Consider the following 576716-nt stretch of genomic DNA (forward strand, 5'->3'; position numbering starts at 1 on the left):
TTTTCTCCACACTTGTAACAAGTCACTGAAGTCAGAGTGGGTTCTCCATTCTTCCTGTGTGTCTTGGTGCCTTGTCTACTTTGCCTTGTGTTAGTCTTCATCACACTGTCCATAGATCCAGTCGTCCTCATCTTCTCAGATTCTTCATAGATCCTCAGTCTTCTCTTGAAGTCTTTAAATGTAACATCATCCTCGTTCTGTGTTACATGGACAGCCAGTGGCCTGAATGAATCTGGCAGTCCATTCAAAATGGTGGCTACAAGTAGCCCATCACTCATGTTCTCTCCTGCATCACGTAGAGCTGCAATTATATTCTCAGCCCTTATCATGTAATCAGTAACAGTTTCATTGTCTGCCATTTGTATGGTGGTCAATGATTTATACAGGTTTAGAATCCTTGGCTTGCTTTTTCCTGAATAGTGCTCCCTCAATAATTTCAGGGCTTTCCTTCCATCCTCGGCGGCATCATGTCTTATCAATGATAGGCTCTTATCATCCAGGGCATTCACTAACTGTGCATAACAGTCTTCATTTTTTCCTGGATCTGCAGCTAATGCGGCTTCACCCGTGGGCACTTGCAATTTTTTTTATTTTAGCTTCAAAATGTGCAAACGGCTAAGGAATCTCGTCTCCCACAGATAATACTTATCTTCTGTTCCATCGAATAAAATCTGCTGGGATGTTCCTGCTCCGGCCATTTTTTACGTTGCATCCACGTTAACACGTCTTCTGTACAACATTTAACATGTTAAACCTTCAAAACTATCTAGATATCCCTGCCCTAATGCCAAAGGAACTGCACACTGAATATGTTTTGCCGTTTGATGTCTATGTCTGGACCGCTGCGTCAAAAAGGAGGGCTTCTGCCCAGCTTCTGCCCCGTTACTTCTCCGCTGCTTTCTTGTTTTCAGCCCAACGGTATACTGTTTTTCTCAGACGCGGAGGGATACTGACTTGTTGTGAAAAGTAACTTACAATTCTACCCGTGGTATACCTCAGTATATCACGGCTAAGAACCAATCAGATTGCTTTATTTGACTTGTCCGTTTTATAATCACAAATAACCCTCTCTGGAAAGTCCTAAATTGCAGAATAGTTTGGCCATTAAAATGCTTTTTGATTACATTTCTAGCGAGAAGTGTATATTGTACTTTTATAAAACGGACAAGACAAATCAAGCAATCTGATTGGTTCTTAGCCGTGATATACTGAGCGTATACCACGGGTAGAATTGTAAGTTACTTTTCACAACAAGTCAGTATCCCTCCGCGTCTGAGAAAAACAGTATACCGTTGGGTTGAAAAGCAAACTGCAGCTTTTCATACTGGAACAAGAAAGCAGCGGAGAAGTAACGGGGCAGAAGCCCTCCTTTTTACGCAGCGGTCCAGACATAGAAATCAGACGGCAAAACATATTCAGTGTGCAGTTCCTTTGGCATTAGGGCAGGGCTATCTAGATACTTTCCAAGGTTTGACATCATGAATTGTGCTACTTTTAAAGCAAGCAACAATGTTTTCAAATCTGTAATCAAAGAGGTCCGCAAAAACGCTATCGACCAATCAGATTGCTTGATTTGACTTGTCAGTTTTATAAATATATTTAAATTTCTTCCGTTATGAAACAAACTTACAAAGCATAAAATGGAAACATTTAAGATTAACTTCGACCTCCGGGGGGGTTTTACTATATGGAGGAGTGGATTGAGCAGTGCCGATCTCCAGAAAAAAAAGCACCTAAACTACGACATGCAGAGCTACGTGAAGAGCAGGTAGACCATACTTGTCAACCCTCCCGATTTTCGCGGGAGACTCACGATTTCATTGCCCTCTCCCGGTTTCCTCCCGGGGTCATATTTCTCCCGCATTTCTCCCGATTTCTGACAAAATCAGATTTACTCAGGACTTTTTCCACTCGGACTTTAATACAGCTACTCCATTGTTTGGTTTCCATGGTAACACGTCTCTTTAGTAGCGCGCGCAACTCAAAGTCTGAGAGGGTGAGGCAGAGAGTCACAGAAAACAGAACAAGGATCGACAACTACTCTACTCTCTGCTCACTCCTTTCCTGTAAAGTACAGGTCCAGCCCACACATATGCTCCAGGCATGTTAATTTTAATCTAACAAATCCGGCGATCAACTAGCACCTCCCCCCCCCCCCCCCCCCCATTTTGCATTTTGAAAGGCTCCCGATTTCTGAGGTCTCAAGGTTGGCAAGTATGAGGTAGACCAACTGGAAAAGTACCACCATTCAAAAGCTTTCTGATGCGGGTCTTGAAACAAAGAAAGCAGAGAAATTATGACCGTTAGTGGCCACAGGTGCGAAAGCTCTCTCCAGAGCTACTGGAAGCCCAATCTCGGGGACCGGAGAAAGTGGAGCAATATTCTCGCCACGCCAAGCAACAGCCTAGAACAACCTCAACCTATACAAGTGACCACGTAAGCCATGCTACTGATGCTGGACAGGTTTTCAGTGGATGCACAATAAACAGCAACATACCCATTACTGTAAATAAACAACCACATAATGGATCAACGCTCTCTGTCTAATATGTTCGCTAGCTGTTAGTGTTGTTGCATAGCAACCACCTTGCACTATGTTTTGTGCAGAAGGCAACGGAGAGACTATTTTATTTTGAACATCATTATTTACTAATAAAAACTATTTAAATTAGAGTGTATTTTTCTTTCATATTGCCACACTTGGTAACCGTTTTATAAAAGCAATAGCTCACTTCAGGCTTCGCGTCGGGCCGAACCACGCCCCTTAGCTGTGATATAATGAGCATATACCACGGTCTGTCGTGAGCTATTGCTTAATTAGAATCCACGTCTAGTGTGAGTGAATATTGGCATGCTAATTTGTTTGTATACGTCCTATTCATTGTCTCAATGCGCTCATACATCTTAAGAAAGTTATCACCAAAAATGTTAAGAATGTTTTTAGAGAACGTTATCCTACCTTTCAGAAGAACATTCTGGGAACCAAAATAAAAAGTCCCACAGAAAACCTTTTAAGAACAGTCACATCAAAGGAACGTTATATAAAAAAACTTTCTGTCATCTCAGGCCTCAATAACATCCTCAAAACTTCCTCTGAATGTTGCAGTTACAACGTTATGTCTTAGTTAACTTTAAACCTTATAGGAACATTTTTTGAAATAATAAACATCCTAAAAAGGTTCTTTGAACATCAGATTAAAACGTTTCTTTAAAACATTATTAGAACCTGTAGGTAATGTTAGCCAAAGTTGTGAGAACATTCCCCGCTAGCTGGGTACACACCTTAATTAACAAACACATGACACGTGGCAAAACAATGATCAGATATTTGAATGCTTCATAGATTTCAAAAAGGCTTTCCATTCTATTTGGCACAATGGTCTTTTTTTACAAAGTTATTAAATCAGGTGTAGGGGGTAAAACATGTCATCATTAAATCAATGTACACAAGCAATAAGTGCGCTATAAAAATGGTCAACAAAAGAACAATATTTTTCTCTCAGAAGCGTGGAGTGAGACATGGCTGTATGAGTCCATTTCTATTTAACATACATTTTAATGAATAAGCCACTACCCTAGAGACTTCTGAAGAACCTGGCTTCACTCTAGATGACTCCTGCACTATGCAGATGACCAGGGGCCTCATGTATAACGCCGTGCGTAGGATTGACGTGGGAAGGTTGCTTACGTAGTAGAAATCCGAAAAATAGGTCAATACATTTTCCGCCACTTTCCGATTCACCAAACATTGCGTACCGGCGAGGAAAGTGCGTATGGCACTTCCTACGCCGGTTTCGCTTTATAAATCAAAACCGACTCGAAATGCGGTGCAGCTTTTGCGGGCTTTACGTAACTCCCATATTTGCCTATAAATAGTCAAAGAAACGCCCTTTCATTCATTTATTTTTGACTGACTGCATGCAGATCGCAGGAAATAACGACAGAACAGCTAAAAAAAACTTCTCACACTGTGTCAGATTTTGGTTATTTTGGGGAGGTCGAGATAAATCATATTGTTTGGTGGATACAGTTCGAACCAGAGTAGCAGCATGGAGGTCGGATCGTCACCAAAATAAATAAATAAGTGTTCAGAAAAAGGCTAATGACAACAAAAATACACATAAGCCTCATCCCAATACCCCTCCTCGACTCCTCTCTTCCCCTCCTCCGGGACTTGACCCGGAAATCGATCAAAACACGCCATTTTGAAGGACGTCCCAATAGCTGAAATGAACATGGAGGAGTCGAGGAGGGGTGAGGGAGGAGAGGTGCGGGAGGAGACGAAAGGGAGGATACACGCGAGCAGACTACGCCGAAGTGTTTTCACTACTCGCGTATAAAAGCCCCCCCCCCCACCTTCACAGCTGGTCCATTTCAACAGAGGAAAACAGACAACTGGAAGATGAGTGGAAAAGCGTCACATAAATGTATAAGTGCTCACAGCTCCGTGGGAATTACTATGTGCAATTCATTTCTAAAAGGCGTTCACACTATAATTATATTTTTATTTAAATGTAGGCTACATTTCACACCAAAACGGAACACAAAAGCAGGACCAACCATCATACATTGAATTCCTTGACTAACAAGAGAAAGATTCATTCATTTAAATAAATGTTTAACAACAAATGGGCCGGTTCTAAAGGGTTATTCAGTTAAGCCCGATGAGAGGGGATACAGCTGTGCACATGTCATCATTAACAGACGTCGTTTAAGAGTGACGTTTGAGTGAACGAGGACATCCCAATTAATACCTGAGGACTCTTCTGTCCTCGCGTTACCTCCTCGTGACTCTCGCTCACATCTTACGGAGGCGGAGCTAAGACGCAAGGAAGGGAAGCGAGTGAGGGAAAGGAGGAGTCGAGGAGGGGTATTGGGATGAGGCTATTGTGTAAACAAAACTAGATAGCGATTATGGAGAAGGAAAATTATGTTTAATCGCTTAAAGAAACACCCTTTGAGAGGAGGACACTGGAGGGAAAGCTGGGAGTAAAAGAACTCGGACCTGATCAGCCTGACATAGGCTACAGGTAGGCTATAGGTTAAGGACAGAGGAAGGCAGTATACGTGCTCTTTTTCAAGGAGCTGGTTTAGCAAGAAGGCGTGGCTAACTATCTGTAGCAACACCAGTGCTATATTTTGCTTCCCCTAACTTAAAAAGCAATATGTTCAATGCAGAGAGATGGTGTTTAATTTTTATTTTGTTAAACCCAGAGAGCAAGCCAAATGCTGACAGTAGATATCACATTGTGTGTCAGTGCTGAAGAGAAGAGTGGAATGTGTCCTGTTGTATAGAGACCGTGTGGCGACTCCGGCAAGGAAAAACTCCCTCTGTGAGGAAGAAACCTTGAGAGGAGCCTTGCTCTCTGGGGGCGGGCCCATCCTCCTGTGGGCGCTGACACTCCTGCTGGACCACCTCCTATTCCTGAGAATACAGAAACACTCATAGTTAAATACAGTTATGGGTTCTATCTCCTGGACATTAGTGTAAGTTGTGATCAGTGCTGTCTTAAACCTGTTTTTTGTAAAACAGGATGTAGGCCGACTCCTTCCAACGAGCCTCCAGGAAACAGATCCAGGGACAGGTTGGTGAACACTTCCTGGCTTTTTGACTGTTACCCACATCTGCACATTAAAGAAACGACACGTGTTAAAATACAGCCACAGAGGTCAAGACACAACCTCCTGCTTAACCAGACCAGAGCTTTTCTTATGGGAGAATGTTTTTGTGATTTTTTTCCTGTATGATTTTACCTCTTGAATCTGACGTTCTCCATCTGGAACACCAGGTTGCGTTCCACAGGGCAGGTCTAGGGTTTTTCCATGCAGGCATGTCGTGTAGTTTGGGGCAGGCTCCTCATCTGGTCCAGGAATGATGCCAGGAATTCATGACCATCCTGTTGTACACAAAAACACACACCTTCTTTCTTCCAGCGTTTCTGGCGGCCAACTATGCTGGCAGAGCTGCCCTCATTCGTGCCTCCATCAGGGCCCAGCCCCAGTCTACACCCCAGGCCAAAAGGTATGGCTTTCTACTTAAGTACTACACCTAAGGGTAGAGTCAAGTAAGCTAGCACCCCGCTTCATTGGTCCTTTCAAGGTTGTCCATGTCAGGAACCCATCTACAGTATGGTTAATACTCCCACCCTCTCAGAATTCAACCCACTTTTCATGTTTATCAGATTGAACCTGTCTGCTCCAGTCCCCTGTCCCCTCCTGTGGTTGTGATGATCAATGATCCACCTGTCTATACTGTCTGGGGTCTCCTGGATGTCTGCCATCGGGGCCGTGGTCTGCAGTACCTCATGGATTGGGAGGTATATGGTTCTGAGGAGCGTTGCTGGCTGGCCCGTCGTCAGATTTTGGACCCCACCCTCATAAGTGATTTCCACACCCCTAACCCGAACAGGACCCGGTTGGGCGCTAGGATGCCCCCATAGAGCGGGGGGGATACAGTTACATCCACTCTGTTGACCTACTTTTGACTCACTACCCTGGGTTATCAATGCCACTCCTTGAGTGGTTCTCCTTATCTTTGATTCTCTGCAGATGTGCTGGAGTCAGAGCAGCCTCCTACCTGCTCCCTTTCTGCTATCCAGACTCCTATAAAGACTCAGCCCTGCCTCACCCACACCCCCACACCGTAGAACCTGCTCGTCGGTCTATACATCAAGCCAGCTATTATTCACTGGTTATTATTAGCCTCATGGCCCCCACGTCCAACGCTCCTCGGGAACATATCTTTATATATAGTTTCTAGAGAAGTGAGTGTCATGTAGTATTATTATGATTATTATTATTATTATATCCTCCCAATTCACGAGATACTGCAAACTGCGGCCCCGACAGCGAACATCCAGAAGACACCAGACAGTATACACAGGATGATCATTGATTGTGTCTTACCTGGCTCCACCTGTTCTGCCGCCCCACCTTAGATTTGTGGGCGCTGGCACTCCTGCTGGACCACCTCCTATTCCTGAGAATACAGAAACACTCAGAGTAAATACACTGATGTGTTCTATCTCCTGGACCTTAGTGTACGTTGTGATCAGAGCTGTCTTCTTACCTGTTTTTTGTAAAACAGGATGTAGGCCGACTCCTTCTGCTGCTTACACACAGATACTCCTGTTGTTTTAACGACTTCCAAGTCGTTGAAGGTGAGCCACCTGTCGGTTGGTTTGTCTGGACTGTCGTCGGGATGAACGCTGTTACAGATGTAGTGTCCTAAAGACATAGAGAGAAAGAGAGAGATCTTTGTTCAAACATTGAGTTGCCGCTTTAAGTGATACCAGACATTAAATACAGTATTTGCTTTTGTATTTCCCAAGTTATACAGAAATTCTTGTTTCTAATGACTAAACTGAAGGTCCCATTCAGCCTACAGTGTTTGATTATTTTACCTCCTTCTCCACTGTAGCCTAGATGACTGACAGTGCTGACCAGACTGTAGCAAGTGTTAACCTGAGAAAGAAACACAGAGTTAGTTTCACACACACATAAAACAGCAGCAAAAACACATGTATTCCCTTCCCAATTGGCCCGATGCTTCTGTTTGTTTTCAGGTGACTTTTGTTTTTTTACCTCGTTGCCAGAGACCTGCAGGTTGCTCTGCAGCTTGATGGCGTAATGTAACTTCTCCATCCTGTAGTCGGAAGTTAACCGGAAACGCTTCAGGTGCAAGATGAGCACTCTGCAGAAGAAGAAAAAAAGATGGTTAAGGATCGATCACTGTGTTTTTTTTAATCGGTTTTCTATCATGAACTTAAATCATTTATTTGGGATAGTGTGGCGCAGTTTTTCATGATTAATGATGATGTCACTCACTTTGGCATGGTCTTAAAAGTTGATCTCTGGCCAGATGTTCTTCCTCCGCACTCGCACTTGTATTCCAACTTGGTCTCCTACAGGACAGGCACAACACAACAGTGTTACACACTACAAAATAACATAACAAGAGTGTTCAGGCTGTGAGGATTTGACAGGCGAGTCTTACCTTTTGGTATTCCTGAAGCATCTCTTCCACAGAGACTCCAGGAAACAGATCCAGGGACAGGTTTGTGAACACTTCGTCTCTTCTCGACTGTTTTCCGCATCTGCACATTAAAGGAACGACTTGTGTAAAAATACAGCCACAGAGGTCAAGACACAACCACCTGCTCAACCAGACCAGGGCGTGTCTTAGGGGGAAAACGTTTTTGTGATATTTTTCTGTATGGTTTTACCTCTTGCATGTCCTAATGTTCTCCATCTGGAACACCATGTTGCGTTCCACAGGGCAGGTGTATGTTTGTCCCATGCAGGTTGCGATGTCCTGCAGAAGTGGGGACAGATTCCTCATCTGGCCCAGGACTGATGTGATGAACTCATGAGCGTCCTGTAAAAACACGGAACACACACAGAGGGGTTAATACACAGAGAAGAAACTATCAGGAGGAGGAGATATAATCAAACATGAAATCAGCTGACTCACCTTTTGCTCGTAGTCGCGGAATTCTGGAGCCTGAACAGAGACCACATTCTTGAATGAATACAGGAGGCCCCTTTTACTGTTGATGTCGCTGGAGGTGTGGGCGTCTTTGATCGCTAGGAAGTCTCTGCAGTAGGAAAAATAGAAGGGTTGGATCTGGTATTCCATTTTCTGTGTGTGTGTGTGTGTGTGTGTGTGTGTGTGTGTGTGTGTGTGTGTGTGTGTGTGTGTGTGTGTGTGTGTGTGTGTGTGTGTGTGTGTGTGTGTGTGTGTGTGTGTGTGTGTGTGTGTGTGTGTGTGTGTGTGTGTGTGTGTGTGTGTGTGTGTGTGTGTGTGTGTGTGTGTGTGTTGTACCTTAACAGTTGGGCATCACATAATGGATCCCAGACCTGCTTCTGGCCCTGTAAGTCCTGGATGAAGTTCTCCAGTGTCAGGAGGCCCTGAAGGCTGGAGTTCATATAGCACGTGTTTGAGAGGTTTGGAAGTCTGAAAACGCAACATAAGCACTCAATATCATCTCTTCTTCTCTGAAAAATCATAAACTAAAGCCCATTTTTGACGGAATTGTTACCTACCCCAAGCACTTGATGTTGGTGGGTTTAGCCTTCACAGCATCACCGATGCCATCTGGAGTTTTTGGGGTTCTTGGAAGGGAAAAAGACAACCACACAGTCAATAAATATGACAAGACGCTTTGAAAAGTGTCTTTATCAACACACACTGAATAATGTTGAAGCAAATCAACCATCAGGGAGAAGAATAAGTAAAAACATCTTGCCTCTTAAAGAAGGAAAGATTAGTCAATGGTCCTATAACGTAAAGCTTTAGGAACCTAAGATCTTCATTTGGAGTGTATCAGTTCTTAGCTCACTTGTTAAACTCTTCCATAATGCACGTCTCCAGCAAAAACGTATCGTCCGTGAATTCTGGTTTTCCACCATGGAGGGAGAGAGCTGGGGCGACCGGAACCACTCCATTCTGGTTGTTCGTCTTTTTTGGAGTGCCAGGACTGCTGATGAAAGAAAAAACAGATTGACATTTAAAGTGTGTGATAAAGATGACAGATAGGCCCTCACATATTATGATATCATTATAGTCAGACAGCTTATTTGATAAAAATAAAAATCGCTAAATGGTGGACGTTTTGCAATCTAAGATATTGAGTAAAAATGTCATCAGTAAATGTGGAGGTATTTTTAACCTACCTGATCAATTCTGTCTTGATGGGAAGCTCTTCCTGGGAGTCGTCAGAATGCTCATTCCGGTCGTCTTCATAGAAGTCTTCCTCCGGCTCTGGGATGTCCGACACCACTTCATCCTGGTGAGACTTCTGCTGCTGGTTTGTCTCTTTTGGTTTTCCAGGACTGCTACAGGAAATATCTGCCTGGGATTCTTTGAAAAGCTCAGAAAGGTCATCCACAAACAAGAATGCCTTCTGCTCTGGAACGACCGGAACCACTTCATCCTGGTGAGACTTCTGCTGCTGTTTGGTCTGTTTTGGTTTTCCAGGACTGCTACAGGAAAGCTCTGCCTTGGAGTCGTCGGAAAGCTGAGAAAGGTCATCAACAAACAAGTCTTCTTCCAGCTCTGAGGATACTGGCATCACTTCATCTTGGTGAAACTTCTGCTGCTGTTTGGTCTCTTTTGGTTTTCCAGGACTGCTACGGGAAAGCTCAGCCTGGGAGCCCTTGGAAAGCTCAGAAAGGTCATCCACAAACAAGACTACTTTCTGGTCTGGGACAAGTGGCACCACTTCATCCTGGTGAGACTTCTGCTGCTGGTTTGTCTCTTTTGGTTTTCCAGGACTGCAACAGGAAAGCTCCGTCTGGGAGTCGTCGGAAAGCTCAGAAAGGTTGTCGGAAAGCTCAGAAGGGTCGTCTTCAAACTGCACCACATCATCCTGGTGAGACTCTAAGATTGACTCCTGTTTGTCTGTCTCTTGAGGGGTTGCAGGTCTGCTGCTGGTTTTGCTTTTGGATGGCTGCTCAGGCAACAGGCCCCTATCAAACAGGTCATCATAAAACTCCTCATCCAGAACAAACAGCATCACCTCATCCTGGTGAGAAAACGAGCTGGACTCTTTTGGTGATTTTGGACTGCTGCTGGAAGAAGAAACAGATTGACATGTAATGTTAGGTTTTGTTTATTGGCCCAATCCGTGACAAAATTCTAAATGTCCTTTGTTACATTGAATCCCTTCCAGAATAAATCTAAACCAGGTGAGATGGACGTCATGTTTACCCAAGTACTGTACAATTGATCATATGTCCAAGTGAGAAAGATTACAAATGCACAAGTGTACCACGTATTTCACGTTCCAAAACAAAACTTGAATATCTTTTAAGCTTGTGTAAAATGCAGACCTTTTTTCAGCCATCAAACTAAATATCCATTAAAAAAAAACACGATTAACTTCACGATGAGGGAACATGAAGATCGAAAAGTGCTGACTAATTGCTGGATTTTACGAAAAATCTTTTCAGCACTACTTTATGTGTGGGAGCTAAAGACTGGCTTTCTTTATTCCTGACAGACAGTGAAAGCAGTATAAAATAATTGTCATTACCTCCTCTGTTTTGCGCTGGTATCTGTAGCCGGTGAGACCTGACATTTTCCCTGTTGGAGGAAAAACAAACTTCAGTATCAGATTTTACTCTCATTTAGTGACTAGTTAGTCACTGGTTAGTGTTGAGTTCTGGCTGTATTTGTGAAACATACCTTGCCCCATTTAAAAAGCTTATTCCACCAACGTGTCTTCTTGGCTGTCCCATTTGTGTCGGTAGATGAGACCGTTAAGGTGGTCACAGATCTAGAGAGAAAAAGTATTGGTTATGTCATTGTAAAACGAAATACTTGTTCACAATAGTCACAAAATAGGATGGAGAAACATATGAGGATTCCTGATCTCCAGGTTTTATAACCATTGCTCTCAGGCATTTCTAGTAAAATAATTTACTAAAATAAATTAGTTAAGACAAAATATGATTTAAAAACTGAACAAAAAATAGACAGGATGAAAATGTGTACCTTTCGTTTCTTCCAACATTTCCTTTCTTCTGTAGAGGGAAAAGACCAACAATAATAAGTAAACAATGTCAGACATATTGGTTATTGTGGTTACTTACAAATAAACTAATTTAAATAATAATGGTAGAGTCGACTTAAAGGACATGAAGCTCTGACACTTTCTGTCAAACATACCTTGCTACACCTACTCTCCTTTGACTTCTTCTTACTAGCCTTCACTGTATTTGCTGAGACTGTAGAAGCAGCAGCACTTTTTCTACTGAGAAACACAGATGAAAATGTTTAGCCAGTTATAAAGCATTATCCGCAAGTATTATTTTTATGAAAGTAAAATTATTAAATACAACAAATGTAATCCATCAAAACACTAACAATGGTAGCTTTAAACTGAGTGTGTATAAATTATTAGTTGGGAAACAAATTTAATGAACTTTTAACAATGTTCTTACCTCCAACGTGAGCTGAGACAGTTTTTGCTGTCAACAGCCACATCATCTGTGGCATGTTTTTGCTTTTCCTTGTTCGAACGAAGGGAAGAAAAAACACCACAGAACCAATCTGCGCTAAACATCTTGGTTATTTTTCCAATTCTTTTTTTTTAACCAGAAGTTAGACTCGACTCTCTGTTACCATTCAGTTTCTGAACTGAATCTTCACTAGGACTGAATGTTAACTAGGGCACAGGAGAAATATAGTTCTAGAATGTAAGAATGATGATGTATCAAGGCCCTAGATCAGGGCACATTCCGTCATTTAAATACTCTAGAACACAACAAACACAATAGAATGCTCGGTCTCACCCGTATAAGGAAATTCACAAAAAATGTCTACAAAATAAATAAAACTATATTACAGCAAAAGAAAAGAAGATATCTCAACAATACAAGACATGTACCTATCTGAATATAGCATATACTGAATGTTATACAAGCATGTAATTACATATATATGGTGTGTGAATAGAAATGTAATGTGAAAAAAAATCTAAATTACCTATATATAGAAATACACTCCAATGTGTCCTTTAAAATGTCATTAAAAGAAACACTTTCATATTGTTTGTCATCTTAGGCTATGTTTGTTTAGCCTAGCTTAGCTCACATATGAAGCTAGTAACTAGCTTAACTCCAATACAATTGAAAACTACACTTTCCAACTATTTTAAAGCTGATTCCATCTTGATTTTCCTTCCTATGTAAAAGTACAAACAAATAAATAATTATTGTAGTTTAACTTTTCATTACGAGTTGAAGCTACAACATCCACCACTAGCTAGACACCGTATAGCAGGGGTGTCCGAACTACGGCCCCGGGGCCAAATGTGGCCCGTGGGTCATTTTGAATCGGCCCTCAGAATATTCAAAAAGTATAATGGAGTATGGCCCACAGATTAAACTTGCGCTTGTCTCGTACTTCTTAAATATAGATGAAAACAGATATTAAACAGTATTCATGTGTTAAGAAGCCCACTTTTCAAACAAATTCAGTCAGTTAAAGTAAAAAAAAATGGGTACCACTTTACAATAAGACTACTACCTTATAAAGGGTTTACGGATAGTTTTTAATTCATTTATTAATTAGGTTGTGAACACTTTATAAATCATTAATACGCTTTAATAAGACATCAAAGATTCCCTGTGATGGTAGATTCTGCATGTCAGACTGACCCACCGAAGCACCGTACTGTTCGTACACAGCTCTCCTCGAGCACTCTTCAAGGTTTGCGTCGAAGTACAGGTTAGAAGCACGTTTTTAAAATGTTCTTTGGATACATCTTGACATTCTGATGTTGTAGCCTTGAATTTGTGTACTTGTAATTGTTGTAAAGTCTATTTGTTTTATCTTATTTTTTTTTTGTTTTAATGTCAAACACAATTATGTTACAGCTGTCCCAACCCGTTCTCACTCCCAACCCGTCACATGTTGACGGTCGGTCAGGGCCCCTCCCCGTCACGCTATTCCGCACAGGGTACCCCTTGGAAGTCAGTTTTCAATGGGCAGGGTGTCCCAAAGACCTTCTTAGACCTCCCATAGCGTTGATAATAGACGCCAAGAGAACGCTCCCCGGCAAATGCTCTACCCCGACGGTCGGTTGTTATTGTCAATATTAATATAATAATTATTTATTTTTTAATAGTCACACTCGATTTCACCGATTTTCTTGTTGCTCCAGCTGGTTGACATCTCTTTTAGCAGAAACAAAGGCTACATTCATGTATTAAATCGATGTTAATCCATGTGTGTGGTTGTGGAATTAACGGACGTGCCGTTGTGCGATTGCGGGAGGCAATGCAATCATTTACAAACTCTTCAACCACAACCCTAATTATATTTTAAAACATTTTAGAAGGCCTCACGAAATATTTTAATGTAAATTAAAATGTGAAGGAATGTGTGTAATGTGGTGATTGACATTATTCACCCGCGGATCTATGGGTTGGGGTATTGTTCCGCACGGACATTTTAGTTAACCGGACTTCCTGTTGATGTGAAATCCGAAAACTTAAAAAAATAATACTTTATTCCGAGTTTGCTTGCTTTTCTCTTTGGAGGTCATCACATAACGGCATTGTAATACACGGTTCGGCTGCATTAACTATTACATCTGCTGTAGTTCGCTATTTATAGAGCCCTGATGAGAAGACTTCTAGACAAACAGGAAGAGCTGCCGCCGAAACTGAATATGTGACGTGGATCATGAATATGTCAGCAATTAAACAACATCTTCAATTTCTTTTCACAATATAAGTCTCCTCGTTGTATCAACACTAATTCGGCTGACTTTTATATTTGATCCAATTGGTAGATAGGATGTATTTACACCATAAAGGTGCACTCCTGATATAAAGGGACACCTGGTGGTTAAAGCACGTTATTGAATTGTATTATTTTTATTATTAGATATTAATAGGAGACACAGACAGGCAAACTAATAAGGCTTTATTTAAACATTAAAGAATACTTTAGGTTAAGGTCTTCTTTTGAATAAGAAAAAAGCTTTGGGGGTATAAATATTAAGCCTGACAAAGTACTAATATATTGCTTTCCTGCGATGTTAACTACTGTATGTTTAAGCACTTATTTTAACTGATATTATACATATGTATTATACTCTTATAAGATGTATGTAGATAGTATAAGAAATGTGCAGAATATGACAGTTTAATGGTGGAGGTGTACACACATATTGATAGATGCCTTGTAATGCACTGTTGAGGAACCTGCGACCCAAGTTTTTCATCTCCGACCTTGTCAGGTATTGAACAATCAATAAATAAAGAACACAGAATTATTAAATATAAAAAACAGAGTGTGTGTGATTATAATAAATGATTTACAAATAAACACCACTGCATATTTAAAACTTTTACACATGCTGCTGTAACGCAAATGTTTCCAACTTGGGATCAATAAAGTATATCTTATCTTAAGATGATCGATGGCTACTGCCATATTTACAAAATTTGACTCTGAACCTTGACAAGTGCATGTTTCAGGCTTATCAATAAACAACAGGAGGGGTCACAGACATAAGACGAGCTGTTAAATAAAGCTCTTCTGACCTTAGCTGTCATGTGGGTATATATTAATGCCCATTATGGACACAAGCAATTTTCACCCATTTATTAATTATATGTGTGACGACCCCTCCCTCCTTCTGCCTGGCTGTGCTCCCTGCCTTGCTGTCCTCTGGCAGGTACTGGGAGTGTTGTGCCCGCCCATCTAGAGGCGGAGCCACAAGAAGGTATAAAGGTTGCCCAGCTGCAAGGATCACTCTCTGATTCTGATTCTGATTCTCATCCTGGCATGCTCCAGCAACCTCAGTCTACAGCCTGTGTTAGGTTTGATGCACCCTCCAACATGCTACAACACCCTTCCACACACCCACACACTGCTGACACTACTGACAGTCTGATTCTTACTTACACTATTCATCAGAGGTGTTTTTTGTTAACATGTTAAATAAACATATATTTGGCATTTAACTCTGTGTGGCCTCCCTATTTGTTCCAGCCTTAAGGCAGGTTATAACATATGTTTTACATTTGAGTGTTTCCTATCCCCTAAACCTCCAGGGATGTACACAGTTTAATACTGGCAACTTATTATTATGGGAAATACGAAAACGTCTTTTAAAACTCCAATTCCCAGTAGAGACGTGCCATAGAACATGTTGCGAAACACACAATAGCCAGCATGTGTAGTTCTGGGGACGGGGTGGTGGACCCATCCGAATCCAGTTCTGAATAGTCTGCCGTGGTTCCATCCCATTTCAAAATGCTGTTCAATGCTCGGCGTAGCTCTCGGCAAACTGCCACTCAAACATCCAATTACAGAGCTTGAGGACTCATCACGGGGTTTGTCAAACATACTTACTTCCGGGTGTAAAATTCTCTAAAGCAACTACTATAGAGGTTTCTCAATACTCTAATTTCCCCTCCTCGACTCCTTTCCTCAATACTTAGGCCCGCCCACAGGAGATGCGAGCGGAGGACTGAGGAGGGGAACCGAGGAGAGAGGAGGGGAAGCAGCAGGCGGTTAGAGAAATGAGAACTCCTCTCCTCTGAGCGGTCATTTTAAAGAGACGTCCATTAATGATGACAGGAGGCAGAGCAGAACTCTGTCTGATGGACAGATGTGTTCATGACGACTTATATATTTACTTTTAATTAATTGACAGTGCGATATAATGAGACAATAACAGGCTACAGATGCGGACATATACACACACATATATTTATATAAATATATACAATTTCAGAATCAAACAAGTATGAGAGCACTCTCATAATAACGTAACACAAACAGACACTGGATACACGTATATATCCCCCCTATGGTCGCTGAAATGGGGAATTGAAATTACCGGCCAAAAGTTGTATTGACAAGTATTAAAAGTAATAGGACACCAAACAAACTGAGACCCGTCGGCCCGCCGGATCTACGCCTTGTACAACACATACACCTACACACTGTACGTGTTGTATAGTCTGTACCACACACACACACACAGTACACACTGTACCACACACACCTACAGCTCCTAAAGCATAATCAGGCTACAGCCGTTGTATTTTATTATGTGAAGCACTAAATGGTCTTACAAAAATATCGACTCTTTGTTTGTAGATATCTACTAAACTACAGCATACAAATACAGAAAGTAATGTAGGCCTGTTATACTGAGTGATATTTATTTTACACACTGCTCTGCTTTCTGCACGGACCTCACAGCTGTTCTCACTGTAAACATCGCGTCGCCTTTCAAGCGGTTACTAAAATAATATCCAGGGGATGCATGCAGAGCTGTCATTGGCTGAGATAAGTCCGGCCGTGCGTAACGCTTCCACCGTTCCCGGAAATGCATCTGTGGAGGAGCCGTGGAGGACCCGTCAGTGTCTCCTCGGTTAGAGCTCCTCCAGAGAGCCTCCTCGATGCTCGATGCTCGGTCCTCGATGTGCATTTAGAGAAATTAGATGTCCTTCAACATGGCGCGCTAAAATCTATTTCCGGGTCACAACCGGAGGACCGAGGAGTCGAGGAGGGGAAATTAGAGTATTGAGAAACCTCTTATGAGCTGCTCCGACCCTCGGTCCTGACGGACTCCAAAAGTCTGACATTATACAATCAAACAAATAAATAAACACAAGGATAATTGTGTCTTATTGTTGAGTAAATAACAGTGTGTGGTTTAGAAAATAATACAAAATTAGAAGGAAAAAACGATGAAACAATACAGATTTCAGTTTTCTGAGCCCCTACTCTCCCCCTAAAGCCCCTGTCACACTGTCCCGAAATTGACACCCGATGGACACACGATTAAGGAAATGTTCAAATTTGGCTCTGATCGTAACAACATCGGGCCATTCGTGAGGGCATCTTAAGCCATCGTATGACCGTCAGTGGAGTTTCTCAGGCTCCGGCAGCAACTTCGGGAGCGGTGGCAACATCTTTGGCATCACAAAGCATTGCCGAAGGACCTTGTGAAGTTTCATTTTCGTGTTGACTTCGTGTGTCCATTTTGCCCTTCGTAAGGCATTCGTGAGGGCATCTTAAGCCATCGTATGACCGCCGGTGGAATTTATCAGGCTCCGGCAGCAACTTCGGGAGCGGTGGCAAAATCTTTGGCATGCCAAAGATGGCTTAAGATGCCCTCACGAATGGCTCAATGTTGCTACGATCAGAGCCAAATGTTAACATTTCCTTTATCGTGTGTCCATCTGGTTGTTTTATTGCACAACAAAATCATGTAAACATATTATGTAAATAACCCAATTTGTGTTCTGTGAAACTAAAAAGGATATAATATATTATTTTGAAGGTGAGGAAGTTGTTGTTGCTATGGAGACAACATGACGGAGAAAACTTAATATCTTCTACATATAAAGACGGAGAAAGTAAAGAACAAAGTCGGAAAATATCAGTACAGTATCATAATACTTTAACATAATTGTTTGTGTTACTTTCGTTGCAGTTGTATGTCTTAAATGTAATGTAAATGTTGCCTTCGTGTGTGGTTCGGGGCCATCTTCGTGCAAAATTCACAATTCCACATTCGTGTGTCTATCGGGTGTCAATTTCGGGACAGTGTGACAGGGGCTTAACTGACGGCAACAAAAGTCTGACATTATTCAATTAAAATAAAGAAGTAAACACAATAAGTCTGGCTTGATATTGAGTTAGAAAAAGGTTGATAAACGCTGTGAGAATGGGTCTGAGGAGAGCATTTAGCGATCCCAACTCGTTTATTACCAACGTTCAGGGAGCTCTATGCAAGTCAATGGGACGCCCTGCCCGTTGAAAAGTGACGCTCAAGGGCTGTCCAGGCTAAAATTCCCTGCAGAAGCTTTGGTGTCGGCACACTAAATGTTCCGTTGGAAGCGCCAGTGCCATTTTTAAAATCCACCCCCATAAAGAGACCACCAAAGAGGCCCCGTGTAGACCTTGAAGAGGAATACGAAGATCCATTTGAGGGAAGCTCTTCTTTGGTGATTTCCGAAGCCCAGGATGCAACTTATGATCCAGCAGAATCCATAACAATGCTACAGAAACAACAGACATGTCGTAAGTTACTGAAATATCACTATGTGTGTGTTTGTCTATGTCTATAAAGCATGACAATTTCAAATATATATAATATAAATATGACTTTAATTTTCTAATTCTTAGGAATGCCGGCCTTTTGCAAGCTGGAGAAAATTCTCTCAAACAAGAGGATTTTGAAATCTGTGGCCAAACTCAGCCCCCACCACCAGACTTCCTCTTTGGAGGCATTCCACGGTGTCATCCTGCGCTTTGCTCCAAAGAATGTTGTGTTTCCATTTCTTGGAATGTTGTGCAGGTAAAATAAACCATGGTTACTTATAATCAGTGACAATTTGTACATCCTTTGCTATTATTTACATTTGTTTTCTCATTACGGAAAATAAAGACTGTACCTGGCAGCCCTGCACTACAATGAAAACGCTGATCGTGCACAAGCCTCTACATCCACTGGAAAGCCTCTGTATAAACTGCAGTTCCCAAAGGCCAGGAAGGGAGAATGCAGAGCAAAACCCATAAAGACTGACCCCACATTCCGTAAGTGTTTAAAATATTTATTATACAACTATTTACACAACAAAATGTACACGTTACATTGGATATTTCACATTTCAAATCTCTTTCAAAAAAACTGCAGCGTTACAACAACAATGGCAGAAGTAAAAGAGTAGACTTCCATATAAATTAGGACGCAAGCACATGAAAAATAAATGTATAAATCAATTGAAGTGCCAGTAATATTCACATTTATACATTTTAAAAATGAAGTATGTATTGCACAACTGGCACAACAAATGATAAAATAAACAATATTGGAAAAAAAAAAGTAGAAAGAACTTTCAGTTGTTTCACATGCATACACAAATCTAAACCAAATATTTGTTTTGCTTTTTTAAAATATTGCACAGGCTACGTTGCCAACTTGATGGACCTCATTTTCGACCAAGTCTTTGTGGACCCTGCAGCATTCACACAGGAGCTTTTGAAGATACCCATCCCAGAGGACCTGTGTTTCCAATATGAGCGACCTGACAGGGAGGAGGTCATCGCAGGTTATGCTTCACGGTTCAATTTGAATGTCTGAACCCAAAGTTGTTTTGCAGATCAGGAAACTCCCTGCGAATCCTGAGGACAACGCAGACCGGAATGACCACTCTGATCTTGCGTCCAAGGAAGCCCCAGCACCAGCTCACAAAACTTCTGTAGGCTAGATACCTTTGGCGCCTGAAATAATTTCAAAGAATATTTAGTGAAAAGCCTATGTCATTTATGTAAAATACAAGTACATTTACTTTATTTTTATGGGTTCAAAGAACCTTTGCTTTTAACAATAAAGTTCCGACATTTTATATCAAATGTGTCATGATTATTCATGTTGGGTGGGTAAATTATATGCTGATTTCAAAAGCATAAGGTTGTGTGTGGACTTTTTTTGTCATCAACATGGGTGTGTTATGCCATTGCTGTGTAGTATATTATATAATAGTAACGCCATGTACAATGACAGAATGAAATGAAAGATTGCATAAAACCATATACACCAGTATTTATTTTCATGAACAATATTAGCATACATTTTAGAAATTAAGTCAAAAGAAACAAACCACTCACTGCTGTATTTGCCTCATCTGTAGTCTCCCATATTCAGCTCTGTATATATTCAATACATTCTGCAGGGAGAACACATTTAGGCACACAGGCTCCAATCGAGGATGGTCCACCATACAACGCACCGAGTCCTCAAGTTCCTGCATCCGTCTTGACACCTAATGAGATAAACATATATTGAATGACATGTGAAAAATGTAACCCTAGCCCTATATATGACTACAGGTAGTATTTTTCTGAAGAGATGAAAGAAGTACCAAAAAGTGTGTTGCTGAAGGAATTTTCTAATCAGCCCTGGAAATCAGTCGTGATGTATGATTCATTCAAATCTTCGATCAAGAGCACAAAAAATCATGGATGAGTGAAGCTAAAAAACATCATTTAATTTACACTTTATATTTTGCTGAGTTAAAGTAAAAAATAAGGCTTGGTGCAGGAAGATTTGCCAAGCTTATTTGAAAGCCACAATGTGGACCATATTAAAGGATCTTAATCATAAGTGTATGGGCGTATAGCTAGTGTTTTATTTGCCCATATTAAAAGTGGCATATGGGCTGTCAAAATAAAGACTCAGTGTTCCTATTAAGGTAAGGGCACAGCACGAGCTATTGGAGTAAAACAAAAAAAAGGAAGCTGCTATCCTTTCTTGGCTAGACCTTAATGTTCAGCTCAGATAGAACTGGCATTGCGTTTAAAACCACAGATACAAACTCTTAAAGATATTTGAAGAGGTATAGTTTACAGTGTGTGGGAGGCTGGGGGCATTCTGCTGGCTCAGTTGGTGTTTGTGTGTCTGTGTGTGTTTGCAAGTGTGTGTTTTTGTGCAGCTGTGACTGTGGGTGGCAGGTTAGACATAAGTCAGCTCTCTGTGTTAGAGGAAGTGTGTGATTTAAAAACCCTGACTGCGCAGATTGAATTGCTTTCCGATTCTAACACTTAGCTTCAAGGTATGACCACGATAAAGTGGTGTTATGATAAAATAAATGTAATTAATACACATTTTTGATTAATTGTTTTAAGTATCAGAATCAGAATTCCGTTTTTCCCGCAACGGAGGAATTAACGGTATTGCAACAGCAGAAGTATAGTGCAGATAAAGAAAAGAGAATAGATTTACATATTAAATAAACAAGTTAGCACCTGTTATTAATAATAAAAACAAATACCAGATTAGTAAACCATGGTAAAAAAATTAGTCACAAAAGTGACCAGATGCAAGTTTAAAGATATATTTAGGACATCTGGCAGTAATAACATCAAAGTAGTATAACATGCATATTATGCAGCAGGTTAAAGGTGAGGTATGTAATTTATTTCAGAAACATTTTTTGTTATATTCCATGGAATGCTCTTAACATTCCGATAGCAATGAATATATTAAATGCTTTGACAATAAATAAATAAAAACATTTCATCTGTGGAAGCCGTGGCCCTGTGAAATGCACGACCAATCATTTTAGGCGTCCCGGCTAAAGTAACTGGATGGACTACCTGCCTGTCAGCCTTCCATCTGTGCACAAAGTTATCGCGTGCCCTCATTCGTCATGTGCGCATTCGTGTATGTTGGGGGAGGGGCTCTGTAAGGAAGTGGCAGATTTTTTCCGGTGGTGTATTTTCAAATTCTAGCGCACTCGAGCTGGTTTCTCCAAAATGACCTTCCCCATCTTTAAGTATGTGCACGTCTTGAAGATGGTTATACATAATGACTTATGAACTTCATTTGTTTTAGCACTCCAGCAGCTAATGGCCTGAGCACCATTTCCCACGAGTACCTGAAAGACAGCTATGCTCTGGACCTGGAGGCAGTCAAACAGGGAGCCTCCTCTCTGCCTCACCTCAACAAGACTCTAGTTTCCTCATGCAAACGCCTCAATGGGTAAGAAGGACACACCAGCACATCTGTATGCACACATATTCTTGTCTATGCATATTGTATACAAGGCTGTTCTTTTTATGCTTTTCTGAATTGTAAAACATCACCTTAAGTCTTGGTCACAATGGCACACGTGTTACATTCAAACATTGTGATAATACACAGGAAATATACTACATTAAACAGGCTAGGATTAAAACATGTTAGATGTGCAGCCCCATCATGCTTGCATACATATACTTTATGCATTTCCTTTAGACAGATCTAAATGAGTAACTATAAATCTCTCTGTGTCCCAACCAGGGAGGTGGATAAGGTTCTGTCTGGCCTGGAGATCCTGTCTAAAGTGTTTGATCAGCAGAGTGCTTTCATGGTGTCCAAGATGATCCGGCAGGTACACATGTTTGCCCCTCTGTATATCTGTGTATGTGTAGCTTAATTAGAATGCAAGCCGTCCTCCTGCTTCCTTTGTCTAACACCATGTTTGTGGCAGTATATTTAAGCCCTTTTCTGCATTCCTGCTTTACACAGTATACTATGTACAGTATGTTGAAACCAAGCATGTCAAGTGGTCTGCGTCTTTATTCGAGCAGTTAAGAGTATGTATGGACATTTGATGATTTTTAAACAAAAAATAGCATGCTTCCCTCAGAATACAGCCACCCCACTTCCCAAACATCCACTTCTCTGTTCGCTCTTCAATGTATCCTGTATTTCTCACTTTAACGTTTTGTTTCTCACCGCACACATGTATTGAGTTACATGCAGGGGCGGATCTAGACAAATATTCATGGGGTGGCAAGAGGGTGGCAGGAGAATTTGAGGGGTGGCATCCCCTGGCAGAAGTATATTCTGATTTAATCGCAGTCATATCAATCAATGTTGACTTGGAAAGCCACAATATTGATATTTTAACTCAATACCATTAGGTGAAGTTGTTGTGGCACATCAGTAAAGCCTTAAATATAAATATATAAGGTGGCACACGTAATTTAATGAATTTTAACTGAATGAGTTGGTTTCACTCTTAGACCAGCAGGGGTACCAAATATGCAGACTGCTGCAATAAATACATTAATTAACTGTCTCATCGATGTGTGTCTGTGTGAATATGATAATATTAACAATCATATTATTCCTATCAGCTGTCAATCACTGTTATGATTCACATCTTCAGTGTTATTATTAAATAAACTATATTTTTTGGAGGAGTTAATGATGAACGTTCCTCAAGATGCTTGCTCACCCTCCTTCAAATTTGAAAGACCTGTAATTACTATCATAATTCAAAAGAATCAAAGGAACAGTTCAGCGCCCCACAACTTCATTGCAAACAGTTACAACCTTGACTTTACATCAGAAAAAACAAACATTAAAGAAATTACTAACTGCATCAGTTAGGGTTAAAAAACGTGTATTCAGCTAAAACATATACATCGCTGAAGTTATTATCCAGTGGAATGCCCATACCTACTGGCCTAGTTAAATCAAAGTGGTTACTTTTTTTTGGCTGGGCACTGAAGTTTTACACACCGTCTTATTTGACTTTCTCAGGACTTGAAACTGTTTTTTGGGGGCAGACCCCCACACAGGGCTCTCGACTAACTTTTTTCACCATCCTCCCGGAACCGTCCCGAAATACAATCTAAGCCGTCCCGAAATTAATGTGGACCGTCCCGAATTTAAGATATTAGTTTTTCTACTACTTATCATTAGTTAAAATTATTCAAAGTGACCTTTAACATAAATAAAACATCATACAAATCATTAGATGATAATTCATCAACCTTTTTATTTGAATAAATCAGTCAATCACATGACAAAGGCCAAATATATTTAAACAAACACACAAACGAGAAAATTACTAATATTTAATCAAATCAAGTCCCATCCAATTAACAAAAAAAATCCAACACTCTGTCCTGAAGACAGAACCCAGAGTAACCACTAACCAGGAGGATAGCCTGTAACACAGTCAGGAGACCTTTACAAACTGCCCCGCCCCCTCGCACCCCTTATTGCATATTAGAAACGGAGTTGGATAAACTAAAACTGCGATATAATGTTTATGTAGCAATACTACATATGACATATATTTTTTAAATGTCTCCAGTACCGATAAAAAGTCAGATAACGTCGGAGCTTAACGTTACCACTGTCTTTAATAATTCCGGCCCGGGCGGAGCCCGTTTAATACCGGGGCTCGGTACCCATCCATACATGGGGAGAGGCGCAGCATATTGCTAAGGACTAAATACGATGGAGGGTTCTCATCTCAGCCTTATTACCCATAGGGGATGAAGTGGAGTAAGTCAATAAAGAGGCCGGCGCTCCAGGGTCTGGTTCTGCTGTGCGTTTTTGTGATGTAACGGTAAAACATTTCAGAATTCCTCCACGGGATACCATTGTCATTTTACATCACTCAACCCGCGAAATACACACACTCAGTACATAGCCTACTGTAGATAGACCCGCGAATTTGCGGGCCAGGAATTCGCGGGCACAGCCAGCTGCTGTGCGGCTGGCTGACAGCACATGGGCACAGCTTACGTGTGTGTGTGTGTGTGTGTGTGTGTGTGTGTGTGTGTGTGTGTGTGTGTGTGTGTGTGTGTGTGTGTGTGTGTGTGTGTGTGTGTGTGTGTGTGTGTGTGTGTGTGTTTCGCGGGTTGCTAAATGTTTTGTGTGTTTATGTTGACAAGGAGGTTTAATAATTGTGTGCTACACAGTCGATTTCATTTTCATCGCCGTTTGTAGTAGATTTAGCAGGGTATTTTTATTTTAATTCTCGTCCCAAATTCGTCCCAAAATTATTTTTTATCCTCCCTGACACTATTTTTTTCGGCCCCGGGACGACGGGACGTCCTTAAGCTCGAGCCCTGCCCCCACAAAGAAGAAACATATATTTACACATGTAAGGTCATCATCTTAACAGTTTATTATTCTCATCGACTCATCCGTGAGCAAAGCATCAAGTTGGCATGCCTATAACAGCTGAATGTGGCGATTACCATCTTGATCAGCAAAACGCCACACAAACGTATTAAGATTTAAAGATATGGTGCGTTTTGATTCAATGCTGAGTACAGCCAAACTTGACAGGCTCTTCTTTGTCATAGTAGACCGCAAACAGTTGCGGCGCCAGAGTATTTGTGTTGGGTAATCTATGGTAGGGCTAACCCATACAGTGGTGGGGCTCAAGTCAGTATTTGCAATGTAATTACATACAGGCTCCCCTTGACAGTGAAACGCCACGCGTGAGGTTTAGATTATTTTCCTGTCTCAATCCAAATTGAACTGTATGAAATAAAAAGGCACATTTGTCTTGTAGTAAATAAAAAGGGCGACCTGGAGCCAATCCTGCAATTTCCCTACAGGTGAAAGAGTTGAAAACCCAACCCCTGCAGGGGGTTCTGGGTGGATTCTCCCCCAGGAGATTTTTTGAAATACTAACATCAAATACACATTCTGGTGCTCTCTTAAGAAGAAAAATAAATATATATATATTACTACACGACGTATTTAAAAAAAAATGAATGGGATTTTAGTTTTTTGTTACTTTGTTCTGAAAGCTGAACCTGCTGCTCCTCACAGAGAGGAGAGGGAAGAGGCTGTGTGAATTACTTTACATTGTGGATAAGGGTGGATAGCCCCTATTGTTCTGTGTGTCAAAATGAAAGACAGCCCACACACCTATCAATCATCAAACTGTGGGGTCTTATAGTTGTACCGATGTATATCGAGATGTACTACAGCAAAAGTATTCTCCGTCGGGACTTCCTGCAACAACACCACGCCGTTATCGTGATTCTGATTGGCCAGAAGACATTATCAAAGATGTTCTATTGAGAAGACGATCACTACGTGACAAAAGTTTTCAAAACCGTTTCTAGTCTTCGGTATTTCCAGACAAGTGGCTACTGAAATCAATCTTACTAACTGCTGTCTGTGTGATTTACTCCGCGCGAGTTGGCAGACTTTATTTTGCTTACTTTAACATCATTTTTCATGGTGGGGCTAAGCCATTTATTGGTATGGCTGTAGCCTACCCCAGCCATACCCTGACCGCAAATACCTCACTCCTTCTGTCTACTTGTATCCGAAATGCTTCTCGTTTTGCGCTCTCCTCCCGTTCAAATGAAATCGCCGCCAATCATATTTCCAAGCTCGCGCCAGGGGGGGGGAGGGGTTACAAGGCTCGCGTCTTGTGCTGCGTTCACTTGCACTCGGACATTAGAGATTTTCTCTCATAAATGTCCGATGAGCCACAACTTTTCTTTCAAAACAAAGCTGCCAAATGGGGTGGCAGCTGGGGTGGCAAGGCATTTTTCTGAGGTGGCAGCTGCCACCCCGTGCCACCCCGTAGAACCGCCACATGACATTAACAAGCTCATGAAAACACATAGTGTGTATACATGCAAAGAGTACTAATATGAAGCTCACACACACACACACACACACACACACACACACACACACACACACTTTAATTTTTTTATTCTGCCTAATTTTATCCCCTTGATGTAAGACGTTTACATTAATATTTGAATAAAGTAAACACCCTTTGCACCCCGGGCCGGCGGCAACATTTTGCATTTGCCTAGTAAGATGGGCGCTGTAACTTTAAGTGATGAAAGGGGGGGATGGCCGCTTATCTGGCACCCACGGGCCGCGGCAAACAGCCAAAGTGACGCGGCAGCTCCAGCTGAAAGTGTCGGAGATTGCAACGATGCAACAGCAGGAAGCAAACAATTAGCATTATGAAAAGGTCCAAGCCTTCAGGGGCAACGGGAAGGAAACGTAAAAAAGAACAGGAGGAATCGAAAGTCAAAGACAGAGGTACGTCAGCTTGTGTAAGAAAGAAAAAAGTCAGTATGTACTGTACCGTTAGATATTTGATTTTAAGCTAGCTAGCTAGCTAGCTAAGGAGGTAGCCTTCCCATGATATAGCTTTGATGCCATGCTAGCCGCGAGCCTCTGATACAGAATGATAAATACAAATGATTTAAAGTTTTTATTTATGTGTTATTATTCTTATATAATCTTTTTGTAAATAATATACTACTTTTCTATTGTGATAGCTGTAAATTGATCCTCCAATAGTGTTTAATTTGTAAATATATATTTATTTTTCTGTTTATTTTCTATTATATTTTAGAATTTGTTTATTTTCTGCTCTTATTATTGTGCAATGCTTTGTTTTATATGCTTCTGTAACGAAATAATGTGAATTTTAGCCAGAAGAAAGTAGGGGTGCACCGAATGGGAAATTCTTGGCCGAAACCGATACCGAAAATAGGAAACAGTTGGCCGAAAACCGAAAGCCGAAAGGCCGAAAATGATTAATAGAAATATATATATATATATATATATATATATATATATATATATATATATATATATATAATGTATACATTTTTTACCAATGTTGTTCAGCTACCTGATTATGGAAAAAGACATGATTATGGCAAAACTTAACTTAACTTAACTTAACTTAACTTAACTTAACTTAACTTAACTTAACTTAACTTAACTTAACTTAACTTAACTTAACTTAACTTAACTTAACTTAACTTAACTTAACTTAACTTAACTTAACTTAACTTAACTTAACTTAACTTAAATAATAATCACTATTATGGGTCCATAAAACATTTATTCAGCACTTTTGAATGCATACAGTACATTAATTCTAAGTCAAGTGCATTTTCTTTTCTCTCTAGGATAACTACAACAAAGTGCATTCAGAACAAAGCCAAGGTGCTTTAAAACTGCATAAACATCTAGGCCAGTAGGCCTACAACAAAATAGTGTAAATAAAGACTAACAGCCAGGCCTTCAACAACAACAAATGCACCTATAAGTGCATGCATACAAATGTGCAAACTGGATAAATCCACATGAATGTAACTATTTACAAATGAAATTACAATTCAATTTCATAAGCAAAAGTACAAATTAAATTACAATTTCAAGAATCTGCAAATAAGGTGGTCTGTCCTCATGAGCAATGTAAACAACATTGTATCATTTAGATACCGAAAGTACAATATATTGAACACTGTGCTGCTGTCATTTCCCCCTAATGATAACCTGAGATGGTGAATTATAACTCACAATGAAAATTGTTCAGGAAAGTGGGTATAGAGTAGACATGTAGAACTAGATAAGCTTATGATAAGCCAGCCTTGTCTACTTATTAAGGAAAAGTGGGAGGTTATTTTTAATGAACAGTAGCTTCTCTGCTTTATCAGCCATAAGTCTGTTCCTCTTCTCATCAAGCACATGAGAGGCAGCGCCGAACAGTCTCTCGCTGTCAGTGCTTGTGATTTGATCTTACTCCGCATATTTGTCCGGGTGTTTTGATTTCAAGTGGTGGAGTAATCCCGAAGTGGTGAAAGTCTTTGCAGTTACACCCCCTCGAGAAATGTCAGCTGAACACGTTTTACAAATCGCAATCTGCGCCTCTTTCTGATATTTTTAAATATCTCCAAGCGCCAGACATGTTGGCTGTGAGCCAGCCGCGAGCATGGTCCCGCGCCGTGCTTGTCGCCGCCTTTTGATTACGTCATCACAACAACACGTTAGCTTACCAGCGTAACCCTGTTCCCTGACATTCGGTGATATTTTTTCGGTGCTAAAACCCTTTCGGCTGAAAGCCAAAACGGCCTTTTTAACCATTTTCGGCCGATAATTTTCGGCGGCCGAATATTCGGTGCATCCCTAGAAGAAAGCTATCTGGATAACTGCTCCTTTGTATAAAGTGAGGCTGACCAACCAATATAGGCATGTGTTGTCATTTACATTACATGTCATTTTTTAGACGCTTTTATCCAAAGCGACTTACATAAATTCAGTACTGTGGACAATCCCCACAGGAGCAATTTGGGGTGAAGTGTCTTGCCCAGGGACACAACGACATGCTGACTGCAGTGTGACTCGAACTTGCTACCCCCTGATTCAAAGTCCAGACCTAACTTTTATATAGGCCAGTTGTGAACTTGCAAACAGCTGAGGCAGATTGCAGCAGTTATTTTTGCCTGACTGTATATACATGTTTTTGCTTGTAATGTGCTAATATCTACCCTATAATTTTCCAGCTGCACTTGAGAAATACCTCAAAAAGCCCCCAGTTGCTGGAGAAGGAACATCTGATCTCCCATGTACATCACACTCTGAAGCAGGGTCGGAGTCATGAGTGGGCATTCGCGGGCCATGCCCCCCCAAATGAGTCACTGTGCCCCCCTGCCAGGCCAGGCAAGCCCTGCCACTTTGCCGGTTTTTAAAACATTTTTTTAATCATATTATTAGTGAAAACGTTTCCACTAAATCTTTTTTGTGTGAAATAAATCAGAAATAAAGAATATAAATTAAAAAAAACAGCCTGAGGTGTGCTCACTGGTGATTGGTGTGTTTCTTGACCAATGACCCCGGCCTTTGATTTGTTGTTATTAATTTAAAAAATGCGCGCATAATTAGCAAGTCAGTGAGACGAAGCTAATGCTCGGACAGTAATAAAGTAATGGATATACGTAAATGGCTGCAAGGTGCAGCTGCTACACGGCCTCCTCCAACTCCTGAAAACGAAGGGAATAATGCACCCATCTCCAGCATCGCCGGCGGCACCACCTCTGAAGAGCTGGAGCCGTGCTCTTCGACCAGCCAACCTGCTAGCCAAGCCCATCCACCTGCTGCAGCTAACGTTAGCGCTGGAATTCAACAACCCATAGATGATATTGGAACTGATCAGCCCAAACAAATCTTCTTAAAACAGTACCCTTACAGCATCCTCACTGGCAGGACGCGTTCGTTTGTCTCTGCTTGGTATCACAACCGAGACTGGCTTGAATACAGTGTCAAGGCCGATGCTGCATTTTGTTTCTGCTGTCGGCAGTCTAGCAAAACCCGGAGAATGTATGCATTTATGTCTGTTGGCTTCCGTAACTGGAAAAATGCGGTGGAGAGAGACAAGGGATTTCAGAAACATGCAAATTCAAAGGAGCATCTCTCTTGCTATGCAATGTGGAAGGAGCGAGAGAGGCGTGCCAGCACTGGAAAGGAGATTTCTACACTTGTTAACGCAGACCAACTACGAAAAAACTGGTATTATATCTCCTCTCTTATTGATTTCTGGTGGAAAACCAGCTGCCTTTACGAGGGAAGATAGAGGCTTTTGATGACATGTCAGAGGGGGGCAGTGGCCTTTTCCTCTCCCTGCTGGACTATACACAAGTTATTGAGCCGTTTCCGCTCTACATCCTGAACTCCTCCCTTCGATGCAATGCACTTCCGTTTTGGCGGACTGGGTTTGTTTTGCTAGCTAGCTCCGTTGTGCCGACAAAGCACTGATATCGCAGAGACAAAGAGGATATAACAATTACAACATGAAGAAAAGTGGTTCGGGAACTACGTGTGCGGTAGTTGGTTGCAATCACTCGAGAAAGCACCTGAACGAGTGGTTAGATAGAGAGTGCTACGACCACAAACCAGCACCCAGCCATGTTGTTCATTAAATACAGATAAACACAACAAATACTGCATGCATTGTATTTTTTAATATTATATATGAATATTTTCATAGTGATGTAATTGTGTGGGCTGCTTTTATATTTTAATTTGTAATACCTGTTAGGATTAAACATGTGATCTTTCTTGTTGAAGCCATTTCTTTAGTTTCCTCTAAACAATTAATTAATTCAGTGTTATTTATGTACAGTATGAGCTTAATATGAATGATGAACTGTGTTAAAAGAAATTGTAGCACTCTAAGGAACATATGAAATGCAATAATGCAATAACAGTGCAATAATGAAATGAAATTACATCAAACTTTATTTTCACTCAAACAGTACAGGCACATATGATATATTGCACAGCATAAAGAGATCATGTAAATTGTGCATTATGTAAACAACAGACAACTGTTGGCTCCTGTGGGCATGACCTAAATAAGGCAGTTTATTTTGGTTTTAAAATGCTGAGATATTTACTGCAGAACTGTAACCTTCCCTCAACAAAATCGTCAACAATTTTCGGGAGCATGTGGGCAAAGTAGAATGTGCGCAGCCTTATGATATGCCTTCAGACTGTCCATTGCTTTTCCATCTATTGCCATGGATTGAACGAAGTAGGAGCAAATTTTGCTGTACGTTATGCTGGGCCACGTCGTCATGTTATCCTCCCAGTTTTGCACTGAATTCGGGTGGGGGAGAGTAACGCCATCTCCAGTCAAAGAAGTAGAATCGTGTTCCCAAGCTAGCATCACTGTTAGCATCGAAATCGCTGTGTTTACACCAGTGCCCGTCTGACTGTTTACACCGGTTTACACCGACAGACGCTGTGCAAAAGACTTCCGGCGGAAATGAAGTGCATTTGTGTAGGGTTATGGCGCTACCCGTGGTTTGTCGCGTAAACTTGTCTATACGATAAAAAAAGACCCCAAATTGGCTGATGTAGTGAAATCAATCCCTCGAAACGTCACTTACACTTGTCACGAAATGCAAAATGAACTCATAAGTACACTCAGCAATGTGGTGATTGAGGCTATCGTGGAGGAAATAGGAGACTCCTTTTACACACTGAAAGTAAATGGAACCCGACCAATAATTTCACTATATATGTAAATAATCTCTGTAATAATTTATCAAAGGCTGCTTTCCATTTTTATGCAGATGATACTGTTATTTATTGTTCATCCTCTTCTATAGAGCAAAGTCTTGATTTCCTCCAGTTTGCCTTTGATGTTATTCCATCTAATTTATCTCAGCTCAAGTTAGTATTAAATGCAGACAAATCCAAACTCATTATAGTTTCAAATGGCAAAAAGTTAACTTATTTTCTCCCCAACATTTGTACTGTTCAAGGGACTGACATTGACATTGAAAGGGTCACTACATACAAATGTCTAGGTTTTATTATTGATCAGAACTTATCTTTCAAGTCACATACTGAAAATGTTGTTTTAAAATTAGGTTTCTCCTTTCAGACAAGGAAACATTTGATCTCTGTAACGTTTTTACCAGTATTGGATTCTGCCGATCTGCTTTACATGAATGCCTCTAACCAGTGCCTAAAGACTTTGGATACTGTGTACCATTGCATTGTGCATTACGTTTTATTACTGGAAGGATATATATATTGTGAGTTTGGAATAAATATGCACTTTATGAAAATTATTAGTTGGTTACTGTTAGTAAAAACCGTAAGGTTAATAGCCTACTGGATGTTTGTTTTGCTACTGGATTGCCAGGCCCTCTGACCTGATCTGTGGAGTCTCAGCTGTTCATATGAACAGGGCTCGACATTATAAATGGCCCGCTGGCCCGGAAGCATTATTTAGACACCCCGGCCAGCATAACGTACTTTCAAATCGCCCCACAGCTGTTTGCTGCGGAGCGCAGCGCGAGCAGTCTCCGGTGAGCGGGAGCGCACTCATTCACTACAGTCAGTAGTGGGAAACCGCAGTAGACAAAAGGCGTTGCTATAGCAACACGTCATGTTTATGTAAAAAGGGGTGGGGTCAATATGACCCGCTGGCGGAAATAGGTAACAACAGAGGGTGCTTCATAACACACTTTCGTGTGTGTGTGTGTGTGTGTGTGTGGGGATGAAGCGTGCTGTGTGTGTGTTGATGAAGCGTGCTGTGTGTGTGAGACAAGAGACTTTACACAGGGTTCTTACACCTTTTCCAAAGTCAAATTCATCACTTTTCAAGCATTTTCAAGGTGCATTTTCAAGCTTTTCAAGCAGCGTACAGCTGTTGTAAATTACATATTTATATGCACATACTTATACTCAAATTATTATTTCCCTACCTCACATTATATCAGATGTTCTTTATGCTATAAACAACCAAATGTGTGTTTCGTAATAGCATTCTACATGAGGATGAAAAATTAAAGAAAAGAAAACTAAGTTTAATATTGTAAAATGAGTGACCCATATCATATAGTAGAATGGGCATCCCATATAACCTGGCTGAGCCAATATAAAACAATCAGCCAACTAACTTTTCAATAAATTCTTTATTAACATTTTTAACATTTTTGAGGTCCTTTTTAGGGTGGCAGTAAACATACGGCTCTCCAAGGTTAGGACAAAACCATTGAAACACAAAGCTGATGTAAAAAAAAGCGTGTGCAGAGATCCTCTTTCTGTGTAAGAGTTTTGGAGGTTTCCAGGGAATTTTTTTCAGAATATGAACTTTTATTGCCAAAATCTCCCGATAAATACATGTTTGAAGCTTGTAAAGGGAAGATGACAGCTCTCCCTCGCACTAATGCTTTTACGTAGCGATGCTCCCCCCTCCCTCCCGCTGACATTATGAATGTATGGCGTATAGTAATCATTGATAACACGGCAGGGTCCATTACAGTTTGTTTTCATCTGATTTCAAATAAACAAAGTCTTGGCTTTCAGAATATTAAACTTGTTTCGGCAAATTGTGATAAATACAACTTTGAAGCTTGTAACGGCATAATTACAAGCGAAGAACGGAGTAACTTTACGTCAAAGCAGGCATAACAACAGCCGGTGTTTCTCGTGAGTGTTTTCCCCGGGAAACTAACACAATACACACAAACGCAAAAATACACAAACACACACACACACTCGCGAGCTTCCCCCAGACCAGTAATACAAACGAAAATATGTTTCCTCCGTTAGAAAGCTAGGAATATCCTCTTTCCAACAGTGTATAACTCAAAATGTGTCTTCGGGTCAATGTGACTGATTTCGATGGAGCAAGTTTAGGCACGAAAAATACTACCAGTAGAAATACATTGCTTTTATGTGCCTCATCCTCTGAAAACCACAGGATGACGACTGTCGCACATACTGACATAGGTACGCTCCTTTTTATTATTGTCACCTGCATAAGCAATTATCCCACATCGAGTTCGCTAAGGTTACTAGCTTAAACAAACGTAACATGCAACGTTAGCCTAATCCAAAATGCTCTACTATGGCTTACCTTTCATATGGCTCGTCAGCGCAGACTCTCCCATCGCGAATAATTGAAATTCTTTGTGGCAAACTGCAGAAGGCGAATCGTTGGGTTGATCCTCGTTTTAGCCACAGCTTGTATTTCTTTTCGGATAGCCAACGCTCGTTAAAACAGCAACCTCCTGGCATACTGTCATTCTCTCATTAGAATGCCCAGGTCACACAAAATAAAACACTTGCAGGTCGCGCGCATAGCGCGGGAAGGCCGGAGCGGAGCTGTTTTATGTAGAAGCGAAGCAACTAAGCTCGCTCCGACTTCTTTATTTTCTTTTAATCTAAAAAGCGAACTATTCAGTCAGACAGCAATTTATTGTAAAAGTAAAGCATTTACAATTTCAAGCACTTTATCTCAAATCCAAGCACCATTCCCAAAATTCAAGCACTTTTCAAGTCATGAAAACACCTCGTAAAAATTCAAGCATTTTCAAGGATTTCAAGCACCCATACGAACCCTGTTTACAGCATGTGTGTTCCCCCCGTGGTAAATGATTGCCCCCCCATTCGATTTGTTCTGGAGCCGACCCTGCTCTGAAGAATGTAAGTTTTGCCAAACTTTTATGGTCTCTGTAATCGTTAATACACTACTTTTTTGTCATTATTATTATTATTGTTATTATTATGATAAATAATGAAAACTGAAGCATGAATAACTTCTTTGCATGTTTGGATTGCCTGCCTGCAGGTGAAGGAATAACGAGCACAGTATGTGAGTCCACCATTGCAGCCCCCTCAGATCCGGGTGACTGCCCAGGCCCATCTGAGTCCAACATTGCTGTCTCCTCAGATCCTGCTGACTGCCCAGGCCCATCTGAGTCCAACATTGCTGTCCCCTCAGATCCTGCTGACTGCCCAGGCCCATCTGAGTCCAACATTGCAGCCCCCTCAGATCCGGCTGACTGCCCAGGCCCATCTGAGTCCAACATTGCAGCCCCCTCAGATCCTGCTGACTGCCCAGGCCCATCTGAGTCCAACATTGCTGTCCCCTCAGATCCTGCTGACTGCCCAGGCCCATCTGAGTCCAACATTGCAGTCCCCTCAGATCCTGCTGACTGCCCAGGCCCATCTGAGTCCACCATTGCAGTCCCCTCAGATCCTGCTGACTGGCCAGCACTGAGTGATACAGTGAGGATGGAGTTAGTCAGACGAGGGCCATATCATTTAAAATCCGACTTCACCTTTCCTAAAAAGGAGGACGGGAGAAGTTGCCATCATCACTACTTTTACAGAAGATTAGTGAATGGAGAGACAATCAAGAGGAGCTGGGTTGTGTATTCCAAGAAAAACAAAAGTATTTACTGCTTTTGCTGCAAGCTGTTTTCCCAAAAAGAGTACCAACTAATCGTCAGTGGACTAAATGACTGGAAAAATTGCACTGACAAACTAAAAACACATGGGAAAAGCCCAGAACACTCTAGGCACATGATGTAGTGGAAGTAACTCGAGACTCAACTTCAAAAGGGCCTAACTATCGACAAGTTAGAAATGGCACTTATGGAGGCTGAAAAGAGGAAGTGGTGTGAAATCCTGACCAGGTTGGTGGCAATAATTCAGTCTTTGGCAGAGCGAAACATTGCCTTTTAGAGGGACCACAGAAACACTTAACCAGCCAAATAATGGCAATTTCCTTAAGGAGGTAGAGCTCATGGCGAAGTTCGACCCAGTCCTCAAACAGCATGTTGCTGAGGTCCAAAGATGAACCACCAATATTTCCTATTTCGGAAAAATAATTCAAAATGAACTGATGGATTGCATCAGTGAGAAGATTGGGGACCATATGGTCAATGAAATCAAACAATCCAAATCATTTTCAATTATTTTGCATTCTCCCCAGATTTGAGCCATACAGAGCAACTATCGGTCATTATTCGACTAGTCACAACCCGGGACACGTCCCAAATAAAAGAACATTTTATGGGATTCCTTGAGGTAGAACAGTCCACTGGAGAAAGCCTTTCAACCCTGATTCTAAAGAGATTAGAACAGATTGATATCCCTTTTGAAGACTGTAGAGGGCAGTCTTATGATAACGGTGCAAATATGAAAGGAAAGAGGAAAGGAGTCCAAGCCAGACTTCTTCAAATCAATCCAAGGGCTTTATTTGTGCCATGCGGAGCACATACATTGAACCTGGTGGTAGCTGATGCAGCAAAAAGCTCTACAGAAGCAACTAGCTACTTTGGTTGCCTGCAGAAGCTTTTCACACTATTTTCTGCCTCCACTCAGAGATGGTCCATCCTAAAAAGCCATGTGAACATCACATTGAAATCATGGTCTGATACCAGATGGTAGAGTCGGATCAACAGCATAGAGGCTGTAAGGTATCACGCTGCAGAAGTCAGAGATGCACTTCTAGAGGTGAGGGATAAAGCCACAGATGGAGTGTTAAAAATTGAGGCACAATCTTTGGCTGAAGAGATTGGATCATACCGCTTTGCAATATGCACTGTGGTATGGTATGACATCCTGACCAACATCAAACATGTTAGCAAAATGTTGCAATCAGTGTCAATGCAGCTGGATATTGCTGTTGACCTCCTGAGAAAAACAGAAGTTTCTTTGGTCAGCTACAGGAACAATGGATTTGCTTCTGCCCAAGCATCTGCCAAAGACATCTGTGGCCAAATGAATGTGGAAGCTGTTCTCAAGCAGAAGAGGCTGAGAACAACCAAGAGACAGTTCTCCTATGAGTCCCCGGAGGAGCAAGTGAGTGATGCACTAAAGAAAGTTTCTTTTTTCAATATGGTGGTGGATGTTTCCATTGCATCACTGCAGGAGAGATTCAAGGCCTTAGGTGAAGTAGAGGAAAAGTTTGGGGTGCTACTCAACTTCCCTGACCTGCCAAAGGAAGATCTGACGAAGCAGTGTGAAACACTCGGCAACACCCTGAGCTGGGGTGGACAGTCAGACCTGGAAAAGAGGGAACTTGCACTGGAGATGCAGAATTTCCCAGCTTTGCCAAAAGCCAACATGATCACCCTGGAACTTCTGACTTTCCTACAGGAGAAGAAAATGAACAAAGTGTATCCAAATATGTGGGTGGCCCTTAGGATCGCTGTCACTATTCCACTGACAGTTGCTGCTGGGGAGAGGAGCTTCTCCAAATTGAAGCTCATTAAAACATACCTCAGGTCGTGAATGGCTCAAGAACGCCTCAATGGATTAGCTTTAATAAGCATCAATCCCGAGGTTCCTGGGCAAATGTAATTTGACGATACAATAAATGAATTTGCAGCAAGGAAGTCCAGACGTGTCCGACTTTAAGGATGTGGACTAATAACATAGCAGAGACTTGTTGTTCTGATTGCCTGTTTCATTGGATTTATAGTGTGTGTAATGTTGTTCATTATCTTAATTTATTTGCAATAACCTCAGTTGTAAGAGCTCCGTTGGCTATATGTGTGTCCACGTTTGCACTTTCTTTTCTTAAAGTTTTAAGAGAAGCTACTTTTGTTTGAGTGATTTTCATTTAATAACTACAATATTAATAATAAGGATAAAATAAATAGATATGTTACATGTATTTGTTATTGGCTGTGGGTTATTGGTTATGTTCACATACTTATTTGGTTATTAAAATGTAAACCGATGTTTTTCATATGGGTGTTTTAGAGTTGTACCTCCTCTAGTAATTGTGTGCTCAAAGTGCACCAGATTAAAGCATTTTACTTTAAAATGTTAAAAAAAAATCTTTCTGGGGGCATACCCCAGGGCCCCCCTAGAGGATGCGAAATCCACCCCCCAATTAAAACATGTTCATACAATAATGAATACATTTGAAACCTTTATGTATATTACCTATGTCAATAAGTTTCTGTTTTTGTAGTGTATTGGTCTTTTGTAGAGATTTTTCATTTATTCTTTATATATTCTATTGTGTATTGCTTGGAGGGGGGGGGGGCACCAAATCATAATCTCGCCTAGGGCACACATACCATGTATACATCACTTCAGGGGACATTACATTGACTTACATGCATTTCCTGGAGACTTATCCTAACCTTAACCATAACATGCCTAACCCTGACCCTAAACCTAACCAAGTCTTCACCCTAAAATGAATGATTCCCCTCATGGGGACCGCCATTTTGTCCCCATAAGGGAGTCCCCGCACATGATTGTGTAAACAGATTTAGGTTCCCACAAGTATAGTAATGCTTGGACACACACACACACACACACACACACACACACACACACACACACACACACACACACACACACACACACACACGCACACACACGCACACACACGCACACACACACACACACACACACACACACACACACACACACACACACAATCTAGTGCAGAGGTGCCCAGTACGTCGATCGCGGGGGCAATGCTGGTAGATCGCGAGTCATTCATTAAAAAAAAAGGGCCGGGAAAACTCAAATTTAAGTTAAAGAGAGAAACAACAAAATGAGTGCAGGACCGAGCAAAAAGCTAAAGACATACCACTTCCACACAGAATGGGAGGAAGAATATTTTTTTGTGATGTCACATTCAAAGGTTATTTGCCTTATTTGTAAAGCAAGGTAACGTGGAGAGCCATTATCGGAGTGTTCACAAGGTATATGGCAGCGACTTCCCTCCGAGTAGCGAGTTGAAAAACATTATTGCTACAAAAACATTATCTTGCAGTCTTAGTGTTGACAACTCGTTTCTAACATGCAAAAAGACAAACAAATGCGTCTATGGTCGGTGTATTTTCAACCTTTCCAATCCAGGCGAGATCTCTTTCCCCCGTCTGTGTGCGAGGGGGCGGGGCAGTTTACACACGCAGCTGCTACATGCAGCAACACACGGCGGGGATGGCGGAGAGAAGCGCTCCAAGGTGTGGTTAAATGTTACCCGGCGTCTTGAGGTGGACAATGCTCCTTGCCAAGAGTGTTGAGCATGTACTGTAAGGGCGGAAACACGAGCAATTTGTCTAAACATTTAGCAAAAGTGCACCACATTCCACACGGAGGAATGCACCGGGTTCGACTGTCTTTCGAGTAGCTCTGTAGCCCCATCATCCACGAGTAACGTTTCCACGTCAGGTGTTATGTATGCTAGCAGCAACACACGGAGTTAACTCAATTATACAAACATGGGTTAATGAGAGGTAACTGAGTTACTCTTTATTTTGTTAAAGTTTCCGCTATTCTGTTTACAGTTCTGTCATCAGATTATTTAATACGATTTGTTAAAACATTGTTGTTTCTTTTGATGTGAAATATTATTTATTTTATTTAAATAAAAAGCAATGTTAATTTTGTTCACAATTTGTTAAGCTAATTTAATAATATATGTATTTTTGAATCAAGTATTCATCTTTATTGTCTTCATTGTTAGTTTCCACATGCCTAAAACAACCTCAAGCTAAATCTAAAAGTTGATTGAGAAATTGTGCAAGGCATACAGTAATAGTCCGAATAGTCGATTAATCGTTTAATTAATCGATAGATTAATCGATTATCAAATTAGTCGTTTGTTGCAGCCCTATTGTAGTTATCCCATGTATAATTAAAACGTGTTATTCAGCAACCTTTGCAATTTGGGATTTTATTTTTGGTTGGTAGACCTCGGTGAGCTGGTCATTTCAAAAGTAGCTCACCAGCCAAAAAAGTGTGGGCACCCCTGCTCTAGTGGATGTCATTTTTCTCCAGGGGACAGCTGAGGTGGCCTTAGTCACACTTCAGTCATACACATTTTTTCAAAACAATATTTCACAGGGCAAATCTAGCACTAAGTAGTTTGTGTGTGTCTGTGTAGGAAATGTGCATGTTGAAACTTATTTTTTACAATGTTTTTCAATAATTGTGTTTGCTTGTGTTGATTTAGGGTTGAAATACATCTTTAAATGGTTAACGGTTATCACTTAAGTTGTATGATAAATTGACTAGTGGCATACGTTTTGTTTTACATTTAATCATCAAGCAAAAACGATCATTTAGTTTTATGTTTAAAAATGAAATGAGATGTATGTATACATGCGTTAGCTTTGCAATTTTTACATTATGGACCAGTATTTAAAGTCTTAACAAAATACATACTTTAGGCGTGCGATTTACTAACTCAGAATCAGGCTCTTTCTATGTCAAGGCCTAATTGTTGCATCACTTATTTTAAAAGCTAAATAACAAGGCCAGCAAAACACAACATCTCCTTCTTTTTTACTTAACTTATGACCCGTTGCTCTGTCTTTGTTTTATCTCCTCCATCAGTCGGTGAATCAGGGTGGAGACCAGGAGTTGGAGAACCTTGTGACCAAGCTAGCAATCCTGAAAGACCTGCTGTCATCCATAGAGAAGAAGGTACACACACGCACGCACTGGAAGTGGTAAGTTTAGATAACCCTCCACATACTGTATGATGGATCATCTGCCCTGCTGGCTGCGCGTGTGTGTGTGTGTGTGTGTGTGTGTGTGTGTGTGTGTGTGTGTGTGTGTGTGTGTGTGTGTGTGTGTGTGTGTGTGTGTGTGTGTGTGTGTGTGTGTGTGTGTGTGTGTGTGTGTGTGTGTGTGTGGGTGTGGGTGTGGGTGTGGGTGTGGGGGTGGGTGGGTGGGTGGGTGGGTGTGTAAAGGATGACGGATTTGACATTTCTACATCAAACTATGGGCTCAGAACAGTCTCATAATGCACACAGAAGGATTCACACTTGTATTTCCGGATCCACACTTGTGTTTTTCAATGCACACACAAATGTGTTCCATTTCATATACATGTAAATAAAATCCAAATACAGAAAAAGTTTTAAACGTGTATTTTTTATCCACACATATTTGTTTTCCGTTTAAAACCTCTGAACCTGTAAACACAAACCGCTTTCTGTGCACGGATCGCTGTGCATTCGTGTGTGGGTTTTTGAGACTCCCCTGACGGTCAGCCGTACAGAGCCACTTTCCGAACCATTGATGAATGCTTGTGTGTACCATAGACTGTATATATAAAGGTGTGTACACAAAAACGGCAGGCAAAACCGTTTTAAATGTATGTTTCCTGCATGGTGAATACAGCTGCTTTATTTATGTCTGTATGAAGTTGTTGTGAGTGTGGAGGAGCAGCTACAGGTTAGCTTAGCCTAATCGATCAGTGCACTACGAAGCTAGTGTTGCACTCAAGGACTCAAGCGGACATCACTTGTCTTTTCTCACTCGTGGCAACTTTATTATCAGACCAAAAACTCCGTCACAGTTGCTTCAACCACCGAGCAAGAAAAGCTCTTCCTCACCTTCACGCCCTCAGGCGGAGCCTGAGGCGAAAACAGGCAACTACATGCACCAACTAACCCTGCTTCAACAGTAAACATAACATGCAAACAATCATACATAGTTGGCACAAAGACAATAGACAAATAAACATAACACATCGTGAACTATATCGTCACACTAGACAGTGAACTGTCAACGGGGGGGAGCCCCGCCGGTCATTATTAACAGGAAAGCTGGATCTGATCGATATGGACATAAACGCCAGTGAAGTGTAACCGGACGCGAGAGAGAGATCAGATCAGATGCCGAGTCTGACGGAGACACCAGCTCTGCATGATCACCTGATGCTCCGCCCTCTATTTAGCGAGCTGACCGTTCAGCTCAAAATGCGTAAATGAAGTGTAATGAACGCAAGAAATCATACCCTCGTGGGGGCGCGCTCATGTGATTGGCTTAGACTGGAGGAGACATCTGATTGGCTATAGATGAGAGAAATTACAAGTACGAATCGGCTGACCGTCAGGGGCAGGGTTCCCCAATTATATTTACCAAAGGGCCAATTTTTTTCAAGCATGACAAGCTAAGGGCCAAAATGTTATGTGTCACTAAAAGTTGTTTTACACTATGTGCAGATGTTACCTCTATTATAATTGTTGTAGTAGTGGCAGTAGTAATTAAACAAACCCTGTGTTGAGAGTAAAGGAAAAATGCATCCTTGAAACAAAATTAGACCGAAATCAAACATTTATTAACAATAATAATAAATAAATGCTTTAACAAATACAAATGATTTTGCTGTGGTCTGATGGGGCATAACAAAAATAAAAAACAACAGAGGGAACTCTGATCAAATAGTCAGACAGGTCCACATCCAATTCAGCAAACACTGTAACACACACACACTGGGAAAGACAGGAAGACAGAAAGAGAGTTTCAGTTAGTCACTTTTATAATGTCATACCAAAATACACCACATTATTAGTTTTAACATTTTTAAATATGTGTACCAAATAATATCAGGCTGTAAATAAAAATAGTATTGTGGTTTTTTAACTTTATTTTTAATATATTATTTTAATGTTGTATTCAATTTAACCAGTTTGTGGGCTGTTGTTAAAAGCCCTGCATTATCCAAGGTTTTTTCTCTATCATATTAATAATTTGTTTTTAATTACGCTGCGTAGCATTTTATTTAGGAAATGAATGTACATATAAAATATAACTATAAAATGGTTATTTTTGTCTTAATAATTATTATACCACAATAGAATTGACAAATTGCAAAAATAAATTGATGTTGTTCACTCACCAATCAGTGAGAGAAGTGAGAGCGGCGGGATGAGGCAACCTGTCTGATGTTGGGCTTGTATTCTGTTGTGGCAATCCTGAGGCACTGTCAAAGATGTGCACTGGAGAGTCTGTTCCTGTCCTGGCTTTTGATAGCATTCATTGAAGAAAATCCTGATTCGCAGATGTATGTTGAGGGGAACATTGTGAGTAGGAACATAGCAATAGCTCTGGTGTTTTTGAAACGAGCTTGGGGAACCACGTTATTCCAAAAGTCACACACTGAGGCATCCTTGTGTTGAGCTTTCAGCAACTCAGTGGAGTATGAAGCCCTCTGTATCGCGAATGTCAACAGGGGGTGGGTTGTGCTAGTGGAGTGCACGCGTCTCAAACAAGCCTAGTTTGTTTACAAAATGGGCGGTACCCTGGAAAGAAATCTCTGCGTGAGAAATACAAGGTGTGGCGTGAGAGCGTGTGAATGGAGTGAAATGTGTGTGTCTCACGCCAAATGCGTGAGACTTGGGAGCTCTGTAACAAGTGAATGCCAGTAGATCAGCGCGGGCCATGCATTTGCCTCTCGCGGGCCGGATCTGGTCCGTGGGCCGCTAATTGGGGTTGGCTGGTCAGGGGAGTCTCAAAAAACCCACACACTAATGCACAGCGATCCGTGCACAGAAAGCGGTTTGTGTTTGCAGGTTCAGGGGATTTAAACGGAAAACAAATATGTGTGGATCAAAAATATATATGTCAAACTTTTTTCTGTGTTTGGATTTTATTTACATGTATATGAAACGGAACACATTTGTGTGTGCATTGAAAAACACAAGTGTGAATTATTTTGCGGATCATGAAATACAAGTGTGAATCCTTCTGTGTGCATGTGTGTATTATGAGACTGTTCTGAGCCCATATCAAACTGCCAAATGTTGTTGTTGTAAGCCTTTTAAAATTCCTTTCATAATCTGTAACATTCAGAAAGCCAGATGAAGAGGGTGTAACACGTGGGTCATAACCAAAAGGCTATTTTTATTTTGTCATGCTAAACTGTGATTTAGTTTTTTGGCAAAGTGTACCACACCCATTAGACTTTCTGCTCTTTTCCCCAACTTGGAAGTTTGACCAGCTCTGCCCTGTTAATGGGTTACACCATTCCTACTTGGTCTTTGTTTATAAGGAGGCTTTAAGTGGTAGCATGGCACTGGCTCACCATCAGCTGGATGCGCAGCAGCCCGAAACAGCGCCTGCCAGTGTGTTCTTTAGGAGCACTCCGGCACCCGCCACCTTTACTGTTCCTCCCTCTTGTGAGTATCTGAGGGAGTTACATGCATGCTGGAGGGACACTAAGGCTCTTTACAGTTTTACGTCCGATGGCCGAGCCTTGGCAGCCATGCAGGATGCGGCAAGAGTTGGCCGTATCCGGTGCCTAACCGTCGCCGGCTGTTGGTTATTTCTCCCAGCAGCAGCTCAACTACTGGGTAGCTCAAGCTTCAGACCCCTGGGTGGTTTCCACCTTAACCCAAGGGTACAAGCTTCAGTTCCGACGCTGGCCCCCAGTCTTCAGCCGGATCAAGATGACCACCATAAGCTGCCCGCAGGGTTCGTACGGGTGCTTGAAATCCTTTAAAAATGCTTGAAATTTGACGTGGTGTTTTCAAGGTTGGGAAAGTGCTTGCATTTTGGGAATGGTGCTTGAATTTGGGATAAAGTGCTTGAAAATGTAAATGCTTTACTTCGCTTTTTAGATTAAAAGAAAATAAAGAAGTCGGAGCGAGCTTAATTGCTTCGCTTTTACATAAAACAGCTCCACTCCGGCCTTCCCGCGCTCTGGCGTGACCTGCAAGTGTTTTTGTTAGGTGTGTGACCTGTGCATTCTGATGAGAGTGATAGATGACAGTATGCCAGGAGGTTGCAGTTTCAACAAGCGTTGGCTAGCAGAAGACAAATACAATCCATGGCTAAGACGAGGGTCAAGCCCACAAGTAGCCTCCTGCAAAGTTTGCAAAAAATAACGATGGGAGAGTCGGCACTGACGAGCCACATGAAAAGTACGCTGTAGTAGAGCATTTTAGATTAGGCTAACGTTGCATGTTACGTTTGTTTAAGCTAACGTTAGCAAGCTGAATAGCGAACTCGATGAGGGATAATAATTGCAGGGGACAATCATTTCAGAGGAGCGTACCTAGGTTATGTGCATTACAGTCGCCATTCTGTGGTGTTCAGAGGATGAAGCACTCACTTGTAATTCAACCCAGTAATTCTCACGGCATTTCGTGTTATAGTCACGAAATATAATCTATTGATTCGACACAGAACGATTTTAAAAGCAATGTATTTCTACTGCTAGTATGTTTCGTGCCTAAACCAAATGTGACTTGCTCTATCGAAATCTGTCACATTGACCCGAAGACACATTTTCGTTTGTATTACTGGCCTGGGGGAAGCTCGCGAGTGTGTGTGTGTTTGTGTATTTTTGCGTTTGTGTGTATTGTGTTCGTGTACCGTGGAAACACTCACAAGAAACACCGGCTGTTGTTACGCTTGCTTTGACGTTAAATTACTCCGTTCTCCGCTTTTAATTATGCCTTTACAAGCTTCAAAGTTGTATTTATCATCTGAATTTGCCGAAACAAGTTTAATATTCTTTTGATCGCATAGGGATGAAACGTATACCAATAGAATCTGTGGATACAGGGCTCGACATTATAAATGGCCCGCTGTCCCGGAAGCACTATAAGCATAACGTAATTTCAATTTGCCCGCTCGGGCCACTAAACATATTGCTTAAAAAAAAAAATGGTCCTGTGGTATTGGTATTTTGACAAGCAATTTTGTTAAATTGTTTCGTTTATTAACACTACAACATAGCGTTTCGTGAGGCGGTTGTCGTTGTTGGGTGAAAAGCAAACAGCTGTTTGCTGCGGAGCGCAGCGCGAGCAGTCTCCTGTGAGCGGGAGCGCGCTCCTTCACTACAGATTGTCGCTATCAATCTCTCTCTCTCTCTCTCTCTCTCTCTCTCTCTCTCTCTCTCTCTCTCTCTCAATCTATAAGGAACCGCAGTAGACAAAGGGTGTTGCTATAGCAACACGTCATGTTTATGTTTACACCTATGGTTTACACGCAAAATCAATAGCGCGAAAAGTGGTGGGGTCAATAGGACCCGCTGGCGGAAATAGGTATAAATGGCCATTTTTGGGGCGATTTCTTCAATCTGACTTCATATTGACAATTTTTAACAACAGAGGGTGCTACATAACACACTTTCAGGAAAATTCACGGACTGGGAGACTTTAATATTTTATTGAAAAAAAGTTACATACAATAAAAAAAACCGCTGTGGGTGAAATTGACCCGATGGCGGTGCTAGTGTTAATCCCATATAATTGTAGAATGAACACAGTCTTCCTTTGAATATCTATAAGTCAGGTGTCTTGAGTAGTCAAAATTACCTACAAATCATTGTACACATTTGTAAATATTATTTTCCACTTGTTACCATTGTGAGTCTATTTTTATGCAGCTCTGCGTGATTTTGTGGCTACAATTCAGGCTAATACGCTACCAGAGGTGGAATAAGTACTCAGAAACTGTACTTGAGTAAAAGTAGAAGTACTCAGATATTGTAGTGAAAGTAGAAGTACTCAGATCTTGTACTTGAGTAAAAGTAGAAGTACTCAGATGTTGTACAGTACTTGAGTAAAAGTAGAAGTATCAGAGTGTAGGAATACTCTGTTACAGTAAAAGTCCTGCATTCAAAATGTTCCTCAAGTAAAAGTAGAAAAGTATTATCATCAACATACAGGACTGTCTCAGAAAATTAGAATATTGTGATAAAGTTCTTTATTTTCTGTAATGCAATTTAAAAAAAACAAAAATGTCATACATTCTGGATTCATTACAAATCAACTGAAATATTGCAAGCCTTTTATTATTTTAATATTGCTGATTATGGCATACAGCTTAAGAAAACTCAAAAATCCTATCTCAAAAAATTAGAATAGTTCCTCAGACCAAGTAAAAAAAAAAGATTTATAACAGCAAAACACAATCAAACATTTGAAAATGTCCATTAATGCACTCAGTACTTGGTTGGGAATCCTTTTGCACGGATTACTGCATCAATGCGGCGTGGCATGGAGGCAATCAGCCTGTGGCATTGCTGAGGTGTTATGGATGCCCAGGATGCTTCAATAGCGGCCTTTAGCTCATTAGCATTGTTGGGTCTGGTGTCTTTCAGCTTCTTCTTCACAATACCCCACATATTCTCTATGGGGTTCAGGTCAGGGGAATTTGCAGGCCAATCGAGGACAGTAATGCCATGGTCAGTACACCAGTTACTGGTGGTTTTGGCACTGTGGGCAGGTGCCAGATCATGCTGGAAAATGAATTCCTCATCTCCATAGAGCTTTTCAGCAGACGGAAGCATGTAGTGCTCTAAAATCTCTTGGTACACAGCTGCATTTACTCTGGGCTTGATGAAACACAGTGGACCAACACCAGCAGCTGACATGGCTCCCCAAACCATCGCTGACTGTGGGAACTTCACACTGGATTTCAAGCAACTTGGATTTTGCTCCTCTCCAGCCTTTCTCCAGACTCTGGCGCCTTGACTTCCAAATGAAATACAAAACTTGCTTTCGTCTGAAAAGAGGACTTTGGACCACTGTGCAACTGTCCAGTGCTTCTTTTCCTTAGCCCAAGTCAGACGCCTCTTCCGTTGTCTTGAGTTCAGAAGTGGCTTGACCATGGGAATACGGCTATTGTAGCCCATTTCCCGGACACGTCTGTGAACAGTGACTTTTGATACCTGGACTCCAGCTTCAGTCCACTGTCTTTGAAGCTCCCCCACATTCTGGAAGCGACTCTTCTTCACAATGCTGTTAAGGCTGCGGTCATCTCTCTTGGTTGTGCAGCGTTTCCTGCCACATTTCCCCCTTCCAACAGACTTTTTGTGGATGTGCTTTGAAACTGCACTCTGTGAACAGCTTGCTCTTTGAGAAATTTCTTTTTGTGTCTTACCCTCCTGATGGAGGGTGTCAATGACGGTCCTCTGGACAGCAGTCAGATCAGCAGTCTTCCCCATACTTGTGATTTAGTTTACTGAACCAAGCTGAGTGTTTTTCAAGGCTCAGGAAACCCTTGCAGGTGTTTCGAGTTAATTAGACGATTCAAGTGATTCGTTGAACACCCTACTAGTATACTTTTTCATGATATTCTAATATTTAGAGATAGGATATTTGAGTTTTCTTAAGCTGTATGCCATAATCAGCAATATTAAAATAATAAAAGGCTTGCAATATTTCAGTTGATTTGTAATGAATCCAGAATGTATGACATTTTTGTTTTTTTAATTGCATTACAGAAAATAAAGAACTTTATCACAATATTCTAATTTTCTGAGACAGTCCTGTATAGTGAAAGTAGCGACAGTAAAAGTAGTCATTGTGCAGATTGGTCCATTTCAGAATAATATATATGATATGTTTTATAATGAGTGATCATTAAAGTGTTCTCAAAGCTGGTAAAGGTGCTCTAGTTTGAATGACTTTGTATACTAAAGGGTAGCTTGTGAATTTACTCCAGGTGGAACTAAAGTCTGATTTAACACTTGATTATATTTCACATCATTCATCCACATCTGTAAAGTAACTAAAGGTATTAAATACATATAGTGGAGGAAAAGTACACCATTTACCTCTGACTCGTGTTTACTGCCAACCTAAAAGTACCTAAAAAATAGTAATCAATAATGTATTGAAAAGTTATTTGGCTGATTGTTGTATATCGGCCCCGCCAGGTTATATGGGATGCCCAGTCTACGTACAGATGGGTCACTCATTTTGAAATATTAAACTTAGTTTTCTTTTCTTAAATTTTTCATCCTCATGTAGAATGCTATCATGAAACACACATTTGGTTGTTTATAGCATAAAGATAATCTGATTTAATGTGAGGTAGGGAAATAATCATTTGAGTATAAGTACGTGTATATAAATATGTCATTTACAACAGCTGTAAGATGCTTGAAAAGCTTGAAAATGCACCTTGAAAATGCTTGAAAAGTGCTTGAATTTGACTTTGGAAAAGGTGTAAGAACCCTGTACCTGGCAAAATAAATCGCCCTAAACCAGGAGCTGTCAGTCCTCCTTGCCAAGGGTGCAATCGAGCCTGTGGATCCCATCTCACATCCCAGGGGCTTCTACTCAACCTACTTCCTGGTAAGGAAGACAGGCGGTGGACTTCGCCCAATCCTCGATCTGAGGGGACCCAACAAGTTCCTATGGATTTTACCTTTCCATGTGCTGAGCACAGCGGACGTTCTTCGTACCGTGGCCAGGGGGGAATGGTTCACGTCCGTCGACTTGAAGGACGCTTATTTTAATGTACCTATTGTGCCTCATCACAGGCAGTTTCTTCGCTTTGCCTTCAGAGGCCGTCATTTCCAGTTCAGGGTGCTCCCATTCAAACTCTCCCTCTCCTTAGACGACTGGTTAATCTGTGCACCATCCCGGTTACAGACGATCCAGGACACGGCTCTCCTTCTCTCTCATGTCGCCCGGCTAGACCTCAGGGTGAACATGGAGCAGAGTTGTCTGAAACCCTCTCAGAGCTTAACCTTCATTGGGGTGGCTCTGAACACAGTCACTCAACCAGCGAAGGCTGTGTTCTCGCCCCCACTCCTGGTAGACGTGATGTTTTATTCTAGCAGCAGCCGACTAGATAAGCTGTCCTGCTAAAACTTATTTTTTTCCCCAGCTAGGTGAAGGCAGTGCTCTCGCTCCCACTACCTCTGCTGGTAACATGGGTGTAGTTACATCCCTTTTGTGTTCGGCGAGTAGGAGCGTTGCTCTACTCTTTCCGTTCAGCAGGTAGCTGGTGAAGGCTGTGTTCTCGCACCCGCTCCCGCCTACACTGCACCTGGCATTCGTTATTAACTTCTTTATTACATTTCCTTATCTAATCCATCTAGGTGAATGCAGTGCTCTCGCTCCCGCTCTCTCTGCTGGTAACGTGGGTGTAGGACATTTACATCCCTCTCTGTGTTCGGCGAGTAGGAGCATTGCTCTACTCTTTACGTTCAGCAGGTAGCTAGTGGAGGCTGTGTTCTTGCACCCGCTCCCGGTTACGCTGCATCTGGAATTCGTTATTAACTCAACCAGTGAAGGCAGTGTTCTCGCCCCCGCTCCTGGTAGGCGTGTTGCTTGATTCTAGCAGGAACCGCCTGGCTAGGCTGTCCTGTTAAACTTCCTTGCTTAACCCAGCTAGGTGCGGGCCTGGTCATCTGCTGCACAGACTCTGCTGTGGGACGCCTTGGCGTCTCCCCAACAGGAAGGACCTCTTGTCTCAGTTGGAGGGTCGGATGTGGCACCCCGACCCCTGCCGTCTCCAGCTGTGGGTCTGGCCACTGGAGGGCCCGACCCACTGCTGAGCGACTGCATAGAGTCTGTCAGGAAGACTATTCTCAAATGCTAGGGCACCATCTACTCGTAGGCAGTACGAAAACAGGTGGAAACTGTTTTGTTTTTTTACTGGTGCCAAGGGCGAAATGAGGACCCAGTATATTGCTCGGTGCCTACGACCCTTGAGTTCCTGCAGTCCCTCCTGGACGACGGCCGGTGTCCCGCTACCGTCAGAGTGCATGTGGCTGCTACAGTGGGGCAAAAAAGTATTTAGTCAGCCATCAATTGTGCAAGTTCTCCCACTTAAAAAGATGAGAGAGGCCTGTAATTTTCATCCTAGGTATACCTCAACTATGAGAGACAAAATGAGAAAAAAGAAATCCAGAAAATGAAATTGTCTGATTTTTAGAGAATTTATTTGCAAATTATGGTGGAAAATAAGTAGTATTTGTTCAATAACAACATTTCATCTCAATACTTTGTTATATACCCTTTGTTGGCAATGACAGAGGTCAAACGTTTTCTGTAAGTCTTCACAAGGTTTTCACACACTGTTGCTGGTATTTTGGCCCATTCCTCCATGCAGATCTCCTCTAGAGCAGTGATGTTTTTGGGCTGTCGCTGGGCAACACAGACTTTCAACTCCCTCCAAAGATTTTCTATGGGGTTGAGATCTGGAGACTGGCTAGGCCACTCCAGGACCTTGAAATGCTTCTTACGAAGCCACTCCTTCGTTGCCCGGGCGGTGTGTTTGGGATCATTGTCATGCTGAAAGACCCAGCCACGTTTCATCTTCAATGCCCTTGCTGATGGAAGGAGGTTGTCACTCAAAATCTCACGATACATGGCCCCATTCATTCTTTCCTTTGCACGGATCAGTCATCCTGGTCCCTTTGCAGAAAAACAGCCCCAAAGCATGATGTTTCCACCCCCATGATTCACAGTAGGTATGGTGTTCTTTGGATGCAACTCATCATTCTTTCTCCTCCAAACACGTCTAGTTGAGTTTTTACCAAAAAGTTATATTTTGGTTTCATCTGACCATATGACATTCTCCCAATCCTCTTCTGGATCATCTAAATCAGGGGTCGGCAACCTTTTTGATATGAAGTGCCATTTAAAAAAAAAAAATGTTATCAGCGTGCCAACGATCGATAATTATCAACGGGGGGGGGTTGAGGAGCTTGACGCTCGTCAACTATCAGCAGAAGGGCGGGGGAGCCTCGCTGCGGGGAAGCAGTGTGTGGACCTGTCAGCGCAACTTACATGATGCCGAATTTCACAAACACATTTAAATAATTGGTTTAAACGGCATAATAATAAGGACGATCGTCCGTTCTGTGATTCTCCAGAACACACAAGTTATGATATTAGGGTCATGCAGAGTGAGATGAGATCGCTGTCCCTTTAAGAGAGAGAGAGAGGGGTGCGGCTTGTGCATGTGTGTTTGTGAATGGTAGAGCGACAGTGAGGGAACGTGTGTATGTTTCTGGAAGTGAAACGGGAAAGCAGAAAAACAGAGGTCTGTGATGTATTTTGTGATACAGAAGAGCAGCTAAGATTATAGCTCGCCTCTCTCCAGTCATTTAAGCTAAAGTTGGTTATTGAACCTGAAGCTTGTTGCTTCTGCCCTCCTCGACTACGGTCTGGGAGCCGACAGGAAAGTTCAACACACAGTTGGCCAGTCCGCCCCTAGTGAAGTGCTTTCCTCCGTGGTGAAACGATCAGCACTGCTCCACAGAGGAAAGCGGCAGAAAGTCACCTGGAGTTAAAGAGAGCGGGGCTGCGTTGCGTGCATGGCTTCCTTCTGCAGGTAACGGGGAGACGCGCTCTGGCGGCGGTCTCGTTCAGGATCCGAAAATACAATTTAATTATTTTTGCACACTTATTCCTAGTGTGCCACTGGTTACGGTGCCGCGTGCCAGCATTGGCACGCGGCACCGTAACCAGGGGTTGCCGACCCCTGCCCTATGCTCACCTCCTGTTGAACCTTTGTCACAGGCAGAACTAGAGTGGCTTCTTGCCATCACCTCAGCAAATCGTGTAAGCGAGCTTCAGGCCTTGTCCGTGTACAGCTCGTGTCTGAGGTGGAACTCAGATGGCTCAGGTGTCACCTTATGGCCGAACACAGCGTTCCTCCCTAAGGTGCAAGGACATATGTGCTGCGGCCACATGGGCATCCCAGAGCACATTCGCCAGATACTACAGGGTGAATGTTGCCGCCCCTCACCAGCTGGGTGTGGTCCGCCTGCAGAGTCAGCCTAGGCCAGTGGTTCTCAAACATTTTTCAATAATGTACCCCCTTTGAAAAAAAAATTCAGCCACGTACCCCCTGATCAGCGCAAAAACAATTTGTTAAGGAAAAAATGCCTATATAAAGAGGTACAGTACAGCGCTGCACCATCAGTGTCTGATTTATTAAAACAACAACCTTGTAACTGAGAAACACTTAAATGCTACATTTCAAATGTTTAGAATCCATCACTAAATTCATGGCAAACCAATTTTAACATCATGCAATAACACTAAGACGACATTAGTTGCATTGAACTGATCTTTTTAATAAGTTGTACTTACAGTTTAGGCTTGAGCTTCACTGAGGATCTTTGTCATTCTAACAGGGAGGCAAACTGCAGTTAGGCCTATTACACTTCGCGTTTTGAAATATGTGTAACTCTGTTAATATAAAATCCACACTGCTCAAACTTCGTTACTTTTCCTAAAATTGGTATATTTATTTATTTTGTGTCGTGGGGAATGAAGAGAGAATTTTATGAGCATGGGATTTTGACCCCTCATATAAACATATGCATAATGCTGCGCTATACTTTGCGGCCACACGCCGTTGCCAATCAACGCTTATTGTTTAGGTGTCCTTTGATAAGCAGGCAGTCAAATAATGAAGTAGAACTAGCTAGATCTGATAGATTTGGACATAAACGCGAGTGAAGTATAGCCGACGCGAGAGAGGGATCAGAGATCAGATCAGCTGCTGCTGACGGAGAACACGCAGCTCTGCATGATCACAGCTCCGCCCGCTGTGACGGACCGTTGAGTGGAGCAAAATTAAATACACTAAGAGTTAGACCTAACACACTTAGCTAGTTTATCTACTCTGGAACTAGCTAAACTAGTTATACATATATTTATTCTTTACTGTCGGGTCACTTAGCCTATTACAGGTTCAGCGAGCTGCAAGACTGACGGGCTGTCAGGAGAGGGAGAGGAAAAGAGAGCACCCCGTTTATTTTTCCAATTTTATTATCCAGAATTACTGTAAACCTTTGAATAAAGTAGTTAATCTACTAATATCAGTTTGTTTAAATGCATTAGTTATGTTGTTTTTTTCATTAACATAAAATAAATCTCACGTACCCCCTGCAGTACTCCAACGTACCCCTAGGGGTCCGCGTACCCCCATTTGAGAACCACTGGCCTAGGCCATCCTTATAGGGGGAGTATTCAGACTTCCTCGTGACTCTGTTGTTATAGGTCATCCAGTGCTAAAGCACCGCCTCTGGTGGTCAGTAAGGATGAAATAGAACGATAGTTACATATGTAACTACGGTTCTATGAATACTGGATGACCGCCAGAGTCGACACGCAGCTCTGCATGATCACATGCAGCGGTGAGCGGACAAAACACACACTTCAGGTTAGAATATCACACGTAGCTATTTTAATTACCTCTCAAACTACCGTAACTAGTTATAGATATGTTTAGTTTTACTGTCGGGTCACTCATTACTGGATCCGCGAGCTGCATGATACTGGCATAATAGATTGCCCGATCGGGCAACCAGCAAGTGAGGCTTCATTGCCCGAGCTAAATACTAGATGGCCCCGGGCCATCGGGCAGTCCTTAATGTCGAGCCCTGGTCTGCAACTCCTATGGTGAGACCATCAGCAGAAAATAATCAAGCACATTGTAATTGATTGTATCAGATGTCCCTTTTTTTTCTTAATCTTTTAAGCAATTTTCGTCTAGACATTGTTAATATGGGCTTTACGAAAAGTTATATGATTGATCAACAAGGAGACCTACTGAACTATATTCTGCTTTTTTTGTCAGGATGTACGGTTGATATAGTGACCAGTGATCATTCCTCTGTGTTTGGCACCTTCGAGGTGGGGGTGACGTCCCAGTTTGTCTCCAAGAAACGTACTGGTGAAATACTTCTGTTCTTGCTCTTCCTCAGGCTGTAAATACATGATTTGAACATAACCATATCAGCTTATTTTTAAAATAGTGTGCACGTCTTAGAAATGTAATGAAGATTTCTTGTTTTCAAGCTCAAATCTAGACAGTATGTGATGTATTTCTGTAGTCGGGTCAATGACTCACAGCTGAACAGAGACCAGAAAGCAATGAGTTTGGCAGAACAGAAAGGAAAATCAAACAGCACCCTGTTACTCATTCTGCATGTTTGTTCATACTTTGCTCTCTAAGGTTGGCAGATGTAGCATCACAGCTTTTGTTTTCCCCAGATTAGGGATGTGCATGCCGTTAGTATATTGTTACTGATTAAAATGTACGATATGCAAAATGTTTTTGGCTAACTTCTTCTGCATATGTCTTTAATTTTGTTATTCTCATTTATACGTGCTATTTGCGCCACTGGCTAAGATCTCCCCCCATCCTTTCCTTCCATCTTGTCTCTTTGTAGGTCTACCAAAGTCTTCAGAGCAGGCCTACATTGAGTTTGAGAGCATTGAGGCCATAGTGAAAACGGCGAGCAGAACCAAGTTTTTCATCGAATTCTACTCCACTTGTCTGGAAGGTGAGAAAAGCACGTGTTTGCAGGAACTTTCTGTAACCCCAAGTGGGTGTAATTAAAAAGTGTGTCTGTTTTTTCTTTTCGTATGTCTCCCTTCCTCCCCTATCTCAGGCAGTCAGCATAACTTTAAGCTCGAATCCATTTTTGACCTGTGCTGCATCCCCACCTCCTCTTAACCATGTACCTTTGAATTAATCATCTTCCTTCTCTCCTTCCTTCCTTATTCCCTTTGTTATCTCCCCCTTCCCCTCTGCCCTGCATCCCTCTCACTGTCTCTCTTCTGTAGAGTTTAAGAAAAGTTATGAGAACGACAGTCAGAGCAGCGACAACGTCAACTTCCTGTGTGTGGGCTGGTCCAACAAGCAGCTGACGACGATCAAACCTCTTCTCTCAGAGGTGGAGTACCTGCAGGACCAACACCTGCTGCTCACTGTGAAATCCCTGGATGGATACGAGTCCTACGGTATAAAGAGAACGTTTTTGTTGTTGCTGTGAAGTTCTTTGGAGTTGACTTTTGGTCTGACAAACAAGCATGTCTGTGTTTTTTTTCCCTGCTCGGAGAGTGTGTGTTGGTTCTGAAGTCTATGATTGGCAGCACACCACAGCAGTTCCACACCTTCCTGTCCCACCGTGGAGAGGAAACAGGAAACATCAGGGGGTTAATGCGGGTCAGAGTCCCCTCTGAAAGGATGGGAACCAGGGAGAGACTCTATGGTAATGCACTTTATATGCCACTGTGAGGAAAAGAAGAGGAAACTTGAGTAGGAGAATTTAATAGACGATCATTCAAATGAATCTTAGTTCGAATGAGTGGAAAGGAAATATGTAAAGGAAGCAGTTCAGACAAATGAAAGGACTTCGAAGCTTTGGGAGTTTGAAAACATGAATGAGAAATGATGCAGTTTGACTCTTTTTTTTTTATCCTACAGCTATTTTTTTATGGTTGTATTTCAGAGTGGATCAGTGTGGACAAGGATGAGACGGGTGCCCCCAAAGGGAAATCCACTTTGGCATCCAGACTGGGTTCACATGAATACGTAAAGTCAGTACACTGTACTCTTTTAATTTGATATGTGATCTGGATTTTTAGGGAACTGCAAAAAAGCTGAATGTTTTATTACAATTATTATCCTTTGGAATAATTCACATTATTGTACACACAATGTTTTCCTGCCTGTACATAAAGACATTATAGAAGATATACCAATAATACAAGATAACATTGCTATTTTTTTTATTGATTCGCTTTAACATTTACAATAGTATTGAAGAAACAGCAATTTTTTCACCTAAATATCCATCAATATTGATACAGTTAAACAATGCAGAAATACCGTCATTATCATCATTATGTTATTTTGTAAAAAATAATCATTATATTGGAAAGAGGAAACTTTATTGATCATGTTCACCATTTTCCCGATGTGCCCAAGCATGCTGAAATGGTCCAATTTTGGGAGCTTTAATTAAGTGTTTAGATAATCTCAATTTCCTGCTTATTGTTCTAAATCATTGGTTTTGTCTCTGAAGCTGACTTGTGCTCTCGATGCAGGCCGTCTGCGGTCCGTAAACAGCTAGGGGAGCTGGGAAAAGTCAGTGAGGAGGGAGAAAGGAGCATCAAGGAGGAAACTGCTGCTAGGTACTGATGCACATTGCTGTCGTTTACACACACTGACAGAACGTGAAACCCATAAAACATAAAAAATATAAGCCATCAACCACCTGTTTTGTTCTTGTTTGTATTAAAAGGCCAAAACAGGAAGGAACCGACGGGGATCCATCCGTCTGCAAGAACAGCTACAATAACCTCGCCTACTACATCCTGGAGGGCGTTCCTAATCAGTCAACGTGATCAAACCTCCTCTCAGGCACCAGGAAACGCTCCAACGGGGCCTTCGTGTGGCGGTGCACCTTAGCGCGTTGACAAGCCACGCACTCTCTGGCCCAAGTCCTCACGTCTTTTTTTAGCCCTTGCCAAACGAACTTCGCCGACACCAAGTGTATCGAAGGCTTAACGCCGGGGTGTGACAGGCCGTGAACAGCCTCGAACACAGGACACCTCCAGCTGGCGGGGACGACAGGCCGCGACAGGCCCGTAGAGACGTCACACAGGAGAGTTATGCCCGCGTCGCCGAACACCACGTCTTCCAAACACAACCCAGTGCTCTCCAGCTTCAGAGCCTGGATGCCGGGGTCAGCGACCTGGTCCGCCACCATGCGATTATAATCCAGACCCAACTGGACGGCACCGATGACGACCCTTGAGAGGCAACCAGGTTCGACTTGCCAGGCACGTGCTTTATGTCTGTAGTGAACTCTGAGATGTAGGACAGCTGCCGCTGCTGACGTGCCGACCAAGGTTCCGCCACTTTTGACATGGCGAAGGTGAGCGGCTTGTGGTCGACAAACGCCTTAAACTCCCGGCCTTCCAGCATGAAACGGAAGTGCTGCACGGCCAACCAAAGACCCAGGAGCTCACGGTCAAAGGCGCTGTACCTGCGTTCTCTGGGCGTCAGCTGGCGGCTGAAAAAGGCGAGCGGCTGCCAAGCGCCCTCCACCCACTGCTCGTGCACTGCGCCGACCGCGTAGTCTGACGCGTCCGTGGTGATGGAGATGGGAGCCTTAGATGATGGGTGTGCCAGCAAAACCGCCTGAGCCAATGCGGTCTTGACCTCAGCAAAAGCGACGTCCGCCGCTCCTGTCCAGTCGATCGCCTGGACAGGGGTCTTGCCTTTCAACGCTTCATACAGCGGCCGCATGATGTGTGCGGCCCGGGCGATGAAACGGTGTTAAAAAGTCTGCACGAAAGAAACCCAATATTTTCAAGATATCGGGCTAGACCGTCACATACACTGTATTCTTTGTTGTTTTGCCTCTGTAACACAGCATGTCCAAAGCAAAATTACACTATAAAATGAAGGGTTACATTCTAGCCTTAAAGATATCACAATCTATGTTGATGTCGCTTGTTGATGGTGAATGAAAATTCTTCAGTGCTTGCTATATAAAATGAGAAAGCAGATGCAAAAGAGGTTTAGCTTCCTGCATCCATTGTTTATTTGCCTCTTATCAAAATGCTATATAGATCTTTCTGTTGATTAATTTCTTGTTCATATCCTTCAAGCTGCTGTGTTTTGGACTGAATTTCTACCTCAGCTTTTTGTAGGTAGGTAGCCAAATGTGCTCTCCAACTCACTCTTCAAACCAATGATTTCACCCAACATTTCTCTCTGAAAATTGAAGAAAATAAGAACATTCATGACCATCTGATACAAACAATTAAAACAAATATTGAAAAAAGCAGACTTTATATTTGATCAACTCAATTCAGCTTTAACATTAAATCATTGACCTCACCTCTATTATAGGCTCCATATTCTCTCCTACTTCTTCCTTTGTGGCCATGTTTAACTCGTCCTCCAAACAGGAAATCTTTCCCTGCAGAATCTCTATTTGTTCAGTCTGAAGCTCCTGGGAAACAAAACAAGGCACAGTATATTAACTCTTTTCAATAGTAATCATTCACAAACGACATAGCATTGCTTTTTTTGTTGCAAAAAAGTTTAGATCTTATGTTTACTACCAGAATCATTTAAACATTTGCCAACTAAATTCTATTGGAGTGTACCTTTTGAGCGGTAGCTTGGTTAAGTTCAGACTGCAGTTGGCCTGTTTCAATTGTCCACTCCTCCTGAGAAGATGCTTTGGTTTCTTTCAGCCTGCCAACTTCTGCCTTAACAGCTAATGTAAACTGTCTCGTTATGATTTCAAGACAGATGTGATTTTTGTTGTTGAGGAAAACACATGGTGTGTACTCAATTTAGTGTTTTGTTTGTATACAAGGAACAGCAGAGGTCTAAGTGCAACAGGCTCGTGATGCACGGCATGAACTTATATGTTGCCCACGAGCCAGATGCAGTTGGAATAACCATCAAGTAATAACCATGTGTCTCCATTTATGTTAATGTGTGCTTTTAAACAAACTTGGAATAATAAAATGTATTGACATGTTTTTGAAATAAAAAGCTTTCTTTCTCTGATATGCTGCCTATAGTGTTTGTTTCACTGTGCTTTATAGCCTGGTATTGACTTCAGTTATCCAGTGTTCGTGATCAGTTGTGGAAAGCATTTTTGCTTTATTTCCATGTCGGTTGCATATAATTAGTGGATGAATGTATGTGTTATGTTGATAGGTTATAGACTTTCTACTGTTCTCAACTGTTTTTCACTTTAATTGGATAGTCCTAACACATGCCTACAAACGCTAGTGGAGAATGCCTACTAAAAGTATACTGGATTAGTTGACGATCAACAGATCGTCAACTAAACTCTAAAGTTGCTTATGTTGATCATCAACTAATGCTTAATGTAATCTTTAGTTGACATCTTGACTCTCAACAGATTATCAACATGACCCTGTTGACTTTCAACTTACAGATTGATTTTGAGTAGTTGATTGTCAATTTTGAAGATGTTGACACAATCTACAGATAGTAAGGTTGAATATTGGTTAATAACCTGTTGCAAAAAACATGTTGACAGTCAACAGACACTTTTTGTAAAATCTATAGATCAACACTTGAGATGTACCTTATATTCTACTAGCAGTTAGTTGAATGCATGTTACTTGTCTGTTGAAACAGTGTTGTTGAATGTCAACTGATGACTTATAGAGTGTTAACTATGGACTAAGCTCTTTGTCTTAGCACTAATGAGGGGATTGGAAAATAATAGCAGTCATGTGCAATTTGTATGTCTTGGAAAGATGTAATACCAACCGACTTTTCTTGAAACTCAGTTTTTGCATATGGTGAATATGCAAATCTGAGTCCGGTAATCGCTTATAGCCACCCTTTTACATGATAATGACATTTTAAGACTTAGTCAAGCCTTTGAAAAATAAAAAAAGTTACACTTTAGTTGTTTATTGAAATAAAATATGAGCATCTTTTAATTAAGCCTCTTACAGCTTTTATTATTATCAACAACTACAAGTTGATGTTGGGGTTTTCTCTGTAACTTGTTTCACAATGAACTTCCAAAAAATCAGTCAGGAAGTTCTTATTTACTTGAATCCTGAATGCAGATTGTGAAAGTTTCTATTCATATTTTTGCAGGTGAGAACCGTGTGTTCACAGCTTGCCATCTTTAATTATTATTATTATTTATATGTAAAAATACACATGACACTATTGTGTAAGTAAACCATCGCCTAATAGGATTTTTGTTTCTCTATTCTTGTATAGTCTTCTTCCTCAAACGACCCCCCAACACAAACAGACTCTCTCACACACACACACACACACACACACACACACACACACACACACACACACACACAGAAATGATTGTAACAGTCTTCCTCTCTACCTCCATACACAGGTGTAATCAAGTTGCCAACAGAGACAAGACACACAATAACCAAAGTTAAAGATGAATTTGACCAATAGCATTTATTTTTTTAATGTATGTTTTATTTTTTATTTTCTGAGTTTGAATACTTTACACTAAGCATATCAACATGTAGCAATAATTCACTTCTTACAAACAAACAATTCCCAAAACATACAACAATTTAAATAATAATAAATAAATAAGTTAAAGTAAGACAGAAAGAGAATAAGTAGTTGATGAAAAATGGTTGACATCACATAATATTGCCCCCCCCATCATTATTATTTTTTCTTTTATAGATTTCATGATAATTAATTATGGTGAATTCTTATGGACATGATTATCATGTGGTGTGGTAAACTAGTAAAGTCTTAGTTTATTCTATAAATACTAATCTTGTTTTAAACGCTGTTGATATTTTTTCTGCTAAAGCTATCTGTAAAGTAATACTAATAGTAATAGTACAAATATTGTATCTTTAACTCGGCTGTTATTTAAGCAGTCTAGTTAAAGATACAGTATTTTAAATAAGGTGATTTTGAAGAAGAAATAAACATCAAATAAATAGGAGTTTTGACAAACATAACTCACTCTGTTATTTTAAGCTTTCATTGTTTGACCTTAGCCCTGACAAAATACATTTACGCTCATCAGATGGAACATTTCAACACATCAGCCAAATCATGTTAGACGCACAGTCGTGACTATGTCGCCAGAGACTGATGAAAAAAAGGTCTAATAGTACGTTTGTTACGATGACTACGTACTGATATTTGGGGGGGAGAGAAAGAAGAGATGATGATTTTAGTGCCGAGTCACTGAAAGGCTACTGCAGCACCCACCCCCACACTGCCTGGCTGACTGGCTTCATCTCTCATCCTCCCCTCGCACACATATTCACACACAAGCCCCTCTTTGTAGTGTGTTCCATCTCTGCCCTTCCTCATCTTTAATGTTTGTTTCGGACGATTTTGTCCTCTCTGGATCTTTCACACCTCTTATTCTGGTTTTTGCCTCGTCACTCTTTTCACATCTTACCCGCATCCTCCATTCCTCCATCCCTCCACCTTCCCTGCGAAGTTTAATTAAGAATGAAATCAGTCAGAGAGGGAGAAAAGGAGATCTGAGTGCACAAGCTTGTCCTACCGGGTTGATAATGCACCGGCTAATCTTCTCCTCCACTTGCTGTGTTTTGCTCTTCGACCGTGAGACTAAGCACCGCTAAAGCCAAGCTCTCCATTCCCTGAGTTCCCCAGACACCCCACACCCACACCCACACCCACACACACACACACACACACACACACACACACACACACACACACACACACACACACACACACACACACACACACACACACGCGTGCGCGCGCACGCACACAGAAATGATTGTAACAGACTTCCTCTCTACCTCAATACACAGGTGTAATCAAGTTGCCAACAGAGACAAGACGCACAATAACCACAAGCTGTGCTACCCCTTCTAAGGGACAACATGGGTCAAAAATGACCCATATTGACTTACAATTTTATTTCATGCATGGCTGAGTGTTTCTTAGCTATATTTTGGAAATCCATTTATTTAATCATTTAATATTCCAAGTATTCATTAAATATCTTGTTTTTGATCACCACACATCATTATTTTTAATCAACATTTCAAAATGTAGGAACTAAAACTGTTTTTGTATTAATACATCAGGGGCCGTATTCACAAAGGATCTTAGGGCTAAAAGTGGCTCCTAACTGGCGAATTTAGGAGAAACTCCTAAACATAATGGGCGTGTCAGTCTTACATTTAGGACTCCTAATTTTATTCACTAAGAGCAATTCACAAAGTATTTTAGGCCTAAAACTAGCACCTAAGTTTAGGAGAGCTTAAAAGTCCTCGAGAGGACTCCTAACTCAGTAAGACCTATTCACAAAGAATCTGAAAATGGCTGCGAGACGAAATGTTTTGGAGACAATGGAAGACTGTGAATTGATCAAGAGATATAGGCTAAATCGTGAGGGTATCAAACTTGTTGTGGAATTAGTGCGGGATGCAATAACATCCCCGACTAACAGGAATAACCCGATTAGTCCGGAAATAAAATGTTTGGCAACGCTACGATATTTAGCAACAGGGAAAATGCAACTTTGCAATGCCGACGATTTAGGAATATCGCAACCATCAGTCAGCCGTGCCATAAACCAAACCATCAACGTGCTCTCTAGACCACATATCATCCAACAGTTTATCCGGTTTCCTTTGGACAATCAACGACTACACAGGATCAAAGCCAACTTGATGGCAATTGCAGGTATGCCCGGTGCGGTCGGTGCTATTGACGGGGCGCACATAAAAATAATTGCGCCATCAAAAGATGAGGACGTGTTCGTCAATAGAAAGAAAGTACATTCCATCAACACACAGATTGTTTTCATTCATCATGATAGGGGGACTTGGACGGCGGTATGGGCTGTTATTGAAAGTGTTTAAGTGCTGGAAATATGCTCATTGGATAATAGTTTGCAGGGTGCTTTTAATTGCCCCCTTGATTTAATGCAATTTACGTATTTTTATTGTTTGCTCTCTCTCTTTAACGTGCATATACAACGTCATTATTGTGGTCTGCACAAACTTGTCATCATGCGTGTATTCTGCTAACTGCACTGTCCATAACTATTTGATAGGAATACATTTCTAGCCTAGGCTATTTCCTTGTTTTTCGGTGATTTAGTGGGCTTGTTTGTGGGATGTTGCGGATGAGTTTCACCGAGTTCGCCTGCTCTGAACAACCAATCACCGTACTGACCGCTTCTAAACTCATGCACGAGAATCGACGTAATCCATAGCAACGGCGCGTCACTCTTAGTTCACTCTTAGAGATTTATCCTTAGTATGAGTAGGTCTCAGCGGCTTTGTGAATAACTTTTAAGAAAAAACTCCTACGTAAAATGTTTTAGCGCAAGTTAGGAGCACTCCTAGCGGTAAGATAAAATGCTTTGTGAATACGGCCCCAGGTTTGCAAGTGTGATAACAATGATACAAAAAATACATACTATAATAGTAATTTTGTTAAAAATAATAATTGTATCAGTGAATTTGACCAAACAATACATGTGGCTGGGTGGTGTGTGTGTTTGGTCTTTTTAGCCCACATCTTTCCATTGCTCCTGTAATGTGCTTTTGGAGGTGGGGAGTGCCCTCCATGCGCCTCTTCATTCACTATATAGACAAAAGTATTGGGCCACCGACACATTACACCTACAGGAGCTTTTATGACATCCCATTCCAAATAATTAGGTATTAATATGAAGTTGGTCCCCCCTTTGCAGCTACAACAGCTTCCACTCTTCTGGGAAGGCTTTCTACAAGATATTTGAGTGTGTCTGTGGGAACTTTTGCCCATTCATCCAGAAGAGCATTTGTGAGGTCAGACACTGATGTTGGACGAGAGGGCCTGGCTCTCCATTCTAGTTCATCCCAAAGGTGTTCAGTAGGGTTGAGGTCAGGGCTCTGTGCAGGCCAGTCAAGTTCTTCCACACCAAACTCATCCAACCATGACTTTATGGACCTTGCTTTGTGGGGCTCAGTCATGCTGGAACAGAAAAGAGCCTTCCCCAAACTGTTTCCCCAAAGTTGGAAGCATAGAATTGTCCAAAATGCCATGAAGCTCCCGGTGCGCAGTTTTGGTGCTGATATTAATGCCTGAGCTGGAACTCTGCAGTTATTGCGTCAGCAGAGCTTTACGCACTATGCTCCTCAGCTGATTTCGTTATGTTATATTACTGAATCAATTCTGGTTTCTTTTTTACACTGTTGTCATCCACTGCTCTGTCCTCCTGCATGGTGCTCAGGAGGACAACAGCTTTCCCCTTTTTCGGCACATAGCTCACCATGGTCATGTTGCCAATTAATCGAAATTCTGAGCCATGCTTTTCCCTCAATTTGGGTAGCTTCATGACAGGCGGTATGTCCGGCTTCTTCTGGCGAAGGGTCCCCACATTGGTCAGGTTCTTCTCAAGGAGCTTTTCAGCCAGAGGGATACTGGTGGAGAAGTTGTCCATTGTGATGTTGGGATATATAACAATCGTACACTAGCAGCATTTGGCCAGTTCCTTCCGTGTAATTTGACAGACATGAACTCTCTTCCTCACTAGTAATGGATGGTCAGGTAATGTTCAAATATGATGTACTGCTATATTTCACATCTTATCAAATATCTTCTTAGGTAGAAGAAGTGTAAAATAAGACTTACATGAATCAGAAGTGCAAAAGCAGTCTGTTGAGTTGGGACAAGTTTGGCATGTGTAAAGTGGTCCAGGGTAAACATGTTCTTAACGGCAATCATTTAAAAATAAAAGCTTCCTTTCAAATTCCTTGGTGAATACATGCTTGCTCCAAATCACTGTAAAATAAATAATTATAGTATGTATTTTTTTATTTTCATCACACTTACATACATGGGTCATTTTGACATTTCGATATACCAAAACTATTTTAGTTCATAAATTAAGAAAGGTAGAATGAAAATAATAATGTGTGGTGATCAAAAACAAGATATTTAATGGATACTTGGAATATTAAATGATTAAATACATTCATTCCCTAAGATATAGCTAAGAAACACTCAGCCAAAATAACCTTCAAATAACATTGTATGTCAATACTGGTCATTTTTTACCCCTGTTGTCCATTAGAAGGGTAATTGATACGAGGAGTGAAGCAGGTAGGACCCAAACGCAGATAATACCTTTATTTCAAGGGCTCTTATCGAACATATCACATGGAAACACAAAACACTCCACGGTGAACTCTGTCACAAACAAAAGACGAACCAACACTGAACACAGGAAGAGACAAGACTAAATATAGGGAGGGGTAATCACAAGACGAGAAACAGCCTGGCAGGGGAGGAGAAACACAAGGGCCACAGGTGAACACAATCAGACCATTAGACACACCAGGGAAACGAACGACAGGAGGAAAAACACAGGGAAAAGGACCAGACAATAACCCAGGAGGAAAACATGACAGGGAGAACAGCAAAACACCCAAACCTAGACATAGAATCGTGACAGAACCCCCTCCTCAAGGTTTCAGATTCTAGACGTCCCTAAACACCAAAAAAAAAAAATCCAAGAACGTCCAGCAGGGTGGGTGGAGGGGATCCGGAGGACGGGCCTTGGCTGACAGCCCAGGGCATGGTAGAGGACCAGGAAGGGGTCTCGGGCGGACGGCCCGGAGGCAAGGCAGAGTTCGAGGAGGGGGTCTCGGCGGATGGCCCGGAGGCAAGGCAGAGTTCGAGGAGGGAGTCTCGGGCGGACGGCCCGGGGGCAAGGCAGAGTTCGAAGAGGGGCGAAGACCACAGCGGGCGAACTCAGGGGGCCGGGCTCGAAGGCGAAGACCGGACAGCTCCGGAGGCCGGGCAGGAGCCGGTGTCGGCAAGATCCCCCACGGAAGAGGACACAGGGCCGGCAGGACCGCCGGCAGGAGAGCAGTCGGCAGAACCTCCAATGGCACAGGACATAGGGTTGGCAGGACCCCCGGCAGAAGAGTAGTCGGCGGGACCTCCAACGGCACAGGGTTGGCAGGACCCCCGGCAGAAGAGTAGTCGGCGGGGCCTCCAACGGCACAGGACACAGGGTTGGCAGGACCCCCGGCAGAAGGGTAGTTGGCAGGACCCCAACGGGACAAGACATGGAGTTGGCAGAACCCCCAGCGGAACCTCCAATGGCACAGGACATCGGGTTGGCAGGACACCCTGCAGAAGAGTAGTCGGCGGGGCCTCCAACGGCACAGGCCATAGGATTGGCAGGACCCCCGGCAGAAGAGTAGTCGGCGGGACCCCCAACGGGAGAGGACATGGAGTTGGCAGAACCCCCGGCAGGAGAGCAGTCGGCTGGATGCCCAACGGGACAGGACATGGAGTTGGCAGGACCCCCAGCGGAACCTCCAATGGCACAGGACATCGGGTTGGCAGGACACCCTGCAGAAGAGTAGTCGGCGGGGCCTCCAACGGCACAGGCCATAGGATTGGCAGGACCCCCGGCAGAAGAGTAGTCGGCGGGACCCCCAACGGGAGAGGACATGGAGTTGGCAGGATCCCCAACGGAACCTCCAACGGCACTTGAGTAGGGACTTGAGTGGGGACTCGTGTCGGTTGGTATGCCGACAGGACTCGGGGAGCTGGCGTCGGCTGGAGAGGCAACAGGAGACGAGGTGCTGGAGTCGGCTGGTACGCCGACAGGACTCGGGGAGCTGGCGTCGGCCGGTAAGCAAGTCCTGGAGCCGAAACTGGAGTCGGGACCATGGCTGCTGGGACCGGAACCGGAACACGGAACTATGGCTGTGTGGGATGGTACTGGAGCACGGTACCATGGCTGTGTGGGCCGGCACTGGAGCATGGAGCCATGGCTGCTGGGGCCTGTACCAGGGCTGGAACCATGGCTCTTGGGGCTCGGGCTGCTATCCTGGGCTTGCGACTCCTTCTCTTAGAAGCCGTTTGAAGGCTCCGTGGACCTCCAAAAGCCAGACGAGTTCCAGAGAACGACTCCTGGACAGGAGCAGGAACTGGGGCAGAAGCATGGGTTGACTTCAGACGGAACCCACGAGGCGTATGGTGCGAGGTTGGGAATTGGGAGGCAGGGAGCTAGCATGCCTGGGGCTAGCAGGCCGGGAATCACACACAGAGGAAATTCGAAATCCAGCCAGGTAAGAATCTCACCAAGCCTGGTTTCTCCGTAGCCATCTGGCACGCCTCTGCCAAAACAGCCTCTCGCTGCTGAACTCCGGACGCTCCCCTCCATCCACCATAGCTGCAAGCCAGCAAGCAGGTGAATTAATACAGCTCCCTTTCAAATGGATCATCTGCTGGGTCCATTTCTCGGTTGGTTCGTACTGATACGAGGAGTGAAGCAGGTAGGACCCAAACGCAGATAATACTGATAATACCTTTATTTCAAGGGCTCTTATCGAACATATCACATGGAAACACAAAACACTCCACGGTGAACTCTGTCACAAACAAAAGACGAACCAACACTGAACACAGGAAGAGACAAGACTAAATACAGGGAGGGGTAATCACAAGACGAGAAACAGCCTGGCAGGGGAGGAGAAACACAAGGGCCACAGGTGAACACAATCAGACCATTAGACACACCAGGGAAACTAACGACAGGAGGAAAAACACAGGAAGAAAGACCAGACAATAACCCAGGAGGAAAAAATGACAGGGAGAACAGCAAAACACCCAAACCTAGACATAGAAACGTGACATGACATGAGAATCATGACAGTAATGATACAAAAATGATTTGTATTCAAAAAGTATGAAAGGAAAATTAAAAGTAAGAATGTGTGATGATCAAAAACAAGTTAATTGAGGAATAACAGGAATTCTGAATTATTAAAGTAGTTTGTTACAAAGATATTTACAATTAAAACTCACTCGGGCACTTTTGACCCATGTTGTGTATCAAAGGGTTAATCCCTGAAAAAGTTGAAAATGCGGCAAGCTTTAATGGATGAAAAGAAAGAGAAAGTGAAGCAAGGATGCCCTTCATAGCCTTCTGGATAAAGGCACATGTTATGCTCACATGTTAAATGACTGTCACTGCATTTTTTGGCAGAACTTTGAATCTGCAGTTTCAAGACTTTATCGAATAGTTAAATCTGAGTCACTCTGTGGAGGATTACAAATGAGGGATAAGCAGCAGCATTGCCAGGGGGATGTTTCCTGCAATGAGCTCACAATGGCTGGTTCAGACTGCTGATAACCCTGCTAGACAAAAAAAGGATAGTCGTTTAAAATTCTCTCAGTATTAATAGTATAGTATTTAAATGGGGATTAACCTGAAACAAAACTGAGTAATTGTCTCTCACAGATCTGGTTCTCTGGGGGAAAGAACAGATAGATTTGTTTCGGATAATTAAGCTGAGTCATTGGAATACATTAAATATAAAAAATACAACAAATTCTCGATTGACATGGCTGTATGAGTTTATGTATATACAGTGCATGTTACATAATTATCAGAATTAAGAAGAAAGAACTTGTTAGAATTAAACATGGCAGCAGACCCTTCAGGTTCACTGCATATCACATTTTTTTGGTGGTTTTATCAAATGTAAATGTACTAAGTGATCACAAAATGAATGTCTACATTATTTGTTAATGTTGTGGGTAATCCAAGTAGGGCCCCTGTGTCAAAATCCACATTTTAGATTCAATTATTCAAATGTATACTTTGCACATAATGTTTAAAAAAGTTGTGTTAAATGAATTATCGATAGGGGCCAAAAAGCCATACTGTAGGTTACTATGACCATGCATATAGACATACACGTCTCTTATAGGAAATGAACAGCTATTGTTATATCGATTTAAGGAGCTGCTATAAGTAAAACAACAACTATTGACATTCCTTTTAGCATCAGCTGTATTTTTTGTTTGGTGCCTGCTAAGACTGGTATTTTTTAGCTGTTTAGCATTAACACAGTTACCAAGCTCACATTTGAGTTCAAAGCATCACTGTGTCTCAGTAAACCCTCACATGGCTGCTATATACCTTTTGTCTTGTAAGTTATTCAATTTGTACTGTAAATGTTTACGATTCTTCCTTTTTGTTAATCTGGGTTGTATAACAAATTGTGAGCTGCATCTGACCATGAAACTGACCATTTTTGTTTCTCCTCGAGTCGCCAGTTTTCTTCATCAAGCATATCAAAAATACATGCACAAACATTTATTTAAGAGGGTAAGTGTGCCATCCGAGTACATCTCGGCTTTAGCCACGATTAAATGGGACAGTTACCCCAAGAGGAAAAAAGAAAAAAAGAATCCATTTACCTGAGGTGCTAAATATCAATCTAAACTGTTTTGGTATTTGTTGCAGAGTTTACTTCTGTTGCCTGCCTTAACCAAAATCACAATCCTCCGCTTCCACCCATTCCTAATTTGGTTCGTCATACTCCTACAATATTGTTTCAGAGGAGAATTAATTAATTAATGAGCGACCTGTGGATTAATTCTCCTCACTTTGTCAACACATACACACGTGAGCACACCTAGAGCCCAATACACACATTCACCCCCTCATAGTCAGTACACACACACTCCCTCCTCTCTTTCCCTCTTCTCTGGCTCTCCTCTCAGAATGGATTTTTCATACAGAGTTATCATTATCATTAATTTAAGAGACAGGTTCGCTTCAGAGCAATTGAAAACACATTTGTTACAGTGTCAAGCAGAGACGGGGGCTGAAGGAGAGAGAGGGGGGCGCATTCCCACTCTGAATCCACACACTCAAGTATATTACTATGAGGAAGGGTTAGAAAAAACAGAAGGTATACAAATGTATTTTGAGCTAAGTGATAAACACCGCCAATCCCTTCTGTTTGAGATCAGACCGTGTTTTTCTTCTGATAATCAGGCCGAGAAAATGTGATGAATACGCAGATGTTTGGTCTGCAAAGCCAATAAGACAACATTGTTTAAGTTCAAACAATTAGCTTATTATAAAAGACAAGGCTTGTGATTATCTATATTATTGTCATAAAAATACCTTTATTATAGCAAAAGCCACAGTGTTTAGGTCCACCTCTCAATTGTTCTGATTCAGTTGCTGTCTGTTCCACTCAGCCCTATAAGTCTATTGGTTTGTTTAGGTATGAGTCCATCCCTCAAATGTTCTGCTCAATATTAGCCCATTGGTTATAAGACAAAACAAGTCACACATATTTTCATTAACTTTAGAAGAAAGGAAGCAAAAAGGGCTATATAACTTCTTAAAGCAGATGAGCACTATAGTATTTAGTAAACAAGTTCATTAGAGTAAAGAAGATACCAGTTTGGCCCTATTTTCTGCGGTGGAAGAATCCACGTTGTTGCTATGAGTAATACCAGCAGCAGGACAGATTGGGTTTTGGATGTGTTTTTATAGATATTAGACAAAAATATAGCTACATGGTACATTAAAATCCAAATAAACGGATACTATAGTTTGTGGGTAGATTGGGTTTTGGGTACTTTGTTCTATTTTAGAATGAGATTGAATCAAATATATATAAAGTATTTATATAAAAGTAGGAAGCAAGCATGTGCAATCAAAAGGTAAAATACATTTCATAAGATTATAAGAAGATAGAAATTGAAATTAAAAAGAAGAACAACAAATTAAATATGAATATACAGTAAGTCATTGATTGTTTTGGTCTTTCTATGTGACATGTTAATAATAAAACATTATTGTTGAAAACAATGCATTTAGAAGTATGCACCAACTGTTATCATTTTCATCTTTGCCCTTGTGTAAAGCGTATTAAAGATAATGGTGTTTTCCTCAGTGACGTTACAGTAGATACAGCGATGACACAGCAATGTACCAACTGCAGCTGAACACCCAGCAGCTCTATCGATCTAGTCTCCTCAAAGTCATTAAGATGAATACAAGTTCCTACGAGGTATGTGCCTATAACTCACTCCACAATAACCAAAGCCAGATTGATCTCCTGGAATTATATTTACCTCCAGTTATAGACCTATACAGTATATGCTTTAAAACACCCTGCCTTTGTTGGATGTTCATTTGACATACATAATTGAGGACATGCACCATGTAAGCAGTGCACAGTATAAAGAAGGTCTTAAAACTTAGTTTTGACAAGGGGGGTCTCTACTCTTAGTGCTGCAGATAGCTTTAACAATCTTTCACAAGTGGTTACAAGCACCAAAATGTCAACGTGTATCCCTCTGGAGCCATTTATTTAAAAAAGCCCATTAGCCACCTCCATTTTGAAAATGGCGGCCATCTCCAGCCGAGGAAACAGTATTTTACCACAGAATTTCAACCACTGGCTAGACCCTCCAGAAAAACGCGGGCAAAAATCCTTGATTATGCGGGCTAAATTCCTTGATTATGCGGGCTAAAATCCTTGATTATGCGGGCTAAAATCCTTGATTATGCGATTAAACATGCAGGGTTTTTATGTGATTTTATGCGGTGAAATTGCGGGAAGTTGCGAAATATGTGGAAATATGCGGAAGGTTGCAAAATATGCTAAATATGCGGGGGAAAAGAATAACAATTTTTAAAAATATTGGGCTGTCTTATTTATTCTCTCTCACAAACAACCTGCCACTAACGTTAAACCCCTTTACTATTCAATTAAACACATTCAATGTATTGTAAAAGCAATTGGGCTATTTTAATCTCAAACACACACCCCCCCCCCCCCCCCCCCCCCCACACACACACACACACACACACACTTCTCATGCCTCATTCTGTTTTCATTTACTCGTTCGTTATCTGACCAGCTTCAATCTTGTAGGCTACTCACTTCGGCTTTTGGAGGTTGATGCCTCGGTGAACGTGAGTTGAATGGCTTTCTTGTCCGCAGCAGCAGAAAGCATTTTCGAATGTTTGAATGAATCAAAGTGGGTCGCCACCGTCGATTTTCTCTTATGCTCCAACACACAGTTGCACGGGGTGCAGAATAGTTTCCCCCCACTTTTTGCCCGGTCTTTAGTAGAAATGTTCGTCGGTAAATGAGATGGATTAGATTTTTTCATCTTGGTGTTTTCTTTATCGTGTGAGCTCCACACGTTCACTCTATACAGTGTTGTTTACATTCTGTGATGCGCGAGCTGATGACGTCACGTCAAGACGAGTTAAAAAAAAAATGTCTCAACTTTGTGTGGAAAAATGCGGGGATTATGCGGCCTGTTGATAAATATGCGGCCTTTTAAAAATATGCGGCCTTTTAAAAATCTGCGCCATTTTGCTGAATATGCGGTAAATTCTGCGATCGCAGAATCGCGTTTTTCTGGAGGGTCTAACTGGCTCAATTTGGGTGATTTTGGTATTGAATTATATGTTTTTGACTATGGGAAAGTCAAATGTATATGTTTGAACTTGTTCAGAGCTGTTTTGTGTAATTGTAGAACACAATATTTAAAAATTAACACGTAAAAAAATTGATAATTTCAAAAAACATGTAAAACTATGATTTTCAAACACCAACAGGAACTATAGACGTATTTCCATGTTTATTAGACATAACATTGCCCCAGTATGATTTTCTATGTATTTACTCCTGACACCTGCAGCTGCATAATGCTGTACAGGTAAGATCAAATCGGTAACATTTGCATCGTCCACTGCATTCTGACTTGCATCCACACTTGGTCAGCTGCTGACAGCTTTCAGCGATAGGCGGAAGCTTGGTCCAGAATATCTGCAAATGATCTTCTTCTTTGGTCCATCCCCACTCTGCAGGACTCTGTATTTCAGGTTGAAGCACTGTTGACTGACAACATATACCTGCCTGGTAGGCTGCACGTTTAAAATGCTGCAGAAGAGCGGCTTGGTTAGGAGGAATGGCCTTGTAGGCCCTCTGTTTCCTTGCAAACATGTCCAATCTGGCCTCATTAACACCCTCAGCAGCACTGGACCTGTCATACATCATGACCACACGTTTTTCCAAGATCTTCAGGTCGTCATCATAAACCACTGTTGGTGGATATGGCTGAGTTTACATTACATTACATTGCATTTAGCTAACGCTTTTATCCAAAGCGACTTACAATAAGTGCATTCGACCAGGAAGATACAAACTTGAAGAAAACAGAATCATATAAGTACATCAGGTTTCATAGAGCCAAACATTTCAAGTGCTACTCAACTGGCTTTAGAAAGCCAGTCCTTTATTAGTATATAAGTGCTTTGTTAATAATTATATCGCTCGAAGTGGAGTAGAAAGAGATGAGTTTTCAGTCTGCCCCGGAAGATGTGCAAGCTATCTGCTGTCCTGATTTCAATGGGGAGCTCATTCCACCATTTTGGAGCCAGGATAGCAAACCCACGTGTTTTTGCTGATGGGAACTTGGGTCCCCCTTACAGTGCGGGTGCAGCAAGCTATTTGGCTGATGCAGAGCGGAGTGCACGTGCTGGGGTGTACAGTTTAACCATATCCTGGATGTAGGAAGGGCCAGGTCCATTCGCAGCATGGTATGCAAGTACCATTGTTTTGAAGTGGATTCTAGCAGTTACTGGAAGCCAGTGAAGGGAGCGGAGGAGCGGCGTGGTGTGGGAACATTTAGGAAGGTTGAAGACCAGACGAGCCGCTGCATTCTGGATGAGCTGCAGAGGTCGGATGGCACATGCAGGTAGACCAGCCAGGAGGGAGTTGCAGTAGTCTAGGCGTGACTGGTAGTTGCCCGTTTTGCTTGTAAAGTAATCTTGTTACTTTAGATACTGTCACACAAACCAGTTAAATGTGATTAGTCATGTTTGCTCTAAACACTTAAATATATATATTTGGTTTTAAATTATAGTGAAGATTTTTCAATTTAAAAGGGGCCCTTTCTGCTAATTTTCAGGTTTAGTATTTTGTTCCGCTCCTGTGACATGTCTCCATGCTTTAATGTTCACAAAGCTCTTATTTTCCTCACACTGTCTGTGATGCAGCACCTCTTGTCACCCTCTGTCTGACACCAGAGCCCAGTCTGCTCTGATTGGTTAGCTGGCCGGGTCTGTTATGATTGGTTAACTGTTTAGAGATGCCTGACCCTTACCATGTCACGTACAATGTGTTGGAGCGCTAGCAAATAGAGTGGTGCAGGGATGACGTATTTACCTGGAAGTAAGCTGCATATGGGTTCCCTCGACAAAAAAGCAATGGGATATCTATAATAGGATTTTGGAAAATAGCTCAAAATAAGGTCTGTGGAAAACGAACCTGTTTGATAAATGCATGTTTTGTTCAGCCGGATAATATCCACATGTCTACCCTACTTTTATAATTTTCTAATCATAAATCTAATCGCCAGAAGCAAAATGTTAACGTTATGCTATAAACTAACTACAGCCGAGTACAGCAGGGACAACTTCAATGCCACGCCAACTTAAGATCGATATTCAAAAATACAGATTCTAAATGGTACAAGTTGAAGCATTTCAATGTTTGCAAGAGCGCAGCTACTTGCTTTCAAGCAGAACAGGGCAAACAAACTTAGCGGGAGTGTTTACATATTCGGCGTAATGACGTACAACGTCCTCGACAGTTTCTGTAGTCCTATTCAGCCACTTGTTAACAACCGTTATTTTTCATACACTTTCCAAGTCATGTCTAATCTATTTAATTTACTACAGGTGGACTCCAGTCAATTTATAGAAACATCTCAAGGATGATCAGTGGAAACGGGATGCGCCTGAGCTCAATTTTCAGTGTCAAAGCAAAGGGTGTGAAATACTTATGTACATGTGATATTTCATTTGATTATTTTTAACATGTTTGCAAAAAAATCTTTAAAAACGTTTTCACTTTGTCATTATGGGGTATTGTGTGTGGAATGTTGAGAAACACAATGAATTTAATCCATTTTGAAATAAGGCTGTAACATAACAAAATGTGAAAAAAGTGAAGGGGTATGAATACTTTCCGGATGCACTGTACATGCACAAAAACCTATTAAACACTACAGGAGAGGGAAAACCCAAAAGTGACAATGACAGTGCAAATCTGTAGTGTTTTTGGCACATGGCCTAATTTTATTGTGGTGACATAATGAAAAAGCACCTATTAGTTTGCATAAAACAAATCTTGTGATACATTTAGGGTTAATGGTGAGAATCAGATGCAAGTCATCCTGCATTAACTGTGTCTGTATCCATATCTAAAATCTGATCATCATGAATAATGCATATGCTATTCGATCTACAGTATACCTGGAAACTGTGGCGGGATGAACCACCCAACGGTATCATTTCAAACTGTAGACCTGAGATAATGAAAATAATCATCTGCCCGTTCTAACAAAGACTTTTTGAAGTCTCTCTCTCTCTCTGTCATATATCTATTAAAAGCTGCTGCTGACGTCAAAAGTGTCCACCATCTTTGACGAGAGCTGCACTGCCCCCCCCCCCCCCCCCACCCCCGGTTCCCCAAACCATTGAAGAAGAAGTGAGGAGGACTCAGCCGACGCGTAGCAGTGCCTTTGCAGCATCCCAGTCATATTCAGAGAGAGAGAGGCTGTGTCGGTTAGCTGTTGATATCCGCAGACATTTCCTCCCAAACTGACTGCGGGGCACCGACAACAGGCACAGGTAAGACCCGAGACTCTTTATACTCCTTTTCTACTAATCTTATTTCTTAATTGGGTTGTTTTGTGCGCATTGAAGCAGTTCGTTATTCGTGAAAGGCAAGCGTTGGATTTCTGAATCAGGGTGAAGCTTTTTTGGGTTTCCTCTTCTTTGGGAATATAGAGGATGATTTGCGGTGTTAACAATCAGAAGACATGGAAGAAAAGCAATGCGTGAACTCGCCGGGTGACAAATCCCTCACGCGCAGTGGGATCGCATGGATGCGGAGCGCTATAATGCGTAAAATGCAATGTGGGCGTTTTCAGAACCTTGGACAGCGGCAGAGAATGAAACCCAGAGCGAGGAGGTGAACTGCAGCTCCGTCTAAACACCGCATTGTGAAGTGAGAAAAAAAATGATACGGGGTCGTGTGTGAGCTAAGCATTTCTCCCAGCCATTTTAGATCTTTAAATCAATGACTGAGAGCCTCCCCCCCCCTCCCCCCCCCCTCCTCCGTCTCGGAGCTGATAGCCGCAGCAGGTAGACCGCTGATGTCGCAGCGAGGTGGGGGGAATCACGAAGCAGCATCTGTCAGCCCGGAGAAGGAAACAGCATCTCCCGCTGACTACAGGAGAGGAGTCTGGGTGATTGCGGTGCATGTGGTCTGATGAACTGAATGTCATGTTACTGTAAACTGCGCCATGGTGGAAGTCGGTGGGAGAAGGGTAGCCGATATAAACAGAAGGAGGTGGGAGGGAAAACGGGGGGTGATATGATCCTGCACGGAATGCGTCTCCCCCTTTTTTAATTTGTTTTTACGCATTAGCTTTACATACTTATACATTTGCGTGATAGAAGGCAAAATATCCCATGGTCAAGGTGCGGGTGGTGCGGGTGGTGCGGGTGGTGGGGTTGGATGGAGGTGAGTAAGGTCTCCGGGGAGGACCAGGGTGAAACCCGCACTATGACACCCCCCCCCCCCCCCCCCCCCCCCTCTGTATTAATTCATCAAACAAACATCACTGTCTATCACGCATGGCGCAGAGAGGCTCATTTGGTACTAGTCTGCACATGTAAACCAGCTTGCATTTAGATTGCACCATTAGTGCATAGAAATAAAAGGCATGTGCAATTTCTTCTAAATTTGACTTAATTAGCTGTTTCTAAAAAAGAATGTAGGAGACAGACTGGACACTATGGTGTATGTCATGATTTTTCACATCATGCCAAATGGGAATATTCAGTTTTTTGGGAACAAGGGCGATTCATGCTGGTACGGACGTTTGGGCTGAGGAACAATGGTGGATGTCTGGATTGTGTGTGGTGAATTGACGCCCCTGTTCAGCATGTCACGCACAGGGCACACACCATGGCTGCTTGTTAGAGGAATCTCACACGAGGATGTACATAGATGGTTGTTGGGTATCTTTTGAGTTTGTTGCGATGCGGCACATTGAACTCATGTTGATCTGTGGGATTATTTCATATTAGCTCACATGGAGGCATGATTTGCTGTCACCTCAGGGTTGATTTATGTCCCTGGGAATCCTGCAGTTTGGCTCTTACATGAGGATCACAAGAAGATGTTCCCACATTCCTTTAGTGAGTTTGTAATGACCTTAAAGACACGGATTGGATCATACAGTCAAAAGCAAACCAACATGAGTTGATTAATGAAGAACAGCCTGCAGGCGTTAGACTGTGACAGCAGCGTGTTCATTACAATGACACATTATAGCCTGCAGTACATAGAGAGCACAGTAAAGCCCCAAAGGATGCTCCAGTTGCCATGACCGCTATACCATGTCGTGTTATGCGGCTCGTACTGTTTGGACTGCAGAGAGGGAGAGAGAAACGGAAGAGGGGGGGGAGGGGTGCCTGGTCGGGCCTATACTGCACACACTGTGAAAGGGGGCTGCTCTCTGAATAAATGGTGACTCACAACACCATCACCATCAACCGTCCACTGATTGTTTCCCAGAAACACCCTGGCCATTGTTCATTTCAAACAGGCGCTCTCACGCACACCAGCATTGTATCTTTGTGAAATGGAGCTAAAGATTGATGCCGGTGAACGCTGAGGCGGCTGCGCATTGCGTGTTTTGGTGCAGGTACAGGTCTTAATTGTCTTAACACGTTAACATTCCATTATCATCTTCCATGATCAAATCTATCACAAAGTGGCATTTAAAATGTTTGGAACATCCTCTTTGGCATATCTCTTGCTACTTTGGATAAAAGGATCATTTATTGTCATTGTCAAACTCAGGGATGTGCAGCAAATGCATTTATACTGCCATTCTGCTGAGTAACAATAACAAAAAAGGCAAAACAACTATTTTATGATAGTGTGGAATGATAAATGTAATGCCGTGTTGCTATTTGGCCTTCACTTATCAAACATACGTCTTATTTTCCTCATCTACACTAGCTGATAAAAGTCCTTTTGGGAGCAAACCCCATGTTTTGCTTTTCACAATTGCATCACAAATAGCTGTTTATATTCGGGCCTTGCATCCAACCTAAAGCTTCAGAAAAGAAAACAACTACCTGCTGAAAGAAGAGAAAGAAAAGCATCCTTTGCCCAAGGGCATTTTTTTGTACTGCAGTTGTTTCTCTCTCTCTCACCCAGTTCAGGTTTTATCTGCATGACAAACAAAATTGTCCTAGTGGATTCAGCAGAACTTGTTCAGCCGCTGTCGCATTAGTCACTTGTCCCGAATAATGCCCCGTGGTGGTCAAGTATGCTGTTCTGTCTGTATTTTCTGAACAGCAGAGTGCTTTTTCAACCATTCTCCATAGCCAGAGGAGAATTGGCTAATCTGTCTGCTTCTTGGAGACATCATAACGGGTTATATACTGTTCAGGATATTGTGTTTTTTCTCAGTGCAAAATCATCAAGCCATGGATGGAGTTATTGTTCAGTTAAAATTCATTAAATGATGTCTGCCACCTTATATATGTAAGGCTTTACTGATGTGCCACAATAATGTATCCTGATGTTATTGAGTTAAAATATTAATATTTTGGCTTTCCGAGTTAACATTGATTGATTTGACTGTGATTAAATCAGCATATACTTCTGCCAGGGGATGCCACCCCTCAAAATCTCCTGCCACCCTCTTGCCCCCCCATGAATATTTGTCTAGATCCACCCCTGCTTACGTGGTGACTTGTATAGGTTGAGGTTTTTCGAGGCTGTTGCTTGGTGTGGCGAGAATATTGCTCCACTTTCTCCGGTCCCCGAGATTGGGCTTCCAGTAGCTCTGGAGAGAGCTTTCGCACCTGTGGCCACTAACGGTCATAATTTCTCTGCTTTGTTTCAAGACCGGCATCAGAAAGCTTTTGAATGGTAGTACTTTTCCAGTTGGTCTACCTGCTCTTCACGTAGCTCTGCATGCCGTCGTTTAGGTGCTTTTTTTTTTCTGGAGATAGGCACTGCTCAATACACTCCTCCATAGTAAGGCCACCCCGGAGGTTTAAGTTAAGTAACGCATAATGTACAGCGAGGCGGTCATAATGGGTAAAAGAACACTCGACAGGCAGATCAAAAATAGTCCGTTGTTACTGTTTGAACTAACTTAGCGGCAGGAACTGCTTCGATAGCGTTTTTGTGGATCTTTTTTATTAGAGATTTGAAAACATCGTTGCTTGCTTTAAAAGTAGCACAATTCATTATGTCAAACCTTGGAAAGTATCTAGATATCCCTGCCTTAATGCCAACGTAACTGGCAACTGAATATGTTTTGCCGTTTGATGTCTATGTCTGGACCGTTGCGTAAAAAGGAGGGTTTCTGCCCCGTTACTTCTCCGCTGTTTTCTTGTCCCAGTTTGAAAAGCAAACTGCATAATGACGCTGCTGACGTCACTTCTTCTTCTTCTTCTTCTTCTTCTTCTTCTTCTTCTTCTTCTTCTTCTTCTTCTGCTTCTTCTGCTTCTTCTGCTTCTTCTTCTGCTTCTGCTTTTGGTTTACTGGCGGGCCGCAAATCACTTCACGGCGTATACTGCCACCCGAAGTCCCCGGCCGGAAGTCCCCGGAGTTGGGGTGGGACTGGCTTCAGTAGAAGCTGCTGGGCTTCTACTGAAGCCTTCCGAGTGAATCGCCAGAACGCCGACACCTCCTCATCACTCCACCGCTCCCATGTTTTTTTTTGTGTTGCCATAAGTTATTCTCTCTCCGTTGGTGCGCTGGGTTAATGCTAATGCTAATAATGCTAATGCCAGCAAATACAATGGCGGCTTCACAAAACTTTTCACAATTTTACGGGGCATGGTTTGCAATTCGCCCAGCCAATAGAAATTGGTACTTTTTTCTCCCCAGGATAGTAACACCTTTAGCAGGCACTAAAAATGGGGGTTAAAGTTCCCGGCACTAACTACTCTTTTTGTTGTGTACGCGACATAAGGGGTCCTAACGGAACTAAACGGGAAAAGTACGGGGAAAAATACTCCGGTGTGAACGTGCCTAATTCTACCCGTGATATAGGCTCATTATATCACGGCTAAGAACCAATCAGATTGTTTGATTTGACTTGTCCGTTTTATAATTCACATTAACTTCTACAAATAACACAAACACATGTGGTTTTAGAGAGGGAGATACCGTTCAACCCATAAACAACCATTATTAACATACAACTCCTTGAAATACCTCAATGTGTCCATTTTACTTACTTCCTTTATTTACATTGAACAAACATAACATAACATAACATTTGAGTATATCACGGCTAACTGTTTTCAGTTCTTAAGCTAAGATAAAGCTGGAAGGTTATCTTATTATACAGTATAACGTTTTACATTAGATTGGATTGTACTACTGACAGGCAGGGTTGAGCTTTTTTTGTGTAGAGTCAGCCCTCACGGGACGACCTCTCACTTTCTTAGAGACACTCCACATGTGGACAATAAAAGAGAAACAAAATGGCTGCTAGAATGAAGTGGCGCATTGTTTCTAACCATGTAGAAAAAAAAAAGTTGAATTATCAAAGCAATTGTTTTATTGGTTTTATCTTTATTTAGCTATGTTTCCTCAAACTTGTCAGATGGATAGTCGTATTGCATTATGGGTAGCTAAATGCTTATTAATGAAGATGGGTTTGGGATATTGATTGAGACTCGTTTCAGTGCTGGCACAAAATCCTGACGTCTCTATATTTAGTTGTATTCATCTTACCTCCTGTTTTACCCTCTCGCAGATATGACAGCAACAGAGAGTTCATATTATCTCCCTCTTGCTTTGATGCTTTTCTGGAACTGAAAAAAATAACTCCCACATGGTTTTACCTTTTAAAGCTACTTTTAGGAGTCAGTTATCTTCGAGGCCAATCCACCGCGCTGTCATCATTCTGCCATCTGTCTTCTCTCCCGCTCTCACAGGGTAACATTATTATTCTTTTGATTAATGAAGGGAATTTAGAGAAGGAAAAATAATGTTATTACAGCGAGAGGGAAGGAGAGAAGCGAGATAGAGACAATGGAATAATAGAGAATAAATGAGGGAGAGAAACTGTGAAATCGATTTGAAGAAATACCGTGAATACTTCCTGTGTGAAAGTGTTTTTAAAACAGATAGTTGTTCCTATCCAGATTATATATTTGTAATTGTATTAAACCTTTATTAAACCAGGAGATTTCCGTCTCAATTAAGAATATATTTTAGAGCTGGCGACCCATACACAGTGTCTGCTGCCAAGTACTCGGAACATTTCAGGTAATATCATCCTCTATCTTCCTCTTTCACCACAGTATCTCTAAAAAGGGCACTCTCTGGCCCAAAAGTATCTTTACATTTTTGTTCAAGTGGGACCTTGAGAAATGAAATGCAATCACGTAGAAAAAAAAACATCCCAGAGGACAGAACTATAAAAGCAAGTGTCCAAATTCACGAATGTGCTCTTTTTCCAACCGTCCACTGATTGTTTCCCAGAAACACCCTGGCCATTGTTCATTCAAGCAGGCGCTTTCACGCACGCATTGTATCTTTGGGAAATGGAGCTAAAGATTGATGCCGGTGAACGCTGAGGCGGCTGCACATTGCGTGTTTTGGTGCAGGTACAGGTCTTATTTGTTTCGTATATCCCAAAATGTTGTACGCACGTTAACATTCCATTATCAGCTTCCATGATAAAATCAATGAGAAAGTAGCATTTGACATTTTGGAGCATCCTCTTCGGCATATCTCTTGCTACTTTGGATGAAAGGATACTTTATTGTAATTGTCAAGCTGATGTGCAGAAAATGCATTTATATTCCCTTTCTGCTAATTAAATAACAAAAAAGGCAAATAAACTATTTCATAAGAGTATGGAATGATAAATGTAATGCCGTGTTGCTATTTGGCCTTCACTTATCTGCACTAGCAGATAAAAGTCCTTTAGGGAGCAAACCCCATGTTTTGCTCTTCATAATTGCTTCACAAATATCTGTTTATATTCAGGCCTTGAATTCAACCTAGAGCTTCAGAAAAGAAAACAACTACCTGCTGAAAGAAGAGAAAGAAAAGCATCCTTTGCAAAATTCTGTATAGGAACTTGGCATAAAATGTATATGTATTTTTGTAAATCAGAAATCATTTTTGATAAAACATGCCCTGTAATAAATACTGGTTCTCATATTTGACTATAGCAAGCTGATATTACTGCAATTGCATTTGAGAATTGAATTGGCACAGAAAGAAAACCTTAAAAGTAAGGGTACAAAATTAACTAATGCTCTTTTTTGTTTATTCCGTATGAGAATTTGGCACAAAATATGTTTATATTGTTGAGGTAAAATGGGAAAAATTGCCTGTAATAAGAAATGATTGTACCAATGTACGCACTATAATACGTTACATAACATGTTACTTAATAAACATTGGTTCTCATATTGTAATATGGCAAGCTGATATTATGGAGCATAGTCGCTTGTATGTGTGTGTGCGTGGATATGATGCAGCATGCTCCGGTTTCACATTGATCTGTAGCTTTAAACATATCCCTTTCACCAACACATTAGCCTTGGCTTCAGCAGCATTACATTGTAAACCGTCCCTGTCGGACTAAAGCTTCTATTTCCAGAATTAAAGCATGTATAGACGTTTTATCTCTGCATCAGTGAAGCATAAAGTCGCCATGTCATATGCTCGGGTCAACATGAATACAGCCTCCTCCCTCTACATGGCTTTGTGTGCTCAGGTGCAGGGACAATGCGACTGTACAGTATCAGTCTTCTGCAAACACGGCTTTCATTCTGTGATCAGTGGACTGTTATGGGCTGTTTCCCTTGGTGAAATTGTTGCTGTAGGTGTGTTTGTGAGCGGGTTATTTATGATGCTGCAGTACAGCTGGAGGTTGTTGGTGCGGGTTAGCCTCTGCAATGCTCTACATAAACCTTTAACAGAAGGTGAGGTATAGGAGAGAGGGGGCATGTGTTTCTTTTCTCAGTTGATGTGAGCTTTATCACAAATAGAATTCATTTTTTAGAACACAGTATAGTATAAAGACTGCAAGGAATGATATGGCATAATGGAACTTATGGTGTGACGTATTATGCATCTGGTTTGACTTTGTAATATATTTGACTTAAGTAGAGCAGCAATGATAAGTCAACAACAGAAAGACTATCTACGGGTCTTGTAATTATCCAAATTATCAAAAATCATCAACTGTTTTGACAATTGATTCATTTTTACTGCAAAAAGTGGCAGATTTGTATCTCAAATGTGCACATTTCCTGCTTTTCTTTATTGTATATCAGAAATAAGTGAACATCTTTTGTTTGTTTTTAGATTTGAAGACATCGTCATAGACTTTGAGAAATTAAAAAGGATATATTTATTGTAGATTGAACGATTAATGATGAGTCTAGAAAATAATCAGCAGAATAGTTGATAATAAATATTGTTGTTAGTTGCAGCCCTACCTTTTTATCAATTTCTTTTCCATTTGACTAAGACTTCATCAATAATATAATGGCATTGATATATTATATAATGTCTAAATATGCCTCATGAGCAGTAAAGGGTGTCAGTATAAGTGATTATTGATTATTTTTCGAATTACCTCCTCACTGGAGGTCAGCATCCCATTGAGTATTAGTTGAAGACGTTCAAATATGACGGTATTCAAAGGATGTCTAATTTCTTACTTTTTAGTTGTTTTATCCATTTAAGTCATACGTTAAGCAAAGAATGACAGAGATGTGAATTTCTTTTAATTATATATACAGTGGGGCAAAAAAGTATTTAGTCGGCCACCAATTGTGCAAGTTCTCCCACTTAAAAAGATGAGAGAGGCCTGTAATTTTCATCCTAGGTATACCTCAACTATGAGAGACAAAAGGAGAAAAAAAAATCCAGAAAATCACATTGTCTGATTTTTAAAGAATTTATTTCCAAATTATGGTGGAAAATAAGTATTTAGTCACCTACAAACAAACAACATTTCTGGCTCTCACAGACCTGTAACTTCTTCTTTAAGAGCCTCGTCTGTCCTCCACTTGTTAACTGTATTAATGGCACCTGTTTGAACTCGTTATCAGTATAAAAGACACCTGTCCACAACCTCAAACAGTCACACTCCAAACTCCACTATGGCTAAGACCAAAGAGCTGTCAAAGGACACCAGAAACAAAATTGTAGACGTGCACCAGGCTGGGAAGACTGAATCTGCAATAGGTAAGCAGCTTGGTGGGAAGAAATCAATTTTGGGAGCAATTATTAGAAAATGGAAGACATACAAGACCACTGATAATCTCCCCCGATCTGGGGCTCCACGCAAGATCTCACCCCGTGGGGTCAAAATGATCACAAGAACTGTGAGCAAAAATCCCAGAACCACACGGGGGGACCTAGTCAAAGTCTTTCAACATGACAATGATCCCAAACACACCGCCCGGGCAACGAAGGAGTAGCTTCGTAAGAAGCATTTCAAGGTCCTGGAGTGGCCTAGCCAGTCTCCAGATCTCAACCCCATAGAAAATCTTTGGAGGGAGTTGAAAGTCTGTGTTGCCCAGCGACAGCCCCAAAACATCACTGCTCTAGAGGAGATATGCATGGAGGAATGGGCCAAAATACCAGCAACAGTGTGTGAAAACCTTGTGAAGACTTACAGAAACCGTTTGACCTCTGTCATTGCCAACAAAGGGTATATAACAAAGTATTGAGATGACATTTTGTTATTGACCAAATACTTATTTTTCACCATAATTTGCAAATAAATTCTTTAAAAATCAGACAATGTGATTTTCTGGATTTTTTTTCTTCTCATTTTGTCTCTCATAGTTGAGGTATACCTAGGATGAAAATTACAGGCCTCTCTCATCTTTTTAAGTGGGAGAACTTGCACAATTGGTGGCTGACTAAATACTTTTTTGCCCCACTGTATATTATATTATATATGTACATATACCAAATTGCCTTTGTATTATAGCCCCCTGATGATGGATGAAGTACAGACTGGACTGTAAAAGAAACTCTGGTGATATTTGATTTGATTTTCTTCAGTATATACATGCTCCATGCCAACAACTGTGACCAAAGGTCTAATGACAAACATCCATATTGATTAGGGCACAAAAAGTTTTTTAGTCCCTTACGGAACTCAGCCTTTCCACTCCACGGACAGCTTTAACGTTCCCTGCCTAGGGTTCCATCAAACACGCAGATATAAAACGGAACGTCTGCTGCATCTCTCACCAGAGAACCTTCGTATATCTCCGTCCTGACGTTTATTACGTAATAAAACACGAGAGTTTGTGCTTCTGATTCAAAACAGGCTGCAGTGGCCTGTACATAGGCTACATTGCTTGGTTGATTGTTGCTCATATGTTTATCTGCACCGCCATCTTCTCAAAACCCCCTCACCCCATCTGAACCCCCCCCCACTATATTCCCCTTTTTGAAGAAGAAGAAGAAGAAGAAGAAGAAGAAGAAGAAGAAGAAGAAGAAGAAGAAGAAGAAGAAGAAGAAGACGTCGACGACATATTTGATTAATTTAGTGGTTATACAGTTGCAGTTAAAATACACATGTGCAAATAGGAAATCAAATAAGTTATTACAAGCGCATGTAATAATGCAGTGGTGTCAGAGCAAAGGGGCTACCATTTTCCCATGCCCTGGGGGTTCGGTGCCTTGACACCTCAACAGGGCCTAGGAGTCACACTTCTACCGACACCAGTGTACACTACTATTTTCTTTTGTTTGGTGTGTATGGGGACTCGAACCAGTGGCTATCTGGTGACTATCCAATTCCCAAGCTAAGTCCCTATACTGTTGAGAACAATATGTATAGGTCTTTTACCCAGTTTATCACTCAGATTTGGTGTGGCAGGATCTATGGGCCTTTCTCACTTGTGTCGTTTCCCTGTGACTAGTCCCTCCCACCAGGGAGCATGGAGGGACACAAAGAAACCAAGAGAAGCATGGAAATGAGTTTTAAGACCAATGGGACGTCCTTTCCTCCGGAGCGTCGTGAAGCGACGTCCGTTTGTGATGACGCTGCACAGCTGATCGTCTGACAGCAGACAGTTCTGTCCCCATTATTTCCACACACACCCCCGCCTCTGTTAGTACACATTTACTGACACAAACATTTCTATCATCTGTTAACCCAAATAAATAAAAATAAAATAAGAGCTAATTCTCAAAAAAGATAAACGCCATTCTTAAAATGTATAAACGAACAATAGTTTGATTGATATTGAGTGCACAAAATAAATAAAATAATTGAGAGAAGAAAAAGAGATATTATATATCAAAACCCAGTTAGATTAACATTCATTGGATTGCACACTTTGTTTGTTTGTTTGGATATGTAGCAAATTAACATTTTAATAGCACTTAATGACTGACTGAATGGAAATGACATTAAATGAAAATGTAAAACGAAAAAAGCGATCATGAAAATGTTTCCCAAAAATGAATAAAATGATTTTTGACCACTTTGTTGTTCAGATATATCACATATTTGTAACTAAATTATACATTAATTGACACAAAAGACGGTATAAACTGAGGAGTGACTCCCGTGAGGTTCATGTACTTTCTTCACTCCGCTGGGAAACTGCTCTCATGTCAAGAAGCATCACATCAGTGCATGCACTGGATCGTCCAATCAGTGAGCGATTCACAGTAAGGGGGCGGGGCGAGTGTCTGAGGATTTCATCGGAGGATGGTCTGGTGGTTCCTCGATTATAGCTCCTCCATTATCGCTCCTCGCTCCTCGGTCCTCCGACAAAAATAAGGCCATTGGGACGCTACTCAAGATGACGAAGACAAATCAACTTCCGGTGAAACCGAGACCGAGGAGCGAGGAAACGAAAAATAAGAGAAGTGAGAAAGGCCCTATAGCCCTTCGTTGATGCAGCCAATGTCTTTGTCAATTATCCCGCTGTACTGTAACTCCCAATAAATCTTCAGTGTCTGGCATCAGTCGAGCTCTCCAGTGTGCTCCATAACTTCAGAGTCCTTGCTCCAGAAACGTTCCCTACACCTACTTCCACTTCTATTAGGAGCATTGGGCAGCTATTATATAGAGCGCCTAGGGAGGGGGTCAGGGGCATTTCGGCCATACTTGGTCATTACGGGACTTGAACCCGCCATATTCCAGTTCCCAGGTCAAGTCCCTATTGCCAACATCAGCTCATGAGCACCCCTCCCTGTACCCTCTTGTTTGTCAAATGTAATTTCCTGTCCCTGTTCTAGACAAAAACATCATTTGTAATAGCCTCATGGTAACCAATGGCTGCCCCATTGGATGAGCGTTTTTTGCATTCATGACCTCTGTCACCCAAGGAGACAGCAGATGTGACAGTGGGACTGGAGGGTGTTTGCAGTGCTCATATTTGCTGTGTTATGCAGTGCATACTGAATCATGGCCTTCTTTTCTTCTCTTTTCATCCTTGTGTGTGTCTGTTCTTCTCTTCTTTCTACAGTAGCTCAAAATAAACACCTCAGTCTGCCCACTGGGATGCTTTTGTCCCGCCGTCTATTGTCCCTTGAAGCAGGACGCTGGCTGATAAGGAGCCATGCAGCTCAGGACCAATAAGAAATGGGTTTGGAGTGGGGGGGAGATGAGCTGTAAATCACCAGCCTTGCCCTTGTCTCACCCGCGCTCTGTCTGGTCTCTATTAGCAAATGTAGTGGCTACACCACCTTCAAGAGACAATAAATATGATGATGGCTTATAGTTTAACTTTGGTGCTGCGTGATAATGGATGAAGTACAGCAGTATTTACATTAACATACACACAGGTCATCGTGTGGCTATCCCTCAAGCTGTTCATGAAGGAGGTTATGAGAGGAGGTGTGTGACTGGAATACCAAGTGAGTAACTGCCCATCAATGTCAATTATGCCTTCACACCTCCAGAAAACATTCAACTGTAACTTCTGGCATCCCGGAAACACACTCACCTACCAACTCGGCTGCATGTACAGATTATTTTCTTTATGGATCAATCATTTGGTCTTTGAAAAAAGTGAAAATTACTATTCCAGTTTCTCAAAGTTCAAGGTGATGCATTTTAATGTCTTGTTTCTTCAAGACAAAACCCAAATATATTCACATTAAAGGATTAAGAAACTGAAAAATTCATCTTAATATACGATAAATCTTTGCAATTCTACTTCCTTCAAGTAAGAAACTAATAACACCTCTGACAGTTTCTCAATCCGCTATGTACAATACCAACAGTCATGCCATTGGCAAGGATAGGATATGTCTCGCATGATTTACTTATGTGTTCTCGAACATGCCTTATAGGAAACTATGGCGGGATTATGTTTGAGTGTTTGTATTTGCTTGCATAAGGAGCACAGTATGTGGTTTACTATTTAAAGCTGTCTCTCTGCATTATTCACCGAGCTTGATAAACTACTTTGGCCTAAATGTATAGTCTGATCATTAAAACATCACAAATAAAACATACCAGGGAAATGTTCCTGTCTAATGATGTTATCATGCCATGGGGAGGCTTGCAGCAAGGAACGATTATTAACCAGCCTGTATGAGCAATAATCACCAGTCCATTACAGTATGTATAGCATCATTTCAGTATTTTTAAATATGCATTTTGCTCCAAGCAACACAGCAGGAAGGTGTTCCATTTGCTGTAGCTAAAATATGCAGATTTATTTAAGATTTATATGCAGATTCGTTTTTTGTGGTGCAAATAGTATGTCTTATTATTTGGCAACTGGTCTTAAATTGTGTTGGAGTTTTTGTTTAAACAAGTACAGTGTCTCTGTTAGGCTATACTAAAATGCAATGCTTTTAGCTACAGAAAATACTTACATTCGTATGCTAGTATCAGCTTTAATCAGGACTGTACGCCGAGAGTCTAAAGGCAGTCTTAACCAAATTAAAACCAAGTCAATAGAATATCTAGTCCTGTTTAAACCCATATGAAGACATTATCTTCCCAATGCTAACCCTCTGCTCACTTGATCAACTATATAAACATAGCTTGGATTATAGCTCAATTTGGTTAAAGAAGGAAAAAATACTAGATAATCGAGTTCATGTGTACTGGTAAAATGCATCACACCCAAGACCAGGCAATTCCGAATCAATGATGCATATGTCCAAGAAGTGCGGTACTTAAAAGTGGTCTCAAAACTAAAATATGGCCAACCCTAGAGCCACACCTTAGCTTAAAATGACCAAAACAAAATCATCGAAAAAATGTAAATACTTTCCAGCTTGTTTTTTGTTGTTTATCGAGAAGACCTACCATTTCATCTCTAGTTCCTTTTATTCCCTTAACACAGGATTCGCACGTCTTGTCCTCTTCTCAAGGTCACAGCGGAGAAGGTCATGTGCATCTTCTCTGAGGCGTTTGAAGTGCAATCCTCTGTCTTAAGCAGGTATCCTGCAATGTTATGATGCTCTTTAGCCATGTGCTTCTGAGATGTGGATGGTAACATCGGGGTCAGGTGAATAAGTGATGGGGTCTTGGACTTCTCAGGTCAATAATGCATGACATTCTTTGCAGAGTGCTCCACTGGGATGTCGCTGCTGCTCTTAATGCTAGCTCCTCTGTGCAGAAAGAGCTCCTGCTGGTTTGACACATGGGCTTTCTGTGTGATGTTTCCTCACTGTTGTTATTATTCAGGCGCGCTGGGGTTCCTGGAAGGGGGGTGCCATTTTGTCGTCATGGTTATGTAAGGGATTATGTGCAGCGATCCGGTCATTATTGAGAAAAGAACCCAGACAGGGTGAGCAGGGCCTCGACGTTAAGTGCAGGGGTCTCGATTTTAACGTGATTTTTTAAATTTAAAAATAACACATTGCTTCCACTAAGAAAAAAAAAAGTCTGTTCTGAACTGCTGAGCTGCCACGGCAACAACATAACTTAAAATCACGGCAGCACTGATGGAGGTTTTCTGCCTCCTAACGGTCAGTCAGTTCACATTTGCTTTTCCATGAACCCATCTTTAAGCACTGCCAGAGCCCATACCGTGTTCCTGGTTTACTTCTTCTGCTGATTCCAGCTCTTTGAGTCTTTTCACCACTTTCCTTTTCTTGCGCCGTTTTCTTGTCTTTGTCTTTCTTTACTGAGGACATTTTTAGGCATCATAAATCCATTTAATTTCATTTCAAACCTTTATTTATCCAGGTGTATCCCTTTGAGATCATTGATCTCTTTTTCAAGGGAGACCTGCTCAAGTAGGTTCCACATGAAACATAAAAAGATAAACAGAACAACAAAAAGGAGATCATACAGCATCATTACAGGGATTTACAATTTACATAACTATCCACATGAACAGGTACCAACAGCTTCCGATTGAGTAGCATCCCACCGAGCTTTAAAAACATTTAGTGGCACCAGATTGCTCAGTTTCCATTTCATTTGCAGACTATTCCAAGACAGTGGAGCTGCGCATCTAAATGATATCTTCCCTAGGACAGTCCTAGCAGTTGGCACATTTAATAAAACTACAGCATGCAATCTCAGGCAGTAGCCACTTACAATTCGCCGTGAGATCAGGGAGCAGATGTAGGACGGAAGTTTCCCTAACATGGCTTTATATATAAAAATGTACCAGTGACTGAGCCTCCGTACAGTTAGCGAAGGCAAACCAGCCCTTGTATACAGGGTACAGTGATGGGTTAATGCAATAGTCCATAGTTTTGTGCTCTCCACAAATATACAAATTAATAGGAAAAAAAAATTCCATTGTGTTTTCTGATGGAGAAATTACAATTTTTTCTTTTTGGCTACAACTGATGTTTTCTGCAGATTGATAGAACTGCACATTGTCCCTTGATCAGAGCGTCCTTGGCAACAGTTGTCTATCGAAGAAGAGCCGACTGCTTAGTGTTCAAACTGACCAATCAGAATCAAGCATTTAACTAAGCCGTGTATTAAAATGTGATAAAACCCTCAAATAAAAAATGCGCCCACATAGCAGAAGAATTCTAAAATTAGAGCCTAGCGTGGATGCTGTGGAAATGTTATCAACATTAGATATTACTATCTCCTCTGCAGCTAAAGGACTATTCAAATAATTAAAAAAGGAACACCTACTTCATCTATTTCAAGCCTTTGTCATTGCTGTATTCTGTACAGAGCGATAGCACCAAGTGAAGAGCCGTAGTGACCTTCACAATTAAGTCGTTTATGCAACAAGATATATTTTTACAAGGGCAATTACCATCAGCAAATGCTCTATAGGTGTGGCCAGATGGCTAGCAGGAAGGCTATAAACAGGCCGGAAGATAACCTTTAAATTCACTTATTGTAGTATTAATCCACTGTGACTGTTATGTTGCTCTGAAGTCCAACCTCGTTATTTTTCAGTGGAGCAGACGCTTTTTCATCTCTGTCAGCTGGGTAGATTGAGATGACACTCGAGTGGCATCTTACAATTATAAAATGTCCACCAAAGATATTTAATTCAAAAAGACAAATGTTTGATGGAGGAACGGAGATGCAGCGACTAAAACTGAACGACAAACAAAATGACTGCCAACACTCACACACATAGAGAAAGAGAAGATAGAGACACACATACAACCCGTCACATCCAAGCTCTACAGTATCTTACCCTTGAGGTCATTTTCCCTCACATATCGATTAGTATGTCTTACAACCTTCTAATTTGTCCACGGTATAGGTCTTCAGACAAAATAGGCCATCCAAAAGGACAATAACATCATTTTCTTACCTTGATTTTCCTCCAGTGTGATCACTGCCATAAATCACACAAGAACATGGAAAGGAGGAGTATATTCAGCATTATATAAGACATTGTTACTTGACCAAACATGACCTGGGTAAGCATTGACGATGTATACTTTAGTTGAGTGTTCGACATACTTAAAACAATCAGATACTTACTGATGCACAGTAGAATTAGAAGGTGCGGTCTAGTCTGTGATCTTTTTTTTGGTAAAGTGAAAATGAAAGAAGAAGGCCGAGAGGGAGAAATATAAATGACAGCGTATTAATACAGGATATTAAAGAAGAGTGGAGCAAAATATATGAGAATGTGTTGATATGTGGTAGAGGGTGGGGGCTGGTAATCTGATTGGATAGGCTGTGAAATATGCCTTTCCTCAGGGATGGAATGTGCCGGGAAAGGAAATAAGGGCATCTCCATATCTAGCCTTATTGTTCCCATGGTGTTTACACTGAAGTGCCAGGAGGGTGGATGGATAGATGGATAGGAAGATGAACGTTCTGTAAAAAAAAATGTTTTTAACAGTACATAGACATTTGAATTTAGCCGTGTTTATTGCTCATCCAAAATACTGAGGAATTTGTTCGGCTTTACTCCAATGTGATTACTGCCAAACTAGAAATATACCATATTTTACAGCAACTTTTCTCGTGGCAAAAACAAGATAATACTGATAATCAGCAAGGCAACAAGCATCAATAATGGAGTAATAAAGTGTGTGTATCTTACTACATATACGCAGGTTGATATATAGACTAGTTGTGTCTTTTTAATTACTTTTTTTCCCTGTTCTTCTTCTTTATTACCTTCATGTTTACTCTGAGTCAAAAGGTCATGGTTTCAGCATCATGATGACAAACAAAGGAGCATGGGACGCTTGGGTGTGTGAACAAAGGAAAACCCATGTGTTAGCAAATGGACGTTTTAAGGCAGCTGTTTGGCAGATGTTTTGATGGTAATGTCGGATTTCCTACCTCCTTAAAATTAAGATTAGGATCACTTTTATTAATCCCTGTGGTGAATTCAGTTTTTCCCTCTGGTGCTTTTTTACAATTACGGCCCAAAATAGTGACACACACACATGCACAGGACATATATACATGAACAGTTGGCAGAGAGAAAATGGCTGCTCTGGGGCGCAGTTGAGGGTTCGGTGCCTTGCTCAAGGACACCTTGACCAAGGTTACCAGTCCACACTGCGTATTTTATTTTAGTCCGATCAGGACTCGAACCGGCGACACTTCGTTTCCCAAGCCAAGTTGATACAGACAGAGCTACTGCTGACCAATAAAATAAGATGCAATAAATAAATGATGAAAGGATTACTGAAGTCTAATTCCATGATAATTCATCAAAAATGTATGTAGTTTTGTAAGCAGAGCAAATACCCATTTGAGTTTGAGGCCATGTATTAGTATCCAGCTCTGTTTAATTGGTTATTTGTTGAAATAGCGAAGAGGTCTTATGAGTGTCTATGCTTGACAGTTGATTATTATGTTATGTCTTTGCAAAAGCAATTTATAATATAACATTATTCTGAATGTATGGTAAACTAAAGGTGCTAAAACAAAACAGATCAAAAGTTCCTGGTTTGTTTGACATAAATGTATTTTCCCCACTTTATTACTGCTGACAGTCTTTTGGTAATTAGTTATAAATTAAAAGTGCCTCTCAAGTGGGATGGCCAACATTTAATTAGATAGGAATCTCTGGATAAATGGGTGTAGTTTGAGAGGGAGCTTTTTACGGATGACTGGGCAGCCTGCTGGTTAGACATTCTTTAACTCAAAGGTCATCGGATTGATCCGTGTAATGGTAACTCTGAGAAGCATTTATTTCATTTCATTTCAAACCTTTATTTAGCCAGGTGAATCCCATTGAGATCATCAATCTCTTTTTCAAGGGAGACCTGCTGCAAGTAGGTTCCACATGAAGACATCAAAACAGAAAACAACAGAAAAACAAAAAGGACATCATACAACATAGATTTAACTCTGTTAAGCAGTCTCTGTCTGCTATATCGATGCAAACTGCTAACAGAAGCTAGAAAGGGGCTTTGCTCTCCATTAGTGTGGTATAGTAGCAATGGTAAAAATGAAATTGAATATATATGAATTTGTAGTAAAGGAAGACATTCAATTTCAGAGAAGATCCAAATCACAAATAATCGTTCCCTTTCATTATCATTTTGAGATGTAAAAATACAAAAGCAGTAATACTTAAGACACATTATTGGTTGAATGAAGACATATAGTATTCATGTCAATAAATCAGTGACTTAACTCATAATAAACAAAATGTGATATTTGGTTCGCAATCCAAGTTCACTAATTTCTCCTTTAAATAAAACAATTTCCCATAATCCAAAGTTTTCTTAGACCTCATACAGACCTTTGCTCAATAACTGAAGAATACTGCAAAAATATGGTTGAAAGCTTCCGTAAAAAAACTTGGAAGGGAACCTTAAGTCTAAAATATTTTGACACAGATTTGTATTCCCAGGGTAAAGGATTTCCCAAGTTAAGTATAGCCAATATGTTTGCAGAAATGATGTCATTAGAAAGGACCAAAAAGCTATTTTAAATCCATTCAAGTCAAATCAAGAACGTCTATACTTGAGCCTACATGGGAAAAATACCATACATTCTTCTCTCTAACTGTACTATAATGTGACCTACAAACATGCTCACTGATTAATGCATTGATTACGAAAGCATGTTATTACATTACAGCTGCTCCACCAGTAGTGTGCATCTCTTCTTGAGAGAATCTAGTGATCTAATCCAATCCAATCTATTTTATTTCTATAGCACATTTAAAAACAACAGCGTTGAACAAAGTGCTGTACATCAACAACTGTATAAAAACATAGCATAAATACATGAAAAACAGACAGGACATGAAACAAATGTAAAACACGAGACAATGAAACCAGATCAGAAGCCACAGACTGAAAAAATTCTCCTACATTACGAAAAAAAAAAAAAACACTAGCAAGATAAAAACCCAAATTTAAAAGCATAAGTGTCACCTGGTCTATAAATGCAAGGGAAAAGAAGTGGGTTTTTAAACGAGATTTAAAAACAGGCAGAGTTGGAGCAAGTCTAACCTGGAGGGGCAAGTCTAACCTGGAGGGGCAATTCGTTCCATAACTTTGGAGCTGCAACAGAAAAGGCTCTGTCACCTCACTGCTTTAGCCTTGATTTAGGGACGACCAGAATTTGCTCTGGAAGCAGGCAGTGATGAATGCTGCTGAGATTAAAAATGTGGAGCCGGTAATTGAGACGTAAAGTAAAAGGTCAGTCTGGACGGTTAAACTTAATTGCCTGAATTTTGTTACGCAACCAGGCCGAGAAGCCATGATGTCCTCTCTTTGAATCTGACTGGATTCAGACATTAAGTCCAGTTGGAGGTTTATATAACCCAATCTGGCCCCTGCTGTTATGAAGCAGTGCAGCAGAGCAAGAAGAGAGGAGAGGAGATAAATGTAAGCAGGAAGAGATTTAATATCATGATGGATATCAAATAAAAAAATGTTATTTGATGTGCAACATAGTGGAAGGATCTCCAAGTGTGTCAGTAGAAATCAGAGTAAATGCTACAATAAAATGGGCCCCAGACATTATCATTACGATGCCTCTGTCAATCTGAGCTATACATGACTGAATTCATCTGCTGAGTTGAATACAGATTCATCTATATACTGCCTGGGGAGGTTTTGGTGATTCAGTCCGTGACGTCCAGGGATATTGTCATGGCACACAAAAAAATGCTTCATTTCCTGTGTATGTGCAGCGAGTGTATGGCCAGCAGATGCTGTTGTGAACATCTCCGGACACATGAGTGCGTGAAGCGAACGCAGAGGGTACAGCAGAAGCTCAGAGGCACCAGGATGAGACACGTTGAGGTGGGCGAGGCCGTCTGTCCAAGATGATGCACATCCTTATGTGATCAGTCTTTACCTGATGCAGATTTTTCTCTGCCATTTTGTTGTTTTTTTCTGCTGCAAGAAAATAGTCTTACAGTTTTCTGGAAAAGGCTAAATATATGCAGCCGTCCTACTGTAACTCTACCCCCTCTGTTCTAAGCCCCTCCCTCTAGACAAGCACAACATATGCACTCCAGTGTTTCCCCTACCATTGTCTTGGAGCCCCGCGCCCCCCCTGAAATTCAAGGTGTTTAAAAAGGTGTTTTTTAAAAATTATTTATTTGTTTGTTTTTTAATATAGCACGAAATTGCAACTAATCTATATCTACCGTCACTTTTCACATTGAACATGTGCTCTTTTATTAAATAAACTAAACGCTTTCATTTTAAGTTGTGAGTTTAGTGTTTTTGACCCTAAGAAACACTGATACATTAATCAATGACAATAATCCACAGCTCCTCTCTCTGCTCCAGGGGAGTTAAAAAGAAAATATCCCGATGCCTAGCGGTGTTGATGTAGTTTGTTTTATAGCATTACATCATCCCAATGTGATCCCGGAGCCGTTATATACTGTAGCTGCAATTCTATGTTAATTACTGACCTGTTTTCTTATGAAGCTTTGGGTCAGTAGATTTGAGGCTATATTGAGCTACATAGCCGCAGCTTTAACCCTTTGGCTAATGTTAAAGAAACATCATTGCTCATGATGGAAAGCAACTTCTTCTGGCAGGTTCTTTATGCAATTAAATCAGGCTTTTACCATTTGATAGGGCGGCGTGCACCAACATGTGCATTTGCAAAACAACCAATAGGATGCCCTCTTTCTGAAGTGACCTGTTATTGCCAAAGTCTCCTTTAATGGTAAATGTTCCTAAAGCATGAAAGCAAAGCCAAGAGAGGGAGCAGGAGTCTAGTTTTCTGTCAGACCACTGGAATTTCAAAATGCTAAAAGGTTTTTATGCTCCCAATGTTTCCCCCCGAAACAAATGTTATAACTAGTAAGACAGTGAAGGCGTCAAGGAGCACAGCAAGTAACTTTGCATTTCCCTTCTGTCTGTGCATTGATACAATGGGTAGAGTAACATTACGGCTGAACGTCCTATTCTGAAATAATCTGAAAAAAAAGCAGAATAAGCCGCTGTGTCCACATAGTGTCATTTTCTGGCAGAAAGGCACTGGCCTCCGAACAACATTCCAGCAAAAAAACACTCCCAGCGCTTTTTCAAATGTTTCTATGACAATGATATCTAAACATAATATAAGATACGATTTATTTTATTCATCCCAATTTAATTTGTAATATCGCATCACAATTTCCATTTGGGCTACTTTATATTTGTTTGACAAACACCAACTACAAGATGGTTGCTCTCACACATTATTTGAATGAGCTTCACCGCTCAGTCTGACAGCTGTCGAGTCAGGAGGGCGAAGTCATCAAAACGCTGACCGGCAACAAGGTCCAAGTGTCTGGCTACCGATCTGTTTAGACAAATGGGCTTTTTGGATCTCTGTTAGGAGTTCTCCATCTAAAACACCAGGCCAAAAGCAAACCTCTACTCCTATTTATTACGTCACCAGAACATTTCTGAAAGGTTGAAATATTTTCAACTTAAAGCTCTCAGAGAGGCTGCACAAAACTCATTCAAAACAATTTATTTATCTTGTCCGCTAAGGGTTAGCATTACAGACAGCGAATAACCTACACACAACAAACAGCATCCATAAATGAACAAAAACAAAAAACATGGTTCAACGACAGACATGATTGGACCAATCCGATTGAATAAAAATACTTTGTCTGCGATACCCATTGTTGTACAAATATGTGTTGTACCTAAGACATATGCCGCTCCTTATTTCAACCTAACAGACAATGACTCAACATTATTTATAATGGGTATTGGATGCCCAAAATGGTTGCAGGATTACAAAACTATGCAAGGCAATTCTCTTAACTTGAGGTGTATACAATTTTGATGTAAATCTGCCTTGTAGCCATATCCAATCTCTAACATATCTGACACATGACAAATGTTGTTTCATGTCGATCTTTAGAGTTTGCTACCGGTAATCCAGCATCTGGAGTTGGCTTGGGATTCTGGCCTGTTCTCATAACCTACAGAGGAAAGGTTCACAGCGACAGGGCAAACTGTTTATGTCTCTCTGTCGCTAATCCACCAAAATCCCAGTCAACGCTGTCTGAGACTGGCATTCCTCTTCAAACACCACGCTTCCTTTCATTCCCCAACTAACAAACACTGCTGCAGCTTCCTAATCCTCGATTATACATCCTGCAACAGAGAATTGGGAGATAGAAGCTCCAATCCTCCTATTTCGTTCGGCCCATTTTGTTGAAGGCCATATTTCTTCGCACCTCTGGAATATATTTTATATTTTGCTCCTCCGGCTTTCAGCTGCTGCTGTTATGCAGGGCGACTCGAATCCATTAGGTAGGGAGGAGAGTATAACCTGGCTCAAGAGAGATAAATAGGACCTTGAGGATTTTATGGTGAATTAATTAGTCTGAGTTTGTCTTGAATAAGTCATAACATGATTAGAAAATGTAAGTATGTGTTCCCAGTAACATACTATGCGCGCAAATCCTTTACATTTTCAGCCAACATTGGCCCGTCTGAGCATGATTTTGTTCCGCAAACATTGTCTTCCTTGTTGCCACTGTTTCTTCAACTCGAATACTTTTCTGTTCTGGTATCAAACAATGATGTACACACAAAGGAGGCGGATATGTATGATGTTGTGGATATAATTCCCCCACAGTATCTTTTAACACGTCTTTTAATATCAATGACTTTCCAAATGACAGAAGCCAGCTAATTTTCATTGCAATAGTCAAATATTTAAATAATTACAGACAATGTATGCCTAATGTTTCCTTTCCTTTGTTTCGTCTCTTCTTCAGCCCTCCCCGAAATCCCACTAGGATCTTCTCTTCCCTGTTGGAGTCCTTCTCCACCTCCAACATCCAGCAGCCATGGCAGAGGACGCGGACATGCGCAATGAGCTGTCAGACATGCAGCAACGCGCCGACCAGCTGGCCGATGAGGTGAGAACAACACGCTCCATGCATCACTGGATTCAGTTGTGATGATGCATGAACTTGATGGCCCGCATGCTTGCATTTATGCACACCTACTCACAGAAAATATACTTGAGCACATTCATAGGCATACAAATGAGAAGTGAACATCGAAGCTATTATGCTTTTTGAGATGTTACCTTCCCTGTAGTGTGTTATATACATTTGTGTGCATGTAAATGGTCTGCAAAGGCTAAAATCCCTAAGTTCCCTCCAGAGGGAGTTTCTCTCCCACACACTCCCCCCCCCCTGCCTGAAACGCCTCCATTGGATTCCTTTGTTTACTTCCAGAAGCACGAGTGTCCATACTGAACACTCGTGCTTCTATTGACTAGTGCTCCAACAAAGTGTACGTGATATGCGGGACATCTCTAAGCGATTAACCAGTCATAACAGAGTCGGCCAGCTAACCAATCAGAGCAGACTGGGCTCGGGTTTCAGACAGAGGGTGAAAAGAGGTGCTGCGGGCAGTTTGAGAAAAATAAAGAGATTTTTGAACATTAAATCATGGAAACATGTCACAATAGAGGCAGAAAATATGAACCTGAAAGTGTGCATAGTAGGGCCCCTTTAAAGAGACTTTGACATGGGAACGACAATTTTTGAAATTGGTACAGTCCTGTAATGAGCAAAACAATTGCAGAAGGCAGACAGTAAAAGGTCCAAACCATCAATGTATGTCGACTAAACATTTTTTGTGTGTGCTTTTTTGTGTACACGCTTAGATTGTTATTTCAGTGTCTGACAACATTATGGAAAGGAGACCAAAGACAAATATAATGTTTTTCTGCACTTTTTGCTTGAGCTGGTCTATTTCTCTCATTCTGAAACCTCACGTTGTCTGATATGGTGACTTTGCAGCCTTTTTACAGCTGCCGGCCGCTGCACTCTCAATCAATACTGAAACAATTTTTTTTTAAATCCCATGTTTTAGTGTCCACAAGTCACTCAAACATGGGAAAATAGGGTGGAAAAATATTAAGAGTTTTCCTTTAAATATAGCTAGGAATGCCCTCTTATAATACATTTTCCAAATCTTAAAGTCATTTTATAATTGTTTTCATTTCAACTGCATTCTCATGGTGTGTATGATGTATTATACTCCAAAATAAATTGACAAATGAATATATATTATACAACACACACATTATGTTCTGCCTCAGACTATGGCTGTTTGCATGTGTGTGTGCAGGTGATAGGGGAGTATACCTGTGTGTGTGTGTGTGTGTGTGTGTGTGTGTGTGTGTGTGTGTGTGTGTGTGTGTGTGTGTGTGTGTGTGTGTATGTGTATGTGTGTGTGTGTGTGTGTGTGTGTGTGTTTGTGTGTGTGTGTGTTAGAGTGCACTTGTGAACGTAAACATGCAACATTTCTGTGTGAGAGCATCTCTGCGAGAGTAACCTTGTTCACATGTAGAAAGACATCTAGGTGCTCAAGCTCCTATTTGTGTGTGTGTGTGTGTGTGTGTGTGTGTGTGTGTGTGTGTGTGTGTGTGTGTGTGTGTGTGTGTGTGTGTGTGTGTGTGTGGTGTGTGAGTGTGTGTGTGTGTGTGTGTGTGTGTGTGTGTGTGTGTGTGTGTGTGTGTGTGTGCACGTGCATGCATGTGTGTTGTGTGTATGTTTCACAGCAGTGTGAGGGAGCGAGAGAAAATCTCAGTCATGGCCCAGAGCAGATAAGCCCACACCCCTCCAGCTCCACACTGGCACAGCTGAGCAGAATATTAAACACATGCGTGTACATAGTGGATACACAAAATGGTGGCGTCGGAATAACAGTTTTGCCCTCTCTCATGATGACAACAGCACATATCGTGGCCATTTCAGATCAAAGACGTAAGACGAATTGGAACATTCATCTACATATCTATCAACACACAGGCTAATAATAGACGTTTCGGAAAAGGGATAGAAAGTAGGAAGTGTAGTTATTTATATTGGCTGAAAATAGTGTTGTTGAGTCAATCATCTTGAGTTCGATTTCAAATGTATGGTGGCCGACAGGTGAAAATGTGTCCCCAAACCCTTCCCCTAGGAGAAACGCACTGCAAAAATCAGTGCAAATATAAAAACACAAATGTGCAAAAACACATGCAAATTAAAACATCACAGGGTGACGATAGAAAAATGCTGGTAGAAGCACAAAGGAAACCAGGGGACACTAAAATGTGATGCACAGCTGGGACCCCATGTTAGGGGATTATGAAGTTGGCCAACTGTCACGGTTGGCACACTATGTGTTTTATTTAATGAAATAACTAGATTAGCTACGTAAGCTCGCTATTTTACAGCAGATCTGCAATAATATCAGAACGAATCATGCAATTACATTGTTAAAATAAGCCAATAACATTTTAATTTATAGCCAACTTTATAATCCCTGAACGTCAACAATGATTTGCAGCGCTCTTAGTAAACGCTGCACATGTGTTGTCAAGCTTGTGAAGTTGTTTCTTCAGTTGCATTTGTTTTGGCACATTTTTGTTTTTTATTTTATCGTTTTTTAAACTGCAGCGTATTTTTCCTAAGGAAAAGGTAGTAATGATTTTGCACCTTTCGGCCATCTTACTAATGGGCTTGAAAGCATTTTAGTTGTTATCTTAAATTCCAAATCATTTTATTGACTGACAGTTTAAAATATACACTTTTCAGAAATCAGTCACTGTTACAGCTTCCTTCAAAATTCCCATCGGTCGTTCGTATTCAATACTCAGTGAATACACACTGTCGCTGTGAGTTCATGTCGATAAATGGCCGAAATTGATCCCTTTTGTGTCCCGCTGATTGTTCAAATTCACTCCACTTTGTTGGTTTACAAGTCTGCTTATGCTCATTTCAACTAACATAAACACTTTGGACAAGTTATTGTGATTTTTGTGTTTCCCCAGGAAGATAGATTTATTTGTTCTCTGATGTCAAACAGTGCTATTTCCATTTTGAATCTGTCATATTATCTCATTAACTGTATTTCTTTTTTCTCCACAGTCTCTCGAGAGCACCCGTCGTATGCTGCAGCTGGTGGAGGAGGTAAAAACCACCCAAGATGCTTTGAGTTTACGAATGAAATCTGAGACTAAACATGACACAGCGAGAATATAAATTGTGACACTGGAAGTCTATCGATTCCTAGATACATAATTTCTGTATATATACGTGTTTTTGTTTTAAATACTGCGGAAGAAAGAATTTACTTGTCTTGGGCATAATCAGGAAACTCACAGAAAATATAATGTCTTAAAATGATGTTACTCCTACTGAAAAAGTCAGATTTGGTGACATTCTCTGAATTTTTTGAGATGCATGTGATAAGGCAGACAAAACCCCCGCATGGTTTGATGCGGGGGTTTCAGAATGAGAACTGTTCCTTAAATACTCTGCTGCTAGGTACCAGAAGACATTTTAGTATTATTATTTACTTTTGTTTAGACCTGGAATTCATTTTCATAGGACGTTAACTAGCTAACAATAGCTTTCACAGATTACTTGTTGACCAATCAAACTACTTTTAGGTGAGGTGCTGATCACCTCGTTGATTTCTAAAAATATACGATCCAATTTCATTTTTCATCTTTAACAAACTCAGGGTTTCTCTCTTCTAATTGCTTAAAGAGTCAGACAAGATTGAGTGAACCATGATTCAACTGAGTGATGGCATGAATATCATTTCAGGAAATTAATTCATTTAAATCAGAAACGACACACCCGTGAGCAGACTCTGTCGATTCTTATTTGCCTGTGCCAATAAATAACGCTGTGTAATAGACTGAGAGTGATAGACAAGGAGAACAGAAAGCCTGATGTGACACAAGCAGACAGAGATGGAGGGAAGTAGGACATAAAAGAGAGACAGCGTAGACAGCTGGGGTTGACTGCGTCTGACAAGCAGATCTCAAGGTCACATTGATCATCAGCCGACATATCTAAGACCCCCCCCCCCCCCCCCGCGACTGTGCTGCAGGCGGGGAGATTACAAAATTGCGTTATATGCTGTAATGCTGAATACAGGCTATTATTCTCCTCGTTGTAAATAACATTTGGTCTATTTTTGACTCAGAAATGTCTTAGTCTTAACCATTTGAAAGATGTAAGATAACGTAATGGATTGTATAGATGATGAGGTGGTTAATTGCAATGCACATGATTTGAATTACATTTTAGAGCTCAATTTGTGCTAGTTGCTCTTGAAGAATTATGAATCCTTTAAGTAGAAGCACACCCCACCAAATCTTAAGGCTGTAACTATATATTCTACAAAAAGGCAACTGCCAAAATGCATGAATCTATCAAGCTGATTTGAATTAGTAAATCCGCATTGAACCACCTCCAGTCCTGTATTGGATCATGGTTGAGTTTCCCTGGGGACTCATTTCCACTACTTTGGGATTCTGCTTTGACACAGCCTTACCTAATAACAGAATCATTTATACTCCAGAGTTTCCTTATTGCACCCCCCACGCTTTCCTCCCAAATTGCTGAGGTGGCAAGAGATATATTAATGTGTAACAGCGTATGTCAAGTGTGTGCCTGACACACCATAATCGTATTTATGCGAATCAGGACCGACCAGGTGCCACATCTTAGTGAGACGGCGCAGCATTCCTAAGAAGCAGAGAGGAGGAAGAGTTGTATAAGCAAGTATCGCTATACTCCTCCTCCTCCTCACACTCTTTCTACCAGAATCAAAACCTGTAGCCAACACAGCCATCAGTGACTAAAAGCTTTAACTGTGGCACTCATGCAGGCTCAGCTGCTCTGATGGAAGGATTTAAATGTATCTGAAGGGGGAAAGAAGACCAACAGACATTCTACATTTAAAATGTAGGGCGGTAGAAAAATAGTCCTTCTTACAAGTTGCAATCAATACTAATGTGTAGTCCAAAGGTCATAAGCTGCTGAGTCGTAGACAGACGGGGTGTTGGGATCCTGGGTTATTAATTGTTTAATTTGTACGAGGAAATCCAATAGAAAGGTTTTTATTTTTAATGAGATATCCTCTCTGCAGTCAGCATTTTTATTGTTAATCTCCTGGGTGCTATTTCAACGTTTCATGCTTGAGTTGTAATGACAGAATTACCTTTGCCCTTTTTAATCAAACAATATAAGTTTATTTCCAAAAACATATAACCATTTCCTTAATCATGACATCATAAAACTTGTCACAATTTTTAAATGTAATGCATGCGGATAAACCTGCATGCGGATAAACCTGGACTCTCTTTGTTGTTGTGCTAGCATTATTGCAGTAGAAGAATATAATATCAAAGAAAGCAAAATAGTGATAAAGAACGATGACTAAGTTCATGTTGTTTTAATAGGCTAAAAACAAATATGGTTAAAAAGGGAAAAAGTTGAGGATGGGTACATTGCTTAGGAGCTCACATTTTTCAGCAGCAACTGATTCCCTAAACTGTTGTGGCCTCATTACTGACCTTTATTTTGTTTTGTTTGTCCTCCCTCCCTTCCACTTCCTTTATACCTGGCGGTCTTTGGGGAATAGAGCAAAGATGCTGGCATCAGGACTTTGGTTATGCTGGACGAGCAGGGAGGTAAGTCTGTGAGAGGGGAGATGGCGGCTTTAGTAACATGAAATAACTGAGCTATTCACATATAACAAAGCTCATACTTTAAGTAAAAAGTAAAAGATGTTGTTGACATTAGCAGAACCACAGGGGACATTACCATTTACAATAGTAATGTTGATGATAAAAGTGTAAGGTATCAAAACACTTGTGATTGTTTCACATGCAGTTGCTTGTTTTCATTTAAATGCATATCCAAACTAATTCATATTTTGAGGACGTCAAGGGTTTAACTTTGGGGAATTTCTTTCTTTCAGCTACCTTTAACCTTTGTTTCCTTTGTTTAACATATTCTGTTTGATTTGCCTAACTGCTTTTGATTTGCCAGCAGCTTTTTTTATGCTCAACAAAGACAGTGAATAAAAAGTGCCAAACATTAACTATAAGGTATATTTAATAACAGCCACTTCAGTGCCAAAACCCTACAGCTCAACATCGAGAGAATTTATTCATTTTCCAGAACTCAGTTGGGTTGGCGTGTTTGTCACTGTGGGAGCCTATGGCGAAGGACTACTGGGCTGTTCTTGGATGTTAAAATGATAAAAAGGCAGTCATGTTGGTTTCACAGATTCAGTTAAATTGAATTCAATTCTAAGAGATATTTTTATTTTACCACATCTGCTTATAAATCTTATTAAAAAAGAAGTGGCAGCAGATATGCCACCTTTAAATACACCCCATTTTATAGCTCATTTTTTTACAATTTGGCCAATCTTTATTTTCCTGTAAATACTACTGGGGGTGGGATCAGATACCCTGCTGACAGCTAACCGAGGTGTTAAAATACAAGAGGTGGATAAGAAAAACGATCGATTTAGCTGGTAATGACAAACTTTTCAATCACTCCTCAATCAACCCCCATACTTTGTACAATCCCTGGTTACATGCAGTTTTTTTATGAGCAAGCAATAACCCTCAATGATTAAAGTGATGCCCATTTCGAATAGCCCATTCAATGGCTGTACCATTTTCATTGTTCAGATAGAGCAAAATGCCTGCACATTGCACATTTTAAAGTTAACAGTTGCAGTTTTAAACAGGGTTGACTTTGCAAATAAACAAAACTACTTGGTAAAGTTCCTGAAGAGATTATTGTTTGGCTTAAAATAAGAACGTACGTAACTTAAAATAAGAACGTACGTAACTTAAAATAAGTGAAAGAGTTTATGTTTAGCGTGGGACAAGAACAGATAACAGATAAAACAACTGCAACATCAAACAACTAATAGTGGCAATGTGAAAATATAAAGCAGAAGTAGTTATTTATTGTCTATAGCAAAGGCATGGGGCTTCAGCTCTCCCATTGGCTGGGATGCTTGTCAACCTATTCAACAATCCTGTAAGATAAACCCGTATCTGCACCAACACGCTTGTTCATTCAAGGGATAAAAGCTTAAACCCTCCTCTGACTATCCATTTATCCCCTCATCCCTAGCGGCCATACTATTCTGCCACGCAGGGTCACCTCTCCAAAACGAATTGCAACAGCTGACTTGATACACAAGAGGCTGTTACCCTGATCTGACCCCTGACCCTTTGTTATTGAGTACATGCAGGAAGAAGAGCCTTTAGCTTTATGGCATGCGATACATCTGAGACAGTTTTTATAATGTGTAGAGCTTTTGCTCTAAAATGTAATATAAAACCTTGACTCACTAACCTTTTTAAAAACACTACTAATGTCATTACCCCCACTTTGCTCTAAAAACTCTGACTCAACGTGGATCCTTTCTTGGTTGAATATATTAACATAAATGAATGCTAACCAGGGAATTTACAAAATCTAAAAAACTACTTTTTGAATCAGTTCCATATTTAACTGTGCCTCACCCTTTCATACTTTGCACCGTACTTCCTTAAATCACAATCAGGATGGATCCTTTATTTGTCACCAGTGCACCACCACTTTAAAGACCCTGGCCCCCATAAACCAGAATACCATGAAAGTTTGCCAAGGCAATGCAAAGTAAGAGGCAGTTCTATGTTTTATAATCCAGTATTCACTGAGGTATCATACTTTAACAATTTAATTAACCAAAATTGGAATTAGAAATAATTATCCTCAGAATTAGAAAGGGTAGCCTCATGAACAACTAAAAACAAGTTTCCCAAGCCCATGAAAGACATATTTGTGTCCACACATTTTGATTAAAACCATTAACTGTTATCGTTTCTAAAGTGGCTGCGATTGCATGCTCAGACCAAGAAGCATGTAATATCACTCATATTTTAGGCACATCTTATATCTAAGAAAAAGTTATTTTGAAAAGCAAAAGGGAGCAACTAAAGCTCACTGTTCTTGTAGACTAAAGGAAGGAACAAAGACTTACCTTATGTGGCATTATGCAGCCAGCACATTAAACAGTTCTCAAGTGAAATCGCCTTGGTCCGTAAAAATGATTAAATTAACATTTTAAAATGTCAGCTATGCTAACAGCAAACAATCTCTTTATTTCTTGAAAGAAAAGAACAATAGCCTATAGGGAAAAGTTGGGAAAATAAGTATGTATTGCTTCCCACTGTGATGTTAGATGAGAAGATGAATGCCACTTTTATACAGAGCTCTCAAGTCTCACACGCATTTCACTCCATTCACACGCTCACACGCCGCACCTTGTATTTCTCACGCAGAGATTTCTTTCCAGGAGGGTACCGTCCACCAAGTTGCGCCGCAAACTAGACGCGTGCAGTCAACTAGCACCCCCCCCCCCCCCCCCCCCCGTTGACATTCGCGGTACAGAGGGCTTCATGGGAACTTTGAGGGGAGCCAGAAGTTGGAGTACCAAACACCGCTGCTAAAATCCCACTCTGAACTCTGTTCAAAACTTGAGAGCCCTGCTTATTATGTAGCCTACACCAAATATGAAGGTACAGCAGTGTTAGCCAAGCTTAGCATAACGACTGAAAACATAGGAGAACTGCTGGCTAGCTAAAACCTAATGTTAACAGAGTTAGCCTATAAATACCTTAAAAGTGATTAAGCTGTTCTTTAAATGTAATTTTCTATAGTAGGTCCATCCCCTCGCAACTAGCAGATTTGTTTACCTTTTGACAGAGTCAAGCTAGCTGTATTCCTATTTACAGCACTCTTTATGCTAAGCTAACTGGCATCTTGCTCTACCTTCATTTTATCTTACCGACAATCAAGGTATCGATCTTCTCACCTAACAATCGGCTTGAAAGCAACTGAGCGTACTCTCAAGAATATTTTAACTGACTTCAATAAGAAATTCAGATATTTACTTAAATGTTTGCTCGTTATACAATCTCTCTGGCCCAACAAGTTTGGAAGTGACAAACATAAACACCATTCTATTTTAATGCACTAAATTAATAGGAAATAAGTTCAGCCTTTATCTTTTACTCTGCGCACACACACACACACACACACACACACACACACACACACACACACACACACACACACACACACACACACACACACACACACACACACACACACACACACACACACACACACACCAGAGTAAAACACATGACTCAATTACTGCTCATCATAATTCATATTTCTGTCAATCAGTCAATGAAATTCATTCCACTACTGTCATCCCTTTGTCCTGACCAGAGCAACTCGATCGTGTTGAAGATGGCATGAACCATATCAACCAAGACATGAAGGAAGCCGAGAAAAATTTAAAAGATTTAGGGAAATGCTGTGGGCTTTTCAAATGTCCGTGTAACAAGTAGGTACTGAAAATGCCCCAACGGTTCTTTACATATGTGGTGGCGTCTAGTTTTTCCTCTTTTTTTTCTTTTACTTTCTTTCGTCACAGTGAGTGTCTGAAGTTGTTGTCTTCTCTCCTTTGTCCTCTCTTTATCTCTCTCTTACTCTCCTCTTCCTTCTCCCTCTCTCTCTTCTTGTGCTTCGTTCTTTGGGGGATAAATGACTTGTGTTTAATCAGAGCAACTGGAGCGCATCGAGGAGGGAATGGACCAAATCAATAAGGACATGAAGGATGCAGAAAAGAATTTGAACGATCTAGGGAAATTCTGTGGTCTTTGCTCCTGTCCATGTAACAAGTAGGTGCTGCTTGCCTGCCTGCCTGCCTGCCATTCAAAGATCAGAATAAATATCTGAGAAATCAGAAATATAATCGAGGTAGAAGTGACATCACGATGGCCATCAGCCAATAGTCCGCTCTGCTCCATCTACAAATAAACTTTGTCCATTTCACATCCATATGGGTGGACACTGGAGGCCATGCCTTTCAAATAATTTATCTCCGATACTCACAAAAAATAGACAGCACACTTAAATTCTAACTGAAAATGTAATTCTCCTCAATTCTTGTTTTAAGAAAAACTACAAATCAAACTTTTTTGACATGTTTTTGGAAGTGTCCTGGCTTCGTCCCTCTTGACAGAGGTGTCCCATTGTCCAAATAGCATTGGTTGTTGACCATTAATGACTTAATACATCCCTTTTCTTCACTCTGCATTTGTCAGGACCCGTCATGCTGTTTATGTTTGGTTGAAAAGTGAAAGCTAGCAAGCTCATTCTCGAAAAGTGGAGCCAAATTAGCATAGCTTGCTAATGTTAACATTGATTTTCATTACACAAAACTTTTGGTCAACTGCAGCAGCAGCTAATACAGCTAATAAGTAATTTGTCACCATTGCATTATGGATAGGAGTTAATTAGCTTAGCTGGTACCCTCAACTTGCACACAAGCTTTAAATTAACGATACATCTCAGTGGTGACTAAGCAACAGCTCCATTAATGCATCAACTAAATTACCACAAATGACATTGTCAGTCTCTACTAAAAAGGATTAGCAAACATACTTTAGTAGTCCATCAGTCTGAGCTATTGCTACATGATTGGCCTCTGAACTGCAACCTATACTTTCACATTACAAACTGTGTAAACACTCTACCCCTACTTAGACCCAAATCCTATGACACCGGCTCAAAAAGTCCAGTCCTCAACATAAGCCCATTTCCACTCAATGAAGGCCAAGGTTATTCAATAAGTGCCTCTTTAACCCCGATTCCGTCAAGGGCCCTTCTCCAAGTGCCCTAATCTCTAATAGTCCACTTCTCAAAACACTTTTATAATGGGAGGCATCTAAATGCTGGTGCAGCCATTGTAGAAGTCCCACTTGCAACAATTGTACTGATGCTTTCTGCTTTCTGCAAGTTTTTTTTTCAACTATTACCTCTGGTGGTTTAGAGGGGACTCCTACAATGATATTACTGTAGCTATTTGCTATCCCAACTTTCAAATCAGAGAGATTCAACCAAAAGAGCAGGGCTGGGGCTCCCGAACCATTTTGGCACTCAGATCATTTTGTGTGTTTACTCCAGCTGGATATTAAGTGATCTCGGTCCCAAAATGCCTTTGGTCAGCCTGGTCCAGGACTGTTTGACACTTCTCCTCATCTGCATGATCTTTACCACACCACTCTAACATCTAGTAGATCCTCACCTCTTTGCAGGCTACAAGACTTTTTTTGTTTCCCTCTGAGCACCCCTCCTTCCCCCAGCCACCTTTTTTGAACTACCAAGTGCCAATGACATGGAATGACTTGCGAGCATGACCCTTTGAATGCTCATGCATGCATGACAATGCAACTCATTACGGCAATGCTACACATGATGATGCCAAAATCATGATGTTGATATTGACATTGAAGGTGACGTTGATGATGTTGATGAAGAAATCTTATGTTGTGTTAACTATAGGCATTCCGAAGGCTGTGGGCAAAAGTTTCAGTTTAAACCAGATGCATTTGCAACAGTCAGTTTTGTGTATTTTGTAGGATGCAGCACAACTTCAAGTGCTGTAATAATAAAACTATTTGTCTATATTCCAATTTTAGAATGACTACAACAAAAGAGACCATTTTTTTTTAATTTAATATGAAGAATAAAGAATGTTATTCTTTTTCTTTTCTTTTTTAAAGCAATAGGTAAGAGGAATGCGGTATATGTCAGACATTGTGGAATGATAGAAGAAAGGTAGTGAACCCGTCACAAGAAGACAAAAGTGACAGTATGATATGATTTAAAGCAAAGGAGAAAAACAGGAGGGATCTGTGTGTCAGGGTGAGTGGAAAAGGTAGGACCCAAAAGCAGTATTAACAAAAAGCGAGCTTTAATTTACAAAAAAAGCCGATGACAAAAGAAAACAAGAGACAAAGTTAGAATTACCAAAAACAGGGGAGCACGAGTAAATAATCCAGGACCAAAACTTCAAGGACAAACATGGAGCGTGACATGAAGGGAAAGACAAACAATGAACCGACACCGAACACAGGAAGAGACAAGACTAAATACAGGGAGGGGTAATCACAAGACGTGAAACAGCCGGGCAGGGGAGGAGAAACACAAGGGCCACAGGTGAACACAATCAGACACACCAGGGAAACTAACGACAGGAGGAAAAACACAAGGAAAAAAGGACCAGACAATAACCCAGGAGGAAAACATGACAGGGAGAACAGCAAAACACCCAAACCTTGACATAAAAACGTGACATAACATGAATATCGTGACAGAACCCCCCCCTCAAGGGACGGATACTAGACGTCCCTAAACACGAAAAAAATCCAAAACATCCAGCAGGGTGGGTGGAGGGGGTCCTGAGGACGGGCCTAGACTGACAGCCCAGGGCACGGCAGAGGACCAGGAAGGGGTCTTGAGCGGACGGCCCGGGGCAAGGCAGAGTTTGAGGAGGGGGTCTCGGGCGGACGGCCCGGGGCCAAGGCAGAGTTCGAGGAGGGGGTCTCGGGCGGACGGCCCGGAGACAAGGCAGAGTCCAAAAAGGGGCGAAGACCACAGCGGGCGAACCCAGGGGACCGGGCACGAGGGCGAAGGCAGCGGCAGGAAGAGTCAGGGGGCCGGGTCCGAGGGCGAGGACCGCGGCCGGGAAAGTCAGGGGGCCGGGCTCGAGGGCGAAGACCGCGGCACTCAGGGGGCCAGGCTCGAGTTCGAAGACCAGACAGCTCCGGAGGCCGTGCAGGAGCCGGTGTCGACCGGACAGGAGCCGGTGGGACAGGTGTAGGCAAGATCCCCCACGGAAGAGGACAAGGAGTTGGCAGGACCCCCGGCGAGACAGGTGATGTTGAGGCCTCCAACGAAACAGGACTTGGGGTTGGCAGGGCCCCCGGCGAGACAGGTGATGTCGAGGCCTCCAACGAAACAGGACATGGGATTGGCAGGCCCCCCGGTAGAAGAGTAGTCAGCGGGACCCCCGACGGGACAGGACACAAGGCCGGCAAGACCCCCGGCAGGAGAGCAGTCGGCGGGACCTCCAACGGCACAGGACATAGTACTCGCAGGACCCACGGCAGAAGAGTAGTCAGCGGGGCCTCCAACGGCACAAGACATAGGGTTGGCAGGACCCCCGGCAGAAGAGTAGTCGGCGGGACCCCCGACGGGACAGGACACAAGGCCGGCAAGACCCCCGGCAGGAGAGCAGTCGGCGGGACCTCCAACAGCACAGGACATAGGGTTGGCAGGACCCCCGGCAGAAGAGTAGTCGGCGGGACCTCCAACGGCACAGGACATAGTACTCGCAGGACCCACGGCAGAAGAGTAGTCAGCGGGGCCTCCAACGGCACAAGACATAGGGTTGGCAGGACCCCCGGCAGAAGAGTAGTCGGCGGGACCCCCAACAGGACAGGACATGGAGTTGGCAGAACCCCCGGCAGGAGAGCAGTCGGTGGGGCCTCCAGCGGCACAGGACATAGGGTTGACAGGACCCCCGGCAGAAGAGCAGTCGGCGGGGCCTCCAACGGCACAGGACACAGGGCTGGCAGGACCCCCGACAGAACAGTAGTCGTCGGAGCCTCCAACGGCACAGGACCCAGGGTTGGCAGGACCCCTGGCAGAAGAGTAATCGGCGGGACCCCCAACGGGACAGGACATGGAGTTGGCAGGACCCCAGCGGAACCTCCAACGGCACTTGAGTAGGGATTTGAGTGGGGACTCGAGAGAGGGCTTGAGAGGGAACTCGAGAGGAAACTTGAGAGTTGACATGAGAGGTGACTTGAGAGGGATCTCGAGAGGGAACTTGAAAGGGAACTCGAAAGGGGACTCAAGAAGGAACTTGAGAGGAGACTTGAGAGGGAACTCGAGAGGGAACTTGAAAGGGAACTCGAAAGGGGACTCAAGAAGGAACTTGAGAGGAGACTTGAGAGGGAACTCGAGAGGAGACTTGAGAGGAGACTTGAGAGAGTACTTGAGAGGGGACTCGAGAAGAGACTTGAGAGGGGACCTGAGAGGGAACTCGAGAGGGGACTCGAGAGGAGACTCGAGAGGAGACTCGAGAGGGGACTCGAGAGGAGACTTGAGAGGGAACTGGAGAGCTGACTTGAGACGGTCGGTACGCCGACAGGACTCAGGGAGCTGGCGTCGGCTGGAGAGCCAACAGGAGACGAGGTGCTGGAGTCGGCCGGTATGCCGACAGGACACGGGGAGCTGGCGTTGGCCGGTACGCCGACAGGACACAGGGAGCTGGCGTCGGCCGGAGAGCCAACAGGAGACGAGGGGCTGGAGTCGGCCGGAGAGCCAACAGGAGACGAGGGGCTGGAGTCGGCCGGTACGCCGACAGGACACAGGGAGCTTGCATCGGCCGGAGAGCCAGTACTGGAGCCGAAACTGGAGTCGGGACCATGGCTACTGGGGCCGATACTGAAGCCGGAACCATGGCTGATGGGGACGGAAATGGGGCCGGAAACATGGCTTTGTGGGCCGGCACTGGAACCGGAACCACTGGAGCACAGGCTTGAATCTTGGTCTTGTGTCTCCAAGAGATTCTTTGGAGGATCCGTGGGCCTCCCAAGGCCTGGTCATACCCCAGGAAAGGGTTAGAGGCTTCGGACAAGTCCTCAGGATAACTTGTGAAAAGTTGTAGCCACTCAGGCAACGAAATCCTCAACCAAGGCATTTTGGCCACCTCCATTTGTGCCTTTTGAGGATAGCGTCTTTGTCCCTTCTAGAAGAGGTTCCACTCCACTCGGCATGATAATACTGTCGGGAGAAATCCAGATCGAACAGATCCAACTCAAAATCATAAAAATCCGCTGGGTCCATTGTAGGTCGGTTCATTCTGTCAGGATGCGTGGAAAAGGTAGGACCCAAAAGCAGTATTAACAAAAAGCGAGCTTTAATTTACAAAAAAAGCCGATGACAAAAGAAAACAAGGGACAAAGTTAGCATTACCGAAACAGGGGAGCACGAGTAAATAATCCAGGACCAAAACTTCAAGGACAAACATGGAGCGTGACATGAAGGGAAAGACAAACAATGAACCGACACCGAACACAGGAAGAGACAAGACTAAATACAGGGAGGGGTAATCACAAGACGAGAAACAACCGGGCAGGGGAGGAGAAACACAAGGGCCACAGGTGAACACAATCAGACACACCAGGGAAACTAACGACAGGAGGAAAAACACAGGAAGAAGGACCAGACAATAAACCAGGAGGAAAACATGACAAGGAGAACAGCAAAACACCCAAACCTAGACATAAAAACGTGACATAACATGAATATCGTGACACTGTGTTGTTCTTGTGAGCTGGAAACTGGGTTAGGAGACATGCGCAGTCAGATGTTTTCAGATGTGCCTATTGGTAACCAGGTCTTTACATGGCTATGTGTGGAGATCCGGTTTGAGCCCCTCTGGTTCTGCTGCAGTTTCTCTGCAGTGCCGCTCTCCTGCAGAGCGCTGTGCTAAATAAGCCTTTACCCAGGCTTCAACATTCCTGTTTGCCAAGCTCCTTCTCCCGTGGGGAACTCGCTCACATTTAGGCCAGCATATCAGAGAGTGGCATGGTAGCCGGCTGGGAAGTTGAGTTCAAATGAATGCGCATACAGATAGTTTCTAGAAAGTTAAAAAAGTTAAATTTGTATCTTACGTTTCAAGATATTATTTCAATCCTTTCAGCATGCCGGCTGTCTATCAGTTAGCTGACTCCTAGTTTTCTGCTATGCATTCGGATTCCGGCTGTCTGCATGCTATTAGTGGATTTTGATTGGTGGATAGGAATGAATAAGATAAGAATGATTTTAGTTTTTAGTCTACAGGATCTGCAATCCTCATATGATCTAATCAGATAATTTCAGTTCAATCACAGGGAAACTGATTAGAGGAGTGCCTGATCCCCATTATGAGACTGCAGGGAAGGAAATTGCAATTGGGACCAAACTGGGTATCAAATTAAAGGAACGTGATGTAAGAGGAGAGGAGAGGAGAATTGATGTTCAATATTAGGAATCAAGAGGGAGGAGGACAGAAAAACCTTAAAAGAAGAAAGCACGAAAAGAAAGGACTAGACAAGAGCAGCGTGTGTCAGCAGGGACAGGGAGCTAAAAAAAGCCTTGGTCTATTTCTCTAACTTAAGAAACCGGTGTAGGAGGCTGAGCCATCGCCCTTCCTGATATAGCAAGAATACATCAACACAGCACTCTGAGGATTTACAAAACTCGGTAACTGATGCTACAATACAAGCAAAGAAATGATGGATTATTGTTACATGGATGATATCAAAATATGTGATTTATTTAGGATGACCAGATGTGTGAAATGTGAAGGGTATTTCTATTTTGGCAATCAATATCATTATATTATCATCAACATAATTGTAAAAAGCACTACAGTAATAATATTGGGTTAAACCGAAGTAACTTTGCAAATCTGTTTGAATATAATTGTTCTTGTTATAAGCAAAAAATATATAAAAAACAATCTGAACAGCCATTTAGTGGTACTGGTAGAACGGGTAGAATAAAACAGAAAATAACATATCAAATTCGGAATAAAACAGCATAAAATGCAAACAACAGTGGTCCTTTATTTTAAATAATTAACAAAAAATAGTACAGAAAATAATTTACAGAAAGATTTGCAACTAAACAATGTACATGTAGTAACCTAATAGATGCATTTGTCAGAATAATCTATTTTCATCACGATGGCTCTTCTTGAAAAGACATAAATTATGATGTTGTGAATTTACTTGATAGTTTCTAGCCAAGTTTTGCCATTGATATATATATATATATATATATATATATATATATATATATATATATATATATATATATATGGAGAACTAGATACAACGTTAGAGGCCAGAACCAGTTCATCCCTGGGATGCACATGAAGCCAAAATGTCCTAATTCTCGAAAACAAAAATACCTGGATCATCTGGGTCGCTGGGCCCATTGAGAACTTGTGTTTTTCTTTAGCCCCTTCTCTAATCCACTATGTCCAGACCAGTCTTGGCTCAATCAAATGAACAGAAAGGAAAATTACTCGATTCAAATTCTATTGAATTTTACAACTTTTAGGATGTAATTATTTAAATAGGCCTATTAAATTGTTCGTACTGTGTAGTTGATTTAGCCCTTTCCCAAAGTTAGTCAATGGCAAAAGGGTTTTTTGGATCCATAATGGACCACAGTATAGCGGACTTACACAGAAGTTGCAGTATCACCGTTTGGCCACTACAAAAATATTCTTTCTAGGGGCTTGAGTTTTCTACAAATGTAGCACGAGCAAGTATATGCTACTATATAGAAGTAGAATAAGAATATTTATATGCAGCTGCTGTAGCAAGCAGCCCCTTCTGTTGGCCAATAGAACCACTACATAATTGAGTTGTAAACTGGTAGGCTTCAGTGCCTGGTCTTTGCCACATACAATATGATTTCACTTAGCGTGTTGCATTCGACTCGCAGTTTGAAACAGGGACATTTGCCTGGAGAACAAGGATGCCTGGTCACCCTAGATTACATTTGAAGAAATATCAGTGTACTGTTTGAGTGGTGAAAGGTGTTTGGTTGTGCTGCCACGAAAAGTGCCTTAACAATACAAACATGATAAAATCATAAAATAAAATAAACAATGAACCTCCTTCTCTTACCTTCCCTTTCTATCCCCGACTCTTTAGTGCCAAAACAGACGCTGAGGCGGTGTGACGTTTGACAGGCAGAGTGAGGTGACATTTACAGAGCCATGGAGCGCTGCGATTGCATATCGTGTTAGCACAGCTGTATTTGTGAGACAGAAGCAGCTACAGATTAAACAATGGGTGTTAGTGTCATCCTTAACACACTCTTTACTCCTCTGCCTCACTGCCACCTGACATCCAACTCTGAACCTGGAAGAAAAAAGCGGTGACATTTAAAAAAAAAACACAAAACAAAGGGTGGGGGTGTTAGAGTAGGTTAGGTCTAGTTCACCATGGTGTTATTCTCTGTTGACTACCTCCAGTTTCTTGTTTTGTTTCGTTTCCTTTTGGCAGTTTGTTCTACACATTACTCGCCGTCCATCCTAACAATGTGACAGTCCTCTGTGTTGTGTGTCTGCCAAAAGCTTGTCTCTTCTCTGTTATCTGTCACACTGGGACATGTAACTGTGGGATTGGGAGGGGGGTCCTCATAGCAACAACACAAAACTGCCAGTAGGAATGTAACTTTCAAATAATAAGGATAAGGTATGTCACACACTGAGTCACCCAACATGTGGTAGCTAATAAAATGCATGCAAGAATATAAAAATATATCGTGCCTGATTCTGAACAGCATGTAATACCTTACTATTGTGTAACAGCAGATTACAGCTTTACTTAAACCCAATTTACCAACCAGTCTCTGCCTGCTATGCTTTGCTTGACTTAGTCTAGTCCCCACCATATATTTATGTGCTGGATGCATGAAACCAAATAACACCCCTGTGTCAGCTGATCACATTACATACTGACATTGTTGTTGCAGTACCTCAAATCCAAGGTAATAGGAGCAGCCTGGTTGAGGTCAATTATGATAAGGTTTAAAATGTTGACTAACTGTCCCTCCTCGTCCTCCCTTTCGCTGTCGGTGGCCAGGATGAAAGGTGGAGCCAGCAAGGCCTGGGGGAAAAACCAGGATGGGGTGGTGGCCAGCCAGCCCGCCCGCGTGGTGGACGAGCGTGAACAGATGGCCATCAGTGGAGGCTTCATCCGCAGGTAAGAGAGCAGCTTCAGGTTTGTGTATCGAAACACCTAGGAAGAAAGGGAGAAAAAAAGTATGTACTGAGAGGTATGTATGAACATTAGAGGAATAGGAGTGTCCGTGTTGGGGTTCGAATAGATTTCAGGTTGAAAAAGAACAGGAAGAGTTGAAGTTCTACTCGAAGTTACCGAAGTGAAGAAATACTGAAAAAAATGTCAAAGTTAAGACATGGAGAAGTTCTTGGTGCAAGCCTTGTCAACCCAAACAGTGCAGAAGCCATCAAACGAATCGTGGAAACATTGTTGATGGAAACGTTGCCCAAACACTCCTAAAGCCTTTAACCCTTGTGTTGTGTTCAAAAGCTGTTACCGTTCATGGTGTTCGCGGGTCAATTTTGACCCATGATTTATCTCGGTCCAAAACACACCAAAAAAATTACTATCATCCAATATTGTTTTAACTACATCATAACTAACTTATTATGCATTCATAACCGTACAATCCTGTTGTAATTTAATGTTATGGCCCAAAACACATTACACCACATATTGCACACGTGCAAGTGTGTGTTCAGGTTCAAGTGTTAGTGTACATATTCTTTGAGAAAGGTCGAGTTCCCGTGGGGGGAGGGGGGCGGAGGGAGGGGGGACCAGGTGCATGTTGCGAAAAACTATTGTTACAGTTGATGAAAGGGGTGGGCCTGGGGTGTCTAAAGTCAAAGATTAATCTTGATTGGGCCAAATTTGACCTCGAGTCACCCAAAACAATTCTGCTGGGTCTCCCCAGACCCAAACACCAAATTATACACTTTTTTTTCAGAGACCTTCAGACTTGGCAAACATTTTCAAAATCAGCTTTGTACAAAAAACTAGAGCGTCGTTATTATATAATGTTAACTTGAAACGGGTCACGGGAGACCCGAACACAACATAAGGGTTAATGGAAACGTTGTCGTCAGATATATCCTGATGCAGACAGGTTTTGCTAAAGCACATTTCACTACACTCCAGATAGTCTGTCGCACTCCCCGCTAAGAAATCCTGGTTTACAGACAATATCTACTTTTGATATTAGATACAATACTGAATACATGTTGATTACATTTTACAACATTGTGTTACATCATGTTATGTGAAATCATCCCATTACAACAGAAGGAGAAGACACAAGCAACATGGCGCCCTGGTAGTTGACCTGGTAGAGCAGGCGCCATGTTCTAAGACATTAACAGCAGCGTTGGTTACAATCTCATCTGTATCCCCTTGTTTCACATCATTCTCTTCCCCTTTTCTTTATAACTTCTAAGTATCCTGAGACTGGTATTCATTGATGGTTTTGAATAGTAAACATTCAGTTTAGCAAAGGCAATTTAAATAGTTTAGACGCTTACATTTTGGTTTTACCTATTTGTCCAAGATATTATTTTTATTCAGCGTCATTTCAGGGAAATAAAGTAACCTTACTGTTAGTAATTTCAGTTTGTGTTATATAGTAATGTCATAGTTAAGACACAGACCCATACCAAATGTCCGTGATATATATATATTTTTCAATCTGTATATAGAATTGAACCAGTGCTGGAAACTTGGCGATATCAAATGTAGTTGTGCACAGGATCCTCCTACTCTCATGGTCTGAGGTCATGCCCTGCTCTTCAGAGACTAGAAAAAGGATCAGAGGTTCAATGTGGATGTGAGAGTCACAGAAGGAGCAGAAATCATCTTGCTCCACCTTTTCATCGTGGCAATATGTGGTTCAAAGTTCAAGGTTCTTCTGAAAATATTGTGTCACAGGCTTCTCCAACAGAGCAGCACAAAACACAGATAAACAGAAAAAATATAGTGCAAGTAAATAGTAAATAGGAATACAAAAAGAAAAATAGTTTGTTTGACCTAGTGTTTATGCAGACGACAGTGTTTAAATCCGCCCTTGTGTGTGTGTTTGTTTAGGGTAACAGAAGATGCCCGGGAAAATGAGATGGACGAGAACCTGGAGCAGGTGGGTGGCATCATCGGTAACCTGCGCCACATGGCCCTGGACATGGGCAACGAGATCGACACCCAGAACCGCCAGATTGACAGGATCATGGACAAGGTATGACACGACAAGATTTTCATAGCATTTTTGTCTTGCATTACAGATAATTAAGATATTTATAAAGATTAAGGTTTTTTATTTATTGTCCTTTATGCATATAATCACTTATTTAAGCCAGTTTTGACTCTCTATGGGATTTCAAATGTATTATTTGTAAAGATAGAGATAATGTTAATATTTCCCCTTTCCTAAATAGTTTCCCGTAAGTACCTGATTAATTTACACTAAGGTTAATATTTTAATTTTGAACAGATTATCTGGCTAAAACTTAATGACAAAAGATTACAGTCCTGGTTGATTTGGCAAAACCTTATTTCTGGTGGTAAGAGAAGATGTGGTTTAATTCTACAGGTTCCAGCATACAAGGGCCTGCAACGTAAACTATTTTTGTTTTAGTTAAGAAGTCAGGCAATAGAGTGGTGCAGGAATGAGTTCTAAAAGCCGGAAATTAGTTAGCATTTTTCCACTTACGGTTGCCTGGTCTGGAAAGAAAATGTAATCTGTTTTTGGTTGGACACAAGCAAACACAAACTTAGGAGATTTCCCGTTTTATTCTACGACATAACATATTGTCAGTTAATACCACATTCATGACTGTCAGAAGCTTCTATGAGTCTTAATAACAGCGGTTGCTACCAAGTGACTAAATGTGTGTAAAAATACCACAAAACAATCAAACTGATATTCTAACCTTCACCCTTTGCCCCTTTTCTTTTACCCAGGCTGATTCCAACAAGACCAGGATTGACGAGGCTAACCAGCGCGCCACAAAGATGCTGGGCAGTGGCTAAACACACCGAGCCCAGAGCGCGGTGTCCCCGGCGTCTCGCGCCACACATCTACAGGCGCTGACATACTTTCATCATGGTATTGACCTTCTAGGTTTGCACATATCACCTCCCCTTCCCATTGTAAATGTTGTTCTGTGTCGTCTGTCGAGCTTTTTCAAGATGATTGTCCTCGTAAAAAGATGATTTCTTATACTCTGTATATCATTCTTTCCAAAGGTTGTATATAGTGTTGACTTGATGGCTCTCTAGCTCACCTGTGAAGTTTGTATTCTCTTTATCGAAATATATATATCATATATTATTATCTATCATATATAATATAGATATATATATATTAAAGTACACTGCTCTGGATGATAATTATATAATAGGAATGCTATACAAGATGTTTGTTTCTATTGTTTTTCCTTATTAGTATCTCAGTATCGTCTTAGTAAAATTGTGTCATTCCATTTAGGCTACTGACTTGCTCCTTATTTTGATGTTGTCACGTCAAAAAGGGTTAAGACTGATGGAAAAACACAAGTTAAGAGACAATACAGGTGAATGGGATTGCAAAGAGCACTTACAATCAAAAGGCAGTCGTTGGTACATTTTCCTTCATCGCAATCATACTGAGTTTCTGTTTTGACAATGTGCAACTAGACTCTCTGTAGCTGTATTAGACATTGCATTCCAAGTGATGTGAATTGTGCGTTCTCTGCATGACAAATGGTAGATTTTAGTCTTATAAATAAAAACTGTCTGAAAAATATATATAAAAAATGATAACATGGCAGTAGCAAATTGACAAAACGCATGCTCAGTATTAGGACACAGTTGATCCTTCCATACTCCTGCAAGTTTGCAATATTGCCACTCTTTTTGTCTCGATATATTTACCAACTGTGACCATCTCGTTGTAAAATAATGCTAAAGGGATCAAAAAAGTGAGTTAAAGATGAAAACATATGAGGACTTGGGGTTGTATTGCAAAAATAATGACCTGTTTTCTAAATGATTATGCAGTTGAGTGATGAAGATGTTGATTATGTGCTGAAAGATGAGGACTGGTTGTGTACTGTAACATAGGTTTTGGATGCTCTGAAAAAAAATAAACGTTTGCAATGTAAAGCAGAGAGGCATATTTCTGAGAGACCTTACTTTTATAAGAAGACTGTATCTGTAAGTTTATTCTCCCCGTGTCGTTTGTTAAAGGTAAAAATAATGATAATATTGAACAACAATAACTATACTCTGAAACAAAAAATACATACAAAGGTTTTTTTGTTGCTTCTGTACTTTAGAGCTATGCACACCAAATCGCCAAAATGTCAAGTAGTTAGAGTAAGGTGATTAAATACCTAATCCTGAATGACACAATAGGTTAGACCGTGAGATTGATGTCCTCAACGCATGTAATATTAAAGACTCCCTCTCTGTATCCTGTCAGTGTGTGAAGTGGTGGACATTTTGTAGCTAGCTGCATTGATTAAAAGTAATAAACCCTAGCCGTGTCTGTCTTTATTGCTCCTGTGAGTTGACAGTCTCTTTCTCTAAGGTCCAGGGTAATATATAAAGAGAAACACCACTAAGGCTATGCATTTTAGCATTTATATTAGTTATTTTTGTCCTAACTGCTCTAAAACTGGCATAATTTCTAGGCGTAAAGCAGCATAGGCATTTTACAAAAAAACATGATTAATGCAGTCAACAAAATATAAGATTTGTAGAACACAGGCTCAATTTGGATACTTCCCTCATGCAGTACACTGCCATGTTGTACACTTTGAAGACTTGCTCAGTTTATGAATTTTGACCAGAGAAACATTGTCTAAAAATAAAGACGGCTGCTGTGCCTTCAATGGATATCTAGCAAGCAACATTTTGGTTTGCAAATCATTGCAGATTACACAATTAACTCAATTAAGACAACAGTTTAGGAATATGTTTAAAAAGAAAAATAATTATATTTGCAAAGTACTTTGTTTCCAAAAAAAAAAGTTTCACTCCTGTCCGTTTGGGGGGGGGGGGCTCATCTCACAATGTCGCTTGGGGCCCCAAGTTGGCCAGGGACGGCCCTGACTCTCGGCCCCCCTTTTGGCTTTCTGGCACCTGGTCACCCTACGCATAGCTTCTGTTAGCCAAGATGGCGTTGAAGGTGAGAAGTATCCAGCGTTACCAAAAAACATGATCATTACAATGACAGACAACAAATGATATGATTTGTATAGGCTTTGATACATTATCACTTTGGATTAAAGAAATGACCAAGATGCATCCTCTATATTTTCCCAAATCATCAAGCTATAAGACCATCACTCATATGATTGAGTCAACTTAACAGTTAGTTGATGTAATAGACGGATCTGTAAAAGCTTAGTTTCTCCAAAAATTGTCATGCAAAAGCAAATCTTGTTTATCAGAGATGTGCTCATAAATTACTTTTAAAAAGTCCTTCGGCCCTGGATCCAACTAATAAACACAAAGCCATTTTGTCCACCAACTAAAAGCATTTATTTTTAAAATTATATATTTCTGACTTATTAAGCAACAATATATTGGGGGGAAGCACACCCCTACTTATCAGGATTTTGCTGGACTATTTTGATCAGATTTGATTGGCAGCGCCATGTCTGAAACCGAAACTAAAGTGTGAAAATAACACGTTTTGGTTTTATGGAGGGTTATGTTATGTTTGCATTCTATATGTATATATATATATATATATATAAACTAACTAAATATCCACAACCAGGTAAAGAAGCCTTTTTCCAAAAATGTCAGACGAAACATGACATTTTCAATTAGTTTCAACATCCTTACAAACATATGTCCTCGGTTTAATGTTAGCATTTACTCTAGCCTACTAGGAGTACGCCACACTGTGCTAGGTGTCAAAATAATGTCACCTGAATCAGCTTTTAGGGGTGGTGATAGGAGTTATACAGGAATACCGCCTCCCCCCACTGAGTCGAGACACACTGAAGATCTGCATAGATTTGAAGTGGAGTTCGGATTCTCCTGGAAAGAACCCTTGGCCCTGGATGTGAAGAGAACTGGAGGTGAGTGGGAAATGATTTTTGCACTGATATGTCAAATGACAGCAGCAGAGAAGAAAATGACAGTATTGATATGATTCGCTAATGGAGATCATGGCAAAATCTGATTGGTTTATCCAAGAGAGTGAAGGGAGAGCCGAAGTCCCTCCCTTTCCGGTGGAACTCCATGGGACCTTATTTGGATTTTATTTTTTTCAAGTGGCGGAAATGGGCTTCCATACGAAAGAAAAGTTATCTTTCGATCCCGTTTGAATTGTGCCATGAATAACACATATGATGTTTGTCAATCTTAAAAAATCATTTCCAAGATAAAAAAGTCACAGTTTGTCGAAAAAATTTGAAGTTACACTTATTTGTGTGTGAAACCGCTCAATGAACTACATGTCTGGTCTCGCACCGCACAATACACGTCACCAACACCAGAATGAGGTGAAAAGTATTAAATTAGCTGGAAATCATTACAGTCTGGGCATGTTGAGAGCTGCTATTACACAAAAGGGGAGTTAGTCGGTTCCGTAAGAGCCAGCATGCGGGACAGGCTGTAGGGCCTACAAGATTTCTATGAGTGTAATGTGTAACGTTAATGACAGCTAGCTAACATTAGCTAACAAGGTACACTCCTGTGTTTTGTTATCTTACACAGGCTCCGCTCTCTACTGGACTCTATGGGTACTACCTCTTAACCGTATTATGCGAGCATTCACCTACTGAGATATCAGAATACCTTTATTAGTGCCACAGAGGGGAAATTTGCAGCGTTACAGCAGGAAAGAGCCACAGACAGCTTAGTGTTGCATATCTTACATGCGTTAAAAAAAGTACTAAGTTACAATATAATAAACAATATGCTAAAAAAGTACTAAGTTATAATATAACAAACAATATGCTAAAAAAAAGATAAAAACTAAAAAAGTTACATAATTTTCAAAAATACAGATCAAAAAGAAATCAAATCTACAAATCAAATCCTGTAGCAGTTTTTAGGATTTAGCAGCCCAGTATATATTACAGTTATTAAAGATGGCATATGTATATAAAGTATATTGCACATAAAGCACATATTGCACATCGTTTGACGGTATTTAACAGCAGCAAGTTACACAATTTACAAAATACAAGATACATATCTATAAACGTAGCCGGCCCCTGTCACAAACACAAAATATTTGAGACTCAGAAATGTGTTAACGACAAGACTACACATTCTATAACATGTATGCCATGTATAGCCATAATCAGACAATTGAAATGTAATAATAAAACCATCATTACATAACGAATCTTATACCTGTAGTTGATTTTTCACATACGCAAGGAGTCTCGCAAACCTCAATATGTTTCTAGTTAAATCCATTTAAAATGTAAAAATAATTACATTTCATACTTTGATTGATTTGTGAATGAAATAGATGTTACTTTTCTGGGGCAGTTGCTGCTCAGTGGATTAGTGCGCTCATCTTCAGATCAGGGGGCACCAGTTCAATCCCACCTTGACAGGCTCGCAGTGAGCATTCCTCTGTGTCCTTGGGCAAGACACTTAACCCCAAATTGCTCCTGCAGGTATTGTCCACAGTATTGAATGGAATGAAACCTGATCATGTGAAAGTATTGTAAGGATAAAAGTGTCCAGTAACATAATGTAAAGCGTCTATACAAATACAATGTATTATGTATTATTAGAAATAAGTATTTGATCCCTTACAGATTTTGTAAATTTGCCCACTTACAATAACATTAACAGTCTATAATTGTAATGGTAGGTTTATATTAACAGTGAGAGTAAGAATATCAAAAACAAAATCCAGAAATTAACATTATATAAAAGATAAAAATGTATTTGCATTTAACTGTGGGAAACAAGTATTTGATCCCCTTGCAACAAACAAGAATTCTGGCTCCCACAGACCGGTTAAATAAGTAATCTTCCTTTAAAAAAGTACTCCTAATACCAACGTGTTACCTGTATAAAAGACACCTGTCCACAGGATCAATCAATCAGATTCCAACATCTCCACCATGGGCAAGACTAAAGAGCTGTCTAAGGAGCTCAGGGACAAGATTGTAGACCTTCACATGGTTGGGATTGGCTACAAGACCATCAGAAAGCTGTTCGGTGCCATTATTCAGAAATAGAAGAAAGACAAAATGAGCATCAATCGCCCTAGGTCTGGGGCACCACATAAGATCGGGCCCCGTGGGGTATTGATGATCATGAGAAAGGTGAGAGACCAGCCAAGAAATACACGGGAGGAACTTGTTAATGATCTCAAGGCAGCTGGGACCACAGTCACCAAGAAAACTATTGGTAACACACTACACCATAATGGATCAAATCCTGCAGCGCCTGAAGGCCCCCTGCTCAAGAAGAACATGAAAGGCCCGTCTAAAGTTTGCCAATGAACATCTGAATGATTCAGAGAAGGCTTGGGAGAAGATGATGTGGTCAGATGAGACCAAAATGTTGATCTTTGGCAACAACTCAACCTGCTGTGTTTGGAGGAAGAGAAATGCTGAATATAACCTCCAGAACACAATCCCCACCGTCAAGCATGGAGGTGGGGGTGTTGGGGTGTTTCTCTGCTAAGGGTACAGGACGGCTTCCCTGCATCGAGGAGAGGATGTACGGGGCTGTGTACCGTGAAAGTATTGGCCTATAACCCTCCTCTTCCAGCCAGGACACTGAAAAAGGGTCATGGATGGCTCTTCCAGCAGGACAATAAACCTGAACATACGGCCAAGGCAACAAATGAGTGGCTAGTGGCCAAACTGTGCAGGGAGCTGAAGCTTCTAGATGCCAAGCATCTGCCTCGAAACCTGAAGGATTTGGAGAGGAGTGGACCAACATCCTTCCTGAGATGTGCACAGACCTGGAGACCATACAAGAAGTGTCTGACCTCTCTGCGTCCAACAAGTGTTTCTCCACCAAGTACTTAGACATGTTTTGCAAATACTTATTTCCCACAGTCAAATGCTAATCAATTTGTATCTTTTATATAATGTCAATTTCTTGATTTTCTTTTTGATATTCTTACTCTCACTGTTTATATAAACCAATTACAATTATAGACTGTTAATTTCTTTGTAAGTGGCTAAACTTCCAAATCTGCAGGGGATCAAATACTTGTTTCCTCCACTGTATATATCATGTGGGTTGCTCATGACCTGCTGAATGTCTGTCTGTTCACAATGTTTAATAACTATTATTATATATACAAAACATATGTTCAAGATCAAGATCAGATTTGGAAAAGCATACGAAATGGTCTCTCAAAGTTGAGCTAAAGTTCAGGTGGACTTTGTATGAAAAAGGGAACGTGTCAAGAATAAGTGTGTGTTATTGGTTAACCGCTTGTCCCACCCCCCTTATCAAGTACAATGTGTTGGAGCAATAGCTGGTAAGTATTTTTCGCAGCAAGACAAGGACTGTGGGATTGAGTTAAAGAAGAGTGTATAACATCGTGGCTCATTGATATGTTTTTAATTGGGCAACAATGCAGCTGTGTCACACAGGAATGAGACACATCAGGCTTTGAATACACAGATGATGCTTGTCAGAAGATACATGCATTGTTGGTACAGTATCAGAATATAGCCAGGCTCATCCTGTAACAGTATATCCTTAGTGTTTAATTAGTTAACACACAACTGTAAGCTTGCAAGAACACTTCAAAGGTTTGAAATGTATTCCAACGTCTTGTCTATCATACAGTGAGATGATGACAAGGTGCTAGAAGGCACGGTCATGCATCCTCTTCCAGGAACGACTTAAGTTAAATATTCTTGATTTTACACTATTTAAAAGAAACATACTGACTTCACGCTTACTATAGATTAAATATAGATATTTCTATAGTTTCTGCTCTGTTTTAAATTAGTGTTTAATAAGTGTTGAAAATTAAGATTATTATTGATTAAATCAATACAGCTTATTTTCATTAATGCATAGTCAACACATGCTGTTTTAAGAGATTTAGGGATCCTTAGGTTTTAATGAGAGGAGGCCAGTGTGTAGAAGTGTGTCTTTGACAATGATTCTCTTCCTGCTGTGATTGCTCCTTTCCCAGCTTTGACCCCTTGGATCAACTCTCACTGACGACCAATAACCAGTCGATGCAGGGTTCAGCTTGAAAGTGGTTATGTTGACTCGTTGGAAAGCGGGGCAACATCCACAGTGGACATCGGTTAAAATATGATATCCTGTAACTGGGAAGTGGCGTGAGCTTTTTATTCGTAGCTTTTGACTGTGAACTTGATGCTGTGATTTTGGAGACGCTCGATCAGACTGGTTTTGTGGAAGGCAGCTCCTGGAGTGTACACCCCTCCTCTGTGAGAGAGAATGTGGGATTAAGTATGAATGTAGGCAGATTTACAGTAGATCAAATAGAAGGGTGTCACAAAATATAAACTTGTTTGATAGATGGGACAAAACAAAGGAAGTAGAGAAAAAAGAAAACAGACTGACCTCCTGGGAAGAGAGTGCAATTCATTCAGCAGGGTTAGGGCTGCTTGTACAATAGCAGAAACTGTAGCGACATAACCAGGCTCTGGAAACAGAACAAACAGGTGGGGTCAAAAAGTGCAAAAAAATTGAATGAAATAAAAGGACCAAAACCAACAACGATTCACTGCCAAGTATTGTATGTGTATTAAAGTCTTATATCTAATTAGGGTGTGAGAGAATACTTCGCCAACAGAATGACCAATTTAAAACAATTTCTCCGGCCACGTTAAGTTGAAATCTGGGGTTTATAGTTTTGCTGTTTAAGGCTGGCAAAATGCACTTCAATTCACCAAGACTTTTCTCAGATTCCTTTTATTCTTTGTTAATCATGGAGGAAAGCAAGAAAAACAAAGATTACCTGAAGGATTTAAGGTTACACCTGGTTAGGATTTAACATACAAACGTTTATATTGCGGTTGTAGTATTCCTTGAATCAGATTGAATTGTATGAATGTAAAATCAGATTTTTTTGATTTCATACAAATCGGATTTTGCTGTTTGACACAAATATTTGTGTATGTCTTTCTTTTTTTCCCTTCGACTTGGAGTATCACACTTGGAGGGCCAGTGTGCTCTGGCTAGACCTTAAAGAGGATTTGTTTCCATTGAGATGCACAGAGACTGGATTGAGTCTCCCAACCTGCTTCATCTCCTAGGCCAGGGGTGTCCCAAAATGTTTCAGTTATAAGTTAGCTAAATCAATCAAATGTAGGTAAATTATTCTTGATAATTGAATATGCCTAAAGAAAACAAACAGCGTACATAACAGCTTTCCATTAACAGGGTGTCATTATTTTTGTAACAAATTGTTTGCAGCTCATTTCTTAAAACAAGCCTCAGATTGGGGGTTAAGACGAAATAGGAAAAAAATTGGGCTTATTAACAAATAAATATAGTGTGTAATACATCTTTACGTATTTAAGAAGTACAATATAAAACAAGCACAAGTTTCCTGTTTGGGCCATATTCCATTATACTTTGAGAATTTGCTCCGGTCAATTAAAAGTCGACCACGGGCCACAGTTGGCCTCCTGGCCGTAGTTTGGACACCCCTGACCTAAACTCACAATCAAGTATAGATCACTCCCCTATCCAACCTTTTAAAGGAGCCGTATTATGTTTTTAGGTTTCATATGAACCTGAAAATTACCATAATTACTCTTTAAAACAAATGTATCTGAGACTGGTATAATATATGTGGTTGTATGTTAAACAGTAATAGAGGTGTACTAAACATCAGCTGAGTGTAGTTCTTACCTGCTCCTATGACCTGAGTGCAGATCTTTGTGTTGGGTCGGCCCTGCGCGGGATCAGTCCCCTCTGAGTACCCCTCCCCGTAAAAAGTCAAACTGAAACAGGTGTCTTCTATCTGAGAGAGGAGAATGAGGGAGGAACTGATCATCAATGACAATCAAACACGATCAAACATACTTACATTGTATTCAAGTGTTTGTGTCATTTCATTTAATCTGCCCAAACTCTAAAATCAAATAACTTGAAAAAGTCTTTCTCTTTGTAACATGAAATATTCACAACTTGAATATTCAATAGCTAAGAAATGTTAAGTTATATGCCTTGAAAGTATTAATGATCGTGCAGATCATTAATTTGTAACCATGTCTAGGATATAAGAAGTCACAAGTTAAAATGTAAAATTGTTTTTTGAATATAGAAGCAAAAAATCTCTCGTTTCAAATAACAAAAACTGTTCATTTATTGGACCTCATTGCTTAAAGCAGGGGTGGGGAACCTCCGGCCCTCAGGCCTTATACGGCCATTTGGTACGGCCCTCGAGGTAATTTATAAACACACGCAAAAAATAAAAAAAATTAAAGAAATCTAGACCGCAAAAAAATTAAAAACAGGGGAGTGCCTATTTTTCCTGGCCAAGGTCAGGGTCCTTGAACACAACACGAGCCTAACGTGTCATCACGTCGTATATGTCTCGTCGTCTGACAGGGGCGTAGTTCTGACGGAGAGCACCAGAACGTCGTTCCGCCACTTCAAATATTGCAGTACCCATAAGGAACCGGACACATGCCGCAGTTTTTTCTGTGTCTTTAGTTGTAAGCCCAGTGGCGATCTGTTCATCTGTCATTCTGATTTTACAGTCAATAACTTTGTTGTTATTAGCATCTGGTTAGCTAGCTATGCTAACGAATATAAGAAGCTTTTTCTCCAACCAGTGAGGTAAAGGCACATCTTTATATGATCATTATAGTTATAAAAAAATAAGAGAATAAAGTAAACAGGTATAAAATACTATATGACAGTAAAAGAAAGTTGTTATTAATAAACAAGAATATAGTTTGAAAGGGGAGGGAAAATCTGCTTACAGTTCTGTTTCATATGGGTGTTGAGAGATGTATCCATAGATCTCTTCATGTTGCTCTCAAAGTGCACCAGATTGATGCTTTTAACTTAAAAATCTTCTATAGTTTCTATTCCCCACTTAAATCATGTTCACATGGATAGGAAACTAAATACATTTGCACACATCTTGTGTCCATATCTTTCTGTTTTGGTGGTCATGCCACAACCGTGCACGTGAATGCATGTGCGAGTCATGGTAAGATATCTGGATTAAGAGGTTGCTTTTTCTTTGCACAGCATGAAAGAAAGGCCAAATTAATGGGCAGTGATTTTAGTATTTTTAAGCAGAGGTCAATCATTTGTACGGCCCTCGGAGGATGTTGAACAAATTGAAATGGCCCTTGAGAGGAAAAAGGTTCCCCACCCCTGGCTTAAAGTAACAAAAAGAAAATAGGTCTTCACAGCCTCTAAATTACTCACACTACATCACGCAGACTAGGTTCTTCATTTCAATTTCTTTTTTTCTTTTTTTTTTTAAATGTTCAACAGCCATGTTGCAAGCTGTCCAAAGAAGCTGTTAAATCATCAGGCTACAGAGAGGATACACATATATTTAACTCATTAGGAGTGTTACCTGCTTCATCGTTGGACCAGACTTGGTGAACAAGCCAAAGGAGAAGAGCGATGGAAACTTTAGGGAAAGACAAAAAACAAAGTTTTAAGGAACTAATACTTTATACAATACATTTCACATACTCTATATTGATCATTTACTGTTACGCAGTGCTGACAAGGAATACAAGTTTATAATCCATGTTGATTTGAGACATTTCTACACTCGAAAGCATGAAGTAGTATCAGAGCTGTTGCCTTTTGTCTGCTGCTGCATTTAAAAAGGAGCCTATTCTGCTCATTTTCAGGTTTAATGATTGTATGTTGTGTCTCTACTGTGTGACATGTCTCCATGCTTTAATGTTCAAAAAGCTCTTTATTTCTCTCATACTGCCTCAGCTCCTCTTTTCACCCTTGGTCTGAAACCAGAGCCCAGTCTGCTCTGATTGGTTAGCTGGTCGGCTCTGTTGTGATTGGTCAACCGCTTATAGAGATTTTCCGCCCCTTAGCCCATCACGTAAAGTGTGTTGGAGTGCTAGCCAATAGGAGCGTGAGTATTACAGCGTGATGTCACTATGTTGAGGAAGTAAACAAATGAGTCCAATGGAGGCTTTCAGGCAGGTGGGGAAGTGTGTGGGAAAGAAACTCACTCTGGAGTGAACTCAGGGATTTTAGCCTTTGAAGACCATTTACATGCACTAAACCCTATATAACCCATTAGTAGAGTTAAATTAACTCCACTACTAACGGACTGATATTATCGGCTTTGGATAGCAAATTACAAAGTTACATGGAACAAAAAAGTAGTTTGTTGATTAAAAAAAAAAAATGTAGCTACCGTGGTGAGGAGTTTCCTGCCCAGGCTGAATTTGACCATGAACCAGAACAGAAGGCCGCCACAGAAGAGCTTAATCACTGATAAAGGGCCACCAATCCCCACGTAGGCAGTGTATTGGACCTGTGGACGGGAAAGAGAGGGTAATGAAAACAGGTATATGGTTGAAAAAAATGTTTAACTCTCTGAAGTCGGTGGACGCGCCGGCGAAGGTGTGCATATTTTACGTATTTAAAATCATATATTTTCGATTATAAGGAGTAGAAATATGATTCAAATAACCAATGAATCGCTGGAAGTGTAGCTTTCCAGCGGTACCTCCTGTGAGACTGTAACCAGGGCACAGCAACCAATAGAGCCGCTCTAAGCAGCTTGACTCGGCATTACATTGTGTGTGATTGGTGGATTCGTGTGTCAGTCAAGGAAATCTCCGATCTAAGGACCTACCCACCAATAAAAATATATATAACAGGTGTCTCCCATCAGTTTTAGTCTTTTAGTCTGTGAGGAAGAGATAGATACATAGACAGAGAAAATGGCTCGAAGGAACTTTATCGTTCCGGACGCGCTGGATATTATTTTCGCGAGCAAGAGTGAAGAAGATGGCGCATCAGGACCTGAAGGCTTCGACTCTTCTTCTGAAGAAGAAGAATACAGGGACAGCAAGGATCCATTTGAGGATGGGTAAGTATAAATATAACTTATACTGCACTTGCCATTTGTGGGTAGTGCCGCGAAAATGAACAAATAGGTTTATCAACCTTTTTTTTCCGTCATGAACTTTATCTTCGGACAAAACAGACTCTTGATTAGTAAACGTTTACTCTGTGTAAACATTATTTTGGTGCGTATAAGTAAGGTTACATGTGTAGATGAATAAAATAATCCTTTATTCGTCCCACAACGGAGACATTTATAGTGGCTATAGACATGTATTTCATCATACTGTTCTGTACAGATGAGACTTTGTCATAGACTTATTTATATGTGCACTTGCCATTTGTGGGGAGTACCGCGAAAATGAACAATAGGTTTATTTTGTGTGTGTGTGTATGTGTTGAACTTCGTAATAATTATTGTCCCACATTTTTATAAATACAGGGGGCTGCTTCTATACATGGCCCTGCTGAAACTGGACAATGTATTGGACTACTGGAGGTAGGATAATTTTTTTGTCAGTGCCTCTGCCAGCACAGGTCATGTCACGTGACAGATACAGGACAATATCCTGGAACCTGCATCTCAGCGACCCTGATGAGGATGTCCAGAACGACAGCAAAAAGGACACACCCGACCATGACCGACTGTTCCGATTGAGACCCCTCATGAACACCATCAAGACTGCATGTAAGGCCTTTTACCATCCCCATAAATACCTGGCTGTGGATGAGAGGATGGTTGCCTCCAAGGCTAAGACTGGAATGACCCAGTACATGGAGGCTAAACCAACCAAGTGGGGATTCAAGCTGTTCGTCATAGCTGATTCGAGGAATGGCTACACAATAGACTTTTCTGTTTTCACCAGTAAAAGCGACATCCTCTTCAGACACGGCCTGTCGTATGATGTGGTAAAGTCTCTGGTTACCTCGGAACAGGTTACCATATTTAGATGGATACTTTTTACACCAGCCCGAAGCTGTTCAAGGCTCTCCATGCCCTAAAGTTCGCTGCCTGTGGGACCTACAGAGAGAACCGCAAGGACTGCCCAAGGCCACAAACTAACGCCCTGACAAAAAAAATCCCTAAGAGGCTCCATAAGATGGACCAGGGAGGGCCCACTGGTATTTGTCAAGTGGATGGACACCAGGGTAGCCGTCTGCTCCACCCTCCATGAAGCATACTCTGGCAACACCCTGCAGAGAAGGCAGAAGCAGAGAGATGGCTACTGGACCCGAGTAGAGACCCCCTGTCCCACACCAGTTGCTGAGTACAACGCACGTGGAGTTGATCTGTCAGATCAGCTCATACGGTACTACTCCGCAAAGCACAAGACCATGCGCTGGTACAGGAGCCTATTTTATCATTTCCTGGACATTGCCACAACAAACAGCTACATTATGTACAAAGAAGTCTGTCTGTCACAACAGAAGAAGCCCATGACACACAGAGCATTCATGGGGGAGCTGAGTGCTGAGCTCTGTGGCAAGCCTGTTCATACACCTCCTGTCCGGGCACCTGCAGCTCATCTTCCTGTGCCCATTGCTGATGTCCAGGCAGCATGCGACAAGGCCACCACAGGTCGCAGGAAATGTGAACATTGATACATCCAAGGCAAGAGGAAGAACACACCTTGGAAGTGAAAGCAGTGTGATTTTGCCCTGTGTCTCTTACTGGAACGCAACTGCTTTGAGGCATGGCATGAGGACTTCATCTGAGTGAAAGTCTTTTTTATAAATAGTTGAAAAAAAGTTCTGATTTTCAATATTGTAACAAGTGTGTTTTTGCTGTTTTTATTTGTATTTATTATTAATAGTTGGTTGAAGGAAAAAAAGTGCTGGTGTTCAATATTGTAAAAAGTGTGTTTTCTTCAGTAGAAGCTGCTGGGAGTCCCAGCAGCTTCTACTGAAGCCAGTCCCCAACTCCGGGGACTTCCGGCCGGGGACTTTGGGTGGCAGTATACGCCGTGAAGTTGTTTGCGGCCTGCCAGTAAACCCAAAGCAGAAGAAGAAGAAGTGACGTCAGCGGCTTCATTTGCCTAATCCTCCCTCAGGGACCTTTTCCGGTGTGAACGCGATCTACTAGATAGTTCCGAAACTAAAGATTTCTGGGGAACTATTCCTGGGAAAAGTACTTGGTGTGAAAGCGCCTAATGATGTGAGACACCGTTTCAATTCTCATGTCGATAGAATCTTACCGGAGACTGGTGATCCTCCTCGTAGAGGTGGCGCTGGGTTCTCCTGACTACTGAGGGGTCAGAACCCATAAATGGGATGGCATACTGCTCCATCTCCTTGCTGAAAAACACAAAACCCCTAGACACAAACAAACAGACAAACCCAATTACAAAAAGAGAAAGCAGAGTTGAAACTCCTCTGGAGGGAACACAGGGATTTTATCCTTTGCAGACCATTTATATGGACAAAAACCTATACTGCATAATAGGGCCTCTGAAATACATTTCAGTGGGATAGTCCCTCTGCTGTGCACTAAAGACACACAACGTACAGCTTCCTTGACTACTTGCTGCCAAGCCCTACATTCCAAGAGAAAACATTTAAAGCATAGTGTTTTAGCCAATTGCTCAGTTATAGCTTTACCTCTTTTTGACTTTGGCTCCCACTACAGGCAGTGGCTTTTGGCCAAACTTCTTCCTCAGCTGGCGGAGGGATCCGCTGTCGGCGAAACCGTGCACAGCAGACTGCCATGTGGCATCGTGACCAGATGAGCCCTGCAAAGGTCAAAAGGGAACTATCAATTCTCTCACAGGGCAGAAAGAACAGGGCTATTCCCCTCAAATACACCTCAATAAACTCCAAATGTGTCCTGAGCCTACGGGGAATTACTTTAGTTAAACACTGAATCTGCAGTAGTTGCACAGCAACAGCCAGTATGGCGGTACAATAACAGGTTGGATTTCTGCTCTGCAGTTATTCTATTTTTTTGTTTTGTTGTCCTTTCAATTACCCAAGAGATTCTGTGAAATTATCTTCCTGTGTCAAAGGGATATTCATTTATTAGTCAATACTAGTGTTTGTTGAGAGTGCTTTTTAAAAATGTAGTCCTCTTCCAGTGTTCACTCAGTACAGGTAAAGTCAAATGCAATGTTTTATATACTGTAACAAGTACTTACTTGTGTGCTATTTTTAATATATACCACCGTTGAAGCCACATCTTTATGTTGTTTAAAGTGATACCTAGCTACAACTATAACAACTGTAGATTACTTCTTAAAAAGGTTGGCAAAAGAGTATTAGACTACATTTCCCATCATGCAGTGCAGGAGCTGTAGTTGTTTACCGCAGGACCACTGGTAATGTTCAGGAAGCCCTCCACAGCTGTCAGTGTTCCTGAAATCAGAAGAAAAATCACAATGTTGAAATTCACATATTTATTCATTAACATGTCAAAGGTACATTTTATTTTACCATATTTGGAAATTGTTAGAAGGTAAGCAAACTGAAAATCCAAGATATATACATTTTTGTGTGTTAACCACTATACACCTTGATATGTTAGAGGCTCAAAAAGACGTGTTATCTCCTTAACCGAGTAAACTATTTATCTTGTGTTGCCTACCTTTGAACTGTCTCTGTGTGTAGAGAATACCCAGGTCTGCAGGTATGGAGTCGAAGCCACAGCTGCCGATCACATACACTCCCTTGTCCAACGCCTTAGTGTGGTACTCCAGCTGCATACGCTCTAGGAACTGTAGAGGATGAACACCCACACGTTCACATATACACCAAACAAATGTTTATTATTATGTGCAAATTAAACTTGCTTTAGTCGAGTCGACTTTAGGATCAGTGATTACCACGCTAAAAAACATCACAGTGAATAAATAGGTAGAAGACATAGAAAAAGACAATTATTTTCCTACCTGAGGCTCCCCACATATGTCTAGGTAGTGAGCTCCATTCTCTACGCAAGCTTTGACCACTGGTTCGCCAAAAAATCTGTACTGAAAACACAGAGAATGAAGACAAATGTTCAACATCACCTTTTAGTTTGGTGGGTTTGAATCTAATCTGTGTCAAATGTCAATTTCAAAGTTGTATTTATTTCAACCCCTCACAAAGTCTGGATAACATACGAGCAGGTTCATGCCATTTTTAAATAATCTGCAGCGACGAATGCCTGAAATAACAACGCTGATTATGTTTTGTTTTTTTATTTCACTGAGCCGACAGCAGGGAACATTCTGCATTTGTTTTTTTATTTATGCAGGCTTACAGGTTTTAGCTTTTTTATCAAAAATAAGGAGATTCAATGATTTCACTTAACATGATTTTTGGCTGACACTTTTATCCAAAGTGAGTTACATACACTGCAATACTCTATACAGGGGGCAATTAGGGGTTAAATAACTGCAAGGGTTAGGGTTAAACCCATAAACCTCTGATTGTGCAGATCAGCACACTAATCCTCTGTGCAAATAAATGCTGTTTTAATTTAAAATAAGTGCACTGTAGACAGTGCAGCAAACACACAAGGCAGACAATTACAGTCATTTAAGGTAAACAATTTGGCTTGGACTTTATTTTTATTAAAATTGTAGTATTTGATCAGATGCAAACCAAAAAATGAACAGTATTATATATCTGCCATAACCCTCCCTGCTCTCTAAACATACTTTGAAACCCCATATGGGTCTACTTACGGGTCCCACACAGTTGAGAATCACCAAGCCTTGTTGGCACATGATGGCCAGAGACTCCTCAATGGACACATCTGCGACAATGATTTCAATGTCTGTCCTCAGCTCAGGCATAGCTGAAGGAAGAAAGAAGAGATCATCTTTCAGTAAATTGTACAGAGAAAAAATGTTGCCCATAATCCTAATCTGATTTGTGGTACTGTATTTGTTCATGTCAGAATAAAACGTGCATGTTTAACACAGGGTTAATACAAGCAAAACTGACAATATCATGTATCATATTAAATAAATACAACTATTTCTAAATTCTTATTGTTGCACATTACCACATGACGTGTCTCAGTTACTTTGACCTGTGAGCCTTGCTGCTCAATAACCTGATAACAAGCTATTTCTCAAGCTAGCTGTTTTATTGCTTAACAATAACTTATATTTGGGGGTCAAGTTAAAAGATGTTCATTTACATACATAACGACTGAGACTGCTGCCTCTGTCAGTGAAGTGAGTAAAGTGTCCTGCGGCAGAGAAACAGCCTGACATGTAATCGTTAAGAGCCTGACAGCTAACATAGTTAGTGTCCCAGTTAGCTACAGCACAGCCTGTCAAACATACACAGCCTCTCCGCGGCTTTTGTCAACACTTCTCCCAGTCGCTGTCTGCTTCTCCCGGCCACAGCCCACTTCAGACGGCTTCCGTCAGGACTCTCTGCAGCACAACGGGCCACCTCTTCCACTACAAACTGTCCAGTGAACCCTGTTGCGCCGAAAATGATGATATGGTACGGTCTGCTAGAAGTTACAGCCGCCGCCATTGTTGCGTTGTTTGGTTTGAGAAGGCATTTCACGCGTGAGCTCGGGTCTGGACGCTGATTGGCTAAAGTGCTTGACATATTAAATTACGTATTGTGATTGTGAGGGCAGCAGCAACGCTTTTAACTATTCAACCTCTGGTGACAGTGGTATATGAACATTTAATTTGTAGTTGATAGACCAGATTACCAAAATTATAATTTATTTAAGTTTACTCACTGGTATCTTATTCCAGTTGTATTGCATTTTGTACCTTAGTTGCGACCATATCCAAAATCCAGGCCACTGTAATTTGACATGTCAAGCAATAGCCTGTGAATTTGCCTGGATATATTCCTAAAATAAAAGTATTGTGAATGTAATAGGTAAAACGCACAGGTGGGTCAGGATTAGCTAAATATTCCACACGACTCTGCCCATACTGTAATCGCCATGTAGACCGCAACCGGTATGTTTCTAGACAAAATGGTTGGGGATTCTGTGGTGGACATTGACATCTGGTGGTGAAGTTGAGTTATGACTCTTAATAGGCTAACCGTTACACATTTTTCATTTCATATGTTCACCCAAGCTTAAATTAGGGACAGGCATTGAAAAAGAAGACACAATGGCAAATTAATTAATCATTGTTGGTATTCCCTTGTGAGCACAACTGAACATAAATATTGGTGGATTTAATAATTCAACACACAAATGGACATTAGGGAAGAAAGATAGAACAAATCGGGAGTTGAGAAGGAGATAAAAATGTGTTGACACATCAGTAGCCAACATCGCAGAAACATACTGTGAAATTTCAATTTTTCCATTTCAACAAAATGTAGTCTCAACAGACGTATTTTTGTTGTTGTGTTACTTTTGCCGCACAGGAAACACAACTCTTGGTCCCTAAATCTCTGCTTTTAGACAAAATGATACAAAGACAGCATAATGTACACTGGATATTCTGACACTCCCATTTAGGGCTGAAACTAATGATTGTATTCACTTTCCAGTTCTTCCAATTAATCCATGAGATGTTTGGTCTAAAAACATCAGCAAATCTTTAAAAATGTCGTTAGTTTCCCTGATGTGTCTAGTTGTTTGATTGTGTTCACCTGTGGCCCTTGTGTTTCTCCTCCCCTACCCGGCTGTTTCTCGTCTTGTGATTACCCCTCCCTGTATTTAGTCTAGTCTCCTCCTGTGTTCAGTGTTGGTTCATTGTTTGTTTCTTTTGTTCGTGACTTAGTTCACCGCAGAGTGTTTTGTTTGTTCCAAGTTTACTCTAGACTAGACCTTGAAATAAAGGTATTATCAAATGTTATCTGCGTTTGGGTCCTACCTGCTTCACTCATCGTATCAGACGTCCTCAATTGACATAAAACATGTTCTATTTGCTTTCAGAGAGAGAAGTAAAGAAACCAGACAGAATTCATATTTAAAAAGCCAAATATATGTTTAACATATCAACATTTTAATAGACTTTTAAAAATGGTTGGCTATTCATTTAATAGATGACAAATAATAGATCAATCTTTGTAGATCCTTTCCCAATGCAGATAATGAGGACATATAAACATTTTAGGAAGAAATAGGGTTATAAACTTGAATTAAAATAATGTGTGCTTGTTTTTTTACTGTGATCTGGTGTCTCATACACAATCCAAATGTATCTTGTCCGCATTGGGTTTTTAAGATAATGATGCAGCCTTTTTGCCAACTGCAGGAGGAGACTAAATATAATCATGAATCCACATTTAGACCAGGATTAGGGATATACTGTACACGACTAAAGCGTGAAACATTAGGAACCAAATGTATAAACACAGGGCGCATGCCTGAATTTGTAGAGTTAAATGACTGTATCACATAATGATTATCATGATAACTACAATGAAATGTATTTTGTTAGAGATAGCAGAATTGACTCGCTGTTATGAAATTATCCTTTTCATAAAGGGCCACATCAAATCAGGGTTTTGCAAAAATAAAATAAATCTTTGTCGTCTGATAAGGTGTACAACCCTACAATATATTCAATTACAGGGATGAGTCAACAGAGGAAAATATAATAGTAACATGAGTTTAAAAATCATCTTTTTGCCCATTAATCTTTCAAAAAACAACACATACAATCCTAATTATTCCAAACATAGCTTTCTCTGTGTAGGTTAAAACATAACAACCAGAACAAGAAATCCTCTGGAACAAAAGACAAACCTACATCAGCTACAAAATGTAAGGGAAACATTTGAACACCCATAAACAACTTCTTCTGTTAAAATATAAACATTGTTGCGAAGTGTTGTGATCCCCTGTGTATGGTTCAGTTTAGGATAAAATGTCCACACAAACAGCAGTAAGTAGGAGTTTTTGAACTCTCCGACAACATGCACACCAGTTTTACTGTTTAGTTGCTTTGAGCACCCATTCGTTATACATACATCTGGCTGATAGCTCAAATTCATAAGTCTTGTGAGCCAAGAGACCCAAGCTCCAGTCACTGTAGGAGTTTAAACTTTAAACACTCTGGATGGCAGCGTCAGATCAATATTTGTAGATCCCACATTGAGGATTACAGTTGCTTTCAGGAACTCTTGCTTTCTTTTTCACACTGTCTTTGACAGTGCACATGTCTGAAACAGCAGTTGTTTACAAAGGTCTAAGTCCGGAGGGGTAGCCAGCGTCTGAGCCCTTCGAAGAACCTCCGCATGTTCATGATGTAATAGTCCACGTTGTGAGTGAAGTCAGTGCAAATGTTGGAGTAAGTGTCTACTAGTGTGCAGTAGAGGGCGGTCCCGCCTATGCTGATCACCACGGTGACCAGACACAGCAGCAGAAGGATCAGGCAGGAATCTCCGCCTACCTCATCTGCAAGAAAGAAATGTAAGAATGTTGAACCTGAAACTTTTCTAATAAATGTTTTCATTACAGGAGAGTCTGTACCTTGCTCAATGCCGTCCTCTGGCTCACTGAAGCGGACCTTCCGTTTGGAGTTCTGTTTAGTAGCTATTTCGCTTTCGGGAGGTAGCCCATCCAGTGATGCTCTCCTCCTCTTCAGGATGGAGACTAAACCATCTGGAGAGGAACTCTGAAGGAGAGAGAAACAAGAGAAATGACCATGGGTTATGTTTTTGGTTTGTTTTTCTTTTTGTCCGCAGGATAACGGTAAAATTCCATAACATGTTGTTTAATTGTAATTGTAATGGTTTTGCGTAGGTCTGCACCTGAAAGATTAAAGTTAATAGTTATTGTTCTAAACTGTATTAAAGTAAACATGTATTATTTTAAACTGTATTGAAATAAACATGTATTATTGGGGACTGTTTTCAAGTAATCCTATATATATATATATATATATATATATATATATATATATATATATATATATATATATATATATATATATATATATATATATATATATAACCTTCTCACTCACACTCACTGACCTAGATACCAGCACACACACATATTCTTTTCAGCACACACACATTCTTTTCAAGGTCCTTTCTGGGCACCAATATATCTGTTTACAATGTTTGATTGTCTGGGAAAGAATAGTTTGTGTGAAATATTCCTTGGGAAAGTAAAGGAGTGAATTCAGGTGCAAGATAAAAGATTGACTCTGTCCTTGGGTAGTTCCGAAGCTCTCACGCTCTGTTCAGAAGTAAAATACATTTTTCCCAGAACTCTGATTCGCTTAGGAGTGAAATCGACTGCCTCCAAATCTGTCTATGTATACTGATGTTTATTCATGCACGGGGCTTCCTGTTTCAGATTGGCTGGTCCCGATACCTGTATCGCACGGCAGTAGAACTGGAAGTCCAGAGTACTCTGTAACTTGTATGTTTTTTTTTTACCATTAACATCAATCAGATTATTGTTATAACTTTTATGCCGGTGTTTTGAATTCCTTCTTCTTATTAATGTGACCAGGCTCATCTAACGGACGGTGCGGAGCAGAGGTGGGCTTTAAGCCACCACCACTGTGGTGTTTTCTTCAACAACCTCTAGGATGTTCTGGTTTTAGGTTTGGTTCAGTTGGATGGAATAACATTGTACTGTATAAGGTAAGTTACTAGTTACTGAGATATGCAAACTCAGATTTGTTTTAAAAAAAGTCAACATGGCAACAGACAAAAACAGTCATGTTCATAGAAAACAAGCTGTTTAGCCAGATTAGCTGCCCCCTTTTTTAGGAGGAAAACCAAAAGTGCCCGCAGCCATAATGTCAAGTGCGATGGGTCAAAGTTGAGAACAGATATTTTTGGCATATTATTGTATCAGTTGTGTTAATTATTGCTTATAAATCTGACTGACCTGTTAGCTTGCTTAGAAACTGTATTGCTCATATGAGTGACCCTGTTAGACCTTATGTATTGCCCAAAATTGCATAAACTGTACTTTTACTGTACTTGATAAGAAAAGAAGGATGCAGGATTATAAGAGTTTTCTTTTTAGAAATCACAATGTCCACATGTATACAATAACTCATCAGTGAACAAATAACACATTGCAATAATATACAAAAAAGGTAGTCATTAAAGGTAGGGTAGGTAAGAATGGAGAAACCAGCTCGAGTGCGCTAGAATTTGAAAGCACACAACCGGAAAAAATCTGCCTCTTCCTTCAGACTTCCTTACAGAGCCCCTCCTCCAACACACACGAACGCGCACATGACCAATGAGGGCACGAGATAAGTTTGTGCACAGATGGAAGGCTGACAGGCAGGTAGGGCATCCAGTTACATATTTTAGCAGTGCCGGCTAAAATGATTGGTCATGCTTTTTACAGTACTACGGCTTCCACAGATGAATTTTTTTACTGTATCTTTTGTCAAAGCATTTAATGTATTCATTGCTATCGGGATGTTAAGAGCATTCCATGGAATATAACAAAAAGTGTATCTGAAGTGAATTACATACCCCACCTTTAAAGGGAAAATCTACTTTGAAAAACATGAATTGAGTTGAGGAAAAAAAAAAGTAGTTGCTGAAAAGTTTCAAAATGCATACTATATTTTATGAAAAGAAACACAAACCAGGACTATTGTTGTTTGAGTTGTTTGTGAGTCATATGAGACCTATGACTGTATGACATTGAGACAATGAAATAGTGCATTATATTTGACCAAATACCTCATTATAGATATTGCAACTTTTTTGAACAGTTGACCATTGTTGCCTTTGCAAATTATTTCCACAGTGAGATTTTGATAATGAAAATCATGAGTAATGTGAATATGATGACTAAGAACAGTCTGGTAAGCTCTGATCTTTATATCACATAACTGTAATGAAGTCTTTAAAACCAGGAAAATAAAAAATAGCTAAATTCAAGATAATATATAGTATCATATCTCAATATTGATACACTGTCAAAAAGTCAATAAATATTGTTAAAAAAAAGGAATCATTGGCTAATATTTACACTGCACTTACACTGTACAGCCAACAGAGGTCAGTAACGGGAGTAACTCCATACCCACATTGACCCTTTTGACCTGATCATAATCTCTGAACAAACCACAGAGCAGAACACACGGTCGTATGCTGACTACTGGAGTGGAGTCATTTCTCAAGCTGTCAGCCTCATCTGCTGCCATAATTTATAGGTCAATTACTTACTGAGGGCAGTGGGTCAATAATAACATGCAGGATATTGCCGTGGTCATCACTTTCAGTCAAGTCTATAGGCTAGAGAGGCACATTGGTATAGTATGGGTAACTTTTAAGATTATGGTTTTCAAGTGAAGTCCCATTTCATTCTGGATTATCTGTTTAGCCAATGTGTATAACAACTTCAAGTCATATTTGTGAGTATGAGAATTGAAATCTCTTCCCCAGAATCCAGATGTAAACCCTGGAGCTGTTCCATAGAGAAATGTTTTAAGTGTGAGAGCATCCAATGATGATTGTACGGTTGACGTTGGTATGATTTTCAATAATAAAACATTCTGTTAGTCGGAAAGATTTCACATTCAGCTTTATAGGGGGTTGTAATTACTTCTTGATTTTAAGGGGGATACTATATTTTAATATACAGTTGTCGTGTATCTGTATTCTGTGAAGAAAACTAAATTAAATTGGGACTTTTAAAGTTTGTTTTCTTAAATAAGATAAAAAACTTGGTGAACATCTTAAAAAAATATGTATGATCACACAACATTCCCTCTCTGCTTAACAGCCTCGTCCTGCTTTTCAAAAGTATGCAGTTAAAACAACCAAGGAGCTAAAAGAAAAATGGACAAGGGTCAGGGAAAAGAAAACACAGAATTTGTCTTAGAAAAAGCAGATTAAGTATAAATGATTGTTAAAAAAAACGTAATATAGACAGAATTGTATTAAAGGTTCCATGTTTGTGGTTTTACACAAATATACTGCATTTATTGAAGTTCATAATTTGTTCTGCAATTTTTTGTCCTTCATTGAATTTAATATGAAATATCTATAAAATACATAACCTAACGTTGGACAGGCGTCGTCAGTTTACTCAATGATCCTTTAAAGGTCCCATGTCATGCTTTTCTGGTTATTACCCGTCCCCTTGTGTGTTATGTAGCTTTTTCTGCATGTAAACGGTCTGCAGGGTCACAAACCCTCAAAGTACACCCTGTAGCGAGTACAACTCTAACCTCCCCAAAACGCCTCATTGGAGATTTCTCATTTTTCTCTTCCTGGGTATGGTGACGTGACCATAACCAAATGGAGCAATCGGTCCAAATGGACCAGTCCGCGGAGCCGTTACGTTACGTCCGCGGATTGGTCCAAATGGACCAATCCGCGGACTTCCTCACACACACACACACTCAATCTTTTCTCAGCTGCAGCTCCGCAGATTTCTCAGCCTAAGACGGCGGGACGCGGCGAGGCTGTGAGTCTGTGTGTGAGCACAGTGAGCACATTGAGCACACACAAAGACTCAGTCAGGTGTGTGTGTGTGTGTGTGTGTGCTCGGGCTGGGTTTCGCTCTATCTCGACCCCACACAGCAACCAGGAAACCACACCAGTAAGCCAGCTCACACTGTCCGCTCCTCACAGCAGCGAGCCTCGCAACGTCAACAAGCCGTTTAGGACAGTGAGTGAATACACATACTATACAGAGATGCTGTATGAGAAACCAATTTGAGTTTGGAAAACTGCACAATATAAATCTATTCTACTCATCAATGGAATTATGATCAGTAGAAATGGCCATGACATGGGACCTTTAAATAAAAGGTTGGGGAACCAGTTCTGTAACTAATGATCCCTCAGCTAGATGGTGTTGGACAGCAGCAAACAGAAGTGAACTACCGGTACCTGAAAGCTGCAAAGACCTATAAAACATGAATCATCAAGATGTTTTTAAAATACTTCTAATGCTATATTGTGCTCTGAGCCTTGATTCTTTGCTGTTTGAAAGGACCCAGTATGAGCTGTCACATACAGTATCGCACTGTCAAAGACTGATGTATTACTGTATACTGGTGCTGCTGCTCAGCACTGTTGTGCCTGGCTGAGGACTGAATGAGTAGTGAGCCAAAACACTAAATGGCTTGTTTTCAAGAGAGTAAGCTCAACACTATTAGCTAGTCGTTAACTTTAGTCAGAAAAGCTTGAGGACTAATAATATACAGGACTAACTGATATGGCCTGATGATAATGGATTTCTGAGGAGATGTGGATATTTGAAGTTTAGGAAACATATACAGCATATGATGATATGGACAGTACGAAATGTTTTTATAATTTCTCCTTTTTTTTCTTCCGAAAAAATATCTTTTTGATGATATGGACCAAGCTGAACACTTCACAGTTGAAAATAATGATTGGGGGGCAAACTATATGTTAGCATCACTGTATTTATAGTGAACATCTGCAATAAACAACCATTGGTCTATTCGTTTCCCTCCTCTGAAGTCCAAATCAAGCCCGTAACTCATGCCAAATTCTGTCAAAAAAGTCAATGTTATCCTTTAAAATGAAAAGTATTGGTTATACTATTATAATTTGTTTCTGGCTTGCTATTAGGGCTTATTGGCATTCATTAATTCTAACACTGGCCACTGTTGCTTAATTTCTGAATAAGCTGACTGTTGACTTTAACTATGTTTTGGAGAAAGTGACTGCAAATAACTTGTTTTGTAAAAAGCTAATCCCAAATGATTGGGATGTGACTCAACTGTTTTAATTGTAAAATAGTCCCACCCATGCCACACCCAATCTATCCTCTGCTGGATTACATAACAGCCTGCTCCAATCAATGCAAAGCATTCAGCCTGCACTGCTTGTTTGGAATAGCTCATATTTCATCTCCACCTCTAGGAAGAACGAAGCCCCTTCAGCTCTGTGTTTGAGCCAGAACATGATGCTCAGGCTCAGTCATTTGGCAGGATGAACATCCCTAGTGTCCGGCTACACCAATGAACATGGGTGGAGGGTTTTTTCATAGATATGTTGGCGATGATCTCACCAAGGAAAAACAGAGATCAATAATGGGAGTGTCCCGACAAAGAGCTCTGAGTCAGAGAATAGTAATTATAGGAATACAGTTTAACTTTCTGCTGACAGATAGTATAATAGAGAGCAAAATCATGCAAGAAAGGAATGACAGATAGATGCATGGGTGGTAAGGTAAAAGGAAATGAGACAGAAAGGAAAGATGAGAAAGGCACGCAGGCTAGGAGAATATATTCACACCTCTCCTGTATTAACCTGTCACTCCCAACTTTAAAACATGTAGGATAACAATGTATTCCTACCCCCTCTGTGTCAGACAGCTTGGCCAGGTCCTTGTCTGAAGCCTGGGGGACTCCTGATGGCCACTCCACCTTCACCTCCTCCTCTGGTGTCTCCTCACAAGGCTCCTCTTGCTCTTCTACTTCCTGTCCCTCCTCATATGTTTCTTCTTCTTCTTCTCTTTCCTCCTCCTCCTCCTCCTCTTCCTCTTCCTCTTGATGTTCTGTCTGCTGTGAGGAAAGCTCTGTCTCTGAGTTCATGCTAAGCTCTTTTTCTTCATCCTGGTGTGTTGTTTCCGGCTCGAAGACTAGCATGTTGGAGAAACAAAGAAGATTTATTATTGATTTTGGATTATTATCACTGTAGTATCTTAGTGTATCTGTGAAGTCAACTTGGAAAATCCTCACAGGAGATAAAGGGGTTAAAAAGTTGGGCTGATTGACAGAGTGGCAGCTGTCTGAAATCATTCCCTAATTGCTAATCAGCGTCGCTGCACCTTTAAAAGCAACGCACCTGAAAGAAGGGCAGTAATAATTGTTGTGCAATTTGTGTGGGTTCCAGCGCATGTGGGTATTAGAGGGAATGAAGTAGTGGATCAACTGGCAAGATGTGGTTTGAAAGCAAACCAGATTGATATTATGGTACCCATCAGTAGAGCAGAAGTCAAATCTTTTACAAAAGTGGTTATCAAGCAAAACTTTTACTGTGTACTTTTTCAGTAATTTGAGTTTCAAAGTCCTCTCCAGAGAACAAGAATGAGCATTTTTGTCAACTTTAATGTGGTCATTCTTGTTCTCTGGAGGGGACTTTGAAACTCAAATTACTGAAAAAGTACACACTAAAAGTAGTTCATATTATTTGTGCAAGTAGTCTAAGAAGTACTAAGTAAAAACATGGCAGTTTCATAAACTACTTATGGAAGAAATGTTTTTTAGACCACATCAAAGTTAGACGAAAATGCTCCTTCTTGTTGTCTGGAGGGGACTTTGAAACTCAAATTACTCAAAAAGTACACAGTAAAAGTAGTTCATATTATGTTTGCAAGTAGTCCTAGAAGTATTAAGTACAAACATGGCAGTTTCATAAACTACTTATGGAAGAAATGTTTTTTATCCCACGTCAAAGTTAAACAAAAATGCTCCTTGTTCTCTGGAGGGAATTTTGCCATTCTCAAAAAGTACACAGTAAAAGTAGTTCATAGTATTTGTGCAACAAGTTTATGAAGCAATAAGTCCTACAATTATTCTCATAAATTACCCTGTTCCTCAATCGCAAATAATAGAAATGAACCACATGCCATCCTTTACTTTGAAATCCAGCTTCCCAGGGTTGTTTTATTGCATTACCGTAAACCTGTAACTAATCGCGCACTCGAAATACAGGGGCGGCTGGTTTGACGACGCAAAAGTGAAAGACGGCTGGCTTGACCGCAGTGTTCGAGTTCAGTGTCGTTTGTTTGATGTCCTCAAGCTAAAGCAACATAATTGTTGATTTAAAAACGAATGTGATTTGTTTATTGAGAGATGTAGATTGATAAAAACGGTTTGCATGCTGCTAAAAATTCAGTCTATTATATTTGCATTTTTAATGAGACTGCATAAGTTAAAAACATAATTCATAAAAATACACTCAGAAAGTAAAAACAATATTCACAAGTGTTAAAAAGTACATGTAAAGCATGTATTTTTGCATTTATTATTTGATGTGCATTGTATTTACAGTAATTATTTTTCATTTAAGGTTTTTTACCTTACAACCTTACTACATAAGCTGTACTGCAACAACAAAAACGAAAGTAAAGAAGAACTCAAAAGAAACAAAGTTGTGGTCATTGTACGAGTGAAACCCAGTTAAAACCTCCTATGGACTGTACCATCCCTTTCAAGCGGGGAAACTGCAAATATACCCAAGGGCTTGACAGTGTCCATGCGACCACATTTGCCAGAATTTACTTTAGTTGATTATAAGTCTGGCAATGGATTAATGCAAATGAATTTCATTAATGTTGCATGTTTCTCAGAACTATTTTTGTAATTCATGCGCAAAACTGTTAAGCTCTTAATCTTTAAAAGAGATCAATTTAATTTGCTTTATTTCTCACCAAATACAAAATCAAATGCCTTGCATGGGAAAACCTATAAGGCAAGAAACCTGTATTGTCTTTTTCAAGCCAGAAACTCAGCTTTTAGAAATCTTCTTTCAAGAAAACCATGTTTCAGTGTTGAGGTTTGGACGGGGAAACAGACATTTGGGCTTGTAACTTGTGAGCTGTTATTTGCTTTGTGAGGCATCAGAAATGGCCCATGTTACATGTCACTTGTTAGACGCTTTTATCCAAAGCGACTTACATACTCAATACTCGAATTTGCTATCCCCTGATTCAAAGTCTAGCACACTAACCACTGAGCCACAGCCTCCCCATGTGTAATGCTTTCAACTTTTTGAGGTCAGGACTTTTAAAGCGTTTACACATAAAGACATTTCCATTAGCCTTTGTTGTCATTTGTCTGTTCTAATTGGCATTTTATCATGCAAATATGCAAAAGTAATATGGTGGATGTATGACATATTGTACCTGTTGAGCATCAGTATGTTATTGTTTTCATTGTGAACATTTGAGCACGCTAAGTAATATGGTGAACAAGGTACTTTTTTTTTACCAGTTTAGCACGAGTTTGTCAGCGTCATCAGTGTCAGTAGTTAGCATGCTCACAGAGCAATATGGTGGAGATAGATAGTACATATTGAACCTGTTAGGCATCAGTATGTTAGCATTATCATTGTGAGCATGTTGGCATGCTAACAAGGTGATGTAGTGAACATAGTACAGATTTTTCATGTTTAGTATAAGTATGTTAACATTGCCATTGTGAGTATGTTGGAATAATAACATGGTGAACATGGTACTTATTCTGCCAGTTTAGCATCATCATTGTGAGTGATAACATGCTCACAAAGTACCTGTGAATTATCAGTATGATAGCATTATTGTGATATGTTAGATTGCAGTTAGCATTGAGATAAAAACAAAGGCTGGCAGAGCTTGGTACTTTAAACAGTTAAACGTGTTTACCTTTATCATGGCGGGGTTGTAGCGTCTCCTTCTTGCTTTGAGTGTTTTTCAGTGTTGCATTCAGCTTGTTCTGTTGAATCAAACAAAGTTGAATATGTATTAGGATACTTTTTAAACAGAAAAAGAGCAATATCAAATGAAGGCTTACATGACTTACGTCTTCCACACAGGTGGATGGTCTGCATGATGCCACAAAGAGGAACACACAAAGAAGCAGAGGGAAGCCAAGTTGAGGGGAAAACCAGTCATTCAGCAGGAGAAATAGAAAAGACAGACAAAAAGAAGTAGAGAGAGGCCAGACAAGGTTATTGGTGTTACTTATTATAATACAAAATCTAATAAATTCAGCAAGTCTTTCCAGCAGGAGTTGGCATAGGTTCTCTAACAATTCCACCTGCATCACATGGCTGTGGCCTACAAATACATACCCGGAGTGTCCCTGGATAGGTGTAACACAACAAAGTCTGGAATGCAGACTGCAGTATGTGTCTGTCTCTTTAGAATTTCATTATCCAGCTGTGTTTTCTGCCCTGTCACAAATATACATTTTCCAAAATGATTCCCAAGTGGGTCTGTATTCTCAGTGTGCCTTCAGGTATTATTGATGTGTTGGATTCATCTGTTTGTCCACATATGAGATGAAATTTGAGTTAAATTACAGTAAGGGAAAATGACCACAAAAAGTTTTCTGTTAGACAGCAATAAAGGTATTGGGAGGAAATGTAATGGGAGGAATCTTGTAAACGTGTTTATTGTGGAAGTTTGTGTTGTCTGTGTTGGACTTGGGTGTGGTAATCATAACATACATCACTTTACAAAATACAAGTGCTGGACAGTGTGAAACGTCTGTTTTTTTGTTAAGTGTTGTATAGAGTGGTACAGTTATGACGTAATTTTGCTGGCTAAAATGGAAGATAGCATTGCAAGGGGTCCCTCAACGAATAATAATGGGTTTCCATTGGATTTCAAAATATTGCATAATATAAGATCTTTGGCTAACACACGTTATTACACTTATTACACATTTTCTTCAGCGGAATAATCTCCACATATCATCACCAATCTTGTGATTTGTGAAGTGTAATGGCAATCGGCAGTTGTAAATAGCTAACATAATGCTATAAGCAAACATCAGGGTCACATGGCTGTGCATCACTACTGCTAAGCTAAAGTCATGTTGGGCGTAAAGATCTTTATTCAGGCATCTAACAAAGAGCACGTAAAAAAAAAATGACTTTTAGACTAGGGAAGCAGTAGTAGTAGTACATTTGAACCCATTTCCAGGTTTTAGGACTCATGTTGCCAGTGCAATACTGTCATCAGAGGTGTGTGTCTGATGTTATGATCAGACATACATCTCTTTTGTGTCTGATCATAACATAAAAAGGCGGTATTTATATGAGAGCTTCATATATATGTAATGTGTTGTGGTATACCGATGATGTGTCCTGCAGATCTGGCTCAGGGTCTCAATGTGTTTCTGACCGATGCCGTCCGTCTCATCGGGCAAACAGCTTTCATCGCTTTTCTTCTCTTTCCACTGGCTCTCTGGGAAAACATGCCCATAAAATAAATGGACAATATCCACAATTTCTTTCTTTCTTTATATTGCACAGCCTTACAAATAGGCTTTTCATCACGGATAATATTTTATAGAGGAAGGAAACAAATGCATACAGTACCCCAGTTCTCCTGCAGGGCGGCAAGGTTGGAGAGCAGACGTTCATGGTAGAGCTTCTCCAGCTGAAGGAACTGGATGGCCCACTGATCTGGTTACATAATTAGTTAAAGAAACCAACTGAGATCAATCTTAACCTCTAGAAGAAACTACAGTTTAAGTTGTTTTGTTTTGTTACTGTGTTTTACCACAAAGTCTGTTGTTTCTGTAAAACACGTGTGTAACCAACAGCTGTAAAATCCAAAACAGGGATTGTTAGTCACTAAAGATGAATAATGCATCAACTAAGATAAGAGATACATCATCTTGACACAAGAATTCCTCTCCCATATGCGGTCACTTTTTAAAGAAACTCTATTGTGCTATATGGGGGTTTTCCTTTATTGTGTCATGTAGGTTTTTGTAAATGGTCTCTAACAGCTACAATCTCAAAGTTCCCTCCTGAGGGAGTTTCTCTCACTCTGTTTACTTCTGTAACATAGTGACATCACTATGTAACACGTGCACGGAGCGGGACATATCTAAGCGGTTGACCAATGACAACAGAACCAGCCAGGTGACAAATCAGACCAGACTATGCTCTGGTTCAGACTGAGGTTGAAAAGAGGTGCTTTACGATCAAAGCATGTTAATATTTAATCAGAGGTGAACAAAATACGAATATAAACCTGAAAATAAGCATATGTCCTATTAAAATTCTGAGTTCAACCAGTTTTATATATGTCTGGTTAAAGAGATGAATAAAAGGTAATTGGTTCCGGCACTTTTCCCCCGCACAAGGACTGTTTATTTGCATACAACCAAAGCACGCTCAAATGTGATTGGTCAATGCTGCTCAGACTACAATGACAATCAATAATGGTCCCAATATCAAAATGTTGTCCTTTTGCCTACAGATTCTGCATTAAAATGCAGATATCTCTTAGTAAAATAGACAAAATCCATAACATAATGCACATTACATAAGAAATACTACAAAAAAATACATGTATTCCTTTAGGAGGATTAGGACTCATTATGGTGCCCACATCATGCAGCTTTTAATTACAAATAACAAAAATCAATACGTAACTAAAGGGCAGCAAATTAATAGGAACAGGGCCTCAGGAGATCAAAGGGTTAGAAATATCCTCGTAATGAAAAGGTCAATTTAGAACTCTCTGTCAGTCCGGATAACAGCATCAGCCAAAAGTGTCAAGAAATATCAAAATAAAAATCGCAGCACTTGACAGCATTAAAGATAGAAGAGAAAATTACCCATTAGTTTAAGATAAATGTGAGTATGTCTTTGTCCATGTTATGATTTTGCATAATAAAAAACAAGACCAACTTAAAAAATAATACTGCATTGTTGTTGAATTATTTGAAAAGCAAAATCAGCAAAAGCCTTGATTTCTGCACGGATACAATTTATCTTGACATCACCATACATTAAGCTTTCTCAGTTTTCTCTCTGCCTCTCTTCCTCTGTCGCCTCACACATAAACACATTAACACACTTTGTCCTCCTTACAGCAAGACAAGCCAACAGCTGTTGCCAGACCAACAGCACAAACAGAGTCAGAGGAAACTACTCCTGAAAGCCCTCAGGGCACACAGCCAAATGGGGAACACCCAGTTACTGAGATGAATAGAAAACCACAGCCACTACAAAGGCCCTCGGAGAGCACAGACCTCTACCAAAGCCAATGCTGCATTCACGTGCACGTTGGAAGGTACATTTTCCCGAGTTGGGAAACTGTCTTTTGGACTTTGGTGTGTTCTTTGATTTAAATGGTAATTGCTCAGTGTTTCCAGGACTTTCTTTGACAACGCAAAAGGAAAGGAAACAAATCAGGTGAGACATGAAATGTTTACAAAAACGTTTGCATACTTGCTGACTTTTTGTTACGAACTGAGTGGACGTTCACATATATTTTCGCAGTAGTTTTTTCCTATAAGTCCAAAATATGAATGCAACACTAATTGTGAATACCCCAACCTGAGTTCTAAAATATATTGGGTAGTTTGTTGGCCCACGCTTCACATTCTATGCACTTCAGCCATCCACCAAGTTTCATGAATATATGACAAATCGTTTTTCTGTAATCCTGTGGAAAAACTGAAAAAGTTGCCAAAACCTTCATCTCCTTGATTTGGGAAGTCAGAGAGACAGTGATTGAAAAGACCAACAGCAAAGCAAATTCATTTTTTCATATTATTGCCTTCACTAGACCAACACAGGCCTTAAAACTTGTAAAGTTCCACATTTGCTCCACATGACAACCCTCACCAAAGGTAAACCCCCTTTCAACCAAATGAAATCAAAGCACTCTGAGCTATCTTTTTTTATATTGGCATATGCCAGTCCGGCTCAGTCACGGCTCAGCTGGAAAGTACTAGTGACCGGTCACAATGCATAAAACAAAATTAATGAGGTCACTGATGAGGTCGCTGTGCAATTTTGAAAGGATACAGTCCTCTTTGAGTGAAAACGCCTCTGCAATCTGAAAAAAAAGATGATTGAGGTACAGTACTTTGATTCATAGAAGTCTGAACATACAGTTAACATAATTGTTCTTCGTGTTACTCTGTGAAACAAGTCATGTGATAGCGCTTAAGGGTGAAACATTACCCCTGAAGCATCAAAGCACACAAGACTTCAATGCTGTTAGCTGAAAATGGTGTCTTTAAACTCTAGGTAGACTGTTCTACCAACATTTTTATGTTTGAAATTCACCAAATTCCTTCAAAGTTGAAGATCACATGCGGTCACATGCATCTAATTACGGTGCAGATTACCATGCCTCTGGGAGATTTTCTCCCATTGACTTTATACCTTTCTCTGCTTAACCTGTCGACTAAATGAAGAAGTAACTGTAGAGATGGAGAACTTGCTCCTGTTCAATCATTCTTATATAATAACCAATTATACAAATATGCTATTGCCATGATCAATGAATCTGATTTCTGGATTGTCTAGCCTTATTGATTGCTTGGCTTTCATTCTGAATGGAAATGTATGACTACTGTCTGACAGCTAGGTAAAGAGTTACAATTATTTAAAAAATAGCCTCCACTTTTTATAGGTGGCTGAAATACAATGTTCTGCTGCCTCACCCACAGCAGTATAGTGCTCCACTTCCATGCTGTAACTCCTGTCTTTTTCTCAAAAGTGAGGCCAAAGCAGAACACTGCCTGTTCAGATCGTTTGCTTTATTAATCCCAATCTCCAATATATTACATTTAGGTTACTCATCATATATGCATCAAGAAAGCTTTAAAACTTGATTTTCTGAGAACTTGGAACGAAACAAATGTCGGCATTGGTGACTGAAAAGATCAATTGACAAAATGATTGCCAAATACATTTATGTTCCATTGAGTGTTATTTCACAGTAACAGCTGCTTTTTCCAAATACACTGAACTGCATCTCATTTCCTTTTGTTGTTTACAGCCTTTGTTCCATTATCACTAGAGTTGGCAGTGCTCTCGTTGTGTGTTGTGACTGTTAACTGCAAAGTATTGCACCGGCAACATGAAATCCCTTCTTTTTTTTTCTTTGATTCTTTGCACTCTGAGACTAAACCAAACTACATTCATCACACTAATTAGCATGTCTGTTTGAACACCATACGTGTGGTGGTCTGAAGCAGCAACAGGGAGAATATTAGAACAAATAAATAAAACCGGGTTGCCAGTTGACATCCCTGCACCTGCAAGAGCAGTTGCATAAATGTTCCTTTCTGCTTCAGTAACTGCTCCTGTTGTCTTCTTGAGCAATGCATTTTCAGGGAAGTTGTTGCTTTTCAGAAGGCTGACTTTTTTAAAGAAGTAACCAAGTTACTGTATCGCGGTGCATTTCCATGCTGGTGAAATATAACAAGCAAGTAACACCAGCTAAGGGATTCATTATATTTGTCAGAGAAAACAGAGACTTTGTAATGAGGTCACAAAGGAGGACTGCCATACACACACACACACACACAAACATGTATATGCGCTCACACTTACAAACAAAGCCATTCTGTCTAACTAACTAAATGTAGACACTCACTCCCTCTGGATTTGAGAGAAAATAATCAATGCGCTTGTCTTGGACATTCCACACACACACACACACACACACACACACACACACACACACACACACACACACACACACACACACACACACACACACACACACACACACACACACACACACACACACACACACACACACACACACACACACACACACACACACACACACACACACACACACACACACACACACACACACACACACACACACACACACACACACACACACACACACACACACACACACACACACACACACACACACACACACACACACACACACACACACACACACACCTGGTGCAGGGAGTGTGGCAGCAGTGTGTAGTCACTGTTTTCTCTGAGGGACTGCAGGGAGGCCAGCAGCTCCGGGCTGAGGCCCGGCAGTTCATCTCTGGAGACACTTCCTAGGAACACACAACACAAACAAATGCTTTGGTTACGTCCAACAGCCTGAATTTTGATCATCGTATCTTTGCTGCAGAGTTTCTGCACTGCATTTCTCAATGGGTTATGTAATCAATGAGTTATAGTAATGGGGTATGAAAGTACAGATTACATTATTACTTAAAAGGGACACGCCACTTATTTAAAAAGTCCCAGGCAGCCCGCAACTTTCCCCCCTCTAGTGGTTCCAATTGGTATTGGTGGTGTTGATGTAGCTTTCGCAAAGAAAACTGGGTGGCTTTACATTTTCCTTAGAGATATCAATAATACAGGTTGTACTGCATTTCATTTCCGAACAAACTGTGCAACAGAGATGGTGATATCTTATGTTCTGTCTGTTGATTTTCACATGAACAAAAACATCAATCTATTGTTCATATGTCGTTAGCAACATGGCTAACGCTAGCAGCCTGTCTACTGTATTCAAATTATGCTTCGCAGGCTCTAGGGCACTTCCAAATCTTGCTGGGAGACTTCAACGCAAATGTGGGCAATGATGGAGACACTTGGAGGGGAGTGATTGGGAGAAACGGCCCCCCTGATCTGAACGGGAGTGGTGGTTTGTTACTGGACTTCTGTGCCAGTCATGGATTGGCCATAACAAACACCATGTTCGAACATAAGGATGCTCATAAGTGTACGCGGTACCAGAGCACCCTAGGCAGAAGGTCCATGATCGATTTCTTTATCGTATCATCGGACCTGAGGCCGTATGTTTTGGACACTCGGGTAAAGAGAGGGGCGGAGTTGTCAACTGATCACCATCTGGTGGTGAGTTGGGTCGAGTGGCGGGGGAAGCCTCTGGATAGACCTGGTAAGCCCAAACGTGTAGTTCGGGTGAACTGGGAACGTCTGGAGGAGGCCCAAGTTCAGGAGGCCTTGAACTCACACCTCCGGCGGAGCTTTTCGGGCATTCCTGTGGAGGTTGGGGACATTGAACCAGAGTGGTCGGTGTTCAAAGCCTCTATTGCCGAAGCCGCGGCAGGGAGCTGTGGTCTCAAGGTCCTAGGTGCCTCAAGGGGCGGTAACCCTCGAACCTCCTGGTGGACACCGGTGGTCAGGGAAGCCGTCCGACTGAAGAAGGAGGCCTTCAGGGATTTGTTATCCCGGGGGACTCCCGAGGCAGTTGCGAGGTACCGACAGGCCCGAAGGGCAGCAGCCTCAGCCGTGGCCGAGGCAAAGCAGCGGGTGTGGGAGAAGTTCGGAGAACACATGGAAAAGGACTTTCGGGCGGCACCAAAGTTGTTCTGGAAAACTGTCCGACACCTCAGGAGGGGGAAGCAGGGAACCATCCAAGCTGTGTACAGTAAGGATGGGACGTTGTTGACCTCAACTGATGGAGTGTTAGGGCGTTGGAAGGAGCACTTTGAGGAACTCCTGAACCCGACAACTCTGGCCTCTATGTTAGAGGCCGAGCTGGAGTATGACGGGGGATCAACACCAATCTCCCGGGGGGAGGTCACTGAGGTCGTCAAACAACTTCACAGTGGCAAAGCCCCGGGGGTGGATGAGATCCGCCCAGAAATGCTGAAGGCTCTGGGTGTTGAGGGACTGTCATGGTTGACACGTCTCATCAACGTTGCGTGGAAGTCGGAAACAGTACCGAAGGAGTGGCAGACCGGGGTGGTGGTTCTCCTTTTTAAAAAGGGGGATCAGAGGGTGTGTGCCAATTACAGAGGCATCACACTACTCAGCCTCCCCGGGAAAGTTTACTCTAAGGTACTCGAAAGGAGGGTCAGGCCGATTGTCGAACCTCAGATTGAGGAGGAACAATGCGGATTCCGTCCTGGTCGTGGAACGACTTATCAGCTTTTTACTCTCGCAAGGATCCTGGAGGGGGCCTGGGAGTACGCTTATCCAGTCTACATGTGTTTTGTAGACTTGGAGAAGGCGTATGACCGGGTTCCAAGGGAGTCACTGTGGGAGGTGCTGCGGGAGTATGGGGTGAGGGGGTCTCTACTCAGGGCCATCCAATCTCTGTACTCCCAAAGCGAGAGCTGTGTCCGGGTCCTCGGCAGTAAGTCGGACCCATTTCAGGTAAGGGTTGGCCTCCGCCAGGGCTGCGCTTTGTCACCAATCCTGTTTGTAATATACATGGATCGGATTTCGAGGCGTAGTCGTGGGGGAGGGGGTCTGCAGTTTGGTGGACTAAGGATTGCACCACTGCTTTTTGCAGATGATGTGGTTCTGATGGCTTCATCGGTCTGCGACCTTCAGCACTCACTGGATCGGTTCGCAACCAAGTGTGAAGCGGCTGGGATGAGGATCAGCACCTTCAAATCTGAGGCCATGGTTCTCAGCAGGAAACCGATGGACTGTCCACTCCAAGTAGGGAATGAGTCCTTACCCCAAGTGAAGGAGTTCAAGTATCTCGGGGTCTTGTTCTCGAGTGAGGGAACAATGGAGCGTGAGATGGGTCGGAGAATTGGAGCAGCGGGAGCGGTACTGCAGTCGCTTTACCGCACCGTTGTGACGAAAAGGGAGCTGAGCCAGAAGGCGAAGCTCTCTGTTTACCGCGCCATTTTTGTTCCTACCCTCACCTATGGTCATGAAGGATGGGTCATGACCGAAAGAACGAGATCGCGGGTACAAGCGGCCGAGATGGGTTTTCTCCGCGGGTGGCTGGTGTCTCCCTTAGGGATAAGGTGAGAAGTTCGGTCATCCGGGAGGGACTCGGAGTTGAACCGCTCCTCCTTCGCGTCGAAAGGAGCCAGTTGAGGTGGTTTGGGCACCTAGTTAGGATGCCACCTGGGCGCCTCCCTAGGGAGGTGTTCCAGGCACGTCCAGCTGGGAAGACACCAAGGGGTAGACCTAGAACCAGATGGAGGGATTATATTTCTTCGCTGGCCTGGGAGCGCCTTGGGATCCCCCAGTCAGAGCTGGTTGATGTGGCCAGGGAAAATAAAGTTTGGGGCTCTCTGCTGGAACTGCTACCTCCGCGACCCGACCACGGATAAGCGGGAGAAGATGGATGGATGAATAGACATATTAATAGAATTTTAGATTTTTTTTATTTGATTTTGGATTTGTGAATGGGAGAAGTAGTAGATAGAAAACATACCAAACACTAATTATTCAAAGTAGAGTATTTCATTTTATATACGGTAATACTAAGGCCTATATGATGATACAATGTTTGACATTATTGATATTAAAAAAGTGATTTTTTTTCCATGTCATTCGTGTGTTTTTCTTATTACTTATATTACTTCGAAAGTGAAGTTATTTATTCGTAAGCTCCAAATCCAAATATTTCCCTCAATGGCCTTTGTGCCCTGGCATGTGGCTTTTGCGCCCTGAAAAAATGTGTGACACCAAAGACCACATGGCCTTGGCCCTAAAATGACGAAGATCCAACCTTGACCATCAACCAATTCTGCTAACTGGGGATTGCTACTATAGCAATTCTGTTGAGTTGTAGGCTATTATGTATAGAGCTGCCTCAGTGAAATTTCTGGTAAGCAGTGATATGTTTAGGGCTTTTATAAGGTATAAAGAGAAAGTTTACTGTAATGCACTGCTGTTGACAGTGAGGAGCAATAAAGAGTCTGCAGTCTTGGTTCAGTCTAAAGAGCCCCCATGTTATTATTTCATTACCTCCATAAGAATAGTCGCAACCACTGCAATATTCTCAATTTCCGGGAGATTTCCAGAGGCAGACAGATTGGCAATTTAGACTCAAGTGTTATAGGGAACCAATTAAAAAGGTAGATAGTCAGTTTTGGCATTACATTACATGACTATATGAATAAAAACAAAATAGAACACTTACTAGGCAATATGAAACAAACAAATAGTTTCAGTTATTTGCGTTATACAATTTAGAATCTATTATTTGTCAAGCTTGATCTAAAAGACAAAAATGTAGGGTTTCTTGGTATCTCAAAATATGGGGCATGTGTGTGTGGGTGTGTGTGTTTGTGTGTGTCTCATGGCAGCCCCAGGAGACATAGAAGATGATAAATCTTCCTGACTAACAGGCTGTTACCTCAGCAGGTTGCCATCAGGGACAGCCCGTCAGCCTCTTGTCTAGAGACAATAAGGCGCTATTAAGTGAAGCTGTATGTTGCAACTCTTATGCAACATAGTCCCATCTGTATAGTACAAATGCAAATAACCAAGAGTGTTGGCCATGGCTTCCTTAAAGCTTAGTATCATCCTGATCATCTTAAGCTCTGTGTTTCCGGTGAAACCATAGTCCACAGATGGATGATAAGCTTTGAGACACTGAGATGGATTCAATCTGAAGTACTCAGCAGAATAACGTGTTATTACAGGGCTTCGTTAAAAACTTGATTCTGATTGGTCAATTTGGACTTTCAGCGGTCTGCATTTTTTACATAGCAGAAGCTCTGATCAAGGGACCATGTGCAGAAGGATGTCTGGTTGATTTATATCAGTGTTGGCCAAAAACAAAGAAAGGACACTCGTTTTCTGTCCTTTAGAAAACACAATGGAATACAAATACGTATTTTTCTATTTATAGAGCATGAAAACACCGCAGTTCCAGCCGTTGACACGTATCTAACAGACTATTTTGTCTTAGCAGAAGCAATACAATCATTTTTAAATCCATAAATCATGTTCAGTGTTTCCCCTATATACAAATAGCGGTGGCGCTGCTAGGGGGCGCCAGCCAGGTACCCAACAAAAATAAAATATATGTATTTTATTTTTACTTTTTTATTTTTTATTAAAATAATAATAAGTGGCGACCGTTTTTCATTTTTGATTGTTTGTTATGTGGATTTGTAGTATTTGTGTTACTGTATGTTCAATAAAGGTGTATTTTTGCTCAATTTTGAGACATTGCCACTGTATGTAAGTAGGCTGGGCCAATTTTTGACATAGGCGCTGTAAGTGATGAAAGTGGGGGATGTTGGATTATCAGGCGCCCGCAGCTCACAGCCAAAGTGCGAGTGTGGGAGCGACAGAGCGAGCGAGGGGGAGAGAGAGAGGGCGCACCGGTACCGGCGCTGTTGTCATTAGAATGTTATGGTAGCTGCGCTAACGGATATAAGAAGTAGATGTTTCTACAACCAGGGTGGAGGAGAGCTCTCCTGTCAGACTGAGAGGCTCAGTGAGGTAAAGGACTATCTGAGTGTTTAGATAGTTAATTTTAGTCTAAGTTATCTCAGTGGGTCTCAAACAATTATGTGTTTACAAATTATGTAAACACATATTTCCCAGGCACTCGTTTATAATTATTAGTATAAATAAAAACAGGTTTGAAATCATTCCAATGTATACTATAGGACATTAAACCAAAAGTATCGTTTAAAGTTGGAGATACAAAAATATGCATAAATAAATAAATGTTAACTGGTAAAATAAGATATAAATGAACAACAAAAATAAAATAAGTTACATTTATTTGTTATTGGCTATGGCAGGTTATTAGTTATGTTCACATAATTATTTGATTATTAAAATGTGAGCCGATCTTTTTCATATGGGTGTTTTAGAGTTGTACCCCCTAGATCAGGTCTCTAGTAATTGTGTGCTCAAAGGGCACCAGATTGAAGCATTTTACTTTAAAATGTTCAAAGAAATCTTCCCGGGGGGCATACCCCCGGACCCCCCTAGACTAGAGGATGTGACGTCCACCCCCCAATTAAAACATGTTCATACAATACAGAATACATTTGAAGCCATTTTGACGTATATGACCTATGTCAATAAGTTTCTGTTTTTGTAGTGTATTTGTCTTTTGTAGAGATCTTTTTTTAATTCTTTATAAAATCTCACCTAAAATCTTGCCTAGCGCAGCAAATTGGCCCTGGTACTAGGCCTCAAGAGCCTTTCTTGTGCTGGCAGACACATAGAAACAAATTGGCGGGGCGCACTTCGCACGCGTACACACTAAAAAATTCCACACGCTCCGCGCTCACATTATGCTGAGCCCACGTGCCTTAGCACCGCTGCTATGACTCCATCCTAGGGGAAACACTGATGTTTAAGTCCAAAACATGATTTAGTAAGTGAGTCTCAAATAACTGATGTATTTAGAAAGTAGCTGTGTATTAAGCAGTGATCCGCTCTTTATTGCAAAGACAACCCCAACAGGTTGAGCAGGAATCACCATGAGTGTATTATACATCAAGTAACATACTAATGTGTCTCATGCTTTCTTTCTAGGGTGGTTAAAGACACACAAAATGTTATATTAATGAGTTTTTGTATTTGGGAAAAAGGAACAATTCCTAAGATGCACAAACATGGAAATACCATAGCAGTCATACATTAAATCCAAAGCTGATGGAGAAAAGGGATTTTACCTGTGGCACTGTTGAGGCTCACCCCTTCCTCTTTTAGCGTTGTCCCAGTGTCCGGACCTTTTGGCGGGAGAGCGTTCTTGTTACCCATCACCTCCGTCACTGCAGCGATGTTATCCTCCAAGTGAAAGCTTTTTCGAAAGGCCTCCAGTGGGCCGTGTCTGAGTCTCTTGCTTTAGGCCCTCACTGGATAAACATTTATTGTTTTTGACTTTTTTAGTGTGCTTCCTTTGGTAGAGATAGTGAAAGTTTGTGTTACTCTAAGCTCCTAGAAAGGGCGTATCGAGCCTCAAGAACGAAGTTTCAGCAGGTGTGGTCTGTTATCACTCGTGACAGAGCATGTGATTTAATCCTCTATCCCCTCTCCTGGGTGGTCAAGAAAATAAATGTCCACCATCGTCTATCAACGCTGGGCAGTGAAGGATGATGCTCTCAGATATCCAGACCTTCCATAGTCCTCTGGTAAATAGTGCTTTCCTCTTTTCGATTGCATGTAGTGCAGCCCTCCTTCTTTGTTCACAGCAAGCTGTCAAAAAGAAAAGGTATATATTAAAAATGAGAAAATAACAAGCATAAACAGAGAAAGAAGAGAGCTGAATGCAAAGAGAAGCATGCATCATTTCTGGTGTAATGGCAGTTATGTCATTGACTGAAAGGGTCGTCTTTGTGTCCAAACCATAACTGCCCATTGAGGCATAGCAGAGTGCTCCCTGCTGAATAACTCCTGGTTTGAAAAAAAATAACATCATAGTAGTCTGTGGAGTAGAATAACAGACAGCACACTCTGTAGCCTACTATCAATAATCTATTAATAGACTTTGTGTACCATGCAAGAGAAGGTCCAAATTTTTCCTGCAGTACAATATAATGTAGTGTTAATCAACTGGAAAGGGAATATGTTGTTACTTGGATATGTTAGAAATTAAAATCAATGTTTATATGGTGTAATTTGAATTAAATACATTATTTAATTTAAATCAGTTTTATTCTGAAAAAACCGGAAGTTCTCACTATTAACTTAACACTTTTATTCTGAAAATTCTTCATTTCTGGTTAGCATTAGCATGTGGCGAAATGCTACGTTTTCAAACTGTGAATTGAAGGTGAAATTACATGTTATGTTGTACACTAAACACACTGGGATTAGCACTCATTTATTGACGTTGAATAACGTTTATTAAGGAATGTTTAAATAACCACAGACACCAGAATGATGTAATTTAGCAACAGAAAAAGGCAGGAATTGCATTGGACTCGCCCCCCAACGACGCCGGCCAATAGGAGAAGAGCTCAGATGACAACAGGAAGAGCAAGCCAATAGTTGATCTCTTCTACCCCAAGCCCCCAGGGTTATGGTTAGAAAGGATCCGTCTTGTGTAAATGTGACGTCACGTTCTCGTTGTAACTCTCGTTGGAGCGGCTCGGAAACACATCTACAGCAGTAACATGATGCAACATACACATTAATGCAGCAGGATAATAATAAAACACTGAAAGGGAACATTTTATTGCACCAAGAGCTATCTTGGGACTTTTACTGCGACAACGTTGACTTGCCTGTGAATAAAAAATAAACCATAGTGTTGGTGATATACAGTGTTGTCATTCTTCTTTGAACAGCAAGACCGCTAACACCCTATTTCAACAATCACACTCCCTGTCATTGACATAATTAATAGATAGTTTAGCTTCTCACGATCATTTGCTGTGGCCCACTGATGTTAACGATCGTAACTGAAAGGCTGCCTGCCAAACGTAAACATTCAGCCACGTGACTTGCAAACTCTCGTGAGAGTTTTACACTAGACGGATCCTTTCTAGCCATATAACCAGCCCCCAGGCCATGGCTAGAAAGGATCCGTCTTGTGTAAAACTTTCGCGAGAGTTTGGCTGAATGTCACGTGGCTGAATGTTTACGTTTGGCAGGCAGCCTTTTTAACATCAGTTGGCCAAAGCAAATGATGGTGAGAAGCTAAACTATCTATTAATTATTTCAATTTGCTGGCCAAACGGCGGTACTACACTTCCGTTTGGTTGCCAAGCCCGGAAACACATTTTCCCTTTGACTTACATGGGGAAAGAGTGGTCTGTAAATCGTTGGATAATTTTTTTTAAACTAAATAAACTACCCAGTATGAACACTTGTATAGCCCTTATTAAAAACATTAGTTCCTCAAGTTGTAATAATGTGCTAATAACGTTATTCTGAGAGTTATTTCCCTCTGCATTATGAATGCGCATCTAACCCATGGGACCGCGCCGCCCGGCACGTTCATGTTACGTGCCCCGACCAATCAGAGCACACTGTGCTCACAGGGAGGGTGGGGGCTGGAGCTATTGGAGCTAAAACGAGCCGTTAAAGGCAGAGAGTGAAATTCAGTGAATACACGTAATTTACAGGGATGCTGTTTGAGAAACCAATGTGAGTTGCGTTTATCTTTACCCATGGATGCACAATAAGAACGGACCCATATCGTCTTACTGCCATCCCACGGAGCTGTAATAATGGATATATTGCACATGTTTGCTGTAATTCATTATCATACTACATGGGCTGTATGATTAAATCTTGTAACGTAAATGTTGTATTAAATAAAGCTAATATTACCGACGTTAGATTAACGTCCCTGTAGCCTCTTATTGCACTAAGAAGCGTATTGCACTATATATATATACATATATACATATACAGTGCAATCATTCTTTCATGCTAAATGAAGCTCTGTTGCTTGGATATCACTAGATCCTGTTACAGCGTAATATAAGTACATAACGATTGATGAGTACATTAGCATAATTACTAGCTAGCCGCTAGCCGCTAGCCGCTAGCTGCTAACTGCCGCCTCGTTAATATCAAATCCATCATAATAACAAATCATTACCATGCTGTCATGAACGTGCGGTGCTGTTACGTGTACGCAAATTGACGTGCTTGATGTGTGAACCTATTATACGTCCATGGTGTGAACGAGCATTTTGGTTAAAGTTGCGCATGCGCTATGAGCGCACATACGGGTACTTCTCAGGCATGGCGGGTAATCTGTGACGTTTCGCTCTCTCAAAAGTTGGGCCATTTTATCATCATGCGCCAATGAGCAACTCTCATAGGAATGAATGAGGCCCCGCCTCCCACGCTGTATCCAGTTCTTATTATACATCCATGTTCTACTCATGTCACAGATTACCCAGCATGCCTGAGAACTTTAACCAAAATGCTCGTTCACACATCAAGCACGTCAATTTGCGTACACGTAACAGCACCGCACGTTCATGACAGCATGGTAATGATTTTTTATTATGATGGATTTGAAATTAACGAGGCGGCAGTTAGCAGCTAGCGGCTAGCTAGTAATTATGCTAATGTACACATCAATCGTTATGTACTTATATTACGCTGTAACAGGACCTAGTGATATCCAAGCAACAGAGCTTCATTTAGCATGAAAGAATGATTGCACTGTGTATATATATATATATATAGTGAGATAAGCTTCTTAGTGCAATAAGAAGCTACAGGGACGTTAATCTAACGTCGGTAATATTAACTTTATTTAATAAAACATTTATGGTACAAGATTTAATCCTACAGCCCATGTAGTATGATAATGAATTACAGCAAACATGTGCAATATATCCATTATTACAGCTCCGTGGGATGGCAGTAAGACGATATGGGTCCGTTCTTATTGTGCATCCATGGGTAAAGATAAACGCAACTCACATTGGTTTCTCAAACAGCATCTCTGTAAACTACGTGTATTCACTGAATTTCACTCTCTGCCTTTAACGGCTCGTTGCAGCTCCAATAGCTCCAGCCCCTACCCTCCCTGTGAGCACAGTGTGCTCTGATTGGTCGGGACACGTAACATGAACGTGCCAGGCGGCGCGGTCCCATGGGTTAGATGCGCGTTCATAATGCAGAGGCAAATAACGCTCAGAATAACGTTATTAGCACATTATTACAACTTGAGGAACAAATGTTTTTAAAAAGGGCTATACAAGTGTTCATACTGGGTAGTTTATTTAGTTTAAAAAAAATTATCCAACGATTTACAGACCACTTTTTTCCCCATGTAAGTCAATGGGAAAAAGTGTTTCCGGGCCTGGCAACCAAACGCAAGTGTAGTACCGCCGTTTGGCCACCATGAATATTTTCATCTGAGTCCGGCGCTAGGGGTGGGCGATACCACAAAATCTGGATTCGATCCGATACCAAGTATTTCAGGGCCAGTATCGCCGATATCGATACCGATACTTTTTTAAATGAAAAGCGTCTTATGTACTTTCATATAGGGGAGAGCTGCATGACATGATTTTTGAGCTGAAATCATCCCAAATAGACTAAATCTGAATTCATTTTCATGAATACAGACTGGACTGTTTTTATAGACAAATAAACGTTTTACTTTTGCAAATTTAAAATGCAAACATGAAAAATAACAATACAAAGTGGCCAGAGTAGCGAACTGTTTTCTTGCACACATCACAGTTCGTTAAGTTTTAATTGCCAGTTGTGAAATTGCTCCACACAACGCTGCTCTTTCTCTCAGCCATCGTGCGCGTGTGTGTGTTGCACTCGCGAGTCGCTGGCTGCTGCTGTCCTGCCGGCTGCTGCTGTCCTGCCGGCTGCTGTCAGTCAGCTTGATAATCGGCGTTCAGGCAGGGAGCGTGCGCGAGCCTCGAGAAGCGGAGGACAGCAGTGGAGAGAGAAGAAAAGAGCATATACTTGTGTTCGTCTACAAATAGTTTTTTGAAGAAATTGACGAGTAGAGGAGACGGGAAAAAAAGTGTAAAAGTATCGACCCTATTGGCTCTAGTATCGATATTTTGAAACGTAACGTAATATCGGAAGTATCGATATTTTGGGATCGATCCGACCACCCCAGCCGGCGCACTTCCTGGGGGCTTGAAAGGAATACCCTTTCCGTCCAATGTGAAATGCTGTGGTGTTTTCTGAAATGCTGTGGTGTTTTCTGAAATGCTGTGGCGTTTTGTGAAATGCTGTGGTGTTTTGTGAAATGCTGTGGTGTTTTCTGAAATGCTGTGGCGTGTTGAGAAATGCTGTGGCGTTTTCTGAAATGCTGTGGCGTTTTCTGAAATGCTGTTGTGTTTTCTGAAATGCTGTGGCGTTTTCTGAAATGCTGTTGTGTTTTCTGAAATGCTGTGGCGTTTTCTGAAATGCTGTGGCGTTTTCTGAAATGCTGTAGTATTATTAAGGGTTATTAAGCCTACATTCTTTTGTGTGACTGTACCTGCAGTTCCTCCCTGACTTCCATCACTTTCTCTCTCTCTTTTCTCTCTGCCTGTCCTGTCTCCTTACCAAAGCTGAGCTTCGACTGACGTAGTCTTTTCATTATATCTGAGTCAGTGTAAAAAGAAAACAATACAATGTTATATCTTCAATGTTTTACTCAAGTTGAAATAAAAGAAAACCATTACAACGTTTGTTAAAAGGTAATCCTTCTGACATTGGATGAATGTAATTAACTTTAGCTCTCTAGCTAGTTTATTCACACAATTTAAACCAAAGTATAGCCTATAGCTGCAATACAAGTTAGTGTGCATGTTGTCGGACGTCCACTGACTAACGTAACGTATTTTTTTACTGGGGGGACGCTATTTTAATTAGGTCATCCCAAACAATGTCACACAAGTGCGCACGCGCGCAATGCACTCACAAAACGGGCAGACAGGTCAACAGAAACTACCGGTATGCTTAGTCCTACTTTAGTTACTGTACTGCAAAAAGCAGACGGCGCTGCGCTCAACACATACACAGACCTCAAAACCATGGACACACTGGCACATAGGTTACATAAAGAATGTATAGGCCCAGTGGCGGTTCTACAGGGTGGCACGGGGTGGCAGCTGCCACCTCAGAAAAATGCCTTGCCACCCCAGCTGCCACCCCAGTTGGCAGCTTTGTTTTGAAAGAAAAGTTGTGGCTCATCGGACATTTATGAGAGAAAATCTCTAATGTCCGAGTGCAAGTGAATGCAGCACAAGACGCGCCTTGTAACCCCTCCCCCGGCCCTGGCGCAAGACTGGAAATATGATTGGCGGCGATTTCATTTGAACGGGGGACAGCACAAAACGAGAAGCATTTTGGATCCAAGTAGACGGAAGGAATGAGGTATTTGCGGTCTAAAATGACAGAGAAGAGCCTGTCAAGTTTGGCTGTAAGGCAAGGCAAGGCAAGGCAAGTTTATTTATATAGCACTTTTCTGTACGCGACAATTCAAAGTGCTTTACAAAACAAATTAAAATACTTTTTAGGAATACATACAGTAAAAACACATAATGGCATTTTACAACAGGAATTACAAAGCAAAGATAATAAAATAATAAAAATAAACACCACAGGTATACAATACATGTTTAAAAGGCATACTGTAGTGCGAATATGAGCAGCTCAATTAAAAGCAGCCAAAGAGATATGTTTTTATTCTCGATTTAAAAATAGTAAGCGTTTCTGCGGACGTGCATGATTTGGGTAGTTTGTTCCAGATTGTCGGGGCATAATAGCTAAATGCTGCCTCTCCATGTTTTGTTTTTATTCCTCGGAACCGATGGCAGACCCGTCCCAGAAGACCTGAGGCACCTTGATGGCTCGTAATTATGTAGGAGTTCAACAATATACTTTGGTTCTAAACCATGTAATGATTTAAAAACTAGCAATAGTAGGCTACTTTAAAATCAATTATTTGGCCGACTGGAGGCCAATGTAAAGATTTCAGAACCGGACTGATGTGATCCACTCTTTTAATGTTAGTGAGGACACGTGCAGCGGCGTTCTAGATCAGCTATAGTTTTCTGATGGGTTTTTTTGTCAGCGGTGTGAATACTGCAGTAGTTGAGTCTACTAAAGATAAAAGCATGGACAAGCTTTTCTAAGTCCTGTTGTGACATTAGTTTTTTAATCCTCGATATGTTCTTCAGGCTGTACTCAGCATTGAATCAAAATGCACCATAGCTTTAAATCAGTGGTCACCAACCTTTTTAAGCCCAAGATCACCGACCTCGGCCTAGGTGAAAGGCGAGATCTACCTATTGCAGAATTGAGTGAAAAAGACGGCCCAGACAGTGCTTCCAATTTGAGGCCTTTTATATAGGTTAATTGCATCTGAATTACTGTTACAATGAAGGCTCCATAATCAGCTCACAGCATATAGGCAGGGGTAAAGTTCTATGTGCGAGTGGGGGGCGGACCTCACCTCCTCTAGGGGGGTCCTCACCTCCTCTAGGTCCTCACCTCCTCTAGGGGGGTCCGGGGGGATGCTCCCCCGGGAAGATTTTTTTTAAATATTGAAGATGAAAGCATCAATCTGGTGCACTTTGAGAGCAACATGAAGAGATCTATGGATACCTCTCTCAGCACACATATGAAACAGAACTGTAAACAGATTTTCTTTTTCTTTATGGATATTTTACAAATCACTCTTCCTTTTAAACTGTATTCTAGTTTTACTGCCATATAGTATTTCATACCTGTGTTTTATTTATTCTCTTATTGTTTGTATAACTATAATTATCATATGAAGGTGTACCGCGGAAATAATCTTTTGAATAATTTGTGACAAAACCGTTCTAAACACTCCGAGACTCCTTTAGCTCACCTGAGCCCCTCAGTCTGACAGGAGAGGACTCTCCTCCAGCTTGTTGTGGAAACAGCTCCTTATGTCCGTTAGTGCAGCTAGCTAACCAGATGCTAACATCACGGTCCCCGCTAGCACCGGTCCCTCTCTCTCTCTCTCCCTCTCTCTCTATCACACTAAATGCGCTATTGACACACACACACACACACACACACACACACACACACACACACACACACACACACACACACACACACACACACACACACACACACACACACACACACACACACACACACACACACACACACACACACACACACACACACACACACACACACACACACACACACACACACACACACACACACACAGAAAGATTGCCGAGCTTGAATGACACAAGCACACGTGTATTTCCATGCAACTCTCTGATTGGTCTGGTGACTTGCGTCTGTTGCATTCGAGAACACGGGAAATTGCAGTCCTGCCGTCGTCTCTTGTGTCATGATGAGGTTCACCTAAAGCACGGTTAATGTATTATATTATTGAGGTGTCTCAAATTTACGTCAATCAAGTGGCACCTGCTAACGGGGTGGTGGATGATATGTTTACATCTAAAAACATATTTTTCAAACATTATTATTTTAATTTTATTTTTGTTTCTCTTTTTACTTTTTTTTGTTAACGGTCCGCGATCTACTCTCACCACACTCGCGATCGACCGGTTGGTGACCACTGCTTTAAATCTTAATAAGTTTGTGAGGCATTTTGCTGAACAAGATGGTAATCGCCGCATTCAGCTGTAATAGTCATGCCAAGTTGATGCTCTGCTCACCGATGACTCGATGAGCATAATAAACTGTTAAGATGATGACCTTATGTGTATATACTGTATATTATTTTTCTTTGTGGGGGTCTGCCCCAAAATTCAGTTTTAAGTCCAGAGAAAGTCAAATAAGACGGTGTGTTAGAAATTGCATATGTGTAACCCTCCTGTCCACAAGAGGCACTGTGTAGGGAAGCAGGTAGAAGTTCCTCACAGGCTAAAAATAGAGGCCTGGATGAGTACTTCCTCCTCTTTGTCCTCAAACACCCATACCAGGATTGAGTGTTTGCTAGCTGTTCGCCATGTGACTTTTGATTTAACAATGTAAGAAGAATCCTCTTTGTAATTTTGATGTTTGCACTTGAGTAACCTCAATGGTATTAAACACATTTGTTGTTCTATGTAGTAATGAATATAATTTAGTTCTAATTTGATTGAAGTATTATTTTAATGTGCAAATGCTGTAATCAGTTTGTTTCACATTTCTACTAGAACCATTGGCAACAGCTACCATCCCACCAACATACCCTGATAAAATAAAACAAAGAAGTTTAAACTCCTATCTCCTGGTGGTTTGTGGCTCCAGTTTGAACATTCATCTCCAACAAATGGTCCTTCGAGCTGGAAACTGAGCCACACTCCACACAGTGACCAAATGACAGATTCCAGGAATGATGACATGCAGACAATGGATGAACCCAACAATGGAGGTCAGGCCACTTCAACTGAGAACATGGATGGATCCGAAGGTGTCCCAGACTTAACCCAACTCTACTTACAAGAGGGCCCGTCTCAAACATCACCTAGGCCATCCACACCTGCTCATCAAACAGAGCCTAGCCTTTCACCTGCACCCTTATTGCCTACCCCTCATCTCATTCTGCAATCAGTACCCCTGGAAGTATTAGCCAAAGCCAATTAGCCATCGTGACCTAGGGGCTAGACCCAAAAGAGATGGACGAACCCCTGATTACTACGGTTTTCCACGGCGCAAGGCAGCATCCAAAGTATCTCATATTTTAAGGAGTAAGAGGACACACTTCAGCGAGTCGGCATCAAGTGTCCCTACAGGCTGCTCTGATACAAGTCGACATTCAAGAGGCAGCCGCCACGCTCCTAATCGGAGTGATCTCCAAGCCAGTATTCTCCAGGAAAAGGGAAGAAAAGACGAGCTGGAGGAGCTTAAAAGACAGCAATTGGACGATAAGCAGCTGGATGAAAAATGCAAGTTAATTGATGAAAGGGCCAGAGCTGCTCAGCAATGTCAAGAAAATGCACACAAAGAGAGAGAGAAAATGGTCAGACAGGTTGAAATGAACAGACGTATTCGTACTAAAGAACAAGAGCTTGAGTCAGCACAACTTGTCACTAGTTTCATAAAACACAATCTTTCTGAAGAGGATGGAGGACCCTGTGGTCCTACAACCTCATCTCTTCATGGAAATGGAGCAACGTCTTATTTTTATGATCTGCCTCCATCCAGGATATTCACTCCTGCCCCCCCAAACTTGACATATGCTGACTCTCGCTCTCATTTAGCTTTAGCTCCCCTGCTTCCCCAACTTAGCCTTTCCAGAGGACTACCTAAGGCCTCCCAAATCATTCCCAGGCCTCAACCAATACAGCAAAGCTTATACACTGCCCAGGCTCCCTCTCTTCCCTCAGCAGCTACTGCTGAAACTGCAGCAACATCAACTCCCCAAGTGGCTGCCCAAGCTTTACCTTTGTCCTTTCACCCTGCATCTGCTACAGTAATGCCCCGTGCCCTTTCTATTCACCATGGACCTGTGACCTCGGTCACTGCTGAAGCCCCTAACAATATGATATCCATGCCTGGTATCGAACAACCTACCTTTACTGGTAGTCTACAGCCAACGCAAGCCATGTCCTCCCAGCAACAATCTGTTTACCCGCATGTTCAATTCCCAAATGTTACAGATCTGCTGATAGCCTCTGCTTATGGTATACCAAGACCCTCTATCCCTGTGTTCAAAAGTGGTCGAGAGAAGGATTTTGCCATCATGAAAATGGCCCTCGACAATATCCTTGACAATCATCCCCATCTTACAGAGCAGTATAAATACCAAATACTCTTGGAACATGTTCATCACCCAGGAGCTAGCAAATTAGCCAGATCCAGCATGCATGACGCAAGACCATATTCCACTGCCCTCTTAGCACTCAAAGAAAAGTATGGTCAGCCAAGGCTGCTAGTTCAGAGAGAAATAGGTGAAATACTAAATGCCCCCATTGTTCACATTAATGACGTGGAAGCCTTTGATAATCTGTCCCTGTCTATCCATGCTCTGGTTGGAATACTACTGTCCCTAGGGCAGAGGTGCCCAGTACGTCGACCGCGGTCGACCAATGCTGGTAGATCGCGAGTCATTCATAAATTAAAAAAATCCAGCTCCGTTAAAATAGACAAAACAGGTTTTGATCCCTCCTCCCTTGGCCTCCCTGCCACTTAATTCAGGAGTTGACTTGATTGACAGAAAAAGCGACCTATTGCTTCCCAGTCTGTTAACCCAGAATGCAAAGTGATACAAAATCAGTCAAGTGCCGGGAGAGACAAACAACAAAATGAGTGCGGGAACGAGCAAAAAGCTAAAGACATACCACTTCCACACAGAATGGGAGGGAGAATCTTTTTTTGTGATGTCACATTCAAAGGTTATTTGCCTTATTTGTAAAGCAAGCGTCGCTCTGCCAAAGAAAGGTAACGTGGAGAGGCATTATCGGAGTGTTCACAAGGCATATGACAGCGACTTCCCTCCGAGTAGCGAGTTGAGAAAGAGAACGGTCATGTATTATTGCTACACAAACATTATCTCTTAGTCTTAGTGTCGCCAACTCGTTTCTAACATGCAAAAAGACAAACAAATGCGTCTATGGTCGGTGTATTTTCTATCTTTCCAATCCAGAAGAGATCTCTCTCTCCCCCGTCTGTTTGCAAGGGGGCGGGGCAGTTTACACACACGCATCTGCTACATGCAGCAACACACGGAGGGGATGGTGGAGAGAAGCGCTCCAAGGTGTGGTTACATGTTACCCGTCTTGAGGTGGACAATGCTCGTCACCAAAAGTGTTTAGCATGTAAGGGCGGTAACAGGAGCAATTTGTCTAAACATTTAGCAAAAGTGCACCACATTCAGACGGAGGAATGCACCGGGTTCGACTGTCTTTCTAGTAGCTCTGTTGCCCCATCCACGAGTAACGTTTCCACGTCAGGTGTTATGTATGCTAGCAGCAACACACGGAGTTAACTACATTATACAAACATGGGTTAATGATTAGAGGTAACTGAGTTATTTATTTTGTTAAAGTTTCAGCTATTCTGTTTCCAGTTCTGTCATCAGATTATTTAATAAGATTTGTTAAAACATTGTTGTTTCTTTTGATGTGAAATATTATTTATTTAATTCAAATAAAAAGCAATGTTAATTTTGTTCACAATTTGTTAAGTTAATTTAATAATATATGTATTTTTGAATCAAGTATTCATCTTTATTGTCTTCATTGTTAGTTTCCACATGCCTAAAACAACCTCAAACTAAATCTAAAAGTTGATGGCTAAATAAGAGCGTTTGAGAAATTGTGCAAGGCACACAGTAGTAGTCCGAATAGTCGATTAATCGTTTCATTAATCTATAGATTAATCGATAATCAAATTAGTCGTTTGTTGCAGCCCTATTGTAGTTATCCCATGTAAAAATAAAACGTGTTATTCAGCAACCCTTGCAATTTGGGATTTTATTTTTGGTTGGTAGACCTCGGTTAGCTGGTCATTTCAAAAGTAGCTCACCAGCCAAAAAAGTGTGGGCACCCCTGCCCTAGAGGGTCCTGATGGGTGCGAATTAAGATGTGGTTCCCATGTGGACAGAATCCTCAGTAAACTCCCTGAGCAGTACAGAGATGGATTTGTTGAGCACTTCATTAATCGTGACATTCTAACTGCACAAGCAACCCAAACCTATACCCTCCTTGACCTATCAAAATGGCTACAGTTGAAATCCAGTGCTAAACGCATCGCAGACAGAGCTGTTGAGCTCCACAGACAGGAGAAATCATGGACTGGAAAGGAACGCCAGCCCCCCCGACAAGTCTCCTCTATCTACCTCTCAACAGCATCTGAAAGGGATGGCACACCAAAATACTACACCAAAGAAAGGATGAATGTCGAAAGGCCTAAGCCCTACTGCCCCTACTGTAACGTTAGAGACCCTTGGTTCGTGCACAGAATTCAAAGGACTCTCCAAAATGAACATTTCAAAATGGATTAAAGAGAAAGGCAGATGCATTAAATGCGGAAGAATCCATAAAATGGACAAATGCACCTTAAAGAGGCCATGTAATTTATGCAAGGACATTCACTTGACTATTCTCCATGACTTTAATTCAAATAAATCAGCTACAGTGATGGACAAACCTAACCGCTCCCATAAAGTCATGTTGAAAATTATCAATGTACTTCTCCACAACGGAGACAGAACCCTCACAACTCATGCAGTCCTTGATGATGGTGCTGATCCATCCATCCTGCTCCCCTTTGCTGTCCAGTGTATGGGTCTCTCAACACAGCCTGAAACAATCTCACTACGCAACACAGCCTGAAACAATCTCACTACGCACAGTGCGGCAGGATATAGTGCAAGTAAGTGGAGCAACTGTTTCCTTTGGAATCTCCCCTATTGACCAGCCAACTGAAAGGCATGTCATCAACGGAGCATTCACTGCTGAAAATCTCGGCCTTTCAAAGTACACTTACCCTGTAAAACAGTTACAAGAACAGTTTCACCATCTCAGAGACATTTCATTAGAGCCAATTGACCATGCATGCCCTCTTGTCCTCATTGGCTCAGACTATGCCCATCTCATCACAGCCACAGAGCCAATTCGCATTGGGCCCCCCAGTGGCCCACTGGCAGTACACACAAGGCTAGGATGGGCCCTCCAAGGTCCAGCCAGCTTAATCCAAACCCAACCGACTCTTCCCTTCACACTAGAGATGTTAAGATTCACCGATTCGCATCGGTGCACCGGCATAAACGTTCAAGATGCGAGTGCACCGGTTGAAAGAGTGCACATCGGCTACAGTTTGGGTTGAACTCGCGATGCATCGATTGCGTAGCGTCTTTGCATCGGTAAAAAACCGATTCATTCATATAAAATCCCCTTATCTTGTCAACGTTCAGCAGAGACGATCTTTGATATTTGCTTCGCCACTACGGAGAACGAGAGTCTCAGTTATCAACACACACGGAAGTTGAGGAGAAAGAGAAACACAGCGCAGCGAAAAATACCTACAAATCAAACGTTTGGCAACACTTCGGATTGTTCAAGAAAGACGGTGTAATAGTCATTTATGCTATATAGTTGACCGCAGGTCATGGAGAGTAATAAGGTATCCGTAGACCTTTGTATGAGGTATCTTTATTACTTAACAGGTCTACAGCCATGATACATAGATCCGTCCTAGATGCGGACTTGCATACACACAGTATCACTCCGCAGCCGCACCCCATCAGTAACGTCCTGATGGTATATTATTACTACAGACGGTCAACTTGAAAAATCACTCGCAAATTGTTAACGATGCCGAGCCGCTTTAAAGTACACAAGTAGTACGAGGAACTTAGCGACGCACATAAAGAGGCGACATGGGGTCTGCGGCTGAAAAGAGAAACCTGAAAGTGAGACATATGAGTTAAATCACTCAGTGAGGTGTTCTGTCAGAGAGAGGTGTTTAGCTTACAGCAGCCTGTGACGGCCAATAATAATTTAAATGTCTTCCTTACTGTAAGCAGTTATGAAATACCTGTTTGTGAAAGGTTATTTGTTTTCTTTATTGTTCAGATAGAAACCACTGCTTTCTGCTCACTGGTGAGTTAGCCTCTGAGTGTTAAGCACATCAGGCTGGCAGCTGTATGGGCATTGCTCTATGGTAGCTGTTATTTGCACATTGTTAATCATGAGCAATGCATCCTTACATTGTTTAACTGTGAGGTGTTATACAATCGTACTGTACTCTGGAGAGCTTTTAAAGGTAAAAAAAATAAACGGCATGATGGGATGTGCAGTACCAAATATGTAAAGCACTTTTTTGTTAATGTATGATTTTCTGCATATAAGGAATAAAACAAAAATCCTCTGTCGTACCATATTGAAGTATCATTATTTTTGCATCGTGTTGAATCGCATCGTATCGCCCCGAATCGCATAATGTTGAATCAAATCGTATCGAACTGTATCGCAACAGGGGTGAATCGTATCGTATCGCCTGGTGTTTCAAAGGTATCGTTAATGTATCGTATCGTGGCAACGTATCGAGATGCGCATCGCATCGGCCTCAGTGATGGAGATGCACATCCCTACTTCACACTGACCTGCCTTAAAAGTGAATTACTCAGGAACGTGGAAAGACTCTGGTAGATGGACACCTTGCCCTATGCAAATTAAAAGACAGCCACAAGGTCGAAACAGGACAAGATGGCTCTCGCTCTTCTTCATTCCAAGACAGAAAGAGTAGAAATAGATGGTGTAATGCGCTATGCCACTCCCCTGCTGAGAATTCCCAATATGCCTGCCTTTCAAGCCCCCAAGGAAGGCGTTCTGCCTCGTCTCTGTGCCACAGAAAGACGCTTGTCCAAAGACTAACAACTTTCTGAGAAATACCAGGAGGAACTCAATAAACTCACAGAGCTTGGCTATGTTCAAAGGATCCCCAACGAGCAGGCTGAGCAACCACAGGAAACCTGGTATTTTCCACATCACATAGTTGAACACAACAACAAACACAGGATTGTATTCGATTGCTCTTTTGAATATTTGGGACAAACCCTGAACAAATGTCTTCTGCCTGGCCCAACACTTGGTCCCTCACTCATTGGAGTACTCCTCAGATTCCGCCAAAATGCCATTGCCATCTGCGGAGACATAAAGGCTATGTTCCATCAGGTACGCATTTTGAATGAGGACAAACCCCTGTTGGGCTTCATTTGGAGAGGGATGCAGCTTGAACAGGAACCCAGTGTGTATGAATGGCAAGTTCTTCCATTTGGAACAACCTGTAGCCCATACTGTGCCACCTTTGCAGTGCAAAAACATGTCAAAGTTCATTGTGATGGAAACAAGGAGGTCCTTGAATCCGTCCAAAATTGTTTCTATGTCGATAACTGCCTCCAAAGCTTTCACTCCCCCCAAGAAGCAAAGTCCCTCATCGACAAAATGAGACCTCTGTTCCTAGAGGGTGGTTTCGACATAAGACAGTGGGCTAGCAATGATCCATCCGTTATAAAACATCTCCCTACAGAGTCCAAATCCAAGACTACTGAGTTGTGGCTCTCAGAGAGTGGAGACCCTAAAGAGCCTACATTGGGCCTTCAATGGAACTGCCTCAAAGACACGCTGGGTTATAAAAACAGAACAATCACTTACTACCAACCAACAATGAGAAATATCTACAAGGTCTTGGCATCTCAATATGACCCCTTTGGCTATTTGATCCCTTTCACTACCCGTGCAAAGATACTGGTGCAGGATCTATGGAAGCAGGATAGAGGATGGGATAATGTCATTAAGACAGAAAGCCTATTGAGGAAATGGCAATCATGGGAGTTGGAACTGCAAAATCTCCCTGACATCAACTTCCCTCGCTGCTATCTCCCCATCTTCACCAACACAACCACCGACCACCATGTGCATGTTTTCTGCGACGCCTCTGAGCGTGTGTATGGAGCTGTTGCGTACTTTCAGACGCAGGATAAACATGATCAAACTCATGTCAGTTTCCTAATAGCCAGATCTCGTGTTGCCCTTAAGCGCCAGCTATCTATCCCACGCCTTGAACTATGTGCAGCCCTATCTGGTGCCCAACTGGCCAACCTCATTATTACCGAACCCACTATTTCTCTACAGTCGGTGACCCTCTGGACAGATTCAACCACCTTCCTATCATGGATAACATCCGACTCTTGCCGTTACAAGGTGTTTGTTGGCACAAGAATAGCTGAGATTCAGACCCTGACCGACACAAAGAGCTGGAGGTATGTTGACTCAAAGAATAATCCAGCTGATGACATAACTAGGGGGAAAAAAATTGAGTCAGGGCCCGCCTTTCCTCTTGCTTAATACAAACTGTTGGCCAGCTAATCCATGTCTTGAAACTAAATCTGAGCCTGTTGAGGAAATCCGAAAATCAATGTTCTGCGGAGCAGTAATAACTATGGACACAAAAACTCCCGACCCAACCAAGTGCCGTACCTGGGACGACCTCGTCAACGATACCAGGAATCTGCTCTATGGGGCGGCAGACAACATTTCAAACATAGCCCAAAGCTATACAGACTCAGAGAGACATCTTCTTCAAAGGGCCCAGGCAGAGAGCTTCCCTGAAGAATTCAATGCCCTCAAAGCAAATAAATCAATTCCAAAGAGTAGTAAACTCCTATCTTTGTCTCTTGATTATGACCCTGCTCTTGGGCTCATCAGAGTAGGAGGTCGACTTCGAAGAGTAGAGAACCTTACCCAGGACAGTATCCCTCCAATAATATTGGATCCAAAACATGCCATAACTAAACTCCTCATCAAGCATTATGACGAGAAACTGCTCCACCCAGGCCCTGAGCGGGTACTTGGGGAAATGAGATGCAGGTACTGGATTCTTCGTGGTCGCCAAGCCATTCGCCAGCATCAACTTCAGTGTCCAGACTGTCAGAGATGGAGAGCCAATCCTATAATTCCCAAGATGGCAGACCTTCCTCCAGCCCGTCTAAGACTTTTTAAACCCCCCTTTTGGTCCACTGGCATGGACTGCTTTGGGCCCTTCACAGTCAAAGTTGGCCGCCGCAAAGAGAAAAGATGGGGCTTGCTTTTCAAATGCTTAACAACACGCTGCATACATCTTGAGCTTCTTGACAGTATGGACACGGATACATTCTTAATGGCCTTCAGAAGATTCGTCTCACGCAGAGGTAAACCCCATGAAATATTGTCTGACTGCGGGACTAATTTCAAAGGGGGTAATGCAGAGCTACAAAATGCCTTCCAGGCCATGGCACCGGACTTGAAGCAGCAATTAGCCAACAAACAAGTCCACTTCCAGTTTAATCCTCCATGTTCCCCACATTTCGGCGGTAGCTGGGAAAGGGAAATAAAATCAATAAAACAGGCCCTTCATGTTGCATTAGGGAACCAACCAACCACAGAAACAGTCCTTCACACCGTCCTGATTGAATAACACCTTCATGCCGATCTAGATCACTCCGCTTCGCGTCGGACTCCTGATCAGCCTGTCGGTGTTCTTTTCCCCATAATGACCGCGTCGCTGCACATTATCCCTTACATAATTTACACATAACATTACTGCTCATAATTTTCCAAAGCGTTGATTTCTATTAAATGTTTTTTTCCTAGCTTTCAGGCCGTTCATCCCCATTCCTTTTTAACAGGCAATATCAAAAGACTTGCAGAGAAGAGACAGACATAACGCTACGTTTTTTTTTAGCAGAGATTTAGGTGATAATGTTTAAGTCTGAACAACCAGGCAGGGCCGGCCCTTGGCACTGACGAACCAGGCGGTCGCTGTAAGGGACGAAAGTGGGGGATGTTGACTTATCAAGCGCCCGCAGCTCAGCCAAAGTGAGAGAGAGCCTCCGAGCAAGCAAGAGAGAGAGAGATAGGGTGCGCATCGGTACCACGGATTGTTGTTGGATTGAGGGTGATAACTACAGCTCAGTGAGGTAAAGGACTCTGAGTGTTTAGATAGTTCACTTTAGTCTAAGCTATATCAGTGGGTCTCACACGGCTTGGTCCCAATTTATGTAAACACATATTTCCAAGGCACAGCTTTATAATTAGGAAATCATTCCAATGTATACTATAGGACAGTAACCAAAAATATCGTTTAAAACAGGAGATATTAAAAAATATGCATGAATAAATCAATGTTAACTAGGTAAAATAAGATAGGAATGAACAACAAAAATAAAATATGTCACATTTATTTGTTATTGGCTATAGTAGGTTATTGGTTATGTTCACTACTTATTTGGTTATTAAAATGTAAACCGATCTTTTTCATATGGGTGTTTTAGAGTTGTACCCCCTAGATCTAGTCTCTAGTCATTGTGTGCTCAAAGTGCACCAGATTGAAACATTTTACTTTAAAATGTGAAAAAAAATCTTTCCGGGGGGTCATACCCCCGGACCCCCCTAAAGGATGAGACGTCCACCCCCAATTAAAACATGTTCATACAATAATGAATACATTTGAAACCTTCTTTATGTATACAATCAACATGTCAATACGTTTCAGTTTTTGTAGTGTATTGGTCTTTTGCAGAGATTTTTTTTTATTTTTTTATATTTGATTGTGTATTGCTTGTGGGGGGGCACAAAATCATAATATTGCCTAGGGCACCAACATGTCTAGGGCCGGCCCTGCAGCCAGGGGACCAACTTAGCTTAGCATATAGACTGAAAACAGTGGGAAGCAGCTAGCCTTGCTGTGTACAACAGTAACTTGCATTGCCAGCAAAGAAATAGTCCAGAATTTGGACAAAGCCACAACTTGTTGTTTCCAGTATATGAGCTAACTAGCTGCTTGCTTCACTACTATTAGCATGGTATCACTCTTTGTAGGGCAATAATATTTGTTCTAAAAATGTCTATTCCTTTAAAATATGCTTTTCCATCATAATTTGTTTCATTCTTTAAAATATTGTTTTCTAAAACCCAACTCCGTAACCACACAACATTAAACTGTAAAAAAAAGAAAAAGAAAGAAGAAACAGACAGTGATTCACCATGAGGTAAAAGGTAGAAAAACAAAACAATTATATGGTAATTAAATGTACATATTTTTCCTACCATGAATATGCTATTTTATTACAACCATTACTGCCTCTACTGTAACTGCGCATCATCAGAGACAAAGCCAGTCAACTGTGAACACTAAATGACAACTGCTGTGAAACAGAGAGCTGGTTGTTGCTGACAGTGTTTCTCCAGCTGACTGCCGTGTGGCTTCAATTCTCTCCCTGTCTGTCAGACAGTTACACAAATTGTCGCACAAGTGGGTGTCGGAGTTAGCATGCGTGCGTGTGCACGTGTCTGCAAAGTGGGCAAAGTGAACATGTGCATCGAGGGCGCGCATGCAGCTTTCGTGCACTATGCAACCACCCGCTTTAAATGTAGCCTATATTAATGTTAAATGTCACTCATGTTGTACATGAACATTAACGGTATTCTTATAATAAAAACAGCATGTTTAAGTCGAGTTCATAGCTCCTGTTATTTTCTGCGACATCCATCTTAAATGCGTTATTATAGTTCCTTCTGCTACGACAACACTATCCAAACCTCTGTATAACATATTTTATATAACTTGACATCCCATAATGACATGGAAAACAGCAAGGGGCAGGCAGCAGCAGGATGGAGGGATGCACTCACCGCTGGATGATGTCTCACAGTTTGTATCCGAACATGAACGCCCTGATCAGCGTCGTGTCCCTGCCTGCTGGGTTCACTGTGTCATCTGTCCCTCTCCGACTCTCTCATGCTTCTTGTTTACTGCCCAATCCGGGGATTTTCCAGCTTCCCCCTGGTTGCAATCTATACCTACATGTCATGTTTCTTTATTTATTTCAGCATGTGGTGGAGGCTGCCATCTCCTGGCAGATGTGTCGCACTGGCTCCTGAATGTGTTATGTAACGGCTGATGAGGGGGTCATATGATGAGGAACTGGATTACGATGGGAGTAGTGCAGATGTGCATAATTTTTGTTATATTGTTACTTTTGCATAAGGAGAATAGACATGTGAAGTGATCACATGTTTTATACAAATTATTGCAGCTTGGTGCAGACATGGCCCCACATCAGTGCTTTTCGGATTTAGGTGGTTGCATAATAACCGTTTGGGGTGCTTGCTTATATGGCTTTTAGCCTAAATGATTTAATATATAGAAATTGTAGGGGGAAAAAAAGTAAAAAACCGGATTATCTTTTATGAAATAGTTTGAATTTCTTGAAAAAAAAAAAATGTGGAAAGTTTGTTTATTAGGTCTGCTGATATAAATTGTGTGTTTGTGATTTTCAAGCTTCATCGGTTTGACTTTGTATTTTTGTATGTTTCAGCCTTTTGCAGGGGTGTTTACATCCTCCATCAGTTTTGCAGAATGAATCAATTAGAGTGGCGTCAGAACACGTACAAATAAATGGGCTTTTAATGTTGCAGTCTTCAACAGAATAATGTACATTTGTTTTTTGAAGCATTTAATCCCATTTCCTATTTTCTAAATCTGCACACACACACACACACTAGGGATGTGCATCTCCATCACTGAGGCCGATGCGATGCGCATCTCGATACGTTGCCACGATACGATACATTAACGATACCTTTGAAACACCAGGCGATGCGATACGATACGATTCACCCCTGTTGCGATACAGTTCGATACGATTTGATTCAACATTATGCGATTCGGGGCGATACGATGCGATTCAACACGATGCAAAAATAATGATACTTCAATATGGTACGACAGAGGATTTTTGTTTTATTCCTTATATGCAGAAAATCATACATTAACAAAAAAGTGCTTTACATATTTGGTACTGCACATCCCATCATGCCGTTTATTTTTTTTACCTTTAAAAGCTCTCCAGAGTACAGTACGATTGTATAACACCTCACAGTTAAACAATGTAAGGATGCATTGCTCATGATTAACAATGTGCAAATAACAGCTACCATAGAGCAATGCCCATACAGCTGCCAGCCTGATGTGCTTAACACTCAGAGGCTAACTCACCAGTGAGCAGAAAGCAGTGGTTTCTATCTGAACAATAAAGAAAACAAATAACCTTTCACAAACAGGTATTTCATAACTGCTTACAGTAAGGAAGACATTTAAATTATTATTGGCCGTCACAGGCTGCTGTAAGCTAAACACCTCTCTCTGACAGAACACCTCACTGAGTGATTTAACTCATATGTCTCACTTTCAGGTTTCTCTTTTCAGCCGCAGACCCCATGTCGCCTCTTTATGTGCGTCGCTAAGTTCCTCGTACTACTTGTGTACTTTAAAGCGGCTCGGCATCGTTAACAATTTGCGAGTGATTTTTCAAGTTGACCGTCTGTAGTAATAATATACCATCAGGACGTTACTGATGGGGTGCGGCTGCGGAGTGATACTGTGTGTATGCAAGTCCGCATCTAGGACGGATCTATGTATCATGGCTGTAGACCTGTTAAGTAATAAAGATACCTCATACAAAGGTCTACGGATACCTTATTACTCTCCATGACCTGCGGTCAACTATATAGCATAAATGACTATTACACCGTCTTTCTTGAACAATCCGAAGTGTTGCCAAACGTTTGATTTGTAGGTATTTTTCGCTGCGCTGTGTTTCTCTTTCTCCTCAACTTCCGTGTGTGTTGATAACTGAGACTCTCGTTCTCCGTAGTGGCGAAGCAAATATCAAAGATCGTCTCTGCTGAACGTTGACAAGATAAGGGGATTTTATATGAATGAATCGGTTTTTTACCGATGCAAAGACGCTACGCAATCGATGCATCGCGAGTTCAACCCAAACTGTAGCCGATGTGCACTCTTTCAACCGGTGCACTCGCATCTTGAACGTTTATGCCGGTGCACCGATGCGAATCGGTGAATCTTCACACACACACACACACACACACACACACACACACACACACACACACACACACACACACACACACACACACACACACACACACACACACACACACACACACACACACACACACACACACACACACACACACACACACACACACACACACACACACACACACACACACACACACACACACACACACACACACACACACACACACACACACACACACACACACACACACACACACACACGATGCTAAACAATGAGGAAGTGGAGCAGAAAGAGAGGAAGGGCAAAGTCAGGGACTAAAGCATCTTTGTGTGTGTGTGTGTGTGTGTGTGTGTGTGTGTGTGTTCTTTCTTTACTGTAATGGGCTTTAATTGTGCTGCTTTAGGGCTCAACTCTTCTTGCTCCCATTACCTTTGCCAGAATGTTGCATCCTGGTTGCATCGCATCACAACAGAAGGATTTGTTTTACTTTCTCTCTCTCTGTACACTTCACAGCAGAGTATAGGGCCAGTCATGGGGGTATAACATTAAAGGGGAAACATTTTTTACATTTTGCATTTCAAGATAAGGTTGAAATGTCAGGGATAAGATCCAAGAGTCAAAGGCCATAGCCAGGATGGCTGACGGAATAGGCGGAACTAAAGTTATTTGTCATTCTAGTCGGACCCATTAGAGCGTAAAAACTGTAACTATATCTGAAATAAATATGTGTACCAATAACTGTTTTGCATTGTTTTCTTCTGCGCCATTACTTCATACTGTCTTTTTCGTCCTGCATTTATTGTGCCCCTCTCAGAAAATAACCGACCCCAACCTGGCCCCCCCAGTCAAATTGGTCTAGAACCGCCACTGGCCATAGCAATGTTGTCACGGTTTGTGAAACAAGCAGGACCCAAATGCAGATATAAACTGAAACTTCCTTTATTTCAAGGCTATGATATATATATATATATATATATAGACAATGACAAACAGAACACTCACCGCAGAACTAGTCAGGGAACAAGACGAACCGACCAAGACAGACAGAAAACCCAGAACTTAAATATACACAAGACCAATCACACAACAAGACACAGGTGAGGAGGGAGGAGAAAACACAGGGGCCCAGGTGAACATAATCAGACAATTAGACACACCAGGGGAACTAATGACAAGAGGAAAACACAGGGAAAAGGACCAGACAATAACCCAAAGGAAAACATGACATGGAAAACAGCAAAAACACCCAAACCTACAAAACTATAAACGTGACATAACATGAGAATCGTGACAAATGTTTTAGCAATGACTATCATAAGTCGCAGGCTACTCCAAGAATACAACATTTAATGTAAATTTGAAATGTCGATGGCAAGGTCAAAATGTTAAGAGAGTAATACCTTCAATATAAGCGCTAACGCTGCTAGTTGTTTATCGATATTTTGGTATTCAACTGTAGTAACCAATATCTTGACCTGAGTTACATTTCAACTGTATTCTAAACATTTTTACTTTACTCTGGAAATTGAAAATGTCAAGAGGATAAATTGTGCTAATTTTCAGGTTCATATTTGTATTTTGTGTGGAGTGTGCGCCAGAGAAATTTGGGATTTTTGACTTTGCAGAGCATTTACATGCACACAAACCTATTTAACACATTACAGGAAAGGGGAAACCCCCAAAAAGCATATAAGAAGAAGTAGATTAACCTTTATTTTATCCCCAAGGGGAAATTCAGGTAGGGCCTCTTTATAAGGATCCAATTGCTTGCCCCTTTTGCCTGGCCTTAAAACTATAGTAACACAAATACACAAACATAAACACAATATGCGAGACATTTATTGCCCTATTTCAATCTGCAAAAACAGATTAAAGAAGAAGAATCTAAATATATGCCCCAGATACAAAGATACCAGCTTTAAGTCCCTTATATAGATCCCACTCCAGAATAAGATGAATTTCCCAACACTGTCTGTGATCTTACACTGTCCAATAAATGAATTATCACAACAACAACAACAAATAGGATGGAAGCACAAGCAGGAACTGGAAACATAGTTTAATACTCCAAAAATTGAGTTTGTCTATAAACACAGGAACATAACAGAAAGCTTTCATTTATTTACAGTGACATACAACATGCTGAATAGTAGGTTTTACAAAACAGTGTGTGTGTGTCTTCCCCTTACGGTGAAATTCATCGATCTAGGATGAGAGCCCATTATCCGGTCTTTGCTTCAGTCCGTCCTCTCTTGTTGGCCCAATGACTTCACAGCGCTCTTCAGACACGGTGACGTTATCTCTTTAATGTAATTACCCTTCCATTAGTCTGTTAGCAGAATCCACATTTTTTTATTCAGCCTCCTATCATTTCCTAATGTGTTCTACCAGCTAGTTTATTGATCAAAAGCCATTCAACCCTCGAACACACTGAAAAATTCCCAATGGTGTTACTGTTGGCAAAAGCTTTTTTCATCACTTCAGACTCAGTCACTTTTTCCACAGCTTGCAGAAAAACTGCATTGCTTAAGAAGACTCTTAACCTTATTTATACAAACATACATTTCAGAGTCGTATTCAGTGCCAAAATCTGTATACACAATGGCCACATTTCCTCTTAATCACAAATATGAAATACAAATGTTAAGGTGGAATGATCAGTCCATTAGTCTGAGACTTCTTCAAGTGGTCAACCACATTTTGATCATATAAGATACTACAAATAATGATATCACAGTAAAGCTAATGTAGTGATATGTTTTCTCAGTCCACACAAAGATCTCCAATATTTGACTGATGCATGTTCAAATACTCTGGATAAGAAGCAAACCTAATAGGAATTGCTGAAAAGGATTGAAATCTGACTATTAACAAATTGCAAAACAAGCTACCAAAATGCTAATTGTTCAACCCTGCACAAAAGTATCTCTATGGATTTATTCGATATGAAGTGTTCTGTCAAGCTTTAAGGACTCTGCTCAGGATCTACATCTTTAATGTGTTATGATCTGAATACTCAGCAGATCCTTTGCCAGGAATGTAAACGTCACGCTGATTGCCCTTTAGCTAGACTGAAATGTCTTTAGAATTAAATGCTGCTGAGTAGAACTGTTTGCTTTAAAGGAATATTGAATCATCAAAAAAGACAATCTGTGCACATTTACTCACTGAGTTCTTGAAGAAAACGTTGCATTTGTAGTTTTTTTTAAAACACTGTATAGGCTACTGTTTTGTTTTGGAAGTATTGAGGGTACTACCGTAAGAATGGGACTTCGAGTACACTGCTTGTTGAATTGTGTGTTTGTAAATGAATGTTCTGATATAGTTTGGCTCTTGGTAAATGCCCACATTTCTTTTTCATGAATTCAATGTAAGAATAGTTAAGATATTGATATACAATTGGTCATTTTGTGGGTATAGTCTGCCTTTAAATATACTGCACAATGCAAACAAAAATATCAATTCAATAGCAATAACACATGATTTAAGGGTATTTTAAAGACAGCAGTGTTATTAATGACGGGTATCAAAAGAGGAATCAAATGTAAGGATCCAACATTTTGTTGAGATCCCAAAAGGAGTCAGAAAGAGTAGTTGCATTAATTGCATTATAGCAGCAATCATTCCTGCCACTGGCTCTGACCTTTGACCACCCCGAGAAGGCAGGTTAGATATTATTAAGGGACATTAAGGTAATGTAGAAATAACAAAGTGTGCTTTTAGTTGATGTTTGTGGCAGATTTTGAAAACATTTCAGTCAAATGAAGTCAGATGTATAAAACATAGAGTCTTGAGGTAAAGAGATGTTTCCCCCTCCTTTACCAATCCTCACTGAGTTTCTGGCTTGATTCCCTTTAAGGCTCTCTGCTCAGGCGTTTTTCGTCGTCGCCTCTTATGTCGTCTCCTGGTGCCGGCATCGAAGCAGGTGACCATCATGACTTTGGCCTTGCAGTGGTTGAGTCTGTCCTCGAGGTGGGCCGTCACCACCTCGAGGGCCTCCAGGTGCTCCAGGGAGTCCACCTCGAAGGTCTGCCACAGGTCCACTGGAGGGACATGAGGTGAGATCATTACTGCATGGGGTGTGGTATCGTGACAACATTATGACAAGGTTAAAGGAGAAAGAATGTAACTGCAGCATTGTTTATGGTAAAATTATACAGGGTATGATATACAATATTACAATTAGTGGTACACTGAAAAAACTTTAATTAAATGTATTGTCAGTTGAAAGCATTAACATTAAGTTTAAATAGGTTCAACTTAATATTATTGGTTTCAACTAACCTAATACAATTAAGTGGAATTTGTTGACATAATTCACAAGACTTCATGAAAGAAGACACACGAAGTGAGGATACCCGGCCCGGAGGAAGCCCGGGGTCCCCTTCTGGAGCCAGGACCAGAAGGAGGACTCGTCTGCGAGCGTCTGGTGGCCAGGCTTGCCACGGAGCCCGGCTGGGCACAGCCCGAAAAGGCAATGTGGGCAACAACTCCGCTTCTCCGTCCCGCGGGACCACCACCTACGGGAAACAGCGATGGGGTCGGGTGCACTGCCAGAAGGGTGGCAGTGAAGGCAGAGGGTCTCGACGGACCAGACCCGGGCGGCAGAAGCTGGCTTTGGGGACGTGGAACATCACCTCTCTGGGGGGGAAGGAGTCGGAGCTTGTGCAGGAGGTGGAGCGTTACCAGTTGGATCTGGTTGGGCTCACCTCTACGCACAGCGTCGGCTCTGGAACCTTACTTCTGGATAGGGGTTGGACTCTATTCTTCTCCGGAGTTGTTCAAGGTGTGAGGCGCCGGGCGGGTGTGGGGATACTCACAAGTCCCCGGTTGGGTGCTTCGTTGTTGGAGTTTACCCCAGTGGACGAGAGGGTCGCCTCCCTACGCCTGCGGGTTATGAGGGGGAAACCTCTGACTGTTGTGTGTGCTTATGCACCCAACAGCAGTTCAGATTATACTGCCCTCTTGGAGACCCTGGAAAGAGTCCTGTATGGGGCTCCTGAAGGGGACTCTTTAATCTTGCTGGGAGACTTCAACGCACATGTGGGCAATGATGGAGACACTTGGAGGGGAGTGATTGGGAGGAACGGCCCCCCTGATCTGAATCGGAGTGGTGGTTTGTTACTGGACTTCTGTGCTAGTCATGGATTGGCCATAACAAACACCATGTTCGAACATAAGGATGCTCATAAGTGTACGTGGTACCAGAGCACCCTAGGCAGAAGTCCATGATTGATTTCGTTATCGTATCATCGGACCTGAGGCCGTATGTTTTGGACACTCGGGTAAAGAGAGGGGCGGAGTTGTCAATTGATCACCATCTGGTGGTGAGTTGGGTCGAGCGGCGGGGGAAGCCTCTGGATAGACCTGGAAAGCCCAAACGTGTAGTTCGGGTGAACTGGGAACGTCTGGAGGAGGCCCAAGTTCAGGAGGCCTTCAACTCACACCTCCGGCGGAGCTTTTCGGGCATTCCTATGGAGGTTGGGGACATTGAACCAGAGTGGTCGGTGTTCAAAGCCTCTATTGCTGATGCCGCGGCGGGGAGCTGTTGTCTCAAGGTCCTAGGTGCCTCAAGTGGCGGTAACCCTCGAACCTCCTGGTGGACACCGGTGGTCAGGGAAGCCATCCGACTGAAGAAGGAGGCCTTCAGGGATTTGTTATCCCGGGGGACTCCCGGGGCAGTTGCAAGGTACCGACAGGCCCGAAGGGCAGCAGCCTCAGTCGTGGCCGAGGCAAAGCAGCGGGTGTGGGAGAAGTTCGGAGAAGACATGGAAAAGGACTTTCGGGCGGCACCAAAGTTGTTCTGGAAAACTGTCCGACACCTCAGGAGGGGGAAGCAGGGAACCATCCAAGCTGTGTACAGTAAGGATGGGACGTTGTTGACCTCAACTGATGGAGTGTTAGGGCGTTGGAAGGAACACTTTGAGGAACTCCTGAACCCGACAACTCCGCCCTCTATGTTAGAGGCAGAGCTGGAGTATGACGAGGGATCGACACCAATCTCCCGGGGGGAGGTCACTGAGGTCGTCAAACAACTTCACAGTGGCCCCGGGGGTGGATGAGATCCGCCCAGAAATGCGGAAGGCTCTGGGTGTTGAGGGACTGTCATGGTTGACACGTCTCATCAACGTTGCGTGGAAGTCGGAAACAGTACCGAAGGAGTGGCAGACTGGGGTGGTGGTTCCCCTTTTTAAAAAGGGGGATCAGAGGGTGTGTGCATCACACTAATCAGCCTCCCCGGGAAAGTTTACTCTAAGGTACTCGAAAGGAGGGTCAGGCCCATTGTCGAACCTCAGATTGAGGAGGAAAAATGTGGATTACGTCCTGGTCGTGGAACAACGGATCAGGTTTTTACTCTTGCAAGGATCCTGGAGGGGGCCTGGGAGTGCGCTTATCCAGTCTACATGTGTTTTGTAGACTTGGAAAAGGCGTATGACCGGGTTCCCAGGGAGTCACTGTGGGAGGTGCTGCGGGAGTATGGGGTGAGGGGGTCTCTACTCAGGGCCATCCAATCTCTGTACTCCCAAAGCAAGAGCTGTGTCCGGGTCCTCGGCAGTAAGTCAGACCCATTTCAGGTGAGGGTTGGCCTCCGCCAGGGCTGCGCTTTGTCACCAATCCTGTTTGTAATATACATGGATCGGATTTCGAGGCGTAGTCGTGGGGGGGGGGGTGGTCTGCAGTTTGGTGGACTAAAGATTGAACCACTGCCTTTTGCAGATGATGTGGTTCTAATGGCTTCATCGGTCTGCAACCTTCAGCACACACTGGATCGGTTCGCAACCGAGTGTGAAGCGGCCGGGATGAGGATCAGCACCTCCAAATCTGAGGCCATGGTTCTCAGCAGGACTGGACTGTCCACTCCAAGTAGGGAATGAGTCCTTACTCCAAGTGGCCGAGACGGGTTTTCTCCGCAGGGTGGCTGGTGTCTCCCTTAGAGATAAGGTGAGAAGTTTGGTCATCCGGGAGGGACTCAGAGTTGAACCGCTCCTCCTTCGCGTCGAAAGGATCCAGTTGAGGTGGTTCGGGAACGTAGTTAGGATGCCACCTGGGCGCCTCCCTAGGGAGGTGTTCCAGGCACGTCCAGCTGGGAAGAGACCAAGGGGTAGACCTAGGACCAGGTGGAGGGATTATATATCTTCGTTGGCCTGGGAGCGCCTTGGGATCCCCCAGTCAGAGCTGGTTGATGTGGCCAGGGAAAAGAAAGTTTGGGGCTCTCTGCTGGAACTGCTACCTCCGCGACCCGACCACGGATAAGCGGGCGAAGATGGATGGATGGATGGATGGATTGTTGACATAATACATTTAATTAAAGTCAACGTTTCAGTTCTTTCAGTGTAATAGAGTGGTTCAGTGATGACGTAATATTGTCAGACGACCCGGAAGTTAGCATTGCAAGTGGCCCCTCAACCAAAAGGAATGGAACTTTTCCAGAGGATTTGAGATTATTATATAATATATTGCACAAATATAAGATATAAATTAACCACATGCATTCAAGTCAACAAGGCTAAGCTAAGGGCGACTAATGTTCATCCTAATGACATTCAGTATTCTAATTGAGTCACTTGTTAGCAACTAATGTCATATGTAATGGAGACTGCTGCCCCCTGTTGAAATGCCATCATACTACAACTTAATTATCTGTGTTTTCACTGGAAGGGAGAGTTCATTCCGATTTAAAAATACACATTTACCCTCTTACTGCAGTGCCATTTAACAACCTTTTTCTTTTCTTTTTTGGAGAAATCTGCTGCGTAGAATTCTGCCTTTTCTCAATATTATGGAACTCTAGGTGCTTTGCTTCTGGTGCTCAAAGTTCCAAAAAATGTATATGATGTATTAATAATTTCAGTAATTTTTTCCAGCCAATGTATATATTCTGATCCCAGTTGCTCCATAGTGGGTGCTGCTGCTTTATTATACAAGCTAATTGATGGTTTATTCCCTATGTTTGGTTTTAGACTCAATAAACTATTTAAAGATGCTACCATGTCATAATTCATTGATCATTGAGCAAATAAATAATTAGTAAAAATTATAATAATTTGCAACCCTAATTGATATAGATTTGTAAAATGATCTTCCTAAGCTAAGCTTTTGAGTTATTGTGATGTTGAAAACATTATTTTGCATGCTTATGCTGTTTATTAAAGGTAGGGTAGGTAATTCACTTCAGAAACACTTTTTGTTATATTCCAATGCTCTTCACATCCCGATAGCAATGAATACATTAAATGCTTTGACAATTAATACATACAAATATTTCACCTGTGGAAGCCGTGGTGCTGTAAAAAGCACGACCAATTATCTTTCCTCCGGGCCGGGTCAGATAATTGGATGGCACACGAACGTGCACATGACCAATGAGGGCACGAGATAAGTTTTTGCACGAGATGGAAGGCCTGTCAGCCTTCCATCTCGTGCAAAAACTTATCTCGTGCCCTCATTGGTCATGTGCGCGTTCGTGTGTGTTGGAGGAGGGGCTTTGTAAGGAAGTCTGAAGGAAGTGGCAGATTTTTTTCGGTTGTGTACTTTCAAATTCAAGCGCACTCGAGCTGGTTTCTCCATTCTTAGCCTACCTTTAAATACAGATTGATTTCCCTGACATTCTTGGTTCCACTTTGCGGGCTCCAGCATGAGGTTGTGTTTGGCCCCCTCCAGCTCTCTCCTCAGGTTGTTGTATTTGGCTCGCACCTCGGAGATCCTCTGCTGACGGTGCTCCAAAAACTTCAGCTTGGCACTGAAGCATGCAGGCCCCTGGAAACACAAACACATTTCACAAACTGTGTCTTTGTTCATATTGCCTATAACATTATGTGAATAGCTTGCATTTTGCTATCTGGGTGTTTGGTTGAATCCTCCATGCAGGCACACACACAGGCTGTATTTTCGTGGTTGAATAAATAACAGCACCCCCCACTCTCTCTCTCTACACACTCATAAACACCATGTTAGTGCGGGGTGGACACCTCTACGGAGTGAGACAGCACTGTAACCTTCTAAATAAAATTACTCAGTGATTATACTGTATTATACATGTAAATGGCCTTTTCAAAGGTCAGTACATACACATTTTAATGAGGGATAAAAAAAACAACTTCTGAATATGACTCATGGAGCACTGAAGTACTACAACACCATTGCTATTATATTACAGCATGATTAATTTCCCTAATGTTTCCCCCCAATAATGCCATGAGAAAAATACTATCAAATAATGATTTGCTATTTAATAAAAAAATTTAAATCTATTTTTTTTTCTACCAGTGTGGCTCTTTGTTCTTTGCTGCAGCATTGACCCATTTCCCCCCATGTGGTCATTAAAATTGTATCAAATGTGCTGTCCTTGAGACGGGGTGAGGCGGGGAATATAGTCCCATGAGGCCAGACCTCTCGTCATGGGGACATTACGTCAGCGCCTGCACCACATTTTAAACACAAATGGGAGGTTGAACCTGATATCAAACCTTAGCTTAGCCAGGGTCAGTGCATTGTTCTTGCCATTTTTCAGCAACATACAATATCTACCTATTTGATCCCACACAACCCTAACCCTGCTAGCCCATTTATGATTTTTAAAGCTAAGCAATGCATTTCATTGTCTTCTTCAGGCTGAACACACAGAACATGCAACAGTTCTATAGCTCTGTAAGGCAATATTTAATGGCTTTCAAATTCTGGTCTCCGATTCACAACAATAATTATTCAATATAGCAGCAGCAGAAACTCCCTCTGGACTCTGCATTGACTTTACATGTAATCTCGCCGCCCCCAAACATCGTATCGCGTCCGATGGTGTGAACGCAGCATAAGGTTTTTATTCTATTTTGGCGCCAAAAGAGGTTAATAAAGGTCATATTAAAAAAATATGTCCTTTGACCTCCTGAAAATCTAAATGAACCAAGCACCTGTTTGTCAGCACCTGCTCTGTTCTGCATCCTCTGCACATTGTCGATCTCATAGTCCTTGATCTCGTAGGCCTCTGGGATTCCCCGAGCAACCAAGCCAGAATGCAGACTGCTAGCCGAGCGTCGTAGGGGCAGAGGTGCATCATGGGAAACGCGACGCTGATGAGTACCTAGGTGAGGTAGAGTGAGATGCTGTATCTCAACCTGTTTTCCTTTCTACTGCACTTAAACAGTAAAACCATTAAGTTATTCTAAATAAAATTAAAAAACCTAATCAAAGTATATTTTAGGTAGGATGGTATTTTAGATAATTTAGGTTGTCCGCCATTAAATACAACAAATATACTATTTATGAGCCAGGCCGTTAGTACTGTCAACTATCATTCCACTCTAAAAGCCTCACAGCACACAGTAACAGCAGATGTGTAATGATGAATGAAGGCTGGTGTCCCTAAATGGCCTTCAATACCCTGGCCATGTGCCTGAGGGCAAATGCAGCTTGCCAGTGCAGCAGGAGGCACAATTGTGTTAATCCTTTGAAATTGTCTCAGTTGGAAGTACAGGAAAATATAATTTATGATTTGTGTCATTGGGATCCTAACACATTAAGAATGTGTGTTACTCAAATGCTATGGAAACAACTTTTATCAGAATAAAGATGAGTTAATTACTTGAACAAATTAAGCACAGACCAAAATTGATAACCCGATAAGCAGTAAAATGTGTTTAAGAAATTTAATATCATATGCCCGAATTGTATTATACATTTCTTCAGTGTATAATTACAATAGTGTTAGTATACACACATACCTTTATGATTTACTTTACCAGACAAACACTCTTCATTCTCTGCACTTGTGCTGCCAGTAAGTGCCGTCGCTGGTTCATATATTAATAATGTGACCTCCTACATGATTTGGCTCTTAATGAGTGCATTCTACAGATGTCTGTCATCTCCAATTAATGTCACATTAATATGTTATGTGTTATTATAAAAACAAGTTGATGTGGAATGAACATTTATGAAAATAGTGAGGCTATTGGTTTGAAAAGTGTGCACTACATCATGTTTAGTGAACAAAATGGTAAGGTGGGTTTATGCAAAACCCTTTACTGAGCTGGATTAAGATATCCATAAGATCCATAAGGTCAGTTTTAGTATTGCATTTAATTGAATGGGTTTGAATGTGCCAATGCAGCATTGGGACATTGCAATCTTCAAACATCAATACAATGAAACAGTAATAAACAATTGACACAAGTAAAAACATACATTCAAATATCTACAGTCAGTTATCTTCCTTTACTGAAATAAATAGAACTAAGTGGTTGCATTAAGAGCATGATAATATAAAAATCAATCTAAAATGGTCATTTTGAGACCACTCATGCAAAACTACCATGTAAGACCAACAACATATGACGAGACTCGACACTTGGATGAAGTTCTGATCTTTCCAGAAGAGAAAGTCATCCTGTTCAGTTCATTTAAGGCCATCTATTCCAGATGTTTTACCTGTGTTGCCTCTCCTCCGAGATGCTCGGCTGCTTCGAGCCACACTGAGGAGCGAGCTGCTCCTGTTGCTGACAGAATCTCTGTTTGACATATTGCTGCCTGTGGCTTCACTGTCCCTCAGCATGCTGCCATATCCACTGCTCACCATACTGTTCCTGTTAGAAAAATTCAGGGACGTCTTCCCCATAGCTGGTGGCAAATCTCCACTCAACACACTGGTGGTGTCGCTCGCGTGCCCACTCATGTGATCTGGCGTGCGGGGAGCAGTCACCTGGCAGTATGGCGAGGGAAGTGCGGTCAGTTGGTCCAGTCCTCCTAAAGTGGGGCTGGGGGCCCTTCCTTTAAAGAAGTCTGAGATCCGGCCATTGACGTATCCCTGGATGGCAGATTTTGTGGACGAGCATGTGGAGCTCTGGCTTGGAGTGCGACTTAGTGAGTGAAAATACATTGGAGGGGGAGAGGAGACAAAGGAGGAAGACCGCTCAAAACTAACAGTTTTACTGTCTGGAGAAAGGCTGGCGCTGCGGTTGATGGACGCCTGCAGGCCTTTATGTGGGAGACTGAGGTTCTTGGTGCTTGGGGCGGACTGTCGACGGACTTTTGGGCTGGACATCTTCAGTTTCCCCACAGCAGAGAGTTTGGAATGGGTATGTCTAGCAGATTGAGATGCAGGCTTTTCAGAAGGAAAGAAATAATGACTATGGTCAGTCCGAGGATTCTTCCTGGGGCTCCTGCTAGCCGTTGGCAGAGCACAATCCGACTCATTATTTCCTTTATAACCTCCATTTTGAGCCCCTTCAACACTTCCCTTAGAGCTCCCCTTAGAGCTCATGGAGCTGTTACGACTGCTTCTTTCCAGAGTTGGGAAGTCTCTTGGGATTCTTTCAAGGGAATTAGTCCTTGTGGCCAGCTGCTCCAGTTTGGCACTAAACAGCCTGCTACTGTCTTCAGTGGGTGACTTTGGCCTCCAACCCATGTTATCATGTTTCATTTTTAGATTTGAGGTCTCGAACAAAGATTCAACACTCTTCGTGGGAGCTCTACTTGCATGTTGTTTGTACTCTGCTCCATATTTCCGAGGAGAGCAGAGATAAGTGCTGTGGTTCGCTGGGGAGTGCTGTCTGCCCTGCCTCCTCTCCAGAGTTACTCTTGGGCTACAAGGGGTGGATGATGTCACCCCCCTTGGGTCTCTGTGGTTGTCTGCCATGTGAAAACCATAGTAACTGTCCTGGTGGATGGCATTTTGCCAGCCTCTAGGCAAACTACCTGTTTTAAAGGAGGCAGAGGCGGTTTCCTGGCAACCAGGTGGAACACCAATTCTCTTAGGGGCATTCTCAACACGACTGGAACCGATTTCTCCCCCCTCTGAGCCCTTTGGAGTGTTAGTGGAGTAAATATGGTCCCTGTCTATGGGGTGTATTTTGTCTGAATGCCTTGGTCTCTTTCCACACATTTTGTTTTCAGCTGTTTCATCGCAGAAAGCTGAATCTTCCAAGCACATTAGGTCAAAAGGACTTTGGCTCAAATGTGAGTCGCATACTTTCTCAGACCTTTTGGCATGTGTATCAGAAGCAAAAGCCCCACTCCTCTTCTCAAGAGCCTTCCCATCTTCTCGACATTTGCCATTATTTCCTCTGAGGTCAGAATGTGGCTTGGCTCCTGTAAAATGTGGACTTTCTTTTTGTCTCGCACCATGCAATCCACAATCCATGTCTTTATCAATCAGAATGGGATTTATAAATGAAGGCAAAACCCTCTTTTCCTTTCTGAAGTGATACTGGGCCATCTCAGTGCTAGCCTCTGCAGGTACAGATTGAGACACAGAGATTTTGTTTGTATTAGAGCAACCTATAGGTAGAGTTTCCTCAGTGACATTGCTGATTATCCTGATTGGTTGAGAGCTTTGCTCATGTGGTTGTGATCGGGCGGTGTCTCTGATACAAATAATGTTTCCACCTGTCCTCCCTCTGTCCAATGCTCCACTAATGGTCACCTCCTCCACCATAGAGAAGACAAGTTCATCTTGACCCGTTAGGTCCAGCGGCTGTTGAACAGTTACTGTGATGGTGGCCTTCATTTCTTTAACGTCTTCTGCAGGGCGTTTAGGCAAGGCATCACCAATTATAACACTTGTTGCCAAGGAGAGTGAAGAAGAGTAGGAGGAGGGAGGGGATAAAGGGGAACTTTTGCCAACTGGTGAGGTCCTTTTGCCTGGCTTGAAATAATCAGAAGCTTTAGGACTCTCATGTTTACTTGTCTGCTGAAGTACAGAGGAACTGCCCACCATTCCCTGAGCATCCTTATTTAAGTCCTGACAAGAGCGCTTGTCATCTGACTTTCCAGTTTTAGGCAGCTCAGATTGAGAGGTCATGTTAAGACTGAGAGTTTGATTCAGCAGTTCCTCGCTGGAACTGGTTCCACTGCACTCTTCACAGTCATACAGGCCTGAATCCTCTCTTTGGAAACTGTCTCCTGGGAAAGCACCATCTGGTTGCTTTTCTCCAGCAGAGGTCTGACAGCAGGCAAACCCCTGATTCATCAATGTCTGTGTTGGCAATAATGATTTTGTGTCAGTTTGTTTCCCTGTTTCTTTCTGCGGTTGTGATTTAGCTGGGACATTGTTGGCAGAAGGGCCTTTTGAGGAAGACTTTAGCAAATCCATTGTTGCCTCACGTCCGTCAATACAGCCCAAGCGCTCTTGAAGTTCAGCAAATGTATCACATTTGAAACAGTCCCCTACTGGCTTCTTCACCTCAATACCCACTTGAACAGTTTCCTCATTCTTCTTCTCAACTTGCAGCTGAGGAATTCTCAGAAGTTCCTGGAGCAGAGCAGTGAACTCTGGATCATCCATGTCAGCCTTGTTAGGATGCAAAGAGGGTATGATGGGCACAAACTCAGGTTGTGCCAGTCTTAAGGGTGCTCTGGAATGGACCAAGCCCTCTGAGTCTATTTGGATGACTGTGTCGCAGGACTGGTCACTACTGGAGAGCTCGTCCGGATCACCACGCAAACGGAAAGGAGGGGAGTCCACATCTACCTCTTCGGTGGAATGGAACGCCCGCAGGGACAAAGACGTAGTGCCTCTCTTTTCTTTAGTCAAACTCCTCCCGCTATGAGAACAAGAAGTGGACTGCTGTTGGAGAAAGATGGATTGCGGAGTTAGTTCGAGAACAGGACTATGCAAAACATAAATCAATAAACAAAGCATTGGCGTGCATTGGAAAAAACATCCTTTACAAAAAGATCTCCAACAGTTTGAGCCATAAAAAGCTGGTAAAATGGTAAACCTTACAGAAAATGTACAGTACCTTCGTTCTCTTTTGCGTCTTGCGGATGCGAGAAGCCAGCTGAATTGTGGACAGGGTCTCTTGAAGGTGTGTCAGTGAATCATCCACCTGAGCGATCACTGTGGTGTGGCAATTTACACGGCCCAATGCCTCTTGAAGGAGCATAGTCAACTTAGTGGCCCTATGCAGAAACAGTGCAAATGTCCAGATGTTACTAAATGGATGAATCTTTCATTTAAAACTCCTAAGCAGAAAATATGTACATTTTCTAACTCTGCTGTATTTGATATTGTAGCACAAGTATTTGGCCAGTATAAAATCGGTTAACAGGCAAAAAGCTGATTAACAAAATAAGAACACCAAAAGCTCAACTTCAGCAAGGCAGTTTATTCTACCAACGTGTTTACAGCAATAATAATTTGACGTTCTTACTTGCTGGGGTTGGTTTTATGTCCACTTAGTAGAGACAAGACAATAGGGCCAAGTTCCGAATATGGAGGTTTATTCTTGCTCATGCCCCTTATGCCACTACACACATCTATCATGGTCAACTTAGTGGGGCCACGAGAACCTGAGGATGGTAGAGTAGAGAGATTATTCAAAAAGCTTCAAACATGAATTATAAGATATATATTAAACTGCATTAAATCTAGGCTTTACTGTTAAACATGATAATAGCGATACAAAAAATTCACCAGAGACAAGTTCCCCTAGTAATTAAATAATTCATAACAACCTTTGCCAATGGTGCTGCTTTCTGTACGTGGGGGATGGATGTGGAGAGTGAAGAACATTATGGAGCTGTGGGACAGGTACGTTATGAAGTCATTGTGGCGACGTGCTGCAATGGCAGCATCCAGGAGGGAAGCAGCCCGCTCAGCAGTGGGGGCCTTCACCCGGTTGTGGTTACGAAGCTATAGAGAGAATAGAGGATACAATCTGATGTGGAATCTTCTCATAAACTGCTCAATAAAGAAAATCCATGTATGCAGTAGAATTCATTTTCTTAGCAGTCAATTAATAATTAGATATAATACCCCCCTACGCTAGAGGTGATGGCTTGCAATTGGCAAACAGCATTATGAGGGTGGAAACAGCTACTCAACCATAATGCATCAGACGTCATTTGTTATGCAATCTATTAGGCTTTACTAAATACGAATATATTTTCTTCTCACAGTGGAGACCATTGCCCAAATTGACTACTTAAATAATCATTAACTCTAATCCATGTAGTCAAAGCTTAAAATCTACTTAGAGGAGTCCTCTCTACAGTATGTATAATATGACCTACACCTCCTACTTAATTTGATTTGTGGACAATAAAAGCAACCTATTAATATTGGCTCATTTTCTTGTTCACAGCTGTTAAAACAACTGTGAAATAACACTTGTTTGTGCGGGAATTATTGAGCCTTCGAACCATTGCCACTAAAGCAGAGACAATAAAATGTCAGCATCAAAGAACACGGCCTCGGCTTACTGGTTTCCAGATTTGGGACAACCTTTTAATTGTTTCCAAAGATTGCTCTTAGACTGTACATTATCACACCAATAACAATAACTGTTTTTTTTCAACTTTATTTTGGTTTTAAGGTTGAGTACACCAACGATTTAGGTCAAAGGACCCCTTTGTGCTTGTTCAGAGAGACAAAGCAGAAGAAGCAGCTATTTTAACAAGCCCCTATTTCTTAATAAAAAACATGTTCTACTTCTACCTGGATCCCATAGATAGGGTCCTCTTGGAGTTTAACATGGGCTTTTGGGCTGTTGTGGACACTGCCTTGTGAGGGGACGACCTCCCCTAGCAGATCCCTTAGTGTGTCCTCCTCTCCGCAGCAGAGCTCAATAGCAGACACAGATACAGTCAGGTCGGTCCAGGTCTTCTCCCTACGCCGCTCTATGGCGCTGTAGAGCCAGGAGATGGCACAGGGAATAACCCCAAGCTTCTCAATGCTCTCACCATTCCCCACCATGCTGGACCAGGAACCTGAGGCAGACAGCAGAGCAAACATATGAATGCATGCAATATACAGACACACAAGCACAATGTACACATACAAATGCTAACCTTCAAACACATGAGCACCCCATCAACGCATACATTATATACTTTAAGAACAACAGCTTTTCTTGTTCAAATATGATACCCCAAATCTGCCAGAAAGGCCACTATTTTGGTTTAGACCTAAATATCTCTAGTCCTAAAAACTCTCATCACTTCTCTTCTCGCACCATGTGGGTTTTTTTCTTCGGGTTTAGAGTGAAATATCTATATCTTTGATTATATCCATATTAAATATTGAATAAATTGCCATGAAATGTTCTATAGATAAACATAGCCCCCCCCCCCCCCCCCATTTAAAAAAATGTGACCTTTCCATCTAGAAACGTCAACTAGTCAACATGTATTTTTGTCAAATGTAACGAGTGACATACTACGCTGCAGTAGTCAAGATGCTAAACTAAGATGGAGAAAATTGATAACACACCTACTAAATATTAGTGTTTTAGCATTGTCACTGTAAGCTTGTTAGCTGCTCATGGAGATGTTAGCATCTTAGCATTTAGCTAACATCACCACCAGTTTCAGTTTTTCAGAGAGGGCAACTTGGGTGAGTAATATTAGCTAACAATTTATTTCAGGTTGAATTGCATATCACTGGCTGAAACCTGGTGAACTTATCAAAAACAAAAGAAGCGGCTGGCAAGATTATGTGTCACAGTCCAAAGGTTGTATGGCAAGGAGAGAAGCGCATGAAAATTCGGTATGAGAACATATTACCCACACTACGAATACTTTCTAGATAAGTACATGGTTACACATATTTAGAACTATGGATGCACTTGCCCACTAGTCCACAGCTATACAGTCCAAAGCAAATACATGCTAAAGTTGCCTGTGAAAATGAAACTCACAAATGAAGAAACATAAATAAGCTCTCAAAAATGCACTTATAAATATGGATCAAATGTACAGAAACACACCCAAAAACACTTTCAGATTTGATTCAGAATTATGCCATACTCTATCTCCAAGTGCACTTTTGCCCCACATTAGCTTTGAGTTATGAGCCTGTATGGACATCTCTTGTCTTATTCAAACTCTAATTGAATAAGGATAAGAGAATTGGCTTTTCCAATTAAAGTCTAAGCTCCCTGCCCTTATTCAGAGAGAATAGTATGCTGTGGAGGAGATTGATATTCCCTTGGCTGAGGGCCACATGTAGTTTGTATTGGCCAACTAATTCAATCAGATTTACGGAGAGTGGCTTCATGTGAAAAAGCAGCTCCAAGGAGACCCCGTCCTTACCCTGTGTGTGTGTGTGTGTGCGTGTGTGTGCGTGTGTGTGTGTGTGTGTGTGCGTGCGTGCGTGCGTGCGTGCGTGCGTGTGTGTGTGTGTGTGTGTGTGTGTGTGTGTGTGTGTGTGTGTGTGTGTGTGTGTGTGTGTGTGTGTGTGTTACGCTTGCCACAAATCTATTAAACCCCTTCACCAATGCTAAGTGCAGGGTTCCATCTCTCTAATAGCAACATATTACAGTACATTCATTTTACAGTCCCCACTGAGCTCAGCGCTTCAGCAAAACTAAATATTTGTGTATTTTTGTAAAGCAAAATGTCTATAAGGCAAAATGGGAAGCTTTCAAAAAAGCATGTGTTGTTGTATAATAGATGAATGGGCTTTTATTTACAATAGAACAGGTGAAAAGATAAATGACTACAGTTTTCTGTCACTAGTGTAGAAAAATTAGCTAAGACCAAGAAAGCCGGACAGGTGAATCAAGATTGATAAGAGGACAGATAGAGTTAATGGAGACAAGGAATTTAAGTGATAAGGAAAGAGTGAATGATAGGAGGAATGGGACGGAGACGATGGAGGAGGGGTGGATGGGAAGTACGGCCCCTTAGAACAGATAAAAGCGTCCCACTCTCATCATAAGATTTTAACCCATGCCCTCTCACAGTGACCAATTACTCACCCACATCAGCACATCCCAAACCCAGAACACATCCATCGCTGCCGCTGAGCACACAGCGGATGACATCAGCCAAGGCGCCCGCACAGACCTCGGCCTAGTAACAGAGAACAAAGAACAGCAAGCATCTTATGATTCATTTCCCGCACTGAAATAGAACATCCAATGAAACGAAATAACTAAGATGCATACTGATTCTGTAGATTCCCTTGGGCTCAAATACTGTATTACAGTATACAGTAGGGCTTGGAGAAGGTTGAATTTAATTGATGGACTGTGTAATAGTGGTGGCTATCGAGGCCCTATCAGTTTTCAGGTCATTAGACAAAGGGAGCAAACCAACCGTGGTGTATTGTACAGAGGAGAAAATGTAAACCTAAAACACAGAATGCGGCAGGCAAATGGCATACTATCACATTATCTGTCAATATAAATCAATATTTTGAAGCCTAAATAGATAGCCGATTTTAATTAGTAATAAGGATGAGAAAACAAACCTGGCTTGACTCTTGAGGATATGCTGCCTCAAAGTTGAAGGTCTTCAGAAGATTGTTGCCATCTCTGCCAAGTGTCATTGAAACGTGTAGCTGGCTTTTGCTCACTGGTTCCATTATGGCGACTCTTTTTTTGGACGGGTCAATCCAGAGAACAGGTGGTCGGCCTTGGCTCTCTGACAGCGTTGGGCTCACCCTCAGCACAACTTTGACCTGTACACCACAGGAGATCGAAGCATGTTGAACATCACAGTATACTCCGGTTGAATGTCTAAATATCTAAATGTGTTGCTCTACCACTTCGTTTTTGTAAGAATATATCAACAATAATCGATTAATGCTATGAAATTTGGCTTATTATAAGCCTTTGCAGAATGATAGCAACACAAAGTCATGACACATCCTACTTGGCTTGGCTGGTTGATTGGTTATTACTGGTTGCCATAATTAGTTGGGTTTCTTAGTTTGGCATGAGCAGTAGGAGTGATTAGGGTTAGGGTAACATCTTGATCAGGGTTAGCTAATTGGCTAATAATACTTAGCCACGTGCTATTGTTTGTTGCAGGCAGAGCATGTGTTTTGGCTTTTAGCCCAAAGGAATATTTCAGCATATTTAGATGATGGAACAAAGGCATTACACCAGAATAAGAGTATTATGTGAAGAAAAATGTGTTGAAATTGTCCAGTCGAACTATGCTTTCTTGTTACTAGCTACACTAGTGCACTCAGCTATTTCTGAGTTAGCTATGGAGCATGCAGGCTGAAAGATTAAATGCCTTTTTACAAAGGGTTGAGTGAACACAACTTTTTCACTTACCCTTGTATACAAACTGTATACATATATATAGCCTATGGGGAAGGGCTTTACATTTTAAACTACTCTGAGACACCTTAAAAAGAAAATTCCATTATTTATTAAATGAAAGGAGTGAGTCGGTGCTCTGCTGCTGCTATAGCAACATGTATGTAAGGGATTTTAGAAAACAGAATGGTTCAGCTAAGATTGTGCATGTCACTCTTTACTTTCGAGAATGAAACCAGCAGCAAACTTATTAAAAAATGATGAGTTTCAAAACAGAAAGGTTAAAAAATATCTTCATATTAAATTCATTCTGTTTTGGTCATCATGGAGTTTTTGCATCTTAAAATCCAGAAAACACGTATAAAGTGTTCTCATAACTCTAAAATATATTCACAGACTATATGTATGCCACAAATATTAAAGTTATCTGTTGCAGTCGCAGTTATGATTTGATATTCCTTTAATCCAAATCAGGGGTTTTAACTAAACCTAAAATCAAATGTAGCTGTGAGAGAGGGATGTTAATGTCATACTTCAGCTCTGAGCTACTGCTGCTCAGCCGTGGGAGGCCAAAGATAATATTATATGCAGCGTAGGTTGCAAGTAACCTGGAACATGGAAGCCTTGGCAGAACAAAGTTGTACATGTCAGAAAGGATTAGCTCTTTTGCATTGAGGAGGTAAGCTGACTGTGGGGTATTTTACTATTGTGAATGTTTTCAACTGACATCACTTCAATGACATTTGTACCATTTCACAAATCTGACAATCTTTCCTTTTACGTCTGTTACTACTTGGTGACCTCAACATTCACATTGACTCACCCACCTGCAAGCTGGCATCCAAATTCACAACCCTACTGGACAATTTCTCTATCACCCAACATGTCACCTTCCCCACCCATGACAAAGGACACATTCTTGATCTCGTCTGCTCTACCAACCTCCCAGTGATTGACCTCCACCCTTGCCCATTTCCCCTCTCCGACCACAAACTCATACAATTCACCATTGCCTCCCCCACCCGAAACCCCTGCCCACCCAGAAACATCACCTTCCGTAATCTACACTCCATTGACCATAACCATCTCTCTGAACTGCTATCGTCTAATCTCCCCCTGGACGCAACCCTCAGCTCACCTGATGATCTTCTCAACCACCTCAACTCCACCCTACTCACCTCCCTCAACACTTTCGCCCCCCTCAAAAATAAAACTGTTACTTTCAAGACCTCATCACCCTGGTTCACACCCGCACTGCGTAAAATGAAGCAGCGAGGCCGCCAACTTGAACGTCTTTCAAATAAATCATCCCTCACAGTCCATTACATAAGCTACAAACTCCACCTCAATGCATACAGAGATGCTCTTATTGCCGCTAAATCTGCCTACCTCTCCAACATCTTCATTGACCCCTCCCGTAACTCCAGGACCCTCTTCTCCACAGTTAACAAGCTCTTCAAACCTCGTGCTGATAACCTCCCTACTTCTACTTCCGCTACTTGCAGCTCATTCCTCCAGTTTTTCGCAGACAAAATTAACGCCATTAACCACTCCTTCTCAGCTCCATCTGATATACAAGCATCTCCCCCAACCTCCACCGCTACCATTTCTCCCCCCATCTCCCTTGACCTCCTGACTCCTCCTCCCCAGCGCCGCCTTTCCCAGTTCAACCTCGTCACCCCACTTGAAATACTCCATCTGATCGGTTCATCAAATCCCACAACCTGCTCCCTTGACCCTCTACCCACTCCTCTCCTGAAGTCCTGCCTCCCCGTCCTCTGCCCCTATCTTGCTAACCTTTTCAACTCCTCGCTGTCCCATGGAACCGTCCCCTCTGCCTTCAAAACTGCTGCCGTTACTCCAATCCTCAAAAAACCTGGTCTTGATCCCTCCTCCCTCACTAATTACCGCCCCATCTCCAACCTACCATTCCTCTCAAAAACTCTTGAACGCATTGTAGCCAAACAAATTCACTGCCATCTCCAAACCAACCAGCTTTATGAACCCCTTCAGTCTGGATTTCGTCCTCACCACAGTACAGAAACTGCACTCGTCAAAGTCCTCAATGACCTCCTCACCTCTGCTGACACTGGTTCCCTCAATATTCTCATCCTCCTCGACCTGAGTGCAGCCTTCGATACCGTGAGCCACAACATCCTGCTCACCCGACTCAGGGACATTGGTATTGAAGGTATTGCACTCAGATGGCTCCAGTCCTACCTCACTGAACGATCCCACTTCATCTCCCTCCCCAACCACTCCTCTGCCACAGCTTCAGTCACCCAAGGCGTTCCTCAAGGGTCAGTACTTGGACCCCTCCTCTTCATCATTTACATCCTGCCCCTCGGTCAGATACTCCGCCACTTCAACCTGGACTTCCACTGCTATGCTGATGACCCTCAGATCTACCTCAGCACCAAATCCCTCCATAACCCACCCCTTACCCACATCGATTCCTGTCTGACAGTGTTGGAGATTTGGAGGATGTTGAAAACCAACCTCGTCTCCGCGTGTCGTTTGATAAGCTGGGTGAATTCGTGAAAAGGAAGGGATTAAGAAACACCAGAATACAAGTTAAACAATAATCTTGCTTTAATGATAAACAGTAACGATACAAAATACAAATACAAAGAAATCACGAAGCTCTCTGCAGAGTACTCCGGGCTCAGGTTCTACCACCGTGTGAGACAGGTCTCAGGAACGGCCGGTGAAAAACAAGAGCGCGAACCAAAGGAAAACACAGGCTTTCATACTAAAACACAGGAGGAGGTGTGTGCCTGCTTTCCCCCAGAGGTCATCTTATTGGCAGAGACCAACACATGGCCTGTCGCACCCAATCAGTGCGACACAGCAGAAGAAACCCGGAAACAAAAAGTCTCATTCAGTTTGACGAAGACCAGACACCTTTTGGTGTCTGGTACGAACTACTTCTCAACAACAAGTTTCCCTATCTTATTTCACATCTTGTAGCCAGCACACACACATCCCCTTTATGGCCCTTTGTCCCTGTGTCCATCTTCCCGCCTCAGGCTGCCACACACAAGTTAAAAGTATGTTTTAAGATATAGTTGTTATAGTTGGCTAAATATACGTAATACATGTTAATTACTTTCATATCAATAACAACGAGGAACACATTACCTATGCTCTTAAGCAGTATTAGAGATGCTTTTCAAATAGTCAAACTTCACACAGGCCTACCTATGGCCCTTCCATTTGTTTGAGCTATTGTTCACATCTTTACTTCAAATAAAAGGTTTCACATTGTATATTTCCAGCTTCCTTTACACATACTGTTATTATTAATACAAAGTAACCAACCACACACATCTATTGAAAACAAGTCGATTCCCCTGATAATTGACATGCTGAAACTCTTCGGAATGTGTTCCCTCCCCCAACTCTCTCGTCCCTGTCATAAAAAACTGCTTCCATTTCATATAGAGTAATGAAAGATGTTTAAGCTAATTTCTCCACAATGTTTGTAGCCATTTAGTACCCACACATGAAAGAATAAGAACAGAGGTATAGTTGACCAGTAATCCTGTAGCACATATATTTTACTGCAATGAAAACACACACACATCTGCTACAAGATTGTGTAGCGCACACCCATCTTTTACGAGGGAAACATTCCAGAGTTTCGGCACTATCTCCAAATAAGGGTGTCCCATGCTCCCATCTCTTCTCAAAACACAAGGACTTCACCTCAATATATTGGGGGAGGGAAAAGATACTTTGTCCCTTCAAATTTAACACACATGAATATATATAAGGTGACATTAAAATGAATATACCAGATTTAACTTTCCTGCCATAACACGTTACTTTAATCCATCAAATAATTCAAATAATCCTTCAACAGCTATTCAAACTTGGATGCAACATAACCTCCTCAAACTGAACAGCAACAAAACAGAACTCCTCCTAATTGGCTCCAAATCCACCCTCAGCAAGGTCACTAACATAACACTCACCATCGATGGCACCATTGTTTCCCCCTCCAATCAGGCACGCAACCTTGGCGTAATCTTTGACCCCCACCCTCTCCCTCGAACCTCACATCCGCCAAACAGTCAAAGCCCCATTTTTTTCCACCTCCGCAATATTGCAAAAATCCTACCGTCTCTCACCCGCCCCGCAGCCGAACGACTAATCCATGCCTTCATTTCCTCCCGCCTTGACTACTGCAACTCACTTCTTTACGGCATCAGCACTACTTCCCTCAACAGACTCCAACGGGTTCAAAATGCAGCTGCACGTCTCCTCACGCATACCAAATCATGGCATCACATCAGCCCAGTCCTCAAAGAGCTCCACTGGCTTCCTGTCTCCCATCGCATCAATTACAAAATTATGGTCCTCACCTACAAAGCACTCCACCATTTGGCCCCCCCTTATCTCACAAACCTTCTCACTCCTTATCAACCCCCACGGTCCCTCAGATCCACCGCAGCCGGACTCCTATCCATTCCCACATCCACACTCTGCAGCTTTGGGGACAGAGCCTTCTCAGTGGCAGCTCCTAGGCTCTGGAATTCCCTCCCCCAAGATCTCTGTGAGTCTGAGTCCCTCACAGTCTTTCAGTCCCGCCTCAAAACACATCTTTTCAACTCTGTCTACCCATAAGCCCCCCTCCTCTCAATCAACTTCCTCTTGACAGCCTTTTTATTTATTTTACTATACTTACTTGTTTGCCTGTCCTTGTTTGTCTACCCTCCCTCATATTGTAAAGCGTCTTTGAGTTTTGAAAAGCGCTATATAAATAAAATGCATTATTATTATTATTATATCAATCAACTGATGTTGAAAAACAAATACATATATTTATTTAGGCTGCAGAGGACATCCAGTTGATCCAGTTAGGGCAGCAACCATACATGCACTTACAGCTGCATGGCTATGCATACCTCCTGCTATATTTCCTCATGTCATGACATTAATTCCTTAATGCAGTTCTTTCCATGAAGCCTTCGGATAAGGATGCTATAAGGTCTTAAGTTAGGTCTTGACTTTGACAGCCAATTAACAGGACTCATGAGCTGTATTCTGCTGGAAGACAAGGTAGCATTAACCTTACAAAAGACAATAGGCTCTGTTAAGGTTTCTAAACCAATTATGAAATTATTCTTAATCAGGGTCCAGGTCTGCAAGATTGTGAATCGCCTTGTAATCCAGTCAAATGTAGTTTTCTTGAAATTGTCCAGGACTGCATAGCACCACCATGACATCATTGAATGATTGATTCCATCTGCCACATGATAAGTTCCCAGTGTCTGTGACATTTTTTTTCCCCTTCTCCAATCATAATTGTAATACCTTATGCAAGAAGTGGCTCCCTAACCCTATTGAACATGTGTCAAACTCTATTTATGAGGGTTAAATTATTCAAGACACCAATTTAAAAGTGGAGAAAATCATCCTCCGCTCTCACACACATATTTATTATTGCACGCAGAAGCATACTGTACAGGGCTAAGTGCTTGTGCAGGTGTGGCTGGCGGTTGGTCTATCTGAGCCTTGTCTGTAACTCTAGACTAAACCCAAGAGTCCATCAATCTGAGACAAAGGGAGGCAGCCATATTGATCCCCCCAGTTTCTCCCAGAGGAGGTGAGTAGAGGGAGGGGGAGAACAAGATGGAGACATTAGCACCGTATTACAGTGTATCATAAGGAAGGCCTGATATAGGATCTCCTCCAAATTGACGTGATCTCTTTACTCTGCAGCCAGGCTGGTAAAAACACTTCCAGGGTGGCGGTTGTGTGCGAGCAAGTTATTATATACTTTGAGAGATATACCACCAATCCCGACCTATTCCATGTATTACACATTGCAATATAAAATACAAAGCCTCCGAGGTAACAGGGCATTTTCATTCAGTCACTGCCGGTCTCCTCATAGTACATGAACGTATTCCGATTCCTATGATTGCGAAAGGTTATTTTAGATGTTTTAATGCCAACGCAATCAAGTGTGGCTGTATAAGCCACCGCAGTGCAGAACTTGTTTAGGCAACAAAGCTACTTTCATAGGGTTAAAAATATTGGTAATTTTCGTGAGTTACGTAACTTTTCCGTAGCTTTACGTATGCTACGTATATGTACGTATGCTACGAGAAAAAGTAAGTAGCCATTGACTTTTGGTCAATAATGTACTTGTTGCCTGCTGAGTAAAGGTGATGTATTTGTGTCAACCTAAGAGGTAGTCCTTTCTTACCAATATATTAGTTACAAACAAATGTACTATGTTGGTTAAATAAAAAATATTATAATTTGTGTAAGAGTGAAAAGTGAATAACAACAGCCTGTACACATTGCATCATTTATATGTGCATTACGACTGTATGGAATGTACTGTAGTGTATGTGTGAACTGTGATTGAACATTTTCATGGGCGAACGGAGCAAGAATGGAGTTTGGACTGGTACCACATCACTGTAAATTGGCTGCCCAATGCTCCTAATACTATGATGGGTTAAATGCGGAGACTTCATTTTTCTAAGTGTGCGGTGCTGTGTACATGTTTGACGATTGAACATAGATCAAATTCAGCTTCATAGCATACAGAAAATGCATGGCACATCACTTATTGGCAGGAAACAGCTAAAGTGCTGCCTCCATTATTGAGCATGTGGTGTGTTTTTTTCCTTGCAGTTGTCCTGCGTTGATGGATGTGATGTGCTGCAAAGAGCCGCACAGAGTTCAATTGTGTTGAACTTTGAACCCGAGCTTCACTGATCTTTGTGAGAGCAGCTAATGGGCGTAGCTTGCTCAAGCAGGGATTAAAGATGGAGGGTGAATGGTTAAGGTGGGTGACTGAAGATAACTAGTAAATCATAATTTAGAATTGAGACCAAACTAGGTGAAATATCTGTTTTCAGTATAAATGCTTAGGTTTGATATAACTTTAACCTAGCCTGTAGCGACTTCACATGAACAGTAAGGTAAAAAGGTATAGCTTATCAATTTAGGGAAATCTTCTAGATCGAGGAGAAGGTCGATACCACTCTAATGTCTGTACACTAAATATACTCTAGAGACTGGTAATAACTTAGCATAAAGACTGGAAGCAGGAGGAACTAGCTTACCTTTATCTGTCTAAAGTTCACATAAGAATTCACCAACCAAAACCACTGTTTATCTTTTTTACTAATATACACATTTTGTGTTTTTAACCTATATAAATTATAAACCAACAATGTCAAAGTTGTACATGTTACATGCTGCTTCTCCTTGCAGTTTTAAAGCTAAGCTAATTGCTATTGACTGTAGCTTCAAACTTAGAATACAGATATCAGAGTGGTATCAATCCTCGTATTCACATCTCAGCAAGAACATGGAAAAAGTGTACTTCCCAAAATGCCCAAATATGTCTCAAAATGTCTCAAAAAGTTAGCATTGCAAATAACGACTTGTAAGTATCACTTAATACAATTTCTGATATTTGAACAAAAGGCTTTGTATAACTTTGAATTTGGTTCCTCTTGTAATCATTTGCCAATTCTTTCAGAATCAGGGCGGTTGCGAATAATTGCTGGTATGATAACCAAATAGCAACAGCACCAAATGTGGTTCACTGAAAAATAGATAAAATCAGCATTTAGTGTGAATCTACTGGAATTCGATGCCCAAAGGTACCTTGCCAACACCGGGTGAGTCTTTGGTCCTAGTGGCAGCTTGGAGCAGGCAGGAGGGGATGGGCGGAGGGTTTTTCTGGATTATCTCCATGAAGCAGGTGGAAAAATGAGCGGGAGCTTGATCAGAAGCCTGGCCTTTTTTCCTTGTTGTCAGATTGAGCTTCTCAGCAGCCCTGCAGGGAAGAAGGGAGGTGGCATGTCATACCATTGAAACTGATGGAGTACAGCCACGTTGCAGACAATAAAACATTTTCTGTTTTAATATTTACCTTGCTAAAAGGGACATAGCAGCAGTGTTGGCGATGGTCACCACTCTGGATATCTTTGAGTTAGTCTGTACAGTCCCGGCGCCACAGCCCAGTGCAGCATCATCTGCAGCCTGCTGCGGGAGAAAGCTCATTATAAAAAACAAAATCTGTAATTGCACCCACCCCAAAAGGGGCTATTATCTTGGGAATTACTCTGGGGACGGTTGTTGGCCGCGTCTAAATAGGGCATGGAGGCTGAGAATGGGTTAAACATACACCATTAGTCATAGTACAGCTCCAGCTAGCTGCATGTGGAGTGTGCGGAATAGTGTGTGATGGCTGTAGTGACTGCTGGCTGGGTTTGAAGCATGACTCAGAGTTGAAGAGGAGCAGGAAACACTGCCTCTGACACACACACACTCACACCCTCAGTCAGGCAGCTCGATGTAAAGCGAGTTCAACACTTACACAGCTGTAGCTCCGAGGCGTGTGTTTTGCACTCATTCATAACTGTGCCATGTATGCAACATATATTCCCCATGCATTGCTGCAGGCCACATAGGCTAGCCAACATGTTTGTATAACTCATATACCGCTCTCAAGCTCCACGTCTCATCAGTGTCTCAGCCTTTTTTTTAGGGCAACATAACAATGTCAACTCGGTTTCGTTATTTAAATAATGTCCAACCATAAACTGCCAATTAGTGCCATGGAAGAACTGCAGGAGTTTGAAAGGAGACCGGAAGGAGAATAAAGACAGACTAAGTTAATATAAGCGCCCATATGTAATGTAAATAATGTATAGATGGTCCCCCGCCCCTTCCATGTCTCCTTGTTGAGTCATGTCTTCTGTCATAGCCTTTTTTTTATCTCTTTCTCTCTGCTCTGAAGTCTCTCTTCTCCTCCGCCTTGAACTCCATCACCTTCTCTTCTGTCCTTTTGTTCTGCTTCCCATCTTGAACACTCCATTTCCCTTTCTTCTCATGCAATGCAATTTTCCTCAGCTCTGCTTTTTGTCTCCTCTCTCCTTACTCTTCTTCTTACTTTCCTCTTAGCCACATTAACCTGTATTGATCTGCACTCACGGTGAACCTGCCTGGCTTGATTCTCTTGCTAAGCAAAGAACTGTTTAGTTTGAGTAAAATGTTTCATTGTTACCATCACATTTCATCAGACAAGTCGATTAAGAACAACGGCCTAATTACAGTAGTGCTCTCACGGATTATTCCGTCTAATTGACCATTTGTGAAATCCTGCAGCTTCAGTTACTGTTGCCATGCCTGTAAACCTTCCCGTTCCTGCACTACACAGAAGGAAAGCTTTACCAATTTAAATTATTGGTATTTTTATAACAATAGGTGCTTCATTTCAGACAGAAGTAGACAAAAGCAGTAGATTTGGCCGGCAGAAAGCAGATTTATCAGTTAGTTAATTAAGCTAATGCTAACTCGATGTACCTACTGCCGACGAGCACAACACATTTCAATTGGTTCATGTGCATATTCTGGTTTGGATGTTTTTTATTTTAGAGCTTATTTCAAACAAAGCATTTTCCGATATGGATATGTCAAAGTTTTTTTGCGTTTCAGGAGTATTCTTTTGACATACAGCGCATTCAGAATCTGTGTCTCAAATGATTTTTGAGGCAGTTTGCTATATATCAGTGATGCAAATTAGTCGCTTTTCGGCGCCTCCCGCTTTTTTAACGCTGATTTGGGTGACTTGTGTAATTCGCGGAGAACCGAAGAGTTTTCGTTTTGGGGGTGGGGGGGTCCGTCCGTCCGTCAGTCCGACTAACGGACAACTTTTCACTTAAAAAAAGAAGAAGAAATCTAGACCGCAAAATAATTAAACAAGCGAGTGCCTGTTTTTCCTGGCCAAGGGCAGGTTCCTTGAACACAACACGAGCGTAACGTGTCTTCACGTGGTATACGTCTCGTCGGAAAGGAGTGTAGACTAGAGTGCTGACGGAGAGCACCGGAACGCCGCTCCAGCTCTTCAAATATTGCAGTACCCATAAGGAGCCGTACACACCGCAGTGTTTGCGTGGCTTTCTTTAGTTGTAAGCACAGTGGCGATCTGTTGTTATTAGCATCTGGTTAGCTAGCTATGCTAACGAATTTAAAGAGCTTTTCTACAACCAGGTGGAAGAGAGCTCTCTCCTGAGAGGCTCAAATAACCTCAGCTCAGTGAGGTTAGGCACACCTTGATATGATCATTATAATTATTAATGAGACATTAGAGTCTAAATGAAAAACAGGTATAAAATGCAATATGACAGTAACAAAAAAGTTGTTAAAAATAACAAGAATAGAGTTTAAAAGGGGAGTGATTTGTAAAATATCCCCCCAAAAAAATCTGCTTACAGTTCTGTTTCAAATGGGTGTTGAGATGTATCCATAGATCTCTTCATGTTGCTCTCAAAGTGCACCAGATTGATGCTTTTAACTTCAATATTTAAAAAAAAATCTTCCCGAGACCCCAGTAGAGGAGGTTAGGTCCCCCCCACTTAAATCATGTTCACATGGATAGGATACTAAATACATTTGCACACATCTTGTGTCCATATCTTTCTGCCACAACCATGCACGTGCGTGCGTGCATGCGCGAGTCATGGCAAGATATCTGGATTAAGAGGTTGCTTTTTCTTTGCACAGCATGAAAGAAAGGCCAAATTAATGGGCTGTGATTTTTGTTTTTTTAAGCAGTTCAATAATTTGTATGGCCCTCGGAGGATGTTGTAAAAATTGAAAGGAAAAAGGTTCCCCACCCCTGCTGTAAATAATAATAAAAACCCTTGATTTATAACTTAACATCTCTGTCTCCTATTGATCAGAGTATATTATAAAGAATAGCCAGTTAATTGAAGCATTATAGCGCAGGCCTTTGTCAGATGGTATATTACGCTGTTTTTTTTCTGCTTCGAATAGTTCTCTCTTTTTTCACCATACGTGTGTTTGCATCCCTGATATATGAAATCCTATTTTGACTGCTGCATGCAGAAATACTAGTGGAATTGTCATTGTCATTACTCATGTAACGGCTTAAAGGAATACTGTCTTTTTTGTGGAGCAAAATGTTGACTATTATCTGTATGTAAACAAGTTTTCACGCTGACTAATTTAAGAAAGAAAACTCAAGTTAAGGTTACTTAAATATGAATAATCTACTTTAATACTAAAAATAATGAGGGTAACGTTTAAAGGTTCTTCACAGTAGATGATCCATGTAGACAGAAATAAAGCTAAATAATTAAAGTGTATAGAGCAAACGGTATCAAGCCATAATGTTTTCTAAGGAAAATATGTAAACTGGGCTTTTTAGGTATGGCTTTTGGTATATTTTTAACGTAACTAAACTAAAAAGGTTAAAGATGAGGACTAACTGTTATGTTTGCGTTGCATAATGTGCAAGGCAATTCATTCTTAACGGACAGAATAGGCTCCATCTTTGGGTCTGGCGTGCAGTACCTATAAAACATTGATGGTAGATTCGCACACAGCCCAATGCACGGCACCTCATTATGTGCGTACTGCAGCTACGGTTGCTAAACTGTGATTGGACAATTGCTCTTCCTGGGAAGGGTTACTAAATGTTTAACGTGATGTTTATGAATCAACCACGTCAGAAGACATCTTCAATAAGTACATCAAAGGTTGGATAGATTTATATTAGCCTTTTGTCCGTTTGGATCAGGAGTAAAAACCCACTTAAATCAAACTACCTAATCATACAAAGCATCTGAGACACCCTCACTCACCTTGTACAGGTCTACAACCTTTTCATGTGGGACGTGGGGGAGGGTGGGCTCAAACTGGATGTGGCTTCCATCTCAGTAATGCATATTTCACCAGTCAGCCGCCCGTCAAATATGACCATCCCCCTATTGATCACAAGTGCTTTTTGACTGGCCAGCCTTTATGACAAGGGTAAATCATGACCCAATTCCATTCCATTAGCAAAAGTACTTTTAAACAACGTCCTCAGCCATGGGATCTAAATAGGCTCTGATTGGACACTATGAATCATTGCTTTGCTGACACGTGCACCCGTAAAGAAGTACTTTACCCGTATAGCTCATTAAAAGGGGAATGCACACTAAGGGAAGTGTTATGTGTGATTTAGTGGTAAAGAAGGCTTTTAAAGGGGTACCTTATGATGAGAGTACATGGTGACACCATCAGCGCTGGACGCAGATTTAGAGGCAACCAGCTGCTGCTGCTCCTCCACCCAGCGGCCCATTTCGGGGTTGGGCGGCTTGGGCCCCCTCCGTCTGAGGGTTTGAGGGGTCCTCTGAGGTGTCCTGGGGCTCCTGGGGCTCCTGGGGCTGTGGGGGCTGTGGGGGCGGCTGTGTGGTTGATGCACAGCGTCTCCATGCTTTGTTGTATCACTTAGTCCCAGCAATGAGCCTGTGCTAAAGCTGGGTTCAAAGGGAGGCTTAGCCAATGACTGACCCCTGTTCAGAGCCAAGTGGACCGCCTCCTGTTTGAGCTGGTTCAGGTTCACACCGCAGGACCCACACTCGCCCTGCTCCCTCTCTCTGCCCCATGACTCATTGAAGGAACGACTCTGGGCGTGAAGGTTGTCGTGAAGAAACGTGGACAGGTCACTGGAGTCCTGCAAAATAACCAAAGAGTAGTGGAAATAGTTGTACATTTACTTGAAGTAGTACCTGAAGGGAGCCTTTCATTGTGTTGCAACAAATTAGACTAACCTAATGGGATTAAAGACTCAGGAAATGCTTCTGTTGAACACCTAATAGCAAAGCTAATTTGATTTCTGGCCTGAGGATTACATGAATGTTCACTGGGCAAGTGGAGATGGAGTCGTGGGAAGAATGATCAATCAAAGCACTGAGCAAAGTAATCAAGGAGTCAGTTTCATGAATGCAAAAAAAATATATGTTTATATTTTAAATGAAACTCTAGAGTTTAATTTTTTTTACTGAAACTATGCTGTTGATCACCAATTCATTGAGGACAACTTGCAACCATGCGCTTTTATTTGATGTTTCCTGAGGAACACAATATTTCCTGTGTTATAAATCAATTAAAACCACACAATATGAATTAGATTTGTTTTACATTAATGAGTGCTGCGTATAATTGTGTATTGATAACATAATGAGGCTGTGTAACTTTAATAGACAGTTGTTATTTCTATAAGGAAGATCATATACAAATGTGATTTAGAAAATTCTGTTATTCAATTAAAGATTCCATCCATCCAACACAATGCCATTGATAATCCACCAAAGGATTGTAAGCAAAGAAAGTCACTAACACTTCAAAAGATTAGAAATGTATTTGATATCAGGGGTAATATATCCCTCCCTGTCCTGATAACTATAGAGAAGCAATCGTTGGCAACGAGGCTACCTCCAACAATGCACATTAATTATGTATAAAAAGAAGAAATCAACCAACTAAAAGCTAAATGTGAATCTGATTCATTAAAAGTGCATGTTAAAAATAAATAATGTAATATTGTAATATTATATTATATATCATATTATTATATTATATTTCAATTTCAGGTTTAAGTGTGTTGCATTTTCCAAATAAAAATGATGTCAGATTTATGAATAAGGCTGTATACTCTGGTAGCCAGATGGGCAACTATTTCCATCTTAGCCAGACAGCGAGCCCATCCAAAAAGATGACGTTACAGAGCCTGGATGCTTTTGAAAAATCATGCTCCGATCAATAAACTTGCAAGGAGCTGGGCTGGCTTATCAGATTTCTTATGACCATGTCTATGGCCACAAGATACCATCTTCTCTCCCACCCCCCTCCTCCTGTGTTATGCATGGCCTGTGGTCTCTCGCTAAAACATGACGCTAGCTGTGCCCCATCCCATTTAGGAGGACACAAATAAATAGTCTTCCCTCAATGGAGAGGACTGTGGAGAGGACACAGGGATGTCGAGATGAAATATTCATGGCCATTTGGAAGCACTCACGCAGGAATGGCACTGGTTTACTTTGTCGATTGGAGTCTGTTTGATGGATGTTAGTGGTGACAAATGTACAGATGGGTGTATGCGTGCATTCCTCAGAGGCAGGACTGACGTGACCACAACATTAACATTAAAACACCTTTTAACTGACTTAAAGAGGCCCTATTATGCTTTCTGTAGTGTGGTATAAATTAAGGTTTGTGTGCATGTGGTCTGCGAAGACTGAAATCCCTGTGTTCCCTCCAGAGGGAGTCTCTCCCCCACACACTCCCCCCACCCCCTGCCTGAAACGCCTTCATTGGACTCCTTTGTTTACTTCCGTAACATAATGACATCACCATGTAACACTCGCGCTTCTATTGGTTAGCGCTCCAACACATTGCATGTGATAGGCTAAGGGGCGGTACATCTTTAAGCGGTTAACCAATCACAACAAAGCAGGCCAGCTAACCAATCAGAGCAGACTGGGCTCTGGTTTCAGACAGAGGGTGAAAAGACGTGCTGCAGCACAGGCAGTATGAGAAAAATAAAGAGCTTTTTCAACATTAAAGCATGGAGACATGTCAGAGTAGAGGCACAAAATACAAATATGAACCTGAAAATTAGCATAATATGGGTCGCCTTAGAACAACTATGCTAAAGCCAAACAGAAACTGAAACTCTGGATTATTTCATTATGGATTTCTTTTTCTCAAGATAAATACAAAACTGTTAATTAAGGCCCCAATTTACAACATTCATATTGCCCATTTTGTCCAAACAATACTTAACCATTAAAATGTACAATTCACTGTTAGAGCAGACATGAAAACCAGCAAATGTTCACTTTTTTATTAAAACATTTATGTAATTCTTAATGGATAAAAATGACCCCTGATAATTGAAAAACTCTTAAGCTTTATATAAAAAAAGGAAAAATGTGAATCTTAGACATGAAATAGTGCAAGGTAAAATACACAATAAAATATGTCTGTATTTTTTATTATTATATTGTATTAAAATTATAATTATATATTGAATACAATTATATTATATTATTTTTCTATTGTATTATTTGATCGACTACTTTTCTTACTGTATAAGGGTGCTCTTTTTTTCAAATATGGCGCGGTAAAAATAAATATATAACCAAATGAATCATTTTGTTTTAAGTCAATAAATATAACTTTATCATTATATTAACTGCATAAAAAATATCTAGTGAAATCGTTTCATTTGTTCAAATATTACCCTACACCACCTGCTGATAACTCCTTCCATGAGATGGCATTATGCCTAAACATGACTTTATAACCGTTTTAACTTATTTGTATACTCTTATCAAGATCCCTATCAACCTTAAAGTATGCGGACTGATCTTAAGTGCATTTCTGCTCCACCACATCCCTGAGCAGCTCCATCATCGCGGTTACTGACCTTGCTGGAGAAGTGATGGTGCACAGCCAGGCTCAGCGCCTGCTTCTTCAGAGCAACAAGGGTCGCGGAGCACTTCTCACAGCACGCAACTTTCCTATCGGACCTCCCAAAGCCGGGATACGCGGACATAGTGCCTCTGCATAGGGTCCCACTCGCGGAGGACATGGTACTCCTGATGCGGTCTCCGAAGCTTCCAGTCAGGGACTTGTAAGACGGGACAGCGTCCGATCTCTGGCACATATTCCGGTCTCCTCTGGACCTCCCGGCCCCCTCAGGAGGAGGACGCTCCTGGGGTTTAATGCTTGCAGAAAAGCAGTCGGGATCACAGTGATGCTGCACTTCTGAGCTCTGAGAAATAAATCACCATGAGAAGGATGTGTGGGCTTTGGCAGAGGGGAAATACAAGTCAATCGATGCGTGGACAACTGTAACCACACCCAAATGTTGTTTCTTGCAGCCAATCATTAATATTCTTAAATAAAACTCTATGAAGACCATGCACTGTTTTCAAATCCTTACTAATAATGTACCCAATGAAACGACTTACCCAGTGTGCTCCAGGAAATCTCTCTCCTCTTCCAGTCAGGGATGACATGACAACTTGTTAATATTTAAAAAGATATCCGAACAAAGGCAGAGTGCACTTGTACATGATGTAGCCGAAGATCCGTGGATAAGAAGCAAAAGTATTTCACTCATGGTAGGTTTGCATACAAAAATGACAGAGTAAGAGGCAGGAGATGCTGTGTGTCTCAGAGGAGAGAGGACAGTGACAGAGAGGAGGGAGCGCACTGAAGAACACTTAATGATTTCACTTGGATATGTATCATAACCTCCTCAGGGAGGCAGTAAAGAGCAACACTCAGGAACAAGCTGTTGCACAGTTTGTTTATGGAATTACTTCCATTTCAAAATGTAACTCTGTAATGTAATCTCTCTAATGCAGTTACGTATGTAATAGAACAATCTTGCAACAGAATTATGCATGGACATGATGAGCCATCCAATCAGTTAGTAATCAATTCTAGGTATATATAGATTTTTATATTTTACGGTAAATAAAATATTCTATATATAAAACATATTGACTGTACATTTTTATTTTTGAAGCAGTAGAGGGGAAAAAATTGGGTCACTTTTGTAATTATATGAGCCAATTAAGAAGAGCATATAGGCTATAGGGGAATGCTTTAGAAAAAAAACATGAATGGAACTATGCAAAACATACAACATCATGATCATAATATTGTAGAATTAAGGTAGAAGTAGTAGAACCATTCAATTAAAGTGTTATCTCCAGCAATTTAGTACTGCACTCGCATAAAGCTGAGGGACTAAGAGACAGGTAAATAGAACACAAATCGATGCAGCAGATGTCGAGATAAACGCACTTTAAAATCCCTAGTATACATTTAAAACACATGACCATAACATTAACAGACTTGACATAGCTCAAAAGTCAGACAAAATTAATAGTTTTCACTAAATTAGTCAAATCAGTGGAGTATACCTTTAGATAAGTGTAGACTGTTTTCTTTTTTTAGATAAGGAAAGAGTGACAACATATCAAACAAGCTTAATAGTGTCTTTAGTGTTGCAAAGGGGCAGTTTTTTCTGCATAAACAATAATTGATTAAATAATATATAAACATGCCAAAATGTGTTATTTATTCATAGTTTGATATTTCCGTTGTACAGAATAATGGAGTGCTCATTCAAAATCAGCACGTAGGATAAAACAAATTAATGTGGGCCCATTTAGAAAAAATATATATATGAAAAATGATACAAATAAAGTGTTGCCTTTTCGTTTACTTAATTGGCTAGATGGTTTTTGATTTCTTATAGTTACATATATAATTGTAAAATACGTTTTGATGTGAAAAAATCAGCCGGTATAAAAAATAAAACAGTTGTAAGATATTTACTCAATTAAAACGTTTTCATTAATCTTTTGTATTTTCCCTTCAAAGAAATTACTTTTAGAAGAGGTTTTCAAAACATGAATTATAGCATACAAGGACTTTTGTTCCAGGTACCTTATAGTGTAGGTTACCTATAACAGGCTATTTTTTATTTAATTACTGTACTATTATCTGGCTAGAAACACGACGCATGCGTATTTGTAACTGTTATTTCTAGTTTAATGCAGTGGGTTACGGTAAATTATATTCCCACTTTTACTAATAGTACAAATATAAAAGTAAAATTATGGGTGTTTGCCCCACTTTCTTCCACATCAACGCTTGCTATTGGATTGGTTTTGTTATTGGGCCAACGACAGATGGTCGGCGGGCTATATAACCACCAGGCCGCGCTGCTCTCTGGGTAATTACGGTAAGGGACGTCATCCGCTTCCCCCACACCCAGCCGCTCAGCTCTTTTGCCGGTTAAAGCTTGGTCGGACAGCGCGGTGCCATTTGGCGCAGTATTGAGCTTCATCTTTCGACAAAAGGCTTCCAGTTATTTATTCATAGTCGTATTTGTGAATTTTATTTAATATATTTGCCTTTAAACATTCACAATGAGCTCAATTAACGTCAAAAAGCTGAAAGTGAACGAGCTGAAGGACGAGCTGAAAAAGCGTGATCTTTCCGACAAGGGTCTGAAGGCCGACCTAATGGACCGCCTGCAGGTCGCGCTGGACGAGGAGGCCCTCGGCGGAGATTCTCCGCTGGACCCAGAAGCTGTGGCGGTCGAGGGTTCCGGCCAGGCCGCCGACCATGAGGGCATGGGAGAGGAAGAAGAAGGTGAGGGCCCGATAGAAGAAAGCATGGAGGCCAACGAGGATGAGGAGGAAGAAGAAGAACCAGAACCGGAAAATGGAGGCAACGACGATGCCGTTGCCGAGGACGAAGAGATGGGTGAGGGGGAAGAGGACGAAGACGACGAGATGGATCCCATGCTCAAGGCTGATGTCGACGACATGGAGAAAATAGACACAGAGGATGGTGAGCCCGCGGACCAGACTGCAGAGGGTGAGTCGGCCGGGTTGGTTTGGAAAATGTGTCTGGCTGGATGGACTGTGGCTGGGTGTCGAGTTTTGCTATAGCGTTAATGCTACCGCGGTAGAGAGCCGATTGGGGATCATTACATATGAATGCGTTGCCATACAACAGAGCGTCCATGTTGAGCTAGATGATAAACCAACTAAACTAGCAAGCGTTAGCATCAAACTGAAACATTTAGCATGACATGCTCATCTGACGTTAGCATTGGTAACCACCTTGATTAGCTAACGTTCACTATTTTGTAACGTTAAGTTTCGATAGTCCGTCCACGAAGGTAAGCTTTAGCTTATTTGTAATAGTTCAGTGTCGGTAAAAACCTAAAATACGCTAATGAAGTCAGAATTAATATATTCATTTAACCTAGCTTAGTGCGGCTTTTCGTTTTGCTCGGTTAGCGTGTTAGCTTGCCAGCTAACGTCATTTTCTTTGTGTCTGAGGTGACGTGCTAACTAGCGGATCAGTCGGTTAGCTAGTTCAGGGGTTCCCATAATTAAGGTTAGCTACGAATGGGGTGGTACAGTGGAGATGCACAAATATGATGAATAAACTTTGTATAACCTGTTTCATAATGGCGTAACGTTAAAGCAGCATGTTTAAATATGTGACTGCTGCAGTGATAGTAGGGTGGCTTCGTCCGCCTCGAACTAGTCACAAGACAATTGGGGAGTTTCAACAAAAACGGTACAAATTTAACTGAAATTACAAACTTCTTAGGAATAAACAGGGTGGCCTGCTGTTCAAAGTCTAAATGTATTAGCCTTCATTAGAGCCGGGAACGCCTGAACTGTCTGACCCAGAGCTGTGCAGGAGATTGGGTTGGCACGTGGTTAGTTTATCGGTGGTTCGAATAGAAAGTGTAGTCTTGTTGGATGAAGATACAAATCTGAGTTTACGTGATTAGCCAACTAGGTTATGTAGGGCAAGATATGGGGGGGAGGGGGTCAACCCAGGGCTTCGTAGGTATTCCCATTTCCTTGCATGATGCATTTGTCCCAGACAGCATTAGACTTCTTTGATGAAATGGCTGGATCCTATTGAGAAACACATATTCTAAGCCGGCTGGCTGACTTAATGTCCCTTTACTTTACAGAGACTTGTTTTCCAGCCCCAGCAAACACTGTTCACAATGTTCATATCGACCAGCCTACATTGTAATTCTTATATCTGGTCATTAGAGCTGTTACAATTTCTGATTGTGTTTTATTTAAGTGTAATCATGAGGTGTTGCCTCTTCTTTATTTAATATTGATGATTATGGTCGACACTGTAACTAATGAACGGGCTTTGTGGGCCAGAACCCCACTGCCAGTCCGACCTCTCTCTCACAAAAAGGAACACCTCATTCTATATCTTTGTTCTATTTTCAAAGGGGATGCGGACAAAGACACGAATGCTGATCAGAAGAATAAGAAGGGTGTTAAGAGACGCCGGGAGGAACATGGAAGGGGCTACTTTGAATTTATTGAAGAGAACAAATACAGCTGGTAAGGATGGGACAGAGCAAAAATGGCCTTCAGCATCCCTGAAGCGCCATCTATAGCTTTGTTGAACTGTATTGGCTTTAAGTGCCAATGCACATATAACTAGCATGAGGAAAACCCTCATTTTTAAGTATTATATTTATTAATAACCTTACTTTCACCTGTTTTTGAGGGTCATCCCTGACTACTTTAAGAGCCTTACCTTTACAGTGCCCACTCACATGTGTGACTGCATTCTGTAGCAGAAGTGCAACTATCAAGTCTCTCTGAATTTCCACATTTGTTCTTCATGCCACTTATTGTTTTTGAAAGCCCATTGTGTGCTGAAGGTGAATCAAAGCTGCTCAAAGAGAACACAGAGGAAAGTAGCAGAAGGGGGGGGTGGAGAGGAATAGCTGAGGGGCGTGGGAGGAGGGGTCCACTGCTGCAGGGTAGCACACAAGGATGTAGCAAATTCCCCAAACGTCCACGGAGGAACTCACTATTGACCGTCCATCGTTTTTGCCTCGCAATGGTCTTGACATTTTTCCGTTTTTTATTTCACTGGTTTTATGACGTCAAAATGCTATCTCTGTCTCATGTCTTGTGTGTATGTTTTCATGGTGTGGATGCCTGTGTTTGCAAAGCTTGTTTCTATCCCCCCGCGCAGGTGACATCATGCATGGGTAGTGGTGAGTGGATGTGTGTGCATACATGTGCCGACTTCTTGGTGTTTTGTTTTCATTGCGCTGTTGACACAATAAGGATAAACCAGCCAGAATCAAATTTAAGACCAATTTTAATACATTTTTTTCAAAAGCCTGACATAATATACCATAATACATGTTACTTCCACCAGATTTGATAACATAGGTTTGCTGCCTTTTGTGGTGCCCACCCCTGACAACATAAATGTTATTGCAAGTGTCCATTAAACTCTATAAAAAAAAAAAGCTCCATCATCACATTTCCCCTAACAACTGTTACTGTTTCACATCTACCCTATTTGAAGCCATGGGGTCTATAGAGCAGCAGCCATTGTTGGAGCCACTAGCTGACTTAGACAGTATGTTTGCCAAGCGCCCCCCCCATCCATGACAGATGTCTCTGGAGATGTAAAGACAGCTGCAAAGGAATGCACTAAATCTATATCTTACTTCTAAAAACACAACTTCACTGGAATTGCCTAAGCCTCAGTGTAAGGTTATTTTTCAACAATTTTGACTAGTTATTCTTGAAATTAAGAGATTTTGGTACCTATTCTCATGCTACAGACTTGGTAAGTTGCTGTAGTTCTTGTGATACTTTGATTACTCGTTTTAAGCAGCCAATCATGGTGGAAACTCAAAACAGTGACTTGATCTTTTTGAATTGGGAATTCCCCTAAGGAAAGTTAAATATAACCGCACCTTCTATCAGCAGTCCTGGAGATCATAATATCCAATCTGAAAGGGGAGATTTTTTTATTTTATCAGCTTCACCAATGGATAGCCTTGCATTCAAGTGTTAGCAGGGATGCTTTCTCTCTGTAAATCTCTCATTTTAGATTTCGCTGGGTAAGGTAAGTGTTGTTTGGCCAATCACACAGCTGACAATATCCTGATAAAACTTTGGAGGCTCGCTTGCCCCATTTACTCTTTCTATTTTGTATTGTTCCCCCCTAGTCTGTCTTTCCTCCACAAATATTTTTCGGCAAGTGGTACCCAAGGCCTCTATATGTTCCATGTAGCTGCACTGGCACGGGAATCCTCTTACTGACATGTTGGCATATCTTTTCAGGGCCTCATTCAAGTCTCCTGTGCCACCCCTTGAGGAGGAAGATGAGGAGTTTGATGACACCAAAGTCTGTCTGGATACCTGTGAGTGATTTTAAATGTGGATAATAACTCAATGTAAAGAAATATCTCAAGCAAGTTTTATGAATTCAAACACCTGTCCAAGAAGACATGACAATTACCAGGAACTATTGTGTTAATATTGACTGTCCTTTTTGTTGGGTTCCAGACAACTGCGACCTGCACTTTAAGGTGTCGCGGGACCGTTACAGCGCCTCATCTCTCACCATGGAGAGTTTTGCTTACCTCTGGTCCGGAGGCAAGGCCACCTACGGCATGAACAAAGGCAAAGCCTGCTTTGAGATTAAGGTACCGTTACAAAGCTGATGTATTCTACACTGTTCACACAATTGTGTGTTTACATTGTGAAGAATTAAGCTTTCCCTGCCATGTGAACCATAACCCCTCTGAAGGGGTTGAGGCTTACATAGACAGTTAAACAATGGTTACAAATAGGTGTAAAATGTTTTTTATTAAAGCTACTCGTTGAACAAGCGAAAAATATCCTGATACAATTGTGTTTTTCCTTCATGTCAACAGATTGCAGAGAAAATCCCTGTGAAGCACATCTCCAGCAAGAACATGGAGATTCATGATGTCCAGGTCGGCTGGTCCCTGTCTACTGGCACCCTACTTCTTGGTACGTTTTTCAATCTGTTATTCAGTAGTCGGGCTGTTTGTAGAGCTAATTGTTATGTCTATAGTGATCTGGCAATCATGGTATATCAGTGTTTCCCCTAGAATGGAGTCATAGCAGCGGTGCTAAGGCACGTGGGCCCAGCATAATGTGAGCGCGGAGCGCATGGAATCTTTTAGTGCGTGCGAAGTGCGCCCCGCCAATTTGTTTCTATGTGTCAGCACAAGAAAGGCTCTTGAGGCCTAGTACCAGGGCCGGTTCTAGGCAATTTGCTGCCCTAGGTGAGATTTTAGGCGATATGTTATGTGTAAAGAATAAATGAAAAATGTATACAAAAGACAAATACACTGCAGAAACTTATTGACATAGGTAATAGATGTAAAAATGGCTTCAAATGTATTCAGTATTGTATGAACATGTTTGAATTGGGGGGTGAACGTCACATCCTTTAGGGGGGTCCGGGGGTTATGTAAAATGCTTCAATCTGGTGCACTTTGAGCACACAATTACTAGAGACCTGATCTAGGGGGCACAACTCTAAAACGCCCATATGAAAAAGATCGGTTTACATTTTAATAATCAAATAAGTATGTGAACATAACCAATAACTACCATAGCCAATAACAAATAAATGTAGCTTATTTTATTTTTGTTGTTCATTCATATCTTATTTTACCTAGTTAACATTTATTTATTTATTTATTTATGCACATTTTTGTATCTCTCCAACTTTAAATGATATTTTTGGTTTACTGTCCTATAGTATACATTGGAATGATTTCAAACCTGTTTTTATTTATCCTAATAATTATAAAGGAGTGCCTTGGAAATATGTGTTTACATCATTTGTGGTCAAAACGTTTGAGACCCACTGAGATAACTTAGACTAAAATTATCTATCTAAATACTCTGAGAGTCCTTAACCTCACTGAGCCTCTCAGTCTGACAGGAGAGCTCTCTTCCACCCTGGTTGTAGAAACATCTACTTCTTATATCCGTTAGCGCAGCTAGCACCAGATTCTAATAACATCAGCGCTGGTACCGGTGCACCCTCTCCCTTGCTCGCTCTCTCGCTACCACGCTACCACTTTGGCTGTGAGCTGCGGGCGCCTGATAAGCCAACATCCCCCACTTTCATCACTTACAGCGCCCACCGTACAGGGCAAATTAAACGTGTAACCGGGGTGAAAAGGGTGTTACATTTACTTAATTATGAATGTTGTTACATCAAGGCCGAACATTTGGATGAGCACCAACGGTCAAAAATGTTTTTCCCTCCCAGAGCTACCAGCGCAGCGCCCCCCAGATCTGGCGCCCTAGGCGACCGCCTGTTTCGCCTATGCCAGTAATACAAATACTACAAATCCACATAACAAACAATCAAAAATGAAAAAGGGTTCACCACTTATTATTATTTTAAGAAAGAAAAAAAAGTGTTTTTTTTTTTTGTTTTTTTTTGGGTACCTGGTTGGCGCCCCCTAGCAGCGGCGCTCATATTTCAGCAGCGGCGCTGCGCCGCCACTATTTGTATATAGGGGAAACACTGTATATCATTGATTTGATCCACAAAATGGTGACTAAGCCGATGCAGCTATTTGGCATAACTCATTCAGTCCGGGGGCTCATGCAGAATATAGAAGAGCTCAATATAAAACATTATCTTGGTGGGACTTAACGGTGCATTTCATTCATTGCAAGAGGAAAAACTGACAAACTAAGGAATTCATGCATGTCAGGAGGCTGATGTGATCCTGCATGAAATGGCAGTCTGTCTGGAGAGCTCCCTCTGGTGGTTCACAGGCAGCATAACATGCTAATGTAAAATAGCTCCAGCTCTGGCTGCATAATATAATGATCTTTGGCCTATGTCCAACATCAATGAATCAGAGTCTGGGGAACTGGGAGATTTAGTTAATTCAGGTCATCTTCTGTCACAAGATATTTTTAAGAATTGTGTCCTTCACTTAATTTTCAGGCGAGGAGGAACATTCTTATGCATACTCTGGGAAAGCCAAAAAGACCACCAACTGTGTGACCGAGGACTTTGGAGAAACCTACGAGGAGAATGACGTCATCTGCTGCCTCATTGTAAGACATAATGCTATCCTAATAACTCATTAAAACCAAGCAAGAGCAGGATAAGAAAGACACCAAAATTCACACGTGGATTTATATAAATGCATTTTGCCTTCTTTCCTTAGGACTTTGAGGCAGATGAGGTGGTGCTGTCCTGTTCTAAGAATGGCGGGGAGCCAGCTGTTGCTTTCCAGGTCAACAAGGACTCTCTGAGCGGCCAGGCCCTCTTCCCACACGTCATCTGCCATAATTGTGCTGTGGAGTTCAACTTCGGCCAGATGGAGACTCCGTACTTCCCCCAGCCTCAGGGCTACACCTTCCTGCAGCAGATCCCAGTGGACGACCGTGTCCGGGGGCTCAAGGGCCCACAGACCAAAGCTGACTGCGAGGTAAGCTTAGGAATGAGTAGATGCTATTTCAATTTGTCATGCACTGACCTTTAAAACTATAATATTCAGCAGAGATTGATCTTAATTGTCCTTTCCCTTCATGCCACATAGATCATAGTGATGGTCGGCCTGCCAGGCTCAGGGAAGACCACATGGGTGAAGAACCACGTCCAGGAGAACCCTGGGAAATACTACATCCTGGGCAGTGACACTATTGTGGACAAGATGATGGTCAGTACTGATAACATTTGTTATATTACATAACTCTGGGAATCCTGTGTCATGCTCTCTATCTCTTGCTGCTTTACGTTTTTAAATCTAATTTATCCTTTCATTTTCTACAGATCAACAGTCTGAAACGCCAGTCAAAGGACATCACAAAGCTGAGCGCCATTTCCCAGAGAGCACCACTTTTCCTGGGAAAGTTTATTGAGATTGCTGCCCGCAAGAAGAGAAACTACATCCTGGACCATGTAATTGGCTTGCAATGAATCACAGCTGATTGTTGCCAATATAAAATACATAAGAGTGTACTTGTTCTCTTAAATCACAGTATAATTGATCCTCTTTCTCCCCCACCCCCCCCCCCCCCCCCCCCAGACTAACCTGTCTGCCCCGGGCCAGAAGAGGAAGATGTGCTTGTTTGCGGGCTTCCAGCGCAAGGCTGTGGTGGTCTGCCCTTCTGATGAGGACTACAAGGAGAGGGTCCAGAAGAAGGTGGAGAGCGACGGCAAAGAAGTGCCCGAGCACGCCCTCTTTAAAATGAAAGGTATAGAAGATGTTTCAGCCATGTAGTAGTAGTAGTAGTAGTAGGTCTCTTTCCTTCCTATTCCGTCATATTCGGGTGTAGTAATGTTCGGTTTATTTTCCTTCCATTCCAGGCTTCTACTCGCTGCCGGGGGAGGGAGAGAGCTTCAATGACGTCGTCTTCGCCGAGCTGCAGAAGGAGGAGGCCGGCAAGCTGCTGGAGCAGTACAAGGAAGAGAGCAAGACTGCCCTGCCCGCTGAAAAGAAACCCAACCAGGGAAGCACAACACCAAAAAGGGGGGGTGGTCTGCGTGGAGGCGGACGCGGGGGCGGGGGCAAGAACCAGTTTGGCCGTGGAAGTGGACCTGGACCGAGAGGCGGCAGCCGCGGAGGCTTCCAAAACAGAGGCAACTTCAGAGGAGGTAAACTGACATTTTGGGATGTAGTGATGCCATTATTTTTGCAAAGAAATCATTATTGTGTTCATGCTAACTTTTCCAATTTCCTCTGTAGCTCCCGGCCCTCGTGGAGGCTTCAACCGCCCACCCCGCGGCTTCCTGCCTCCCCCCGCCTTCAGAGGAGGCTTCCATAACCGTGGAAACTTCAACAGGGGAGGCGGCCCTATTCCTAGTCTGGGCGGATCCCCTCGTGGCGGACCAATGAGAAACATGGGACCCAGAGGCGGACCCATGAACAGAGGTGGCCCAATGAACAGAGGCAACATGAGCAGAGGGGGTGGAGCCAACATGCACCGTGGAGGGGCCCGGGGTCACCACAACCAGGTGGGTTTGATACCGACTCGTACATCCTTACAGCACGTGGTTTGGGTTTCTAACAGTAATTTTTCTATAAAATGTCCTTATTTGTATTGTAGCAGTTCCAGCCGAGAGGTGGTAACCGCGGCAACTACGGCAACTTTGGAAACAAGAATGGCAACTTTGGTGGCAACAGAAACGGCGGCAACTTTGGTGGCAACAGGAACAGCATGGACAAGGCCCAGGCCTTCAACCAGAGCTGGCAGCAAGGGGTCAGTATTTGGATCAGATAAAAATCGTTCTTGTGCACATCACAAGACTTCTAACGCCGTCAGTGCCCAATACATAAGCAAATCGGGCCCATATTTTACTAGTTTAATGTGAATATTAAAAAAGGTCCAGTCGAATATTGTCTCCACAAGCACATGGAGCATAGCTGGAGTTTTTTTTTTTTAAAGAAAGATAATAACTACATTGGTGTTCTCAGTGAAAAATACTAGGTGACATTATCCATATACATAAGCAAATCGGGCCCATATTTTACTAGTTTAATGTGAATATTAAAAAAGGTCCAGTCGAATATTGTCTCCACAAGCACATGGAGCATAGCTGGAGTTTTTTTTTTTTAAAGAAAGATAATAACTACATTGGTGTTCTCAGTGAAAAATACTAGGTGACATTATCCATATTGAAAAATATAATTGTGTTCGGATGGAAACAATCTCATTATACCCCAACAGTGTTATATGATGGTACTGTGTGTATACTCAATATTACCCTAAAACCTGTACTAAAAGTGCAAAACATTTTCCACACTCAAATAGTTTTTCAATAAGTAGATGATCTGAAAGCAAACGTATCTTACTTTTTTGTAATATACAGTGGTGCAAAAAAGTATTTAGTCAGCCACCAATTGTGCAAGTTCTCCCACTTAAAAAGATGAGGCCTATAATTTTCATCCTAGGTATACCTCAACTATGAGAGACAAAGTGAGAGAAAAAAAAATCCAGAAAATCACATTGTCTGATTTTTAAAGACTTTATTTGCAAATGATGGTGGAAAATAAGTATTTGGTCACCTACAAACAAACAAGATTTCTGGCTCTCACAGACATGTAACTTCTTCTTTAAGAGCCTCCTCTGTCCTCCACTTGTTAACTGTATTAATTGCACCTGTTTGAACTCGTTATCAGTATAAAAGACACCTGTCCACAATCTCAAACAGTCACACTCCAAACTCCACTATGGCCAAGACCAAAGAGCTGTCAAAGGACACCAGAAACAAAACTGTAGACCTGCACCAGGCTGGGAAGACTGAATCTGCAATAGGTAAGCAGCTTGGTGTGAAGAAATCAACTGTGGGAGCAATTATTAGAAAATGGAAGACATACAAGACCACTGATAATCTCCCTCAATCTGGGGCTCCACGCAAGATCTCACCCCGTGGGGTCAAAATGATCACAAGAACGGTGAGCAAAAATCCCAGAACCACACGGGGGGACCTAGACAATGACCTGCAGAGAGCTGGGACCAAAGTAACAAAGGCTACCATCAGTAACACACTACGCCGCCAGGGACTCAAATCCTGCAGTGCCAGACGTGTCCCCCTGCTTAAGCCAGTACATGGCCAAGCCCGTCTGAAGTTTGCAAGAGCATTTAGATGATCCAGAAGAGGATTGGGAGAATGTCATATGGTCAGATGAAACCAAAATATAACTTTTTGGTAAAAACTCAACTAGACGTGTTTGGAGGAGAAAGAATGATGAGTTGCATCCAAAGAACGCCATACCTACTGTGAAACATGGGGGTGGAAACATCATGCTTTGGGGCTGTTTTTCTGCAAAGGGACCAGGACGACTGATCCGTGTAAAGGAAAGAATGAATGGGGCCATGTATCGTGAGATTTTGAGTGACAACCTCCTTCCATCAGCAAGGGCATTGAAGATGAAACGTGGCTGGGTCTTTCAGCATGACAATGATCCCAAACACACCGCCCGGGCAACGAAGGACTGGCTTCGTAAGAAGCATTTCAAGGTCCTGGAGTGGCCTAGCCAGTCTCCAGATCTCAACCCCATAGAAAATCTTTGGAGGGAGTTGAAAGTCTGTGTTGCTCAGCGACAGCCCCAAAACATCACTGCTCTAGAGGAGATCTGCATGGAGGAATGGGCCAAAATACCAGCAACAGTGTGTGAAAACCTTGTGGAGACTTACAGAAAACGTTTGACCTCTGTCATTGCCAACAAAGAGTATATAAAAAAGTGTTGTGATGAACTTTTTGTTTTTGACCAAATACTTATTTTCCACCATCATTTGCAAATAAATTCTTTAAAAATCAGACAATGTGATTTTCTGGATTTTCTTTTTCTTTTTCTTTTTTTCTTCTTTTCTTTCTTTCTTTTTCTCATTTTGTCTCATAGTTGAGGTATACCTAGGATGAAAATTACAGGCCTCATCTTTTTAAGTGGGAGAACTTGCACAATTGGTGGCTGACTAAATACTTTTTTGCCCCACTGTACATATGATTGAGTGTACATACCCATAATAAATATGTCATCTCTTGTGTCCTGTGCAGTTCTGGAACCAGAAGCCCTGGAGCCAGCAGTACCAGCCTGGATATTACTAAGACACTTGTAACAGACTGGTGGCCCACACTAAGATCCACCTCAAGCCACGGAACATCCCTCCACCCCGCTTTTTCAGATTTTCTTTTCCTAGAACCCCATTTTTAATAGCTTAAAAAAAAAAAAACAACTGATAAAGATTTACCGTGATATGGAGCAACAACATTCCACATCAGGGAGGAGACGTCATCCTGAGTGTAATTGAAGCTTTATATATATCTACGAACACATTCTTGGGTTTCCCCAAATCATCCGGTTTCTTTCTTTTCGTTGTACATTTCCTTTTTTCACCTCTTTTAAATGACGTGCTTTTAAAGAAATCTGTTTGTAATATCAGGAACCAGAAACATTTTTGCTAGCCCGGCAGATGTTGATAAAGGTTTTTTTTTTTTCAGGGTTGTGTATTTTTATCTGTGCTGTGATTTTTATTTGTTTTGCTTTTTTGTTACAAATTGTAAATATAATTTTTTTTGTTTTGCGTAGTTTGTATGAGAAGGAACCTTGGCATATTAGAGAGAAGCATGGTAGCTGCATATATTGTTAGTCCACTGTCAATCAGTTCAACTGAAGTAACAGATGACTTGTCTTTTGTTCCCAGTATCAAACCTGTAACCTAAACTCCATAGATCTACAATAAACAACTCGTTGGCTTTTTTACATTCTTCCTGGCTATTGACTTTTGATTCAGTTCAAAGGTGTGTAAAAGACCTTTGAGTGGGCGGAGTCCTAGTTTGTTACTTCAAACAGGAAGGACACGCCTCCAGTTTACACCTCATTAACAAAGTATTCCCTTCAAGTGTGTCTTTGATACCATGTAGCTATTCTAATGTACATTGCTTTGAGACAGTGTTTCGGCCAAGCCATTTTAAGGATCTAAGTAAGCCATTTTGTACAACATTTCTCTTTTTAAATTCGTGTTTAAAAGTATTTATTCTTAGAAAATAGAGCCCTTGATTCTCAGGTTTATCAAAGGGTCCTTTAGTGCAGTAGACTTCTGAAAAACAGCTAGCACTGATCAACTAATTCCAAATCAGAACCACAATTTATGATTCAAATGACACCACTATTTAACATGTTTGAGAGTTCAGCACAAATGGAGTGAAAAGCAGGCAGGGTTACTCATTTTCACCAGCAAACCTAAAGGGCTGCACCATGACAACACCACCATGATGGAAAGGGATGACGTTTTTCAACTTAAAGGCATTATTTTTTTGAATTTAGGTTCGTCTAAGTGACTGTGGCCCCCCGCAATAATGGCAGCTCCTCATCCAACAGCTCATAAAATGTCCCTGCACATTTTCCCTGGCAAAGGACGCCCTGCCTAACCCTGCAACATCAGAACTGGAAAACCTGATCTGTGTTTCTAATGTTTACCTCCCGGTGTTATTAACAAACATGTAAATACATCTCAACCATGCACGAATGTTCATTAATGGGCTTGGAGTAATAACTGTATTGTGATAACAAAAGTGTTAGTTTGCCTAAATAACTGCGATGTGATGAATTGTCCGCTAAATTTAAATGTGTGGAGAGTTTTTGCTCCTTTTATTGTACTTGATACATAAAATCTAGCAGAATGCAAGCTTTGAGTTTACAGTATAACACGACAGACACTATATTTTTATCGCTTTATGTTGCAGGTTGTATATCGGGTCTTTTATTATTAAACCCACAATGTAAAAACTTTGGGACATTTTTCAGATTTGTTGTCTTTTCTATCTTACGGTTTTTTGATATTTGTGTTAAAAGAATTTGGGACTATTTTTTTTTATTTGTCTCAACTCTATTAAAGTTTAAGAAGCTGGTATATGACTGTGTGGTTTGTTACACTAAAACACATTTAACTCCCTCAGAAGATTACAGGTTTCATTTCATGTAGCTGTTTGTGAAGCCGATAAACAAAATAAACAAAGATTTAAGCTCATTAAAAATACTTTGAATTGATTTTGCATGTATTTAGTAGATGCATTTGGGGAAGAAGAACTATGTAATGTACTTAAAGGTAGGGTGAGTAATTTACTTCTGAAACCCTTTTTGTTATATTCCATGGAATGCTCTTAACATCCCGATAGCAATGAATAAATTAAATGCTTTGACAATAAAATGTAATATATATACAAATATTTCATCTGTAGAAGCCGTAGTATTGTAAAAAGCACGACCAATCATCTGAGCCGGCCCGGCTAAAATAACTGGATGGCCTACCCGCCTGTCATCCTTCCATCTGTGCACTAACTTATCTCGTGCCCTCATTGGTCATGTGCGCGTTCGTGTGTGTTGGAGGAGGGGCTCTGTAAGGAAGTGGCAGATTTTTTCCGTTTCTGTATTTTCAAATTCTAGCGCACTGGTTTTTTTTAATGGATTTTTTGTCAAAGCATTTAAGACATTCATTGCTATCGGGATGTTAAGATAATTCCATGGAATATAACAAAAAGTGTATCTCGAGCCAGTTTCTCAAACTTACCTTACCTTTAAGTGAAAGTGACAATACCAAATTGTAAAAATTATCTAAAAGTAAAAGTATAAAAAAAACATTTACATTTCACTTAGGTAAGTGCAAACATTTGGTAGCCTACTCATTATGCATATTTGCCCACTTTGGAATCCTAATAAATGACTGGATTATGATTATTGATGCATTCATGTGTTCATCAAAGCTGGTAAGGTGTAATTTTAATAACTGTATATACTGCTGTTGGATATCCTAAACTAAAATGTTTATTCATTAGTTAATGTACATTTTGTATTAGCTAATAATTAGAATCTGTAATGTAACTAAAGCTGGCAAAGGTAGTGATGTAAAAAATACAATACAGGCTTTTGAAATGTAATAGAGTAGACGTATAAAGTAACATACAATGAAAATACCCAGGTAAAGTACCTTTTTAACTCAGGTACTTGAGTAATGTGCTTCATTACATTCCACCACTTAGTGTATGCACCTCTCGCAGAAACTACAGCCCTAAATATGTGTGAAATGTCAACAATCTTGTCGAATTGACGATTTTGATGTTGTCCTTAAGCAATGTTAAGCCTCTGCTATGCTCAGATGAAAACGTGTCACGAATGCAGGTTTCATGCCGTTAACAAATTGTCCTTTTTTCTGCATTCATTTTTTGGACTTATGAGATGGAAGGTCAATATTGGTAAGTCCACTACTTTGGTATAGACCAAAATATCACAACAAATACTGGATGGATTACCATGAGATTTTGACATTGAATGTACCCAGAGAATGAAGCCCAATGCCGTTTTATGGCGCAATCATGAGGATAAAATGTGTGGTTCAGTTCAAATATCTTGAAAACCTTGGTAAGAAAAAAGTTCAGCACTCTTGTTCTACTGGATAATGTAATGACCTTGGTGTCTTTGACTTTTACTCAACCTCTTTTTGTTTTTTTTGAAAGATGTTGACCACTTTTGGATAGATTAAGTATGAACTTTGGTTTGGAAATTCATGATCCCCAGAGGAAACATTGTTATAGTTTGAACCTCTTATCTTTGACCGGCTTCATCATCAGGTCAATTTGTATCTGGTTCCTGATCAAATATATGCTTAACCAATGACATTGTGCTTGATGCTAATTCGCAAATGTTTGCATGCTAACATGCTAAACTGGGCAAACATATACACCTGATAAAAATCCAGGCTGATGTTAGCATTTAAGCTAAAAGTTGTGTGTAGCTACACTGAGCTGCTAGACTGTCTGTAGACTTTTGTTTTAGAGTGACTCTCTCTTTGCCACTGTCCCGGTAAAGCATCATGAAGTTGTCTGTCTCTAGATTTTTAGCCTCTGAAGCTCATGCTCCTTCAGGGCAAGGCCTGTTCAGGGCAGATTCACAAAATTCAAATCCGAAAATGTCCAAACGGGGGCAAACTACAGAACGTTGTCCATTTTTTATTGGCCCTCAGCAAATTCAAAAAGTATGCTTTTCTTATATTGTACTTCTTAAATATTCGTTATCTAATCATAATATTACATAGTAGCATTCATGTGTTAATAAGCCCACTTTTCAAATGATTACAGTAAATTCAAGTTGAAAACATTTTCTAATCTTGGTTGATAGAAAAAGCCCAATAACTTATTTGCATGATAGCTTGAAATATACCATTCATATTTCCCCTTATTATAAGCAATCTGAGGCTTCTTTTTTAAAGAATGAGATGCCAAATCTTTATGTTATAAAATAAATGAAACCGTAAAGCTGTGACTGTTTGTTTTCTCAAAGCATACTCAAGTATCAAGCATTATTTACCTGCATTTGATTTTGCTTACTTATAACTTAACGTATGGCAATATACCTCACTTCTAGCTAGTGGCCCAGCTCTTTGTGTGTTTTTCTATATGTGGCCCTCATTGAAAAAAACATTTACACCCCTGATCTAGACCTAGACCAGTGGTTTTCAAACTGTGGGGCGCGACCCCTGGTGGATCGCAGAGGTAGGCTACTGCAGGGGGGGGGCGCGGGAAGATTTTTTAATTTTATTATTTTCTCCTTTTAGCTTTGTGAAGCACCTTGAGATGACATTGTTTTTAAAGTGTGCTATATAAATCAAATGTATTATTATTATTCAATTGTAAACAAACACTGCTCGAAAATATCTCATTGGTCAGAGAGCTGTGGGCATAATGCTGCCTTTTGCAAAATCCTACTGGTGTGACATAGGCTTTTCTGCTGTTGCTGCCATCAAAACGAAATACAGATCAAAGCTGAACATTGAGAATGAACTGAGAGTGGCAGTCTCAAAACAACAGCCCCGGTTTGAGAAGATCTGCAAGGGAGAGCAAGCACATACAAGTAATTGATAAGCTCTGTGTGGAATGAATAGGAATGGTAAAGTAATGTGATCGTTTGCAACCTGCAGTAGAAATAGTAGTTCATTAATATATTTCCCTTAAAGAAATTTGAATTTAAAAATCTACTACTCATAAGGCCTGCTAGTTTTAATTAGGCTAAATTAATTCACAGTATCTATTACAAGCACTTTTGTTCATGTTTAACCTATAATAAAATATAAAATGATAGTTGGATCTTTGTATCTTCTTATTATTAGTAGAGAAAATGTAATGTTTTTACAACAATATACAATTAATCCTACCAATATAGATGGTAACCGGGTTGGGGGGTCCCGAAAATATTTCCAATTACACAAGGGGGGCCCGACTGAAAAAGTTTGGGAACCACTGATCTAGACTGTTCTTGTCTGAGTTGCAGAGTGCCAGATATATCAGACAAATATCTGTCTCCTTTCTACTATTATGGAACAAGATGGGATTTGGTGCTCAAATCACAAAAATAAAATACATTTGAAAAACTCTATGTCTCTTTTGAGAGATCATGACCCATAAGATTAGCCATACCACACACCTGGTTGTGAGTAGTTTTATAGGAGCTACTTTCTTTCTACCAAACTACAACAACCAACTATATTTCAGCGCAGAAGGAATCATGCTTCTAAAAACGAGATGTAAACATTACTAAATTCCTCTCCGGCTGAGCTGGAGCTAGCTAGGTGATTAGATAGAAGCTTTCTTCAGCGCAGTGATACGGTTGACATGCTTAGTTTGGTAGGAAAAAATAGTTTCTACATACTTCCAACATGATCTGTGGAAGTAAATTGGGTCATGGTTTCTGTAAAGAGACATTGCTGTAGCGTATTTTAAATGTATATTTTTGCCGCTTTGAGCTCCACAAGGTCGGTGCCATCTAGCTTCATTATATTGGAGACAATATATATTTATTTATTTTTACGGCCAATATCTTAACACTAACTACCTGCACCAAATCACACTAAATTGATAGCACTTCAGGTACGATTTTTTTCCCACAAGATGTAAAAATGTAAAAACTCCTCTACAACTAATCAGCAATGCCAGCTTGCTGGGTAAATGTACACTTTCTTCTGTGCAGTGATATGGTTAATGGTCATAGTTGGTAGAAAGAAAGTAGATCCTTCATAAAACTACTTACAACATGGTCTGTTGATTCTGTTTGAGAAACTGGGTCATGGTTAATGCAAAGACATATTGCTGTAGCACATTTAAATTGTATTTTTGGGCGAATTGAGCACCACAAGCTTAGTGCCATATAGTTTCATTATATCGGAGAGAAGGCTTTATCTTTATGGCCGATATCCTAACACTTGACCACTCGTACCAAAACAAACAAGATTATTTAATATAAGATTTTTTTTACCGCAAGATGTAAACATCAAAACTTCCTCCACAACTGAGCTGTAACGTTAGCTAGCTGAGGAGTTAGCCATTTCTTCTGCGCGGTGATACAGTTGAAGGGTGTATTTTGGTAGAGACAAAGTAGTTATTTCATAAAACTACTTCCAACATGGTCTGAAGATTATTTTTGAGTACCTGGAACATGATTTATTTAATGAAACATTGCCATAGAATATTTTAAATGTATTTTTTTGCTGCTGTGAGCACCACACGATAAGTGCCATCTAGCTCCATTATATTGGAGACATGTCTTTATCATGGCCAAGATCTTAACACTTGACGACTCGCACCAAAACACACCAAATTGATAGCACTACACGAAACATTTTTTGCCCGCAAGATGTATAAATAAAAAAATCCTCCACAACTAAGCAGTAGCTAACGCTAGCTAGCTTGGTAAAAGAACACTTTCTTCTGCACAGTAATATGGTTGATGGCCTTAGTTGGTAGAATAAAGTAATTCCTTCATAAAACTACTTCCAACATGGTCTGTGGATTATTTTGAGTAACTGGGTAATCATTTCTAGTATTTTAAATGTATATTGTTGGCGCTTTGAGCACCATACTGCACACTGCCATATTTCCATTGTATTGAGGGGGAAATCTTTATGGCTGATATCTCAACCCTCTACAGCTCAAACCCAAACAATCTAAATTGATAAATAGCACTGCAGGTAAGATTAGTTGTTTTTTTGTTGATCAGTGTCAAAAAGTATGTTCGAGCTACTTTGAATTCATATTGTAAAAACGTTGAAAGGGGGTGAATCATTTTGTTAAGAGCAGCAGTAAGTGTGACACCCCTTCTTCACAGCACCACCTGTGTCTCTTCTATGCTTCCTGGTGTTGCTGGAGGTACTTCCCTCCCAGACAGACAGCTGCTTGTCTTTGGCAGTGCAATGTTTATCTCCATTAGCAGCATATTAGTGAATGACAAGACCCCCCACTCAGACGGCAAACAGTGCGTTAGGTATTGGCCCTGATTAGCAACGTTTGGCCCGGTCTAAGTCTGATGTAAACACCCCACTCTAGTTTAATGCGAATTGACTTCATATTTCTCTGTATGTGGCCGTGTACCTCCTTCCCACAGCAAATAAAGCATTACAAGTGGGTTTGTCAACAACAGTGTTACCTCAGTGAAACAAATGTTATAAGTCATTAGGCAAATTATTTGCTCTGCTCCACAATTTCCTATAAGTGTAAATGAAGAGGTGGCAGGGGCAGGCTGTATACTGCATTTGAATGTGTTCATGAATGTGAATGGGCCCAGACAGCCGACAGCAGGGAAGAGGAGGAAGAGCGGAATGTGAAAGAAAATATTTTATTTTTCCAAACATAAACTCATCCATATTATGTACAGCTTGAAAATATAACGCATCAGACAGAATTGGATGGATTGCTGGCAGATTCCACACAAATTCTCATACAAATTTGAATAAAAAAGATATAAAAATGTACAAAATATATAAAAGTGCTTGTGGAAGGGGAGGGTTTAAATGGCAGCGGGACTGCCTGTTGTGTGTGAAACTCCCATTTAATGTCCATTTAAAAAGTACTAGACGTGTTGTTAGAAACCATTAAATACATCCACGCCCTGATGAAGAAAAACACTATAATAATCCTATTCCCAGCAGTCTGTGTTTATAGGAGTGCTACAACTGTTTTCCGTGACATCATACTACGGAGACATTGTCCATGGCGCAGGCACACTTCTCCACGATCATGTTGGGGAACTCGGCCACTTCTATCTCAGTGTAGTCGCCCTTCTTCACCAGGTACATGATGGGTAACGGGGCGCTATCTGACGCCGTGCACCGCCTCTCCCCGTAGCCGTAGTTGCGTTTGGGTTGTTTGCAGCCCCCGGTGCACCTGAAGGCTTGGTAACCCGCCGGCTCGATTATCCAGTACTGCGTCCAGGTGAGGGCGCGGAAGTTGATGAAGTACTTATCCCTGCAGCAGGAGTCTTTGTTTTGGTTCATGTCGCAGTCACCGCGAGAACTGAGGAAGAAAGGACAAAAAAAGTTAGATCACAAATCCCAAGTGTTCTTTTTTTCAGGAGGCCCCCCTTAGCTACACCCCTGCTGCCTGCGACTAACTGATAATGGTATTTCTTGTTTTCAATCGATTTAAAGTACTAATATGTGAATACACTTTAAATAATGCAAATGTTGACAGGTAAAGATTAAGGATATGGGCTAATTGTCACACTGACACAATATCCTGTATATCAAAAGCTCGCGCCCTTACCCGTATTCTTCGAGGTTCAGTGTGTAGAGGATGAGCTCGGGCTTCCCCAAGGTGTTGTCCGTCTGCTCCTGGGTGGTAAAGCGCACACTCTTGGCCATCTCTGCCGCGTAGCTGCCAGGTCTCTCGCCCTCGATCCACACCTCCAGGTACATAGGTGTTTTCTGTTGCATCTTGGACCAATAGTGCACCGCCTGCGTCACATCAAAGCTCTTCCAGCCTGTCTCGTGAATGGGGACCAACCTGTGAACACGACAGATAAGGGCGATTAATTAAATTATACAATTGAATTATTATTAAGATAACCCACTGAGAGACTGATTGCTCTACACGTCACGGTGAAAGAAATGACCCCTTACCGTGAGTCTACCAGCGACGTCCGGTTGGATCCGTTGGGCAGCACCTCCACCCAATAGATGCTGACCCGGGCGTTGTTGACGGGCCGGTGGTTCTTCCTCTCCACCGCGAAGCGTTTATGGTAAGAGGCCCGCTGGTAGAGCTTCAGCTCAGCCATGGTCACCTCGCTGTTATCCGGAATCCTCGACTCCATGTCGAACACAATGCTTTGCCGAGTGGTGTCAGAATACACATACTCCCCAGAAATATCTAAAACAAAAAACATTGTAAGTGTTAAAGTTGATACTTCCACTCAAGTTGCTTAAAAGTAATGTTTGGTAAAGGGAGCTTGGTGCGTAAAATAATGTTGGCTCGCTATTACGCACGGAAGTAAATGTTTTAACTATTGTCAAAGCTTTTTATACACATTCATACATATAACATGTGAAGTATTTTTGAATGGTAAAACTTCTTACCAGCATTGCCAGGGATTCCCCTCAGGATGCCAGCCAGACTGGGCAGAGATCTGCGTCTCCTGCTGTGGTGCATCTTCAGCATAGTCGTGTACTTATTTCTGATATGCGCCGGAATAACCAGATTCTCCAAATCCCTTTTATGGATTTTAGGAACTTCATCCAAGCCAAGCTTCTGCAGCAGCGCGTCCTTCATATCCTGGTGCGTAAAAGCCTTGGAGAGCCCGAAGAGAGCGGTGCAAAGAACACAAGCGCGGAGGACATCCATGAGTGAAAACGTTCTTCAGTGTGATAAACAGCAGCAGCACAGTAGCACAAGTCACCCAGAGTCAGACAGTGTGGCTCTGACACTCCTGTGGCCCTTTATATCGGAGCGGCCCTCCCAGTCGTTCGCACTTTGTCAATGGGGGCAGGGACCCTTATCAGAACAAAGGTGCGACAATAAGGCCCCATCCTAAACAGGATATCTAAGTGGCCATACTTCAAACAGCAACAATTAGACTCGAGCGCCATCCGTATAGCGGAGGTGTAATTTCACCACAGTTCCACTAAAACTGGATGCTTGATGTCGGTAGTCTGTGTTGCATTTGATGTCAGTGAGGATGTAAATAATATTGTAGATGAAACATGATTGTGGAAAACAGAGAGACAAATAACACATTGCATGTGAACTTTGATATACTAGTTTAACGTTATTTTGAGAAGCAAAATGTGTCACAAAGTTGTTATTATTATGGTAAAAATGCACTTGCAGGATGTATTGACAAGAACAGTAGCATAAATGCATTCATTTGGCATGGATATGTTAAGTTTAAACACTGTATTCACATGTGTGGCTACATAACCAGTACTGGAAAAGTACACAACACCAAGGAATTTTATAAATAAATTAAAAACAACATAACCCTCCAATACAACAGCACGCCACCTTACTCTCGGAACATTCAAATAATAACAAAAAACTAAATAAAAGACACAAAATATATAATAACTAAGACATAAACTGACCCTAAAGGAATTTCAAAATCTCTAATACGTTCATATGTCTGTAATAATATCCCAAAATCCTAGCATGTGTTCAATACAGATATTAAGCTCTGTAAACAATCCTAATTTGGGAATGTTACAGACAATTTCTGGAAACAAGTCAAAAATCTGTTGCTATCATTTATAAAATAAGACTGTCAAGTGAATTTAGCTTTAGGAATATTTAAGAATGTATTACCAATAATGTCATTATTCAACACAGTGTTGTGCAATGTATATTATTTATTGTCAACACAAAATATAACTGAGGATTAAAACCTCACACATGTCCAATAACCAAAGGGACTTCTCTTTGTATGGTTTGGTGTCCAATTAGTCAAACAAATTGCTAAATTATTTTTGAATTATTCCCAGTTTTAAGATGCTTGTCCACTCTGAAGTGTTTCAGGCTGCTACACATGCGTCCCAGACAGACATCTCTTGACCCTGTGAACCTGTAGTGCCCCCTCCTCAGTAGCACCCTTGTCTACACACATCCCACACTCTGACGTGTACATTCCTCTGGACGATGTCAGTCTGGCAATAGTCTGTCACACAGCGGCCTTATTTCTGTCTGGGTGGCTTGGATGCAATTTTGTCCAGCAAAAAGGTGGACTAAGATCTAAAAAACCACAGCAGGCCATCCAGTGTGTTCATCATGGCACAAGTGTATAACAAGGGGGTCGAGGAGGAAGTGGTGCAGAGCTCAGAGGGAGGGGAGGGGGACGAGAGGATTAGATGTTTATTCCGAGCCCTGTCACCCATTCTTGGCCCTCTCCAGCAGATTAAAATTATTAGCCAAACAGACAGTTAATCCAGGGGCTGGGGGGCCGGCTCGGATGTGGATTGGGGCAGGCTCTTCACAGGTTGGTGATTATCTGATTCCATTGCGAGGATTTGCCTTGCCTTTTTTGTCACACAAACATTAGAAGAGGGCTACTCTCCTTGGCTGCAGAGCTGAGGCCTGCGGTTGTGTATTGGCCTGTGTTTGCTCAGAGATGTCAGACAGACTGAAGGAGCACACAGGAAGAGCACATGACAGATGACTGCCAGACCCTCTGCAGCCAGCTCCTGCCTGCAGTTTACACACAAGACACATTATGAATTAGTGCAGCTGATACCGCGTGACGCAATGCATGCAGGGAACACTCAGAGGATAAAGTAGTTCACATTAAAAAAACTTTAAAAAAAATAAAAGATCCAATTGCATGAGTGCAAATGCAATTATTTAATATGTCTAATAACATGATTACATATTTATAATAAATAGTCTAGTTATTATCTTGGTGTTGTTGCATTTATTTTAATTAATTAATTTCCAATGTATTGCATTATGTCATGATGTTCCCTTTCGCAAGTTTTGCAGATTTTTGCCAGATTAAATACATAAATAAAGGGCAATTTGCAATAGCGCATATGTAGTATAATGCTTTGTTAATTAAGTAATAACGATACTTATGATTGGTTGATTTGTTTTTTAAAATAATTTCTTTTCTTTTTATTGCATATTGACGTTGCAACAATTCTTTTTTTTGCATTCACTTTTTGCAAGATTTCATTAATAAATAAATTGCGCAATGGCAATTTGCAATTGTGTATAGGTATAATCATTTTAATGTATATTATAGTATTTGTTATTATAAGGAAATACTCTTAATCTGTCAGAGTTAGTTTTACAGCCTAACTGTCATGGTAAGACGTCAACAAAAACAATTTTAAAAAGCAAAACAAAACAACATTGACCAAATGTGTGTTATGAAATCCATTGTGGATATATTAGTCCATTATTAAATAATGCCTCGGTTCCGCACTCTAATGTAATTTTTAAAGACCAAATTAGTGTTTTTCAACTAAGGAAGAATGAAAAAAAAAAATATATATATATACATTTATTTTTGTTATGATTTAAATGCATGTTAGAGGAGTTTGAATAGGAACAGTAAGCTCCACAACACACAGTTAAATCATATGCCTTCTAGATGCCCGGATGTCAGTATGTTCAGTGCAGACATGTAAATCACTGCATCTATTGTCCAGTCCAGCCAAGGGCCAAGTCTAAGTGCTTGACTGTTCCCAATGGGAACCCTATGAGTCCCCTCTGCCTCACATTACACGCCCTAATTCGGGAAATTAAGATCCCTTTGTGTGATATTTCTCAGTATTTCTTCCTTCCCATGCCAATCAAAGACAAATTGCCCAGTTCAAAGCTCCATCTGATGCTCAGAGGTGTCATTTATTTTCAATCAAAGGCCAACAAGCTCCTACAATCCACAACTCAGGTGTTAATTAACATCCAAGCATTTGCATTCAAAAGCATTCCGATGTATAGGTCCTTCCCTTCCATTTGTGAAACATGAAATCCCCTTGCTGGCGAAAAAACTGCTGTTTGTAGCTTTTAATATTACAGAGAGAAAGACTTTGGTTGTGTTTCTGTTTACGTTATATATCAGCATCCCACGCCGTGTCTCCATGGGAACAAGGAGGCACAGCTGCAGCAAAAAGTCAATATTGAACTTGTGTTGGTGATCAGCGCAAATTCCTCATTATTCACGTGGGTGCATTGTCACCCACTTCCTGATCTACTAGTGCCTGCTTTATCTTATTACCAAATATTTGAAGACATGCGCCTTAATGGCCCACACAGGCTCTGTTTCAGTCTGGATGCCTCCGTGGAGCTGTCAGACAATCATCATCGCTATGTCTGTCAGAGGGAAAGCGCTAGACCTGTGCAGGGACAATACAATTATTGCTCAATGGCCTCTAGACAGAGTACAGGGCAGTCTGATTGCATTTCAAACAGCTCCCGGCAGCCAATCAGCGCGCAGTCTGAGGCTGTAATCCCAGGGCAGACTCCAGCAAATAGGATCAGACATGATTAGATAGGACTAACAATAAATATTTTCACTAACCTTTAATTAATCGACATAGGGGCGACTGTTAGTGTGCAGGTAATAAACATGATGCAGCCAATAGAACCCTGAAACATGCAGTTATATGGATTTAAAAACACAAAGTTAATAGAAAGAAAGTCAGACGGTGTTAGTAGTCGGAAAATATGAATATCTACACGGGAAATGACTTATTACTTATGAAACTGTACTTTGCACACGCTGAAAGCTGCATTACCGTACACACGCATTAACAGTTGTAGGGAGGCTGTTTGCACAGCAGAGGGCGCTATAGTGACACTCTGAGAAGCTTGGCCGTTGAGACACAATAACTAAATAAATAACTAAATAAATTACTAAAATAAATACAATACAATTAAAATAACTCCACTAAAACGGTATCCATGGTCTAATTTCACCCAACTGTGTTTTATTTTATGTATTCACCTTTATAATAACACTTTTGGCATGAAAGCCATGCAAATAAATACATATATTTTTTATTAAATCATAATTATGTAACATGTTAAGAAAATAAAAGAATGTTGTCAAAGTAGACTTGTGTATTTCAATTTCCTGCAACATTATAATTTTATTATAATAAAAATGTTATTTGATGCCTTTAATCACTCTAAATAATTAAGTCTAAATGATGATGTAGTATTTTAGAAAAAATCTAAATAATTAATTGATCCCTTGATACCCGGAGGTTTATATACCGTAGTAAACAAACAAGCAACATTTGAGCAATATTAACCCTCCTATTGTCTTCGTTTCCCCCCCTTACTTTGGTGTTCGCGGTAAACTTTGACTGGTTCTGTTTTAACTGCTATTACATTAACACAAAAACCCTTAATCATCACCAAATTTCATTTAACACCCTTTCAAACTGTAAATATTGTATCAGACTACTGGTATACATGAAAAACTGCATGACCGGGAACACCATGGGTGTTACAAAGTTGACTAAATCAAGAGTGGTGATCAGCAATTGTATATGTTCAAATGTCTACTGTGAAGGATATCATAAAGTCTTAATGCAATCGAATGTAAAACAAAAAAGTTATGATTGATGAAAGTAGTAAATCGGTCAGATTTGACCCGAAGACGACAGGAGGGTTAAGATAACGCATCAATAATTCAACAACAAAATGGTCACCACACCTATATCTATTTATTGAAATACCAAAAGAGTGATAACAGGCTCTATAACAACAAGTGTGGTTAACTATTAATCCCACTAAGGGTGATTAACATGGCAACAATTCATTAAGTGCACTATGAAAACTGAATAAAAACATATCAGTAAAGATATCCTAAAGACACAGAGGAATACAAAAAATTGATGAAATCAAACAAAAGAAAATTGAATAGCTATTATGTCACGCAAAAGGACATGTGCTTATTTATATTAATATTGGAATTAAACTCAATGAAAAACAATACAGTAGATATCATGTGTCTGGATTTTATTTTAGAATGCTTTTCCCCTCTATTAACTTGACTTAATTCAGCAGTGCCGCACACAGAAAAGGGTCATAAATGTGGTTGCTTACTGAGAATATTTCCCATCTCAGAGTGGTTACACATAAAAACTGTTCTTTGGCTATTTCGGATCAACAGCCATGCCAAAGCAGTGTGCTTCAAATTCAACTCAGTCACCATCAACATCTCTTCCATTGGACACATCTTTGCATGGTTAGTTGTTTTATGTGCACTCATTTCATCACAGTGCTTCTTTGTGCCATGCTTTTCTCCCTGGCACTGCACAGACTTGCAGCAAGAATCCATTTAAATGGATTTATATAAAAGTGTTTTATTTTATGTCGCTCTTTGTTGCTGTGTGGCACAAAGCCCACTATGTCTGCAGTTGCTATGCAGGCCGTTAATCATTAATAGATGTTCTTTGAGTGGCGATAAGCACCTCACTACAAAAGGACGATGATAGTAGAAATGTAAAATGACCTTTAACTTGATACTTTGATTATAGTTTACGTATGGCAAGGCACTTAGTATTGTAATGCAATATATCGTTAGGTATTAATGTGAACATTTCAACAGCTTATTAGAACCGACAGGTGCAAACAGGTAACCACTTGCAGATAGTTAGATGTATTGATAGTCTGTGCTATTGCATTGATTTGTGCATATGAAAAGTGAGACGTCTTGCAGAAATACAACAGTTCAAACTCTAACCTTCAGGTCTGTTTATCGTTTGAAAGTTGCTCTCAGCATTAAAGCTTCTGTCTTCTGTGAGAACAGTCCAAGGGGCAGAAAACATGAGATAAACTTGACACACCTTTGAGAGGCATTCAATGTATAAGAACTGTGATAAGAGTCTATTCTTTCCAAATACAGAAGCATTATTTAAATGTATTTTTATTAGTGTTTTTCACACTGTACACAGCTCATATTTTAGTTTTTACATTTAAAATGACATACAAAAAGTAACATCACTAATATATAGTCACACACACACACACACACACACACACACACACACACACACACACACACACACACACACACACACACACACACCACATCATGGGAAAGGTGTATTGGCCATAATAATATGACCGTTGTTTTTGCAATTTAAAGGGCCAGCGGTCATCGTTATTCCGATCTGAAGGAAAATGTGTCCTCTCCACACCACGTCATCAGCAGACTGACAGACAGCCCGCAGTTTCCATTCACAATATTGACAGCCCCCACCCAACCACCACCATCCTACACCCCCACTCCTTCCGCACAGCAGATGCTGTGATGGGCGCCATCATGATGATCTGGGATTTTGCCTGCAGCAGCAGTCAGAGATGCTACAACACTAGGAGATAGGCTGCTAGCTGTAAAGAAATGGACGCATTCAAGCCATGGCACAGCAAAAATGGCCGATTTGAGGGAAAGGTGCTCTACGCATGCGTGAAAGTTGGACCACATCGACATTTTTCGTAAAAACGACACACATCACGGTCTCGAAACATATCGTATTGCAGCAAAACACATTCTCCATCGAGTAATAAAGAGGTAAAGGGTTTTATAGGGCTAAGAAGTTGTGTTTTTAGTGTGTTAAAGCAGCGTCGCTAGCTTAGCGTCAATTTGTAGCTCATTCATATTTTAGAAACGAGCAATACTTCCCACAATCCTGTGCGACGTTACGGTTAGAGCTTTCTACTTGGTTGTCTTTCCCGTGGAACGTCTCTGGCAGTAGGCTGCTGGTAGCTTGACTGTGCAAAGACGTCAAGAAGCGACCGACCGGCGGGGGAGGCAGGCAAGGCAAAGGAAAGGACAGGGGGAGTTTAGGCTGTGTCCCGTATTTGGAATAAGCAAGACTAGACTACGGCTTTGCTCCTGACGTGAAACGAGCTCCTCAGTAACCTTCAAAAGGGACCCGCATTTTTGACGGCTAACTTACTGTAAGGCTGTTGGAACTCTTGAACTAACCGTCGCGTTGAACTGTGAAGAAACTAAAGAGACATTTGGACGAAGAATGGGATTTAAAGAACATATATGCCAGTACTGAGTTGTGAAAACAAGGGAATATTTTCCAGTTGGATGGAAAACAACTACACTGTCGAAAGGGGACAAATTCAGTAGGGCTCTGTTAACACTGTGCATATTGTATGTCAACTCCCGGGGGAAAAGGGGCAACGATGGCATTTAAGAAGCAAGAAAAGTAACGTTAACGGTAGCTCGCTGGCTAGCCACATAGCTAGCCTAGCAGCTAACTAAGCCTGTGTCGCCCTTCCATTCCTGGAGCAGAGGAGGGGCGCTGGGGCTTTGTAGCATTGCAGATCTGCCTTGCATTTTTGGGTCGCTGCAAGAATGGAGAATCCTAAATATCCAACACAACAACTCAGGGGGATCTGCTGAAACGCGTCGACTCCATTCTTTTCCCATTTCAAACCGAGAGAAGACCTTAAAACTGCCACTTTACGTTGGGATTTGATCAAATCAGCCGGCCCGGGGCAGCTAGGGTCTGTAACTGTGACTACTTATTTTGCCCTGTCGGGATAGCTTTCATCAAATGGGGACGTGCTACATATTTTAGATTCTGGATCTTGACGGGGAGACCATGACTTGGCCGGTTTTAACGCCGATTTAGCCCAGGCCAACTTAAAAAGTTTTATTATTTTCAGGGCACATTTAAGAACTTCTTTACAGGCCCACTCTGTGCTAGGCCGTTTGATAATTTCCCCTCCCCATTCCCTTCATCATCATTCATTACTTTAAAAACCCGGAATAATCATGTCGGGAGAGGTGCGTTTGAAGAAGCTGGAGAAGCTGATCCTGGATGGCCCGGCTCAGTCTGTCGGCCAGTGCCTGAGTGTGGAAACACTGCTGGATATCCTGGTGTGCCTCTACGATGAGTGCAACAACTCCCCACTCAGAAGAGAGAAAAATATCCTGGAGTTTTTGGAATGGGGTAAGCAGCAAGCCTATTTTTTTTATTTCCTGTTGTTTGGCTCTTCCATTCAGTCTTTTTGTTTTGTTTGTAAGATGATATTCTCATAATATTGCTGGTGCAGTGGCCCTCCCTTCCCAATCACATTCCTTTTATAGTAGCAATGGGGCTCAGTTGGCCTTCTCACTCCCTAAACCAAGGACACTTGTTTAATCAAATGTTTTATACAGGAATGACACATGACAGCATGTTGAAGTTACCCATTAAACAGGAGACCATAAACACATGGGAAAGGTGGTACCACATTGTCAAGCAGCATCCACATACACAGAAGCACATCAAACTGTAGTGAGGAAGAGCTTAACCAGGCCCTCTCAGAGTTTGATATCAATCCAGGAAAGGTCTCATAAAGATGTCTTATCCTCCAGGCTACCATTTCATTCTTACGAAAAAAGCACTCTTACATAAAGTGGATGCCTTTCTGTCATTGAACCAACCCTCTTTCAACTACTTTGCATAGCAGTTTGTTTTCCTTTTTTTAAGGGCGTGTATGTTGTTGATACCTATCTGTGTGTTATCATTGACATTATTGAAATACAAATTGGTCTTTCGTTGCCATTGCAGTGTTTTTGTAACTTTCCCATTCCTGAAGGTTAGATAGAAACAGGCAGGAGGACCTCTCTTTCTGCAAAAATGTTTGAAATGTTGGTGTGTGTGTGAGTGACATGGGGGGGGTTTGGTTTTTGCATGAAGCAGGAATGTGAACAACTCACTTTTTTATCTGGCGCAGAGGCCCAGCTAGCTGCCGGAGCATGCCTGGCTGGCCTGCTTGTCTTTTAAAGCCCTGAAAGAAGTGCTGCAGCACTGTGAGGCAGCACAGGAGCAAACCACTGCCCTGGATTAAGACACATGAAGGATACGCCAGGCAGTAGGAGACAAAGATATAATGTAAAGAAGGAGCAGTTTGGCTTATTTGCTGTCATCTTTTATAATTTCTTTATTTGTGAAACAGCTTCAACAGGCAGCAGTTTGGCCTATTATAGAGTGGCAGTGTGAGACAGACAGGATGGCAGTTAAATCAGTCAAATGGTGGTTGCGTTTGGCTGCGGCTGCTAAGTTGGTTTACCCCACCAGCCACCATCTGGACAACCTATTCTGTGCTAAATGGAGCTCTTCTGGCTGGTAAAATACTGGAAGTGGGTGGATTTGGTTTCCTTTTGGAGCATCCTGTTTTTTCTTCAATTGTTAGTCCCAAGCTGATCAGCAATGCTGGTGCTAAAAGAACTGGTGCCCTGTGATTGCAAAGTGGTGCCTTCATCCAGAAATGTCCCTGTGTTGACACTAAACTCTGATGGAGCTCGGCCAGACACAACACACAACATGCAGATGTGTACAAGCTGTCACGGTCCCAATGAGACCCCATGGTGATGCCTGTAATTTCGTTCCACTCTAGAGAGATTTACATGAACATTATCCAGCTTTTTACAATAATATAAATTGTACCTAGTAGTCAATGAAACTGACTCTTTCATCCCCAGAGACTGTAAGGTAGACTGCATTAGTCCATTTTGATTGAAAGAGCAAGATTGGTGATATGAGATATTGGGAAGTGTCACAATTTGAATGTTGGCCAAAAACTCCCGTATGTCTCGAATAAAAAGGCCAAATATTTTTCCAGATTATATGTGAGTACCGGTAGATATAAATTGGAAGCACTCGAGGAGTATTATAGACATCTGTCATGATTCCCATTCAAGATATGCTTTGCTCTCTTATTCTTTGAGTAGAACAAAGTTATTAGCCACTATAAGCAAAAACTCCCAAGGGATGTTTTATCAGGGCTAACTGAGATACATTCAAGAAAGAAAGTTTAAAGGGGTCATTTTGGAACACAGGAACGCAGATACCACTTTTCATATTTGTTTTGGCGTTAACACATACTCAAAACATAGTTTAATCTTACGCACAGAAAAATAGTTCAAGATGGGCCCCAATGCCCATGAAACCTAAAACCTCTTCGACTTGTGAGTGATCTGCCTTTATCGTCCGCTCAGAGGCTGCAGTTCTGACAGGAAAGATGTTACCTGTGTACCTTTTTGCTACAACGGCACAACCAGGACAAAGGTTAAGCGATGTTCCCCTTTCGTCCTGAGAATTTACATGTGCCAGGCAAGAACGTTTGTTTTGGAGTTTTGCTTTTCTTCTTGTTTGGTGACCTCATTGCAGCTGAAATAAAGACCCCTATATGACCTGCAGCCCCAAGAGAAATGAACACGGGAAAGTACACTGTATCCCGACTCCTCAAACAGCAGTTACTATGTCTATTAATTACACCAGCTCTTACAAGTTATGTCAACATCTTCCTTTTTTGTAATTTTATCAGAGGTTTACATTTGTAATGTTTCTGTATTTTATTTACTGCAAATGCCAATGGAGGCTTAATGAAGTTAAAGGGACATATAATGCAAAATATTTATATTTTGTATTTATATCAGTTGCAATGTGTTGGAGCGCTAGCCAATGACAGCACAAGTGTAAAGTAAAGTAAAGTAGTGGGGAGTTTCTTACAGAGAAACTCCCTATGGAGGGAACACAGGGATTTACAGACCATTTACATCCACAACAACCTATATAACACAGGGCTTAGCATCACTCCTCGAAGAATAAGATAAATAATAATCAATTGTCAGTCAGGAAGTAAATAATGAATGTATAAGCATCACCCAGATTTGCCAATCACCGGAGCCCGGCAAAAGACAACAGCAGTTCAACAGCTTATCCCCGCTGATTTTAAGAAGCCGAGAGACCAAAATAAATAACGGAAGCTTTTGGCATATATAACTGCTATGCACCCTTATGCAATAGTGGAGGACCTCGGCTTTTATTTATTGTGATTGAAAGATTATATTATTATTTATTTTTGTAATATTTTGTTTTTGACATTCTTTTTAGTTTTACAGCTTATTGAACCTTATATAATAAATAAAGTTAATTATTCAAAATGTTAGAGTTCCTTATTTTCTAACTGAAACTTGCACTACTGTTCAAAATAAATAAAAAACAAACCTGGAATTATGCATTTGGGGCTTCTATTTAAATTGTTCTTGTTGTACCGAACCGTGACCTCCAAACCAAGGTACATACCGGACCGTTAATGCTGTGAACCGTTACACCCCTAATAAGCATGATTATTTTTAGTTCCTCTTTGATCAATGGTCATGTGGTGGGATTTAAGTGTTTCAGAATATTTCTGCACCAACAATGAATATTTATTTTAAATCGGTTTTCAAACTGACCGCTTTTTGGATGCCTTCTGTGTTCAGGGATTTTAGGTTTGCATCCATTTGTCATAGATATCCTGTTTTCTAGGGCTGCACGATTTTGGAAAAAAATTCTAATTGTGATTTTTCTGACACACATTGCGATTCGATTTGTGACATTTGTTTTTAAGCGACCCACCGAAAGTTTATTGTATATAATGCGGCCATATCTCCGGCTCGGAAGGTCGCATCAACATGCTCCCGTCTCTAGCAGACCCGCAGCCCAAGCTACGGGTGAAAGAACTAAACTTACATGAAACTTCCGTTGGGCTGCTTTAAAGTCAAGCTTCAGTTTAAGATTCGCCCTGTAATAGATGTCAAACATGTGATGGAGCATTACTAACCTGACTCAGATGGTTTGTTTCACCGAACCATCTAGGAAAGCTCCATTGGAAGCCATTTGGAAAGGGCAGGCACTTTCAAAAATACTTGGCAGATGATTGGATCAATCTGTCTATCACCTTCTATGATGGGCCACTTCTGATTGGTTAACAAAGGCTGGTACATGTGGAGCACAGCACTTAGGATTGGTGTGGATGAGTGACACACAAGAAGAAAAAGTAAAAAAAATAGCAGGCTTTTCGATTTGATAATCGCATAATTTAAAATCGCGATTTCGATTTAAAATCGATTAATCGTTCAGCCCTACTGTTTTCCTACATTTCTCCCTCATTTCCTGCTTTTTGTTTTGTCCTGATCCCCCTCCCTTTTTGGGGAAATGGATTGCCGGGCAGCTGTAGAAAGCGGGCAGCCATGCCAGCCCCCAGTTGGCAAACATGGGGGGAGGGTACCTAACCTTTTCTCAATCCACACTGAATGTTAGCCTGCAGTAGCCAGCTGTTCAGCTGCAGCTGATGGTGCTCCACCCTGAAAGGCTTTCATTGGCAGCATGCCTCACACACGGCTCACAGTGGAGACACACACACACACACACACACACACACACACACACACACACACACACACACACACACACACACACACACACACACACACACACACACACACACACACACACCTTGTTGTGTTTTAGCCTAACTAATCCATCTCATAGTTCACCGACTACAGTCCCTCCCTGTTATTCCCCTTAATTGAACAGACCAGAGGAGCTACGCTGCACCTATAAGAATTTGAGTTGCTCAGAGGCCATTTCATCCCACCAAGAACTAACAAGGCTCGTGTACAAGGCTTGCACTTTAAACCTTTGGCTGCATACTGACAGTGCAGTTATAAACATGCATTTAGATCAGTGTAAGCTAACTGATAGCAGCTGCAGAAACGTCAGTATAGTCACAGACTCATTACAGACTCGTGTAGTCACAGACTCATCACAGACTCGTGTAGTCACAGGCTCGTGTAGTCACAGCGTAGTCTCAGACTCGTGTAGTCACAGACTTGTGTAGTCAGTTCGATTAACCCTGTTTAGGCAGAGGTAAACCAGGCAGGATTTTTTTTTTGTTGTAAATGTTGGATATTAAAGATCCAATTGAATGATGATCGTGAAGCATTGTTTTATTGTCAGGAATGGGTTTATGATTCTAATAAATCCATAAAGACATGAAGCCACTTACATTCTGCTGGTAAGAATAGTTGATTAGATAGATTGCAAGGCAAGGCACGTTTATCTATATTGAACATTTCCACAACGGGGCCATTCAAAGGCTTTACAAAAACATTAAGGAATAGTGGAAAAAAACTTTTAAATCAAATTAAAAATAGTTATTAAAAAGCCAAGAGAATTAAAAGTAAAACAAGCTGAAATGGATATAAAATACAAAAATGTTACAGTGTAGTACAACATATGAATAGTATTTTGATTTAATAAAAGGCAGCTGCAAACAGAATAGAATAGGCAAAAGTTTGAATATCATATTTTATAAATCAATCCTTAAATGTGAAAGATGGCAGGGAAAAACATATTGGCATCACTGGCAGTCTGTGTCAAGTCAGCAGAAGATTAATTAATTAATTCAATTCTAATGTCAATATTAGTCTGGGACTGTTAGATCCTGTGCGGGCTGGACTTCTATCAGGACATCCTTGTCAACCCTCTTGTTGTTCTGCTGTTTCCTGTCTGGGCACAGAGGACAGGAAGTAACCACAAGGACTCGGTGAGCTAGTCCGGACCCAGCGGGTACATGATGTCACACCAGGAAGTGGGACAGCTGTATCTCATTGTGTGTTCTGTGGCCCACTTGTGTCCAACTTATTGGAGTTGTTGGGAAGGTGTGAGGTCACTAGCTTGTTTATTTCCATGCTGGTTGAATCCACTTTCACACTAACTTGTATACAGTCCGTTGGCTCATTTGAACATCTATGCTCTTTCAATCCTTTCACACACATAGGACACACACAAAGCCTTTTCATTGTCCTGAGTGGCCTCGAAAACAATCAGACATACAGAGGGGCCCATACAGATCCTCTCCTGGTGTCCGCTACTATTCCACAGGAGTTGAGTATCCCAAAGGGAGCAGTCCGCCACCCACTGCCACTTTATTATGCTCTTCTCCTCTGCATTTCCCTTAATTAAGCCAGCGGCATTCTACACAAGCAAGGAACAAATGATCTAAGTAATTCATTTACAGAAGATCAGTTGGTAATCAATAGTACGGTAGACATGTCAATGTTTTGTAATCAAATCAACTACATATTTTGCTCAACCCATTCAACCAGATAAAAAAACTCTTTCAAACTCGAACCTTCAATGTAAAGCCTAGAAGCTCAGACAATTATCAGGGTTACTTTATCTCAGTCTTTGTGAAGCTTTCTGAAAAGCCACAGACGACATACTCCACATGAATAGAGTGGTGCAGGAATTAGTCCTAAAACCCGGAAATGAGTTGGCATCTTACCACAAGCACTACCTTCGTCTAGAAGTTAGCTTGTTTCTTTTAGCGTGTTTTTGGTTAGATACCTGAAATAAGGTCTCTGGTTAAAGGTTGTGTAAAAAGTTGCTAATAAGTCATTTAATGAGACTACTAAATCTCATCAAGCCGAACATTAGCCGTCTTTAGCTTAGCGATGGTCATGCACAGCCATGCGGTGTAGTTCCTCTATAGCTTAATTTTAGTATTTTACATCTGCCAATTGCGTTTATTCATATTCTTAAAAAAAGCATGAAAGTGGTGTTAACTGGTGGAAGTACATACCATAAATGTGTGTTTGCGTAAGATATGATTTTCTGCAATATTCAGAAATCCAATTCATTGCTTTTATTCAAGGGAACCCTTGACACGTTAACTTTTGGGTTAGCCTACACAAATTCATCATCACTGCAACACTATTCTATAGTCAGTAAAACAACTCATAGATGTTAGATACCAACGGCAAAATAAAGCTTTCTTATCTACCAATGCATTGTTTTGTAAAACATTGACGTTGTCATGGCGCAGTGGATACTGTAAGATTATTAAGGGACAGATCGGTGCATCCCCGGGTTACCTGGACCTTTAGGATATTGCATATGAAATTTCGCATGACATTTGCAGCATCTGGGCATTTCACAGATGGCCTTTAAAACATGAAGTCAATCTGTCTGGGAGCTTTGTAGGCAGAGAAATGCCTGCTGCTAATTGTGATGTGTCATCACAAAGTGGCAGGGGAAGGGTTGGCTTCCTTTCTTCATGTCCCAGAGGACATACTGTAGCCCAGGTCATTAGCCAGCCTTGCATGACACTTGGGACCTGACTGCAAATGGCCTCTCCCCCCTCCCCTTTCCTTTTTTCTTCACCTTCCCTTCCTTTCATCCTCCCCTCTCTTTTTTCCTTTCAACCTTAGTCCTCCCCAGCAGTGCCTCTCTGTTCAGCTGTCTGTCCATCACTTCCACCAACGTTGAAGACCAAATGAAAATGAACCTGCTTGGTTGGCTCATTGTAATGTAGTGTGTATTTTTCTACCGCAGCTTCTTTTCAAAATCTGTTCTTCTGAAGGTGGATCTTTTTTGAGCATGAAGTTCAAGCCACAGGCTCTTGTTCAAGTTGTGTCGTGAATTGTGAATTTTTATGACTCATCATCACTTATAAAGTGTACACTTTCATCTGTATCTATGCTACTCTAACCTAGGACTAAGAAATATATTGATATCTTTATATGAGATTAGATATTGTCTTACATTTTGGATATTGTATTATTGGAAGTGTTGTATTCTGCTTTTAAAGGCCGCAGATGGAATGTTTGGTTAATATGAACACAATACTGGTTATTTATCAAAATTCTTATTGTGGAAACATTCTGTGAACGGATCAATGGGAAACACTTCAATATTGTCAGATTATACATCGTTTACGAGATATTTGTTCCAAAATATCCTGATATGATTTTCTTATTGTAGCCCATTTAACCGCATTTAGCCAGCACTTTTACTCCAGGTCTTGCAGTGGATATCAAGCTTCTGGCATTAACACGCACCATGAGTTTCATGTCTGGGAAATTCCAAGAGACTAAAGTGCTATTTATAAAATTATTTATAAGAGTCTCGTTCTGTACATATTGAAGGACAAAAAGTTGGTACTCTTACCTTATAATGGCACTTAAGTTCAGATGATCTTTTCAGCTGGCAGCCAAGTCTAATGACAAACACACTTACAGATGAACCCCACAGTCAATTTCTTGGTTTGAGAAGGCCGCGTTTCCCCTCCACTCTTTGACCAACTGCAATGGTGCTTGAGTGTTGTTTCTTCCCACATTCACTAGGGGTGTAACGGTTCACAAACATTTCGGTTCGGTACGCACCTCGGTTTTTAGGTCACGGTTCGGTACGTTTTCGGTACAGCAGAAAAAATTATCACAAAACATAAACTATTTTTTGTTTTTTAAAAATTATTATTAAACTGTGAATAATGTATTCACTCAAATAAATACAACATATAATAAAACAAACATTAAGGTGCAGCATTTCGATGAACTGAAATAATCTGTATTTGAACTGTACTAGTACCTAAGCAGCCATTTTGACATTATGACTTGCTTGTCATTGTATTTTCATGTTTTTTTAAAGAAAAAATAAACTTGTCCACATTGCTTGCCGAAAGGGCGGATCTGCTGGCACTAACAATGTCTCCTGCTGTGGAGAACACCCTCTCGCTAAGGACAGAGGTAGCAGATACAGCCAGGTAGCGCTTTGCTAACATGGCAACATAAGGATTTTTGGCGTTTGTAATAGCTTTGGCTCGGTCTAAACTTTTTGCGAGTGGTGGAGTCTTAAATGCTAGTGGGAGTTGGGTTTGCACTTCAGTCTTTTTTATTTTGGTACCGGTGATATTCACGTTCGGGTGATGCCTTTTCAAATGAGTGTGCAAGTTTGATGTATTGCCAGCCGCGTAACCAATTTTAATTGAACAATGCCGACACACAGCTTTGGTTCGGTCCATCTGTCTTTGTCCGTCATCCTTGTACGTAACTGTGAAACCAAAATGTTCCCAAACCGGAGACTTCAATGATGCTGGAGGATTTTCGAGCTCAACTTTATCTGCGTTCGCCATTTCGACAGTTCCTCACATTACTGACTAAATTTGAACGCATCCCTGTGACCAGCTCTCATAGTATGCCTCTCCTCCAATGAGATGACTTGCTCGCTCTATGACGCGTTGAACCCAATGTGAGCAAATTACTCTGAATGCTGCGACGCAGCACCTGAGATTACTTCCAAAAAGTTGTTCACGGTCTCAATTTTTTACGTTGAACGTTATATTCGTTCGGTACACTTTCGTACACATGTGTACAGAACCGAAGGGGCCGTACCGAATAATTTCGGTACGGGTACGTGCACCGTTACACCCCTAATATTCACACTAGATTTGGATAGTGTATCAATGAAGTGGAATGCCACTGTGATCCTCTGAGCAAGATGTAAGGTAAAGCCAATTTAAGTAAAGGCAGAAACGTGCTCAAAACTCCCTTTCTTTTTTCATAAAACTGTAGGGAATCCATAGTAATTACAGCAGGAGATTAAAGGGATACTTATAAAGCAGGTATAATCAATATTGTGTTAATAACAATGGATCTAAATGACAATGTGTAACAGTAAAAGGGTTCTTTGTAATGACAAACCCACAGGGGGTTAGGGTTTTAGGAGTTAGTCATGGTTTCACTCACTCAGTGTTTATAGGTGAATGAATATTGGACTTAATCAATTTTATGAAATCTGCACATTATCAGGAGAATCAGTTCTGCACATTTTCTGAATTTTGCTTTCGAGCACAATTAGGAGATTGTCTGTTTCAGAAGTGTTCTCATTTACTGCAAATACTTGGCACCTGGGTAGAGCGAGAAGCTGGCACAAAATGACTTGGATTATACTTAAATTCTCACAGATCCTCTTGGTAATATCTGGATCATTTCAGGGGTGCAGTTCATGTGTGAAAGGGGCTTAAAACACTTCAGGTTGCCAGAAACACAACTTCAAATCAATGCTTACATGGCTGCATACCGGCTGGTTGTGTAAAGAGGCTATGCTAACATGGTCGCCATAAATATTAAAGTACTCATCGCTAGGGCTGTACCCGAATATTCGTTAGTTGGAGTACTATTCAGGTTTCAAGGTTTCAGGTTATTCGCTGCCAAATTGAATTTCTTGAAATCTCCAATATCAACGTAAGAGCTTGTGCCTCTTCGGGGGGTGCTAACACTTGAACATACACTTTATCGTTTACTTTCTCCGTCTTTATATGTAGATATGACGTTTCTCCGTTAATCTCCGTCACGTTGTTTCCATAGCAACAACAACTTCCTGTCAACAGCCCTAACTCTCCTTCAAAATAAAAGCATGTCCATAAAAAATAGGAAGCCAAGCCAAATTACACTTAAGACATATACAACTGCAACGAAAGTAACAAACACAATATCCTTTTCAATTTCAAAGAACACAAATTGGGTTATATACATTAACAAATAACTATAAAACAACAATACTGTAGAATAACAAAATGAATGCCGTGAATAAACTGAAATACACGTGTTGAAGCGTGCCGAATATCCAAATATTCGCTGCTGATTACTACCGAATATCCGGAGCCCGAAAAATGGTATTCGGGACTCATCGCCCTTTGTAAAAGGTACTTCATATTTCACAGACTTCAAAAAGGTTTCCAGAGAAAAACACAAGGAAACGCTTTCAAATGCAGCATAATCGTTATTTTTCACCATGACACAAAACTTCAAAAATGATGATACATAGTTGTGTTGATGAATGTCTCATGTATACTACGGATTCTATTATAATCAAATATTCACCAGAAATGTATGTATTGTGCTTTTGATGTGGAAGGAAGGAAGGAAGGAACATACCAAATTTAAAGAAAAAATGTGATGTTTAACCGCTGTTAAATCTCGGGATTAGGGAATTTAAGACTTTGGGCAGCAGCCAGACACACTATTTGGCATCTATACAGTTTCAAGATCCAACTGTGTTCACGAGTATCTAGTAACACATTTTTCTTCATTAAGATAAGATGTAAAGGTGGATTTCTTATTTAATATTGGATATATATAACTCAATGTAAATTCATCTCAGTGTGCTTACTCCTATAAATCTATCAGCAATCTATGGGAGTGTGCCTGCTGACGGACCCCCACCGCCTCCCCCAGGATAAAAGCTATTAGCAGCTCTTCAAACCGGGGCCCTCAGGAGTCTCGAAACGTTCATAAATAACACAGAAGAAAACTGCAGCAACGGATGTTCTCTGGGCCTTTGTTTTATTCTGGAGTTTTCCTTGCGTTACTCTCTATCACACGATGATTCTGACATGCAGAGAAATAGTGAGGCTATTTAGCCAAGCCCTTCTGTGGGGGGTGTTGCCAGGGGATCTTTCACTTTAGGCGTGTGCTTGCTGGCTGTAGATTGGTGCAGGGCTCACGTATTAAGTAGGCTACCTGGAAGTTGGCGTTGCAAGCGGCTCCAACGACAAAAAGCAAATGGGATTTTCCTTTTGATTTTGGAATATTGTAGAAAAAAAGGATTACCTAGCAAACTAGCAATTTTGATACTTACAGGTTTTGTTCAGCAGGATAATCTCCTCATATTAATACTATTTAAAAATAAAAGTTTAAGCGTAAATGCCACTGGCAGAAGTATAAATCTAACGTTAGGCTATAAACAACCTACATACACAGTCACATGGCGTAGCATCACCAACGCTAAGCTAAAGGTGGCTAATGTGTAGCTGGATGACGTTTACTAGTTTCATTTAGTCACTTGTCAGCTCTTGAATAATGCATATAAGCTTCAAACATTCACGACTGTGGTATCTACTGTTTTATGTTGGTATCTACTGTTTTATTTTAAATTGAAAAGAAACAACTGACTAGATAGCAAAATGTTAGCTCATTTGCGGGTTCTAGGACTCATTCCCGCACCACTCGATTCTTGCATTATATTTATTTATTTCAGTTTTTTTGTGCACGTATCGTTGTTGTTGCCATAGGGAATTGCCTGCTGTTGTTTTGGAATGTTTCCATTAGCTCTAGCACGGGACAAGTTAGCATTAATTTGAGTTTCTCATTACAACCAGTGAGTCATCCTACTTCCGTACTTGTATTATGTTTGTTGAGATGATGATGCTATTCTGCCTTAACCCTCATTTAGTAACTTCTATCCTTTGCTGCATTGTTTGAGGTTGCATTTGCATCACCTTGAATGCATCAAAACTAGTAGAATAACAACATTGAAAACCAAAGCTTATGATTTGCTGGAAGTCTGGAGAAAAAAAACAGGCAGATCTCTCCAACTTTTAGCCATAACTACTTTATGTCCGTTTCCTCTGCATGTGCCGTAGCAGTGCATCCTCTGGCTCAATTGAGCAGAGGGCTGAGCTGTGTGTGTGAAAAGCGCTGACTCAGGCAACAGCCTCTAATGGCTGGGCGGCCTGTGGAATTTGGAGCAGAGATGCAATGTTATGGCGCATTTCCACTACAGCGCGGTTTAAGCGTGCCGTGCCGTGCCCGTTTTTGGTTGCGTTTCCACTCGGCGTAGTTCCGGCTAGCGGGTACCTTTTCCCAGTTTTCTGGCTCTCCAAAATCAAGGTTCTTTCCGGGCCAACAACCAGGCTGAGTATGCTAAACTAGTGAGAAAATCAAAATGAACATATTTGACCGTGATTTAATTGTAATACGCGTTTCAAAATGATGCCGAAGTAACAACATACTGATATAAAAACCATGAATTAATGCTTTGACAAGTCTTCAGATAAGACGGCAGGCGAAAAACCTTTTAAAAGGCGTGTTTTCTAAATGGAGATCGGCTAAGCTAACGCAGTATATGCTCCGACCGTCCACACTCACAACAACGGCCTACAAACATAAATAAACCAGCGACTGTATTCGCCATGACACAGACATTCTGTGGTTTGAACTTGTTTAACTTCTGTCTAGTTTCTGAACAGATGTGAGGAGCTGTGAGCTCTGAGTGCTAACAGCTAACGGCTGATATGGTTTTGTGTTTCGCATTGAAGATGACGTCACGGCTCCGCCTACACTGCGTTACTATAGTTACTACCCCAGTTCCTAAACTGTAATGGAAACGCAGCTTAAAGTGAGCCTGGCCTAACTATACCGTACTAAGCCGTGCGAGGCCCTGCAGTGGAAATGCGCCAATGGAGAGAACAGCAGCTGTTTAGAAGCCAGATCTACCTCTTTGTCCACTAGTGCAACCCGTCCCTTTCACTCTGTCGGTCTCTCTGTCGGTCTCTCTGTCGGTCTCTCTGTCGGTCTCTCTGTCGGTCTCTCTGTCGGTCTCTCTGTCGGTCTCTCTGTCGGTCTGCCTGTTGGTCTGTCGGTCTCTCTGTCGGTCTGTTGGTCTCTTGGTCTCTCTGTTGGTCTGTCTGTCTCTCTTTCTGTTGGTCTGACTGTCTGTCTGACTGTCTGTCTGTCTGTCTGTCTTACTCTTTGTTGGTCTCTCTGTTGTTCTGTGTGTTGGTCTGTCTGCCTGTCTGTTGGTCTGTCGGTCTCTCTGTTGTTCTCTCTGTTGTTCTGTCTGTTGGTCTCTCTGTTGGTCTCTCTGTTGGTCTCTCTGTTGTTCTGTCTGTTGGTCTGTCTGTTAGTCTGTCGGTCTCTCTCTTGGTCTCTCTGTTGGTCTCTCTGTTGGTCTGTCTGTCTCTCTGTTGGTCTCTGTTGTTCTGTCTGTCAGCTCTTGGTATGTCTCTGTCTGTCATTGTCACTTAGATTTCATTGCTCTTGTTTCTGTAATGCCCAACAACACCGCTTGTCTTGGTCCTCTTTGTCTCAATATCATCCCTCTTTTACCCTCTTCTATTCTATCTCTCTCCCTCCTTTATTTCCTCTCGATTGCTCTCTCCTCATGTCCTCCCCCCCCCCCCCCCTCCTGCAGCTCCTCTGCCCCGTCCCAGACTGCTGTATCCCAGCTTTGCCTAGTGACAGAGAGGTGGATGCTCAAATGCATGCAGGTCATGTACCAGTAGTATCATGCGTTGTCTTCTTTTGGTATGTTTGCATGCGTATTCTTTGTGTTGGCGCGAGCAAAAGAGGCACGTGTGCAGAGGCTGAGTCGGTCAGACAGCCCAGTCTGACAGCACAGAGCTGAGCTACATCCTTAGTAAAGCTTTACTGCTGTATCCACGCACGCATGCACGCACACACATGCAGACGTTGATCCCCTGTCATGCTGTCATACTTGTTAAGGGAACTTCAAGCCGAATGAAAGGGTATTTGCCTCATTGAATCTGTTGAGACTAACTAAGGACTTCACACTACAGTTGTTAAATGAGCTGCCTAGCAAGACTGTTCAATCGGAACAATGCTGCAGCAAACTACAGGTTACACAAGCATGCTCTTTTGCATCTCAGTTCACTTGGAAAATGTAGGCATGCACGGTATTTGCCCCCATGGCTAATTTGTCGTGATGCCCTGATGCAGTTTTAGATCATATAATAAAAAGGAATTATCATCAGGGCATAACGAGATGCATTTGTATTAGGGATGTGCATCTCCATCACTGAGGCCGATGCGATGCGCATCTCGATACGTTACCACGATACGATACATTAACGATACCTTTGAAACACCAGGCGATGCGATACGATACGATTCACCCCTGTTGCGATACAGTTCGATACGATTTGATTCAACATTATGCGATTCGGGGCGATACGATGCGATTCAACACGATGCAAAAATAATGATACTTCAATATGGTACGACAGAGGATTTTTGTTTTATTCCTGATATGCAGCAAATCATACATTAACAAAAAAGTGCTTTACATATTTGGTACTGCACATCCCATCATACCGTTTATTTTTTTACCTTTAAAAGCTCTCCAGAGTACAATTGTATAACACCTCACAGTTAAACAATGTAAGGATGCATTGCTCATGATTAACAATGTGCAAATAACAGCTACCATAGAGCAATGCCCATACAGCTGCCAGCCTGATGTGCTGAACACTCAGAGGCTAACTCACCAGTGAGCAGAAAGCATTGGTTTCTATCTGAACAATAAAGAAAACAAATAACCTTTCACAAACAGGTATTTCATAACTGCTTACAGTAAGGAAGACATTTAAATTATTATTGGCCGTCACAGGCTGCTGTAAGCTAAACATCTCTCTCTGACAGAACACCTCCCTGAGTGATTTAACTCATATGTCTCACTTTCAGGTTTCTCTTTTCAGCCGCAGACCCCATGTCGCCTCTTTATGTGCGTCGCTAAGTTCCTCGTACTACTTGTGTAATTTAAAGCGGCTCGGCATCGTTAACAATTTGCGAGTGATTTTTCAAGTTGACCGTCTGTAGTAATAGTGCCGCGCACATATACCATCAGGACGTTACTGATGGGGTGCGGCTGCGGAGTGATACTGTGTGTATGCAAGTCCGCATCTAGGACGGATCTATGTATCATGGCTGTAGACCTGTTAAGTAATAAAGATACCTCATACAAAGGTCTACGGATACCTTATTACTCTCCATGACCTGCGGTCAACTATATAGCATAAATGACTATTACACCGTCTTTCTTGAACAATCCGAAGTGTTGCCAAACGTTTGATTTGTAGGTATTTTTCGCTGCGCTGTGTTTCTCTTTCTCCTCAACTTCCGTGTGTGTTGATAACTGAGACTCTCGTTCTCCGTAGTGGCGAAGCAAATATCAAAGATCGTCTCTGCTGAACGTTGACAAGATAAGGGGATTTTATATGAATGAATCGGTTTTTTACCGATGCAAAGACGCTACGCAATCGATGCATCGCGAGTTCAACCCAAACTGTAGCCGATGTGCACTCTTTCAACCGGTGCACTCGCATCTTGAACGTTTATGCCGGTGCACCGATGCGAATCGGTGAATCTTAACATCTCTAATTTGTATACGATTATTTTGCTGACGTATGCCTAGAGTAAAACTCATATCCATAATTAGGAAAATATAACCGCCTATAATAATATATCAGTGATATAGTGGCGAGCTTCTCTGCTGCAACATTAGTACCGAGGACAGCCATTGTTATTCAAAACACGTCACAGGCGCTGGTCTTTTGGAATGAAACGGAGTGGATCAAGTTCTTTTTAGTGCTGCAGTGTGAGCAAGTCAGCTGGTCTGGGTTCTTATGCCATGTTTCCACTGCATGGTGGGACTCTGCTCAACACCACTCGCAATTGGCATCAGGTGTTTTGGCCCGTTTTGTTTTTCTACTGCAGCCATTACCCCGATATGTAAGTGTGATTTTCAGATGATCTGTGTAGCATCACCAGCGTAAACAGAAGAACTCTTCATGTCGTCAATTGTACACCCAAGTCTCCGGCAACGTTTTGTAAGCTGCCTTTTTCTGTGTACTGAGTGAATACATTATTTTTGCCGCCATTGAAGTGTGCTTGGCTATTTCAAATTGGGCAAGATGTCCTGTTGCCCTTGTGACAAATCTCTCTGACCAATCAGTGGTCTGCTGTGTTTTAAATCTAACTCTTAGTATTAGCTTTTGTAGCTTGGAAGTTTGGTGGGACCAAAACCAGTACCATGTACTTTTTACAACCTTTGCTAGTAAACAACCAAAAAAAAGTGGACTTTTAAGCATACCATACATTGGAAATGCGACCTAAGTGCTGGCGTTTGGTGCTCCTACGTTAGCTAGTCTTTATTTCACTTTTTTATGCAAAGCAAATGTTATCGTAATTTAAACCAAAAGGTGCACGAATATTGCCAGTTTTGAAGATGTACTTTAAGTCAACTCTAGAGTCTTTAAGCTGTACATCATTGGGCCGTCGCATGTTTTTATGGTTGAATTAATGTTTTTGTTTTGTCAACACTTAACATTAACACCATAACAAATATCACTTTTGGCTTCTGTGAATAGCTTTATTTCCCCACGCCCCTATCCGGAAAACCTCAATGGACACATTAGCACTCAAGCTTGTATAACTAGATAATGAGATGTGAGAAATGAGGCAAAGAGTGTGAGAGAGCAGTGTTTCCCACAGAATTAGATTCTATTTGTGGTGGTCAATGCATCCAACCCCCCCTCAAATAAGATGATACATGCGAGTTCATGGCTACTGTAGACAACGATCTTGTTGCTCTGTGTTGCGTTGTTAATGAGTGAAACACACCGGAGTTGAGGATCTGTGGGGTTTATTCTCCCAAAAATATCATTTACAATTTACAATTCAGGCATTTAGCAGACGCCTTATTCCAAAGCGACTTACAATGACCAATTACAGGGACATTCTCCCTGGAGTAACCGAGGGCTAAGTGCCTTACTCAAGGGCACACTAGTAGTGGTGTTCCAGGCAGGATTTGAACTCGCAAACTTCCAACCATCAGCCCACCTCACTATCCATTAGACCAGTGGTTCCCAGCCTACCGGAAAAATAAATAAAAATAATAATAATAATATTTTTTTTTATGAGATCCATTTGTGGCGGACGATATTTAATTGTGGCGGCCCGCCACAAATAAATCAATGTATGGGAAACACTGGAGAGATAGTGAGACGGGGACTGATTTCAAGTAGTTGAAATGGATTAAAGCAGGGGTAGGCAAGTAAGTTTTGCCGTGGGACAATTTTTTTCAGAGCCACAAGATGGCGGGCCAGAACATAATCGAAGCCTAATTCAAGGAATTTATTTTGGTAAGAGGGCGCAGCGCCCTTTTCCCCGGTGGTTCAGAAAAAACTCTATCGCTGATAGTCAGATCCGCTGATTGGTTCACTGATGATATAGGCGCCCAATCCAGAGCCTCTGGCTAGACCCGCCCAAAGGGAGGCTCGTCCTCTCTAGCCCCATTTCAGTCCCATGTTAAAAGCCAGGGCTATTATCTGTATTTTAACAGACTTATCTTTTAAATTGAGTTGTATTTATTGTTCTCTTCTAAGTTTATTTTTCTCTGAAATTTTAGGGAGGATGGTCCTCCCTTTCCTCAATGGATGAGCCTCCACTGAGTAAAGTAGAGTTATTAACTAGGTAGCAGTGTTATTTAACATACTTTTATTGTCAAGTATTGTCAAGTTCTCTGGGTTTTGGGCATTTATTTGAGTGTTTGTCCACATTTGAAAGGCTTGAGGGGCAACAGAGGACGCATGGACAACTCGAATACTTTTTTCCTTTTCTTTATTTCAACTTTTCAAGGACACATTAGGATTCTTTCAGGTTGAAAGCCTTTAAAAAAAAAAACATTACAGCATGTTTTGCTTTGCAATTTAATATATTATAACCTAAATTAATCAGTAACCAAGTATTTTAATCAAACTCAATGTATTTAATAGTTAAATACGGTAAGTACTTTAATTGACCTGGTTCCCCACAACCACACATTTGCCTTATGTGACCCGCTCTATCGAAATCAGTCGGAAGTCGCAACGGCTCATTTAAAAAATAAACGTGGATTTGCGTAAAAAAACTAGTTTTTCGGGGTTCGGGTGTTTTGTTTGATTTAAATAAACAAAGTCTTGGCTTTCAGAATATGAAACTTGTATTTCCAAAATCACACGATAAATACATGTTTGAAGCTTGTAAAGGGAAGATGACAGCTCTCACTCGCGCTCTGCTCTTCCGCAGCGCCACCCCCCCCCCCCCTCCGCTGACATTATGAATGTAAGCGTATAGTATTCATAGATAACACGGCAGGATCCGTTACAGTTTGTTTTCATCTGATTTCAAATAAACAAAGTATTGGCTTTCAGAATATTAAACTTGTTTCGGCAAATTCAGATGATAAATACAACTTTGAAGCTTGTAGCGGCATAATTACAAGCGGAGAACGGAGTAATTTGACGTCACAGCAGGAAGAACAACAGCCGGTGTTTCTCGTGAGTGTTTTCTCCGGGAAACAAACAAAATACGCACAAACGCAAAAATACACAAACACAATGTTCCCTTCCACCTATACATGCGAGTCGTCCTTTCCTTCAATGAATGCGACAAAGACGCACGAGAGGAATCGATTGACGCATAAAAACCTTGAGAACTGCCTTCGGATTAAAGTGACGTCCATATCAACAGATATCCAAAAAATAGCGACCGATGGGAGATGTCAGTTTTCACATTAAGTGAGTACCAAGCCTGTCGTAATTGTATTTAATCGCCTAATTATATTTTTTATATTTTTGAATGAATGGCTCATTGTAATTATTATCCCTAATGTAGCGTGTTTGCTCTGTCGATTCAGGAGCATATGCACCACCACTCCTCGCCCTCCATGATCAAGCGGCTTCTCCAATTTTGTTGTCAATGTTTTGCCTGAACTTTGTTACTGTTCACATATAAGTAAACATTACGTTTGAATGATTTAGTGAGCTGGTGTTATCTTTTTCAAACCACACACCGAATGTTGGCTATTTCAGCACCACGCGCTGTCCACCTATTGATCCACTATCAGCGTCAGTGCAACCCGCAGCCTGATTGTGCCTGTGCTGTGTGTCATTCACTTTCAACATGGATAAAGTACAATAAGCATTCTTCAGGTGTAGGTAAATTCTCTATTCGGACGTTATAGCCTATATGTGCGACTGTCGGTCCGATGTTGTAAAAAAAAATATATATCTCCAAATATATATTTTTTTTTTCCCTAAAAATTACGGGCCAAATATTATTGCTGGTGGGCCAACAATGGCCCGCGGGCCGCCTGATGCCGACCCATGGATTAAAGGATCCCACAGTGTTTTTCTTAGATTTACTGTAGGAGAGATCATTGGCAGTCGGTTCATGTCTCCGTTGTACTCTTTGTTCCTCTGCCTCAGAGCTGCTTACAACAGCGGACACTGATAGAGCGGCGACCTTGGTTCGTGGTGCGGTGGCGAATTTGACGGTGACCTGATCTATTTTAAGACCCATCTATATATCCACACCGCTGCATGTCTCTTGTACTCACTGTTCCGTCCTCCCTGTCTTTTATAGTGGAGACGTGTGACTCAAACAATATCCGATGGGCGAGCAGTTTGTCAGACCATACATCCATCTTCCACCTGAATGGCGGTCATTCACGCCAGTTGTTCTCACATGCAACTGATCTGATTGTCCCTTGTTTCTTCCGCTGGGGTCTGAATCACGGTGTTGTCTAGGTATATTCTCATTGCCTGACTATCTGTTTACACATTCACTCACGAGCATCTTTTCCCCTTGGCGTTGTGACATTCTAACAGCGATTTAGCGGCTTTGTGGCGTTGGAGTTTGAAGTGGTTTTGTGTGAGTGAGGGGGGGGGGGGAAGTCCTGTGGTGGCTGCGATTGTCATCTCAATTGTCTTCCACTGAGTCGTCATCATTATTCACCTCTATATATAGAGGGCTGCCTCACACTGTTTCCTCCCTGTACTGAAGGTCATGACACAGACACAAAAATTTGACATGCTTCTGATGACTAAATTCCATCAGCGCCAAATCCAATATTTCCGCCCTTAGGCATTTGAAATAAGACTAATCAGGGCCACAGTCACTGAATGTATTTCTCACTTCCTGTTAATTGATTACTCATGTTTCACAGAAGTTTGTAGGAAGGGGATTTATTGGGAAATCAGTTAATCAAAGCCTAATTTCCATTTGAAATGAAATAAATGTGTGTTAATTATGGAAGCAAACAAACACATATGTAGCAGACCCGTTTCTTACTAATAGCCTCGATACCTTTCATTCACAAACTGTAAAATGGACTCATACTTCAAAATGGGTAATGCTGGACCTAGGGTTAACCATGATGATAGGTTGTTCTGTCCAATAGACTTCATTAACTGATATTGAGTAAATGCTTTAGCCCCTGTAGCTAGATGCCTTGCCTTTCCATAATTGCCCTGTTGGGTTCCCATTTCTTTCAAAATGCCTTATTTGTGCAAATCTGTTTCCTCCTCAGACTTAATCCTCTTCCGATAAGGAAATACCAGAAATGAGGCATTTCCATGTATTATTATAATGATATTCCCAAGGTAGGCGAGTAGCTTAGCATGGGATCTTATTAGTTTGACTTTGAATCGCCCAAAGCATAAAAAAGAGTGGTAATGAATGCAATTAAGTTTTTCTCTGTTAGTGTTGTTGGATAATTAAGTGTACATTTTGCAGCTTAACTCAAACCCCACTTTTGCTATGCATGTCAAGTTTATTTTGTACATTTGGAAAAAAAGAGATCCTTAATGGCATATTTTCTTGAAGTCAATTCTTGAACAAACCACAAGTTTACTTCTTTTGAAATTAAATCCTTGTAAAAGGGTCATACATATCCAATTAATCGTAAGATTAATAATTTTTTCATGTTTTCAATTTGTATGTTTCACTTTAAGTTCAAAAACATATTCGCTAATAAAGTTAATCAAGACAAGGTGGATACCCCAGTCTTGAAGGGGGACTTTTTTACGTAACCCTCCAAAGTAGTGCTGTAAGTTAATGATATGCTATTTAGCTTTGGAAGTAACCCTATGCTGGCATCAATACTGCAGGTAGTTAGCTATAAAGCTAGGCATGCTATCATTGCTGCCTTTGTAAGAGCAGACCAACACACTAGTTAATCCATTCCTTATGCATTTCCAAAAATACTCCAAACTATTTAGATGCCATTTGTCACTTTTTACTTCAGCCCCATACATACCACTTCACCATGTGGAGAAATCCAATGCTTGGCACGCTTTGCTTTGTTACAGTTGCTAAGCTATGATGCACCATCACTGTTTGGAGTAGAGGCTTAGTGATCGGTCAATAACATGAATATTCTGTAATTTTTCCAGATCTGAATTGAGGTTCTTTCTCTATTGTTGATCATTCTAGATTTGTTTTTGGGGGGGGGGGTCTTACCTAATTTTTGTGCAGACCAAGTATCCATTTCTGTTTGTGGAGGATTAACCTCAAGGCCCATAAAACATATTCATCAGAAGAGGAGGAAGAAGTATTCAGATGCTTTACTTGAGTAAAAGTACCAATACATTATCGTCAAAAATGGCACTTCGTAAGAAGCATTTCAAGGTCCTGGAGTGGCCTAGCCAGTCTCCAGATCTCAAAGCCATAGAAAATCTTTGGAGGGAGTTGAAGGTCTGTGTTGCCCAGCGACAGGCCCAAAACATCAATGCTCTAGAGGAGATCTGCATGGAGGAAAGGGCCAAAATACCAGCAACAATGTGTGAAAACCTTGTGAAGACTTACAGAAAACGTTTGACCTCTGTCATTGCAAACAAAGGGTATATAACAAAGTATTGAGATTAACTTTTCTTATTGACCAAATACTTATTTTCCACCATAATTTGCAAATAAATTCTTTAAAAAATCAGACAATGTGATTTTCTGATTTTTTTTTCTTTCTCATTTTGTCTCATAGTTGAGGTATACCTAGGATGAAAATTGCAGGCCTCATCTTTTTAAGTGGGAGAACTTGCACAATTGGTGGCTGACTAAATACTTTTTTGCCCCACTGTATATGTCACAGGTGTAGATGCTAAGTACGTGTGCTACCTGTTGGGGAATCATTTGCCCTGCATGTCCTCCTTTGCCCTCTGACGCAGCTGACCAACCTTGAGCAGCCGTTATCTCCCATAAAGAGGGGCTGCCCTAGCATTTGGTTGTTCCAAGGCAGGATAGTTATTGTTGTGGGACACCTGGAACACATCCTTCTGGGGGTGTAGATGACCCCGAGCCATAAGCGACAACAAATGTGATTCAGTGTCCTCAGCTGTTTAGTCTATCTATTGCACAATGTTGATTTATTCTCTGAAAACTAGCTAAATACATGGGTCGGGGGTAGAGTTCTTCAGAATTGATTGTGGCATCTCAACCGTGTGGACAACTCGTGGCCCGTGACATGTCTTGTGAATTCTCTGGCCAAAGCTCCAAATAAAACGTCAGTGTTTGCCATCAAAGCTCCGGCTCTCCTCGTGTCTCTCTGAGTCCTGACTCCAATTGCTTCAAAAGTTTCCCCCACAGTACCAGTACTGCTCCTTGGTGCTCTTCTACATCATGTCCAGCCACCAGTGTTGAATCAGACAAAGTGTGGCCTGGTGTTTATCAGCCTGTTGAGAGCGTCGGTCTGAGCCATCACCTACATGTCTCAAGGCCTCATCAAAACAATCGCCGTCCCACGGTAGCCTCCCACGCTGACTCAATCTTCTTATCAGTGAGGTCATTAGTCTCGTAACTGCTATCTAGGTGTCCGCCTGCTACTGCACGGCTGCAGTTTGTTCTCCCAGCTTACACCTGAGCTCATGGATAAGTCTTAAATGGATAAAGCTTGAGGTTTCCCTGCACGGTTAACCCTTGGATGGACCATTTAATTGGGCAGTCAGTTAATTGAATGAAATTTTCAAATGGGCACACATCGATTTATGAATGGATACCAATGTTGATCTTGGTTCTGAGAGTTGTTCGTTTGTGTGCTTTTAGAAGATTATTAGCCAGTTTTGCTAGTAGTTGTTCCTTCATAACATGAAAAAGATCCAGTCCCTGCCTAAGGCCCCGTCCACACGGAAACGAAAATGAAAACAAACTGATGTCGATATCAAAAAAGTCTTCCATCCACACGGAATCGGCTCAAGAAACGTGTCCGTCCACACGAGACCGCTCGACCCACTGGAAACGCTGCAGTACATATGCTGGGCCTGTAAGTGACACTGTACTTCCGCCACAAAATACACCAAAAGCAGCGAATAAGACCCCCCGAGCATGGTTGCCATGGTTGCCTGGTTGCCCTTCGGTTTATTGTCCGCGGTGGATTTAGCAACATGTAGTTCATGTAGTTCTCAATGTGAGCAGCAGAGGTGGGGAGAGCGGGGCTATGGCTTCATCGTTATCAGGAAATTAACGTATAGGGCGTACACACGGAGCCGTTTGGCCCCCCGGAGCGTTTTGTCCGCAGATCTACACACCTTGGGGGCCGTTATCCGCGTTTCCGTGTCGGCCTCGTGTGGGCGAACCGTCTTCTATATGATAGAGAACTGTAGCGGATACAACCTGTTTCGTCTCGGTGTGGATGGGGTCTAAACGTGATCTTGTCTGTCAAAAGGTAATGAAGCTAGCACTACCACTGTGCCTTCCCTTTGAAATCTAATTCATTTTTGGAGTGGTCCCATTTGTAGCTTTCTCCTGCTCGTAAGAAGAGGCCTGTCCTAACACGCCCAGCTCTTTCCACAACATGCATATTTTCAGGAGGCTTTTAGTTACAAGTCCCAGGACTGACACCTTTTTTTCTGCAGGTTATAATTAGTAACCATGCTATTCTTTTTTTTTTGCAGCAACAGGGACTGGTTGCGGCCTAGAAAGTGCAGCAAAGGGGGAATTGATGGTCATCTCTGTTTATTTTGGGACCAGAAAATGGTAATTGAAAGGTTTTCTCCAGATGTATGTGCCTGTACTTCACAGCCTGCTCATTATTTTTGTTGTGACACCACCTGCATTGGAATAGTGAACAGTGTTGTATTAGACAGGAGTCATTTCGTTATTCTGGGTCAAATGAAATGCAGATGATTGGTTAAGATTTTCAGTTTTGCTTTCTGACACTCGATTTTTGGATTTGAGTTTTGCACCAAACAGGAAGAGCTTGATTTAGGTCATTACCATTTCAAACACATATTTCTACATTTCCCTGTCGTTTTCGTCTCTTTGTCTCTCACATGACTCCAGACAGTTCATGATCTAATGCAAACATTTCACAGATGCCATTTAATGTTACATACATTTTGAACCAGGGCATGTTCAATTTCATTTCATTCAGCTGTGATGACATTTTCTTTAGTTTTATTTTTTATTCATAAATAGGTGACTAGGAACAAACGATTTCTTCCATTTTTATTTCAAATACTTATTTGTATTCTCGTTCCCACCTGGACTACCTGTACTTCCCCTTGCCTTTTTATAGTCAAATCATTCATTCATACTCTGTGGATAATAGGGGTGTAACGGTACATTTACGGGCCCTTCGGTTCGGTACACGTGTGTACCGAACGAATATAACGTTAAACGTAAAAAATTGAGAACGTAAACCACCTTTTGGAAGTAATCTCAGGTGCTGCGCCGCAGCATTCAGAGTAATTTGCGCACATCGGGTTTGATGTGTCATAGAGCGAGCAAGTCATTTCATTGGACGAGAGGCATACTATGAGAGCTGGTCACAGGGATGCGTTCAAATTTAGTCAGTAATTTGAGGAACTGTCGAAATGGCGAACGCAGATAAAGTTGAGCTCGAAAATCCTCCAGCATCATTGAAGTCTCCGGTTTGGGAACATTTTGGTTTCGCAGTTACGTACAAGGATCACGGACAAAGACAGGTGGACCGAACCAAAGCTGTTTGTCGGCATTGTTCAACTAAAATTGGTTACGCGGCTGGCAATACATCAAACTTGCACACTCATTTGAAAAGGGATCACCCGAACGTGAATTTCACCGGTACCAAAAGAAAAAAGACTGAAGTGCAAACCCAACTCCCACTAGCATTTAAGCCTCCACCACTCGCAAAAAGTTCAGACCGAGCCAAAGCTATTACAAACGCCAAATATCCTTATGTTGCCATGTTAGCAAAGCGCTACCTGGCTGTATCTGCTACCTCTGTCCCTAGCGAGAGGGTGTTCTCCAAAGCAGTGGAGCAGATCTGCCCTTTCGGCAAGCAATGTGGACAAGTTTATTTTTCTTTAAAAAAACATGAAAATACAATGACAAGCAAGTCATAATGTCAAACTGGCTGCTTAGGTACTAGTACAGTACAGTTCAAATACAGATTATTTCAGTTCATCGAAATGCTGCACCTTAATATTTATTTTATTATATTTTGTATTTGAGTGAATGTTCACCGTTTAATAATAATTAAAAACCCCAAACTAATAGTTTATGTTTTGTGAGTACTAATACAGTAAAGTTCAACTACAGATTATTTCAGTTCATCGAAATGCTTTTATGTTTTGTGATAATCTTTTCTGCTGTACCGAAAACGTACCGAACTGAACCGTGACCTAAAAACCAAGGTACGTACCGAACCGAAATGTTTGTGAACCGTTACACCCCTAGTGGATAAATGAGATGTTATTGCAAATTTAATTAAAAAAAAATAACCGCACAACCGCATTGATGTTATTTTTCTTTACAATACGATGGTCATTTAAGTATCTAACACAAAAATGCGAAGTCTCCTATCTATCATTGTCTCCTCCATGTTAGCCATAGCTCCAGGTCCTTCCTTTCGCCACCATCATGAGCACACCCAGCTGGGCAAGTTTCCAGAGAATGAAAGGGATCTTGGGTTACCTCCATCATGACACATATGGCCACAGGGAACCCGCAGCAGAACACATCTTATCGCTGAATAGAAACAACCTGGGTCATCTGTAAAGGGCTCTGGTTCTTTCCTTCAGTGCCAGCACTGGGGGCGGGAGTGAGCGTGTGATACCTTACTTTGTACACAGTGTCGTTTTCCTGTCACGGACATCTCAGTGTTTTCTGAAACATCTCTCTTTCCTCAGCTCCCTGATCTGTTATTTTCTCTCCTGTCTTTGCTCCTCATTTCTTCACATTTCTCTTCCTACCGTCTTTCCTCCTTCTCTGCCTTTGGGTTTTCTACCTTTTCTCTTCCATTTGAGTCGACGTGCCAGCACTATGAACCCAGAAATAATGAGTCCCTAAAGTTTATGTTAGAAATATATAGTAGGGGTCCATAACATTTAGAAAGGTCCTTCTTATTTCTTTTCATCGTTATGTGGTTGAATTATTATTTTCAGCCCTTGAAATTGCCTTGTAATATTTGTATTGGTGTATATGAGTGCATTTGTGTACTTATACACATGAACATATGGTGCTTATGTATATTTTGTGTGTGTGTGAAAACATATGAGTGTAACAAAAAAGTCACTTGTAAATAAGTGTCCACAATGTTTATATGCATATATTATTATATGCATATATTATTATAATTTATTTGCCAAGTACATGTGTACATATATTTTTATATATAGTATTTTCCTTTTCAAAAAAGTTAGTCAACGGCTATTGACATACGTACAGAAAATGACCCTATAGCTAGTTTTCATATAACTAACTTATTTTTTCCCTAGTTTTTTTAAATTTCTTTGTATTCCTTAATTTCAATACGTTTTTGACGCAATATTGCCAATGTGATATTAGGATGATTCACGGGAGGGCTACTTCCCATAAGCTATGCTTCAGCCCTCCCGCTTCTACTCATTGTGTTTGAATTATCCTTTTTTTTTTTTATGAATTAGAAGAATAAATAAAACCAAAAAAACAGTTGGAAGCTAAGTTGAACAATTTGAGTTGCGTAATTAGCATGAATTAGCATAATGGCATATATTGATAATACTCCAACAAGTGCAGCCTGGTGTTTTGGGGGTTGTTGACGATACTTAATCCATTTGTGACACTTTCAGGATCCTAAATGTCACTTTAAACCAGGAATTCCACATTTCAACTCCCAGTGGGCTGATTTTTATGCATTTTAAGTCGACTTTTTATATTTACAGGATAGATGGATAAACTGGATTTGATAGATGGCATCTATTTAAAATAGTTTGACAAATCTTGACCACACTCAGAAGTTGTCCAAATAGTTTTTTATTTATTGTCCATATAGCTGCTAATTCATGCTATTTAACACAACTTATGCTAATTGTGCAAATGACCAAACAAATGCAAGTTAGCCTCCAGAAGTTTGTAAATGCTAGGGATGCAAACTATACATTTCTTGCATAAAACATTCTCATGTCCTTCACAATAGCACTGTGTTACCAAATGGACTATTTTCTTATCCCCACTCCGTCCCTTCTGTTCTGTTGTCCCCTCTTCCTCCTCCTTTTATCTCCCCCCTTCTGTTTTTACTCAAAACCCTTTCAATCAATGCCAGATCCATCTAAATATCCGTATTATTGTTATCCACTTCGCATTTGCTTTAAAGGTCTAAACAAATACCGAGTGGATGCTTTAATTCAGTTGGGTGGATCCATTTATAGTATGGGTGGTCCCAATGGGAATCAAACCCTTAAATGGTGCAATGTCAGTGCTGGGCTGTACCAGTCGAGCCGCAGAGGGCTGTAGCATAGCAACAACAACCCCCCCTTCATTTTCCACCAGTGCTGACATCCAGAGGGGAGGGGGGGAACAAAAGAGAGAAAGGATGAGCCCAGAAAAGGCAGTAGGAAAGTTGTACTGCAATATCTGTCAGGATGTCGTGACATGTTGGTGCTGGAACACGGCCGGCAGTAAAGTCTGACTTTTGTTTAAGTGATTGGTGACTTTAATTTGACTTGATCTTGAAATGTATAAGGTGGTGCCTGAAGTTGACGAGGTGCCATAGAACGGCTACATTCTTGCATGAGTCAGAGTGCCAACTTGGAGTTTTACACACTCTGGATTGGAAAATATTGTCTGGGTTGCAGAACATTCCCACAGCACATGCCCGGTATTCCTAGCTCTGGCTCTTGTGACCACCCTGTAGCGTTTTCCGTCCAGGGTTCTGGCTGTGAGGGCGCTCGGAAGCTGCCATGAAGTCATTTGTTCTTGGGATGCAGCAACAAGTGTTTCTGATGGCAGTAAAGGCAGGATATTCATACAGCTGTCAGGGGCTGTATAATACATTTGACTGGATATTCCAATCAGGATTGTAATCGCAAGTAATACATTTGAATGTGTCTCTCCATTAGCAGTTATCTAGGTTTTACACTGAGTGCCAACTTTTAAAATGTAATTTGCAGTACTGGACTGGTACAGTGCACAGTATATGGTTATCCATCTGCACTGATGATAGCTAAAATTCTCAATTATTTAGCTTTTTGCAATGCAAGACAGCACATTTCTTCTCGTATAATTGTGCAGTATATGACCAAAAGGTTACTAGGGCTGCACAATTTTGAAAAAACAACAAAAGAGATTGTATTGACTAATTTAGCAATCATGTCATGAATATGCTATATTAGGGGAATTTTGTAAAATGTATTTATATTTTTTATTGAACAAAAATATTAAAATGATCAGGGTGTGATATTTCTCTTTTTTACATTTCTTTATAAGTATTGTACAAAACAATAATATTTGATTAAGTTTCTACAATATGATTTGTAAGCCGGGACATCTCTGCAGCACCACAACACATTCTGAATTTGCCTTCACCAAATAGTGCCCTTACTCTAATTTTGATATTGCACTGGTCCATTCTCATACAGTTTGGATTTGTCCATTTTGCAACATTAGTATATACGTCTTTCAGGCCATTCAGAGAAGAAAATGTATGGAGTTATAGACACATCAACACATGCTTCTTAACATACAGACGCACATTATTTCTAAATGTAATAAAGATTATAATGGAATCTATGATTTAGTTTGCATAAATATCTATATAATCTGCATTATTTGTGATTTTAGTAATGCGTCACAAGCCTTTACTTGACACCTGTCAGACTTATCACGGCCCTCGTTGATCCTATCAATACCCAGCAGAGGAACAAAGCAGCACCTGGTGCTCCTGCCACCTGCAGAGGGCCAGACTGAAGGAAGCCTGGCAGGCACCTTTCATATTCTCTTTATCTGCTGATGCTATCGGGAGGCTGTGTTGACACACAATTGTGTAAATCCACTTGTTTGCGATGAGGGTTGAACAGGTCCATGTACGGACTTGGGGATTTCTTTGAAGTACTGAGAATACTTCCTGTACAGGCAGCAGAAAGTGATGTAGCCCCGCCCCTTTTTTCTCACGTTGCTGTCCCGGGTGTATGCTCACTGCAGCACTGCAACACACACAAGATCTAAACCTATTGCTTTGTCAAGCACTGCCTCCCCTCCCTTTCTTTGGTGCTTGTGCTTTACAATATTTTGGGAACATGTTTGTGTGTTTAATGCTGTGGGTCGCAGATTATTTTAAGGCCTCCGACCACTCCTGCTCTCTTATTAGTGTGACAGTACAAGAAAGACTGAGTAAAGAAGAGAGGAAAACACAGAGAAACCCCCGGTGAGAGAAGGGGATGAGAGGGTAGGAATAGAGATGAAGGGATGGAAACCGGGAAATGGTAGGGATGGGGGCAGTGAAAGGAAAACGCCATTGAGGGGAACTTGAGGTTGGCGGTGGTTGAGCGGAGGGGGCGTGGGGGGGTTATTATTGCAGACAGACATCATTGGGAATTCTGGTGTTGCTGGTGTGCAGCCTAGCATTAAATGCAATTTAATGCCCCGAGGCATGTTTATGTGCTATGTAAGTGATTCCCCGTTTGCCCTTCATGAATATCCGGCACTTATTAAAGAGCATCTTGCAGGTTGTTGTTTTTTCTACATTTATGCTTAAACTTGCTTGAAAATTACAATTAAAAAAGTGAATGTAGGATTTGATGTGTTTTGAGACACAAGGGCAGGAATTCAGAGGGAAAGGAGCAATTTTGAGCTCTGCTCTTAAAAACGGCATTTTTTTAAGGTCATACGTCAAACGCGTCATATTACATCACAAAGGGTAAACATCTCCGCTCTCTGACCGCGGGTATAGTTAGTAGTTGCGTTGAGTTGAGCGGTTCTGTTTTTAGTGAGCTGGTATTTTTCGGTAGTTTTACATTGTATTTCCCCATTTGTAATCATGGTGCAGTATTGTGTTTGTGCAGGTTGCACAAATACCAGCCTGTCAGGACATCGAGTCCACAGTAAAAAGGACCGGAGCTAGCGTTCGTTCCTGGGTGCGTTGTGCATCCACCTCCCTGCAGCACATACTCTCCACAGCTTTATCAGGAAACCGTATTACTTCTCTCTTCCCCCCCCCCCCCCCCTTCGCTGCTCTCTCTCTCTCCCCTCCGGTACACGGCACCGTAAGACATAGTGTGGAGTTGCATTAGGTAACGCTGTGGTGGCTGTACTGCTCCAGCCGTCTGCTTTGTGTTTGTTTGTTTGTTTCCCCCTGTCTGTGTAGTTTGTGTGTGCGTGGTGGCTGTCACTCCTGGCTCCCGGCTCAACCTCCACTCACCTGCTAAAATCAGCTGTGCACCCTCCCCGACTACACACCTGCTTTCCATCAAGCCATTTACAACGGCATATCAACGGAGGCTCCACAACCTTTCTCCGCCAGATCGTCAAGTATCAGCCGTATCTCGCGTCTCTCCTCCGGTACACAGCACCGTAGTGTGGAGTTGCATTAGGTAACGCGAGATACGGCTGATACTTGCGCATTAGTTTCTGTTATGGATCAGTATCAACAGTCCTGCCAGTGACGTTACTATATTATCAATGCTACGTTAGTTATAGCCTGGTATATGATAGCTAACTTTACAATGTTGTGATGTGACGTTAGCTAACGCCGGTCACTCACCAAGATAGCTGCCCAGTTCTCAACTGGTTCTCCTCACACCACAGCTCAATTTCTCTCCGATGGCCGTTATTTCTTCTAATCCTTGGCTGCTCCTGGTCTCTTGGACGCCTAGCAGGCTCATAATTATAAGGTTGTGGTCCGTCATATGCATTCGAATATTCATGTTCAACTTCTTCTGTGTCGAAACTAGCATTGGGATCCATGTTTATTAATATGTTAGACCGGCCGCTCTCCCCCTTGTGTCCCCCATGTTACGTCACACGCGGGAGGTCACGTGCCGAGGCTTTTTTATGTGGAAGTGAACATTCCTTACAAAAACGACGCCAGATGTCACTGTAGTGTATATTTCTGTATATTTTTTTGAAAATCTAGTGTATTCATCATTGTCCTACACATTTATTCACAGGTGTCTTTAACCTGGAAGTTGCTCTTTAAAGATTCAGCAGTGTACCCCCCCCCCCCCTATAGTTGACACACATCATATATGGCCAAATGTTTGTTGGGGTGCTGTCAGCGCCTCCGGGCATCACACAGCTGTGTCATACGAGAGAGCGCAACACGGAAAAAGCATTTATTGGAGTTGGTTGTGCCTCCATGCTCACATCTGGCTGTGGCATAAAGCGGCATGGTTCTATTTTCATCTGTAATTTAGGTAATTTACTGAATGTTTTTTAAACCGCTTGCAATTGAATTGCTTGAAGGGCTTTTTGAAATGCCTCCGACTCTTAGAGTCGTTCCTTTTTAAGCACTATGTTGTCAGAATCACACAGCTTTTAGATTCCCTTTGATGACCTTGGCGTGCTATTTATTCAGTCGTATTTATCTGGCTTTTATTTAACCAGGAAGTACTTTGGCAACGAGGCATCTGTTATTTCGAGGACCAAAGCCATGTGTTTTTAAAGATGATGATGATAGGGGATAGATGATAGGTCTGGAAGAGCGGCATTTTGTTCAAACAATAGCAAATTAATACTTAATTGATATGAAATAGGATTTAGAGTAGTAAACACCACTTTTGACTGATATTGCTATATGATTAATGATATTGGAGGCAATGATCTTTTTTGAAACATTATTCACATTATGGTTAAGAAGAATATTCAAATGATTATGGTGTTTTTTTGTGAGGGTCTGTACCAAACAAGGAAGTGTTGTATTAAGTCTGTAGAATACTTTGTGGAAGCCACTTCATCCCAATATATTTGTACATATTTTGCCTGTACCATATTTGGTGCTTACTGCGATTTGAATATCCACATTCCATTTTTGCAATTTGGAAACATTTTCAATTAATTGTGCAGTACTAGTTGATGTCTTTTTCAAGTCATTAAGAAAGAAATATAGCTTTTTGTAGCGGGAAACTGATACAGGAGCCAGATGCACATTAGCACTGAACATGTCCCATATCAAAGCCTTTTGAATCATACTATACTGTTACAGCCTGGCCTGACCACAGGGTCTCACAGGAAATTGCAAGCTGATACATTTATTTAACTTAAAACTCAAAATATTTTGTGATCATTAAATGCCAGATGATGAGTCATCGGATCGGGCACAGAATCAAATATCCGACCCACAGTCATGGCGGCCCTTTATGACACATAGTTATCCAGACTATCATTTGCTCTCTTTTTATGATGCATAGCTTTTCCTCAGCAAAGGGTTACTCTGTGTAGGCAAACTCCCAGTCTGCTTACGAGGTGTAAGCAGACTGGGAGTTTGCCCCCCCCCCCCAGCAGCCCCGCCACGGTCCGATGGAAGGAAAGGCCAGGCCCGGGTCTCTTCCTCTCTTTTCTTTTTCCCTCATCATGTCATATCCTGAAGAGACTCTCTCGCGCTCCCTCCATCTCTCTCAAGCTGCATTTTTGTGTCGTTACCTCACTGTGGTTGTAAATAATCCCCGTTATGGCTTCCAGATGTCCCTCCGTCCCGCTCTGGAATTGGGATGGGGTTTGAGTGCGTTGTGGCTGTAAGGGTTGGACACTTACTGTAACTGGCTCAGCTGCTGACTACAGCCAAAGTATGCGATGCCTTCTCCGAGTCTCACTCTTCTCTCTCCGTCCTTCCCGGTTCCCACAGGCTCATTTTCATTTCATTTGAATTTTTCCATTCTTTTGGTTTCTATTTCTAAGAAAAAAGGTTGGGTCAAACTGCAATATCAGTCGGATTGGTCATTTTGCCAATGGAACTGTCAAGTCCAAGGTTCCTTCAACAATGCAACATACAATATATTTGATTTAGAACTAAATAAAAGTAATGCAAGTAGAAAGAGAAATACAATTGCGCAAGACAATGGTCACAATGACACCAAGGTGCAAGTTAACCAGAGACATCATTAAGCTGTTGAATAGAATAAGATATACAAAACATAAGAAAGTAACATTTAAGGCAGAAGTAAATCATATTATTATTATTATTGTATCCACTATTGTGGGAAGGCAAACATGACACACTGGTATGTAGATACTCGGAAATGCATGATTTATGTAGCACGTACAAATGAGCTTGTAATGTAGCCACACAAACAAACAATTGTGCCCAGTGGTTCCTTTGCATGAGTCATTCTGAAGTTAGATCTGCAATGTTCTCTTAGTGAAGAAAGCCTTGTAACATGTTATGAACCCCGCTCTGTGTGGGGACTTTGAACCTCTGCAGGGTGTGACACACGTGTGCTCTGGGACTTTGGGAGAGTATTACACAGACTGTATGTGTCAGGTGACTGTATGTTTTGTTGTGATATTGACATATAGTGGGTGTGCCATTTTGCACATAAAACACAGAATGTGATGGACACACCCACAACAGTCCCTTAATCATCAGCATACATGCAGTGTATTGCAATATTTCAAATAGTTACTTTAGGATTTTACCTTTTCTGAAAATCTTTAAGCTTTAAGAGGTTGACCTTTCACAACAGAGCCGGCCAGGTAACCAAAGTAGACTTGGCTGCTGTTCTGTCACAGTAGAGACAGAAAATACAAATATGGACCTAGAAATGAGCATAATATAACCCCTTTAAGTCTCAGGTTCCGCCCTAATATACCCTGTACTTAACACAAAGGTAAAAGACATTAAAAAGTGCAATACAATAGTGCAATAGACACAAATGATTCAAGGACATTTCAGGAGTAAGAAGAACATGTTCATATAAAAAGGATACGATGAAACAGAATGTAAACGGCATAGAGAAATATAAATACGGTTTACTGTAGTGACACACAGAATGCATGCAGACATAGTAATACTTGCTACACCCATGACACACAGATTTCAGATTTCATATGAACACACCCTGGAGACATTACATGGAGGAGCCCCATGCCGAGGCCTGTTGTGAGTACGGAGCGTATCATTTGTGGGCCGCTGCTAAGTGAGCACACTTGCCTGCAGTTACCAGGTTTCACACAAATACGGCTCTGACTTCTCGTGTCGGTGTGGAGCGAGATGGGCCTGATAAGCACTCAGCATTTTGGGGCTAAACCAGTCTGGCTATGTGGATTAGCTGGCGTCACTCGTGTTTTTCCAGTTTCACTGCATCCTCAGGACTGCTGCTGAACATGTGTATTTTGCACAGTATGCTGCACGCGTGTGTTTATCTATCCACTTGTGTTTTTGTCTTCCTGTCTATGCACTGCGGATGGATGTCTTCCCAACACACAGTGGTGACAGAAGTACTCAGATCTTGTACTTGCATACCGCACTGTGCACTGCAAATACACAAAGTCTATATATACGATACTTTAATCAGTTAATAAAAAACCAACATTTATTTAAACGGGACATACTCATTTTCAGTAAGTGTTATCAGCTAAAGTACTTTTTAGTATATTAAATGTAAAAGTACCAAACGAAAAAAAAATAAAAAAATCTTTAAATGATTTAAAATAAAAATAAATCAGTTTTTGTATGAAATGTTGGCAAATTAATGGTTTCTTTTCAATCTTCCAAATTGTACATATAATAACTATATTTGTTGGTACAGTGAATTTTCGTGAGGTCGAAGAAAATAAAAATACTCAAGTAAAGTCAAAAGTACATCTAATTTGCACTTAAGTAAAGTCAAAAGTACATCTAATTTGCACTTAAGTAGGATATTTAAGTAAATGTACTTTCACCACTGCTCAAAAAGCCTATGCTACATCACTGTGACTGACATATCATCTTTTTCAAATCTTGGCTCTCTTGCCATACACATTTTAAAACTCTTATTCAAACAAAGAGCTGCAGTCATGCTAAACCTTACACTGTCACTTTACCAAGCGTTGCCACGGGTTCCTAACACACCTTGTCATAGCAACAGTTACTATGTTTTGGCCCACCTGTATGTTTTGCCAGTGAGGTAACATGCATGACCACACTGTACGGTATTTCTTCTTCTCTGTTGTAAAAAAAGGAAGCTATGAATCCATCGACGCTGCAGGAATACAGACACATTGATCCTTGAGTAAATGTGGCTGAGTTTAGCGAGTACAGGCCGTTCTTGTTATGTGTTGACCCTGCATTCTGACTCAGGGCCTAGTATTTCCAAAACACTCATTGAATTCCATTTATAAATGACAGGCCACAATAACAGGTTAATGGCTGCTGTGTGCTTCAATAACCCACCTGTTGTCTGACTTGCAGCCAATTATTTCCCCTCTCCAGATAAGCAATTGATATAGTCTGTGGTATTTCTGCTAAGGCCAGAGGAAAACATAGTTACCAATGATGTGTCAGATGTAGATGCGGGGATCTAGATCCAACTATGTGTGCACATATCTGTCTAAGTTTTTGCTTTGTTGTGGACAGGGCCTGCTGGCTGCTGGCTCCCAGATGAAAGACATTTCTCATGTTGCTGGTTTAGTGGAGCTCCTGAGTCAGCATGCAGCTACTAATCAGTGTTTTCTCCCGCTCAGCTAGCCTGGCTCTGATCCACCTACTCTTTGACCTGCAACCATGTTACTCTTACCTGTATGAGTACCAGTTCAAACAGAAGGGATCCAGATACTTGTATTTTATCCCCTTGCTGTCGAGTTCAGAACTACCAGGGAACAATCCAGTGTCCAAAGATATGTCTACAAATGTGATCTAACACTTTATGCCAATGAATGCCCTTTGCAAGTTTAAGATTCTGTGTTCATATGGCTGTTAAAGAAAGATACCAAACAAAAAAATGACAAAATTGTGAGGAATTCAGCACTTAAAATACAACTTGATTTAATGTTCTCATCTTATGCATTTACTTAAACCCCAGGCAAGTTGAGCTCCTTAGTAGCACAGTGGTAAGAGGCCATCCCATGTAACAGCCCTGGACATTATTCCACCCTTTGGAGCTTTGTTGCATTTCAAACCCCCCCAAAAAACCCAAGGCATATGACGCTGAGGGTTATGATGACTTTTTATGAGAATTCAAAGATATACTTCATGTGACAACCATCATAAATCATCATTATTAAATTAAAAAACAAATCAAGTTAAGCAATTAAGTCAAGTCTTTTCCCTTTTTCTCTTCCCTCTTAAGCTAACCTGACAAGTTAAATTGTTCTTTAATGTTCATAGATGGCCATATTTAAACCCTCACCTAATCGTTTGCTGCAGAAGCATAATTGCGCAGCTTTGATACATTAATGAATATGAGTCCAAAGGGATTTCAGTTGTTGTTGTTACCCTGTACCCTGGCACACATGACAGGTTAGAAATGCTGGCTTACATACAGAGATCTGGCAGATACTCGGATAAAAACAAATTGGCTCAGCAGGAGAACCTGCACTGAGCCAACTGGTGGTCAATTTCACTAGTTTCTTAGAAGTCTGTCTGCCAGGCACTTTGGCATTGGACCCTTTGTCATGAATCAAAGACATTACGTGATCATAAAATCAGACAATACTGAATTGTCCTAATAGGGGATGACATTTTTTTTGTTTGTTGATATGACATGCACATATTGTAACAACATCTTAATATCTTGAGTCGAGCATTTTGTGTTGACACTGTATTTTGCCAACCAGTGCACCGTAGTCTTCACTGACTTCTCAGCCTTCTCTCTATTTGATACTACACTATTAGATTGCATATAAAAAGGGAAGCGTTCTGAAAAAGAAAGAAAGAATTAAGTGGTTTGTCAAAGGAAGTGATTAAGGGATGAGTCCTAAAACCCAGAAATGAGTTGGCATGTTACCACTTCGGTTTTTTGTCTCAAAGTCTACCCCACTCATAAATGTCCAAGGCTTCTATGTGTCATAAAAACTGCGATTGCTTACAACTGAATAGATGAGACTACTTAAAGTCATCACGGCCAATATTAGCCACCTTTAGCTTAACGGTAGTGATAGGCAGATATAGATTGTAATGGGTAGTGTTACCTTTTTACCAAGTATTATAAAATCCTATGGAGAAATATCTTTTTTGTCGACAGAGCACTTGCAATTCTAACTTCAGGGTTGGCCTACAAAAATATGTCATCACTGCCCTACTCTACTGTCAGCCTGGTTTGTTTTGACATATTTGTGGTGTAGTCCTGGTCACTTCCCTGACACTAAATCACTGAATAGTGATGATGTTCCTGATCTACTGGCTCTGTAACTGGTCTACAGGAACATTCATGAAATAAGACTTTCCTTGCCATGTGTTCCCAGCCTTACTCAGTGCATTAGCCTTGTTTCTTGTGTATTTGTATCTGCGTGTAAATGGTCTGTATTAATGTGTACCAGGAAACGGCACACTGCACTGGCCCCTGCTTTCCCACTGCACTGTGGTCATAGCTGTCAGCGGAATCAGGAGGGAGTGTGAAAGTACAAATTGTTGAGCTACGAGTGAACTGTTTGTTTTATTTCAGCAGGCATTACTCTGTTTCACAGTGGGATCATTTCCTTTTTTCCCAATGCTGGAGGCTCTGTAATGTCACGCCATCAGATGAGTTTAGCTTGATATTTGTCCAGTTAGTTTTGCTGGTGGTCAGCTCCCACACACACCCAGGAAACACCAACCAAAACAAAAAAGGCTGTCTATAGTGGATGGAGATTTTGTCTATCCAAACCGCTTAGTGAATTTGTATGTGAATGCATGCTTGTCTGTAGTGTATACTAATAATGCTACACTTGCTGCTTCATGTAGACAGGCAGTACACTTTTCAAAATAAAAAGGTCTATGTTTTCAGAAAATCAGTGTCAATGTCACCAGTACGCTGACCCTGCTGCCAATTTCGGTTTGCCATGGCATGCTGGGATCAGTTAACCAGGAAGTGTTTCAATAGCTCTCCAGACATGAGGGAAATGCCGACTTAGTCAGCCATAGATGGAATCTGTGTTAGCTTTCGAGTCCGCTTTCCACCAGGAACCATAACTGCAGGCGTAACAATAGCTAGCTTTATCAACCAGCCGCTCTGTGTCCGGGTCATGTGCTCTGAGTGGTCCAGGTGGTCTCTAACAATTTGATAAAGAACATTTAAAAATGGCATGGCAGCCTTTCACGTGCTATGGGAATATTGTGGGTTACCACATGACTAGCACAAGGACTTTTCCATAAGCCCAGGTCACAGGACAAGGGTATTTTCCCTTCCTTTTGGGTAACTATTAGAAAATGCCCAGAGCTTCCATCAGGTCAGGGCAACAGAATTGTCAATCAAAACTCATGGAATTGTTTAGCAAACATAAAAAGCACTGACTTCCTGCTCCTACTGAAAGTGATAGATTTAGCTTGTTTGCCCCTTTCCCCCCTCGTAAACACTCCCAAGGTTTTATTGTGATGTTCTGCTAAGCCAACGTATAAAGTGATCAGTAAATCACCTGCTGAGCGGAGAATCCTGAAGCATGTTCTCTGCTTATCAATAGAGCAGCTCTATAAGTCTAATTTCATGTTCCTTCTAAACAATCTAGACGGTGTTAGCAGAATCAATACCTCCTATATAAAATACTGCTGAAAACAGATGGAAAAAGAGCATCAAATTATCTTTCTGATTCAATACAATATTATCCTTCCAATCCTGGTTGTTTTTGATATTTCCCTATCAATCATAGCTTCCTCTGCCCTACATTCCCTATGTTGTTCTGTAATCTGACTATATATGTGTCTCCTTTGCTTAAGGTCCTTTATGCATCACTTTTGGCCTGTTATATTGAACCTAATATGTTCCTTCTCTCTACAGCTAAACCCTTCACTTCCAAAGTGAAGCAGATGCGCCTGCACAAGGAAGACTTTGAGATCCTCAAGGTGATTGGACGAGGAGCCTTCGGAGAGGTAATATACCTTCTGGTTTTTACACTAAACATGCAGCAAACCTTTACCATACATGGTGAGAACCTGCAATTAGGGTTCCCCTTTTTTCTCTTTTGAACGAGTAGCAGGTGTTAATGGAGGAGCTTTGTACGGATTTGTCGTGTGCAGTTTTATTTGTCTTTCAAATATGGAACTTCTTTCTTAAGACATAGATTTTGCTCTATGATGTGGGACAGTACCTACCAGTACCAATCTATATTCTTGTATACCTTAATGCCCAAGCAATAAGAGGCAGTGTTGTTGTATTTCATAGGAGATTACCTTCTGCTGCATTCCAGCAGCAGTGCGTAGTATTGCTCTGCTGCATGACTCTACTTGCAGCTTAAACACTTTTTAATTCTTATTTCACATTTAACCCATGAGCAGAGATTACAGTGCCAGTGAAACCATCTAGTTTTGTTAGTTTCAGCTTTTGCATGCCCGTAGGGAGGTGGAAATACATGTGTCGCTTGGTTTCAGGTAATGATGTCAAAGCTGGGGAATGTCGGTCGAACAGGTATTGTGGTCCTCGGGCCAAGACGGGCCAAGACTCTTACATAAAGTCAGTATCCTGCAAAGACATAGCTGACTTTGTGCAGAATTGCATTGAGAATCTCCTTTTTTCTCAACACTGGAGGCTCTGTAAAGCAATGGCAACCAGATGAGGTTAGCATGATGTTTGTCCAGTTAGGCTTTGCTGGTGGTCAGCCCCCACACTCACCCAGAAGACACCAACCAAAACAAGACGGAAAACATCAAAAGGAATTTGTATGTTAAAGCCTGCTTGTTTTTAAGCTAATAATGCTAAACTGGGCTAGTCTTGCTGCTTAACTTAGACAGGCAGTATACTTTTCAATACTTCCAAATATTTTATCTCCGGAAGTGTTATTCCCTATCTGTACAAACAAGTTAGTGAATTCCTCAGGTGTTCCCCACTCTGATTGGTGGAGAGAAATTAAGAAAGTGATAGATTGTTAGATGAAGACTTGGACACACCTGCCAGCATGTAGCGGCAGTACCAAAACATTCTAACATGCTCACATGAGCCTCTGCAGGGAGGGCTGGTATGTGCATGTGTGAATCGTGTGTGTGTGTTGTGCTCAGCAATGTGGTGTGATCCATGAGTTGTGCTACCTTGTGGTAACATTCCAGAGCCTTTTTTGCCGTCACATGGCTCCTATATAAAAATCCTTTCAGTGTGTTGTGTTGCGATGTGGATGTTACTGTTATGGTGTAGTAAACAGACATGGGGAAATAGTATCAGAATAAGAAGATCTCTAGCTGGCTGCCAAAGCTAGATGTCATGTTGAGTCAGTGGTCGCAAAAGTTGATATTGTTGGACAACTTTTTATTAGTGGCAGATGTTTCATAATATAATATTTAGCTTATTTTACATATAAACTAAATGATAAGTCTCAACACACCATACGTGTTTTCTTACCTTACCAGTAATCGCCGCGTCGATATATTTTATCAAACTGTTGTTTTGTTGTGAACAGTTTCACACTGAAGGTAAATGTTACATGATGAAAAAGCAAAACAAAATCTAGAACAACGTAGATTTTTGTGAAGTTTGCATTGCAAATAAAGACATAGCCAATCACGGAGCCAAGGGTTATGACTTGATGATTACAAAACAACATCACGCCATGACATGGAGCCTGTGTAGTTCGAACCGACATGACAAATTCTATCACTCATTTCAACTTGAATTCATTGCATTCCAGGTCCACGCCTTCCGTTCCTGCCTTTAACAGTAAAAGCCCTGAACATAAATGCTGCCCTACCAGAAAGTACTCAGAAAGTAATCAGAAGGTACTCAGAGAGTACTCAGAAAGTAATCAGAAGGTACTCAGAGAGTACTCAGAGTACTCAGAGTACTCAGAAAGTACTCAGAAAGTACTCAGAAAGTACTCAGAAGGTACTCAGAAAGTACTCAGAAAGTAATCAGAAGGTAATCAGAAGGTACTCAGAAAGTACTCAGAAAGTACTCAGAAGGTACTCAGAGAGTACTCAGAAAGTAATCAGAAGGTACTCAGAAAGTACTCAGAAAGTAATCAGAAGGTAATCAGAAGGTACTCAGAAAGTACTCAGAAAGTACTCAGAAGGTACTCAGAGAGTACTCAGAAAGTAATCAGAAGGTACTCAGAGAGTACTCAGAAAGTACTCAGATAGTACTCAGAAGGTACTCAGAGAGTACTCAGAAAGTAATCGGAAGGTACTCAGAGAGTACTCAGAAAGTACTCAGAAAGTACTCAAAGTACTCAGAAAGTACTCAGAAGGTACTCAGAAAGTAATCAGAAGGTACTCAGAGAGTACTCAGAAAGTAATCAGAAGGTACTCAGAGAGTACTCAGAAAGTACTCAGATAGTACTCAGAAGGTACTCAGAGAGTACTCAGAAAGTACTCAGAAAGTACTCAAATTCACCTTTTTTTGAGCAAATTTGCCAATTGTCGCAATTTCACATGCTATTTACATTTGTTTAGTTTACTTGTCATACCCTCAGTGTGTAAATGCCTCAAGTCAGGACTAGTTCAAATGTTTCTTTACTGCATTCTGACAACACACGTTCAAAAGCACTGCTACCATAAAGCATATTTGCAAGTTTTTCTTTATGGCCGTTGACATAGTAAAGCTAGGAAGGCTTACTATATTCAAGTCAGATGATAGTAAAACCAGCCATCTAACCCCAGGTCAGACCAAGCAAACATGAAAAATGTGTATTTTGGAAAGGCGTCTTAAAAATTCAAAAGACCAGGTATTATTTCTCTGTAGGAAGTTTTGAAGAAAACTGAACACAGACCTGAGACTAAGATATGGGAACAAAGAGTTAAAAAAGAGACAGACGGAGAAAGAGACCCAGATGGGCAGACACAGGAAAACAAAGTCAAGAAAAATACTTGAGTCAGAAAGGGAGGAGAGATCCTGAGTGCAGGATGTTTTGATTTCATCCTCCCATTGTCAGCAGCAGGCGGAGAAGTGGTGCGGGTGGGTGACGCTGTGGAGCTGCTCTGATGAATGGCGCAGTGTGTGCTGGCCTCCTGCCTCTGAGAATGCCCCCATTACGACAGTGTCCCCTCGCCACCAACACAAACGGGCCCAATGGTTCTCTGTGGATAGTGTTTGAAAAAAACAAAGCCAGGGTTACAGGTTCTACTCCCAGAGGTGTAGGTCATTCTCGGTCATGGGCCATCAGTCACTTCTACACCACAACATAGCATCGCAAAGGCTAACACGCCAAAAAGCAATTGGATATTTCTATTGGATCTCTGAAAATTGCTACAAATATTTGTCTAACACATGTGTATGATACTAGATAATATATTGAAATGCAATCTCCAATGTTAGGCTATTAATGAACACAATTATAGTCCAATGGCTGCCCTAAGCTAAAGGCAGACAGTATGATGATGTTTAAACAAACGCTGTCTTTATGTCATGAAATAAAACTCAAGACAATCACGGGTGGGGTATTTACTGACATCCTTTTTGTTTCATTTGGCAAAACGTGAAAATCTTTTAAACGTTTATTAGCTACATACTTTATTTCAGGGATCTAACCAAAAATACATTAAAAAAAAAACGTTGACTTCAATACAATTGAACCACAATCTGTTAAAATGCTAACTCATTTTCAGGGTTTAGGACTCATTCCTGCACAACTTGTTGCATTGGCTCAATAAACACATCACTCTAGTCAGCATCCAAATGCATGTAAAACTGGCGTTGGCTGTTAAGTGTGTCAGTCCTGTGGCCATTATAGCAGATGGTGTGTTTTTAAACTGTCATCACTTCTTGGCCTGTAGTACAAATATATAAACTGCTGTAGTTTGCTTCAGGTTCCAAACCACATTTGAAGACTCGGTTGACACTCTTAGCTAACAGTAAAAGAAACCGCAGAAGTTGAAAACACATCCTTTTATCTATGAATACGTGTACGGGAATAGTGAAGTAAACTCCATGTTAAGTATTTTCTTGGCCGATAGGAAGATGAAGGAAGAAACAGTGGAGAGAGATGGTGAAAAGGACAAAAACAGCCAGGCATTGCCAAGAACAGTACCCCCCCCCCCTATCCTCCTCTCTTCCTCTTCTGTTCCTCCTCTCCTCTCTGGTGAGGGATCACTAGGGGAAATCCAAACACTGCAGGAATGTTATCATTGTATTGCATTAGCAGCATTCCCTAGCTCATTTCATAGACTACAGACCCCTCTGTGGCATAAGGCGCCTGTTTGTTTCACTTCTCCTCCGTGTGTGTGTAAATCTTACTTGTGTTTATATTTTCCTTCTTTTCCTTTTTTCTGTTTAAGGAGGTCAAATTGAAAATTGCAATATAATGAGCTTAAAGAAATTAGCAAGTTTGCCTGAACATGTGTCTGGCTGTCCGCTTACAGTGCTTTGTCACAGCAGCTTCTGCAGCTCCTTTTTTGGCAAAATGTGAAGCCGGAGCTGCGGAAGTTTGTCATGGCAATGATCAGTTCAGGGGTAGTTGGCAGTCGTTACGTCGTGAGGACAGTACAAGAGAGTATGATAAATACAATCTCTGAGAGAGAAAAGCTGAGAAGTTTAAGAAACAAGCTAGTATTTTAGTAATTTAGGTTTTTTAATGTGTTGTTGTCAGTCATAAGGCCTGTGGTTAATACAACCTTACAACATTTTGATCCACTACAGAAACAGCAGTTGCTTACACGTGACCAAGTGAGACTACTAAACATCATCATGCCGAACATTAGCCGCCTTTAGCTTAGCGGCAATGGCGTGACGTTTGTTTTGTTTGTTTGTTTATATTATTATCTAAGCTTTTTACTCTTGGCAATTGCATTCATGCTTCACATGTTATAAAAGTGGTGTCAATATTTGGAAATGATCGTATTGAACAAAACATGTAGGTATAACAAATGTGTGTTTGCCACAGATTTGATTATCTGCAAATTCAAGAGAGTAATGGGAAAACCACCTTGCTTTTAGCCGATTTCATGATACACTACTAGATAATCTCGTCTTGTATTGTGGATATCTTAACATTGTAATATTGCATAATCGTTGTCTTATCCTAATTTTTTAAGGATTTTAGTTTCACATTAATACAATTTTCCTTTACACGATAAGTCATTTGTTTATTCAAAGCACCAACAGTCAACTCAATGATTTCATCAAAATATGGAAAAAGAGGTATTTAGTCAAAATATATTTGAATAATTATTCCATATCACCCTGCCCTAGTTCCAACTATAAAACGGTTATTGTGTAAGTTATAGGTGTGGACTATATTGAATAAAAACAAGTTTATGTGTAGTTGTGTCTGATGAAAACCATATGTGAATTTCTACTTTCAGATCATGTGTACGTGATCTTAAATGAAAAAAGGATACATAATTTCAGCTGATTTCCTTTTAAAGGTTATAAGATATTCATATTAATGGAAACGCATACATTGAATGGCTTGGCTGGGATTCTGATAGTTAAGGCCACATCAATAATCTGTGATCACTTCCTTCCAAAACCTCCAAATCACTTCAAATCTGTCCATCCGCTATTGATGTGTTCCCATTTACAAATCATTGCACACAGTGATTAGAGCACTGTTCCAGTTTTCCCAAACTGCAGACTCTGTATTTAGGAAGCATGAATCATATTTAAGTGTCCAGCTGTTTAAGAGGAGGGATGTGGATCCAGGTGGACTGCATCTGTTGGTCAGCACTTCAGTATCCGTGGTCACTTCCTGTCGCTGCTGTTCCCTTCTCCTTCTTGGCATACTCTGCTTTCTCCTTATTGTTTTTTTTTTTTTTTTTTACCTCAGCTTCTCTTTGCTGCCTTCTCTTTTCCCTCCGTTTCAACCACTTTCCTTATCCAAAAAAAATGTGTGTTCAATTTCAACCATGTTTTTGGGTACAGCTGACCTTTCTCCAAATACTCCTAGACCTTATCTTTTATTTTGATTTCCAACCCTTTCTTCCCGTGCCAGTGTGAATATGCTGAGATGATCCCCCTCTTGTTTTTATATTGCTCCACCACAACACCAAAAAAAAAAAAGGGCGGTTATGACTTTCTTATTCAAAGAGTTTAACCTTTCTATTCAATATGAAGACTATTTTTGTTGTTTTCTGAACGAAACCTTTGTTGAAAAATGATTCCACATGAAATGTCATTGTGCAGTCCTTGCGTTTCTGTTTCCTGTTGCTTTCAAGGGTAACATATTAAATCTGTCAGTCTGTGTTCGTAACACGGGTCACATTCTTCGTCTGGCGTTGCTGTCACTCGTGTGATTAACGTCTTTTTAACACTACAATTCTTTCTCCCTTTTTGCAGGTTGCAGTTGTAAAAGTGAGAAACACTGACAAGGTATTCGCCATGAAGATCCTCAACAAGTGGGAGATGCTGAAGCGAGCCGAGGTAGGCGTCACACACTTACAAAGATTTGTGTTGGGCTGCACCACTGCTGCCTATTATGGATATGGGACATGAATATATAAAGATAACTGGATACAGTGTTGGAGGCGGGGCTCTGGTTATTCATACGAAGGTTGCCAAGTGTCAAATAAGGCTACAATTACTTCATTTGAATCACTCTTGAAAATATAAATTACATGTCACTTGTTAGATGCTTTTATCCAAAGCAACTTACGTACTCAATTCTGTGGGCAATCCCCACAGGAGCCATTTGGGGTGAAGTGTCTTGCCCAGGGACACAATGATATGCTGACTGCAGTGGGGTTTGAACCTGTTTGAACCCGAACACCAACGCTCAACCCACTGCACCACACACCGGCTATTTTCCAAATCCTACACATGCAACCTTTAGTTCTCATTAAGCCCAGCCTTATATCCACTAAATCACGTCCCTCTCTGATCAGTCAAAGGATTGGGAAATCAACTAGGCATATGACCAACACATTTTACACAAGCAGGACATGCATTTAAAGAAAGGCTAGTAAGGTTTTCAGACTGCAAAGTTAATTTACCAAGGCCCAAGGAAGTGAGCCGGACTTTGAAGTACATTTTTGTAGGCCAAACAGTGTTACTACACCCCCTCTACATTGGGAAAGACATGCCTGTAAATCAGCAGATAATACTTTTTTAACTAAACCAGCTTCCCAGCACTAACACTTTTGTAGCCCATTAGGGTCTAAATGTTGTAAAATGCGCTAAAAGCCGAATCCAGAGTTATTTTCGCTCTGTATTAGGTGCTGTTTACACGATAACGCAAACGGTTGTATCCGCAACTTTTGTATCCGGGTACTTTGCTCTTGAGTCAGACCGTTTTGGCTTCATGCGACACTGAGCAACTCCCGTAGGATTGAACAGGGCCCTGCCTCACGCTGTATCCAGTCCTCTTTATACATCCATGATTTCCACACCCTGCTCACTTACTGGGGGCTTGACACAGCACCATGCTGCAGTATTGGGGAAATCTTTATGGGAAATGGTAAGGATTTCTGATTATTTAAAGAAGTGTTGGCTCCACTATCAGTACTCTGATAGGCGTTCACTGAGAGATGTTTGCAGAACGTGTTGCTGCTTGAGCCTCTGGAGCTGCCGCTGCATGTTTTTCTCATCGACCTCTTCCTGACAGTCTGACATTCCTGTTGGTCCCCTGGGCCTTCAATCTTCATGCCTCATACGTCACAGGCTGTGTGTGTGTGTGTGTGTGTGTGTGTGTGTGTGTGTGTGTGTGTGTGTGTGTGTGTGTGTGTGTGTGTGTGTGTGTGTGTGTGTGTGTGTGTGTGTGTGTGTGTGTGTGTGTGTGTGTGTGTGTGTGTGTGTGTGTGTGTGTGTGTGTGTGTGTGTGTGTGTGTGTGTGTGTGTGTGTGTGTGTGTGTGTGTGTGTGTGTGTGTGTGTGTGTGTGTGTGTGTGTGTGTGTGTGTGTGTGTGTGTGTGTGTGTGTGTGTGTGTGTGTGTGTGTGTGGACATGGGAAACAATGTAGAGCAACAGATGTACTGTAGACAGTGTACGCCAAGCATGTAATTGTCGCTGTAGACAGAGACCATCAAAGCACTGAGCAAGTATCTTAAATACTGACATTTAGCAGAGTTTCTTCCCTTTTCGGAGCAAGATTAGTGGCCATATTTAGTCGTGGCATTGATTTGTATTAAGTGATCCATTTACTAGAGCTCTTTCCCAAAATAAACTTTCTTTAATAATTACAACTTGTCAATGCGTGCCTAATTAAGTGTGCAGCAAGAATCAGAATACTTTATTTGTCCCTGGGGTAAATTGGTTTTTTTAGACAGTTAAGATTTAAATAAAATAAAAGATTTATAGAAAAATTTAATAAAATATTTCCATAAATATAGGGAATTAAAGTAAGAAAGTGCAATAAAATAAATTAAAGATATTTAAATAAACACAATTTGAAGTAAAAACTAAAATGTCCAATAAAGAAAAACATAACATATTTATAATATTTCCTTGGATAAAAACGTTTTGTTCATTTTAACACTTTTATAGTAGAGTTTTATTTTGGTCATAGCGTTTGGATGGACGGTGGTGTTATGTCAATTGTCTCATTTAAATGTATTTAAGTTTTACTTTTTCAGTTTAATCTTAAACCAAATCTTTATTTTACTTACCGTGTTACTAAAGCTGTCTAGGCCTTTCACTTTTGAAAAAGTGACCTCATGACCTAAGTCTGTTGATGAACATTAAATCCAGTTTCTCTTGTGTTAATCAGGTTTGAATCATTGAAGGGACTATCTGTTTAATATGGCTAAGATGTGATATTGCAGAAAGCTTACAAGACCTAGGTAAGTTAAATAAAGGACTCAAAGATGAGTAAGCAATCTATCTCCATTCCAAGCCTGCAGACGTTCGACCTCCTAATGGATGGGGCCAAAGGTGTCACACTGTTGCCATGTAGGGTTACATGACATTGATAGGAAATCATCCACGTTTTTCTTCTCCCGCTTATCCGTGGTCGGGTCGGGGTTTTTTCTTCCCTTCTACTCTAATTGGTATACGTCTCTGAGGTAACATTGAATTTGATGAAATAAACAAAAGGCTTGCCCAGAGAACTACACTAATTATTCTCTGCTAGAGGGTTAAAATGCATCACTGTTGTGCAACCTTCTAATCTTAATGTGTTCATTACATTTCTGTTTAGACGGCGTGTTTCCGGGAGGAGCGGGACGTGTTGGTGAATGGGAACTGCCAGTGGATCACCACCCTGCACTACGCCTTCCAGGACGACAATAATCTGGTAACACAGTACTCCATTTCTTCTTCTCAGTATATTCATGAGCAGGAAAACATTTATTTTTCCACCAACCACCATAATTGTATTTCCAGAAGTCCCCCTGCCATGGGTTTAACCTTAACTTCTCCCAGTGAACTTTTAACATGTATTATCCGATGACTCCGTTTTCAGTATCTTGCTTCAAATATTTCAGCACTTGGTACTTTCCAAAATCACAACCACATTTCTACTGAGCGGCTCCACCTGCCAGTTCATTTATAGAAAACAGCACCACCTCTGCATGATGGCTGGTGACCTGCCAAACGCTGACCAGCACATTCACTCCTCACCACAGAGCACAATATGACTTAGAATCGAAGGAAGTTGAGCAACAGATGTGAACAGGCCAAAAAACATTTACGCAAAAAAGCAAAAAGAAAGAGCTGGCAGACCAGTTCTTCTCCGCTCCGATTGGCTGCTGGAGGCAGTCGTCTCTCCCTGTGACCCTGAGTTCAAATGCCAGGACTGCTCGTCATTCCATTTCCCACATTCTCACAACAAATGCTTCACCCTGGACACTCCCCAAGGCCTTAAAGATACTCAGCATGGCCCGTACAGCCGTCTATTTTTATGAAAAAGCTTGCAAACTTTAGAAGCATTTAAGAGCTGGCTGCCCCTCTCTAGTAATGATACTGTGAGCAAAAGGGAGAGAGGACTGAGAAAGGCGAGGCCAAGAAGGGTGGTATATGTTTGACTTTAGTCTATGAAACTCTAGTGTTGTTTTCTACATACAGCACCTCACTGTTTCAGGCTTCACTAATATTGATTCTATTCTCCGCCCAAATTCATTTCTTTCCCAGTAGCTGTCATTATCTCTGCTAACTCCCAGAGGGGACCACGTGTTGGGTCACGTGTGTGTCTGTCTGCAGCTAATCTTGCATACGGCTTGATCCATCAGCCTAACATTTTTTGTGCACATTTATGACTGCGTGCTGAATGAACTCTGGTGGTTGTGGTGTTTCACCATTTTTGAAAAACATAATTGGATTGACTGTTTTGTTCTGTCTTTCTCTGCTGTCTTTTTGCTTCTCTTAAAGTGCCGGTACGCGCCACAAGTAATAAACAACCGCTTTAGCAGCAAAAGGAATTTCTGGCAACTAGCCAGGCTAAAAACAAGCATTAGCTAGTCTGTTGTAGGCCACATTCTTATCTTTGTCAAGGTTTAAAAGCTAAACTCCATAGAAAAGTCTGCTTTTATTATTAACTAGATCATATGCAGAATTAATTCAGTACCCAATTTGTTATTATCCACTTAAGTTCGGCACAACTAGAGATGAACAAATCCCTGTTTGGTTATATTTGCCACCATCTTGCCTAAAAGAATTCACTGGCACTCAAAACCAAAAGCGGCATTTGAGCATACTGAAAGGACTTCAGCCATCTATCACATGAGCTCTGCACGTGCGTAAGAGGAAATAACTCCATTATGGCAGGAGGCATTAGTCTACACAGGAGCAACTTAGGTCTGTAGATATAAGCAGCATTTGCTGATCATAACTACTTTCTTTTCTATTTACCGTCCGTTCGTTCTCTTCCCTGTGCACTGATTCCCTTATTCTGAACAATTAAACATGTAGAATCGGCTTTGAGGTCAAGGCAAAACAGTGTGAGACGAATCCCAAAAACTAAGCAGAAAAACGCTCCGCAACAGACAGCTCCAACTTGGCCACTAATCGGCTTGGTGTTTTTGGGCTTTAAGAAAGCTGGAAAGTGACAATTAAGTGAGGAAGAACCGTACTGCATTTTCATAGTTGGCATTTTGTCTAATTTCTCTCTTTCTGTTTGTATCTTTGTCTCTCCAGTACCTGGTCATGGACTACTATGTGGGTGGTGACCTGCTGACTCTGCTCAGTAAGTTTGAGGACCGGCTGCCGGAAGAGATGGCTAAGTTCTACCTGGCTGAGATGGTGCTGGCCATCGATTCTGTTCACCAGCTACACTACGTCCACAGGTGAGGAGCAGGCAGAGTGTGATTCCATGTTAGGAGGTGCTACTGTGTTTGTGTCTGTAATCATTCAGAGGGAGGAACACACTGAGCATTAGGTCCTGATGATGGATGTTCAGTGGATTCACATTATTATTGCTGTGTGGGCAATTCTCCTGCAGGGGTGAGAAGCTAAATGAAAATACAGATGAGTGAGCGTGCACATGTTTGACTTCAGTCTTCACTGAAGGTGGTCAATACCACTGACTAATTAGAGTATATTAGTTTGTGTACCTCTGTGTGTTGTTATTTCGCACTTGAGCATTCACATTGAGGTTTGTGTTTGAGAGGCTTAGGAAAATAAGTGCGTTGCTGGAAGATATACTCATCATTACCTTCATTAATCATCCACAGAACATGTTATTACAAGAAAAGGTCCTGGATCTTAACTTCTACTTAAGTAAAAGAGAAGTAGTATGAACTAAATATATAGAGTATACATGAGTGGCTATAATCATTTGTGGTATACCGGTAATCTCTCCAAGTGAAAACATGCGATAATGTGAAATGTGTTACTCGTAATACAAAAAACCCCACTGATGATAAACACCTGATTCTGCTCATCTTCAGAGATTCAAAGTGGGTTTTATGCTTTTAGTTTAGCTGAAAAAGTTCTACAAACATGCGGTGCACTACCTGCTAAGCACCAAACAGCAGACAGACATATTTCAAAAGAATCTGGGGAACATTTAGCTGCTAAATAGCCTAAAATCCCAGCTAAAAGACAGAGAAAATTGAACTTACAGTGATCAGGTGGTGAGAAACACTTCGCCTAGTTACCCAGTCACTTTATTTGAAAATAAGGAATTGCTAACGTGTTAGCATGTCAACTAATAGGTGATGGTACATCAGCTGTCCCAAAGTTGCAACAAAGGCATGTCACTGGTTTAAAGCAACAAACAGCCTAAAACAGTTTGTTCACACCCTGCGGAGGTTTTCCTGTAGATGTTTGAATCATTTGTCAGCCAACAGAAGATGCCCTTGGGAACAGGACGTTTGTCTTTGCCAGACAGGAAGTGATCACATTGGCATGTTAACACAATTACAGTGTTGCTGTCGCCAGGGGAATTGCACAGCAATTTAGTTGAAGAAGCAAGGCAGGGTGAGATAAACGGAGTGACAGATGAGAGATGGATGGATATCGAGGGAGGGGTCTGATCAACGGTTCGATAGCTCCGTTTTGGGTGCGTCTGTTGTTACTCTGATCTCTAATACACCGCTGCAACATGAGACGGAGAGAAACCTACTGAGAGGCGAGTTCTTCAGAGACCTAGATATAAATGTATAAGTAAAGAAAGGGAGTGAGAGAGAAGAGAGTAGGGAGCCACTAATTGCATGGTGTTATCTGGGGGCCGGTGGGGGGGGTTGGTGGTGGCAGTGGAGACGGAATAGTACATGGAAGAAAGAAAAAAAGACGGGGAGGAGGGGACAGTTTCTCTTTGACTCTTCTCGTGGACGCTTCGGGACAGTAATGATATGGTATGGGAGGTGTGTGGGTGGGGGTGTGGTGCCGTTACCTCCCCCCATGGACCAACCCCTCAACTACTCCTGTGTTCTCACTTACACACACACTCGTGGGAGATTGCTGTGTAGAGGGTGGAGACGGCCAGGTCCCCTGAGGAGGGCGTGTCCTGCAGGCTGAGCCCGTCTGATGAGTGACTGCGTATTTGGGTGCATATCCTTCAGGGCGTGTTTACCCCGGTGACGGTGCACGAGTTTGGTCTGTTTCCAATTCTTGTGACTGAGTTACAATACAATGCAGCAGCCTTGTGAGTGAAAAGCTCTAATAACGTAAAAAAATAAATAATGAATTCATGGCTCACTTTCTGTTACACCAAACACACACAACCACTTTTGGAAATACAAATAGGCAATACCGTAGTTTTCTCTTAGGAATTACAATTGTTAGTGGTCGGTGGGTCTACTGGGAATATTTAAGGTCTAATACTAGATCTACTGTGACCCACTTTAAAGACGATCTATTATGCTCAGGTTTATATAAGTATGTTATGCCTCTACTGTGACATGTTTTCAAGCTTTAATGTTCAAAAACCTCTTTATTTTTCTCATACTGCCTTTTCACCCTCTGTCTGAAACCAGAGCCCAGCCTGCTCTGATTGGTTAGCTGGCCGGCTGTAGTTCTTTAACAAAACAAACTACACAAGCCATCAAAAGCTCCTGTGGGTTCAACTGGGAGAAGTAAACACTTTTAGTGCTGACCAGCTCTAACAGACTCACTATACACCGGCAGAGAAACTTAGTAGCCTAGCTTCATTAAGGCTACTAGTGACTAATAATGCAACAGTCTGGTGATCATTCAGGTTTCTCTGGAATAGCAGTATGAGCTCACTTACTCAAACATGATGTCCAGAAGGAAAAAAGATTCTTATATTCTGGCTGATATGGTGGCATAGATGTTCACCTTTTTGTTTAGTTTGTATGCTTTAAAAAAGAAAAGAAGCTTGAGAAGGAAGGAATATTTTATTTTATATATTTTTTTCATCATTCATTTACCAGACAGGGTGCTGCAATATGTTTATAACACTTCCCAATGTTATGCCTTAGTGATGCAATAGCTGTTAGGTTTACTCTTCCATTGTCTGTGTATTTCATGCCACTGATTACCGACCTGCCTTATTCCACCATTGCAGTCAAATATATTAAAGGGAGGGCTACCTTGGTAGAAACTACATGGCTGATTGTGTATTGAGTATATAATTGTATTATTACCCCGTATGTCTAAATTAAGTCATTTTAGCTCCCCTAATGCGTAATCTTTTTATTGTGCAGTCATTGACCTTGCCACAACGTTGGCCCATTTTTAAATGAATATTTGCAGTCCTGTTGACACTGATTAAGTTGAAAAGAGCCCAGATGAAAGAAATGAAGAGAGAAGAGACTTGAGGTCAACCTTCTGCCCCCCTCAGCTGAGTCCCACGAAAGGCAGTGTGCGTTAAGGCCCAGATACACCGGCCCGACAGTTGAGAAGTCGCCAACGCCGACACCGACTGTTGCGTCGCCGGACTCTCCTGCGTATTTGCCGACTTCGCGTACTGGAACACACCGCAAATCCGAGCCGAGCACGTATGAACTGCAAATGCGTGAGTGGCAATAACTCTCCTTACCAGCAGGCGGCAGTAGTGTGTATTCATCATTCAAAAGAGGCAACAACCGGAAGACAGAGAAGAAGAACAGACTCCGTGATATAAACAAACAACAAATAGCGTTTTTCTTTCCATTTTCACTCTCGTCCATTGAAAACATGAACGAACAGAAGCTCTATAAACCGATGAGGTGAAATAGCCGTCCGTGTGTGTTCCATCTTCCATTTTAAATCATTTGTTTACCTCCCTCACTTCCATTAACGCTTCTCATGCACTGATTCGCTAGCTGAACAGCCAATCAGTGTTATCCCTTTGTCCGACTTCCGGTGGTGTTCCCGACGCCGAGAAAAGGCGTCAGGTCGGCAGAAAAGACCCGACGGTGTGGCGCACACCACTCCGAATAGGGCGTGCCCACGCTCATGTTCGGCCCGACTCCCATTTACTGCCGATTTCGGGACAGTCTGACATTCCTGTTGGTCCCCTGGGCCTTCAATCTTCATGCCTCATTGTGTGTGTGTGTGTGTGTGTGTGTGTGTGTGTGTGTGTGTGTGTGTGTGTGTGTGTGTGTGTGTGTGTGTGTGTGTGTGTGTGTGTGTGTGTGTGTGTGTGTGTGTGTGTGTGTGTGTGTGTGTGTGTGTGTGTGTGTGTGTGTGTGTGTGTGTGTGTGTGTGTGTGTGTGTGTGTGTGTGTGTGTGTGTGTGTGTGTGTGTGTGTGTGTGTGTGTGTGTGTGTGTGTGTGTGTGTGTGTGTGTGTGTGTGTGTGTTCATTTATTCAGTAGTCAGTGATCTGCATGGCCTCCCCGAGGGGCCTGACTAACATTTCAATGGGCCAACTCAGCATGGCTTTGTGCTGCCTAGCACCACATCTGTCTGCCACGAGTGTGTGTGTGTGTGACACACTCTGTGAGATTCTGGTGAGTGGAGGTGGGGGTTGGTGCAGAGGGACGGCAGTGTGAATGGATCGAGAGAGGGGCAGATCTGTTGTCATGGAGAGAGGAAGACGAATTACCACTCACTTAAATGAAATAAGATGTCCTGTGACAGTGTGACAGCTCGCGTCTTTTCTGAGTGGAGTCTTACTACAGTAGAATACTGTGTGCTCATGTGAGCCATGGTGTGTGTTTTCCTATTGATTGCAGCCTTTGTGTGATTTATTATTGATCAGCGCCATGTGTCTCTACACAGCTGAGTGATCTAAGAGAGGATCGAGCTCTCTTTCTTTCTCTCTAGGTCCTACACCATCCATCCACCTGTTTTTATGCACACTTTCTTGACAATAAAAGACAAATAAGACCTATTGTAACTAAACACAATTTAGTGATTAAACTATGAAGCATGTGAGTTCAATGTCAAAAGAAAGAAAGAATAAAGAGATGGAAAATAATTGCAGATTAAATTGACCCTATTAGGCTTTTGGGGGTTTTCCTTTTCCTGTAGTGTGATCTATAGGTTTTTATGCATGTAAATGGTCTGCAAAGGCTAACATCAAAAAGCCTTGTGAGTTTCTCCCCCCCCCCCCCCCCCCCCTCTCCCTGCCTGAAACACTTTCATTGGACTCCTTCAAGCACTAACCAATCAGAGCAGACTGGGCTCTGGTTTCTGAAAAGAGGTGCTGCAGCTCAGGCAGTATGAAAAGATTAAGAGCTTTTTGAACACTAAAGCATGGAGGCATGTCACAGGGGAGGCACAAAATACAAATATGAGCCTGAAAATAAGTAGGGCCCCTTTAAATGAGTTTCGTCATCGCTTCACACATATCTGATGTTACCATACTCAACTTACTTCTGGGTAAAACAAAGATGATGCGGGTCGGGTCGCGGGTGTTGCATAATAAATATATTAAAATAAAAATAATTTAGTTTAATGTTTAAATCCTCAGAGCTCTCCCTCGCGGGACCGCGCATAATCATAACCTCTGCAGCGCATCTATCTGCTGCTGAGCGCGCCACATTCTGACTGGCTGAGGTGAAGCTCTCTTGCGGAGAATACAGCATTGTCAATAACACTTCCTCAAGAGCGAAATCCAACGTCTGGGAGGCTTTTGGTGTCATCCTAGATGGAGAAAATAACCAACATCCCACGCTTTTTGAGAGAAATATGCAACTGCGTGTGTTTAATAATTGCACGTTTTCACTGCTCTTAGGATATGCGGGTTCGGGTCGGTTTGCGGATCTAATTGGCAATATGTGCAGGGGGCGGGTTCGGTATTGCACGTCGCGGGTGCAGCGCAGGAGCGGGTCTTGAAAATCATACCCGTGCAGGACTCTGCTTCACAACCTTCTGCTCATCTTGATGTACATACTCCCATTAATAATCCCAAAACGTTAGTAAATGAAAAAATCTTTTATTCGCATTATCTTTTGCCAATTTTAATGAAATCACACAAATACGCTTGCATTTATAAAAGATCTTCATTCACATTGTTAAATGTGTCTATCTTGAATATTATAATATTCTCAAATTTGATTGACGACGGACATTTATTTGAAATGTTAGTTTTTCGATAAGTAGGAGGAATGTGTGTCGGTGTGTGTCGCCTGTGTGTCAGTATCTAGTGATGACAGGAGTCACACAAGCAGCAGTTCTTTGAACCATAGTTAACAAATGCTTGGCTAGAGCCATGTGGACATGCCTTGTCTTTGCAGTTTCCACTGTTGCTGCAGGCCACATTGTGTGTGTGAATGTGTCTGTGTGTGCGTGTGTGTGTATTGTGAGGTGGCGTCCAGATGGCCCTCCCAGATGGATGCTGTGGTCTTAGAGGAGATTACCTCCCTCTATTCTCGTCTTTGCACTGCTCCTTAAGACTGCTCCTTAAGACTGCAGAAGTGATACAGTAGCCCAATAAGCTACAGCAATTAGCCTAGCCTAGCACTAGCTTAGCACCCGCCATGAAATGAATCCTAAATGCGAGTCAGCTCTTGTGCCGTTAGCCTCCAGTGTGGGCTCGGTACTTTTCTGTGGCTGACTTGATGATTAGGGGGCTCGTCACAAAATCCAGAGTGAGAAAGAACATTAAAAAAAAAAACTGATGATTTGAATTGCAAGGGGGAGAAAACATTTGATTAGATTAATAGATTTTTGGTATCTGAGAGAGAAAAAAGGTTTAGGGAGATTTGGGAAAGGAGAAGGGTGGTAGAGTGGAAGAGAGGGGAGTGGGCAGACGGGGGCTGAGTGCTAAATGGTTTATCAGTAGCTGCACCATTACCCCCCTCCCTTACCCCCACTGTGCTGTCTGTCTGCCACACACACATTTACACACACATGGACAGGCGAGGGTCAACTCATGCTGTCTGCTCTCTGCTAGACCAGAAATCTCTGGAACAGATTAGGGCCTTCTGCTATTGAAGCACCTGTGTATATACACACACACACACATACAACACTGCAGATCCACGTGCTCACAGTGTAATAGAACACAGACAATTGTTCCAGGTGTCATTTATGATTTGTAAGGTTTTCACTTCCTGTCAAGGTGATTCAGATTCAGTGTTCAGAGGTTGTGAGCCTTTGGTATGGTGGAATTGTTTTCGATGGAAAGGATGTTATCTCGCTCATCTACTGACTATCTTTGTTAAGAATTTCATTGACAGATGGTTATTCCAATCAACAGACAAGTTTGTTTTGAAAGTGCTTGCCCAGTTTCCATTGACGGCCAATAGAATGTTTAACAAACCATATGGCATGTCAGGTTAAACACTGATATCCACAAACAGAAAATGTGACATTGTCACGTTTGACTGCTGCAGAGAAAGTAACTTATCATTTATCTTGCAAATTGTGAAACATGAGATAATCTAGGCTAGACGTTGAAACTACAGATTTGCCATTTAAAGATCCCCTGAGTAGTTTCCATGTCAATAAAGTTTCTATTTACATTCTCAACAAAAACATTGTGTTTACCCTTAACACACACCAACACATTTGTCTTACCTCATAGAACTTTTCATAGCCAATCTATTGACAAACCTAACCTTAACCCTTGTATTGCGTCACAACCACTCTCCTTCAAGTCCACCTTTTTTACCAGCGAAAAACATTGTTGCATAGCGCTATTAATGATGCATAGGGCCACTATAGAGTTATTCTTTGCTCTTAACGAAACTGAATTAACAGATCGTACAGGCTGAACATGTTCAAAAGGTTATAGTTATAACATTATACCATCACAAGCTGCATCATTTTCCAGCGAACATGCCCAAGTTTGTCTTCTTGCCTTCAAGGTAAAATGTCAGATGTAATGGAGCAGTGTAAAGTCCAACATAACTCATCTTCTTAGAAACATAAACATTTGATCAGATAAATCTTTATACTATGTTGAAGTTTAAGATGTACTTCGACAGTATGACCTTGAGTACACATGGCTTCGGTTGTTTCTGCGAGTTCATGCCTGCCAAGTTCACATCACTCCAGATACAGTAAGTTATGTGAACGTTCAATGCACTTGGGTACAGTATGTGGTTGCCATCCAAATGCTATATACAGTATCCACTTTGGAAAGTGATGTCCAATCTGGAACTCATCTGTGAGCTTTTAAGTAACCCAGGATGCAAGCAGGGATATGGAAAAGTAAGTGTCAATTTATATATATACTGTATATATACATTTGGATCCCCACTTTTATGTGTCTATACAAGTCACATATGTGCGCATATTACTTTTAGCCATGGTTTTATAGGTTTGTGATTTAGTGGCGTCTCTGAGGCAGAGAGATATCTGGCCCACCCCCTGTTGTACCCCCATGCGATGCAACTATTAACACTTCTGGAAAATGACAGGGGCTTCACATCTGGCTTTGAAGAGATGTCTCGCGGAAGACAGAGACATCAAAGACGTCTTCAAAGCTAGTTTATGTTTGCCCACTCTTTTTTTTTTAAAGAACATAACATCTCCCAAAGTCTCAATGTGTACAATTTGAAAACAAGAATTACAGAATAATTCAAAGTGGAATGTGGGAATTTCTTGAGCTTTTACTGATCAGTTTCTACTTCCTAAAGCCTTGTTCTCTGGCAAAAATCTATGGTTTTGCCAGAGAACGTTACCGTTTTGGCTGTTTTTAGAACACACTGGAATTATTCCGACCTTGATTGCAACTTTTATTTAGAGATAATGCTGGATTTAGGTCTGTTGAAGCCAAATGTTAAGAACATGCTCACACTGTAGTGGTTGAATGATGCAAGTTGGAGCCATTGTCACTACCAAAAATGGAAAAAATCATCTGTACTCCAAATGACTGTCAACAAATGGTTGCAGAGGGTTGCCTTTTTATTGTATTCTGCTTGTTTCAGTTGTATCTCCTCATCCATTTCTTATCAGTCATTATGAGAGTGCTAGTGGTGTGGGCGTCGGCTTTGTGGGGGTGTATGCATGTATTGGTCATCAGTTTTTATTTTTATTTGAAGCAGAACAATGCTCACATTAATGCACACAAATAGCAGCAGCTCAGTTCTCTAACCCTGGACTCCGAGTTTGTTAGTGTGTACTGCGTGTGTGCCTTTGACACTACTGTAGAAGAGTTTTTATGTGGCCCTCATACCGTGTGTATTGAGCCGCGTTGTGGTTCACTGTGTTGATAAGAGGGCCTCAGACACTGGGCTGGACAGGGTCTCCCCCTCAGGGGATTGGTCCGGCCAGCACAGAGGCTATATTTAGCCATGATTCTGGGAGACAGTGACGTCTCTGTTTCATACCAGTCATGCCCTGCAACCATTGGGGTCACTTAGTATGATTTTACGATTTAAGATGACGTGGATTTCAAACACACATAATACAAGAATGATTACATTGACACCAGAAGGTCACAGATGAAACCAACAAATGACTTTTTGTTCCTGGAATTACTCAGAATGACAACCTTAAAACTGCTTACCATGGCCACAAATAGTTGACTAAACCAGGCCTGGCACTAAATCCAGCCTAGAGATAAACATTAACACACTAACAGTACTGCCATGAAAGACAATAGCACCAACAGCCCAACACAAACCACCTGTCAGTGAACACCTGACAAACATTTCTAAGTGTAGTTGGAAGTTCCATGGTTTTGTTAGTTTAAAGAAAGTATACACAATTTTCATAACGTTGAAGATAATGCAAACTAGCACTGGTGTTGGAAATTGATACGATTTATTTGATACCAACGACATTATCCCTTCTGCTTATGGGTTCCGGTTCTTTATTGATTTTCCTATTGATTCTGACCAATTTTCTGTATGGAAAAGAGTAGGCATACAAAGGTTTTTTGAACCAACACAGCAGGTTTACTTTCTCTACGTTTGAACACACTGTAGAATGTGTGCACAGTTACATTTGAGCAGTCATGTATAAAAATAAAAATCTTTTTTTTCCCTTTTCTCTACTTTGACTCCTTCTTGTTGGAAATTTCCAGCAGTGTAGGCGTCAGAAGTTTGATGTCAAGACACATGAGTTTTGGCAACTTGCACCAATCAGAAACAGAACATAAATAGACCAAGACAACAGCTTACCATACAAACAAAAAAAGTCACGAAGACGACACTAATATATAATTTGCGTACATGGTAAAACTACAATGAAAAGTGTATCATGTGTACAATTTAAGGATCACTTGGATCCCAAAGTTGCAAAACTATTCAATATAATTTTAGCATGTGCCCTCCTGCCCAATAAAATCTATGACATGGCTGCAGACCATGCTGCAGACAGAAAAAAACGTCCTGATGTGAGCCTCTCCAACAGGAGACGTTTTAGACTACTACAAAGCCAACTTGAAACAGATGGTTTGACAATGTCTAGCCAACAACACTAGACAGAAAATGACTTCTCAATTGTGAGCATTTCCTGCTTGTATCCGTTTGATATGATTGTTCAGGGTTCAATGTTGAAATAGTTTTTCCTCATGGCTGGGCGTGTGTTAGAAACAAACGTCTTCTTGCCCCTACACAAATGGCTATATATACTAGGTTATGATTCAAAACAAGACTAAAGGCAATTGTTTTCTTAATTTTTTTTAGATGATATGAATCGGAACAACATCACAGTGATTCATAGATGCAAAGCCACAAACATGGCCGCAAAAACAAAGCCTTTTATCTCAAACTTTTGACAATCCGCACAATATATAGATGGAGTTTGGCCCACATCCTCTAACAGCACCCAACTAAACTCATGTTTCCAGGAATTGAAAAGCTCACTTGCACTTCAGCTAATGAAATGTGTCTTCAACAGCCCCATTTTCAATCATCATGATTGCCTTATCATTTGTTGAGGTGCTGGTTAAGAAGTGAAAGCAGCTGATGAGTTTTGAGACGATCCAGCTGTTGCAGCAATGAATCCCAGCAGCTGAAATCAGGACAGAGTCAGTATCTATATTATAAACATACCATCAGCAGAAGTAATGCTGAGCAAATGCAGGATGAGAAGAAGAATCTACAGTGGCCAGCCACCGTGTACACTTCTGTGAAAGAATGTGTTGTCAGTTACCCCCCCCCCCCCCCCCCCGAACCCCCACCCAGTCTGTCTCTGTTCACAACACAAATATTGAAGGAGTAGTGAACAGGGGAGTGTGTCTGTTTAGGACACAGGGTCTTTTTTCTGCAAGTGGGAGTGTTTGCATATTTTCTCCAACAGTGCATGTTTGTGTGTGTTTTGAAAAGCTGCACACACACACTTGCTGCAAGGCTAATTCCCACACTTATTTCAGTGTTTATTCTTTCCTATGGTCCATTTAAAGTTGTCACGCTGCTGATTAATGGGCGATGGGGAAATTACACTTAATTGAATGATAAATATCTGAATTATTAGTAACATTTTCCCAGGTTAAAAAGTTAATTTAGATTATTATCGATGGTGTGATGTGAGATCTGGCTTGTGGGCGTTCTGAATGTCATCGAAGTATATTTGTCTTTTGAAAAATGTAGTTTTCTTCATTATTTATTTTGTATTTTCTTCTTTCAGGGACATAAAGCCCGACAACATCCTGCTGGATATGAACGGCCACATCCGCCTGGCAGACTTCGGCTCCTGCCTCAAACTCATGGAGGACGGGACGGTAGGTTTTTTTTTACCACACTACTGCTGAAGCCTCCTCCGGTCCAAAGCAAACATACCAGAGCTTTTACTGACCTCCTAGTCAACCCCTGGGGGTCTCCCAGGAGGGGTGTGTGGTTCCGCTGCTCGGCTGGGCCTTCACTTTGTGATTCAGACAATCCTCGGAGCAAAAAGAAAGAAAAGAAGTTACATAACGGAGAAATGACAGGAGGAAATAGATGATCAAAGATGTTCCTCAGTGTCTTCTTTCAATGATAATATAGTGATGAGGTTATATGACCATTTGAACAAATAATTGAAGGGCTTGTTGGACCTTGTTTGACGTTTTTTTGGAACATTTCCTTTATAAGCTTTGAATCATGATAAGTCTTGGGGGTTTCTTCTGTATTAAAGCAACTTCCTGAAGAATAAAGAGACAGATGCCAACATCTGCTTCTCTCTCTCACTGTGTATTCATCCAGACAACATATAGCATTCAACACTGCTTTGCTTTTAATTCAGCATCATGTGAATTCTCAAAATTGCTTTAGAAGTAAAAAATGAGCTCCAAAAAAGAGTGTAGCCAAAAAAAAAGTCCTGTTTCCTTTTACTAGAACTCTGGTATTTATCTTGTATGCTTCCAAAACTGCAGACTATTACTCATCATCATAATTACTTTCATTAGCATGCTGGACTTGAATACTAAAATGTTTCCCTTCTTTACATGTGAGATTTCTCCCATTTGTGAGATTTTAGAGATGTTTTGCATCAACTCTTGACTTTTCTTTTATCCCTCTGCTAGGTCCAGTCCTCCGTGGCGGTGGGGACTCCAGACTACATCTCCCCAGAAATCCTCCAGGCTATGGAGGATGGGAAGGGCAAGTACGGGCCTGAGTGCGACTGGTGGTCCCTGGGCGTCTGCATGTATGAAATGCTGTACGGCGAGACTCCCTTCTATGCAGAGTCCCTGGTGGAAACCTACGGGAAGATCATGAACCACAAGGTGAGCTTATAGAGTTTGAAGTGGATTCTAGGCTGTTACTCTCTTTGAGTCAATCACATGGCAATACATTATTAAGAAACAGTGCAAAACAGTTTTAAAGATAGGATATATAATCATAAAGGAGAAACGAGGTGGAATTATCAATTGTGCCATGCCTCTAATGAGCACCATGACTTCTTCCACAGGAGCGCTTCCAGTTCCCGCAGCAGATCACAGACGTGTCAGAGGATGCGAAGGACCTGATTCGCCGGCTCATTTGCAGCCGAGAGCACCGATTGGGCCAGAACGGCATCGAAGACTTCCAGCACCACCCCTTCTTTGTTGGTACGTTCTAACGTTACTTATGTCGCAAGGTTTTTAGGGATTTAAATGTTGCTTATTTTTTCCAATATACGGATATATCTTAGAGGTGTTTTGATCTACAAGTGTGTGTATCATCCTGATTTGGGGGTTCGATCATTTCATAGATTTAATAATATGTTTTAATCTCATTAGCACAACACCCTTGAACCTCCTGATACATGATGTTTGTTATTTCCTATATTTTGTGCAAATAAATGAATGAAACAGGTTTTTTTAATCAAAAACATGATCAAGATAACTAGATTTGTAGATTTGTGCCACTGTTTTATGCTTAAAAGTATCCTGTGACCTCTCTTGTGTTCAGGCATTATCTGGGAGAACATTCTCACATGTGAGGCTCCCTACATCCCAGAAGTCAGCAGTCCTACAGATACCTCCAACTTTGATGTGGATGATGACTGCCTAAAGAACTCGGTAGGGGATATGTTCATATTTTCCTCTCTCCTCGGCTATATAACATGTCAATATCTAACTCTTTTTGTCATGTTTCTAAATCTTTTTTCAGGAGACCATGCCTCCGCCCTCTCACACTGCCTTCTCCGGCCACCACCTGCCATTTGTGGGCTTCACCTACACCAGTAAATGGTAAGTGATAACAATTGAAACATTATTTTAAGCCGCTGCCTTCATTTAGAATTTGTCTTTTTTTGGACTCTCTTGCTTCACTTTTCATTGTTTAGAATTGCGATAAGTGGATTTTGCATGTATTTGTATACATTTTGACCAAATAAGGATGAAAACAGTGACCTACACAATCTAGCATCATTTGTAATGAGTCATTATAAATGGACAGATTACCCAGCAAGCCTTCTCATTGCATAGCATAGTGGCGTAGGAGTGTTGGAGTAGCTTCCCTCCCTAATAAGGTGATGCTCAGGAGTCAGGACTCGCTGTAGATCCTCACCCTGAAGGCTACCCGTGAGAAAGCAACAAACCCACCGCTTGCTTCTTATCTGTTCAAGGCCCAGTGATAATGTCCCCTTGCACTCTTCCTTTCTTTCCCTCGCTCTCCCTCTCTTTCTCTCACTCCCCATCTTCCGTTTTGTCGCTGTCATTCCTTCTCCCCCTCCCTTTCCCCCTTCTTCCATGACTCAACATCCTCTCATCTTTCAACTCATCTCTATCTCTGTCGTCCACGTCTCTTTCCTGTTTCCCCTCTCCTGCTGTTTCCCCTGGCCTCTTTCTCTCCCTTTAATAATCCCTTTCATATTGCATTGTCTTATTCTGTTAACACCATTATGTCTATTTTTCAACTCTATAAATGGCCTTTTTAAAAAAAATCTTCTTTCCTCACTCTACACTCGGTTGATAATGGCTGATGTCACTGCCTCCTACACCTTTCTCCTCACAATCTGTGTTCCTCCTCCACCTCTGCAGTTCCCTATCAGACCGTGCCTCCCTGCGGCAGCTGGTGGGGGATCCGGGTAAGCCGGGAGAGGACCAGCTGGACCTGGTTGTCCAGCGAGGCCTGGAGGACAGCCTGGCCACAGAGGCCTACGAGAGGAGGATCCGCCGCCTGGAGCAGGAGAAGTTAGAGCTGAGCCGCAAACTGCAAGGTAAAGCTGACTTCTGTGGCAAAATAGACTTATTCAGACATCACTGCAAAGCAAGACATGGCAGCCCTTGTGCTGGGGCTCAGTGTAAGCTTTGCCTGCAGTCCCTTTACCCGGGTGATCTCCCTCTTTCAACACTGTGACTTTCTGATTAAGGCCAAACTGGCCCATAACAAATCTTAAAGAGTCCTTATTAAGCTTTTTGGGGTTTCCCTTCCCTCGATTGTGTTATATAGGTTTTTGTGCATGTAAATATTCTGCAAAGGCTAACACCCCGAAAGTTCCCTTCAGAGGGTGTTTCTCTCTCAAAATCCCGGGACATTTTAGTTAGAGGGACCTATAGGACCCCAGTCCTAATGCTGATGGTGTCATTATTCTACGCCCGTAACACTGTGCAATCAACTTGTTCTTCATAATGATCAGTTAAAGCCAAATGTGGTCTTTAGAAAGCATGACAAAGCACTTTACTAAAGCCTCTTTTTGCTGGACCTGTTGCAGAGTCGACTCAGACGGTGCAGGCCCTGCAGCATCCATCAGGCGAGGGCCCTGTTGGCCCCAACAGGGAGGGTGAGATCAGGAGTCTGAAGAGCGAGATCGACATCCTCAAGAAGCAGATCGCTGGTGAGCATTTTCTTAGATTTGGTTTCATACGCTATCAAGTCATATGGGAAATGTATGTGCTAATGACTCAACGTTCAAATGACTATTTAAGAATGGGAAAACTATGCACCTTGATAAAGAAACAAGGCAGCCACAGCAACAAAAAAACGTTTAAGTTACATATTTGATTTAACCCTCCTATTGTCTTCGTTCCCCCCCCCCCCTTACTTTGGTGTTCTTGGTCAAATTTAACCGGTCCTGTTTTAACTGCTATTACTTTCACACAAAAACCATTAATCATCACCAAATTTCATTTAACACCCTTTCAAACTGTACATATTGTATCAGACTTCTGGTGTACATGAAAGACTGCAGTAAATATACAAAGAATAGACACTGAACATGTATTGCGTGTGCGAGGTGTGATCCATGTGGGGGGGATGGGCACATAAGGGGGACACACACATCGTGTGTGTGTGTGTGTGTGTGTGTGTGTGTGTGTGTGTGTGTGTGTGTGTGTGTGTGTGTGTGTGTGTGTGTGTGTGTGTGTGTGTGTGTGTGTGTGTGTGTGTGTGTGTGTGTGTGTGTGTGTGTGTGTGTGTGTGTGTGTGTGTGTGTGTGTGTGTGTGTGTGTGTGTGTGTGTGTGTGTGTGTGTGTGTGTGTGTGTGTGTGTGTGTGTGTGTGTGTGTGTGTGTGTGTGTGTGTTCTGATCCGGATGGTTACTAATTCCTTTTCTTTATGGGAACACCATGGGTGTTACAAAGTTGACTAAATCATCCAGTGAAAGTGGTGATCAGCCATTGTATATGTTCAAATGTCTACTGTGAAGGATATCATAAAGCTTTAATCCAATCAAATGTAAAACAAAAAAGTTATGATTGATGAAAGTAGTAAATCGGTCAGATTTGACCCGAAGACAACAGGGTTGATGATATACCTTTGTTTATGTGTTTGTCAGACTCGGGTCAGATTGAGAAGCAGCTGGAGGACGTGTCGCTGGCCCGCAGAGACCTGGAGGACTCCTCTAAACACACCAGGACTCTGGAGAAACAGATGAAGAGTGTCTCACAGGAGAGGGACGACATGCACAAGGTACAACCAGTAGGGGATTCTGTCTCCGCATACATTTAGTATTTTCTGTATATATTTATTTAATTGCTGTAACTGAAATGGCTCTGATATAATGACAAAACTCTTTGTACGTTTTCTTGAGGAACAAAAAATGCTTCAAAAATACCTAAGTAGTGTATTTTGTCTTTGTTAGAGCCCTAAGAAGACATAATAATAATTCCATATAAAAGTGTTATATTGTTTGAAGTTGCACGTACGTGTCTGTTGCAACATGTATCATGGTAAAGCATAATCAAAATGTTCTTTATTTATTGCCAAGTAGGTGTTTACATACAAGGAATTGGCTTTGGTGTATAATAGTGCATACAATACATAAACACACTAAGAGAAATGTAAATGTGAAATGAGAGCAGATATTGAAAGTAAAATAAATCGAAAAAACGTGGGACAATTATTATGTATTCTATAACCAAATGAACACGAACACCAAGATCTTTTTGGTACTGTTTTCACAAACCAAATAACAATGTTCAATAGAAAAAACGGTTGCTCAGATTAGATTTTGGTGTCCAAAAATTCAAATAAATCTAGCTTGTTTTAGCATTGTATTTTCTTTCAAGTCACTATGAGACTCTAAATGTTTATCTGAACCCTCCCTCTCTCTGCCAGGATATCTTGGATGCCAACGAGAAGCTGAAGGCTCAGTCGAAGGAGCTGAAAGACGCTCACAGCCAGAGAAAACTGGCAATGCAGGAGTTTTCAGAGCTCAACGAGAGACTCACAGACCTCAGGTAGGAACTCTGCCCCAGAACATTTCTCACTGGTTTTTGAATAAATTGTCATTTTAGGTGCTTAAGATCCATTTAATTTCATGGCTAATTCTTTTATTTTCCTCACCTTTGACTGATCTTCTCCTGCAGGTCGGTGAAGCAGCGCCTGGCCCGCCAGCTGCGGGACAAAGAGGAGGAGGTGGAGAGTCAGGGTCAGAAGGTGGAGGCACTCCGCCTCGAGGTGCGAAAGGCCGAGAGGGCCAAGAAGGAGGTAGAGTAGTCTCCCTGTGTTGCTAGCACACCTTGTTCTGTCTCCAATCACCTATTGTTTTCTGTGTATAGTACTCCTATCACCTTAAGAAATATTCATAAACTTCCATGAAAATAGAGTGGTCAGGGATGAGTCCTTAAACCCGGGAATTATTTAGCATTTTAGCATTCTGGATAAAGTCAAAACAAATCAAATGTTTTGGTTTGATGCCTGAAATAAGGTCTGTTGTTAACACAAGCTGAAGAGATTTTCAAGTTTTGTTCCACATTATAAAACACTTCAGGTAACACCCAACTGACTAATGCTTATAGCTTCTATGTGTCATAACAAAGCGGTTATTAACACGTTTTTAAGTGAGACTAAACGAAACGTCATCATGCCTAACATTACCCGCCTTTAGCCTAGCCTGGTGATGCCATGAGACCATGCTAACTTTATAACCCAACGTTGCTTCTGGCGATTACATTTACACCACAACAATCATAAAAGACATGTGTATATGTGGAGATAATGCTGCTGAACAGATGTGTAAATATCATTGGCATTTGTTTGGCAATGGAAAAATCGCATAGATTTTTATGGAGGGAGCACTTGCGATGTTAACTTACAGGTCGACCTACAAAAATAGGTCATCACTGCACCACTCCATTTACGCCTCAGATGAATAAACGATGTTTCAGTGGCTGTAACATGGAAACAGTGTATGACATACATTGCATCCAATCAATGGTGTGTTTGTGTATCAGATGGAGGCGCACTCTGAGGAGCAGACAGCAGAGGCTCAGAAAGAGAGGAAGCTGAGGGAGCGTAATGAGCAGTACAGCCGACAGCTGGAGGAGGAGCTTGAAGGGCTTAAGGTGAGTGTGCAAACAAACACAGATGAACATGAACCCCTCCATCAGCAGTCACTGCACAGCCATACAAGCTAACACTCAATGTGATCAGAGCTTAAGATGATAGAGCATGAACATGAATGCTTACTCTATTGTCTCCTTTAGCTTAGCATACATTGGACCATCCTTTATAAAAGGACAGAATGTGCTCCCACAATTCCTTGCCGTCTCAATAGTTCAATTGACGTTGTGACTGACAAATGCGGATCGTGTGAATGATTGGTCCCGATGAAGCATTTTCCATGTTATGCCATGTTTTGCCAAAGTACTGTTTTAAACTTTGGACACTATTATATCAAAATGCTAACTATGAATGCTATGCTAAAAAATGTCATTGAATCAATCAATGTTTTAAGCTTTTTCTGAGTTCGCTGGAGCTTTTTAAGCTTTTCTTTTACTTCTAAATGTTTCCATAAAGTTTTCACAAAATGTTAAGAAAAATATATTTTTTTAAATACAACAGTATCCAGGGAGTCTTAATAATCCCACTTATTAAACACTCCATTCTCATCCTCACTAACATCACTTGTCTCGCCCAGGTGAAGCAGGGGTCCTCCGCCCCCGCCGCCTCAGCGGACCAGACCCAGGAGGTGGGGCGCCTGCGGGGAGACCTGGAGAAGAAGACGCTCCTGTACGAGGAGGAGCTGGCGCGCAGGGAGGGGCAGCACGGCAGCGAGCTGAAGGGTCTGCGCAAAGAGCTGCGGGACGCCGAGAGCCAGCACCTCGCTCTGCAGAAAGAGATCCTGATGCTCAAAGACAAGCTGGACAAGACTCGCCGCGAGAGGTACTCATCAGTTTCTCTCCTACATCTGATCAACGCAAATGATTTGTTTCTATGACTCCTATATCCTGGCTGTGATTACATGACTTTGTTTTCTTCATTGCGTCTTCCAGTGATGACTGCGGGAGGTAATTACAGTGATATTAAAAATAGCTCGAGTCTGGTATAAATGTGTAGTGACTGTGAGTGGTTTATCTTACCAGTGTTAGATGAATATGTTATTAGAATGTTATAGTAATGTTGCTCCCAACCAGATAATAACCTTTCATTCAGGTAACCTCCCTTCCCAAATATTTGTCATCCCTCCATAACAACCCAAATGACACGGATGCATGAAGGTGTGCATTCTGAAGACGATTTCTAGCTTTTCAGAGAATACTTCATTTTCCTCATGGAAGGTGATCTTATAGAGAATATTTTTCCTGAGCCATTAAAGAGGACATATTATTCTCCTTTTCAGGTCCATATTTGTATTTAGTGCCTCGACTCTGTTTACATTAAGCATGATAGGGCCTCTTGGAGTTGAAAAAAGAAAGACATGTCAAAATGTGCCAACTCGGGTATTAAATACAGAGAAATGGAAAGGTATTTCCCTGCTCAGACCCCCCTGGTAGGTACTTAGGGAGGCCCAGATCCAACGTTAAGAACCGCTGGTTTAATCACATTTGAATAAAATAATGTTTTTGAGGAGAAGGCTTTAGAGCTTTGTTTTTGTACCCTGTAGTCTAACTCTCCCGCCTGCTGTTCGGACATGTTATTCTCACTGCTTTGTAATTCATTTGTTCAAACAGTGCTGGATCAGGTTCTGACTGTATGAATGTGTTTAGGCTGAATAATGTGTACCTGTTCTCAGTACCAAGCTTTTGATTTCACTTTTGAGGAAATGTGTGGAGTCAGAGGCCCACACCGGCACAAAGGTAGGAGGATGGATGAGACATCGACTTAGAACATTTGAATGTTCAATGTATTTATACTGCACTGTTCTAAAACCCCTGTATAAGATCACTTGGTATATAAGTTCATATAGTTCAGAAGCCTGAAAGACAACAAATCATTCAAGTCACTAGTTTAACACTCCATGTTTGTGTGTTTTCTTCAGCCAAAGCGAGAGGGAAGAGTTTGAGACCGAGTACAAGCAGAAGTACGAGAGGGAGAGAGTCCTGCTGACCGAAGAGAACAAGAAGCTGTCCACTGAACTAGATAAGGTAAGACATTTTTACACGTAAATAAACAAATATCTCTCCGAAAACACACAAAAAAACCAATCCAGTTTCTTTTCCTCTGTCAATATTTGTACTTTTTATTTGACTTCCTTTCATGTTAGCTTAGTGGTCTGTTTTTCTCTTGAGAAAACACACATACACTAGCAAAAATACCCACAATTCCTTAACCCCAGGTAACCCCACTCGGCCTTTCATCTCATTCCTCCACCCCCTCTGTCCCGGCTGTGCCAAAGAAATCACTGTTCAATATCCCCCAGCCTGCAGCCTCCTACACACTCCGATGGAATGACTCTCTGGATTCAACTCTGTTGACTTTGGAAATAGCTGTTGGAAGTTTAATAAGGCTCCCAATTTAAAGAAGTGGGAGGCATTTTGACATATGGAATAAAAGAGTGTTGTTTTTAAAGTCTGCAGCTGATCAAATGGAAACTATCTGGACGAAATGGAGGAGAATATGTATGTGGCTAACACTGGAAGGATAGCACATCACTCTAATGTTTTCTCACATTCTGAGAAATGATATTTGTTAAAGCTAAAGCACTCCGGACAGATTAGATCCGTCTGTATGATTTGCTTCTTTGCACAAAAACAGATTTTCAATGCATTTGGAGTGTGTGAAAATCTTATTGTTTGAATAGTCTTATCTTTCCAAGAAGGCAATGAATTTCAACACTGTTTGCTTAGCAGCTAAATCAGACTGCTCCATCTTCAACTATGATGCCTTTTGGTGTGTGTTTTCAGTGAAGTTGAGTGAAACACTGCAGAACGTGGAGCTCTGCTGTGGGGTAACACTGCAGAACGTGGAGCTCTGCTGTGGGGTAACACTGCAGAACGTGGAGCTCTGCTGGGGCAGCTCAGCCACAGAAACAGGGTTATGGGGGAATATATGACATATGTAGAAAAAGACCAGGAGTTTTAGATTAGTGCCACTGCCAGATATTTCTTATCCAAATTATTTTCTTTTTCTGCAAGGCTTGTTCCACTTACGATACGATATTCATTTATTGGTCAGATCAAGTCTGACATTTGACTTGCTTCACAGCAGCTCCATTTGCAACATTAATAAGGACAGATATTAAGACACAATACAAGAAAAGCAAACATTTAACATCACAATGACTGAGATTGATAATACTATACAATATGATTTGTAGGCCGCAATATCGTCGCACAATACTTCATTCAAAATGTTATTTTAACACATATTTAGCCATAAACAAATATTGTGCTTCCTGCTATTTTGGCACCAGTCCATACTGCGACTTCGATATCATTTTGACTTTATATGCAGCCCCAAACCTCAAAGTAAATTGGCATGCCATGATGTACATCACACAGTAAATATAATTTCAAGTTTGACTCTTTTTTCCATTTCACTTGATGGCAGTGCAGATTTAAACTTCAAGTACAATGTGTTTCTGATGTGGTGCTTGAGATGCTATTTGCAACCACAGACTGCACACTTACACTTGTCATATACGCAACGATTTCATCACTGCGAGACATTACAAACAAATAAAAGCACGTGCTTAAAAACAAAATTCTTGTTTATTTTTAGTTGCTTGAAGCCTTTTTCAACATCATTTTCTAGCTGATATTTCAAACATTTGTTGGCCACTAGCGTAGATTGGAAAGCTATTTCAAAACAATAATAAATGACTGTTTTATCTTGCACATTACATCAGTCTCTACAGTTGCAATACACCCAAAATATGCGCCCACAAATGAAATGTTGAAGCAAACAATAGGGCAGTTTGAGGCTTGCAATGAGGTCACGTCTTCACTGGCGTCTCATGTTATATCACCCTTCTTGTTTCTGTGGGTGTGAGTGTGAGTTCACACACCTCTACAGCAGCGCTGCAGCCAAGCGTGGTTGATCATCTGGGAGTTGACTCATAAAAACTGTCATAACCTTCAACAATACAATGATTCATTTTCCATATCGGAGCAGTCCTCACGTTCAAGGCTGATCACCTTTGCTTCCGCAGCAACGTGACCTGTTAGACTCATTACACAGTAGTTCAGTGATGCAATGTTATGTCATGGCGTCTATATGTATATATACTGTATATTAATCCATTTACCAGGTGTCATACTTCCCAATGACAGCTTGACGACGCTACGCTTTTAGCATGATGGCTAATACCATGTTTTTTCTCTCCCTTTGTGTCCCTGCAGCTCACAAGCATGTTTGAGAAGATGAGCAGCTCCAACAGGCAGCTGGAGGACGAGATGAGGGAGCTGGCCGACAAGAAGGAGAGTGTGGCTCACTGGGAGGCCCAGATCACGGAAATCATCCAATGGTGAGACACGCGCACACATTATCATTTGGATTGTCTATGTTGTAATTCTAGCTATACAAGCAACATCTGTGAGTCTCGTGAGCGGCAGCCCTCTCTTGATCTCCCGAAGTGTCTTCCATGTCTTTCCTCATTATTGTGGAATTTCTTTTGGAGTTTTTCCTTCTTAATTACAAGTGTCCAAGGACAGAGGGTGTCATGTGATGTCCACACTGTAAAGCCCCCTAAGAAAATGCTCTATGAATAAAATGTATTGGATTGATTGGCGTCTTAGGGCCATTGTTGGTAAGAAATAATAACAATTACCCAGGCAAGGGATGGAGTGGGGTTATATTAAGAGAACAGATTCAGAATATCTTCAATGAAAGTGGTTCATTTACGAGAAAAATTACTAAATTCAGTGTTTTTTCTCTTTAATAGGCAACATTTAGACAAATTCTTCAACTTTCACATGCTTATAAGAATATGATGTATTAGTATAGTATTCCCTTATCATCAAAAACTATTGCAAAGTATCATTTGATATACAGAGCAAGCTGCGGCCCTAACATGCTGTTGATATTATGAAGTCCTCTGTTTATTGATTTATGCTGGAATTAAGTGTTTTAATTTGTCAGCACAATGAGGGAGGTTTAAATTATTTGTTTAATGTGTGTTTCCTTTATGAAACGTGCTATATCAACACAAAGATATATGATTGATACGCACGCACACATGCAAGCAGGAACTTTCTCAGATGTCCCTAATACATGCTGGGGCATGTACCTTCCCTTTGATGCTATAGATAGACAGCTCTTTTCAGGGATATACAGTCACACATACATACCCGTGTTGTGTAGTAGTGTATTGGGTTCCTCAATACAGTATAACTGCAGCATTTCTTACATGCCTCTAAAGATCTCAGAGCTACTTGACCCTCCCTTCCTCTCAGATCACATCCCTTTGCAGCTGACACCCTGCCAGCTGCTCAGCCTCCCTCTGTAGGACAAGCCTGCAGTCCTCACATAGCACACATACCAACACACACACACACACACACACACACACACACACACACACACACACACACACACACACACACACACACACACACACACACACTCTGATACATCCATCCAGACTCAGAAACATACATACATTAAAGCGCACACTCACATTCCAAACATACAAATGTTGAGTGAAATGCATTTTCAGAAGAATTTAGTGATGGCCGCTGCCCCCTGGTGGAGATACTATGACTCTGCAGAAGATATAATGGGAAACAGGATCCCAGTGGGTGGAATATGATATGTAGACAAGATAACAAGATTTTCTTTCTTTTTCAAACTTAATTGTCAGTACAAAGTTTATGCTTTTACACAGGAAGTGTTTATTTTAATGTTAAGGATAGCGATGTGCCTAGACCTGCAGCCTGAACGTGGGTCCATATCTATAGGTGGTGGTACATTTTAAGCTTTGGAACTGATGAAGAGCAAACCATGGTGTCACGGTTCTGGAAGAATAAGTAGGATGGCTTTGACCTTCTCTGCCTGTAGACTTTTTAAAGAAAAGTTTAAACTTAAAAAAGAATGTTCAATGTTAGTGTTGTATTCTGTTGAAATGACCTTATAAAGTCAAAATAGGTTTTAGGTCCTGTCTTAGGCCTTCATTATTTATGGGTGTGTGTATGTATTTGTAATGTCTCTGCATGTATAGTGACCTGTGTGTTTCTGTGTTTGCTGCAGGGTGAGTGATGAGAAGGATGCTCGTGGTTATCTGCAGGCTCTGGCCACCAAGATGACAGAAGAGCTGGAGGGACTGAGAAACACCAGCCTGGGAGCGAGGGCCACGGTAAACACGCACACACGCACGCAAACACAAACGCACGCAAACACGCACGCACGTCGACTAATTTACTCGTTTACTTATTCCTATTGTTTTCATTTTGTTATACTGTTACTTAATTTAGTTTTCTCATTTTTGCCCTACTTATAATCCTTGTGTGAACTGTATCTGTCCTATCTTGTGTTTCGCTGTTATTGCTGTTGTTGCTATGACACCTGAATTTCCCCAAGGGGATTATTAAAGGTTTATCTTATCTTGATGAGCAAGTCTAAACGTGAGAAGGTACAAATGGCTCAGTTTCAAAAATCCTCCCCTTCCCTTCCCTTTCCATCCATCCCTCCTTTCTTTCATAGAAACTAACGTTTTACTCTCTGATTCAGGACATGCCATGGAAGATGCGGCGCTTCGCCAAGCTGGACATGTCGGCCCGCCTGGAGCTGCAGTCGGCCTTAGACGCTGAGATCAGAGCCAAGCAGAGCATCACGGACGAGCTGAACAAAGTCAAGGCCAACAACATGTCCACAGAATGGTACAGATAATGTTAGAACCGCAGTGAAAGATCAAAGATTTGTCGTTTTTTTTTAACAGACCTCTTGTTGATATATGATACATTATTGTCTCTGATCCACCAGTAAACTGCAAGATGTGGAAAGTAAAAACCAGGAACTCCTCGCAGAGATCGACAGGCTGAAGAAGGAGACGGAGGAGCTGCGGCTACGAAGAGGTACAAATAAACCACCTCTGTCTCTTTGTCAGTGGACCAAATCAAACAAAGAATGACCTATTCATAGTTTTCCTGTAATGGGCATAACTGTTCAAATATCATTTAAAAACGTTGTTCCCTGAAGTTAAAATAACAAATTGATGCAAAACCAGAAGGCACTTTTTCTCTTAGTGATCTTTGCAAACATTTTGGTTTTTTGTTCAAAAAAATATACCATAACATAAATGCACAGTTACACTCTATACATCATGTGTTGCTTAGACGTCGCACCCTCTGAAACTTTCCATGAGAAATAATCCCTGAAAGGCCCGTAATGAACTATCGGGATCCAAAGGAGGTTTTTGTCAGAAGCCATATTTGAGAAATGAAATCCGGTGCTGTGTGCATGAACATGTATTGTTACTAAGGCCATATGAAACACCACCCCCCATCTCTTAGAAACAGTCCGGTGAGTCTTTTTGTTGAAGCCACCCTTTGATGTTCTAAGATGGCGTACTGAACCACCATTTGTGTTATTTGTTCTGTGTCTGTAGGTGTCAAGCACCAGGATTCCCAGAATTCCTTCTTGGCTTTTCTCAACGCCCCCACCTCAGCGCTGGACCAGTTTGATGTAAGTTTATAAGACCAAAAAATTATAATCCTGATTACAATACAGCTGCTGTTAGCAACCTTATGTCTGTCGGGAATTAATGATTTTAAATCTCTGATCAAGAGCAACTTGAGAATCATAAATATCATTCATCAGCAGGTCATACCCGTCACATGTCTGTGCTTTTTCTTCATGCTTTACCTTGTTGCTTTTTCTTCATATGATTTTTCCACAATCTTTATTTTTGTTCTATCTTTTGGTTGTTTCCTTGCTTCATTCTCTTGTACTTCAGGACTCTTATTCCTCATCCTCATCTTCTTTAATTGAGTTTTGGGAAGACGTAAGTTGTTGTTGGTTAGGCGGAGGTCCACGTGTGTGTAACAGTAGTTGAATGCTGTAGTACTGTAAGAGCTTAGAGCAGAGAAAGACACTTGTAGCCGTATTACGTCAGTACGTTGTTTTGTCTTTGCATCAGTGCGACTGTAAAGAAGAGCAAAAACAATGCAAATATGTCAATCTTTTAAACAAGGTCCACTTTCATCCATTTAAATACTAATGGAAAACATAGATGCAACGAGATAAAGTAATGAAATTCTGATTAACGCAACGTATTTGTTTTAAGTGCATATACTTGTTAAGATTGATGTCTTTTTGAAGTGTTCTGCTCTTGTATGCTTGCTAGTCCTAGTAGGCCAGTGGGCTATTTGAATGGCTTTCTGGTGCTTTCACTTGTGTTGAACATGTAGAGCCACAAAGTATTCAGTATTTCTTTTTAAATCCTACATACTTGTGTAATCACTTTTCTCTTAGCCAGAAAGAGAACTTGGGTTGCTCCATATTGACTTTTCCTGCTCCCTTCCCATCACCATGTGTATTTGATTTTCCCTTTCCCCTCTGTCCTCAGTCCAACCCACACAGACATACAGTAGTCTCCTGCAGTGTTTTCCAGTCCGTGGTTCTTAGTTCCTGGTGCTAGTGACATTGGCAGGGAGGTTGTGCAAATCTCAACTAATGACCTGATCTGAACTAAACTCACCCAACTGAAATATATAGAAATAGACTAAGGAGCACACTTTGATTTAGTTAGCTTAAAATAACGGATAAATGCTTCCAATAATTTGTTAGAGTGATGGATAAAGAGTTAAATAAGTTAGCTATAAGTGACCGGAAAACAGTAAGCTCAAAGTAATGGATATGCTGTGTTGAAATAGTTAGCTAAAAGTAATGGAGCAGATATTTAGTTCTCTAATAGTTAGTTAAAAGTCAAATATATTGGGTTTTGAAATAATTAGCTTAAAGTAGTAGATAAACATTTGATAGTTAGCTGAGAGTAACAGGAAAACAGTTGATAGAATTCGCTAAAAGTCATGGATTGGCAATTGAAATAATTAATTAAAAGTAATAGATAAAGAGTTGAAATAGTTGTCTATACAAAATGGATATACATTTTTGAAATAGTTAGCAAAACCTAATGGATAAATAGTTAAAGGTAATGGATATAAAGTTTGTGTACGTATATTTAAAAAAATCCACATTTATAATGAATCAAAGAAATAGGATTCCTGATCATAAATAGTTGGGAACCACTGAACTAGTTAACTCAGTCTTATGTCCATGTTTCCCCTCAGTGTGTTTACTGTGTGTTAGCTCTGTCACTCTGATATTCATCTCTCTCTCTGCCACTCTGCTCTCCTGCCACTGAAGCGCTCGCCATCCGTTGGCCCAGCTAGCAAAGGCAGACGCGTAAGCACCATCACTGCTCTCTGTGATCTCATGCAGCTTCTAAATGTGCCGTCTCGTCATCTCGGTGTTTTATATGTGTGTGTATTCCCTGCGTATGTTAACTGTGGCTATCTGATTGCATGGCAGGGGTCCTATACACACTTGTATTTATATTTGTGTATTCATTTGTTGGATCTTCCATATTTGAACAACATTGAGTATTGCTATATGTGCTGCCTGTGTGTATTGGTGTCAGTGTAGCTTTGTGAATGGCTGTGCATGGTGTAAGGTGTGTGCTTGGGGTGTCTCAAACTAGCATGGCCACTGGGCTGTGATGTGTTCCTCATGTTCTAATACATGGGGTGCAATAGGATGTGCTCCAGTGGACATGAACACACATCTTGAACCATAATGTCTGTGGATAATGTTTTCAATGTTTTGTATTATGGCACCCACTCTTTCTCTCTACGCATGGATGATGCATATTACTCATAAATACTGCATAAATAACCCTCTACTCCTTTTTTGTGTTCTCCTCCCCTACCTCCTATCATCACTTCCTCATTTCTCTGCATTTCTCCTCCTCTCCTCCCTCCTGCCTCTCCCTCCTCAGGTGGACTCCATGGATAACTTCACCCCCTCCAACACTCCATCCAGGGACGATGACCCAAAGCTGCACCTCAAGTCCCGCTCGCGGTCACCCTCCATGGCCAGTGATATGGAGCCCATAGAGGTCAGCATAAGTCTGGGCATTAAACTCTTGTGTTTTGTGTATTGCCAAGTTTCTGCTTGTTTTAGTACAACAAGACTTTTGTCCTCCCATCACCCAAATATTCCTCATTCCAATCTAATTAACAATTTCCAAAGAAGGTACTACAACTCACAATACTGAGCTTGTCGAAAAAGTCAGTCTCCGTCAATTGCAATTGTCTCAATTATGGAGAAATGTGAGCCATGCAATAAAAAAGAGAAAATGGAACTTGTGTGTTCTCACACTCTTGTCGAACATGGTTTAATACCAGTTTTCTAATTGAGACTCGTGGAACTGGAAAATCAAATTTGGAACAAGTAATTTCAAATGTACCGCAAGCAATCCCATTGCTCACATTCTACTAATATGAACCTCATAGAAACTGTTTATTGGATGTATTTCCAGCTCCTACTTTGTCACATGCATCCTTAGTTCAGATGTTTTGGAAGCCAAGTTTTATAAGTGACAATTCATACACTGTTCAAATACAGTCAAAGTACATTATCTCACTGCTCAATGTTTTACTTTGTTCTGTCATGCAGTTGATAGACCACCCCCCTCGTACAGTCCAGACCCCCACAATGCGCTCAGGAGGGTACGGCAGTATTGGACGCTCCTCTCCTAAGGTAAGACCTTTTTCAGTTGGTTAAATGTCCCCACACTAGACCTTGTTATGTTAAAACCACTCATGATTTTGTCTCCTGCTCATTAATGCTCATTCATGTCTGCCCTCCACAGCCCAAAGCACATCAGTTTGTGGTGAAGTCCTTCAGCACCCCCACTAAGTGTAACCAGTGTACTTCTCTCATGGTGGGGCTCATACGTCAAGGCTGTACCTGTGAAGGTAAGGACAGATTCAAGATTCAAAGTCTTGTCATCTGCACAAAAGCTACATCGTAGTTGTTGGCAATTCAAATCTTAAGCACCAGGCTCTTTAAAAAAAGCAACATACAATAAACATAACAACACTTTGCATTTAGCTGATGCTAACATCCAGAGCTACTTACAATAAGTGCAATTAACCATTTACAAGACTCCCTTGCCCTTAAATAGATTTTAAAATGTCTAAGCAGTCAAACATCTGATTGGTCTCGGCCTGTCTCCCTGTCCACAGTGTGTAACTTCTCCTGCCATGTAACGTGTGCGGACAAGGCTCCAGCTGTGTGTCCCGTGCCCCAGGACCAGACCAAGGGCCCGCTGGGTATCGACCCTCAGAGGGGCATCGGTACTGCGTATGAAGGCACCGTCAGGGTAAGTGAAGGAGTCAAGGAGTCTGCTCACAGATAGTGGTTGTGTGAATTAGAATAGTCAGGGGTTTGGAGGCCCTGATCAGGCAACTTTCCATTTCCAACACTGTAGAAGGTTTTTCCATGATCTTCATGTCTCTAATGAATCACTCATTGATCTCTGTGTCTGTCCTAGGTGCCCAAACCTACGGGGGTGAAGAAGGGCTGGCAGAGGGCGATGGCTGTGGTGTGTGACTTCAAACTGTTCCTGTACGACCTGGGAGAAGGGAAAGCCACTCTGCCAAGTGTCGTAGTCAGCCAAGTCATAGACATGAGGTAAGAGAAGTGGAGGAATTGAAGTTGGGGATTTTAAAAATATATTTTTACTTCAAGTCTTTGAATATTATGTTTCCAGATCAAAATATCTGAAGCTATTTACAGAAGACAAATCAACAAATGGCACATTTATTTTGGTGTATTTTTCAAGATAAATGATTATATTAGTAGATGCAGATGAGTTTCCTGTCGATCAACTAAACCTAGTCTAGGTCTAACCTTTATCTTCTTCCTGTCCTCCAGGGATGAAGAGTTTTCAGTGAGTTCTGTCCTGGCCTCTGACGTCATCCACGCCAGTCGCAAAGACATCCCCTGTATATTCAGAGTAAGTATTCTCAGCTGACTGAAACCAAAACTAGAAAACAATCTGAATTGTTCTCATACAACCTTCCACCTGCCCTCTTTCTCCCCAGGTGACGGCGTCCCTGCTCTCCCCCTCCGCCAACCACAAGCCCTCCATCCTGATCCTGGCCGACAGCGATCAGGAAAGGAACAAATGGGTGGGCCTCCTCAACGAGCTGCACCGCATCCTCAAGAAGAACAAGCTGAAGGAGCGCTTCGTCTACGTCCCCAAGGAGGCCTACGACAGCACCCTGCCGCTCATCAAGACCACGCAGTCTGCGGCTATCATAGGTGAGTCTCAACACTCACGCTCATGCTAAAGAAGGTATAATAGGAAGCTAGTCTTTGAGATTCTAGATCTACAAGATCTCTAGATCTCTACGCAGTCGTTATCTCAACAGTAGAAAGTTATCAAATGAGTACAGAGAATGAATAAAGGAGCTAGCCGATTTGAACATTTTCCGCACAGGAGGTTGTTTTCTGCCTCCTAAGACAAACTGAAATGTCCATCTTGCTTCATTTTCTTCACCCTCAGATCACGAGCGCGTAGCCCTGGGCAACGAGGAAGGCCTTTTTGTAATCCATGTCACCAAAGATGGTAATTAAGATGTTCTACAACACTTGTTTTTTTGTATAGAAAGGCCAAAGCGTCTTCTTCTGTACGTTTATCCTCAAATGTGTTCACACCTTGTCTTCCCCTGCTTCCTCAGAAATTATCCGGGTGGGGGACAACAAGAAGGTGCACCACATCGACCTGATCTCCCAGGAGCAGCTGCTGGCGGTGATCTCCGGCAGGAACCGCCACGTGCGTCTCTTCCCCACGCAGGCGCTGGACGGCCGCGAGACGGAGTCCTACAAGCTGGCAGAGACAAAGGGCTGCCAGACCGTCGTCTCCGGCCCCGTGCGCAACGGCTCCCTCACCTGCCTCTGCGTGGCCATGAAGAGGCAGGTCATCTGCTACGAGGTGAGAACACACAGTCGAACAAATCATTCTTTATTTCAGTCAAACTGAGAATTAGTGCCATGTCTTTCCCTTTTATCATATTGCTGAATAAAGGTCTTTGTCCTCGTGCAGGTGAATAAGAGTAAAGCTCGTCACCGCCGGCTGAGAGAGGTGCAGGCCCCGGGGCCCGTTCAGTGGATGGGTCTGCTCAGTGAGCGGCTCTACGTTGGATACCAGTCTGGATTCACCCGCTACAGGTACTGATATCAATACAGTGGAGATGTTCCTCTCATGGGTTTAGATCTGGTTTTGTTCCTGCAGTTTGTTAACATTCAGTGAAAAGGTATTAAGGTCCTTCACTTGAAACCATCACACACGACACGTCCTGCTTTCAAAAACGTACTTAAGTATACTGTAAGTATGTACTATTATAAGCAAAATGTACTCTAAGTATCAACATTGAGTAATTGTGCAGTAAAATGTCAGTGTTTTGAAGTAATAGTTGATGTTTTTTGATAAACATAACTGCTGCATTCATGTGTTTGATTCATGTTACTGCTGCAGGTGTTCATGGTTTGCTCATCTGAACTCCCTTACTTACGGTTGTGTAGTCTAATCTAGAACAAAGCATTATATTCTATAAGATCGTCATGTTTGTAACTTTTTCCCTGTGCCTTTTTCAAATCGAAACTTTTAGGAGTTCTCCTATTTCCAGATTTGTGATAAATGTTCCACCTGTTCCAAGAGTCTTTAAAAGTATAGTTGATGTAGCTTAGGAAGTATAAACACTTCATCTTTTAGTTTATTAAGAAACATGTACACTCCAAATGACCTTAAGTAAATAACCTTAAAAGCTGTGTGATAAATGAAGGGGAATAAGGAGTAACATATTAGTTTCTGAGATCTGTAGCAGTTGAAAGAGTATTTCCCTCGTATACAAAAGGATACTCCAGTTTGGTCCAAGTATATTGAATGTGCATTCAGTAAGTAAGGTCATTGTTTTATGTTTCTCCACATTTATGAATGTGATGACTCTGACCTCCACAGTGTCCATGGTGACGTGTCCCCCGTCAACCTGCTCCACCCCGAGGACCACACCCTGGCCTTCATCCCGCAGCAGGGCCTGGATGCTTTCTGCGCTGTGGAGATCTCCAGCAAGGAGCTGCTGCTGTGCTTCAGCTCCATCGGGGTGTACGTGGACTCTCAGGGCCGCCGGTCCCGGCAGCAGGAGCTCATGTGGCCCGCTGTGCCCATCTCCGCCTGTGAGTGCACGTCTGAATGGTTATTAACATGGAGATCACATATAGAGGCTCATTTGAAAAACCTATGCTGCTTTCTTTTGTCCAGGCTACAACGCCCCCTACCTGTCGGTGTACAGTGAGAACGCTGTGGATGTATTCGATGTCAACACCATGGAGTGGATTCAGACCATCCCTCTGAAGAAGGTCAGTGCTGAAGCTTTAGCAGGAATAGGCCCAATTCCAAAGCGCCCCCTACACACGAGAGTCCGCCACATTAAGCGCCGTTATCTGAAGGTATCTCTGGCTCCACCTGCTGGATTTAAAAAAGAATCCTACTTGCCTCTGTCGTCATAGAAACCTGACTCATTCCCCTGAATGGCCGCATGCCGCATGAATAGAAAAAAAAAGTCCTTATGGTTAAGTTTACTTTACATCAGTTGACATAATGAAAAGAAATGGAGCAGATCAGAATACGTTACACTGGGGAGACTATGTTTGCGAGAGTTACTCAATTTTAGAACAAAAGAAAAATACAAAGATATAATTAAAATAGTAAGTTAAATGTAAAAAGGTGCAAAAAGAAGATGCAATTAAATAAAAATCTTTATACAAACATAAGATAAAGGAAATAAAAGAATTGCACAGGTTATACAAGAAGGTTAAGATGGTCAGAGCTGCTGATCGCTGCAGTTAGTCTAGTAGCAGCCTATTGACCCATGCCATGGCTTGATTATATCTATCTAATGCTTCCTCTTCAGGTGCGACCTCTGAATGTGGACGGCTCTCTGAACCTGCTGGGCCTGGAAACAGTGCGGCTGATCTACTTCAGAAACAAGATGGCCGGTAAGAATTCACAAGTGTATTGTGGAAAGAAGAAAAATAATATGAACTGCAAAAATGTCAAGAATGACACAAATAATCCTCAGATGTTTTCCATTGTTTTCCATCAAGTAGAAGGTTTTATTTCTGCCAGTTGCGTCCAGAGTTAGCTAGCTGGATATGTAGCTACAGTTTCCAGGACTTGTTGTCACCTTTTCTTTTGAATAAAAGCAAGTTGGGTGACAGGAGAAAGTTTGACATGCCAGTCAGAACAACTAAAGTATGTTTGCAACACTTTGTAGTCTCTCTCGTAAACAACCTATGTCCTTGTTGTGACCTCACAGAGGGAGATGAGCTGGTTGTCCCGGAGACGTCAGACAACAGCAGGAAGCAGCTGGTGCGCAGCATGAACAACAAGAGACGCTTCTCCTTCAGGATACCGGAGGAGGAGCGGCTCCAGCAGAGGAGGTAGACCACCTGCAGCACACACACACACACATCTATACTCGCTCTGAGTCGCTGTGTTACCAAAGCACTCAGGAACACGAGAATATAACACAACAGAAACACAGACGCATCACAATTAAAAGTAAAGATGACATTGTTTTAAGAGTCATGTGACTAAGAAAGTGTCTGAAGAGAGAATCTAAACGATACGAACAATACGAAAGAATCAGGGAATACATGTCATCTTCAAGTGACCATTAAAGAGGCCCTCTTATGCTTTTTGGGGTTTTCCATTTCTCTTCTCTGTTTACTTCCTTAAGATAGTGACATCACTTTGTAACACTCACTCTTCTATAAACCAGCATTCCAACCCATTGTACATGATAAGCTAAGAGGCGGGGCATGTCTAAGCAGTTGACCAACCACAACAGAGCGGGCTAGCACAACATGTTGTTCCTCTTCTTATGTGCTGTGTCATCAATCAATCAATGTTTATTTATATAGCCCAATATCACAAATGTTACATTTGTCTCAGTGGACTTCACAGTTTGTACAGAATATCAGTATGACAATACGACACCCTCTGTCCTTAAACCCTCACATCGTACAAGGAAAAACTTCCAGAGAAAACCCACAGTTTAAAGGGAAAAATGGGAGAAACCTCAGGGAGAGCAACAGAGGAGGGATCCCTCTCCCAGGACGGGCAGACGTGCAATAGATGCCGTGTGTAAATTGAAAAGATAATACATTTGCAACATAGGTAGTCCAAATGTTTGGAAATGCATGTGTGTATAATAAGAAGATGAATCCACAAGGATATCCATCCAGGACTTATGATCCAGGACCGCAGCCACGACTCAAGATCCAGGACTCGCGATCCATGACACAGGACCGCAGGATCATCCATGACTCCGGATCCCGGCGTATATAGACACCAAAAAGAAAGACATTTGGAGAAGCTGGGTTAATCGGAACATGAGAGTACACAGGTATAGACAGAGAGAAGGAAGAAGTAAGAGGTCCCCCGACAAACTAAGCCTATATCAGCAAAACTAGGGGCTGAATCTAATCAGCCCTAACTATAAGCTTTATCAAAAAGGAAGGTCTTAAGCGCACTCTTAAAAACGGATAGGGTGTCTGCCGTCCGAACACAAACTGGAAGCTGATTCCACAAAAGTGGAGCTTGATAAGAAAAGGCTCTGGCTCCCATTGTACTTTTAGAGACTCTTGGAACAACCAACAACCCTGCATTCTTGGAACGCAATGCCCTAGTAGGACAATAGGGTATAATGAGTTCTTTAAGGTAAGATGGCGCCTGCCCATTCAGGGCTTTGTAGGCGAGAAGAAGAATTTTAAATTCTATCCTGTGTTCTATAGGGAGCCAGTGTAAGGCAGCCAGAACAGGAGTAATGTGGTCCCCTTTCCTAACTCTGGTTAGTACACGAGCTGCAGCATTTTGAATCAGCTGAAGCGACTTGACTGACTTCTTGGTACACCCTGATAATAAGGAGTTACAATAATCCAGCCTTGAAGTAACAAATGCATGGACTAGTTTCTCTGCATCGTTTTGAGGCAAGATATGCCTGATTTTTGCAATGTTAAGTAGATGGAAGTATGCGGTCCTTGAAATTGATTTTATGTGGGCGTTAAAGGATAAATCCTGATCAAATATAACACCAAGATTCCTTACAGTCTCACTGGAGGCCAAATGAATTCCATCCATAGTTAATATATCTTTAGATAATTTGTTTCGTAGATTCTTCGGGCCAAGTACAATAACTTCAGTTTTGGTCGTGTTTAACATCAAAACATTTAAGGTCATCCACGTTTTTAAGTCCTTGAGGCAGTCTTGAATTTTATTTAGATGATTAATTTCATCAGGCTTGATTGATAAATATAGTTGAGTATCATCCGCATAACAATGAAAGTTTACAGAATGATTCCTTATAATATTGCCTAACGGAAGCATATATAGTGTGAACAAAATAGGTCCAAGCACTGAGCCCTGTGTGTGTTTGTGGTTCCAGAGAGATGCTGCGAGATCCCGAGATGAGGAACAAGCTGATCTCTAACCCCACCAACTTCAACCACGTGGCCCACATGGGACCAGGAGACGGGATCCAGATCCTCAAAGACCTGCCCATGGTAGAGACCTAAATCTGAACATTAGCACCACTTGCACGTTGTTAAAGACTTGTGTGAGCACAAGGAAGGGAGGGGATCATATAGGATGATCTCAAGGATCGTAATAAAAAAAAACACCAGCTATAAGTTGTAGGATATATATATGAGATATTATAAAATAAAATAAGTCAAACCAGAGCCAGATTCATAAAAAAACAATATTTCTTTATTTTTATGAATACAGGGGAAAGCTGTATCCTTGTAATGACATGTAATCCTTATTTTTATAAAAAAGATATGCAAACATATTTTATTCCTAAACATGTTAAGTTAAAGTGATTCCAATAGGTTTAGGTTTGATGTTATTTATTCTTTATTAATGCAGGGGGAAGTCATGTTTTTACTTAGATATTTTATATAAATGGGGAAAAAAGCAAACATATTTGATTCTTAGAACAAGATTCCAATATGTTTATGATTATCAGGATATTATTCCAAATGATTTGGAGCTGGATAATCATTACATACATTTGTTAATAACACACTGTGAACACCACAGGGGAGTCAGCACAGAAACACACGTGCACATTCAAGCAGACAAAACTTGGGAGTGTGCGATGTGTTAGTAGCCCGGGTTCAGAGCCAGCCCCCCCCTGGCCTTTAGCATGCTAACACTCAGCACCCGCTTTGTGCTCTGAGCGGCTTGATGTCTCCCACGCTGACCCTCCTCTTCATCACATCCCTTCATCCTGTGAAGTTCTCCCTCCTCCTGTCAGGCTGCTTTTATAGACACTGTGCATGCAAACCTCAGCGACCAATCACAGCTTAGCGTTCAGCTGCATGTAGTGTGTGTCACTGCCTCCTCCTCACTGCTGTCCCCTGCACTGCACTCCGTGTGTGTGTATGTTTGCTCCGTGCGTGTTTAAATCAGAACGTCCGTGTTCAGGAGAGCCGGGCGGGCTTCAGCGGCTCCGTCAGCATCCCCTCCATCACCAAGAACCGGGCGGAGCCGGGCCGCTCCATGAGCGCCAGCAGCGGGCTGGGCATACGTGAGTACGGAGCCGAATGAACTCCACTTTACTTCCTGTTTGCTGCTGCTCCCTGACCCCCCCTCTCTCTCCAGGCTCCTCCTCTCAGAACGGCAGTGCACTCCGCAGAGAGCTGTCGGGGGGGAGCTACAGCTCCAAACGGCAGACCATGACCTCCCCCTCGGAGAGCTCCCTGTCCTCAGGGGGGGGCATGGACTGCGGCGACGCTCCGCTCTCACAGTTTGACAGAGAGGTGAGTAACACTGAGCTTAGAGCTCCATGTGCGGTTGACTAGATACTAAAAGAAACCCTGTCTCTTTAAGAGGGCTGGTGTGGATGAGCTGAACCACTAATGTTCCACTAACTGACGGCTCTTTGTTAAACCAGGCTTTAGTCCCAGCTCTGTATGAACCCAAAGGCACTTCATTGTTTCCCTGCCATCCGACTGTAGACGCTAGTGTTGAAGATCAAATATTATAGAAGCGATAATATTGCTCCCCATTCAAACACCTCCCCCTGAACCCATCCGTCACACGCATCCCGCCCCCGGGTGCAGGCCTCCACCTCATCCCAGTCACACACACCGTTCGCTCCCTGTGATGTAAGCGCTTTAAAGTGATACCTGCTGTAGCGTTAGCTCGGGCTAGCTGTTGCCTATTAATGTTTGAAGGTCCCTGTAGTAAGTATATTCCCCAAAAACACAAACTAAATGACTAGGATGAAACGTAGCCATTGCGATTTTTGGGCAACTTCAATACGCCTGCCATCTCTCCCGTGGCTCCCCCCCCCCCCCCCCTCATCCTCTTGGCCCCATCAGCCTGGACGCTCCATGTTTTGCCACATGCCTTCCCCTCCACCCTCATTCAGCCGTGCCTCGCCCCCTTCCCCCCCCCTCCCCCGGCATGTTGTCTGTGGGCCGGGCGCTGAGTGTGAAATCTCCTCTGCAGTGGCAGGCGGTCTCCCCGTCGGAGAAGACCCCCGATCTGAAAAGGGCTTTAAGGACCCTGCTTAGTAAGATGAAGGTAATGTCAACACCTGAGAGTGGCACTGAGTATCTACACACACACACACACACACACACACACACACACACACACACACACACACACACACACACACACACATGCGTGTGCACACACACACACACACACACACACACACACACACACACACACACACACACACACTGTCATTCCCATAAACACACACATTAGCCTCCGTCCACTTGCACCTGATGGCTGTCCCATGTTTCACCGGAGCGTCAGCTGCACCTCCCTCACCCGGCCTCCTCATGTTTTTCTGTTGCTGATAAACGGTGCACACGCTGCTGCTCCATCTCCTCCACCCTCACAGAGCATGTCTGCTTCACACGGCCCCCCGACAGACGCCATGTTCCTCACATGAGCTGTCCCCCTCGCAGCAAAATAAGACAAAAATAATAAGGGTGCTGTGTCGTCTGCTCGGGGTTCACCCTGCAGGATGTACCGATCACAAACAGCCAATCAGATGGCAGCTGCATGCTTCAGAGTGGTTCTGATATCTTTGTCTGATGATGATGATGATGATGATGAGGATGACCGCTTTGAAACACAGCATCACATCCACAAAGATGTGTACAATATGTAGCTGGGCAGTGCTCCTCCAACACACACTGTGCAGTTTCAATCAGAAATACCTCATGACCTCTGCGGGGAAATACGGTTACAGCTACGCCAATTCTCTAATAGAAATGTATATGTTAACCAGGGCTGCATGATTTGGGGAAAAAACGAATTGTGATTATTTTGACTAACATCACTAACATTATTAACATATAACATTATCTAAGGTGTGGTTTTGTTTTTGGAGAGGATCTGTAACACTTCAATCCTTAATGATAATCATTTATACATTTACTTTAAGAAATATTGCGCCTTCTTCCACACTACACTAGTTACTGGATTTTGAATACTTTTTTATGAATTGAGCAACCCTAAAATAAATGATCAGAAACGTACATGATAACTTACATTATACAAGAAATAAATGCAGTTGAAATGTATATGAAAACAGCGCAGTGCCCAGCTGCATGAGCGGTGAAACACATGATGTCCATGTGTTGAGTGATGGGATGTAGAAGGTGGAGATGTTAGAAGAGTAAGCTCTGTGGTGTTTATAGAATCACAGGAGACTGTTGCACATCAGAGAGTCACTGAACAGGAACATCTGTATCCAAGCAACACATCAGATCATTACCCATCCCATAATAACCTGAGGACATGATCACTGGATCACAGTGTCCTGTAGCACACATGTCGTTTCTCCTCCTCAGTATCATGTGTGTTTCCTCTCCTAAGGACAGTCCTACTGTATGTGTAGTACAGTATGACCCCCCCCCCCCCATCTGGCCTGCTGCATGTTGGTTTTCCCTCAGCTGTTCATCTGCTGCTGATGTGGGATGTAGCCCTAAAACCTGGGAATGAGTCTGCCATTTTGTTTTGCGGAATGTCTTTGATAAAATGATGACTTTATATATTTTATTGCATAATGCACATTCTTACTTCTTATATTATATATTATATAATACATTATATTTTAAATAATACATTATATTTTAAAATGTATTCTGTAATGGAACAACCCAGACGGTATTATTAAAGCTTTTCTGAATCTGATTGTGCACTATAAAGAGATTCCTCCCTGCAGCGCTCTGTTAGCCTCCAGAGAGCTAGCCGTTAGCTCCTGAGTGTTAGACATACTGTATGTTTTATATGGACATAACTGAACTAACGTGTCTCTCTCTCCCCTGTTCCTTTATCTTCCCCCGAACTTCACCCACTCTCTTCCTCTCCTCTTTCTGTCCGTCCTCCCCCCCTCCAGGACTCGGACTCCCCCCGTCACTCCACGGCCTCCAACAGCTCCACCTTCAGCAGCCCCCCCAGCCCGGCCTCCCCCCACAAGGCCAAGTCCCTGTCCCTGGAGAGCACAGACCGGATGGGCTGGGACACATGAGCCTGACACCTCTTCCCCCCCGCCACCCCCCGACCGACAGCACAGGACTCCTTCCCCCCCCCCCCTCACTGCCCAGAGAACTGCACCTCCTGACGAACATTTGTCCCACTTTACGACCTCAAATTGTCTCATCGTACTTCCGAGACGCGGAGTCGTCAATTCTGAGGGAGAACTTTAAAAATGAGTGTACATGTGGGTGCTGATGTTTGAGGTGTGTGTGTGTGTGTGTGTGTGTGTGTGTGTGTGTGTGTGTGTGTGTGTGTGTGTCTGTGTGTGAGAGAGAGAGAGAGAGAGAGAGAGAGAGAAGCTGTATGCGTTTGCCAAGAAGAGTGTGTGCATGTGATAATTCAGAAAGGGCATACGATATAGGAATGAAGCGCTCCCGTCTTTTTGCTATCAACCGAAGCGTCATCAACACTACTCTGTTTGTGTGTGTGTGTGCTTCCCCCCCCCCCCCCCCCCCCCCCCCCCGCTGAGATTCATTCAGAGACTCAAAAGCCTCACGATGCAACAAAAAGAGAAGAGGATTATAATGAGAGAAAAGGATTTGTACTTGTACATAGGACCCGTTGGGTTTTAGGGGACGATATTTTAATTTATTTATCATTCTTAGAAGGGAGGCTTGTTTTGCTTCATGGCCAGAATCAGACGGGTGGAGTTTAGCCCCCCTGCTTTAGCCCACCTCACCTTTCTTTGCTTTCTCTTTGGGTGCTGCAAACAATTCTAAATGTAAAAAAAAAAAAAAAGGAGAAAGGATTTTTTTTTTTTGCTCATGATATTAAGTGCAGTGACTTTATACTATTTTTTTATTTTGACCATCAGCAAAAAGCTACTAGGACATCATCACATCTGTGCTCTCTCCTTATTGGTCCAACGCGAGTGACATCATGGTCATAGTGTAGACGCTCCGCCTTGCTGTACAACCAAACTGACCAACAGGTTCCCATCACAATAATGTACATAGGTTCAAAGTAGAGAGTAATATATGATAAGGAAATACTTTAGAGAACTACACAGGAGAGACAAAAAGATCCTCCTTGACGTTTATTTCTTATTTCCTTTGTTTTCAGAGTGATTCGGGTTGTGTTCACACAAAAAGCCATTTTAAACCACTTTTTTTTTACCCATTGATTTATAATTTGTTTTATATTTTATGTATGACACGTTGTTTTCTTTTCCCACTCTGTTTGCGTTTGGATCAACACTACTGTAGAGTGAACATTTATCACACATGTACCCACACACACACACACGCACGCACGCACACACACACACACACACACACACACACACACACACACACACACACACACACACACACACACACACACACACACACACACACACACACACACACACACACACACACACACACACACACACACACGCGCCCACGCACACACACGCGCTGAGGTTGTGTTTTATGCCTTCGTCCTGCTCCTCCTCCTCCTCACTGTCGGAGGAGGAATTGAAAATGTAATCTAATCTTTTCCGTCAACAGAAACTGTAGTGTTGATTTAACCCAAAAACAAAAAAGGACATTAGAGGATGTTCTTTCTCATGTATACTCTGAAGACACATTTGTTAAAAAACACTACAAAGGAGAATGTAAAACACTTAAAGCCAGATGAATGAACCTCAGTGCTGCCTGTTGTCTGGAAGGGCTGGATGTCTACACCCCCGAGTAGAAAGGCCTCTGTAACCTCCTGATGGAAAAGTGCTTCGGTCCAGGAATGCTTCATACGGCAGAAGGGAGTCAAACTGTACGGGAACAACATTAAACACTAAATAAAATGTGGCTCTAACGTGGTATTATCTGTAAGAACGCACAGTATTCTAATACTGACCTGTCAGAATCTAAACTATTCCATTGTGTTTGTTAGAAAGGGACACAAAAACCAAGTGGCGCTAAAATAACCCATTCCAAGTGTTTTTATGAAGTATTCCATTTTATATAAAGAGAAGGGGGGGGGGGGGGGTTAGTTCAAACAACCACCTATTTTAAAAGCTAGTGAGTCTCCTGGAGTTTCTGTAGAATGTATTAGATGGATGGGGAGGGGTGGGGGTGTTTTATTATCGGCCAATATTGTACAGAAAAACTGATCCTACACATCCCAGTTAAAGGAAAGAGAAACTCAGGAATTGTCCGAAGAACCAATGAATTATTTTCCTCTCGATGGGAATGATAAGTAAGGTGAGGAGACGAGTGTACAGAAGAGGTGGAGGCGGCAGGATAAAGGTGGAGAAAATGTTTTCAGGCTGGCAGGGGGTTTGAGTGCCACAGTGGTAAGAAAATCAACAAAAAAAATTCAAACGCCTTTGCATTTCAGTGAGGTCTTATCTACAGTACCTTCTATATTATTTTTGCTCTTTCATATCATATTACACTTTGTTTTTTTTTCTAGGATTGCTTTGTAATAATTTGTACAGTTTTGCATGTTATAGATGTAATCATTTTTGTTTTCGGTTTGTTGTTTTACTTGCTCCTTTTTTGAACGGTTTGGGCGTTTTACTGAGGATAACCCACTACAGGTGATGTAGAATCTGTTTTGCACAAAAAAAAATATTTAAGGTGTAAGGTCAAAACAAAAAATAATGTATGGAACTGGCTGCCACACTTATGTGGAGAGCTCATTATATTAACCTGACTCCGATGTATTTCAATAAAGCGGAGGGCTGTTACAAATACAACCCTGTGTGTCGCTGTGTGGTCATTACGCTGACAAATGTACATTCTTAAAAAAAACTTTATTACAAATGAACAGCAGAAGTTTTTACAGCTTTACAAGATTTGCCACTCGAGGAAATGTTGCTCTAACATTTGACAGCAGCTATACGAGCAAGGACACATGTTTAAAGGACGGACTAACTGAGAGTTCACTCTCGTTTAAGGGCGACTATCATCTATTCACTGTAAGGCAGGAGTTTGGATTCAGCTCTGTTCCTGTTGCGGCCCTTTGCTTCTGTCGCCATTACATCGGCACACCAAGCAATGAAGAACCTCAATATCAAAACAAATGTGAAATGAGAGAAGGCTTTTATAAAGTTCATGAGTCATGTACAGCATATATAAAGAGCGCTTGTTCCTTACACTTCTTGCACATTTGTTGGATTTCATGTGGAGTTTCAAATTGGATGTGAATAAACATCAGGTTAATGAACCAGGATCGATTTGATGCTGAATAATAATGCAGGCGCAGTGACGGGTGCAAAGTGTTTACATGTAGCCATAAAAAACACCCTGCCTCCGCCCAAACTAAACAGAGGGCGGTGTAATGTCCATCACTCAGTCCTTTATACAAACAGTTACAGTCAAAAACATCCAGTGCATCTGTCAGAGTTCTCCAGTGTTTCACAGGGCACCATCAGCACCATGCAATCCATGGTGGGGTGTAAACTGGTCAAAGTTTAAAGTTCAGTTTTTGAGAGTGGGGTAAAGCTGAGAGGACATTTTAAGGTGTGGACCCACACCACCCTCCACCCTCTGGCAGGATGTAGCTGACGTCATCAGTTACAGCTTCCGCTCTGCGCTCCATCACCTCCTCCGCCCTCTGAGAGGCTCGCTGTGGATCCTCACATTCTTTCCCTTTCTAGAAACGGAGAGTCTTTTCTACAGTCCTCTGAAGTATCGAAGTGGTGCTCAGGCGGTCCCTCCGTCCTCCTCCAGCACTCGGTGGATCCCGTTGCCAGGGCCCCCGAGCACAGCCTGGGTGGTGCTGGTAAGGTCCCTGACGCTGCTGTGCCTCGATTGGCTCTCCAGCCTCTGGGTGGAGCCGTGGCGGGACAGGCTGTCCAGGCGGGTGGTGCTGCAGTGGCGCGGCGGGTCGTGGAGGCGGGGCATGCTGCCGTAGGGGGGGCGCTCGTCTGCCGCCCGGAAGCTGGGGGCGGTGTACCTGCGACAGAAACAGCAGCGTCAGGAGGTGGACTCTGAGGGGGAGGGGGGGTTCAGAATCTCAGAGCTACACCCACCTGTCGTCACGGTTGCGGTGCAGGCTGCCATGGTAACTACTCATCTTTGAGCGGGTGCTGCGGACCGAGCCGGCCCGGCTGGTGCTGCCGCTGGGGGGCTCGTCCAGCATGGCCAGGTGGGTGGAGGAGGCGTGGGTGGAGGTCCCCTGGGTGGAGGTGCCCCGGGACTTTCTGACGATGGGGGTGTTGGGGTCCCGGAGCAGCAGCTGGGCGAAGTCGGGCTCCTTTAGCACCTGCCGGCTGTCGTTCACCATCCGGCTGCGGCGGGTGGAGGGGGGGGAGGAGGGGGCGGAGCAGGAAGAGCAGGAAGAGGAGGAGGAGAGTAGAGGGAGGGAGAGGCGCAGCAGGGAGGGGAGGGACAGGGGGAAGGTAGAGAGGCGGGGGGGGGTGTGGTAGAAGAGGATGGAGGAGTGGGTGGAGCAGGCGGGGGGAGAGGGGGTTAATGCTCTGATTGGAGGGGGGGTGCAGAGAAGGGTCAGTGTTCACCACCAAGCCACACAACTACACACATCTACACACCTGTCGTTAGCCAAACATCGGAGACCTTGCACTGTGCTCTACTGATCTGCTCCAGGTGCTCCATGTATCCCATAATAATCCAGTTGGAATGCCTCACCATATTTAAAGGGAGGACATGAACATTTCTTGAATGGCTTATCATTTGGATGAATGCTAAAGTTTGAATCTATTAATGTCAGTCAGGACTTCTGTTGTTTGAACTTGGCTTATCAGTGGAGTCAGTCAATTGATCCCAATACATTCATCATATTTAAATTGTCTTCATATTGATTGTGTATGTTTCTTTCTATAAGAATATGTAAATATGTTTTATGCAAGAATAAATAATGAGATTAAAATATACCGTTGTTTTTATTTAATGATCACTACAAAGGGATGAAATGAATAGCATTCTGCTCATACTTCCACATCATGGGAGGGAGCTCTTAAGATTGTTTTTGACTAGTGTTGAGCGTCTCATATGAAACTCCTTAGTGTCAGGTATAAAGTACGTACTCCTTGTGTCTCTTGCCGTGGAAGAAGCCCGCCCACTCGAAGCACGTCTTCTTGCTGCCCACCCAGAACACGGAGGGGATTCCCACGATCAGCATCATCACGTACTTCGTGAGGAAGAGGGCGAGGTCCGGGCGGCTGGTGCGCTCCACCTGCAGCACACACACACAAGGTTAATGCTCGAGAAGGGGGGTGTGTGTGTGTGTGTGTGTGTGTGTGTGTGTGTGTGTGTGTGTGTGTGTGTGTGTGTGTGTGTGTGTGTGTGTGTGTGTGTGTGTGTGTGTGTGTGTGTGTGTGTGTGTGTGTGTGTGTGTGTGTGTGTGTGTGTGTGTGTGTGTGTGTGTGTGTGTGTGTGTGTGTGTGTGTGTGTGTGTGTGTGTGTGTGTGTGTGTGTGTGTGTGTGCGAGAATTAGGCCAGTAGGCTAAAATGTTGAAAAAGTATGGTATTTGGAGGAAAGAAAAGGTCATAATATATCTGAAAAAACATAGAACAGTACGTCCGAACATGTCATGGTATAAAATGGCATATGTAAAAAATATCAGAAAAAAGGACACAGTATAGTGTGTCCAACATATAAGACATAGTATGGTAAACCGAGAGAAAGTCAGAGTATATTATGTCAAAAATATCAGAAGAAAATATCTAGTAGAGTATTTTGAAAAAAATCTGAAAAAGCGACATACGTTGAATATATCGAAAAAAAACAACATAGTATATAGTATGTTGAAATTATCATGACATTTGATGACATTATCAAATCTTAAATAATACCTCATTTAGGTTGTTGTCGGCCACTGAGATTTTAAATGAACGACTGAATACTATACAGTTCAAATCACTTTAGTTTCCATTCTCTGAGACGGAGCAGGAAGCTGCTGCTGCCTTCTGTCTCAGCAACAAGGCTACAGAGGAACTATCTCTGCTCTCATCAGTGCACACACACAGAATGCAGTCACACACAGATGTAGTCATCATGGCCTCATTATAAGCGGGCCAGGCGGAGGCCCCGGGGCCCGGCCCAGCGATCCACCGATACACTGATCATTACACAGAGAGATAGGAAACTACAGGAAGTCCTCGTTACTCACTGCGGTCATGTGTTCTGCTTCAGGACATCAGACTCATGGACTTTAATAAAGCCTCAACGAGACGGAAGACTGAAGGACACATACGCCAGCTCTTGTTTTATTGACTTAACAACCAATCTGTGTGTGTGTGTGTGTGTGTGTGTGTGTGTGTGTGTGTGTGTGTCTGTGTCTGTGTCTGTGTGTGTGTGTGTGTGTGTGTGTGTGTGTGTGTGTGTGTGTGTGTGTGTGTGTGTGTGTGTGTGTGTGTGTGTGTGTGTGTGTGTGTGTGTGTGTGTGTGTGTGTGTGTGTGTGTGTGTGTGTGTGTGTGTCCAGCCTCAGCAGAGTGCAGCTCCCAGCCTCAGGGAAACCTTTTAAGGTAAATATAGCAATGCACTTTGAGTCTCAGCTATCTTCTGATGCACGCTATTGACTGTGTGCGAAGGCATTCTGTGTGTGTGTGCTTTCATGAACACAGAGGGGGTGGCGGGGGGCTGAGGATGAAACTTTGTGGGCTTCTACACCTAGAGGCATCTCTGCAGCGCACTGTTAGCATGGTATATGGAAACAGAACAGACAGCATCACATCTGCAGTAACTGTAATGCTGTGCAGCTTGACCCCACTGACCCAGGAACACACACACACACACACACACAGGATTACTGCAATGCTCTCTTACACAATGCAGTGTTTACGTGCCAAATTAAGAGCACCACTGATCTGACTCAATGCAGCACCCGCCCCCCCCCCAGCTGCAGCTCTATCAGCGAATACTGTTGCTCTCATGGTATTTATTCAGGTGAGATAACGTCTTTGGCTGTACCGAATGTCCCTTTATTTTTACATTGGAAGATTATATTGATATCTGAGAATGACACCTAGAATATCTATCATAGTACCCAAGCGCCATACCTTCAAAAATCATAGCGTTTGTGTATCATTATTATTATATTAATGTGTGTTGTGGTGCTGTTTGGTAACTGCTAAACCGTCACATTAACAAAGGGGTGCCTCCCTGTGTGTGCCATCATGAGAGTGAAAATGTCTGCTGCTGAAGACACGCAGCACGACCTATCCCTGTATCGTCTCCTGTGTGTGTGTGTGTGTGTGTGTGTGTGTGTGTGTGTGTGTGTGTGTGTGTGTGTGTGTGTGTGTGTGTGTGTGTGTGTGTGTGTGTGTGTGTGTGTGTGTGTGTGTGTGTGTGTGTGTGTGTACTCTGTGTCGGCTGTTTACATGCAGGACACACACTCTCTGTGAGCATCGCACTCTCTAATTTCTCTGTGTGCAAACACATCTGGCAGCCTCCAGCTGTTGCCTCCTGCTCTGTCTCCCTGCTTCCTTACAGGAGTCCCAGTTGTACTTCCAATGTGTACAAACATCTGTGCAAACTGTGCGGAGCGTCATGAATACATGCATCAGGGCTTCAGATACCAGAGGTCCCCGAAGGACTTTCAATCTGAGGGAGCTGTCGCCTGGATGCTTCTGGGTTATGGGATGTAATGCAGCAGGATATATAACTTTAGTAACGACAATGGCAGCCCTACACGACCCTGCATGTTGGCCTCTTGTTCTCATTCATAACACTCCGTTCGATGTCTCACTATGGGATGCGCCTCACCGCGGAGCAAACAGAAACATCAATCTCATTACGCCAATCCTGATTGGCTGGTGATCTTGACGTCAGCGTCAGGGAATCCACCCACCCTATAAGTAGCTTGCTTCAGAGCACATCTCGACATATCAGTAGCCGGGCTAGCTTAACAGTCCACAGACTGAACCCAAAGCTAACTTTCGGTCGAGGGGCGCTCACCGGCTACTTTTCTGCTTCGCAAGAAGACTGTTAATACTAACACACCAGTTAGTATTGCAATCTACCTCGACGTTTCTTTCTTCGGAAATAAAGGTAAGGTTTTGATTTTTCAAGCTAGTGACACACCTGTTGCTAGCTTGCCTTCCCTCACTACCGACACCACGGTAGCGAGGAAGTTTTTTCTTTTTCTCTCTCACACCAGAGGAGGGGAAGATAAAAAGGTATTAACACAGTTAATATTCTTTGAGAATAAAATTCTACACCGTCGCTTTTTCTCCGGATTAATGACAGGTGGGGAAAGAATTTTTTCTCAGCAACGCACCTGCTACGAGCAGGTCCTCTCCATGCCGTCACCACGGCGAACAAGACGGACGCTTCTCTCCCTCACACCAGAGGAGTCAGGGACTCTGAGGCTCGGCTCTGCGGCTGCGGATTGAAGATATCAGGCACAGACTCACACCAGGTCTGCTCGTCCTGCATCGAGCTGGAACACCGCCCAGGAGGCTATCAACAACCCCGGCTCGTGCGGGCATTGTGCCCGCTACACCATCAAGAGCCTCCGCCGACGGCTAGCACGCCAAGCTAGCTTGTCGGGAAAGGACCCCCTCATGTCCGCTGATTCGCCGGCTGGCATTCAAGACACGGGGGCGTCCGCCGCAGAGATTGAGCCTCGCACTGTGTTGGTCTGGGGCTCAATAACAGCGGCAGCTGCAGAACCAGAGTCCCATGCCATGTCAGGCTGGGACCCGGTGGCGGCAAGAGACGCGAGAGCGGAGCCCCGCGCTATACCAAGCTGGGGCTCCCAGCTGGACCTCACCATGGTCTCGCCCGTGGAGGATGTCCTGGAGTTGGAATATATGGAGGACGAAGAGGATGCCTCTGAGTTCCTCCTGTCCGACTCGGATGAGCAAGAAGATGATATCTTCGTGTCATCAGCTCAGGCTGCAAAGCCGGGAGCGATGGCTGCTCTCCCGGGCGATAGCGCACCAGCTTCGCCCTGTCTGAGCATGGACCTGCAGGCCGTGTGTCAACGCGCCGCGTCCAGGCTGGACATCCCATTGCCTGAAATGGCCAAGGAGACCTCCAGGTCTCGCTACGAGGGGAAGACTTTGCCCCAAGCAGCGAGGACAAAGAGGCAGCTCCTTCCAGTCTTCCCGGAGATGCTGGACGAGGTATCGGTCTCGTGGAGAGACCGCCCCTTCAGTAATAAGGCCCCAAACCAGGGTGCCTCCTCCCTGGACTGTGACGGTATGGAGAGGCTCGGCCTGCTCCGCATACCGCCCATGGAACCGCTGGTGGCAGCCCACCTCCAACCGAGGCTGGCTCCGACACCAAGCAGGAACCCCATGCTACCGGTGAAGGCAGACCGATTCCAGTCAGCGATGACGGAACGGGCCTATAAAGCTGCAGCGTTGTCCGCCAGGGCACTCAACATTTCCTCACTGCTGACCGCCTACCAGGCGGAGCTCTGCGAGATCCTGTCGAGCAAACCTGGGCCGGCCGTGTGGGATGAGATCGCAGCGATCACGGACATTTGCCTCCGTGTGCAGCGCTGTGCAGTCCAGGCCACGGGCAAAGTCATGGGCATAATGGTGGTACAGGAGAGAGCCAGGTGACTCAACCTGACCAACCTCCCTGCCCGGTTCAAGATACCGAAGCAGCAGAGGCCACAGCCCGCCCCGAGTCCCCAGCCCAGGCAGGAGACGAGGACGAGCTGGACGAGAAAATCTCCGGTTCCGGCAGCAGTTGTTCAGGCACAGCCGACTCAGATTTTCAGTCACCAGTCGAGGAAGAAGAAGTGGGCGGCCTGACAGCCTCCTCTCCTTTCCTCGGTGACAGAGCTGGAAGTTCCCTGTTCCCCAGCTCCAGATGTGTTTTCGGGTTGCCACCATGCCCCCATCTTCCCGCAGCCTCGAGTAATGTCGCAACGCCATCCTCAAATTCGCGCCAGAAGGGAAACAGACTTAATACCAGAGACAGCGAGTTCTGCTATCTGCCTAAGTCACAAAAACACATGTCACAAATACCATTGTTTTCAAATAAACCATTTTTCACTGTCGCATCCAGGCTTCAAGCTGAGGGCGCAGTCCAAAAAAATGAAAAACAAGAAAAACAATAAACAGTCTGTCACCTGTCCCTCTTTTGAGAGCAGCTACGGCCTCTCTCAAAAGGCGGATAATAGACGGGTCTGTGAAGGCACCACCGCCACGCGCATGCGCAGTGCCGGCTGGGGTTATCAACCTGGGGTACCGCCGTGTTCAGACACTAGAGGGCCCCATAACACAACAAATAGAGACTCAGAGGGAAAGAGACGTGACATCTCCGCTCGCTTTAAGGAGCGAAAGGTGTTAGATGCTCACAGCTTCTGCTTGGGTTTTCAAGACAGTAACACGGGGCTACAGGCTCCGATTCGCTGTCACCCCCCCTCGCTTCTTGGGCATTCTGTATTCACAAGCCCGGGGAGAGTCAGCCCATATTCTGGAGCGAGAGATTCTCTCGCTACTAGAAAAGAAGGCTATATCTATAATACCCACCGAACAGAGTCAGAGTGCCTTTTATTCCAAGTATTTCCTCGTTCCCAAATGGGGAGGGAACGCAATTCGGCCAATACTAGATTTGAGAGCTCTGAACAAATATCTGAAAAGATACAAATTCAGAATGCTCACTCACACATCTCTGCTACGTCTCGTGCGACAAAACGACTGGTTTACATCAGTCGATCTGAAAGATGCGTATTTCCACATCCCAGTATATTACCCACAGAGTACTTCCCTTCGGTCTGTCTCTCAGTCCAAGAGTGTTTGTGCGATGTACGGAAGCCGCGATAGCCCCGTTAAGACAACAGGGTATTCGCCTGGCAACCTACCTGGACGACAGGCTGCTTCTCGCACAGTCGGAACAGGAGGCTATTACGCAGACAAATATCCTCGTAAAACACCTGCTCGACCTGGGTTTCATAATAAACACAGAAAAGAGCATGTTGTCCCCAGCCCAGACTGTACTCTTCCTGGGTCTACATCTGAACTCGGTGCCCTTTACAGCCCGCCTGTCAGCGGAAAGAGTGAAAGCTTTCAGAGCTTGCCTCGCTCATTTCTGGCTGCGCAAATATGTTCTCTTCAGATCGTGTCTGCGGTTACTGGGGCTCATGGCGTCAGCCATCCTGGTGGTACGAGTGGGATGCTTACACATGAGGGAGTTTCAGCGCTGGGTAGCCGCCCTCAGACTAAACCCCGCGCGTCATGGCGCGCGGAGAGTGATGGTCACTGTGAAATGTGTAATGGCACTGCGCCACTGGCTGCACCCGACTTTTCTAGTACGGGGCGTGCCTATGGGTGCTGTCCTATCGCGGAAGGTGGTCACCACAGACGCATGTCTGACGGGCTGGGGAGGTATTTACGAAGGTCGACCGGTGAGGGGTCTCTGGAGCAGAGACCTCCAGCGGTCGCACATAAATTACCTGGAGCTTTTAGCGGTGTTCCTCACCCTGAAACGCTTTCTGCCTTTTCTCTCAGAGGACACCATGTCCTCGTGAGGACGGACAATACGACCACAATATCGTATATAAACCATCAAGGGGGTTTGCGTTCTCTCCAGTTACACATGCTGGCACGCAAACTGATCTTGTGGAGCTGCGGTCGTCTCCTCTCTCTGAGAGCGACGCACGTACCTGGAGTGATGAACCTCGGGGCAGACCTGCTGTCCAGAGGTGTACCACTGTATGCAGACTGGACTCTACATCCAATGGTTGTGAGTCAGCTGTGGGTGCGGTAGATCTGTTCGCATCAAAAGAAAATGCTCATTGTCAGGTGTTCTTTTCAATGCGCGATCTAAACGCACCGTTAGGCGTGGACGCGCTCGTGCACGTTTGGCCTCCGGTCCTCCTGTACGCGTTCCCACCCCTGGCTCTGATACCCCCAACTCTGGCCAGAGTGAGAGAACAGCGCCACACACTGATCCTGATAGCTCCGCACTGACCTGCAATGTACTGGCTGGTGGAGATTTATCAGCTGCTGTGCGGACAGACGTGGCAGCTCCCCCTACGCAGGGACATACTGTCTCAGGCGGGGGGGACGATCTTTCACCCACACCCGGAGCGCATGGCCCTATGGGCCTGTCCCGTGAGTGGTACAATCTGAATACAGTGGGTCTCCCGCAGAAGGTGATAAACACTATTCAGAGTGCAAGAGCTTCCTCCACCAGGTTTCTCTATGACTGTAAGTGGTGCCTTCAAAAAGGGCACACCTCTTTTCAATGTCCTGTTGGGGTGATTTTATCATTTCTACAGGACCTAATTGATAAACACAGAGCTTTTTCTACAATCAAAGTGTACCTGGCTGCTATTGCTGCATGCCATGTGGGCTTTGAGGGTAAGACGGCTAGCCAACATCCTTTGGTCTGCCGTTTTATGAAGGGAGCTCGCAGGCTCCTCCCTGTTTCCAGGTCACTGGTGCCCTTATGGGATTTGACAGTGGTTTTAGATGGGCTCACTCGACCTCCATTTGAATACCTGGAAGGAGCTGACATGAAGCACCTGTCGCTGAAGACAGTGCTGTTACTGGCCCTAGCATCCGCCAAGCGAGTCAGTGATATTCATGCACTCTCTGTACATCCTTTGTGCACTCAGTTTGCCCCGGGGCAAACGAGAGTGTTGCTAAAGCCCAACCCTGCCTTTATACCTAAGGTGGTTGGTACATGTACCCCAATTGACATTGAGGCATTTCCTCCGCCGCTGTGTTCCTCCAGGAAACAGCGGCCGAATTTGCTGTGACCAGTTTGTGCTTTACGCACCTATATGGACAGGTCAAAAGAGTTTCGTTGTAGTGACCAACTCTTCATATCCTGGGCTAACCCTCAGAAGGGCAAGCCCGTTACCAGGCAACGGCTCTCCCACTGGATTGTGGAAGCGATTACTTTGGCCTATGCGAGTCAGGGTTTGAAGGCACCTACGGGTCTGCGTGCTCATTCGACTCGTGGTCTGGCTACATCCTGGGCTTTGTTCAAGGGTGTTTCCATCCAGGACATTTGTGCAGCGGCGAGCTGGTCCTCGCCTCTCACTTTTGTCCGCTTTTACATGCTAGACGTCTCTGCTCCTAGTGTGGCCCGAGCAGTGCTGGGCACCTTGTTGAGTCAGAGCTCTACCTGTTAAGTTCTGGTTGGTTTCGTGATTTTCGAGATAAGCTTGTCTGGCAATACGGGAACTTCAATATCCCATAGTGAGACATCGAACGGAGTGTTATGAATGAGAACTATAGGTTACTCACGTAACCCCAGTTCTCAGAGTAACATGTAGAGAGATGTCTCACCAGACGGCCCTCCTTGCTAAGGTGAAGCGAGAAGAGGTGTTTATTTTTGAATGACGCTGCGACGTGGTGCAAGCTACTTATAGGGTGGGTGGATTCCCTGACGCTGACGTCAAGATCAACAGCCAATCAGGATTGGCGTAATGACATTGATGCTTCTGTTTGCTCCGCGATGAGGCGCATTCCATAGTGAGACATCTGTAAATGTATGATGCGGTGTTATCACCATATGGTGTTATTGTCTTCTACCATCTAGAATAGAATAGAATCATTTAATGTCATTATACATGTACAATGAGATAATAAATGCTTCTCCCTTTCAAGGGTGCCATCAAAACAAAAAAACATCACAACATAAGACAACAAATACACGCAGCATACATACTTAGGAATAAAAGGAATGAGGAATAAAGTGCAGTAATTATTTCCAGGAGTATAACAATAAAATCTGTAATGTAATAAATAATAATAATAGTATGTGTTTATAATAATAATAATAATAATAATAATAATAATAATAATAATAATAATAATAGTAATGATGTATATGTACAGTCACATTTATGATGATTAAGAGGTATGATTTCAGGTGTTAAGAGGAATGATGGCTCTTGGGAAAAAACTGTCTTTGAGTCTGTTTGTTTTGGATTGTATACACCTGCAGCGCCTGCCGGAGGACAGCCGGTTGAACAGGTGAAAGCCGGGGTGTGAACTGAGTCTGGCAATGCAAAAACATTCCCTCTCTGTCTCTGTGGCAGAAACACTCATACATCTATTCATCATCACATCCCGTCTGGACTACAGCAATCCAGAACTCTGCCCCAGGCTTCTCCCCCGCACCAAGCCATGCCAACACATCACCCCCACCCTCATCCACCTCCACTGGCTTCCGGTCAAGCTCCGGGTTTAGTACAAAACACTCCTCCTCCTCACGTACAAGTCCCTCCATGCCCTCGCCTCCCAGTACTTATCCGACCTCCTCCATCCCTACACCCCCTCTCGGAGTCTGCGGTCCTCAGACACGGGCCTGCTCTCCATCCCCCGCTCTCGCCTCCGAACTGTTGGGGACAGGGCGTTCAGTGTTGCAGCCCCCACCCTCTGGAATGCACTTCCTGCAGAGATGCGTAATGCTGCCTCCCTGGACATCTTCAAGTCATCCTTAAGAACTCACCTGTTCGCCCTGGCTTTCGGGCCCCAGCCCTTTCTTGGTCCCCCGGCTTCCTTTAGGCCTTGTTTGCCCTTTGATTGTCTGTTTGTTTTGTTTGTCCACCATGTACAGCGACCTTGGGTCCCTTGAAAGGCGCAGCTATATAAATATCATTTATTATTATTATTATTATTGTATATATACAGATACTGAACATATATTCTACATTTCTACCATCCCTTATAAATCCTGTTTCCTTCTGTCAAGAAGGAGAGACATTTACAGGTGATGTGATGTGATGATATCAATGTGCATGCAGACAAGCTGAGCTAGTGTTAGGCTACAACAAAGGGAACTCACAAAATATTTCAGACATGCAAGTGAAATCTATTTTGTGCCCAAAGCAGATTTCATAAGTTATAAATAATGTACGAAATGATATTGGGAATGATAAGTGGAATGCAGCACAGGCTGCAGATGATGATGATTGGTTCAGTTGAAACCTCATGAGAAGCTTCTGGTCCTCACCTGGTAGGGGCAGGGGATGTGGTAGTCCCGACACTGCTCCTGGACCCAGGTGGTCTCCCAGATGCTCCGGTAGCTGTTCTCGTAGAGGTAGCAGGCCAGGACCACCAGCAGGGGGACCAGGTAGAGCACGGAGAACACGGCGATGCGGATCATGAACTTCACCAGCTTCTCCTGGTTCTCCTTCTCCAGAGGGATCTCCATGCGCACGCGGTTCAGAGCGGCGATGCCTGCCAGCAGCAGCGCCACGCCCACCTGCCACAATGAGAGGGGGGGGGGGGGGGATGCTTTCACTCAGATTGAGAAGGAGATCATGGCGTACAGACTTGATCTGTTACCATTAGATTATAAATGACTCTTTTATTTGTATTTAGACACTACAGACCTGTGGTGTAGCCACCATTTCAAATGTTGGATGGGTTCGATAGGTGAGATACACCGTGCTGAACTCCCTGTGTGGGTTGTAGGTGCTGCAGCGCTGTGCCACTCACACGTCTCAATACATGTCAGAACGCTTGGTGAACATAGCTATTCTTTTCTAGATCTTGGTACCAAAGAATGAAATGCAGGTGGACTTTAGATGTTATGATACCTCTTGGTACTTTTTGGAACCAATACCCAGCCGTGCACTTTGGTGTACTGCTGATTCATTCAGAATCAATATCTTAGTCATACCAATACAACACTGCATATTGTGATATACATGTAGTATAATGAATAGCACTGTGCACATTTTACTTTAACTTCACATTTTTATATCAATATTTGTATTTTTAGCATGTATTACACATGTTGCCTTTATCCATTTCTTTATATACTGTAGATACTTGTTTTTCATTTCATTTTTTTTTGTATCTTTAAATGCACATCTTATTTGAACTTGTTTATTTTGTATTATCAATAAATGTATTATTTTTGTTTTGTTTTATTGATATCATTTTAAGATGGAGCCACTGTCACCAAACAAAGTAAGTATTCTGCATATCATTCAGACTAAAATTGAATCTATAAATAGAAAAGATCTCACTGCATGTGTAACACTCGTCCTCACCACTACATCCAGTCCCAGAGGGGCGATCAGGAACCAGCGCAGCGCCGTCAGGTTGTACAGCCCCACGAAGCAGACCCCGCTGATGCTGTCCCCCTCGATCTTGTTCATGGCGAGCAGCGTCACGGTGAGGACCCCCGGGATGCCCCAGGCGCAGGCGTGGAACAGGAGCGCCTTCTTCTCTATGGCCTCGCTGCCCCACTTGGGAACAGCAGCCAGGAACCAGGTGATGGTCAGGATGACCCACCACACACTGCCCGCCATGGTGAAGAAGTACAGCACCATGAAGAGGAGGGTGCAGGCCTGGGGCAGAGACCATGGAGGGTCAGTACCAAGGACCGGGCAGTGGAGAAACAGCATCAGAACACACAGAGACCTCTTACCTTGTTATGGGAGCCCTGGGTCACGGTGGCAGCCCTGAACCTGCCGGGACTGGCTGCGTTACAGGACACGTTGTCCTCCAGCAGGAAGCCCAGGAAGAACACCAGGGACACCATCATGTAGCACACCGCGTAGAAGATGATGGGGCGCTCCGGGTAACGGAAGCGCGACATGTCGATGAGGAAGGTGAGGAAGGTGAAGAGGGTGGCGGACAGACAGACGATGGACACCACCCCGATGAAATAGCGGGCGAACGCCAGCTCCTCACGCGTAAAGTACATGTTGGAGCAGGGGGGGGAGCAGTCTCGGACCCCTAGGAAGGAGTAGCCCAGCTCGGGGTTGATTTTGAGTTCTCTGGGACACCAGAAGCCGTAGTCCCTCTGGACGGAGATGGGGGAGTCGGTGGAGTCTGAGCTGGACAGCAGGTCCACGGGACGGGGGTACGACTCGTCACAGTCCGGGAACCTGAAGGAGTCAGAGGGGGGGGGGAAGATTACTCACACTGCCAACAATATATTATACATTTAGCATTTGAAAGATTCTAAAGATTGATGAATACATTGGTCTGGTGATTACAGGGCGCTTCAATAAAGAAGAAGAAGAAGTTCAATTTGCACAGGCGCCTCACTATGACTTCAAACGTCTCCGGGAAAAATCACCCGTTTAAGTGTTTATTCGATTATTTGTATCTCTTAATCACATTATCCCAGCTCCGGGAAGCAGCTGAATACCTTCAAGTTTTATTCAATAAGAATATAGTAGGCAAAGAGATAAAGAAAGTAGTACTCAGATGACATAAATACACCCTTCTAATGCAAGGCTCTACTAAAGTCAAATAAGCTTTTTATACCACGCTCTTTCCTTTGAAGACATATTTTTTTGCCTAACCTTGTCTCTGGCATTCAAACACAACAGGGTATATTTGCCTTTCCCACCTAATTGGATTGACTGCATCTCCTCATTCCCACTGGATTAGGGACTGTATGCTGTATATACTGTATATATACATGTATATATATATTTATAAAACGGACAAGTCAAATCAAGCAATCTGATTGGTTCTTAGCCGTGATATACTGAGCGTATACCACGGGTAGAATTGTAAGTTACTTTTCAAAACAAGTCAGTATCCCTCCGAGTCTGAGAAAAACAGTATACAGTTGGGCTGAAACCGGAACAAGAAAGCAGCGAAGAAGTAACGGGGCAGAAACCCTTCTTTTTACGCAGCGGTCCAGACATAGACATCAAACGGCAAAACATATTCAGTGTGCAGTTCCTTTGGCATTAGGGCAGGGATATCTAGATACTTTCCAAGGTTTGACATAATGAATTGTGCTACTTTTAAAGCAAGCAATGATGTTTTCAAATCTGTAATCAAAGAGGTCCGCAAAAACGCTATCGACCAATCAGATTGCTTGATTTGACTTGTCAGTTTTATAAATATATTTACATTTCTTCCTTTACGAAACAAACTTACAAAGCATGAGATGGAAACATTTAAGATTAACTTCGACCTCCGGAGGGGTCTTACTATGGAGGAGTGGATTGAGCAGTGCCGATCTCCAGAAGAAAAAAAAGCACCTAAACGATGGCATGCAGAGCTACGTGAAGAGCAGGTAGACCAACTGGAAAAGTACCACCATTGAAAAGCTTTCTGATGAGGGTCTTGAAAAAAAGCAGAGAAATGATGACCGTTAGTGGCCACAGGTGCAAAAGCTCTCTCCAGAGCTACTGGAAGCCCAATCTCGGGGACCGGAGAAAGTGGAGCAATATTCTCGCCACGCCAAGCAACAGCCTCGAACAACCTCAACCTATACAAGTGACCACGTAAGCCATGCTACTGATGCTGGACAGGTTTTCAGTGGCTGCACAATAAACGGCAACATACACATTAATGTAAATAAACAGCCAAATAATGGATCAACGCCCTCTGTCTAATATGTTCGCTAGCTGTTAGTGTTGTTGCATAGCAACCACCTCGCTCTATGTTTCGTGCAGAAGGCAACGGAGGGACTATTTTATTTTGAACATCATTATTTACCAATAAAAACGATTTAAATTAGAGTGTGTATTTTTCTTTCATATTGCCACACTTGGTAACCGTTTTATAAAAGCAATAGCTCACTTCAGGCCGTGATATATGCTCATTATATCACAGCTAAGGGGCGTGGTTCGGCCCGACGCGAAGCGATATAGTGATATAATGAGCATATACCACGGCCTGTCGTGAGCTATTGCTTAAATATATAAAGCATGCATTAGAATAGATACTCCACAATATAAGGCTCTTCTTAAGAACATGTACAGTATAGTATTTCTGAATAACGGCTTCTTAGTACAGTAGGTGAACAGGATTCTTCCAACTGTAAAACGACTGTGTCATATCTGTCCTTGTGGAGATATTGTATATTGTCATAATGATTTTTCATTCTTAACAATTTGTTTTGATGTAGTTATGTCACTTTTGATGTTTTGCTGTTTGTATTCTCAGGTCTCACCACTTGTTTGGTTGACTGAATCAATGATCTGGCAGCAGAACTCATTGACCCGCAATGATGTTTGAAAAAAATGTAATTGTTAAGCAGCCAGTTGTCTTTCTAAAAGCATGGTATTCCTCTATGCCACATTTCTGTGGTTCAAATGAATGACACGTACATCTAACTCGGTTGCTGCATTACTCCTCTGTTTAAATGACAGAGATACATCCGGGGGGAAGTGATTCTTTCTGATGTACCCACCTGGTGCACTCCATCTCCTGCGGCCAGCTGACCCCGAACATGTCCATGAGCTTGTAGCAGTCGCTCCTGGCCTGCAGACAGAGGCGGCGGCAGGGCAGAGTCATGCGGCCGTACTCGGTGCACACGGGGGCGTAGAGCGCACACAGGAACATCCTGAGGTCCGGAGAGCACTGCAGGTTCACCATGGGATGGAACGGCTGCAGGGGGACACAGAGGGGAGGACATGTGAGTGAACATAAATCACACCAGATGAGACCAAGCCAGAGAGTTCCTCCAACTTCACAGTGAGGGTCTAAGCAGGCACAAAGAGATCAGTGGAGCATATCTCTGACACTTTCTGGAGATGAGTCCATCAAAACAACTCTGGCCTCTTTCCTAATAATCCCCTCCACCCCCCACGATATCAGTCCCCCACCCCTTGATGGAGTTCTTCCATCTCCTCCTTTCCTCCAACCAGCGACCCCCACCATTTTAAACACACACACACTGCTGCTGACAAGGCCTTTGTGTTGCAGGGAGGACCACGCTGTGATTGACTGACACCCTGCGCTAACACTCGTACACACATGAGCCAACAGAAGTATATTATTTACATGCAAACACACCCACGCAGCAGCACAATAATAGCCTCACACACATCAACTGAGCCAAGAGGCGTTGGGAGAGCAGGAAGCATCCGTGGGACACGTTATGAATATGCAAATGTTTCAGGAAGAGTGTGTATATGGGTTTGTGTGTGTGTGTGTGTGTGTGTGTGTGTGTGTGTGTGTGTGTGTGTGCGTGCGTGCGTGCGTGCGTGCGTGCGTGCGTGCGTGTGCGCGCGTGCGTGTATGTATCTATGTGTGTGTGTGTGTGTATGTATGTGTGTGTGTGTGTGTGTATTGTTGAATAAAGAGAGCATGGTTCTGTGCGCATGGATTTACATGCACCTCTGTGTTGTTGTGTGTTACTGAAAGGCCTGCAGCCATACCCAAGCTAGTCAGACACATGCTCCTCCTCCCCCGAAATGTAAAGACAGAGGTCTGTGACAGACAGGGAAGGGGGAGAGAGGGTGAGAAGAGAAGACAGGCAGGGGGCAATTTGTCTCTGTGTTTGTTAGGGGGGTGGATGTTAAGTATCACTGCGAGTTATTTTTACCATGTTGTTCAGTGTACATTAAAGGAGCCCTATAATGCTACTCTTCAGGTGTATGTCAGTATGTTGTGCCTCTACAGTGATGTGTCTCCATGCTTTTATATTCCAAAAGCTCTTTGTTGTTCTCGTACTCCCTGTGCTGCGGCACCTCTTTTCACCCTCTGTCTGAAACCAGAGCCCAGTCTGCTCTGATTGGTTAGCTGGCCGGCTCTGTTGTGATTGGTCAACCGCTTATAGATGTCCTTTACTTATCCTATCACATACAATGTGTTAGAGCGATAGCCAATAGAAGCGCGAGTGTTACAGTGTGATGTCACGATGTTGTCTAAGTAAACAAAGGAGTCCAATGGAGGTGTGTCAGGCAGGGGGGATTTTAGCTTTTGGACACGTACATTTAAAAAAAACGTACTACAGGAAAGGGAAAACCCCAAAAAGCATAATAGGGCTTCTTTGAACAGAGATAAAGACATATGGACAGGAAGAACCCAATGTAGCTCTCTGTGTATTTTTAATGATGCTTTCAAAGTTTGAAAATCGTAAAATTCTGGCGGGATTGAAGCAGTGATGGAGCGATGGAGTCAAAGGAGCAGCTGGGGTTTAAACAAAGACACATAAGGCTATGTTTACACCTATCACTAGAGTACTTATCCTCTTCTGACCCTAATGTAAGCTTAGAAAAACTCAACACATCTGAACCACGTTTAAATTGGATTTTGGGTTAAAACTGATCAAATTCCCTATAATCCTACATGTAACACACGGTAAACAGCACACAGCTTTAGAAATGAACAATGGCTACAGCATCATTTGAGCTTAGAATGCAGCAATGCATCATGGGCCAGAGATGGAGGGTTTGCTACCTGAAGAAATGTGAGCAGAATATTCTAATGTGTCCACATCAGCATATTTGATCCTGGAAGCCTGTTTGCCTGCCACCCACATTGGATGTCTTTATGTCAAAAGGATTATAATGGGTGTTAAAGCACAAAGCAGCCACATCTATGCAGCTTTTGTCATCCCCTCGTTCATATCACTTTTCAGGCGAGACAGACATATGGGCTTTGAGGTAATCAGTCACTTCCTTTGTGAGGGATCAGCGATGGGATGGTAACGGTAATAAAAGGACTTCTATTTAAACGTGGAATCCATATTGATTCATATGTATTTTCAAAGCCAGAGGAACAACTTAGGTGACTTACACAGGGTCGGCTGTCATATCTGAGATCTATCAACCGCTCAATCGTGTAATTTCTGTACAAATGGAGGCATCACGTTTCATTGAGCACCACTGTATCGTAGCATGCTGCGAGTCAGAGCTATCTATTAGGCATAAACACTTCAGCTGTGAGAAGATCCACCTTGACATGTTACTGCAGACACACAGCATCAGACGCACTGTGCTGCAGCACACTCATCAAAGGCTAGGAGAGTTCCACCAACATTAGTCCTAATCTTCCAATTATTTGTATTTATTATATATATTTGTATGTATTTATCCAATAATTGTATTTTTAATTTTAATTTAATCTTGAAATGTTTTGTTTTGTCTGACTGACAGTCCCAAACCGAAATACCTTCAGTTTCATATAATAGATATTTAAGAAAACCAGCAGATATTCACACAAAAAACAATAATTGCTGATTCATTTTTTGTCTATTAATCGATTGATTCATTGATAAATTGCTTTAAAACCAATCCACATAATAACCCTTAAGTCAATAATGAAGTGACCAATGTCAGTCTCCAAAGAAAAACAACAGTTGTATGAAAGTTTGACCTACGAATTTGCCAATCACGAAGTGTTTCACTTTTGCATCAATAACCTAAGTTAAAAATAAAAGTATGCACTTAAAGTGAAATAATAAAATATCTAAAAACACATGAACATTTACAGAAACACAAACTACATCAAGAAAAAAAGATATTGAGATTGTGAATTTATGGCCATTACAGAATCATTATAAAGACACAATTCAAATATCTTTAGATTTCTACATTTCAGGCACAGCATTGTCAGAGAAACAGAGAGGAATGTAAGACCGTCTCTGGAGAAATAATCCTGAGTTTCCCCAGCTCTGCCATGGTGCTACTGTGCCTCTCTCTGGCTCTCTGTGCTTGCTGTTGCCAGTGTGCGGTCCTGTGACTCCTATTACTTCATCCACAGTGCCCTGTCAGCGCTGGTTAACCACTCAAACATGATCTAATGCAGCTAAAGTGAGCTTGCATCTTCACTCTCCCACTCCGCTTCCCGCAGGCTACAGATATGCACCATAGAACACAATGTACTTTACACGGCATGGCATGGGAGACGGTTGAATAAATATATAGGCTACAGGAAGTGATGATCTACTAGGGGAGCCCTCAGCCTCGGTTCATATTCATCCCTCTCCCTATTCATCATGCTTCTCTTTTTTTTCTATTTTCACACTGCTCCATCACCAGCCCCTGTCCCACCCCTCCTCCATCTCTTCAGAATCTCCATGCGGCCATTTTATCACTGTCAGCCCATCATGCTAGCCGTTGAGGGCCGGACTGCTGCTGCTGGTGGCTGATGGGACATATGGCTGGGCGCAGCTTTCCCCACACAGAGCAGTGTCTCGAGGCCCTGCGGAGCCCCCACAGTCTCCATGGGGATTTGATGTTAATGGCCACACTGGAAACAGCTGGTGGAGCGCTGGTCCGGTGAATGGCCAGAGGTTGGTCATGGCGCCGTGTTAGGGACAATCAGGCGTGTAATACTCGGCTCCGTAGAGCACTAGAGGGGTGGTATGCTAATGTGATTTCAGCTTCTATCCCCACTGCTACAGTCATTACGTATTCATGAGAGTTTCTTATGGGGACTTTTGATCTCTGAAAATGTGGAATAATATGTCACTGTGGAAATAGCAAGCTCACACACAGTCAGATGTGTCAGTTAGAGGAGCAGTGGATTCTGGTCAACATCAATCCATGGGTAGGTATACGTGACACACTTATTATGACTTATACATACAGAAAAAGTAGTTTTTAACATATTGATTCAATTCAATTTCAAATATGAATGAGTGCTGTGTGGGCTGCTGCCTAGTACTGGGGATCAGTTCTTACGGTGTTGGAAAGAGGTTCAAATCCAGCCCCTCTATCTGCCGCTCTCAAATGCATCTCTCTGGTACGGCTAAATTGGGAAAAAATTATATTGGAATACAAAATATTTTAACAAAATAAATGGTTACAATAAGCCAATACGGAGGGTGACTAGGGGTAAATGAGAAGTGTTTCCTGATAACTGACAGCTTAAATATATGAAACACCCAAGACTGAAATGTCTTACAAACCGACGCAGGGGTGCCCACACTTTTTCAGCTTGGGAGCTACTTTTAAAATCCCCAAGCCCAAATGACCTACCTACAGGGCCGCCCCTGCCCAATCTGTGTCGCGAGCGCAGGGGGGGGGGGGGGGTAGTAGACTAAACGGCGGATAAACTGTGGCGCGCTTACAATAATTGCGCCGCATAAGCGCATAATAGTGCGCCACATTTGCGCTTCAGATGAGGAGGTGAGGCCCCCTCAGAACTGCGTGAACCCGTATGGCACAATACAACTCAGACTGGCTTACTTATATATATTTTTTTAATGCCATGCAATCTACCCACACTACCTTTGCGATTGACCAGTCGTGAAAACGAAAACTGAAGAAAAAAATACAAAAAAGAGAGCTGGATGATGCACGTAGACAGATGGCTGTTTTCTGCTAAAGTGTCATAGCAAGAAGAAACGTTTTTTTCTTTAAACAACATGTAACACTTACAAATAAATGTAGGAAGAACTATCTCTCCATCCATCAGAAGAAGCTATATGTTCCCCAGTCCTGTCTTACTTTATATTTGACTGCATTGTAAACAGTATTCTTTACAGTAGACATTTGACACAAGTGTACCAGTCAGACATGACCATATGAGAGGGAGACAATAAGTCAGCTGAAACAGATTGTATTCCTTACACCAGAGTTTCTACTGCTATATCATTCTGTGGCAGAGAGTACTGACCAACGCTTGTTTACTGTAGTGAATTGCATCAGCCCTGTTGCCTTCCCTGATATGTGAATGGTCTCTGATGAAGCGGCACATATCAGCTTTGAGACTGGAAACCACTGGGCTGATTTAGCGTGTCTAATAACTACTGAAATCTTTCACAAACTGCAATGAGGAAAACATTGGGGGATATTATTTGAAATCAGATTTATTTTGGCATGCAGTCCAATGTGGTTAACATGCATGAGTTTACCTGATGTGTCATTTTGCATATATTTGCATATTTTAGTTTTAATCCCCAGCCTTTGATGGGCGCAGAAAAACAGCGTTGACCTTAGTTTCACCTCGCCGGTTTTTTTAGATTACCCGGCGTGTTTTGAATCAAATCAAGATATTAAATATTAATACGGCCTATTCATATGAAGTCATCCGAGGGTGGCCGCATGTATCGCCTAATGCTAAAGTAATTAGTTTTTAATGAAGGCTCGGGGTCTGCTGCTGAGATGTTAGTGACTGATGAATTGCTGACAAAGAAGCCCACCGAGGCCAACTGGTCTGTGTTGAGTCTCTCTTTTAGAAATACCTCTCGGTCACCTCTCCTCCCCTCACCCCCCTCTCTGCTTCTGACCCTTTCTCTCCCCCTTTTCTCCTCTGCTGCCATTCCAATTCTCCACATTTCCAAGCTCAGCGCCATGGAGACGAGTGATGCATCACCAGGGCGGAGGAAGAGGAGGGAGGAAGGGAAGGAAGAAGAGGGAGGAGAGCAGGGTTCGAGGGGGTCAGGGTGCGGGGCGGAGGGGACCACCTCCCGGGAGGCAAGAAAGCCTCTGCTGCCTTTGTTAACAGCACAATTGGGACTGTTTCCTGGGCAACGGGTGAGCCCTGCACAGGGGGAGGGGGAGGACAAAAGAGTAAGGGGGTGAGGAGGAGGCAGGGGGGGGGGGTTGGGTGAGAGAGTGGGGAAGAGAGGAGAGAAGAGGGATGGGTCGGCCGAGTCAGCCGTGTCATTCACCGCTAAGAAATGTTTGAAAACCTTGCGCTGTGACAGTGTGTTAACGTCCTTTTACACACACACACAGACACACACATAGACACACACACACACACACACACACACACACACACACACACACACACACACACACACACACACACACACACACACACACAAACACACACACACATACACTCAGAAAGGTTGTTGTGGACCAGCGACTTGCTCTCTCTTCGTGCTCCTCTTTCAGTCCACTGCCAATAAACACGGTGTTGGACATTAAATAAAACAAGAGGCTCCTTTATAGCCTGGGTCACGCTGAGTAGGATTTATCAGACCATGTTGTGTCTGTGTGTGAGTGTGCGAGTGTGTGAGTGTGTGAGTGTGTGAGTGCTAAGCTGGGATACATCTTCACTAGCTACCACATTGGGTAATGGGTATGTTAAAAGGTGTACTTTTTAGTTGACTGCAGCACATTTTAACAGACTTGGAACCTTCAAAAAGCTTTATCAGCCTTTTACTGAAACTCTCTCTCTCTCACACACACACACACACACACACACACACACACACACACACACACACACACACACACACACACACACACACACACACACACACACACACACACACACACACACACATCCCAGCTCCTCTTTAAAAATCCATTCACAAAGCATGGGTGGAGTATCTGGGTTTTTGTACACAGCAGCTGTAACATGACACAGTTTATCTGAATGCGTTGTAAACCTGAGACAAGGGGCTGATTTAAGGACCTGAAAGGAGGAGGAAATGAGTGCAAGTGGGTCAGGGCAGATTAAAAACAGACCATTGTGCCACTGCGCTGCATTCACACACAATAAATGCGACTAATACTGTGTAAAGCTGAAATCAAGATGACCGGGAAAAGGCTCGGCCATGATTATTCTTCAATTGTGCCAACATAGTTAGATAACTAATGCAGATTTCTGCACTGGGGACAAAATAACAAGGCTTGTTATAATGGACACTGGATGTCCACTAAGACAACATTCTGGGTTTTGGCGTCCTGTAAACAAACCCCTCTTATCAACCTAATTGAATGAATACCTTCAGTTGGCCCTGACCTTTGCCTGTCCCATCCGGCCCCAAAGAAGTACTCAAGCAGTTCCTGTTCTCGTTATTTGGACCAGGACAGTAAAGGTGGTTCCAAAAAGAAAAAAAGCAATTTTTCCTCTATTTTATTATGATACATTAAAGGCCGAATATCTGTGATGGCATGCTGAGGTTCAAAGCTTCAAAAAATGTTCAGCATTTACTATGTCTTCTGGAAGCTGTACAATAAAGCTCAAGGCAAAGCCAACTTTCCAATATATAATACATTTGAATTGACAATTCATAGAACATTAAGTATGTAATGCTTTCTGTATGTGATTCTGTGCTTTGCAGCCATTACTCATACACTGTCTATCTCTCAACACAACAAGCGCCAACACCACACGGTAGTTCTTTCTAAATGTTTTACTCAGAAGAACAAGCATTCGGAATAATTAATCAATAACAGAATAATGATTCATGACATTCATGTCCTCTCCCCGCAAAAAAATCCTGAAAGCATAGCAAACGTAGTGGCTTTATTATCATCTACGTCCATTATAGAATGAGATACGTCCTGATTTCATAGTGAAATAAATGACATCTGCTTTGGATGCAAAGCACGGTACATAGCAGCTTAATTGATTAAATGTGATGAAGCCACGCTGCCTTACTGTAGCTAAAGTGTGCATTTATCTGTAAAGAAGGGGATTTTAGCCCATTTATTTTGGTCTTTTTGTAATGCCAGTCAAATCCGCCACGCTCCCACTTATGGTATAGAGTATGGCACAGTATCATTGTGGCACAGAATTAGCCGATTCCCAGCCCCGAGGCCGTTGCCCCACTTCAGCTGCGAGGTCATTCAGCGGTCAGCGATGGTTGCCGCAGCGAGCGTCAACGCGGGAACAGAAAATCATGTTTATCCGAATCACCTTGTTAGTTATGTTTCCAGTTCAAACTAACCATACAATCTGTCTTTGTTCAAATCAAGTTAAAAAACTTACCTTGGATCTGCTAATGTGATATGCAGCTCATACTCCAAATATGTCCCCACTGTAAGCACCAGTCTAAGATTAAATACAGTGAACATCTGCACACATTAAACCCAGCAAAATAAAGAACCAAGAAAGTTTTAACGATATCATGACAAATTGCACCCATTTTCCCAAAAGAACAAAAACGTTGAAAAGACCATGAAAAACGAGACAGGATAAAAGAAACTCAGACAGACACCACTTCAGGGGGTTTAGACAAAAAGTGCAAGAACGGCAGGCGTTGGTTCTCGTCCAACTCCCAGTTTCTCCACGGTGCGAGGCATTCATCATCATTATCATGGCTATTCAGAGGACCTAATTCTCTTTCAAATCAACTGTCAATTCTCATTTGGCTGCCCTCGACATCTTATAGGCTTTGAATTCTCCCATGAACTGGATCTAGGGCGAGTTATCTGGAAAACAAGTCCCAAACAGAAGCACAGTCTCTGTTATTTGGAACTTATTGGGTTTCCGTGTGTCTTTTCCAAACCAAATGAGCATTTCCTAGAGCTAAAAGAGACTTAATTGTGGTTCCATGACCAATCAAAGTGAACACCGTCCAAACTAGAAGTGCCTCTCTCTGTTCACGACAACCCACACACTGAGATTAGCGTAAAAAAGCTAACGTGGCCTCAAAACAACACGGGTAAGAAACATCTACGCAATAAGGAAATGATTCTACTAAAATAAAGTACAATCTTAAATGTAGTTTCTTGAATTGATCTTCAAAATCTAAACTAAATCCACAAGATTAGGGAGTGAATCTTTCGGCAAAGTCAAGATAGTACCCTAAGCAGGAAGTCAAGAGCGCCTGGATGTTTCCTAATGCGCGTACAGATGTGATGTGGTGCGCTGTGAGTGGGCCAGGGCATGTTCAGAGGTTACATAACCCGCCCTCCATATCTCCCTCACTCAGTGAGTCTATGTTGAGTACAGCGTAAAGGAGGAGGCACAGATGGTGTGCACATCCACATCATCCCTGTGCCAGGCGGGGCAGGGCGGGTGTCAAAGGCTAAAAGTGATCGAGGGAGTGGGAGCCAATGGGAACCTGATGCTGAGGATGAATAAGAAGGGATAAATATAGATGGAAGACTGAAACACAAACACACACATATAGGTAGATGTTTCATCCAGCCTAATGTTTTGGTGCGGTTTGGCCAGTAATTGCTAGATAGATTGAGCTTCCAGAGGGATCAGCCTACGCAGAGGATGGGATTAAGTTAACGAGGTGATGCATCTGCTCCGTGATTGTTTGTAAATGTCTAACTCGTCATTTCAAAGAGGATCACACAGCCACAACAGTCAGATGCTGTGGCTGGTAAATCTATAGATAATCTGTGGGGTGGAAACGATAAAACAAGGACTAAACACGAGAAACTGAGCTTTAATCCTTCAGATGAAACAGTTTGGTTTCTTTACTCCAGGGCTACGCTAACTTACTGCAACAAAAAAAAAAAGGTTTTGTTGTTTTGAGTCACTACATGTTTTCATAAATCACCTGTCTGTCAACATGCGGCCAGAAACCATTTTTTAGACAGTTTAATAATGCACGGTTCTCCTGGCTCCCATAGATAAAGTATTTCAACTTAATTTCTGCTTAATGTTTTGGTAATACACTCACAGTGCCTGGAGCTACAGAAGCCACATTAAAGTAGGCTAGCACTTTGATATTACCAACTCTCAGCACATATAGTTAGCTGTAGTGATAGCTATATAGGCTACTGATGTCTATGGGGCAGGCAGTGCTGCAGACACACTAATCAACATGTGAGGAAGACTAATTCTATCACTAACCCCTGTCCTGATCTGGCAACACATACATCCAGATAGAAATATCGTCTGTGGGCTTCAATCTGTGAAGATGTGTGTTTGTGTGTCTGCGGATGTGTGTCACATTTCATTTCTGTATCCACAACAATGTGAATCATAACAGAGGAAAGCCAAAGGACTCAGGAATGGTAAGAGACGGAAACAAAATGAGAGGAAAACTGACAGAAATGAAAGGAGAGAAATCGTCACATTTTTTAAAATAAATTAAAGGTATGCAATTTTCATTCAAGTGTTGTTATTTTTATTTTTTGGGGGGGATTAACAATAACGCATATTTTTTTAACTGGCACCCAATGTGTCGTTATGTGCTTAGCTTATTACTATTTAGGTCAAAAATATAAAAATTCTCCTCTCAATATGGGATTTATGAATTGCTTTGTTTAGGTGTAATCTTGTTTCATTAAGACCAGTTCCTATATTTGTTCCAAATCCATAGCTTTTCTTAAAATGCACTCATAAATTCATTAAATCCCTCACTAAAATAACTTTCATTCATCAGAAGTATACAAGTTAGGCTCAATATAAGGTTTACAATCCATTAACACTTTAGTCTATAGAATATCACAAAATTGTGAAAAACTGTCCCTTCAAATATATATGAATGAGTTCTTCTTAGAATAAGATAAATCGCAATGTTTGAGTTGGCACTATATAAGGTGCTTATAGTCAGTGCATTACTACAGTAAATGGCGGTTGGCCTCCCTCCAGTTTGGAGACAGAGCAGGCTTACCGTATAGAAGCTAAGCAATGTACTGCTGAGGCAGCAGCAAAACATATTTTAACCACCGAAAAATAGAACGACCTGAACAAATCAATATCAGTTTGTGTACTAATTGTATATCAAACATTTTTTTTACCGCTAATTAAACCTTGCCGACGAACACCCCTTTGTTTATTTTCGGGAACTGAAATTGTTATGTATGCTCTCTTTAAAGCCCCAAACGACGTTGACAAAAACGGTAATTTTTCCTTGCAGAGCACGAGAGTCTGATTGTGTGAGTTGGTGTTTAGGTCTGCCTCTCTTTTAGCCTTTCTGGCCCTGTATGATGCAAAGCTATGTACTGCTTTGCATCCGCACCCGTACTCCTGTCTGTCTCTCTAAACTGGTGGAATACTGACCAACATCTACTATATGTAATACTGGGACTATGGACAAGAACATCATCAACCCCACTTCAAACTATCCCTTAAAATGATGTGAAAATAGAGAAAGGCAGAAAAGTTCAGCGGAAGACAGTGGAAGGAAATAGACAACAAAGCAGAAGGCCACAGCGCAAAAAGCAATGCGCAATTTTCCTTAAAGTTGCCCAAAGTTTTTTTTTGTTTATAACTCCTTAATAACTGAAATACTCATTAATATCTACCTTCTACCTCAAATATAACATTGCGTTTAAAAAATTAAAAAATGTATAAAATGAGATGGCTCAAGCAAAAGGCAGTTTGAGACAGGAAATTACAAATGTATGTCCGAAATACACAGGTTTAAATACGAATAGTAAGATGGAAAAAAGTGCCGCTTTTTGTAATTTTTTTGTTAATCACCTCTGCTGAAAACAGCATCCATGGCCACTATATCTAGCAAGATGTTTACTTTCTTCCTTCATTTATTTCCTTCATTTATAATAAGTCGATTTTTTTGTTTGGCCTTTTGTTATATGGCTTAAATAAATGATACTTCTCTCCCTGTCCGCAGCAGTACATTGTTTAGCTTCCGTGCGAGTACTCATGTCCTCTTCTCGAAACTAGGGGCGCGTCGACAGCCGTACACAGTACATTATACACTAACTATGGAAATTACCTATATGGAACCCAATTTCAAAAACAACCAGACTATCCATTTAAAGGTTTAATGTATTCCAGATATTTCACTCTCACGGAATAGGTGTAGCAGATTTGCAGTTTCAGTGAGTCCCGCTGCGGGTTAAAGGGTTTATTATGGTCTAAATGTAAAAACGTATATCCCTGACAGTGCAGAGAAATCACCGATGCATTATTTTCTGTGGAAATAAAATGATCAGTTTTGATCGTCAGCACATAATATCAGCAAATACCTGAGTTCTTGCTCACAATCTCATTTTTTAGACACACAAACCAGTGCTTAGATGGTAAAAACTGTAATTATTCTACTCCATAGTATTTAATGTCACTTGTTGTTATATCTTGTTAGCACGTGTTTTTTTTATGCCGGAAGAATATTTTAACAATTTTGCCTATTTCACAATTGTATGTTTTTTACTTTTAAGTAAGGAATATCGTATGTTGCATTATTGGAGGAGCTTGAGAATCAAGATCTTCATTGCCAAAATGACGCTGTATCTACTTGTGCATATGACAAATAAAGCCGTTGACACATTTGAAATATGCATTGCTTTTTTATATTTTCCACAAAGCGGTGTACTGTACCTCCATGGCGAGGGCGGCAGTCTGCTGGTCGTAATGGTTCAGGATGTTGGGCATGTAGGTGGCGTTGTATGGCAGCCCTTGGCACATGCGCAGGGTTATGGGCTCACAAGTGAAGTGGCTATGGCTCTCCCCCGCCGCGTCCATGGGGATGGCGACGCACACCGTCAACATGGACACCGACAGCACCCACAGGAGATCCATGACCGGTCCGTACAGAAGTAGCTTGTTAAGAAGAAGGGTTGAGCCCTGTCAGCATCTGTTTCATTCACCGGGAAAGGGAAATCACAAGGCTAAAGGTGAGTCGAGGACTGTCTGGTAGTCTCTTCCTCCTCTTCAGCTCACAGAAAAACCCTCTGGGTTGGGCAGCGTAATCCATGACTGAAGATAGCTACATCCATCACCCTGGGGATCTGTGTCACAGGAGCTCCATAGCCTGGGAGATGCTGTGGTCCTTTAAGATGCCGCGCTGTGAATGACCGCTCGCACTCCTCTCTCTCCTGCCTCGACGGGAAAATAAAGATGACGAGCACAGTTGGAGATGATGTTCAGCGTAGGATCTGAAAAATTAAAGCACAACATTTTAAGTGTATGTTTGCTAACAAGTCACGAGTAGTAGATTACTCAACATAGCTATTATGTTTTAAACCAAAAACAGGCTTTATCAATTAGACCTTTAAAAGACTACAAAAGAACAACACACAAAAGGCTGTTTCAAGAGACTTGGTAATTGCATTTCACTGTGGTGGGTGGTTATGTAGATGACTGATAATAACATTTGCAGAGTTAATTAACAGTAATATATCATGCTAGGGATTAATAACATCAGCAAAGCATTTGCATACAGGACACTACATCACTCCTACTGTATGTTCAAACATTTCCAGGTTGTGTGTGGTAGTTTAGTTAGGTGACTTATCATGATTTATGGTATGTTGTTATTACTGGTATTAGTGTAATTTAGATGGAGCGACTTTACTTTTGCTACACTACAGAAAAAGTATTATTTTTGTCATTAATTAAAGCACATTTCCATAGCGGAAATACATTTACAGCTTCATTTACATGACAGTACACACCCATAACAACCCAATACATTTCCACTCACTGACATTCAAAAAAATATATTATACACCTGAGTCTAATTATAACAAATATCAAACAAGTGCCGCTTTTTTTAAAGGTTAATTATTTGAAATACCGCAATATTAGTGCGCCCATTAGCGTACCTGTGCTTCATTATTAACTGGCGCTCCGAGAGCTCCGAGCAGGGAATTCATAAATGAATTGCGCCTCATAAATGTGAGCGTAGCTAGCTACTACTAACGTCACCAAGAGGCTTTTCACGGTATATCCTAGCCACTGCCCTCTGTACCTGCCTCCCTGCTTTAAAATGGTTGAATAAAACAGAATGTCAAGCGGCGCAGCGGAGACAAAAGATGACGGTTAGTTATCCTGCATGATAGTAACAGGGGCATATGTAGCCAGTGTACCGGTGTTATAATTCAGCGCACCGAGTCGGGCGGAGACGGAGGTGGCTGTCCATGAGAAACACTCCGGTAATAAATGTTAGCTAAAGTGAGTAAATTAAAGGCAACTTTACCTGAATGTTGTGCCGAAATATCATGTGTAGCGACGGGGTCTCCGCCACTCCTCGAGTTGCTAACAATGAGTGAATGTCCCCCTAGCAGCACCCTCCTCCCGTCTCCTCCTGTCCTCCTCCTCTGTCCGCCTCCCCCCTCCACTTCGCTTCTGTCCCCCTCTCAGCCCAGCGTCAAGCCAGCTATGTTTTCAAAATGGCTTCCAGTCAAAAGTCTACAAAATAAAAGCCTCATCAATAAACGAAAGACCCAGCACAGAATATATTTGTGTCAGTAAATTAAACACAGTATGGTAGTGTTCATTTAATGTCACCCTTCAATGGATGTTAAGAGATTTCACCATTTGTTTTATTGAGTAGTCTTATGTTGCATTGTTGGAGGAGCACGGGAGTCGGGACCTATGGTCGGGACATATGATTTTCATTGCCATTTCTACAGTGTAGTTTATGTGCATATGACATTAAAACCTTTTAATCTTGAATCTTGAAAAATATTATAACCAACAATTGTAATAATGTTAATTCCTTTCTAATCAAAATTAATGAAAAGCAGCTGTGTAAAGTAGTTAGGTGGATTAAGTAGCATAGCCTACTGTACTTAAAATTAAAGCAGTTCCAGAGAAGAAAAGTATTACCACCATAAAATAGTAAAAAAAAAAAGTCGGCCACTGATTCAATGTGTAACATAACATAGGCTACCACTTTTAGTTAGTGTGAGGGGTAATTTTAGCAGATGGATTTAAATCGGAATGACAATTATTTGTTAAACATTTAAAACCATGTACATGCAATACATAACTGATTCATTATTATTATTATTATTTTGAAGATCCTCCGTGTGGTTTCCGGTCTTGCTCAGGGTGTGCCTGTTTAACTTGATACTGCTCTCCCTCTTTCTTCACAGCAGGTTTTCTGTCCTCGTTGCGCGCGGCCGCCCATCCGAGGACGAGCAGCCTTTTGAATGAAAAACTTCTCAGACTGGTGGCACTCAGTGTTTGTCTGCAGAAAAAACTAAAATGTTTTATCAGCAGGCCCACAGCAGCAATTCTAACGTCATACACCAGGCCGCATTGTTGCCTTGAAAACAGAGCCAACGCCTACTTCATTCACAAGTCAATTTATTAAGCTTAAAACGAAGTTATCAATCAATCAATGTTTATTTATATAGCCCAAGGTCACAAATGTTACATTTGTCTCAGTGGACTTCACAGTTTGTACTGAATATCAGTATGGCCATACGACACCCTCTGTCCTTAGACCCTCACATCGTACAAGGAAAAACTTCCGGAGAAAACCCCCAGTTTAAAGGGGGAAATGGGAGAAACCTCAGGGAGAGCAACAGAGGAGGGATCCCTCTCCCAGGACGGACAGACGTGCAATAGATGCCGTGTATAAATTATCTTGTTATACTACTGCTTTATTTACTAGTGTTGAAAAATGAGGCTGTTGCTTTACTTTTGAAGGAGAAATACAAAAAAAACCTCCATTACAAGTGAAAGTGCTGATTTAAAAATGTCACTACAGTACTTATTTTAGGATATGAAACTTGAAAATATGCATATCGTGTATTTTTTTTTTTTTAATATGTAAAAAATTGAATGATTAATAAATGTAGCAGAGCAAAAAGTAAATATATACCTCTGTAATGGCATAATAGCGTAATAGCAGTATAAATAAGTATTCTGTTAAACTCAAGTGAAGTACAAGTATGCGAAATATAGTAGGCTACTTAAAGGGGACCTATCATGCAAAATGCCGTTTTGTACGTCTTTTATACACAGTGCTTGAATTGAGCCGGTACTCACCGGTACGCAGTACTGATTTTTACCCATGTGGTACCGGCACTTCTTACTCATTAAAATGCCGGTACTCAGCCGTATCCATATATCTCTTCATTTTTCTCTCAAATTGCACCAGATTGATGAATCTAACTTCAATATTTTAAAAAAAATGTTCCCGGGGGAGCATGCCCCCGGACCCCCCTAGACTAGAGGGTGTCAGGTCCACTCCCCACTTATAAAAATAGCACTTTACCACTGCACCCCCTCTAATCTCAGATGCACCCTGAGTCATTTTGTTTAAGTACAGTGAGCCTTTCTAAAATATACAGTAAAGAGATAAACCCACCAGCATTATAGGATATACTATGACTTTGTGCCAAATACTTGTTGCTGATTTAGAGTACTGGCACCTTTTTTATTCCAATTCAAGCACTGTTTATACATGAATATGTGTCCCCGGTGTGTCAGGGAACTCACCAAGTGTCAGAAAACAAAACCCTCTCTCTTTTCCCCCATACCCAAATCTCTAAAAACGGGGCTGCAACGGAGCTGATTATTATTTGAATGTTTCTGACGTCAGAAAAGGGGTGCTCCGCCTATATGGGCAACTCTCCACCTATCAGGGGAATGAGAGACCGCTCGAAAGCGCTGAAGACACTGTAATACATATGCGAGGCCTGTAACTGGTGCTGTAGTCTGCCACAAAAGCAGAATCAGCCCTTGCAAAAACAGGGCTGGAAAAGAGCAAATAGCTAAATGAGGCATGGCTAAAACGCATGATCTGTTTGGTATTTTGAAAAAGAAAACTTCACAGACATGTATGGCCCTACAATATATGTTTCAAATAGAGCATGATAGGTCCACTTTAAGTATTTAGTCTGGATCTTTGAAGTTACATTACACCACTACTACTACTTTTTACACTAATGTTACTACTGCTACTGATAATGTCATAAGTACAATTCCAACACCTATTCATTAGTGTTGTGTAAAACACAATATATTTGATCAATTAATAGGTCAGTTACTGTAGATTACATTCCTTTAAAATGCTCCTTTCAATTTAGCATAGTGTTTTACACAAGATATCAACTTTGCATTGGAGAAATATACATTTCCAGGGAAAAAATACACATATATATATATATATTATACACTGTACATAAGAACTGTGTCAGAAAACATGATCTCCAGAAGCGGAAGGTTGCAGTATCAGAGTATCAGGGGCAGATGGTCTTTGCAGCAGTTGCAGTGTCAGGCTTTCTGCAGCTTCTACTATTTGTCATCATTAAAGTCACTGTCGCCTGCACACTCCACTCTGCACTGTGGTTTGCTTTGCAGCACCCCCCTCTGTGTGTGACAGGCTCTGCCACTCACTGTTACTATGGGAACGAGTAAACTGAGCACAGGAAAGTGGGAAATAAAAGAGAAGAAGAAGAGTTTGGTGTACAGACACAAAGGCTATCGGGAGAAAACAGAGAGAGAGAGGGAATGCTTCTCCTTCCGTCAGCAGAGGAGAACTGATGGTGAGTAAAATACTAGAGGAGTGTATGTATACTATGAAAACACTGCATGGTGTTTGTGTGTGTAAGGCTTGACCTTTGTCCTTTTAACTTCTTCTAACTGTGGACTGCTTTTCCTCACTCTTATAGAATTAAAGTTGTATATTATTTTTGTATTAGTTTTGCCAGGTTACATAATAACAAAGATGGGGAAACAAGACATAATACAAAGATGTATTTGGCCTTATGTGTACACATGTATTCATTGATTGACTATAAAATACTTTATTAATTATACTTAGCAGTAGCATATATAACGATAAAAGGAGGGGACCCAGACTTATTTTCCTAACTCTTGTTCTTAGAAGATATGGAATTAAAGATGGAGGTATTTGTGTATTTGGTATCAGTGTATAACATAATAACAAAAAAGGGGAGAGAGGATATAAACATCTACTCTGGGCAAACATCATTATACACGATATATTTACAAATGTATTCATTGATTTATTATATAAGACTTTAATAGTTATACCATAGTAGTAGCTCATAATGAAAAACGGAGGGGACCAAGACAGATTCCTTGTGCAACTCCAATGTCGTATTTGTTGGACAGGTGGTCTACCGGAACATAAAATCGTCTTTCTGCAGGCTGGATTTGTGTCAGTTAGACTTCTTGAACTATTGCTGTAGTGCTGATTATCCTCTTGTCTTTTTTTATAAATCTCCACATGTATTCATTGATTTATCATATATACTGTAAGACTTTACTCACACTCACTGTTCCTTTTGAGTGAGATAAAAGCTGGTATGTTATGTAACTTCTCATTTTTTAAGAAGGCTAAACACAAGCCTTAAAGTGTCCAGATGATGTTAAATGGCATGCACAAAAAAACACACAACAAAAACATGTTGATAAACTTTTGTTCTGTGTATTTTAGTGCATCACCTTCACCAAGCTGTTACTCGATGATGCCGCTTGCACAGAGTTCATCTTCCAGCTGTGCCAAGATGCAAACCAAACTGAGCTCCTGGACTCCTCTGAACCACACTCTCTCCAACAGCAAGGTCACATCCACTCTGAAACATCACATAAAAACATATTAGTCAGATCTATTCTGTGAATGGTAGACAAGGTAGTGTCAATAAAAAAGCCAAGACAATACAAATTAACACAATCTAAAAAAGAATCAGATGGGTATTAAAAAAAATTAAAGTTTACAGAGCAATAATTTATTGGAGAATATATCACCATGACCCTATGTCAAGTTTAGCCCTTTTTTTTGGAAATTGCACTCACGGTCATAAGTGTTATTTGTGTATCAAGTATTATCTAATCATCATCTAATAACCACAATCTGTCTACATTTTTCTCTTCTTTCTCAGGTGTTTGAAGAAAGGCGGAAACTTCTATCAAAGTGGGTGAGTTCATGTGAGGATGATGATGATGATGATGATGATGATGATGATGATGATGATGATGATGATGATGATGATGATGATGATGATGATGATGATGACGACGATGATGAAGAAGTTGGTGGTTCTTCACTGCTGAGTGAACTCAGTGTGAGCTCTGGTAGTCGTGAGAACCTCTCCATTGTGCTGGTGGATGCCTGTGGAGCCTCCTGTGACCCCCCTCCCCCCCCCCCTCCCCCTCCTGTGTCAGTGTGACAGGTGGAGTGACAGCCAGAGGAGGGCGGTGCTGCAGGACTTGGTGCTCAGCTGTTCGGTGGAGCAGCTCCTCTTCCTCAGCCTCAGTGTGAGCAGACGGCTCCCCCTGCAGGCGGCTGACTTCACCTGCCCGCTGCCCCGGGCCCTCTGTCTCTACCTCTTCTCCTTCCTGGACCCCCGCAGCCTGAGCCGCTGCGCACAGGTATACACACCATACAGTAACACACACCCTTACACACTCTGCGGATGCAGGCTGGGGGGAAGAAGCATTCATTTACTTCTAATCTATTACTATATCTGTTGACACCCGTCTTCATCAACATGTTTTCGGTTCTATGTTTTTTAATATTCTTCAATTAAATTTTGTTGGAATAATTTCAAATGATGTAACAAGTTGAAGTGGTGAAAGTTAGGTCTCCTTGCTTATTCAGTAAAAACAAGAACACAAATACTCTTTTACTTGGGATACAAAGTACAGTAAATACAGAAATAGTTTCAACATAATACTTCAATGTGTTTATTTTGCAGTAACTCATTTCTATATCACTGGGTTATAGTTATTGACACAAGCATTCCTTTTGCAGATGTTAGTGGTGCTAATGTTAATGACTTTATATACTGCTGTGCTGAGTAGCTTCAACTAGTGTATATCAATACACAAATAAATAATACATCCTTATTTATGAGCTGATTTTCAGCTATAATATTCTGAATCTACAACATTTTATTCGAATTCATTTGTATTCTGTTTTATGCTGAGCAGCCTGTGAATTATTTTTCCTGGGAATCAATTCAGATGTATCTTAATCCTTAATATTGTATCATCATTCATTTGTTGATGATGTTTTGTACTATGAATCTGAATCCGCAAAGTAAATGAAGCTTAAAATAAATCAAGTGCAGTAAAAAGTACAAAATGTAAGTACAAAATTGATGCAGTAGAAGTTTATACCTTGATAGGCCCTATTGCAATTTAGCAAAAATAATTGATGTACAGTATACACTACTGTATGTAGGATGGTTATGATGGATCACTCAACTACCGATCTAGCTCTAAGACCCCATTTAGACGCAAACGCATACGAAATGCAAACTAACCGAATACGATATCAAAAAAGTCTTCCGTTCACACGAGACCGCTCGGGAGCGCTGGAGACGCTGTAGTACATATGCCGGGCCTGTAAGTGGCGCTGTACTTTCACCACAAAATACACCAAAAGCAGCGAAGAAGACCCCCCTCCCCTGAACATGGTTGCCATAGTTGCCCTTCTGTTTATGCCCCGCGGTGGATTTATCAATGTAGTTTATGTAATTCTCCATTTCCACTTGTTGCTGATGGTTGTGGTACAGGAGCTGTAGATTTTGCACTAATATCTGTAGCATGGTCGAGCTGTAGATTTTGCACTAACATCTGTAGCATGGTCAGCAGCAGTAGCACTAGCTACTGACAGTAGGCTTGTTTGAGACAAGCGAGACCTGCGCAGACCTGTGCAATATCGATCAACGTCTTGCTAGTGCATTGCATGATTGTTAGTCATTTTGTCCGACTTGCTCTGGAGGCTCGCCTACATGAGACGTTGAAATCTCGCGGGACAAAGACGCCCGCAGCCTTGAGAGCGAGGCGCGTCGAGGCGGCGCAGTTCTATTTCGTATATGGCTTCGCCCTCTAAGGCTATCGCTATTGGGTAATCCCCCTGCGCACCCGCGCAGCACTGAAACACTTGTAGTCCACGCCCACCCGCAAGGTGGGCCCCGCCCTCGGGCCTCCTTCCGGCATAAATAGGAAGGAGGCCCGGCAATCTGCTCCCTCTTTTCTTCAGCAAACCTTGGCAGTTACTGAAGCACAGAACCATTAAACATGAGCAACAACTGCGTCCGAAATTGTCCCTCATGTGGCTCAGGATATATCATGAGCTATGACCAGCACGCAATGTGCGAATCCTGCCTGGGGCCAGAGCACGCGGACGCGGCTCTCAGCTACAGATGTAGCACTGAATTTCAGACTCCAGCTTATAGCTTCCTGCCTACGACCTGCCAAAGACCAGTATAGAGGAATGTTAAGCCCTCCCACTATTTTCCAAGAGGGCGTTGCCAGATTTTCAATTTCAGGTTTTAACCAGGAGATGGCGCTTCATTCACAAATACAGAAAGACAAGTTTCATGGACTTTCAGTTGTGTTTTGAAGAGCATTTGAACACATCAATATTTTAGATCAACTAAAGTATATCTAATCTTGTAATTCAATAATATATAGTCTTTATATATTAAATAATCATAATTATAATGTAAATGTTTACATTACACTTCTTTATTTGTTATGCTCATACTTTAACCTTTACAATCGTTTGCTGTAATATGCAGTATATTTTTGTGTTTGCTTCCTCCTGCTCCCTTTCGGACACATACTGTATGATTTATTATTATTATTAATATGAAGATATTATTAAGATAAGATAAGATGTTACTTTATTGATTGAACATTTTAGTTTAGAATGTGCTGTCCCACGGTAATTCAGAAGGCTCACAGGTCACATTCCGACCATTATTTAAAACAATAGGTGCTTTCACACCGTCTACAGTTTGATTTGTATAGAGGGAGCTCTGTCAGTTTTCGAATTACCCATTTGCTTTCGGGGAGCCCTATTTTTCAGAGCACATCCTGCTACTAAATATGTCACACGCACGCTCTCTTGACTGGCGCAGCAGCGCGGATGCGATCAATTGCTATAAAAACACTCTTCTACTAATACACACGGTGTCACTATGCCGGCGGATGTGGCCGTTGTTGAAGCCTCTTCAGGCTCCGTATCGGCAGGCCTCTCCCTCGGTGTGGAGCTGTCAAACTCGACCCTAACGCCGCTTACAGCCGGCCAACTAAAAGTTGTTTTCCGTTCACGTTGTCATTTTTAGACTCCTTCGCTTTGCTTGTGAATCCAAAAGCTGTGACGGCTTGGCTGTTTTCGTTTTGCCATATTTTTTTATTACACAGCCAGAGTTAAAAAAAATATCAATATGAACATTTCCAATACCGCGCCGGCATCACCGCCATAACCATAGCAACGTAAGTAAGAATGCAACGCCGCCACATACAGATGGCAACACCCAGACATATTCACAAATATAAAACAAATATTCAGAAACTGTAATGAACAATAACTATTATTTATTTCAAGAACTGTTATTTACAGAAACTCAACATTTCTAATCTGTGTGACACAAATATGCACGATTGTTTTGGGCTCCCCCTATTTATCTCAAAGTCAGCCATCAAGGGAGCTCCCTCCCTCTTCGGGGGAGCCAAGCTCCCCCTAGCTCCCCCCCATTTCGAACAGTGTCTGTGGCTGAATGGCCAGCGATTAGGTGCGGCGCATTTGTCATAGGTGATCAGAGCTAACTGCCTGCCGTCAGATTTCATTTCAAAATCAGATCTGATTTTAAGACTATTTCTGCGCTCATAAAGAATGATAAGAATAAGAATAATGCGTATTGAACTGGTTTCATTAATTAGTGAGTTTATTTAATACTAGAACCGCCAATCGGGTCAATTTGTGTGATGTGTGTTGTGTGTGTGCAATGTAACTTTTTTTCAATAAAATATTAAAGTCTCCCAGTCCCTGACTTTTCCTGAAAGTGTGTTATGTAGCACCCTATGTTGTTAAAAATTGCATTCTAATAGCGGGATTTGACGGGTTTAGGTAGGCCTATACAAAAACCTCTGGCGGTTCTAGTGTTAAGGTAATTAGGTACAGTAGAAGCCCTTTTTTTTATCATTAACGAATTTAGCAGTTGAACATAAAAGTCAACTAACTGAGGGTCACTTGCAATGACAGTGTTGTGTCTAACTGTAAGCTTGTCACTCAGAGTAACCTACCGTTAATTTAGCTGCTGGAGAAGAAAGATCAAGGGGGGAGTGGGGGAGAGAGCTGTGGTTGATGGGCCATTAGTTGTGTAAATACACAGCTGAGAGCTACCGTTTCATTCAGATTGTTTAAAAAACAGTAACAACGGACTATTTTTCTGAGCGGATGCATGTCAATTTAAATCAATACATACAACTATTTTTTAAATCAATACAACTATTTTTTAAATCAATAAAAACATTTTCTAAATCCATAAAAGCATTTCAATTAATATTGGGAGTCATGTCGTTACTTTGTTGAGAATTTGGCCGTGTAATAAGCGGGATAATTTGCAGCGACTTGTTCCTTATGGGGAAAATAACACCCGTCATGTGTGTGTAGAGGTGTGTGTGGTTAAAACGCTTTCATGAAGTGAAGGAATTTCCTTCTATAAAACAGCTGTGGTCAGCAGTGAGTGTCACGGACATGAATTCATAGATCAAGGCAGACTGGTGCACACACTCTCCTGTCCTGCCAGGCGACACGCCCGTTCTAAGCCGTGTCACTCACTCCTCACATCCCAAGCATCCCCACAAGTGTATTATGTTGTTACATCGTTTCAGATGTTATGTTTCAGTTGTGCTCTGTCTATGTTCAGTGATGCAAACTTGTCACCTTTCGGCGAAATTCGCCGTTTTGAATCCAAAAATAAGTCGTTTGTGTGATTCATGTAGATCTGCAATACAAATATTTTTGGGGTATGGGGGGGCTGGGACCCGGAGTAATCTGCGGCCGTGAGCTGTTATGTGCCATCATGACACGCATGGTGTTCTTTTTTTATATATTATATAATGAAGTACGAGCTGTGTGCTCGAGTCTTCCTGCCTGTCGGCTCTGCTCATGGATGTATAATAAGGCTCTTCTGCTCCGAGATGATGGTCTAGCTTCAGCAGCTACATTACCTACGGGTGCGTTCGTTAATATTGACTGTGCGTCCGGAGTCACTGTGGCACAGACTGGACCGCTGGTGAACAGCTGTTAGAACGGGCCGTTCAGGTGTTCAGAGCAGAGCTCCCTGTCGGAGCGGCAGAGCGTGATGTGAACTGAAACATTTTTCTGTGGCAATATTATTTAAGGAATCGTTGAGCTAGCTAGCTAGCATATATTGTCACTATCTGCTAACGTTAGCTTTAGCCTTCTATTTCTAATAGATTTTTTCATAGGCTATAAACAGAGGTGGGATAAGTATATATATATATATTGTACTTGAGTAGAAGTACTCAGATCTTGTACTTGAGTAAAAGTAGAAGTACTCAGATCTTGTACTTGAGTAAAAGTAGAAGCACACAGATCTTGTACTAGAGTAAAAGTAGAAGTACTCAGATCTTGTACTTGAGTAAAAGTAATAGTCCCAGAGTGTAGGAATACTCTGTTACAGTAAAAGTCCTGCATTCAAAATGTTCCTCAAGTAAAAGTAGAAAAGTATTATCATCAAAATATAGTGAAAGTAGCGACAGTAAAAGTAGTCATTGTGCAGATTGGTCCATTTCAGAATAATAGATATGATATGTTTATAATGATTGATCATGAAAGTGTTCTCAAAGCTGCTAAAGGTGCAGCTTGTTTGAATGACTTTGTATACTGCAGGGTAGCTTGTGGATTTACTCCAGGTGGAACTAAAGTCGGAATTAACACTTGATTATATTTCACATCATTCATCCACATCTGTGAAGTAACTAAAGGGATTACATACATGGAGTGGAGGAAAAGTACAGCATGTACCTCTGAACTGTAGTGGAGTAGAAGAACAAAGTAGCAAAACATTGAAATACTTACATAAAGTACAAGTATCTCAAAATTGTGCCCAAGTATATTACTTGTTGAGTTTATGAACTTCGTTACTTTACACCATGTGGCTATAAAGATAAAAAGACTTAAGCCTTGCACAGAGGCATGAAAATACATTTTTAAAATGCTCAACAGTGCTGCCAAAATTATAAACTGACTGCTACACAATTGAAAATAAATGCTTTTATATATTTCTATTAGATGTGACTCTTTGGCGTTTCTGTTATTATTAACACTGCTGCTTTAGTTGTTCTGACTGCTGAAATCCTCTGTTATTCTGTGGGGTGGGGGAGCCGGGGGCTCGGATCCTTGTCACCTTTTTCATACCTGATGAGTTTGCATCCCTGTATGTTAAAAAGCCTCAGTCACCTTAATTCATGTAATAAAAACATCTCAGGTCAGTAACACTCAAAGCTAAATGTGCAATACCATGTTCAGCTATGTTACTATTTATAATGTTATTGTTGTTACATCAGAAGATGTACATATTGAAATGATTTCTTAACTTACAGTAGGTTATTTTTTACAATGTGTGTTGGAAGGATTTATTAAATTACAATGAATATTGTCATTGTTGAAGGCTTTTAGAGAAGGGAGAACTATAAGCCTGAATTACATAACATTTTATACCTAAAAACATAAAAGCCACAATAAATACATCAAAATTATTCTAGTTATTTTTACCTCCCGTATTGCTTTCAACCCACCAGCTTTTATGGTGTTGTTACGTCACTAACTGTAAGCTTGTCACATACAGTCTATGGTCACTCAGAGTAACCTACTATTAATTTAGCTGCTGGAGAAGAAAGATCAGGGGGGGAGGGGGAGGGGAGAGCTGTGGTTGATGGGCCATTAGTTGTGTAAATACACAGCTGAGAGCTGCAGTTTCATTCAGACTGTTTAAAAAACGGTAACAACGGACTATTTTTCTTAGCGGATGCATGTCAATTTAAATCAATACAACTATTTTTTAAATCAATAAAAACATTTTTTAAATCCATAAAAGCATTTAAATTAATATTGGGAGTCATGTCGTTACTTTGTTGAGAATGTGGCCGTGTAATAAGCGGGATAATTTGCAGCGACTTGTTCCTTATGGGGAAAATAACACCCTTCATGCAGATCAGGATCCCTCCGCTACGCTTTGGGATCCAGATCGACCAACGAAAATCCATTAAAATATACATATTTTTGGTGAATTACTGAGTTTAACGTTTTAATGAAGTTGAATACAGTATATTCATATGTGTCAGTGATTTCATGTCAATTCGGCGAACATAAACATAAATGATCGTGGTGAAGATGATGATTAAATTAGGATTAAAAATCGAGAGCCGGGGTGCATTTCCTCCCGTTCGTTTTTTTCGAATAACAAAATTATTTTGTTAAATAACAACATGGTGATGTTTTGTAAATGATTACATGTCTCTTATTTAGCACAGTAGTATGATATCCGTGACATATGGATCTTAACAAAGTTCCGCTGTACATCCAGCGTACTGTATCTGACTTTATTTCACATGAGCTCCAGTGTGGAACCCCACTGCACCCCCTGGTGGATCAATGATCCATTGCAGCTGGCTTCATTATAATTACATTTATCTATCACGAGGGCGGTCTCAAGTCAAGCTGGAGGTTTTCCCTTGAGCGAGGGCAGATCACGTACCAATCACGGCCCTCGCGTTTCAAACTGTCTGAAATGAATCGCTACATCTGTAGCAGGTCGCTTGCTCACATTGTGCCCGTCTCCCATTAGTTGACAGGAAGCGAGGAGCAGACGCTCTAGCTGCTGCGGCCGACGAGGACGATTGGCCAGTCCAGCACGTGGACGGCAGCATGTCCCTGGAGCCGAGTGCCGGGCAGGAGTCGGACGACTCTTACCCCGTCTCCCTCCATGGTTCAACGTGCGGTTCTCCCCTCCCTCCCCTCCCCCGGACGGGGGAGACAGAGTCGGAGCAGGGGGCTGGTTTGGCGGCTGAGCATGCGGTCCCCTTCTCCGTCGCCACAGAACGGCGCCCTACGTTGAGCTCCCCCAGAGAATATGTCTCCCGCCAGGCCGACCGGTTGCACCAGTGTGCCTTTCTGGCGGCGGCGAATATCGTCGCGCTGCTCTCCACCTCGGTGGTGACACTGGTAGAGCGGTCCACCACCGAGGCAGAGGAAATCAGCAAGGCGGCCAGCACGGCGCTCACTCTGTGCGTGTCCGTCGCTGTCTCCCAGGCGAGGATTTCCACGTGAGTGACACAGATCCAGCGCCACCTGCAGCAGGCGTCTGCTACGGAGACGGCCAGAAAAGTGCTACTGGACGCTCCAATCAGCCCGTACGGGCTGTTAGGACCCCAGTTCCACGCCATGGTGGAGTCCATGAAGACGGCTGCGGAACAGGCGGACGGCATTCGCCAGCATGTCAGCTGGCTCCAGCCTGCTGAGCACCCACAGCGGCACCAACGTCCGCAGCAGCCGCGCCGGCCACAGGAGGCCGCAAGTGGAGAGACGCCCACAGCAAGCGCCTCGGCGTCAGACTCGCCCTTCGGCGGCTGCAGGGGCTCCGTCCCACGTCTCCGCTCCCCCGCCACCCCAGAGACAGGGTCTCCCGGCGGCGAGTCAAAGGGGAGTGAAGCTCCCCCGCTCCTGGTCTGCTCCGCGAGAGCCTCCGAGGAAGCAGAGCCGGTAATTAAGCCGGCTGCCACTAATCTGTTGATTAAGTAGACAGCAGGGCTCCCTGCAGAAGCCTGCCGGTTTTAACCTCTCGGTTATAACCTGCAGAGCTCGCGGCATTCCTCCGTCCGAGATACGCCTCCTACACACGGTCATAATAACCCATGAGCGCCGTTATAACGCCTCATGTGGACAGCACTACACACCTCCACTCATCCCCTGAGCGTGTACACGCCTCATGATGACAGCCGGAGTGAAACGCAGCGTGTGGAGGCTTCCTCGCAGCCCTTTCGCCTCACGGGCAGCGGCGTGGCTCGTCACCATGACGACCAGCACAGCACATCACAGAGAAGCCAGAACGGGGGAATGAGCAGTATTCCAGGCTGAGTGCCCCCAGCGGCAGCGCCCGCAGCGCCACGGCGCCTAGGGCTTACTGCGGTTAATAAACTGCAGAGCTCGCTAATCAAGCCGGCTGCCACTAATCTGTTGATTAAGTAGACAGCAGGGCTCGCTGCAGAAGCCTGCCGGTGTTAACCTCGGTTAATAACCAGCAGAGCTCGCGGCATTCCTCTGTCCGAGATACGCCTCCTACACACGGTCATAATAAACCCATGAGCTCCGTTATATAACGCCTCATGTGGGCAACACTGCACACACCTCCATCCATCCCCTGAGCGTGTACGCGCCTCATGATGAGAGTCGGAGTGAGACGCAGCGTGTGGAGGCCCCCGCGCAGCCCTTTCGGTCCAAGCCCACCTTGGGTTGCCTCACGCCCTGTGTAAACCAGCTGCCTATAACCTGTCGGTTAATAGCCAGCAGGGCTCGTTGCTAAAGCCTGGTTTTAACCTGTCGGTTAATACATTTCAGAGCGCACTAATTAAGCCGGCTGCCACTAATCTGTTGATTAGTAGACAGCGGGGCTCGCTGCAGAAGCCTGGTTTTAACCTGTTGGTTAATAACCTGCAGAGCTCGTGGCATTCCTCTGTCCGAGATACGCCTCGTACACACGGCCTTAATAAACCCATGAGCGCCGTTAACGCCTCATGTGGACAGCACTGCACACACCTCCATCCATCCCCTGAGCGTGTACGCGCCTCATGATGAGAGTCGGAGTGAGACGCAGTGTGTGGAGGCCCCCGCGCAGCCCTTTCGGTCCAAGCACACCTTGGGTTGCCTCACGGGCAGCGGCGGCAGGGGCTCTGGCGTGGCGTGGCTCGTCACCATGACGACCAAAAACACATCTCGAGCACGTGCGCCCGCTCTCAGAGTTTTTCTCAGAGTGGAAGCGCGTTTGTCTGATGGACAGATGGATGAGCAGGCTGATCAGCAGAGGATACGTCCTGCAGTTCGCCTCTCCCCCCCCAACAGTTCAATGGGATACAGGAAACACTCCTGTTATCCCAGAAGCTATGTCTTGCGCTCCAGTCCGAGCTGCTTGAACTCCTGTTGAAAGAGGATATTTCCAGGGTTCCTCAAAGGGAGGAAAATCAGGGGTTTTCACTTCCGTTATTTTTCTAATCCCGAAAAAGACTGGGGGAATGAGACATCCTCGATCTGTCAGTATTCCACATGCTGACGATCAAACAGGTGCTGGAATTTGTTCACCAGGACGACTGGTTCACTTCCACCTGAAGGATGCATACTTACCCATCATCCCAAAACACAGGATATTCCTGCGTTTTCTCATTTCAGGGAATATCAGAACAGACAATAGTCTGCCGTTCGGATATTTCCTGGCTCCTCGCATTTTTGTGTAGAGAAGGCTCGAGCCACTACACAGAGGAGGGATGAGAGTGTGGTTTTCTCTGGACGACCTGCTATTTGCTGGCTCGCTCCAGAGAGGAAGTCGCTTTACAGACGGTACATCTCGTATCGCATCTGTCAAAGCCTGGGTTTCATAATAAATTGGAAGAAGAGCTGTCCTCTTCCCTCTCAGACAATCGTTATCTGGGAGTGGAATTAAACTCATCCAGCATGAGAGCGCGGCACTCGCGGCAGCGAGCGGAGGAACTGACAGCTCTCCTCCGGCGTGTCACAACCCACACAGCCCTCTCCGTGACGCAGCTGCTCTGCGTTGGCGTCAGCTGGTCACTTGATGATACCCCTGGGTCTCTTCCAACAGGGGGACACTCCAGAGGTGGTTCATTCGCTGCAGAAGCCTGCTGTTTTTAACCTATTGGTTTATAAACTGCAGAGCTTGCGGTATTCCTCTGTCCCAGTTATGCCTCCTACATACGGTCATAATAACCCACGAGCACCGTTATAACGCCTCGTGTGGACAACATGCATACACCTCTCATCCCCTGGGCGTGTACGCGACTCATGATGAGAGACGGAGTGAAATGCAGTGTGTGGAAACTCCCTCGCAGCCCTTTTGCCTCACGGGCAGCGGCGGTGATGGCGTGGCTCGTCACCATGACGACGATTACGGCACATCACAGAGAAGCCTCTCCCCCCCAGCAGTTCCATGGGATACAAGAAACACTCCTGTCATCCCAGGAACAGTGTCTTGCGCGGTTTTTACTCCGCTATTTTTCTAAATCTCGGAAAAAAACGGGGGAGTCGCCCCGTTGCTGTACAATCAATGTGTTGATTCGCACAGACAACAGGCCACGGCTATGGAACCAGCCTACCTCAATCGCCAGGGAGGAGTACGATCTGCGCAGCTTCTGAACGCAGCCAGGCGGCTGCTGTTCTGGGCGCGCACACACGTTGCTCTCATCAGAGCAATGTATATTCCCGGCGAATTGAACAGAGGGGTTCGCAGAGCGCAGCAGCCGTGTTATGCGAGGAGTACGGAGACTCAGACCTGTGTCATGCGCACTGGCGCCAAAGTGGGATTTTGCTTTGGTGTTACGCGCACTAAAGCAAAGCCCCATTTGAACCTTTAGACCAGGTTCCCCTTAAACTGTTGTCAGCCAAAGTAGTATTACTTTTGGCTCTATCAGGGAAAAGGGTGAGTGATTTGTCTGCTCTCTCTGTGGCTCCGTCATGCCTCCGGATCCAAGGAGATGGCAGTTCAGCTGTTTCACGCCCTAACCCGGCTTTTATGCCAAAGGTCATCACAAGCTCTTAGAGTCATGAGTGATCACCTTGGATGGCTTCTTTCCCCCTCCTCACAGGTCGGAGGAAGAAGCCGCGTCTCATCTCCTCTGTCCTGTGCGCGCGCTGTCCTGCTAGTGGCGCGCACGGCTGCCTTGAACCATTCTCAGCGCTTGTTTGTGCATTATAGAGAGCGCTCGATCGGGCAGCCTCTGTCTGCACAACGGCTGTCACACTGGCTGTGTGAAGCTGTGTCACAAGCATATGTCTCCTCATGGGGTGGATCCCCCGGAGAACATCAATGCGCACTCCACCAGAGGAATGTCCTCCTCCACGGCTTTGCACGGAGGAATGTCAGTGGAAGACATTTGCACTGCTGCATCTTGGTCTTCCCCCTGTTCGTTTATTCAATTGTATTTAAGGGATGTCTCCCATTCCTCTCTGACACACCCTGTACGGAGTGTCTTGTCAGAGTTTTTGACGTCAGGGATCCAGCTGTGCGCCTCTCTCCTGCCTCTCGGCACGCGGAGAGTGGCCCTTTTTCCCTCTTATGAGAGGGATGTTTCCTTTTTTTCCTCTGACACATTTTTGGTACGGAGTGTCTTGTCAGATTGAGTGACGTCAGGGATCCAGCTGGGCGCTCTCCTGTCTGACACGCAGAGAGTTGCTGTTCACCTTCTATGATCGCTGGGCAAGGTGGGACCTTCGTCTCCACTTTCTCACAGCGGCTGGGTATGTATTGTTCCCAGCCTTCATCCCGTCAGGGAAGATAGGCATGTTTTGCTATGTTCCAGGGACGGTGATGCGCCATTACGCATGGCACAACAGGCATGGGGTGTTATTGAGCAGGTGTGTCTGTGCTTCTAGTGCCGGACGGACCCAGTGGGGCGCAGACTACATCATGCTTCGCCCTTAACCCAATAGCGATAGCATTAGAGGGCGAAGCCATATACGAAATAGAACTGAGGTTACCTACTGTAACCCCAGCTTCTATGATTAAATGGCGCAGCCCTCTAAGCGCTGGGCCCCACTGGCTCTACGAAAAGCTGAAGAAAAGTTATTTTGTATGGGAGCAGATTGCCGGGCCTCCTTCCTATTTATACCGGAAGGAGGCCCGAGGGCGGGGCCCACCTTGCGGGTGGGCGTGGACTACAAGTGTTTCAGTGCTGCGCGGGTTCGCAGGGGGATTACCCAATAGCGATAGCCTTAGAGGGCTGCGCCATTTACTCATAGAAGCTGGGGTTACAGTAGGTAACCTCAGTTCCTCTCCACCGTTCTTATTGTACATCCATGCTCTCCACGGGCTGCGGAAGTGAAATGCTTGATGGGAAACGACTCGCTGGTATCTCGAGCTGAGCGCTCATTGGTGGTTTTTACCACGTGCTGGTGATGAAACTCTCCAATTGGCTCGGCAAAAGTTTGTTGTTGTTTTGTGTCAGTTATGGTTTTACGTCGCCCCCTCCATTAAGATTTTTGATAATTGTTCCACAATGTTTATCATCATGAAATTAATATCTATATATGTTATACTATACTTGCACTGCTTACCGTTTTCATACTTTATATATCTTAGCATATTCATACACACTGTTCATACTGCTCACAGGCTGCTGTGTATATTCATACCCCTCACTGTTTATTCATCATTCAATTAATTATATATTTTATTCTGTAGATTGTGTACATTACTTTTCACTTTACTGCTTGTTGCACTCATGGTTGGAAACTAAACTGCATTTCGTTGTCTCAGTAGGCTACCTGTGATATGTGCAATAACAATAAAGTTGAATCTAATCTTGAGCAGGAACAAATGTATTTACTTAGTACATATCTGACATTAACGATTAAACACATGTGTGCATTCTTTATAAATGCAAACCGAGTCAAGCAGACTCCGGAGGTGGCGGTATGCACCTTAAAGTTGTTTGCAATCCGCCAAAAAAACGAGAGAAGAAGAAGAAGAAGGCGGAGAAGAAGAAGAAGATGAAGGCCCATTCCCAAACCGCCCCCGACACCCTATCCCTACACCCTACCCTACCCCTCCGTTTGCGCGTTCACGCGGAGGGTCCGCCCTATTGAGGGCTGTTCCAAACCAACGAGTGTGGAGCGGTGTGGAGGGGGAGTGGGCTATCAAGCCCTCAAACAGCGAGTCTGCAGCGTTGCTGACTTGAGACCGGTCTCTACCTGACTGGAGTCACGCTGTGTGTGTCCGTCAGGAAACACGCTGTTTACAAGTAGTTCCAGCAAACATCCACTGATAAACTGCGATGTTAACAACCTCATGATAACCTCATATGTTTTAACTTAGGATCATACCTGTGTTTAGTCTAGAACAGTGGTTCTCAACTTGTGGTACGCGTACCACTGGTGATACGCCAGCTCCCGCTAGTGGTACGTGGAGGAATCTGACATATAACAAATATCTTTTTTAAAAAGAAATATATTTTTTTAATTAAAGGAGACCTATCATGCTATATTTGAATAATATATTGTAGGGCCATACCTATATAAGGTATATTTATAAGTTGTTTTTTTCAAAATACCAAACAGATCATGCATTTTAGCCATTCCTCATTTCGCTCTATTTTCCTCTCCTCCACTCTGTCTTTGCATGCGCTGCAGCTGACCACGCCCCCCTGCAAAGGAGGGGGCCGAGTTACGAGCGTCATGTTACCATGCTGTTACCATGCTGTTACCATGCCAGGCAACCTCTCATTCCCCTGATTGGTGGAGAGTTGGCCATATAGGCGGAGCTCCTCGTCACTGACGTCAGAATATTTTTTGTCAAAGCACTTAAGATATTCATTGCTATCGGGATGTTAAGAGCATTCCATGGAATATAACAAAAAGTGTATCTCGAGCCGGTTTCTCAAACTTACCTACCCCACCTTTAACCTTTACACATTACACAGACATATAAAATACAGGAAACAGAACTAAGTAAACAAAAAGACGAAAAGCAGTCACTACATTGTGCACATTTGGGACATTAAGGTGCACTATTATTACTGCAAGAGCAGCTGATGGTAAGGACCTCAGACAACTTCAATTTAAAACTATAGGGACAAGTGCCATCAGTTTGAGGCTTGATTGAATAACATTAATTAAAAAATAAATCATACGATCAAAATACTACAACGAATGAAAATAAGCTTGAGATAATTGAAACTGTGGTTTAAATTAGTTCTAATAGGCTATTGTAATTTTTTTATTTAGAAACGAAAACATTTTTTATTTGTATTTCTAGCGTTGCTAATGACGACCATACTACCCGTGAACGATTAGCGAACGTTGCAAGCAAGCTAAAGAAAGAAGAAAGCTGAATGATGTTAAAACCGTGGCTCAAAACGGGAGGTATTCGGAAGAGAGGTACAGAGGAGAATATTACCAGTGAAAGTGAACAAGTGAATGAGGAGGAGGACAGTCATCAACCGAGCACAAGCGCAGGCTCCGCAAGCAACGCAAAAGTGATATGCACAGCCGCTGTGATGGAGGAGAGAAGCGACTCAGGAAGAAGGCATTTGCTCAAAGAATGGAGAGAGGTCAAAAGCTGAAAAAGCACACTTGTCCTTAATTGTTATCTTTTTCTTATTTTTTTTTTTTTTTACTTTGCCACCACAGAAATGGCAATAGCAAACATCAGCAGACTGAAGATGAGCTAATTGCCCTTAGGCTCATCTGCTCCTGGAGGCTTCATTATTATTGGAACTGAATTCCCAATAGGACATTTTCTGTTACGATGTGGGTTGTTGCAGGAGGCCTACATTCACACTTTGGTATAGGTCCAGGAAATGACATGTGTCTGTCTACAGTTGACATTTGTTGTGTGAGAATAAGTTGTTATTTTGTTCTTTATATTCTCATTTGTGGTGTGTGAGTGAGTGAGAGAGAGAGAGAGAGAGAGCACAATAAATAATGTTATTTTGCCTCAGAGTCCTGCATGAACTTTGCATAGACTGTATTTTAACACTGGTCATATGGTGGTACTTGGAGAGACAACTATTTTCTCAGGTGGTACTTGGTGGAAAAAGGTTGAGAACCACTGGTCTAGAAAAAGGTAAATGTGTGCATTTTATTATAAAGTTGTGTATATTTACAGACTGTTGCAAAAACTTAGAAGCTTATAAACATCAGGTTTAAAACGAAAAGAGCTTTACAAAAAAATAACACAATTAAAGATGTTTGGAGTTTTATTTGAGTTATTCATTTACATTTTTTGTCTAAGAGATGCTGATTTGAAACCGTTGTTACATACAGTTACGGCATTTCCTGTTTCTGCCGGAGAGAGGGGAGTCCGTCCCAAAGCTTGCCGCTGTATTTACTCCCTCCATCTGACAGGAGGGAGCCTCGTTGAGCTGCGAGTGTGGCTACAGACGGAGTTCACTCCGTCACAGAGGGGTAGGGTCGAGGGAGTGGTTTGGGATTGGGCCGAAGAAGCCGACTCGGAGCTGTCCGACTTGCTTCAGGCGAGCTTTTAGAGACCTCCCCCTGCTGTGATCGGCTATTCTCGTCTACTCTCGAGGCGAGCCGCAGCTCGTCTCAAACAAGCTTAGTAGCTACTGACCATGCTACAGCAGTGAGCAGCAGAGGTGGGGAGAGGCGGGGCTATGGCTTCACCGTTATCAGGAAATGATCGTATAGGGCGTACACACGGAGCCGTTTGGCCCCCCAAACGCGTTCCGTTTGCAGATCTATCCACCTTGGGACCCGGGCTGCGGAAGCGAAATGCACATGTGTGCATTCTTTATAAATGCAAACCGAGTCGAGCCGACTCCGGAGGTGGCGGTATGCATCTTAAAGTTGTTTGCAATCCGCCAAAAAACCGAGAGAAGAAGAAGAAGAAGAAGAAGAAGAAGAAGAAGAAGAAGAAGAAGAAGAAGAAGAAGAAGAAGAAGAAGCCGACTCCGAGCTGTCCGACTTCAGGCCGCTTCAGGCGAGCTTTTTGAGACCTCCCTGCTGCGATCGGCTATTCTCGTCTACTTTCGAGGCGAGCCGTAGCTCGTCTCAAACAAGCCTACTGCGCCGCCTCGCCGCGCCTCGCTCTCAAGTCTGCGGGCGTCTTTGTCTCGCGAGATTTCAACGTCTCATGTAGGCGAGCCTCCAGAGCAAGTCGGACAAAATGACTAACCATCATGCAACGCACTAGCAAGACGTTGATCGCTTGTCTCAAACAAGCCTATTCTCTCTTTCTGGGTGTTTTCTTGAGCTAGGTGAGCTGGAACTGGAGGAGCTTGGTAGAGCTGGACCAGCTGTGGGGGCCAAAGTGTCTGAGGCTGGGCTGGGGCCTTACCTTCACCCCCACCCCCCTGGAGCAGGGGGTGTGGAAGAGACTCTACATCCACTCTGTGCAGGAGCTGAGGCTCACCTCACTGCAGGTCAGGAGGTCACACAGAATAAATCCAGCAGTGTAGAATATATCTTACTGAATATTAACTCTGATGTGAGTGTCATAGAGACTTCATGTTTTCATTGGCTGTTTATGGCTACATGTACTGTATCTCGGACAGAACATGCTTAGATTGCTAATAGCTACAACTGCAATAACTCATCTCTTTTGTTTTTAAAATAATATTTTCTGCATGGCCCCTGTTTGATAAAAACTTATTTTAATAATAATGGTATTATAATACCACATTGTGAAAATAATCCACTACAAGTGTAAGATCTGCATTAAAATGGTTACTTAAGTAAAAGAATAATCAGGTAAATGTACTTGACATATTACCTGTAAAATTAACCGTAGGCTACTCAATGCAGAAACTCTTCAAAATTATTCGAAATAGATTTTTAAAACAGTTAAAGAAAAAAGCAGCAAAATCTAATTTTGGGTGCCAGTTCATTTTTGCAAAAATAATTGACTTCAATGTTTATCAAAAATAATAAATGTTCTGTTGATTAATCAACTCATTCACTCATTGAATAATACATGAATCATTAAGGCTGTACTTCACGCTGTTAGGTAGTTTAATTTATTAAAAAACATTTGGATTTTTTATGTGAAAATGTATTTCATTTTTTGAGTAACTTAGGCTTTAAATAATTGTTGAGAACATTACAAATATTAAACTGAATGTGGAGTAGAATAAGAAAGTAAATACCCAAGTACTGGTTGTTTAAATGTGTACCAAAATTGTATTTGAGTAAAGTTACTTAGTTACATTCCAACACTGATAAACTCAAAAATCAAACATGTAGTTGTCAAATATATGAATATTAGTTATTATTGTAGGATAACGAAATCAAGATTCAGTGATAAAATGTTTATAAAAATGTAATGTATACCTCCAGGCGTCCTCCCCCCAGCAGCAGTTGGAGGCTCCACATGTCTCCTCCATCAGTAAACCTGAAGATCTGTCAGAGGCGGTCTTCATCAGTAAGGGGGGGGGCAGCCTCCATCAGCCAGCCTCCAAGAAGCATCTCAAGGACGGGGATAAGAAAGGAGAAGCAGCCTGCCCCCCACCCTGGAGAGACTCTGACAGACGTCCTGCAGACACTCTGCGCTTCAACTACCTCGACAACCTGGACCCCCCCGAGCAGGCTCTGAAAATGTAAGACGTCAAATTGGATTGTTATTGTTCAAAAAAATCAAAACGTTTAAACAGTTGAAAGTGAAATCAAGATAATGTTAGCAGATGATGAACAGTTATTAAGTAGACCATTAATGAATGGTCATTACATTAGCACTCCCAAATGAAACATCGTTAATAACAGAGTCCAGAGCATGGGGCTGTGGCTGTGATGTAGAGTGGGCGGCCGTCTACCAATCAGAATATAGGTGGTTTGATCCCAGGACCCAGCCCCCACAGTCAACATGCCAATGTGTTCTTGGGCAATATACTTAAGATACAGTGTGTGAATGTGAGTCTCCCTGAGCAGGTAGCACCTTGTATGACAGCTTCTGTGTGTAAACTGGTGAGTGCTGAATTGTAAGTGTAAAAGACTGGGAAAACGCAATATACAGGACTGTCTCAGAAAATTAGAATATTGTGATAAAGTTCTTTATTTTCTGTAATGCAATTAAAAAAACAAAAATGTCATACATTCTGGATTCATTACAAATCAACTGAAATATTGCAAGCCTTTTATTATTTTAATATTGCTGATTATGGCATACAGCTTAAGAAAACTCAAAAATTCTATCTCAAAAAATTAGAATAGTTCCTCAGACCAAGTAAAAAAAAAAGATTTATAACAGCAAAACACAATCAAACATTTGAAAATGTCCATTAATGCACTCAGTACTTGGTTGGGAATCCTTTTGCACGGATTACTGCATCAATGCGGCGTGGCATGGAGGCAATCAGCCTGTGGCATTGCTGAGGTGTTATGGATGCCCAGGATGCTTCAATAGCGGCCTTTAGCTCATTAGCATTGTTGGGTCTGGTGTCTTTCAGCTTCTTCTTCACAATACCCCACATATTCTCTATGGGGTTCAGGTCAGGGGAATTTGCAGGCCAATCGAGGACAGTAATGCCATGGTCAGTACACCAGTTACTGGTGGTTTTGGCACTGTGGGCAGGTGCCAGATCATGCTGGAAAATGAATTCCTCATCTCCATAGAGCTTTTCAGCAGACGGAAGCATGTAGTGCTCTAAAATCTCTTGGTACACAGCTGCATTTACTCTGGGCTTGATGAAACACAGTGGACCAACACCAGCAGCTGACATGGCTCCCCAAACCATCGCTGACTGTGGGAACTTCACACTGGATTTCAAGCAACTTGGATTTTGCTCCTCTCCAGCCTTTCTCCAGACTCTGGCGCCTTGACTTCCAAATGAAATACAAAACTTGCTTTCGTCTGAAAAGAGGACTTTGGACCACTGTGCAACTGTCCAGTGCTTCTTTTCCTTAGCCCAAGTCAGACGCCTCTTCCGTTGTCTTGAGTTCAGAAGTGGCTTGACCATGGGAATACGGCTATTGTAGCCCATTTCCCGGACACGTCTGTGAACAGTGACTTTTGATACCTGGACTCCAGCTTCAGTCCACTGTCTTTGAAGCTCCCCCAAATTCTGGAAGCGACTCTTCTTCACAATGCTGTTAAGGCTGCGGTCATCTCTCTTGGTTGTGCAGCGTTTCCTGCCACATTTCCCCCTTCCAACAGACTTTTTGTGGATGTGCTTTGAAACTGCACTCTGTGAACAGCTTGCTCTTTGAGAAATTTCTTTTTGTGTCTTACCCTCCTGATGGAGGGTGTCAATGACGGTCCTCTGGACAGCAGTCAGATCAGCAGTCTTCCCCATACTTGTGATTTAGTTTACTGAACCAAGCTGAGTGTTTTTCAAGGCTCAGGAAACCCTTGCAGGTGTTTCGAGTTAATTAGACGATTCAAGTGATTCGTTGAACACCCTACTAGTATACTTTTTCATGATATTCTAATATTTAGATATAGGATATTTGAGTTTTCTTAAGCTGTATGCCATAATCAGCAATATTAAAATAATAAAAGGCTTGCAATATTTCAGTTGATTTGTAATGAATCCAGAATGTATGACATTTTTGTTTTTTTAATTGCATTACAGAAAATAAAGAACTTTATCACAATATTCTAATTTTCTGAGACAGTCCTGTAAATGCAGTCCGTTTACCATTGATTGGCCTTAAAACAAGAGAGATTGTACAATTTGACTTTCTGTATTTACACACCATACTGTATGCAAAACTAAATGTAGATATTCAGACGCAGCTCTCAGTCCACAGCCAAAATCTGACATGTGAGATAACCTAGAAATAGAAATATCACTATATATTGTTGATTTTCACACATTCTTAAAACTGGGCCTCCTGTTTCTAACAATGCACAGTTAGAAGAAGAACTGTCGTACCATTTTACCAGCCTTAAATTTACACAACACCTTAAATTATTTTTCATTTTTTGCAACAAAGTTAGGTAAGCAATATTTTTACACACAACGTTATGCTGACTATGTGGTCATAGTTTTTACATCTTTATATTTAATTTGTAGTCTTTCCATGGTTGGTACCAGATCTTAACATGGAGGCTATGGTTAGCACTAGAGGTGGAAGAAGTACTCAGATCTTGCAATTGAGTAAGTGTAGAAGTAGAAGAGTTTAATAATGTAATTATGGGGGCTCTAACCATTATCTGCAATTAATTGAGCAGAGAGGGAGGTGTCGGGGGGGAGAGAAATGATGCTGATGATGGGGTGTGAGGGAGGAGGGGGGGGGCAGGGTGAGATATATGACACTGTGGCATTTAATATTCAGGCTTTGGTGATATTTATCAGACAAAATTAATAATGTAATACTCTGTTACAAGTAAAAGTCCGGCAATCAAAATCTTACTCAAGTAAAAGTACAAAAGCATTTTCATGCAAGTAGTGATTATGCAGATTGGTCCATTTCAGAATAATATATATGATATGTTTTATAATGATTGATCATGAAAGTGTTCTCAAAGCTGGTAAAGGTGCAGCTAGTTTGAATGACTTTGTATACTGCAGGGTAGCTTGTGAATTTACTCCAGGTGGAACTAAAGTCTGATTCACTTGATTATATTTCACATCATTCATCCAAATATGTAAAGTAACTAATTAAGCAAATGTAGTGGAGTAAAAGTACAAAGTAGCAAAGAATGGGAATACTTAAGTAAAGTGCAAGTACCTCAAAATTGTACTTAAATACAGTTCTTGAGTAAATGTGCTTAGTTACCTCCCAACTCTGCACTTCATCCATTTACACATACACAGTGCGAATTAAAGTAATATTACAATGTATCTGAGCTATTCACCACCTAATGCTGCCATTAAAAAAGTCAGAATAGGGCTTAAAAAGTTTGGTGCCATCTACAGGATCTTGCAAAGAAGCCCCTTTCATTGCAGATAACGCATTATTAGATTAATGAGCGCAACAGACACATGTTGCTCTTTGACCCTTGTCATCTGCAGGTAATATAACCGATTATTATGTTTGAAAGAGTACTAATGGTGTTGCTCCACCTGCTCCTCTCCCTGCAGGCGGCAGAGGACCCTCAGACTCCCCACCTGCAGCAGCAGCACACCGAAGAAATCCCCGTCCGAGACACACTACAAGCTACGCAAAGCCAAATCGATGGTAGAACATGCTCCATCCATCACCCCCCAACCCCCCCTACTGTGACTGTGACCTCCATGTCTGAATCAGAGGAGTGGTAAACGTGGGAGGGGTCTCTGGAGATGGTGCAACCAGCAGACATCATGCATTATGGAGCAGCCTTTACACAGCATGTTAATGATGCTGCTCAGAGAGGGAGGTGTCGGTGGGAGAAAAATGATGCTGATGATAGGGTGTGAGGGAGGAGGGGGTGGGGGGGTGGCAGGGTGTGATAGAGGACACTGTGGAATGTAATATTCAGGCTTTGGTCATATTCATCAGACAAAATTAATTAGCATGGATACTGGAGCTAATGAAATGTGACATATGACAGTATGAAGATGGAACTATTTTACTCCAGTATTACTTAAGCACCAATTTAAGGTTTTTACTTGAGTATTTTCTTTCATGCCACTTCACTACTCCTCCGAAGAGTACTCCACAACAATTCAAAGGGAATTTAGCCTTTTATATTTTACAAAATATATCTTAAAAGGGCCCTATTATGCTCATTTTCTGTGCCTCTACTGGGACATGTCTCCATGCTTTAATGTTCAAAAAGATCTTTATTTTCCTCATATTATCTGTGCTGCAGCACCTCTTTTCACCCTCTGTCTGAAACCAGAGCCCAGTCTGCTCTGACTGGTTAGCTGGCCGGCTCTGTTGTGATTGGTCAACTGTTAGTATCTGAATCAGAATCAGAATCAGAAATCCTTTAATTGTCCTGCAACGGGTGCAGGACTCTTACTTGTGAAAATGTGGTTGTCAAGGTAACCCCACTTCTCTTCCTCTTCCCTCTTCCTTCAGATGTTCCTCAGCTCCAACTGCAGACGATCTCCACCTCCTCCTCCTCCTCCTCCTCTTTATTACGAGACTCGACCCTCTTGGGCGTCTCCCAGTCACGACCACCCCGTCACCAAGGAGACGGTCAGCAGCCTGATGCGCCTCGCCCAGTGGAATGCAGGGATGCGCCCGGGGCCGGTGAGGTGGGCGGGGCCCCGGCCCAGGGGGGAGGCGCTCAGGGCGTCCCAGCGCTCTCACAGGAGCCCCCCAAGTAAGAAGCACGCCCCGGGGCTCAGAGTGATGTAACACACTGCAAGACACACATTCAGGACACATTATGGGATAAAACCACTGATTCTGCAGGAAAGTGGCAGAATTTAGGCACAGTTAAAATTGCTAATAATGTCATGTATAATTAGAATGTGTGCTGTTTGTGACCCCATTAGAAATTGTGCTGGTATTGTTACTAACTCCTGAGTGAAACTAAATCATTCATTGCTTTTATGTTTAAAGCAAAGCATTAGAAGTAATTGTAGGCTGCAGCTATTGGAGAGTCCCACAGTGGGGAAATGTTCAGTGTTATAGCCAAATGAGCCAAAAGTAACTACGTACATTTACTCAAGTAAAGTACTTCAGTACAATTGAGGTACTTGTACTTTACTTGAGTATTTACATTTTGTGTAACTTCAACCGCACTACAAATAACAGTTAAATTGTGTACTTTTACTCCACTACATGTATTTAATTACTTTACAGATGTGGATGAATGGTGTGAAATATAATCAAGTGTTAAATCAGACTTTAGTTCCACCTGGAGTAAATCCACAAGCTACCCTGCAGTATACAAAGTCATTCAAACTAGCTGCACCTTTACCAGCTTTGAGAACACTTTCATGATCAATCATTATAAAACATATCATATCTATTATTCTGAAATGGACCAATCTGCACAATGACTACTTTTACTTTTGGTACTAATACTTTGACTTGAGTAACATTTTGAATGCAGGACTTTTACTTGTAACCGAGTATTCCTACACTCTAGTACTTTAAGTACAAGTTCTGATTACTTCTTCCGCCTCTGGTTGTAGCCTTCTGTATCTGTAGCATAAAAAAAGGCAAAACAAATTGAGTATGTCAAATTAAATAAAGAGTAAAGCACACATTAATACAATACAAATAAAACAAGTTCACATCCAAGGTAAAAAAAATAAATAGGTAACAGCGTTATAAAAGTAAGAGAACAAATATGAGTATTGGGGTAAACATTTGAAAAACTTTCTTGGTTTTACCCTTTGGAAATACATTATGCTTTTTTAATGTACATATTTTCTCAAACTAGGACATCTCCATTGGCTGTTAAAAAAACAAAGGTTAAAAAACCCAATTTACTATTGTAGAAAATGGAAAAGTGACTCCCTTATCTTAACAGTGTCCTGAGGCATGTTTGTGCCTCAACCAGCAGAAAATGTTCATTTTGTTTTACATAAGAAAATATATTTATTTCATGGTGCAACAAAAATGAAAAAATAAATTGTATTTAAGGTTTTGGACCTTTTTCATGGAAGACCTCTGACGTCAAAGCAGGAAAGTCGAGGTGTTGAAACTGAAAGTTTGCAGTTTTAAATGCATCTACAAAATGTTTGACATTTAACAGTTAGAATAAAATGTTTTTTGTGGGGCAATTGTTTTACTGAATAGTCCAAACAAAAAAGGTATACAGTGAAATTCTGTGATTTTGATACTGATCCTTTGTGGACCAATCAGAAGTCTCACTCTGACTAACATTACAGTGGTTGTGCTCTTAGTGATTTGAATCTCAGGTGTAATCATCACTAATAAAATGTATGTTATACTTTCCCCCAGGTGTTCCCCTGTTTGAGGTTCTTCCCTGGACTGTGCCTTTCTCAAACACACACAGATGAAGCTCATCGCCTCCATCAGGAACACGTCAAAGCTACAGCATCAAAGGGTGGAGTTTATATATTTCAACATGTAATTTCGGATACAACTGCAATCTCTTGGCAAGGTATTGAGTAAGAACCACACTGCTAGTGGCAGGCTGAAAAAAAAGCCAATTATTAAGAGTCATTTTAACTCAATATATCATATTTGTTTTACATTATGTGAAAAGAACTCCAGAAAAAGATTTACAGAGAACAATTTGGGAAGAAAAACACTGAAAAAAATCCTCTTAAAGGAGACAGTACTGTAAATAAATATAAATCTATAAAATACTGTATGCAAACTGAGGATCTGCTGCTTTTCTTTAACTTATTTGAAACCTTTGAAAATATTGGCTTCTGAATTTAGTTTTTATATTATGTTAAAGGTGGGGTATGCAATTTATTTCAGAAACACTTTTTGTTATATTCCATGGAATGCTCTTAACATCCAGACAGCAATGAATATATTAAATGCTTTGACAATAAATACATAAATAAATATCATCTGTGGAAGCCGTGGCGCTGTAAAAAGCAGAACCAATCATTTTAGCCGGCCCGGCTAAAAGAACTGGATGGCCTACCTGCCTGTCAGCCTTCCATCTGAGCACAAACTTATCTCGTGCCCTCATTGGTCATGTGCGCATTTGTGTGTGTTGGAGGAGGGGCTCTGTAAGGAAGTGGCAGATTTTTTCCGGTTGTATATTTTAAAAATTCTAGCGCACTCGAGCTGGTTTCTCCAAAATTACCTACGCCACATTGGCCTGCAAATACTAATATAAACTGACTTTTTGTCAATATAAACCTGTTGACGTTTCATATTTTGTGGTAAAAAACACATTTTTAAGTACTTCAGTACATGTTCCCAATAATACTTACTATTCACTTGTTACAGTAAGTTTCAATGCAGTACTTTTAATTGTAGTGCTTTTACCCTCCACAACTGCTGTATCACAAGAAAGCAAAGGAAACAGTTTTATAAGAAATGTACCACCTTTATTATCCAATCCACACATCCCATTCAATACGCAGTACAAAGCCAAAGCAACTCATATAAACAGTGAGCGTGAACACAGAACATATGAAACAATAACTGACGGGAAAAGGGAATCTGTCTCAGTGTTCAACACCTGGTGCTCAACACACAGAGGGAGGCTCGGTGCACATCCATCATGATGATTCAGTCAGATATGGAATATCAGTATCATACGCACACCTGCTCCAATTATTGTACACTTATGCATCAAAAACATAGCATTCAAAGTGTGGCTCTCACACACACATACGTATATATTACTAAATACAAGAGGATCAAAAATAAACAACAGGCCTGAATGAAAGGAAATACGCGACGTGTTAATTTATGTTCATGAACTGAATGTTAATGGATAACTTCTATATATACTGTATGGCTTATGATGAAATGAAGTTATTTGAGTCGGGGATGAAGTTATTTTCAGGTTAGAATCCTAATATGTTTTCCCGTGAGTTTTAATATTTGAAGGCGGTGCCATGAAAAGCCAAAGGTATTTTAATTTGTTATAATGATAGGGGTGATGATGCTACAGTCATAAAGATATTATTATAGTATGCTGCATGGTCAAATCTGTCATTTTATGGAAAAGTGGAGGTTTTATGCCCAAAACATTTGTATTAGTTCATTTTTTACTCTATCCGCATTCAGAAGTTACATTTACAATGAACAGTTATTAAACCTAAAGCAATGTAGTCGAGAATGATGAGATTGTCTGATGTTGAGAACGTTAGAAAATATCCAAGTGAGGATAATCAAACTCACAAAGGGGCAAATGTTAAAAGTCATTACGTTAGAAGTCAAACTTAAGGACTTTTTTTGTATATTAATACCATGATTTAAAGAAAAATGTCAGGTTACTAATAGATCTAGTTCTATTTATAGATAAAACAACATGTAAATAAAGTCAAATTAAAGTTTCAATTTAAATAATGATGAGATGAATTGTTCAATTAACCACTCGGGGAATAAAACCTTTCTATTTTTCAAAGAGAATGTCAACCTCTGTCTGAAACTAGAGCTGTGTCTGCTCTGATTGGTTAGCTGTGTTGTGATTGGTCAATGGCTTAGAGGTGTCCCGCCCCTTAGCCTACCACGTAAAATGTGATGGAGCCCTAGCCAATAGAAATGTGATGTCACTATGTTACGGAAGCAACCAATTCTTTTAAAACTTGTTCAGTTAAGAAGCACATATCATGTATTCAGAATTAAAGATGGCCTTTCTTTGATAGAAATGTCTGTTTAATACAAAAGCCACACAGTAAGTCACTTAAAACATGGCGAAACCAACAACAATCATTCAGAAGGATTGCCGCATTAACAGTTAAATAAAAACACATGGTGGGTCGATTTGATTTTGTTCCATCATCACAGCCTTTACAGAACTTAGAGCCAACCGGATCTTACTGGATGTGCAAAGTAAGATTAATCTTCACAGTGGATTTATTTCACAAGATTGGAGTGTGAGAAAAAACAAATACAACAGCTGACCATAGAAAGAGAAAATGCCTTTAGCAATACTTACATCAAACCAAGGAATCCCTTATCTGCTTCAATATTTAGCCCTTCACTGCAACACACACTGATTGATTTCATTGAGACTCATTCTTCAGATCAAGTGAGAAGACAGAAACACTTCCACTTGTTTTAACACACAAACTCTGTCACAATGTAAAACCTTCACTATGAAAGGATTTATTTTGCTTCAAATTTGACAAAAAGCTGTACACTACACTTCTTCCATTGTCAAATAAAAGATTGAGAACGTTAGTCAAAGAACATTTTTTTCCAAGTGCCGCTTGCAAAGCATGGTTACATAAGGCTGAAGGGTGTCCGTCGGTGTGCTTTGACAGCTGCTGACAGCGGAGGCAATTCATGTGGCGCTTTCATATTGTTTTTTTACAAAGTTAGAAGAAGGTTTCCATAGCTCGGAGGGAATGACTATGCAAATACACACGAGTATTAACATTGAGTCTTTTTAAATAATGTAAACATATACATCTTATTTGAGGTCAGAGCATTGATCCTCTTCATATCTGTTTAGATTTAAAAAAGAAGAAAAAACGTTACTGGAGCATCGTCCGGATGTTCTTCGGAGTGGACTCGTCGTTCAGGTGTTTTGTGGTGAATCTGAGGAGGAAGAAAAGTGTTAGTGGGAGAGTAAACAGGAAACTGATGATACAAAGCAGCTATTTTGTCTTTTTGTGCACATACTAAGGCTAAGCTAATCCAAGACAAGTTGTTCAATCTAAATGAAACGTTAATGCAGGTTTATCCATTAAATACATTATTTAAAAAAATGTTGAGAATAACAACTTCTATTTTTAATAAGTAGCTAAAAGATAATAGTTTGAAAAAACGTTGTCCTTTCGACTATTCAAATATTCAAATAGTTGGCGATTCATTTTGTTTTGGTAAACGGAAAACAGAAAGGCTAATTGCTTGTGATTAACAAAAAAGAAGAGATAAATGTTTGTGTGGATAAAGAAGAAGGAATCATTACTTTTGGCAGCTCTGTATTTCTTAACAGAAATGTATCTGCCAGCTAGCTAAGTCACGTAGATAACGTAAAAATATAGCAGGGTCGTTGATCTTAGCACGCTATACATGCTAGCTGCTAGTTGTAATCAACTAACAAACAGAGTAGCAAGAAACTAAGAAAAGGCAAAAAAGAGAGATCGTAAATAAGATCATAGGATAAGAAAAATAAAAGAGCAACATTTTGCGAGCATGTTCTTTCTCACATAATAATTCCTGTATTTCTTTTTAAATGAGGTTACATTTGTACTTTTCTACCATGGTAGAGAGCAAACTAGTAGTATTGAGTCAGCCATTTGAGGATATTCCTAGTAATGGAAATGAATCCACAGTCAAGTTTTGACTTTGTGTCCCTGAGTGTAATACATTCTAACATCCACCTGTCCATAGTGGTAAAGCTGAACAGTTTCAATCAATTAGTTTCAACTTTCCCACAGGCTGCTGTGGCAGCTGAAGAAACAACAACAGAGGGTCAGGAGGGGATAGCTCCTCATCCCCTCCTCGACTACAGTCTGGGAGCCGACAGGAAAGTTCAACACACAGATGGCCAGTCCGCCCCTTTGTAGCATATTATTTCAATGAGCAGATCGCCACTGGGCTTTCAACTAAAGACACAGTCACGCAAAAACTGCTGCATTTGTACAGCTCCTTATGGGTACTGCAATTAGTGAAGTGATTTCCTCCGTGGTGAAACGATCAGCACTGCACCACGGAGGAAATCGGCAGAAAGTCGCCTGGAGTTAAAGAGAGTGGGGCTGCGTGCATGGCTTCCTTCCGCAGGTAACGGGGAGACGCGGCCTGGCGGCGGTCTTTTTCAGGATCCGAAAATACATTTGAAATATTTTGCACCCTTATTCCACTTATTCCTAGTGTGCCACTGGTTACGGTGTGCACGCGTGCCAGGTTTTGCCGACCCCTGCTCTAGTGGAATAAATTATACATTAAATTGACTGAAATACACAACTATTCATAACTTTCTGGGCAGAATGGATATATAAAATACATGTCTCAGAAAAAACCTTCCACACTCCAGCAGGACCTACTTGAGGGCGTTCAGGAGGCCTTCTACGTTATCAGCCGGCTGATCCTTCAGGACCTTTATGCAGCCTTTCATCTGAGGAGAGGAGCAGAGCAGCATCAGGGAACAAGGCCATGGTCCTCAGTGATGCTGTTATACAGATATGTGTGTGTGTGTGTGTGTGTGTGTGTGTGTGTGTGTGTGTCTTACGTCTATCTTGGAGGACTTGTTGAAGGCTCCATTGGGGTGAACGTGGTCGTACAGAATGATGACTCCCACCATGACCCTCATGCAGAACAGGAGCGTGTCCTCGCTGCTGAAACGACTCGTATATTCCCTTTGTACACAGAGAGGGAGGAGAGGATCAGGAGGAGAGTTATGAAGTGAAGGTAGAACTGAGATGTATTTTGTTTGTGTAGAAAAGCATGGTGACTCACGGTGTCTCCAGCATGACTTTACAGACGCTGGCCATGGTGCTGAGACAGTCCGTCGTGTTCTCCAGTGGAAGGGTCTTGTTCTGTAAGAGAAGCAAACAGAAGTCAATTGTTACAACTTGATGATATGGTTTCTGGCAAAACATAAGAAAAACACATATGATATCAGGTGTTATATTTTCTCTAATCCAAGTATTGAGAGTGCAAAACATCTGAAAGCACTGTGTTAGAGCAGAGATTTACAGCATTAGAAAACCATCACTGTGTGGCTAATGTGTTGCAGTCACAGTTGCTGCAGCAGTGATGTGATGTCAGCACTCTCACCTCCGTCACAAAGCTTGTGGTAGCGTTGCTGAGCGTCTTCAGCATGGGCGTGGCCTCAGCGTAGAACAGAGACATCCTGTTGGCCATCTCGTTGTTCACTTCACTCTCAATGTCCAACTGCAGGAGACAAACACACATCAACAAAGTGTCAGTGGGGAAGATTTTCCTCTTTTTGTACATTAATGACATCCTTCTCTTAAATATTCTAATACCGTAGGACCCCATTGAACTATTTCTATTTCATTCTCTGATGTGACAAAAGTGAACACTTTTCCTGTGTCCTTCTAACATTATGTTCTAGAATAAGACAACACTGCAGATTAGGGCTGTATATTTATAACAATATTCAGATCGCAGGAAGAATAAGCATATTTCTTAAAGGCTAAATATGTGTTGATTTTGAATAAAGTATTGTGCAGAAGTCATTTTCTACAGACTAAACAAAACATGTTTTTTTGGTACAGCTTCTCTTCAAAATAGATCAATAAAACATTTATACCATGATCATTATAATATATTTTTTAAATGACAATAAGAATAAAAGGAGCCAAAACGATGAATCCCTCCTATATCGTAATTTCAGTCACAACTCACATTCATGTTGTTTATCCGGTTTCGACTGATGGTTCTTCTGTAGTAGCTGAAGTCATTCTGGATGGCAGGAATTCTCATCTGAAGGGAAACAAGGGAACCGTCAAAGCCTAAACAGGACTTTTGAATAAACGACATATCATTTAGAAAGGAAGGAAGTGTGAGTGAGTTGAGTGAGGGCAGACCTTGAGCTCGTCGAAGCGCAGCGTGAAGTGAAGGATCTCAGCGAACTGTTTGGCAAGAGCCTGCTCCCTCTCCAGGTGCTGAGTGGGCGTGAAAGGCGGACACGTCAGGCTCTCCAACAAACTCTGCAGAGCCTCCTCTACAATTCACAAATACAAAATGTCAGATCTTGTGAAGTGTCAAGTTTAGATTTAACATGGACATTCAGACATTTGACAGAAGAGAATCAAAGACCTGAACAATTCATTTTTAAGTCCATTAATGTTGTTTATGAGCTGAGTTTCTTGAGTAAAAGTAGAAGTATCAGAGTGTATGAATACTCAGTTACAAGTAAAAGTTCTGCATTCAAAATGTTACTCAAGTCAAAGCACTAAAGTATTAACAAAACCACCTTCTCACCTCTGGTTTCTTATCACAGACTTTCACAATATTACTTTTTATTATAACAAAGAACATTTAAAAATAAAAAAAGTTTTATCCAAAAACTTTTGCAAGAAAACAACAAAACATGACAGTAAGTAAAATGACTAATTTAAAGAGCACCTGAGTGACGGGAGACAATCCCTTTTTGTCAAAAACATAGCATTAGTAGAGTGCTTGCCAAAATAATACAAATTGTGTGCGTCTGAGAGGCAGGTTCATGCGTTTTTAAGAAGAATGATTTGTGACAAAGGTCAACATGTCACAGGGTTACAGGATGCTGTTTACTGATTGTTGCCACGCACTTTTGTCCAGAATTTGGTTTTGGCCACTGTCTGTTGCAGAATCAAAACTTGACGTGCAGAGGTTGAAACAACAGATTTCTAAAGACATGATGCTGATTTTCTGATTTTTTTCCAGCTTTAAACCAACTGGCTACTGAAATACAAAAAAAGTGAGCACAAGATATTTGGTAGTTCACAGTGAGCATACCTAGTCTGAGGGAGAAACTGTAGAACTTCTTGAGTTTGATGACGAGCGGGCACACTGAGTGCCAGGCCCGCTCCTGCAGCGAGAAGTCGTTGGGGTTCTGAATTGCCTGGGAGAAAAAGATACAATTCAGCAAATACATCAGAAAACATCCATTATTAGAGACGCAATGCTCACAGACACACATTCAGTACGTTGAGGGGAAGGTTTAAATCATTTGTCCTGTGTTTCAGTGAAACTTTCAATTATTTGCAATGTAGCTTATTCTTCTCTGCAAACTGTTCAGATTTGTTTTACATGTTGACAGTAGTGTATGCAGTCAAAGTACCTATACAGTACTTCATTGTAAAATTACACTGCTAGCAACATCTTACTAAAGTAAAAGTGCAAAAGTATTGTCATCAAAATATACTTCAAGCTCCAAGTAATATGATTTTAGATACATTAATGTGTTAAGCTGATAAAGGTGGAGATAAATGTAATTACTTTGTAAACTGCTGCTGGATATATATTAACCTATAATGATATGACAATGTTTATTTATTAGTCGATATATATTTTGTATAAGCTTATATTCTAGCAGGGGCAGGAGTATAAATTAGCATGAAATATAACGAGGTACAAGAAGCTTAAAAATGGTACCGTACTTAAGTACAGTACTTGAGTATATGTATTTCACTACATACCACCATTGTGTGTGTGTGTGTGTGTGTGTGTGTGTGTGTGTGTGTGTGTGTGTGTGTGTGTGTGTGTGTGTGTGTGTGTGTGTGTGTGTGTGTGTGTGTGTTTCTTACATCTCTGATCTCCTGGCCGGCTCCTTTGTAGGACTGCAGGCTGATCAGGATGTTCTCAGAGTCTTGCAGGACCGAGTTCACCTGGTTCCACACGTCCCGCTCTCCTTCTGTCGGCTGAGCATCTGACACACCCAACACAGAGATGTGAATACATGGACACATGCAGGGAATACACAAATATAACAAAAAACACACATGCCAGAATAATAGTAAGCTATTCTACTGTAGAGCGTTAGTTTTTACTTCTGGTGATTGGATGTATGCTTTCATAATCATAAAGAAGTGTTAATATATAAATATTATCTTGCTGAATAAACTTATTATAATAGATGTGTGTTTGCCACGGATCTTATTTTTTGCTATATTTGTTATTCCAATGGGAAAAAAACAATTATTCCTTTTCATATCAAGAATCAATTTGTGTTTTGTGATTTTAGCAGATTAAATTGTGCTAGTTGAAATGGTATATAGTAATTTGATGTGAAAGGGCTTTAATTAAATAAGTAATGACCGTTTTTTTCCATCATAATGGAACGATCACTGGGGGAACATGGGAATGTGTGCCGAGTGTTTTTGTCACTACATACTAACTCATACAAGATTGTGATCAAAAACATTCAACATAATACAATGGAAAAAATGTTAAGGTCATTTTAAAGTATAAATATTCAGAAGTTGCCTGTATAATGACTAGCGTGAAGGTATGCAGAGTGTGCTACTAAACTAAGTCTTCTTAGGGCAGTCTGATCCAAAGCATGCAGCTAGCTCTTGGGTCGACATAAGGAACAATTGGTTATTGTTCTAAAATAGGGATGAACGGTTTGGGAAAAATAACTAATTGCAATTCATTTGACCGATTCTGCAATTGCGATATGATTCGTGATATATGGGGAATACTTATTTATGAACCACTATTAAACAAATGTTGAAAACTACTTTAAAATGATGAGGATTTGTACCATACAATTATTTTTGTGAAGAACTTTATTTGTATTAAGTCTGTAAAACCGTTTGTAGGCTGGGACTTCTCCGCAGAACCACAATACTTTCTATAGAATTATATTTTTAAATCTTTTTGCCAAATATTGCGCTTCTTTCAGTTTTGATCATGCACTTGTCCTTGGTAAACATAAACAGATGTCTTACAAGTCTTGATTATAATACATATACATTTTACCACATTTAATTCATGGTATTTCTATTGCATATTTAAACATAATTCTACTTTACTCTGTCATGTCTGCAACTATAGACTGAATATATCGTACTTCCTGCATGGCTACAGCAAGAATATATTGAATATGTCACATAAGAACATCAATTAATTGCATTATATTCACTATCTCATATAAGTTGGATTTGCCTTAGTGTTTAGGTGATCTTTTTAAGGTAAAGGTCAGGTTTTAAAATGTAACAATAATTCCCAGAGTTTTGCTAACTTGACCAGAGACAGAGTCTGAGACGGCTCTAAATTCAGAGCGTCAGTGACTTTTAAACTGTGTCTGTTTTGCATTTCTAAAGGCCCTCCACTCCCATCATTTCCTCTTTGCTGAATAAACAAAGGGATGGCTACATTGTGATGGTGACTCAATGCCACTGTGGAGGCTTCTTGTGGGGTTTTTATCGGTAGGAAGAAGAGAAGGCAGATTTATGTGCTTTTTAAAAAAAATAAAACCACTTTGTCTATTTGATGTTGAACATAGGGAAGCAGGGTGGTAAAGTGGTTGATGCAGTGATGGAACGTGGAGTTTTAAAAGCATTCATATATTGAAATAACACTGATTACAAAATGAAATAATAACTAAAAATGTGAGCATAATGCAGGAGAGGAAACTATTAAATACACTATATAGTGCTGCAGATAGCTGTAGCAATCTTTCAAAAGTAGATGCAGGCACCAACATTTCCATGTTCATTCCCCTGGGGCCATTCATTAAAAAAAGTACAAAATGGTGGTCGCCATTTCCATTTTAACTTTGAATTGGATCAATTTTGGTATTGAATGATATGTTTTTGACTATGAGGAAGTCATATTTTCCATGAAGTCAATTCTTCTGAGCTTTATTGTGTTGTGTTTATTACAAATTATTCTGGGCACTAGTCTTATAGCCTAGCAAAAGTTGTTAGCCGACAGTGAACACCATGATGTCAACAGTGTGCCCATCTCCACCACTGCACTCGTACACCTCAAAATACCTCCACCATCTCATCTACCATGCATGATAAGCCACCCAGTTTTCCATTGGAAGATTATTTAGATGTTATGGCTTAGACATGGTAAAAAGAAGCTTCCGAGTAATACCTCACATCTGATTTTGGTTTCTACATGGCCGAAAATGTAGGATTTGACACCAAGATCATTCTTAAAGGGCAAGTGACAGTGATTTTATGGCAAACCCCCCCCCCCCCCACCCGATATTTCAAAGACATCTTTGGTGGAAAATTGCTGCCATCTTTTGCTTTTTCTAAAGAGTAACCTCAAATGAGTTTGTGCAAATTTGAGTATTTATATCCACTTTTGAAAGATTTCCCTGGTATATTCAAGTATCTGCAGTGCTAATATGAGCAACCCGTTGATGACAGTTTTTATAAAAAGTGCACATAGAGAGTGGTGCATGCACATAAGTTAGTAAAAGCAGGCAGCAAAGGTCAAGGGACAGCTCCATTCTTCTTCAACATGTCTCAAATGAAAGGATTTCAAAGACATAAATCAGTCTAATGAATGCAAAGCAGGGAGGTTTAACAGTTGAATAGGCTGACCCCTGACCAGTGAGAGCAGCTAAAGAGGGGTAAAAGGAAAAATGAATTTAGGGGATTTTGCCTAGCACAAAGACAGGTAGAAGCTGAGCTCACTTTCAAAGTCAAGGAAAAAGTTTGGCCCCTGTTCAAGCTCTGTGCAAGTGAGCACTTTTAACAGATTCCCCATTTGGTTTCTGCAAGAGAGAAGAACAAGAGAAAGGAAGAAAGTGTGAGGTTAAAAAGTCTTGAATAAGTTATTTGAACACAGACGAAGAAAGAGCGGGAGGTCCAGACGCAGTGAAGGGAAAAAAAGGAGGGGAAAAAAATGGAAGAAAGCAGACTCCTCAAGGCTTCTTCACCGAGACCTGCTGATAGAGAGCAAGCAGCTGAGAGACCCCCCCCCCCCCTCTCCATCCATCTTTTGTGCCTTTGATCCACTCCTCCGCCAGACTTACTTTCAAAGTCCAGGAAAAAGCGTGGATAGTTCTCTATATCCCTTGTTAGGACTTTTAGCAGGTTACCCATTCCAGCAAACCTGGTGGTCAGAATACAGCAGTGAATAACAGACAGGACATTCAAACAGAAGTCATACAGAATGTGTAGTTGATAGATAACAGAGACATTTCTATCCAACAGAGGTTGTTTCCATTTGTTCTGACTGTTGATTTTTGAATGTACTACTCAGCAAACCACAAGCCAACCCAGTACATTGATACTGGAATTTCAAGTTTTTGTTTGATATGAATCCACAATTGACCTTTCGCAAAGCCACGCCCCTAAATGCCCGTTGTCCAATCATATTCGATCACGTGCGCGGCTCCCTGTGGAAGTCCGACAAGCTTAGCTTTCAAATTCATTGCGAAAATGGTGAAGCGTTGTGCTTATGGTCTTTGCAAATCGGATAGCAGATATCCCATAAGCTTAGAGGGGGGGGTGTGGGGGTGATATTTTACCCGTTTCCTAAACCCAAAACCCGAGAGGCGAGTTGCCGCCAGTGGATAAAGAAATGCGGCAGGCCCCATGCCCAGCTGAATATGGCGAATATCAACAAACACAAATACGTTTGCTCCAAGGTAAATACGTGCTAACGTAGCTAGCTAGCTAGCAAAGATTACATTCACAAATTAACTAACTAATTTAATTAACTAATTTCACTAACTAACGTTAGCTAAAGTCACACGACTACAGCTGTAAGCTGTGTGCTTATAGGTCGTTTTGACCATGTATATCAATTGATGCATAATAATGTCTGAACAGCTGAGCTCCGTTATTAGTCTACCTGTGGTCAAAGTACAAACAAGAAAGCCAACAAGCAATCATTCATTTATATTTTGCTTTAATCTTTGTAGCATTTTGTTAATGGAAAGCCTACTGCCGACTTCCCTAATCCTGCTGCACAAGTGGGCACCCCGACCCCCACAAAGGAACAACAAGGTGGATGCAGAAAGCCACCAAGGAAACGGTAGTTAACTTTAGACAAACTACAACATTTAATGCCTCTTGTGATTGTATTGTTTTATTCCAAAAATAATAATAATAATAATAATAATTCCGTCGAATTTGACATACAGCTCATGTGGTTTTCCACTCTTGCACTGCGACCTGTATGCAAGTGCCTCTATTGATGTTGTGCCTCCCTCTTTTCTAATGTTTATACTGTGGATATAACCCTCCATAGCGTATTGTAGCCCCTTTTGTTGGGACCTGGAGGATATTGCTGCGTTATTGCTCCAAAATGAGTCTGTTAAGGCGACTCCGACGTTACGGAGACCCTCCATTATGGCTTTGTTTAACGCATCTGGCTCTCAGCTTGTCGGACTAGCAACAGTAACCAAGGGGGGGCGTGGCTTTGCGAAAGGTCAATTGGCATCATGAGTCATTTTAAGGCAATGCAGATTAAGAAAATATCACTGGGTTCAACTTTCAGCCACAGAGACCCTGCACTGAGTTTTAGGGGGAATTTCAAATATGAATCAATGGCATTTGATTCCTTTGCTTCAGTTTGTGTTGTGGTTTAGTTGAAAATGACTATGTATGATGAGAATTATTCAATCAAATATCATTGTGACCCAGTCTAAAAACAGGAGCAGTTTAGGCAACTCATTATCAAAGTCAAGTAGCATTTCTAGATAAAAGTGAAAGATATTTATTCAGTCTTTTCACAACAATAACTTTGAATCAGGGGATAGCAAGTTCGAGTCCCACTGCAGTCAGCATGTCGTTGTGTCCCTGGGCAAGACACTTCACCCCAAACTGCTCCTGTGGGGATTAACCACAGTACTGAATGTGTGTTAGTCGCTTTGGATAAAAGCGTCTAACAAGTGTCATGTCATGTAATTCGGACAGCAAATTAATTAGAAAATATTAATAAGCTGCCATCATTCATTCCCAGAAAATGTCTCTTGTGTTTGACTAAACTCAAAAGATATACATTTTACATCCTAGAACAAAAATAATTGTAGGTATTTAAAAAAATATTTTTGGTCAGTAAATGGGTCACTGGATGTATTATTTCAGCTCTACCATTTGAAATACATTTGAAGGCTAAACAAAGGATTTCTTATTGTGAACACAGACACGGCAAGAACTTGAGTAAAAGTAGTAAAAAACAACAACTTTTCCTTCACAGTATGCACATGTGTATTTCCTGGTCAGTGAAGAGGCTGAGAGCAAGAACTCCTCCCACCTTTGTTGCTCAGAACTCCTGAGGGTCTGACCTTATTTCCCTGCTCTTTTGGATTAAGAACACACTAAATAGCGGTTTCACTCAGTAAAGGTTTTATTAGATGCAAAAGGCAGTAGGTAGATAGCAATTTCCAGGGAACAGTCTTCCTCCTTAGCCATGGAGGGTGGTCACAACTCTGTAATCTCAGCAGGCCTAGGGGCATAATATGAGGGCACGACTGCAGGAAACCTTCCAGCTCATCATGGCCATGCTAATGGAGACTTCGGGTGTTTCTCAATGTCGAGGAAGGCTGCTCCAGAGCCACTATTTCAAGGATGCTACGTCATCGAGGCCGGTGTACTTCGTTGCGGGAAATTTCGAGGCACATGTGTAGACTCCACGGTCTTAAAATCCGCACAATGCTTTGCACGCGGACCAATATCCAAATCTTTGGCGGAAATCACGCTCTATTTAAGGCGGGGCCGCGCATATGACGCACACCTGTTAGCATGTTCCACAATTCTTCGTTTTCCGAGGCTAGGAAGGATTCTTGCCTCGCTTCTGAAGCAAGTGACTCGGAAGACATGTGCTACCAAGCAAGCGTCCTCGACATTGAGAAACACCCTGTATAACTGTGCTGGGTTCAAAAGATGATCGTTTATACGTTCTCGTTGGGTGGGAAACTAAATCACCCAGGGTCTTCTGACAAAAACAGATGACAGATGTTTTTTATGCTTGCACATTTAATACATTTGCTCGTAGTAATATAATATTAATGCTGAATTGCACAATTTAAACAGTTTACTTCACCATCAGAATCCAAACCCTTATAAACTGCAATTCAGCATTAATATTATATTAATACTAATATGCCTCTGTTAATACTGTATTACATGTTATATATTGTAGCAAAGTGTGCACATTTTAACTTTCACTTATTAGGTTATACATATTTTTATTCTATATAAAATCCTTTATTGGGCATTCCTCTATTCCATTCAATATCTTTATTTTACGTTTTTTTTTACAAATGTGTGCTTTAACTTTTTATTTTATAGTAAAAGCTTTATTTTATTAGTAATTGGTATTGCAAATTCATACTTTAACTTATGTGTTTATATACATATTTTTAAAGAACTATATCTTATATTACAAATTCTTACTTCAACTTATGTTTGTATAAATATCTTTATTTCATGAGATGTTGGTATTGCAAAATCATACTTAAAAATCTTATGTTTATAGAAATATCTTTATTTAATTGAATGATTGTTTTTAACAAATCCTTAATTTAAATGACTGTTTTTATAGAAAACAGAAATACATTTTATTTGAGATTTAATTATATTATTATATATTTTGTTTTAATGGAGCAATAGTCACAAAATCCAATTTCCCTTTTGATAAGTATGATTGCATAAGGTCATTTACAGTCAGTCTATTAAGGACACGAGGCATCTGTTCACAGAGCCTATCAGCGCACACTCTTTTCTCCTCACACACAGAGATCCAACCTCTCCTTGACTTCACAGGCCTAGTGTGAGGAGACAACAACAGAGACTCTGTCCTGCAGTGTGCACATGATCCTCACAGTGCACAGCCTCCAGCGGCAACTATTTTCAATCATAAACCCTCATCTTTCACCTCTCATAAAATCAAAAACACATTGAGTACAATTCATTCAGGATCAACTTTAATTCTGGAGACATAATGAATCCTATAAAGTCGTCAGATAACTTCAATACAAGGTTGTTCCAGAAGGGGGCAGTGCTGCTTCACATTAACTCTCACTAACAGGGATTGCAGTTGCACTGAAATGACAGCATGTTGGTACATGTGCTAGTACCTTCGTTTTATGGAGCAACCCTGACCTGCGGCTACAACAAGTTCCTCAGCAAGTCTCTGCCTTTATCTGCAGCCAAACTCTGCTTCTGCTACCCTCAGGTCCCGGTAACCAGCAAAAGAGATATACTATCAGAAATATCGGACTTCTGAGCAACATCATGTTACAACAAAGCTTCCATAACAACATATACAAGTCAAGCTGTACTATAACATTCCATTCAGTTTTTTTTTAATTCATTATAGAAAGTGTGTCCGGGGGAAAACGGCATTTTTAGCTTTTACAGACGCCTTAAGGAACATTCTTCTCATACTGTTCTACACTTAATTTGTCTTACAACACATGCATTGCTTTTAACAACCTCTACAGAACACTTTATTATGGCTTAGAGTCATCGGGTTTATGAACACTTGGGAGTGTCCGTGATTGCAGTGATGTCACTAAAAATGTAGCTGCATTGCATTCTGGTATGCTAAAGCTTTTGTTGATTAATTCGACCAATCAGGTCTGTGTACAGATGAACCAAAGCATAGTGAAGCTTTCATCTGCCACTGATACAATGTAAGGTACACCCAGAAACGTAACCCCGTGATTAAAGTACGATGCAGAGGTATGAAATGAAACCCAGAGCAAAGTCAGCTCTGCAGAAACCTTATATGTAGAACATCTGACCAGAAGAGTAAAAAAAGAAAACATATTATGCTCATTCACGCTATGATAATATCCTGTGACAGTTATCTTAGGGGATAGTTCTACCCAAAAACAAGCAAAAAAAACACACTTGCATGGGATTAGTTGTGAGCGGTTTCATGTAGGAACTACTTTCTCCACTGTATCACTGTCCAGAAGGGTAGCTACTTATGATGACGGTGCGAGATGGAAACATGAATACTATCCTCCATGGCTGAGCTGTGATGTAAGATAGCTCTAACAATATACCTTATAGGCATGAGTTGATGCACGAGTCATTCTGCGGTTTAAAGAAAGTACATCAAACTGCTCGGATCCTGATTACTAGAAGGAGTCAATGCTGTTGACATTTGTTGGCGCTCTGAGCAACAAGAGTGAAATCTAGTTTCTTAATATGGAAGAGGAGTCTGCCATCCCTACACTTGTTATCTTGGACACTCAACAATCTAGAATGATAACTAGCACTACAGGCAAGAGAACAAATAGGTATCTTAGAGTTTGGGGAGAACTGTGCCTTCAACCTGTATTTGAGTTTGAGCTTTATTTCCCCCTGAGGGAAAACAAACCAGTTCCAGCAGCATTCTTGAAAGCGGAAATGAAAGCAACAGCAGCTCCAGACAAGCTGAACATGCTATGTATAATTAAACAAACGTACATTTATAAAAAAACGAGGCTTGGATAGAGACATTGTGACATGTTTTACAAGTTAACATGCCATATCTGCTCAAAACGGAGTAAAGTTGGGCATATAAAAGGTGTCTGCTCTCCCCATGGTCTCCTGTTTATTCACTTAAGGCATGTCACATACGTGGTTTGTTGCCATTATAACAACACTAGCTAGCTGGAGCTAGGACTGAGTTTTCAACTGCAGACATTCTCATTTGTAATAGCAATACAATCACAGGTTGAACCAATACCATAAACAATGGCTCAGTTCTATTAACTATTTAAGTATGCCAACACAGTGAGTCAGTATGCACACCATCAGGAATCTGGAGCTTGCTCTTACATGAATTGAATGCAGTAGCTATTGTTTCTTATGACAGTACTCAAAATGTCTGCTGTGAAGTGAACAATTAGAGACAAGCCTCGCTAATGCTTGTTGGAACCTATTCATCTTGACAGACAAGGTCTAACCAGGTATATGAATGTTTCACAGGATCACTATTCTGGTTTCCTTCTTCCTCTCTTTTACTCGTTTTATGAGTTATTGGAGGATTCTTTTTTGTGTGTATGTTTTTCTCAGAAATCCCTACTAGTTTTAAGCAGGGTTAAAGTCACAATAATGGTCACATGATGTTTGAAAACCCTCCTCCTGACCTGGGTCAAACAAGCCAGCAGATAGAATGGGTGTTTTATTTAATCCCATTAACATCTCCACAATAGTGACTGGGCAAAAACAGAGCGAGACACACCCGTGTAGTACTGCAGGGGTTAACTCAATTTGGGTCTTATGTAATGTCATGTCATTCTGTGTAACTCAATGATTTGGCAGTGAAGTGTGTGTTGCAAACTAAAGTCTTTAAATAGTATCTACAGTGTGAGGCATTAACTGTGATGATGATACAGGACAAATCCGTGTTCACTAAACCTGCATTAACATACGGGCACATAAGTTATGCCAATTTTACCCAAGAGGGTACGAATATATATCAATGTTTCGGTATTGGGCCACTAGAAAGAATATTTTTCTCTTAAGAGCTTCACAGAATTGTAAAGTCTCTGCTCTCGGTTACACTGTCCTGTCTCTACGTTTCTGTCAGGACAGACAGGGAAGGGGAAACTCTGCTGGGGAATTCCTCGTCAGCCCGGTTCCTCTTTCAAATCCACTTATCTATACGGCCTGGATTTAAAGTGTGGAAAATGTAACTATCCCATAGTGTTAACCATCAGTTGTGACGTGGTTCCAATTGAAAGGGGAATATCACATATAGTATACCAGAGAAAGGGATATTTTTTAGTGAGACAAAAGATAGTTCCCTTAATTAAGTCATTTACAAGAATGTCCTAAACTAAAATGATAGAAATAAGGAAGATGTGGTGAGATTTCCCCAAGAAAAAAGAACTTGAGAAATACCAAATACACTTAAAAAAGAATTAAATACATTTGAAAATCCCCTCGGATACTAAATGTTGCAAAACAAACGTCAGACTTGTGTCACTGGGGAACTTTATTCTACCCTGTCAGTCAACTTATAGTAAATTATGTTATGATCTATATGTGTACTTGCATGACTTTTTTATTTTCTGGGTTTCTCTTGTTATTTAAGCCCCTGTAAATTAATTTGTAAATTCCTTTCTTCATAATATTTCAAAACGTTGAAATTAGATGACTCATGGGGGGGCTAATTTCTTGATTTAAAAAAAAAGGGAACGCTTTCTTTACTCCTGCTGCGACTAATGTTGTTTTTGTGTACCTTGTCTGTATTAATATCAAATTAGTTGGAAAAAGAAACAAAACATTCCACAAGTTGTTCTCAGTGACACAGACAGAAACCCGCCTAGCCCCACTGTCCTCCTTTGACTTCATTTCCAACATTCCTCTTGTTTGAAAAATGTGTTTGTGAAACAATGCAGCAGTCTCGAGGCTATCTGCACTTTATAATTAAAGCAAACTCAAAATGAATGCCACGTTCAAATGGCCTCTCCTGCCGTCTGAAACAACCTCTGTTGGGAGAGAAATGACGCTGTGAGCGAACAAACACAATCATTTGTAGAGTGAAAAATGCATTTTGTATTCCTCCAAGGTCTCATATTTTCTTTTATATTGAAAACGGTGTGAGAAGTAATGTTATCAAATATCGTTAGCACTGTCACAAAGCAACCAAATCAGACCCAAAAGCAGAAATGGAATTCATCAGTGAGAGAAACTCTGCACCTTTAACGAACAAAAGGACTCTAAATGCCCCTAACAACTGCAGCTGTTCTCTTTAAAAAACACATTTGAATTTCTTTAGAGTTGCAATCATTTTCTTTAACCCAAATAGAAAACTAGCTAGTGTATGCCTGATTGATCATGCTCATGTTCGAATCATTTGAATGTATCAGTAAGACACAGTTCATGTAGTTCAATGCCATTTACAACATGTCGATTATTTGCAAAGATACATTTCCCTAAGCTTGGACATTTTCAGAATCCTGTTTAATCCTCTAAAACGGTTGCCATGTGTAACTGAAGGGTCCGTAGCAGAAGCCTTTGCCTGGCATAAGACGTTTTTAATAGCCCTATGGATTATGAAAATGGCTTGTCATTTAACTTGCTAGATATATTAGGATATAAAAATGCAATGGTCATTAAAATGTTTGCTCTTTCCACATATAATAAGGGCAATCCAACCATTTTTTTTCAGTTGTTAGTGCAAACTTCATCTGATGGGAGAAATGAAGAAATGCTAACTGAAAGTTCAGAATTTCTCTTTAACAACCCGAAGGAAAAACAGTGCCTTGGAGGGAGAAAGTGTTGGGCTCTCTACAACAAGTGCAGGCTAATCCCAGCTGCAGTCATCTAACCACAGCTTAGTGACTGGGCTGCTGTGCCTCAGTGGCAGCTTACACTGTGGTCTGACTCTAACATGACTACACATGCTCCAAGAACTGTTTGTGTAAGAGTCATTTACCTTCTCTGGTGGAGGAGCCCGGGTTGCTGTCTATATCATCCGCTTTCTCTTTCTCTCTGAAATAAGAGAAAAGAAAGAGTGTGTGTTAGAACATATAGGGGAAAGAAATGATAGTTGAAAAACAACCAATCACACAACCTGGTGTAACATCTGTGCATCAGACAGGTAGAGTATCACATTTCCAACCTCCCCCTTTCTCACATATACAAGCATTCAACTAACAAATACGGCCACAGAACACACACTGAATTATTTAACAGTGAAATCTACACCATTGTCTGTGTGATATTTAAAATAAAGCTGATTAAGGATCCGTCTGCTGCATGTTATCTGGAGTATTAAATGTCCTGCGACAAGCTGTGGGTGCTGACAGTCATTAGCATGCTCGGTACTGTTACTTCCTGCAGGGTGAGAGCAGGGAATACATACAAAAGATGGCACCATGTCACAAACTCTAAGAAAGACTTATCTGAAGTTCATTTCTATATCTTTAAAAAATGTAGTAGGGCTGGACATTTCATCAAAATGTTGAAATCTCAATATATCGCTATATTTGATACATGCAAAAGAAGAGTGAGTATTTTAATTAGGGATTGAGGTGCGCAGAGATGTCCCGGCCTAAACATTGTTTTACGACTGAATAACATATTTGAGCTGGGTACTGATCCTTAAAAATAAAATAAAATTCATACCATGATCACTTTAACTATGTATTTGAATGATATTGAGCATAATGATGGAAAGATGATCAATAGTTATAATGTCGTGACTCGTATCACAATTTTTATATCAGTCAAAATAATCGCAGTTTGTTTTTTTCAAAATTGTGCAGCCCAAATATATAGTGAAGAATAAATGAAAACATTTTATCAACCCAAAATGAATCAATGATTTAGAAATAAAGCTGCAAATGATTAATTTGCAGCTGGAACAGTTAAGTGACATTAGTGCTGTTAGAGACACTTTAAGGGCCAAAGGTGGAACTATTTCTGGCATCAGAATCCAAGATGGTATCCAGCTGAACAAGAGAGGAAATCATTAGCAGGGCAGGCCATCATTATGCACTCCAGCCTATAAATACTCTCTGTGCTGCAGTGCATAGTCGTACAACCACCAATATCCAGTCAGAGACCTGACTTCAAAGAAATAAGTAGCAGGAAGAAGGCTCAGATTTCCCAGTGAAGGACAGGTACAAAAAAAAAAGGTTGTCCATTTTAAATTGACTTAAGAAATGTTGGGTTTAACAGTTCGACATGAAGAATGGAGGAGCCAAGGGATCGAATTGACAATCTTCCAATTAGTGGACTACAGCCAGCCCCATCAGAAGAGGCACATCAGTCAAGCCTCTACCATTCTGAATGGATTCAATCATTGTTGTGTGAATGTTTTATAAAGTTATGTTTTTTTATCAAAATGAAAAGGCACAAGAAAAAGTAGTCAACACACGAGGGCACAGTGCAGCCTCTGACTGTGTACAGTGTGTACAGTGTTCGTCTTCAAACAGGGCAAGTGTTTGGACACATTTTAAAGTTGCTAAATCAAAAATCAGCTTTGCAGGACAGGGCTTTGAAATGAAACCATTCACACATTCTAGCGTTAGCAAAGCAGAGTAGCATATCAAACCAGCACACAAGCATATCTTTAGAAGACTTCAAGGACATGGTGTCAAACTTCACCTAAATGACAACACAATTAGATCAATAAGCATGCTCATACGCAGGCCTTGGCAAGCTTTTATACACACCTGAAGGAATGACAATGGTCCACTATATTCTGCAATTTATTTTAAGGTAACAGTGCACTCTTTTCTTTTCATTTATTTGGGAAAAAGTTAATCTCATATGTTGAACTATATGTTATTCTTTATAAAACTTTATTTAGTAAAGTTCTCTTCATTGCATTTTTTAAAGTTTCCTTTCTTCTTCTTTTGTCTCACTTTAATGTTACAGGCACACAGTACTTCAATTTGCTGCCCTTATAAGGGCTCATTGAGTGTTTCCTCGTGCTAAATGCTGATTGCCTGGCAGTCACATCCATTTTAAGATCAAACAAATTCATCAACATAATCAGGTGGGTAAGAACAGTTTTGGCTGTCAGCACACTTTTCCGGGTTTTCATTTATTCCTTCAATACCTGTGTGCAATGACAAATGAAAGGGAAGAATAAGAAACATTCATGCATGAGGCCAAATGATATGAAATGGGTGATTAGGCTTCCACAGTGTATTCTCACATGGTCTGTAAAGCATAGCATACACACACACACTTTCGGATTAAACTCACCCACATAAAAATCAAGAACTGATCATACCAAGTAGTATTGAGCATTACTTATACAGTGGGGCAAAGAAGTATTTAGTCAGCCACCAATTGTGCAAGTTCTCTCACTTAAAAAGATGAGAGGCCTGTAATTTTCATCATAGGTATACCTCAACTAGGAGAGACACATACAAACAAACAAGATTTCTGCCTCTCACAGACCTGCAACTTCTTCTTTAAGAGCCTCCTCTGTCCTCCACTTGTTAACTGTATTAATGGCACTTGTTTGAACTCGTTATCAGTATAAAAGACACCTGTCCACAACCTCAAACAGTCACACTCCAAACTCCACTATGGCCAAGACCAAAGAGCTGTCAAAGGACACCAGAAACAAAATTGTAGACCTGCACCAGGCTGGGAAGACTGAATCTGCAGTAGGTAAGCAGCTTGGTGTGAAGAAATCAACTGTGGGAGCAATTATTAGAAAATGGAAGACATACAAGAACACTGATAATCTCCCTCGATCTGGGGCTCCACGCAAGATCTCACCCCGTGGGGTCAAAATGATCACAAGAACGGTGAGCAACTAGACGTGTTTGGAGGAGAAAGAATGCTGAGTTGCATCCAAAGAACGCCATACCTACTGTGAAACATAGGGGTGGAAACATCATGCTTTGGGGCTGTTTTTCTGCAAAGGGACCAGGACGACTGATCCGTGTAAAGGAAAGAATACATGAATACGAATACATGGCCATGTATCGTGAGATTTTGAGTGACAACCTCCTTCCATCAGCAAGGGCATTGAAGATGAAACGTGGCTGGGTCTTTCAGCATGACAATGATCCCAAACACACCACCCGGGCAACGAAGGAGTGGCTTCGTAAGAAGCATTTCAAGGTCCTGGAGTGGCCTAGCCAGTCTCCAGATCTCAACCCCAAAGAAAATCTTTGGAGGGAGTTGAAAGTCCGTGTTGCCCAGCGACAGCCCCAAAACATCACTGCTCTAGAGGAGATCTGCATGGAGGGATGGGCCAAAATACCAGCCACAGTGTGTGAAAACCTTGTGAAGACTTACAGAAAACGTTTGACCTCTGTCATTGCCAACAAAGGGTATATAACAAAGTATTGAGATTAACTTTTGTTATTGACCAAATACTTATTTTCCACCATAATTTGCAAATAAATTCTTTAAAAATCAGACAAGGTGATTTTCTGGATTTTTTTTTCTCATTTTGTCTCTCATAGTTGAGGTATACCTAGGATGAAAATTACAGGCCTCTCTCATCTTTTTAAGTGGGAGAACTTGCACAATTGGTGGCTGACTAAATACTTTTTTGCCCCACTGTACATCTGCTGTTTGCACATTCTTCTCAGTGTTTAACACATATCTTCCATCTTCTATTGCAAAAATACAGCATTCAGGAGCCTGAAGACAGTGCCATCAGTCAGAGAAGATAGTCCTCATCCATCTGTGTTGACCCACATCTCTACTCTGGAGGACCTGCACGAAAAGCCAGGGAAATAAAGGTGGCATGCAGTAGATGGATGGATGATGGTCCCCTAGGGATACTCAACACACTCCTTATAGAGGTGTCCTAAAACTCGGAGAATAGCTAGCATTTGACCACTTCTGGTTCAAAGTCAAACCACGTTTGTTTATAGCCTTAACTTTAGCTTTCTTCTTCTGGTGATTGCATTTACGCTTCCAAAACCACAAAAGTGGTGTTAATATTGTGAGATTACCCTGCTTAACAAAACATGTAACTATCATAAGCGTGTGTTGCCACAGATCTTATTCTCATCATCACCGCACCACTCTATCAGGGCAAAGTAATGTGAGTGAGTCCCTGTGCTCTGACACATGAGCACACTGCACCTCAACATTATCTCACACACACACACACACACACACACACCACCCCCCTCTGGACCTCTTAGACACTTGCCAAAACACCATGTGGACAGCACAGACCGAGCGCGGGGAGCAGACACGCATCATCGCTTTTATTATACAAGCAACTTCTCTCTTTCTGCGAGTCAACTTCTTTATCCATGCTTCCCTTTTCTCTCTTTCTTTTTCCCTTTCATTTCTCCACTTCCTCTTAAAAGTAGGGTAGGTAATTTTGGAGAAACCAGCTCGAGTGCACTAGAATTTGAAAGTACACAACCGGCAAAAATATGCCTCTTCCTTCAGCCCCTCCTCCAACACACACGAACGCACACATGACCAATGAGGGCACGAGATAAGTGTGTGCACAGATGGGAAGGCTGACAGGCAGGTAGGCCATCCAGTTATTTTAGCCTAAAATGATTGCAGGGCTGTACCCGAATATTCGGGTTTCTTTTTTTTCCAATATTTTTTTTTTTTTCCCTAAATGTATGCTATCAATAAAGGCAAATTGCCATATTCTTATACTATATTTATATTTTTCAAATGCACTGTTAAAATGCGGAAATATATACAACCTCAGCCTGTGCTCCTGACATCGCGTTCACTCACAGTCACGAACGCAAACGGCACGCTTCACCTCGCTTCACCTAGTTTCACACACCTGAACACAAAAGGCCGAAGACTTCAGCTGTGTGGGACCATTTTAAATTGGACGACAGTAAGAAGAAGGCAGTGTGCCAAATATGCGACAAGAAACTGGCCTACCACGGTGGCACAACAACTCTGAAAAGTCACCTGGATGCTGTGAGTAGTAGCCTAGCTTAGCTTAGCTGTTGTCAAGTTGCCATGATGAAGCTGCTTTATCTGCTGTTTAAACAGTAACGTTACACATGATAAAATTGTGCACTTACTTTGCTTGGAAAATAGTTGCAAGCAAGCAACCGAATTGTTTTTTTAAATTAGTTTTTAAATTTTATCCGAATAGTGAAAATAATAGGAGTACTGTGGGAACATCTGGGGCTAAGGCAATTATTGGCATACAGTTATTTTTCGTTCTTCATTTATTCAAATACTGTTTACTGTATCGGTAAAAAGTATTACACTGTTAGGCCTACTGTTATGGCTATGTTATTAAAAGTATTGTTGTTAAAACAGAAATATGTGTTTTGTATCTTTGTTTGACTCTTCAGGTTGTAAAACGTTATAGACGGAATTTGGAACCAGGTTTGGTCCCCGGGCGCTGCACTGCAGCTGGGTTAAATGCAGAGGACACATTTAGTTTTAATGTATGCGAGTACTGAGACAATAAATAAATATAAATCGTAATAGTATGCTCTTTCTGCGCTTCTGCTTAACAGCGTGTTGTCAGGTGTCTCGGATTCGGAGTGTGTTATGAAACCTTCCGGAATTTTTTTTTTTATTAAAAAATAATAATAATCTCTCCGCACCGAATATTTCGGATTACTACCGAATATCCGGAGCCCGAAATATGGTATACGGGACAGCCCTAGATGATTGGTCGTGCTTTTTACAGCGCCACGGCTTCCATAGATGACATTTTTTAATGTATTTATTATAAAAACAGCCATTAGCTACCCAGACGGAGAGACTGTCATCCATCTAACCCTTCATATGGGCAGTTATTAGCGCAATAGGCACACATTAAGCCAAGCAGTAACCAGATGACTCAGTCAGAAAGTCAGTAAATCTGTCAATCATGCAGGCAGATGGTGGAGCCAGACAGAGAGGATGGAGATGCGTGCAGACTCAAAAAAAATAAACATGTTTTTCAGGAAACATCAATCGAGAGGCAGAATGGAATTTTCCAGTGACCCCACCGGGAATAACATGCATCATAATACAGGCCATCATGCCCCATTCTGTGTTATTAAACAGTATGAATGCTGCAAGGCAAAGCATTTATATATTGGATCATTTAGTTAAAGGGGACCTATCATGCAAAATGCACTTTTGTACGTCTTTTATACATGAATATGTGTCCCCGGTGTTCCAGGGAACTCACCAAGTGTCAGAAGACACAACCCTCTCTATTTTCCTCCATACCCAAATCTCTTAAAAAGGGGCTGCAACGGATCTGATACAGACTGATCCAGATTTGAACACTTCTATGACGTCACAGAAGTGGCGCTACGGCTATTGGGCCAACTCCACCAATCAGGAGGAGACAGCCATGGACATTGCCGTTCGAAAGCGCTGGAGACGCTGTAGTACATATGCCAGGCCTGTAGATGGTGCTGTTCTCACAGAATCAGCCCATGAAAAGACAGTGTTAAATTGAGCGAAACGAGGAATGGCTAAAATGCATGATCTGTTTGGTATTTTGAAAAATAAAAAGTATAAATATGCCTTATATAGGTATGGTCATACACTACGGTATATTATTCAAATATAGCATGATAGGTCCACTTTAATTTAACTTTCTTGGGACAGCATTGTCACAATGAGATCATTCTGTTTGGCTAACCAGACTTAAACCCAGTTATCTATTAACTTTAAAAAAAATGGATGTATCTCAGGCAGTTTCTCAGGTCTGTCTATTTCATTTGCTCAAAACAAAAGGCTTACATATCTAGTCTGTTCTCACCTACTCTCAGTCTGAATTGTTCTTTGCCCTAAGGGAAATGAGGACTATCAAAAAACACTGGTGTCTTCATTACATGATACTTAATATAATTAGCTGTTACTGTATCTGAGCTTTATTGTATTTTTACACGTTTCTGGATGAGGGACGGATTTGTGAAAATCATCTGTAATACATATCACTCTATTCATCCATTGGGTAGTCAGGCTGTGATATGTAGCATATGTCAGCCATTAGCCCATAGAATAAACTAATTGAACATTTCACGACGACCCTAGCGTTGACGCAATAAGCCGTCTCTGTAGTCAGCACTCTTTATTCTCAAATCCTGCCCACATCACATCTGATTGCTTTAACATGACTACTAATATTCTACCAACACCCCCGAAGGTGCAAAGCAGATGCTGGGCAGTTTATAATGAAGTTATCATGAACATCCTTTACTCTGATGTTGCAAAAGAACCCCAGAAATTCAGCTAGTAATGGTCCAAAATTAGTTAGAATATAACTGGTTGTAAGTTAAGTTGTATAAAAACAAAAACAGCAGGTTAGGAAGATGAAAATAAGGGAAATAGTTCCAGTTTACTATTAAAATGCACAAAATAAGATTGACATTTCATATTGTCGTACACATTATAACAACTTAAAGCTTAAATTATCTATCATTTTTTCAAGGAACATATATAGCCTTGTCTTGACAATAAAATCGTAGATTAGTGCAATTGATAGTAAAGTTGTGTAGATTTACAGGGTCTGTTGCATAAACCAAGCGGCCCATAAACAACCAATTAATGCTTGAATTGTACGCTACACCTAAAGGAAGGGAGCCTCACTCTACAGACGGAGCTCACTCTGTCAAGGCGTGGGCGGGTGTAGGGACGGGTTGGAACTGGGCCTATGATGGCAGCTTCAGTGGAACTGTTTCTAACACACTTCCTCCACATACACTTTACCTGTCTGGTCAGTTTTAAGAAATTATCATCTTTTTTTTAAACACTGATTCACCAGACCCTGGCAACCAATGTCCAGTACAAACAAAGAGTAATGAAAGAAAAGGAAAACATTTTGATCACAATTTAGTTTGAGACAACGCTAACATTTGCAACAGGTGTAAATTCATTATTGACAGGTAATGACATGGTCTTTTATTAATAGCACCCACACCTGACCCAACCCACAAAACACATTAGTCTATTCCGTCTACAGGCTGTTTCCATGGTGATAGCAGAGATGTCGGTTAAAACAGTGGAAGCACAACACACGTGCGCGCGCACACACACACACACACACACACACACACACACACACACACACACACACACACACACACACACACACACACACACACACACACACACACACACACACACACACACACACACACACACACACACACACACACACACACACACACACACACACACACACACACACACACACACACACACACACACACACACACACACACACACACACACACACACACACACAGGAAGGTGTGTGATGAAAGCTGCTGCCACTTCTGGTTGACTGCATGGAGGATGCTAAACCTTCTGGATAAAGAGAGGGAGAGTGACAGACTGCAGACGTGTGATAAAGAAGTAATCCTGAGGGAAATCTCAGGAAGAAAATATGAGTTGTGAATCCAAACAAAATCCGGAAGAACAAAGAGAGCATCAGTATTGTGACTATGTTGCTTACGGAAATGCACTGTGACTAAACAAAGAACAATGACGGAAGTGGAGCTAAACTGAACAGCGCTGGGAAAAGCCTTCACGCATGGATAATGTTTTCAAATCTCATCTACAATAAACAGGAAGCAACATCTTCCTTAGTGAATGAACATCCAAACAGTTGTAGATCTATAAAAGGTGCATTAACGTGGAAAGACAAACTACTTGCTACTACCGAATGTAATCCTCCAATGGTCTGTAACCAACGTTTACACAAGGAGACCAAAGACTCCATATCCCACAGTTCACTGGGTTAAATGGACCATAATAAAGAACATTCCCGAGTCCCTCTTATCTGTCCCTCATATCAGCTGTGCTTTCACAGACTGTTTACTTGGCCAACATTAGCCTCAAACCACTGAGTACTTAATGAATCAGTAAGAACCCTTTATAATCTATTGCAAATTTGTCCAACACAGTTTGAAGTGTCCTTACCGATAAAGCTTTAAATACAGTATGTCAGCAAGACATATCTCTTAGGCTTTATTTATGTTCTTCCAATGAGTATTGTGTTATCTGCTCACCTTGAAATTGTTACTCAAATATGTCCATGAAATGCTACATTTTCACCCTGAAATGACTCACTTATGTAGATGCCTTTGTAGCTGTGATTTACAGGAGTTACTGGTGAAAGGGTCATAAATATAATGCTATGTCATAACCAGAAAGGTCTCGAAACTCATGCCAAAGTGCACCCGGAACAGGATATTGCATTGGCACAGTTATTACTAATACTGAAACACATCAAGGAAATGTGCCAAGAAAGATACAAACCTTGAAAATGTCCTCTGACAACAAAAAATCTACATTGTACTCTTCAAAACAATCAGATTTTACTGCATGGCTTTTCAAGTTTAAGGTTTGGTTCCACATTGTTTCACTACAGTTATCAGTCAGTGTAAGAAATCAATTGAGTGAAGAAACATCATGTGTATTTTCCCTGCGCTAACGGAAGAGTGATGAGCACAGACACAGAGTCAGTCACAGAGCATTTGTCAAGGTCGACAGCAGAAGTGCCTTCAACTCTTCTCAGAAAAACTGCTCTGACAAAAAGGCAAGAGTCAAGGTTGTCTTAGGTTGTCACACCAGATTGGACGTAATGCTTCATGATCCCAAGAACAATGGTTCCTGAGTTTTACAGGGAGATGTAAACTGCTGATCTGCAAGTCTCTAGTTCGCAGTCAAAAACATTTCTTGCCCTGAGGGAGGAACAGGCCGTGGCCTACTTTGGATCAAGATCTGTTGTTTTCTCAATACTGCATCCAAGTTTCCACAATCAAAACTTAGGAATAGTTCAAATCTAGCCTGGTATACAACTATGATAGGCATCCTTTTGTGAACAGGGTGAGAGAAAAAGCATAACTGTTTGTGTTGAATAGCGGGTACATTCCTGATTTTACTGTAACAGAGACTAAGGGCTATCAGGGGTGACATTTTGGAGCTCTTTACTGTTACCATTGCTTTAATTCTTCCTTGAATTTCAACTAAGGACTCACTCATTAAAAAACAAACAGGTAACTGGTTTGGTGCCATTTTTTAAAACCATGTACAACTCCTACTGTAAGTGTGTACAAAATAGATTTAATTGAAAGTTTTAAAATTCGAATTTTAACAAATATAATGTAGCCTACTCTATTGTGTTTGAGGGCATTTCAAATAATGTAAATAATTTGTAGTTTTGTGAACATCATTTGTTTAGTTTGTGAAAAATGACATTATGAGCATTCCAAGTTTAATCAGCTGCTCCATTACATGCTCCCTAAACCACAGGGATAAACCCCTGGATAGCGTGACAGCTGTTGATGTTCAGACATCCAGGATTGAACCTGCAACTAAATTATTTACATGGACGAACATTATCTCCAACGCCGGACAATTCCAACATATATTTCCAATATTGCTCCAGGTCACGCAAGGGGAGTTGGTGTGCACATTTATGACCGAGTAGAGCGTAAGCTGAAGTCCCAGGTGACACCAGGCAAGTGGATTAATGTGTGTTTCTGCACGAGTATGATGGCAAAAGTCTGTCCTCTACTGCAATGTGAAGCGCAAAGGATAGAGTCAGTTAGACAGAAGGGAGGAGGGGGGTGGGAGCAACACATCTGGCTCTGGATGATCTGCCTCCTGCAAACACCCTCTAAGGGTTCAAACTGAGGTTAACCCTCAATGGAGGTTCAATGGGCTGGAAGTGTGCAACTGTCCCATGAGTGTGTGTGTGTGTGTGTGTGTGTGTGTGTGTGTGTGTGTGTGTGTGTGTGTGTGTGTGTGTGTGTGTGTGTGTGTGTGTGTGTGTGTGTGTGTGTGTGTGTGTGTGTGTGTGTGTGTGTGTGTGTGTGTATGACAACTCTTTCTTCCATTCTGCATGGCAACAGTTGATGAATGGATGATGGATCATGCAGACCAGTGAGCTGTCTGAGGATTTTAGGAGGGGGTGAGGGGGGAACAGAGACATCACATCACTATCCATTAGGATTCATGAGGTTGACAGCGTAATGTAACAAGTGCCTACATTCACTTTTTATTCATTTTCTGACATCAAACATGACGGTTTGCACTGCAATACTCTTTTAGGAATGTGACAAGAACTGATACTTTGGTACCAAGTTCATTTACTGTAGAAAGTCATATTTTTTTCCGTATCAGCACCGAGAGCTCAAGACTTACAGCCTTACGCCCAAACTCTAAAATTGAAAAAGGAAAAATAATAATAAAAATTTCGATTGCACCCATTTGTTCCTAAAGCATTCAAGTCGGGCCACTTTAGATCATGTAAATGTATACATTTACTACGACGAGCCAATGACAATAACCCTATCTTTACCTGATAATGCAACATTAAAAAAATCTAGGAGTAGCCTACAGATGGTTATGTTAGCCACTAGCTCTTAGCATCTAATAATGGAAGTGCTATTGACTTGGATTTAGGTGCACTCCAGCTTTATTAAGTAAAAATGAGAATTGGGCAAAGGTAAATTATAACGTGCCTATGGTGTGTTCAAATGTATCTTGTGAAATTTCGTTTTTAACCAGAAACGTATACAAGTTTTTGGTTTATAATAGTTATATATATATATATATATATATATATATATATATAACTGAGGGAATATGACCCTATCAAATCTGCAATCAAACTTGATAAAGGATTTGTGCTAAGGTACATGGAGATTTTTTGTTTTGTTAGTTATTGTGGTATTGAATTGGCATTGACAAACGTGACATTTGACTGGTTCCTGGGCCCTTTCTTATTTCTTTAATTTCTCCTCCTCGACTCCTCGAATCCTCCGGTAGTGACCCGGAAACGAATTTCAGCGCACTGCATCCCCTGGATATTATTTTATGAACTGCTTTCATAGTGACGCGATGTTTACAGTGAGAACAGTTGTGAAGTCCGTGCAGAAAACAGAGCAGAAAGCAATTTCAGATCCAAACAAGTATGAGAGCACTCTCATTAGTTTGAATCTGAAATTGTATATATATATATATATATTAGGGCCGGGACTTTAACGCGTTAATTAAGATTAATTAATTACACAAACATTAACGCGTTAAAAAAATTAACGCATTTTAATCGCACTTACGTTTCTCACTGGATGAGTTTCAGGCGTACCGATTATACTGGAGCACCAACTAACGTTCATGATTTCAGACAACAACAAACCACAGTGAACAATAGTCAAACATCAACGAAAAAGCTGATGAGACCGCTTTGGTTGGCCCCGTGGATGGGACATTTTGTTTTAAAAACGGACGGATGGAAGCGTCAATAAGAGCACGGTTGTTTGCAAATTATGCAAAAAGGAATTCGCATATCACCGCAGCACATCAAGCCTCAAGTATCACCTCAATACAAAACATATAGCAGCTAGCGTGGAAGCTAGCGTGGATGTTAGCCCGACTCCGAGTACAATTGGAAACAGTTGTGTGTAAATCTGATTTTGTCAGAAATCGGGAGAAATGCGGGAGAAATATGACCCCGGGAGGAAACCGGGAGAGGGCAATGAAATCGGGAGTTTCCTGCGAAAATCGGGAGGGTTGACAAGTATGACCCACACCCAACCCACACTCAACCAGATGACTGGTTTCAGGGCCAGGATAACTAAGTCCACGTCTGAAAAAATAACCAGCTCACTGGATTGCACTCGACTGTAGACCACTTGGAGTGGTAGAAGATAAGGGGCTGCAAAAGGTACTACAGATTGCATCGTCTGACACAACATATGAGCTGCCATGCAGAAAGACACTGACAAAAAGAATCCAGCAGCTTTATGACAATGAAAAGGAAGATAAAGAGAATTTATTGGAGAAAGCCGAATGTGTTGCCCTGACTGGGGATCATTGGACCTCGGTAAGCAATTCAAATGACCTCTGTGTGACGGCACACTTTATTGACATCTTCTCACTGTTCTCAGGTCAAATATTTATATGTGATTAAAAATGCGATTAATTTCGATTAATTAATTACAAAACCTCTAATTAATTAGATTAATTGTTTAAAAATGCGATTAATTTCGATTAATTAATTACAAAACCTCTAATTAATTAGATTTATTGTTTTAATCGAGTCCCGGCCCTAATATATATATATATGTCCGCATCTGTAGCCTGTTATTGTTTCATTATATTACCACACTGTCAATGAATCAAAGTAAATATATAAGTCACCATGAACACATCTGTCCATCAGACAGAGGGCTGCTGTTCCTCCTGTCATCATTAATGGACGTCTCTTTAAAATGACCGCTCTGAGGAGAGGAGTTCTCGTTTCTCTAACCGCCTGCTGCTTCCCCTCCTCTCTCCTCGGTTCCCCTCCTTGGCTCCTCCACTCGCATCTTCTGTGGGCGGGACTAAGACACGAGGATAGGAGTCGAGGAGGGGAGTCGAGGAGGGGAGTCGAGGAGGGGAATTAGAGAAATGAGAAAGGGCCCTGGTATCATGACATCCCTACTACCCAGACATTGACTCCCTCTAACAACAACAAATAAATAAACATAACAATCTAAGAATTCAAACTTCTGCATGTAAAACCTTTCATTCCTCAACTGACCCTCAGTTGAACAGGAAATGGGTCCGTCATCTCACCCCGTGTACACAAAAAGAATGAAAGAAACCCAAAGCATGTTGAACAAGTGCTGAAAAGTGTGGAAAATGTGTTTAACTGCTTTTCTTTTCTCAGGTAGAGCAGCACAGAATCATGTGTGCAACTAAAACCATGAGAACTTCCTTATAACAATCAATAAGCGCTTTCACACCGGAGTACTTTTCCCAAGAACTAGGCCGATACGGGGGGGGAGATTTGGTTTCACACCAAAAAGATCTTGAGCTAGTCCCTAGTTCGCGCAAACCTTTTCACCCCAAGATAGTTCCTGCTAGAGAGGTGGTACTTTCCTGGGGAGGAAATGGTTCGTGGGTGTGTCGGCCACACTAACAATTTCTGATTGGCTGGGCGAATTGCAAACCATGCCTTGTAAAACTCCAAAAGGTTTTGTGAAGCCGCCATTTTATTGTCTTGGCAACACAAAAGAAAACATGGGAGCGGTGGAGACGAGTGATGAGGAGGTGTCGGCGCTTCTGGCGATTTACTCTGAAGACGCTACCCAGCAGCTTCTACTGAAGACAGTCCCCAACTCCGGGTGGCAGTATACACCGTAAAGTTGTTTGCGGCCTGCCAGTAAACCCAAAGCAGAAGAAGAAGAAAAAGAAGAAGAAGAAGAAGTGACGTCAGCGGCTTCATTTGCGTAATCCTCCCGGGGACTTATTCTTCCGGTGAGAACGCAATCTACTAGGACAGTTCCAGGGACTAAAGAGTTCGGGAAGACTAAGTACCGGGGACTAAGTACCGCAAAGTACTTGTTGTGAAAGCGGCTATAGTACACATTAAAGTTCCTCTAACTACATAGTTCTATAATGTCTGCTGCTAGGGATGTCCCGATCACCTTTTTTTGCGCCCGATCCCGATCATTTGATTTTGACAATTTGCCAATACCGATTTTTCCCAAACCGATCTTTATGCAATGCATTAAGAGAACAAAAAGAAAAAAAGCATTCAAGTTTCCCTTAAGGTTATTTTTTTATTTAAATTGGATATTCTATCCAACATGGATATAGCTTCTTTTTTTCACAGCAGCATTGGATCAGTTCAGTTGTGCAACATTGGATCAAAACAAAATAAAGCTCATCAGTACTCGTTAGCTTACTGTTACAATTAGACACTGCGCCGTGCCCACTCCACGCCAGATTTGACCAGGTCTATGAAAACAAGCCCCAAAGAAGCAACACATACATGATGTTGTGTAATTTGAAACCAAAACTAAGGCCTCAGGATGAATTTAAGACTTGAACATAGTCATTTTTGTTTTGCAACATTGAATACAACATTTTAAAAAAGTATTTATAAAAAAAGAAATTGAAAAAATCCCGATCCCCAATTTTTTTCTCCCGATTCCGATCTTTTGAAAATCACGTGATCGGCTCCAATCCCCGATCGGATCATCTCTATCCGCTGGGGTTAAGTCTAGATGAAAGTTTAGTTGTTGTATCCCCTCTAATTAAAATAATCCTGATATATTATTCAAATCACCATCTAGCAACGTAGGTGCCATTATAAACTATATGGTCACAGCCTACCTGTGGGGTAAGAAACAAAAAATAATTATTTCCATGTACTTGATACAGGAGTAGAAAAAAAACAATTATAACACGTAACAGTAAATGCTCTATGTAGACGACTCCAAGCCGGCTAAACCTGACCTGCAACGTAAAGAATCTGGTTTCAGTTTGCTTCCTTTCCCTCAGGTAACTATTATTAAATAGTCAGCTTACAACACTGATAAACAAGCCCCATAAAAGGTCAAATGTAATGAGGCGAGCCAATTCTCCCTCGCCTGTCTTGAAACCTGGAACATGATGAAAGTCTTCTAAGTTTCACACGTGATTAAATGTTCCCAGCTAAATCAAAGCCTAATTTGTTGTTTGTGTTGAGAAAAAAAAGAACTGCCAATAAAATATAAATCCATTTAGAAAAATCCTTGTTGAGTGGGTCAACTGCAGTAAATCCCAGATGAAGAGAAATGAACACCGGCCAGATGCTTCTACATCTTTGCCATGCCTCAGTGTTGATCTACCAGTGATATTGGCAAGGTGTCAGATATGGAGATCTTGTAATATCTAAGGAAAAATCACAGTTATGCTCACAGTAAGGCTCATTTTCAGGTTCAAATGTGTATATTGTGCCTCTACTGTGACATGTTTCCATGCTTTAATGTTCAAATAGGTCTTATTTTTCTCATACTGCCTGTGCTGCAACACCTCTTTTCACCCTCTGGCTGAGACCAGTACTCAGAGCTGGCCGGCTCTGTTGTGATTGGTCAACCGCCTTAAGATGTCCCGGCCCTTAGCTTATCACGTACAAAAAAAGTGTTGTCGCGCAAGCCAGCTAGAAGCGTGAGTGTTATATGTAGTGATGTCACTATGTTGCTATAGTAAACAAAATAGTCCAATGGAGGCGTTTCAGGCAGGAGGGAAGTGTGTGGGAGAGAAACTCCCTCAGGAGGGAACACTGGGATTTAGCCTTTGCAGACCATTTACATGCACAAAAACCTTAATAACACACTATAGGAAAGGGAAAACCACCAAAAGCATAACAAAGCCCCTTTGATGCAATCTTTTAGCCTGGATTTTTGTAGAGTGCCAAATCTCAATCATAATCTTAGAAAAAGGAGAAAGTTTCAGTGAAGTCACAGATTGAGAACAACTTGCAATCCGCAACTGACTTTAATAGACCAAGACATCTGTCAATCAAGCAAACATGCCTTCAAACTTTCGGGGTATTTATTCACATTGAAAATGTATTTATAATTTAATAGCCAAAATAATGTAATTAGAGGCCACTCATTTCCTCAATTTGATTATGTTTCCCGATTTGATTAGGAAAAGATCAGTTACGTAGATTTTTTTCTTTTTACTTTGTTTCTTGACTGGAGGTCCAATTCAGATAATAACAGAGGTCTGGGCATGTCATTACTCAACCTTCAACACAACAGTTTCTTCACCAGTGGACTTATCCAAACCATTTCTGTCAATTTGTGCTAATTGTAGTTAGTAACATAAGTGAAACGGTTCTTGGTAAAAAGGCCGGTATGTGATAACCCAGTAGTTCTTATATCTGTTAAGTCAACCCTTTTTTCCTCTCGGAGAGACTTTGTATAGACCGAAGGAAACCAAAATCAACACCAATGACCCAAAATAACTTGTGTTTGGGAATCTCTAGTTAAATGACTGGCAAGCACAAACCAATTGTTTAACCAGTGTGTCTCTCAGCAACAGTGTTATTGCGTAACTTTGTCTAATTGGGGAGGATTTACATCCTGAAATACCGTAGTAAAGTACCAAATCCTTTACATAAATCAGCCCAAGCCTCCAGTGAAAATATACTTATGTGCTCTTGACCTTTGGTCTGGTATAATCTGTTCAAACTTGCTACCTCGGTGCCTGCAGAAGGTTGTTACTGTAGTTCTATATTTTGTTTTATCCTAACAAAAATCAGGAAAGTAGTACCAACTAACCAGTATGTCACAATATTAAAGGATCAGCAAAACTGTGATTAAAACTGATAACATTAACGATTGCAGAACAACTTAAGATAGTTGGCATAAACACAGAAAGGATTATGGGATCCATTATCTTGTGGTAACCTTAACTAAGGATGTGAGATGCATCTACATGGCACTATGGAGAGATGATCAGCAAGTGGCATATGGTCAATCTCCGCTCAAGTTAAGCCCACTAACTAGAAAAAAAACATTTAAAATGCACCAGCCACATTTAAAAACAAAACAAGATCGGCCTTGGCCTTGTGCATCCATATTTAAACTCCTTGCTGTTTTGACTGGCCAGGAAAACAGCCCTTCAAATTGGGTTAGGGGAGCTGCGTCTCCCTCAGGCTTCTTTCGCTGGAGCAAATGTGACAGCAGGGCGTGTTGGGGGGAGTTGAGCTCAGCTCCAGGGAGGTTGGCTGAGTTTTGCCCTAATATGGACACAGGCTGGGGGTGGGGGGTGTGCAGGGTGCTGCTGAAAGGCAGAGGAGAGGAGGGTGGGCTGGGTGGAGTAGGGGAAACCTGCCCAGCACCACCACAATGGCAGCCTTGCTTCTCCCTGCTGTATCATTGACACTTTTTATCCTGCCTCCTACAGTACTGGCAGCAGAGGATTCCTCTGTTTTGGTCTGCTAACCGTGCTCCAAACACTTGAGCAGTTAGGACTCGTACATCAGGCTCAGCTCATTTTTAAGTACTCTTGTTGCTCTTGCTCAGAAAGCAAGTATATCACACAGCCATAGACTCACACACACTTACAGAGTCCAGTGCTCAACAGCAGCAGCACTCAGCTCTGTGCAGTCAGCTGGGCCTGCTGCCTCATTTTACACTTGCCCATCACAGACTCACTATTACCCCTTCACCACATCTGGCCTCTGGTGTAGAGAAAAAAGGGAATCTCATTATGACAACAGAGACAAAAAAGTCACAGTGGTCATCTTTGCAGACCCGAGTAGTGGGAGGGGGCTCAGTGAACGTAGTAAACAACTCTTCTGTCAATGCTGAGAAAGTGGGGAAAAGGGGACTGCCAAGGAACATGAACAGAACAATACAAGAAGGAAAAGAAATCAAGGCAAAGTAGGAAAGTTAAGGAGGGCGTTTGGTATTCGGAGAGGAGGAGGAGGAGGAGGCAGAGCTGGCTACCAGCAGCCATTGCTGCGTAGAGTGGGTCTCCAGGCGTAGAAATTCCTCCTACGTCTCTGCTCAATGCCACTTCTGTTCTGCCAAGCCCTGTATGTCAGCAGCATTGCAGATACAAAGGGAACCATGTCTGTGTGTGACTGAGACTTGTGTGAAGCTAGTGTGTGTGAGAGCATCAAGCAACCTCCACCACTGCAGGCTCCTCCTCTGTTGGGTGGAGGCACAGAAGATGCCTTGACCCTGATGGCAGGATAATCCTAATTACCGTGCGGCATTTTATTTGTAATCATCAAGCAATTTGTATTTAGTATTTACAGGATACTGAAAGCAGCAAAACCTTATCATTAATAGTGATTTGTCATTTTTGAATGATCTATTGATCTTACAAAACTAGGGCTGCAGAATTGGAAAAAAATAATGAGTCTCGATTATTTGTAACTGATATTGCAGGATATTAGAGGAGATATTTGAAAACTATATTAAATTATTATTTGTGTTTTATAAGAGGATATGTAGCATCAAATATGTTTCGTTATGTCTATATAATACATTTTGTAGCACAGAATATGTCTGCAGCTCCACAGTACTTAAAGTGGTATTTTAACATATTATTATATAGCCTTAGATGACATTTCACCAATATTGTGTTTCCTGCTATTTGAATATTGCACTTATACATATTGTGATTTCGATGAGATGCTAAGAAACTTTACCACACTATAAAATACCTAAAAAATGAACCCTAAATTACAGCTGTTGACATTTTAGATTTTTATCCAGCCTTAAAGTGAACCACTTCGTTAATCCTTCAACATTGAGATAGCATATACAAGAGGCTAAGATTGTTCATAGCTCAAAGAAATGGTATCTGGATTTCTCATACCCACACGGGAGAGGTTTATCAATACTCAAATTTCCCCTCCTCGACTCCTCAGTCCTCCGGTAGTGACCCGGAAATGAATTTCAGCGCGCCATTTTGAAGGACATCTCATTTCTCTAAATGCACTTCGAGGACCGAGCATCGAGCATCGAGGAGGCTCTCTGGAGGAGCTCTAACCGAGGAGACACTGATGGGTCCTCCACGGCTCCTCCACGGATGCGTTTCCGGGAACGGTGGAGGCATGACGCACGGCCGGACTTATCTCAGCCAATGACAGCTCTGCATGCATCCCTTGGATATTATTTTAGTAACTGCGACACGAAAGAACAGCTGTGAGGTCCGTGCAGAAAGCAGAGCAGTGTGTATAATATATATCACTCAGTATAACAGGCCTACTCTCTTTATTAGCTTTAGTTTAGTAGATATCTACAAACAAAGAGTCGATATTTTTCTAAGACCATTTATAATAATAATAATAATAATCCTTATATTTATTATAGCGCTTTATCAATGACTCAAAGCGCTTTACAAATACACATTACATATACAGATCATACATACATGTAATGGTCATCTACTGTGGACAATACCCACAGGAGCAAGTTCAGGTGAAGTGTCTTGCCCAAGGACACAACGGCTTTACAGACGCAGCGGCAGCGGATTTCACCCCCTTGATCAATGCACTGCCCCACACCGCCCATCTTCACACCTCAAAGTCATTGAGGCGCATTTACAAGTACACATTGATATTATACATATACTGTGGACAATACCCACAGGAGCAAATTCGGGTGAAGTGTCTTGCCCAAGGACACAACGGCCTGAAGCAGTGGGGCGGGAGCGGGTTTCGAACTGGAGTTCCCCAACAACCCCTTGATCTGATGATCAAACGCACAGACCACTGCGCCACCCGTCCCCGACGGTGCTTCACATAATAAAATACACAACGGCTGTAGCCTGATTATGCTTTAGGAGCTGTAGGTGTGTGTGGTACAGTGTGTAGGTGTGTGTGTTTGGTATAGGGGGTGTGTGTGTTGTACAGTGCGTAGATGCAGCGGACAGACGGGTCTCAGTTGGTTTGGTGTCCTATGCTTACTTTTAATACTTGTACAACTTTTGGCCCGTAATTTCAATTCCCCATTTCAGCAACCAGAGAAAGGGGGGGGGGGATATATCCAGTCTCTGATTGCGTTACGTTATTATGAGAGTGCTCACATACTTGTTTGATTCTGAAATTGTATATATTTATATATGTGTGTGTGTGTGTATATGTGCGCATCTGTAACCTGTTATTGTCTCATTATACCGCACTGTCAATTAATTAAAAGTAAATATATAAGTCGTCATGAACACATCTGTCCATCAGAGTTCTGCTCTGCCTCCTGTCATCATTAATGGACGTCTCTTTAAAATGACCGCTCAGAGGAGAGGAGTTCTCATTTCTCTAACCGCCTGCTGCTTCCACTCCTCTCTCCTCGGTTCCCCTCCTCAGTCCTCCGCTCGCATCTCCTGTGAGCGGCACCAAGTCTCGAGGAGAGGAGTCGAGGATAGGAGTCGAGGAGGGGAAATTTGAGTATTGAGAAACCTCTATGGAGTGGGGCACACGGGTGTTCCACTTTGAAAACAAAACTATGGCTTTCCTTGAACATTGGCTCTACAGCAGGGGTCTCAAACTCAAGGCCCGGGGGCCAAATCCGGCCCGCAACTTTTTCTGTGGCCCTGCAATAGCTTGCAAAGAATATAATACGTTTATTATACGGTTACATTCCACTTTACAGAAGCAGGTTTCCCATAAACTACATGTCCCACAATGCATCTCGTTTTGTGACATGCACACTGAAGAGACTTGCAATTATTTGCCCTGGACTTCTGCTTTGAAAAGTAGTTAATCAACAAGTTATTATCCTATCCGATAATAATCCAATTCAGAGGCAATCATGTAATATAATACATTATTTTATATATATATATTATATATTTATATAGTTACAACCGGCCCTTTGAGTGCAACCTTTATGCGAATGTGGCCAGCAATGAAATTGAGTTTGACACCCCTGCTCTACAGTGAAGGATCAGTGCTAATCACTTCCGATTGGTCCAGCAGACGACTCCTGACCTTTGGCTTCAGTCATCAGATGAATCTGTTTATCTTGACACAGACCAAGATCAAGAATACTGGCAGAATTAGTCATGCACCATATCTAGGCCACATCTTTTCCTTACTCTCCTTTCACTTTGCTACCTTTGCTCTGATTCTGCATAAGTGCAAGTCTAGCTCAACACACACACACTCAGTTGCAAATAGAGGAGTGTGTACAGAGCACAAGCAGAACACAATGTCAGAAAATAGGAACTTAGACTACTGAAGGTGATAACAGTGCTATGTTAATCTTTGCGGAATTGAGACGCGACTACTTGCAGGAAGAACTGCATATTATTTATACATGTTCACAAATACTGCACACTGAATTGATCATGCAGAATTGTGTGGTCTAGTTGTAAGTAGCTATGCAACACAAAGGAAATACACACACACACACACACACACTTTTTGACAGTCAATGCCCTGCCCTGGCCGAACTGCTGTCATTTTGTTCAGTGTGCTGATACAGCAGTCTCACTAAAGCGTGACGGCTGTCCTCTTAATCTTCCTAATATTCCTGCTCTCACACAGTTAGCTTGTCATGAACAATAAACAGCTGTAAATCTCTGGATTCCTGCACCTGCTGAGAACAGTGGAAGTTGTGCTGAATTGCAAAAAGCCACTCAAGAAGAAGAGATCCTTCTGCCAGCTGTGGAGATGCAGGAAAACAGGTGGCGGAGCAGCACACAGTCAGCTCACTGACCTCTACCGAGGTTAAATATGATGTGTTATACATTGAACTAGAGGTGTGCTCTGATGCATATAGGGTGGTGCAGGAATGAGTCCCAAAGCCCGGAAATGAGTTAGCATTTTAGAACTTCCGGTTCACTCGTCTTGAAAACAACATATTTTTCATTGGGCTTTTGGTGAGATGCCTGATCTGGTAAACACGAGCTTAAGAGATTGTTTACGTTCTCTTCTACAACATACAATAAGTCAGTCAAAACCCTACTGGTGAATGTCTGGAGTTTATAAGAGTCATAAAAACAGTAGTGACTGAGTGAGACTACTAAACGTTATCACACAGAACATTAGCCACCTTTAGCTTAGCAGCGATAACGTGACGTCAGGCGACCGTGACGTAGTTCGTTGTCAGCCTAATGTTACATTCGTACTTCTTGCATTGAATTTATACTTCAACAATTAGGAACGTGTGTGATATGTCGAGATTATCCTGCTTGACAAAACATGTACATATCTTGTTTTCTACAATATTACAAAACCCAATGGAAAATCCCATTGCTTTGAGTTGAAGAAGCCCTTGCGATGCTAACTCCCATGTCTGTCTACAAAAAGCCATCACTGCATCACTCTTTGGTTGCATTTTTTATCAACATCCATTTAACATTCCAACTGAATAATATGCTTTCAAACTCACAGATCTGGCTGAAGCATCAAGCCAGAAAAAGAGAAGTGTCATGCAGGTAATTCCACTTCATAAAAACCAAACCATAAGTGTGATTCACAGAGCAGAAGTCAACCCTGACAATAGACATGTGATCATCATTTCTGAATTATAGTCCCTGAGCTGCATAAATGTGATCAGTCAGTAGCATGACAAATACGTCAAAGAATGAGACAAATTCAATCAGAGTTTCATAACTTTCAGCCAAGCTTTGTACCGTAAAATATTTCCAAAAGGGTTCCAATTTTCCATTGGCCGAGAATAGCAAGATGCTGTGGGCATTGGTGCATAAATAAACTGCCAAAGAAAAGAAGCCGGTCGTTGAAAGTAGTTTGTACAAAATCGATAGGACAGATGGTGTGCACTTTAAATGACCCCGTCACACCACCACTCAAGTTTCAATAACAACAGGTTACTTATCTATCATGAGGCAGCATGAAACCCTACAAGGCCAAATAAGGACAAATGAAAGTAATATTTAAAAAAAAAAGAGGAACACCGGAACATTAAAACAAACCACTAACAGCAATACTGGATCACTTGGGGGGGGGTAATAAACGTACCAGCACTGACGATTAACAGCACGGCCTCTGCACAATAGAAGCCAGCGAGAGCAAACTGCACAGTAACAGACTTACAGAGAGCTGTTGTCCCACTGACAGGATGTGAGCATAAAAAGTGAAACGTGAGCGGGAAGTGTGTGGGGTCATAAAGCAGCGCAGTTCCACACACACTTGTTCTCACAGCCAGACAGATAAAGAGACAGGCACACGTTAGTTTGACGTAAAACAGGAACTTGGAGATGACAGTCATTTGTATTTCACTGCGACGAAGCCACGGTTGACTACACACACAAATAAGTAATTTCCTGAAAGTCATAAAAACAGAAGGCGATCGAGGAGAGCCAAGAATGAAAATCATACACATATTGTAGACGTCTGAAATGAGGACGTTATTTAAATCCTGTGTGAACATTGAATGCTTGTGGGTTAAGAGTTAAAACGCTTTTAGGGGATAAGCTGCCCTAACAGATGAGATGTATTAATCTTGCTTTGCCAAATAGCGGGACTGAAAAGGCTCCTTGTGTAAGTGGGTGGATGATTGCAGCTGAAATGATAACCCTGAGTTATAGGCCTTTCAGCCATCATTAAATCTCTTCTGAAGCTGCATTCACACCACTATATGCACTCATTTGTATGCACATGGAAAAGAAATAGACACAAGCAGAGAAGGGATGCTGTAAAGATTAGATTCTCTGTAGCGAGGGGTTTTGTTGGTTAATGCAAGCAAAGCTAGAGTGAGCACTCCAATAAAGGAATGTCATATTATTTTACCTTTGCTGTCCACTAATCTCTATCTTCTGTTGAAACCAAATGTTGAGCAGTAGAATAAAAACAACACCGCATAGGAATGAAGCTAGTGTGTGTAATGCGCCACTAATGGGGCAAACCAGCAGCCAGGCTACATTGGGACATATTTTTGTAAGCTGGCCCGGAAGTTAATATTGCAATGGGATTTTTCCGTTGGATATTAGACAATTGCAAGACAAGATCTATTGCATGTTTAAGGTACGAACACAATTTTTTCAGCAGGATAATATCCACATGTTCACACCACTTAAATAATAGATGAAGCAAAAATGCAACTTTCAAAAGTAAAAGGTGACGCTAGTTAACGCTAGCCGAGTTCAGCAGCCATACGAAGCCGCGAGCTGAGGGACAGAGGCCGAGCGCACTTGCCATGTTTGTGGATGTTGTCATAAAGCGATATCTTTTGAAAACTTAAAAAGGAGGATATACTTTTTGATTTTAATATTTGTAACTTTCTGTTCCATCTATGTGTTACTGTACACAGTTAATGTCTCTCTTTCACTTGTATTACTGTCCCATTCACAGGGACACACAATCTGTTAGCTGAGCATCTGAGGCTCTGGAGCCAGTGAGAAGTCTGTTGTGTTTTCTGTTCCAGCCCAGATGGCAGCGTTGGCTGAGTCAGCGGTGGCTGCTGCTCCACAGTAAACTGGATGATTAGTCATTGACAACAGGAGGAGAGCCGATTGCTGATAGCCAGGAGCTGAAGGATTTATAGCGAGTTTGTTCAGTCTGAATGAAATACTGATTCAAAGAAATGTAATGAGAGTGTTCAAGGATATGCACCACATTGCCGTTAACTAACAAATTAAACAAACTCAAGATGATTAAGGCTTAACATATTTTATTGAAAATATTTCTGGTTTCTTGGACAAACGTTGTCCAGGTCAGTTGCCATATTTGCTTGGGATTTAAAAAATAACGGTTGTTACATAATTTTTTTTGTCAATTAATGCAATAGTGACATGCTTATTCTCTCTGATCTTGGCCAAAATTGAACACACATGAACATTACATGTCACTTGTTAGACGCTTTTATCCAAAGCCACTTACATACTCAATATTGTGGACAATCCCCACAGGAGCAATTTGGGGTGAAGTGTCTCAGGGACACAACAACATGCTGACTGCAGTGGGGTTTGAACCTGAGACCCCCTGATCCCAACACCAACACACAGCCGACTACAACACACGCCTCCGAACATGCGTGATCGGATGCACCAGACAGACTTGCAGCGCTGCAGGCTAACCTCAGTTGGCATCTAAAGTGATTTAAGGATTCACACTGCTTGTTCAGCTAAAACCTCTTAACAGATATCGGACTTGGCACAGAGCACAATGCTGGAAGGAAATCCTTTGAGATTTCTCATTTATTGTAACAAAGCAACTTGTGATTCATAGTTAGACTAACAAACAGAAACCTGCTGTTGCTGCTGCAGGCATTTGGAGTTTTGGAGCAGCTTAACTGCAAATATCACATTACCTTTCTCCAGCCTGGTGAGGCTTTAACGCAACACATTTAAGTAGCTGGGTGTCTCTTTGCAATAGGACTTTAATGGCTGCAGTCATCATATTTCACACATCAGAAGGGTAGCTTGCAAACCATGTTTCAGATGGATAGTGTTTCTTTGATCATGACAATACATAGTCAACCCAAAAGGTGATTTATTGCATCTTTTGCTATGTAGTTATGCTTGAGGTTTCACATCAATTCAGCCCAGTTTTGGGCTGCGGTTGTAGACATATAAAGTTTGCTACCTCGTGTAGAAAAAAAGAATGCTAAACATCATCAGCAAAGTGGTCTAAGGTTATATATGCAGTCTCTTATCACATTTTCTTCAGAGGTTGTGGCAGAGCTTTTTGTGGCAGCCTAGCCGTGCTAAACAAGTACAAAAGAAACACTGCGATGCAACACAAAAGGCCCCGTGACTGCCTCAGGGAACCTGTAATGCAACAGCAGGTTAAAAACCACAATGTGAAAAAGGGCAGTGTTTGAGAGGGTGTGAGTTGCCATATCCTGTTTTTCTGTCACTGAACTGTGAGAGAACAAAACTACGAGACCTTAAACTGCAATCTAACAGCTACTGCTCTGACGGAGTAATGCTCAATCAGTGTTTCAGCCACACACACATGCTACATTCAGACTCTGCCAAGACACATTTGTAAAGTCTGACATGTCTACTGCTCTTTCTGTGTTCTCTCATTTGCTGCACCACATCTCTTCAGCACACCATCTGAAACTTTAACATGGTTCACAAGAGCTGCACAACACACATCAATAACTGATTGCCCAGTTTACATTAGCTGCACACTTAAGATAATCAGGAGAGTCTGCTTGAACATCGCTGAGATTTTCAAAAGCAATGCATTAACTTGTCCTTACAACAATATTATTCAGTTTGAAACATCTATAGACATGTTCCAGGCGTTATAAAAAAGGGGTCTAGCTATTTCAACAGTCTATCATCACTGTGGTGTGTCTTATGCATGTGTGACATATAAAAGCAGAAGTATTGATATAAAGTCAAACAGAACAAGATCTGGTTAATGCGTGGTGGAAAGTGAAACATCATATCTTGCCGTGTACAGTAATGACATGGCATCTTCGTTTTGGGGCTACATGAAGTCCTACATGCGCTAACTTGTCTGAATGGTGCTAAAAGTGAATACTGAGGCGCACAGCTAAACTATGTCATGCAAAGACCACACACACACACACACACACACACACACACACACACACACACACACACACACACACACACACACACACACACACACACACACACACACACACACACACACACACACACACACACACACACACACACACACACACACACACACACACACACACACACACACACACACACACACACACACACACACACACACACACACACACACACACACACACACACACACACACACACACACACCTGTTGCTGTATGTTCAACAAAAGAGCGCCATTTCATTCATTCAGCATTCCTCTCTCTCAGAAGCACTACATTAAGGGATTTCTAGCTGGGTTTCGATGTAAAGCTGGTTATCAATATGTCAATCATTTTGGGTCTGTACACTTTCTACATTGAAACACTTACATGTTTCCACAATTCTGTGTTTTTGTGTTTCAGAGAGCAAACCAATGGGGACTTCATTTTAGGAAAATCCTTAGTCATCATGAATAATTTCTCAAACAATCGATATCAACTATGTTCTACAGCACACTAACACACACTGTATCTTACTGCGTACCGCCACCTACACCTCAACACTGCAATGACTTATAATACTCAACTGAATGAACAATTATGTATTGCTGTTATTGGTTGAAATGCAGTATGCACTGCAGTAACATTAAATGGTGCAAAGAATACTTGTTTATTGTCAGATCATGTCAAGAGAAGAGAAGGGAAGAGAAAAGAAAGAAACAGCTGCTGCGGTCGAGGATTTACAACTGAAGTCTGAGAACAACACATATTTAAAGAAACTAGGATAATACAACTTTTCTACCGGTTACACAAGTAGAGAAAGTCACACGTGATAACACACAACACCATATTTTGTTCCAACCACCTGCCAGTATATGGGTCATTCCAGAATTGGAGGATATGTTCTGTCCCAGCTATGACATTACAAATGATCCCTGCTCAAAACATGCACTCATTTAAATACAGTTGCAGAAAAAGTGGCTTAAACATATTGTTTAAAATATCAAATAGCTCTCGAGCACCCCCTGAAATGACATTTTTCTCTTAAAATGCAATGTCTATACATAATTGTGTATAATCTGCATGTGTCACCTGTTTTACTGTATTTTCCTAAATGAATTGCCTTTATTGTTATTGGCACCAGGGAGCATAAGCATGTTAAGGTTGCTGGCCAAAAACATTTTTGTGATGGTTTACTACATGCTTTCCTCAAATACATAACAGAAAACTAGAAGTTAAGAAGTTTTGATGTATAAATGTCCTCCAATTCTGTAAGGACCCATATATACAGCAGTACATTATTGTCACATTGTGCTGTACTCTTCACAGTAGTTTACCGCAGTGATGTGGATGGTAAGAGTTATCAAAGTGCTATAACTTGAAGCAAACCATGGTCCAAAAGCATTTCAATTCTCTCAGTCACATATTTATCAAAGCATTTACGTGTCGGAATGAAGCAACAACTAAAATATTGGTAAATACTGACAATGGGTTCTGAAGACTCAAATTAAATCTGGCTTGTATTCGGCTGCTACTTGCAAGCTAAGTTTGCTGGCTAGCCAATGCGACTGTTAGCTGGCACTGCTGACAAGCAAACCCTGCAGAAACGTATTTCCTCAATGAACTGGTCAGCGATACTAAATAGAGCCAAAGCGGTGATGAATAAGTTTCTTGTTAAACGGCAGCAAATAACTACTTTCAGCGCTAAAAAGCGGCTAATGTTAGCTAGCACGTTAGCGCTTCCTCCCCGGCATCTCTTCCCATGTGAACTCGTTTGACAGTCACTGATTTGACGGGGATACACACTTTGGCACAACACCAGGCAAAGGAAATGCAACTCAGCGCCCACTAAACACGAGTAAAAGTTAGTTTAACACAAAAACTCACCTGTATGTTTCTTGGGGAGTACTTTTTAGGATGTAATGTTGGTCTCAGCCGTACTTTCACCGACCTTGGCAGCTCCCTGTGTTCCCAGCAGTGACAGACAACAACACTCTCAGCGCATACCCCTCCCTCTGCCACCAGGAAAACCAAGAAAAAAAATCGATGTTCATGCTCCGCCCATTCTCTTTCGTGATTGGTCAATATCAAGGACAGTGCCAAATGGGCCAATTACATCTGCTGTTGTTTTTTTTTTATTGGTGCAACAGTAATGCAGCAAATGATAACCTATATGCACTGCTTTAAAGTGAAACATATTTTTGGATGAAAACACAAAACGTTTATGAGGCTTTATCTATTGTTATATTCTATAGCTTTCATTTCCAATCTATCCTTTCTATTAATTCAATCTTCTATGTATGCACCACTGAAGCAGATTTCTTGTATTTGTAAACTTACTTGGCAATAAACCAGTTTTTGATTCATTGTGATTCTTCAAGTCTATAAAACTATTATATTTTTGACAACCTTTTGGGCTCTTTAAGAATATTCAAAGTGTATGCTACTTTCTTTATGGTTTATTCCTGCTACTAGTAACACTTCTATTTTACCACTTTTAGTGTTCCAAGTGTAGATCATTTCATTGTATATACATCGTGGGAAAAGGTATAGTATAGTATATTAGTTAATGAGAACATTAGTATGTCGACAGTTAATTAATGATTAATTGTAGTAGTCACTTTTTCTGGGTTAAGTTTCTGAAATATTTTTTGATTCTTATTAATTTATCGTCTATGACAGTAAAACATAATATCATTGAGTTTTGGTCTGTTGATCGCACATCACAAGCATTTTAAAGAAGTCGACTTGCTCTCTAAGGAAATATATATTCAAAACATTACATATTACAGAAACAAAAGATGAGTTGACAATTTGAGTTATAGTTGCAGCCAAAAACAAACAATTTGGAATTAGGAAGTGCAGATTTTATAACGTGTGAACTTGAGCTGGATATTTTATATAACATAATACTTTTGCTTTGGCCTCATAACCTTTACAACCGGGTCAAAGTTCCAATGGCAAACCAAAATACAACAAAATAAACGTCCTGCTTGTAACCCGGGTTTAAAAATGTATGGATGAAGTCAAAGACAACAGTCATGCATCTGAAGATTGGGGGGGATGTCCTACTAAGCCCTGAGGAATAGAAAGCAAAGCAACAGGAATGCACACACACACAAATGTCAAGGCTCAAGAAAATATGCAATAGTTTCAGTGCAAGGCCTCATATAGCTCCCTGATGCTATTTCTGTGCCATACCAAGTTGCCACGACGCCTGTTGATGCCTCAAATGTGTGACTGTGGGAATGGTTTGGAGCTCATTGTTGTCTGCAGTGTGCTGGAAGGTATGTTCAGGGTAAACACACCTCCACGTGAGGGCCATGGAGGTTAGACGTGGGGGTCAGAGTACGCCCACGTCTTCCACTACCACAGCAGCCTGTTGTCATGGAGTTACGTTTCCTTTACAGTGACTTTGTGCACACCCACTCACAGACAGACACTTTCAGCATGATTTTATTACAGTACAGTCCTGCGTTTTTACAAGGCCACACTTTATAGTTATCCACTGATGTGTTCTATCATGCGAGTTATGTAACTATGACAAATTTAATCTAATGCTGGAAATAGGTCAGTGGAAGGGAACACTGAAAGTATGACAGCCTGATTTACTATACTGTAGTTCCCAAGGGAGGAAGCATTACTGTACAACCAATACATATTTCTCCTAAAGACAGTGATTAAAAAGTAGAATGACAGAAGCCCTTGTGATAAAGCAGACATTTAACTTTCCAATCTATCCTACAGGTCAATTTAGGACATAAAAGAACATAAATGCATATACTTTACTGAAGGTTTGGTGAGCATGACACAGTGAGTGCTTTGGAAAGTGTCTCCTGATCCGCCTGCTGCCTGGCTAAAAAGAAAAATAATTTAAACTTTTCCTTCGGGGGTTATAGTAGTTTGTCACCCAATGTGTCTAAATAGCTAGACAGATTGTCCAACTATGTAAAATTGTCTAAAAGTGACACCTAGTGGCGATTGCTTGAAGTGTTGCCATAACTGTTGCAGCAGTATTGTTTTTGTCCGAATGTCACAAAAAAGATAATTGTTATGTAAAACGTATTCTATGTGCTCAGACCTTAAAAAATGTAACTAAATGGCTTATCCTCTGTAAGAATTAAAAAATAAAGCCAAAACGGTTGATCCTAAGTGCAAAAGAATACAGAAACATTTTCAGTTTATTTGCACATGTAAACGTTTTATAATAATAGGACAGGTTGACCTAAAATGGCTGAGGAAAATACCAGTCATAGTACTTAAAAATATAATTTTACATGGAGTTATGCAAAGGTTGTATGCAAAAGTGTTGTTAAACACAAAAAATTACACTTAGAGGTGAGAAGAAAAGTGTAGTTAAGTAAAAAGACGACTTCAATAAAAAAAATATATATATATTTGTTCTTTAACGTCTCTTCTCCAGTTTTACATTTCAAAGCTCAAGCGTTAAAGCTTAAATAAATGCAAGACTATCCAACGAAAAAGATTGCTGTATGAAAATTAATTTAATTAGAGCTTCTTCTTTTTTTGAGCCACAACAAAACTACAAAATCATGGAACAACAGATAAATCTTGTTCAAGTTGAATGATTCATGCAAATGTCACAGAATCAACTTTCAGGTGTTGCTTGTAAAATAGCCTATTCTCTCCCTCCTCCTCTAGGGGGCAGTAGCTCCCCATAATGCTGACTTAGCTGCTTCTGCCTGTATCTGCACAGATATCAACCACATACAGTGCATCCGGAAAGTATTCATACCCCTTAACTTTTTTCCTATTTTGTTATGTTCCAGCCTTATTTCAAAATGGAATAAATTATTTATTTTGTCTCAACATTCCACACACAATACCCCATAATGACAAATAGAAAACCTTTTTAAAGAATTTTTCGCAAATGTGTTAAAAATATTTTTCAAATTCTCAATTTTCATTGTCAAAGTTGCTTTGACACAGAAAATTGAGCTCAAGTGCATCCCGTTTCCACTGATCATCCTTGAGATGTTTCTATAACTTGACTGGAGTCCACCTGTAGTAAATTCAATTGATTGGACATGACTTGGAAAGGAATACCTGTGAGGTCCCACAGTTGGCAGTGCATATCATAGCACAAACCAAGTCATGAGGTCCAAGGAATTGTCTGTAGACCTCAGAGACAGGATTGTATCAAGGCAGAGATCTGGGGAAGGGTACAGAAAAATTTCTGCAGCATTGAACGTCCCAAAAGCACAGTGGTCTCCGTCATTTGCAAATGGAAGATGTTTGAAACCAGCAGAGCTCTTCCTAGAGCTGGCCACCCAAACCAAACTGAACATCGTGGGAGGAGGGCCTTAGTCAGAGAGTTGACCATAAACCCGATGGTCACTCTGACAGACTTCCAGTGTTCCTCTGTGGAGTTGGGAGAACCTTCCAGAAGGACAACCATCTCTGCAGCACTCCACCAATCAGGCCTTTATGGTAGAGTGGCCAGAAGGAAGCCACTCCTCAGCCAAAGGCACATGAAAGCCCACATGGAGCACCTAGAGGACTCTCAGAAAATGAGAAACGAAATTGTCAGGTCTTATTAAACCAAATTTGGCCTGAATGCCAAGCATCATGTCTGGAGGAGGAAACTAGGCACCACTCATCACCTGGCCAACACCATCCCTATAGTGAAGCATGGTGGTGCAGCATTATGCTCTGGGGAGGTTTTTCAGCGGCAGGAACTGGGAGACCAGTCAGGATCAAGGGAAAGATTAATACACTAATGTACAGGGAGATCCTTGATTACAACCTGCTCCAGAGCGCTCTGGACCTCAGACTGGGGCAAAGGTTCACCTTTCAACAGGACAACGACCCTAAGCACACAGCCACGATAACAAGGTTCAAAGTTCAAGGTTCTTTATTTAGTCATACGAACATAGCTACAGTTATGCCGATTAAAATCTTGTGTCACAGGATTCTCCAACAGAGCATCACAAAACACAGATAAACAGAAAAAATATAGTGCAAGTAAATAGTAAATAGTAATACAAAAAGAAAAATAGCACTCTAACGCAAACATTTTTTAACGCCACTAATTATTTTAACGTGCAATTAACGCATGTGTGTTGTCCTCGGCCCGCCCCGTAGTTTCAGAGCCCAAAGGCTTGACGTTGTTGTTGTTGTTGTTAGTTGGATGGTGGGAGATTCTAGCGAGAGATATGGATACAAAAAAAGGTGTTTTGAAAACGTTTTTTTGAAAGTTTGCCGGGGAGACCCCTGGACAACAACAGCGATAGCTAAATGGGTGGCTACAACTTAACATTGTGGAGGGTGAGGGGCTGTGTTAGATAATTCAGATCATATCCAACGTGTCGACTACACATCATCGATTACAGCGATACACACAGCGCATTATTTTGACCCACAGTGGGAACTTCAGTCTCATGCTTTGACTGTTATGAAGACAGAGGAGCGGCATTTCGCCGACAACTGTAAACAGGCTTGCCTGTTTGAGCAACTGGTGCAGAGAAGTGCACAGGGTTGGGAGAGAGTGTAACAGAGAGAGAGAGGTTCCAGGTTGTTGTATTGAAAATATTCAGGAGAATATTTGTCATTGTTCCAATGATAATAAACATTTACATAAAGCATATTTTTCCACTCATATGTTGATAAGAGTATTAAAAACTTGAAAAATATTGCTCTAAGGTACATTTAAGACAGCCCTAGTAAATAGATAAATAATTTTAAAATAATTTTGAAGTAGCAGCCAGATGAATATTAGGGATGTTGTTTCAACTGTTCAGGTGTTTAACAGATTTTGCTTCAACAGTTCAGGTGTTTAACAGTCTTATTGCCCGTGGGATGAAACTGTCCCTGAGTCTGGTGGTGTTAGTCCGGATGCTGCGGTAGCGCCTGCCAGACGGCAGCAGACAGAACAGTTTGTGGCTGGGTTGATGGGGGTCTTTTATAATCCGGAGGGATTTCTTCCTGAGGCGCTAGGAGTAAAGGTGCTCCATGGATTGCAGCTCCGTCCTGGTGATGTCCTGTGCAGTTTTCACCACCCTCTGTAAACAACAAAGGAGTGGTTTCAGGGCAAGTCTGTGAATGTCCTTGAGTGGCCCAGCCAGAGCCCTGACTTGAACCAAATTGAATATATCTCTGGAGAGATCTGAAAATGGCTGTGCACCGACGCTCCCCATCCAACCTGATGGAGCCTGAGACGATCTGCAAAGAAGAATGGGAGAAACTGCCCAAAGATAGGTGTGCCAAGCTTGTAGCATCATATACTCAAGAAGACTTGAGGCTGTAATTGCTGCCAAAGGTGCTTCAACAAAGTTTTGATCAAAGGGTGCGAATACTTATGCACATGTAATATTTGAGTGTTTTATTTTTAATTCATTTGCAACAATTCTTTTAAAACTTGTTTTACTTTGTCATTATGGGGTAATGTGTGTAGAATGTTGAGAAAACAAATTAATTTAATCAAAATTGAAATAAGGCTGTAACATACAAAAATGTGGAAAAAGTTAAGGGCACTGTATAATGTGCAGAATCTTTACTTCAGTGAACTATGCACAACATATGTTAGTATGATCTACAGTTTGTACATTCTTTAAACGTTTTTTGAAATTGCAAAATATTTTCAAACTGTTTTACTTAAAGTGCTTTCTCATCTATCACTCTGTGTTATACTTAATGCTGCATGATTACTGAACACACTTTTGGGTGGAGTTGCAAGCGGCCACTGTTCGAAGATTACAAGGGATTTATGCTGTATCATGTTAGCATGACCAACCCAGTCTCATGGCATTTCGTGTTCACCAACACGATTTTTTATCTATTGATTCGTGTTCACCAACACGATTTTCTCCTTTTTTTTCGTGTTGCACAGCACGATTTTAAAAGCAATGTATTTCTACTGGTAATGTGTTTCGTGCCTGCAGCACGTCTTTTTCTCTGGTCGGGTCGTGGAAGACCGGAAGCTGTGTGGTTCATAAAAACATGTTCTTACTCAATATCAAGCCACAATTATTGCTTTCATTTTAACTCGTATAATTTCTGACTTTTGTTTCCGTCTGTGAGGAAAATAAATGGAGCTCAGAGCCTCAGAATACTGAAATCTGTATTTTAAAATCTTTTTTTCCTTCTAATTTGTTATTCTTTTCAAAATAACACACTGTTATTTACTCACCAATAACACACAATTATCTTTGCTTTTATTTATTGGTTTAATTCCATAATCTCTGGCTTTTTTGGTGTCCGTCAGGAACTGAATTTCAAAATAAAAATAACCGGAAACAGACGTAGGCCTCTAGGAGTTTAGGATGGCCGAAGACACTACACTACCCAAAATCCCCAGCTATCGTTTAGGACTACAGTCCCCGTGATTAATCTTCAAGCGCTGGGATTGGATGTTGGAGTGGCAATGCGCCAAGGTTACGCCGAGCGTCAAACAGCTGTTTGAAATGGAACAAAACCACGCCAGACTATCCAAAACTGGAATCGAACGCCCCCCCCAGAACTACACATGCTGGCTATTGTGTTTCGCAAAATGTTCCATGGGACGTCTCTACTGAACGTTTTCGTTTTTCCCACAATTAGAAGTTGCCAGTATTAAACACATTGGTGTTATCAAATGTAAAACATATAATTAATAAATGGGTGAAAATCGCTTGTGTCCATAATGGCCAGCATTAATATATACCCACATGACAGCTCATTGTTACTTTGTAATTCTACTCCACAATTCAGAGGTTAACCTGATTGCCAAGTGTCAACAATCAGGAGAGATATTTGATAGTTGGTGCTTGAGAAGACTAAACATTTATCTGCAATTGACATGAATGGAAACGAGTAATAAAGTATATTCATTACTCGTTATTCTCTACTAATAGTTAATTAAAGACTGTATAATGGCTATTTTGCACATCCCTTTCAAGATTTCAAGATTTTCAAAGGTTATTGACATATCATATACAAAACTACGGTGTATGCAATGAATGAAAAACTTGGGTCACAGGTTCCTCAACAGCACATTACAAGACATCTATCAACATGGGTTTGTACCTCCACCATTAAACTGTCATATTCTGCACATTTCTTATACTATCTACATACATAAGAGTATAATTCATATGTATAATATCAGTTAAAATAAGTGCTTCAACATAGTTAACATTGCAGGAAAGCAATATATTAGACGTTAAGTACTTTGTCAGGCTTAATATTTATCTGTAGATACCCCCAAAGTTTTTTTCTTATTTAAAAGAGGACCTTAATCTAAAGTATTATTTAATGTTTAAATAAAGGTTAATTCGTTTTTCTGTTTTGCACATCCTCCTATTAATATCTTTGTACATCTGGCACTAAACTGTTTTATTGTAGAGATCACTTACAGTATCTTCTTGATTTTTTATATTCTATATTTCTATCACAGACCTTCTACTTTCCCCCAATGAAAGTATGTACTCTTAATATTTTTTTAATCAAATATAACACATAAAAACAATAATTCAATAACGTGCTTTAACCACTAGGCGGTGCACACAAGGTACACACAGCTATAATAACTTTGTATAATCAGTGTAGGACACTTATGTATGTACAACATCTGAAGATGTGTAGTTTTATACATGTTTTCACATAATTTTATAGCATATTGCTATACTATTTCAGACTCAGTATTTACATTCTTATATTCAAAGAAAATCAAAGTCCTTTTATATCAGCTGTGCACCGTTATGGTGTAAATATAACCTATCTACGAATTAGATCAAATATAAAAGTCAGCCGAATTAAGGTTGATACTGCAAGGAGACGTATTGTGTGAAGAGAAATTGAAGATGTTGTTTAATTGTTGATATATTTATGATCCACGTTAAGTATTCAGTTTCGGCGGCATTTCTTCCAGTTTTTCCAAAGGTCTTCTCATCAGGGCTCTATAAATAAAGAACTACGGCAGATCTGTAATATGTAATGCAGCCGGAACGTGTATTACAATGCCGTTATGTGATGACTTTCAAAGGGAAAAGCAAGAACACTCGGAATTAAGTATTATTTTATTATTTTAAAATGTTTTCCGGATTTCATATCATATAAACACCAAATCCCAGCATGCATTGCGGCTAAAACATCCAATCAGCGAGCTTAAACCATAGCTGAGGATCTTGGGTAAGCGCTCGAAATGCCTACGTCTGTTTCCGGTTATTTTTATTTTGAAATTCAGTTCCTGAAGGACGCCAACAAAGCCCGAGATTATGGAATTAAACCAATAAATAAAAGCAAGGATAATTGTGTGTTATTGGTGAGTAAATAACAGTGTGTTATTTTGAAAAGAATAACAAATTAGAAGGAAAATAAGATTTAAAAAATACAGATTTCAGTGTTCTGAGGCTCTGAGCCCCATTTATTTTCCTCAGAGAAAAGGAAACAAAAGTCAGAAATTATACGATTTAAAATAAAAGCAATAATTGTGGCTTGATATTGAGTAAGAACATGTTTTTATGAACCACACAGCTTCCGGTCTTCCACGACCCGACCGGAGAAAAAGACGTGCTGCAGGCACGAAACACATTACCAGTAGAAATACATTGCTTTTAAAATCGTGCTGTGCAACACGAAAAAAAGGGGAAAATCGTGTTGGTGAACACGAATCAATAGATAAAAAATCGTGTTGGTGAACACGAAATGCCATGAGACTGGGTTGGCATGATGCACAAAAAAACACAGAATCCATCCTTTACATAAGAAACATGCAGCCACTGTAATATTGCAAAATATACTTTACATGTTATCCTGCTCAGTGTGATGTCTCCTTTATTGGGACATGACCTATATTAATCAACCCCTAGTGTTAATGATGCTGAGGGATGGCTGTTTAAAACTAGGTTGTTGATTTCCGTGCTCTCTAATGAGGCTGCTGGAGGCATGATACAGCAAAAACGCTTGAGGATGTAATGCAATAGATCACTGCAGGAATGAGTCCTAAACCTGGAAATGAGTTAGCATTTTAGAATAGTTTTTTTGAAAGAGTTTTTAATTAGAATCCCAAATGTTGTCTGTGGCTAATACAAGCTTACACAACATAAAATATGTAATTAAACACCCCACTGATGAACATAGTTGTAACGTGTCTTAAAAACAGTGGTTGCTAACAAATTGACTGAAAAATATAGCTAACAATAGCCAAACATTAGCCGCCTTTAGCTTAGCGGGGTTGACGTGAAGTCACGCGACCGTCATTGTTTATAGCATTACATTAGCTTTTTACATCTGGCAATTGCATTTAACAGTTAGAAAGTGGTGTTGAGACGTCACAGTGTGCAGTTTCATAAACCTGTGTTTACCACAGATCTTATTTTCTGCAATATTCCAAAATCCAATGGAAAAATGATATTGCTTTTAGACAAGGGATCCCATTCGATGCTAACTTCCTGGTCAGCTAACATTAGTGTCGTCACTGCACCACTCTATTGGTAGGTTAGTGAGGGAGTCTCTAGAGCCTGTATCCCACTGGACAAAACCCTCTAACATCTGGCTTCTGTCTTTGAATGGAAGGTAACAATTTGAATTCCTGGAAAAAAATGATTCAGCAGTGGTCACAGTTTATCAGCTCCGGCGCTGATCAGCAGTGATAATTTTTGTGGAAAAGAGGGCACAGAAGTCCAAGGCTCATTGGAGTCAACGGTTTCCAGTGAGGGCCATTAGTGCCCCTGAGCAAGGACACCCAAACTTTGTTTATTGTCTGCACTAATCTACTCCCAGCACAGGGATTGAAAATGAGTTTAATATGGTGACATAATGCAATTGGCTGTTGCATCCGAGGAGTTGACTTCAGTTGCCTGCTGAGAGTGTAATAATACATACAGCGATATTAACATTCAGGCCCAGGAGGAAGAAAGAAACACAAAAACAAACAGCGTGTTATTGCTCCCCTCTCTGTTTGCCCTTGGTGTGAGGCAGATCAGAACAAGTTTCCACTCTTTCACCTCCTGATGTCCATACTTGGCAGGAAGCCAGCGCACTGTTGCTAACGGCTATATTTGATTGTACAATAAAACATACGCCCACACACATGGATAGAAGATAATATACTGGATATGTGATATATGAACATTGTTATCCTAAATACTGTGTTTAAGATTTGTATGGTGTGTAATTTGGTTTTGTTTTCAGAATCTTTTAAATGCTGTGGTTAAAACAAAGGCAAGTTAAATCTCAGTGGCAGAAAGGTACACACTCTGCATTTAGCACGTGCCCGTTATGCACTGTGAGCACGGTATGTAATTTTCTGCAACGATAGGTGTGTCAGTCAAAAACAATTAGGGGTTTCCATTGCTGTTCTTCCAGTCATTTCCTCATGGTTAAGATTTAATCAGTGTTCATCGTTCAGGTTTTTACTGGAAGCCGAATTATCCACAGAGCTCTCCCCCCCAAAATAATCAAACTAATTAATTTCACCATGCTGTTTGGCAGCAGCTAACGTTTGCTCAGCTTGTTTATCTGATAGCATTAGATTCCTACACCAGATGACTTCAATCACTCACCAGGTTAAAATATGTAGTAAAAATGACTGTGATCTAAAGATGTTTTTACACAGAAAATTGAGAAGAGTTAATATTTTTGGTGTTGGTGAAATATAAACAAGAGCAGGGTTAAATATACTCCTGATAGAGTTAAATCCCTTATATTTAACTTGACAAATATTTGTTAAAAACGAGTGTCAAAACGATCAGGATGCTTAGAGCATTCCATGGAATATAACAAAAGTGTTTCTGAAGTGAATTACCTACCCCACCTTTAACTCCAAACCTAATTAACGTATCACCACGCCCCAGGGGCGGACTGGGACTAAAATTCAGCCCTGGAAACTGACCCAGTCCGGCCACATGAAATGTCAAATGTTAGAAATCCACTGTTTATTGTTTAAAGTTTTACATCCGATTCGCTCCTTTTTTCCTCTCTGTACACAGCTCCAGTTTGGGCATCAGATTTCATTTTTAGTTGCTGCTGCCTGTAGTGGAAGTTTAGTAAAATTATTTTTGATGAAATACTTCAAATCTCCACCCTCCATAATTGCACTTGCTTCAGTTGCTTGCTACTTTTTAAGGGCGGTGATGACAGTTACAGTACAAACTGAAGTTGATGCGATTTGATTGGATTGTGAGGCATGACGTGAGCCTCATCTGATTGGTCAATCTCAGAGAGCGCAATCTACTGTTTCACCATAACATCTAGAGGGGCGCTGTTTCACTCTTTGTAAAATACTCCATAGAGAACCGCAGTGACGCGTCGTAAAACCCGGAAGTAAACTTCTTCCGGTTTCTTCGCGAAAAACCAATGCAAATTCTCCATAGGATTTTGGAAAATAGCTCGAAATAAGGTCTGTGGTTGACACACATTTAAGAGAGGGATCACGTTTTGTTCAGCCGGATAATCTCCACATGTCAACCCTACTTTTATAATTTTTGAATCATAAATCTAGTCGCCAAAAGCGAAATGCTAACGTTATGCTATAAACGTACAGCAGCAGGGTCGCACGACTTCAACATCACGCCAACTTAAGATCGTTTCAACTGACTTGCACTGAAACTGCACTTTGAACACTTTAAATATATTAACATTTTAAACTGTATACCCCGGTTATCTAGGCCTGTTTTGTTTAATGTATACCACGTTTATCTAGGCCCTTTTTGTTTTGTTTTATGTATACATGTCACACTGTGGGAAACGATATTTCTGGATGTATAACACATGTAGAATTTTTGACAATAAAGCTGAATTTGACTTTTGCGTGCTTGCATATTTTAACAAAGCTTTTAATTTTAGCCACACTGAATTTAACTAGAAGTCATGGCTGTGTCAATTACCAGTCTCATATCGTTTTACAAAGATGACAAGAAGAGTGTAGATAGAGGAGAGAACCACTACAAGTCAGGACACGTTACAGTGCAGCCTAGATCAATCAATCAATCAATCAATGTTTATTTATATAGCCCAATATCACAAATGTTACATTTGTCTCAGTGGACTTCACAGTTTGTACAGAATATCAGTATGACAATACGACACCCTCTGTCCTTAGACCCTCACATCGTACAAGGAAAAACTTCCAGAGAAAACCCACAGTTTAAAGGGAAAAATGGGAGAAACCTCAGGGAGAGCAACAGAGGAGGGATCCCTCTCCCAGGACGGACAGACGTGCAATAGATGCCGTGTGTAAATTGAAAAGATAATACATTTGCAACATAGGTAGTCCAAATGTTTTGAAATGCATGTGTGTATAATAAAAAGATGAATCCACGAGGATATCCATCCAGGACTTATGATCCAGGACCGCAGCCACGACTCAAGATCCAGGACTCGCAATCCATGACACAGGACCGCAGGATCATCCATGACTCCGGATCCCGGCGTATATAGACACCAAAAAGAAAGAAATTTGGGGAAGCTGGGTTAATCGGAACATGAGAGTACACAGGTATAGACAGAGAGAAGGAAGAAGTAAGATGTCCCCCGACAAACTAAGCCTATATCAGCAAAACTAGGGGCTGAATCTAATCAGCCCTAACTATAAGCTTTATCAAAAAGGAAGGTCTTAAGCGCACTCTTAAAAACGGATAGGGTGTCTGCCGTCCGAACACAAACTGGAAGCTGATTCCACAAAAGTGGAGCTTGATAAGAAAAGGCTCTGGCTCCCATTGTACTTTTAGAGACTCTAGGAACAACCAACAACCCTGCATTCTTGGAACGCAATGCCCTAGTAGGACAATAGGGTATAATGAGTTCTTTAAGGTAAGATGGCGCCTGCCCATTAAGGGCTTTGTAGGCGAGAAGAAGAATTTTAAATTCTATCCTGTGTTCTATAGGGAGCCAGTGTAAGGCAGCCAGAACAGGAGTAATGTGGTCCCTTTTCCTAACTCTGGTTAGTACACGAGCTGCAGCATTTTGAATCAGCTGAAGCGACTTGACTGACTTCTTGGTACACCCTGATAATAAGGAGTTACAATAATCCAGCCTTGAAGTAACAAATGCATGGACTAGTTTCTCTGCATCGTTTTGAGGCAAGATATGCCTGATTTTTGCAATGTTACGTAGATGGAAGTAGGCGGTCCTTGAAATTGATTTTATGTGGGCGTTAAAGGATAAATCCTGATCAAATATAACACCAAGATTCCTTACAGTCTCACTGGAGGCCAAATTAATGCCATCCATAGTTAATATATCTTTAGATAATTTGTTTCGTAGATTCTTCGGGCCAAGTACAATAACTTCAGTTTTGGTCGTGTTTAACATCAAAAAATTTAAGGTCATCCACGTTTTTAAGTCCTTGAGGCAGTCTTGAATTTTATTTAGATGATTAATTTCATCAGGCTTGATTGATAAATATAGTTGAGTATCATCCGCATAACAATGAAAGTTTACAGAATGATTCCTTATAATATTGCCTAACGGAAGCATATATAGGGTGAACAAAATAGGTCCAAGCACTGAGCCCTGTGGCACTCCATGGCTAACTTTGGTTTGCATGGAAGATTCATCGTTGACACGTACAAACTGAGAGCGTTCAGATAGATAAGACCTAAACCAGCCTAAAGCAGTTCCCTGTATGCCAACTAAGTGCTCTAGTCTTTGCAATAGGATATCATGGTCGATAGTATCAAATGCAGCACTAAGATCGAGTAAGACAAGAATAGAGACAAGTCCCTTGTCAGAGGCTATTAGAATGTCATTTGTGACTTTAACCAGAGCTGTCTCTGTGCTATGTTGTGTTCTAAAGCCAGACTGAAAATCTTCAAATAAATCATAGTTTCTTAAGTAATCACACAGCTGTTTTGCGACTGCTTTCTCAAGAATTTTTGAGAGGAACGGAAGATTAGAAATAGGTCTATAGTTGGCTAAAACCTCTGGATCGAGGTTGTGCTTTTTAAGAAGCGGTTTTATCACTGCTACTTTGAATGATTTTGGAACATAGCCTGATAATAAAGACATATTCATAATATTTAATAAAGAAGTGCTAATTAATGGAAAAACTTCTTTTAACAGCTTAGTTGGAATCGGGTCTAAGATACACGTTGATGGTTTAGAAGAGAGAATCATTGAATTTAATTGTTCAAGGTTTATGGCTGAAAAGCATTCTAGTTTACTATCTAGTGTAATATTATTAGAACTTACGTTTCCGGGAGCTGTTGATAACACTATACTGGTCAAAGGCAAGAGGTCATTGATTTTGTTTCTAAGAGTAACAATTTTATCGTTAAAAAAGCACATAAAATCATTACTACTGAGTGCTATGGGAATAGAAGGCTCAGTCGAGCTGTGGCTCTCTGTCAGCCTGGCTACAGTGCTGAAAAGAAATCTTGCATTATTCTTATTCTCATCTATTAGTGAAGAGTAGTATGCTGCTCTCGCTTTACGCAGTGCTTTCTTATATTCATTGAGAGTAATATGCCAAATTAAACGAGATTCTTCAAGTTTAGTGGAACGCCATATCCTTTCAAGTTGTCTCGACTTTTGCTTTATTTTGCGGGTTTGGGCATTATGCCATGGAGCTAATCTATGTTGTTTTATTTTCTTCTTTTTCAAAGGAGCAACAGAGTCTAATTTTATTCGCAGCGCATCTGTAGCACTATCAACAACATGATCAATTTGGGGTGGTGTACATTTTGTATAAGTTTCCTCCCCTACATGCAGACATGCTATCGAGTTAAGTATTGGTGGAATCTCTTCCTTAAATTTGGCTATAGCACTAACAGATAGGTTTCTGCTGCAGGAGCTTTTGGCTAATGCTTTGTAGTCTAGTAACAGTACTTCAAAAGTTACTAAGAAATGGTCGGATAAAGCAGGATTATGCGGTTCGACTAATAGTTGCTCAATTTCAATACCATAAGTCAGAACAAGGTCAAGAGTGTGATTATAGCAGTGGGTTGGTTTATTTACACTCTGACAGAAACCAACAGAATCTAATATAGAGTTAAATGCAACAGTAAGGCTATTTTTATCATCGTCAACATGAATATTAAAGTCACCTACGATAATTACTTTATCTGTTTTAAGTACCAAAGCTGATAAAAACTCAGAGAATTCTGATAAGAATTCTGAATAAGGACCTGGTGCACGGTACACTGTAACAAATAAGATTGGCTGCAAAGTTTTCCAGGTCGGATGCGTAAGACTGAAAATGAGGCTTTCAAAGGAGGTATAATTTAATTTTTGTTTAGTATTGATAAGTAAACTTGAGTCAAAGATTGCTGCAACTCCACCTCCTCGGCCCGTGCCTCGGGCAATATGAGTATTGATATGGCTGGGTGGAGTGGCCTCATTTATGCTGACATATTCTTCATGTCTCAACCAAGTTTCAGTGAGACAGCATATATCAATATTATAATCTGATATTAAATCATTTACCAGTATTGCTTTAGATGCTAGAGATCTTATGTTTAAGAGACCACATTTAATCTTCCTGTTTTGTTGCACTGTAGTAGTTGTTACATTTACTTTTATTAGGTTATTATGTATGACACCTCTATTAGGTTTTACCTTAAATTGTCCTTGGGCAGACACACACACCGTTAATATTGGGTATTTTATTGGGGTCGGGATTCCTATGGATGACTGCCTAGGAGAGAGCGCAGAGAAGCGTGTAAGACTGCGACTCTGCCTCCTGGTCTCAACTCCAGTTTGTCATGGATTAAGTCCACAGAGCCCTGAAATGTTTGCCGAAATGAGATTTGCACCTTCCAAAGTAGGATGAATGCCGTCTCTCTTAATCAGACCAGGTTTTCCCCAGAAGGCTGTCCAATTATTCACGAAGCCCACATTGTTTGCTGGGCACCACCAAGACAACCAGCGCTGAAATGATGACATGCGGCTATACATGTCATCATTGATCAGATTGGGGAGGGGACCAGAGAAGATTACGGTGTCCGACATTGTTTTAGCATAACTACACACCGACGCCACATTAAGTTTGGTGCATTCTGATTGGCGTAAACGAACATCATTACCACCGACGTGAATAACAATCCTACTGTATTTACGTTTATTTTTAGCCAGCAGTCTAAGATGCGCCTCAACGTCGCCCGCTCTGGCCCCCGGAATGCATGTGACTGTGGACGCTTCGGTCTCTAAATTCACGTGTCTCATAATAGAGCTACCAATAACCAGAGTTGGCTTCTCAGCGGGTGTCTCGCTGAGTGGGGAATATCTGTTAGATACGTGAACGGGTTGGTGGGGACCTGCGGGTTTCGCGTTATGCCCCTTCTGAACAGTCACCCATTCTCCCTGCTGCTCGGGAGTTGCCGGGGGACGGCTAAGAGGAGCTACCTTTTGCCGGTCCGCACCGGCTAACATGGGCTTTACTGTAGCTGAGTTATTTTCTAAGATGCGGAGCCGGGCTTCTATGGCTATGATTCCCGCCTCCAACCTAACAACTATACTACATTTAACACATGTATCGGTACCAGTAAAGGAGGTAGGGAAGTAACCAAACATGAGACAGTTAGAGCAGGAAATAGCACCCGAGGGTGGGGAAAGAGCCATGGCTAGCTATCAAGCTAAAGTAGCTACCGTTAGCAAACCCGAAAAGAGTGTAGGCAACTGTGGAGTTACAGTCGCTAAGAGAAGGAGAGTTTGTGAGTGCTTAAGCTGTAGTAACGTGTGATTACAACGTCAGGCAGTTGCCGTGATCAAGAGTTTTAAAACGATCGATTAAGTTAAGATAACAAGCTATCAGCAACAGAACAGGCACACGGGATACCCGGAGATGACAACAACAACCGGAAGTTACAACATGCTTACCGCAATAGTGGTCCGTGTAGAAACCAGGATGAAGGTGTGCTTACCGGTGTTGTCAGGGCTAGCATGAGGGACAAGGTTTATAGTGTTGGTGAGTAGTGATAGCAAGAGTACCGTTAACCTAGAGTTAATTTATTCACATTAATTCCCATCAACAAATCAATTGTATGTGTCACATGAAATCTTTATTAGGCAAGGCGAGGCAAGTTTATTTATATAGCACTTTTCAACACAAGGCAATTCAAAGTGCTTTACAAAAAATGAAAGACATTCAGAAAATGGCATTTAAAATCAGTCATTAAATAGAAAAGCTAATAAAATAAACATTAAAAGAAAAAATACATGGATAAAAGTTACAGCGCAGTCTAAGATATGAATAGTTCAATTAAAAGCAGCGACAAAAAGAAAAGTCTTCAGCCTGGATTTAAAAGTAGTAAGAGTTGCAGCGGACCTGCAGGTTTCTGGGAGTTTGTTCCAGATATTTGGAGCATAATAACTGTACGCTGCTTTACCATGTTTAGTTCTGACTCTGGGGACAGAAAGCTGACCAGTCCCTGAAGACCTGAGAGATCTGGATGGTTCATCATTTAGCAGGAGGTCAGAAATGCATTTTGATCCTAAACCATTCAGTGCTTTATAAACAGCAGCAGTATTTTGAAATCTATTCTTTGACACACAGGAAGCCAGTGTAAAGACTTCAGAACTGGAGCGATGTGATCCACTTTCTTAGTGTTGGTAAGGACTCGAGCAGCGGTGTTCTGAATCAGCTGCAGCTTTCTAATAGATTTTTTATGTGAAGACACCATTGCAGTAGTCCAGTCTACTGAAGATAAAAGCATGGACACGTTTTTCCAAATCTTGCTGTGATATTAGTCTTTTAATCCTAGATATGTTCTTTAGGTGATAGTAATCTGATTTAGTAACTGTTTTAATGTGACTGTTGAAACCAATAACTAATTTAACCCGCTGACAAGAGAGCCCACCTCCGAAGATCGTGACTGGCTGAGGACGGGGGCAGGTTCTCAGGAATTTCTTGGCTTCTCTCCCCCGAGCCAGAAGAGGAACACTACAGCTTGGAAACACTTACTGTTCCTGAAATGATCAAATCTGTTGGGCATCAGGGACCTGAGGCAATTGTGGCAAGCATGGCATTGTCTGAAGAACAACAGAGGGCAATTCAGGTGGCTACCACTGGTCAGCGAACCAGCCCAAACTGGCATTTGTTCAGGAAAGGAAGGTTGACTGCCAGCAACTTTGGAGATGTCCTGAGGTCAAAGCGTGTGACTGCTTCCTTTATTGCCAGGGTGCTAGGGCAGGGGTCTGCAACCTTTTTGACCAAAAGAGCCATTTTGCTCCTTTTTCCCCAAACATTTTTTGTCTGGAGCCACAAAACATATTTCATAGCTTGATAGCTAAGTTGTATTTATTGTTATATCAGACAAAAACTACAGTTTTTTTGCATTTATTAGGCTATTTATTACATTATATAAAACTGTTAACCTCTAATAAGAAACAAAGAACTCCTATAAGGAGAATTACAAATAATACACAGGCCTACTTTAAAATAAATTAAACACAGCACTTGGGGAGTCCTCTGCACATTTGAAGGGGAAAAAAATATTATTAAAATGGGCCCACTTTGAAATAAATAAAACATATAGCTGCACCCTAAAACGAGTTAAAGGTAGGGTAGGTAAGAATGGAGAAACCAGCTCGTGTGCGCTAGAATTTGAAAATACACAACCGGAAAAAATAGGCCTCTTCCTTCAGACTTTCTTACAGATTCCCTCCTCCAAGACACACGAACGCGCATCATCAAGGAGGCCACGAGATAAATTTGTGCACAGATGGAAGGCTGACAGGCAGGTAGGCCATCCAGTTATTTTAGCCGGGTCGGCTAAAATGATTGGTCGTGCTTTTTACAGCGCTACGGCTTCCAGAGATTAATTTTTGTATGTATTTATTGTCAAAGCATTTAATATATTCATTGCTATCGGGACGTTAATAGCATTCCATGGAATATAACAAAAAGTGTTTTCTGAAATAAATTACATACCCCATTGAATTATGACTGAAGATTGTCAGCTGTCTTCCTCTCCCTTGTTGTTCCTCGATAGGTAAAGGCTGCAGCACCGTTGACAACTTCTCTCTACATATCAAACATACCGGTAAACCAGCATCGTTTGCTGTGAAAGCATATAACTCTGTCCACACAGAATTCAATCCTGTGTTCCTCCGGTACTTTTCTTTGATTTATCCATAGTTCGCTCATCGAGCCGAGGGTCCCCGCGCGAGCGCCTCCAAGAAAAGGCGCTCGCGCGGGACCGTAGCAGGATGTGACGCATATTTTAATTGACCTAATTAAAACCGTTTTGTTTTTTATTTATGTGTCACAGTATCACCTCAAAATACAAAATACGAAACATTTTCAACCATGCAACAAAATATAAATAGTCCTACAAATACTTTTATTTTATTTCCTTCTTATTTTTGTCGAAGCTCAAGGGAGCCAGACCAGAGGGCTTAAAGGGCCGCATGCGGCCTGTGTGCCGCGGGTTGCCAACCCCTGTGCTAGGGCAACAACAGGCCCTTGATGGTGTTTTGTCTGTACAGTGGGGGACTATGAATGAATTTGAGGGCGTCAGGGCATTCACCACTGCAACCCAGATGCAGGTCCATGAGTCAGATTTGTCGCTCTCCCTATCAGGATTGTTGGGGGCATCTCCAGATGGTCTGGTAGGGTCTTCCGCTGTGCTGGAGGTAAAGTGTCCCTACGGAGCCAGGGAAATGACAATTAGTGAAGCATTGCAAATCAAGGGCTTCTGTGTCAGTAAGGAAGGAGAAACATTCAGCCTGCGTGAGGAACATCCTTACTGGCACCAAGTGCAAGGTCAGCTTCACCTCACTGCAAGGAAGAAGAAATAAAAAAATGGTGAATTGTTTTTAATTTACATTTACTCGCCTTTGCAATGTTGTGGTTGTTAGAGTGTTAGGTTTCCTGTCAGCTCGTCTGTTGGGAAGATATAAAATATTAGTTTCATGGAAGTCACACCGTCACATATACTGTAAGAGCATTAAGACATACAGTACATAGGCTAAAACAAAACATCTAAAGATATAACTTTGCACTTTGATAAGTCTCGTGAACATTTTCACTATTTTGACATTTTTATAGATGAAAATTGAACTAAAGAAATAAATGGTAGATTAATCCATATTGAAAATCGGTGTCAGCTGCTACACTAATTATAATAGTTATATTTCTTAATTAATTAAGATAATATATTACTGTATTGATCCCAATTTGGGAAATGTTTATGTTGCAGCAGCATAACAAGAAAAACAAAATATAAGTTATTAAATATACAAAAGCATGTGAGGGATGGAATATTAAATTGAATATAAATGTAAAATGTACATGTCATTTTACATCCAAGAGAAGCTATGGAGCAGAGAGTTCTCTGCCAGCCAGAGGTGATTTGTTATTAGTTCAATATGTCAAACTGATTTCCCTGACTACAATCTTTAGTTACATGGTGAAACGTTATGCTGCTTGTACTAATTAGACTTATCATATAAGCCACACAGGTTTTAATAGGATGTATTCATTATCTTTACTTATGTTGCGGTCTTTTCAGCAGCGCCATCTCTAAAACGGCGATACAGTCACTACCCATTATTTACATTTCACCGTGACATGGACAAAAATGTAACGTCAGCTTACCTCATGGCACGAATCCAGACTCTCCTTTGGAAAACATTGGCCGGGAAACGATAGAACAAGCACGTTTCATGCGAAGACCTGTGGCTGCAACCCGGAGCAAAGCAACAAACCATTGCGTAGCTAACTAGTAGCGCTAGCTTTAGCTAACGTAAGCTAACGAAACGAACTGCCGAGTAAAATTGGAAAACACTGGTAATTAATTATTCTATAATTTGTAAAACTACGGTGTTAAAAACGACAATTTAAAAAATACAGATTCTAATGGTCAGATATAGATATACAGATACTAAAGATAGGCAGGTACTTGCTTTCAAGCAGAACACAGGGGAAAACAAACTTAGCGTGAGGGTTTACGTGTTCGGCGTAATGACGTACAACGGCCTCGACAATTTCTGTAGTCCTATTCAGCCATTCGGTAACAACCATCGTTTTTCAGACACGTAAACTCTTCAAAAATCCCCAGTGGGGTCACTGTTGATGTATTTAATGTCGTAGAACAAAACGTGATTTATCTCTTAAATTTGTGTCAACCACAGACCTTATTTCGAGCTATTTTCCAAAACCCTATGGTATAAATGCATTGCTTTTTGAGAAAGGAACCGGAAGTGCTAAAAATGCTAACTTACTTCCGGGTTTTACGACGCGTCACTGCGGTTCTCTATAGCCTCATCCCAATACCCCTCCTTGACTCCTCTCTTCCCCTCCTCCGGGACTTGATCCGGAAATCGATCAAGACACGCCATTTTGAAGGACGTCCCAATAGCTGAAATGCACACGGAGGAGTCGAGGAGGGGTGAGGGAGAAGGGGTGCGGGAGGAGACGAAAGGGAGGATACACGCGAGCAGACTACACGGAAGCGTTTTCACTACTCGCGTATAAAAGCCCGCCCTCACCTTCACAGCTGGTTGATTTCAACAGAGGAAAACCGACAACTGGAAGATGAGTGGAAAAGCATCACATAAATGTATAAGTGCTGACAGCTCTGTGGGAATTATTTTGTGAAATTCATTTCTAAAAGGCTTTCACATTACAATAATTATATTTTTATTTAAATGTAGGCGACATTTCAAAATGGAACACAAAAGCAGGAGCAACCATCATACATTGAATTCCTTGACTAACAAGAGAAAGATGCATTCATTTAAATAAATATTTAACAACAAATGGGCCGGTTCTAAGGGGTTATTCAGTTAAGCCCGATGAGAGGGGATACAGCTGTGCACATGTCATCATTAACAGACGTCGCTTAAAAGTGACATTTGAGTGAACGAGGACATCCCAATTAATACCTGAGGACTCCTCTGTCCTCGCGTCACCTCCTCGTGTCTCTCGCTCGCATCTTACGGAGGCGGAGCTAAGACGCAAGGAAGGGAAGCGAGTGAGGGAAAGGAGGAGTCGAGGAGGGGTATTGGGATAGATGAGAGTAACAAATGCGTCACTTCCGGGCAAAAATAACAGCTCCGCCCACTTTTGGGGGAAAACAATGCTGTCAGTTGAACGGCGGTCAATACAAATTCTGAAGTTTTTGCCAATCCGATCAGAAATGTAAGAAAACCGGAGATTTTTGGATCTTCAAAGAGCCCGATTCCAATTACCAGACAGGCAAACAATTGCATTAAGCCATTAGAAATAGACGATCGGGCTCGATATATGGTTAAATATAGCAGTAGGCTATTGATTTTCATAGATGAGAGTAACATCTACGTCACTTTAGGGCCCCGCCCACTTTTGGGGGAAACAACGGCTGTCATTTGAATGGCGATCGAGCCTGAAGCCAAAGAGATCTTCTGTTGCTGTCCTTTCTTCTTAGAGGAAGTACAGAAACAGGTAACTTTGGATTTGTTTTAATGTTTGAGGTGCAATAAACGACACAGCAGCTTTTTGGCATGATAAAACTATTATGTTCCGCCTTACTCATGAGAGTAACAGCTGGAGAAATTACAGCCTCGTCTACTGATTTTAATTTAACCATACATCAAGACAGATTGCCGATTACCAATGATGGAATGTAATTGTTTGCCTGACTGGCCATCGTAATCGAGCTCTTCGAAGATCCAAAAATTGATCGGATGGGCAAAAACTTCAGAATTTGTATTGACCGCCATTAAAATGACAGCGTTGTTTTCCCCCAAAAGTGGGCGGGGCCGTAATTTTTGCCCGGAAGTCACGTAGGTGTTACTCTCATCTCTGAGGCTAATGAGAATGGAGGAGAGATGGGCCGGCAGAATAATTACCGAAACTAAACGAAGTTTATTTATTTATTAAAATTATAACTACAATCCAAAAAAACAGAGGAAGCCTGGCTTCCCTTGGTGTCCAGGAGAAAACGCCACTGAGTTCAAGGGATCATTCTCACCCACCTCTTGCTCTTGCCCTGCACTATGTGCCAGTTGAGCTGGTTCTTCCACCAGCTCAACTCTGTCCCTCATCATGAACGCAGGAGGCTGGCTGTATATCTGAACTCGCGCCCTCATCATTCTCTTCATCATCTTGCACTTGTTCTAAGCTGCTGCTGATTGTGCTTGTAGCAGCGCTGCTGCCAAAAAGGTCTGTCAATTTGCGACATTTATATGCTTCACCTGCGGGTGACTTCACTTTTTTTTCTCTTAACTTCTCGCCCCCACATTTTTCTTTTCTTTTTCTTTGATTTTTATCCATGTTTTTTCATTCTCCCTGTCTGCCGCGGCGTCTAATCCCTTCTCTTCGGTTGCGTTCCAATAGTCCATTTAGCTTAGGAACCTTCCTAACCAAGTGAAATGACCCGGAAGTACGTCAGTGGCAGCCATGTTAAGTGCCGTTCCAATTCTCCAAATGAAAGGAAAGGAGGTTTCAAACTTCCTTTATAACCTCCTTTAGCTTAGGAACCACTGGACCTCCCTTACCGAAAGGAGAGGAGAAAATGCTGCCCCACAATGCCTTGCAGCCGCAGCATTTGCGTCACACAACAGTCGGCCGTTCACGGAAACAAACGATTATGACGGAGAAATTATATATTGAAAGTTACGGTGCTTATTAAGCATTTTAAAACGTATGTGTTAAGTTGCCAAAGTGCTTTGTTTTGAACATTCATCAGTATTATAATCAAAAAGAGAAATATGAACGTTAGTTTTTACTGAAATGATCAAATAAAGTCAACATTTCACTGAGCTGTGTGGGGTTTGTTCAACTTTTAAAAGATGTTTGAATGGTGATGTACACAGTGATAGGTGTTAAGGACTAACGTTTATAATAAATACATTTGTATTGATTTTAAAATATTTTCATACAATCATATGTATTGGGATCATTTGTATTAATGTGGACCGGAGGGAGAGGGTGACGAGCATACATTTCACTTTCCTTTTTTATTTCAATTACAACTTTGGTCATGAAGAATTTGTTTCTCTGTTGTCCACGTTCATAAAGCATAAAACAACAGCATCAGAGCACGGTGCAGAGTCTCTAGATGAGTCCCTTGTTCTTATTAAACATCCATGTAGTCCGTTGTATAGAACACTGTAGTTTCCATAGTTTCACCACAGCAGCAGATGCACACAATGACGTCCGCTGGCGCATCATAAACACGTAAGATAGTGAAAGTGCATTCGGATTCTCTAAAGTACCGCAGTCTCTTCTCCTAAGTCCTTTTGAATTCTCCTATCCACTATCCCTTAACCCCATGACGTTTCACTCAGAGGTCAAGGAATAGGAGATAGGGTTAGAATTTAGGAGCTGATTTTTGGATTATCGGAACGCAACCTTCGTGTGGCCGGTCTTTTTTCTTCTTCGTGTGTGATTATTTGACAGATAAGAACCACAAAACTGCATTTGCGGCCGCTGTCGCCCTGTGTCGGCGGTCAGCGCAACTTAAATGATGACGTTAAACCCTTTTTTTTTTAATGGGCCGGCCGGCCGTCAACCGCCCTTGACGACTGGCCGTTCTGTGGTTCTCCAGATTCTACAGATGGCCACGCCCCTGCCACGCCCCCATCGTCGTCGCACTGAAGCCGCTTCAAACCACAGTCTGCTGTGACCAGTGTTGGGCAAGTTACTTTTAAAAAGTAACTAGTGATAGTTATAGTTACTGCTCTCCAAAAAGTAACTAGTTATGTTATTAGTTACTAAATTATAAGAGTAACTAGTAACAAGTTACTTTACTTTAAAAATAATAACAATGAAAATATTTTTTGTGTTGTTTTTTGCTGTTTTCTCTGAAGGCAACAGATTTGACCGTTGCGATGGGCAGCATGTCCTCAACAACATACCTGGCAATCTATTTAGTGAACTCTGGGTGACATGTGGCGATTTGAAAGAATAATTTTTTGGCTGTTTCGATGGTGTTGCTCCATCTGGGTCACTGCCGGTGGTTGAGACGGTGGGGTCTTTGGCAACTAGTTTTATAGCCCCATGTACATTACTTAGGTGCTTCAGGAGATTGGCATTGCTGTTTTTTGACGTGGACAATGCTTTCTGTCCTGCACATAGTTTACATTTTACTGTAAGATTTTTTGCATCCTTTATCCCCACAAATTGAAAATAGTGGTTATATTTCCAAGTTGCAAATGCGCTGCTGCTCTCGCTGATACTTGTATCTGCCATTGTGTGTGTGTGTGTGTGCTGGTGGTGAGCGTTGCCGTGTGTCTGTGTGTTAGCATTAGCAAGTGTTCGTGTGTGTATTTTCCCCATAAGGCAAGACCCGCCCAACTCTGTCTCTGATTGGCTTACCCTGAAATGTTACCCCGCGTTAACCAATCATCACTCCTCTCTGGTTACTTTCACTTTTCCATGGTGCTGTGAGAGGACATTGCTGTATTTGCCTGTAAGTTACATCCGCAGGGAGATTCGGTTCAGTTCCATCACATAATGTAACGCAGTAACGCACTCATTTAAATCACACTAACTATAACGGCGTTACTTAATGAGAATAAGTAACTAGTAACGCTATTAGTTACCGCAAAAAGTAGTTGCGTTACAGTAACCAACACTGGCTGTGATGGCTGACTGCTCCCTGAGATTCAGTGGCGAGCCGTGATTTTTATACCTAGGCACTCTGACCTCGAGTTATTACGTCACAGCGTATACTTCGGCGGAATATCACAACAACGGCCCGGGGTGCAAAACGCATCACTGAAAGCGACCCTCTACCACAGAAAACAACACATGTCAATAACCCTATTTCTGTTCTTTGAAATTGAAAAGGATATTGCATTGTGTTTTTTACTTTCGTTGCAGTTGTATGTCTTAAGTGTAATTTGGCATGCTTTTATTTTGAAGGCGAGTTAACGCTGTTGACAGGAAGTTGTTGTTGCTATGGAAACAAGAAAAGTTTCACAGCGGGCGGAACTTGTCATAAAGTCCGCAATAATAACACCCACCCATTTAGAGGGAAGATATGATTGGTCAATTGTACTGTCATTTGACATTACTCTATCGCTCAGTTACTATAGCTGGGCCCTCTGTGAATTCATAGCTGGACCGCCTGGACGTCCAACAGCTCCTCTCTTCACAGTAACGGCCCGTCTACACTACAGACATCAAAAAATGCTTTCAACGCTTCGCCCATTCACTTGAATGGGGTGACGTAGAAGATTTTTAATCTTCGCCGAACTGCATTGTGGGGAGCATGGCATGGCTTTGCAAGCATCACGAGCATCTATCGGCATCAAAAGTTGAACAATGTTCAACTTTTGAGGCTCGATGCTTAGCATCAGCCAATCAAATCCCGTTTATGCAAATCCCGTCAGTGCAAGCGCAGCCAATCAAACCGCGTGCAAGCTGGGAGAGCCAGACCGCAGTTCTTTTCCTCATATTCCAAACGAGATATTACGGTAGCAAATCACCCGGTTCTTTACGACCAGAACTATTTACCGGGACACAAACCGGAGGTACCAGGCATGGAGGGAGGTGGCAGAGACAGTGGGTGAAACTGGTAGGTTTTTCGCCTCTTTGATTGGCACGCGGTTTGATTGGCTAGCGCTTGCACTGGCGGGATTTGCATAAACGGGATTTGCATAAACGGGATTTGATTGGCTGATGCCAAGCATCGAGCCTCAAAAGTTGAACATTGTTCAACTTTTGATGCCGATAGATGCTCGTGATGCTTGCAAAGCCATGCCATGCTCCCCACAATGCAGTTCGGCGAAGATTAAAAATCTTCTACGTCACCCCATTCAAGTGAATGGGCGAAGCGTTGAAAGCATTTTTCGATGCCTTTAGTGCAGACGGGCCGTAACTCGCAGAGACAAGCTTCTTTCATTTAACCCTTCACATTCCAACAGAAACTGAATAGACAGATTCGAAGGATTTATTTCTTTGGAAATGTTATTTTAAATACAATTAAATCAAGTTATTTTGGTAAAAATAATGAAAAATATAACAAAAATATATATCAAAAAAGATATTAAAAACAATATTTAATTTTTTTTTTTTTTTTTTAAATGTTTTTAAATATTATTTTGTAGAATATCTTAGGCCAGCAGTTCTCAAACTGTGGTCCACGGACATCTGGTGGTCCGCGAGGGTACTGCAGGTGATCCGTGGAAAAAAGCTAAATAAAATCCACTTTTTACTATCAAGGATTTTTGGGGATCAGTCGCATTGACCCGAAGACACATTTTGAGTTGTATACACTGTTGGAAAGAGGAGATTCCTAGCTTTCTAATGATATCACGCACTGGGGTAGTGGTCGTTGGGCTCATCGGACATTTATGAGAGAAAATCTCTAATGTTCGAGTGCAAGTGAATGCACCACAAGACACGAGCCTTGTAACCCCTCCCCCGGCCCTGGCGCGAGCGTGGAAATAATTGGCGGCGATTTCATTTGAACTGGACGGCGCAAAACGAGAAGCATCCGGACCCAAGTACTGTACACGGAAGGAATGAGGTATTTGAAGTCTACAATGACAGAGAAGAGACTTTCAAGTTTGGCTGTAGTCAGCATTGAATCAAAACGCACTAAAGCTTTGGATCTTGATCAGTTTGTGAGGCGTTTTGCTGAACAGATGGTAATCGCTGCATCATAACAGTGATTGACAGATGATAGGAATAATATGATTGTTAATATTATCATATTAATTCAGACAAAATTCGATGAGACCAAGCGTGTAACTTTGGTTTGAGAAGTGGGGGGGACACAAAACAGGGGGTCCTCCGCAATGAAACATTGTTCTCGATTTAATTCCATTTCCTGCCTTTCAACAAATATATTAGGTACTATGGTGTTAACTAATCCGAGAAAAATGTGTAGTGTATATAATGAGTGTGCAAACTTATCTATCCATGAACCTGTTTTATTTGTGATGACCTCACATCCTCTAGGGGGGTCCGGGGGCATGCACCCCCGGTAAGATTTGTTTCTTTAAATTGAAGTTAAAGGCATCAATCTGGTGCACAAATTAAGAGATTTATGGATACAGCTCTCAACACTCATATGAAACAGACTGTATACATTTCAATTCTCCAAAAAACATTAGAATATGCTCACAACCAATAACACATCATTGATAAACTCCTCTCTTATCTTTATCTTACCTAGTCTGCATTCTTTCTTTTTATTTATGCATATTTGACTATTCACTCCCCTTTCAAACTGTGTTTTTAATTTTTTACTGACATTGGAATAATTTTTTTTACTTATTTTGAACAACCATATGTTATATAAATAGATGGAAATATTTGTTTAGACCAAACCGTTTGAGACCCACTGAGATAACAGACTAAAGTTTACAATATAATCACTCAGCGAGTCCTTTACCTCCCTGAGCTGACGTTATCTCAGTCCGACAGGAGAGGACTCTCCCTCTCCTTATTGTTGAAACAGCTTCTAATCTCTGTTAGCTCCAAGCTAGCACCAGATGCTAACAACAACCCCCGTAACTCTCTCTGTCTCTCTCTCTCTCTCACACAAAATGCGCTCCTGCCACACACACACAGACGCTCCTCCGTGACGATGACCACTTGCGTTAAAAAAAAAACCCATTTGAAAAGTGGGGGGGACACAAACGAGATTTTGAAAAGTGGGGGGGACATGTCCCCCCTGTCCCCAGTGGAAATTACGCCCATGGATGAGACAGTTAATTAAGGTACTTGTTGCAGCAGTCTGCATAGATTTGGTACCCCTGGTCCAAGAGTGAAACAAACTAATTCAGTTATTGTTCAGTTAAAATGCATTTAATTAGGCCTATGTCTGCAATCTTATATATTTCTATTTAAGGCTTTACTGATGTGACACAATAATGTCACCTATGTGTGTTGAGCGCAGCACCGTCTGCTTTGTGTAGTACAGTAACTAAAGTAGGACTAAGCATAGCGGTAGTTTTTTGTAGACCTGTCTGCGCGCATGGGCACTTGTGGCATTATTTGGGATGACCTAATTAAAATACCGTCCGCCGTCCTCTTTGAGAAACATACACAACGCAGACAGACACCAGTCACAAAAGTATCAGATAGGCTTCAATTTTCTTTTGATTGTCTATAATTAACTATAAAAAGATATCGCCGTTTTAACACTAAGTTTATGTACTTATTTTTACGGTTTGCATATGAGGTGGTCCGCGAAAATCCTTGATAATAAATAGTGGTCCGCATGAACAAAAAGTTTGAGAACCCCTGTCTTAGGCCCTCACAGAGGGCCTAGAGGGCCCTGACGGCTCGCCACTGCTGAGATTGTTCGGTAAGTAAATTAAAATCATTTCTGTTAATGTTGTGTTTTGTTATTGGTATTTCTCTTTTATGTCTCTGTCTAAAAGTGAGACAACGTAAGCCTCACGTTATCGTTATCCTGTAACTTTATACCGCGGTTCTGTTCCTTGCCACCCGTGTTAAATATGTTCTTTATTCTCGCGTCCAGGAGAGAAGCTTTAAAATGAGACTAAATGGAGTCTCTGAAAAGATTCAAATGGGATACTTTAATTAAAAAAGGCGCGGTAGTGTTACAGACAGAATATTGTTCCGGCAGAAAACAGCTGTGATCTGGTTCTCCTGAGCAAGAAGAAGACAGCGGATCTCTCCTCCGGCACTGCTATATATATCCTCTGCTGGCTCCTCCCCGCCAGCCGGCTCACCTCGTCTCCAATGTCCGTTATTGCATTTAAACAGAGGATAGGTTCTTTTCACATTCAATATATGCTTAACACGCCGTTTCTCCTCATATTCTCTTTCATCACTTTTCATTTAACACATTCTAAACGCTGTAATCAATACTCTAAACAATACTTCTCGGCTCGTTTGGTTGCCGGTCATTCCGGATGTTGTCACATGCTACTCTCGTCTGTAAACAATAATGTATTCAAATAAACTGTACTTTCATTTAATATTCAACATGGTAGTATCTCGACATCTATCGTTGTAGTGTTAAATCAGTAGGTTTCGGTTTTCACCACACCAAGTCATTTCGCTTCTCAATTCACCTCTTTAGGAAATCGTATATTAGCCACATGCTAAATGCTAACCGTAGATGAAGGACTTTCAGAATAAAAGCTTAACTGCTTGTGCACAAGAATTTCTGGTTTCTCAGTATAAAAGAGCGTTTAAACTGACGGTATGTTTAAGCTACATTACAGCATCAAAACATTGATTTTAATTTCTAACACCCGTCAATAACCAGTGATAATTCTGGTTATATTGGCTTATTCCAACATTTAGTTTGCTAAAACTCCTGTTTTCATGACAAAAGTGGGATAGACTATTTTCCTGTTGAGCTGTGCTATAAGACAGGCGACTCGAGTCACCGCTAAGATAAGATGTGTTTGGCTTGTGGGCTTTTAGCATTAAGCTAGAGGTAGCGCTAGCTAACCAATCCAAAAAAACGTTCAGTGTTTCTGTACTTCCTCTAAGAAAAAAGGACAGTAAAAGAAGAGCTCTGTGGCTTCAGGCTTGATCGCCATTCAAATGAAAGCGTTGTATGGGCATAGATATGTCTCATAATTATTTGTGTGAACATAAAAATTATTTGTGTGTAAATATGTGATTTGTAAATGTAAAACACCATCCACAAATGCATTTAAAAGATTTGCAAACTCACAAGTACCTTTGCAAGTGTAAAACGGATCTGCAAATACGCTAAATATGTTCACAAATAAAAAAAAGATCTGTGAATATCTCTTTAACATTTACAACTTTCGATCAGGCATTTGTGAATCCATTTTGTATTTGTCGACCAAAAATGCGCTTGCGGATCTCAAATCTCTGCTCGTGGATCTCACATTTCTGCTTGTGGATCGTCTTTTTACACACACGGAATTTTGAGACATATTTTCCGCCGGTCTCGGCTAAAATCTACTCGTGTCACTTGGTTATTTTCGGAAACCACGTGATGGCCTGCTGATGACGACATTTCCGCATGATTTACTGTAAAAGTAAAAGCATGATGGTTTGTTTAATGCTCTGTTTTTTATTATAATGAACAGCGGAACGTTAGATGCATTCTTTATCACCATCATCGTCATTATCATCATCATCATGTTATAGTTATACAGTTAGTTTGTGTTAGTTTGGTTCAATACAGCATATATCGAGCACTTTCGGATCCTGGGGGGAGCAGCAGGCAGCGAAGCAGCCCAGATAAAACTCTTTCTTCATTGTTTGTTGTGTATTCAGTCAAGCGGGTCAAAGTCCTGTGCTCTGCAGGTGCCGGTGTTGTGTCAAATGATGCCCCCCCGTCATGAAATGCCCCCCTTGTCACGGGAACGCGCATTTCTAAATGACACGTGTACACCTTAAAAGGATGTTTAAAATGAAAAGTATACGTTCAAGGTTTTTATTAATGGCAATTTTCAGACTGAGTTGTTTAGCTCATATAGTCTTGATTCTTCTGGTTTAACTTTTCTCTCCGTATTTGATGGTAGTGGTGTCAAAATTCATTCGTCACTTCCTTTTCAGTTTTTTTTAAAAATTATTATTGTTACGTCCTGTCTGTATAAACGTGCTTTAAAATGTATTGTTTAATTTTACATAGTTGTCATCTAATAATCAAAATATATGTTTACAAATGTTACATAGTCTTTGTCAGCATATTTTTGCAACGCTATGCACCCCTTGCTATCTTACATAATAAAAGTGTCACATTCATGAAACTTGCTCCATTCATTGTTGCTAGTCCTACAACCATACCCTGAAAAATGTTTGAGGGTGGGCATAAGATAACCATCTTTTTGGGTGGGGTGCATTTTATGACAGGCCTGCTTATCATAATATGCCCCCCCTTGCTATCTTAGAAAATAAAAGTGTCACATTCATGAAACTTGCTCCATTTATTGGTACCAGTCCTAGAACCATACCCTGAAAAATGCGTGAGGGTGGGATTAATAGAAACATATTTTGGGGTGGGGTGCAGGTGTAAACGTGTCATTTAGAAATGCGCGTTCCCGTGACAAGGGGGGCATTTCATGACGGGGGGGGCATAATTTGACACAACACCAGTAAAGAGCAATACAATGACAAAACCTTTCCAAACAAAAACAACTAGTAGGGTAGGTAGGTAGGTATGCAGGCAGGCAGGCAGATAGGTAGGTAGGTAGGTAGGTAGGCAGACAGACAGATAGACAGACAGATAGATAGGTAGATAGGTAGATAGACAGATAGATAGATAGATTGACGGACAGATAGATAGATGGATATCATATATAGATAGATACTTAATTCATCCCAAATTGTGAAATGTGTGGAAACAAGTAACACAATATCCTTAAATACAAATGAAAGCAATAGACAGGAATATATGCATACAGGACTGTCTCAGAAAATTAGAATATTGTGATAAAGTTCTTTATTTTCTGTAATGCAATTAAAAAAACAAAAATGTCATACATTCTGGATTCATTACAAATCAACTGAAATATTGCAAGCCTTTTATTATTTTAATATTGCTGATTATGGCATACAGCTTAAGAAAACTCAAATATCCTATCTCTAAATATTAGAATATCATGAAAAAGTATACTAGTAGGGTGTTCAACGAATCACTTGAATCGTCTAATTAACTCGAAACACCTGCAAGGGTTTCCTGAGCCTTGAAAAACACTCAGCTTGGTTCAGTAAACTAAATCACAAGTATGGGGAAGACTGCTGATCTGACTGCTGTCCAGAGGACCGTCATTGACACCCTCCATCAGGAGGGTAAGACACAAAAAGAAGTTTCTCAAAGAGCAAGCTGTTCACAGAGTGCAGTTTCAAAGCACATCCACAAAAAGTCTGTTGGAAGGGGGAAATGTGGCAGGAAACGCTGCACAACCAAGAGAGATGACCGCAGCCTTAACAGCATTGTGAAGAAGAGTCGCTTCCAGAATTTGGGGGAGCTTCAAAGACAGTGGACTGAAGCTGGAGTCCAGGTATCAAAAGTCACTGTTCACAGACGTGTCCGGGAAATGGGCTACAATAGCCGTATTCCCATGGTCAAGCCACTTCTGAACTCAAGACAACGGAAGAGGCGTCTGACTTGGGCTAAGGAAAAGAAGCACTGGACAGTTGCACAGTGGTCCAAAGTCCTCTTTTCAGACGAAAGCAAGTTTTGTATTTCATTTGGAAGTCAAGGCGCCAGAGTCTGGAGAAAGGCTGGAGAGGAGCAAAATCCAAGTTGCTTGAAATCCAGTGTGAAGTTCCCACAGTCAGCGATGGTTTGGGGAGCCATGTCAGCTGCTGGTGTTGGTCCACTGTGTTTCATCAAGCCCAGAGTAAATGCAGCTGTGTACCAAGAGATTTTAGAGCACTACATGCTTCCGTCTGCTGAAAAGCTCTATGGAGATGAGGAATTCATTTTCCAGCATGATCTGGCACCTGCCCACAGTGCCAAAACCACCAGTAACTGGTGTACTGACCATGGCATTACTGTCCTCGATTGGCCTGCAAATTCCCCTGACCTGAACCCCATAGAGAATATGTGGGGTATTGTGAAGAAGAAGCTGAAAGACACCAGACCCAACAATGCTAATGAGCTAAAGGCCGCTATTGAAGCATCCTGGGCATCCATAACACCTCAGCAATGCCACAGGCTGATTGCCTCCATGCCACGCCGCATTGATGCAGTAATCCATGCAAAAGGATTCCCAACCAAGTACTGAGTGCATTAATGGACATTTTCAAATGTTTGATTGTGTTTTGCTGTTATAAATCTTTTTTTTTTACTTGGTCTGAGGAACTATTCTAATTTTTTGAGATAGGATTTTTGAGTTTTCTTAAGCTGTATGCCATAATCAGCAATATTAAAATAATAAAAGGCTTGCAATATTTCAGTTGATTTGTAATGAATCCAGAATGTATGACATTTTTGTTTTTTTAATTGCATTACAGAAAATAAAGAACTTTATCACAATATTCTAATTTTCTGAGACAGTCCTGTATACAGTAAAGGACACAATGAATATTATAACATTTAATGTAGCCTTACTATGAAGGCTAACCTAAATACGATGTTTTTCTACAGATTACTTTATTACTGCACTGCAGGTAAAATTAGGCCGATTAATAAGATGTGAAGTGCTTTGTAACTTTGACCCGCTTGACTGAATACACAACAAACAATGAAGAAAGAGTTTTTTCTGGGCTGCTACGCTGCCAGCTGCTCCCCCGGGACCTGAAAGTGGCGTAGGCTATAGCCTGTACTTCAACATCAACGAATGTGCTCGATATATGCTATATTGAACCAATAAACTAACACAAACTAACTGTATCACTATAACATGATGATGATGATGGTGATAAAGAATGCATCTAACGTTCCGCTGTTCATTATAATATAAAAACAGAGCATTAAACAAACCATCATGCTCTTACTTTGAAGTCATGCGGAAATGTCGTCATCAGCGGGCCATCACATGGTTTCCGAAAATAACCGAGTGACACGAGTAGATTTTAGCCGAGACCGGCGGAAAATATGTCTCAAAATTCCGTGTGTGTAAAAAGACGATCCACAAGCAGAAATGTGAGATCCACGAGCAGAGATTTGAGATCCGCAAGTGCATTTTTGGTCGACAAATACAAAATGGAATCACAAATGCCAGATCGAAAGCTGTTAATGTTAAAGAAATATTCACAGGTCTTTTTTTTATTTGTGAAAATATTTAGCGTATTTGCAGATCCGTTTTATTTGTAAATTTATTTGTGAGTTTGCAAATCATTTAAATGCATTTGTGGATGGTGTTTTACATTTACAAATCACATATTTACACACAAATTATTTTTATGTTCACACAAATAATGATGAGACATATCTATGCCCATAGCATTGGTTTCACCCAAAAGTGGGAGGGGCCGTAAAGTGACGTAGATGTTACTCTCATCTATGGTGTTGATTTATACGGTTTTTACTCAGTCCGGGCATAAAAAGGTGTGTCCTTTACACACCACCACGAGGTACCGATAAACTCCCTTCTTTCTATAATACCTCCATTCATCGATTTACATTACTTATTTATACTTTCCAGTTAGTTTATCCCTTTAGATTGTCACAGACCTGTTAATGAACACACCTCTGGAACCTCTGAAACCTTTCGGATTGAATACAACACTGCTGCCATATTTCAGATCATACGATCCTGGCGACCTCCAATATGACTTACTTTTTTCTGCAACAGAGTTGACCAGGTGCTACTTACCACACTCTAAGAAATGAAATATGGATGTTGTTTGCATTAATTGCTTTTTTTATATTGAAACTACTAAGTAAATGCACTTTTTACAATTAAATCAAGAGACTTTAATTGCATTTATGTAAAAGTTCAACGTTTTGGGATTACATTACCATGTTGTGTTGTATTTAAATGGTAAAGTTATTTAAAACGCACTGATTGTCCCAAAGTACTTGCCATACTTTCTCAGCACATGCGCTTTAAGACCGGGGACATGCGTACGTTTTTTGGTTTGGATTTTATGGTAAGTTTCTTAAATATTAACATATATTAAACACAAACGGTCCCTGAAATACAAAAGTTGATGTGTATTTTTGATTTCCCTGCTACCAACTGTATACTTTGATGATAGATTTGAAAAGCGGTGCAGCCTAGCTAACTGCTAGCTTAACTGTCTGTTTTCAATTATGTTCCCTTGCACTTAAAAGAGTTAGAATATGTCACAAAAGAGGTAATATTTCAAGCTTTGTCTGTAGAAGTCTCAGTCGTTAAGGATTTTTAGCTTGATGTGGTTATAATTAGTAATGTCAGCTTAACTTTTACCTCTGGCCAAGTGGACACGTTTTTTCCCTCCTTTTTAATTTTTTTTGTTTTGATTTAAAGATTTGAGAGCCTGGTTGTAAACGCCAAAAAGTTCAGAGTCGGTTAAGGTCTTCTAACCCCTAGATTCCACCGGGGCCGTCTGCGGCGCGTTACGGGCGCGTTATGCTGCGTTCACACCGGGCGCGATGCGAATTTTCGCTTCGCTCTAAACGCTCCTATCACATCGCTCTAGGCCAGCGGTTTTCAAAGTGTGAGGCGCGCCTCCCCTGGAGGGCGCCAGAGAGCTTCAGGGGAGGCGCAGCGTGAGACACAAAAGAACGAGAAAAAGACGAGTAAAGTGACACTTGCCCACTTGTGGCTGTCTGTGGAGACCGAGTTCCCCCACCTCGCCAAAAAGGCTGTAAAAGTGCTCATTCCCTTCACCTCCACCTACCTGTGTGAGTGCAGGTTTTCTGCATTGACTTTGATCAAAAGCAAGTATCGGTCAAGGCTGCAGCCAGAGGATGATCTGCGTTTATTCCTCTGTGCATCAAAGACGCAGACTCATTGTTCCCACTAAAGTAGGGGTGAGTGTAATAAGGAGGCAAAGTTGACGTTCAGTGTGTTGCCGGGAGCATATAAGGATTAATCCACCATGTTGAAAATGTTAAAAAAATATGTCTTGAGAACACGGCGTCGTGCTGCAGCTAGATGTGCCTGTCCTCTGTAAGAAGGTGTCGGCGACTGACATGCAAGGAAGAACGGCTGTACACAGGCTGTTCCAACTTTAACAACTGTATTAACTTCCAGGGTAGTGAATTGAACATGCAATTGTAATTGGGTGTGTGGTATATTTTCATGCACGGACACGCATGTTCCACAACACACAAACTGAACAACACTCAATTTTCCGATCGCTACCAGCGTCCTTGCGATCTTGTTATAATAACAAGTGCACGTTACTGATGCAATATGGTTGAGACCATTCGGGCTTATTCTAGAATGGTCCAAGGAATAGTCCAAGTAGTGGGGGAGTTTTATACAATATGTTTAAAACATAAAAATAAAAAGGTTTAAAAAAGTTATTGTTTAATGTTTTAAGGAGGTGACGCTACTCAGCCAATCAAATCGGTGCAGTCAGCACGATAGATTCAAACACACACAGAGACACGACAAGAGGAGAGAAACAGTCGGAGTAATTTCCAATGGCGGAAGGTAGACAGCGAAAACAGAGCATTTAATTACATTTTCTCTTACTGGACCTCTTTGAAATGCAATTGAATACCCCTGCATTATAGCAACAATAATAATAATAATAATAATAATAACAGCAATAATAATTGGGAGGGGGGGCGCGGCTGTTCTTATGTTCTCTGAGGGGAGGTTCACCTACCCACACTTTGAAAACCCCTGCTCTAGACGCTCGAGTTTCACCGCGGCTGCCAGCTGTGTTTACTCACATCATTGAAACAAGACGCGCTGGCTCGGGAGCTATCAACCACAGAAAAATGAACATATTTTACCGTGATTAAATTGTAATACACGTTTCTAAATGATGCCGACGTAACAACATACTGATACCGGTTAGTAAAAACCATGAATTAATGCTTGACAAGTCTGCAGACAGACGGCAGGCGAAAAACCTTTTAAAATGCTTGTTTTCTGAATGTAGATTGGCAGCATAATGCTGCGTTCACACCGGACGCGATGCGACGTTTGGGGGTGGCGAGATTACATGTAAAGTCAATGCAGAAACACGATCAGACTCGAATTCGCTCCGACGGCGCGCATGAAGCGGTGGACGCGGCGCGAATCAAGTGAATGAGGCGATTGAAGGGGGCCGCCTCAAACGCGAGAGTTCAATTTTTTCAACTCGAGCGTCAAATTCACGTGACGCGTTCTCGCGGAAGCCAATCAGAGGTGAGGATCTCAGCCTGCCGTCACTGACGTTCAACCAGAAAACATCAGCCATTAGATGTTAGCAGTTAGCACACAGAGATCACAGCTCCTCATATCTGTTCAGAAACTGTACAGAAGTTAAACAAGTACAAACCACAGACTGTCTCTGTCATGGCGAATATAGTCGCTGGTTTATTTATGTCTGTAGGCCGTTGTTATGAGTGTGGAGTGAGCATATACAACGTTAGCTTAGTCTGGTCGACCCAATCTCCATTCAGAAAACAAGCATTCTAAAAGGTTTTTCGCCTGCCGTCTTGTCTGCAGACTTTTCAAGCATTAATTCATGATTTTTACTAACCGGTATCAGTATGTTGTTACGTCGGCATCCTTTAGAAACGTGTATTACAATTTAATCACGGTAAAATATGTTCATTTTGTTGTGGTTGTAGCTCCCGAGCCAGCGCGTCTTGTTTGAATGATGCGAGTAAACACAGCTGGCAGCCGCGGTGAAATTCGAGCGACTAGAGCGATGAGATAGGAGCGTTTCGAGCGAAGCGAATATTCGCATCGTGTCCGGTGTGAACGTAGCATACGGCTGTGCCGTGGTGCTCACGGCGATCGTGGCCACTCCAGTCAATGGGTGCTATTCCACAACACGCACCACACGCGGCGCGTTACGGCTCAGAAGCGTCCCAGAAGAGTCCCAGAAGCGGCCCAGAAGCGGCTCGGCGCAGGGCTCCTCTAAAATTAGGATGAATCCTATTTTTGTCGTGGCACAGCCGTAACGTAGGCAGGAAGTGGAACGGTCAGAGCATCCGGACCAGGCCCATCCCCCACATATACTAATTTTGCAGACGCCCCTCCTTCATCACAACACCTTCACTACGACACGCACAATGGACGAGGAGCTTTTCATTCTGGAGGTGGAAAAACACACTATTTTATATGATGTAACCAATGCTTTTTACAAGGACAACATCAGAAAGGACAAGGCCTGGTTTTTAATCGCTGGAGTATATAGCATATATATACAGTGTATATACACACACAAACACATTTTGCAGACCCTATCCCTCCATATTCTTTCAAGTAGGAGGAGAAATGCCAGCGTTCTTCTCCGGTTTACAGGCACTGTGTACATATATAGAATAATTATGATGATAGATGCATTTTTTTACCACTAAAATACAGCAACACATCTTTGATTCATGTCGTTTATAACTGGGATATTATAATTATTATTAACTTTGTCTGTACAAAGTAGCCTGTCCAGGAAATATGCCCAAATCAACAAAAACTGCGAGCCGGCAGGCAAGACGCTCCGCTTCTGAAATGCTTCTGAAACGCTTCCGGTAGGGTATGACGCCGGAGGAGGCCGGACCAAAACCGCGGCGCAGCCGTAACGCGCCGCAGACGGAACCGGTGGAATCTAGGGGTCAGTCTCATCAAGTGTAACGCCCTGAGGGAGGTTTTTTTGTTAAATTGTAAAGCTTATTTGGAAGAAAAAAAATTCCCATCTGCACTGTACTGTTGCGTCAGCCGGAGCTGTGCCTGGTCGTTACGTTGATTATGTCGGCGGGGAATATCAAAGTGTGAATTATTTAAAGCATGTAAAGGAACGCACTCAACAAGCACATCGTCACTTAAGACAGCTCTTAAATAGACACGGAATTCACCCGAAAACGTGTTTCTTTATCATAATCAGATAGAGAGAGCAAGATTAAATAGTGGCAGGTACTTCTGCCGCAGATGCCACTATTTGCTGAGACTACTGCGGCTGCTGAAGGGGTGTTACTCTGGGTGCCGAGCCAAGCGAATGTACTGCGGTCAAGCCAGCCTCCACTTTGGAAAACAGAGTCAAGCCATCATCCGCGTTGTTTTGTGGTGCGTGAATATCCTATGCATTACGGTAGCGGCCTGGAAAAACTGCCTTCAAAATAAAAGTGCTTACTCGGTCAATAACAATTATACCAAACATATTAAAATATGTACTATATAGGCCTAATGTGATCAATAATAATGTAAGATACACAAAACTATGTATAACTACCACATTATAACTGAGTGAATGTAAAACTTAAAGAGTTTCAAAATAAAAGACCTTTGAAGTCTCATAGATGAGCTATCATCCCTGTTTTTAGATAAGAATAAAACAAAAACTCTCCAGTATCAAAGACTCATTTCACGTCAGGGTGATAGCAGGACACCCCATCTAGTCACCCAGGGAGAATCAGGACAATCTGAATTCTAAAAACAGAGGGATGATAGCTCATACAATAGACATTTCAAAGGTCTTTTATTTTGAAACTCTACATCAGAATGTTCTGATTTTTTCTGAGTGACTTAATCAAGTAACTCAGATACTGGACATTTTTTTTTAAGATTCTCATCTAAAAACAGAGGGATGATGGCTCATACAATGGAGGTTTCAAAGATCTTTTATTTTGAAACTCCTTAAGTTTTACATTCACTCATTTATAATGTGGTAGTTATACGTAGTTTGTTTTAAATAATTAATGATCACATTATATAGTACATATTTCTTAATTTAATATGTTTGGTATGTTATTTTGGTGTATTTGTTATTGACCGAGTAAGTGCTTTTATTTTGAAGGCAGTGTTTCCAGGACTCTACCGTAATGCATAGAATATTCGCGCACCGCAATATCACGTGCGGGCTGGCTTGACTAGGTTTTTCCCGAATGGAGGCTGGCTTGACCGCAGTGCGAATGTTTGTGGCAGTTGCAAGATTTTGATTTTTAATGACAGTATACAGGATTAATTATTTTTGCCATGAGGTTCATTGTGTGACTAATTCTCCAACTTTGAATTTCAGATTTCCAAGTTGTTGGGGAGTGGCCAAATGTATCGATGAAAGCCGGCGGCTCAAAAGTACAGTAAGTATCCTTCACGTCTCCAAATAAGTTGAAGGCTAAATGAGTAGGATTTGTCAGTTAAAACAAACAATGTTCTAAGTTGGCTTTCGCTCGAAGCACATGCCGTGTTTAAGATCAGTGGTGGAATGTAACCAACTACATTTACATTACTGCACAAAGTAGGCCTACAAGTACCATAGAAATATACTTGAGTATTTACATTTTCTGCTACTCTGTACTTCTACTCAATTACATTTCAGTGGGAAATATTCTACTTTTACTACACTACATTTATTGGACACTTGTAGTTACCTTTTTAGATAAGGTTTATATTCACATACATTTACTACTAATTTACTCAGTTCTTTCCAAAATGTGCTCTATATTAACAAATCACAACATTAACACATCTTGTATATATGTAGATTTTTTATTATAAGAACATTCATTATTATTCTATAATGATGCAACCCTTTTACAAAAGGCATTCTGCACAAAGTACTTTTTCTTTTGATACTTGATTATATTTGGCTAATAACACTTTGGTGCTTTACCTTAAGTATTATTTTGAATTTGGGACTATAGCAAGTAATGGAGTATTTATACTTTTACTTTAGTACAGGATCTGAGTACTTTTTTTACAAAAAAATAAGGCCACCAGGGTGGGTGGAGGGGGTCAGGAGGACGGGGCTGAGCTGACCGCCCAGGGGCACAGCAGAGGACCAGGAAGGGATCTCGGGCGGACGGCCCGTGGGCAGGGTAGAAGCCGAGAAGGGGGATTCGGGCGGACGGCCCGGGGGCAAGACAGAGTCCAGAAAGGGGAACTCGGTCGGACGGCCCGGGGGCAAGGCAGAGACCATGGATGGGGTCTCGGGCGGACGGCCCGGGGGCAAGGCAGAGTCCATAAAGGGGAACTCGGGCGGACGGCCCGGGGGCAAGGCAGAGTCCATGGAGGGAATCTCGGGCGGACGGCCCGGGGGCAAGGCAGAGTCCGAGGAGAGGTGAAGACCACAGCGGGCGACCTCAGGGGACCAGGCTCGAGGGCGAAGACCGGACAGCTCCGGAGGCCGGTCAGGAGCTGGTGTCGGCAAGATCCCCCATGGAAGAGGACACAGGGCAGACAGGAGGGCAGTCGGCGGAATCAACGAGACAAGACATGGAGTTGGCAGGACCCCCAGCGGAAGAGTAGTCGGCGGGACCTCCAACGACACAGGACATAGGGTTGGCAGGACCCCCGGCAGAAAAGCAGTCGGCGGGGCCTCCAACGGGACAAGACATGGAGTTGGCAGGACCCCCGGCAGGAGAGTAGTCGGCGGACCCCCAACGGGACAGGACATAGGGTTGGCAGGACCCCTGGCAGTAGAGTAGTCGGCGGGACCCCCAACGGGACAGGGCATAGGGTTGGCAGGACCCCTGGCAAGAGAGTAGTCGGCGGGACCCCCAACGGGATAGGGCATAGGGTTGGCAGGACCCCCGGCAGAAGAGTAGTCGGCGGGGCCTCCAGTGGCACAGGACATAGGGCTGGCAGGACCCCCGGCAGAAGAGTAGTCGGCGGGGCCTCCAACGGTACAGGATATAGGTTTGGCAGGACCCCCGGCAGCAGAGTAGTCGGCGGGGCCTCCAACGGCACAGGACATAGGGTTGGCAGGACCTCCGGCAGAAGAGTAGTCTGCGGGACCTCCAACGGGACAAGACATGGAGTTGGCAGGACCCCCGGCAGAAGAGTAGTCTGCAGGACCTCCAACGGCACAGGACAAGAGACTTGAGTGGAGACTTGAGAGGGATCCCGAGCGGTGACTTGAGAGGGAACTCGAGAGGTGACTTGAGAGGGAACTCGAGAGGGAACTCGAGAGGTGACTTGAGAGGGAACTCGAGAGGGAACTCGAGAGGGAACTCGAGACGGAACTCGAGACGGGGCTTGAGAGGGAACTCGAGAGGAGACTTGAGAGGGGACTCCAGAGTTGACTTGAGAGATGACTTGAGAGGGATCTTGAGAGGAAACTTGAACGGAGACTTGGGAGGTGACTCGAGAGGGGACTCGAGAGGTGACTTGAGAGGGAATTCGATAGGAGACTTGAGAGGGGACTCGAGAGTTGACTTGAGAGATGATTTGAGAGTTATCTTGAGAGGGATCTTGAGAGATGACTTGAGAGGGATCTTGAGAGATGACTTGAGAGGGGACTCGAGAGGTGACTCGAGAGCGAACTCGAGAGGGGACTCGAGAGAGAACTCGAGAGGTGACTTGAGAAGTGTCTTGAATGGGAACTCGAGAGGTGACTCGAGAGGGGACTTGAGAGGGGGCTCGAGAGGTGACTCGAGAAGAGACTTGAGAGGGGGCTCGAGAGGTGACTCGAGAGTTGACTTGAGAGGGAACTCGAGAAGTGTCTTGAATGGGACCTCGAGAGGGGACTCGAGAGGTGACTCGAGAGGTGACTTGAGAGGAGACTCGGGTAGGAACTGGAGAGGGGACTTGAGCAGGGACTTGAGGCGGTTGGTTCGCCAACAGAACACGAGGGGCTGGAGTCAGCTGGAGAGCCAACAGGAGACAAGGTGCTGGAGTCGGCCGGTAAGCCGACAGGACTCGGGGAGCTGACAGGACTCGGGGAGCTGGCGTCGGCTGAACAGCCAACAGGAGACGAGGGGCTGGAGTCGGCCGGTACGCCGACAGGACTCGGGGAGCTGGCGTCGGCTGAAGAGTCAACAGGAGACGAGGTGCTGGAGTCGGCCGGTACGTCGACAGGACTCGGGGGCTGGCGTTGGCCGGTAAGCCAGTCCTGGAGCCGAAACTGGAGTCGGGAGCATGGGTACTGGGGCCGGTCCTGAAGCCAGAAGCATGGCTGTAAGGTCCGGTTCTGGAGCCGGAAACATGGCTGTAAAGTCCGGTTCTGGAGCTGGGACCATGGCTGTAGGGTCCGGTTCTGGAGCTGGGACCATGGCTGTAGGGTCCGGTTCTGGAACCGGAAACATGGCTGTAAGGTCCAGAGCTGAAGCCTGGATCATGGCTGTGTGGGCGGGTTCTGTAGCCGGAACCATGGCTGCTGGAGCTAGAACTGGGGCCGGAACCATGGCTGCTGGGGCCAGAACTGGGTCTTGAACCATGGCTGCTGGGGCTCGGGCTGCTAGCCTGGCCTTGCGACGACTCCTCTTAGCAGCCGCCTGAATACTCCGTGGACCTCCATAAGCCAGACGAGTTCCGGAATTTGACTCCTGGACAGGAGCAGGAACTGGGGCAGAAGCACGGATTGACTTCAGAAGGAACTCACCACGGCGTATGGTGCCAGGTTGGGAATTGGGAGACACAGAGCTAGCATGCCTGGGGCTAGCAGGCCGGGAATCACACACTGAGAGGAAGTCCAAAATCCAGCCAGGTAAGAATTTAACTAAACCTGGTTTCTCCATTGCCCTCTGGTGTGCCTCAGCCCGAACAGCCTCTCGCTGCTGACCCCTGGACGCTCACAACCATCGACTAGATTAGACAGCCAAAGCAAAGGTGAACTCCAATATCTCCTGCTCGAAAGGATCTGCTGGGCCCATATTTCAGGTCGGTTCGTTCTGTCACCGTGTGTGAAACAGGCAGGACGCAAATGCAGATTTAAACTGAAAATTCCTTTATTTCAAGGCTATGATAGATATATAGATAGATATATATATATATATAGATATATATATATATATATATATATATATATATATATATATAGATATAGATATATATACAATGACACAACAGAACACTCACTGCAGAACTAGTCATGGAACAAGACGAACCGACAAAGACAGACAGAAAAAACAGAACTTAAATACACACAAGACTAATCACACAACAAGACACACGTGAGGAGGGAGGAGGAAACACAGGGGCCACAGGTGAACATAATCAGACAATCAGGGAGGGAAAACAGACAGACAGTAACAGGCAAGACAGGAGGTGAACACTTTACAAAATAAAACAGGAAACAAAAGACAGAAAAAGACAAGAAAAAACACAACACCGACAGATCGTGACAAGCACTATAAATTTAAAATCCTTCAGGATAAGCCCTTCATCACAGAGTTCGGAGAGAGATGGCCAGCTCTGTTTTCAGAGAGCGAGGTGTTTTTTAAAATATTTTAATCGATGCACATGTATAAGAAAAGAACCTCAGCTGAAATTCTTTGTTTGGTTTACACCAGTAGATGAACTCCTGTCCTTTCCGCTATGACACTTGATTGATATTATTATAGATGCAACAGCTTTAAACAAAACATTTGAACCTGTGTCATAATGTGTTGCAGGTAAAAGCAGAATTCACCCGCATCACCACCGTTCCGCTGCTGCCTACCTTCATGTCTCAATTGGATCGCCATTCGTCTCAGTTGATGAAGGTTTTCAAAAAGAAGGGGGGAACAGCAGGATGCAATTTGGTCCTGATCATGGCAGCCATGTAGTTGTAGTTGTAGTATGTAGTTGTATTAAATTGTGTAGTTTGGGCACTGCAACACCATATTTTCTTTATCTCTCTCTCTTGTTGTCCCTCTCATATAAATATATTTTAACCTCTCTGACCCCCTTTCTTTGACTTGCCAAAAATCAGCACACAAGCATAATCAGTATTCTTGTGTGAAGATTTTGAAAATGTGTTTGTCCCTCAGGATCCCACAGTTGAAACACGACGGGACTGTGTCCTTAAAGCGCTCTGCGTCTACATGAATGAAAGTTCCGAGAGCTTCATAAAGGAATATTTGGTAAGTTGAAACATAGCCAAACACAGATACATATATATACACCTGAACATCAGCAGGAGTGGACTCTTTTAAAGTAGAGACACTACATACTAATTTGAACCTGAACATTTGCATAAATATGTCCTCTTTAAATTAAAAGCTAAAATAACTACTTAAATAATTGAATTTGTTTTTTATTCAAAGTATTTGCTGCTACTTTGGTTATATTGTTCATGTACATTTACAACTACATGTATTTATTTACAATGGATAATAATAAAAGGATTTGCTCATTTGTTTCATATTATAAAATGATGTGTGTCAGGGCTAGTTCTCATACTGATAATCATGAATACTATGTTCTAATCCCACTTTAGGATGTTGAACTTGCAACAACACAAATGGAGCCAATGATATTGGGACTCTATCTCGTGAAACACGAAGGAGCAGAGCCCGGGGCACCACTTGCGGATGTTGGCGTCATCATCGAGGGTGTTGGGAGTGCTGCGAGAGCTGAAATACTTGGAAAATGGACGGGCAGTACTGCTTGGACTGATTTACAGCCTCAATCTGAGATACCCCAAGGAGCTGAAACATACATTTGAATTCATTCAAAAAGTATTGATGGGGTTGGATGGCAACAGACTGTCAACCAAGGTGCAGGTTCTGAAAAACAGATTACCAGAGTAATCCCAAGGACAAAATACTGTGACAGAGATAACGTCCAGTTAATTTCCATCTCGGTACATTCTCTCTCTCACACACACACACACACACACACACACACACACACACACACACACACACACACACACACACACACACACACACACACACACACACACACACACACACACACACACACACACACACACACACACACACACACACACACACACACACACACACACACACACACACACACACACACACACACACACACACACACACACACACACACACACACACACACACACACAATTGTGTTTCTGCTTTTGAAAGTTCAAGGCATATGTTCATGTGTATAACAGAGGCAAAGATCTACCGCAACACATTATGTGCTTGAGCAATATTATGTGATGCGTTTCAAGTTGCATTTTATAAAATGTTCTTATAATAAGTCATTGTTGTAGCTTTTCAGCCCACATGTTAACTTCTTGAGTCACTCGTGTTCCTCGTCACTGTCAAATTCAGCACCTGTGGGTTTTTTACGCAAAGAGCTTTACAATTCTAATATGTGCACCCACCACCAATGGGCAGTTGGACTTAAGTGTTTTTTTATGTTGAATTGTTCTGGCAATTGGGCCAACCAATCAGGAGGAGACAGCCACGGACATTGCCGTTCGAAAGCGCTGGAGACGATGTAGTACATACGCCAGGCCTGTAGATGGTGCTGTTCTCACAGAATCAGCCAATGCCAAGACAGTGTTAAATTGAGCGAAATGAGGAATGGCTAAAATGCATGATCTGTTTGGTATTTTGAAAAATAAAAAGTATAAATATGCCTTATATAGGTATGGTCCTACACTATATTATTCAAATATAGCATGATAGGTCCACTTTAAATGCAAGAAGTAAATATTAGTTTACTAGTCTTTTTCCTATTTACTTAGCCTTGTTACGTGCAGCCGGTTGACATAACTAGATTAAGTAAATCTAACATTTCATTTCTTTGAGTGCAGCTGTTATCTCTGGGAGACGGCAGTTGTTCAGTCAGGGATTGACCCTCAACCAAGGAGACAGGGCACTAGAATCAAACTGGACTCAGGACTCAAACTATGTGGGGACGGGTTACATTTCTGCTGATTTGTTACTTCTTCAGTAATAATCAGAGGCCTATGAGGATCTTAGTTTACTTTCACAAGTGTGAACAGGCAGTTTTATTTATACGCTTTACAAGTTATATCACACCACACAAAATAATAGATTTTGCTCAGATGTATCTTTACATCGAACCTACGGTTTTGCTCGGCTGTATCTTTACATCGAACCTACGTTTTGCTCGGATATATCGAACCTAATTGGCGTAGCGAAGAACTCCGTTCCAAGAGGAACTGCTTTCCAATGTTCTTCAGTCTTCTTATATCCTCTTTTGTCGTGTGGTTTGTCACATCTTGTGCGTGCAAGCTCGTACGTCAGAGGCGTTCTTCTTCGTTGCTTTGTGGTTAAATGTTCACTCCAAAAAAGAAGCGCGTAGATAGAATGTTCATCTCCTCGAAAGAGGAAGTGCGTAGGAAGTTCACTCTGAAAGAGGAAGTGCAGAGAAAGTTCACTCTAAAAAAGAAGTGCGTATAGAATGTTAATTTCCTCGAAAGAGGAAGTGCGTAAATAGAATGTTCATCTCCCAGTAAGAGGACATTTATTCTTTGCTACATAGGCCTTTAAAAGGACCCATATAATGATTGTGTGGACATGTACGTACAACTAGTTTATTAATGATGTGTAAAAAAATGCACTAGTCAACATGTATGACTTTGAAACAATTCACTAGTTAACTAGTTGCACGTACACGTCAACTAGTAAGTCATTGTGTTGAACTAGAGAGAAGAAAACCACAACTACTGGGCTCAAAATATCCACTAGTTTAAGAAAAAGCCATACATGTTAAATATGGCAAGCCATTTGAGTATTTATTCCATATCCTTGATATCAGACGGCTATGGCAAGCCATTTGAGTATTTATTCAATTTCCTTGATATCAGACGGCAGCGGCCTACACTAGTTGGCTCTTTGATTTCACTTGTTAGACATATGGTCAAACTAGTTAGGCACTCTGCTTTACTAGTTAAATAAAACATTACACTAGTCGCTCTTTTTCAGCAACTAGTGGCACTTTTGTCCGACTAGTTACCACGTATGCCTTAGTAACGCCAAAGTCCCAACTTGTAAGCTTTTTGATTAACTAGTGACCCTCTGACCGTACTAGTGACCCTAAAAGTTTTACAAGTTAACTAGTGCGCTGCAAAAGCTCTGACATGTTAACTAGTTACACAAAAGAAGCACAACTAGTTAACTAGTGGCATACATTTGTCTGCACTAGTTAACTAGTAGCACCCAGAATCACAGTTTAAATTCAACTGGTGAGGCTTAAAATGTTCACTAGTAGTACTAGTGGATCCCAAATTTGCACTAGTCGCACTAGTTGCACAGAATGCTAATGAGGAGGAGGGGAAAGAACGCATCGAGGTCTCCTATTGGCCCTAAGCTATAGAGCGCCACCCAGCCCAAATCGTTTATTTAAGAGCTTAAATACACTGTGTTTTAAAATACAGTCATATGACCATATTTTCACAAATATAAAACAAAATTATTTGTGTAATTATGATCATATGATTGTATATCAAATTAGGTAAGAACATTCAAGACTTTCTTAAAATTAGAAACTTGCCTTAGTACTGTAGACAGGAATATAGATCCTCTTTAAAACATTTACCTTTCACCATTCTATCTCACATCAAAGATGGCAGAAAACATGCATTATTGTACTCTGGAGGGGAGTTTGACAGGGGATTACTCCTAAAAAAGTACACATTAAAGTACTTGATTGAAATTGTGGTAGTAGTCCAATTAGTACTCTGTCCAGCACAGTAGCGAGCCGTCAGGGCCCTCTAGGCCCTCTGTGAGGGCCTAAGATATTCTACAAAATAATATTTAAAAACATTAATAAAAAATATATATATTTAAAATATTTTTTTTAATATTTTTTAGTTATATTTTTCATTAGTTTTACCAAAATAACTTGATTCAATTGTAATTAAAATAACATTTCCAAAGAAATAAATCCTTCGAATCTGCTTATTCAGTTTCTGTTGGAATGTGAAGGGTTAAATTAAAGAAGCTCGTCTCTGCGAGTTACTGTGAAGAGAGGAGCTGTTGGACGTCCAGCTATGAATTCACAGAGGGCCCAGCTATAGTAACTGAACGAGAGAGTAATGTCAAATGACAGTATAATTGACCAATCATATCTTCCCTCTAAATGGGTGGGTGTTATTATCGCGGACTTTATGACAAGTTCCGCCCGCTGTGAATCTTTTCTTGTTTCCATAGCAACAACAACTTCCTGTCAATAGCGTTAACTGGCCTTCAAAATAAAAGCATGCCAAATTACACTTAAGACATACAACTGCAACGAAAGTAACGAACACAATGCAATATCCTTTTCAATTTCAAAGAACACAAATAGGGTTATTTACAGGTGTGGTTTTCTGTGGTAGAGGGTCACTTTCATTGATGCGTTTTGCACCCCGGGCCGTTGTTTTGATATTCCGCTGAAGTATACGCTGTGACGTAATAACTCGAGGGAAGGGGCGGGGATCAGAGGGCCTAGGTATAAAAGTCACGGCTCGCCACTGGTCCAGTAGTACCACTTTCACTGAGAACTTATGGCTAAGAATCATTTTATCCCTCATCAAACATAGCAAATACATTTATTTTACTCTGGAGGGAGAGTTTGACAGAGTATTACTAAAAAAGTACACAGTAAAAGTACTTTGTATTAAAAAATTATAAAAGTACTTGATTGTACTTGTGGTAGTAGTCTAACAAGTACTGAGTCCAACAGTACCAAACATATTGGTATCGCACAAAAACATACATTATTTTATTATTGTACTAGCGTCAGTGCCGCTTCTCTGCGATTACTGTAAAGACGCTATTAATCGCGCACTCAAAAATGAATGACTGTATTTTAAAACACAGTGTATTTAAGCTCTTAAATAAACTATTTGGGCTGGGTGGCGCGCTATAGCTTAGGGCCAATAGGAGACCTCGATGCATTATTTCCCCTCCTCCTCATTAGCATTCTGTGTGACTAGTGCACATTTGGGATCCACTAGTACTACTAGTGAACATTTTAAATGTATCTCACTAGTTAACTAGTAAAGGGCAAAGGGTTCACTAGTTAACGTGTACACATTTTGTGCCTCACTAGTTAACTAGTAAGGTCAAAAGAGGCGTCAACTAGTTAACTAGTGAACCTTTTGCCTTTACTAGTTAACTAGTGAGTGATTCTGGGTGCTACTCGTTAACTAGTGCAGACAAATGTATGCAACTAGTTAACTAGTTGTGCTTCTTTTGTGTAACTAGTTAACATGTCAGAGCTTTTGCAGTGCACTAGTTAACTTGTAAGACTTTTAGGGTCACTAGTACGGTCAGAGGGCCACTAGTTCATCAAAAAGCTTACAAGTTGGGACTTTGGCATTACTAGTGCTGCTCCTGGCGTCACTAGTAAGGCTTATGTGCTAACTAGTCTGACAAAAGTGCCACTAGTTGCTGAAAAAGAGTGACTAATGTAAGGTTTTATTTAACTAGTAAAGCAGAGTGCCAAACTAGTTTGACCATATATCTAACAAGTGAAATCAAAGAGCCAACTAGTGTAGGCAGCTACCGTCTGATATCAAGGAAATGGAATACATGTACTCAGATGGCTTGCCATACACGCTCCATTGTTCCCTCACTCGAGAACCAGACCCCGAGATACCCCGAGATACTTGAACTCCTTCACTTGCGGTAATATTTGTATACTTTTCAATAATCCAAAAATCTTTAGAATATGATCACAGCCAATAACAAATAATTTAAACTTGTTTATTCTTATGTTACCTAGTAAGCATTCTTTCTTTTTATTTATGCATATTTTACTAATCACTCCGCTTTTAAATTGTATCATTGAAAATGACTTAGGCCTACCTTTGATGATCAAATCACTTAAACACAAAGTCCATCCTCCTGTCCTTTTGGATGTTGTACTTGATGACGGGTCATGCAGCTGATCCTTTGCCACTCCAATTTATCATTGTAACTCAATCTTGAAAATGACTCGGTTAATCAATTCCCAATGATGTCATCACTATCACTGAAGTGAGCCATCATGAACTAACTTATGCTCATCATAAATCTATCAATCATAAATCTATCAATTCGATTTATGATTATAAAATTATAAAAGTAGAGATGGAGAAATCCCATTGCTTTTTTGTCGAGGGAACCCGAGGGCAGCTTACTTCCGGGTTTTAGGACGCGTCATTGCACCACTCTAAACACATGTATAAACCTCACAGCGGGCGGAACTTGTCATAAAGTCCGCGAAAATAAAGCCCACCCATTTAGAGGGAAGATATGATTGGTCAATTGTACTGTCATTTGACATTACTCACTCATTGAGTTACTATAGAGAGGCGAAGTCCCTCCCCTTCCGGTGGGACCTTATTTCGGAAAAAGTTTGTATTGAAGTCAATGGAGAGAGAAATATTATCTTTCGATCCCGTTTGAATTGTGCCACGAATTAAACATATGATGTTTGTCAATCTTAAATAATAATTTCCATGTCACAAAAGTCACAGTTTGTCATAAAACTGTTGAAATATAAGACTATGAAAAATACGCAACTAGAAAGACTACAAATCCTAGAATCCCGGTCCCAACTAACTCCCCTTGTGTGTATGTACAGCTCTCAACATGCCCAGACTTGTAGTGATTTTCACCTCTTGTAATACTTTCCGCCTCATTCTGAAAGAAAGAAGTGAAATATGCCAACGTGACGGCCGTCTTGGTGTGTGGTGCGAGACGGGAGATGTAGTTAATTGAGCGGTTTCACACAAAAAAAGTGTTACTTCACAGTTTTACGACACATTATTTATTTTTTTACTTGTAAAATTATCTTTTAAATTGACAAACATCATATGTGTAATTCGTGGCACAATTCAAACGGGATCGAAAGATAATCTTTCTCTCTCCACTGACTTCAATGCATAACTTTTCCGAAATAAGGTCCCATGGAGCTCAACCGGAAGGGGAGGGACTTCGCCTCTCTATAGCGGGTCCGCTGTGAATTCATAGCTGGACCACCAATCACCTCCTATCTTCACCTCGCAGAGACGGCTAAAGGAGCTTCTTTCATTTAACCCTTCACATTCCAACAAAAACTGAATAGGCAGATTTGAAGGGTTTATTTCTTTGGAAATGTTATTTTAAATACAATTAAATCAAGTTATTTTGGTAAAACTAATGAAAAATATAACTAAAAAATATTTTTAAAATAAATATTATTTTTTAGAATATCTTAGGCCCTCAGAGGGCCTAGAGGGCCCTGACAGCTCGCCACTGCTCAGTATTGGTTTAATATGCATGCATCAATATTTCTGCATGTATACAACTGATACTTTCTCATACTGTGCCAATAGATTTTTAGGAAATAGTTTTAAATGATGAGGTAATCAACAACATTATTTTACATATGATAACATCTTAACACTTTTTTTATTCTCCTGTGTACATTTTTAGATCTCGAGATTAATTTTGTAGCAGACGAATCAGACTCATCAGTTCTGCCGGACCTAACAGCATCACCAGCTTCAATCCTCGATCTTACAGCATCACCAGCTTCATTGTCAAAACCTACACCATCACCATCTTCCTCCATTTCATCAGATTCAACTGTTATCCTCTCATCGAATGAAATGAGAGAGCATACATTGTTCCGTATTACTGTGTATTTTGAAATGTATTTTGAAATGCTTTAGTGGTGCGAATGTTTGAAAAATAAATCTTGTTTCAAACCACTTTAGCCTACTTTATTTTTTAGTAATTGTTATACTCTATTAGAGCTTTATTTACACCTTATAGTGTTAATATATGAGTAACACTTTCATAGTTAATAAACTACTCTGTGAGAGAGTTAATATTTAACACCATGCAAGTGTTGAGAAAAATGAACACTGGTTAGTGTTACGAAGAGTTACATTTTACAGTACCTCCAAATAGAGTTAATAATTACTCTGAATAGTGTTAAGAAACCAACTCTTTAAAAAGAGCTAAATTAACTGGTGGTGTGGACCTAGTCTATGGTGTGGACCCATATAGACACTGTCAAAGTGTTGAAATCAAATCTGACAGTGTTAAGTTTGGGATGCTGATTTTGCTGTGTACCATTTGAATTTTCTGTATTGTTAAATTGGCAACTCATAACTTCAACAAGTTATTACAGCTTATGGCAGACAACCACACTAAGCCATGTGTAATAGGCAGGAAAATGCCGTTATCACAACTTTTTTTTTACAATTTATATACAATGTGTGAATGTATTAATGGCTCCTTCGATACTTTCCTCTGTTTACTTACTCTATTAAAAAGCAGCTCCTTTAAAAAAAAAAAACATAGATGCCCATCTGTTGATTGGTGTTTGGTTATTTTAGTTTGCGCTTGCCTCTTTAATTATTATGTAAGTCAACCCTTTTTGCTTTGCCTTTATCTGCATTTGCTGTTGTTAACGGAAAAATTCTCCACTGCGGTACGAAAGATGTATATCTGATTTCTGATTACAGGTAACTAAATGAAACGCACCTTGAGTAAAATGACAGAATACTCTAGGTTTGTGAATTGTACAAACATTTTGGATAATGTAAAAACACAATTCAATGAAATATTTACAGTAACATCGTTTTTTTTTACATTTCAATGCGGAAATGTTACATATTCTTCCAACTGATAAGTCAACATTTCCATTTGTTGCGGGTAAGAGTCTAAACCTTGCCAGAACAGATTTGAGCGTGCACGGATTCTAAATGTCACCGCTGCTGTTGGATGCAAGGCTTTTCCCCCCCGCTGCAAATCATCCAAATGTCAGCTCTGGGTTTTCCGCAGCTCAGGAAACACCGAGTTCTGTGCGGAGTGCTGTGAGTTGAGCTGAGACTCCACTTCCCTTTCTTCTATTTGTCTCTGGTTTGGTGACACTCAACTTAACTTTTCCCCCTTGTACACTCCCAAGTATTGTGAAAAGTGCCACAGGAAGGGATGTATAAGCTTTAAAAAACATGTGAAGCTTCTCTAAATCTATGCCTGGGGGAAGCTGCTAGCCTTGCCTGAGGCCTTTGCTTGGTCCAGTCTGCACACAGCTGCCTGTGAGCTAACTTTGAGAGCATCCGATCTGCCTGAATCTTTAGGATACCCCCCCACAAATTTACTTCACAAGATATTTTGTGCAGCTATTTGAGGGGTTTTGAAAAAAAAGCTGTTTGAATTTTGCCTGCCCTAAGAGCATACTAAAGTGCCCAGCGTCTCCAACACCCATGTGCCTCGCGGTGTTTTCATGCTAATTGTCTTCTGTTGTCTTGAGGTCAGGCACACACACGCGCACACACACACACACACACACACACACACACACACACACACACACACACACACACACACACACACACACACACACACACACACACACACACACACACACACACACACACACACACACACACACACACACACACACACACACACACACACACACACACACACACACACACACACACATCTTGACAGCAAACAGTAAACAGCCTTTGTCAGATCTGCCAGACGTGGAGCACTTGTTGGATATTTCTGAACATTTTGATCTAATTAACTTGGTCATAACCCGCTTCCACTGTGCAATTGTCTCCTCCTTTCTGCTTGTTTCTTTGCAGCTCGCTCAATCACTGTCAAAGCCTCCAGACCCTGGTAGCACTGTTGGATGCTGCCGGCTGTTAATGGTGTATGTACGTCTTTCTCCCTTTCTCCCCCCCCTGTGCACCATGTTGCCACTGATCTGGCTGGGAAACGTGCATCTTCAGTGGGTGGATTCCAGGGTTATAAATGGCAACAACGTCTCCTTTTGTGCCACAATTGATTGATTGAGTGGAATTTCTGCCGCAGAGACTTGTCAGAAGCAGCAGCAGCCATGGGGATATCAGTGTGATTGAGAGAGAAAGATGTATCGGAACGTTCATAAGAGAATAGCAGAGTCAACTTGAATTCTCAAGCTACAGTATTGGCCACATACACCCGAGGCTTCATCAGATTAGTGTCAGAAATTAACAGAGGCACTGTAGACACAGGCAATGTAGGTAGACGAGCATTTGTTTCTTGCTCTTAAATAAAATAAGGGTCTTTTTATGCCCTGGAGCTCAACTCTACCCTTGTATATTCAAGTCTCGTTTACCTGCAATAAAGCCTAGTAAATGTTCTGGCTCAAATCTGATTATAGATTGTGAAATGAATACAAGGGAATCAATGCTTTATTTGGCTTGAATGAACTTGAATCCTTACGATTTGAGTGGGATGAGTCCCAAAGGGTTTGAGTACAAGATGGAATTCTACAATGCTGATGTTTTTTCTTCTCCGGAGGGGTATTGTGGCTTATTTATTCCCCATCACTTCCCATTTCTCACAGCAGACTGGGAAGATCAAGTCAGCATCAATGAACTCAGAACCAATGAGAAAAGAGGAATACAAAGCAATACAGATTAGGAGCTTTTGTTTAGAAAACCCTCATTAAAGCCTCAAATTATCAGACAAATCCCAATAACAATACAACATATTCATTCATAATTCTATAGACGTTCACACACATAATATGATTAAATACTGTGTTTTTCATAACTTGTAAACTTGCAGTTAGATATCTAGAGTGCCTGATTACCCACAAACAGTTTTGCTGCTGACTTTGTCAGAAAACGTGGAATTCAAAAAGACATTCAGATTTGTCTTCCCTTTCGAATGTGTGTCACCTGCAGGCTTATTGAAATATACCTCATATCTGAGTATCTCCACTAATGGCTTGAGAAATACCTTAGCTTTTTTATACTAGCAAATGTTACGATATCCGAGAGGACCCAAACGCAGGACACGGCAGAGTGTTCAAAAAGGGTTTATTAGTGAACAAAAGGTGCGGGAAGGATAATCCGGCAGGAGTGGCGAGGAAGTGGAGGCTGGTGACGACAACACGGCGGTCAGAGAATGATCCTGGAGCACAGGAAGAAAACACGTTAGCGTCAGAACATCCAGAAATAAGGTAGCTGATAATGCTGAGTAGCCTGGAGGTTTACCACTGTGGTTTAACAACGATCTGGCGCCGACAGGTTGTGGAGCCTCTGCTGATATGCCGTTGTAGATGGCTGATGAGAATCAGGTGTGAGGGTGAACAGCTGATTGCAGCAGGTGAGCCGGGAGCCAGAGTGACAGCCACCACGCCCACACAACAGGCAAAGGGAAAACATCCCCAAGGAGGCGGCTGGAAATGGACAGCCACCACAGTACCCCCCCCCCCCTTAAGGGACGCCTCCAGGCGGCCTACCTGGTCTACCAGGTCTACCAGGGTTATCCCGGTGGAAGTCCCGTACCAGGGACGCGTCGTCGATGTTTCGCCGGGGAACCCAAGACCTCTCCTCCAGGCCATAGCCCTCCCAATCCACGAGATATTATAATCCCCTTCCACGGCGACGAACGTCCAACAATCGCCTGACGGTGTAGGTTGGGTGACCATCGATGATGCGGGGGGGTGGGGGAAGAGTCACTGGAGGAGACATGGGGCTGCTGGCAACAGGTTTTAGCAGAGAAACATGAAAAGTAGGGTGAACCTTCATGTGTGGGGGAAGCTTGAGCTTGACTGCAGATGGGTTAACAACAGAGTCAATGATGAAGGGGCCGACATAACGTGGCGTGAGTTTTTTAGACTCTGTCTTGAGTGGGAGGTCTTTGGAGGAAAGCCAAACACTCTGACCTGGTAAGTAGTTGGGGGCCGGGGTCCTGTGACGGTCTGCGATGAGGCGGTTGCGGGCAGCGGAACGGAGCAGGGCGGCTCGGGTGTCCTTCCACACCTTACGACAGCGTCGAAGGTGGGTCTGAATGGAAGGAACAGCAACTTCCTCTTCCTGTGCTGGAAACAGGGGTGGTTGAAAACCCATGGCACAATGAAAAGGTGAACTACCTGTGGCTGCATTTAATAGGGAGTTGTGGGCATATTCGATCCATGGCAGATGTGGGCACCATGAAGAGGGGTTCCTGAAAGCCACACAGCGGAGAGCTGCTCCCAGGTCCTGGTTGGCCCGTTCCGTTTGCCCGTTTGTTTGAGGATGATAACCCGACGACAGGCTCACCGATGCTCCCAGAGCCCGACAGAAGACTTTCCAAACGTGGGAAATGAACTGGGGACCCCGGTCAGAAACGATGTCGGTGGGGATTCCATGTAGTCGAACAACGTGGTTGACCAGAAGATCTGCAGTCTCTCGGGCTGTGGGAAGCTTGGGGAGAGCAACAAAGTGTACCATCTTGGAAAATCTGTCCACAATAGTTAGGATGATGGTATTACCTTGTGAGAGTGGAAGTCCAGTAACAAAATCCAAGGCCACATGCGACCAAGGGCGACTAGGTACTGGCAGCGGGCGAAGCAGACCAGAGGGAGGTTGGTGGGAGGACTTGGCGCGGGCACATACTGTACAGGCAGCAACAAAGACCCTGGTGTCTTGAGCCATGGAAGGCCACCAGAACCGCTGTCTGAGGATAAACAGTGTGCGATGGACACCAGGATGACACGAGAGACGGGAGGCGTGTGCCCACTGCAGGACCTTGGAGCGAACAGAGATAGGCACAAAGAGATTATTAGCTGGGCAGTTACCTGGGTTAGGCTGCGCCCGCTGAGCCTCCTTAACAAGTGACTCAATCTCCCAAGTAACAGCCGCTACCACGCAGGAGGCAGGCAGGATGGTGTCTGGACCGGCAGCTGGTTCTTCGGAAGCAAACTGGCGAGAGAGAGCGTCCGGCTTGAGGTTCCGTGACCCTGGGCGGTAGGTAAGGGTGAATGAGAAGCGACCGAAATACAGAGCCCATCGAGCCTGACGGGAGTTAAGGCGCTTGGCAGTTTGGATGTAAGCCAAGTTTTTGTGGTCTGTCCATACAATAAAAGGGAGCTCAGCTCCCTCCAGCCAGTGTCTCCACTCCTCTAGGGCAAGTTTGACAGCCAGCAGCTCTCTGTTACCCACATCATAGTTTTTCTCAGCTGGAGTGAGGCGGCGGGAGAAAAATGCACAAGGGTGTAATTTTTGGTCTCTTTCCGAGCGCTGGGAAAGAACTGCGCCTACCCCGGTGTTGGAGGCATCAACCTCCACAACGAACTGGCGGGAGGAATCAGGGTGGATGAGCACAGGGGCAGTGGTGAAGAGTCTCTTTAGCTCCGAGAAGGCTGCATCGCACTCTGGGGTCCAGGAAAAGCCAGTTGTAGGGGAAGTGAGTCTCGTTAAAGGGCCCGCCACTCTGCTGTAGTCTCTGATAAAGCGCCGATAGAAATTGGCGAAACCAAGAAACTGTTGAAGCTGTTTCACTGAGGTTGGTTTTGGCCACCCTGCCACTGCTTGGATCTTCTCAGGGTCGGCCCTAATCTTTCCTCCCTCAACGATGTAGCCCAGGAATGAGACTGTGTTGACATGGAATGCGCATTTCTCCGCCTTCACAAAGAGTCTGTTTTCCAGGAGTCTCTGCAGCACCTGCCTGACATGGATAATGTGTTCCTCCTGGTTACGAGAGAATATAAGGATGTCATCCAAGTAGACGAAAACTGATCGGTTGAGGAGGTCACGGAGCACATCGTTAACCATCGACTGGAAAACTGCTGGGGCATTCATCAGTCCAAAAGGCATTACCAGATACTCGAAGTGACCGAGTGGTGTGTTAAAGGCCGTCTTCCACTCGTCCCCTTCTCGGATTCTGACGAGGTGGTAGGCATTGCGGAGATCCAGTTTGGAAAAAATTGTGGCTTCCTGGAGGGGTTCAAAGGCAGAGTTGATGAGGGGTAATGGATATCTGTTTTTTACAGTGATGGTATTAAGACCCCTGTAATCAATGCAGGGCCGCAGTGAGCGGTCCTTCTTGGACACGAAGAAAAAACCAGCTCCGACCGGGGAGGAGGATGGGCGGATGACACCGGCAGCCAGGGAGTCATGGATGTAACTCTCCATGGATTTCCTCTCAGGGCGAGACAGGTTGAACAGACGGGAGGAAGGCAGAGGGGCCCCGGGAAGAAGGTCAATGGGACAGTCGTAGGGTCGATGAGGGGGAAGAGAAAGAGCTCGCTGTTTACTGAACACTTCTCCCAGGTCATGATATTCAGTGGGGACAGATGACATGTCAGGCGGCTCGATCTTGGGTGGTGGAGTGGCGGTCTCTGCAGGCGGTAGGGCAGACTGCAGGCATGAGGATAGACAAAAACAACTCCAACTAAGGATTTTGCCAGTTACCCAATTAATCTGGGGGTTGTGTGTTCTTAACCAGGGATGGCCCAACACTATGGGGGCATGAGGTGAGGAAATTAGGTGAAACTGAATAACCTCACGATGGTTTCCAGACAGAATGAGGTTTACTGGCAAGGTGCGGTGAGTGACTTGGGCCAGGAATTTACCATTAAGAGCATTAGCATTAAGAGGTGAATCTAACACTTCGGAGGGAATTCCTGCCTGAACTGCAATATTAATGTCCAAAAAATTCTCGTCCGCCCCCGAGTCCACTAAAGCGAGCAGAGGTAGGAACTGTTGGTTGCAGCAAAGCACGGCTTCTAGCTGCGTTCTGGGTCGGGGGTTGAGAGAGGAGGAAGGGCTCGCCAGAATCCCCACACCTACTGACGAGCCTGACCTTTTGGCAGATTAGGACAGGAGGAAACGAGATGGCTGGTTTGGCTGCAATAAACACATTCCCCAGCCTGGATCCTTCTAGCACGCTCAGATGGTGAGAGGCTGGCCCTTCCCACTTGCATGGGCTCGTCTTCTGGGGGTGAGGCCGTGTAAGGAATCGGGAAGGATCTGGAGATTGGGGCAGTGGCAGTCCCAATTTGGGGATCAGGTGAGGAGTAGCTGGGATTGGGGTGACGGCTATTCCTATCCCTACGTCTCTCTCTGAGGCGATTATCAATCTTGATAGCTGTGGCAATTAAATTATCCAAGCTAACTGGATCATCCCTAGCAGCTAGCTCGTCTTTAATTGCTTCGTTCAGCCCCTGAAGAAAAATATCCTGCAATGACTCGTTATTCCAGCCTGAGTCTGCAGCAACTGTTCTAAACTCAACTGAAAATTCGGCTACACTACGGGAGCCCTGCCGGAGAGAAAGAAGGCGCCTGGAAGCGTCCCTCCCTCGTACCGGGTGATCAAAAACTTTTTTCATTTCGGAAATGAAAGTATCAAATGATAAGCAAATGTGTGGCTGGCTCTCCCTAACAGCTGTAGCCCAATCTAAAGCACTCCCCTTCAACAGACTCATTACGTATGCTACCCTAGCCCCATCTGTATGATAAGTACTGGGCTGCTGCTCAAAAACTAACGTACACTGGAACAAAAAGGCTCTACAAATCCCCACATTTCCAGCGTATCGCTCCGGTGTGGGAATGACGGCCTCTCGTAGCTGATAGAGAGGTGCGGCAGGACCGGTAAGAGGGGCTGCCGGCTGTGCAGCGGGCTGCGGAGGAGAATACTGTGTGGTGAGCAGTTCTACTTGCGTGCCGATCCTTTGCACGTTAGCGGAGAGGTTCCGGAGAGTCTCCACTACCTCACGGAGAACCACAGCGTGATGCCCCACGAGAGCGCCTTGACTGGCCAGGGCTTGGCTGAGTTCGTCCGCAGTCTTGGACTGGTGGCCTGTGTCCGCTGGGTCCATGCTGGCCAGATCGTTCTGTTACGATATCTGAGAGGACCCAAACGCAGGACACGGCAGAGTGTTCAAAAAGGGTTTATTAGTGAACAAAAGGTGCGGGAAGGATAATCCGGCAGGAGTGGCGAGGAAGTGGAGGCTGGTGACGACAACACGGCGGTCAGAGAATGATCCTGGAGCACAGGAAGAAAACACGTTAGCGTCAGAACATCCAGAAATAAGGTAGCTGATAATGCTGAGTAGCCTGGAGGTTTACCACTGTGGTTTAACAACGATCTGGCGCCGACAGGTTGTGGAGCCTCTGCTGATATGCCGTTGTAGATGGCTGATGAGAATCAGGTGTGAGGGTGAACAGCTGATTGCAGCAGGTGAGCCGGGAGCCAGAGTGACAGCCACCACGCCCACACAACAGGCAAAGGGAAAACATCCCCAAGGAGGCGGCTGGAAATGGACAGCCACCACAGCAAACACATCTGTGGGGTTAAAGGGGCAGGGGCATAAACGGAGCCATTCAGAAAGAGGGTGAACATAGTATAGTTTTATGTGTTATACTATATAATATTAATTTACAAGCGATTACTTATTTTTTGTCAAATAATATTATCATGGCATTTGCCAGTATACATAAAATCAAACCGACAATTCGGGAATCTACCTCTGTTTTAGATTCTAATAATATCAGTTAAAACAGCTTGTGTTTGCCCTCATTTCAAGATGGCTGGCTTTTGTTTTGAATAGACGGTAGGTACATTACACAAGACAATTTCCTGTTTTGCATGATGAAATAAGTACTGCAATTTAACCGTTTTAGATTCTGTGTCAATAGTCGATTCAGCACTGGAAACTGTCACGGCAATGCCCTAACAACACACATTGTGTTTTGTTGCGTGCAGTGACTCTGGTGTTTCCCTTCCCATCTCCACTGGTGATGACTGTGTCCGTTTGACACCATGTTCTTATGCAATCAGTCGAGGCATCCGAGCGTGAGTATGGAGACTGACTACTAGGTGGCAGCAAGAGTGACCGAGTGCTGTTTATGAATGTCAGGAGGGAGAAGGAGAGAGATAGTGAGGGATGAGTCAGGGATGGACAAGTAGAAAATAAAATAACGGAAGGAAGAAAAGATTATTAAGAAAAAATAGAAAACTGAGAGGAAGACAGAAAGACTAAGATGGGTAATAGGGAGATAACACATAATAATCAGTTGAAGATGATAAAGGAAAAGATACAGTAGATCAGAAACAGGAAAAAGGAAGACACTGTTAGGGATGTGTGTTCAACTCAGTGCAGAAGTCTGGCAGTCCTGCCAGACCTCTGCACTCTAAAGGCCCTGACACACCTACCCGATTTTGGGAGTCAGAGGCCGTCAGGGGCCGTCAGAGGCAGTCGGGCATTCGCGGCGCCCTACTCAGGTTGGTGGGTCCTGCACCGTCGTTGCTTTACGGCACATTTTCACACCTCCCGCGGGAGGTCAGAGAAAGTCGGGACAAAGAAATCACTCTGATTGGCTGTTCAGCTTAGCGAGTCAGTGCATGAGAAGCGAAGCGGAAGTGAGGGACCAAAACAAACGATTAAGAAGGCACACACAGACGATTAATCTTTTTCATTTTCATCTCACCTGGACGCAAGAGTTTCTTTTTTATGTTTACATGTTTTCGATCGACAAGAGAGAGAGTGAAAATGGAACCCAGACGCTATTTGTTGTTTGTTTATATCACGCAGCCTGTTGTTCTTCTCTCGGTGTATAGTCTGCCTTCCGGTTGTTGCCTCTTTTGAATGACGAATACACACTACCGCTACTTGCTGGTAAGGACAGTTATTGCAACTCGTCAACTGAAGTCTTTGCGGTGTGTTCGTAGGCGGGCGGCGTAGCCGACGCAGGCGACGTAGCGGACTTAAAAGTCGGGACGCCTTCGGTACGCGTTCTTTGGTCTCAGGTTAGTGTGTAGCGGCCTTTAGAGAGACTCTGCAGCACTCACTGCTGCCTTCATCACTCTCACTTTGTCCAGTAAAATGTGTCAAATAAATTAAATTGAAATGATAAGCCTATAATGATGGTAAAAACCAAGGCCCTTCTGAAAAAGAAACGTGTCTTTTAATGGATATACGGATAGAAAACAAAAACAACAGAATTTTAAACAGATGCAAATAGGTCCTCCGACCCAAACAACCAAATAAGTTGTGTGTTGCTATTATCTAATACAATCTAGTAAAGGCTCTGGAACCGGAGATTTACATTCAAAACTACTTGGTTAGGTTTAGCCAATAGGAAACTGGCTACATAGAAACCTTGCTAAAAATGTTTGTAATGATTATTCTTGATTTAATACCACACTTCCTTAAAGTAGGAATACTCCCAACAGACAGATTTAAAAAGAAGGGTTCAAATCGATGCAGAACACCCAAAGATATCCTGACACTTATGGCGCATTTCCACTGCAGGGCCTCGCACGCCTTAGTACGGTATAGCAACTCAGTCTCACGGCATTTTGTGTTATAGTCACAACATTTAATCTATTGATTCGTGTTCACCAACACGATTTTTCCCTTTTTTTTCATGTGACACAGAACGATTTTAAAAGCAATGTATTTCTATTGGTAGCATGTTTCGTGCCTGCAGCACGTCTTTTTGTCCGTTCGGGTCTTGGAAGACTGGAAGCTGTGGGGTTCATAAAAACATGTTCTTACTCAATATCAAGCCACGATTATTATTTTTATTTTAAATCGTATAATGTCAGACTCTTTTTGTCGTCTGTGAGGAAAATAAATGGGGCTCAGAGCCTCAGAATACTGAAATCTGTATTTTTTAAAATCTTTTTTTCCTTCTAATTTGTTATTCTTTTCAAAATAACACACTGTTATTTACTCACCAATAACACACAATTATCCTTGTTTTTATTTATTTGTTTAATTCCATAATCTCTGGCTTTTTTGGCGTCCGTCAGGAACTGAATTTCAAAATAAAAATAACCGGAAACAGACATAGGCCTATAAGGGACATTTCGAGCATCATTGCGATACACAGCCACTGAACTGATTACCCAAGATCCTCAGCTATGGTTTAAGCTTGCTGATTGGATGTTTTAGCCGCAATGCATGTAGGGATATGGTGTTAATGCGATATGAAATCCGAAAAACATTTAAAAAAAGAAAATAATACTTTATTCCGAGTGTTCTTTTCTCTTTGAAAGTCATCACATAACGGCATTGTAATACACGGTCGGGATGCATTACATATTACAGATCTGCCGTAGTTCTTTATTTATAGAGCCCTGATTATACTGATGAGAAGACCTTTGGAAAAACTGGAAGAAATGCCGCCAAAACTGAATACTTGACGTGGATCATAAATATATCAACAATTAAACAACATCTTCAATTTCTCTTCACACAATACGTCTCCTTGCAGTATCAACACTAATTCGGATGACTTTTACATTTGATCTAATTCATAGATAGGTTATATAAAGATAGTATCAATATGCTGTAAAATTATGTGAAAACATGAATAAAACTACACATCTTCAGATGTTGTACATACATAAGTGTCCTACACTAATAATACAAAGTTATTATGGCTGTGAGACTTGTATGCACCGCCTAGTGGTTAAAGCACGTTATTGAATTATTGTTTTTATGTGTTATATTTGATGAACAAAAATATTTAGAGTACATACTTTCATAGGGGGAAAGTAGAAGGTCAATGATAGAAATATAGAATATAAAAAACCAAGAAGATACTGTAAGTGATCTCTACAATAAAACAGTTTAGTGCAGGATGTACAAAGATATTAATAGGAGGAGGTGCAAAACAGAAAAACCAATTAACCTTTATTCAAACATTAAATAATAATTTAGATTAAGGTCTTCTTTTAAATAACAAAAAAAGCTTTGGGGGCATCAAAAGATAAATATTAAGCCTGACAAAGTACTTAATGTCTAATATATTGCTTTCCTGCAATGTTAACTATGATGAAGCACTTATTTTAAAGGAGACCTATCATGCTATATTTAAATGATATAGTGTATGACCATACCTACATAAGGTATATTTATACATTTTATTTTTCAAAATACCAAACAGATAATTTTTTAGCCATGCCTCGTTTTGCTAATTTTCGCTCTATTCCAAGCCTGTCTTTGACAATTCTGAGCAGCAGCTGACCACGCCCCCCTGCAGAAGAGGGGGCATGAGCCCGCGAGAGTCACGTTACCATGTTTGCTGTGATTACGAGTGTGGAATAAACATGTCATCTCAGAGCAATGCATGTGTTCAAGCATATTATCAATTTGAAACTGACCCTGAAGCAGCGGAGGTTTTTGTGGAGGTGCAAACATCTCGGTTGCAGCAGGACGTTTCTGAATGGTTAGTTGACGACAAGCTGTTGTCCCTCTTTATTTTACTCTGTTTGTTACGATGCTTGCTACTTATTCCGTTCATATTTTGGCTAATTAGCAAGAATGCAATGTGTACAGTTTGTAACTTAGAGTTTGACCAGCAATAAGTCTCTGAAAGGCGGGGAAAAGTTGTGTGGATAGAGGCAGAGCGCAGCGGCAGGCAGGCAGAGGAGCAGGCTGCGATACCCCCCCCCCCCCCACAGAGCGCACCCAGAGGACAGGCTGCGTCACCTCACTTTGTAACCCGGGAAAGGAGCAGGAATCCTGGGTACGTGAGTCTTAAAAGTGCATTAAACTGTTTTAATCCGACAGCCGCTGATGTGCACGGAAGTCTGTCCGTTTCGTTAACATTTGAATAGCCAAATGGACGGAAATCCGTCCTACAGTATATGCGAATGAGAGGTTTGGCAATGCACGTGGCCGTGGCTCATTCCCCTGATAGGTGGCGAGTTGACCAATAAGCGGAGCACCTCTTTGTGACGTAGAAAAGTGTTGAAATCTGGATCCGTTTTTTTCAGATCCGTTGCAGCCCCTTTTTTAGAGATTTGGCTAAGGAGGAAAATAGAGAGGGTTGTGTTTTCTGACACTTGGTGAGTTCCCTGGAACACCGGGGACACATATTCATGTATAAAAGACGTACAAACGTGCATTTTGCATGATAGGTCCCCTTTAACTGATATTATACATATGAATGATACTCTTATGTATGTAGATAGTATAATAAATGTGCAGAATATGACAGTTTAATGGTGGAGTTAAACACATATTGATAGATGTCTTGTAATGCACTGTTGAGGAACCTCAGCTGCGACCCAAGTTTTCCATTCATTGCATAACTACACCATAGTTGTGTATATGATATGTCAATAAACCTTAGAAAATCTTGAAATCTTGAAAGGGATGTGCAAAATAGCCATTATACAGTCTTTAATTAACTATTAGTAGAGAATAACGAGTAATGAACATGCTTTATTACTCGTTTCCATTCATGTCAATTGCAGATAAATGTTTAGTCTTCTCAAGCACCAACTATCAAATATCTCACCTGATTGTTGGCACTTGACAATCACCTTCCCTGTATTTTACTCAGGTGTAACTAAAGTCTGATTTAAATACAGATTTCAGTATTCTGAGGCTCTGAGCCCCATTTCTTTTCCTCACAGACGACAAAAAAAGTCAGACATTATACGATTTTGAATAAAAACAATAATCGTGGCTTAATATTGAGTAAGAAGATGTTTTTATGAACCCCACAGCTTCCGGTCTTCCAAGACCCGAACAGATAAAAAGACGTGCTGCAGGCACGGAACATACTACCAATAGAAATACATTGCTTTTAAAATCATTCTGTGTGACGAAATGCCGTGAGACTGGGTTGGGTATAGTTAGGCCTTGGTAGGCCAGGCTCACTTTATGCTGCGTTTCCATTACAGTTTAGGAACTGGGGTAGTAACTATAGTAACGCAGTGTAGGCGGTGCCGTGACGTCATCTTCAATGTGAAACACAAAACCAACATCAGCCGTTAGCTGTTAGCCCTCAGAGCTCACAGCTCCTCATATCTGTTCAGAAACTAGACAAAAGTTAAACAAGTACAAACCACAGACTGTCTGTGTCATGGTGAATACAGTCGCTGGTTTATTTATGTCTGTAGGCCGTTGTTGTGAGTGTGGACGGAGCCTATACAACGTTAGCTTAGCCGATCTCCATTCAGAAAACAAGCATTTTAAAAGGTTTCTCACATGCCGTCTGTCTGCAGACTTGTCAAAGCATTAATTCATGGTTTTCACTAACTGGTATCAGTATGTTGTTACTTCGGCATCATTTTGAAACGTGTATTACAATTAAATCACAGTAAAATATTTTAATTTTGTTGTAGCCAGCGATTCTCTTACTAGTTTAGCATACTGAGCCCGGTTCTTGGCCCGGAAAGAACCTCGATTTTGGAGAGCCAGAAAACTGTGAAAAAGTAGTGGAAATGCGCCATTAGTCTCTTCTATGTATCAAAGCTCCAGAAATGCATATTTTTTTCACATGACAGTTCTAATTCTTTCATTGCTTACAATTCAGATGATTGTTTGATTAACAGCACTTAGAACCCTTTCAGGTCACAGGTTAGCACTTCAAAAAACTCCAATTAGAGCTTTACAAACTCCACCTCAGCTGACACAATGACATATTTTAACAGTTTTCACACTTGAACTGTCACTATTTCCTTTTTCAACTTTGCTCAGCACTTGTCACAGTTACTCCGATCAGATCGGTCTCCTCCATTTTGTAGATTATTTACGACTTTTGAATCCACATAAACACACCGGCAAAATCCGGCTTACTTTTAAACAGTTTAATATCTTTGTGAATTGTTTCCACTTCCGCGCCGTCCTTTAATTTCTTCATACAGCGGGAATCCAAATGAATGAATCCTGAGTCCAATAACCATCAAAGTCACTCCAATAGTGCTCCTTAATTACGCTTTCATCCTCCTTTAACAAAATACTTCACATTCATCCAGTTTGTGACAGTAGTTGTAGCATTTTTTTAGACTTTTAAACTTTAATTACCGCCGTTGCCCCCCTTGTGTGTGTGTGTGTTATTGCAAATATTATTATTATTGTTGTTGTTGCGATAATGCAGGGGTTTTCAATTGCATTTCAAAGAGGTCCAGTAAGAGAACATTTCATTAAATGCTCTGTTTTCGCTGTCTACCTTTCTCTTTTTTGAGCACGCCATTTGAAATTACTCCGACTGTTTCTCTCTTCTTGTCTCGTCTCTGTTGCCCCTTTCACACCAACGCGTTTTCAGCTCCGGCTCGGAGCTGGAGCCTGAAAAGTACCGTTTTTTCCTGTTCACACCGCAGCGGCGCCACGTCGTAGCTCCGGAATCCGGTTCACTTCCAGCTCCAAAAATGTGTCGGACTAGAGGCAAGAGCTTCGGAGCTAAGAGGCGGCGTCGCTTACTTCGAGGCGTGCAGGAAACTAAACCCACCTCCCCTGAACATGGGTCGAATGAAGAGTCTCGTCATGCCTGCCTACAAGCAGTAGTGTTGAGCAAAGTGACTAGAAGGCAACCACACACTTATAAAAAGAAACACACTTTATAAAGTCAGGCAACACTAACCAGGCTTCGTGTGATTCTGTTTATTTGCACCTTACTTTGACCATCCGTTCGCTGTTATTGATCATTGTGGGGAGCAGGCAGACGTTTTGTTTTGTATTATAGCAGCTATCAGATGGAATCAATATATGGGCTGCACAGGTTGTCGTGTCCGACTATCACAAGTAGAATCATAATAAAAATACGCTGGTAAAATGTGCCTGTAGAAAACGGCTTATGCCACAATAGGATAGCAATAGCAAGTACCCATTTTATACCAGAGACACTTTAATATTAGCGTTGTGATGCCAAACAGCATCAATTCAGACTGACACACATTCACTTAAGGGGAACTGGGGATATGTATCAGCTGCTTGTGTGACAGTCAGACAGTGAGTACTTTAGAGAGGCCGCTCTAAAGTATTAGCTAACCCGGAGCTAACGGGAGAATAAACTCCATTGGACGAGCAGCACTGCAGCGGTCGGTAAATGCCGCTGAAACACATTAATAAACAATGAACCACGGCACTCTGGAGAAAAGTATAAGCTTGGAGAAGTCGTTATTTTATTTAATCTGACTTCGTGTGATTAAAAGCAACACGAACATCGACCCGACGCAGTCCCCCGTTGTTGTTGTTGTTGTTGTTGTTGTTGTTGTTGTTGTTGTTGTTGTTGTTGTTGTTGTGAGCGCCGTTGGGGAGCAAATCAGCGATGTAAACGGTGACGTCATGACGCAGCAGCGGCTGCACCAGTCGGGCTCTGGGCGGTGTGAACAGAGCGTGAGCAGAAAAGGGAAACCGGAGCTGAACCAGAAAAGCTCTAACTCGGAGCTAGAAAGGGAAAAGCGCTGGTGTGAAAGCTGCATGTGTGTGGTGTGTGTTTGAATCTATCGTGCTGACTCACTGACTGCACCCATTTGATTGGCTGAGTAGCATCACCTCCTTAAACCATGAAACAATAACTTTTTCAAACCTTTTTATCTTTATGTTTTAAACATATTTTTAAAACATTTTTAACATTTTCAACATCGTGGATAAATCCTTTTATGCTCCCGGCAACACACTGAACGTCGACTTTTCCTCCTTATTACACTCACCCCTACTTTAGTGGGAACAATGAGTCTGCGTTGCAATGTAGACAGGAATAAACGCAGATCATCCTCTGGCTGCAGCCTTGACCGGTACTTGCTTTTGACCAAAGTCAATGCGGAAAACCCACACTCACACAGGTTGGTGGAGGTGAAGGGAATGAGCACTGTTACAGCCTTTTTGGCGAGGTGGGGGAACTCGGTCTCCACAGACAGACAAAAGTGTGCAAGTGACACACGTTTTCTGCCAGACGCTGTCTCCTCTCTCACTTTAGGTAACTTCACTAAAAATCGTTCCATGTTGCCGCCCGCATAAAGTTAGCGCCCCCCTGGAGAAGCGCGCCTCACACTTTGAAAACTGCTGATCTAGAGACAACAATGAATGCCACAGGTACTTTCGGGTCATTTCACTCCATTACAAAACTTCCCAAATGTACAATCCCACCACAAACCAGGTTCTAATTTTCAGCAGCGAGGACAGAAGAAAGTCTGTAAAAACCTGAGGATTTAGGAATCGCGAAGCCAATGATGAATGATCTTCAAAAACTCTCTTTAACTTCCTCTGTTGGTATGATCCAAAAGATTCATAAGTATACTAAAATATCCAGTCAGGCTTTTAAATGCGTTATTAAAATGAATTTACCACCTCGCCTTAAAGCTCTTTCTTTTCACTATACTGTCAGTGGGTCCTGAACAATGACAGCTTTCTTACTCAATTTCTGCTCCCTCTTTAAGGATTACAATGATGTTGTCAGATTACAGAAACCCTCTTAAATTGTCTGGGGTTTTAATGCTAAATTTAGCACGTCTTATCTAATACCAACATTTAAAAAACCTTTAAAGAGGACAGAAATAGCAGCACTTTAAAACAAAGCAAGAACTGAGCTCAGTTAAGCTTTTCCTGCAGCCCTGGACTAGCATGGCTGATGTTAATTGTCCTTATGAAGCTAATAACCCCATCTATCACATACAGCTTCACTGTGTGCTGCTATTGGGCTCTCCTCTTCTCCTGTTTTCTCCTGTTTTATCCTCTCGGTGGTGGTGCTGCTCGGTTTACTGGCTGTGCTGCTGGTAACGATGCTGTCAATCTATATATAGTCTCCTATGTAAGCTTTGAAAGTATAGAGAGGGGTTGGAGAGACAGAGAGATGAGAGAAAGATCAGAAAAGAGACAGAAGGAGACAGCCATGACGTACATTAGGTAAGAAAACTTCAATAATAATGCAATTGGAGGTAGCAAGAGAGAGAAAGAAGCTCGGGCTATGTGAAAGGAGAGAAACATTGAGAGCTTATATCCAAGCAAAGCCTAGTCTCACTACCGGGGTGTCAAATACCAACATTTCTGCAGTCGGTCTTAGCATTTTGACACTGACTCACAGGGCACCATTTAGCATCTACCATACCTTTTCTTCTAAAATTGGTTCCTAGGTCTAGTGTTGAATCTCTTAAGAACCTATTTGCTTCTCCACCAACTAGAGCCCACAAATATCAACATATATATTTATACACATATATTCAACACATCGCTATTCTCGGCAACGGAGCGCTCATTTCCAGTACACCGTCAACAAGGGTGGACTGCATCGGACCCTGGCTCATGTTACTCTTACTCTAACAAAGCATGATTGATTGCTGCTCCAACAACGTTTGACATGTGTCATGCTCACATTGAACTGTTTACGATTGCATTATTCCTCCTCAAACGTACAGAGCTCTATGGCATTGACGCTGGTCGTCAAAGAGTTTCCTAAGTTTTAAAATTATTTGACTGATTCAGCCTTATTTGGTCTGGTATGACCAGTAGCTTATTTGGCTAATGTTAGAAAACTTCAGAAATGTAATGTGGAACTGACATTCACTGAGTAAGTTTTCTGACTTAAGCATCTAATTGCCACTGGGGGACACAGTTCATCTAAAGTTTGCTAACGGCTTGCTTTAAGCTTTTTTGGCATCCACCAGCTCCTGAGATGAAAAGCTATCTTTTTTGCTCAAATTATGTTTACTAGCTATTAGTTACATTTGGGCGTATGGGATAAGTTGCCAGAAGAGTACAGTAAAGTGGGTTTATAGAGACTTTAACATTAAACATTGGCTTGCTTCCACTCCAAATAACATTAAAGAGACAGGTGAAACTCATCAAATAAAAAAAGTTGTTGGTCTTAAAAAAAAAACTATGTGCTGAAAGGCAGTAAAAGACATTGTGAAGCTAAGAGCTAGTGAATTGTTTATACAAAGTGCATGTTTAAGTCTTTACTTTATATGGGACTGGAGTCCATTGTTTTTTGATTTAAAGACACATTTCCACTGTGCTTCTTTGAATGTACTTGTTTCTAGTCTTGCCTTCCTGCATACTCCCCTTGTGATGGTTAAGCATGTTTCCTTGACTTATGTTACTGAGTCACATTTGCATTTACGGGACGACACATAAATGTAGTGCATTCATGCTTTTCCTTGTAAATGGTGAGCAACTTCCTCTACTCTTTCGTGGTTTTGAATTTAATTCAGCGGTGTAGGCCCCCCTCACTCACTGTGTTTGAACCATGGTTTGAACTCAAGCGTGAAACTATGGGAAAGGGGAGCAGTCACAGAAACGTATTTCACTCTTAAGAGGAAACTGCTGCTTTGCAGCATTGACCTGACCATTTTGTGAGATTTTTCATCAGAGCATGATTAGCTGTTTGCCGATGGAGAAACCATGATTTGCTGACAGGAGCTCTTACAACAGCTGCTGTTTGTTAACGCACAAAACCTGAAATGCCTGGCGGAACATTTTGCTCACTTTCTGTGAGATGTTCTTCTCATTAACTAAAAAAAGAGACAGAAAAAGCCAACTTCCTTTCGTAAATAATAGATATTTTCTGAAAAATAGATGAAAGTTTCCATCTTGCATTTAAATTATGTAATTCAGAGCTCTGTGAATCAAAGGTCTCCCAGTCTCAGCCATAGTTGGAGTTGCGTAACACTCTAACTATAAGTCAAAACCCTTGGGGCATCATTATTGTTTCTACTTAAAGCAAACAGCATTCCCCTGCTCTAAACAGCTGTTACCGTATTACATAAAAACATAATTGCAATTCACCGTCTGTGTTTTCTGTTGTTCTTTTCTTTTTGCACACTCCCACATGCACTCATGCGCATAGACAGCTTAACAAAATGAAACAGAAGCCTCTGATTGCCTTTGACGGGGACTGAAGTTTAATCAGTGGTTGGAAGCGTTGGAATTTGTTTGCCCTATGCTGATGGGACGTGGCGGGCCTCAGCTCATTTGCATCAAGACAAATACATGATTAAGTGCATTTTTTGATTGGTCTTTTTCTGAGTAATTTCACCACTTGTGTATAAATGTTTCCCAGCATCCTGACTTCATCAAGCAACTGTATTTGCAATGTTTTTATGCCCTTTCGAGGCCTGATTTCAAATAAGAAAACTACATTTAAAAAAGTTTTCCACACAGTGGATTGCATAATTGCTGGGGATAGTTGTTGATGGAGCTTACAAAACTACAGATAATGAGTATTGTTCTTGATGATTCAATCAATAGGACAAATTAACCTTGTTCTCCTGAGTAGCTTGAAGGCCTTTTTATATGCTGAAATAGCACCACCAAAACAATAAACATTTCAACTGTTCAGGTGGTTTCATCCTGTCTTTGGTGTGACAATGATTCACCCGTCTGATGCTAAGTGAAGATGACCATTTTTACAGCTAAAATTACAGAATGATCTCAGTGCCAAGGGAGTTTAAATCATGTGCCTCCCATTTGAGCAGCGCCTCGTCGAATTATCCGGCGTGCATCTTTGGCCGACAGGGCAAATGAATTGGAACGCAGCTTCTAACGTGACAGTGTTATCTACTATCAGAGAGGATCCCCACAGATTTATCACTGCATGTGTTCCAAGGGCAGACGCATGATTGGAAAAGGATGATACAACACGCTTGGTTTGTGCTGCGCCACACCCAGTTTCCATCTCCAAGGGAAAGGAGACACGCAAGGATGGAGATAATGCTTTAGTTACATTTCCAACACATTCAATGGAGCCACAGCAGATGTGTCCCCACTCTGAATGCAAGCAATAATGATGGTAAACCATTTTACAACAAAGTCCTCCTGAGGGTGGAGAGAGAATGCAGCAGCAATGCAGGAAACATGTCTGTTGTGATGTGTTCAGATGGGCAGTTCCAATATATTATCATCAGAGTCAATCTCAGAATAGAAAGGAAAGATGCAGCTTTAAAATGAAATTAAAGGATATCTCCTCTGATATTGTAATCATATATCAAATCAAACAGTGAAAAAGTATTGATCACAACGCAAGACAATAATACAGTTGTACCACTACATACTTTACTTTCACTCAATACGTTGTGCACTAAAATTATCAATGTTTGAAATTCAAGAGCAGAAACATTTTAGACATATTTTATTTTTAGCCATGATAGCAGCTTTGCAACGTTTATCTGTCACTTAGCCTCCCACTAACATTTATTTCTTCTGTTTTCTTGCAGACAAAATATCTGCAACACTAATGACAATCCCATCGAAATTCAGCTGCACTTGTTATTTATCACTAATTAGCAATTATTAGCATGCTAACACACTTTAACAATGAACATGGTAAACATTATACCTGCTTAGCATCATTAACATCTTAGCATGCTCAAAATACTTGAAGCCATGCCTGACTAGCATGACTATAGGCTTTTAAACTGTCTCTCAATACATTGGACATTGCTCACCTTCCACAGTTGCCGTCTTGTCTACCTAACGTAAGGGTAGGAACAAGCAGCTGTACTATAACAATTAAAGTTTTTTTTTTTCACCAAACACCTCTGTACAGTTGTAAGATAAAAGCCCCCATTATGTATTTTGGGTTAATTAACGGTCTGTAATGATTTGGTTCCACGAATGATAGCTAGCTACCTGACAGTGGTGATTTCCGACAGCCATGTTTGATTTGAAACAACCCCACCATTTCCAAATTCCAGCACTACACAAGTATATAGTGTACACAGTGTACTGCTGCAAAGTGTAGTAATAGAAATGTCCAAGTTGAGACATGGTTTACATTGTTACCACCTACTTTTATATCAATCATTATATGATTATATATATATATATATCATTCTCAACAAAATGTATGTAGCATTTAATCAGCAGCACTGTCTTAGACTTGGCCCAATTTTAATAAAAAAATCGGAATGAGTGGGTGAAATAATGTGCCAGTGAAGCCAATGTCACTTATTTTTGGACTATATACTTTCCTGTGTTAAGGGGAAGATTCGTTTTCACCTTTGTTGCCCTTCCTCAGATGATCGTTGATGTACAGAGGACTGTCCAATTGGCACCCACCAGACACAATCACGTCCTCATAAGTCCAATTTAGAAGAAGGGTCACCCGAATACACTCACTTTTCCCATAGACTGGATAAAAGATGATTGCCCTCTCAAGCCATTTTCGAGAAGGCATTTCAATCTCAGCTAATAACAGAAATATATCCTGAAGAAAGCAAGTAGTTCCTTTGCTTTGAAGGCAGGTTTAACAGTCAGGCCTTCATCTTTATAAGATCTCATTTCACAGTGGATGATACTCCAATAAGGATGAGCCTTGAATTGTGAGTTGATTCAATCATTTGCATTCTGTTTTACAAGTAATCTTTTTTCCTTTTCAGGTTATAAGTGAATACACAGAGTTTCTATTCGCTTGGACTGAAAACTACATTCACACTACTGGATATTCTTTTGAAAGAGTTTGTCTTGACTTTGAAATAAAAGCTCCTTAATTTGAGAATGCCGTCAAGCAAACTGCCCTCTATTTCATTAACTGAAACTCCGAAACTAAAGAGCACCTTCAGCTCAAGCCTCTCAACACCGAACCCCAACAGAAGCACTCTTTTTCATCTTCTTTGAAACGTGTCCGAGCATCTGGACACGCAGTGCAACACTCTCTTTTTCATGCTTCTTTATGAGATACATCATCACCTGATATGACGTTTCACTAGGGAAGTGTGTCCTCATGGAAAAGTCTGTGCTGTTTCTCAAGGTTAAATCTAAAAGACAAGCTTTGCTGGGCTGCACAGCTCCAAAGCATGAATAGTGATGAGTCTGGAAATAAAAGCAGTTTATTGCAGTAGGAATGAAATAAAAGACTCTATAGTAATTTACCAGTGGGTTGGAGATTCCCCAAAGTATGTATCCCATACTTTTGGTTGAAAATGACTCACTTTATGCTCATGACAATTGGTAAGAGCCATGATTGCTCCTTATGAATTATGATAAAGTTGTATAAAATGATGCTGTTTCCCTACAAGTACAAGCCTTCAGAAGGCTAAAATTGGTTACTTTTTCTTGCAATTTCAACTAGTAAACTCGTTTTATTTATCATAAAAGAGTCTACTTACCTTATTGGCTTGGGTCACATCAAGAGCAGACATTGTATTGTCGTGAATTGGTGGACAATGTTGTTATTATTTTAAGTTCACTGAGAAAGTATGTGGATACCTTTCCTGAAAGCATTGAGATACCATTGACGTCACTGATATCTTGACATTGTTGAATCAAGAAATTGAAGAATAAATATAGCCTGTGGGAAGCTGCCCCCAAATAATATTTAATAAATACTGGGAGAATTCAATTGCCTACTTACTACATTCTGAAATCAATTTTAAAAGTGTTTTGCTAATCGTATCATGGACACAACTGACACAGCAGAAATTCACAATTCTTCCAAATCTGCATAATTGTATAGTTATATCTATATCCTTAGTAACAGTGAAAATCTATATTCATTTCGCTGTAGTGAAGCACATTAGCCATGCAAAGAAACGTGTTGTAACACAATAAAATACTTGAGCGTCAGATTAAATACCTCCTCTTACAGTGCATCACTGCAGCTGCATTTGCAACATCAACAAGGACAAATACATGAGCACAGAATTAGAACATGAGCCAACTGAGGTTTAAATCAAAAGTAACATGAACTCTAAAGTTGCCAATTCATTGAAAAACAGTTTTTCTAAAACTGTGGGACCTGCACCCGTCACGTTGAAGATTTTGACAACACTGGTCAAAACAATTCCTCAGCCAGGCACAATGGATGTGTCCAACTTTTCTGTTTCCTGAGACCCAGAAAGAAAAAGGTTTCAAATTTCCTTTTTTTTTGATCACACAAGTCTTTAGGGTGGTATACACATAATGACTTACAAAAACTAAACAAATATTTTTTTATTTTAGTTTTATTGTGTGTCCTTTGTAGAGGACATCAGGTGTTAGTTATGCAAAGCTTAGTATACAAACAACATTAACATACAAGTACATTTAGACAACATTAGAGCACAACAACTCAATGCAACAACTACTGAGCCCTCATTTGTAATTGAAATAAAGAGATACATCTGACACTTGAGGCACTTGATGTGTGTTTTCCCACTGCATCCGTCTGCCGTGAACCCTACAGAAACTCAAGTGTTAGTTTTTGCCCATAGTGGACTCCATTTGTGTTGTGTAAAATTGGGGAAATAAAAAGTTAGCAAATCCCCATGTCCTCCTCAGAGGACATTCACAAAAACATTTATTTTTAGGTCAAATAATTATTACACTGCTCTGAATCTCACTACACTAACTCCAAAGATGTTCCCCTACTATAATTAATTAAAAATATTGAGCTCACAACATGTATGTAACATGTATCTTTCTATAAATAGTGCTTGTGTTGAAATACAATGAAATTGTCTTTTTCAAAGCCACACCCCCACATATGTCATATGTTTGAAAAGCCCAGGATGTCCTCGGTGGAGTACAATTGGACTTAATGCTGTGGCATGTATAACCTCAAAGTAATGGACCAAAACCCAATGTGCACCACAGAGGACAAACATGAATGGGTGTGTCTCTGGAGGATAGTAGAAACCCATGCAGAAATATCTGCTGCAGTCCAGACGGCGGTTTACTCTTGACTGATTATTGTTCGGGATTTTCCGAGCATGAGTAACTGCTGGCTATCAAATGTCAACATCCATCTCTTTCTACCCATAAAACCATGCGTTGTTTCGAGTTGCATTTTCACTGCAGCTAATCAAATAAATTATACCTCAAATGTTTCGTACCACCCAGGATTTAAAGACATTTCTCTCACACATTATTTTTCCGATTCACTCTGAATAATACTTTGAGCCACAACCCTTTACATCAGACAAACCCAGTGCTTCAATCAATGCCATTTCCATTTTTAGAAACAGTCAATACCGTCATCAGGACAAAGCCGAGTCGTGCTGCCCACCCCTGACAGCCAGGCGTCTGCAGCTACCTGCCTCCACTTTCCCCACTCCTCCTCCCCCCTCGGCAGGGATAGCCCGGGAAGGAGAATCCCTTTGTAGGAACTTCAGAGCTGTAACCTGCTCGGCCAGGCGGGATGACAGGCTGACTGCAGAGGTGAGAACGTTGAGAGGTGTGCTTCTTCTCTCTCATCTCTCGCTCTTTGTCGCTCTGTGTTACAGCACCTTTCTCTCTCTTTCTCTCTCTCCACTCCTCACCCTGTCTATCTCCCACCTTCCCTCATGATCAGTATGCAGAGCCAGGCCCTCTCTGTTCTGCAGTGTGGGTTTGTGAACGCTGCTGCTTGTCAGGGAGAAAGGGGAATCGCACTGCAGTGACGGGTGGGGTGAGCACGCAAACTCACACACACACATTCATAAAAAAAACCTACCATGCTGCACCAGGAAACCCTTCTTGGACTGACTGTCACGCTTCTGTTGTCATTCAAATTTGCATCTTCCTTTTAACCCATACTGAAATGGGGACTTTGCATGTATTGATTACTGTATTTTTATGGTAAATGTTCTGCTATATGCAGACTTATTGCTATGCACAATTATTCTTTCACATAAATGAATTATTCTGCATATTATATGGAGAGAAACTTTTAAGTTTAGAGTGTTTTGGAGGGATATTGCTGGAAAAGCATGGGCTGAACCAAATGGGTCCAACTTTTGACTTACGTCTGGGGACACCCGACTCTGCAGCCAATGAGGAGAGAGAAGGGTCCCCGGCGTATGGTGGTCAATCCCTATAGGGTCCCCAGAAGGAAGATGCATCTCACCTTTTGCCAAGTGTAAAAATACTACTTTTTGCTGCTCAAGACTTTGAATAGCATCAACAGAATGTTTTTCTTTTATAAAGTAAAAAAACATCATAAACATTCTGTACGGTCTTATGTGCTTGGATAAAACAAATACAACCAAAGAAAATACAACATGGTTGACAATACATCTTGTTGAAGCTAACAGTTTTTTAATCCATATTAATCAATTTTAAATACTTTTTGATACATCTCGAATAATATCTATAAACGTGTCTTGTGTTGGGAATGACAGTTTGATTTAATTAAATGATTGTAAACTAATACTGTATATACATACTGTATATCCAGATATATCTAATCAGCTTGACTTATTTCTTGGCAAAGAAACCTTTTGCATAGATTAAAGTCTTCTTCCACCTACGACCTGGACTTGTATATATTCTGGGAAACTGAATAGGAATCAGGAAACAAAATGCTTTAACAATGGAGCTAATGTTACCACTCGGGTGGAATCTAACCGCCATCAGAGACAAAGCGGAGCCGAATGAGTGGGATTCAAACCGAGCTGCTAAGTATATCAAATGATGGGGCTTCCTTTTTAGCGCTCCCCCTGCCGTTATGCTATTTAGGTGTGTCCATTTGAGTGGAGATGATTGGACTGCTTCATGTGTGCGGTAATACCTGGCTCTGCAGCAGCAGTATATGTGAGTCACAGCGCATCAACAACCTGCTCTCGACTTCTCCGGAGGACACTTCAATGGATTTTCTCTCCTGGCGCTGGTTGAACCCAATTACACTTGAAGCAATAAATCCTTAGCAATGCAATTTCCCCTCCAGACAAGATCTGCCGGGCTTCTCCCCGCACACTCTCTGCTTCCCTCTCTCTTCCCACTGCATCACAGCGTCTCTCCTCGTCTGCCTCTCCCTCATTTACTCTACTTATGTCTTCCTTTCTCTTCAATCATTCCCTCTTTACATATATCTGTCACCTTAGTCCCTCTTCTGTCTCCTGTCTCACTCCCTCGTCTGTTCTAGTTTTTTTTCTCTTGCAGTTTATCCATCCCTCGCTCCCTTTAATGCACCCTCACCCTCCGATACGACAATCCCTGCGACCTTCATTTCTCCCGCCTCTTCCCCCCTCCTTTCGTCCCACTCCTCTTATCGCCATGTCATGCCGGCCTTTCTCCTCCTCCCCATCATAGAACTGTTGTTTTCCTTCTATGTTATAATAATGCAATAATCATGCGTTATGGTGGGACAAAAACACACAAAGAAATGTGTTTTGTGTTACTGTTTCACCATTTAGTGCATACATCCTACATGTCTCTCTCCATATACCTCCTCTGCATTATAATATTTCCCCAGAATATTGTAGAGAACATGTAGAATGGGATTTGCCAGCACTGATGAATATTTGCAGTCCATCACACACGTCAGGTTCCTGTGGTCAATGCAAGGACAGTCGCTAATGAAATGACAAATACCACCTAGAAATGAAATAGATAAATAACCTTGTTTACGTCTGTGTTTATTAAAGGTCACCTATTATGTAACATTTACTTGTTCATGTTTTTTATACATGAATATGTGTCCCATTTGTGTTAAGAGATTCAGAAAGTTTCAGTAAAAAAGATTCTCTCTTTTTCTCCTGATCCATTTATATTACAACCTGTCTGAAAATGAGCTCATCAGATTTTGGCCACTTTGTGATGTCACAATGTTTTTTTGGGTTGTGCAACCATTAGTCAACCCTAATCCTAACCCTAACCACCAACCAAGGTAACACCTGCCCACCTTATCACCTTAATCTCATCCTAGAGCACCTTTGTGGTTCTCTTAACCAATCAATTCACCTGTGGGGCGTGGCCAGCAACAGCTCATTAGCATTTAAAGCTACTGACCCAGAATCAGCACTTTTGAAACAGGGCTAAAACAAAGCGGTTTACGGCATGCTACACAGAGTGCACCAGAATCTCTCTTTGGTGTTGTATCTTGGTGTGGTGTTGTGTAGTGTTTATTCTGGGATGATGGACTCACAGAGAGTCTATCTTTTGATTGAGTCTGTCTGGTCCGCATCGATCTTAGGTTTCGATTCGTCATCAGATAGGCCGCGCTATCTCATTGGTTTAATAAAGCCTCATGACCCTCGTCATTTTGAAATATTCTCCAGGAAAAGCGTGACCGTGACCGTTTCAGATTGATGTACGAGTTATACATACATGGATCAAAAACGTCAACATTTCTCCGCAGGACGGTAACGTTAGGTAAGTAGACACCAAGCGAAAAATTCTGAATATATTCATATTTTTCTTGTTGTTTTAATTTGTAAACAACTAAAAATGATAACGTTAGCAAGTTCAATATTTGTGACGTTATTGTAGTGGTAACGTTAGCCGTAGTCAATCAAATTAACTTTATTCTGACAACAAAATATGTATTTATTTGCTATCTTAGCTGCCGCTCCCGAGACTTGGGCTAATGTTAATTGTTAGGCTTCATTCAAACTGACTCAGGCATCTGGGACAAACCACTCCTCTTTCCAATCATTCGAAAGGGGGTAACGTTACGGGAGTGCCGCAGCGGCCTTGAAGATTTTTTTTTAATCCATAATCAACTCTTCTGCAGGCACCGTTTGAAATAATGATGTACAGTGTAGTTATATTTGTGTTTATTGTTATCTTACAGTCTTCTCACAGCCTTCTGGATTACTCTGCTCCAGACCAGCGGAGGAAACCTTTTAGAGCACATTATGTATTTGGGATCTCCTATGACCAGGCCTTAACTGTTAAACCCTGAGCCAGTTTTTTAGGTCTCAGGCTCGAAAATGACATTCCCAGAACAAATGACCATATCTTCACTTCTAAAAGGGGTACATTAATAATATTTTTTCTCAAAGCAATTATAAATCTGTGAGTTGGATGTAGAAGAGTCAGAATCAATATAGATGTTTTTATTTTAAAGTAAATTCAGATTGAACATAGTAAAAATATGTAAATGGTAGTTTGTCCAAAACAAAAACATTACTTATAGTGAAAATCACCCTTGAATGATGGGATAATAGACTAAAAGCTTTAGGAATCCAAACTATAAAATATAATAAGTATCCTGTATCAAGATTGATGCAGAAAAAGTGAAATTTGACCTTTTTAGAGAGACTTAGAAAAAAAACCCACTTCTGGGGTCATTTGGGTGTATTTGCCATATCTCTGGAACCCATCGGTCGATTTTGGTGATTTATACCTCTTTTGAACCGTTAGAGCAAATAGAAATCGAGGGGAATTAAATCCATCTAAACATTACCATTGGTGAATGAGAGTGATGCGCAGCCAGCATGCCCAAAACCGGAAGCTCTCATACACTCTCGTATAGCTCTCATAGCAGCTATATAATGAAAACTACTCTTATTGACATAAATGTTATGATGGATTATCAGTAATCATTTCAAAGTGACCCAGAGACATTGGATTAACCTTCAGCATCGATTATATGCGTTTTAATGCCATTGAACACAACTTTTGACCAGAAAACAGCAAAGGTAAGACGTATTTGCCGTTTTGGCCACGTAAAGTGAAGTTGTGTGTTGTCTTTGCCTGCCTTCACAGTGATGATACTTATACCATTGGAATCTCTGGAATCTCAGCTTTCATATGATATCTTGTTTGTAAAGATCCGATGAAGTATAAAATATTTATACCGTGAGTTATGTGCTAAGTGCGTTAGCACTCTTTCGCTTAGTGCTAATTCGTTGGCATTAGAGTTGTGTTTCGTTTCGGTGAAAATGGTTCATATCGTCAGTTAGCTGAGTTTCTTCCCGTTAAGTGGGTATGACACATTCATAGTTTGTTGAATGTTAAGAAGCCTTCAGACGCTGTTTCTTGCAAAAGGTTACAGGGCTTAACAGGTTAAACAGCATGTACACATTTTTGCAGACCACCATCTACAACATTGATGTAAACTGGTTGCCATGTACACTTTTACTTGTTGATCATCCTGTGTGGTGATTGTTAGTCTTTCAAAACACAATTTTTGTCAGTTTACTTTGCACATTAGCACTATTGTATGGTATTCCGCGTTGTCCATTTGTTGTAACAGGATTTTGGAATGATGACCTCTTAAGTGTTTCCCAAGGCTAAAGAGGCCTAATTAGCAAATGTACACACATTTCCACCTATGACCAATGCATTTTGTGGGTTGTTTGATGTTGCTACTGATTAGATGTTATATTTAAAACATATCAAAATCACATTTTTGAAAATAAACGCATTTTCATGAATCTGATGTGTACTTTATTTCATGAAGTGTTAATGATTCACCCGAAATTGTTTGTTTGGTGTACATCAGCTAAACAGCACTGAAACAGTGTTAAAAATGACCATGGAGTACATTTTCTCTTTCAAAGTGTTGAATAATCAGCTCTGCACAGTGACGCTAAAACACTGACTAAGAGTGCATTTTTAACTCTCTGAGGGTTCTATTCTAGGTTTACACTGCATGTGTTGGAAAGCACTCAAACAGTGTCAAAAAAGTACAATTTATAGAGTATATTTTGACTCCCAAAGTGTTCAAAACTAACTCTTTATTTGGAGTTTATATTTTACACTTTTGACAGTGTTCTAACTCTTGGACCTATATACACACCGAAACTGGTATTAAATGTACTCTTATAGAGCACAATATACACTGTGATTTTTGCTGTGTACAATGCATGATCTGTTTGGTATTTCAGCCAAACACTTCAGAGACATGTTTTGTATATATTTGAGACCTATATTGTTGAAAAGATTATAATAGGGGACCTCTAAAAACAACTGACCTGAGATGTTTATATTTAAGGGATTTACCCTCTGTAAAAGTATGCTATGGTTGTTAAGGAATTTATACTATTATTAACAAAAGAAGGAGAGGAGATGTTAACATTGCAGGTAGCAGTAAAAGTCTTAGAATTAATTAGCCTAATTCTCTATATGTCAATTCTCAGTGAGTCACTGTATATGCAATAACTGCAGAATGAACTGTACACGTGTACTGTCTATGGTTAAATATCAACCCTAAGATAATTATCCTTAATGCTTTTATCTTGCAATAATCATGCGTTATGGTGGGAATCTCGAGGCAAAGATTTAGCAGAGAAAAATTAGATACAAATAAACAATACTGTCTCAGAAATAACGTCCACATATGATAATACTGAATTCATAATAAAATTTCTTGGAAAAGGTATGTTCTCCCAGATAATGGTTGCAGGTTTAAACATGTACAAAACTACTATGTCATGTTCAATAAAAGATCATGGTTTTAGTTCATATAAGTTTGGGATTTATAAGTGTAAAAGGCCTCAAAGACATAAAATCCCATCCTGTCGCCCTTATTCATCCATCTCTTGTGTATCTCATGAATATTTGAATGATACTGTGAAATATAAAAAAAATGAGGACAATACATATTTCATTTGAAGGTCTTGCCAAATTCCTTTCTAAATGAAGGGAATTTATTAAGTAAACCAGCTGAAAGAATGGTTGGGGATGATTTTTCCTTCAATTATGCATTGAGTAAAAATGGGACACCAAAATGTTCTGAGCTAAAGCAAGAGTTCAATGTTGATTCAGATGAGCTGCGGATAATAAGTGAAGGATCTATTTCTATATTAATTTGGAGCTAATGACTTCATAAACTATGAGTTCTCTGAGAGCGCAGACCTCGACCAGGGCAATTGTGTGCAGCAGAAAAAAACCTCTGCAGTGACTCCATTGATATGATTCTGAATTTAAAGATTGGGCAGAGACAGTTCTCTCAGTTGTAGAGAATTGCAGATATGTACCTGTAAAAGTGCATACATGTGTATCCCCGAGTGTAATTGTGTCAAGCAGATTGAGCACCGTTGTAATTGTGTCCGTAGGCGTTGTTACTTCAAAGAATGTTCCGTACTTTCCTTTGTGTCGGCGCTGCTGATGCCCTGAGGCGAGAGTCTTAATTTTAGCTTACTTTCTTCGACTGAAATCAGATACCTGAATTTATTTGATTGCATCTAAAGCCAAATCAATTGAGAGGGCAGTGCCTTCATGAAAGAGAGCCATCATAAGTACCGCTGGTGCGAAGCCAATTTAAAGTCCTCATTTATGTGGGTACATTGATAAAGGTTTCATAGATTATCCGCAGGGGCGGTTCCAGGGGGGGGGGCAGTGCCCCCCTACCACTGACTTTGGACCCCCCATTGGCCCCCCTGAAAATGAAAACAAAAATCATAAAAGTTGGCTGACGGAATAGGCGGAACTAACGCTATTTGTCATTCTAGTCGGACCCATTAGAGCGTAACAACTGTAACTATAAGTATCTGAAATAAATATGGGTACTGAAACAAATACCAATAACTGTATTGCATTGTTTTCTTATGCGCAATTACTTCATAATGTCTTTGTCTTTTTCGTCCTGCATTTATTGTGCCCCCCTCAGAAAGGGTTAGGGTTTAGAAAATAACTGGCCCCAGTCAAATTGATCTAGAACCGCCACTGATTATCCGTGTATGCACCTAACCAGGGATTTATGTATCTGTACTGAATCAGCAATGACTGAAGTTCAGAAGCAGTAAATATCGCTATATTATCTCCGCTGCAGAAACTCTTTACCGGTTGCTGCCTGTTGTAACAGCTGTTTGTAAGTGCAAACTGGCCTTAGCCTTTAGCTTGTTATAACTTACTTAAGCGGTTCGCACCAAGTAGGCTACTGTCACAAGTTTGACACATTCATAGTTGTTTCTGGTTTCGCATATGAATAACTCTCCTGTCATTTCAGATCATGCCTTCATCTCACCTCAGCTCATTCACCTCACCTTTTCTCCCCAGCCCCTCCCCCCACCTGCTACCCCCAGATTTCCTCATTAGCCCCAAAGTATATACTACCTCACTGTCACTTGTCCTCTGCTGGATTGTCTTGTGTTTTCGTTTTGTGTATTGTCCAAGCGCTCCACCGTTTCTGTTTGTATTTGCCAGTTATTGTTCTGCCCGGTTTTGACCCTGCCTGCCTGATTTTGGACCTCGAGTTTCCTGCCTGCCCTCTTTATTGAATTTGTTTGCCTGACTGCTGGATTTCCTGATTTTGAACCTGCCTGTTCCTGACTTGAATAAACTGAACATTTTGAACATTGGGTGTATCTGTGTCGTGCACTTGGGTTCAACTCCGTACCGTGAACGTACAATAATTGTTCCGGGAAAATTAGCTGTTACTAGATATTTATGCTAAAGTGCAACCTCAGATTGACAATAGCTACCGCCATCGCTAGCAAGGTTATGTTTAGCCTTCAGTTTTACTAAAACACACTGTGGATGTGGCTGTTTTATGTGGAAGCTTTATTTTCAGTAGCCAAAATAAGCATTCCAATTAATATCAGTTATATTACAGATGCACCTTGCTAACCAACTAACGTTAGCTGGCTAATATGACCTGTTCAGTTTGGAGCTAACCTGACATATTAAAAAAAAAGTTGTTTTTACAAACAATATACCCCAAATAACAAAGTATTCTCGAGAAAAATGGACTCACAAATACCTAATGGACTAATACATTACCTTTTACAGGGTTGCTGTTCCAGATGTGTTCCTAGTAACTAATTAATGAACTAAAGGTCAGGTCAAAGGGAAAAAAAGGGAACAAGAGAACATTGTTATAATTGATCGAACAATCTGAGATATAAGTTATTTTTTCTTGCGAATTGCATGGCAAAAGTATACAGGTTGTTTCTAAACTTATATATTTAGATGATCCTTACTGGTATTTGAATGCAAGAAAGATTAAAAAGATCTCACAAACTGGATGATGCACAAGATATTCTTCATGCCAAGTCTTCTCACATGGTGGGAGTGAATCATGGTCTCGGGGCTGTGCTACTGTATGTGTGAACCTCTAAGACTGTAAGTGGTTTTAAGCCGCAGCTACATAATCAGGTCAGACTGTCAGCCCTCCAGCAGTGTGAGCAACCCAGACTTCAGTGTGTGTTTGAGTAGAACACATACTGTGCAAGGTACCATCTTGCTTTTGAAACCCAACAAACTATAGATTACTATCATTTCAATCAGGAGAGACGTGATGTATGGAATACATGTTTATTATCGGGTCACATTATATAAATGAACATAATGATGACAGTTTATAACAAGTGAATGAAATGGTGTTTGGCGATTAGGCCCAGGTTTTGTAGGATGTCATTCGGGAAGGGAAGAACCGTTTCCGATGAACCCCCCTGGGTCTAGACACTGGTGGTGGTGATAAGTGGTTAGGTCCGGTTGGAAGGGAGAAGGTTGAGCTTGGCCCTGAGTTGGAAGCAGGAGGCGAAGGGGTGGAGGAGGGTTGCGCGTTGACACCTGGAAGACAGCTGATGGAAAAGGGGAGAGCATATATAGAGGGATTAACAGGTGCGATGATTAGGCTTGTGAATGGAGGGAAGTGATAGGTTAGCTGAGGAGTGGCGCTCCCTATCCTTTAGTGAAGGGAGCGAGTATTGCCATGACGCGCAATACGAAGTGATAGGTCTTCCTGCCTGAACTTGCGCTGAGCTTCATTTCAATCAGGAGAGACGTGATGTATGGAATACATGTTTATTATCGGGTCACATTATATAAATGAACATAATGATGACAGTTTATAACAAGTGAAGGAAATGGTGTTTGGCGATTAGGCCCAGGTTTTGTAGGATGTCATTCGGGAAGGGAAGAACCGTTTCCGATGAACCCCCAAAAGAAGTGAAGGTATGAAGTACTGAACGTGATGAAATCTTACCTTGTGGGATGCAGTGGAAATCTATGGATGAAAAGAGAGGTTAATACATGTGGGGATTTAGGCATCCTCCCTGGACGTACAGGGCTTCCTGGACGTACAGGGCATCCTGGACATACAGGGCATCCTGGACGTACGGGGCATCCCGGACGTACGGGGCATCCTCGACGTACGGGGCATCCCGGACGTACGGGGCATCCTCGACGTACGGGGCATCCTCGACGTACGGGGCATCCCGGACGTACGGGGCGTCCCGGGCATACGGGGCTTCCCGGACATACGGGGCTTCCCGGACGTACGGGGCATCCCGGACATACAGGGCGTCCTGGACATACAGGGCTTCCCGGACGTACAGGGCATCCCGGACGTACAGGGCATCCCGGACGTACAGGGCATCCCGGACGTACGGGGCAACCTGACTTCGCAGGGACACATTTTATACAGACCCGAAGGTTACAACCTGGACGTACAGGGTTAGACATGCAAGGATAAACATGAACCGCGGGGCGAATATACGTGCTGACATGCTAAGAACCACCACCAGTTATATGCATACGTACCAATTTGAAGGTTGGAGAGACCTTTGGATAGCCAGCACGGCACTGGCGTTCGGACGAATGTAGGATGAGAAGCGGTTGTTGTAGGGAAGAGGAACAATTACCTTGATTGCGGCAGGTTTGCTGCACCTATCCTGAACGAGCCCTGAAATGCTCTTAAGACACCACCACCAGTTATATGCATGTTTACCAGAGGTAAACTGGAGAGATCTTGGATAGCCGGCACGAGCCGATGCCCGGCGAAGAGGGAGATGTAGACAATGTAATGCGGCTGTTAGCTTGAGTACAATGATGCATGAATATCATACCCTGATTAACATAAGCCATGTGAGCATGAACCAAATATATGAGTGCAATATGAGCAGCATGAAATAATATTTGCTTAGGTAAATGCTGAGACATGACCCATGATATAGGCAGGGCTCAACGCTAACTTTTAAAAGTGGTTGCCAGGCTGGCAACCAGGCATCCACTTTTGGTTGCCAACTGAAAATACGGTTGCCCTTTTTGATACCTTATATTTTAAATAATTAAGATGCTATACAGTTACACATCCACTTAATAATGAACATGTGACACGAGAATGTTCAAATGCTTTACAATAAGTAATTAACGCACTTATTTGAACCTAAGTGGTAGTAAACTTGTCCACCCTCAATTGCTGGTATACAAAATACCAGTAGTGCTGCTGTTGTCCTGTCTTCATAGATCCCTCACAAATGAATTGAGCAAGTCACCAGTTTTTTGATCATCCGTTGTCTCCCTTTCAAATGTGGGTTTTCTTGACCTTTGTGCTGACCCCCACCATAGACCCATTGGCCCTTCAGCATGAAGTCTTGGATTGCCAGACTAATACATTTCTAATGTTAAATAAATGAAAACCATTCATAGTTAAACATTTGATATTAATTATTGATGCTGTAAATTACCTTTAATATGTCTAACTATATTTAAAATGTGTTACCTTTTTATAGAGTGATTATAATTTAATGCAACCATTTTCTATGGTAAAGTTTCGTTTTGCATTTTTATTTTGTAGTAATAAGATCGGGACTCTTATTTTGAAGGAGCTTTTACCGGAAGTGAATAGAAAACATTCCTCTTTGTTTTTCGTTCGGGTTTTACCTTACGCTCCATCAGTTGAATCACTTTGAACATTCATTGGAGAAGTTGAGGTGTTGGCTGAACTTTTATCACAGTCAAGCAACTTATTTTTACTTCGCCATTTTGTTGTAAAACAAACACACGGCGCACCGCGCACGCGAGTAAACGTGCATCGCTTTCTGGCTCTGTAATCGCGCCAATGCACGTGCAATTTAAGTATCAGGTTCCGACTGGTCACAACAATTAAATATCACTCTTAAAAACGAATATGAACATTTATCTATTTTGGGGTGCACGTTTTGCTGTCCTTATTTCTTATGTTAAAAACTGGTTGCCACTGATGGCAACCAAAGTCCAAGAAGTGGTTGACATTTTCCAAATGGTTGCCAATGGCAACCGTTACTATCGAGCCCTGGTATAGGACTAGCTTAATTAGCAGTTTAATTACGCCACGGTGAGACGTATGCTGATGTGCTGGTTGGGTGATTAGACTGTCTTCTATCATCTTACATGAACATCTCTTTCTCCCTGAAAGAAACCCCCAAAAAACCACGGATGGGCAGCATCCGTGGCTGTGTGAAGCTTGAAACTGCGGTACTTACTGAGCATTGTGACGGGTAGTAGTTACCCGAACTGCATAACTCCATGTTGTAACGCGTTACACCCGACACTGCCTGGAACTCACCTTAACCTTAAACTAAAGCAACGATATTCTCTCTTTTTTCCCTCTCCTTTTTCTTCTTCTCTTCTTTTGCTTTTCTCTTTCTTCTTCTTTTCCCCTCGTTTCCTTTCTCTCTTTTCTTTCTTCTCTTTTCTTACCTGTTTTAGCGGTGAGGCGCAGGGAAAGGAGGCGAGCCTGCTGTGCGCTGAACCTGCTAGTAGTGATGTTACGTATTGCGCCGAGGCTTCGGAGCGTGTGTCGAGTAATCCCCAATCTTTTTGTGAAGCATGTATCGAGGCTTGTATCATTTTGGGCCAGTGACGTCATCGATGACAAACGAACCTCGCTGCCTGTCGATACCACGTGACTGCTTCGGGAAGCGATTCATTTGAACCGTTGAGCCACAATGCTCATAATACCCATGGATGTATAACAAGAACCATATTACCCCTCCTGTACCCGGGTCCGCTGGTGACACGATGGAATTAAAAGAGCTCAGACCCTCACTTATATAGAGGTCGGAAAATGTCATAAGTATAAATAGATACAAGCATAAATAAATGTAGGAATAAAACATGAATAAATAAATGAACAAATGCAGATAAGATATATCCAGTGTTTTTTTTTTTGGGTAGATTCAGCGTGTGGGCTGGCTCGCTGGAAAGCAGCCGACCCACGACCGCAGGGTTTGCTTATAGAAGCTACGCTAAATGAGATAATGCAGTTAATAAATGTATTCCTGATATGGTTTAGCCTTCTCAGGCTACAACGTGGTTAAGTTTATGAATAATATTAAGGAATACGAATCCCTCTTTGCAATGTTTACCAGCCTCCTATAGGCTTTTCAATCACAATCGTTCAACTGGAATGAAAACAATATTGTTAACATGAAAATAGGATTTTATGTCCGTTGTTTAGAGTTATTCTTAGGCTTTACACATTGGGAACTCGGTATGAAATAGAGCGCAACTGTTGAGATTTCCAATTTGCCTGTTTTACACGCTTTGACCAACAGAAGTTTATGTTCAAATGAAGCCCATGATGAAGCCTCATGAGATGAACCCTTTGCGAACCAATTGGCTGGAAAGCTTCAAAGCTTCATAAGGCTTCATCTCGCCATCACTACCTGCTTGCCACCTAAGACGCACTTAGATACCAATACTGCTACTGAGCCGGAAGGAGAAGTAGCTTCGATGAGATGTAGCTTGAGCCCTGCCTGCCTGCAAGAGGGGTTGTGGTTGAAGCCGGAAGTGGGTGAAGCTTCGCAAGCGGTGAGGGCCCGTTCCGCGTGAAGGCCGGAAGCGCCGCATTTGAGCGGCCCTGATGCCAGTGATGCCCTCTCGAGAGACTGAAGGCGTGTGTCAATTGTTTGCCTGAAGTAGCCCATTTCCATTAAGCCGGAGGAACTTCCGTGGAGCTCAGTATCCTTGTCTTTTTCTTCCGCATCCGGGTTTGCGGGGTGGCCGGCTAGACCCGCTGGCCAACTGGGGAACGCCCCCTCTAGCTTAATCCGCAAGACTGCGGAGCTGATGAATAAATACCCGGAGCTGGGACGAAGCCCTGCTGCTGCTTGCGCGTTGACACCTGGAAGACAGCTGATGGAAAAGGGAGAGCATATATAGAGGGATTAACAGGTGCGATGATTAGGCTTGTGAATGGAGGGAAGTGATAGGTTAGCTGAGGAGTGGGGAGTGGCGCTCCCTATCCTTTAGTGAAGGGAGCGAGTATTGCCATGACGCGCAATACGAAGTGATAGGTCTTCCTGCCTGAACTTGCGCTGAGCTTCATTATTCAATATATAGTGAATCCAATACATAAAAGGATTAGCCTGGCTTTAAAACATTTTTTAAGTACAACATTACTTTCAACATTACCTTGGTTGGTTATTGGCTAATGGTTGCATAACTCAAAACTAGGGCTGTCAGCCGATTAAAATATTTAATCGCGATTAATCGCATGATTGTCCATAGTTAATCGCGATTAATCGCAAATTAATCTCACAATTTGTATCTGTTCTAAATGTTCCTTAGAAGGATATTATTATTATAATATGTGTTGTTCTCAGACTTCAGTTGTAAATCCTCGACCGCAGCAGCTGTTTCTTTCTTTTCTCTTCCCTTCTCTTCTCTTGACATGATCTGACAATAATCTCTTCTTTGCACCATTTAATGTTACTGCAGTGCATACTGCATTTCAACCAATAACAGCAATACATAATTGTTCATTCAGTTGAGTATTATAAGCCATTGCAGTGTTGAGGTGTAGGTGGCGGTACGCAGTAAGATACAGTGTGTGTTAGTGTGCTGTAGAACATAGTTGATATTGATTGTTTGAGAAATTATTCATGATGACTAAGGATTTTCCTAAAATGAAGTCCCCATTGGTTTGCTCTCTGAAACACAAAAACACAGAATTTTGGAAACATGTAAGTGTTTCAATGTAGAAAGTGTACAGACCCAAAATGATTGACATATTGATAACCAGCTTTACATCGAAACCCAGCTAGAAATCCCTTAATGTAGTGCTTCTGAGAGGAATGCTGAATGAATGAAATGGCGCTCTTTTGTTGAACATACAGCAACAGGTGTGTGTGTGTGTGTATGTGTGTGTGTGTGTGTATGTGTGTGTGTGTGTGTGTGTGTGTGTGTATGTGTGTGTGTGTGTGTGTGTGTGTGTGTGTGTGTGTGTGTGTGTGTGTGTGTGTGTGTGTGTGTGTGTGTGTGTGTGTGTGTGTATAGAGACACTGTGATGGATCGTTGGAGCTATGTGCAACTCAAGGCATATGCTCGAACGGGAGCTGCCTGGACGCTGCAATCATGTTGCGCGCACTATCTGTGCTGAGTGTGCTGACTTTTCATACAATGTCCCACTGTCTGGCTACCTGCATAAAGTCAAGTGCTCTGCGTAGTTGTCGGCGAAATGTCGCTCCTCTGTTTTCATTGAAACAGCTCCTTATATCCGTTAGCGCAGCTAGCTAGCTTCAGATGCTAACAACAACAATACACGTAAGGTGTGCGCGTTCTCTCTCTCTTGCTCGCTCGCGCCACACATACACACACCCTCCCGGTCCTCCCGATGGCCATTGCGGGCGTGCCGGTGAGCGTGGAAGTGTAGTCTGCCGCAAGCGGACGGCAGGAGCGGGGCTGTCAGCATCAGCTTGTAGATGGTATTTTAAACTCGATGCGCTCTGAAACTACAGGGCGGCCGAGGACAAAAAAGACGCATGCGTTAATCGCGTTAAAATAATTAGTGGCGTTAATTTTTTTGTTGCGTTAACGCGTTATTAACAGCCCTACTCAAAACCCATTCTGACATCACAAAGTGGCCAAACTCTGATCAGCTGATTTTCAGACAGGTTTTTTTCTGAAACTTTCTGAATCTCTTTACACAGAGGGGACACATGTTTATGTATAAAATACATGAAAGAGTGGATTTTGCATTATAGGATACCTTTAAAGGCACTGAACATGATTTATTTGTTCTTTATTTGAGTCAGGCACAATGAGTTTACATTTATACAGTCAATATATATATATATTTTTTCCCTTTCCCCCCCTCCTGGTCCTAGCTAGTCAATTAAATAACTAGATAAATAGATACATGTATAGGTAAAAGTAAAGTAATGTAGAAGATAATATTAAAATAAAATTAATAGATAAGGAAATAAAGAATAGTAACAATAATACATGTACCCATATACTCACATATGTATACCCACATATACACATACATGTGTGTACATACCTACACACATGTACACATGCACATACATACACTATTCATACATACATACATACATGTATACAAAGACAGAAAATAAATAAAAAAATAAATAAAAAAAAAACTGATAAAAAGAGACAAAACAGAAAACAAACAAAAGACACACATACATTCGTAGCTCCCCCCCTTCCTTCTTAATTTAGTGTCTTAAGTTCAGCTATGTAGGCTATCATAGAGCCCCAGACAGATTCAAATAGTTTTGAGGAGCCCCTCAGGTTACATTTAATCTTCTCCAAGTTTAGGTACATCATTAAATCTTTACGCCATAGAGATGTTTTAGGTGGTATAGAATATTTCCATTCTAGGAGTATTCTTCTACGTGCTAAGATAGAAGCAAAGGCTATACTTTCTTTAGTTTTCCTCCTCATCATTCGGTGGCCAGGTAGTACTTCAACAATGGCAGTTTCTGCACATGGTGTCAATACCACGTCCAAGCCCTCAGTAAGGTGTTTGAAAATGCTTGTCCAGTATCCTTGTAGGCGAGGACAAAACCAAAAGATATGAGTCATGTTTGCTGGTGACGTGTGGCATCTGTTACAGGTATCCGTCACATTTGGGTATATTTTGGAGAGTTTATAGTTGGTGTAATAGATACGGTGGACAACTTTTAGTTGTGTAAGATTGAGCCTGGCACAGGACGTACTCTTGTTCACTCTTGCTAATGCGCCATCCCAGACCTCCTCATCTATTGCTTGGACTAGTTCCTCTTCCCAATCTTGTTTGATTTTACCAAGCAATGTTTCTGTGAGACATGAGACGGAATTGTAAATTCCTGAAATCAAACCTTTTTCGGTTGTTGGAGTGTCCAGAATTGAGTCAATTATTGAATCCGGAAGGGTATTGGGGAAGGAAGGGTTATTTAGTTTAACCCAGTTTCGGACCTGGAAGTAGGGAAATAGATGAGTGCCTGGAAGGCCACATTTGTCAGAGAGTTGGCTAAAGCTACCGAAAACATTGTTAATGTAAAGGTCCCTTACTTAGACCCTCCAGAAAAACGCGATTTTGCGATCGCAGAATTTACCGCATAATCAGAAAAATGGCGCAGATTTTTAAAAGGCCGCATATTTATCAACAGGCCGCATAATCCCCGCATTTTTCCACACAAAGTTGAGAAAAAAAAAAGTTAACTCGTCTTGACGTGACGTCATCAGCTCGCGCATCACAGCATGTAAACAACACTTTATAGAGTGAACGTGTGGAGCTCACACGATAGAGAAAACACCAAGATGAAAAAATCTAATCCATCTCCTTTACCGACGAACATTTCTAGTAAAGACCGGGCAAAAAGTGGGGGGAAACTATTCTGCACCCCGTGCAACTGTGTGTTGGAGCATAAGAGAAAATCGACGGTGACGACCCACTTTGATTCATTCAAACATTCGAAAATGCTTTCTGCTGCTGCGGACAAGAAAGCCAAACAACGCACATTCACCGAGGCATCAACCTCCAAAACCCTTTCGAGGGCTACAAGAAACGAAGTGAGTAGCCTACAAGATTGAAGCTGGTCAGATAACGAACGAGTAAATGAAAACAGAATGAGGCGGAGAAGTGTGTGTGTTGTTATTCTTTTTTCCCGCATATTTAGCATATTTCGCAACTTTCCGCATATTTTGCAACTTCCCGCAATTTCACAGCATAAAATCACATAAAACCCTGCATGTTTAATCGCATAATCAAGGATTTTAGCCCGCATAATCAAGGATTTGGCTCGGCCTTGGTCAAGCCCTTTTGACCCCCCCAGCCTGGTTCTCGTAAAAGTTTTTCGTTCAAATGACACCATGGAGGAATATAACGGGAGTTGACAGGGGACTCTGCCCGCCTCACGAGTACCTATTTTCGGACACTTTTTTTCACTTTCCCCCGGTTGTATTATTATTATTTTTTTTGGTTATTTCAAGAAACCGGGGACATTGCCCGGTCTCGGGTGTCCCCCCACGGCCTGTGTCCAGCCCCCCCCCCACTCATCCATATATTCAAGGATTTTGTCCATTTTTGTTGCATTTTTCTCCTCTCCTCTCACTGATCGAATGGCAAACGCAACCCACTGTCGGAGGGCCTCCGCGCCGGCCCGGCCTAGTACCGGTGCTCTGGCGGTCGGTTCCTCCAAACTGCGGGTTCGACTCTGATGGCCGGGAGGGTGTGCTGCGTTGGGGTGGGGGACTTCCCCCACTCTGCGTGTCTCGGCACTTCCAAGTGCTTCTCGGGTCGGGTTTGAATTTTGGGCGCAAAGGACAGTGGAACAGTTTGCAACATGTTGTGCAGCGTTTCACTGCAGGCTTTGCAGTGTCACAGAGGATTGAAAGATGCATCTACAAAAAACAGGAACAAATGTTACAAAATGTATAGTATTGAAACTTAAATTAAAACAATACTTCATACGGCCAGTCTTTGCTGTTTAAGTGTGAAAACAGCTTATTTCACTATACATTACATTCTACAACTAACGGCCAGAAACGATAGAAACACTTTTAATCTGCATTATCTCTTCTTTTAAAAGACACAAGTGTCATTGCCAACAACAACAAATGCAGACTTACCCTTGCTAACCTCTTTATACAAACGTTTAATAAAGCCGAACTGACAAACACTTAGCTAACAACGTAAAAAGACTATATAAATATATATTTTTCACATTACACAATTGTCTCTGCATTCGATTATTATTGTTTTTAGTAATAACGTAATTAATAACTAGCTGTGAAAGCAGAAAGCTATGAAAAAGAATTGCAAGCAGACATTCAAGTGTACAACTATTGCACAATTTATTAAAGAAATTAGTTCAGTAACAAAAACACATGCTGGTACATCGACACACACACACACACACACACACACACACACACACACACACACACACACACACACACACACACACACACACACACACACACACACACACACACACACACACACACACACACACACACACACACACACACACACACACACACACACACACACACACACACACACACACACAAGGTTTCTCACGCAATGCCACTGCCTCGTAGCAAATAAGACATACCGGCTTGTCTCCATTTATCACAAACTTGTGCTCAGTTTCCCATGTCTCTGTAAATGAGTGCAATAAATTGCTTTCCATCTCCATCAACTTTTCTTTTTATTACCGCTGATGATATTGAGATGCATCAGAGAATAGCGGCATAGGTGGCCTATGATAAGCAAATGATATGCTCTGCAAGTATATATATATTATATCGATAAATGTTGTTTTGTCTGCAAAACAATACATTTAGACTGCATTCATTGTTTTGGATAGTGCAAACAGGTCAAGCACCTTACCTTGCTGATTTGCAAAAACCATCCGACGAGTCCTTCGGTGGGCGGGGAAAAAAACGTGTTCGTCAGAATCGTCACTTTCTGTACTGACAGTGGAGGTGTCCTGAGAGTGGAGGTCTGCTCCGGAACTGTCCTGAGAGTGGTGGTCTGCAGGCAGACCCCTCTCGGTCGTTCTGTGATTCTCCAGATTCTAGGGGGTGCTGCATCCCCAGCAACCCTACTTCCCGCGGCTATGTAGGCGTATGTAAACTAACTAGCAGTAGCCTCAAAAGGTATCCATACTCTTCTTCACTGTTTAGTTATTTTCTTTTTTACATCGATGGTGGAGATAACATTTTCAAAGATCTCTCTACTCTCTACCGGGTCTCTGAGGGCTATAAATACAACAGAGCCTTCTCTTACCGTAAGACTCTGCACTTCTCTTGATTACACAAAAAATACGCATTTTTCAGATACCTCACAACATCTTCCCTTGGGTTGTTCTTATCACAAAACAACAAAAGTTGCCCAGAAAAAAAAACAGCCTCTCTGTGGCACAGTGGGGGTTACCAACATTTACATTCATACTTACATTTATGCAAAGTATGTAATCCACCTTTAAACTCACTTTTACTTTTTTGTTAATGTACAACATTATTGTTAATTCATACACATTCTATCCTTAAAGGAAGGATAGGTAAGAATGGAGAAACCAGCTCGAGTGTGCTAGAATTTGAAAGTACGCAGCCGAAAAAAATCTGCCCCTCCTCCAACACACACAAACGTGCACATGACCAATGAGGGCACGAGATAAGTTTGTGCACAGATGGAAGGCTGACAGGCAGGTAGGCCATCCAGTTATTTTAGCCGGGCCGGCTAAAATGATTGGTCGTCCTTTTTACGGTACTACGGCTTCCACAGATGACATTTTTTTATGTATTTATTGTCAAAGCATTTAATGTATTCATGGATACGCTATCAGGATGTTAAGAGCACTCCATGGAATATAACAAAAAGTGTTTCTGAAGTGAATTACCTACCCCACCTTTAATGCAACACATACAACTAACCTTAAACTTTTTTGGTTTGTGGTCCGTGTACTAGTTTCTTATTTTAGGCCAAAACATTAAGAAACATATTTTGTGATGTAAATCGTATTCCTCCTGAGGGAGTTTCTCATTTAAGCCTGGCAGAAGAAAGATCCAGAAACCTCTGATGCTCTCCGCTATCAGCAGTGAATCGCTTATACGGCTCTGAATTTTTAATAGGGTCTTTTTTGAAAACCTATTTTTGTCTTCTTAGCCCAATAATTCAAAATGCACTTCTCCTGTTCACATCTGCAGCACATTGTGTGCGTTAATGTGGGTGTGCGCATGTCATTTTGCCTTGATGAGTGCATTTCACAGTGCTACACATGAGCACTGTTTTACAGGTAGTTAGAGCAGCAAATAGGGAGAGAAGCTAACAGTTGGTAGAAACATTTGTTTTGATCTGTGTGACTCTCTGGGTATAACGTCTCCCCGCACCGAGCTATCAAAAACGCCCAACAGAGGAAATCATTTTAAAATGTGCGTAGATTGGACCAGCTTGTCATACCGTCAGCTCTGTGGGGAGGGAAAGTACTTTCTTCTTTGGGATCTGTAAACTTCAAAATATTTCCAACAACAACTGTGATGATTTTAGCATTTAGGGAACTGCTACATTTTAGCAAGGCTTAGAAGTCCCTGTCGTTTGTTCCCTCCATCTTAAATCTCTTCATGAAAAGGTCTGTTTTTGAATAATAAATCCCTAATCAGGCTCAGACGCAGCCAAACGCCCAGCATTTGACCTGCAATCAATAATCCAAGCAAGCAATCAAAGGCCTTGCTCCTCTATTTTACAATTAGAACGACAGGTTGGAATAGGAATTACAGTCTATCAACGCCTACTTCACAATGTTGCCACAGAGAGGATTTAAATTCATTAAATCAGCTGCCCTTATGTCAGCCCCGGGTCTACTGAAGAGGATGATAACGAGGCCTGTGGCTTATGTCATTTTGCAGGGTACAAGTTCAGTCATGAAAGATTGGAAGTGTACCTTCTCTCTTGTTCCTCTGATGCACAGTATGTTATTTAAGCCACTAGGATTCTCACAATCAAAACATTAACAAGAGATGGACACCGAAAATGTATAGTAACCATCAAGGGAGATGTTGTCTTCATCGTTGAACAACTATTGCAGATGAAAATCTAGCTAGTGTGAGGTAACGTTAACTTGCTACCTCACCATTAGATAAGTCAACAAACAATACAGCTAGTGTAGCTAAAGTTACGTGACAACTTCAACAATGGGGTGGCACAGCACTTTTCAATCATTACAAAATCCCTAAAAAAAGGTAATGAGCGTGTTGAACTTTTAATAGCTTGCTGGCTATTAGAAGCCACTTGTAAGCTGGTAAGTTATTGAGACATGATCTCAATACATTTAGAAAATTCTGAAGTTTAATCCTTCCTATGGGAATCCACATAGACCTAGATGTGGAAGCTCCTTTGCCTTTTTTCTGTATGAAGTTTGCCCGTGCATGTTGAAAATGTTTTGGACATTTAGCATTTCAGTCAGACAACTCACGTGTTCTTTAACATGTTTATTAGAAGCAGCATATAGTTAAGTTTGGCGACTAGGCTCGGGCATCATCACTCCATAGATATACATAGCACGATGAGTTATGATCAAATAACTAACCCCCGAGCCTACAGATGGACGCTGGGGTGGAAGCTTGGGTGGTGGTGGGGCAGCAAGCAGCAGCAACGTAGAGGTAGCTGCAGCAATAGCAGCAGCAAGCACTGCATAGAGAGAGATCTGGCAGGTTAAATAGAGCGGCATATTAAGGAGACTCTGTTTGGTTGGTTGTAGAGTGGCAAGGGGCGTTATGTATGAATGCAGCATAAGTGCTCGAGTTGACTGCCTGAACTAGCTTGCAGGCTTCGCCCCATTTCAGTCAGACAACTCACGTGTTCTTTAACATGTTTATTAGAAGCAGCATATAGTTAAGTTTGGCGACTAGGCTCGGGCATCATCACACCATAGATATACATAGCACGATGAGTGATGATCAAATAACTATCCCCCAAAACTGCGTAGCCCGAGCCTGACGCTGGTGATGTAAATCTGATAAGTAGAGGGCCTGGCGAGCTGCCATGTGGCCATTCCCCCTAAGCAAAGTGGCTTTAAAGGGAATATACTACTTAGTGAGACTGCTATGTGTAGGCCTGAGGAATAGCCCAGAGCCGATTCTTCCCCGAGCACAGCGGCTTTGAGAGGAATATACTACCTATATACACTACCTAGTGACTGCTATGTGAAGGCCCGGGAACGCCCCGAAAGCCATCCCCCCCCAGCACAGCGGCTTTGAGGGGAATATACTACCTAGAGAGACTGCTATGTGTAGGCCTGGGAGTGACCAGTGCCGACCCCACCCCCCCAGCACCGCGGCTTTGAGGGGAATATACTACCTATCAAGACTGCTGTATCTAGGTCTTTTAGGAAGTGACAATGAGCTTTCCCCCCCAAGCATGCAGCTATGAGGGGAATATACTATAATGAAATAAATATAATCTAACCCAGCAACCACCTGGTATGCAATGACAGAATCCTACAGATATACATCTTTGAATGTTTACTCATCGAGTTATGCAAGAGTTCATGGTTGTTTATGCTGAAAGGATCTCATTCCTGTGAGGCATGATATAGCGCTGGTGGGCAGAAGATGACCGACGACCCAGGATACTCAGGGTTTAGGTAGGCGGATATAGAGCTGCGGTTGTGGCTGTGCAGATTCTTAAACAGTGGGAATAGCAATCTGGGGCAGATCGCAGCTTAGGCAGAGATCACGCAGCTTGGAGGAGAACCCTCGTCGTTGGGTTTGCAGCCATCGAATAAACATGGGTGCCGACCCATGTGCCAGAGGGCAATGATGCGAGAAGTTCAGAATGGAAGATAAAGGACAAAGAAAACAGTGTTAGTTTTAGCAATGATTATTCGGGGTTCCTTGACTCCCCAAACAGAACTGTCAGACATTGAATGTTTCAAAGCAGTGTGTATATTTGATCTCCAAAGTTAATTCAGTAAGGGAGAGATTATGCTGAGGATTAAAAGGTGAGAGGTCTGTGTATATTCACCACCTGAGAAACCCATAGAAAGCTTTAACAACTGCATCTGACGTTTATCAATGTAGTGAAACCCCTTTGCCTGAACTTATACATTAACCTTTGCACGGGTGCAAAGTTAAGAGGCAGTCTTTATCATTGCGTGCAGGACGTGCCTTCTCAAGGCCCTTGAGGAGCGAATGAATGAACTCTAGCGTGGCTTAATACTTAGCACTTGAAGATTGCAGGATTTGAATGAAAATACAATTAATGCATGAACAACTATTATATCTATTGCATAAGTACACAGAGGAGGTTGGGACAGAAGAAGATAAAGTACCAAGCTGAATTGTATGCTTTGAATCATGCTCTTGGTTGGAGGCAGAATATGGGAAATCCTTGAGGGGCTTGACGTGTAGATCCAGAGTCATTTGGTTGAACGAAGGGCATGGCAAGCTGGTGGGGCAACCGCTCATTGTGAAATCCCCCGAACCAGCAGAATGCGCAGCATCTGTAAGTAACTAGAGAGGATCTGAAGACATCGCAAGGTCATTTATAAAAGAATGAACATAACATTCATGGAGAGAGAAGGAAAATACGATGGGGTGAGCTGCGCTCCCTGTGATACTGACTAATGCATGGAGCAAGACTTCTGATGCTCAGGCAGTCTGATGCTGGCTATTGCGAGACTTCTGATGCTCAGGCAGTCTGATGCTGGCTATTGCGAGACTTCTGATGCTCAGGCAGTCTGATGCTGGCTATTGCAAGACTTCTGATGCTCAGGCAGTCTGATGCTGGCTATTGCAAGACTTCTGATGCTCAGGCAGTCTGATGCTGGCTATTGCGAGACCTCTGATGCTCAGGCAGTCTGCTGGCTATTGCAAGACTTCTGATGCTCAGGCAGTCTGCTGGCTATTGCAAGACTTCTGATCTCTCAGGCAGTCTGCTGGCTATTGCAAGACTTCTGATGCTCAGGCGGTCTGCTGGCTATTGCAAGACTTCTTATCGCTCAGGCAGTCTGCTGGAATAAGTGAGAGAGGCATAGCATGTGGTAAAACATTATCTTAGAAGGATGTGATACACCACCAGTTATATGCATAGCTTACCGTAGGAGTTTAACAGTTTTTGATTAGCCAGTACAGTGCGGATATCAGGTCGGATAAGGCATACGTGTGGTTACACGCATAAGGGCAGAATAAGCAATCATTATAAAACAGAAAATGACAGGACAGGGATGCAATTAGATTAAACCGTTCTGGAGAAGTGCTTATAAATGAATAATGTAATGCAATGAAGGTATTCTGCAGATGATTAAAACGTGAGCCGAGTGAGTAACTCATTGCTGTGAGAGACATACGCTGCAAGACTACATTGAGCATGAGTTGTTTATATTGCATCGATTCTTATGCTTGATGGAAAAGTGTGCACGAGACATTAGCTGAGGTATGCTATTGAGGTGCCAGATAGAGGGGGTCGTATGATCATTAAAGCAAGCACGGTTTGCACCACCAGTTATATGCATGAAAGTATGAAGGATAACCTGTGCATTCTTTCTTTCTTTTATATTATTCATTTTTTAAATATATAATTATTTTATCCGGACTGCCCCAACCCAAGGGGGTGCCGAGATACGAATCTGATGAGACACGGAGGCGATCATGCCTAAACGTGCTGTGAACACGGATAAACGTCATTTATCTGCTTGTTGAATTTCCTGGAGGGATTGAATGCGGCCTACAGGGCCAGCACGCGGTCGGCTTGTACGTAATGCGACTTCCGTGTTCACGGATCAGCTGATCGAGGGGCACTCCGTTCTGATGCCAGATCGGCTTGTTCGCTTATGCCGAGACGGCCGGACGTACCCGTGTTTCTGCGGATGGATCTGAAACGGGTATGTCGGCAGCATGAACACCTGAAGTCACAGCTGATTGAAGTCTAAAATGATGGTCAAAAATGTATCGCGCTTCCCTTCATATTCACGTAACGGAAATGATTAATTTATTTCCATTTACAGTAGTATACTTGTACACTTACAACCTCTCTATAAGCGAGTGAAGTCTAATCTGACGGGAGAGAGAGATCAGCTGCTGCTGACGAGTCGACATGCAGCTCTGCATGATCACATGCAGCGGTGAGCGGACAAAACACACACTTCAGGTTAGAATATCCCACGTAGCTATTTTAATCACCTCTCAAACTACCTAAACTAGTTATAGATATCTTTAGTTTTACTGTCGGGTCACTCATTACTGGATCCGCGAGCTGCATGATACTGGTATAATAGATTGCCCGATCGGGCAACCAGCAGGTGAGGCTTCATGGCCCGGGCTAAATACTAGATGGCCCCGGGCCATCGGGCAGTCCTTAATGTCGAGCCCTGGGGTAGTGACAGCATGGACTCAAAACTCTTCAAAACTACGAAATAACACCACATAATATCAATACACATATAAATGAAAGTAATAACAAACCTTGTGCCCCTATCAGCCAGGTGCTAAAAACCCAACGTAACTAATTATTTGATGTTAATTTCTCCGTCATTACCTTTATATACAGTCTATGGTCATTACACTGTTTACACTCCTTCGTTCTCTATTCACTTCCGGCAAAAGTCCCTTCAAAATAAAAGTCTGGATCTTATAACTATCAAAATAAGAGTACAAAACGTTACCACAGGAAAACATCGGCACTCAAATATAACCACCTCAGCAAAAGGTTAAACATATTAAAGGTCATTTACACTCCTACCAAATTAGGAGTGAATTTGTTAACTTTATAGATAAAGCACGAATAATTTCTGAACTCGATTTGACCTTTAACCTTAACTCTTATTCCATTAGAATGTCCATGAATAAGTGTTCATACTGTAAAGCAGTGGTCGCCAACCAGTCGATCACGATCGACCGGTCGATCGCGAGTGTGGTGCGGGTAGATCGCGGACCGTTAAAAAAAAAAGTAACTAAAGAAAGAAAAATAAAATAAAAATGATAATGTTTGAAAAATACGTTTTTAGATTTAAACCTATCATCCACCACCCCGTTAGCAGGTGCCACATGATTGACGTATATTTGAAACACCTCAGTAATATAATACATTGACCGTGCTTTACGTGAACCTCATCATGACACAAGAGAGGACGACAGGACTGCAATTTCCCGTGTTCAGTGAATGCAACAGAGGCAAGACACCAGACCAATCAGAGAGTTGCATGGAAATAAACGTGTGCTTGTGTCATTCATGCTCGGCTCTTTGTGCGTGTGGCGATAGCGCATTTAGTGTGATAGAGAGAGAGGGAGGAGAGAGAGGGACCGGTGCTAGCGGGGACCGTGATGTTAGCATCTGGTTAGCTAGCTGCACTAACGGACATAAGGAGCTGTTTCCACAACGAGCTGGAGGAGAGTCCTCCCCTGTCAGACTGAGGGGCTCAGGTGAGCTAAAGGACTCTCAAAGTGTTTAGAACGGTTTTGTCACAAATTATTCAAAAGATTATTTCCGCGGCACACCTTCATATGATCATTATAGTTATACAAACAATAAGAGAATAAATGAAAAACAGGTATGAAATACTATGGCAGTAAAACAAGAATACAGTTTAAAAAGGGGAGTGATTTGTAAAATATCCATAAAGAAGAAGCCAACCTCCTATCCATCCCCACCCACATCAATCACCGGACCTGGGGGGGACAGAGCCTTCTCCGTCACTGCCCCCTCCCTCTGGAACTCACTCCCACAACCCATCAGAGACTGCACTGACCTCACCACCTTCAAAAAACCTCTTCAATCTGGCTTTTAAAGTGTGATTGTTTTTGTATTATTTGACTTTAACTTTAACTATATATTTATTTGTTGTTCCTTTCTTTTCTCTTCACTATATCTGTAAAGCGTCTTTGAGCACCTGTAAAAGCGCTAAGAAATTAAATCTATTATTATTATTATTATAAAGAAAAAGTAAATCTGTTTACAGTTCTGTTTCATATGGGTGCTGAGAGATGTATCCATAGATCTCTTCATGTTGCTCTCAAAGTGCACCAGATTGATGCTTTCAACTTCAATATTTAAAAAAGAATCTTCCCAGGGGAGCATCCCCCCGGACCCCCTATAGGAGGCGAGGACCCCCCTAGGGGAGGTGAGGACCCCCCTAGAGGAGGCAAGGACCCCCCTAGAGGAGGTGAGGTCCGCCCCCCACTCATAAAAAATTGCACTTTACCCCTGCCTATATGCCGTGAGCTTATTATGGAGCCTTCATTGTAACAGTAATTCAGATGCAATTAGCCTATATAAAAGGGCTCAAATTGGAAGCACTGTCTGGGCCGTCTTTTTCACTCAATTCTGCAATAGGTAGATCTCGCCTTTCACCTAGGCCGAGGTCGGTGATCTTGGGCTTAAAAAGGTTGGTGACCACTGCTGTAAAGGATATGGTTATGCCGTGAAGAGGGTGGTCAAACAGTCTCCAAGAGCAGGATCAGCTTCTGCACTGGACGTTCGAGAATGGACGGCTTTCCAGAACACTGTCCCATCTTTCCTGTCTTCTGGTCTCCAATACGAATCTTCACTCTTCTCACTAGCCCATCTTTATCTGTCACTGTCTCTATAACTTTTGCCAACTTCCACTCATTCCTGGGCAGATCTGTCTTCTCCATGACGATGTCACCGACTTCGAGGTTTCTCTTTGGAGTATGCCAGCGTTATCTGGTGGCAATCCAACGGCTCCAGAACTGCTCTGCAAGGTACTGAACATGACGCCACCTTTTGCGAGCATACATATCTTCCCTTATAAATCTACCAGGAGGTGGTAAGGATGTTATTGGTTTCATGGTGAGCAGGTGATTGGGCGTAAGTGGCTCTTGACTATTTGGATCACTCAAAATGTCAACTGTCAGTTGCCAACTGTTCACAATATCCATAGCCTCATAGAAGAATGTCCGCAGAGAGGCATCATCCAGCCTGCCTGATGAGAGTGAAAGAGTGGAACGAAGAACATTTCTCACTGTTCTGATTTGACGTTCGCATACACCTCCTGCATGGCTTGCATGTGGAGTGTTCATGACAAAATCACACTGCTTCTCAGCTAAAAATGTGTTAAGACGATTAACATCTAGTTGCTTAAGAGCTTGAGCTAGCTCATTTTTGGCTCCCATAAAGTTAGTTCCTTGGTCAGATCTTATCTGACGCACTGCTCCTCTTATGGCAATAAAGCAACGCAGGCCATTAATGAAGCTATCTGTTGACAGGTCGTCCAACATTTCAATGTGAATGGCTCGACAGCAGAGACATGTGAAGAGGAGGCCATATCTCTTTTGCACCTTGCGTGCTTGCCTGGTGAGAAATGGACCGAAACAGTCCATGCCACAATAAGTGAATGGTGGTGATGGATCCACACGCTCGGACGGCAGATCTGCCATACGTTGTTCTTCTGTGAACCTCCTGAGTTTTCTGTATGTAACACACTGATGCAGGTAGGTTGCCACAGCTCTGTTGATTCCTTGAATCCAGTATCCATGTGATCTTATCTCATTAATAGTCATGCCTTTACCTTGATGTTGTACCTTCTCATGATAATGAGCTATTATTGTCCTGTTAATGGGATAGTCCTTTGGGATTATCACTGGATGTTTCAGTGAGTCAAAGAGAGATGCATTTTTCAATCTTCCTCCCACCTTGAGCAGTCCATCTTGATCCAGAAAGGTATCCATCTTGTACAGTTTACTCTGTCGAGGAAGCTGAGTTTTCTTACTGAGCAACTTTATCCCTTCTGGATATATTTGTCTCTCTAAATCCTTTATGATGACATGCTGTGCTGCCTCTCGTTCTTGTACTGTGCTGTGATTCGTTGATTTATCTCTTCTAGCACAACGGATGAGACGAGCGACAGCTTGAGTTGCCTTTGACCATGAAGAAAACTTTGACAATCTGTCTGAAAGACTCACTTGTTCCACTGTTTGTGTGTTTAGTGTCTGAATCTTTTTGATTTCAGGATCTCTAATCTGCATTTTGTTGTGCACCGACATAAATGCTAGAGGTTCAGGTTCATGTTGGTTTATATTTGTTTTCTCACTCACCTTTTATCTCTCATTCCAGGCCACCTGATTGTTTTCACCCTGTGCTCATCAGCGTCAGTCCCGCCCCTGATTGGTCCCACCTGTTTGTCATTATCATGTGTTTAAATTCCCCTGTCTCCCTGTGTTCCTCGTCAGTTCGTTTTTGTCTATTGCCGTGGTGCTTTACTCTTGTCTCTTGCCACAGTCAGGTCTATGCTCTGTTGAGGTCTTGATAAGTTTGATCCTCACTATGTGAGCGTTTTCATTTTTGTTCTCCATTTTTGTAGAGACCATTTTTTGTTGATCATTTTTTGCTGTTCATGGAAAAATAAAGTATCTTACAAATACTTTACCTCTGTCTCCCGGGTCGTGCAATTGGGTCCTACCTCCTAAGTGTCTGAGTTCGTAACAGAACGAACTGACCATTATGGACCCAGCCGACCCAAGAACGCTTCACGCCGCCCTGTCAGCACAAGGCGTGAGGATTTATGACCATGAGGAACAGCTGGGCATAGCTGCCCAGGAAAGGAAAGAGCTGGAAGGACGCCAGTCAGATTATCAAAAAGACATCTCTTCACAGATGCAACAACTGATTGCCCAAATGAATAATTTTTTCACTCACCAACAGACTGTTCTTCGGGTGACGTCATCCACAGCTGAGAGGTTGCCTTTCAATACTCCAGCTGACACAGTTTACCCAAATCAGGCTGTTTCCTCCCCTTTACGGCTGGCTCTTCCAGAGAGATTTTCCGGAGACTCCTCAAATTGCAGAGCCTTTCTGGTACAGTGCGATCTGCATTTTTAACACAACCCAGGAGCTTTTTCATCTGACCATGGTAAAGTGGCGTTTATCGTGTCTCACTTAACGGGAAGAGCTGCAGCCTGGGCAACTGCAGAATGGTCTCGAGACACCGAACTATGTTACTCATTGGCCGATTTCATAGAGACCATGAGTCGCATTTTTGACCACTCATCGCCTGCTACAGAGGCCAGCAGAAGACTGTTTAAAATACGTCAGCTCAACCGTCAGGTGGTTGATTATGCCATCGAGTTTCGTACAGCAGCAGCGGACAGCAGATGGAATGTTCCGGCTCTTCGTGACGCCTTCATGATGGGACTTTCGGAACCAATAAAGGACCAGCTGGCTCCCCTGGAGACACCCCGGGATCTGGAATCCCTCATTGCTGTATCCATCCGGATCGACAACCGACTTTGGGAGAGGGAGAGAGAGCGCCGGCGCACCAGTGACTGACATCCCAGTTTCCAGGGCTTTCCTCGAAGAGCTGCTCCGCCGGGGGATGTTTTCCTGCCCGCAGCTTCGGATCGTCAGAGGACAGCGCCTCCGCCTGACTCAGACGAACCCATGCAGTTGGGTAGGACCAGGCTTTCTTTGGAGGAGAGGCAGTGCCGCCTTCGGGAGGGTTGCTGTTTCTACTGTGGCCAGTCGGATCACCAACTCTCCTCATGTCCGGGAAAAGACCGAGCTCACCAGCCAAGAGGAGGGCGCTGGTGAGCAAGCTTCCCACAGACTTCCCGCTCGACCTGTCACTCAGGTAAACATTTTTATTAACAATCAGGCCATTGACCAGGGTGTGTTAATAGACTCAGGGGCTGACGAAAGCCTTATGGACTGGGGCATAGTCAATCAGCTAGAAATAAAGACTGTTCTGCTATCTCAGCCTGTTAATGCCAGTGCCTTAGATGGCCGCTTGTTGTTCACAGTTACCCATTGCACTGAGCCCATTCAGATTACTGTGAATAAGGACCATACAGAGAGCATGCAATTTCATATTTTTGAGTCGGCTCAGCACCCGATTATCTTGGGGTTTCCATGGCTGAAGACCCACAATCCTCACATTGATTGGCGTTCAGGGAAAATTAAGGAATGGGGAGAGGATTGTATTGGCAGGTGTAAACTTTCACAATCTGTTAATGCACCAACAGACTCTAGTAGAATCATTATTGATCTACAGAAGGTACCTCCCTGTTACCATGATTTAAAGGAAGCGTTTAACAAATCCAAAGCCCTGTCGCTACCTCCTCACCAAGATTTTGACTGTCCCATTGATCTCTTACCAGGAGCCAGTCCCGGCGTCAAGAGGGGGCGTGAGGGGGCGTCGCCCCCTCACGCGGACTGTCCGCCCCCTCAATCAAAATAGTATTTTTTTTATTTATTTTTTATTGTTTTTAGTTTTATTACAACAGTTTATGATGTGTTAAAAACAACAGAAAACTCCACTGACAAACCAAAATGAACAGCATGGGTAAATAAAAAAACAGCTTTGCAATTTACGCAGTTTACGTCATGAGCCGTAAATTGACGGTCACTGACGGTCAGTGCGTCATCCCGCCATAAAACAAAAACAAACGAAGCAACGTAGCAGCTATTTTAATTCAAGCGGACATTCAGAATATTTTATACAGTCTATGGACAGAATGGATATTCGCAAATGGCTGAAAAAGCCAGAAACAACCACACCGTCGGCGGCATCCCCGCCGCCTGGCAGCAGCAGCAGCAGGAGCACCGGAGAGGACGAGGAACACCTGCCGAGGGAGGAGCCGCGGGTTCAGCCTCGCAGTGAGGAGAGTGAGCCGGGTTCACTGGGACCGGAGAGCCCGCCGTCGCACTCACAGCATGGTTTACCAGAGGACCTCGGAGTTGACAAGCCAGCTCAGGTTAATCTCAGGCAGTTTCCAAAGAAGCAACAGCATAATAATGACTGTAAACGGTCATTTTCGGCTAATTGGTACAACGAGAGAGACTGGCTTGAATATTCGCAGCAAGAAGATGCAGCCTTTTGTTTTCCCTGCAGGAAATTTGGAGGGAGTGACTCCGTTTTCACAAGAACTGGGTATACTAATTGGAAGCATGCTAATGATAAGGCAAAGGGATTTAGCAGGCACAGTAACAGCAAAGAGCATCAAGCATGCAATGTTAGCTGGAAAGAGAAGGAAATGCGATGCAACACAGGCAGTGAAATTTCAACCATGGTTAACTCTCATCAGCTTGCGCGAAACCGCCTGTATGTGTCTGCAATTGTTGACATAATTGAATTTCTTGTCTCAAACGAACTGCCACTGAGGGGTGAAGTGGATTCAGTCAATAGCAGAGATGAACTGGGAAGCGGACTGTTTCTCTCACTGTTTGATTACACGCTGAGGCAAAACCAAGAGCTTGCAAAGGCTTTCAGTACAATTCCAAAAAACGCAACTTACACATCACATGATATTCAAAATCACATCATTGAACTGATGAGCACGATCGTAACAGAGCAAATTGTTAAAGATGTCGGGGAGTCATGGTTTACACTCAAGGTGGATGGAACTAAAGACCCGACAGGCAGTGAAAATGTATCTATAGTTGTGCGTTATATGGACAAGGACTACAAAATGCAAGAGAGGCTGTTATCAATGCAGACAACGGACAAATGTGATGCCCAGTCACTCACTAATGTTGTGCTTGATGAACTGTCAAATGCTGGCCTTGACGCAAACAAAATTCTTAGTCAGTGTTATGACGGAGCCAGCGTCATGTCGGGACGAGAGGGAGGCATGCAGAAGCTTATTCAAAATAAGTTAAACAGAGAAGTGCCTTACATCCATTGTTTCAACCACCAATTGCATTTGGTGATCGTGCATGCTATTTCCTCAGAGAGTGCAGTTGGGGATTTTTTTGAAGTGTGCAATTCCCTTTATAAATTTATGAAAAAGCCCACTGTAGCCGCACAGTACAAAGGAGAGAAGCTTAAAAGGCTGTTAGAGCGGCGATGGACCGGACACCTTGACACGGTGTCTGTGGTGCTGAAGTCACACACTGCACTGGTGGACTTCCTGAAAGAGATCGGAACCATGGGAGCAAGTGCTGATGTGAAAATTGAATGTGTTGGACTTCACAAGGCCATTACAGAACGGAGCTTCACATTTCTCACCGGTGTGATGCACAAAGTATTGGGGCTGATGGACCCAGCCAATCGGATGCTGCAAGCCGAAGAAACAGATCTAATCACTGCAGTCCGGCTCATTCAAAGTGCCTCTTCTTGCATAGAGGATCTACGATCAGATGCGGAATTTCAGAAACTGTGGGCTGACAGCGGGGATGCAGGTGAGGGCGCCGGCGCGCCTGCTCCTCCAAAACGGCAGCGGCAGGCCACCAGGACGCTACAAGACTACGTGGTGAGTGAAAGCCTTGGGCAGCGCGAAGTGGACATTCAACAAGACTGCAAGCGGCTGTTTTTTGGCATCATCGACTCTATTCTGAGTGAAATGGCTGCACGTTTCAGCGAGCGTAACGGGAAATATATGTCAGCTTTGGACGCTTTGGACCCCGCCAGTGTGATTTTCCTGGAGGCTGAGAAAGTGAAACCACTACTGGATTTAACAAACACAGACATGGTTGAGGCACAGTTCACAGTTGCGCGAGAGTTTTTGAAAAGTCGGTGCACAGGCCAGGGAGTAGAGAGAGTGACTTTGAGTCACCTTGTTGCAAAGGAGTCCAGGGTATTAAGTGCCATGCCAGCGGTAATGACAGCATTCAAACACGCACTAACATTCGGGGCATCAACTGCTGCATGTGAAAACTCGTTCTCCACGTTGAAGAATGTATTTAGTGAGCACAGACGCAGCATGTTGCATCGACGCAAAGCCCATCTCATCCAGCTGGCCTTTGAGAATGACCTCAGTAGGAAATTCAAAGATGAGTGGAAGGAGATGCTGCTGAGGAGGTTCCACTCGTCAGGAAAGAGGAGACTGCAACTCTACTGAAGGTAAGAGCTGGTTATTTTATCATTTGTATTGTTGCTACTGTTTGTTAGCAATGTGGTTATTGATCATCCGTTGTTGGATATGTTAGATCAGCGCCTCTGATCTGTGGAGTCTGTTTTGATGTTGCTCCGTTATTTTTCTCATTCTATGCAGCATCATGTGACATGTCACCGGCGGTGACATGTCACATGATGCTGTGACTCACCGCCCCCCCTCGGTTTTCAGCTGCCCCCCCCTCTGTACTGAGCTGGAGCCGGGACTGCCAGGAGCCCCCATTCCCAAGGGGAGACTTTACTCTTTTTCGAGACCTGAGAGAGCAGGAATGGACGAATCTATCTCCTCTTCACTCAAATCAGGGATTATCCGTCCTTCATCTTCTCCAGCCGGAGCGGGATTTTTCTTTGTGGGAAAGAAAGACGGGTCTTTGAGACCTTGCATAGACTACAGTCCACTAAAGGACATTACGGTGAAGAACCGCTATCCTCTGCCACTCATGTCATCTGCTTTTGAACTGCTTCAAACTGCCAAGATATTCACCAAGCTAGATTTAAGAAATGCATATCACTTGGTTAGAATAAAAAAAGGCGAATGTCATGAATCCAGCACCTAGCGAGTGTCCCAACAATCTGCTGTTTGTTCCTGAGGCTCTTCAATCCAAGGTCATCCACCGGGCTCACTCATCTGTGCTTTCGTGTCATTCGGGAGTAAAAACGACAATGTTCAGGATTCAACAACGTTTCTGGTGGCCAGCCATGAGGAAGGATGTGGCGGAGTACGTAGCGGCTTGTCCGGTGTGTGCGTGTAATAAGACCTCGTCTCAAGTCAAGATGGGCTTGCTCCAGCCGCTGCCGATTCCCCAACGTCCTTGGTCACACATTTCAATGGATTTTGTGAAAGGATTTCCTTCATCCAGAGGCAAGACTACGGTTCTAATAGTGGTGGATCGATTTTCAAAGATGGCTCACTTCATCCCATTGACCAAGCTTCCATCTGCCAAGGTCACCGCAGAGGTCATGATGAATCACGTATTCAGGATCCATAGATTCCCTGATGACATTGTTTCCGACAGGGGTCCACAATTCATTGCCGGTTTCTGGAAGGAGTTTTGTCGACTCATAGGTGCCACCGTCAGCTTGTCATCAGGATATCACCCTCAGTCAAATGGACAGTCGGAGCGTCTGAACCAAGAACTAGAAACTACGCTACGTTGTCTCGTCTCCCGGAACCAGACCACCTGGAGTGACCACCTCACATGGGTCGAGTTTGCCCACAATACTCTTCCTACGGCAGCCACAGGTCTCTCTCCATTCCATTGTGTCAATGGTTTCCAGCCTCTGCTTTTCCCTAACAACAAGGAAGAGGTGATGGTTTCATCGGCTCATGCCATGATCAGACGTTGTCGCCGAGTTTGGGCTGGTGCTTGCCAGTCTCTTCTCCGAAGTTCAGCTCGGATGAAGGCTGTTGCAGACGTCCATCGCAGGGTCGCTCCCTCCTACAGACCAGGCCAAAAGGTTTGGCTTTCCACTAAGGACTTACCACTCCATGTCTCCTCAAAGAAACTGGCTCCGAGATTTGTGGGTCCTTTTCCGGTGTCCAGAGTCATCAACCCGGTGTCTGTACGCTTGCAACTCACCAGGAATATGAAAGCGCATCCGACGTTTCACGTCAGTAAAATCAAGCCGGTGTGTGAGAGCACACTTGTTCCCGCCTCCAAGCCCCCTCCACCGCCCCAGTTCTTTGAAGGGAGTGAGGTTTACAAGGTCCGTAAGCTACTGAAGGTCCGTAATAGGGGGAGGGGGAAGCAATTTCTGGTAGACTAGATGGGTTACGGTCCTGAGGCTAGGAGCTGGGTAGCTGCTTCATTTATCGTAGACAAGACTCTTATCCACGACTTTTACAATCAGCCTGGGCCATCAGGAGTCGGCCCTAGAGGGGGGGGGGGTACTGTTGTGCACCGACATAAATGCTAGAGAGGTTCAGGTTCATGTTGGTTTATGTTTGTTTTCTCACTCACCTTTTATCTCTCATTCCAGGCTTCATGATTGTTTTCACCCTGTGCTCATCAGCGTCAGTCCCGCCCCTGATTGGTCCCACCTGTTTCTCATTATCATGTGTTTAAATTCCCCTGTGTTCCTCGTCAGTTCGTTTTTGACTATTGCCATGGTCAGTGCTTTACTCTTGTCTCTTGCCACAGTCAGGTCTATGCTCTTTTGAGGTCTTGATAAGTTTGATCCTCACTACGTGAGCGTTTTCATTTTTGTTCTCCATTTTTGTTGATCATTTTTTGCTGTTCATGGAAAAATAAAGTATCTTACAAATACTTAACCTCTGTCTCCCGGGTCGTGCAATTGGGTCCTACCTTCTAAGTGTCTGAGTTCGTAACACATTTCTGGGATGACATCTACAGCTGGTGGCATGTCCTTCTCCAATAGAAACTGAGGTCCTGTGAGCCAGCTGGACGTGAGAATCTCATTTGCCCTTGAACCTCTAGATGCAAGGTCAGCAGGGTTATCGTTAGTAGAGACGTATCTCCACTGCTGAGGAGTTGTACTCAGATGTATTTTCTGTATCCGGTTTGAGACAAACGTGTGGAAACGACGTTCTTCGTTGTTGATGTACCCCAAAACAACCTTGGAATCAGTCCAGAAATAATCATCAATATCTGCCAAACCAAGTTCCTCCTTCAAGGCGTTGCTTGCTGCGACTGACACAACAGCAGCTGCCAACTCTAGCCTGGGGATGGTTGTCACCTTAATTGGAGCGACTCTGGATTTTCCCATAACCAGAGCACAATGCACATCTCCATCTTCATTTACTTGTCTCAAATATGAGCATTGACCATAACCATGTGTGCTCGCATCCGAAAAGTGGTGAAGCTCCTTTTTCACAGCTTGTCCGAACTCAGCGGGCACACAGCAGCGTGGTATGAAGATTTTCTCCAAGTTTGCAATATCATTCTTCTACTGTTCTCACACTGGTTGCAGTTCACAGGGAAGAGGGTTATCCCAGCTGGTGTTTTTCAGAGTCACAGACTGTGGTGTTCACAGAAGCAGAGTTAGGGACAGAATCAAACAGAGAGCCACAGGGCACAAAATGCTCATTAAAACAATTTAACATATTGGCCCTGTCTGATATAGTGCCAGATGTTGTGGTAATGCACGGAGGTAGCTCATTACGGATATCACAGGTGGATATCGATTTTATGGCTTTCCAACATTTTCCAGGATTATTCAGGTTCTTTGTGATAACTGACAGATAATACTTAGACTTAGCACTTTTTATTTGTGATGTGAGGCTATTTCTTAGCTGCCTAAAGCGTAGCCATTCTACCTCTGTGCCTGATGTCCTAGCCTTTGCCCAGGCCTTGTTTATCTCATGTATGAGACTAGATAATTCAGCAGAAAACCAAGGACTGTCTCGTCCCTTCACTCTAAATGTACTCAGGGGTGCATGTCTATCTATAATTTCCATAAAACCAACATAAAAATAAGACCATGCAGTTTCTATATCAGCACACAGATCGATTTTACCCCAATCAAAATCAAACAGATCATGTACAAAATCTGCTCCACAAAATGTTTTTTGTCTCTCTTACTGATAATGTGAGGTTTACCCTTTTGGACTTTTGTGTCCCTAATTGTGGCTACAACACAGTGATCACTCACATCATTTGCAAATACTCCCACAGATGAGTATTTATGGGGAACATTAGTTAAAATGAGATCAATTAAGGAGGATTTATTTGGGGACTTAATGTTAGGGCGAGTAGGACTGTCTCTAATCTGAGTAACATTCAGAGAGATAAAAGGTTTTTTAAATCCTCTGACACAGAAGTTAACCAGTCCCAATTAAAATCACCAAGCAGCTCTATTTCCTTGTAGTCAAGTTGAGATAAAAGTTTTGCCGAAGAAGATAAAGATTCCTTGACAGCTGAGGGGGGTCTGTAGCAGCCCACCACCATGACCTGTTGACCCTTTGCTACTTCGATATTTAAAGCTAAAAATTCTAGTCGTTTACTAATAGATTTGGAAACTATTTGGTTACACAAAACTTATTTTTTACGTAAATGGCAACTTTTTTAGGACGGTCGGTACGATATACACTATAACCATTTAAGTAGATGTCAGAGGCCAAAATAGATTTATCTAGCCACGTTTCTGATAAGACAATGACATCAGCATCAGTCGAGCTCGCCCAAATGCGGACAAAATCTAACTTAGGTAACAGACTGCGCACATTTAAGTGAATGAATCCCAACCCAGATCTAGAATTAAAATCTAGATTGGAGCTTACTGCAGCAACACTTGCAGTAAAGGTGGACAGGATGTTGAAAAGGGAGCTTAAAGTGGACCTCAACGACTCAACCTTCAGGACAGATAGCACCTCTGTCCTCGGATACATCAGCAACCAGACTAAACAATATCACATATTTGTGGCAAACAGAGTTTCAGTGATCAAGGACCTGTCTCAGGAGAAGCAGTGGAGGCATGTGAGCTCCATGGACAACCCTGCCGACGATGCATGTAGAAGACTTTCTAAAGACATCAAGGTGGATAACAGGACCTAAGTATCTGGAAAAGGAAAAGGAATATTGGCCAAAAACACCAAAGAACCTGGGCCTTATTCCATCAGAGGACCCAGAGGTTAGAAAGGACGTAGCAGTTAACAGTTTGAGTGTCCACGAAACCAACCCACCAGCAAACTGTTTGAGTGTTACTCATCATGGAGCAGACTGCAGAGAGGGGTTGCTTGGATACTTAAATTAAGGGGAATTCTTCTTCTGCTAAATCAAAGAAGGAAATCTGCAAAAGCTGACCTTGCCCCAGATAGGACTCTTTTGAAATAGACCAAATGAACAAGCTAAAGTTGACATTTGGATCACAACATCTGTCTGTGGAGGACATTAGAGAAGCTGAAAAGTCAATAATTCACTTTGAGCAAAGACGTCACTTCCCTCAGGAACTTGCACTTTTGGAGAAAGAAAAGCAAGTAAGAGCAAGCAGCTCTATCAGGAAACTGGACCCAATCTTAGTGGAAGGCATGTTAAGAGTGGGAGGACGAATAAGCAAATCAGCAGTGCCAATAGATCTGAAGAACCCCATTATCCTGCCCAAAGACTCTACTATATCCAAACTGATCCTGGGCCACATCCATCAGCAGATTGGACACTCGAGGAGAAGCCACATGCTCTCAAGACTAAATCAAAGATTCTGGCTGCCGAGTTGAAAGAATCAAAGCCTGTGTTTTCTGCCGAAGAATGCTAGCCACAGTTGGAGAGCAGAAAACCAAGGCTGACCTCTCCGAGGATCGGGTGTCTCCAGATCTACCACCCTTTACTCATGTTGGTATTGACTTCTTTGGACCCCTGGAGGTTAAACGAGGCAAAGCAAATTTAAAACGTGGGGGAGTGATCTTCACCTGCCTTGTGAGTCGTGCCATACATCTGGAAGTTTCGAGCTCATTGGACACTGACTCCTGCATCAATGCTTTGCGCAGATTCATATGTCGCAGAGGGCAAGTGACAAGCATCAGGAACGACAACGGCATAAACTTTGTGGGAGCACAGAAAGAGCTAAGAGCTGCTCTTAAAGACCTGACTCAACAGAAGATTCAAAATGCATTACTCAGGGACAGAGTAAAATAGACTTAATATCCGCCATATGGAGCCCACCATGGTGGAGTTTGGGAGAGGCTCATCAGACCTGTAAAAAAGATTCTGTGTTCCGTTCTAAAAGAACAGAGATTGGATGATGAGACTCTAGAGACAGCTTTGTGCGAAGTTGAGAGCATCATGAATGACAGACCATTGACTACAGTTTCAAGTGACCCAAACGGTCACGAACCCCTCACGCCAAATCACCTCCTTCTGCTAAAGACAAAACCGATTATGCCACCTGGACTCTTTCACAAGGAGGACTTGTACTCACGGAGGAGATGGAAACAGGCACAATACCTTGCAGATCTCTTCTGGAGACGGATAAGAGAATATCTCCCAATCATGCAATAGCGAGTCAAGTGGCACAACCCCAAACGGAACCTTCGCCCCAATGATCTCGTCGTCATCGTGGATAATACAGCACCAAGAAATTCCTGGCAAATGGGCCGGGTGATAAAGACATTGACAGGGTCGAAAGGGCTTGTCCGAAGTGTCTTGGTGAAAACCAAGAGTAGCACCTTACAGCGACCAATTGACAAGCTCTGTCTGCTTCTGGAAGCAGTTGATTGAACACAAGGTGTCATGTGCTAGTAACCTCTGACACCCAGTATCACACATACACACACATGCCCCCCCTCCCCCCTTTTTCTCTTGAACTCATGCAAACACACCTAACACAAACATTGGACTATGAACTATGACAATGATTGTATATTGATGACAGTTACATTTTGCGTAAGTGCTTGTGTTTTGGCTCTATTATAATGTATTAATTGTTTTGCTACTGCGTCAACAATTAGGGGCCGGTATGTAAGAGCCACAATGAAGTCAACGTTATTATTTAGCTTCATAATTAGATAAATGAATTAATTATGGAAAAGGATTTATATTGCCATGGTGAATATCTTTTGATGAAATGATTGTTTATTTTAAATCGTAAATATGATCTGTTTCCTTGTACCTTCCGGTGTTTATTTAAGTGAGGTAATTGAGGACAGCCACGGTGCTCTGAGACCTGATGAGACGGGGAGCGGAACAGTTTTTCGACCGCAAATTGTAAACAGAAATTAGTGTTGCAAATTGGACTGCAAAGTATAGTTTATATAAGAAAGTGTATCGCCGAAATATTGATTTCGATTTGTTATTTTGAGACTATTTAAAGAGCAATTTCCAGGGTAAAGACACCTGTGAATAAATGTGTAGGAAAATGATGAATACACTAGATTTTTAAAAAGATATAAAGAAATATACACTACAGTGACATCTGGCGTCGTTTTTGTAAGAAATGTTCACTTCCGCATAAAAAAGCCTCGGCACGTGACCTCCCGCGTGTGACGTAACACTGGGGACACAAGGGGGAGAGCGACCGGTGTAACGTATTAATAAACATGGATCCCAATGCTAGTTTCGACACAGAAGACACAGAAGAAGTTGAACATGAATATTCGAATGCATATGACGGACCACAACCTTATAATTTTGAGCCTGCTAGGCGTCCAAGAGACCAGGAGCAGCCAAGGATTAGAAGAAATAACGGCCATCGGAGAGAAATTGATCTGTGGTGTGAGGAGAACCAGTGGAGAACTGGGCAGCTATCTTGGTGAGTGACCGGCGTTAGCTACAGAATGTTAGCTAACGTCACATCACAACATTGTAAAGTTAGCTATCATATATCAGGCTATAACTAAAGTAGCATTGATAATATAGTAACGTTACTGGCAGGACTGTTGATACTGATCCATAACAGAAACTAATGCGCAAGCATCAGCCGTATCTCGCGTTACCTAATGCAACTCCACACTACGGTGCTGTGTACCGGAGGAGAGACGCGAGATACGGCTGATACTTGACGATCTGGCGGAGAAAGGTTGTGGAGCCTCCGTTGATATGTCGTTGTAAATGGCTTGATGGAAAGCAGGTGTGTAGTCGGGGAGGGTGCACAGCTGATTGCAGCAGGTGAGTGGAGGTTGAACCGGGAGCCAGGAGTGACAGCCACCACGCACACACAAGCAACACAGTACCGGAGGGGAGGGAGAGAGAGCAGCGAAGGGGGGGGGGGAGAGAGAGAGAAGTAATACAGTTTCCTGATAAAGCTGTGGAGAGTATGTGCTGCAGGGAGGTGGATGCACAACGCACCCAGGAACGAACGCTAGCTCCGGTCCTTTTTACTGTGGACTCGATGTCCTGACAGGCTGGTATTTGTGAAACCTGCACAAACACAATACTGCACCATGATTACAAATACTGAAATACAATGTAAAACTACCGAAAAATACCAGCTCCTTAAAACACAACCGCTTTACTCAACGCAACTCTACTATACCCGCAGTCAGAGAGCGGAGATGTGTCCCCTGTGTGATGTAATATGAAGCGTTTGACGTATGACCTTAAAAATAAGCCGTTTAAAATAAGCTCAAAATTGCTCCTTTCCCTCTGAATTCCTGCCCTTATGTCTCGTAAAACATATCAAATCCTGCATTCACTTTTTTAATTGTAATTTTCAAGCAAGTTTAAGCATAAATGTAGAAAAAATAAAAACCTGCAAGATGCTCTTTAAGTCAATACCTTTTTGTTAATAAATTACATTTTTTGACTGAAAACCTTCGACTGCTTATTGCTTTGGATTGTGTGTCGTCAACCCCGCTCTATAGTGGCAAAAGGAAACCTTGGATGCCATTACAAGTGCAATAAGCTTCTTATTCTTCTTCTTCTTCTTCTTCTTCTTCTTCTTCTTCTTCTTCTTCTTCTTCTAAGAAGCTACAGGGACGTTAATCTACGTCGGTAATATTAACTTTATTTAAGGTACAAGATTTACATCATACAGCCCATGTAGTATAATTAGGGCTGTCAAGTTAACGCGTTAGTGGCGTTAATCTTTTTTTCATTAACGCGTTATTAATTATTTTAAAGCGATTAACGCACGTGTATTTTTTGTCCTCGGCCGCCCCATAATTTCAGAGCGCATAGAGTTTAAAATACCATCTACAAGCTGATGCTGACAGCCCCGCTCCTGCCGTTCGCTTGCGGCAGACCACACTTCCACGCTCACTGGCAGGCACCGACTGGCCATCGGGAGGACCGGGAGGGTGTGTGTATGTGTGGCGCGAGAGAGAGACCTTACGTGTATTGTTGTTGTTGTTAGCATCTGGTGCTAGCTAGCTGTGCTAACGGATATAAGTAGCTGTTTCAATGAAAACAGAGCAACAGACAACTGCGCCGAGCATTTCACTTTTTTTAACTCCCGTATTATATCTGTTCATTGATAAAGCAGAAAGTTGCAAGCAGCTATTGTCTGCGATCGCAGGATATAGTCTTGTTAGATGTGCCAAGAGTAAGGACTGTTTTAGGGAAGTCAGCTTTTATGTGCGCAGCTCCACTTGCTTGGAACAGTCTACAGGCACAATTGAAATTGAGTATTTTTATTTCTCTGAATGTATTTAAGGCACGTCTCAATGAAATGCTTTCTGACACTCTGGGTATTTGTAAATGTTGAATATGTAAATATGATATCCTCTGTTGTTTGTTTGTTTGTTGTTTTTATGTTTCATGTGGAACTAAATGATGCAGGTCTCCCTTGTAAATGAGATTGATTATCTTAAGGGACCAATCTGTCTAAATAAAGGTTTGAAATGAAATGAATGCAGGTAGCCAGCCAGTGGGACATTGTACGAAAAGTCAGCACACTCAGCACGGATAGTGCGCGCAACATGATTGCAGCGTCCAGGCAGCTCCCGTTCGAGCATATGCCTTGAGTTGCACATAGCTCCAACGATCCATCACACACACACACACACACACACACACACACACACACACACACACACACACACACACACACACACACACACACACACACACACACACACACACACACACACACACACACACACACACACACACACACACACACACACACACACACACACACACACACACACACACACACACACACACACACATTGTTAACTGTGTTCGTTATTCTCCCGATTAGGAGAGAAGCTTTAAAAAGGAGACTAAATGGAGTCTCTGTGAAAGTTCAATTGGGTACTTTAATTAAAAAAGGCGCGGGTTGGTCACAAGCATGATATTGTTCAGTCAGACAAACAGCTGTGATCCGCTCCTCGATAGGGAAGAGAAGAGCCTGGATCTCTCCTCCGGTGCTGTTATATATCCTCTGCTGGCTCCTCCCCGCCAGCCGGCTCACCTCGTCTCCAATGTCCGTTATTGCATTTAAACAGAGGATAGGTTCTTTTCACATTCAATATATGCTTAACACGCCGTTTCTCCTCATATTCTCTTTCATCACTTTTCATTTAACATATTCTAAACGCTGTAATCAATACTCTAAACCAGAGGTGCCCAGTACGTCGACCGCGGTCGACCCGCAATGCTGGTAGATCGCGAGTCATTCATAAAAAAAAAATCCAGCTCCGTTAAAATAGACAAAACAGGTTTTGATCCCTCCCCCCTTGGCCTCCCTGCCACTTAATTCAGGAGTTTACTTGATTGACAGAAAAAGCGACCTATTGCTTTCCAGTCTGTTAACCCAGAATGCAAAGCGATACAAAATCAGTCAAGTGCCGGGAGAGACAAACAACAAAATGAGTGCGGGAACGAGCAAAAAGCTAAAGACATACCACTTCCACACAGAATGGGAGGGAGAATCTTTTTTTGTGATGTCACATTCAAAGGTTATTTGCCTTATTTGTAAAGCAAGCGTCGCTCTGCCAAAGAAAGGTAACGTGGAGAGGCATTATCGGAGTGTTCACAAGGCATATGACAGCGACTTCCCTCCGAGTAGCGAGTTGAGAAAGAGAAAGGTCATGTATTATTGCTACACAAACATTATCTCTTAGTCTTAGTGTCGCCAACTCGTTTCTAACATGCAAAAAGACAAACAAATGCGTCTATGGTCGGTGTATTTTCTATCTTTCCAATCCAGAAGAGATCTCTCTCTCCCCCGTCTGTTTGCAAGGGGGCGGGGCAGTTTACACACACGCAGCTGCTACATGCAGCAACACACGGAGGAGATGGTGGAGAGAAGCGCTCCAAGGTGTGGTTACATGTTACCCATCTTGAGTTGGACAATGCTCGTCACCAAGAGTGTTGAGCATGTAAGGGCGGTAACACGAGCAATTTGTCTAAACATTTAGCAAAAGTGCACCACATTCAGACGGAGGAATGCACCGAGTTCGACTGTCTTTCTAGTAGCTCTGTTGCCCCATCCACGAGTAACGTTTCCACGTCAGGTGTTATGTATGCTAGCAGCAACACACAGAGTTAACTACATTATACAAACATGGGTTAATGATTAGACTTAGTAACTGAGTTATTTATTTTGTTAAAGTTTCAGCTATTCTGTTTCCAGTTCTGTCATCACATTATTTAATACGATTTGTTAAAACATTGTTGTTTCTTTTGATGTGAAATATTATTTATTTAATTCAAATAAAAAGCAATGTTAATTTTGTTCACAATTTGTTCAGTTAATTTAATAATATATGTATTTTTGAATCAAGTATTCATCTTTATTGTCTTCATTGTTAGTTTCCACATGCCTAAAACAACCTCAAACTAAATCTAAAAGTTGATGGCTAAATAAGAGCGTTTGAGAAATTGTGCAAGGCACACAGCAGTAGTCCGAATAGTCGATTAATCGTTTCATTAATCTATAGATTAATCGATAATCAAATTAGTCGTTTGTTGCAGCCCTATTGTAGTTATCCCATGTAAAAATAAAACGTGTTATTCAGCAACCCTTGCAATTTGGGATTTTATTTTTGGTTGGTAGACCTCGGTGAGCTGGTCATTTCAAAAGTAGCTCACCAGCCAAAAAAGTGTGGGCACCCCTGCTCTAAACAATACTTCTCGGCTCGTTTGGTTTCCGGTCATTCTGGATGTTGTCACATGCTACTCTCGTCTGTAAACAATAATGTATTCAAATAAACTGTACCTTCATTTAATATTCAGCATGGTAGTATCTCGACATCTATAGTTGTAGTGTTAAGTCAGTAGGCTTCAGTTTGCACCACTCTATATCATTTCGCTACTAAATTCACCTCTTCAGGAAATCGTAAATTAGCCACATGCTAAATGCTAACCGTAGATGAAGGATTTTCAGAATAAAAGCTTAACTGCTTGTGCACAAGAATTTCTGGTTTTTCAGTATAAAAGAGCATTAAAACTGACGGCATTTTAAAACTACATTTCTCCATTAAAACATTGATTTTAATTTCTAACAGTCCCTCCTTACACACCTAAAAGGTGTGTATAATACTGAAATCAATGAGTTCTTCATCTGAACTTTGCATATTACATATCTCATATTAACAAACATACAATCAAATGGAATGGTTTTACAGCCAGCTTTACAAAAATACAAAATAAATTCTTGTCTGTGTTCAAACATAAAAGTTTTCCCTTGTGCATAACTTCTAGTGTTTACATTCAATATCATTCTTCAAAATAGCAGCAATGGCTTGGTATCAGAACATTTCTTCGTCCCTCCTTTCACAGAAACCGTTCTCATACCACGCTCAGTGTTAAGGCACTTGTTTTTACAAAGTGAAAAGAAACAAACTATTTTAGAATAGCAATGATTTTTACAACATGAGATCCACCATATTAGAATAGTATAACGTTTTTTTTCGTGTTGCACAGCGCGACTTTAAAAGCAATGTATTTCTGTTGGTAGTCTCACGGCATTACGTGTTATAGGAAGACCGGAAGCTGTGTGGTTCATAAAAACATGTTCTTCTTACTCAATATCAAGCAACGATTATTGCTTTTATTTAAAATCGTATCATTTCGGACTTTTGTTGCTGTCTGTGAGGAAAATAAATGGGGCTCATTTTTCCTTCTAATTTGTTATTCTTTTCAAAATAACACACTGTTATTTAGTCAACAATAACACACAATTATCCTTGTTTTTATTTATTTGTTTGATTCTATAATCTCGGGCTTTTTTGCCGTCCTTCAGGAACTGAGGTTACCTACTGTAACCCCAGCTTCTATGAGTAAATGGCGCAGTCCTCTAAGGCTATCGCTATTGGGTAATCCCCCTGCGCCCCCGCGCAGCACTGAAACACTTGTAGTCCACGCCCACCCGAAAGGTGGGCCCCACCCTCGGGCCTACTTCCGGTATAAATAGGAAGGTGGCCCGGCAATCTGCTCCCATACAAAATAACTTTTCTTCAGCTATTCGTAGAGCCAGTGGGGCCCCGCACTTAGAGGGCTCCGCCATTTACTCATAGAAGCTGGGGTTACGGTAACCTCAGTTCTATTTCGTATATGGCTTCGCCCTCTAAGGCTATCGCTATTGGGTTAAGGGCGAAGCATGATGTAGTCTGCGCCCCACTGGGTCCGCCCGGCACTAGAAGCACAGACATACCTGCTCAATAACACCCCCCTGCCTGATGTGCCATGCGTAATGGCTCATCACCGTACCTGGAACATAGCAAAACATGCCTATCTTCCCGACGGGGTGAAGGCTGGGAACAATACATACCGGCCGCTGTGAGAAAGTAGAGACGAAAGTCCATCCTCGTCCTGCGATCGTAGTGGGGGAACAGCAGCTCTCTGCGTGCAGACAGGCAGGAGAGCGCACAGCTGGATCCCTGACGTCACTCACTCTGACCAGGCACTCCGTACAAAGTGTGTTAGAGGAAAAAGGAACATCCCTCCTATAAGAGGGGAAATGGGCCGCTCTCCGCGTGCCAAAAGGCAGGAGAGAGGCGCACAGCTGGCTCCCTGACGTCACTCACCCCGACAGGACACCCAGTACAGGGTGTGTCAGAGAGGAATGGGAGACATTCCTCAAATAAAAATGAATAAATGAACAGGGGGAAGACCAAGATGCAGCCGTGCAAATATCTTCCACTGACATTCCTCCGTGCAAAGCCGTGGAGGAGGAAATTCCTCTGGTGGAGTGCGCCTTGATGTTCTCCGGGGGCTCCACCCCAGAGGAGGCATATGCCTGTGACACAGCCTCACACAGCCAGTGTGACAGCCGTTGTGCAGACAGAGGTTGCCCGATCGAGCTCTCTCTATAGTGCACGAACAGGCGCTGAGAACGGTGCCAGGCCGCCGTGCGCGCCACATAGCAGGACAGCGCGCGCACCGGACAGAGGAGATTTAGAAAAATAGCGGGGGTAAAAACCGCGCAAGACACTGTTCCTGGGATGGCAGGAGTGTTTCTTGTATCTCATGGAACTGCTGGGGGGAGAGGCTTCTCTGTGAAGTGCCGTAATGGTCTTCATGGTGACGAGCCACGCCATCGCCGCCGCTGCCCGTGAGGCAAAAGGGCTGCGAGGGAGTTTCCACACGCTGCCTTTCACTCCGTCTCTCCTCATGAGGCGCGTACACGCCCAGGGGATGAGAGGTGTGTGCATGCTGTCCACACGAGGCGTTATAACGGTGCTCGTGGTTATTATGACCGTGTGTAGGAGGCATATCTGGGACAGACGAATGCCGCGAGTTCTGCAGTTTATAAACCAATAGGTTAAAACAGCAGGCTTCTGCAGCGAATGAACCACCTCTGGAGTGTCCCCCTGTTGGAAGAGACTCAGGGGGATCATCACGTGACCAGCTGACGCCAACGCCGAGCAGCTGCGTCACGGAGAGGGCTGTGTGGGTTGTGACACGCCGGAGGAGAGCTGTCAGTTTTTCCCCTCGCTGCCGCGAGAGTCGCGCTCTCATGCTGGCGGAGTTTAACTCCACTGTGAGGCGAAAGGGCTGCGAGGAAGCCTCCACACGCTGCGTTTCACTCCCACTCTCATCATGAGGCGCGTACACGCTCAGGGGATGAATGGAGGTGTGTGCAGTGCTGTCCACACGAGGCGTTATAACAGCGCTCATGGGTTTATTATGACCGTGTGTAGGAGGCGTATCTCGGACAGAGGAATGCCGCGAGCTCTGCAGGTTATTAACCGAGGTTAAAACGGGCCGGCTTCTGCAGCGAGCCCCGCTGGTAATAAACAGATTAGTGGCAGCCGGCTTAATTAGCGAGCTCTGCAGTTAATTAACCGATAGGTTAAAACCAGCAGGCTTCTGCAGCGAGCCCTGGCGCCGTGGCGTTGCGGGCGCTTCCGCTGGGGGCACTCAGCCTGGAATACTGCTCATTCCCCCGTTCTGGCTTCTCTGTGATGTGCTGTAATGGTCGTCATGGTGACGAGCCACGCCATTGCCCTCGCCGCCGCTGCCCATGAGGCGAAAGGGCTGCGAGGAAACCTCCACACGCTGCGTTTCACTCCGGCTGTCATCATGAGGCGTGTACACGCTCAGGGGATGAGTGGAGGTGTGTGCAGTGCTGTCTCCATGAGGCGTTATACCGGCGCTCATGGGTTATTATGACCGTATGTAGGAGGCGTATCTCGGACAGGGGTATGCCGCGAGCTCTGCAGGTTTATTAACCGATAGGTTAAAACCAGCAGGCTTCTGCAGGGAGCCCTGCTGCCTACTTAATCAACAGATTAGTGGCAGCCGGCTTAATTACCGGCTCCGCTTCCTCGGAGGCTCTCGCTGAGACGACCAGGAGCGGGGGAGCCTCACTCCCATTTGACTCGCCGCCGGGAGACCCTGTCTCTGGGGTGGCGGGGGAGCGGAGACGTGGGACGGAGCCCCTGCAGCCGCCGGGGAGGTTGCTGTGGGCGTCTCTCCGCTTGCGGCCTCCTGTGGCCGGCGTGGACGCCGCGGCTGCTGCGGGCGTTGGTGCCGCTGTGGCAGCTCAGCCGACTGGAGCCAGCTGTACATGCTGTCGAATGCCGTCCACCTGTTCCGCGGCCGTCTTCATGAACTGGGGTCCGAACAGCCTGTCCGGGCTGATTGGAGCGTCCAGTAGCACTTTTCTGGCCGTCTCCGTAACAGACGCCGCCGCGCTGTGGTGACGGAGAGGGGGAAAGCATGTTCGGCCGCCAAGCTGGCACCCTGCTCCGACTCTGTCTCCCCCGTCCGGGGGAGAGGAGGGAGGGGAGAACCGAACGGTGAACCGTGGAGGGAGGCGGGGCAGGAGTTGCTTCGGACTCCTGCCCGGCACTCTGCCCCAGGGACACGAGGCCCCGTCCGCGGGCTCATAA

At 41.9% G+C, this 576716-nt stretch overlaps 13 protein-coding genes across 35 annotated transcripts; 6 read left to right on the top strand and 7 right to left on the bottom strand.

Annotated features, from left to right (window-relative positions):
* Positions 1–5499: 5499 nt before the first annotated feature.
* On the bottom strand, positions 5500–9075 carry LOC307015445 (ubiquitin carboxyl-terminal hydrolase 37-like). The gene is made up of 10 exons (XM_079644067.1): positions 9046–9075; positions 8825–8956; positions 8474–8597; positions 8226–8377; positions 7997–8096; positions 7828–7904; positions 7585–7693; positions 7404–7464; positions 7070–7227; positions 5500–6979 (listed from the first exon to the last, which is right to left on the bottom strand). The coding sequence occupies exons 2-10, from the start codon at positions 8926–8928 to the stop codon at positions 6974–6976; spliced, it is 891 nt and encodes a 296-aa protein (XP_079500193.1). The 5' UTR covers positions 8929–8956; positions 9046–9075; the 3' UTR covers positions 5500–6973.
* A 6-nt stretch (positions 9076–9081) lies between these two features.
* LOC307015443 (uncharacterized protein) lies at positions 9082–13568 on the bottom strand. Of its 2 annotated transcripts, none has more exons than XM_079644066.1 (6): positions 11672–13568; positions 11498–11526; positions 11189–11279; positions 11037–11086; positions 9676–10569; positions 9082–9482 (listed from the first exon to the last, which is right to left on the bottom strand). In XM_079644066.1, exons 5-6 carry the CDS (start codon positions 10515–10517, stop codon positions 9338–9340), a joined length of 987 nt encoding a protein of 328 aa, XP_079500192.1. In that variant the 5' UTR covers positions 10518–10569; positions 11037–11086; positions 11189–11279; positions 11498–11526; positions 11672–13568; the 3' UTR covers positions 9082–9337. The 2 variants fall into 2 exon arrangements, with proteins under 2 accessions (XP_079500192.1, XP_079500191.1); XM_079644065.1 differs by having other exon boundaries at positions 9676–10572.
* Positions 13569–36512: 22944 nt separating this feature from the next.
* On the top strand, positions 36513–58723 carry LOC307016222 (phosphatidylinositol 3,4,5-trisphosphate 5-phosphatase 2A-like; the record flags this gene model as incomplete). The annotated part of the gene is made up of 9 exons (XM_079645265.1): positions 36513–37040; positions 40315–40348; positions 53976–54065; positions 54571–54684; positions 54968–55144; positions 55243–55395; positions 55636–55723; positions 56234–56320; positions 56431–58723. The coding sequence occupies 9 exons, from the start codon at positions 36513–36515 to the stop codon at positions 56531–56533; spliced, it is 1374 nt and encodes a 457-aa protein (XP_079501391.1). The 3' UTR covers positions 56534–58723.
* Positions 58724–75014: 16291 nt separating this feature from the next.
* Positions 75015–121270, top strand: snap25a (synaptosome associated protein 25a). 2 transcript variants are annotated; one of them, XM_079643086.1, is made up of 9 exons: positions 75023–75174; positions 87067–87457; positions 98173–98316; positions 101329–101370; positions 103841–103889; positions 107846–107963; positions 116787–116906; positions 118842–118986; positions 119712–121270. In XM_079643086.1, exons 3-9 carry the CDS (start codon positions 98245–98247, stop codon positions 119778–119780), a joined length of 615 nt encoding a protein of 204 aa, XP_079499212.1. In that variant the 5' UTR covers positions 75023–75174; positions 87067–87457; positions 98173–98244; the 3' UTR covers positions 119781–121270. The 2 variants fall into 2 exon arrangements, with proteins under 2 accessions (XP_079499211.1, XP_079499212.1); XM_079643085.1 differs by lacking the exon at positions 87067–87457 and having other exon boundaries at positions 75015–75174.
* A 5013-nt stretch (positions 121271–126283) lies between these two features.
* Positions 126284–181479, bottom strand: LOC307015228 (saccharopine dehydrogenase-like oxidoreductase). The gene is made up of 21 exons (XM_079643721.1): positions 181325–181479; positions 161453–161975; positions 155025–155134; positions 153117–153147; positions 150666–150752; positions 150420–150531; positions 149141–149162; positions 148984–149053; positions 145934–146217; positions 140134–140278; positions 136403–136515; positions 135623–135703; positions 135319–135448; positions 135040–135089; positions 134340–134470; positions 133937–134054; positions 131086–131205; positions 130270–130326; positions 128580–128691; positions 127284–127365; positions 126284–127145 (listed from the first exon to the last, which is right to left on the bottom strand). The coding sequence occupies exons 2-21, from the start codon at positions 161538–161540 to the stop codon at positions 127046–127048; spliced, it is 2043 nt and encodes a 680-aa protein (XP_079499847.1). The 5' UTR covers positions 161541–161975; positions 181325–181479; the 3' UTR covers positions 126284–127045.
* A 3927-nt stretch (positions 181480–185406) lies between these two features.
* LOC307015799 (kinesin-like protein KIF26B) lies at positions 185407–219650 on the bottom strand. 5 transcript variants are annotated; one of them, XM_079644635.1, is made up of 15 exons: positions 219332–219650; positions 218785–219132; positions 215563–216027; positions 211432–211541; positions 211164–211335; positions 202727–202936; positions 202233–202326; positions 199970–200241; positions 198988–199165; positions 198684–198822; positions 198273–198432; positions 194962–198097; positions 193446–193615; positions 192117–192294; positions 185407–187580 (listed from the first exon to the last, which is right to left on the bottom strand). In XM_079644635.1, exons 1-15 carry the CDS (start codon positions 219377–219379, stop codon positions 187366–187368), a joined length of 5895 nt encoding a protein of 1964 aa, XP_079500761.1. In that variant the 5' UTR covers positions 219380–219650; the 3' UTR covers positions 185407–187365. The 5 variants fall into 5 exon arrangements, with proteins under 5 accessions (XP_079500761.1, XP_079500760.1, XP_079500762.1 ...); XM_079644634.1 differs by having other exon boundaries at positions 211432–211544; XM_079644636.1 differs by having other exon boundaries at positions 187448–187580; positions 193460–193615; positions 211432–211544; positions 219332–219647.
* Positions 219651–221104: 1454 nt separating this feature from the next.
* On the top strand, positions 221105–234121 carry hnrnpub (heterogeneous nuclear ribonucleoprotein Ub). 2 transcript variants are annotated; one of them, XM_079646250.1, is made up of 14 exons: positions 221105–221735; positions 223165–223279; positions 225035–225114; positions 225260–225399; positions 225631–225730; positions 227703–227815; positions 227929–228192; positions 228304–228423; positions 228537–228665; positions 228793–228961; positions 229074–229361; positions 229453–229721; positions 229814–229966; positions 232266–234121. In XM_079646250.1, the coding sequence occupies exons 1-14, from the start codon at positions 221309–221311 to the stop codon at positions 232314–232316; spliced, it is 2418 nt and encodes an 805-aa protein (XP_079502376.1). In that variant the 5' UTR covers positions 221105–221308; the 3' UTR covers positions 232317–234121. The 2 variants fall into 2 exon arrangements, with proteins under 2 accessions (XP_079502376.1, XP_079502375.1); XM_079646249.1 differs by having other exon boundaries at positions 221106–221762.
* A 5833-nt stretch (positions 234122–239954) lies between these two features.
* lft1 (lefty1) lies at positions 239955–242053 on the bottom strand (the record flags this gene model as incomplete). Its single annotated transcript, XM_079645147.1, is given in 7 exon segments — positions 239955–240545; positions 240795–241034; positions 241151–241397; positions 241604–241871; positions 241873–241923; positions 241926–241978; positions 241981–242053. Coding segments are annotated over 7 exon segments (1257 nt in total). The 3' UTR covers positions 239955–240220.
* Positions 242054–248251: 6198 nt separating this feature from the next.
* On the top strand, positions 248252–342101 carry cdc42bpab (CDC42 binding protein kinase alpha (DMPK-like) b). Of its 9 annotated transcripts, none has more exons than XM_079644644.1 (44): positions 248252–249940; positions 289041–289132; positions 295458–295541; positions 298251–298346; positions 300185–300333; positions 311403–311496; positions 312277–312477; positions 312663–312801; positions 313145–313254; positions 313346–313425; positions 314218–314396; positions 314892–315014; positions 315953–316086; positions 316735–316856; positions 316986–317106; positions 317853–317963; positions 318539–318783; positions 319880–319985; positions 322182–322306; positions 324028–324133; positions 324508–324656; positions 324760–324851; positions 325385–325461; positions 325733–325780; positions 327145–327183; positions 327776–327895; positions 328456–328539; positions 328652–328757; positions 329028–329164; positions 329336–329475; positions 329719–329800; positions 329889–330108; positions 330353–330415; positions 330528–330781; positions 330893–331017; positions 331808–332022; positions 332108–332205; positions 332760–332844; positions 333165–333288; positions 335295–335412; positions 336338–336440; positions 336515–336672; positions 337367–337441; positions 339279–342101. In XM_079644644.1, the coding sequence occupies exons 1-44, from the start codon at positions 249763–249765 to the stop codon at positions 339408–339410; spliced, it is 5439 nt and encodes a 1812-aa protein (XP_079500770.1). In that variant the 5' UTR covers positions 248252–249762; the 3' UTR covers positions 339411–342101. The 9 variants fall into 9 exon arrangements, with proteins under 9 accessions (XP_079500770.1, XP_079500769.1, XP_079500776.1 ...); XM_079644643.1 differs by having other exon boundaries at positions 248256–249940; positions 336323–336440; XM_079644645.1 differs by lacking the exon at positions 327145–327183 and having other exon boundaries at positions 248257–249940; positions 336323–336440.
* fzd3a (frizzled class receptor 3a) lies at positions 339864–372644 on the bottom strand. The gene is made up of 9 exons (XM_079644652.1): positions 372486–372644; positions 370886–371442; positions 358407–358603; positions 355671–356133; positions 355291–355590; positions 354243–354494; positions 344394–344542; positions 343380–343637; positions 339864–343303 (listed from the first exon to the last, which is right to left on the bottom strand). The coding sequence occupies exons 2-9, from the start codon at positions 371084–371086 to the stop codon at positions 343051–343053; spliced, it is 2073 nt and encodes a 690-aa protein (XP_079500778.1). The 5' UTR covers positions 371087–371442; positions 372486–372644; the 3' UTR covers positions 339864–343050.
* A 1489-nt stretch (positions 372645–374133) lies between these two features.
* fbxo16 (F-box protein 16) lies at positions 374134–403465 on the top strand. 3 transcript variants are annotated; one of them, XM_079644068.1, is made up of 9 exons: positions 374134–375789; positions 376707–376833; positions 377152–377187; positions 377435–377641; positions 394037–394201; positions 395115–395374; positions 398801–398897; positions 399723–399969; positions 401565–403465. In XM_079644068.1, the coding sequence occupies exons 2-9, from the start codon at positions 376735–376737 to the stop codon at positions 401621–401623; spliced, it is 1170 nt and encodes a 389-aa protein (XP_079500194.1). In that variant the 5' UTR covers positions 374134–375789; positions 376707–376734; the 3' UTR covers positions 401624–403465. The 3 variants fall into 3 exon arrangements, with proteins under 3 accessions (XP_079500194.1, XP_079500195.1, XP_079500196.1); XM_079644069.1 differs by lacking the exon at positions 399723–399969; XM_079644070.1 differs by lacking the exon at positions 394037–394201.
* Positions 402616–449780, bottom strand: fam49a (family with sequence similarity 49 member A). 4 transcript variants are annotated; one of them, XM_079644073.1, is made up of 13 exons: positions 449634–449780; positions 421020–421075; positions 412660–412739; positions 412319–412398; positions 409466–409587; positions 408675–408780; positions 407765–407901; positions 407583–407660; positions 406989–407105; positions 406668–406747; positions 406441–406567; positions 406256–406326; positions 402616–404804 (listed from the first exon to the last, which is right to left on the bottom strand). In XM_079644073.1, the coding sequence occupies exons 4-13, from the start codon at positions 412389–412391 to the stop codon at positions 404741–404743; spliced, it is 975 nt and encodes a 324-aa protein (XP_079500199.1). In that variant the 5' UTR covers positions 412392–412398; positions 412660–412739; positions 421020–421075; positions 449634–449780; the 3' UTR covers positions 402616–404740. The 4 variants fall into 4 exon arrangements, with proteins under 4 accessions (XP_079500199.1, XP_079500198.1, XP_079500200.1 ...); XM_079644072.1 differs by lacking the exon at positions 412660–412739; XM_079644074.1 differs by lacking the exon at positions 412319–412398.
* A 27285-nt stretch (positions 449781–477065) lies between these two features.
* Positions 477066–502261, top strand: LOC307017269 (uncharacterized protein). Of its 3 annotated transcripts, none has more exons than XM_079646817.1 (5): positions 477066–477085; positions 490081–490141; positions 494753–494845; positions 495202–495567; positions 502106–502261. In XM_079646817.1, the coding sequence occupies exons 1-4, from the start codon at positions 477081–477083 to the stop codon at positions 495427–495429; spliced, it is 387 nt and encodes a 128-aa protein (XP_079502943.1). In that variant the 5' UTR covers positions 477066–477080; the 3' UTR covers positions 495430–495567; positions 502106–502261. The 3 variants fall into 3 exon arrangements, 1 of the variants encoding a protein (XP_079502943.1); XR_013802105.1 differs by lacking the exon at positions 477066–477085 and adding an exon at positions 478763–478873; XR_013802106.1 differs by lacking the exon at positions 477066–477085 and adding an exon at positions 478763–478873 and having other exon boundaries at positions 495202–495481.
* Positions 502262–576716: the final 74455 nt, after the last annotated feature.

The sequence above is a fragment of the Notothenia rossii genome, assembly GCF_949606895.1.
Source record: "Notothenia rossii genome assembly, chromosome: 8".
Lineage (NCBI taxonomy): Eukaryota > Metazoa > Chordata > Actinopteri > Perciformes > Nototheniidae > Notothenia > Notothenia rossii.

Excerpts from the sequence above, each read along its gene's own strand:
- LOC307015445 (XM_079644067.1), bottom strand. The coding sequence starts at position 8,928 with ATGAACTCCAGCCTTCAGGGCCTCCTGACACTGGAGAACTTCATCCAG. Across the intron at positions 8,378-8,473 it reads TCCGCGACTACGAGCAAAAG|GACGCTCATGAGTTCATCAC; the intron begins GTGAGTCAGCTG and ends GTGTTTTTACAG. Across the intron at positions 7,694-7,827 it reads ACTTTTAAGACCATGCCAAA|AGTGCTCATCTTGCACCTGA; the intron begins GTGAGTGACATC and ends CTTCTTCTGCAG.
- LOC307015443 (XM_079644066.1), bottom strand. The coding sequence starts at position 10,517 with ATGCTGTTTGTTCTGGATGAGGAGTTTTATGATGACCTGTTTGATAGG. Across the intron at positions 9,483-9,675 it reads ATCAAGACAGAATTGATCAG|CAGTCCTGGCACTCCAAAAA; the intron begins GTAGGTTAAAAA and ends TTCTTTCATCAG.
- snap25a (XM_079643085.1), top strand. The coding sequence starts at position 98,245 with ATGGCAGAGGACGCGGACATGCGCAATGAGCTGTCAGACATGCAGCAA. Across the intron at positions 98,317-101,328 it reads CCGACCAGCTGGCCGATGAG|TCTCTCGAGAGCACCCGTCG; the intron begins GTGAGAACAACA and ends TTTTCTCCACAG. Across the intron at positions 116,907-118,841 it reads AGTGGAGGCTTCATCCGCAG|GGTAACAGAAGATGCCCGGG; the intron begins GTAAGAGAGCAG and ends GTGTTTGTTTAG.
- LOC307015228 (XM_079643721.1), bottom strand. The coding sequence starts at position 161,540 with ATGGGTAACAAGAACGCTCTCCCGCCAAAAGGTCCGGACACTGGGACA. Across the intron at positions 150,532-150,665 it reads CGCCCTGCAGGAGAACTGGG|AGAGCCAGTGGAAAGAGAAG; the intron begins GTACTGTATGCA and ends ATGTTTTCCCAG. Across the intron at positions 136,516-140,133 it reads AGAGGACGGCATTGAGCAAG|CTATGCCTGAGCTGAGGACA; the intron begins GTACAGACTCTC and ends TTCTTCCTTCAG.
- LOC307015799 (XM_079644634.1), bottom strand. The coding sequence starts at position 219,379 with ATGTCATCCCTGACTGGAAGAGGAGAGAGATTTCCTGGAGCACACTGG. Across the intron at positions 192,295-193,445 it reads GAGCAGGTGCTGACAAACAG|GGGCCTGCATGCTTCAGTGC; the intron begins GTGCTTGGTTCA and ends TTGTGTTTCCAG. Across the intron at positions 187,581-192,116 it reads AAATCAATCTGTATTTAAAG|TGGACCTGTGGCAGACCTTC; the intron begins GTAGGCTAAGAA and ends ATGTCCCTCCAG.
- hnrnpub (XM_079646249.1), top strand. The coding sequence starts at position 221,309 with ATGAGCTCAATTAACGTCAAAAAGCTGAAAGTGAACGAGCTGAAGGAC. Across the intron at positions 229,722-229,813 it reads CCCGGGGTCACCACAACCAG|CAGTTCCAGCCGAGAGGTGG; the intron begins GTGGGTTTGATA and ends TTTGTATTGTAG. Across the intron at positions 229,967-232,265 it reads ACCAGAGCTGGCAGCAAGGG|TTCTGGAACCAGAAGCCCTG; the intron begins GTCAGTATTTGG and ends TGTCCTGTGCAG.
- cdc42bpab (XM_079644643.1), top strand. The coding sequence starts at position 249,763 with ATGTCGGGAGAGGTGCGTTTGAAGAAGCTGGAGAAGCTGATCCTGGAT. Across the intron at positions 295,542-298,250 it reads AGATGCTGAAGCGAGCCGAG|ACGGCGTGTTTCCGGGAGGA; the intron begins GTAGGCGTCACA and ends ATTTCTGTTTAG. Across the intron at positions 330,416-330,527 it reads AATCCATGTCACCAAAGATG|AAATTATCCGGGTGGGGGAC; the intron begins GTAATTAAGATG and ends CTGCTTCCTCAG.
- fzd3a (XM_079644652.1), bottom strand. The coding sequence starts at position 371,086 with ATGGATCTCCTGTGGGTGCTGTCGGTGTCCATGTTGACGGTGTGCGTC. Across the intron at positions 356,134-358,406 it reads CAGGAGATGGAGTGCACCAG|GTTCCCGGACTGTGACGAGT; the intron begins GTGGGTACATCA and ends TGACTCCTTCAG. Across the intron at positions 343,638-344,393 it reads CACGGCAAGAGACACAAGGA|CCGGATGGTGAACGACAGCC; the intron begins GTACGTACTTTA and ends CACCCGCCGCAG.
- fbxo16 (XM_079644068.1), top strand. The coding sequence starts at position 376,735 with ATGATGCCGCTTGCACAGAGTTCATCTTCCAGCTGTGCCAAGATGCAA. Across the intron at positions 376,834-377,151 it reads ACACTCTCTCCAACAGCAAG|GTGTTTGAAGAAAGGCGGAA; the intron begins GTCACATCCACT and ends CTTCTTTCTCAG. Across the intron at positions 399,970-401,564 it reads CTCTCACAGGAGCCCCCCAA|GTGTTCCCCTGTTTGAGGTT; the intron begins GTAAGAAGCACG and ends ACTTTCCCCCAG.
- fam49a (XM_079644072.1), bottom strand. The coding sequence starts at position 412,391 with ATGGGGAATCTGTTAAAAGTGCTCACTTGCACAGAGCTTGAACAGGGG. Across the intron at positions 409,588-412,318 it reads CTTTTTCCTTGACTTTGAAA|ATGCTCAGCCGACAGAAGGA; the intron begins GTGAGCTCAGCT and ends TGGGTGTGTCAG. Across the intron at positions 404,805-406,255 it reads GGCCTCCTGAACGCCCTCAA|ATTCACCACAAAACACCTGA; the intron begins GTAGGTCCTGCT and ends CTTCCTCCTCAG.
- LOC307017269 (XM_079646817.1), top strand. Across the intron at positions 490,142-494,752 it reads GCCGGCGGCTCAAAAGTACA|GATCCCACAGTTGAAACACG; the intron begins GTAAGTATCCTT and ends TTTGTCCCTCAG. Across the intron at positions 494,846-495,201 it reads GCTTCATAAAGGAATATTTG|GATGTTGAACTTGCAACAAC; the intron begins GTAAGTTGAAAC and ends ATCCCACTTTAG.